This window comes from Gymnogyps californianus, chromosome 1, assembly GCF_018139145.2.
Source record: "Gymnogyps californianus isolate 813 chromosome 1, ASM1813914v2, whole genome shotgun sequence".
In the NCBI taxonomy this organism is placed as follows: Eukaryota; Metazoa; Chordata; class Aves; order Accipitriformes; family Cathartidae; genus Gymnogyps; species Gymnogyps californianus.
Window position 1 is genome coordinate 130,234,072 of NC_059471.1, and position 498,521 is coordinate 130,732,592.

At 41.2% G+C, this 498,521-nt stretch overlaps 9 protein-coding genes across 16 annotated transcripts; 3 read left to right on the forward strand and 6 right to left on the reverse strand.

The window, feature by feature from the left end:
* Positions 1 to 1,101: 1,101 nt before the first annotated feature.
* On the reverse strand, positions 1,102 to 15,265 carry RABL3 (RAB, member of RAS oncogene family like 3). 2 transcript variants are annotated; one of them, XM_050913696.1, is made up of 8 exons: positions 15,170 to 15,265; positions 14,605 to 14,696; positions 13,342 to 13,471; positions 10,276 to 10,390; positions 8,550 to 8,700; positions 7,792 to 7,863; positions 6,663 to 6,701; positions 1,102 to 4,020 (listed from the first exon to the last, which is right to left on the reverse strand). In XM_050913696.1, the coding sequence occupies exons 1-8, from the start codon at positions 15,213 to 15,215 to the stop codon at positions 3,955 to 3,957; spliced, it is 711 nt and encodes a 236-aa protein (XP_050769653.1). In that variant the 5' UTR covers positions 15,216 to 15,265; the 3' UTR covers positions 1,102 to 3,954. The 2 variants fall into 2 exon arrangements, with proteins under 2 accessions (XP_050769653.1, XP_050769662.1); XM_050913705.1 differs by lacking the exon at positions 7,792 to 7,863.
* Positions 15,266 to 15,549: 284 nt separating this feature from the next.
* Positions 15,550 to 71,156, forward strand: GTF2E1 (general transcription factor IIE subunit 1). Its single transcript, XM_050915036.1, has 5 exons — positions 15,550 to 15,613; positions 24,404 to 24,881; positions 61,000 to 61,201; positions 65,980 to 66,227; positions 69,538 to 71,156. The coding sequence occupies exons 2-5, from the start codon at positions 24,434 to 24,436 to the stop codon at positions 69,966 to 69,968; spliced, it is 1,329 nt and encodes a 442-aa protein (XP_050770993.1). The 5' UTR covers positions 15,550 to 15,613; positions 24,404 to 24,433; the 3' UTR covers positions 69,969 to 71,156.
* A 52,060-nt stretch (positions 71,157 to 123,216) lies between these two features.
* Positions 123,217 to 339,710, forward strand: STXBP5L (syntaxin binding protein 5L). 2 transcript variants are annotated; one of them, XM_050897290.1, is made up of 27 exons: positions 123,217 to 123,414; positions 140,702 to 140,799; positions 204,211 to 204,292; positions 206,386 to 206,486; positions 228,096 to 228,230; positions 239,985 to 240,048; positions 246,923 to 247,006; positions 254,741 to 254,864; positions 256,457 to 256,535; positions 256,712 to 256,866; positions 258,486 to 258,558; positions 259,912 to 260,059; positions 261,685 to 261,752; positions 262,997 to 263,037; positions 266,308 to 266,525; positions 270,430 to 270,602; positions 279,620 to 279,745; positions 285,210 to 285,361; positions 287,033 to 287,104; positions 294,010 to 294,075; positions 315,331 to 315,501; positions 331,426 to 331,665; positions 332,620 to 332,980; positions 333,945 to 334,110; positions 336,494 to 336,605; positions 336,989 to 337,209; positions 338,259 to 339,710. In XM_050897290.1, the coding sequence occupies exons 1-27, from the start codon at positions 123,217 to 123,219 to the stop codon at positions 338,298 to 338,300; spliced, it is 3,570 nt and encodes a 1,189-aa protein (XP_050753247.1). In that variant the 3' UTR covers positions 338,301 to 339,710. The 2 variants fall into 2 exon arrangements, with proteins under 2 accessions (XP_050753247.1, XP_050753255.1); XM_050897298.1 differs by lacking the exon at positions 287,033 to 287,104.
* A 7,332-nt stretch (positions 339,711 to 347,042) lies between these two features.
* POLQ (DNA polymerase theta) lies at positions 347,043 to 404,114 on the reverse strand. Its single transcript, XM_050914900.1, has 30 exons — positions 403,895 to 404,114; positions 400,324 to 400,506; positions 399,107 to 399,237; positions 396,120 to 396,276; positions 391,581 to 391,689; positions 388,720 to 388,939; positions 386,702 to 386,846; positions 386,458 to 386,604; positions 385,157 to 385,369; positions 381,735 to 381,877; positions 380,074 to 380,278; positions 379,000 to 379,142; positions 376,442 to 376,635; positions 376,006 to 376,130; positions 373,678 to 373,921; positions 369,737 to 372,913; positions 368,563 to 368,702; positions 367,741 to 367,937; positions 366,014 to 366,254; positions 364,700 to 364,893; positions 362,810 to 362,947; positions 361,218 to 361,392; positions 360,598 to 360,733; positions 357,999 to 358,117; positions 357,169 to 357,353; positions 356,702 to 356,813; positions 355,001 to 355,125; positions 353,338 to 353,491; positions 351,407 to 351,522; positions 347,043 to 347,513 (listed from the first exon to the last, which is right to left on the reverse strand). The coding sequence occupies exons 1-30, from the start codon at positions 404,112 to 404,114 to the stop codon at positions 347,400 to 347,402; spliced, it is 7,902 nt and encodes a 2,633-aa protein (XP_050770857.1). The 3' UTR covers positions 347,043 to 347,399.
* A 1,683-nt stretch (positions 404,115 to 405,797) lies between these two features.
* Positions 405,798 to 421,282, reverse strand: METTL16 (methyltransferase 16, N6-methyladenosine). Of its 2 annotated transcripts, XM_050900261.1 has the most exons (10): positions 421,155 to 421,282; positions 420,776 to 420,975; positions 417,654 to 417,794; positions 414,220 to 414,335; positions 413,306 to 413,448; positions 410,094 to 410,163; positions 408,199 to 408,288; positions 407,128 to 407,301; positions 406,395 to 407,034; positions 405,798 to 406,018 (listed from the first exon to the last, which is right to left on the reverse strand). In XM_050900261.1, exons 1-9 carry the CDS (start codon positions 421,280 to 421,282, stop codon positions 406,417 to 406,419), a joined length of 1,680 nt encoding a protein of 559 aa, XP_050756218.1. In that variant the 3' UTR covers positions 405,798 to 406,018; positions 406,395 to 406,416. The 2 variants fall into 2 exon arrangements, with proteins under 2 accessions (XP_050756218.1, XP_050756210.1); XM_050900253.1 differs by having other exon boundaries at positions 405,798 to 407,034.
* Positions 421,283 to 422,667: 1,385 nt separating this feature from the next.
* On the reverse strand, positions 422,668 to 439,467 carry TNFRSF1A (TNF receptor superfamily member 1A). Of its 2 annotated transcripts, XM_050901137.1 has the most exons (10): positions 439,420 to 439,467; positions 429,459 to 429,660; positions 429,024 to 429,152; positions 428,570 to 428,713; positions 426,862 to 426,943; positions 426,469 to 426,536; positions 426,133 to 426,255; positions 425,742 to 425,779; positions 424,820 to 424,979; positions 422,668 to 424,253 (listed from the first exon to the last, which is right to left on the reverse strand). In XM_050901137.1, exons 1-10 carry the CDS (start codon positions 439,456 to 439,458, stop codon positions 423,952 to 423,954), a joined length of 1,287 nt encoding a protein of 428 aa, XP_050757094.1. In that variant the 5' UTR covers positions 439,459 to 439,467; the 3' UTR covers positions 422,668 to 423,951. The 2 variants fall into 2 exon arrangements, with proteins under 2 accessions (XP_050757094.1, XP_050757087.1); XM_050901130.1 differs by lacking the exon at positions 439,420 to 439,467 and having other exon boundaries at positions 429,459 to 429,720.
* Positions 439,468 to 441,716: 2,249 nt separating this feature from the next.
* On the forward strand, positions 441,717 to 458,520 carry CTC1 (CST telomere replication complex component 1). The gene is made up of 24 exons (XM_050915161.1): positions 441,717 to 441,737; positions 441,822 to 441,970; positions 444,472 to 444,718; positions 445,631 to 445,827; positions 447,508 to 447,652; positions 448,055 to 448,357; positions 448,529 to 448,657; positions 448,996 to 449,222; positions 450,753 to 450,927; positions 451,012 to 451,212; positions 451,448 to 451,574; positions 451,776 to 451,890; positions 452,226 to 452,688; positions 453,051 to 453,140; positions 453,424 to 453,567; positions 453,855 to 453,925; positions 454,714 to 454,823; positions 455,159 to 455,324; positions 455,575 to 455,661; positions 455,746 to 455,905; positions 456,390 to 456,454; positions 456,713 to 456,875; positions 457,016 to 457,142; positions 458,052 to 458,520. Exons 1-24 carry the CDS (start codon positions 441,717 to 441,719, stop codon positions 458,228 to 458,230), a joined length of 3,861 nt encoding a protein of 1,286 aa, XP_050771118.1. The 3' UTR covers positions 458,231 to 458,520.
* Positions 458,521 to 459,788: 1,268 nt separating this feature from the next.
* Positions 459,789 to 479,325, reverse strand: VTCN1 (V-set domain containing T cell activation inhibitor 1). 4 transcript variants are annotated; one of them, XM_050911347.1, is made up of 6 exons: positions 472,828 to 472,859; positions 466,768 to 466,832; positions 464,929 to 465,276; positions 462,149 to 462,424; positions 461,273 to 461,458; positions 459,789 to 460,561 (listed from the first exon to the last, which is right to left on the reverse strand). In XM_050911347.1, exons 1-5 carry the CDS (start codon positions 472,857 to 472,859, stop codon positions 461,313 to 461,315), a joined length of 867 nt encoding a protein of 288 aa, XP_050767304.1. In that variant the 3' UTR covers positions 459,789 to 460,561; positions 461,273 to 461,312. The 4 variants fall into 4 exon arrangements, with proteins under 4 accessions (XP_050767304.1, XP_050767295.1, XP_050767323.1 ...); XM_050911338.1 differs by having other exon boundaries at positions 459,789 to 461,458; XM_050911366.1 differs by lacking the exons at positions 459,789 to 460,561; positions 461,273 to 461,458; positions 472,828 to 472,859 and adding an exon at positions 479,262 to 479,325 and having other exon boundaries at positions 461,985 to 462,424.
* TRIM45 (tripartite motif containing 45) lies at positions 479,215 to 487,536 on the reverse strand. Its single transcript, XM_050894178.1, is given in 7 exon segments — positions 479,215 to 479,421; positions 480,270 to 480,396; positions 480,619 to 480,733; positions 482,677 to 482,746; positions 482,749 to 482,805; positions 483,821 to 484,554; positions 487,193 to 487,536. Coding segments are annotated over 7 exon segments (1,599 nt in total). The 3' UTR covers positions 479,215 to 479,269.
* Positions 487,537 to 498,521: the final 10,985 nt, after the last annotated feature.

Consider the following 498,521-nt stretch of genomic DNA (forward strand, 5'->3'; position numbering starts at 1 on the left):
TGGGGGTACGGGTGGACAGAGGCAAGACAGACAGAAGGGTCATAGAGGGCATGGGGGAGCGCAGAGAAAAGAAAGGTGAAACACATAGAAGGAGGAGCGAAGTGTGGCACAGAGAAGTTGTCTGGTGTCACAGCCTCAAGCTTGGAGGTGAACCTTTTTTGGGCAGCTGAAACAGGTGAGGTGCAAACAGCAATGCAACTAACTCCAGCTGCTCACGTACTCCTGGTTCTGACAAGAAGCTAGCACCTCCTTTAACTGTAACGTCATCAACGTACACGACTCCCTTACACATCACCTTGTCCTAAAAGGAAAAATTATACCTAATCGTGGTTACCTGCTGAGATCTAAACAAGTAAGATACTTAATCTGGACTAGAGACCTATTTGTATTAAAATAGCTAAGATGCTGGATTCATGAACTACATTAACACAGGTGTAAGACAACCACTACACTCAAGCCTGTGATCCAAAAAACAAAAAGGGTTTGGCTGGACAATGAATATTTGGGAGAAAGATCAACACAGCTTTTTTTAAGTGACAATTTAAAACTGATCTTTAGACATTTTAAGATAGAAGTAAAGCAGAAGCACGGAATGGACGGGGCAGTAAGGATAAAGTCAATAAAAAGAAGAACTGGGATGGTCATTCTACATTGTCTGCTGGATCCTGACATTTGATATACACCACAGCAGGTGTGAGATATTCTTGCTCTATACACAACAACAATATGGGTACAACCAAGGTACAGTGCTAAACTGGTGGCGCTTGTGTATGGAGCCACTACCTCCAATTAAAATAAAGAGAAAGACACACCTAATCCCACACTACACCTAGTCAGCAGGCTAATGGTGCCTGCAACAACTTCTGCCAATTCCCATAGTTTGTCTAATTATAATTATCAGTCCATTCTGCCTCTGCATTACATTTAGGAAAACAGAAGCTACCACTCCAAACAAAAATCGTATGGAGCTATTTCAAGAGAGCTGCAGTGTGTGTCAGTCACGTAAATGTAAAAACCACAAAACAGGAATGATCCAAACCCCAAGCATGGGAAACCCATGAAATTTCAGCATTATATTTAAACAGAACTTGAATATGCTAATATCCTTAACGTAGCCCTGATGAAATATTAGAAAAGTGGGTAAAAATACATGGAAAAAAAACCACACAGGTGTTTTACAAAGCAATCTATTCTAATCTGGGACCACAAACACTAAAACACCGCAATCATGGTGAGATGGGTCTGTAATCATTTTTCAGGGCTATTGATGACAGCACAGAATTTTAGCCTTTACCCTTTAGAATGATAACCAAATGACAGCTATGTAAAGGATTTCAGTGCATTAAAACTAACCATTGAAGTTAAATGATTTGTTTATGGCAGGACAGAGTTAAGGGTGGTGATATCAGAATAAATATTGTGACAACACAAACAGTTTGGAACAACTCCAGTCCTCATTTTCTTCAAGTTAAACATCCAGACTAAAATTAAAAAGAGTGAACTCTTTAATTCCCAATGTACTGAAGACACAACAATTTGATAAACAGATACATCAGAACCATGCTTCCAGGGAAGCCTCCTTCATTTTGCAGATTGGACAGTGAGACTGACCATGAAGTCACTTGTCAGACCACACAGGTCAGTTCCAAAGTGGATGGAGATATCCTGGGAGGAGTTTTATGGCTCACAGCTGAATGAGTGAGCCCAGGCAGACTTAGCTGAGCTTAGAGCGGGAGCCACAGCCTCAACCACACTTCTCTCTCAATCTGCTAACCTTCTACCACTTGCCCACATGCTGTACTTTTCCTCGGTACTACTCCCTTTATCTTCTCTCCCTCCTACCACAACAGTATCTCTTTCTAATTTGCTCCTGAATCCTGATTGTCATAACCTTCAGTGCCACTGATGCACAGGACTTAGGCATTCTCTCCTCTTCCTGGAGCATGAACTGACCTTCAAAAGATTTCTCGTACAAAGACTTTGCTGCTTCTTTGTGGAGCCTGAGGAGTGAAATACACAAATACAAGTAAGCTGCAATTAGGGCTTAGGCCACCCTACAGAATGCTGAGCAATGCTCCTTTTTTGATTAATTGAAAACAGCTACTTTGGAAAGTTGCTTACTCCAAATCAAAGACCTGTGCAACCATTGCTTCACGCAGCACCTTAAACTAAATGGCCTCCCTTACTCTGCAACACTTCCAATTCTCCTAAAGAAGCCACAGGGTGAAGGAAGAAATAGCCCTAGCTTGCTTGTTCTGCTCTGTAGTTCCTTAGTAACCTGAGGGAGCCCAGATCTGGTTACCCTAAGACAACACCTGACCTTGAGAAAATAATTCCAACTTTCATTGTCAAAGGAGCAGAGAGAGACATTGGTGCTGTCATGAGCTGCATAGCTCAGACACGGGTTATCTGCTATGAATATTTCAGTACCTTATTTTCCCTGGTTGTAAATTAAATGTAAACTAATAACCTATTTCACATGGGCATCTAAAAACTTACTGCACTCATGTTTGCAAATGCTCCAAGACCTTTCTAGAAATGGTCTAAGGAAAAGCAAAGTATCCATATTTTTAATAAGTTTGACTGGTGCACCTAGCTGTCATTTTTGTGCCTGATTAGTGGCAATAGGCAGTTTTCCATTTATTTCCAAGCAGCTGCTAGAGAAGAGCTGCAGGCAGATGTAATCTGGAGACTGCAGAACTCTGCTTGCTGTCAATTTCACACCAGCATTTTACTTTCCTCTAACCCCACTTATTATTAATCTGTATTTATATCTAACTCCAGCTCTTAGTTAGCCTTTGCCAGAGGCTTAACCATTAGAGGTGACTGTGAGGAAGGAGGGGAAAGAAGAAACTGCCATAAATCAGGCTTTTACCACTCCATATAATTCTGGGGAGGTGAGAAACTGTGCAAAGCTTGGGCTATTTAGGAAGACAACAGCTTGCACCGTAGATCAGCACAGGTCAAGTCGCCTTCATCCTTAGTACTAAATATGAAAAGGAAACATCTCTATCACAGAACTTTCCTTCTAATCATGCTCAGTTCCTACTTTTTACAGGGCTTTATATCCCTTTTAAATGTCTATCCATTCAGAGGATGTTCTTACATTTCATGTTTTCTGAATCTGCTAAGCCCTCAGGCTCAGTAAGACCATGTCACATTTGTTCCAAATAAGCATTGTATAAAAACATACTTTTTCCATCAGCTTTCAATGCACTGCCTTTTAATTTAATATTAAGAACAAGACCACACTCAATTATGAAAAGATAAACAGGAGTACCTGATTCACTTTGTCCTCTCCAAAGTAAAAAATTTAGTTTAAGCAGCATTAAGAACTAATACCACTTGTTTTCTACTCATGATTTTCTTTTTAAGGCTTCAAATCTTTTTTCATCTCTTGCCTATTTTTTTTATCCCTTCTGAATAGGGCTGAACAGTGTGTTCCAGGTGAGAGAACACCATTCATTTAATGAAGGCATTCTATTATTTTCCAGACCATTCCTTACTCATCCTTACATTTTGCTCACTTGTTTTGTTCACTTCACTGTAAATGGGAAGCCCACTCAGTGTCATCTTTCCTTTAGAGGTAAGATGAATGTAACTCATTGCAAAGACTGTCCATAAGTTTTCCAAAATGGAGACAAAGATGTCACATATACGTGCTGTATATGATAAAGTTTCCCACAGCAGTGAGAGACGCATTCAATTTATTGCACACTTTCCCCAAATGTTCCCATATAACCAGATGGCCTGCAATCCTAAGACACATTCTAGGCTTCAGATGAGATTTTTGGAAATTCTTCCTAAAGTCTTTTCCAGCAAAAGTAGCTTCAGCAGGCTACCCAGCCGTAATACCATTTTACTTTGCTTGACATAAGCATTATTGTCTTTAAGCATCCAGTCGGAATGGCAATGTCATTAGGAACTTGGAGAACTCATCTTCCACTTCAGTGTTCAATCATAATGAAGGCTCTTCAGTGTTCCTCCTCCAAACCTTTTCCTTTCAGAGAAGCCAGGAATCTAGAGACAGGAAAGATAAGCTGTCATGTCAGAATCAGCACGAGCTCCCTCTAGCCCACATCTGAGCGCCTGTTACCAAGCCAGCTCCAACAACGCCTTCCTCTTTCACGCCGTCTCCAGAATCAGGACTAAAATGCTTCATCTTACTGCTAGAGGAGCACCGTTAATTAAACAAGCTGCAAAACTTGAGTATGGCTCATTGTTCTATGGAGCTCCTTAAGCCTTTTTGGCAAGGGTTACAATGAAAGCCTTAATTTCTTAGGCAAATTCTAAACCAGTTAATTATAGATTTCAAAGTTCGTATTTCCCCCCCAGATTCAAATGCATACAATAATTTCTCCTCCGTTCATTTTTAAAACTATAAAATAGTATTACCAAGTCCTATTAAAGAGCTGTTGAAACTTTATGCCTTCTAACCTGAGACAGCAGCACTTCACTGGTAGTTGAAAGTACAGTTTTATCAATTGCTGAAAGCTTTAAGAAAACTGGAAGAATAGAAATGGCTGCAACAATGCAAAGGATTAGCACTCCTGCTTTTGCAGCCAATCTGTAGATACTGCTTACACCATGACAATGAGTGCTTACAAAGAAAATCTACTTCAAACCATCAGAAGCTTCTCTGGCTTAACGGTATTTCAAACAGATTTGCAATCCAAGGCACCCGTGAATCCCCCAAAAGAAAGAGATGCACTGCTTTCTAATACTGTGTAAGACGTCTGTCCTATTGGCATCATAAAACTATTTGATTACAGTCCAGGGTAACTTTTAGATATCTAACTACACACAAGCAGAAACAGCAGACCCAGTAAACACATCCTCCCAAAACAATTCCACATTCTCATAGGAAATACAGTATATTAAAATGGAAGGTGTCAACCAAGCACTACAAAACATGCCAGGAGAACATGGGCATGTATGGATGGTATGGGACAAAAATGTAATTTACAATACAAAGTAGATTGCTTAGGTTACACACTTCCTTGGTAAACTGAGAAAGCTAAAGTCCTTACCCCAAATAAAAGTCCACTAAAAACCCCACAATTTAAATTTAGTTAGGGTTTTCAGGCCCAAAACTCAAACAGATATGCAACGTATGCATTCAGGAATTGTTTTGTTCATCTCTGAAAAGCAGTCATCTCTAAGGGAGAAATGAGGTAGATTTTGCACAAAGGTTCATCTCATGAAAACTGCTTTGGGAATTCAAAAAGGAAAAATGCAATCATTATAACTAAAAAGTAGCAGGACACCATAGGTAAAAACTGCTTTAGCATTTTTTATATCAAAGTCACTAATTAAGAGTAACAATTATTTATTTATCAGAGATCTGATTGAAGTCATAGCTACAAACAATTTGAAACTTATCATTCTTTTCATCCTGAAGAAGTCTATAACAGAAATACCTCAAAACACGAGTGATCGAAGGGACCTATTGTAGAAAACCCACAAACACATTCATAAGATTTACATTAAGTAGGTCATTACAAATAATAACATTAAGAGGTTATATTGAAATCTCCAGCTCCAATTTGGATTTTGTCTCTATGACTGTCCGCTACTTAATACTTGTTTCAAGCTTTTGGGCTGTTGTCAGTGAGGCAGATGAAAGTAGTCATCAGCAGGCTGTAATCTTTGGCATGTAGCCACAAGGAATATAAAGTTAATCCCTAGCCACTAAAAATGATCAAATAAGAAAAATAAAAATGTTACATCATGCATCAAAGACAACCAGCACACAAGCAGATTTCTGCATTAAGCTACTATCCCTATGAAAGGGAGACTACCTTTCACTAGAATGTGGGGATGAGGGGAGAGGGGAGGAAAAAAGGCATCATGCAGAACTGAAAGAGGAAAAAGCAAATTTATTTTTAAAAGGCATAAAAAACGCTCAAAGAAAGTAAGCATTTTGTAATTTGTGACTATTTTTTTCCCCACTCTCCCTAAGGGGCTTTTAGCACAGCTACATCTAACGACACACTCGATTGCATTTCAGTGGTGCTATTCACGGTAATTTGCAAGCACCTCACAGATATGATGGAACCTTGCTACTCCCCGCATGGTAGACCGCGCATGGGAAGGTGGGGGGCACAAAAAGTTGAAGTGGCCTGCCCAAACCAGAAAGGTCATTTTGTTAGTTCTTCACCAACTGTACTGAAAACAGTTAATTCAGCCATTTAGGAATGAATTACAAGCTGGTATTGTACTGCCATTTTCCTTGTGGCTCCACTGGTTCTATGAAAACTACCTGTACAAAACATAAAATGCTAGTTCCAGCTGTGCAAAAAAAGCCTTTTCATTAACCTTCAGGACAGCATCTCTGGCCTAAATCTGCAACCAAGCAGTCTGAAGCTGACAGATCTGAAAGATCATATTTGCCCATTTTACCTCACTCTTGCAACTTCTACTACGTTAGCACACTTAATTATTTCACTGTCAATCACATTACAGACGAATACTTCAGCTGACAAAAGTCAGCCATCTTTCTCTCTATCCAGAACAGCTGTGCTCCCACAGATTTAAAAACTCAAATTACCAGCACAGATTATCATTTAAGTCACACGAAGCCCCTGTTTTAAAGAGGACTCTGTCAGCAGTTCACATTACACAGGGAGAAACAAAACAGAAAAGGAGGAAAAATGACAAACCTGATTGCCATCTCGTAAGAAGTATCTCTTCTCTATGACCTGGAAAAAACAGAGAATGATCTTAGCTGGCACAGCATATGCATAACCTCAGATTCCAATCAACACTTCACACGTGAGCACTGAAACTCACGGCTAACTGGGACAAGGTCTGAATCCATGTCCCCTGCTCCAGGCCTATTGCTTTAAGTGCAATGCTTTATTACACATAGAAGGAGTTGCCACCTCCAACCATTCTTAGTAAAGGTGTGTTATCCTCAACTTCTACACACCTAGTTTAGTTAGCCCTCTTTAGTAATGGAGGTGATGGTTTGAGTGTCTCCTTACTGTATCAGTTATTCCCATCCCTCTCTGCAGGTGCAGCGGTTCTGAGCACTAGAAAAAGCTCATTCTGCAGGGGGATAACAACTCCAGAGGTTCTGAGTAGCCCCTGGGCATAGGTGATGCTTGAGAAGAGATAGTCTGACTCGCTCTCTGAGAACGATGTACAAACTATCTGTGCTGAAGGATACCTATGGAGGCAGTACTGTCAATCTAAGAATCAAAAAGTGATTTGTATCACTCTGTGCAATCTACGCCTTCCTTGAAAGAAAATTCAGGCCAAATTTTCTCTAAAGCATGACCTGTTACAGGAGGTGATCTGCTCCACTATGATATCTTTGTCCAGGTGATGCTTAAACCAGAGCATTTCTTCTGTCATTTTCACAGTAGGCCTTGATGCTCTCTTTTGCAGGAAGGGAGAGCAATATGCCAAATTTCTTAATTCCTGAAGTTTGCTTCAACCAGGATCAACAGAGCTAATCATAGTCTTGTAACTCTCCACATTACTACCTTAGCACACTGCAAACCCTCTGGCCTGCCAAAGGACTCCAAAAGCATATGCAGAGTGTCTTTGCACATTTGTGAGTTCTTTTTCATTGCTCTGTGCAGATCAAGAATCAAATCTTCAAGCAGATCAGCTATTTTCTGGAGGTTTCCAAAAGCAGACCAATCTTTGGCCTCCCCACACCTGGCTTGAACCAACTCAAAAAGTGGAACATGAAAGGAGTAGCTAACTGTTGTTCCATGTTCAAATCACAGACAGCGTTCAAGACATAGAACAAGAAAACATAATTTAATTGACTTGACTTACCTTATCAAAAAACCTGCTTAGTTTGACAGCATTGGATGAACCTGCAGCCAGGTAACGAGGATTGGTGCAATCCTAGAACACACAAAAGACAACAACAAACCAAGCACAAGGAAATCAATGCAAGGAAGCCATACACATTGAAATCAACATACCCCTTCCCCTGACACATGCAATCAGCTAGGGAAAACACAGTGTATCTGCTGATTTCTGCTCCACAGTCATTAGAGAGAAAAGGCCAACTTCTGTTCTGTGAATCAACCAGAGAATTCTAAGTACCCCCCTATACGCTCCACGTCTTCCTTCTGCCACCAGCTACACAGTCAGCTAATAATTTGTACAGGCTACACAGGAGATTGTGCGTGCGTGTGTATGCATGTGTGTGTATACAGAAGCATCTACACAGCACATGTATATTTTTATACATATATATACACTATATATATATATATATATATATAAAAAAAGTGATCTTGATGTTTGATTCAAAGATATTGTGTGTCAGAACTAAGAACAGGGAAGACAAAACTCCCAACCATCAATTCTAAGCTTTGGTGACCTTATCTAACACTCCCTATACCTCCCTATAGTGAAACAAAGATTGTTTCATCGAGCAAGGGGGACAGCCAATCAAAATGTGCATGACTCCAGCATTACTGCAAATCTCAAAAGCCCAATTTTTGTCAGAACATCTTTACTTACTAAAAATTGGACTCGATTCCATATAAAAGAAAAACAACACCGGTGACAAGGATACTAACCAAATTTATCTCTTCAGCATTGAAATCCTCAGCCAAGAAAGCTGTTCTGGTCAAAACTTCATTCCGCTTAGTTTCTGGGATCTGATCCAGCTTAGTTCCTATTACCAGCAGTGGAATTTGGTTATCAGCAAACTGTTCACGGTCATAGTCACTGATGAGGGAAACAAATACAATCCTGAATGAAGCGATGGTCATCTAAGTAGGCACAGGGGTGCCATCAGCTCCCCTGTTCCTTTCAAATAACAGTCATTTATTTATTAAGCGTCAATATTTATCCAAGTGAGAATGTGCTGTATCTGTAAATTAAGGAAGGGCTTCTGCATCTAAGTCACTACACAGGAATTGAAAGGAAAGAGAAAAGAAACCACATGAGTTGGATTTCTTCTCAGCATAGATGAACCGCAGAAGAAATGCTAACACAAGCAGGAAAGGAACAGGAATTCCAGTATTGTACCAAGAGCATGCAGCCACCAGAGACAGATCAGGGAGCTGGCATCTCTGAACATCTAAAGTTCCTACATACATACACTTTTTAAGGGGGGACAACGAAATAAATTGCAACTATGTAACACTACCCCTTTCCACCTTAGATCAAAGAGGGCTGCAATAACAATTGTGTGGTGTCAAGTTACTAATTCTTCTATATTCAAGTAAAGATAGCCACCATAAGCTGAATTCCAACAAGCTTTGATTCAGATATGAATAATGGTCAAAGATAGCCTTTATAAAATAAGTAATATTGCAATTAAATGTCATCACAAATCCAAGCTGAAATCATTCTCCTCAGCTAGGATAATCACTTGTCTTTCATTTTTACCTAAACCAAGCTTTCTAGAAAGTAATTTTACAACCAACGGCAACAACTTGACCAAGCAATTGCTAGTGGCTGAGCATCTGTCCCTTACAGAAGTTAAGCTTTTGAAAAATCAAAACGATTGTGAAGAACCTGTATGTGGAAAAAGTGGAGAAATTTGCAGTTTGTATAATGCAAATCTTCTTCCCCTTCTCCCATGTTTCTACAAAAACACCTGCGTACCAGCACAGGCAGACAAAAAATTTATATTCCTCCCACAAAAAGCTACCCCTTATTATTGCTTCCCTGCTCATGTGTGAGGTGTATCAATGATCTTAAAACCTCCTTGACTACATGTGTAACAGGAGCACGGACGTACAGGAAGAAATACTTGACAAGATGTTGGAAAGCTAATTATGAACATGCTGTTTAAGCAGAGTTTTCTAAGCTCTTTTTTAGCCACACTCCTGAAATAATTCCCCCACCACTGAAAACAAAAAATAATTAAGTGAACTTCCTCAGTCTTGGTGCATGGAGGGAAAGCCTTTTGGAACAGAGACATGCCATCCCATGACACTTCCTGTGCAAGGGCTTTGCACGTCTCAGTACGGACACACAAGTCTTCAGCTATCAGGGACTGGACCCACTCTCACAGAGGCCTCAGACAAATGAAGGACGCAGTGAACATCTTTTCCCTTAAAGCAAGGCCTCTGTCATACAGTTTAGGAATCTACTGGCCAAATGGCCTGATTGGCAGTGTAAAACAAAAAGAACAGCGATTTTCTTTGATATTCTCCATTTTTTTCTTTCTTTCTTAAAAGTCTAGCCACATCTAATTTCATGTGGACTTCAAGTAGCCTTAGGGATGAACAAAGACTTCCATAACAGCTTGAATTATTGTGTCTTAACCTTGCACGTATGTTTTTCACTCACCCATTTGTCACGAGAACTCCTGTTGGAGCGACATCTCTGTTGAGTGCTTCCAAAGACCAGCGATACAAATTCTGGGATGATTTCTTGTTGGTTAAGTCATGCACTAAAATTATCCCTAAAGTGAAAGAGAAGGCACCAAGATGCTATTTAATGATACATATTTTTTTCCTTATCTTACCAAAATGACATCTGCAGGTTCCCAGATATCTGAGAATGAAGAAAGGGATGTATAATCGGTTCAGTTACAGTGAATGAGTAAAGCTCAAAAATATCAGGATGCAACAGGTTTTTTTAAAGCTGCTTATCAGGAATTGGATAAGAGCTAAGAGAAAACTCTCATGAAAGGAGGAAACAAACAGCCACCTCAGGGTTTAATCTGCAAGAGGCTTGCAGGCATTCCCTGATTCTGCTCTGTCTAGTCCTAATGATACTGAAACTCTGTATTACTGCAGCAGAGAATTTAGCCTTTCTCTGTTTTACCTAATTGGTAAACATAACTATCTTTTTGTCACACCATCTAAGAAGTCTAAAGGCCGTTTCTTTGTTTCAAAGACTTTACAGAGTACTATTGATTTCCTGCATTTTCAAGAACTAATGCTACATAGTTGGGGAGGTATCCAAAGGGGAAACAGACTCTGATAAATTTCACAGTCCACCAAATGGCTGGTAGAAACATGAATTAATAAGATTTCATGTATTTAAGATTAAGCTTCTAGCATTTTTCATTACCATGATCCTTCAAAATGTAAATTCTGAGATAGAAAAACAGCCAGCCAAACTTCCTAGCTGTGCCATTATCAGACACCCACTTCTGATAACCACAGTTCCTAACTCAATTATCAACTCCTGCTAGCAAATTTCTTCTATTTATTCACACCTTCTGCAACCTGTGGAATGTTCGCACTTCCTCCAGACTTCAAACCATCATTAATTCAAGGACAAAATGGAATTACACCCCTTATCTTCATCAGGATTTGTTCTCAATACACTTCACAGCCTACAGGTGGAGAAAACTAATTTAATCTTTCACCCTAACTCCCAAAGGTGCCACCCACTGTACACACTATGAACAAACCACATTTCCACAAACATTTTCCATTATCCCACACGACTGTGCACAGACTCTCCTATGAGTTTCCAGTATATCACAACCATAGCCCTATTTCAAAGCATTTATCTCAGTAACAGCACAAAAAGGCAACTCAACTGCATGTCCACCCCCAGCATATGGAGAAAAAGCCTGATACAACATAACTTGGCCTACAGCAACAGATTTCAGAGGCACTGCTGCATAACCTGCGAGAAACACTCTCCACCTCCAGACACTCTTCCTCAGTTATGTTTTTGATTAGTCAGTTCCCTTATCTGCTTCACTGAAAACCTACGCAGTTAGTTGCACCAGCAGAAAAAGAGTGCGTCAACATCAAAAAAGAGCAGGCAGGACCAATGACTACTCAAGGAGATGTTCCTCTCCCATTAAGGTCTGCAAGCCACAGCCTTACTGCCTAGTCACTGTCCTAGACTATCACAGTCCACACACCAGATGTGGGGTCACCAAAGCAGAAGATCTGCGGTCAAACCAAAAGCGAACCATATCTAACCTTGTCAACAACGAGGTCTCCCTGACAGCCTGCACAGATGCTGCCACAACCAAACATTAACTGTCTTTTGATCTCAGGTTTTCAGACCACTGCAAGCCCAGAAAGCACAGGCAGTCAGGCAGAAGGAACGCATTCATCTTCTCTTCTTAAATCAGGTCAAACAGAAGCAATCTGTGAGACAACCTCTAATGAAGGAATTAATCTAATGAAAGAAACCAGACCCAAGGCTAACTACTGAAGTCAACAGTTTTCATATGCGACCTGCCTAATAATATCTTTCGGGCAGTGGAGATAAATAACTCTATTTTAATAACGTCATCAATCATAATTCAGACACATAAGTTCAAGATTTCATCTCCTAATGGGCTGTTCTAGAATATTTCCAAGTCTGACCCACACTCACTGGCATACTGTGGATTTGGTGTCAAAAAGAAATCAATTTTTTTCATATACCAAAGAGGCTTGCTTTGAGGACACAACTCAACTCAAACCTTATTTACAGAGGTCTGGTTAACAATATAAGCAAGAGGTACCTACATGCAGTTTTCCTCCTGGGAAAGAAGGAAGAAATAACTAATTAAATAATCACAGAGCAAAAATGTTTATTGTATGGCTTAACACATTATTGAAAGGCCCTCAAATGATTGGGAACAAGAAAAGAGAATCAAACAGAACATTTGAGACAGATTTTCAGATGCACTTGTTAATCTGGTGTACATCTATTTTTAGCGAACCATCCTTGGATGCTAAAAAGTAACAACTGAAATACTGCATTGTTAAGTGTATAATCTCTTATTTGCTCTTATTAGTGGTACAGATGAACTACTACTAGGCCTTTAAGTCAGTATCTCAACAGAAGGCATAAAATACTACTTTCTATATACAGTAAGTTGCAAGATTCAATTCTCAAAAATAATTTGGTAAATTAAATGAGCAGAGGCAAGATTGTTATCAGCATACTGCAATTTTATGGGAGAACAGTTCAAATTTGCCAGGGTAGGATATAACTATCGAAGTTCATATAAATTCAAATAATTATTTTCCTACTGTAAGTTTTGGAACTGAACAGACAAGAAAATATAAATCATATATCTGCATGTATATCAGGCCTGGAAAGGTGAATGCAACCTTTATGTCTGCAAGCATAGCTGGAAGGGACACCACTGCAACTTCAAAGGCTCACTGTTGCACCAGCTGCACAAGACTGAAGTGAAAGTCTGATGAAGCTCACCTGCACAAGTTTGCCTAAAATAGCTTTCCAGTTCAAAACTGAATCCATAAAATTCTGCCTACAAATGGTATTAGTTTTTTTCCTGTATAAATGTACTGGAATCAGAAAAGAGAACAATATAGCCCTTAGCCAGACTTAAAGGAATCCTGCCCCAGAACCAAGCGACTGCTCGTAACAGAAACACTGACATAACCAGATTTACACCAAAACCAGATTTACACCAAGCAAACTTACCGTTCAGCAAGTTATAAAACACTGCTCGTGTGCTTTTCACACTAGTGGCACTACCCACTGAACCTCCAACATCCCACAGCTCAATGTAGTAAGTCTTCTCTTCTGGAGTCCCTTCTTTGTAGTCATGGATCTGATGAAAAATTCACATCATACATAACCACAGCACCAGCTCACAGGATTAAATCCACACAACACTTACACATTCAGCTGAAAGGATTATTGTACTTGGATAGAAATTTGTAAATTCTCATGCTGACACCATTTCAAATGTCTCAAGTAGAAGAGAGATGGAATGAGTCAAGCAGTGGCCACTGGATACCACAGCTCTTATACGAGATGGAGCTTGGTGAGTCAGCAGGGAGTACCCTTTCCACCTCAGTATTAACAAATCTCATGATGTGCTTAGAAATAGCATGTTGGTAAAGCAGATGAAAAAGTAAGGTCGTGACTTCTTACAGTTGTTAAAACCCAGGTGGTAAACCCAGGTGGTAGCACTGCAAGAATATCACAGGTGACCACATCGGATTCCAACTGACCACCTCTTTTTCCTCTCCAAAGTCTCATTGACATCTCAACTGAATTAATCAATCAACAATTTTTGCCCCCGGATTTGCTCCACAGTCAAACAGGACTGCCATGTTTCTCTCCCTAAATTTTGGAAATATATTCTTAACCTATGGCAATGCATTTCAAGGAGAACGCGGCAGAGTGATGAAGGAAAAAAGCGTTTATCGCTATCTCATGAGGATTGTAGGTTGGGTCAAAAAACCGCCAGATGAATATCCTCATTCCTCTGATAGTAGGTCCTGCAATGAGTAGACAGGAGGAGAAGCAACCCTATGGTCACGGTCAGTACCCTCAAATTAAACAAGCAAATTGTTTTTCCCCAATACATGTGGCTGACAATTTAGCTGTGCATTAACTGTTTCTCAGGGAAGTGTGGTTTAAATTCTGTGCCTTCTGACTTAAACTGGCCGCTCCATGACTTGTAACACGCCAGTAGCCACTGCAGTAAGGAGAGGGGCTACGAATGACAAATATCTTATCTGATTTCGACAACCTTGGAGGGTCAAAACGCTCACACAAGTGCTTGGCTCACATTTAATACTATTTGCCTCAAAAGATTAAGCCCTCGGCAAAACAAAACATTGAAACGCACCTTTTTCTGGGCCAGTAAGTAACGAAAAGAAAAAAAATGTCAAGGCCCTTCTCTTCCCTTACACTTCAAGCTAGGGCTACCAAGAGGTCGGGCAAGTCACCTACTCGAACATCCACTGAGCAGCCCACTGTCCAGGACGGGTTTCCCAACACCTGGTTTTGGCATAAGAGGTGAACAAGCGAAGATTTTCCGACACCTGCAAGCACACACACATGACAACTCCTGGGACACCACGCAAGGGCAGGTTAAAAGGCCAAGGGCTGACGGGCAGAAGCACTAACTAAACGCGGACGGTCCCGGCAGTAGCGGGTAACGGCCACCGGTCAGTGCCCAACGGCCGGGGCAAAGGCGGGAGGGAGGCAAGGAGCAAAGCCCCGAGGACCAGCGGGTGCGCCCGCACTCCCTGCCCCAGGGTACGCGACGGGAGGCGGGCAGGGCCCCCGGGCAGCGCAGCTCGGGGAGCAGGGGGTCCCGCCGGGCGGTCTCTAGTCAGGCGGCGGGCGGGGGAGGCGGAGAGGCCGGGGGAGGGAGCGGCACGCCGCGCATGCGCCGCCCGGCACCTCCGGAGGGGGCCCCCGCCCGGCTCCGCGGCGGGGGGGGGGGGGGAGGAGGAGGACGCCCCCCGCCCTCGCTGCGCGCGCGTGTTGGGCGGGGGGATGGGACACTCACCGGAGTCGCCCAACACCAGCACCTTGACCCTGTCCAAAGCCGCCATCTTACTCTACCTAGCAACAACCCCGGAGACCACCGCCCTCTCCCGGCGCCGCCAATCGCAGCGCACGCTCCTTCCGCTTCACTCAAACCTATTGGCTGTCTGCTCAAGCCGCCGGCTTCGCTTTCACTCTTGATTGGTTTAAATCATGTGAGGGCGGGAACACTAGGTGCTCTATGAGGACACGACTGGCTCGTTTTCCTGTCGCTCACCGCTCAGTCAACGAGGGGAACGCGTGCCGGGCGCTGAGGGGGCGGTGCCGCGCATGCGCGGCACGCGTAACGCCGTCGGGCAAGGCGCCCGGCGCCCTGCTGACGCTACAGGCGCGCGCGGCTCTGACGCGCCCTCGCGGAGCCGCCGGAAGCGCCGCCCGGAGCGGGGAGAGCTGGAAGCGGCGGCAGGTCAGTGCCGGCCCCGGGGAGCGGCGGCCGTGCCCGCCCTGCGGCGCCAGAGGGGCCCCGCCGGGGTCCCCCCCGCCATCCCGCGCCGTCCCGCAGCTAGCGGCCGTCCCGGGCGGGGGCTTACGCGGTGCCGCCAGGGGAAACGGCCGGGCGCCCCCTCCCCTGCTCCGCCTCCCGGGGGCCCCGCCGCGGTGGGCGGCGGGTACCTGCTGCCCGCGGAGGCCCCCGGCCCGGCGCTCCGTCCGTCCAGTTGTGTTGGGTGCCGCTGACGGGCTGGGCACGCCGGCACCGCACGCGGGGGTTCATGCTCCCCGCACGTTGTCCGGGTGGGCCGCAGCCCTGGGCCCCTGCTTCGCCTTTGGCTCCAAACCACCGTCTGGCTCTCCTTGTGTGGTGTTTGTGGGGGTTTTCTTGTTTGTTTTTTTAGGAGATACTGCTGAGCCCCTCAAATCTCTTGTCCTACAGGAACCTACACAACCGGACGTTTAAAACTCAACACATAAAAGCAGATAGGGAATAGGAAGCTGTGCAGATAGCATAAGGGGTTCTCTACTTCGCTTGGCCTTAAAGCTTGGTCTGCTACTATAGCCTAGGAATTCTGTGCAATTTTTAATTTGAAGGAAGCTGCAACATTATGGGAATCTGAGAAGTAACTGACATTGTAACAAATCTAGCTCATTCCTTTTTGCCAGGTTTGACCATTGGTTGACCCCATACAGTGAAACCATTCAGTTCTCCAGGTCAGCAAGATATTTTCTTTTTGTGCATTAGTTTTCTTCTGGCTTCACAAGCTTGCTGGTTCCCTGAGAAGCAGATGAACATCACGTCTCATAATGCACTAAGCTGTTAAATGGGTCCAGCTGTCAAACTTGTTTCATTACAAGTGACTCAGAATGAATAAGGAAGATCAGCATTCTGAAAAGGATGCTCAGCAGTGCACAGTTAAGGCGCATTTTCGTGAAATATAGGTGGTTTAGTATTTTTCAGCCATGAAAGTCATCCGCGCTGGCATCCTCTCACATCTGCTGGTTCAGTTGCTCATCGGATTTTTCCACTAGCTGGTTCAACTGATTAAACTGTTGAAAAACCTAATAAAAGGGCGGGGGGGAAGAAGGTATTTTTCTGCCTTTTAGTGATGTAAATTGGTGCACAGGCAGGTCTTGTGAGTGCCAGAGCTGGCATGGGAGAGGACAGAGCCATGTGCTTGGGAGAGGAGCAAATACCCTTCTGGCAGCAATAAGGGATGATGGGAGTTTCATTCCTACCTTCCACTTCCTTTAAGATAGTATTTACAGCTCCCTTTCACACAGGATGCTTTAGGGAATTCTTCTGAACCAGAAACCTCATGAATTAAAGCTAACCTAGTATCTTGTTATTTAGTTTCTCTGTTTCTTTATTGCTTACATCCACAGTATATACACTTGTTTGCTACACCCTGATGAACTGAAACTTTTCTGAACCTAATACTTTCGTAAATCTTTGTCTTCTCTCTGGAATTCCTGAAAGTAAGACAATACCACGCACATCATCTATCATGATGAGAAGTGTGGTGTTCCAGGTCTCATTGAATCTAGAATATGAAAAACAGTTACTGCCTTCTTCCTGTCAGAAACTTAACAAGGAATGCCGGGGTTAAGCCCACTGTACTTGAGTACAATCATGACTTCTTAGGCTTGATAGTTGTGAGAAACAGTCTTACTTTTTCCCTTTAAAAAAAAAAATCCAAAACTTTACCACTTCATTATATGACGGCCAATGCTGAGAAGTCTCCAAAATAATAGATGTGCTTCTGTTGGTATATGTTCAAATTGTAAGAGTTTCTGATGTCTGTGATTAAAATGTTCTAGCAGCTTCACATTACAATTGAGTCAATTTAACATCTTTGCCACCACTTGGGGAAAGCTCACTCTTCTACGTCCTTAGCCATGCTTCTCTCTGCTTTGCATAGGCTCTGGTCTGGTAGCATAAATGATTCAGTTCTTGAACTTTTCCCCCTTGCCCTCCCTCTAAAATACCTTAAATTTTTGGCATGTTAGTTTTTCACTTTTTATCAGCTTGATTCACCTTGCTGTATGAATAGGCGACTGGCAAAATTAGTGCAGAATGGGCGGGGGTTGTGGCTGAAGGCTAGGAAGGAAAAGAAAGACTTCTTTATGGGAGGGTATAATTTGACTTAAGCTGTAACAGGAAACTTGTACCTTCACTATTCTAGCCACCAAGATTGGCCTTCAGTAAATAGTGTGCTCCATTTTTGTCTACAGCTACAACTGTAAACAGTTTGCTAATGCTAGTGTGCATTTGAAGTACTTCTGCATATTACATCAGTTTGTATACATGCACATAGGTAGTCCTTTAACTTACTGACATCTTGCTATTGTTACATGAGGTTTAGATTATGAATGTGATTGAGAATTACATCCCGAGCCTGCATTGTTCAATTTCTGCCTTGCATGGTTAGGCCTTGTGGCCTTATCATGTGTGGTTTCATATACTTTTACTTGTGAAATTAGGTTAAAATGTCCTACTTTCAGCCAGACCCTTCAGCCTTTCTGTGTGCAGTGACAGCACAACTTTTCATCTTAAGAGAAGAAAACCCTTTGATAGCTGTGGCATCCTGGTTTCAGTTTATGGAATGCCAACAAGAAGGTAGGGATTGAGTGAAAGCAGATTGTTCTTTTCTCCTTTAATACTTCACGGCAGGTCTTGCAATGAAAATACACTATTTCTCATCAAGATGTAGTACAGGAGGAAGGCTGAGCAGCAGTGTTCCTGAAGTCTCCAGGGAATGGAATTCAGTAAGCTTTTGGTAAAATGCCAGAAGACTTTGGGTTTGCAACCGATGTGGGATAAAGGCAGTTCTGGATAATAGGGATATACTGCACAGATCATCCACTCACTACAGAAAAAGGCGAAAAAAAGCAGACTTGAAAATGGAAGATTCTGTGCCATTTTCCATTTTCTGGAAAGGACGAGTAGTGGCTGAGGTTGCGTTGTAGAGACATTTAAAATCTTGATGGCATGTTTTCCCACTGTAGTTCTGAAATTTGTGCCTTCCCTCCCTGTACTCAGGAAGATTCAGAATCGCTCCTCTCAGCTTAACCTCATCATCTTCTGGAAGACAGAATTTTAAATTTTATTAGAGTGAGAGACTACAAAACTAGGATCTGGTGTTTGCAAGTGAGTGCTGGAGTGGGATACAGTATACACTGGCTCCCAGAAGCCTGTTGTACTTTCCCACATTTACAGGTGAGAGACTGTTTTATCTGATTTTGATTTTTTCTGAAGAAACTGTCAGTGGTGTAAGCAAGTAATTCTTTTTGCCTTTTTAAAAAATCTTATGGCAGAAGCCTGCAGAAATGTTTTCCAAACACATCAGCAAAACCTGGTCTCCAAGATTTTAGTGAAAAAGAGCACTAACAATTCAAATTAGATGTGGGGAAAAATAGGAAGCACCTTTCCAAGTGTCAACAGTATGTCTGATAGACCTAGGTTCCCAGCCAGCCCTGCAGCTCCAAGTTTTCCTACAAAAGAGATCTACAGTGTTATAAAGGGTTTGCATGCACAAATGAGTCTGAAGAGTTCCCCGCTTCCTTTTTTAATATCCCGCTTTTAAAAATGTTTACCTTGTCAAATATATGAACAATGAGACTTAATGAATTTTTTTGAGGTAAAGTTACTAGTAGAATCAATATAAGCCTCAAAGTTACAAGTTAAAACAAGGTGATGTTCATTTGCAGTATTGGATAAAAATTCAGGTTTATTTACTGGCTGACTTAGTTTTCATAACTTGTAGTTCTAGTTTCATCTACGTTGTGGCTTCTAGGTATGACCTTTTTAGCACTTGTTATCTTTTATCTCAGCTTTAGTCAGGAAAAGCAGGAAGAACAACAGATCCAACATCCTTAGCACAATTCCTGTTAGAGTTCACAAAAAAATTCTTGAAATGTTTGTACATAGAGAAGAAGAGTTCAGTTACTTTGATGTTGCATCAGGAAAGTCCTGACCAGTGGAGATGTTTGCTCAGTTGAATTTCTGGCTTCTATATGGTCTTTGGTCCCATCATACTAAATGTTTTTTTGCAGTCACTTGCTCTGCTCTCCATTTCCTTTCTAACGTCTCTAGTTATGCTCAAGACCTATGCCTCACGCATTTCACTCAACCTGAGGTATGATCTCCATTTTGCAGACTGTACCCTGATTTTTCTTAACCCAACAAAACTGGTTGTATACTGTAACTTTAGGTCTTTCTTCCCAGTGTTGTCTTTTATAGCCACATCAATATTTATTCTTATGTTTAGAGAAATTTAAAAAAACCCACAACTGTCTATTTAGAGTTGCTGTCCTATTGTGAGAACATAGGACAGCAACCCTAAATATTCCTGCTATACCCATAATACTGAACTGTGTTCATGTAATTACGCAGAACAATTCCCCAACAGCTGTCTCTCTTATAAAGCCTATGTTTAGATTTTGAAATTTTTCATTTGGGTGTTTCTGAATATCATCCTGTCCAGTGTGCTTTATTATTGGTGCTCTAGGTGCTTACTGCATAGTGGTTTATCTTGGCCATTGTTTTTCTTTTGTTTTTTCCCTGACAATGTCCCTTGATGTTCATACATTATTAAGGTCAGTACAGACATTATTATGAAACAGATGCACGTCCATTAAAACCTTGTTAGGAGATGTTATCGTATTTCTTTGCACACGTAATTAATTCAGGTTTCACTTACTGCTTCAATGGAAGGTGAAATCACTGCTCAAGGATGCAATGGTAAAGTCCCATGCTTTTGAATTTTAAACTGATATTCTTGTGGCACTGGATTGCCATTTGTGAGCTGGTTCACTGTCTGTCTTGAGTAAGGATTTGGAGCTCATATGGTGTAGCCTGGGATTCTTCGTGGCAGGGTGGCCAGATGTCGGCTTCTCCTAGAGAAACAATTTGTTAGACCCTGGGCTGGCCAGTTCTGGCAGTGGTATGTGCTCTCTCTCATGCCTTTGTTCTGTATTACCTAACTTACATGAGAACGTGATTATCAAGAATGATGTTGCAAAATATGCCCTTCATCCGACTATACAGATCTTGTTTGAGCCCTTGTTGGCATTGGACCTCAACGTAGTATAAAAACCGGTGTTTGCTGAACATGTGCCCATGCTCGTTTTCAGAGCTAAGTTAGTTGTGTTCAGCATTGTTGACCTTCATGTAGCAAAGCTTGATGAGGGTATTCTTTGGTGGCTTGCCTTTTTTTTTTTTTTTTCCTTTTTAATCTGACACTAGGCAATTGGCTGTCTCGCCCAAAGGCTGTCTTCTGCAGGATTTAGAATTTAATCCTTGTTAATCAACTTTTTGAAGTGGAGATTAATGGGAAAGAATGGTTTGTGGTGTTTTCAGAATGCTTGTATTTCCATATATCCACATCTGGAAGAAAACCAGTGTTACACTCAAGATGCCCACCATTACCTGAGGATATAGAAGATTTGGACGTTAGTAAAAATCCCCAGTAGAGGAGAAGAAATAATTGTGTAAAAACTCCTGGTCCCACTAGACGAAAAAATTTTCTAGTGATTGACACTAAGAAATATTACTAAATCTGTAACTATTGCTGAAAACCAAGGGAAAAGTATATACTCTTAGAGGTGGTTTTATTTATTGGTCCCTTGTAGGTCTCAGTTTAAGCTGTTTGAGTGCATTATTCAGGAAATTGTACCTTAAATCTGTTTTGAAAGCGGCTGTGGAAATCTGCAGCTGTCTTCTCAATGAGATTCTTGCAGAGCAAATGCTTTCCATCAGCTCTCAGATGAGGTATCCAGAGTGAGATGTGCTTATTTAAAAACACTTTTCCTCTTTTTTTGTTAGAACTGATATTGTGAAGGTCACTGTGCCCACTGCAAGTTGCGTTGCCAAGTTTTTCTGCAAGGAATTTTTAGGGGACAGTGAATTGGTGAGGAGAGACATTTTGTTTGTTTGTTTTTGAGATCAGCACTTAAAAACCTTTTGACTTTAAAAATTTGACTTTTTAAATCTCTCCTGGGGTGCCAGGTTTTATTTAAAATTGGTCTTTACATTAATGCTATACTGTGCTTAAACTCTGAATAAGAGTTAATCAATTTGAATAAATAAAGGCTTCTGACCAGCTTCTGCATTAACATTGTTTTATAGTACCAGTATGTTGCTGACAGATTCAGTCAAAAGCAAGATTGATCTTTAAGTGACTGAAAGACTGTAAAAATACCAACAGAACGAAACTGATTATCAGGGACAATGTCCTGTGACGGTATTCAGATTGAGTCTGACTTAGAGATTCAAAAATACTGTATGGCTAACTCATGATGGGACATCCTTTATTGCTAACGCTTTTGCCTTTAACGCAAAGCTCTATAAAACTGTCCTTTGTGTGAGAATAAATCATTATGTATCTGGCATGCAAAAGAAAGCTAACTGACTCTAGAAGTACTTGTTTCACGGTTAATTCATGCCATGATAAACATATTTTAATTTAATTTCCTTGAAGGGAAGCTGGAGCTGGACATCCAGGCATTGTTTTCTGTAAGCTATTCTGAGCGTGCACACCAGCAGTCAACAGATGTTGTTCAGTTCATTTCAATTTGAGCACTGTGAATACCATTTGACCCTAAGTTAGAGAAAAAGAAAGCTCAGGCAGGGAAGCATTTTAAAAGAAAAGAATGAAAGTGGGTTTTTTTCATACCCAAAAGGCAGAAAGGACAGGACAATCTTAATTTACTTACTGTTAAGCTCCAGAATCCACAGCCTAATTGCTTTGCAGTTGCACTGGCCGTAACCCTTGAGAGGAACATAGCTGCTCGGTTGCAGAAGAGGGTGGGGTTGGAGAGAAGTAAAGCTTCAATGGGTAATGTTGCTTGAAGTTTTTTGGGAGGGCAGTGTTTCTCATACAAGAAAAAAAAATAATCCAAGCAGGCTACTGCGATAAATGGTCACAGATTTTTGAGTAGTCTTAGCTGATGGAAGTGAGTCATCAGCTGCTTAGTTACATGTAGAGTTTGGTGATTTCAGGGGGGTGTCTTAGTGTGGGGAGTATAGAAAAGTTCTGTAATAGTGTTTGTCAAAAAGGATATTATAGGTTTTATGATAGCAATGAAGAAAATAGGATACCCATCCAGATCCTTTCTTCTGCTGTCACTCTCCTCTTTCCTTTATTTGATACTTGAATGCTGGGGAGGTATGTATACAGTGTGTGAAACATCTAATGGAAGTGAAAATTGAGATTGGCAGAGTTTTACTATTTATGATATTAGTTCACAGATAAAAATTGTTTCGCAATGATGAACAAACAGAAGTTAAGGTGTGGGGTTTTTCTTCAGTTGAAGGAACCTTTTGCTTAAGAAATGGTTATTCATATCCTAAACCAGCATAGAAGTCTTATATTGAAAAAGACTATTCAAAGTTTTATTTGAAGTTAACTGGAAGTACAACCCCCTGAATGAGTATTTCAAAAGCTACACCTATAATACTTCATGCTTATCTTGAACCTTTCATACATAGAAATGCAAGTGCATTAGGAGTGGAGGGGAATTTTGTTATCACATACAGATGTATGGACTTGAAGGAGTGGAGGGAAAATGCGCAAAACCACCCTGTGAAATGATAGTAAACCTTTACTCAGTGCCTTATGGGGTTGCTTCCCTTTTTCTCTCCACTGGACAAAACTGGCTGCTTCAGAAGGGTCACTGCTGTTAGTTTTCTGCTGAGGTTTGATTTTTGACTATGTCTGCGGCAGGGGTGACAATATGAGGAATTCCTTACATGGTACGATCCTATATATGATCCCATGTATGTCACAGAAGCATGTAATTGTCATGACCATCCATACCATTTGACGTTAAGGTGAAGAAAAATGAAGTGAAAATACAGTATTTCTTAAGAAATTATTGTCTTGTCACAGACAGCACAGTAAGTCGTGATAAGTAACTCAAAAGACTTCAGGGAATACTTATTTCTTTTTAAACACATCATCTCTTCATGTTCACGAAGTCTTGATTTTTACTTCATTTATCGTGCTATATTATCCATGGGCTTCTAAGGCCTAAATGAAGGATCGGTCCTTTGGAAGGACCTATTTGCTCATCTAAGATCAAGGCTGAAGTAGTCTGTGATGTAGGAGTTGGTAGTGATAACAGTTTTCATGCTGCACATGGTTAACTAGGGTCTATTTATCAGAAAGTAAGGAAAAAGCCTATCTGTTCTCATTGTGCAGCTGGGAGCTTTTGCTTGAGTGCATACCAGTCTGTACTAGCAAGCTGTCCTCATATAATGTCTCTGCCCAGTGATGTCTGAGGAGTAGAAGCAGGCAGGGCTACTTATAATGTGATCAAGTGACATCAGCTGGGGCCATAAGGCTCCTCCACTCTCTTGGGCTGTCTTAGGACCTTTCTTGCTGTAGCCTTTTTCTGCTTCTCCCAAGCTACAAGTCTCAGCTGATCATGAAGCTGTCTACTGGAGCTCAGCTTCAAGACAGCTTTCTTATTCCGGCTCTCTTGGCTGTGACTGAGTAGAAATGAAATCTGCCGTATGTTATGGTACCAATTTCTTAAGTGCTTTTTTTAAGTTTTCCATCATTTTGTTATGAATGAGAGGTACCATTTCCTAATTCTACTTCCGTAGCATTGGCATTATTAACACCTTAAGGAGACAGTAGAGGGCTTGGGAAAGAGAAATGGAAAACACCCCATCCTTTTCTTAGCTCTAAGTGAGATAAATCAAAAATTCTGAAGTTAGAAGACAGCTAAGAATCCATCTGCTTTTTTTTCATTGCAGTATACATGAAGCTTGAGATCTGAACCTGCTATGACTGACCCAGACGTCCTCACTGAGGTCCCAGCAGCTCTCAAACGCCTTGCCAAATATGTGGTGCGTGGCTTTTATGGCATTGAACATGCTTTGGCTCTGGACATTCTCATCAGGAACCCCTGTGTGAAGGAAGAGGACATGTTAGAGCTCCTTAAGTTTGATAGGAAGCAGTTGCGGGCTGTCCTCAACACCCTCAAGGGTGACAAGTTCATCAAATGCAGGATGAGGGTAGAGACAGCTCCAGATGGCAAAACCACCCGTCATAACTACTACTTCATCAACTACCGCCTTCTGGTTAATGTGGTGAAGTACAAGCTGGACCACATGAGGAGGAGGATTGAGACGGATGAAAGAGACTCCACCAATCGCGCCTCTTTTAAATGCCCCATTTGCTTCAGCACTTTCACGGACTTGGAGGCCAACCAGCTGTTTGACCCCAGGACAGGTAAGAGTACAGGTAACGGAATGCTCTTGCTCTTGCTCTCTCCTTCGTCATGTAAGTGCTGGACTTTAAGGAAACAGACTCTTAGGCTAATTCTTTTGAGCCTGGCTATAGATAGGGGGCACTCTGTTTCTGCAGGTGGTAAATATTTGAGTAAAATACAAAAGTACTGTAAATTGTTGCTGTGACCTAAACAGTCATTTTGCTGCCCCACTGGGAGTTGTTTTGGTAATGGATGCAATAGTTCTTATATAGTCTGTACAATCAAATAGCAATGTTGGTAAAATGCTTGTACAAATGCTTGAGTGAAAAGCAGTAGAGAAATTGAGGTCTTATCACAATCAAATTCAAGGGTGAATAAGGCAGTCTGTCCTTGTTGGAAGCTGGCAGCTTTTCAGTATAACCTGGTCTTGCCTGTAAATTGTATGACTTACTAGTAGTTTGCAGAGAGGGCATACATATAGTTGACTTTGGTATGCAAAAGTTTTGATTTAGAGATGGTCATGCAAGGAGTGAGTTGTTGCTGTTTAATTTTCTTCTACCCAGTTCATTTTACTGCACAACCTTGCTTCCCCAATGTAAAGCAGTCTCCTGAAAATTACAGACTTTCTGTGGTTGGGAATAAACAAGATTCTTTTTCAAGTGTGTGTCTCAGTGGAGGTGCGTATCTCATGCATATGAAATAAGAATCTTTTCTGGGTGTCATTGTCTACAGGGGCAGTCCATATACTTTGTGTCTTCTATGCTTCTGTGCCAGGGAAGAAAAGGAAGAACACCTGCACCTGATGAGATCTTATTTTGCTAGTCTAACCTAGGATTATTTTGGGGGGAAGGCAGGGAGCAGGGGTTGGGTGTTAGACTTCCACCTTCTGAATTAGTTTCTTTACTTTTTAGTTTTTCCCTCTGAATTCTTTGTCCTGATCTTGCTTTTTCCAGAAAAATAAAAAGAGCAGAAGTCAAGAGAGCTCTCAGAAGCATTGGAATGTGGTGCTTTGTGTCAGTTATTATAGTGAGAAACTGTAAAAATTCATTGTTTAGTGGTCTTGAAGCTTTTAATCTAGGATTATATCAGGTGTCTAATCTGCTTTGGAGAAGGGCAAACACCCAACAAATGTTTAGCCTATCATTTTCCCTCTTTCTTCCCTCCAAAGATCAAGAGCTGTGAAACTCCTTTTATTTGAACAACCATGAAAATGATATTTAGTACTAGAGAAGCAGAATCCACTAAGTCAAATAACGATCATTGCTCTAATTCAGCGCAGCTCCCCAAGCAGAAGTTGCGCCTGCATGGAGCACCGAAAGCAGCAGTGCCAGCACAGATTTTTCTGTGCTCACCACTGAGTATAGAAACTACACATGCTCTCTATGGTAATGGTCATCTGTGGCAGCTACAGTCATGGGTGTTGGGCTGAAGGGGAATAGTGCTTTTGCAGTTTGCTTCAGTAAGGAGAAAGTAGAGAACCTGTGCAGAGAACAAACATAGTTGGGAGTGTGAGACACTCGTCCCAAGGGGACCTGTAACACTTTGCAGGTGAATCCTCCCAGCCTATGTGGGCGGTGAGTTCCCAGAGCAAAGAACTGGCTGTTGAGGAGATGCAGAAGACAATAACGCTGGGATTCGGCTTTGACAGCAAGGCCTGTGCTCCAGGAACTGATGAGGTCAACCGAGGGTTTGCCTGCAGTACAGGCACTGGCTGCCTTCACAATGCAAAATCATTCACTGGCACAGGGAGTGTTTTGCAGTTTTGCTGATGGAAGAAAGGTTGAGTGCTGTTTTCCCAGCAATTCCCAGCAGTTGGTGTCTGTCAGTATTAATGCAAGTAACAAGATAGCCAGTTTACCTTCACTTACTTTCAATAAGAAAATACCTGTCTAGAATTTATGTATATTATTTCTCGTTATGTAACTTTTAATTCAATGATAGCTTCATCTAGATAGTGCATGATGATACTGTTGTTTCTCAAGAGCTTTTACATGAAATACCAGTTTGGATAGGGCTCTCCAGTTACTGTTTAAGAAGGGCTCATACTGTCTCTAAACCATGAGATAGCTGCTTGTTTCCATTTCAGGTAAATAAGTGGGCAATCTTGCTTATTTTTTAGTGAGAATGGCTGCTTTATATTGCAGTGGATTGTGTTGTCTGCATATGTGTCCTGCTCCTTTGGAATTCTGTATTAGAAAAGAACTGAGACGCCTTTGGGTCTCTCACAGAGGGAGCTCATGAGGACAAGGCATGTAGAGGAACAAGGTTGATTAGACGGTGAATACCCATCCTTTTCCAAGCGTGTCTTTAGGCCTTATCAGCGCTATACATAAACCTCTCCCACTCATTAAAAATCATGGCAGTACGACATGCTGAAGGGTAGCTGAAAGCCACATGAATTTCACTCACTGTTGACCTGAGCTGCTGCTGAACTGCAGCCATGTTGATAACATTTTCTGAATTAAAAGGCCTGTAGGGCCAAAGTTTGTTAGTCCATGGAGCCAGCAGAGCATGGAAGGCATCCTCTGCACTAGTCTAGACCAAGCTGCGATCTGTTGTTAAAAGACATCCTGTTGCACTATCTGCTTCTTGGCTTCTTGTCCTTGTCACTCAGAGCTGGGGGTGGTTTAGATGTCCTATGTTTACTTCTGCTTCACTTTCTTCTTCCCTAGTTAAAACTCAAATGCAAACTCTGAGCAATTGTTGTAGAGTGAAAGTAGGGTTAGAAGAGGAGGTTATTGCTTTTGCCCATCGTTATCAGTGATGGTGATATCAGTGGAGGTTTCCAGAATCTCTCCATGCCTGTAGTTGTGCTATCAAAATTTATGAATTAAGAGTGCTTGTGAAGAGCCTGTCCATAAGTTGGATCTGTAGTGCTCTTTAATTTTTACCGCAGCATCTGTGTCTGTGTCTCGACTTCAGCAGAAGTCTGTTTCTTATAGGTTAGCAGCTGTCAAATGCAGGCTTTTTCAGCTCTGTGCTTTACTCCATTTGTGAATAATTTTGAAATAAATTGAGGTGTTTATTTTTTCATCAGAAGATGTGATTATTGATGTTTTTGGAAGGTGGAAATGTGTCTGCTGAAAGAAAATAATTGATAGTAACAAGGATACGTTTTCAGGGCACATAGGTATAGATGTGCTTTGGTTGCTGTTCATCAAATTTATTTGGAAAAATATTTTTGAACACAGCAGCAAGTTTGTCACTAAGGAAATTTTAAATGTAGTTTTAAAATGGTATAAATGTTACTTTGAGAGTGTGATCTCTCTGTTTTTAAAAGTATTATATGATTTTTCTCCATCCCTTTTTCTGCCATTAAACATCTCAATCCAAAAAAGCTCCAAAAACTTACTTACTGTCAAAGGTTGAACAAATATTGTCTGGTACTTGTAGGAAGTACAAGAACAGGAATCGTGCAGTGTTAAAGAAACTGTCAGATGGTGAAAGTCAAGGTGACAAAAGAACGAGAGTTTTGCTGCTGCTTCAACTCACAAAGGGATCTTTTGAAAAGAAAAGAAACACATGTTGTGTTGGAGGAGTCACTTAGTTGTATGACGAGTGAGTGCCTGCCAGCTCTAAGCACGGCATGCCCAGGTCATGAGTTTTAGTCCCATCTGCTCTAAATGAAGAGCTTGAACAGATCTCCAGATATCACACTTTATCCTCAGTGGCAGTTTTTACTGTTGCCTCCAGAGAAGCAGTATCAGTAACTTCTGCTTTTAGAGGCGAGCAGCTTGGACACAGCATGCTTTTATTTTGCAAAAGTTTGCTGTGGAGACTTGTAGCAAAGCTAAGAAGAACTTTCTGATTCAAGAGGTCGCAGATTTGCAGTTTGCCTATTGACCTGGCAGTGCCTTTCACAGGAATTGGTGCAGGCTGGGTTGTTACACTGAGTGGATAGTTCGTATTCACTTCTGTGAGTGTTTTGAGATCTACTGAAAGAAAAACAGTAATGCTGTATGAATGAAAAGTGTTACTTCTAGCCTTGTGTTTCAGATGGGATGACTGACAAAGGATTTTAGTTTTCCTAGAAGATCCTAATATCAGCACTTGAAATACAGATCATTGCCTTTCACTTGTGCCATTGTCTGCTGTCTACCTGTGCTCTGATATTTCATCACTCTTTGTTCTGCATCTGAGCAATTGCATGCAGCTGCCGTTGTGATGAAGCCTCACCCAGGTGGAAAGCTGCAGCCATTCCCTTAAACAAGGTAAGGGCTGTCTCTTGAGGCCAGGATGTACAAGAAAGAGTTTAATTGAGTAGCAGTAAGAAAAGCTGGATGTTAAATGCATACTGTGAATAACACTTCTGAGCTCTGTTTATTTCCAGACCTGGGCTGGCAGTGGACACTGACATAAGGGACACTGCGTTTTCAATTGTTTCACCTAGAGATAGGATGTTACTTCATCAGGCTCTTACACAGGCCTATGGGAAGAATTTTATTCTCTGTGCTTTTAAATGTAAAACCTACAGAAATTTGGTTTCTGTAGGCCAATTCCTGAAATTGCAGAGCAATCTAAACAACTTGATACCGTCTTGTGGATTGGATTTTTAAAAAAAAATTCTTGGAGAATTAAATATGCGTAAGTCTGTTCTGCGGTGTGTGGGGGGAAGGACAGGAGGAGCTGCATTGTCTCACCCAGTAGAGGGAGCTGTCTTTTCTCTATACATACAGCTTGGGTTGATTAATTTATTGAATGTCACAAAACTGGAAATTATGTTCATAGATATGTGTTCTGTAGTGTGATTAATTGGATCTGGTTGGGGAAGGTCTCTCTGATGTATCCTATTCTCATACCCTAATCATATTTGTAAATCTAGTGTAGTGTTGGAGTTGACTGTCAAATTCAAGGTCAATTTGGAAGAAAGTATGTGACTAGAAACTGCAAAAGGGAGAGTGGGATTGAAGTGAAGGAGTGACAGAAATGAGATCCTGCAGCGCATCACACTGTTATTCAGCCCTGGATTTCCTTAGGTATTCTAAATACCAAACTGTATCAGGATATGCACAAGCGTAGCAGGTGAATTTGATGTTAGAAGGAAAATATAGGGCTAGATGAAGTAGTTTGTTTTCTTCTACCTTTGCAATATAATTTTTATCCAGTCTTGTGTTTCTTTCACTTCTGTTACTGTGAAGAAAAATCTTGATGTTAACAGTAAATTGTAATTACAGTTGGTCTCTCTTACATACATTTATACATTAAGTGTCCTCACCATAACATTCAGTTAGATAAGATATGAATAATAGTGGAAAGAAAAGGATGGAAGATGAGCGGGTAACGTGAATCAGGAAGATGATGCTGTTGGGATGTTCTTAATTGCAGTTGTAATCACTGGAGTCTTTTGTTGTTATTGGAAATCATAGCAGCTAATTACTTGTCTACTCTTTGCCCTCCCACAGTTTACTCTTGGTTTGGTGAATGATTTTGGATATAGCTATCTTACTGTTCCTGAAGATGCACTGTAATAGTAACATACTGTGTATCTGGATCCCTTTCTTATTCTGTGTGCTGATAAGAAATTTAATTTGGGAAGAACAGATTGAAGGTGGCAATATCAGTTTTATAGAAGGGAAGACAACACCTTGAATTTCATTTTAACCCCACTTGTTCTACTGTCAGCCTCTTGCATATCATTTGTGTACTTCATAACAGAATTGTGCATAACGTGTTCAGAGGCTCATTTTCTGTCCCTGTCACAAGGCACCTTATATCACATTCAGGCAGCCTGTATGCAGCTGAGCATTTGTATGGTTTGGGCCCTATTACTGAGATTAGAAATTTGACTAGTCTTTGATTTTTTGCTTTGGTCTTATGTGTTGACTTCTAGAGCTATTGCCTTTTCTTCTGAGTGCTCGGCTTTTCACTTCATCCTCAGTGAGCTATTCGAACACATCTGTCTTGTTTTGAATTTCCACTTCCTCAGGCAAGTTCTACACTAGCTTCAAATCTTCCTCATCTGATGCAAATTACTTTTCAGCCTATCCTATCTATTTTGTTAATTTTTTCTTATGCTTCCCCTTCTCCCTGTTTTTTTGCCTTGCGGAGCTCTTGTGTCCATTTCTGGTACATCTCTTTTTGTGTTCTGTCCCTTCCAGCTATTAGGAAAAATAAATCACTTAGAGCTATTTATTCTATGTATTCACAGTATGTAGTCAATCCTATTTGATCTTTATGCTGTTGATTCTTGTCCTTTGGCTTCAGTGATTTTCAGAACAGGCATTCTGGATGGCTTTGTCTACCACGTACTGCTGTGCATGTGCTATATGATATTACTACTACAACAATTCACAGCTTTTTACCAGCCAAAATCAGGACTTAAAAAGTCTTTTTGTAAATTGGCATACCAGCAACTTCCCTTGAAAAAGAAAGGATTCAGAGCAGTTCCGTTTTGAACAACTTCAAGTTCTGTGAAGATTTTGTTGTTGTTGTTAGCTTTCCAAGTGTATGTAAACCCATCAGTGTGATTTTTCTTGACTTTACAGGCACATTTTGTTTGTCTGTGCTGCCACTGAGAGCTTTTGGCAAACACCAACAGAAGGAAACTGCCCATGCTCTGCTTAGTTTCTCTGTTCCTATTCAAATTTCTGGCAAAAGCTCCAAGAGTATTCCTGTCAGCTTTACTCTGCTGCAGCTTGATAAGGCCTGGAGCCACAGGGAAGGGAAAACTGAGTTTTTCTAAAAGTAAGAATACTGTTTAGAATGACTTAAAAGGGATGTGTAGGTTACACTGTAACTTGAACTCATTCCCTGTGGGTTGTGCATCCTGTCTGAAAGATAACCATCTAGTCTAACCACAAATCTCTCAGCTTAGTGGGGAAATAGGTGAAGGTAGTGTTAGAGCCTGTGCTATGCAGAACATCAGAGCAGAGGATTATAAGTCACTGGAGTAACTCAGAAGAGCTGTTGCCTGTAGAATTGTTGTGGTTTAACCCCAGCTGGCAATTAAGCACCATGCAGCTGCTTGCTCACAACCCCCCACTCCCCCAGTGGGATGGGGGAGAGAATTGGCGGGGCGGGGGGGGAAGGTAAAACTCATGGGTTGAGATAAAGACAGTTTAATAGGACAGAAAAGGAAGGGAAAATAATAATAATAATAGAATATACAAAACAAGTGATGCACAATACAGTTGCTCACCACCTGCTGACCGATGCTCAGCCAACCCCTGAGCCGCAGTGCCCCCCGGCCAACTCCCACTCAGTTTATATAGTAGACATGACATAATATGGTATGGAATACCCCTTTGGCTTGTTTGGGTCAGCTGTCCTTGCTGTGTCCCCTCCCAGTTTCTTGTGCACTCCCAGCCCCTGCTGGCAAGGCAGTATGAAAAGCGGAAAAGTCCTTGACTTAGTATAAACACTGCTTAGCAACAACTAAAACATCAGTGTGTTATCAACATTATTCTCATCCTAAATCCAAAACACAGCACTATACCAGCTACTAAGAAGAAAATTAACTTTATTCCAGCCGAAACCAGGACAAGAGTGCTGGCTGGTCACTTCCCTGTATTCCACATTGACCTCTGGCTGGTGTGCTGTGTCTCTTAGATAAAAAAAAAAAGTATCTGATAAATGCATGCCCTGACTTATGGTATTGCTACCATTTTTTTTGTCTGCAAAGGACATTTTATTATTAGAAGTGCAGGAAATAATTGCCCTTCAAGTAAAGGTTATCACTTTAACTTCTCTGTTGGCTTTGCAAATTGAAATAGATAACAGCAAGAAGATCTCTGTAAAATCTGTGAATATTGCTAAGCCATTTCCAGTGATGAAAGCTGGACGGCAGCATTTCTGTCTTTTACTTTAGTACCTTGCTGTTCTTTTGAAACTGCATCCTTGGTAATACCATCTGCAAAGTGTGTCATCCTTTTAGGCATGAGTATCTGTAAGTTGCATCAGGAGCTCATGGAGAATCCTGTTACTTGTGTTGCAGTCTCTCTGCTGTTGGATGCAATTCGAGGGTATAGTATGTTGGCTCAGTTGGTATTTTGGCGTAGTCTTCTTGGTTGAAGTTTAAAAAAAAAAAAAATTTCTTTAATTCCTAATGAGCTTCCTTTGGATATTCCCTCTGTCCAGTTGCGTCTTCTGTTTACTGTCTGGCTTAATTTATCCACAGTAGGACAGAAGGAAGAACTCTGTCAGCTCAGAGCTGCTGAGGTTGTGCATATGAGCTGGAGCAGAAATAGCTCTTACTGAGAAGGGGAAAGGATTCGTCTCTTCTTTTCCAATTTTATATTGAATACATATTAAATCATCTGGCACTTCTGAACGATCAATAATTTGATGTGTCTCATGCAGTCCATTTTTTGAATGTTTAGTTTACCTTTTCAAGAGAAATGTCTTTGCTCAAAAATTCTGTTACAGTATTTTTAATTTAGTTGGGCTAAAAATGGTCTACACGCTGAGATGAATGAGCAACTCAGTGTTCCTCTAGATAATATAAAGTGGTTCTGAAGGTGCTGCTTTTTTTTTTTTTCTTTTTAAGACATTAAATGTTAAATTGCTCCCATTCTCTAATTGCAAACACAGGTCAGCAGGAAGGGGAAACTGTAGCAAGAAATGTAGATTAATGTTGTTGTTGTGAAATGTAGAAGCAAATTCGGTTGATATCTTTTGAATTTTCTGGAGTTTGCTACCTAAACTATGCCCAAGAAATAAATACACATAGGCAATTCCACATATACATTGGAGGCTGTGATCAAGTTGCTATTTCACAACTGAGTTACAGCACTGCTATGCCCTTAGAGCACCTTGTATGCCTCATTCTCCACTGATAACCTGCGGTAGCCCCCAGCAGAACTTATTAGCTTGTATCCCATACAGTGCTCTAAAGAAATGTATTTTAAACTGCTTACTGGGCCCTTGGACTGTCTTTGTATAGCTGTACTTGGTCCTTGGCCAGAAAAAGCTAGTGTCTTTTTGTTTTTCAAATTAAGATCAGAGTAATACGGCATGGTGTGTTTTCTCCCAAAGTGCTATCAGGGTAGAAGTTAGAGGCCCCAGTGTGTCCATCCTGTACTGAAGTACATCTTCCAGTGCACACTGCAGGTCAGGCATGATGCTGATGCATTGTCAGTGTTGCCTGACGGGTGGTGAGATGGCATAGTAATACTATAATTATGGTGGTCAAAAATGGTAAGTCATGATGAAGTAACAGTGAAATGTGATAGGCATCTGTATGAATCCTTCACGAGTCTGTAAGTCTTGTGAGACTGGTGGTAACAGGGGCTTTACCATTAAATTCTTCATTAGGTAGATTCGATCAGCTTTACTTCAACTATTCACAAGTTCTAGAGGGTGAATTGGAAAGGCAAAGTATCTGTGGTCATCTGGTATGTCTTCAAGAGGAAGTATTTTACTTAAGGAATATTTCTTTTCCCCCTGTTTTCTGCATGTACCTCTCAGATGCACCAGAGATGTGTCTCTCTTTTTGCTGCGTGGAGGCACACAGCAGAAACTTCTTGCCCGTCTGAAGGAGTCTTTTGGGAGCCCTGACCAAAATGTGATTTAAACAAGTAGATGTAGAAGTCTTGAAAACATTACTAAGCTGTACACAAACTCTAGAAGACAAATGAAAGGTGCCCAGAATGGTTTGCTGAAGCCAGTTCCATGGTTAGAGTTCTGACTTCCTGGGTTTGAGTGTTTGGAACTTTATAGTATTTTTTTGAGGATGAAAAGTAGGTCCTCTACAGACAGAAGTAGAAGATGTAACAACTTGCAAGGTAAGACTTTATACCGTACCTTGCAAGGTAAAGTGTTCCAAGTTCAGCTGCTTCTTGTTAAAGGAAGATGCCTTTTTTTAGGTGGACCTAATTTTCAGTGTGTCTAGTGAAGTAATCTTCTGTTCTTTGATCTTTTTTTTGATGCCTGAATTTGAGAATAACCTGATGAAAAGTGGTTATGGCACAAGAGTGAAATCTCTTACTCTTGAGGGATGGGAAAACAAGGGAAGAGAGTCTTTCTCTTGCCAGTGTGGTAAAGTGCTTTTAGGTGGTGTGGGTGGTTGTTTTTGGGGGTGGGGTGTGCATTTTTGTTTTGGGATTTTTTTGGTGGGTTGGTTTTGGGGGTGGTTTTGGTTTTGTTGTTTTTGGTTTTTTTTTTTTTTTTTCCATTTAGCTTTTCACACTTTAAAGACATGAATGCATTGTCATGTGTTGAAAAGAAGGTCAAAGTTGGTCCCTATTGCCACTTAATTCTGTGCTCAAGAGGTGTACATTTGAACCTTGATCTGTGAGTTTGGACAAACATCCTTTTCCACTAATCTGTTACATTGTCTGAAAAACTAACAACTTCCCCTCTGGCAGCATTCAAGCTGTTCTTTGTGTTATCATGTCAGTTCAGACTGGTTTCCCAGCTTACCAAGAAATATCAATTGTATGAATGAGTGAGAAACATGGGGTTTCTATAGTGAGCGGATCAATTGTGCTGCAGGGGCTCCAATGAGGATGGTTTCTGCTAGCCAGTTTTCACAATAGCCGAGTATTGTGAGGATGAAGTTGCTTGCAGGAGCATGCCAAGTGAAACTGCAGTGGGTGCCCTAATGGAAATGCTTGATAGCTGGCAGTAACGCCATCCCCCTACATGCCAAACATATACTTTTTGCAGTTGCCATCCACACATGCCCTGCCAGTGCACAAAATCTGCTTTCTTTCATTTACGAGAATAAGAACTATTTGTGTCCCCGCCAGAGTCAATGTGGTTCTTAAATGTGGTGGATGCGTTTGAGGTTACCAACAGCAATCTCGAATTCAAAGCAATATTGAAGTTCATTTTAATAGCAAGTTACTGGTTCCTTCTATCTTGTGTGACATTTTGGGGCAAGAAGTTTGACAGCTGGTTTTCCAAGAGTGGCCAACTGCTGTGAAGCTGTGTGCACATCAGTGTTGTAGATAAAGGTAATGTCAGTATAGTATATGGAGGAATGTAGGCACAGCATTTGCGAGACTTGTCCAGAGATTTGAGTGGATTACAAAGTTAGGAAGGGAAGCAAATGTTCTTTGTTTCTGTTAGCCTTCTGTTGAGCTACAAGAGAGCTTGATCTTCCACTGTGTCTGAAGCTATTGCATGTTTCAAAAAGGTTAGGTGTGTGAATTGGAATATTGTCTCAGAAACACTATTTCTGAACCTGGACACATGGCCTACGAGGCAGCCAACTCAAGGGCTCTATACTTGGGTTCTACTTAAACGTGGCCTGATATGCATGCTTTGTGGCAAAGTGACTCTTGAAAAAAGATGGCAGGAGGAACACAGGTGCGAATTCTTCTAGAGAGTCCTTCCTTGCCCACAGACTGTATGCTGGTTGTCATTGCTTTCTTTAATCAGAAGTGCAGACAGCCTGGTGTGTATCTAAAACTTGCACAACTGAAATGGAGAACCCACAGTATATGCCAGTGTTGAACAGATTTGTATTTAAAATTTTTGAAGGGACAAAAATGTTCCACAAGCAGTAGTGCTCGTTCTGTTTCTTGCTAACCATGTTTTCTGAGGAATACGTGCAATTGGGAATGCATGTAGATAAAATATTCATTGCTTTCTTTTTTTTTTCTTGACTCCCATTACAAAGTAAAGCCAAAAATAAGGTAAGGTTTGTATTGTTAAGCATGCTGCTAATCAGTTATCAGCTATGAACCTTAAAATTTGCCTGAATTTGTTGAAAGTTTGATATTAGAGTCTGTAAGTTCTTACTGATACTAACCTATCATTGTGGAATAGTCTAAAATTCTTAATTTCTGTTCCTAAAATAGAGAAAAAAACTCCTCTGAACTCCACTTCCATCAGTATAGAGTTGCTCATAAATATGTATTTTCACTGTATTTTTCAGTCTTGCTTTAACCATTCTAGTGATTCAATATAGCCCCCATCACTGTAGAAGATTTTATCTGGACAACTTTGTCCTGTTGCACAAAACTTTCATCTTTCACTTTTGGAAGTAACTATCTTTCTCTCTGCATCATCCCCCACAACTGTGGGCTGAAATTGAACCAAAAGAACAAAACTATGCTAGGAGTCTTCATATTGACACTTCCTTGCTGCCTGGGAGGGTCAGGTTCAGTATCTTCTTTTCTCCTGTCATATATTAGATTATTGGTCTGTGTGCTGCTTACTCATTCTAATTGTACTCCTCCTTTTTAATTAAAATGCTATTCCCCTGCCCATTCTCGCCAAAAAGGGACAGAGGAAGAATTTTTCTGTTAATAACACAAAAAGAAGCATTTGGGCTGAATGTTTATTCTGTTAAGGTCACAACAGGTAACAGAAATGGTTAATATATGAAGAAATGCTATCGAGCCATATTGGCTATGCAGATAAGAGAATTAACAATTTTGCTGCTGGAGGATCTAGCTTTTTTGCCATCTAGAGGTAACAAGCTTTTTTGCTCGAAAAATGTGAGATTTGGGGAGGAGGAAAGAGGAATATGAAAATGGAGAGATTAGAGGATTGCAAGTGCAAGACAATATTAATTTTAGAAGATAAGTGAACAGTCCACTGTTCACTGCTCTACCTAACAGAGGAAACAATAGCAAGAGGCATGAAACGTACTTGGTGAAGATTTGCATTTCAAAAGGATTGGCAAGGCTTTTAATTCCCTCTACCAGGGATGGCCAGGAAGGGCATTTCGTCAGAACGCAGCATCCTGTCTTCAATGATTAAAGGAAATCTGGGTGTAGGAAGGAAATAGGCAGCTGCTTTGGCAGAACAGGAGAAAGCTCAATAATACAAAATTGCTCTGATAATGCCAGTCTAAAATTGCATCATGGAATAATTTTCCCTCTTTGCAGTCAAAAATTTTCTTCCTCCTGGGCTGTTTAATAGTTTTATTCTTACTCTCCTGCTTGTTCCTGGGGACTTAACTGTGGCTAATACAAGTTCTTTGATTGTGCTTACAGCTGGAGCTCAGGCAGGCTGTCTCTTCTGGATTACCTTTGCTGTTAGTCTGAAATGGTATGATCCCGCTTACTGAGTTCAGGCTGAGAAAAAGGGTTAAACCACCCTGCTTCTGAAAACAATCTTATTGACAAGTAGATAAATGCATTTAGCAGTTTTACTGCACGGCTTGAGTATATAAACTCTAACGTCTGTGATTATGGGAATACTTGAACAGTGTAGTTTTAAGTTGCAAAGAGAAGATTAGCAATTTCTGAATGTAATTCACTGGAGTTGAGAGAAGAGACACCTGCTTTTTAATTTCCATAATAATTGCACTGAGCTGGTGAAACTGATTTAAAAAGGGGTTTGCTTGTCTACCCTCAAGCCTAAAAAGAAGCAGATGTAGGATCTTGCAGTGAGTGGAGGACAAGGATGTAACTTGACCATAAAAGACAAAGGATTAGGTGATTTGTGATGCTTCACTCAAGCTGAAATGGAGAGATGGCAGTCTCGGTGGTTCTCCCTGCTTTGTGAACAAGATCACAGGAATGTATGATTATTGTTGGGAACAGACCACATCAATTTTAAAAACAAACAAACAAAACCTCACATTTTTTTAATAAGATAAGTCAGTAACAGTCATAATTAAATTGGCTGATATGTATGTGTGTATAAAAATATTGATGTAAAATCTTAAAAATGTCAGAGAAGCTGATGAAGGAAGAGGAAATAATCCTCACCTGCTGTATGTGATGTTATATCAGCTAAAACTTTGGGCTGGTTCTGTGCTTGACTTGATCCTTTTTGGGATTTTAAAGTATTTAACTCGAGGAGATCTGTGTGTGCTCAACACACAGTTGAGCTGCTTACTGTCACCCAACTATTTTTATGTGATAACTGAACATTGGGTGTTCAGACTGGAATGTTTTTGCTGAGGAATGAGTTCCTCAGTCCCGCCTGTTTACCAGGGTCTTGCCACTGGTAAATGCCTTGGTGCTTCATCTTAATCTGCCTGGAGCTGAAAGTTAATGACCCACAAAAGCAGTAACTTGTAAAGCAGACAGGAACTTGCTGCTTTCAAGCAATGAAGGCTGCTGTGCTCCTCAGCAGTTTAATATTTGCTTCCAAAATGTAATCCTAATCTTCATCTGAATCTGTAGTATATATTCAGGAATTTGAGTGTTAAGGATTTGACACCTTGTGTGTTGTCAAGACTGTGGTGGTTATAGTCTAATGCAGGGACAAACAGCTTCAGTTGTGGAACCAGAGAAGATGTGGCTAAGCCTGAGCTTAACCAATGCCCACATCAGCATGCAACTTTTGGATCCTCCTAAATGTTCCTTGGGTGACTCTGTCATTTAGATACCACAGCAGAAACTTGCAGGTTGACATACTGGGCATGAGCTCCAGAGATCCCCCTTCTACCACATACTCATATGGCTTTATGACTTACTACTTAGGTTCTCAGTCTTCAAAATGGGAAATGTATAACACCTTTTCTTCACACTTGCTTGATTTGTCTGGTTTGACCGACAGCTTTAGAAGCAGAATTTTTCTTACCAAGTATTTTTTGCAGGTCTCCAATTCTATGCAACTCTGAGCCTCTATATCCCTCGTGAGTAGGACTGATGCCTCAGAAATACCAGTGAGTCTCTGCTAGTCTTCAGCACTGTTCCAGAATTTAATCTTTATACTTTACATTTAACTAGAAGACAAAATTATAAACAAGTGCTTACAAATTTCTGAGGTTTTTCTGTCTTTCTCTCTTCTCTTGGATTTAAAGAAACTTTATTATCTTTGGCAAAAATGAATCTTTTGTACCCTGCTTCTCCCTCTTCAGAGTACAGGTGATGAGTTATATCACAAATTCAAGTTCATTGGTGCACTGCTACTCTTCCACCTGTGAAGGAAAGGAATAAGAGCTTGTTTCTCTTAACCCCTTTTTATTTGAATTTTGATTTATTAGCTCACATATCAAATCTTGTAAAATACACGTTAAATCTGTGCACAATGCATTTCTAACAGCAAGATGGCAATTCACCTTGGAATTGTGCCAATTCCGCTTGGTCTGATAGAAGCATTTGTGGTACCAAGCATGAGTGTGTACTTAAGGAGAGGGAAAGCAAAAGCAAGTAAACAGCACGGCAGGCCTTCTATTTGAAACTCCCTGTGAGAGCTGAGAGATTTGCAATTAATGTCCATATGTTTGTTTATAATCAGTTTTGAAAGGAGCATTAAGACCCTGTAAGCTTCTGAATGCTGAGAGACAGGAAATCGGTTTTGGAAATCTGTGTCTGAGAATTCATTTATGTAGTTGTTTCTTTCTTCTCAGATCACTGCCTGTATCAGAATTTGTGCGACAAAAAATTTCAAATATGCATTTGCTGATCTTTTTTTTTGAAGGCTATATAAAGTCACTTTCTTTAATTTAATGGCAGTGTTTGCTTACAGGTATGCTATACAATTTCTCAGTGTCAAAACATTGATTCCTCAACTTGTGATGACTCTTCATTTAGGAACTGCTGTCAGCTGTGAGGCAAAATCCATTAATATATTTTGTGATATGCTTTTTCTTTTCAGGTTATAGCAGTTAAAGCTTGGAGTTGGTATGTTACTCAGAAGTTATCTTGTTCGAGAATATCCCTAGTGGTATAGTCTCAAGCATAGGCACTCACTTTGCTCGTGTCTGTGTAGGTCCTTGTAAGTGCCTCAATATTGCAGTGTCTGAACAGTGATATGACATTGTTTTCATACCTATTCTACCAATCCAAAGGTGCCTTTATAAGGCTTGCAACCGTCTTCTGTAGGCAGTATAGAAAGTAAAGTGCTGGTATGGGTGAATAATACAAAAAGCGTGATGTTTTGGACTTCAGTAAACATCATCTTGTTGACTGCTGACAATTTCTGTAGTTTATAAAGACAGTTTTTCATTCCAATTGTGTCTTCTACCAAGGATTTGCCGCCTTTTCCAATTTTGTCTCATTAGTACATTGTGTATGCATATACAATTCTACAATCAAAATCTTTAGTAGAAAGTGTGAAATAGAAGTGAACCAGGATAGACCCTTGAAATGCCCTCTAAGGCTGACAGTGAACCATGATTTTTTTTTCTAAAAGTGTTGTTCTCCACCAGTTATGCAATCATTTACTGATGAATTTATCTGGACTATGTTTCTTTAGTTTGCTGATGAGCATACAAAACAGTTGAACATCCTCCCCCCAATCAAAATAGATTGCTCCCCATTTTTCCCATTATCCTTTAGCTTCTCCAAAACTAAACACTGGGCTCACTTTTTTTTCCCCTGTAATAACTCGTATTCCTGCTCAATTCCTTCCATATGAGTAAATTCTCTTCCAACATCCAGTTTTCCTTGAGTGTGTTACGAAGTGTAATCCCTAACAAAATGAGCTGTGAGTCTCAACTCTCCTCCACCCTTCCACAAATGCTGAATGCCAGTCGCAGGGCTTGCTGCTGTCATAGTTGTTTTTCTCTGCATTAGCTCAAGGTAAATGCTGTTCCTCGCCGGGGTGCAAGAGATGACGTCCTTGGGAGTAGGAAGGAGGAGAAAAGGCCATCTGCAGCAGTCTCCCAAGTGGGGTGCATTACAAAACAATCCATTGGGGTGTATGAAGAAAATATTTTTTGTACCATTATTAAAATAACTTGTAAACCAGTTTTTCATCTATATCTCATCCTATTTCTATTTTTGTGTATGTTTTATAATGTACATAACATTATTACAGTAGCACATGTATGTAATTTATAAGTAAATAACCTTATATTGAGGGGGTGTGCTCAAAAATTTTTTACTGATGGGGTGTGCAATCAAAAAAGTTTGGATCTGGAGCTTCAAATTTCTTCCCTTCCCTTCCAAAGATAACTTCCAGTCCCTTGCCCAGTGTCAGTATCTTTGTTTGGAATTTTTTTTTTTTTAATCCAGAGCATTATCATTTTGTTATTTAAGGGTTAAATCAGACTCTGGATTTGTTTATAAATTTGAAAGGCAGTGTTTTGTGCTCTTTAGAAGACTTGCATGGATTTTAACAAAGTACCTTGATCTCTTGCTGACTGCTTTTGTCAAAAATCTGAATGTTTCTTCTTCCTTCCACTGAAATCTTTTGTCTGTCTTTCCTTGACCCTGAAGTAAATCCTTTATAAGTACTGAATACTTTGTTGTGAAATGGAGAGATTTCTCTTGCATCTTTGACCTGTATCGCGGTGTTTTTGTGAATCTGTTTGGATGTGCATCAGGCAGACAATGAACAGATTAAATGGGGATGGCTGTGACTTTTACATGATGAACTAGCTGAAACTAGGTGAAAGGTAGTCCTTGGAGCACACAGAAGAGGATGCTGCTACCTTTGTAGTGCTGTTCTTCATCTTGTGCCCAAGGAGAATTGAGAGTATTCTGGTTTGGGATTGCAGTGATAACAAGTGATTGCTTTTGTGCCCGCTTCCCGTTAAAAGCTCTGCTTTTCTTAGTGCAGCAAGTGATCGGTGCAGGTGCCAGCAGAGCGAGGGTCTGTGGTTTGGGGTTTTGCTTTTGTTTTTATTCTCTGTTCGCCTTATTTAGTCATAGCTCTAAGGCAAAACATCCCTTGGTCCCTATGTATTCAAATGGAACCAGAACAAATTGCTTCATTCCCTAGATTATTGTGAATGAGGCAAAATTAATTTGAAAATATTTAGGAAAGTCAGAGTTTTTTGTTAAAAGGAAAGCTGATGCAAAAGTGATAGAGAGGATCTTGGATTGTGTAAATGAGGAAAGACCCTTGATCTGAGTGGGAAGAGAAATTTTTGATGGAAACTTGCTCTGTAAAAAAGTATATTTAATACAAGAATAGAGGAGTACTCAGAATACTGTTTCTGTTAGATTTTTCAAAAATGTGTACATTTCAGGAGGCAAGGCAGAGCAGAGGAGAAAATTTATTGACATCAGACTCTAGAAGTTACTGCAGTGATGGACATGAAAGATCTAAACAGAACAGTACCGGAGCTTTCTGGCTTTGAAAAAGAGTGAACAACTGATACTCAAACATCAGTAAATTAGCAGTGCTAAGGTAGATTTGCAACCTTTTCTTCTGTACGTATGCATCTGACACAATATGCAAATGCCTTTTCTTCTCAAAACAAATGTAATATATTGTCTTTCTGCAAATGAGTTTACTACCTTGTATGATGTATCAGACAGTGTACGCTTGCACTAAACTGTATTTTCGTGTGTAATATTAAAATATGCTGGGACTTACTGGCAGCAAAATTAATTTATTAAAAAGAACTAATAATTTTGTGAGTAATATTCTTCTCTAATGGCGATAACGGACAGTGTTACAGTGAGGTCTTGTGAAGTTACATACATATGTAAACATGAGTTGCGTGGATATGTGTATGATGTGTTCCTGATTACAAACAACTTTGTGACAAACCTAGGAAGAGACTCTGAGTTCAGACTTCCAAACTCTCATCCTCAGAGAAAACCTGAAAGGCTGGGTATTGTTATTTTCTTTCTCAAGTCACAGTTTGAAACTGCAAAACCTTTCATCTGCCTGTGCTGCAAAATATCAAATGTAGGGTGGCACTCTTCATTAGTTAATACTGCTAAAATAAAAATAAAATGCAGCTCAGGAAACTGATGCAGATAACTTTTTTGATGACTTTGGAAGGAAGCCAAAATTAGCCTCAACACAGGTTTTGTTTAAAAATGTATTTGCAGGACCTTAGAAAATGTTCCAGTAATGCAACTGGATAAATGGGAGAGAATGGAAGAGAGATTCCTCCCAAACATGGGCATTGATACTAGACAAGGCATTAATCTTTCCTAACTTAAAGCATTTACAGACCAGATGTGGACACCCGAGGCAGAAGTGGTCTGTAACGGAGCTTCTTTTGCTGCCAGCGAAGGGAGCCCTGCGGACTAGTAGCCCCTATGTTCATGTCTGGTTTTAAGTGTCTTAAGTCCAGTGGGAAGAGCCCTCTCTAGCTGTCATGTGCCCCATATGAATGCCAGTTTCATTCTGTGACTCTGGAAGACCTACTAAACTGGCACATGTTAAAATTAAGCTTACATATGGTCTGGTGTATGTTAAACTTCTTTTGTATAGAACAGTCCAATCCAGGAGAAACATTGAACTGTCCTACAAAAATAATAGGTTTTAGTTTTCATTAAGAAAGCTATTCATTAAAAAACCTTTTTATTTATAAAACCAAACTCTATCACTTGATCTTAAAATAGTTTTTATGCTAGTCATTATTCTACTGTGCTTTATTTTGATTTCTTAGAACCACCTATAGCAAACAGATCACAAATATCTTGGCTCAGATTCTGGACAGTGTTTTGAGTGTGAAGGTAGTTTTTGGTAACATTCCTCATCTGTACATTTTTGTCTTCACCCCTGAAACTGCTTAAAAGTACAAAGGATCAAGAATGTTACTAGTTTGGTTTTTTTCGTGGTGATCACTTAAATGAATTCAAGCTGAATTAAGCTCTCTTCCAGCCCACTTTCAAATCAGCAAGTTCACTCTATCCGAAGTCTCCCAAAGGGTGAGTGTGTGCCTTACAGCATACCTTGTAAGTGAGCGTGTTAGCACCAATAGAAAAGAATGTGAGGATCAAGAATTTCTCATAGGAATCAACCTGCAATTTTATACTCTTCTTTCAGCCTGCATGTGTTGGAGACTGGGAAAACAGGACGAGAGCATTGTGAGATGTTCAGTGCCGAGTCAGACATGAAATATTGTGTTAAAGTAAAAAACACTGCTGTGACTTTCACTTAAACAGGTTGGCAGATGGTCTGTGTCAGTCATATGTGTAAGGCACTAGTACAAGCGTTTGCTATGATCCCAGTAAGAAAGGCACTCAGACTCTGAGTTGTATTGATTAAAATATCATTTATTGGAACTAACAAGAAGGAAAGGGAGAATGGATAATCTTACATCCTTTCTGGTGCTGGGAATCCCATGTTGTGCAGCATCAGACAGACCTCCAGTTGGGGCCTGGCACAACGTGCAGAATCCCATCCGTGGAGAGGTTCACCAGCGTGATGGTCTTCAGCGTTCTTACAGGAGTTTCTTAGAAGAAAATATTATTAATAATTTCTCCTGTTGAGCAAAAGGAAGTTTGCATGAGAGCGTGTTGCTTCACTTTAAGATAAAGATGTGGTGATGTAATTGCTGGAGTGAGAGCTGCCTTACAGAGTCCTCTGGTATGATTAACTGGTCAAGTTTATCCTGCAGCCAGGGTATATGTGCAGCATAGACCTGAAGGTCAAGTGCTATGTGCAGCACAGGTCTGAAGGCCAAGTACTACATGCAGCACAGCATAGCACGGCACAGACCTGCAGCTACTCAGGCTAACTGTTCTGTGGATGACTGACTCTGTGTGCAGTAGCCTCCTGGTTAGGATCACTACAGTACGCAACTGTTCAGATGGGGCAGCCTGCATTGTTCCTTCCTGCAGCAAGGGAAAGGTGTATCTTGCAGCTCTCGAATGACTGCTGTGCTTGCAAAAGGGCAGTTGACCTGATCATTTGCAGGGATTCTAGTATCTTCTAAAAGGGACAGATTTTCTATGTGTATGCACACTGTTGCATGGAGTTTGCATATTGAACCAGTTCTTTCTGGACACTGTTTTTGTACCACTGATGGGTTAGTTTCAGTAAGGAGTACAGGGCTCCAGAGGTGGTGTGCGGTTTGGTACCCATCAATTACTGTGATCCTGGTTTACTGGCTTTCAGCATAAGCATAGTGGAAAAACATATTCTAAAATTGGCAATCTGTTGATTAAAATGTACAGAAGAAAGTCTAAAACAAAAGATAAAGCATTTGTTTGTGAACCAGAACGATGATGCAGAATCAAATTTTCCAAGGAAAGCTGTTGTTAGCAATCTTATTTATTAAACAGCCCTCAGTGGTGGGAGGGAAGTTCTGTTTGAATTTTTCATACTCGGTTGTCAATTTTATGTTTGTGGCTTTAAAAATGTTATGTTTGTTTCTGCTTTGAAAAGTAGGTACAAAGTAGGGAATGAGTATACAATAAAAGATATCTGCATTTCAGAATATGCTGAAGGCTATTTTCAGATACAGTGCAGGGCTAGAAGAAATAGCCCATCATCCTGTTCTGAAGCAGGATAAATTTAACCTCCATGGCTAGCATATTCCAGTGCTTCTTATCCTCAGTTTTTCTTAATACCTTAACCTAAAGTTTTTTTACCCCAAATTAAAGCTGTGAGTAATCTTTTGTGTGTATGTGTGAAATTGAAGAACAGTTTGTCACTGTTTTCATTACTGTAACATACTAAATATCCAAAATTTGCTGTTCCCTACCACCACCTTCTTAAAACTAAACAAGTCTGTCTTTCCAATTTTTCCCTAATGTAACATGTGTTAAGCTGTGTCATTTTGTTCCTTTGGAATTGCTACAGTCAGTCCCCACCTTCAAGTATGGGATCTGAAGCTGCACCCGATTTATCTGCAGAGATGTTCGTAGGGCAGAATAAAGCAGGATAACATACTATTGTCTCATGCTTTGCACGACATAGTTATTAATATACATAGCAGCCAGATTTTCTTTTACTTTTTTTGCAGCACAACACTGTTGGTTCCTGGTTTTGTCTGCTGTTATAAACCTGAGATTTTTGCAGTGTGCTGCCGAAACAATTCTCCCCTTCTGGCCATATCCCCCCCTCCCCCCACCCTGTTTTTTTTTAAACTCTAGTGCAGTATTTTCTACCTGTCTCTGCTGAATTTCATATTACTTATTCCAAGCATTTCTCCATTTGGAATTGCAATCCTGTCTGCCAAAGCATTTGTAACCCCTTCTGCCCTCTAAACTGTGAACTAAATTCACAGAATTTAGTCATCTGCCAGTCACTAGAAAATATTAACTGTCATCAGGGCCTCTATTCATAGGGCTATCCCAGCTGATACCAAATTATTGATACCTACTCACTGAGAATACTTTTCATTTGTGCATCCTCCTTATTGTCAATTCACCTTTAACCTTTCTCCCTGGTTTGCTTATGAGGATGTTTTGCAGGACAGTCCAGCATCAGACTGCATGGCATCTAATAGCTGTCTTTCAGCATTTACAAGAGATTAGCAGGAAGGCAAAGTCAGGATCTTCACCGTGGTGCCTGGTGGGAGGACAAGAGGTGATGGGTATAAATCAAAACGAGATGTTCCAACCTGATATAAGACCTTTTCATCATGAGGATGGTCAAGCAAGTGCAGCAGGTTGCCCAGAGAGGTTGTGCAGTCTCCACCCTTGGAAGGTTTTAAGACTTGACTGGATAAAGTCATGAGCAGTCGAGTCTGATTGCCCTGGTTTGAGCAGAAGGCTGGACTGGAGACCTGCTAAGGTCCCTCTATGTTTCTGCTCTTTCTCAGATCCCTCAGAGCTTCTCTTTTTGCCCTTTGTGTTTGTTCTTCTGAGATTTTGACAGTTCTTCATATCCTGGAGACTGCCTGTTTTCTGTGGGGTAATCATCATCAGATCTTGCTGACAGTATGTCAAAGATGTGTAGCTCATTTTACCAGCTGTACAAAGCTTTAGGCGCCACCTAATTTCTTTCTAAGTCTCTATTACAACATGACATCAGTTTCCACATATGTCATTGTCCACCTGTAGTTTGCTGGTGACAGCGGCACTTCTCAGCAGTGGCATAGCCACAGAGACACTGTAATTGTCCCCTCCTGGACTGTACTACTGTACCTGAAAGTGAGCCTGAAGGCAGTGAGCAGGGCCATGCAGTTACAAAAAGTCATAAGGCACTGAGGAAGTTCATTATCAAGCCTGTGCTCCTGTCCTTCCCACGGCTCCCAGCTGGCTTCCCATGCTGATGTTACATCCTGGTGCTCCTCTTCAAAGGAAGTTAATGAATCAAGTCCACGCTACACAAGGGATGTCATAGGTTGGGACTAACTGGCGCAACAGCACAGCTTGCTTGGGGCAGTGTCTGTCTGTGAATGTTGTATAGTTTTAACTTTCAGAGGTAAACTGATCAAAAAAGCTTGTATGTTGAAATTTTGCGTGGACCTCAGTAAACGGTCAACATACATCACCTTCCCCTACTTCTCCTGCCACCTTGGACCATTTAACGTTATCAAACCTGCCCGAAGAACTGGAAAACAGCGGGGTGCTCCGAACAGGCAGTTGCCTGCCCCTATGGAGAAGAAGCAATTTTTCTTTCCTCTGATCTTGCATTTATCCATCTGTTTCCTATGCACTGTGATGCTCAGGGGCACACGACTGGATGTCCCCCCCTCGCCCCCTGCCACCGCCTCGCAGCACAGCGCTTCCAGGGGGAAGGGTGCCGTTCCTGCCACGTTTGCTGCACTGGAGGGAGCGATGACTGCTTAAAAATAAATTTGGGAGCAGATGGTGAGGCAGATTATTGTTCATCCTAGGGCGATGATGATGATGTGCCAGCTAACTGCTGGTTGTCTATCAGAATTAATCAGGAGCTGTTGTGGCACATGATCAGTGAAGCCACTGCTCCCCCTGGGAAAAGGGAAGAAAGAGGAGAGAAGCAGCTCTGTAAAATGAGTTATCAGAGAAGCACTTGTTTTTGAAGATATGAGAAGTTTCTGATGAAGAAAAGACTATATAAAAAGAAAAACAGGAATGTTTTTAGGGTTTGGGTTTTTTTTTAAATGTACTCACACTCTTTTATATATCTGCAGGTATGCTTAGCTCCTAAAAAGCAACTGGGAAAACACGGTCACTTTCTTCTTGCTTTTGTCTCAGTGGAATTGTAAATCATCAGAAATAAAAACATTTAAGAGGTTTATAGGACCTTTATGAGCTCTCTCTATATGGATAATATGAAACGTTATCCATGGATGTGCCTGGTTTGGATTTGTGGTCTGTGTCAGAGGAAAGGACTTGACACTTGCTGTGCTCAAAACACTTCATGAACATTAATTCTCTATACGCTCACAAAACAAACCACGCAAAAGCTGACTCAACCCATTGAGCTGAAAGGCACTATCAGAGGAACAACTCCAGAGTTTTGATGCTTTAGTGATCTGAAGGGTACTTTATCCATTTTACCTTTGGTTTGCTTTTTCTTCTGTTTGACTAAAGAGGTTATTGAAATGGTGTAACAATTAGCACGTTTTGTTTGATCAAATTAAGAAATAAAATAGGGAGTACATTTTTGGTTATTGTTTTGTAATGGAAATCAACAGTAAATTTCAATCACTTAGTTCACTTAGATAACCTGTCAGTCTATTTTGTTAGCCTAGCAACATTTGTTAAATTAAATTTCTTATTTTGTGTCTTCAGCTTCTGTTGTCCAGGCTATCTGTCATGGCATCTCCTTTCAGTGTACATCCAGTCTGATGTCCAAAGATGCATTTTGCTGAGATGTAATTTATGGAAAACTTACGGGTTTTTTGGGAAGACATTTCAGGTGATACATTAAATACTTTTTATCTAAGACTGTCAGGTCTGTACAGTCTACCTTAAATAGCACATTCCTCACAAACATACATTGTAAAATACAAAAGATGGGATAAAATTTGCTATTTCTTCACTTTTTTTAACCACTCTTCTTATACTTTCTTTTTAAATGGTAGGGCTGTTTTAGGTTATTAAAGAGGTATTTCCTATGCAAAATAATCCAAGGGCTCTGTATGTAACAGTGAGTGGAAGACAAGGCAAGGCTGAATTAAGCTTCTTCAGCTCTTATTTTTCAGGTGGTCTAGTTTGAGTTGTTAGCAGTAAGAAGAAATTAACTTAAAGCAGAAATAAGATAGAATGACATAAAGAGAGGTGGTCCTTCTGGACTCTCAAAATTTGCAGATGTCAGGGAGACTTTTTATTGCTTTGTCTGGCATTACTATAAGCTTCATCAATCTCTCTCTCTAACAGTTCCATGAGTGAGATGGCAAATCACTAGTGGGTTATCTGCAACAGCAGTAATCTTTAGGTCAGGAACACTGTTAAAATACTCCTGATACTAACAAGTCCTTTTCTTTTGCTGGTGTTGCAAATGATGAGAATGGAAATAAATTGTTTTACTGGCTTATTTCTTGTTATGCATAGGTCAGGTTGAACTGGAAAACTAGTCTCGCTGGCTTTGTTTCTGATCAATCTCCTGTGTGCCACTGCAGGAAGGTCAGACTCTTAGTATTTTCTATCTCTAGCACCTGAAATGTCCTGTCTAACTTATTTTTTTAATAAGTGAAACAATCTCGGGAATCAGTTTATTTCATTGTCCTTGCCCTTCCAAACTGCTTCTTTTGGCGTGCAAGTTACTGGAGTGAGAGGACGGTGTAAAGAAAGTTATGTGCACATGGGATGTCTTGCTCTTTAAATCTTTTTAAGTGTTTGGATGCTGGTAAGATGGGGTTATGTGCAAACCCTGCAGTGCGGAGGTGCCTGGCTCCATCGGTGAGCATTACTCAGTTTTACCATGAAAACTGTGATGAGAGACTGCAGTACAGAAGGCAAAAATTGCCCTTAGCTGTAGAAGATATTTTTCCTCTAAAAAGAGCAGTAATTGAAAACAGCACCTCCTTTCCAAGCAGGTGGGAGAGGTGAGAGTGCTGGGAATTTGGTCTTTGAAGGGCTGTTAGCAGAAATCTTGTTTTTTAACATGTGCCCATGGCACTTGCAACTGTCTCACTAGGCCATGCTGTCATTTTAGTCCCTCTCACCTTATGTAGGCCCATGTGGTTCCCATTGCATGAGTCAAAAGAAAAGGGACAGTTAAGGTCGTTCTCTGGGAAGGTAAAAAATAAATCTCCCCCGTTGCTTCTTTCTCTGAGGCAGCATGGGAGAGAGCTACCCAGACCTCAGTTCCAGCTTCACAAGAGATCCTATCCTGCCCAGTGTCAGGGGCAAGGATTTGAGCAGCCTCAGCAGTTTCTCTTGCATGTTTCTCTTGCAGCAACCCAACAAGGCTTGGTGCCCTGTTATTCCCCCCCCAGTTTCTTTTTCCAATGTTTTTGTAGGCCTAGTGTGTGTTAGCTTCCCTTTCTGTTCCAGGTTACCTCCTGGCATCTGTGCAATTCTGCCACTTAGAAACTGCCAACTTTTTTCTCTCCATGGCAATTCTGGCACCTTCCTACAGTTTGGAGCTCAGCTCAGTCCTGGGGAGCCTCTCTTTCCATTTGCTCTCTCTTTTCTACTTAATGAGAAAATGGGGTCCTTCCTGCCAGCCACTGCCTCAGCCATGAAGTGCTGCCCAAGCTTTCAGTGCCGCTCCCATCACTCTAATGGCTCCGTATGGACAGAGTGGGAAGGACGGCAGTCAGGTACGAAGTGCGCTGTCTTTGGAAGAGGTTTTGCCATTGCACTTCTTTTGACTGCTCTTCACTCCCTTCTGCCGGCTCTGAGCACCAGGTTATGTACAGGGGGTCCTGCAGGTGGGATCTGGCTCAGCTATAATCCTTTCCCAGCAATGAGAGGTGGCCCTTCATGCAGCATTATTTGGACCGGTTTGAGGTGTCTCATTTGGCATCCTCAGTTTTCACAAGGAAGGGAGGAAAGAGATTTCCTTTGAGAGTAAAGAAGTAAGAAGAGCTTATGCACGAAGGAGTTTTTAAAAGGCATAGCATTAAGAAGAAACGAGAACAGGGGGTGGCATGACTATCCAGAAGAATATCTAAAGGTACAAAAAAGAATACATGGATATTCCAGTTTTCTTGATGGCAGGTAACAACTGAGGCTTCATGTGATAAAATGTGAGAAATATGAAAAGAATCAATAGATTTATAAAAATACTGTGTAAGGCAGCAGTTAAAAGGTGGGACTTCCAGGCAAAGGGTATGTGCACACGTCTCAGAAGGGGATCTGTTACCTTTTGTATAGCTGAGAATACAAGTTAGTTGAGTAGAAAATGCTAGCTGGCATTATCCTTCATATTCCCAGCAAAAAGTGAATTGCGAAAAATCAATTGGAGGGCAATACCCATTCTTATCACATACTATTGTATATTTTTGCAGTGCTGGGGCACCTTTCAAAAACTGCAGGCTAGGAGCATGATCTCTTACACCAGTAAATAGCTGGCGAACGTTGCCCATGAGCTATTCCAGACCTTCAGGAAGGAGGGTAACGTGTCGTCTGTTCTGATAACAGACTGTCTTTCTTCTTAAGTAACCAGCATCTGAAAAACCTGCTTTGTTCATTGTGAAGGGCCTCCAAAGCCTCTCGGAAAACAAAAAGGGAAAAGTAAACTGAAGAGCAGCTTGTCCTCTTGGTGTTGGCCCATCCTGTGATGCTGTTGAAAATAAGGCTGGAAACAACACACTGGCTTGGAGCTCACTGCCTTGCTGCTTCTTTCTTGCCATTGCCAGCTGCTGCCATCCCAAGGCTCGCCACTGCTTGAAGCACTGGTATGGAAATGCATGCTTCTGACATTGGCCCCGTTAGCCTTTCAAATACTGCCTTGGGACGATGGTTTAAGGATTTTGTTCTTGCTCTTTGTTCTTAAATAGATTTCTTGTGTGTACATGAGCTGATTTGCACAAAATGCAAAGTCTCAGCATCCACAGCATGTTCCCTTGGGTACCCTTCTTTTTAACGGGAGTTTATTATAATGAGGAGAAAATGACATTTTTAAATTTTTTTTATTAATCTGTATTGTTCTCTCTTGGCGGCCCTAGTAGCTTTGTGGAGGAAGCTCATGCAGTAGGGAATTTTTCTTGCTGCACATTAACTCTGAAGAGAATTTGAAAGTAAAGAGTTTCAGTTTTGGGCATTTCTGAGCCACCATCTATTGAATTTGAAGCCCTTTTTGACTACAAGTAGTGTAGTAGGTGTGCCAGAGTTGTGAATCTTTCCCCTCAGGGAGTCTGTTGTATGTTACTAAAGGGATTCGGTAGCGATAGCGAACATGGAAGAATAGATCTCTTCCAGAATATCAGAAGTGCTGATGTGGTTTAACAAATGGATCTCAGACATGGGAAGTATTTCATGTTTGCCATTGCCTGAAACACAGGGGTCTGGAATGAGCCTCTGAAACCTTCTGTTTCCCTGTCCCTAAATGCTTGAGAGTTTCAGGGAAGAAAACCACTGTCCTTATGTATTCGAAGGTGTTGCTAAGGGTGTCTTATCTCAGCAATTCCTACTTTTATTGTTAACAGCAGGGTTCATGTTGTGCCGAGAAGGTCCAGAACAAGTGCTGGACACTATTCTTGGCCATCTGTAACAACATTCCAGCACCACCATTTTTCCAAATTATGCCTAGGATAATGTAACTGCCTGAGTAAAATCCGCTCTGCAGCTTAACAGGGAGACCTTCTGTTTCTAGGACTGCCAGTCCCTCAATTTTTATACATTACACACTGCTCTCAGGGAGAATAAATAATACATGAACATATGCACTGGCTAAGTGAAATTTCCTTCTGATTATAGTGAGACACTGGTTAATGGCAATTATAAAATATATTTCTTTCATCTTTTGCTAATCCTGCTGTGGGTTTAAGAGTATGCCTTTATCTCTTTTTTTGTTGTTGTTTTAAGTTGCCATCTTGTTTTTATTTTTTAAACAAATTGTTTTGATCATTTTTCATATGTTGGTGAGTTGCAGTTTTGAACCCTCTTGAACATGTTTCTGGCAGAATTACCTCATCTGAATCAGAAATAGTGCTACTGCAGAAGTGCCCTTAAATGCTGCGTCTGCTACATCTATATTACAATAATAGAAGCTTTGAAAAGAAAGTGATTGACATTAATCCCAAATGAAATGTTTACTCTGTTTAATACCTGGTGGGCAATTCAACACTCTGACTCTATATTAAACAACAAAAATGTTTAAGAAGCGTTATTAAGGCTCAAAATCAGGTACTCAAAGTCAGAGCTATATCTTGGTGTGCATATATTATGAAATGATGTTGAATTGTATGATCAAATATTGTTTTTTGCACTTACTGAATTCATAGAATAAACCTTCTTTGAAGGCTGATTTGGAGGGTAGAAGTATATAAGACTCCTTCCCAAACCTGTTATACATGTGGGCTAGACAGCTGAATGCTGTCCTGAGGACCTGGATTTTATCCTCCTGCCTCCACCATACAGTCCCATTTCATATTGAACAGGTCAGTGAAAACAAGCTGTTTGCAGGTGAACGATCCTTGCTCATTCTCTAATTCACAGAAACCTGTCTTAAAACCTTATGGTCTCATACCGAGAAGTATCGATCTCACAGCTGTTGACTCAGTAGGATTTATGCTAGAATATGTACAGACCTGGGAGAAACTGGATCTAGATTTGGGGCATATAAAGTTAAAAGGATATTTTTTTTCCTTCATTTTGGGGTCTTGATCCCATTTGTAAACAGTAGATAACACAACTTTCTTAGGAGTTTAAATACTGCAGAAAAATTCATAAAGAGATTAAAATCTCTCTTCAGATAACAGTATTAGTTACATTATTTGTTCCTAGCCGCATTTCTAGCTGAACTGCTGTGCTTGACATTTTATAAATGCACACTCCACACGCTTCCTCACTCATCTGAGGCAGAATTGTGATATAAAAGATGTTTTAGCAAATTTCAGTCTAGGATCTGATAATAGGATGCGTCAGGCAGCCTTTAGTATTGGTTGTTGCTATCCTTCCTGCCCATAATCCTAATTGTATGTACCTGGTAGTACCTCTTCAGGAAAGGCAGAGAGGGATAGAGGAGATGCTGTACTTTCTTAGCCTGTTACGAAGAGAGCTGTCAGTTTTGGGGGCAGGATGCTGTATTTAGCAGTCCATGTCTGCTCAGGCCTCATCTGGCGAGCATCATGATTTGGTTGCAGTGCCGTTCGCACGAGTGCTGCGTACTCGGCTTCAAACTAAAGCCACTGCACTGACCACCTCGTCTGGACAGCACCATCCCGCATACTTTTCAGTTCTCTGCTTTCAGGTATCACCCCCATGTTCTGGCTTTGCTCTGCCACCGTCTCTGACCAATGTTATTCATCTCAGTTGCAATATACCTTATCTTCTCTACAGTTAGAAGTTTTAAAGTGAGCCTTTTCAGACTGTTGGGATGAAGCCTGATGCATTTTGGGTTTCAATGGCAAAGCTGGATGTTTTATTCCAGAAGCGGGCTTAGCAAATCTTCCTGAAATGCTGACGTTTCCTACACATGGTCCAGTGTTTGTTCTTGTACCATAAGAAGCTCCGACAACAGCGTCTGCTCTGGACTATCCCAAACAGGACTAATATAAAAACATACACTTTCTGTGTCATGTTTCAAGGTAGAGTACTGCAGTCAGCCCTGGGCTGTGGAGTGTCCTCAAGAGCTTGAGATCCAGTGGACCATGAAACCTGTCTCAGAAAGATGAGATGTGGCGTTAGATTTTATGTAACACACTGTGCTCTGTAATTGAGTCTTTTAATGCATGTGTAGAAACACCGAATCACTTGCAAGAGAGAATGGTATTGCTGAGGTGTTCAAGAGACAGATTTTACTGGTGGGTTTCTCTATTTTTTGCCTAAAACTGGGGTTTTGGAAGTCAAATGGGAATACAAATGTACTTGGTAGTATAGGTCTCCAATATGGGGAGAAAAGAGAGATGGGGCCAGGGAAAGGCCTGGCCTTTTTACCTGATAACATCGACACGAGACTCATCTTACCGTGGGGCAGGAGTGCATTTCCCACTCGGACACACTGGGTTGCTTTCTCTTTGAGATGCTGAGGACAGTTTAATGAGGGCTGAGACATCTGTTTAAGTCTGGGAGTCAGTAAAGATCAACAGCTCCTACAGTCTAATCTGCATTATAATTAATCCAGTTAACAATCAACTGTTTTAACAATTAGCTCTGTTACTAGCTCAGTCCATTAAGGTCATTAAAACTCTCTTTGCTTCAATTTAACCCCTCAGGTTGCTACTTGTAGTAGCTGAGTATCCTTATATCCTAATGTGCAGTATGTTATGGTAAATAATGATCCAGGTCTGTTGTAGCCACTCGGCCTACTGTTTGTCTCTTTAATGATTCAGGAGAGAGATGCCTTTAGGTGCTGTTGTAAACAGTCCTCTAAATCTTGAAAATCAATGAGAAATGAAAGGAGGTTAATTATAATTTGTACTGACAGCACTGCCTATTACTTAGGTTGCTAAGTATTTCCATTACATGAGCTTGGATCGTTTGTGGAGGGTGGGCGTAGGAATTGCTCTGTGGTTTTTGTTCTGTTCAAAACTTTGTCAAACACTTACTTTATGCTGAGTTTTTCCCATTCTGTGCATCCGACTAAGTTTAAATTGCTTAGGAAAATTTAATCAAAAGCCACTTTGGCCGTATAGAAGAACGGGCTGATGAGAAAATGGAAGAGGAAACTGGAGAAATGTATATTCCTTTGCCTGTGTTACATTGTTCTGAATGACAGGTTGTGCTGTGAAAAGATCTTCCATCTCTCTGCCTTGAAACAGGAAATTCATTTGATGACCAGGGCTCAAATTAAGAAGCAGAATTAGCTGATCAAAGAGTGTGGGGCAGAGAGGCATGGGAGTGGGGAGAGGCTGAGATTGGAAAAAGCAACCTAGGAAAAGAAGGATGGACAGAGAAGTCTGAGAAGTGAGAGAAGCCTAGGCTGAGAAAGCAGGACTAGATAGACCAAGACTTGCTAGCAAGGAGAATAGGACCATCAGAGTGGGGAAAAGACAGAAACTGGGATGGGAAGAGCTGGGTAGGAAACCTCAGGCTTGGGGCTAGCAGGTAGGATAGCAGGTTCCCACAAAGCACATCTCTTTCAAGAAGCTAGAGCAGGACCCAAGGTGTTTCCTTCTTATCCTCCCTGTGTTGCCAGGAAGCAAGCTGGCAAGGCACTAGCAGGTTGTCATCTTCTCTTTGGTGCGTCCAACGGCACAGGCCTGTGCAGAACTGAGGGCTCCAGGTCTGCAGATTAACCATATGCCTGTCAGCACAACATGACATGGCGGGAGGCGTTTGTTCAGCTTCCTGTTTGTAGGAACCTAGGAGACTCCTGTCCTTTCCTCACGGTCTTAATACTCTCTTTTTAACATCAAATTAAGCACTCAGGGTTAGGGAGTGCTGAAATTAAAGTTGCTTATGCACCCTGTAACTTTTTCTCTGCGACATAATTTTTTTTTTCCCCCACAAAACATGTGCTTTGCTCAGTGAGAGAGAGGAGCTGTGCGCATATGATGCACTTTTTGTCTGGCTTGCTGCAGAAGAAGGAAAAATGTGCAGTGTGAGAGTCAGGGAATTACTTGAAGAAAATGGCTGCAGTAGCCACAGGAACATGATCTGATCCTCCAGGCCAGCTGAATTTCTGTGTGGTGTTGGACTAGTCATTTTGAGCTAAACTTTTCAAAGGCTATCATTAGCTGTTGTACCTAACTCGTTTGAGATACCCGATTCTAGAGCCTGGAAGAAGATTGGTAAAAATACTGCACGTTCTTTTTTGAAACAGAAGTTTCAGAAAAGCATTTCTTAGGCTTCTGAAATCAAGTGCTGCTCAAATCAGGAGATACTTCTGAAATTGTGCCATCTGTGCCTTAGCTCACTCTCCATGTAATGGTAATAGTGCTACTTCTAAAAGAAGGTTGTGGGAGATTTTGAAAATAAATTAGCTTAATGTTTTGTGACGCAGTCAAGAATAAAGAATTGGATGAGGATGAAGGCTGGAGGAATAAAAAGGAGCTGAAAGAAGTATCAAGTACAGTGTCACGCACCTAGCATCTAATGCAAATGTCTCCTATAAACGTGGAGTTCATCAACTCGAAACTACAAAGGAGGAAGAAAGACCTGGGAGCATTGCTAGATCTTGTGATAATTGAGGCAGCACTTTCATGATCTGTTACACTGTGATCTTAAAAGGTCTCAATGGCTATCAGAGAAGCACTAATGCCATTGGGCTTTTGGGAGAACTCAACTGGACACTTGTATATACTAACAGCTTTACAACAGAAAGATGAGAGCAAACTGGAGAAAGTGCCCAATGAGGCTGCTGGCATGGTCGGAGGAATGGGTGGCCAGTTTTAAAAGGCAAAGAAAAATGTGTGGCTTACTGAGCCTTGCAAAATGAAGATGGAGGGATGAGTTAGACAGCAGTTTGTAAATATACCTGAAGGATTAACAGCAAGATGGAAGCTAGCGGAGCTGAGGTACACGTTTTGGCACAACAGTAAATAGGTTTGAAATGAATGGGAATAAGTTTAGGTTGAAAATTAAATAGTTTGTAACTATCAGAGTAGTGAGAGTCTGGGGCAGTATCCCAAAGGACAGAGTGGAAGGAAGGCACCTTGTTGGGCTGGAGATGAGGCTTGAACCCTTTGAGAAGGGTGTGAGCAGGACCTAGGCTCAAACTCAGGAGGCTGTAGCCAGTTAAATGTGTTAATTATAGCAGATGCAGCATGCACACTTGGACATCGTGTGTGCGATGCACGTGGGCAGTTGACCTTTTCCTTCCCTGAAGTGAAATCAAGTCATTAGGAATTATCTCTGAATATTCTGGCCCTATACTTCAGAGCTTGAGCTGCTTTAATCTTAGTATGCCTTGGGGAGCCAGATTACCAGCGTATCTGCCCTGGAGAGTCTGGAAGCAGATGAGGCGATCTCTTTCAGATGGCTGGTTTTTAACGTGCAGCCAGAAAGGTCTGTTGAGTGCCTGAGCATGTGTTGAAAGGAGGGGATGTATGCAATCTCCATTAGCATTTCCAAAATGCAGGAAAGCTTCATGTCTGTTTGCTCCAGGATATCTACTTGTCCTGGTTTATGCAGCATATTTGAATGGAAAACTATCAGTTGTGTAAGGGCTGAAGGAAGAAATACATCATCGGAGTGGGAACATTGCCATTCTCAGCCTTTGGACGGCCTCCATTTCACGTTTGTCACATGCAATTCATATCTGTAAGGAACATGTGTCACTGCTGATGTGATGTGCCATGTCATAAAAGCTCTGGTGACATTTTGTGACCTCTTAAAGTCTAACGAAAGAGGTTTGTGACATATAAATGCCATCTGCCATGGCAAAGCAACTTCCCGGTTCTCTAATCACATATGCCTCTTGTGAAATGCTGCATCACCTCGAAAAAAATCAGCATATTAATGGAGGAGGCTTGTCATTTCACTCATTCCCAGATTCTTTACATAATTCATCTATTAACTTTTTTTTGCTTATTAAGAACCCTGAGGGGTGGAAGTTGCAGCAAATCCATGATAGCTTTAGGAGTTCCGTTTCATTAGAGCTGTATTTACTTTCTGATTTTTTGGTACTCTGAATTGGAACCATTCTCCCTACGATCTTAATCTTTTGCAGATACTCATGGGGTTCACAGATGGAAGCGTGAAAAGTCTGAGCTGTCTCAGGAACATGTAACAGGACTTTTGGGGGGGGTGTAAAAAGAGGGGAGTTTTCCTCATTAACCTGTGTTTGTTCACTTAGTCCATTATGGGAACTGAGATGTGCTAATTATTTTAAATTGATTCAACTTGTTTGCCAGTGTGTCACACCGATAGCCTCAGATGTGGGATAAGGAGATCAAACTTTGGCTTCAGTTTTTGCTGGGCTGACAGCTTATATGATGTACAGTTTTTCAATCAGTAGGGGCAATTTTTACAGCTTGAAAAAATAAGCAGAGTATTTCATGCTTGGATGGGAGAGAAGAGCACTTTATCCACTTATCCTTTACTTTGCATACTGCTGTTGTTGGGTACTCTAGCTTTTACATGTAGATAAGACAAACTTTCTAAAGAGAGAGTTTATTGCGGGAAATGTGTACATATTACAGGCCACATGTACAACACACTCGCATTAATTTATGAGTAACGATGAGCAAAAGCTACTTCAATGGTGCCGAGGTAGAAAACTGCATCTCTACAGACTGTGGTGAGAGGCAACAGATCTACCTCCTGTCATAAATAGTGTTTTTGTGTGTTTTCCAAGAAGTGTGCAAGCATTGTCTAGCCCTCACAGCCATCAGTGGAGAAGTTCGGTGTGTTTTTGTTGCTGTATTACAGGCAGAGAAGGAGGTACACTGAAAAATGAAGTGACAAGAGTAGCAAATCTGTGTAAGCAGCCAAACAAGATACCAGAAGCCCTGGCTTGCCAGCCTGTCTCATTACATCATGCCCAGGTGCCCTGGGCAAACCCCATTCTTTCAACTGTGTTTGTACATAACATCGGTGATATAGCAGGCTTCAATATTGCTTCTAATTCTGATTTTTAGACATAAGCGTATCATTTCCCTGATATAACCTATTCTCAGGCTCCCTATTAGTAAAAAGATCTTTTCCTTTCTTCATTGGGGTATTGAGAGATGATGCTAGATGTGTATAGATATCACAGAATGGATAAATAAAAAAAATCACACAGGGACAAGAGAAATCGAGAAGCCTGTGAGTATTTCTCTGAATGTAAGTATTCTGAGGAGGCAGAGATACGTTCTTAGTCCAGCACTTGCAAGTATAAGTCCTTACATTACACTGTGCTGCCCCCCTCATAGTGGACCATATGGTAAGGTCCTACTGTGCATGTACTGCCCTAAGGGTCCCACTCACAGATGGAGCAATGCAACTGAAAAGCCTGCTGTGCAGGAGTTCAGTAGTTTTTTTGTAACTGCATTGCCATGCAACCATTTCAGTTGCCTTTATGTTTGACCTGTTTTTATAGGTCCTGATGAGGTCTGTAAAACGAGCTTATTCTTAATTGCCATTCATACATTTCTTATCTTGCTGTTCTTAATTTCAGGGAGTTAATATGGGGGTTAGGTGGGATAAGTTTTTGCATTTGCTGCTCTGCTGTAATGACTATTTTGCATGTTTTGGCCCTGAAACAGAAGGAGACACCATCTTTTTTGCATTAGTTGCAGAGTGAAAGTGGTTATACTAGCAGTTACTGCAGGCTGGTTGGTGCAGTGTAAAACTACACCCTGTTTCTTTGTGAAATTAGCCTGTTCATGTGGCCTGGGAGATACCAGCGCAAGCACCTGAAACAGATGATACTTGAACTCCTAAGAGTACACTGTATAGCTTTTTATCACAGCCTAGTCATAGCTGACATTTAAAATGTGCAGCAAGAAAGAGGGAGTGAGATTAGGAGATGTCTCAGTAGAGGTACTGCAGCCCATCTGAGCTTTTCAGAGCGAGAAACTGTACCCAGCTGGGTATCACTGGATGGCATCAAAATGCTTGCTTTGTTGTCTGCTTAAATAATAACGAGGTCCACTGTGTGTGGGAAGGGATTGTCAGAGGGAGAAAAGCTATTTAGCATCAAGCTAACAAAACAGCAAAGCACTGCTGTTTAAAAGGCTGTATAAAGACCCGGGCCTGTTGCTTTCCTTCCAATGCTTAGCAACTTTTTTCATTTTAGGAACTTTCCGCTGTACTTTCTGTGAGACTGAAGTGGAAGAAGATGAATCGGCGATGCCCAAAAAGGATGCAAGGACACTCGTGGCAAGATTTAATGAGCAGATTGAGCCCATCTATGCGCTGCTTCGTGAGACGGAAGACGTTAACTTAGCCTATGAAATCCTCGAGCCGGAACCCACAGAGATTCCTGCCCTGAAGCAGAGGTGGGAATGCGCCTGGTCTTCTCTCACTGCACTGCTTCCTTGTAGTGCGTTCGTCTGCTCTGGGAGGCTTTCCCAAACCTTGTGCAGCCTCTGGCTGCATCGAGGACTTACTTGTTAGGCACCAACTATGCAAGCAACTGACAGATTCCCCAAGGAATGTGTGGTTTATAAGGAGACAAAGGGCTGTAACCATTTTTTACTAAACAAGGCAGATGATTATTCTTCTGGTCAGCCTCTTGCATGTAGTTTTCTGTGGGGTGGGGTACTCGAATTACCTGCTGCTTGCTGTGCTGCAGCTGGTATGTATACCAAGCCCTTGCCCCAGTATTTAAGAAATGCAAACTGCAGCCGTTTCACAAAGCTCTGAAGGTGCCGTCTACACTGTCTTCTTTCTCTCAAACCCTTATCTTTCATCTATTCCTTTTGCTTCTAGCCAGCTTTTCAAACTAAGCTATCTGCATTCTATGCTTTGCGTACTAGTTCGAAGACATTACTTGTAATAAGGGTATTTTTTTTCTTCTGATTTTCTCCTACTTGTTACACACCTCTTCTTTTTGGGAGGACACCATGTTATAGTCAAAAACTCTTTAAAATGTTCCTACCCATGGGAAATGACACTTTCTTTCAGAACATTCCTAGCTGTACAAAAACAGATTATGTTTAAATAATGCAGAAAGATGTGGGGAGCTGTCAGTTTTGTCAGTTGTGGTGAAATGTGATGCACTTCTCTGTGTTTAAAAAAAAATTAATTAAACACACGGGGGGGGAAAAATGTACCACGAGGGGAAGCATTCCCATAGTGCCTTGGGGTGCTTGACTTTAGTTAGTGGGAGAGCAAACAGGATACTCTTTTTTTCTCTCAGGCTAACCTTGAGAGAGAATGTTCCTCATATATTTATGCTAGACAGTTTCTAATTAATATAATAAAAAATTCTTTGTCTATTCACAGTCTTTTTCTAGCCAAGAAGGTAGCTAATTTTTCCTCATCATTCTGATAGAAAAACAGAAGCAATATAGAGAGGGGAAGAGATTTTTCCAAGGTCACTCAACATGTCTTTGGTGATATGGGGAGTCTTTGAAGCCGTTATGCCCAAGCTGAATCACTAGCCTTTGCTTTAAAAACCCTTTTCTGTAGTTTGAGTAGTAGAACTGGGATAACCCCACCAAAGAGAGAGTCATTTCTCAGTCTTCCCCTTCTGTGCACAGGAAATTATCACAGCAGAAGCCTGGTGCAGTCCTATGATTAAATAGCAGCACCCACTTACTTGACTCTTAAATACTTAAAAAACATTGTAAATGATTAATTACTTTGTGCAAGGAATGACAAAATAAATAGGTGTCTTTTTAAATGCTTACTTGAACACAACTTGCTTCAGCACATACAATGATTTAATTATTTATTAACTCTTATTAATTCAAAGCAGCTAATTGCATGAAAGCACTGCTGTGAGATTTTTTTTTTTTAAAAGTGCCAAACCCTGGGTTATTTATTCCCTCTGTTTTTAAGGAGTCTTGAGTGTCTGAAATCATTGGCAAAACTGACATTTTGTGATTCTGAAACAAACAGAAAAGGTCACAAAGTGCCTGCATTGTCTGTTTGCACCGACGCAAGCAACTTCATGTGTTTTCAGGAGAGTTACAGCTCTAAGTGACCACACTGACATAGCGTAACTGTCATTCATCTGCCATGGGAAACTGGGCAGATCTTCATTTATATCTTTCTAGGAGGCTGTTAATTTTCTTCATCTTGGCAGAGCATGAATTAGCCCCACAGGTTTTGAAATAAACCTGCTTTACCTAAGCCCTTCTCTGTGGTTTTCTAAAACAGATGGATTTTAATAACCTCTCCATTTTCTTATGTCAAAATAGCATGATTTTATACAACAAAAATCTTCACAGAATTAATTTTCTGTGGTCGTGCTATCAAGGACCATGGGTTCTCTGTTGTGAAGTTGAAGCTCTTAAGAGCAGCAAAGTGAAAAGGTGCTTTATTTCAAACACGGCACAAAAAGAGTTATCCCCGTTATGCAAGACCTTTTCTTAATAGTCTGGGCAGGATTGAGATGAAAATTTCAAGTTGTTTCCCCATTGCACAGTGTGGTTTCTGTGGGCCATACCTCAGCTATGTCAAGGATTATTTATGTCGCCTTTAAAGGCAGCTAACTACTTATTAAGGGATTTCCATCAGGGTAAAACAACCGACGGGTAACAGCAAATGTAGCCACATCTGGGCCACTGAGCTGCCACAGTTCCTGATTGCAGGATGGCCAGGCAAAGTCTAGACCTAGGTGGGGAAAAAGCAGATCTTGGATCTAAGAGAGAAAGAGATACTGAAGAGTGCACTGCCTTCATCTGCTCTGTGCTGCCCGTAAGGCAGCTCGCGCACCCGGCCTTTTGCTGATCCATGCCTAATCCATGGTGTTTAATCCTGTACTTTGGAACAGGGCTGCTAAACAGTAAGATCTCTTCTTGCAGTACGGAGTATTCCCCTGGTCATGTAGTCGTGAGGGCTTGCTCACTCCTACCAACAGTGTTGCTGAAGATGCAGTTCCACAAACAAGGAAGTAAACTGAGGCACATTTCCAAAGCTCACTGGGTCCGAAAGTAGACAGAAAGTGTCTAGATGGTTCCACCTAAGTGTGGGACATTGCAGTAGATGGCTTAAGGTAATTAGTACTGTAGGTGTCTTTTAGGGTTGTTACTTTCATTTTTGAAATGTTCCTAATGTCATGGAATAAGTGTTTTGCTGCTAAATGATACTGCATAGGAAAAAAAGTCCATTTCAGGCACACTTACGGGGACCTCTGTGCAAAAGTATTATTAGGCAGCTCCTGGCACTACTGAGTATTTAGCTGTCACGCTGCAGTCGTGGGGAGGGAGAGCTTGGGGGAGAGCTGCATTGTGTATCTTGTGAGGAAAGTGGATTACATAAAATTGTCAGGGAAACGCTAGTTAGAGATTTCTATTGTGTGGGAAGCAGAGTGGTGCTTTTCACAGAACACATGCCTGTCTTGGAGAGCTGAAAGGTACCAACACTTGAAATAACGCACTGGGAAGAAGGTCTCTGTGTGGTTCCTTAGGTTATATAAGCAATACATGTGCATGAGTCTTCTGCCCCAAAATTCAAGGCTGCTGTGAAGCTCTCCTAGCAGGGCTGGCTGCAGGAGGGAACCTGTTACTGTGTGGACACATGCTAAAACAGATTCTGTGGAGTATTTTGCTAACAGACCCCAGCAAGCTCACTATTGGGAGGCTCTGAGTAGCCCTCAATCCAAACTGAGATGATCACCTACCTGCATATTTTCCCCTCACTGTTTACCCCTAAAAATCCAGCAGAATTAGCTCATCAAGCAGTGGTTAAGTCCTTGCTGAATTAAAAAAATTGCATATTACTCAGGTCTTCTCCAACTGTAACCTTATTTTAAGCTTCTCGGTTGGAGGACAGGTCGTTGGGTAGATAGCAGTGACTGAACTGTGCTCACTGATAACTTCTGTCAGCTCAGCTGGCAGCAGAGCAGGGACACTGAGTGTCCTTGATGGATTTGCTCTGGACAAGAGGAGGAGTCCAGGCAGGTCTGTTACCTGTGAAAAGCCTTAGGTACCACTGGCAGTCAGATGAATGAAATTATATGGCTGAGGGTGGGTGCAGTCTGCAGTGGGTCTGTTTCTCTAAGAAGATGAAATATAATTTTGAAGTGGAGGAACAGTCACTTTTGGCTTTCCCCACCTGGAGAGCAGTGAGTTTCCGTTCAGCTCCCTGATCAATGCGTATGTAGCGGCACAGGCCAGAGAGAGTATTTTAGGCTTATTGCCATCGCTATGCAGAAAATACTCCACCTGATGTCCTCTTTCCATCAGATCCAAGCAGGAATGTTTCTTTTCTCCATTGGTCTCCCGAGCTAGAAAGGAGCCTGGAGGAAAACGTGCTGGCTGCAGCTCCTCTCAGAAAACAAAGGAGGGCTAGGCTTTGATTGTTGTACCCTTTGCATCAGTCATCGCCTTTCTTTCTCCAGCTTTCCCACGATGAAGACAGGTCTGTCTTGCCTCCTCCCACACACCATCACCACACAAAGCCCTTTGCCCAGCCCTAATCCTCTGGTTTGAAGGTGCCCTCTCATCTTTTCTTCTCTTCCGCCTGGACTCCCCAGTCCTCCCAAGGCTGTGTCTGTGGATAGTACAGATCTCCTGTATAACACAGGAGATGTGACTTACCACGGGCATTGTCACTCACAATTCAAGCAAAGGTTTGAACTATGTTTTTCATGGTGAGTTAACTCCTTCATGAGCCCTGTGATTAATAATGGTTCACAGATCTGAGCATGCTGAGTCTCTGGGTCTACCATCTGACTTGTTTAAACTTTAGTGCTATTTTTTTTATGCAGCATAGGGTGGCTGTGAAAAGGCCAAAAAGAGACTTTTCCAAATACCAGATTACTGTTCAACTATATTTTGCTGCTGTGACTTTTATTTCAGGGTATTCTGGGATCTTATGTTTGTTTTTACATGAGTGCATCAGCAGCTTTAGTGCTAGCTCTTCTTTTCAGTGTCTGCTGCGGAAGTTGCCATGGCCTCATGTAGGGTTTCCCATTAGAGACACCCAAGTTCCCCAAATCAGGAAGCTGGTGTAGAAATTCCTGGCACCACATGTTAGAAATCAGAATGCAGGTTCTTGGTGCAGATCATGGGAGATAACTAATCATAGTTTTAACTGTTGCAGTGCTGGCTGAGGGAGGGCTTGTTCTGAATGCTCTGTTTTTATGTCTTTGACTTTTATGTAGCAAGGAGCGTGCAGCTGGTACTGGTTCAGGGACAGCAGCTGGCCTTGCAGGTGGACACCATCGGGAAGCATGGACTACAAAAGGACCGTCATATGAGGACTTGTATACCCAGAACGTTGTCATCAGCATGGAGGGCCAGGAGGATCTTAACCGGTCTGCAAGTGAAGGAAAGCCGGCCAGAGAGAGACCAATTTGGCTACGGGAGAGCACAGTGCAGGGGGCTTATGACCCTGATGAAATCAAAGATGGTAAGAAAATTCACAGAAGTACTGCTCTGCTTATGTGATGCTCTTAGAGTGCTGTCAAAGATATGTTCCCCTGTGTGTGTACAGCTGCTGCTCCCTACAATCCAGATTTTGTCTGCTTCCCTCTGCTGTGCAAAGCAGCTGTGTGTAGGTAGATGTAAAAAATCCTGGTTTATTAGATCCAGGATTGAAATCTAGGTCAGTAAAGCTGAGTTACCCACAAAATTGTTTGTGCTTCTGAAATGTTAATTATCTGTTACGTCTTCCACCTTGAGAGTTTATTGCTTTTGGACGAAGGTCTTTCAGTCTCATCTAGAAAGCTGCCCCCCTAATAGGTCACTGCTGAAAAATAACATTAACATTCGGTCACTCTGAAAGCCTACCAAATCTACCAGCAGTGTTTTTGTGCTCCCAGCTGCCTTCTTGCTAATTGTTTTTCAAAATGTGTTTTATATGAAGAATATGTCAGAAATAAAGCTTTTGGAAGTACAGTAGGAAGGTCTGTCACCATGGCAGGTGAGTCTTTATTGCTTTCTGTTTGTTTCTCATTATCTTTGCTTTTATTTTCATTCACATTGGGGTCAGGTTGTCCACAGACAATAGTCAAGATCTTGTAACCACTAGTAGAAACATTCTGCTTTGGTTAGTGTGCTATTTAAGCTTACACACTAAAAATAGGAAATAGAGACCTTCTATGATTTTTACAAGAGTGAATCAATAGATGCAATCTTCGAAGTCATTTGAGGATTATAGAATGAAACTGTTGATGCCCTAGGAAGAGAAGATGGCAAAAGGGAACCGCGTGTGTTAGCATGAGACCCTGGAACCAGTGCAATGCTCAGGAGAGGAGTGGAGTATGTAGGTATAGCAGAAGTGAAGAAAATGGATGTGAAATAATGGTCAGAAGATATCTAATGATCTTGTTTGCATGTAATGCCTTTCAAGCATATGGATGCCACAACTTTTTCCAAATAGATTAAACAAAGTGAGGTGACTGAAACAACCTCCTCCTGCAGTCTGGAGCAGATGTTGTTGTTACTCACCAGCCATGGTGAGTTCTCACCCCGTTTTTCTGCTAGACATTCAATTCACCTGTAGTTTTAAATTGGCTCCTTGAGATGACTTTTGGTGTGCACAGCATAAATGTTTCTCAGATGCCACTGAAGGACATGGAGGGGTAGTATATCTCCTTACAGCACGATGGCATCACTGCTTAACCTCCACCACTGCTGGAGATCGAAGAGGGGACTTGTGGAAATAGCCTGAAATTGCTGCTGCAACATGTTTCTGTAGCTCTCAGATGACATAAACAGGGAGGAAGGAAACTTGGGACTGTTGACAGAAAAGATTCACTGCTTGGATCCGGCAGGCACAGTTCTCACAAGCAAGAGACAGCCCCGCTCCTGAGCCACAAAGTCAGACTTTGTGGAGCTACCCCAGGCTGTGGTCACTTCACAGCTCTCAATGTGATGAGCTACAATATTATCTCACAGAGAAGCTCTCCAATAGCCTCTTATGTTCTACAGTCACAAGGAACAAGCTGAGCACAAGGCTGCCAACACAACGCCTTCATTCTTCCTTTCTTTCAAGAATTTTGCCAGTGCATTAATAATAGTAGTTGCAGCCATCACCCATTACTACAACTTCATTTACAATAAAAACATGAGTCAAATGAAGTTAGGGGTGGGTCTTTTGGCCTTTATTGTACCACAGGAAAGGAGTGACCACAAATTCCCCCGGCTTTTAGTGCTAAATGCAGAACTTACTTCCTTAGTTCACCTGTTTCTCAGCATTTTTTTCATCTCAAGTTGAAAAAAGTAACCAGTGCATTTTTGACCCTGGGGGAAAGGCTTGGGCGCCAACTGCCTGGATGTTGTGCTGAAACCATGAGGGTCCAGGTCTTGGAGAAGCAGGCAAGTGGCATTCATGTATGAAGGCAGAATGCTGTCACCTCAGCTCCAGCAATTGTTCATAGGCGGTGTCTTTAGGTGCAAGAGAGAAAGTTTGCCACGGGGAGTCTGTCCTACCTTTTAGGCCTTGTTTTTACGTAAGGTTCTCTGTATTTCATTTTTTGTTCTGTTTTTTTTTTCTTTTTTTTTTTTTCCATACTGCCTGTAGGTTTATTGGTGCTGGGTGGACTCACAGTCCTCTCATCAAATGTAGGATTAGGAGAAGTTTTCTGCAGAATGCCACTTTTTGAACAGAATTTTACCTTTTGAATCCATGAACTGCAGACACCCTGCCTACCCAAGCCATGTCAAACCCTCCCAGCTATTGTACAGCCAAGCTTACTGAAAGAGGAGCACAGGCCATGTGTCTGCCAGCTAGGAAACTGCAGTCCCCTTCAAATAAGAGGTCCAGGTAGGGAGCCAAAGAGACTAGCTAGGCTGCGTTTCGGCTTGGAGAGCAGGAGCTGTTTTAATGCAGCCTTCCACGCTGTGCTGCACAGCTTGGCTGCAGGCTGTAAGTTGCATCAGCTTCGTGAGATAGATCCTGCTCGATACCACCACAATGTTCCTGTAATGAGCTGTTCCCCTTCCTGCGTCATAGATGTACCTCTGAGTTTACCAGACATGGCTACTTTGAATGTTGTTTTATAACACATGGTTTCCGCATACTCCCTGTCTGCCTGGATTCATCTGCTTCTCTGTCTTAATCCTTATAGATGACGAGCTCGGCAGGGCAGGGCCTGGTTTTGAGTCTGTATTTATGGTCTGTGCCGGCAATACCGTGTGGTCTTGGTCATCACCACAAGTCTTCCAGGCTGTGGTCATACAACCTGGAAACAAAGGGACAAAAAGGAAATAGCCTGTGCTTGTTAACCTGTGAAACAGCACCAAGATACTTGCTGTATCTCTGACAAGTGTCATCATTAGGTGCGTAGTCTGGGTATCTGGAAGCCCAGGTTTAGGTCCCAAGGACTGCTTTCTGCTGCACAGTAAGGAAAGTGCATCAGCCCAGCTGAGGGGCACCTGAGTTGGACACCTCCCTGGGGGGGGGTCTTTTCCAGGTGCCTGCCCATCATGCATTTGTTGTCTTCTCTTGTGATGTGCTCCTGGCTGAGGCTCCCAGCTGGGAGCCACAGTGACTCCAGGCCTCGCAGCACCTAGGAAATGTCAATACTTGCTCTGCTGTTACGAGAAAAAACGTAACTATCTCTGTCTTTTAAGGGAGAGGAGGAGCTGGCATAGAGAAAGGGTGTGACTTGGCCAAGCGTGCTCAGTGGCAGTAATTAATACGGGTCCAGAAAGCCTTCAGGGCCGTCACCCAGGTCTCTGTGAGGAAACGATCATTCCCTTGTGTCTCTTTGCAGGGGGCCGGGATCTGGATACCTTCCAGGAGCGTGAGGAGGGCCGGGCAACTCTGGATGATAATGAGGAGGTGATGCGTGCCCTGCTTATCCACGAGAAGAAGACACCTTCTGCTTCAACAGTCACCATCGGAGGTGCCGCTCCTCTCTCCGGTGCCAATGCTAGTGACTCCGAGAGCGAGACAAGCGAGTCGGAGGAGGAATCCCCTCCCCGCCCTCCCACCACGGCCACCACAACATACGGGCTGGAGGATGAGGAGGAGGATGAAGAGTTTGAGGTGGTGGCAGAAGACCCCACTGTGACAGTGGCTGGGCATCCACACTCGTACAGCCAAGTGAGCCAGCGCCCTGAGCTGGTGGCCCAGATGACACCGGAGGAAAAAGAGGTTTACATAGCCATGGGGCAACGCATGTTTGAGGACATGTTTGATTAACTGCTTCCTGCCGTGGCATTTTTTTTAAAGTGACTTTTTAAGCCAGAGACTCCCTAGTAAAACAGAAGACTGAAGCGCATCTTTCCTCCCCTGTGCACAGGGACACTGGGGCTCAGGACTGCTAATCTCAGGCATCTTGCTCACCAGAGCCGGGGAGTAGAAAGGCTGCATGTGCCAAAACAGGTAGGGGAGGACAAGTCTCAGAAGTGAGGATGCTTGCAAGGTAAAAATCTGCTTCAGAGTGCCCTGCATAGGCACTGCTTTAACCTTCTCCAGGGCCCCAGCAGCTGCCTCCCCCCGATTGCTTTGATTTGATTTTTATTGCAGATCCTAGTGAAGTCCACGTCCCTGCCCTCAGAGCACATAAGGGCTCCGTAGTCTGATCAGAGTGCTCTGCAGAGGAGGGCGTAAGTAACATTACAGCTGCCCGTGCTCAGTGAGGTGAGAGGAGAGGGAAGCACTCGTCTGCTGATGGCAAGCTTGGGCAGGGCTTGTAGCTGACCTGCCAGCAGCCACTGGCCACCGGAGTGGCTATTTCTAAGCAGGCCCGTAGACAGCAACCTTTTCTTGCTCCCGTTCGCTCCTTACTAGGTCTCAGCACCTCAAGGTCGGGAGTAACTTGAAACACGCAGAGTGAAAGCCTTGGCAAGCACACACAGTCGCTCTCTGTCAGTGTAACAAAAGCCCTTCATGGATCTGAGCTGTCAGAGCACTCTGACTTAACAGGAGATACCTTCATTTTCCAGTATTGCTGCCTGTTGCTTCTGCCTAGCCCTGTCCAAACTCCAGTGTCGCAGACGGTTTGTAGTGCGCAGGGCCGCAGTCAGGCAGTGCCAGAGAAATAGCATAGGTAGTTTTTATTTGCAGTCACACCAGGGCGATATCATCTTAAGAGGAATTATGCAGTTTTGAATTCTGCTTTGGCGCACACTTTTACCATAGAAAAACAGTGCCTACAGAGCAATTTCATATTTTTAATGTTTTTCTGTTTCAATTGAAAATGTTGGGTTTTTAAATTGTTGTTTTCCTATCCAGTACTACAATAAAACAAAATGATGAAAGAATTTTGTGTTCCAGAGGGTAGGGGCAGTATTACATGCTGTTCCATTTACATGGGCAGCATGAATTTGCTGTTCACTGAGACTGTAAATCTGTTTTATACCAACTATACTTTCTGTATTCTGCTAACCTTGTAATGCCTCCTTTGTGGTTTTATTTTCAGCTTCTTGATAGTTTGAATCCCCTCTTTTTTTAAATAGTGTTTTAAATTTGCTTTTAAGTCATTTTAAAGAGGAATAAATAAACAGAAACTTCTCCCCTTTGTCATCTTCCAATTTGTCATGTGCCTAGTTGGGAATGTTGTTTGCTTATCACTTTGATTTACTCGACTCAAGAAAAAAAACAATTTGAGGCTCTCATTTGAGGGAAGGACTATTTGAAATCCCACTGCACATTGCTTCTCCTCACCAGAGCTTCCTTGAATGCCTCCTGGAATCTCCTGCACTTCCAGGAAGGATGTTTCATTACACTGGTGCTGTGGGAGGCCCTTTTTGATCAGCACTTCCATTCCTTTCCTCCTTCCTTGAGGGAAGCGTAGGCTGATGGTGGAGGTCTCACAGACATCGTATTGCCAGTTAAAATGGTACTCTTGTGTAGACAGACTTCCAAGATCCGGTATCAAGCCACAGAGCTGGTAAGTCAGATTGAGTGATCAGCTAACAGAAAAAAAGTGCTGTACCAATTCTGTCTAGATTTAATCTGGTTGAATTCAAGGTTAACACTGGAGAAAAGCAGGTAGATTTACAAGAAGCCAAAGACAGAAACTGAGAACTAATCCTGAATACAGTACAACTACTCATGCTTGTAACTCACCAGTAGTTTATACTGAGTTTTTAGTCTGCCAAATCAAACTGTAGGTTTATTAAAGCTTAAGTGAAGAAATACTGGGTTTTACTATAAGAGCACTGATACTGCATCTATATCCAGCATAATCATCTATAAAGTAGTGGTTTTACTTAATAAACACATTTAATTGTGGTTTGTACGGTAGTTGTAATTTTTGTCTTTCAGCAAGGCATGTCCCGCATATGAGGGAATTGGTGCGGTGGGTTGTAGGGCATGCCTTCCGTCTCTCATCCACTACATGCAGCCCTCAAGAGGACTGGTGAGGTCAAGATACACGAGCAGATGCCATCATCGTTTCCTGCCCTAACAGCTTCTGGCTCTCAGAAAGGATGGCTGCTCTGCTCTGTTGCAGCTGGTTAGGGCTGTTGTCGAAGGACAACTATACGCTGCTACTGGCCTGTCGTGACAAGCAGTGCTTGAATGAACAGGACCACATACAATCGATAGCACCTTTTTTTCCTTTTTTTCTGCAATTGAAGCAGGGCTCTGTGTGCATGCCAGAAGAGGAAGAATGGCCGCTGGTGCAAGCAAAGCCAGCCACAACCAGCAGGTTGGTGCTAAGGCAAGGGATAAAGCCATCAATTCTGAGGAAGGCCCCAGCCACTTCCTCTGGCTGCTGGACCATATGTGCTGCATTAACGCTAACCCAATAACACGGTGAGCGTGGTCAAGCGCTGAAGCCTTCCTGGGTGAATGTTCTAACCCCATTCAAACTAGTTTCTGTGTCTGCTTTCAGCCTAAAGTGCGTTTTATCTGATGAGTGCACTTGAGGCCAGGGCACTGCAGCTCAGGCTGGAAAGAAAAACGCATTTCTCAAGCTGCTCGTACTCCTCTTCCCAAAGATCAGAGGTGCCGGGTGCCTCTCCCAGCTGGGCAAGAGCTGCCTCTGTCCCTGCTCCCATTGTGGGTCAGGGAAACCACAGTAGAGTGATGTCCTCCCTGGCCCAGCACAGAGCAGGCCAGAGCAGATCAGTGAAGCTGCTGATGGAGGGGAAGATCACTGTCAATGCTGGAAAACAGGAATGCTTTAATCTTTTCTACTAAGCTCCCGAAAATTGGCTTCCTCCATCCAGCTCTTCTTTTCCTGTGTTGCTGCCTCCTTCAAACCGACTCAGATAAACAGACTGTTGCTCTGAGAGAGTCGAGGGATTTGAAGATCCCCTGGAGGAAGGGCGGAAAAATAGCATCACCTCCTCCCTGAGACATCTAAGGAGCCCTGCCTCGGTGATGCCTGCAATGCCGGGGCGTGCTGCAGAGAAGTTTGACAGGGTCTCAGGGGGGGGGAAGCAGCTAGCTGTGCTTGGGTCTCTGTCTCCCGCCGCATCCCTATAGGAGGAGAGAAAATTGTCTCAGGAATCAAATGCAAGACGAAGCCTTCACGAAAATGGAAAGTTTATGAGCAGGTGGAAGGACATGTCAGCAGCAGGGCAAGCCAGCGGGCTGTCCAGTATGCTCTCCTGGGCAGGTTGTGGAGGAGAAGCAGCAGCAGCCCCGTTCCTCTGCTCTGGTACGTGTCGGCGTAAACAAGTGAGGCTGTGGGCTCGGTCCCTTGGAGGCGGGAGGTGTCACGCAGTGCTGCAAAAAATTGCTCTGGGCTGTTCTAGGACTGGTATTGCCTTATCCCACTGGAAGCCTTGGGCAAGGTAACTGTGTTCCTGGCTTGTTCACTGGAAGCTTTGGAGTATTGATCTAAGCATGGACAGCCAAGGATCCCTAAGCGTCACGACACACTCCAGTTTGAAGTGTATTGACTGTGAGTCAACACAGCCTCTTCTCCAGGAGTGCGAGAGCTGGGGCTGAAGAGTAGCTTCTGTCTGCTGAGCTGCTTCCAGAATAATGATCAATATTTATAAAGTCCAAGGAGATCATCTCTCATACAGTCTTGATAGAAGGCGTAGCCAGATGCTTGAAGCTGTTTAAGATGTGATTGCAGAGAGTCATGGAGAGGCCACCGCCTAAAAGGAATGGCAGCTTAAAGCGTGGGGAGCAATGTCTGACTGCTGGTGCTCCTGGAAAGCTGCCTGCCTGCCTGCCTGCCTGCTCCCTCTTAGCAGAGAGCAGAGCACTGGCAGCGCTGGGCTGTCTGGGACTACAACCCCGTCACTGTGGCAGAGCTATTTTCTCTCTCTTTCAAAGTTATCCAGGGAAATCTGGGCTTTTGCCTGTTTGGGATACCTAAATGAGTTGCCAGAAGGTGGTTTCTTATTTACCAGCATTAATTAGATTGAGAGAGAGAATGAACCTAATTTATATTTAAACAAAAATCAGATTTTGGAAGCGCCTGCTGTATCATTAAAAAACATATTAAGGACAGTGAGTATTTGTGCAACCACCCTGGAAGCAGCAGACAGAGCGTCTCTGAACAAGATGCTTTAAATATAATAGGTATTTTTGCTTAAAATGTGTTTCTGACCTAAATATAATTTAATTTCCATCCCTTTGAACACTTCAATGCTAATGAACCAGCCAGGGATGGCAGAGAGGAGGCTGAGCCAGCTGCATCGGAAGCAACTCGGCTCCACTGCAGTGCGTTAGAGACCCTGTGTGTGCTTCACCCTGGCTGCATGCAGCGACGAATGCGCAAATCCTGCCAAGAGCTGGCCACAGCAGCAGGAGAAAACCTTGGGCTGCTCAGCCGGAGAAACAGGCAGGGATCCAGCCTGAAAATTAAGGCTGATCAAATATTGTTCCACGAACATTAATGTCTGTGTACAAAAAAAGGTACATTTGGCAAGGAGGAAAAATCACATCTCGTACAGATGTGATTAAAGCCTTGACATATTGCTTCTGCTTATTTTTCACTTGGAATCCATATCACTAGCCTCTGCCATCCCATTACTTGCTGGAAGAAGGAGGGTGAGCAGTGGTAATTTTGCAGTGAGCTAAAATTGTGCGTAGAGCTGAGAAGCCTGGCTCAGTTCCACCTGGTAAAGGGATCCTCCTAGTCTTAAACATTTTTTTTCTGCACTTCTGACAACGGAAATCTGCCTGATCCAATGCCAAATTTGCCAAGCACTGTTAGCAGAGTCCATGCTTTTCCTATGTCCTCTTAACATACATTATGGGGGGACAAGTATATGAGACACCATTTCATGGTTGCTACCAGCTGACCTGGGCATGCTTAGGTTGCAGTGTCTCAACCAGCCCTGTCCCATACGGGGGAATGATAGGCTGGGTCATTTTGGTCAGATTATCCATACCTGCTCTTTGCAAAGGTGCTGGCGGTTGTTCTCCCGGTCAGTGCTGATGGGCTCTCATAAACTCAACCCCTCTGCGATCACACACAGGTGTCAATTTAAAACGAAGTTTCAGTCCCTTCACCACCACCACCACCAAGCAGCTCTGGCTTGTGCCGCGTCCACTCTTGGGGCATGTGGCACTGTCATGCTGCGGTCCACCATGCAGGTCTCAGCCATGACTGCCTCGGGCTGTACCACGTCCCAGCAGAGATGTTTAATGAATGGTAGGTCTATGCCTTCTCCAGAAGCAAGGCTTTGGCTGGGCTCAGGGGCAACGCCTTCTAGGCCCCCTAATTTCCTACAGTGGGGAGGGAACTGGCATCAGCCCCAGGCTGGTCACTCCCTTACATGCAATCTTTGCTGCTTGAACTAGATGTGATTTGGTAGGACTGGATTTGATCTTCTGGGGTTTTTTAACCCTCCTTCTTTTTGTCCCTTGGGAATATTCTGAGTTGCTGAATTTCTCATGTTTCCCTGCTGCTTCTAACAAAAAAAATCCTTTTATTTTAATGCAAATGAGGCTGTAAAATCTTTTTAGGGAGACATATCTGCTCTCCCTGTGCTGTCACCACAATTATTCTTCCTTTGCCATCAATGCTTTCTTCCAAGAAGAAGTGCCTTCAGCATCTCTCAACCCTTCTGGTGATGTCAGGAGATGAAAACTATCCCCATTACAACAGGGAAGAGTAGAGGGAAATGGGGTTAGAGGGAAATATGGCCTTTAGAAAATGACGCATCTTGAGAGGAGTTTCACTTTCGCATACTCTCCCAGGCCACATGGGTGCCATATTCAAGCAAAGAAAAATACAATATGCTGAAGAGGGGTTTGGCTCATGGTGCGTTTATCCTGGTGTATTCCCTTGCCTCAGAGCCCATTAGGAAGGGTAATATTCTCCGAATGTGCCAACCTCTTGGAAGTTATACAAAGGCATCAGGAAGGTCCCAAGTTACCAATCAACTTCAGCAGGAGCCTGCAGGTCCATTTGAATGATCTGACTCCTACTTTCACCATGCTGGAAGGCTTGGTGCAAGAATACCTCACAGGAATGAGTTGCAAACATGAGTTCGGTGTCACATTAAAAAGTACCTCTTTCTTTGAATGTTTCATCTGAGTGTGCTGTTATGTCCGTGTATGAGAAACAAGCACATAAAGTCATGTAGGGGGCTGCCCAGCCCTCCTGAGACATGTCTCCCTTTGGGAATGTTAAGAGATAAGGAATTTTGTACGGCTTAGGAGCTACTGCCAAGAGCAGCAAATAATAGTTGAAGTTTTTGTTATCTAAACAGTGACGTCATTGCAGCCTGTCTGAAGTCCAGAATAAAAGAGCTTATCTCCATAGACGGCGGACGTGGATTCTTCCAGTTGGACAGGTGTCAAAATGCCACATTTTCAGCCCTTTCAATGTCGGGTTTGGTTTTTTTTAACTCTTTGCATTTTTTGCTCCTCATGCAGCGGGCACTAGCATCTTTGGTGCACCAATGGACCAGGTGCTACCATGAACTAAAGACCTCCAGCTTGGCACTGTACTAATGAGCTCCTTGTGGGATTGCTAATTCACATGCTAATGGAGTCTGCCCCGGGAAGGGTGTGAGTCAAGCCATTAGAAATACCGAAAACAAGCCAAATGAATACTGTGCGTGGAAGCACATTTGTTCACGTGGTCGAAACCAATGAACAGGAGAGGAACGGCTCTCTGCAGAAAATGTCTAGTGCACTTCAAGTCTGCAGTGGACATAAAAACTGCTTCTTGTCTAACTCAGTAATAAAAAGAGCATCAACACTGGAAATCCATGTTGGAAGGGAAATAAATCATGCATTTACTAAGGTTTTATTTATACTGGTTGTTGAGTAGAAAGGGGCAGTGAACCAGAACCTTTCTCTGTCCCATATGAAACACCCTTTGGCACCTGGGGATGTAACAACGAAGCAGAAACGGGAACTGCTCTGGCCTCACAGCTGCTGATGGATTGCTCTGAACGGGAAATCCAGCATTTTTTAGCGTCAGAAGGAGCCAAACGTTTAGTGAGACTGGTGCAGTCTATGCCGTAGCAGCGACAGCTGCAGAAGCACAGAGAGAGCTGTTGTGATTCAGATACTCAGGCTTGTCCTCTCTGGTTTTTACAGGAGCCGTGGCCGCGCTGCGAGATTCATGGAGCACATTAGCAGAAAGAGCTGTACGCGGAGCGCAGTCTGCTGGAGACGGTTACTCTCATTCTTTCCTGGCCTGACCACTTCCCCCTCCCTTCCCCCAGCCCTCCCCTTGTATTTTTGAAGAGGGAAAATATGAAAAAAATGAATTTGCCCTTTAAACTGGGAGAACGAAACAGATGATACCCAAGCCTATAGCTTAATGGCAAGGAATCAAGGAGAACAGGTGGTTGCAGGTGACTCTCGGTCCCTCTTGCTGATGGACCAACTTTTCGTCACACCAAGGGCTGTAACTATACAAAATCACAGAATCACAGAATGGCTGAGGTTGGAAGGGACCTCTGGAGGTCATCTGGTCCAGCCACCCTGCTCGAGTAGGGCCACCTTGAGCAGGCTGCGCCAAGGACCATGTCCAGATGGCTTTTGAATATCTCCAAGGATGGAGACTCCACAACCTTCCTGGGCAACCTGTGCCCGTGCTGGGTCACCCTCACAGTAAAAAAGGGTTTACTGATGTTTACATGGAGCCTTTTGTGTTCCAGTTTGTGCCCATTGCCTCTATTCCCGTCACTGGAGAACAGCCTGGCTCTATCCTCTTCACACCCACTCTTCAGGTATTTATATACATTAATAAGATCCCCCCTGAGCCTTCCCTGCTCCAGGCTGAACAGCGCCAGCTCTTTCAGCCTCTCCTCATAGGAGAGATGCTCCAGTCCCTTCATCATCTTTGTAGCCCTTCGTTGGACTCTCTCCAGTATGTCCATCTCTCTCTTGTACTGGGAAGCCCAGAACTGGACACAGGACACCAAGTGTGGCTTCATCAGTGCTGAATAAAGGGGAAGGATCACATCACTTGACCTGCTGGCAATACTTTACCTAACGCAGCCCAGGATACCATTAGCCTTCCTTGTGGCAAGGGCACATTGCTGGCTCGTGTTCAACTTGGTGTCCACCAGGACCCCTCAGATCCTTTTCTGCCAAGCTGCTTTACAGCTGGGTGGCCCCCAGCATATATTGGTGCATGGGGTTGTTCCTCCCCAGGTGCAGGACTTTGCACTTACCCTTCTTGAACTGCATGAGGTTTCTGTCAGCCCATTTCTCCAGACTGTCGAGGTCCTTCTGGATGGCAGCACGACCCTCTGGCGTATCAGCCACTCCTCCCAGTTTGGTGTCATCAGCAAATGTGCTGAGGGTATACTCTGCCCCGTCATCCAGATCATTAATGAAGATGTTCAACAGGTTTGAACCCGATATTGACCGCTGGGGTACACTGCTAGTTACTGGCCTCCAACTAGACTTCGTGCTACTGATAACCACCCTCGGGGCCTGGCCCTTCAGACACTTTTCAGTCCACCTCGCTGTCTGCTCATCCAGCCTGTACTTCATCAGCTTCTCTATGAGAATCTTATGGGAGACAGTGTCAAAGCCCTTCCTGAAGTCCAGGTAGACAATATCCACTGTTCTCCCCTCATCTACCAGGCCAGTCCCTTCTTCACAGAAGGTTATCAAGTTGGTCCCATATGACTTCCCCTTGGTGAATCCATGCTGGCTAGTCCTGATGATAAGGATGTCTGCTCAGAGGTATGGATGCTTAGAGCAAGGGTTTTGCTCCTGGCTCTGCTCCCTTTACCGCCCAGCAGCGCTGCCTGCGAAGCTTCCCTCTATGACGAGTGGAGCATCTTACTCTGGTGCAGGCACATAGGAGTGAGAGCTGCATTGCTGGAGCTGGGGGGGGGTCTCTCCAACCCATCCCGAGGGGACAGGGCAGCGGGGTCCCATGCGCATTTCTGAGGCACTGCACGACTGGAGGGTGAAAACTGCCTGTGGAAGTGGAGAGGAAAGTGGAGAAGTATCAGGAGAGCAATAAACAGGGCACTTATCTCCTCCTTAATCACAGCCCAGCCTTCAGGAGGTCTGCAGGGAGAGCTAATGGATTAAATACAGGTATTAAATGAAATCTTGGAAGCATTTCCCTCACCTGGCAGGACCGAGAAGCTGACGATATGAGGGAGCGCTCCCAGCGCATCTGGGCTGTAAGAGGCAGCCAAAGGAGCGAGGGCTGCGGTCGCTTGTAGCCAGCCGTGGGATTTAATAACCTGGGTTTGCCCTGTTGGTGCCAAGGCCAATCCTGAAATTTCCCAAGTATGTCCTTCAGCAATTCCAGATGAACTCAACAGGGTGCTCCTTCTCGAGTTGCTTTTAGCCTGAGGAGAAGTCTGTGTTTTATTTCACTATGGGTACTTGCTGCAGTGCTTGACCATCTCCAGGGCTGGGCCCCACGCAGGAGGCACATGAGCAAAGAGCTACAGCTCTTTTGCAGCCAAAGACTACAGCAGCATCCTAAGAGATGCCTTGATCAGTTATTGATATGACCTGTATAAAATCTTGCAAGGGTGTCCTTAAAATGCTTTTTTGGGTCTCTGTTGTGGTTTAACCCCAGCCAGCAACTAAGCACCACATAGCCGCTTCCCCCTCCCCCTCCCAGTGGGGTGAGGAGGAGGGGAAAAAAAAAAAAAAAAGTAAAACTCGTGGGTTGAGATAAGAACAGTTTAATAACTAAAGTAAAATATAATACTAACAATAGTAATAATGAAATATAATAATAATAATAGTAATGAAAAGGAATATAACAAAAAAAGGAAGGCGGGGGGAAAGGAAAAAAAAACCAGTGATGCACAATGCAATTGCTCACCACCCGCTGACCGATGCCCAGTTAGTTCCCGAGCCGCGATCCGCACCTCCCGGCCAACTCCCCCCTGTTTATATACTGGGCATGACGTTCCATGGTATGGAATACCCCTTTGGCTAGTTCAGGTCAGCTGCCCTGGCTATGCTCCCTCCCAGCTTCTTGCACACCTGCTTGCTGGCAGAGCATGGGAAACTGAAAAATCCTTGGCTTAAGATAAGCGCTACTTAGCAACAACTAAAACATCAGAGTGTTATCAACATCATTCTCACACTAAATCCAAAACACAGCACTGTACCAGCTACTAAAAAGAAAATTAACTCTGTCCCAGCCGAAACCAGGACAGTCTCTAGGTGCCCTTTTATCAGAAGGAAGGCTCCAAAATGTGTGGCTGAAGATGAGGGGTGATCTCTGTCCTGGTGCCATGGGTGGCTGAGCACGGATGGGAGCTCACCAGGAAGGTTTCAGTGAGTAAAAGCACTGTTCACAACTGGGAAGTGTAGGTAGAACAACATATTGTTAATCATATACCTTAGTGCAATGGGTTTTAATGCTGGCTACATTCCCGAGCCACAGGATCTCACCTTTGGTGGTGCTTTCAGCAAGGATGCAGTAAGCTTTCCTCCTCCTTCCTCTCCTGGGAACTCCTTCTCCTTAAAAACATTAGGAAAAGCAGTGCTTTTCATCATTTCAGGGGTTTATCCAGAATGTGTGAACTAGCCCTGCCCCTCAGGTGACTGTAGTACAGCTGGGTACGAGGGGTTATCTGCTTTCTTTCCTACTAAGTGGACGGGATGGTTGGAGTCCCTTCACGACCAGGTGGCTTGCAAGTGTTCATGGAGAGGGCAGCTCTGCCCACAGCTGAAACTAACACTGTGAACTCAACTTCAAAAACTAAGCTCCAAGTGCTGTGGGCAAAGCTAACATGTCTGTTGGGAGAAAGCAAATCACATTAATAAATGGTATCATAATTCAAAGTATTTTCTCAATATAAGGCTAAATTAATGTAATGCACTTCTTAGGGACAAATCAACAGCAATCAGGCTAATCAAATTGACGTTTAAAATAATCCGACACAAGTAGAAAATCCTATTTAGCTAAGTAATGATGCCAGTCATTTTATTCAGTCACTTTCAGAGTATAAAGAGAATCCTTCATCTTTGAAGTCAGTGACATTAGTTTCTCCAGCTCCTTCTCCCTTTCCTAGCACACTTCCCCTTGCTTTCGGAGGGTCATTGGCTAGGACATCTGTCTCCAGCAATCCTCATGCCATCACCACCTAAATAAAACCTCAGCAGAAGTCATGCTTCATTAATACACGCCATTAACACCTTCTGGTTGCATTATACAAGCATTAGGTGCCGAATTGTCATTAGAGGTTGCTCGAGTTGCATTACTGGGAGTACAGACCCCTCCCCCTTACATTTTAGACAAAACCATGCTGCGCTTGCTGCTGTCGCTGTATTGGCAGTGGGGAAAGGCCAGGTCGATGAGGTGTAGTCAAGACCAAGGTCAAGATCAGGTCTGCAAGGAGCTGCGCTGGGTAGCTGTTGTGGGACCATGGGAGACAGTGACAGCACAGCGAAGCTGGCCCCGCCAGTGGGACCTAATGTCATAGTTCAAGCAACAGTAATTAAAACAAAGCAGCAGGGTATTATTTGGATAATAAACCTGCCTTAAAAGAGCATCTGTTGTCAGACCCCTGAGCTAACTCAGCCCACTGGTTCCACTGACAAGGCTGTATCAGTACCGTGCCGGCTCAAGAGGCAGCCCCAGGTGAAAATGGAATGGAAGGAGATAGACATGGAAACTAAGAATTAACAGCTAATTCATTCATCAGATACACGCAGGCTTTGCCGTCTCCTCATTAGGTTGTAACACACACAGTCCCACCATTGCACTCACTATGCAATTTTAGGTCCTTGGCTTCTTTTGCATGCAAGTAACTTTTAACTGGTAACATTACTAATTTGCCTCCTTTCATCATTTTATTTCTGAAATTAAGAATCGTCATTTCCTTCTGTTTGTGCTCCTGAGAAGCAGTTATGCCTTTGTACAGCTATGATAGCCAGCATGTGCAAAGGTACATAATTCAGGCAGGTGCTTAGTGTCATTTTCTTCCTCACCCAGGCTACCGTTTGGGCTTTTCTAACCATCTCCGTTTTGTGGGTGGGTGATCTACCTGCTTTGACTTCTGGAATCATCTTCTTGCCTAGGAGTCTCCAAAATCCAGAAATGTTTTTGACCCATTTCTTTTGCTCTATACTAGACTCCTCTGGTTTTTATCCCCAGAGCCCCAGCAGGGGATTAGCCCTTTCCTTTGGTCCTTGGCTGTGCCGCCACCTCCACTGCCCTGGTGTCAAGGAGAAGTCCGTGCACAGAAAGCTTCTTCAGAAACTCTCCATTGACTGGGATTGCTCTTCTCCAACTCTGGAGAGAAATGACAATGAAGTTGCTCATCTGTTATGTGATCTGCCATCTGGAGAGACTATCCCACACACAGAAGGGAGTTCACATGTGCCGAGGGATTCAAGTACATCTCAACAGTTTGAATATATGTGAACTTTCAAAGAGTATTAGATGCAAAAAATATTACCGTGCCATTCCAGCACCAGAGGCACTGGAGATGTAAATTTAAGGATGTAGCCAATCCAACTACCTGAGCTATGGGTTCCCAGGGACATCATGTCTCCTCTCTCTTTCCTCAGCCTCGACACTGGAAGATGGATATGTGCAATCAACTCTCTGCTCTCCAAGATCCTGGAGATCATCCAAGGGCTGGGCTACTCAGGTGAGCAGAAAAACCTCGGTAACATGGAATATAACGGAGAGCAAAGAGCAAAGGTGCCACAGGGGCTCTGCAGAGGGGGAGTATGGACCTGGGAACATTTCTTCCCTGTTCCTCTTGTTCCCACCGTCTCCTGCACTCCCCAGTTCCCTGTTAGCAGAGACCTGTCCCAGTGCCACCACACAGCACTGCTCCCAGGGCATGAGACACTGTGGCACAGAGATACATGGGTCACTCTGGAGTAGCAGGAGTGCCATCAAACCAGATGCCTTTGGAGTCCATCTGGCTTTACACAGAGAATTGTTTGACAAAGCATCGTCGTGTAGATCCTGCACAGAGCTCACTGGCCCCATGGTTTAATCGCTGTGGCTCCATGCTGTGCAAAAGCTGCTGAAGTGCTTCTGGGCCACAGCTGGTAATAGCAGTGATGGCTGGGCGTCCAAGCCATAACACCACTCTGGACCTGAAATGGTAAAGAGCCAGCTCCCATGTCTCCATCTGCAGCACAGCAAACCCACAGCCTGGACAAACGACCTGTGAGAAGCTGGGATTTTATTATATTTTCAAGTGTGTGTGTCTCCACAACAGTGTCCAGCAACCTGCTGTCCCACTTGGGTGACAGGCACCGTGGCACGCTCGGTCACCCATCAGGGTGGCACTGTCAGCGGGGTAGAGGGCTGCTGCAGGCTGCTCCACAGGGACGGCGATGCTGTGAGCTCAGGGGAGGAGCGGGTCCTTGGGGAAGAATGGGAAATCATCACTCAAAGGTGTTGCGTGAGCTCTGGAGCTGCGCAATCAGGAGAAACAAACACCCTTCTTGTATCGCAGACTTTCTTCTTCATGCAGCCACCAAGAAGTCTCAGCTGTGATTTTTTTCCAGCCTGTGCTGGTTGCAGATGCCTGTGGGGGGACTTTGAACTGAAGGGTTTAGCTGCACCGGTGCAAAATCCCTGCTGTAAACAAGGCTGATGTCTGTATCTGCCTTTCATTCCTACAGCAGCCTTTTCCCCTCTCCCCCTTCTCCTCTCTAATAAAGACATCCTGGCAAGCATCGCGTTTTTCAAGAAGGCTTATAGTTGCCAGTTGCCCTGGCTTTGGCTTCATGCGGGCCTGGAAAAGAAAAGGCGGTCTCTTCCTCTGCCCCCATTAATTCCCCCGTTAATCGCATCACAATGAAAGGGAAGCAGCAGTGTAATTTAATTGTCCTCCAAGCACAGCAAAGTGGAGAGGGATGCTGGCGAGGAGGAGTCCTGCCCATGAGATGCCTTCTTTATTCCCCTGTGTTTTACTTTGGGGGGGTCTCAGCATTAGCTTCCTCTCTCCGGGTCCCTTCTCGTGCTGACTGGGAGCGAATCGCCCAAGTTTACCGTGCTGCAGGTTCCCACATTGGGAGAATGAGAAAATCAAGACGTCCTCACTCTGTACTGGATGTAGGGGTGGGGGATGGGGATTAATTAGGCAATCGTTGCACAGAGCTCTGAAATATAAAGTGCTCCCTCATTGTGGCTGTCAGGCAGCCCCTGTAACTTGGCAGAGCACCGTTGGATCCCGTCCTGTCTCCAGCGAGTGGGAGTTGGGAGGGAGGAGGGATGGGGAGCAGAGCGATCTGTGTAAGGAGTATTTCCCGCAGAGAGACAAGCTCGTTAACAAAGAGAGCAGGGGCAGCAGCCAGAGTCACCACAGCTGATGCAGGTTGTGAAATGGCTCTGGAGCTCAATTTAAAAGCACTAGAGGCTCAGGCACACAAACAAACTGCCTTGGGTAGGAAGGCACATTGCATGAACTGAGTGCCAATGCCTCTGTGTAACTGTGCTCTTTCCCCCAGGCAAACTCATGGTAACACAGATTATGGTACAATTTTTCCATCAGGGCTTGCAGCTTTGCTGGGATACCTGCTTTCCTACACAGGGTAGTAGCAGGCAGATGGACAGCTACCCTGCTCTGGCTGATGCACGGTAACGTGTTTGCTATCTCATTTTTCCTTGAGCTTTTCCTTGAAGACAGTGTTGGCTCTTTTCTTCCTTTTAACTTCTTTGCATTCTGCTAAAACTTTCTCCAGTTCCTAATCCTTCAGGAAATAGTCACTAACAATTGGGAAATTACATTGAAGTGATGTTTTACTGGGGAGCTACTAGCTGGTAGGGTGGGAAAGCTCAAGAAAGGTGTTGAGCTGGAGTCAAGGGACATTGGGACTTTGCTTCCACTTTGATCTCAGGTGAATTTATTCTCAGAAACTCTGACGTGTGTGAGCTCATATGACGGAGAGATCAGCGGCAGGGGCTTCCTGTGTGGAGGTGGAGGACACTGCACAGCTCTCCTTGTCCAAATGGCTGGAACAAGATGGGGGAGGAGAGTGGGGCAACCTTGAGCATCTCTGCAGGAGGTGAGACGGGGCTCAGCTCTGTATTCAGCAATGATCCACTGGAAATGAAGCAAAGGCAGCAGGTGACACAGCTGGGGAACAGGGTTGGCAGAGGGAGTCCCGGTCAATATACTGGAAAACCTGCGTGGATAGATGGGACCAACCCACCTTGCTATGAGCCATGAAGGAAGGGAGGATAAGCAGTGGTGGTCTGCCGTAATGCTGTCAGCCTGTCACTGGGATACCAAAGCCTCCTTCCACTCAGTGTTGGCCTGACTGTGGTCCAGCCTTGTGCCATGGCTGTAGGTACTGGATTTCCCATCTTGCCTTGCAGGGAGAAGTGCTCTCTGCTCTTGCTTCTCCAGTGCCTCTGCAGCTTTCCCTCTTCTCTGGATGTGGTGTGTGTGGGTCCCCAGCTGGCTGCTGCAAGGGGGTCAAGTCATCCCCCTGCAACCAGGTGAGAAAGAGAGTTAAAGCAATGCTGTGGTTTGGGTAGCTCCACATGGGGCCACAGCTGCCAGACACAGTCCAACCAGAGAGAGGTTTCGAGGAGAAAGCAGGGGCTACTGGTCCATCCTCAGCTCTCTGGGAGATGCTGGAGGAAGGGTGGTGGCTGCTCATAAGAAAGGCACCTTACCTGGCACAGGAGGGAGGCTTGAATACACGCCAGCACTGAGAACATGCTGTGGTGGCTCTGTAGGGAAGGATGTGTTGCTGTGCCTGGATGCCTGCTGTACAGCTGCCTGAAGAAAAAGGCTGGAGCTAGAAGGAGCCCAGGGCCTGGCTGTAACACCCCCAAGCAACATCTGTGGCTAACAACTCCTAGAGTTTTGATCCATGGACTTGCTACTGCAATCCCAAGCTCCACTCCCCATCTTTCACCTACTCCCAACCCCCTCGCATAACGAAGTATTTATTCCCCTCTTGCTGGTTGCCCAGCATCTATTTCCTTATGTCTTCTCGAGTTCATCATACCACCTTGCTCAGTCTGCCTGTGCTTTTTCAGTCCTAGCCTTCCTTCCTCCGGCGACGCCTCACCTCTCACTGCAGTGGCAGGGGGTGGAAAGCTGCAGCCTAGATACTTGTGATGAAATGGAAGCAACTGAAAGCAGGGTCACTGTAATTGCTGCTATCACCAGACTTGTCACTAAAAGAAGTCTGCTGTTGATTTATAGTCACATGCACAATATGCAGCACCTATGGGAACCTCTCACTAGCCCTTCAGCTGCTGCTGGACACTAGAGACCGTTAGCTGCATGAGGTGGTAGCTACAATTATGTACATTTTCATGGTTTGGGCTGTTTTGTGCTCTGCCCTGAAATTCCCAAGCTGCTCTTCAGTGCTTCTCCCCCATCAAGACCAAAAGGTCTTGCTGGTAAAATATTTCTCTTTCCTCACTTTAAAATGTCTGGAGTAGAAAGTGTACATGCGTCTGACTTCCCCTCCAGGTGTCTTGCAAGTTAATTAATCCCGAGTCACGTTTGAGCATCTTCTGAGACGGAGGCATGATACTAATCCACTTGCATAGGAAAAGGCATATGAAGATAATTGCTTCTGTGTCTCTCTTAGTATGGGAAGAATGTATATTGGATGGAGAGTCACTTCCTTACATATTTCTGATGAATTACTGTTTTCATTTAAATCCCATAAAATAACAATGTAAATTGATGTGCTTTTGAGAATTTTGGCCCCTGAATTATTGCTGGATCAGATACTTACTGCTGACCAGTGTTCAGCCTACTGCAGACTGCCTGGCTCTGCAACATCAGGCTGAGATGGACTGGTAAAGATCTCCCATGTGAAGAGTGGCCCCCACCTGCCTGAATTGGGCTGTACTTCTGACCAAAAGTGGTAGGAAATGCTTTGCGGGAACGTGGCCGTTCTGAAATCCTGCCAGAAGTAGACAGGAGCAAGGAGGTACCTGGTTCATCAAGTAACCTCATCTGCTGTGGGACTGAGCCCTGGTTCCCAGCCCTGTGTCTCCTCAGCAGCCATGTGCTCGTGGCCTCCAGCTCCCCTGCTCCTTGCCAGCCCTTCTGGAGCAGTGTTTCCTGGTTTGGAGCTGAATATTCATCTTCCAGCCAGCTCTACTAACTGGTTAATACCCAACCTGTGTTTAAATCAGATTGAAGTTCAAACACAGTCGTCACCAAGGACACAGCTGCTGAACAAGCAGAATAAGAAAGAGATGCAAACTAGAATGGCAGGCAAATTTGACACTTGAGATATTTATAACCCAGACTATTTATGTCAAACATCATTTGAAGATGAATAAATAGTCTTGCAACTAAACAAGCAGGAGAAATAATGGCAGCTAAAAACATGCATGAGATGCCTCTGAGCCCGGTCACTTGAAGGATGGCTTAGAAAGGATGACATATGTCTGACAAACCCAGTCCCTTCACTTCCCATGTCGTAAGGAACTGCAATATCAGACAACCTGAAAAATACAACCTGATTTCTTTTCTGGTGCGCATAAGACTAAATCCCATTGCCTTGCCTCCACCTGACCTGCAGGATGTCCTGGTCTGTCACTGCTTCTGATGGGTTTTTCTTCTAAGCAAGGTTTGTAGAGAACTTGCCACACAGAAATCCCTGTTGGGAAAAGCTAGATATTGACAGCAATCACCACAACTTTGAAAGCTTAAGGAGTAACTCTTTCTGTATATCCTACACATAGAGGATATCTTTGAGTAGACCAAATTGAAAATACCGTGTCTCGTTTTGTTTGCGCTCACAGCACTATTCTCTAGTGCTCTGTGAATGGCAAATCCCAGGAAAAATCCTCTCAAGCTGAAGGTGAGGCTGTAAGTATGTGTGCCTGTGTTTGTGTGTATACACATTTAGATATATAGACTATTAAATGACTTGTACCAGAAAGAAATGAATGATTTGCCTCTAAGATGTCCTCCTCTGCATGACAGGTGAGGTGTGGAATACAGTGCCCTTACGTGAGGTTGTCTTAGCTCCTGTATTTATGTACAACTAAGTTAACTCAAGGCTTACCTGATTTTAAACCTTCTACAAAGCTGTCAGGCACAGTACTACAGCTTTGTAACTGTGACTTGATAGTACTGGAATCTATGTGCCGTCTTGAGTCTAAGTAATTTTACTGGCATTTGATGCTAAAATGTATGGTGTTGCTAGTACTTGCCGGCGGAAGGGTTTCATCTGTTCTGCATTGAAATATGCACATTTTAATTTTGTATCCTCATTGCTTGATTAATAGGCAACCTCAGAAGGTGGTCAGAGCATTTCTGTTTGGTGCAGCTCTCTGCCTGCAAAGTCTGAAGGTGGAGGTGGGGAGCAGAAGTGAGCCTGCCATCATGCTCTTGGCAATGTAGCACAGACTCACAGCCTGGGTACTAGAGCAGCAGCAGGAGGCAAGTGTGTCCAATTTCTTTACAGGATGTGATTTCCATGCTCATCAGATAGTGGAAACTGGAATAAATAGAATTAATGAGCTCTTGGGACCATTGCAGATAGTGTCAGTAGAAGTTCTTAGGCAGAAGCTGCACTTTCCCACTCTAAGTGCTCTTAAAGGAGTCACCAAGTGTGCAAAGAAGGGAAATCCTGCTGGTATCCCACACTTTCTCCAACCATCTCCTACATCAAATGCTCACAAATGAATGAAGGATGAGATTGGAAGCAAAGGTGGGAAGAAAAGTTCAGCTCTCCCACTGGAGAGAGGATGCTCTGGAAAAACCACTGCTGAGCCTGGTGCTGCCCCAGGAAGACTGAACAAAATTCTGAAGTGATCATAAAAGGACACAGAAGTCTGGCAACTACCTGGAGAGGAGCAAGGTGCAGAGCAGGACCCTGTAATAGCTGCATATGCCCATATCTTGGAATACGGGCTGCCGTCCTCCAAGTTATATCATCCTCGAAGGGATATATTAGCACTATAGGGTGACAAAACCCACAAGACTACTGTCACTTCAGTGTCTTGTTTCCCTAATTCTCACACACGGACCTGCCCAGTCCGTTTTCAGCCTCCAAAACCAGGACATTTTAGGGGAGTGGTATGTGCTGAGGTTACCCCCCTTCCTTGCTGAGGAGCAGTGATGGAGTTGGGAGGACCCAGACCTGGGAGCCCAGCAGCACTGCCAGGTCCTAGAGCTAGACAGGAGGAAGATAGGGATAGTCTCTCTCTAGGAGGAAAGACTGAATAGATTAAGACTGTTGCCCAGAAAAAAAGATGATGAAGCCCCCAGAGGAATTCACTTGCTTATGTGATTTCACTGGGTACTAGTTCTCGGGTTATCGGGCAGCATCTTTGTGACCACCAGGAAAGGCTTTTTCCACAATGCACCCCATGCACTGCAGAACTAATCACCGTGGGATGTTATGAGGGCAGAAACCATAAACTTGTTCAGAGACACTTGAAAAAAATCAGCAGATGAAGTTTAGTGTTAGACAAGATGTAATTTCTGATAAAGCAACTGGCTATTTAGGAATGCCTCCTTCCCCCTGGCCCTGGTTTTTCACTCCCTCCTAAGCTTCTTCCACTGATTAGACCAGCAGCTGGTCCCAGTGGTCTCTTGCTCTCACACAATATTTTTTAATTTTTTAAGTTTAATTTTTTAAGTGTAAAATGAGGAGATACGAGGCTCTGTCCTTTCCAGTCTTGTCCTCCTGGGAGCTAGAAGGATCCTTGGTGAGGTAGCTTTGAGCACTGGACTGCTCCTGGGACTGTGGACCATGACTTACAACAAAGTCTGTTTTTTCCCAACGTAAAGGGGGGTGTTTTTCTCTGCTGGTTACTGAGCGTTTATAAATCTGACACCACCCTGCCCCGCTCCTCAAGGGCCAAGATGTGGGTCTCATCCTACAAATTCCAACCCTGATTCTGGAAGGACCCGCTACTGAGATGACAGCTATTTACTTATTTCACTTAAAGATCCAGTCTTCACAGTGAAAGAAGGAGCTGGAAAAAAAAAGAAAATTTTAATTAATGCTACTGATGGTTTATGGAAGAAATGCAGTAAGAAACACCTTTGGTGTGAGACTGATATTAAACCAATTTAAAAATTACTTTTCCTCCTTTGAAAGCAAAAATAATTAACTCTGAAGTGCTGGCATTATAATACCAGCTCTGAGTGGCAGTGCATATATTTAGTACTTTAGTTGTCCAGTTCTGAGAGATGCTAGGGGATAGGTTTTATAACAAGCATATTATCTCCACATCAAAGAGGGTTTTTTTTCATTTTAGAGAGAGTTCACGGTCACAGAAAAGTCAAGCTCTGCACAAGCCATAATTAACAGCAAGGATGACTACTGGGCAAAACAAATCTTTGGAAATGGACAGATGTTTATTTCCCTGGATGTTTAGGAAAATATTTTGGGGAGTTGCATTTGCTGAGATTAATCCCAAATTTTTGTCCTGGTGTCAAAGACTCCTGGAGGGAAAACTGAGCAAACGGGAGTATTTTCCCTGATCAAAAATCATCAGAAGCATAATCTCACTGTACTTCAGTTATGTTTTGTCAGCCACCTCCAGGCTTTAAGGCTCAGTACATTCTGAGATAAAACTTCTTGCTCTTCAGTGCTTCAGGAAGACTCACTGGATCTCATATATTGTTCTGAGGCAGGTGAAAATGAAGTTTAATTGTGTGACTATTCAGCAGAGGCATGCTGTATACCATGCTCTGTACCATGCTCTATACCATCCCAGAACAAAGGCTTGGTAAGATGCACAGATCTGCTCACTACAATGGGAAGAAAACAATTTCCAACCCCTGCTCTGTGCTGATAAAGCCACGTCTTCCCAAATCAGAGAGAAGAGAAACGGGGCTGGGCTTGGCTAACAGAGGCTACGCAGAGGAAGAAAACGTGTAGCTCAATAAATGAAGTTCACAGAATCACAAACTAATTGAAGTCAGGAAGGAGCTCCAGAGGCCATCTAGTCCAAACCCCTGCTCAAAGCAGGCCCAGTTAAAGCAGGTTATTTATGGTTTTGTCCAGCTGAGTTCTGAATATCTCCAAGAAGGGAGTTTTCATAACTTGTCTGGGCACCATTTCAATCTTTGATGACCCTTATGATAAAGCAGCTTTTCCCATACCACGTCTGAATTTCTCATGTTCCATGTTGTGCCCATTGCTTCTTCCCCGCCACAGCGCATCTCTGAGAAAAGTCTGGCTCCATCTTCCCTGTGCCTTCCCATTGCAGACAGCAGTAAGATCTCCCCATACCTTCTCATCTTAAGGCTGAACAAACCCAGTTCTCGCAGCCTCTCCCCATATGTCATATGCTGCCATTCCCCAGTCACCTTAGTGACCCGCCACTGAACTCTGTGTTAATATCTTTCTTTACTGGGGAGCCCCAAACTGGACACGATACTCCAGATGCATTGTTAGGATGGGTGAAACAAACTGATTCTGCAATTGGAAATCCCAAATTCAGTGTCAGCAACATGTCCCCGGTCTCAGGATAAGAAGTTTCCATCTCCCTTGCTGGCAACACGTGCCCATAACCACACTGGGGATTTTGCGCAGAGTCCGGCAGGAATGCTGTAAGAAAAAAAAGAGTTTTGGCACATAATTAAAAATAAAAATAGGTGTAGGCCTCAGATCAGCCATGAGTCCGAACTGCCACTAGTCTAGGCTCTGAATATCCTTTGAAATGCAAATGTTTCTGCGCACCATAGCAAAGGCAGCAGTTGAGTGCGAAGTTCAGGTGCAGCCCGGTTGCGAGCAGTCCTGCCAGTGCAGGAGTACAGCCCATTCCCTTTCTGCGGGATGACCACAGTGGCAGCTGATCACAGGGCGGGAGGAGAAGCGGGTATGGGACTCTGCAACAGCACTCAAGGCAGGAGGGGGTTGTCGAGGTAAAGCTACCTGGAGAAATGACATCCAATAAGAGCTTAAAGACTAGAAATATACAACCTTTGATGCTCCGCAGCTCTTGCAGGCGGAGGGGGAAGGCATGAGGATGGACGCACCCAGGGAGCTGGGAGCCGCAGGGGATCCGGTTTTTCTCTGGGCTGATCGTTTCATCGGCGATTATGGAAGTTCAGCAGATCCTTTCTCTGCCGCCGAGTGGGTGGGTGGCGGGGGAGGGAGTAATGGAGCTAACGTGGTGTGTTTTTAAGAAGCATCTGCTGAGCGCGCCGGCTTGGAGGCAGAAAGCAGTGCCGAAGGAAAAGTGAGGGACTGTGGAGCCCTCCCTCCCACCCGCCATGCTGCTGTGCTGCTGTTGCTGGCAGGCTGTGGGGTAATGTCTTCACGTGGCTTGAAACAGCTTGTTAAATATTGTTAAACGGCTTAAAATTCTCAAGGAGACTTGGATTAAAGTACAGACTTCCAGTACTTTTACTATTTATATTTGCGACTGATTGTTTTTTTCTCCTCTGTTATCAGGCTGTGGCTTTCCATGTATTTCTGTGATAAATCACTCACCCTAATTATTGTGCCATTTAGAAAAAAGCAAGGAGCTGGCAGTGAGAGAAGGTTTTGCTATATTAAGCATTTATATATACATATTCCATTTTATTCTAATGGACTGTTCCAGGCATGTGAGAGGCCCAGGTCACCTAGAGGCAGATGCCAACATAGAAAACGTGTTTTAACAACACCACCTGTTGTTAAAGCCAAGTCCCCGTGTCCAGAAGGCTGAATTATTGGGAGCAATTCCCATCCCATTGCTCACGACACATGCATGTAGGATGCTTCTCTTCATAGTCATCTCTCGTCCTTCAGTATTCACTCACTCAGAGTTACAGCTCTGCCATTTTGCCATGTCAGAAATCCTTCTGAGAAGCTATTTTCAATGCATGTGAGTGTTTTTTAATTTAACATTTGTTTTCAGAAGCAAATAGGCAATTGCCTCAAAAGAGGAGAATGAATGAACCTCACAAAACTCACACTGGCCTCACATAACTCGTTAATGTTAAAAGACTTTCTACACCATGCTGCCAGCATTGTTAAAACGTCACCTGTTATTTATACCGCCGCAGCCAAACGTTTCATTTATGACTGTGAATGAGCAGCAAGCTTGATGAACAAATGAAGACACCGAGTCCCACCCCACGTAACCCAGTGTCTGTCGCTGCCCTTGGGTGTTGCACTGCCAGCTGCAGCCAAGCGCGGGGAGACCCAGGCTGTATTTGCTGCAGGGCTGTGCTTCACGGCATCTTTCGCACTGCCGCTGCAGTCTCACGTTTCATAAAGTTCAGCGCTAATTGAAACGTGCTTCACTCCTGTTTAACTCAAGTGCTTAGTGCTGCCTGTGTGGTTTTCGTAGGGAGGAATAGCCAATGACCCCGCTGCTCATGAAGAATTGAAGTTTGAGCGTAAAGTAGTGATTTACTGTAGGTCATGTATGAAAAATGCCTTTGCCTGTCCGGAGCTGTTGTATTTCTTCAGCACACGGGGGATTTTTCTGACACTCCTGAAGCTAAGCTGCCAGCAGGTTATAAACCAAAAGGCATTCAATTAGAGCCTGTGTATTCTTCATCAGGGGTGCCCAGGCTTCCTCGTCCTGCAAACCACATATCAAACCCCCTGTACAGCGAGAAGCCCCGTGCTGCCCTACCTAAAACTGCCGAGGAGATCCCTGAGAGCTGTTCCCCGGTGAGAAATGAGCTGTCTGCGTACCTTGCCTCACCTCCCAGCCCTCCATCGGCACTTCCAGGCTAGGAGGCGGCTGTTGGGTCCCAGGCTACTCGGGGCTCTTGGACCTGGCAGCCCACCCCTGTAGCTGAGGCTTGGGTGAACAACAAAGTCCCAACAGAGGAGCTGGATGCTACAGGTTTGGAGCCAGCACCAGTGAAACAATCTTGTACTTGCTGGGGATGGTAGATGATAGATTTTCTTTTAGAAAGGGTAAAAATGAGTCACTCGCAGAGCTAGAAACTGGTGGCTCCCTCCGTGGAAATGCTGACAAACTCCGCTGTGTGCAGACAGACCACTTCCGAGCCTGCAATAGTCTATTTGGTACTTTCCAAAGACAATTTCCAGAGGTCAGCCACAGTCAAATAATTGTTCCAAGGAAAAATGTTAGCATAAAAATAAGAATATTGTTTTTGAAAAAACCTAATTAGATTCCCCCAAACCCACAACCTGTCGTTCTATGAGAGGCTTTTTGGTCTCAAATCCATCTTAGTAAGGACAAGAAGTGAAAGTGGTAACCAATAATGATCATTACAAACCTTATTATATATAACAAATGTGAATAACAGAAAGTCTGATAGCTGTGCAACGTCATCAGCTAGGAAAGAGACAGCTGATGAAGGAAGATAAAACATTAATGAAAAAATCCTGGGTTTAAGGATTAAGGGCAAGAAGGCATTAGTCAAGTATACTGAGACCTAATGAAATCCATGCTATCATACAGGAGAATAGGATTCAAAGGGACCTCTTGGATCATCAAATCCTCCTGCTATCTGCAGTGCCATACCAAATAATCCTCTTCATGGAAATAGTGATATTAATCTTAAAGTAGTTCTTTTTGTCCCCAGATTCCAAGGGGTGGAGGGGAGTGTAGAAACCATTTTAGAACCTGATAATTTCGTTAGTTATAATCTCCTTGTGATTTCATACTTAAATTTGTTTGTTGGCATTTCACACCCATTTTCCCTGACAAAAACATGACTCAAGTTCAGTAATGTCTCTTCCCTTTGTTAGTCCCTGTAGGTCCAGTGTTAAAGAAGGCAGAGTTGCCAATTGTGATACACAAAAAGAAGAAATATTCATTGAATATTTATGTTCTGTATTTGGAAAGAAAATGGGATGTGCTTATTTCACAGGAAGGAAGAAATACTTTCTGTCTCATCAGTAGCAATGGAGGATGTCAAATAGCAAACATTATAGCAATGTACAGTAGCAGTACCAGAAAATTTGCAACCAAGAATATCGAAAGAAGTGTCTGAGGAGCTTCCTGAATCACTGACGGTGATTTGTAAAAAATCTTGGAAGACAAGGGAAGCTACAAAGGACCAGAAAAGTGCTGAAGTTACACTGTTGATTAAACAGCGTGCATCAGGGTTGTCCTCAGAAATCGTGACATCCTGAGCACTGCTCCTCTGCATGTACAGAAGACTTGGTTGTATGTCTGTCTGGTTCCTCCCGCAGACAGACTGAGCACCTATGCAGCTGGTACAGCATGTCTGGTGTCATGCTGATCACATGCTAGCCAGCAGCATGCCAGCCCCTTCAAACTGTGAGTCCATACTTAAAAATGGTATTGCAGTGACCTGGATTTCCCAAGCCCAATTAGTCTGACACTAGACCCAGGCAAAATTATGGCTAAGCAGATATGGGAGGCGAATAAAGCATTAATGAATGGTAGCACAGTCAATGCCAGCCAATGCCAAAACCTATTTTCTTAAAAGCAATCAATGAAACCTCTTATGAAAATGAGATTTCATATTTATCTGATTAAAATTATCTTTATAGATTGCTGGAAATCAGAGATGTCTATTTGACAGTTTCATGTGTCCTTCTGATTTAAAAAAAAAAAAAAGGCAATAAAAAAATCAGCATAGCCTCTACTACACTGGTGAGATTAAAGACTGGTTCATAGATGTCCAAGTAACTGTCAAAGAGAAAGAGCTCAGTAAGTAGTTTTCATGAGAGCCTCAAGTTCAGTCCAGAGAAGATCAAGAATTGCTTTGATTGTGTTCTATAAATACACGCAAGGGCAACAATTTCTGGCAGTAGATAGCTCTATCATCTAGCTAAGCTAGATTTGTAAAATAGCGTAGCTAAGACAGATGCTACACAAGTTCCAGGTAGGAAGGAGAAAAGATTTTGAACCGGGAGCAGCTGAGCTGACCATTAGACCAGCTCATTAGGCAAACAGTGGGTTCACCACTGTTTGAAACCTTGGACTGCTGTTTGCCCAGACAAACTCTGTGCAGGCAGCCCCTGTGAGAGCTGGTGGCCAGCGCTAGGCAGCAAGTCCGGCTCAGGGGAACTCCGTGTGCCTTACCATTTCGGAAAGGGGCATGGGTGTCTTTCCATCTTAATTACTTCAGTTTAATTCCACAGCGTGCAGTAGTGGTGTCAGCTCACACCACAGGACATGCACCGTTACGAGCTCCCCAGCTGGTGAGCCCTTCAGTTCCCAGAGGACTGCAGAGTACCAGCAAGAGCATCGCACTGCGGGTCGGTATTTCAGACTGCCTGTCACCGCATCTAAGCTTTGTCTCTCTCTCTTTTTCTTGGTGGTGTGCGGGGCAGCCACCGAACCCGGGGCAGATATAACAACACACGTTCATGATACCTCTTGCGATAGCAATCATCTGATTGTTGTCTGCGTGCACTGTTTTCAAACAGCCACCTGGGCTATTTTCAAGCAGCTGCTTGCAAACATTGCAGATGCACATTTGAATTTCATTATCTGATCTGTTGCACAGGAATCACTTGGCTAGATATTCGAGCTCATATCACATTACTTCTGGCACTGCAATTTCTGTGAAGTTAACCTTGGGAAGGGAGGAATCTGCATAACCAGCTCCCTAAGCATCTAATGGTGGTAAAGGACCACTTTGGGGCAATCTGAAAAGCATGAAATGATGGGTCACGGGGTTTAAACTAACAGACAGACTTGGCTGACCAGCAACACCCACAGGACATCCGAACAAGAACAAATGCTTTCCTGGTAGGAAGATCATCTTGGCCCTGCCAAAGATGCCAATGCCATTTGGGATCTCGCTGCACTGCATGGTTGCTGCTTAGTGGATAAGCAGGTCTCTGCTGTTAAAACAAAAACAGGCACAAAGGGCAAACTTGGGGTAGTCGCGATAATGGTATCTCAGGCTTTTTTCCATAAGCCAGTGGTGAAGTAGCAGCAGATCAGACATGTGGAGTGAAACAGTTGGTGTTTGGGGTGAGGGGCAGGAGGCTGGTTCAGGCTAGCTTTAGTTTGGACTCACGGACTGAATCGCTGTTAGCAGCTGGAGTGTGTTAGGAGTGTTTCTGGAGCATGTCTTTGGCTTCCATTTCACATGAAAGGTATCTGCTTGCGTGCTCCAAGGCTGCTCCAGTCTGCAAGCCAGAGCAGGAGATGGGGGACAACCAGGAAAGTTTCATCAAAAGCACTCACCTAATCCAAACTAAAATGCTGATGTTGAGACACCTACAGATGCTCCCACTGCAGTATGCAGGAGACTAATGGAGCTGAATATGTAGGGTTATCAAACTGTGATAAAAATTGCTACCATTGGCACATCTTTTTCTTACGGGGAAGTTGCTTAACAGGGAAAGCTTTTTTTTCCTTCAAGTCATCACAGATGGTCATCCAACTTTGTAAGGGTGCCAGACTCTCATGTCTGCTGTTAAAGTGATGGAACTTCTGTTCCTAATCACACCATGGCTGATAATGACATGGAAAGGACAATCTTGCTCGTTCTCTTTTTTCCCTCACTTAAATGGGTAGCTTGAACAAAATACATGTATATACTACACGGCTTCTTCGTATGTCATTGGAAGGAAATATAAATGCCACAAGTACATTCATTCTTGTATAGCTGACCCTCTCTGAAAATGCTGAATTTTAGCATATAGAAGTGTCTGCTTTTAATGCAAAATCAGTGTTGGGCATATTCTGCAGAATCTGACGCAAAGCTTGTTGAAGTCTATGGAAACTTCTTTTATCTTTGATGGGGCTCTGAACAGACTCACAGAGCTGCTTCCCACAATGTGAAGCAGACTGGCTTAGATGTACCATGATAGTAGTGTTTTGTAAAATGTCCACAAAATTAAGGCATACAGAGTGAGAGACAGACAGCATGCAGGACAGATCTACCTACCTGTCCTACGTATTTCAGCAAAACAAATCAAAACATCTGTCAAGACATACAGGGTTGAGTCTACAAAGCTCTAAGCACTCTTTGAGGTGATGAAAGCTCTTACCTCTCATTGACCTCTTTGGAGAATCGAGCACCGTAAGTGTCAAATCCCAAGGTTTAGTGAGGCAGGAAGTCTTTTTTTCTACTCTTTTTCCTCTGGACGTCAATGGCTTTGTTTTGCTTTCCTCTGTTCTGGTTCTCTGAGCAGTGTGTTGCAGGCAGGGAAGGAGAATGACTTAAGTATGCAAGCCCAGACATTTTCTATTGGCTTATGACATGGCATGAATATGCTGTAATGGCAGGAGTTTGTATTTATCTTCAGAATTTAATTTCAATTCTTGTTCTTTATCTGCTCATCTCTTCTAATATTCACTGGATACAAGGAAATGACATTGCAATAGCCATTGATGTATTAGGTTGGGGATGGTTACTGGCAAAGTAGTGATGATCAAAGGATGACACACTTCTCTTCACATGTTTGAAAAGACATTTTAGTTATTCAGAAGCAGCACTGAAAAATTTGCATCCCAATTAAGGTGTAAACTGTGTGGCTTGCAAGGTGCAGGGAAATGTTTGCAAGTCCCCTCTGCAGAGACTGCTTGAGAAATGGCAGCAATGGGTGCTGTCATAGTAGCAGAGGGAGAAAACATCACAAATATGAGCAGGATGGGAATAAGTGATACCATCATCATCCATCTGTGTGAGCTTGTCTGTGGCTGTAGGGGTGGCAGTAGTAAAAAGCTCCTAGTTTTTCCGATGCCTGTGAGCATGGATTGCTGCCAACTGTCTGTGTGCATGCCAGGTAGCATGACTATGTCCCCTTGCTGTAGCTGGCTCCCCACGTGCTGCGGGGTACAAAGCAAAAATTTGATCCCTCTTCCCACTAGAAGGTTTTTTCCTTCCCTAACATCAGCTAGCAGCTTCATGGGCCTTCTCTTCTACTGGGTCAGCCACAAGCGCCTATGTCCCCCTCCATCTTTTTCTAATCTCAGCTGAAAACATCACTGGTTTTCCTTTCCTGCGGTCTCTTAACATCCTTTTTTTGTACACTACTATTTACTATTTAAAGCAGTGCCTGTATTATTTAACTCACTGAGCATTTTTGGGATATGGTTTCCATGAAAGCGGCTGTGCAGCATCACTGTGCTGAACTGTGAAATAACAACAGTAAGGGTGCCTCTCTTCTCTGTTGGAACAGCTTTCTACTGCCAAACTGTTCACACATTTAGAAACACCACCTCTAGTTATTCTCAGGTGTTTTTGAAGTCCATAAACATATACATACATGCATACATATGTGTCTGTGCGTATACTTCCATGTGTCTATGGTATGTGTCAGGAGGATGCGATAACCTGCCAGATAATCTGTAGAGCCTTTGCTCAGCTGCAGTTTTCTGCACCCTGTGCTGTTTATCATGCATCCTTGGCTGCTCCACCAGCACACCAGACTATTTCCCAAAGAGCTTTTGTCTGTAGCGCTGTGTCTCAGATCCCAGCCACAGCTTTTCTCCCCTCCACATCCAAACCGCCCGCTTTATTCTGTGGATTAAGCTACAGGTTTATGATAGCATGCGTTTCCAAAGGATGAAACAAACTGGCTAACCATTTCACAAACCCTGACTCTCTCCTTCAGCCCAAAAGACATTTGTTTTCGTTACTTTGGGGGGAGACTGTCTCTTGTTATTTCTACATGCTGACTGTTCTTTCTGCTGATCCACCACGGGACTATTTAGTGACTCCAGCTGAATTTTTGGTCTCAGGGATCAAGGGCTGTTGTGTGATTTATTTATTTTTCACCTGTGATTTGTTAGTCTTTCTCTGACTTCTCCCCATGCCACTTCTCTTCCTCTCATTCAGCCATAGGTTTGCAGAGCCTTGGGCTATGTGTTCTCTGCGGATCTGTTTTAGTTCCCTGTCAATTATTCCTCCTTGTTTACGGTAACAGATCATATCACATTTTATTACTGTGGCTCATGTGCCTTTCACATCATTGCTTTTGAAACACTGAATTTATTCTGAAATGCGTCTGGTTTTTAGTCTAGCTCCTCGCTGTTTCCTAAACCCAGGAGGATTTTGTTGGTGGTTTTGCATCTTTTTTGCTGGCTGCAGCTGCGTCCGTGTTCCAGGATTATTGCTCAAGTTGCTGTGAGAAACATGGAAATGTTTTTCCTTCTCTTCTCTGACTTCCAAGCCTTTTAGCCACCTCTGCCCCTACTTTCTCTCCCTTCTGAGCCTTAAGTGCTGTGGTCCCTTGCCGGCCATTGTGTCGAACACAAAGATGAAATGACCAGGGTGTGTGAAAGCGCTTGCCGACACTTCAATATTATCTTTTCCTGCAGGATATCACAGTTAACCCTGTGTCTCCGCTGCCCTTTACAACCGCCTTATTTTCATTTTGAGAGAACTCAGCGCTCGCAGCAGGATGGGATTAATATCTCAGCTGCTGCTATGTGCAGGCAGAGAGCCGGCTTCCTCTCCCATCGCGTCACCAAAGTGTCTCGCACTTGACCACCCGTATCACTGCATGATTAAGGGCAGCTCTGAGCTGTTTATCCCTCTTGCAGTTCCTCCACGTCAGTATCCCCTTCTGTCAGGGCCTGATTTCACCTGTGAAGCTGAATTTTCTAGAGGGCACATGTGATAATTTTAGAAGAGCTCCTGCTACCCCCTTACCAGAAGGAGGGAAGCTCATGTTTCTGATGGGCACTTTTTAAAAAAAACACTGTAGCCGATCTGGTGGGGGGAATGGGAGCAATGTACTGTTTATAATGTAAACAGGATTTAAGACTTCCCCAGATGCTTATACTTTTGCCAACTCCAAATGATAAAAAAGCATGCATCAGGTCTCAAAACACAAGATTGTCTTTAAAACTCATGACATTTAAGAATATAAATTTTGAATGTTTATTCACCCCCTGCATTCTGGGCCTGGAAGCATATTTAATAGAACCTTCCTTTTTCTTTAAGAAAGGAAGCTTTTACCTCAGACGCTGGAGCATGGAAAACACGCACTGCCCAGAGAGGTTATAGCTCAGGAACAGCTCAATGCTTCAGTGACTTTGGCAAAACTCAATTTTACTATTCCAGGGTTTAGGGTCTTGGGAAAAGGAGAGAGAAAAAAGGATAGGCCTGAATGGAAGAAGTAGGAGAAGTCCCTGGAGAGACAAGTTTGTTGCTGCTATCTGGCTACTGCAAGAAGAGAAAGCATCTCAGGAAAGTGAGAGCTCCATTGAGTGGGATCACAAGCCAGAAGATTGGGAAAGAAAGGTGTTTCAAAACCACCTTCATGTTCCTGAAGCTGGAGGGCAGATCCTCATATTCATATGTTGTTGTGCAAAACAGACAATTAGACACAGACATATACAACTAGACAGAAGTGCCACCACTCAGGTGATCTTAAGTAGGTGTGCTGGTTTTGGCTGGGATAGAGTTCATTTTCTTCATAGTAGCTAGTATAGGCTATGTTTTGGATTTGTGCTGGAAACAGTGTTGATAATTCAGGGATGTTTTAGTTATTGCTGAGCGGTGCTTACACAGAGTCAAGGCCTTTTCTGCTTCTCACACCACCCCACCAGCAACTAGGCTGGGGGTGCACAACAAGTTGGGAGGGGACACAGCTGGGACAGCTGACCCCAATGGACCAAAGGGATATTCCATCCCACAGGACGTCATGCTCAGCATATAAAGCTGGGGGAAGAAGGAGGAAGGGGGGGACATTCGGAGTGATGGCGTTTGTCTTCCCAAGTACCCGTTACACGTGATGGAGCCCTGCTTTCCTGGGGATGGCTGAACACCTGCCTGCTGATGGGAAGCGGTGAATGAATTCCTTGGTTTGCTTTGCTTGCACACACGGCTTTTGCTTTACTTATTAAACTGTCTTTATTTCAACCCACGAGTTTTCTCACTTTTACTCTTCCAATTCTCTCCCCCATCCCACTGGTGGGGGGAGTGAGCGAGTGGCTGTGTGGTGCTTAGTTGCCGGCTGAGGTTAAACCACGACAGTAGGGACAAAGGAAAACTCTGGGTAAGAGCTTGTAACTGTGATGAATCCTCTGCACAACAGCAGGTTAATAGATGTTATCTGTTAACAGCAGAGAAGAGATCTCAAAACGAAGAGTCTGTGACACTGAGCAACAGATCTGCAGGCCATTCTCAGCTATACTGAAACAACTGATGGAGTCAGACCAGAACAACGCAAGTTTCCCACCTTAATTGACATAAGGCAACTGTTGTATAGCTTCTGCTGCTGTATAGCTCCACCAAAAGCATGATACTGGCCTGCGACTTGGGTTGAAGGGATTGCTAGCACTCTGCAGGATCTCACCAGTTGTCAGTGTCTTACAGAGCAGAGAGAGCTGACTCCGAGGGGCTTTTGTACTATGTATGCCAGTGTGGCCAGTCTAAGGCAGGTGTTACAGGTTTCAATCGCAGCTTGCAGCTCTCAATGAACTTGGAACAATCCCACACCCTTTCTGTGCCCCATTTTGCCTTTTCTAAGAGATAGCAATAATGATATTCTCTTATTACAGAGGGGCTGTTGAGAACATATTAGTTCATGTTAATAAAGCAGTTGGATAGCCTTCAGTTACTACAGGAAAGACATGCAGAGTATTTTGTTTTATTGTAGTTGTATGAAGATTGAAACACTTAATTATTTTCCACTGAAAAGCATAATACGTTTAGAAAGCAGGCAGGAAGCAACAAGACAAATCACAAAACAAATCTATGAAGCAACCATTTGAACAGGAAGACACAGAAAACTTGAATATAGACTACTCCTCAATGTAGCACAACAAAATGTAAGCTAGGTAACCAGCTGAATAACCACAACTGCTGACGATTACTTATGAACATTCCTGAAAGGGAAGTGTGACCCTAAACATTATCTGTTGGGAAAGAGTATAAAACAACTTTTCTTTTCAAGAAAAGAGATGTCCTCCTCTATATACAGGTAATGGAGGACAGGGAACTAGAACATGAAGAACACTACATCAATAGCTAACAAATAGGTAGAGGAATTAATAAAATAGTTGTGTAAGCAGCTACAGCAAAATAAGGTGATAAATAGCAGGCAACTGGGGCTTATAATGCATCTGGCAAACCCACTTAATTATATTATTTGACAGGATAACAAGCCTAGTGGACAAAAAATACTCCACGGTAGCTTTTTGTATAGTTCCCTGAGATGTCCTTATATGTGGATTACTGAAATCTGAATGGTACTTCTCAAACTCCAGCTCTTCCAGTGTGTGCCAAATGCAAGGAAGTGTGTCACGCCTTGCAGTGTTTTGCAGCCAACACACAGTCATTTTAAACTACACAACTGTTTTAAGGATGTTTTCTCAACCTACAAATCTACAAAAGCCACTGAATGAAAGTGGATTACACCATCTCCTTTTTCATAAGAAGGATTTGAATCTTAAACCTCAATATTCCAGAGGGGCTCAAAACCACAGCTATGCAGATGTTTTGCTATTAGAGCAGCCAGTAGAGGTGATGCACATAATCTTGGTTTATTTTGCCATCAGATTGGTAGTCGGCAGTTTGTTGGAGGTGGAAAAATTGTTGGAGCTGTGAACAGACACCCTCTTCCAAATTCATCAAGAAGGCTATTGCCCAAAGGTGCATACTTCCCTCGTTGCTGCCCATGATGCCACTTGCCTGCCTGATCTCTCATGCTGGGAGGTGGCACTGTTCATGCACCCTTATTTGTTTCAGCCAGCATGGGAGGAGATCCTTCCCTGGCCTTCTCTATAATACACTTTCAGGCAACTAGCAAGTAGGGCTAGGAGAGGTGTAGAATGGTGTAAATCTAAGTAATGCCATGTCAGACACTCTCTGAAGAGGTTACAGAGCTCTGTTTGAAATACCAGCCATGGTCAGTACATTGGCATTACTACAGTAAAAGGTATTTGTTCCCTGTGTCCTGGTTTTGGGTCTATCAACACCATGGGATCCAGTGGTTAAAAATTGCATAGCTAGCACAAAGACTTTGCTAGTATCACTGCTAGGAGCTAAAACATGAACGAGGTGTGGCATGGATGACATGGATCAGATCTGCTAACACAGAGGTACTAGAAAATTCATGAACCTCACTGTGGTCTTGCTACTGGAGGAGGACAAAAAGCCATCTCCTCAGGAGAGGTCACACAAGAACACAGTTTGGTCCTTTTCTCCTGAGAAGGTGTGGAGCAAGTGTTTGAACTCTCTATCTCCTACTGGTTTCTGCTCTCAGTTGCATCCTATATGACTTTGTTCTCTACGAGTCCTCTCTTATCTTTAGGTTGAATGACAAGGAAACAAGAAAAGCTATTTCTTTGGGAGATGACAACAGAGTGTCCGCTATAGGAATGTAAAGTGGGGTGCAAAACTGATGGTACACCTGCCTTGTACAAAGCCTGGTGAAAAACAGCCAAACCACCAGGATAAGTGTTAGTGGTGGAGGATTAAGCAAGGAGGTCTCCTGTCATGCCCAAGCAACCCCTCTCAACTTGAGAACAGACTGCACAGAGCCTAACCATACCTGCAGGATAGAAAGATGGAAGCACATACATAACCCTGGAGGGTGAGAATACACAAGGTGTGAGCTGTAGGAATGAGCTGAAATCAATAAATTGAAGTTCAACCCCGATAAATATAAAGGAAGGGATGAATAAACATGAGTACAGAGAAATGGAGAGATCACAGAAAAGAGTCAAAGGGTTAATGAGAACATAATCAAGGGGGAATTGCTAGATGTGGCTGGCACAAATGCACAAAATGCTATATCAAATGGATATTGGGATTAATAGGTGTCATGACTTTAAGCAAGTAATGTAGCTGGAGAGAATCGAAGCATGTTTTGGTCGGCATAATTCAAAAAATACCTAAGCCAAATGGATAGAAATGAGACAAAAGAATGCAAGAATCAGCGAATCTGGGCCCGTTTTGTTTGCAAAAAAAACCCCCAACACTCAGTATAAGGTTTTCTTAATGCTGATATGAGTAAGTTTCATAACTATGGAGCTTAGAGGAACAGAACCTCAGTTCCCTCCATGAGGGAAAATGGAATCAGCCATTTCTAATTAGCCACGTTTGTAGGAATTACAGTTTTGTTTACTCATGGCTGCACATGCCGTGTTCTTTTGCTTTATTTATGAATGGAACAACCCCTAACTAATAATATGTTATTGCTGTGACTGCCCATTGAAAGGCACAGGGAATGTACATACAGGCTTTAGAGAGGGTGAACCGCAGCTATGCAGTAACTTTCTTGACTGGGGACAGGGATGCAAAAGTATTAAGAAAGGGAAGAGAGCTCTGCCTACAAGCCTCTAAATCACTGTCAGGAAGCCCACACTTTCCAGACTCAGACCAGGCCCTGGGATGATCCTTGCACCTCCCAGGGCTGGCCTGGTGATGGTAAGGTGACTTCACAGCAAAGACCAAGTCAGACCATTTGCAAAGGTGCACAGGTGACATGTGTGATACCTGACTGAACCAGCACCAGTGATGTGAGTTCAACTTTTTAGACAGGTGTTGCCAAACTCAGAAGGAGGGCAGACCAAACCAAAAGTGATGAGCCACACCACAAGGCACAGATTTATCTGAATTGGAGAAGACAGAGAAAAGTCTACGTGCCCCTGATACCCGTAACTGTGAGTAAGGAGCGACAACTGTCTCTGTTCTTCCATTTATAGAGCAGTAGCTGCTATACGATGTTGAGATACCCACTGCAGTTTTAGATTAGGGTGGAGGTGAGCATGGGCTACCATCTTGCCAAGAAACAGAATGGGATGGCAGAGGAAAGAAAAAATCCCAAGGGACAAATAAGTTAAACTTAAACAAGTTTAAAGTTAAAACATAACCAAGATACCTTACAGGTAAGGACAGACACTATAAACATGATGGTGAAGTTTTCATCTAATTATTTTAAAATTAGCTTGTTACATTGGTCATTGCAGAAAAACCTCCTGAACACAAGCTAAACACAAACCACTGGCTTCTCATTCTGAAACAGGTCTAACAGCAACAGCCCAAAGCAAAGTTGACTCTGAAAACAATCTATAACTCAGCTCTGGTTAACTTCAGCTCTTGGGAACTTGTTAACTCTTTCACTGATTGTAGTTACTGGAGAAATACCCAGTTACCATAGCTACATCTATACTGCTAAAGGCCATCCACCCTAAAAGACACTTGCCCTGATTTCCAAGCCAAGTCATGAAGTGGAGCAGTCCCCCTAGTCGGGGCTAGTTACCTCTAGAGAATGGCCACGTGCTCTCTGCCTCATGCTTCCTCTAGGCATCCTCTGATTTCCCCACGGAGCTCCCGTGGCCCTGAGACACAACTCTTTCTGGTGTTTTTCTTTCTTTCTCAGTTCAATGTGCATTAAAACAAGAGGCCTGTGCTGCAGCCCCACCTGTTTTTAAGTGGGTACATGCCATAAAGGGTGGTGGAGGTATTTCGTTCTTCAGTCCCACGTCTGTTAGCCTAGATAGTGACTTACCTCACATGTTTCAGATCAGCTTCTTTTGAGGAGAGGAGGTGTGATACAGGTCCCACGGCTATGCAGAAGATGAGAGTCTGTTACGCTTGCAAGACAGGTCTTAATTACCAAGTGCAAATTGTTATTTGGTGTTAAAGTGCTGGGAGAAGATAAATGAAAGCAGAGGAAATATTCAGTAACGGCTGAAAAGGACCTACAACACCCAGACACAAGGATATATCTCATTAATTACTTGCTTTAGTCCCCTTTGGGCTCAGAAGACAGCAGCAACAGAATTACTTTTGTTTACACCTGTGGGTTCTATTCTGACTGAGATACGTGTTTTCTATTTATACCTTAATGGTTTTTTGACATGTTTCTTTTTGGTGTGGGAATTAATTGTCTACAACTTACCTAGAGCCTGTACTTTGATCCACGTGTCAATCATTCTTGTTTCATAGTGTCTCAAAGACAGCAGCAGAAATAAGGACTACTAGGAAGAGAGGAATTCTTCCAGCATAGACCGAGCCATTCAGAACTACAGCTGTTAAATGCCAGCACAAGTAGGTATGTGATATTCAGCATTTGAATTCTACCCCCAAAAATACACTGAAGTAGCAGTAACTGTCACTGGACTGAATTCCAGAGAAAATCTCTCCTCCTAGAGACCAGCTTTGTAATTCTGTTTCACTTGTCCAATATTTCCTATTGCAAATCTTGAAGAAATCTCAGAGAAAAATAATAGAAATTAGTGAGCGACTAAGTTACAAAGAAGTAGTAAACCAGTATCTTTTCCACAAATAAAGCATAGCTACTTCAGACCAGCAAGGGGCCCTAACTTGTGATATCACCTCCTAACCCCAGTCAAAATGCATGACCACAGCTGTGAGGTGGTGCCTTATGAGAGCAGGACAGCACTGAAGTTTGAAATTAGATCTGAGTTTCCTGAAATTTGAAAGATGCTATGGGCCTAGGGACTTGTTTCAGAACTGCTCCTTGTTAAACAGAGTTTGTTACTCTCTTAAAAATAGCTTAGCCCAAAGAATCATCCACATCCATACCTGTTTGCCAGGGAGGGAGGGTCAGGAGGGAGCATCAGTAACTGCAGCCACTCTTGAGCTAGGACCCAGAACACAGGTCTGCCTGCGCTGTCCTCCTTGCTCCTTCCCACCTCGTCCCCCAAAATAATGGAACACGTGACAGAGTGTTTGGTCACCTCTCCATCGTGCTTTGTCACTGCTACCCATGACCTTGGCAGTTTATATTTATCCAGGGAGAGAGGAGGCAAAACAAAAAAACAGAAGGGAAGGTGGAGGAGTGGATGAGAAACTAACAATTTCTAAAACTGTACAACCTGGCAGGCTTCTGTTTTATGGCATCATGGTGGATGGCTGCACAATGAAGAGCTGGCTTCTGTTGTTAGCAATACTATCAGCAATTTCCCATCCAGCTGGGAAAGATTTTTTGTTAATACACATCATGATTTTAATAGCATGTGTGTAGGTGGTGAAGAATTGGATTTTTTTAAACTTTATAATCAAGGTGAGAGGAGGCAGGCACAGTACATGAGAGAAACATGCAGTGTCAAAATACTCTCATCTATTATCCCCCAGGTCACACTGGCAGATTCTTCCCACCTCCCACCTACTGACTGGTCTTAAAGTTGAGAACTGTACCCTGCTCTGAACACTTGGCTTTTTTGATTTATTTATTGTAAAAACTGAGCTAAAGATGGAGAAGTATATCTGTTAATCTCAGAGGTTAGAAGTGATTGCTTGTACTTTGTATCCAAAAAATGTCTACATGTAGACCTCTATGTAAACTGTGCCTATGGAAGGGAATCTAAACAGTGTTTGCTTAGTACAAGATGAAGAGGAATGTGCGAAAACGCAAAACCCATCAAAGACAAGGCAATTAGTAGTTTTACTGTTAATACATGTAAATGCAATAGAAAACTGGAGCTTTGCACTCTAGTAGCTTGGGTTTAAAGCACAGCCTGCTTCATCTTCACAAGAATGTTTTTCCTCTACCCTAATGACAGGGAGACCAGCTCCAGTGCTGCTTGCTTTTTGTTGCACTTTTTGCCCAGTGGCTGCTGAAAGGCTATCATCTCCCCTGCCCCAGCCGTGCGCTCCTGCGACTTTCCTTGCATTAGCTCTAAGCTCTAGAGGTTGTGCAACTGCAGGGTGAGCTAAGTGAACAAGCTGATCTGTCAGAAAACTGACACAGCCAAAAAGCAAATAGTTTCAGCATGTTGATCTGACTTATACTTGTGACCTCGCAAGATCTGACACAAGGGATGGAGCACAAGGCAAGGGAGAGATGGCTGGTGTAATGTTAGATTAAGTCAGGCCAGGACTGCCCTATCATCATCAACACAAAGCCCAACTGAGTGGTCATATATGACTCAACTTAGAGACACTCAGCGCAGTAGTCTTGGATTTTTTTTTTTCTCCTCTTTATAAAGTTAAGGGGAAGATTGACTGAAAACTCAGGTGGTTGGCCTGGTGCCACTCCCATAAATAATATAAAAACGGCCCTGTGCTAAGTTTGCTGGCCCACAGATGTGCTAAGGACTCCCCTGCACTCACCACTGGGAAGGACAGAGAGCCACTCATCGCACTGACTGTCCACTGTATGTCTTCAAATACAGCATGGCATATGCTGTCTCCAAGGATGGCTCAGCATCCTGGTTTCTGTGCTGCTGCATCAGCCACATTTGGTTAGGATGACACAAACTTTCCAGCCCCTCCAATGTGGCTCTTATGTCTGATCTGTTTTGTGGCGGTTCCATAGCCTTGGCCCTAAAACTCTTTTTCCCTCTGCAGGCTCCCTGGGGGTAATTTCATCCACAAGCACAGATTCAACCACCATCAGTATAGTGACAAACACAGTACTGGCTGGTGTCAGTCTCCTGTCCAAACTAACATCTCAGCTTTTGTCTGACATAATTTTGGGGCTAGCAAGCTGTTAACTTAAATTCAGTATGGCCAAAACAGAAAGCTGATTTTTGTTTTTTTCCCCTCCTGTGTTTTCCCCCTTCTGGTTTTTTCCCCTCCTTCTCTATTACTCCCTCTTCTCTTCCCCAATCAATGTTGAAAACCTATGCCCTCCTCCTAACATCAGTATCTCTTCTGAATCAGCTTTCTCCCAAGTCTCCCACCCAGGTTCTGTTTAAGTCTTGCTGGCTCCCATTATATATTATTCTAAAATCCAGCCTGTTCTGTTCATTGACCCAACTACATCTCTCATATGCTATCGGTTTATCAGCTCCTGCTTCTAATAAGGCAGGGAGAACAGAGATTTTACTACTTCTGCCTGTTACATTATTACCATTCTAGTATCTGTTGTGGTTTAACCTCAGCTGGCAACTAAGCACCACACAGCTGCTCGCTCACTCCCCCCTTGGTGGGATGGGGGAGAGAATTGGAAGAGTAAAAGTGAGAAAACTCATGGGTTGAAATAAAGACAGTTTAATAAGTAAAGCAAAAGCCGTGTGTGCAAGCAAAGCAAACCAAGGAATTCATTCACCGCTTCCCATCAGCAGGCAGGTGTTCAGCCATCCCCAGGAAAGCAGGGCTCCATCACGTGTAACGGGTACTTGGGAAGACAAACGCCATCACTCCAAATGTCCCCCCCTTCCTTCTTCTTCCCCCAGCTTTATATGCTGAGCATGACGTCATATGGTATGGAATATCCCTTTGGTCAGATGGGGTCAGCTGTCCCGGCTGTGTCCCCTCCCAGCTTCTTGTGCACCCCCAGCCTAGTTGCTGGTGGGGTGGTGTGAGAAGCAGAAAAGGCCTTGACTCTGTGTAAGCACCGCTCAGCAATAACTAAAACATCCCTGAATTATCAACACTGTTTCCAGCACAAATCCAAAACATAGCCCCATACTAGCTACTATGAAGGAAATAATTAACTCTATCCCAGCCAAAACCAGCACAGTATCCTTCCACTTACCAGCCAGAGCAGGTTGCATGGCAAAAGAAGAAAGTGAGGCCCAAACAAAATGTTTCAAAAGACATTTGTGATGCAGCCAGAAAAAAAGCACAAGAGCATCTTGCTTCATGAATTCTGTATCTGTGAGTTACGGCAGGCAAAAACTGAGACTCAGTATGTCTTTATACTTTATGTTGTCAAAGCTTATTAAAATTAATACAAGCAATATTTTTATCTCAGCATGATAGCAAGGGGTTGTAAATATGGTGTTTAGTACTCAAAAGTGATTTTAACGTAGTATCAGAAAGATTGTGATATAGGGCCTTACCTATCTCCCGGTATTTTATGTGTAATTGTTCCTAGAAGTTGGAAAAACTTCAAAAGCAAGTTGAGGTCAGCTTAATTCAGCTACCTTTCCTGAGGTAAAAGAGCATCTGAATAAAATATAATGACCCCTCTCTTCCAGGAATGATTTTGTGAGGTAGGATTCTCCCAGAGCTCAGCAAACAGTCTTAGGGGATTTCCTTGCTTGATGAGTCTAGTGTGGAGGCTCTGTGAGCAAATGCCTCAGAGGAAGCTGGAACAGAATAGCTGCTTAACAAGATTAATGACTGGATTCCTTAAAAGCTACTTATGGGAGAGGTGATGTCTTATGTGTGAGCCAAGACAATTAATTAAAATGGGTCAATTAGCCTGTCAAATACAACATGTATCCAGAGTTCAAGCTTTTATGTATTCACACCAGAAATTGTAAAATAAAGGGAGAGGGAAGACCTACTTGAATCATACAGTGCAGGTGAAGTCTATTAGTTGGTGAAGAGGTAGAATACTTCAGCTTCCACTAGTCCCACATTTGTGAATAGGTAATTGCTGATGTTTTGGGTCCTGTCATGGGTGTACATCACAGCAACCATCTGCATCTGCGGTGTCCTTTACTGTAACAGTCAGAACAAACGACAAGAGACAGAAAAACGTGCAACCTAACACTGAAACAAAACCATTTCTTGAGTGGAGTCAAATCCCAACTATGTGAGCAAAGAGGGAATCATAAGGAACTTGACTCTTTTTTTCTTTTAAATAAACATAGTGGCATCACTAGCATCAGAACAGAAAAACCTTAAAACGTTGAAGTTTTTGTCCTAAGGATGCAATGCAGATTGAATTTAAGCACAAGTCCCTAGAAAGACAAGACAAACCCACCTACACAGAATTGTTTTTGGTGAGCCTACACTAAAGGCAGTGATCAAAATACTAAGTCAGTCAGTTATATGATATATTTTAAAGAATAGATTGATGAGAACTAGAAACCTTCTTTGTTCTACTAGTCACTCGAAATGCATTTCCTTCCAAATGTGTCTAGAATCTGCACAAGCATCAGTGTATGTAAATTCAGAGATGAAAGCAATAATTCATACTGGTAGGAAAGCATAATGCATTTCTAGTATGAATGCCAATCATCCTCCATAGGTTATATTGCTGAGGAATGAATAGGAAGTGTATGTGCACCTGATCAAAACTGAACATTTCAGAAGGCACACAATCCGTAAAATGTCTAGGGATCTTCATGTTCAAAATGAGTGAGAACTTTGGGTTTACAGCTTGTCTGTAAGCACACGGCAGATGCAAAGCAGGGCTGGGATGCTGTGTTCATGTTAACCAAGAACGGAAAGTTTACATACACACCCCTCCCCCTGATTTTTCACAAAATGCTGGGCTCATAAGGAAAAGGTCAGGATCTGTACTGTCTGGGGGACAAGAGTAAGGAGCCTTTGATGAATCACCCAAACTGCTACAGTCCAAGCACCAGTATGCAAACTTAAATACCGAATAAATTAGTACTTGTATCTGTTATACCTATTCACCTTCAAACCTGCCAACAGGTGAAACAAATTACTAAAATACGTGACAAATGAATGAAAGGTAGCGTACTTAGGTTTGGGTGCATGTTATTTAATAACTGCCAGATTCTTAGTGTTATTCTTTAGACCAGGATTTATAGTTTGATTTACTTTACAGAAATGAGAAAATAATTCTCAAAAATACAGAAAACTGAACTCTATTAGGAAGAAACTATCAAAATGCTCCATATGATTTATCAGTTTGAACACTTCCCTAATGCTGGAGCCAAGATGAGAATGATGTGACTGGGCTATGCAATTATTTGCTAGTCATTTAGTAGAACAATAGAGAGAAAGATTTTTGAATTCTTCTCCTGGATTTGGGCCATAAAGCATGGCTTTATGACACAGATGGGATAAGCAAGCACATTGGTCTGGTGTATCCCACCTAGAAGGCAGTGGGTCTGCCTGAGAGAGACTTGAATTTACAATGTGGGAGCATGGTGTCTACCAGATATTTCAGAAAATTCCTCCTGCAGCTTCTTGGGAAACTCGTTTGGTTCAATGGTCATCACACAAAGCTTGAGATGTAAGACAGCTGCGTTTAATTCTCCACTGACAAAGGCATCAAACTGGCCAGGGTTAGGATAGACTTGCACTGATAGTCTGGCCAATATTAAGCTCTCCCTCACACACAGACTTGCTAACCCACTAACTGTAATCCCCCAGCCCAACCAAGTGGCCATAGCTCCTGCCCAAGCTTGAGAACCTGATTCACATCAGGTTCAGAGGTGGAGCTTGGTGGCCACCTTGCCCCTTCCTGCCAAGAGCATGGGACTTTCCCTGTGCTTCAGTTCTGCAGGGCAGTTGCGTCTCCCAGGACCTGTGCCATAGCCCCCTGCTTCTGCTTTCTGGGCTCTGCTTCTCCCTTCTGTCACTCAGATTGAGAGGCCCCAAATATCAGTTCAAATAGACCCTTCCTCATGTTCAGATTCAGTCCTGCAGCAGAACCAATTGACCACATTTCCCTCACTCAATTGTGTGGTCTAGAGATACACAGTATATACGATAGGCTGGTCAGACATAAGGGGAACAGAAACAACATGATCACCATAAGCAGGTGAGGCGAGGAGAACAGATATCCTCTCCTATAGCAGAAAAGAAAAGCCTTGCTCAGTAAGAAGAAATGGAAACAGCCACCAGTGTGATGAGACAAGGAATCAGGGCATCCTGGCTCTTACTTTGTTTTCCCTTAGAAGAGAATATTCTCTGGTCATCTTTTGCTTGAGATGCCTTACTGTGGAGTACAGTGCAACAAGGAGCCTGGCACAACTGAGCTGCAGACTGTCCCTCAAAATGTAATACACCTGAGTTCTCTGATTTTTTTAAATGAAAGAAAAGAAGCTGGAGTCAAACAGACCTGAGTCACTCGCAAACCCTTTATAAAGGACAGGAGTGGAGGTCAGTGACAGATATTTTGGACTAGTTTGAATCAACGGGAAGACTGAATGAGTATGTCAGGTTTAGAAGATGGTTCTAGTACAAATAAAATGCAAGCAACATTTTGAAAAAATAATTTTGATATTTTCAAAGCAAACATTTCCTATTTTAATTTACATTTAGACATTTATTACAATATATTTACAAATATTTTAACACTGTTTTGAGCTTCTGAACTGGAAAACAAATTATTCCTGTCACCCTAAATAAAATACACTGATTATACACTGAAGAGTTAAGCTCAAATCTGGCCTGAGGTGGATAGTGGGCATTCTTATTTCCTTCAGCGCTTGAAGAAATGGCCATTTATAGGATTACACATAGCACACAAATTGCAGAGGGACAGACTTTATGTTCAGCATTGTGTTGCAGATCAGCACTGCACTAACTTCTTAGCTAGAAAAGCACTCTGCAAATATCCACTACCTGAAGGATGTGGATGGGACAGCAAGGATTCAAAGCCCCTGAGACAACTCAATCCAATCCAACACAGGTGCTACATACCAAATTCCTATTTGAAATATCACGCTGACATAAAGAAAATCCCTGACTGAGAGACAGAACAAGGGCTGAGGAATAATACAGCTGTCATTCCTGGCATGAAGAAACAATTTTTTAACATCTAGGACTGATTGGATTTTCACTGCTAACATTTCTGCCAGACTTCCTTTCAATGAAGCGTCAAGACTAGGATGGAATATTTCATAGGATACTTGCAGAGGAGACAGAATGGTCCGATCTGCCTTCAATTTGTTCTTAAATCAAGATTTAAGGGGAAAAAAGGCGTGATGGAGTGAGGGGGAATGGAAGGCATAAGAGCCATTGCAGTGATCAAATTCACCCATGGACTAGCTCAGCCTGACATAATCTTTAGACAGCTGCTTAGGTGGCTTGCAGTCCTTCTGTGATGAAGGACCAAGGCATGGCTGTGATCAGAGTGTGGCCCTGGTTTGGGGGGTGGTTTGGGGGGGTGATGCTATAGAGTATTAGCTAGCTTTTCTTCATAGACTTCATAAAACGGTTAAAAGTCAGACTGCAGGTAGCATTTCTTCCCTGGAGTCTTCTGATGAGGCTGTTTATTATGAGGTATTGCTTAGTCTAGAAGAGAGAAGCGTATTGGTCTTGCAGGTCAATAGTAATGTATTTACAGAACATCTCAATTGTTAAAAATGAAAGATGCAGACATAAAACTGAATGCTCTTAATGACAGAAGGATTGAAATACTGGATTGTGGGCTCCATTTTCTCTTTGCTCTTCTCCTTTTCTCTCTCTGCCTTCATCTTTCCAACTTTTCTTTTATGCAAATATCTACACTAAATTTAAGGCCATCTATATGAAATGCCAGTCACCTGCTTTTGGACCAAGGTTATGGCAGGTCTAGACTTTTCTATGAAGATTTTTTTGCACAGAGACCAAGGATGTGATATCTGATGTTTTATGAACTGACACATTATATTTTTGGTTCCTATGATTCATCAAACTAGTTTGAGTGAATGGACCTTTTTACCCTGTAATTTAAACTGAAGGATATTGAAGGGCAGCTGAAATTTTCCCCAGCTAAAAAGTAGTCTCTTTTCTGTCAGTATTGGAAGAACCTCCCCCAAAAAGTAAACTGTGCTGATGGCTTTTCTATAGAGCAAGTGTAGACTCATTAAATGTATTTTTTTTTCTTTCTAACTCCTTATGCTCTTATTTTATAGTCTCCTGTAAGTGGACTATGAATTCAAAGATTATGTTTCAAACTTGCAAGACTGTGTGGGTTTGAAAGCAACCAAGACAAGTAGCCCAGTCCTAATTGAGAGCTTTGTTAGTGCAGAATCTAGTGAAATGAACTAACAATTTGGAATACATTAGCTGTCACTTCAAATGCCAGTGATAATTTGCAAAACACTCAGAGTAATAATGGGAAAAGGCATAAAACGTCAAATTTGTAGCAAAGCTGACAACAAAAAGAATATTCACTGTGAATTACAGTCTTCCTGATTTGCTAAAGCTCTTACTGATTCTGCTTTAATAAAGGATCTTCTTCTCTCAAGGGATTTAAATACAGTAGATTATCTAACATGCTCAACTAATGCTTTAAGTTTCTTATCTGAAAGCTTATCCTCGATGACCTGGAAATCTGTGATCTCTTGCTAACGTGTTTGGGAGGGTGATTGGTCAGTTTGGTGATCTGGCTATATATTACCTGGATAGGTACACATTTGGTCAAGGACCACTAGCCTTTCTTTCTATTGAAAGGCTAGTGGTTATCCCATTTCCATAGCTGTCTTTTTTCGGAAAGCTGTTCTGAGAATGAATAACAACTGACTTTGAAAAGGCATCAGTTCCTGCTGTTTTGCAGCTACTAGAGAAGATGAAAATGTTCAGAATGGAAAAAGCATCAATGAAAATATTTTGCAAAAAATCCAGAAAAGGTATATAGTGGTCAAAAGTCAGACACAGGCTTGGTGGAAATTAAAACTTCAGGGTAAGAAAATAACAACTCTGCTTTCTGACAATCTGTGCCAGTTACTAAAAATATTTTAATCAACCATTACACCTTTAGATACATCAGATGTGCACAGGCTGAATTGCAAACCTGGGTCATTAGAAGTTCAAATAGCCTGGCTCACAGCAGGACCTGGGAAAGCCAGACAGTTTCGTCTAATCCTTATTGAAGGGGTAAGAGGGGAAAGAGGTAGCTAAGATGTGTGGCACACAGTGATCTATAAAATGAAGTGTTAAGAAAGGGGCTTAAGAGGAAGAACTAGAAAACTGTGCATGGAATACAATGCAAGCTGGCTGCAGAGAGAAGACCAAAGAGTCAGCCTGAGAACTACAATAAAAGCTGATAAGAAATCTCTGGCGACATACTATATGGCATATATTAACTACCCTAGTATTTACCCAGCTTCTCAGACCAGTTTTGCGTCCCAGGCAAGGCCCCACATTGTCATGACCAGAAGTCAAGTTATCTCGATTAGACATCCCAGAGTTTTGCATATTTGCTATAGTAAAGATACAGCAAGTAACTGCTGTGCAGATAATAATCACTGAGCCTTTAACTCTTCTGTGGCTTCTGTTACAGCCTGTACCCCACAATCTGTTAGAAAAAGACCCCTGCTTCTAGAGCAACCAAATCTGGGTTGAGTCCCACCTTAGCCTTGGGAAAACCCTCTGCAAGAAGTACATTGCTCTACTGCAACAGGACAGTCTGTAAAAACTAGTCAAAATTTTATGCCCCCAGCTGCTGTTTAGGCAGCTTGTGATAGTTCTTTGCTGAGATACGCAGCCCTTCCTGGGCAGGGCATATGTTTAGAATATAACTCAATAAGCCACCATCGCAATGAAGTTATACTGTATGCCTGAGCCGAACTAAGTTTAACAAAAGGGAGACTACCCTCCTCTTTCTGTCCAGGCCTATAGCTCTGCCTTTCTTTGCACTGGCTCTGGTGCTTGTCTGACCCTGTGCAGAGCCAATCCAGCTCATTAACCCAAAAGAAAACTATTGACTTTCCTAGCAAATTAATTTATTGCTGAAGGGGCAAAAAACCCAAGGGCTCAAGTGGATGCAGGACCTTCCCTTTCAACAGCAACGAGAACGGATCACCTCAAGCTGTAACAGATAACTCTATCCATGGGCTAATTTACACCTGTACTTGGCCCACTGTGCAAAATGGAGTTCTTATTATAAAATTACATTCTCAGTTTTGTACAGACACATCCCACCTTGTCACAGCTTCTTCATTAAGAAATCTGGTCTCCGAGCATGCATAAAAGATCTAATTTTTATGGTAAATATTTCTATCCTGTATTTGTGAAGAAAAAAAAGGATATGTTTTAATATTACATGAGGATGATTAATTATTTTTCTGTCCATTGACATCTATGGAGGATGAAAATGGCACTGCTGTTTTTCAATCAGCAGTGTCTGTGGCACCTGAGTATCCAAAGATCCTGAAATAGTAGGAGACTTCCAGCCTTCTAACGTTAGTTTTTAACAGCTCTCTGTACAGCTACAAATTCAAAGGGCCAAAGGAAACCTCATGTTATTCCAAGAATCAAGCAGAGTGACCAAGGTAATAATAGACCTGGCATCCTAAGTAATCCTAGACAAAACAGTGATGTTATGTGAATTAAAGCAGTCATGCTATGTGTGATTCAATCAATAAGGAGTTAAAGGGTAGGAATATAATGAAAGCAAGTCCACATGGCTTTATGGAAACAAGTCTTGACAAGCAGGCCTGACTTCACTTTTTGATGAGATTACAGGTTTGTTTGATCAAGGTAACCACATGGATGTGATAGACTTGGACCTTCCTAATGAATTTGATTTAGTACTGCTTGACATTTTGATTAAAACATTAGCATTATGTAGCCTTAATAAAACACATTAAATAGATTAAGATCTGGCTAATTGATAGAGTTCAGCAAGCTGTTCTAACCAGATACTCAGCACTGACTGGGGATATTTTTAGTGGGGCTCTGCAGGCAGGAACACTATGCTTGCTGCCATTTGATGTTCTGGAATTACACGGAAACATGGATAATATTGGCAAGTGTCCCGAAGTCTAATGAGGAATGGGCAGCTATGGAAAGTCACAGTTTTGCCTGCATTGGCATAAATGTGTTTCCGGTACTTGATTATGTCCTTTCTCTTCAGTTCTGCACAAGCACAGAGGTTCTCTTGCAGGGTGTAGTTGCAAGGCTGTGGTCTAGTCAGCTGCTGATGGGCATACAATGATTTCTCTCAAGGGTCATCAATTTTAACTACTAATTCACATATTATCAAAAGGAGTAGTATGCATCATTTGAAAAGTGTAAACTGTGAAATCACCACTTACTGCACACTTCTACATGTCTTTATTTAAACTACCAACAATATAAGCCTGAGATTAAAATATGTTTGCAGCTTTACAAAGTCAGGAAATTCTAACCCATTGGATGAAGCAGAATTTGCTATCAAAAAATAAAACAGGAAAGCCAGATGAGATAAGCAAAAATACCCAAAAGAGAACTGACCAGAACATTAATGATCAGTCATATACAAAGCATATACAATCTCTACTACTATCACTTTCTGGTCAGCTGATCTAAGCACATCTTTGCTGATTCTCCATTTTCTTGGTCAGCTCTTGAACTGGACTGAGATTAGATAATGCTGAATTAATATTAGTCTCCTTTGCTAGGTTTGATTCTGACCAATCTTTTTATATTACTACGTGTAGTCACAAGTTCACCTAAGCAAACATCAAAATGAGAGTTCATACGAATTTTGATGGTGTAGACTGTTAAAGATGCTCTCTTTCTCAGCAAAATCTTGCTAGCAAACTGTTATCCTTTTAACATTTGGTTTCTGTTTGACCTTGCAGAACAACATGACCAATAAATGTAAAAGATACTATCCAGAAGAAAACACTGAAGAATATACTCTCTCCCCTTACTATCTAAAATACAGATTCAGATACATATATCCCACAATGCATTGGGATGTCTTATTTCATTTGTTATATATCAATTTAACATCTAAAATCTTTCCACATTTTCACTTTACAAACATATTATTAAAACTCAAAACTATTGTCAAAACTATGCAACCTCAGAAGTGTCCTACTAAACATCAATACCATCTAAACACAGTGCAAACCAGCAACTGAATGCCTCACCTGTCTACTGTTTTTTTCTCCACTAAACAAAAAGCATATGTCTTTTTCTGTGTCAAAACCAAATTGTTCCTTTTTCTTTTTTTTTCCTTTTCTTTCTTTTCCTTTTCTTTCCTTTTTTTTACAACAAAACTCCTCACCAGCTAGGTCATTCAATGGGACTCCTTTCTGTGCATGTCATCACTATTGATGAGTTTTCCTATGTCCTGCACTGTCCTGTCTCCCTCTGCACCACCCCACAACTCTCATTTCCATCACTCTGTCTCTGCTTCTGGATTTGTGTCCACCTTGGAGCCAAATTTTCAAAAGGGACCTACATGCCTTACACACACAAGTAGTGAACCAAAGTATTTTTCTCAGTTGGTGTTTTTAAACAGGACTGCTCAATGTTTTGTTGGGCAGTATCTGGTTTTTTTTTTTTCTACAAGTCTGTCTTTCTAACAGCACATTGGCAATGTGAGGATCCTTGCCCTTTTGGATACTCTGAGGTAATATCTAATCATCAATACCCAGCTCTTCATACTGATTCTCTGAAAGACAAATGTTGTTGATATTCCAAAAATGTACGCAGCTCATTCCATTTCCAAAGGCTTTTTATCATTCTTGTAATTTTGGTCCTTCCTTTTCTTCACTTAAAACTAACCATCTTATCTCTGTCCTCCCTAGAACTGTGGGACCATTACGTTATCAGGTTTTCTTCCTCTAGCACTCCCAGTCTATTCTTTTTTGCAAGTTTGTCCGTGACATTTTCTTCATCCTAATTATTTCATTTTTAACCTTATCTTTCAGTTTCCTATTTACAATTCATGTTGTTATCTTCCTTTTGGGTTTTGTTAGCTTTCTTTTTTTCTGTACTTGCATTGCCTGTGGTGAACATAATATCAGTAGGATATGACATTCTTCAAATAGCTTCAGATGGGTTTTGACTTTTCCTTATTCTCCAAAACTCTGCACTTCTTACATCTTTACAGATTTGCTTACTCAGTTCCATCTTTTTTTTCATTGCTGTCTCCTAGCCATAGTCCTCATATATTTTGTTTCCCATACAAAGTTCTGTTCCTTTTTTTCTGGCTACAGAAACCTATCAACCTTTCCAGTTTCATCAGCAATGTATCCTTTATTTTTCATGAGGACATAAGTGAAGCTACAGCTATTCTTTGAACTTCACTGGAATCTTTTTATTGTTCAAATGGGAAGTACCTGTGAACACACAGGGACGAGCTGAAGTGAAAAAAAAAAAAGTGTGGAGCTCAGCGTAAGAAGCTGAAATAAACACTATCACCTTGCTTCACAGAACTGTAAGATTTACAAAAACCAGGTTAGGTATTAAAGTGGGTATCAGAACTATACTAAGCGCTCCTGAATAATCTGCAAAATGAGGTGACCAACGTGCATTGCTTCTATGGTTTTATTATACAAGAAGTGCTATGTATTTAGTACCGTACAGAACAAGTTTGTTCCTTACACCGTTTTAGTCAGTTCCAAGCTTCCAACCACGCTGACAGTGCTGTGCCATGAATCACTTTCAATAGCTACCTCATTTGTTTCTGACCTGAATAACCTTTTTAGAGAGTCTTGTGTACAGTATAATGCTTCTTGTGCCGCATCGTACTTCAGAAGCCAGAGAGCCGTCCCATGCCAACTTCCACAACTTTGGAGCAAGCCTCGGAGAATCACCGAACCATCACACGCCTGGAAGGGCAACCGTGGGTTATTTTAATTCCTCTCGGGAATGAAAAGGGGATTTGTACCTGAGGTGCCAGGTGGTATCAGCGGACTGGCCGGACACCGACCCGCACAGACCGCTCTGAGCCCTGGCAGGAAACGGAGGCTTCCCCCTTGCTCAGGGCCTCGCTCTGTCACCGCCGGGACCGTTAACCTCCCGTGACATTTTGGGGTTGTTTGGCCTTCCGCACGCCGCTGAGGCTGAGAAACCAACTTCAGCTCTCTCCGCTGACACGGACTAAAGCGGGCGCTGTCCCCCTGCCAGCCCCGCACGCCCCCCGGCCCCCAGGCCTCCGCCGCGGGGAGCGCTTCGCCCTCAGACCGGCCGCAACGTCCCCCGCAGCGCTCCCCACCCCGCCGCGCCCGCTGCCGCCGCCGCTCTCGCCCCCGCCCCCGCTCCCGCCGCAGTGGGGCGTGGCCGGCGGGGGAGACGGCCCCGCCCCCGCGCTGCCCGCAGGTGCTCCACCACGAGCCTGGCCCCGCCCCCGGATCCCGCACACCCGGCGGGCCTGGGGGCGGGGCGTCGCGGAGGGAAGGCGGCTCACAGCCTCCGGGGGGGAGGGAAACTTGCGGTGCAGCCTTTCCCATTGGTGAGAGCGCGTGCCCATCTTTGCAGCGTCCCAATCAGATGCCGCGGATCACAGCGGCGGTCAGCCATGCTGTCCCCACCGTAGCAAGTGTCGGCCTGAGGCTCCGCCTGGAGCCGACCGACCGCCGAGCCGTTGAGAGCAGTCCCCGCCCTCCTCCCCTCTCCGCCATTCACATCCACCAAACTTGATGTCAGCAACCAATCGGAACCTGCCGCTGCTGTCAATCACCAACCTTTGCCCCGCCTTCCCCCACTCCCGCTCCCCCCACACGCCCCCCAGTGGGGCTGGGCGCGCGCGCCGAGGGAGGGGAGGGGAGGGGTGGGGCGCAGGCGCCCGGTTGCCCGCTGGTGCGGCGGGCGGGGCGGGGCGGGGCGGGGCGTGGAGGGTGGGCGTCGGGGAGGGAAGGGAGGGAGGAGGAGGAGGAGGTGCGGCTGCCGCCGCCGCCGCCGGCGGAGGTTTCAGTACCTCGGAGAACGGCTGCGAGCGCGCCGGGCGGGCGGGAGCCGCCGCAGCTGGCTGGGACCGCAGCCGCCGCCGCCGCCGCCGCCGCCCTCCGCTCCCCGCTCCCCTGCCCCGGTCCTCTCCTGCCCCGCCTCTCGCCAGGCACAGGCGCCCCCGGGGAGCTTTAGGAACCGTCGCCTCAGAGCGAGCGGTCGCGCCAGGCGCGTCGCCTCGGTTACCCTCGGCGCCGAGGGAGTCCGGTCCCACTGGAGCGGCCCCAGGGGCACGGCGACGGCCCAGGCTCGGTGACCGGGACGGGCGGGAGGGCTGAGGGGGTCCGTCACCTCAGGGACGGGACAGGTGGTCAGCCCGGGACGGCCGGGCTGGCTGAGGGGGTCGCTCGTTACCGTCGCTCCGTCCTGACGGAGCGGCGGCCGGGGCGGCGCGGGGCGGGTGGGTGGCGAGGAGGGTGAGGGGCTCCCACCCCGCCGAGGGGGCGGCCACGCACCCTCCCGGCCGGGAGCCCGAGGGGGAGAGGGGAGGATCAGGGGCGGCAGCGGCTGCCGGCACTTGCTGGGGTGGGCAGAGAACTAGATAGCAGGAGTCCGCGGCAGCGGCTGCGGGAGGAGAGCGGTGGCGGGCGGAGGGAATCCGCTCCTCCGAAACCCTGGAGGCAGAGATACCCCTGACTGAAAGGGTTTTGGGGGGAAGAGGAAATTGAATGTAGCCGAATTTTTGTGGTTTTGTTAAAACAATCAAGTACCGAAGGCAAATCTTAGGCAGAAAAGATAGAGAGATGGAGCCTACGGTTTTGGATGCCGGCTTGAATTTTTTGTTTACTTTTCGGTTTTAACCACTGCTAAACGTGGATTTTGTGAGAGAACCCGATGGCGGTTGTTCCATTGTTCCTTGTTTGAACGTAAATCTTAGTTCTGCTGCTTGTGGATTTTTTTTTAAATTTGTTTTTTAAAAGGACCTTTCCAGGTAGCTTTTACGTCTGACAAAATGAAGCCTTTGTATTTTTCAATCAATTATACCTAATATTGACATTCTGTTTGGTACAAGAGACTTAAAGTGCTGCCTCACTCAGAGGACCATTAAAGACTTTCTCTTTCGCTACATGTAGCTGAATGTGTTACGACACATCCTTTCTCCCCCCCCAAATCTTCCAAAACATTTTTCCAAAATGAAGAAATTTAATTTTCGCAAAGTTTTGGATGGTTTAACTGCCTCATCCCCTGGTGGAAGCAGTGGTGGTGGCAGTGGTGGTGGAAGTGGGGCTGGTGGTGGCTCCGTGCACCCAGGAGGGACTGCAGGAGCTGCAGGGACACCCAGAGATGAGATCCAGGAGACTCTCACTTCAGATTATTTTCAAATTTGTAAGGTAAGGGCTGTAATTTTTTTTTACTATGGAAATAATAAAAGCTACGTTGTGTGTGGGGGCAGTAATATGATACCAATAAGCCTTTTACTTGAAAACTGCAGTGGTTGTATAAGGACTTCGGAATGAAAAGACAGAGGTCTCGTCGATGCTTTTTTCTTCCTGCTGCAGAGTTGGGGTGGTCACTAAATTCATAAAAATCTTGACTTCAGCATGCAGAGCCAAATCCCAAGTTCACGCTTGGACCCCAAACTAGCAACAAGATTGTGGGCAGGAAAGCAAATCAATTGGTGCTAGTACAGATAACATTTACAAGTCATTAGCAATTCAAAATTGTATACGTCTACTTTCCCTCCTCACTCTTCTCATCCTCTCTTCCTTTCCTTCTCTTTTTTTAAGAAAAAGGCACAGGCTAGAAACAAAAGACAGTGCAGTGATTACTGAACCTAGCACTTCACTTATTTGTGAGAGATTGGATGTAGATTCAGGGTGTTTTTTTAGCATTAGTACTGAAGATTATGATTATATGACAATAAAATTAGTGGGAGAGCATAAATACCAAAAGTTGCCAAAATTGTTTGGCAGTGTTTTTTATATGTTGGTTAGGTCCTTAAGTGGGAATTTTCTTTGAGTAGAAAGCATAAGATATCCATCCCTGTGTGTTTTATGTTTTGTATCTGTTTTCTGCAACAAAGCTTTCAGTGGTGTTCTTAAATGCACAAGTAAAATCAGTACAAACTATTTGGTACTTCTGACCAACCCTGGAATATGAAAATCATACTTTTGTAATGAAGACCAAAAATGAAAGGAGAGATTATATTGTGATCCTCTGCTGTTATCTTTAATTGTGACATTAATTCTATTGGCTTTACTAGAAGTTTTGTTTGCTTATTTGTTTTGCTTAGAAGCTTCAAAACCAGAATTTTTAATTAGTGCAATTTACATTATTAAGAGTAAATGAACTTCACCTATTAAGGATACTTTCCTTTTATTAACCAGATACCAATTGATTTGAAATGTAGGTTATGGCCAACTTCAGCACATTCTCGTTTCTTTTTGTGTTTTGGGAAGAAAGAAGAAATATAAACAAACAAGACAAGTCTATAAGATGGTTTGTGTGCGGATCTGGTCCTTGTGAAACAGACAGCTTTCCTGATCTGAGATATCATGATTCTAATTCTATTTGGTTTTCAGCTACAGCTAGTGTCAAAACTCTTACAGAGTTCAGGGGAAGAAGGATGAGCCCCCATGACTTAAAGAGTCAGAGACCTTCGGAATAGGTTCTACATAATTCTAATTTCTGGAGGTTTTATAGTTCTTTGCCATCCTGAACCAAAACAGGTTCAGGCCTTTTGAGTCAAATTATTCTGTAGTTTAATAGAGTGTCAGTGGTCAGCGCATTAGAATCATACCTGTTTCCCCGGGTTGAATTTGACTCCTTTTGTTTATGTACACAGTAATTTAGTGTTTTGTGAATCTCCAGGTATTCAGTACAGCAATTTCCCATTTTTGTCACTTCAGTAAAAAGATAATACAGGTAATCAAGATACATTAAAATATCATTAGAAGGTCTGACATTCTGAGACTTCTAAGTAAGGCTAAAACTCAACATGGTTCTTCATGTTTAAGTCATTTGATAGGGCCAAAGATCTGTATTTAGTATGATATATTTTTATTTTGTGTGGTATATTTGCAAAAATAGGCAACATAAGATGAAAAGAAATTAATTTTCTGCCTAATCTCCATTATTTCCCTTCTTTGGCTTGATGTTACTTGAAGACAGTTGGTGTTATGTTCTGATAGATCTACTTGGAAATATATCTGATAGATCTACTTGGAAATAGATCTACTTGGTGTATAGGAATATATCATATTGAGAAGATCTCAGTAGGCAATATTTCCCTGTCTTAGCTCTCAGGTTAAAATGTTCTCAACAAAGAAAATATTTGTATAGGAAGGCTTTTGGTTGTTTGCAGCAGCACTTGCCTATGAATGCATGGTACTGCAGAAGTCTACTCTATAGTATACAAAATACCAGCTTCCTTTTTTCAAGATACAAAAGTATGCTAAAAACAAACTTCCAAAATATTCAGTGATTATGTGCTCATAAAATACTGCAACGTTTATTCAACAGGCTCTACTTAATCAGCTATATTGCAGTTTAGTAACATTACAAGCATGTTTGAGTGAACCAACAAAACCCCACGGGCCCCAATCCTGCATTATGTGCTATGGAAGTGTACTGAAGGCAGTGGGACTCGACGCAGGCGCAGCTTTCATCCTGCATGCTTCAGGATGCAGGATCTCAGCCATAATTTGTACCTCAATGAATCTGAATTAAACTAAAAATACAGCAAGACACATATAATCCAAGCTTTGCCTTCCCCGAGCTTTTGTTGTGTAGAACTTCTGGTATTTCAATTGTGTATTTTCATGTTAGGTTACATAAGTTATATAGGCTGCATATTTAAGGATCCATAATCTGTGATCCTGCTGCACACAGAACTGAGTAAAGCTAATGGCAGTTTTGGTTTGTTATGATCTGCAGGATCAAGGCAGATGGACTCACAGTCTAAGTAGCACCCCAAACTGGTTTTCCTTTCTTTGCTGATTATAAAATCTTCATTTAGATATGAAACATAAAAGCTGACTCATACTTAAGAATTAAAGGGCCTTACCCTGCAGTTTTTATTTAAATAAATTGCCTTTCTGAAGTTTGTGGGAGGTCTGCTTGACTAAAAACACAGATCCAATCCTCTACCAGAACACTGTTTTTATTGTTAACACACCTGATTTCATTAGTAACACACCTGAAAGCTGTCTCTCCATTTTGTGACGTTTTTAGGATGCTTATTGCCACAGTGTCTTTTTGAGACATAGATTAGAACTTAATAGAAGTAAATTGAATATTTCATTTTACACTATGTTCACAATGAGTTACTTTTGGCATTTATATTTAAATCATTAATGTAATCTTCTGTATTGAAAGACTGAAAATGAAATATTCTTGAAACTATTACATTTGAAATAGCTACGGCCCTTTTTAAGCATGATAAATTTATATGTTTGTAGCTGTACTAATGAATCAGTGGCACCCTTTTCAAAGGATTGATGTAATGTGAAATTTTGTCAGAACTGTGTTTTGTGACAACAGGAAGCTGAGGTATAGTTTATGTTATATCTAGGGCTGCTCTTGGGATTTGGGTATCCAAGTGGAAGTCATGAAAATATTGATTATGGTTCACATGAATTGAATTGAATGTGTGAGATAGCAGCATCATGCCAAAAACTAGGCATGATCCAGTAGAATATGTTTGTAAAGTCTATATTAATTTTAATGGGGATAGACCTAGTTTCCTCGGTTTTGCTCCTTTATATTTTCCCTCTGTATATATGGTTTTTTTCCTGGCAAGGATTTTTTAGGCTTGCCTATGTTTGTCCATAGCATATAGAAATTAAAATACAGCACTGGGCAGAGATCTCCTGTTAGCATAGGAAGTGAGAAGATCACAGTTAGGATGTTGTAAATCATTTGAGTAGAACTTTGAGCAGAAAGAACATAAAAGGAGAAAACAGTGATTTTATTACTTTTACAGAAGGTTGATTGTTAGGGGATGATGCAGTTGGGGAAAACTGAATAAGAATGAAGATGTACATTTTTTGAGCATAGAGTGCATATTCTTCATGAAGATAAGTCTCCTGTAGAGAACTACTTGAGCTTTTCTTGAAGAACAATCATGGGGTTGAATTTGTAGAGCATGGTGTTAATAGCTTTATGCAGAAAATGTTTGAAATCAAGACTTCGGTTAAGAGCATAGTAACAGTTGCACTTTACTAGACGTACAATTAATCTAGTCCACTGTGTTTTCTTTAGCTGTAGGCAGCAACCGGATACCCTAGAAAAGGTTCAAGAACCACCAAATTAATGATCTTCTCACAGAATTATTCCCCAAATGCTGATGGTTATGGACTGCCTTTAAACCCCGAAGCATGAGATTCATATTCTCTCCAAAGCTGGTCTTCAGTGTTATTACTGGGTAGTCTTGCTATCTAATAAACATCCCTTTGAATCTTGCTGTATTATTCATATCGATAGTATAGTCTTAGTTTCAGTATGCGCATTATCCAATCTTTATACAAAACCCATGGAGGCCAGAATAGTTTTAGGTTTTAGTTGAAATTGGTATGGAAGCCCATGGCTGATTACAATTGTGCCTTCCTAACCCTACTTATCTTTGGCAAAAACACGCCCTCAAGATGCATGCAATCAGTAGCCAATTTAAATACCTTAATTATCTGGATTTCCTATAAGGTGGTCTTAAATTTTAATTCCCAGAGTTTATAGATGGTAATACTTTATTTTGTCAACCTATGAAGATGAACATTTAGTCCCTCTGACAGCAGTCAAGTAGGTACTTTCACTGTAAATGCAATGTGATGCTACAGTTCAATGATAACAGAGAGAAGACGAATTTTGGAATGACAGTTTAAGAACAATTCTGCAGTAGCACATAGTTCTATTTTTGGTTATGAAGAATAAAAAAAAAAAAAATCTTTGTTATAAGCTATCCATAGTGTTTTAGTTAGCCTGAGCTATTTGGTTAATCTGTGTTGTTTCCTTAGTAAGGTCATTCAGGGGGAAAAAAAAAAGAAAATGTGTGTGAAGTGCTACATTTCAGAGAAAACCCATTTTAAAATAAGTATTAACCCTTACTTGTGAGTGCTCAGAGTTCATTCGGTACTTAAATAGTGAATAAGTTAATGTTGGGAAGAATTTTTCCTATATACCAGAGTTTGGATCTCATGTTAGGTGCAAAACCCTATTCTGTTTAGAACTACAGAGTCATAAATGACACTTCTGTAATTAGATGATGGTAATTTTATGACATGTGTGATGAGCATAATGTATTTTTCTTTTTTAAATGTTTGTATTAATTAGAAATAGGACTCATCAGTGGTAAAGAGCCTAGCATATTAAAAGCTTCTTTTTTAAGAACTTTGAAGATTTTAAGCTACCTATAGTAGTATAACTGGACTCTCTTGTTTTGTTTTTTGCAAATACCTATCTTTTTGCATCGCTATGTTTGATTGTTAATCAAATATTATTAATCCTAAATGCATTAATGCAGACCCTTCATGGCCATCACATGCAAGTACGGCTTCAAAACCATTTTAAGAATTTTAAGGTTACAAAACAAAGCACTCAAAGTTCCAAATTTCTTAATTTAAGTTTGCTTGCGCATACAATCTTTAATTACATGATCCTGTATTACTTCTATAGGTCTAATTTAGTAAAATGAATAGTGTTTGCTCAATGGAAAGCACTTCAGTATTTCTTTGCATATTTAGAACTCAGAGCATACCTGAATATTAAGTTCCCCATGGACTTTCACAACAGAAGTGCTCACCACTGTAGTTTTGAAAGCTTTATAAACATTAATGAATTGACCTTCATAATATTTCTGTGAGATGGAGGTATTATTATTCCTGCTGTATAGATGAGGAACCGAGGCACAGAAAATCCCAAATGCTAGATTGTTTAGTGTCTGCTGTTTTGAGTTTCCAGCTTGACCTGCTTTGAATCTGACTTTTTTAGCATATTTAACATTTTTATACCGCTTATGTCTTCCTATTATGCCTCCCATTGTTTTCACATTCTGTTGCAAGTATTGTGCACACCTACAGAGTAGTCTTCAGGCTAGTTATTCATACTGTCAATTTATATGTTCACCTTAGACAGTCAGAACGGCTGTGAATTTCCTTCCTGTCTCAAATGACTACAAATGGAATTCTGGCTCCACATTGGACCTGTGAATTGTACCTAAGATGTGTGAATATCATCAACCTCCATTATCTCAAATTGGTCAATCACAAAATGGAAACATGATTAGCAGCCATATGTGAAAAGCTTAATTCATGGCCCTTAGCTTGATCATTTATAAAACTAAGTGATAAGAGCATTGATAGAATTTCCTTTCTGCAATTTTCTATCTGAATTGTACCTTGCACCTTCCTATTTTGTACCAAATAGACAAGTTTGGCAGACAAAAGCTCTTTAGTTGTTTACTTTTGGTTTGTCCATAGGACAGACCAGACCGTACTATGCATGGAGTGAGGCAAAAGTTCTATGGCAGAAAAAGGTAATTTAATTAATCCCTACAAGAGGGGAACAAATTCATGTTGCATAGATTATCTTAGTTTGTGTATATTCTAATTTTTCTGCTTTTTATGGTTGACCTTGCATTTTTAGCAATATAAGAATCATAGAATATCCTGAGTTGGAAGGGACCCACGAGGATCACTGAGTTCAACTCCTGACTCCACACAGGGCAACCTAAAAGTTAAACTATTTACTGTAATTTTGTGTGCCATTTCAAGCAGGGTTTTTTGATGTTTTGTTTTGTTTTTCAATCCAAGGATTCATTAATTTCAATCACGTGGAGTCCTCGGATAAAGAATTAAAATTCAGGACATACATACTTTTTCCTCACAAGAAAGAGAGAATGTCTCTCCTCACTGAAAATATATATTAAGGATAGCTTAATGTTCTCTCTGTTCAGGGGTCGCTTTTTCAGAGGCACTTGTTCAGAGATCAGACCAACATAACAGCACTCCAGTTTTCCTTCCCTGAGCTGATGATGGGACTGGGAAAACCCTGGATATCCTGAAAATGGTGAAAAAAACATGGAACATACTAAGGAACGCAGTGTCTTCACATTTACATAGCACGGCCCTGACCCCTACAATCTGGTGTGGTGATGCCATCTCTCATCCTGTGAGAACTGTACTGAGCTTACACCTGGGACACAGGGCTTTTCACACAAAGTTAATTCCCATCCCCAAGTTTTCCCTTGTTGTCTCTCCCTTATTTTGTGTTCTATCATTTTTATCCTCTTAACTGTTATTCCCTGCTAGTGGGAACTGGACACACTGCATATGCACAGGCCCTCACCTGTGGGCCACCAGTTAGTTAATGAGAAATTTTCTCACTATTGTAGTGGGAAAAGCAATTTTGAATCTCTTCTGGGAGGATGGAGGAAATTCAGCCTGGTTGGCCCATATCTCAGGGAGTGTTCTGATCATAGAGCTGTTGGGTAAAACATCGGTTGTATAAGAAACTTTTTTTTCCTAGTTATTTCTGAAAGAAAAAGACTTATACTTCATTTTTTAAAGAAATTACTGAGAAATTACTTAGCGGTTCATAGATAAAAATATGAAGTAGTGGGAGATTTTTTTTTTCCAAGTAGAAATACACATACTATGTAAAACATGCAGCTTTCCTCAATGGAGGTGGACTAATCATATCTGACTCTTATTCTGAGACATCTGATACTCGCTGATGTATGGTATATGCCCAAATCCCTTTTTGAAGTCTGTGTGAAAATACTGTGAAAAGTTAGTATTAGGATGTTCACTTTATAAACAGAGAAAAGAAAGCAGTAGAGAAGTGAACTAATATAACCTAAGCTACATGAATGTACTGGTCTATTGGCTATTCTAAGAAAAAGTGTTTATAAAAGCAGCTTATAGGGATATATTAATTTGTCACAATGTGTGTTAGAATCATTATAGGGGAAAGTTAGAGGACTACGATTAGAAGTGTAAGTAATGTGCATCTGTGGAGAGGAGAGAAAGCAATATTGTTAGGTACAGATGGCTGGTAAATATGCTCAAATGTAATAAGATGTTATCTTTGTGCAGCGCTGTGTCCATTCCTAACAGATCACCAGCAAAGACTATGAATAGTAAAAAACACTAGAGGCAATCTGTCGCCTGTAGCTAGGGTCAAAGTCTGATGAGGTACACTTTTATGGTTCCTTTGAAGTTAAGTTGTATACAGCGCTGAAAAAAAAAAAATGACCCTTAATATTTAAGGCTTTGAGTTGATGAATGCAGGTACTCAAAAGTAGCCTTACTGAATTCAGTGGTGTATGTGCAGATACAGGTGTATATGGTAGCATGTCTTTTTGCAGAATTTGAATTCAATCAATTAAAAATAATTGCTTATATTTCATTAAAAAATCTGCTATATAGGAATGCTGTGAGGTCAAACACTCAGAAGTCAGGTCCCTTATTCAGCTAGTATTCAGTTATGTCTACATGTGTGGCAATCTAGTCTTTATCGCATTTTTTTATTTTCTCAAAGTGTCTGCTTATATTTTGTTCCTGGGCTCCATCACATTTGATTTGAAAAGTACACAACATATGGGAAGGATGGATGCTATTCTGTGTGTGTTCTTTGCAATGGTTCCTGTGAGAAAATCTCTGCATTATGCACTGGACATGACAAAAAGTCATACTAAATAAATTATGAATGCTCATCTTGGCTTCGTTCGTCTCATTCCATCTATTGTATCCCTTAAGGGTGGATATGTGCTTTCAGTTACACCTGTCCAGCATCAGTTGTATTACAGATACAGTCCATTGTAGCTGTGGATAAAAGTTAATTGTAATGGGTCCAAAGAACCCTAGTTTATTCATCGTTTGTCCCTACATATATTTTTAAATGCTCACTGAATGAGGCAAAGGCAGGAAAACTGGCATGTGGTTATGTAAACAGAGATCTGATTCTTATGATCTTTGGATATAGTGTCTTCATTTGTGTCTGTGAGCTATGCCCTTGGTAGCATTATGGTCAATGCAGCGGGGGATAGTAATGTGCAAGATCTGCTGGATTTCACTGCTGTTAGAGGGCAAAAAGCTGCCACAAAATATCTCCATTTCATTTGGAATATATCTTCACCATATGTGAGATGAGATGCTGGCCAATATCTCCAGATTAAATTCTCGATTCAACATCAGAAAAAAGTCCTCAAATTGCATACAATATGCATACAGAAAGAAGGTAGGAGAAGATTAATTATGAATTAGTAATAAATAGTAAACAATGTTGTAAAGGCTAGTAATGAAATACTAGTTTTGAAATGGTAATGGCATTTGTATACAGGAATGCCAAGTTATGTTGCAAAATAAAAGATTTCCATAGGAATACACCAATAATACAGATTATCTCTAGATCAAAGTAGGGTTTTAACACTGTGTTTCTATAGCTTTTAAAACAAATAAACAAAGAAACAAACCTTCAAGAACTTTATTGTAGTAGCAAAACTTTCTTCTATCGTAGTAGCATGGAATTTTCTTGCAAATTTTTTTTAATTCCCCAATATGGCCGATTTTTTTTTTTTAATTAAAATATTCTGAAAGCAGCAAACAAAACATCTACTTCAGAACCGTAACCACAATCAGCCATAACAGAACAGGACATAAACAGCCTAAAGTAGCAAAGTTCCAGAAAATGCAAAAATGGGAAGACATGCAAAATTAATTAGAGTTATTGCTATGCTGGTCTGGTGTAACTTTAACAAAAACAGATTTTTTTTTTTTATTTCTCATTAAAGTTACAAAATTATGTTATTCTCTGCATCCACAGTCATAGTGAAGACAAAAATATTTTCCTTTCAGGGCTATCAGATATGTTGAATGATTTTACAATTCTTGTAAATATCCATAAAACAGATCTCCATGAGACAGATGATATTCTGAACCACACTATTTCAAGTTCTAGAGTAATATGGTTAAATGATGCAACAAAAACAAAATCAATATGAATTACTATTTGAATTACTTTGACTATAATGATTCCCCATTTGGACAGAAGTCTTGCTTAAGTAGGTAGGCCAAATTAAGCTTTGAAATCAGTGTTTTAGGGTTAGCATTTTTTTTTTATTATTTTACATTAAAACTAAGGCCAAATATAGTTTTATTAAAGTCCGTGGCATTTTTCTATAGGTTGATGCCCTATTTCTTCTTGCCAGTTTAAATGGCAAGAGTGGGAAGTCCGTTATGGCATATTTACTGAACAATGGATGCAATTCCTTCATTGTCTTCTCCATTTTCCTCCCTTTTTCTATATTTGTCATACTGTTTTTTTTTTTTTAACTTGGTAGAGTTCTTTTAGAAAGAACAGGAAGGGATGAGGTTAAATCATTTTGTGTACAATGTCTTCTCTTGAATTTAGGATTTCTCCAAAGGGGATAATACCTATCTTGGAATGATTATATTCCTGTATTACCCTGTAACTTAATTCATTAACTTATTATGCTGTAACTCAGTGCTGTGGTAGATGTGGCAAGATGGTGTAGTTGTCAAGTGGTTGCTTGGCCACAGCAACACTGATTTAAATAGACCAAACAAGTAAGATTAAAATCCAGCCACTCTGCTTTGAGCAGGGAGCGTTGGACTAGACAGTCTGCAGTGTTCCCTTCTGACCTCACCTGTGCTGTGAACTGGAAATAATGCAGTTCAAGGATCAATGTCATTTTATTTATTTGTGGATTCTTCTGTCTGAATTATATTCATTTTGTATTTTTGATACACTACAGTATATTTCAAAGAACAAGCATGAGGAGAATGCTTTTTGAAATTCAGAAGGCCTTATTTTTCCCCTGTGGTTCACTTAACTTGGCTATTTGTGTCAATATGAATCATATGCGAATAGGACCATCCTTATTTGATAGTCTTTAACATCCAGTTTGCAGAACTGAAAATGACCGTGGAAAACCACATCTCTGAAGTTTCTGCAGAGATTTTTGTCATGGAAAGAGGAACTTTAGTGAAGACTGCAAGATTTCTTCTTCATTTTAGTTATTTTTTAAACTAATTGTCTGGAAGATGCCTTTGGATGTACTTTCTTTTTCAGGGCCAAGCAATATGAGGAAATTGAAAAATTATGTAATGTGTGGTAGCACTAGCATGTTTCAAAAAACAGTCATATGGTCTGCATACAGACTTTTTGAAAATAGTAGAGTGAAAACAATACATATTAAAAATATAGACTTGATACTAATTTTTGCAACCTTATGTTTTAGTTTTTTAAAGTACATTAAGCTGCTTCCAAAGGAAAAAAAGGTTTCATATGTTCATAATACAAAAATGTATAATATACAAGTCAGTTCATTTCAAATACTCTAATACATCTCTCTGATTTTTTTTATATACATATAATTATCAGTGTACAATATTTATGAAACTAAACTGTTAAAATTTAGGTTGTGTTTGAAGTCTACTTTATGTCCGGGACATATTTTCTCAAAATTCAACCATAGCTTATTAAGTGACCTTTTATAACAAAGTAAGTTTTGTAATTTAAAAATTAAAAGACAAAACAAATTTGCCTATTGCTGAAAGTATTATTCTTTTATGCCAAAAGCTGTATATGTAAATATTATTAAACTTTTTTACTAATCTGATTGTTCCCTGTGCATATCTTTTCTTCCTGCCCCTGTATTCCCTGTTTCAGTAACACTTCTCTTTTTCCCTTGTGTACCCACATTTTCCATGTTTTTTCTCTGCTGTGTTTTTCTCCACCAATACCGATCTCCTTTTTCTCCCTCTCTCAGATGCACTGCTGCTGGTGAAGATAATAAGCTCATAAGAAATACCCTGCTGAGACAAACCAATGGTCCGTATCGCCCAGCAGTCAGTCTCTGACAGTGGCAATAGAATATGTCATTTAGGGAGAGTAATAAGTTAGATCACTTTCTGCAGTCCATTCCCTTTCTAATCTCCCATCATCCACCATCACTGGGTTGGACATGTCAGAGAATGTATCCTTAGCCAGTCCTTTTAGAATCTGTTTATCAATAATGTCCATGAATTTGTCTAATGCCTTTTGGAACCTGCTGATACTGTCAGCCTTCACAACCTCCTATGGTGGCAAGTTTCAGAAGGTCATTACCTGTTGTGTAAAGAAGTATTTTCTTTTTTTCTGTTTAATCTTTCATTTGTGTTGAATGGCCCTGTGGTTTTGCCTAATAACAATTCCACATTTAGCTTACCCACTCTCTAGATTGTGTAAATCTCAGTCATATCCCCCCACAGCCTTCTCCTCTCCAACTTGAAGCTGCAGCATTTTTAGTCTTTCCTGATAAGGCTTGTGTCCATCACCTTGAGCATTAGTTGCCCTCCCTGTATCAGCTATGATTTGACTACTCTTCTGATGTGGAGACTAGAGCTGCATACAGTACTCAAGTAATGGGCTAACAGAGGTTTTATATAGCAGCAAAATGATGCCCTCTGTGTTATTCTTTATACTGTTCCTGATGATGTCCAACGCTACTTGGCTTTTTGGGTTACTGCTGCACATTAAACCGAAGACTTCAGAGGAATGCCAACCATGCCCACAACGTCACCTTCCTGAGTTGTAAATGCTAGTTCCAAATTCAGCACTTTGTAAGCCTAGTTAAGATTTTTTTTTTTTTTTTGTCTAGATGCCTTATCTTATACCTGTCCACACTGAAGCTCATTTATCACCTTCTTGCCCACTTATTCAGGCTAATGAGGTCTTTCAGGAGTTGGTCACCATTGGTACTGGATTTTATGATCCAAAGGAGCTTACTATCAGCTATGAACTTGGAGACGTCAATGTTCACTAGCTTTTATAGGTCATTAAAGATGATGAATAAAATTGGTCCAAACACTCATCCATGGAGTACCCTACTTTTGAGCTTTCTTCATGGTAAAAATCCATTAAACCCTATCCTTTGTTTTCTGTTATCTAACCAGCTTTCAGTCCGCAAAAAAACTTTTTTTTGTTTCTTTAATAACATTGCTGTGGAATGTTATTGGAAGGCTTTTGGAAGACTTAGATATATTCATATCCCTGTTATTTACATGCATGCTGACAGCTTCATAGAATTAGAGAAAACTAGTCAGACAGGATTTCCCATTGTAGAAACTCTGCTGGCTTCTGCAATGATCTCTATCCGTGTGCTCAGTTAGTCTTTATTTTATCATCTTGCCGGGGACAGCAACCAGCCTTCCCAGTCTATAGCTCCAGAGTCCCTTTTGTAGATGGCTTTTTCCATATGACTGTTTCTAGCTTTACACAGAGTAAAACAACTATCTATGGGTATCTTTATCTAAGGAAAAAAAATAGGTAGTTTTTAGAATATCCTGTGAACATGCTCAGAAGCCCTGGTTCTTAATGTAAGTTTAAGAGCTAAATGGAAGCCATGGCTTGGGTTTGAAATTTTGGAAAGTTTTAGCTAAGCTGGGATTTTTACAAAAAATATTCCTTTGAAAAATGAAAATTTAACTAATAAAACATGCATCCCTCCTGTATCGTTTTCTTAGGTTGGAAGCCTACTGATATCTTGTCCTCTTTCCATCTTTCCTGAGCAGGGAGCAGTCTTACCAATCAGAGATTCCAGGCACAGAAACCTATAAATGAGGGATGTAGTGGTCTTATAGTGGTATAATGCATGGCAGCTCATCTTTATAAGCACCCATTTTCACCACTACAACCTTGGTGAAAGCTGTAATCATTGACATTTTTTAATTTCCTACATAGCTGAGTAAGAGGCTATATAGGTTTCAGTTAACACTTCATCCACTATTACGTAAACCAATCAATTACTTGCTTCAATGAGATTTTTGCATGTGACGTGTTGGTCGCAATTTGGAAGTAGATTCTACATCCTGAGTCACAGGCTTAGACTACATAGTTCAATTTTAACAAATAGGCATCTTCTCAAAAATTATTTACCTAAGTAAATTAGTTTTGCTGTCAGATGTTACAGAAAACAGGGTACCTGTAAAATATTAGTAGAAAAGTTACAAATTTTAAGTTTATGCAAATTAGCAGAAATGGTTTTGACTATAAACCCTGTTACTTAATTGATACAGTTTAAAATTGAGTTTAGTCCTGTATTTTCTGGAGCTATTTAGAGAATATAAAAAATCACTTTGAAAAAATGGTGTCTTTGCAGTCTACTATAAACTACCATAGAACAAAAGTTAAGAAAAACTCTTATACTGAAAAAATGCATTATACACCATGTGAACAATTATACTGGATATTGCATATTATTACTAGTGCGATTTTGTTTTTTCAGTTAATGAAATATATCATGGTATCTTAGACAGAAAGAGATTGTTGTTATGTTCTGTACAGCATATTAAAATGTTCATTGATCAAATACTAGCAAGCCCAAATAATCAATTTCCTATATTCATTTAGGTAAGTTGGTTGTGTAAAGATTACTTTAATGATATATACATGCAATTCACCGTAAAAATATTTGCTTAAAACAATTTAAAAGAGAATTTAAAAGAGAATAACAAAGATTTATGCTGAAATTGTAGCTGCATTTGTAATTCTTCTATTTCAAATAAATTATTTCACATATTGCACATAAACTGTATGTCCTAGGGAGCACAGGCTGCCTCTAGAGACAGCATGCCAAAAAAGGAGACATAAAAGAAAGCTGGATAGTGTGGAGAAAAGCAGTCCTGGCTCCATCTGCTGTCTGCTTTTTCTCTCCCCTCCCCGCCCTTCCCCCCCCCCCCTTTTTTTTTTTGGCACCTTCTTTCATAGGGCATTCAGGCTGGGTAGGTCCTGTATTTCTTTGAACACAGACGGATGTTTAGGATACTTTTCTTCTGCTTTTGCCTGCTATTGAGATAGTTTAATTTTGGGAAAAAAAATCTACTTTGTTTTGCGTTTTCTGCTCACCATGGACAGTTTTGGTCTATATTGTTCCTACTAGACGCAACTCAGATTAAGCAGGAACATAATTTTTTTTGTCACCCTAGGATCAATTTAATTTTGTGGCCTTCCCCTCTTCTTGATCTGTATTAGTAAATGTTGTAAGGAAGCCCAGGCACAGTTCTAGAATCATTACTCATTCTTACACATAGGCTCACACTAGCTTTATCAATGTGTAATTGAAAAATCTACTTCAAGTGCTAGCTCTTCATGTCGATTTTTCTCACAGTCCTTGGAAACAGAAGGGTTGTTGGACCAAGGCTGAGGAGAAGAGTCTGAGGGTCTGAAGTGTTACAGCTTGTCCCTGTTCTGTTGAATAGACTTGATCTTCAGAATCACTTCTGAGGCTGCTCTAATTTGTGCCAAAATCTCAATCATAAAGACATCTTTTTCTGCCTTAACTGTGTACAGTATAGCTTGGCTCTCCTTCCAAACTGGTTTTGTCCTGTATTTAGAGTCCTAATAAATATAAATATTTTACCTGATAATTGTCATTTACTTGGATGTTCAATAGACTTCAACAATTTTTTTTTTATTCCACAAATGGCAGAATTTTGCATTCACAAGAACTTCCCAATTGGAATTAGTGTAAATACTCAAATTTGGAAAATGGCTGCAAAATAGAAATAACACTTTTGAGTCAATCCTAGAGTTCAAGAATTTTTAATGAACTAGGATCCTGAAAAGATGTACATCACTGTGCTTCTAAAACATAGTTCTGTCTCAATAACAGGACCCAATAAAAATTTCCAAATGAAAAGTCTGGCTGTAGATTGCAGAAATACTGAAAATACAAAGCAGATGCTACAAACATAGGCAAGAATGCAAATAAATCTTTAAAAATATTGATCTTTGCATTCTTAGATTTAAAAAATAGTACTGAAAGCTCCAGTCATAGCTAAACATCAGAAAAACTTACTGTGACTGGAATTGCTAGAAATTCAAACTTTATTATAGAGAGGATTTCTAAAATTAATGATAAAAAAAGATCGTTTTTGAAATACATGTTTTTTCAGATAAGGAAGAACATTTATTCACAAGAATACAGAAATCTCAAATATAATAGAAAATTAGTAATGCAGTTAGACCAAACATTTAACACACTAGAAAATACTACAATTCATAATTCCTGATGGTTTTGTGACATGAGAGGTAAAACCATTTTTATAGTATGTAAGTCTAGTTCCAGCTTAGATGTCAGAACAAAAAAAATTATATTTGAGTAATCTTACCACTTGAGAAGATAAGAAGGTTAAAAAAAAAAACAACCCACAAAGCAAACCAAACCAGAAAGAGTTGTGCAGATCTTTTTGATAAATGTCTACATTAACATAAAAAGTGAGTTACTTTTCTACAGCTTACTGAAGTAGCATATGTTTCTGGATTTTTGCAGTCTAGAAACTAATAGTTAGACATTCTTTTAAAAGACATCCCTTATCAGCAATAATTAAGATAAGAGATGAGTAAGATTTCTTTTAAGGAAGTGGTTATTTGCTGAAAAACATATATTTGGTTTGGTTGTTCCCAAACTACTTGTGAATATCAGTTCAAGTGTTTCCAGCTGTAATGGGAGAGTTGGAGTGATACAGCTGTAGAAATCATCAGCTGCCTTTTACTCAACAGGTCTGCAATTAAGGAATCCCTTTTGTTGAAGTTGTTCCATAGGGACTGCTGAATGCTTCAACAGACACAGTTCATGAACAAGATAATTTCAAGGAAGAAAAAAATATCTTAAAAAGTTAAATTTCATTCAGTTCAAAGTCCTTCGTCTCCAATCCCAACCATATACTAAAAAGAGTCAATCCTAGAATTCAATACTATATTATATTAAATATTATAAAACATCATTATTACTATACTAAAAAAAGATATCTGTTACCCAATTTTAGGTAAGCAGTCAGACACACAAAATGAATTACAGTTCATTTTTATGTGTATTTGTATATTCTAGTCTAGTTATTTTCAATTTTTTTTCTTACATTAGTGTTCTCCCTCATCAGATTCTTCCTCATAAGAATCAGGCAGGTCATATTGGTCATAACCTCCAGGTTAAGATAACTTAAAACATTATTTGAGGCAGTCTTCAAACTCAAGGATGCGTTGCGTCATGCTCAGTTCATTTATTCCCCAAGGTACCTCTGCAAAAATTAGAATTAAAAGCATAGTATTATAAATAAAGATTAAGAAAGGGTGAGTGGTTCAGTTGCTCATTTTGAGAACATCTTCTCTGGCATCTTTGTTTTTTAAATTGATATTAAGGATTTTTACCTCGTAGACTCAATTCAGTTTATTGGTTTATTGGATCTCTTCCCTTGGACATGTTCCATTTCTTTCTGCTGTTCTGTTGAGGCTGAGGTTATTTGTGACAGTGTTTTAAAAGCATATTATGTGTCTTTTTTTCAATTTACAGTTCAGCTGCCTTGCATATTGAGGTTATCTTGCAGTATACCATATAAGCAACATATACCAGTTGTATATTGGCATATACTTTGCAATCTACTTTGTTACAACAAAACCATTTAAAATATTACTGAGTAAAGAGCATATCTAGAAATTGACATGAGTGAAATTCATCTCTATATTCAAAGTACTGTATCTTTTTAAATACTTTTCTTGAAACGTATTGCAAATACTACAACATATAGCAAAATATAGATTCTCTTCCTATACACATAACATAAAACATACGTGCTGTTATCTGTGGTTACAATTCAGTCACTTTGCTCATTTGTTCTGTTTCAGACGGTTCGCCATGGTTTTCCTTATCTACCCACGGCCTTAGCTTTTGACCCCGTTCAGAAAATTCTGGCAATTGGAACAAGAACAGGAGCCATACGAATGTATCCTTTCTCATTCAGAATTTACACCATTTCTATGTATTTGTAATACAGTGATGTGAATCATCTTCTACAAGCACTGAGGTAAGGTTACAGTTTATGTTGTTATGTTCTACTTCATTTTGCTTTACTAGATGGACTGGAAAAGGATGTGCTGTTGAGGAATTACCATTAGGTCCTTAAGGTGTCCAAAGAAAATTTTTTGATTGAGTTTTTGGCATATGGTTTTGGCATATATTGCTTAATATAAAGCAGAATTAATTTTTGTTTTTCAGCATGAAAAGTAGACGCTTTTCAGTATGTAAAGGTAGACTACAAAGTGGTAATGAGCAAGTTGTGAATGTTGTGCTAGCAATAAATAAATTCATTGCTGCAATGCAGCTAGCCAACTGTAGACATCTTCACTGTAGATATCTATGTATGAGATACTGTTTTGACTCTTCCAAGTGAATGGTGGGATGTCGTGGTTTAGGCCCAGCTGGCAACAAAGTACCATGTGGCCGCTTGCTCACTCCTCCCCCCGGTGGGACGAGGAGGAGAAAATACAACAAAAGGCTCGTGAGTCAAGGCAAGGACAGGGAGGGATCACTCACCAATTATGGTCACAGGCAAAACAGACTCGATTTGGGGAAAAATAAAACAATTTAATTTTGTTACCAATCAAATCAGAGTAGGATGATGAGAAATAGAACCATATCTTAAAAACACACATTTCCCCCACCCCTCCTTTCTTCCCAGGCTCAGCTTTGCTCCCCATTCCTCTACCTCCTCCCACCCAGCGGTGCAGGGGGGCGGGAACGGGGGTTGCGGTCAGTTCGTCACAGGGTGTTTCTGCCGCTCCTTCCTCCTCGGGGGGAGGACTCCTCACAGTCTTCCCCTGCTCCAGCGTGGGGTCCCTCTGCAGTCCTCCACGAACTGCTCCAGCATGGGCTTTCCCACGGAGTCATGGCCTTCTCTGGGCCCAGCCACCTGCTCCAGCATGGGGTCCTCCACGGGCTGCAGGGGAATCTCTGCTCAGCCATTAACCTCCATGGGCTGCCGGGGGACAGCCTGCCGGCTCACCACGGGCTGCAGGGGAATCTCTGCTCCGGCGCTCCTCCTCCTTCTTCTTCACTGACCTCGGTGTCTGCATGGTTGTCTCTCTCACATCCCACTCCTCTCTCCGGTGCCAGTTTTTTTACTAGCCTTTCCCTTTCTTAAATATGCTATCGCAGAGGTGCTGCCACCATCGCTGATGGGCTCGGCCTCGGCCAGAGGCGGGTCTGACTTGGAGCTGTGGAAGCTTCTAGCATCTTCTCACAGGAGCCACCCCTGTAGCACCTCCCCCGCTACACAAACCCCTGCCACACAAACCCAACACACAGGGAAATAAGTGATTTTAGGGCAGAATTCATCTCTTCCTGGAGGAGAAGGTGAAACACTCTAAAAGTGCCTGTTTCTCTTCATTAATTATAAACGTGCATCAGTGCAAGCACTTTTTGTATTTTTGTATACAGTAGGATTTTAAGTTAGAAGTCTACACAGAATAAATTGAATATAAATGTAATGAAAATCTGAAAACTTTGATTTAAAAAAAATCTGAGAATATTTAAATGCGATGTATTTCAAAATGTTTCTCTGCATAATTTTCTTAGTTTGTCATGGTTCAAATGTATTCCAGTTTTGTGAAAATATATGTAAAGTAAGGAAAAAATGAAGAAAGAATATTATAGGAAGGTTTAAAAGTTACAGGATATGGAAGTAATAAACCAATGTTTTTTACAAACTTTTTGTAGCTAAATAAATTCTGGGTTTAAAGTAGGGGACAATGCTGTATGAAATACCAATCTAATCTTTTCTGGTTCTTTTGCTACCATTGTTCTCAAGGTAACTATAAACCTAATGAACCCAAAGGCAGGTTACAAAGTAAAGAAAAATCTCCTTCTGGAGAACCAGTCTGTGCTTCATGTAACATGTCTAAAACTTTGTTTCCTCCATTTTTGAGTGCTCTTGTTCCGAACGGTTGCATTTTCATAAGCCTCATTTTCTGTCTGATCCAGAACTTCTCCTAAGACTCAACTAAACCTCTAGTTATGCGACAAGCTTTGGTTTGATAGTTCTACTCTTAATATTTACCTATATGAAGTAGATTGAATATATTCTGTTCAATTACAGAGGAGAATCCCCTTGAATTTGTGCACTTCTGGGAAAGTGCAAGTCTAGTAGTCATGCTTTCTTCTTCTGGGAGGTATGCAAGCTTAGAAAGCTGGAGCTTTGTCTCTGGAAACTTCATTGATATCTGTTATGAGTGGAGGTACTGGAAATTTCATGGGTAGTATGGATGTAGGAAGAAGACCTTGCAGAAGATTGACTCCCGAGCCCACCTCTTCTTTCCATCTCAGCAACCTGGCTTTTGTAGGAGCAGTGCTGTTACTGGCTAGGCATCCTATACCTTTATAAGTCCCTCCTTTGAGAAAAATGCAGGTACAGAGCCTGAATTAATACAGGTTCATGCAGAATTAAGTTAAACCTGCATGTCCCCTGCCACAGGAATGGAACATGCAGTGGGAAATTAGCTATATCCCTAACCTTATATAAAAGTCTCTATATATCTTCTATGGAAATGGATTGTAAAGGATGAGAGGAAGAAGGGAGAAGAATGTTTTTCAAAGCACCCTTCCCTTTAATATCTCTTCTCCAGTTTTGCTAGCAAGCCCCTACCTCATTCACAGAAAATTTTCTACCAGTTCTAGTCTCTGAATCAAACAAGAGCATCAAGATTACCAGGGAATTTGGTTTTTTTAAAGAGATGTCATCTCATAACATAAATGCTTCTCAGCTTAGGCACACAGAGCCTTGTTTGCTTAATTGAGCACTGAGTTAATGGAAGCTGTGCTTTGAAGACAGAGGGTGGCATAAAAGGAATTACTTATTTATTCATTTTAACTAAGGCTTCTCCACCTGGCTCTCAAAGGTTCACAGAACATACTATGTAAAAAGCCTAGTTGTGGACTAATAATTTTGCATTTCTACACAAGGCTGAACAGTAATCAGTGGAACAGGGCCTGGGACCACACATGGAACAACAGTCATTTAAGCCAGCCTAGCTGAACCATTTGTAATTGTTGAAATCAGGCAATAAAATTCAAGTCAAGATGTAACACATTTAGTACTGCATCTGAAAATACAATTCATAATGGAATTTTTTTAAGCAAACTGAAAAAAGTTTAGATTTTAATGGCTCTGAGTCTTCCACAGTATCCTGTAAAAATACTTTTTAACAGAGCCGCACAATTTCATTCTGCCATGAATGTGTTAGGTAACAGAAGGAGAGAATTCGTTCCACACATACGTTGTGTTTGACTGGTGCTTCTAAACAGTACTGTGGAGGGAGTGAAAGGACAGACCATTTGGCTACCATCAGAGAAATGCACCCAATTATTTATTTGTTTATTTATTGGTAGCACCAAAAAAGCCTAGTTTGGATCAGACTCTGTTGTGCTGGGCAACACAAAGGCATAGCAAGACAGAATTTATGTTTGGTATTCATGTAATGATGTAGAACAAGTTTTCCTGTGACCAATGTAAGTCACATAATGGTATTGTTGCTTCCCTGTCTTTCTATAAGATTCACAAAGTATTGGTATTTCTATTGGTCACAAGTTAACAGGTCTCAAAAGACAAGCTGTTTCCAAAGAAAATGAAGCGTGTACCTCTGTGTTATAACATCATACCTTCAGGTGATCATTTCAAATGATCCAGCAGCAGTACTGAAATTGACTATGCTAAATTGGCCTGAAATAGAGTATATTATTCATAAGGTGCCATTAGAGTACAGAGATAAATGAAAGTTCATTTTGGTATGGCAGTCAATTTGTCTTCTCCTAGATTTCTTTTTAGGCTGCTTTAGATGCAACTGCTATAGCTTCTATAGCAATGGGAATTGCTGTTGCTATGCTCTACTGATCCTAGCGGTCTCTGTGGGATTCTCAAGGAACTTCAAACAACAATGTAGGTTTTACCTACACTGATGACTGCTGGGTACTGGATCCTCATAGGGGCAGCTGTGCTCCAGCCCACAGAATGAGAGTGTGCTGCAAATCATGGATTAAAGAGTATCTTCCTATTACCAACACAAGCTAACAAAATCTGCAAAAAAGGGCAAAAAATGTACTCTTGAAACAATTGTTATGCCATCTGGTCATTCTTTTCCTTTATCCTTGTCCTGGTTTCGGCTGGGATAGAGTTAATTTTCTTCCTAGTAGCTGGTATAGTGCTGTGTTTTGGATTTAGTAGGAAAATAATGTTGATAACACATTGATGTTTTTAGTTGTTGCTACACAGTGTTTATACTAAGTCAAGGATTTTTCGGCTTCTCATGCCCAGCTAGCGAGAAGGCTGGAGGGGCACAAGAAGCTGGGAGGGGACACAGCCAGGACAGCTGACCCAAGCTGGCCAAAGGAATATTCCATACCACATGATGTCATGCCCACTATATAAATTGAGGGGAGTTGGCTGGGAGGGGTGGATTGCTGCTCGGGAGCTAACCGGGCATCTGTTGGCGAGTGGTGAGCAATTACATTGTGCATCACTTGTTTTGTATATTCTAATTCTTTTAGTATTATTATTGTCATTTTATTATTATTATCATTATCATTATTGTCCTTCCTTTCTATCCTATTAAACTGTCTTTATCTCAACCCACGAGGTTTTTTTTTTCCCGATTCTCTCCCCCATCCCATGGGTGGGGGGAGTGAGTGAGTGGCTGCGTGGTGCTTAGTTGCCAGCTGGGGTTAAACCACAACAACCCTAAACACAGCAAATTTTATTTCCCCTCTGAGGACTTTTTTCCTATTTGAAGCCTGTTCTTTGCTCCCATACCTTTGATCATTGCTCAGCTCATTGCTTGATACCACTCTACCTGGACTATCCTTGCTTCAGGCAAACACATTCAGATGAAGAGGGGCTATGAAATTGAATTCCTTTTCTTAACGTCTCCATATCCTCCTTCTCTGGACCCAGTCTGGAGAACCTTCTGACATTACACACAATAAAACGAAGTGTGCAGTCTCTGTTTACTATCAGAGAAGGTTCTGTATCACCATACAAGGGGGCAAGAAATTAAAGGACTTGGTCAGACTTAAGTCTCTTCCTCATTTCAGAGGAAAAAGAGAAGTCTGGGGGTTTGTCACATTCTCGATCTGAATAAATAGATTAAAATCAGTGTTGTTAGCAATGACTATTCCAGTATCAGATCTGAAGAAGCAGTATGTTGCTCTCAGATTTCAGGATGCATGTTTCTATATTGTTGTTTATTCAGCTCACAAATGCTTGTTAAAATTCATTATAGGTACTTTCTGGAGTCACTGAGTCCTTTCCTTGGGACTTCTTCCCTCACATCAAAGATGTGCTTAGCCAGTACAGCCACCTACTTCAAACTTATAGAATAGAGCATCTAGATATTTTTGTATTGAGCTACTGATTACTTGGTGGTCAGCTGCAGTAAGAAATTCTGGAAGAGACTCTTCTATAGCTATTATCATCTTTGCTTATTAAGAAATTAGAGAAAGTTTGTCTTAAATCCAGTGCAAAGAAAACAGCTTACTGGGTCCAGAATGGCTCCCACACCACTGGAAGCTTATCCATCCTCAAATAGGCTTAAATTAGTAATATGTCTTTGGACATGTTTTAGTGTTGTCTATTGTTGTTGTTAATACATTCTTTAGACTTATAGGCTTCATGTTGTCGTGGATGCAGGTTATGGGGCATGCAAATCTTCATTTTCACTGTTTGTTGCTTGAGCAAAAAAGTAAGCCCTCCACAACACATGCAAGGCCTTTCTAATAGACATAACAGCTTGCTGTATGCCAATGTTATCAGACAATATAGTAGCCATTTTATACCTAAGCAAACAAAATTATTCTGACTCACCAGCACATGAAAGTGGGAGTGTTGCTCTGCCCCCACCTTTCACTTAGCTTCACGGTCCTGACACTTTCCTTACTCTGACTCCGGTGCTCATCAGATATTTCTGTAAGCAATCCAATTCACTAACCTGGCAAAATACTAGTTCTTTTTTGCTGTGTTACTTTTTTGCCAGATTCATGAACTGAATTATCTGGTGCTTACCTCTGGTGCTAGTCAGAATGATGCATAAGGAAACTGGAAGGAGTGCATAGTTGGGACTGGACAGAGAGGGAGAGAGAGGAGAAATAGAAATTTTGGCAGTAAGGAGCAGGTTATTAGATTGACTTGTCTTACTATGTGAAATTGCAACCCAGAAATCCAGCTATGGCAGAATGCAGTTGTCTATGAAAACTGCTGCAAAACGTAGAAATAGCCTTTCAATTTTGAATGGTATGGAAGATAGCCTATCTTTTGCTTACGTTTAAAAAATGTTCATGTAAAGCCACTTGCAAATCACAAAAGTTCTACAAGCTCTGCTCAAGAGAGATTCTGCTTTAGGATCATATTTGGAATAATTTTTCTGACCTGTTTTATGTGTTTCTTCCAATGCTTTGATAGCAAGGGTGATTTTTGAATGTCAAATACAGTACAGCAATACTTATTTTAATAGGTACCTTTTGTGAAAAACAAAACATAGCTTCAAGATGGCCAAGAAGACCAATAGCATCCTGGCTTGTATCAGAAATAGTGTGGCCAGCAGTACTAGGGAAGTGATCATCCCTTTGTACTCGGCACTGGTGAGACCGCACCTTGAATACTGTGTTCAGTTTTGGGCCCCTCACTACATGAATGACGTTGAGGTGCTGGAGCGTGTCCAAAGAAGAGCAATGAAGCTGCTGAAGGGTCTAGAGAACAAGTCCTATGAGGAGCAGCTGAGGGAACTGGGGTTGTTTGGTCTGGAGAAAAGGAGGCTGAGGGGAGACCTTATTGCTCTCTACAACTACCTGACAGGAGGTTGTAGCGAGGTGGGTGTCAGTCTCTTTTCCCAAGTAATAAGCGATAGGACGAGAGGAAACAGCCTCAAGTTGCGCCAGAGGAGGTTTAGATTGGATATTAGGAAAAATGTCTTCGCTGAAAGGGTTGTCAAGCATTGGAACAGGCTGCCCAGGGAAGTGGTTGAGTCACCATCCCTGGAGGTATTTAAAAGACATGTAGATGTGGTGCTTAGGGACATGGTTTAGTGGTGGACTTGGTAGTGATAGGTCAATGGTTGGACTCGATGATCTTAAAGGTCTTTTCCAACCTAAATGATTCTATGATTCTGTAAGATTATCTCAGTTCTTTCTATGAAACAGCCAATAATCATATATTTGATTGTAGGGTTACTATCCCAAGTAAAGGGGAAGGTGAAATCTAAACCTAAGATAGCTGTGTTGAACAACATGGATCCTCAGCGGCTGATGTACACAGAGAGACTATATTACTGGGGGGTAAAACTGAGCCTGTTTGTGCACTCTAGAAGAAAAATCAGGCAAAGAAAACAAATAGCACTAATTAAATCATTGCCTGCAGAGTTCTGAGGAGGCATGGAATTTTACAGTAATTAAAGGAACTGTGGTAAAGAATGTTTGACATCAGGTTGGATGTACTTTAAAAGAAAGGAAGAGAATATAACTTGAGGTTTTGGTCTGCGAGAATGGTGGCATAACGTCAAAATATAAAGTGTGACTGGTTTACTCTCCCTGGAACTGCTGTCTCTTAATCTAAACAAGGTTTCAGTAGATCTTTAGCCTTAATATAAGCCAACTGTGTTCCATGCTGTTTACTCTATGTGATTTATTGGGCAGATGGAATGGGGGAAGCACAGACAAGATCACAAATCCAAAGTTCTGTTGTTTGACTTGGAAGAATCATTGATGCATTTCATCTTTATCTCATTGTGGAATGTATTTGGGATTTTTCCAGAGCACTTGAGTGATTCAGGAACACAAACCTCACTGAGAGTCAGTACTCCTAACAAGTTCTTTTAAAAATCCCCCTGGGAATCAGCACACACATATATGTATATTTATATGCATAGATACCTAAATAGGTTATTACAGAAATGAATTTATTGTCAATCTACAAGAATTAAAAAATATTATAAAAGATATAAAAATAATCAAATTTACCTGTATGATTAAATCTGACAGAACCAGAGTTTGGGAAATTTTAAATCTATACTGAGATTACTATGCATCTGGTTATGTGTGCACTCATATATGTATACATATTAGTCTCTTCATATATGCATAAATTTGGGTCCATTGGTCTCCCAAAGCCTCTTTCATGCTTTTTAAGTAAGCAGCTTAAATATATTACAGTTAAATGTACTGGGCTTCTTGCACTTTCAATTGGTGTTTATCCAGGAGGTAAAAATGGAATCTGACATCTGCAAACAAATCTACTAAGAAAAAATAGATTTTCATATATTTGGAGATGCACATAAAAATGGCATACAGGTGGATGGATCTGGCAGCATTTTAATTGGAGCTGATGACTGCATTTATGGTCACTATCTGAAAAAAATGCTTTCTGGATGTCTGTTGCAAGAATTTTATTGAGTTTAATAAAAACCCAAATTACTTACTTACTTGGTGTGAGCTTTAGAGCTTTCCCTGCCTTTTTTGTTCAAAATTTTCTGTCATCAACAGAAGTGTTGTCATGCATAGGAAGTAATGCACATCAATTTGCCCTCCTTTCCAGTCTGCTAATTATCTTTTTTAGACAAATATCCATGACCTAAATTTGGCAAACATCCTTAAAACACAGAAACTTGTAGTCATACTATGCATTTAGTTATTTATTTTGACTCTTTTCTTCTTTTGCTTTTGTCTGGCAAATACTCTTGGTGGGAGAGAGAATTGATATTTCTCCAAATAACGTAGGAAAACCAGTATCTAGCAAAAAGGCAAACCCAAAGTACATAGATACATACATACACTGGGAGTCTTTTAGTGTTGTGAAAAGAGACCTCTTTCTGTCTAGCTACAGGCACTCATTCCGTTTAAACTCCTGATGACTTTTTAAAGTTAGATGCCTTTCTTGCACATATGTTGTTTATGGAGGGAGGCCATAGACAAAAGGGAGCTGTGGAGCGTTGAATGTCCATCGTGAGTTCGAAAGGCTACAATGACTCTGAATAATTGTCTCTGCATTGGGAATACCAATGTAGAAGATCTTAGGAAGTTTCTGGAACCAATGAGATCTGGCTGTGAGGATCTTCTGCAGCAGGGAACATGAACCACATGTTGGTGGTTCAGTATGAGATGGGACAGACAAAGTCACACACTATTTTAGCCAAAAGCTTAGGTATAGGTGTAGCACAAATGCATAATTTTTCCTGAGGTCTGAAAAATGGGGAGATGGACAAAGCAGAAACTATGATCTCATTCAGGAGAGGGGGAGGGAAAGGTTTCCTTGAAAAGGTTCTTTTCCCTCATCCATGTCCAGCTCAGTCTGTCTTTCCGTAACTGTGACCTAGTTTCACTCCAATTCTCATAGTTCTTGCATTTCTATTCCTCAGCCCTGACCTGTCTTTTCTTAGTGGCAGCAAACAAGCAATATTCTTTCAGTCTCCACCTTTCTCCTGACCTGTGCAAAGCAGCCTCTGAATGACATATTTTTCTAAGGAAACTGTTCAAGTCAAGAACCAAGATGTTTCCTGAGTGCTTCAGATATAGCATTCAAAGCCACATGAGTACAGAAGGAAGAATCAAAAAAAAGCATCGCAGGAGAAACCAAGCTTGTCCAAAAGAGATTGGGGATTAAGAGCTATCAGAAAGTGAATAGCTGAAGCAGCCAAGCCTTAGGGGGCATCAAAGAATGTAAGCATAGCATCAGTCTCCTTACCCAGAGGGAGCACAGGGAGGCGAAATGACCCAGAAATTTTGGGACCCTGTTCCTTTTTAGTGTTGTTGTGAAGGACATCAAAGGTAGTTTAGAAATTTATGTAGAAGTCATCACCCCTTAAGCACATTTCTACCAATCCACTCAATCACCTTCTGGACACACAGTAAGTTTATAGCCCTCCTCAATCATGTACATGAGTACCATCCTCAGTGCCTGGATCATTTGGAGAATGTGGGAGCTAGTGCTTCAGAAAGAACTGATCCTTACTATTCCTGTCTGAATGGAAAGGCTGCCCTGAGTCCTTGCAGAGGTTTTACAAGGGATGGCAGGCACCTATTATTTGGAGAGAACTGGGAACATTAACCCCCAGTCTCTTAACCCCTTGCACTCAGACAAGCACTTTTGAGTTCATGCCTACATGTCCTAAGGGCCAGTCAAACCAGAAATGGGCTCCATCATTGTCAAGGCATATTCTCATGACCCAGCAGCATGGAGATTATGCAGCATCTATTCTGGTGTAGACAAGCACCCAAACAGTGTTAAAGATCCTGTGCCTGATGGTAAATAAAGCATTAGTCTTCATCAGCTCTTAGGCCAGAGTTAGGTAAGGCACAGACATCATGCCTTCTGGTGAAGCCTGTTAAGATGCTTATTAAGTCTGCACTGGTGGGCCTCCAAGGCTTGCATAGCATGAGGTGGTAGTTCATGAGGTTTAGGTAGTTATAGCAACCCTGAGTTGTGCATTAGATGGAAACGTGGATTCCATGAACTGGCTCTCCCCTTGATAGTTCAGGAACCCACAGAGATCAGAGACTTGGAAGATTTTGTTGGTGTCTCCTGCTATTACTATTTGAAGGCAGATAGTTTGAAGGATGGTATCTGAGGCAATCAATCACCACTGGTGGACTTACTCTTTGCAAACTGGTTACTAACTAAAAAGTAACAGTTGGAGGTGCAAGGCTCCAGAGGGTGATTGACACTCTTGAAAACAGGCATGGACTTCCAAAACTACATGAAAGGATGATGAAGTCATGGTACTAGCTTACAGCAGAGGGGCTTTGTGACTCTGCTCCGCATCTGAAAATTTTGCATCAACTGCTGATCATTTCACATCCAGAGGATAACACTGTCCCACAAATCCAAGCTTGTTTTCTGGGACCAGAACCTCCAGTCAATCATACATGAAGCAATCATGGTGGCAAAGACTCCCAAAAAATCATTCTGCCTATCTTCTTCCACAGAAAAGGAGATCCAGGAGGATGGGCTCATTAAAATACACTTCCAACATAGCTTCTGCAGATGCAAGATTAAATTGCATTCCTCTTCTGAAGCACCTCACAGAGTATATTGTCCAAACTTGTACTGGGGACGTAGGCCAGCAAGCAGGTACCGTTGGGCCGCTCAGAAATGGTACAAGCAGGAGCAAGCAAATTACAAATAAGAAAGACCTTACCTGGGCAGTGGTGGCATGGGCAGTCACATGGGCAATGAAGTGCTAGTATCTGTGAGAGAATCACTGAAGGCCAGTGTTGTGCTCCCTAGATAGCCTGTAACTAGGTAAGCAAGCGTTTGTGGGATAAGTCCCTCTCGAACTAGTGTTCAAACCAGATGTCAAATTTGAATGAAAACACCTGAACCAAGTAAACTGAAAATGCGACAGGTCTCAGCACAAACTTCTGCTCCTGTTATAATGTAGATATAACCAGTGTTCCTGGAGATTTCTTGTGGAAGGAGCCATGAATGATGCAAGATGGTGAGTCTTATCTACCTATTTTTAGTTAAGATCCACTGTATCAGCTTGAATGATCCTCTGGCCACATAGTAAACAACCAATATTGGTATCACATTTCATAATGTTATATACAGGTGCCAGATTTATCCATCACCTCTTAAAGTAATGGAAGAAAATCTGAAACAAAATGAGACAGGAAGCATGCCTTCAGTGTGAAATACCAGGAAGTCAGCTTCAGTAGTTTGGGAAAGCAACTTAATTTGTGAAGCACATGGGTAGTTGCATCTTTTCATTTGATGTTTTTGGGAACTTCAGTGTGTCTTTTTTATGGGTTAGGTGCATCAGAGGTGATACTATGACAGGGGAGAAATAACTAAAAATAGGAAGATAACCAACAGCGATGTGCAGAAAGTTACTAGTTTTCTCTTGGCAAGATGAACCATAGAATCACAGAATAGTTTGGGTTGGAAGGGACCTTTAAAGGTCATCTAGTCCAACCCCCCTTCAATGAGCAGGGACATCTTCAACTAGATCAGGTTGCTTAGAGCCCCATCCAACCTGACCTTGAATGTTTCCAGGGATGGGGCATCTACCACCTCTTTGTCCCCAAGTTTGTCCCCATCTTTCTTATAAGCCTCCTTTAAGTACTGAAAGGCTGCAATAAGGTTTCCCCGGAGCCTTCTCTTCTCTAGGCTGAACAACCCCAACTCTCCCAGCCTTCTTCATAGGAGAGGTGTTCCATCCCTCTGATCATTTTTGTGGCCCTCCTCTGGACCCGCTCCAACAGGTCCATGTCTTTCCTGTACTGAGGGCCCCAGAGCTGGACGCAGTACTCCAGGTGGGGTCTCACCAGAGCGGAGTAGAGGGGTAGAATCACCTCCCTCGACCTGCTGGCCACGCTTCTTCTGATGCAGCCCAGGATATGGTTGGACTTCTGGGCTGCGAGCGCACATTGTCAGCTCGTGTCCAACTTTTCATCCACCGGTACCCTCAAGTCCTTCTCAGCAGGACTGCTCTCAATCCCTTCATCCCCCAGCCTGTATTGATACTGGGGGTTGCCCTGACCCAGGTGCAGGTCCTTGCACTTGGCCTTGTTGAACCTCATGAGGTTCACACAGGCCCACTTCTCAAGCTTGTCCAGGTCCCTCTGGATGGCATCCCATCCGTCAGGTGTGTCAACTACACCACTCAGCTTGGTGTCATCTGCAAACCCGCTGAGGGCACACTTGATCCCACTGTCTATGTCATTGATGAAGATACTAAACAGTACTGGTCCCAATACAGACTCCTGAGGGACACCACTTGTCACTGATCTCCATCAGGACATTGAGCCATTGACCACTACTCTCTGGATGCGACCATCCAACCAATTCCTCATCCACTGAACAGTCCACCCATCAAATCCGTATCTCTCCAGTTTAGAGAGAAGGATGTTGTGGGGGACCATGTCAAAGGCCTTACAGAAGTCCAGATAGACAACATCCATAGCTCTTCCCTTGTCTACTGATGTAGTCGCTCCATCATAGAAGGCCACTAGGTTGGTCAGCCAGGACTTGCCCTTGGTGAAGCCATGCTGGCTGTCTTGAATCACCTCCCTGTCCTCCATGTGCCTTAGCATAGCTTCTAGGAGGATCTGTTCCATGATCTTCCCAGGGAGAGAGGTGAGGCTGACAGGTCGGTAGTTCCCAGGGTCCTCCTTTCTACCCTTTTTAAAAATGTTTCCCTTTTGCCAGTCACCAGGAACTTCACCTGACTGCCATGACTTTTCAAATATCATGGAGACTGGCTTGCCACCTACATCATCCTTTGTGGTTAGTCAGTGCTGACTAAAACTTAACCATTAGAATGTAATGGAAGTGTATAGCCACAGCAGCTGGAATCATACGGCAAAAGACACGTGCTCTTCAGCTGAAGAACATGTCTTTCAAATTTTTGCTCTAGCCCCACAGTGTAAGGGAATGCAAATTATGTCTGTGCCAGGCTTCTGAATTATGCTCTGTGTTGTTACAATAACGTCCTGGGCACCTCTTCTGATTTTGTGTTGATATGCAAAGATCAGTACAATAAAACCATCCATAATAACTACTTTAAAGACTAACTATAATAAACAAAGTACACATTATTTAAAGAATGGTCTGTTTGCCATTGTGCTGACGTTGTACTGAAATACTTGTAAGCCAAGGCGGACTTAGCAAGCCAGCTCTCAGTGATGCTGTGTTTTGACAAAAGGAGTCCCTTCCTTTTTATTCTGTCCTTCTTACTCTCTGAATGTTTCCTTTATAGGCATGCTGCATTAGGTATTACGTCCCAGATTTTGCAATTACAGTGTCTTTCCTTGATTGTTTCTTGTGGTGGGTTGACCTAGCCAGCAGCTAAGCAGCACACAGCCATTCACTCACTCGCCCCAGCAGGATGGGGGAGAGAACTGGAAAAGCAAAAGCAAGAAAACTCATGAGTTCAGACAGAGACAGTTTAATAAGTGAAGCAAAGCTGTGCTCGCAAGCAAAGCAAAATAAGGAATTCATTCACTACTTCCCATCAGCATGCAGATGTCCAGCCACTTCCTGGAAAGCAGGGCCTCAGCACGTGGAACAGTTAGTCAATTGGAAAGACAAATGCTGTATCCACTAGCGTCCTCGCTTCATCCTCCTTTCCCTGAGCATCGTACTGAGCACGATGTCATATGGTATGGAATATCCCGTTGGTCACTTTGGGTCAGCTGTCCTGGCTGTGTCGCATCCCAAACTCTTGTGTACCCCAGCCTACTCACTGCGGGGGCAGAGTGGGCTAAATAGAAAAACTCGACGCTGTGCAAGCACTGCTCCACAATAGTAAAAACTGTGGTGTGTTATCAATACTGTTTTAGTCACGTATCCTAAACACACCACCATACAGGCTGCCATGAAGAATATCAGCTCCATCCCAGCCAGACTCGGTATGCTTCTTGAAAATTCTGCAGTACTGTTTGTTTGAACAGTTGTGGTTTTCAAACAAATCTAGTGATCTTAACATGCTTTCATTGTAAAACTGCTGACTTGAGCAGAAACAAGATTTCACAATCTTCTCTCTAATTATTGATGATAATAACTGCGCTTTCCAGCAAACAGTATCTGGGATATTTTCATTTTACTAAATAAATATTAGCAAGTCTTTGGGTATATTTATGTGTTGCTATTCAACATTAGCTCTAAAAATGCTCATAGATAACATAAGAAGGAAATATTGGAATTTGATTCTTTTGTACTGTGGTTGATTTCTGGGGTTTTTTTTGCGATTGCTCCAAGAAAGCTAAAGCCCTAATCACCCATTACACTGCTAGATTTTAAGTAGCTACAGCAGGTGCATTTTAAATGCTAAGACTTTTCGAGGAGTTTGAGTTTCTGTTTTGTTATTTAGCTGTATTTTCTACAATGCAAAATTGATAGCTCTATGGCATTATATTTATGTGTTTCAATTGCTTCAGTAAATAAATAAGGATTGGCTGAATTATGCGGTCTGATCTGGGACACACCGATTTCAAATGCACTGTGATTTTATTATGAGATGAATCAATGTGATGTGTGGTAGAAGTATACTAACATTTGAGTAAATTCATGTAGTAGGCATGCACGTGAATAATTTTACTCAACTCTATAGTCTCTTGGAAGCCCATGATTAGAACTTAACAACCTAGTCTTTTAAAATAATTATCTTTAATTGTTTTTTTCCTTATTTGCACCATGTTAAGTTCACAGGTTCAAATGATTTCTTGATTTCAGATGTGGATAGATGTTTGCCCCAGTTCCTGTTAGATTATAACAGTAGTGCTTTCTTTTTCACAGCAGTTTTGTTAATCTTAATTTGTAGTTTGAGAGATTTCACTTTAAGTTAAATGCTTAGAGCTAAGGAGTGGCAAACACAATACATCAATACTTTATCTATTGAGGAACTTGATTTAAAATATGTGATTCGGTTAGGGGAAGTGTCCTATATTCCTTCTACAGATGTCATACACTCTAATCAGTAGATTATTTGCATAGTTTTAATGCCAATTCATTTTATCTTACTAGCCAAATTCATGAGAGGGACATCATTTTGAAACCCAAGAATACAGTCTCTTAGATAAAAATTAAATTAAAACTTAACTTTGAATTTGGCAATTTTTAAACAGAAGACGAAGTAAGTGCTAGAATGAAAAGTGTTTAGGTGCCATTCATGAAACCAAGCAAACAAAGTAATGTTTATTTCCCTGTAGTACAAGAGGCTCCTGAAAGATAAGAGTGACTTCAGGGTGATGCAGAGAAGAGATTCTTTACCTATGTCTTATTCCACTGTGGAGAGTAATCTAACCACCAGTACATAAATAGGGCATAAGTAGCACTGTCTTTCTTTCCTAGCTTTTGAGAGTTATCCAACTGGTACGAATTGAGCCACTAAACTTCTAACAAATTATAAGTTGTACATGTTAACATTTTTCCCCCAATATTTTCAAGCCAAAATGATTTGACAAATTCACGATTCTTTCACATTTTCATTTTGTCCTTTTCTTCCTTGTCCTCTGCAAGGTTTGAGCAATTTCTCATGTTACTTATGTATTAAGACTGCAGAATATTTTCTTTGCATTATGCTAGTGTTATAGACTACTTGTTCACTCTTTGATTTCAGTTTAGTGAGGGTTGTTTATCTTCTTCTCATTCAAGGTGTGAGAGATTTTGTTTATTTACTTCCCGAAGGAACCAGGTCATCCAATTTATGTGTGAGATGATAGTTTTGTTAAGAAATCATGTGAGTACTTGAGAGATATGAGTATACACTCTTAGTGATACATCTCCCTACATGGAGAACTTAAAAATTTAAGGGAGGGACTTCTATAAAACCACTATATGGAGATAACAACACATGAAGGCTTAAGACCTGACTCAGTACATTGCTTTACTCACAAGAACAGCGCCATTGAAATCTGTAATATTAAAAACTGCATTGGAGTGCCTAAGCAAGATTTAAGTGGAAGTCAGGGATCTGAAACTGAAGCTGAACTTCTGAACATCTCTGCTCAGTTTTCTAACCTAGAAATGCCCAGCCTCTTCAGATGCTTTAAGTGTTGTTTGTGTAGACACCCACAAGTGCCTTTGTTTTAAGAGGGTCAAGTAGCTCAGCATCTGTCTCATGGTAGAGCACTAATATGATTAATCAACTAGGCACTTCTCCAGCAACCTCTATTAAAGGATTAAGATCTGGCAGACCTTCTCAGAGCAAGAGTACAAGATCAGACTGAACATAAAATGCAGTGGTGGATGCTACTTCAAAGAGTTTGTGCTCATACTGTATCCACTGGCTTGTAGTGTGGATGTACTGACTTGAGATATGGGACTGTCAGTTCAATTTTCTCAGCAAAAAGTTTAAACCTACTCATCCCATTACACACAACAACACTTTTACTACCAGACCATATATACCTGTGAGGTATTTTCCACCTTAAAGTGTTCCACTTTGCAGGAAAAGCAAGCACAACCGTGTCTTTATATGTCAATGATTTAGTCACATAATTTAGAGTAGGTATCTTGCACTCCAGTCTGTGCTCAAGGACTGTTTATGAATTTAATTTTGAACAGTGATTAGATGCAATAATTATAACATCTAAAGTTATCCTCGTTTTTGTAGATCATGTTATCTTAGCAAGACAGATTGAATATCTAATTCATAATAGCTTCATGTGTTTGTTTCACACAGGTTTTTAATAAAATAATAGTTTACACTGGAAGATCAGATGGTAGCTGATGGATTTGGTAATTTCAAAGTAGCTCTTAAATTCAGAGCTGCCTGTCTGGGCCCATAGCTCTTGTCTTTAATGAATGTATTTATTTTATATTAACAGATCATTGAATAGCATATGCAGATTATAGTAGGGGCTGGAACCTAAGACCTCTCCATCCCAGGTGAAAACCTGCTAGCCATGATTTCTTGTTCCATCTCTCTTAATTAATGAGTCTTGTCTTCTCCCCCAAATCTCCATGTCCTGCCCTTCTGAACTGAAAGAATCAGGAGTTACTGTAGTTCCAAGAAGGGTCTGGTCAGGACATCGTGCTCATAGCACTTTTATTTTAAGCAGAGTAACTGTTCATTTTTGTTTCCTCATTATTTTTAGATGCAAGAAATGCTGAACTGTTAGTGGGGCAGTTTTTGCATGCTTTGTAAGTACACCTTTTCATTCATACAAAAAGGTGTCTGATGGATAGAGGCACCTGCAGACTTAGAATTGGCTAAAGAGAATTTTTGGAGAAAAAATTTTTCATCTTTAGCAAGGCCTGAGACTTGCCTTTTCAAGTCCTTTGGCCTTTAATAAATAGATCCTTTAACTTGGTTCCTGCTGTTCATATCTGTAAAATGGAAAAGCATCTACCAGTGTCAAGAAGTCTTATAAAATGTAATGCATGGGTGTAAAATTCTTTTAAGATTAAGAATACCAGAATTATATTTTCCAGAGTGATAGAAAAAGGAAGTCCTTAAATACATTCACAACAAAGTGATGAGCACTGTTACAAACATCTGCAAATTATCCTGTGCATTTTGATCATACCTGCACAGTGTGTGGTTTGTATAAAATGAATGAATAACCATTCTTGGACACACATTTGCCAATTAAGATAAAATTTCATATTAAAATGGACATAAAATTAGTTTAAAAATAACTCACCTAAATGAAAACCATCATCCAGACCATAGGCTTTTCAAGCTGCCAACTTCCTCAAGTAGGATGTTCCAGCTAAAAAGAAAACAAAGCTAGAAACTCCAGTCTTTTCTGAAACAACAGGAGAAGCAAATTCTCCTGTGAGGATCATCTCTAAGAATGTCTTCTCCTATGCTCCTAAAGTTTGTAGCTTAGGGTTGCTAGCATTGCAACTCTCAAATGAAAGGAAATATCCATGAAAAACTGTTTAATTTTATAGGTTCCTTCAGTTTTAATTGAGAGATCATTCTTTTGTACTTGAAAGTAGAAGTAGAAGAATCACTTCATTAGGCTGGCAGTTTTTACTACAGCAAAGAAGCTTTCTCAATTTCTTTTAAAAGTAAATTAAATCACAGGGAAATCAATATCTGCAATAAGAAAACAGTGTAATTTTCAGGGCTGCTGAACAACTTAACGACTTGAGACATTTTCCAGTTGTTTAAAAAAAATGTTTAAACTATTTTTAAAGGAATATAAATAGTGCTATATACTACATATTCCTAGAAGTAGGCTACAACCTATGCTACAAGTGAGGACAGAAAAAAACTAAGAGTCCTTACGGGTTCTGTTTAGAGAAATAATTCTCTCCTGACTTCAAATCCATTAGTTAATTTAGTTCTGAGCAGGCAGGTAGAATGTTGTACTTTACTTGCCTATTTATTTTAGCTAGCCAGTGCCAAGGCTTGCCTATGTTAGCTAGCCATAGCCATTGCTAGGGCTTCACAGAAAGATACTAAGAGACATTATATTAAGAGTGAATATTTTCCTTCCAAGTTCCTACCCTAACCAATGAAACTCTGAAACATAGAGTTAATAGAAGTACGGTAAAACTAGGTCTGCGTGTTCGATTCATTCATTTTCCATTAGTCCTGCATCAGTTCTCTCCCCACACCTCTCCAGCTTTGCTTCTGCTACTGTCAGGGTTCTTCACCAACCTTATGCTTCTAGGCCTGATGAGAAAGAGCTGTATCAGTGTCCTTGTCTATTTTGCCATGCTGTGTGCTATAGAGAAAGGAAGAAGCACAGACATTCCACTTTTAGAGGAAACGAGGAGGAAAGAATGAAATGCAGCCTTTTTGAACTACTATATTCTTTGCATTTGTTTTTCCATCTTCTATCCTGTGAGACTGATGTTATCTCATGAGGAGAAAAAGAGGAAATTTTGGTGGTTTCCTGAAACAGGCTAGTTGGTTGCCTGCTCCCAAAGTAGAGGAATCAAAGTGTCTGCTCCGGTTCCCCTAGCATGTCTGAAACTTATGAGAGGGACTGAAAGTTTTTCTGTTGTTCCTAGAGGGGTGTCAGGTACAGCTAAATTTATTCATGAGGGGAAAAGCTACCAAAACCACTGATTCCATTAATACTGAATAGTTTAAAGATCTCTTCTACTTCCCTAGTTTAGAATAGGATCCTGAAAGTTGGTGTCGTGGTTTAACCCCAGTCAGCAACTCAGCACCACGCAGCCGTTTCCCCCTCCCCCTCCCAGTGGGGTGAGGAGGAGGAAAGCAAAGGAAAAAAAAGTAAAACTCGTGGGTTGAGATAAGAACAGTTTAATAACTAAAGTAAAATATAATACTAACAATAGTAATAATGAAATATAATAATAATAGTAATGAAAAGGAGTGCAACAAAAAAAAAAGGGGGGGGAGGAAAAAAAAAACAGTGATGCACAATGCAATTGCTCACCACCCGCTGACCAATGCCCAGTTAGTTCCCGAGCCGCGATCTGCGCCGCCCGGCCAACTCCCCCCTGTTTATATACTGGGCATGGCGTTCCATGGTATGGAATACCCCTTTGGCTAGTTCGGGTCAGCTGCCCCGGCTATGCTCCCTCCCAGCTTCTTGCACACCTGCTTGCTGGCAGAGCATGGGAAACTGAAAAGTCCTTGGCTTAAGATAAGCACTACTTAGCAACAACTAAAACATCAGAGTGTTATCAACATCATTCTCACACTAAATCCAAAACACAGCACTGTACCAGCTACTAAAAAGAAAATTAACTCTGTCCCAGCCGAAACCAGGACAGTTGGCAACTAAGAAATCATAAAAGCCCTCTTCCAGCAGTTCTGACAATGTGGTGCAGTTTCTAACAGGACAGGTGAAACTTGTGAATGATGGCGACTGTCAGAAAGAATGTTCACAGTCTTATGTGCTTGCTGTCATCTTTGCTATCCAGAAACAAGACTTCCACTGGTGCCTAATGGTTGTCTGACTACTGATCTGTCTTTAAGCACAACTAGATGAGGTTCATGCTATAGATCTGTATAAACAGATCTCTGAGTTTGCAAAGATAAGGAATCAGTAGTTAAGTAAGAATATGTTATCTGTCCTTGCTTCTGATATTTCCCATATTTAAAACTTCACCTGTGTGATCATCAGCTCTTGGTTTTACAAGGTCTATGCTTTGACAGAGGACAGGCAATGAAAGACTATTACCTTGTATTTTAGAGCTCCAACCCAGGGTAAATATATTGCACTTCTGAACTCTGATATTATGCTGGCATCATGCTCTTAATTAATACACAATGGAATAGCAAATCAAGGCTACACATGCAAATTTAACTCTTGCAGTTGATAATCTTTTTGAATTCTTGGCTTTAATATACAGTCTTTAACATTCCTTCCACACTTCAGTGTGATCATATAGTAAATAATTCTCTAAGAACTAGAGTTAGTTTTGCACTAGTGTAGAAATCATAACTTATTTTCTTGATTTAAATATACTTAAATGTATTTTAAAACATGAGTGCAAATATTGGATTAATCGTTGTGTAAAATTAGCTGAATTTCAGAAAAAAATAGGTTATGTAAAGTATCTCTCAAAATCTGAATTAGAAATAGCCAAACCTATTAAACCCATCAGTTTATTTGCCTTTTAATTAGCAGCTTTATGTTCCTAATTAAAACTATAATTGGTTATCATCCTGCTTGCTGGAGATACCTTTAGAGTCCAAGTTTCAATTCAATATTTCTCATTTTTGCTTTGTCATTTTCTTCCTTAGTAGGGAGTAGAAAGAACTAATATTGTCTATAGTTCCAGCAATGATTATAAGGGAAAGTCTGTCGGTATGCCATGAAGCTATGAATGGCTGTTATGAATGAAATTAAGCCTGGTATCAAAGACATAGAAGATCAAGTTTAATCTGCCCATGTTGCTGCTTGTGAAATAATTAAGTATCTTGGATGATACCAAAAAAAGCTTACCTAAGCTAGATAGTTTGAGAATTTGATACTGAGTATATTCAAGCTGCTTGAAGAATCAGCAGAACCCTTTGGGAGGAGCAGACTCGTGCAAGCATCTTTCATTTAAAAAAAATAGGAAAACCTTTCAGTTCTCACTTACAAACTTTCTTAAATGCATGTTTAGAAAATTTCTTATTCATCAACCAACTACAAGACCAACTACAACACTATCAAGTGTTATTTAAGTGAGTATTTTTATACTATCCATGGAAACGATGCTGCCTTTTTTTTTTTAGTTCTAGTCAATCTATGGTTATGTAATCATAGTATGTATGCCCTGGAGCCTTGTTGTCACTGCTCATTGCAGTTATTATTCAGACGTGATTCTGGAAATTTAGGCAGGGTATTTTTGTCAACAGAATCTTGTAAAGTTATCTTTTAAAGAGAAATTGAGCTGTGCATCTTCATGTCAGATTCAAGCTCATAAGCATATAGGATCTCTCACGGGGCTTTTTTATTGCAACAATTGTATTCATCAACAATCTGTATACAGTTAGTTACAGGGATTCCCAGATCTCTTCCTAGAATTCCTGCTGTAAGTTTAGGTTCTCCTGATGTGCATAAGCAACTATACTTATTTTTTCTTCTAGTGGAAATTACGTTGAATTTGTCAACTTTGCACATGGCCATCATCTTGCTCTTTCACTAAGTTTCTTTAGGTCTGTTTAAAGATCCTCACTAAACTTGCTAAACCAAATGACTTTGTCACATGTTTAACTCTTTATGTGTTTAACAGATTAAGAAATATAGCAAACTTTATCAGATGTACACTGGAATATTGTGACTTCAGCCTAAGTGCCTTTGCTTTTGGTGACACTGTCTTCAGAATGTCAAAATCACTACTGAAAGTGGACTGTGCTCCCCTATCTCCCATCTATTTTTTAAATGCTTTTCAATTTCTTGAAGATCCTACTGGGAATTTTTGAAGTCCGTTAGAATTCAGTTTTTCAGTTTGTTGACAGTTAACCGTACCCTTTTTTTTCCTACCATAATTTTTAATCAATGGATGTGTTGTCTCTTATTCTGTGTCTTTTCAGTTTCTGCATTATTTTCTGGTTAAGGACACTATCTGCAGCCTTTTGACAACTGTGGAAATTGTTGTCTGGTTTCATGACCTTTTAGAAGGCCAAGCAGTACCAAGAGATCAATATCACATGAACTTTTGGGAGGAATTATTGTTATTTTTTAGGGAATAATGATTAGACTAAATTCTTTATTATTATATTTCTTATTTTAATTTAAAGAAGTTTGCAAGGTGCCAGTGTAAGATTTACTGGTTTGTAATTTCCCAGATCATCTCAAGTAGCTTTCAAAAGTATGTACTATCATCCATGCAGTTTTTGGGGGGGCGGGGGGGGGTTGCTAGCATCCATTCTGCTTCATTTCTATGCTCCTTCCAAAACATGACGTAAATACCATCTAAACCTACTAGTAATTTACGTAGGACATTAGCTGCTGGTTTCTGAACCTATGTTTCTGATATCCTCATCTTTAATAGTATTACCTAACACACACACAAAAAAGGAGTGTATGTAAAGGATCCTTTGCCAATACACTCTGTTAAAAGCTGAATCAAAGAAACAATTAAGTTTTTTAATATTCTTGTTTGATTGCTTCCTTTAGCCCTGGGTAACCCAGGAGATTCATCAGGTTTTGTTGTAGTTATTATTGTTTCGTAAGCTTGCCACTTCCAATGTGATCAAAACATTTCACATTTGGTTTTTTCCTTTACCTCTCTTAATACTCTGGACACTAGTGTAAATCTAGAGCAACTTTTCTGAGTTGAATGTGGTTATTCCAGATGGATGTTGTACTTTCCACCTCCACATAGCTTGACTGCATTTTCCCCCAGGTTTTATTCTCCTCATTAAAATAAAATAAAATATTTGAACAAGAACATATATTTGCTTTTTATGATAATGGGCAAAGAGTTGTATTAAAAATTGGTTTTGCATAAAGAAGTTTAGACTGTTAGCCCAGCTACTGTTCTTCTAATCATAAAATCTCCATTGTAAATATTTTCTTCTACCTTTTGCAGGAAAAATGGCATCCATATTGGTTCCATCCTGTTTAATAGGTAACATAGCCTTTACTTGAAGTGAATTTGGGCTTCCAGGGACTTTTAAAACTAAGAAAATCTCTCTTATTAACCAATGCCTATGGGTGTAACACCAAGCAAAGTGCAGGGAATCATATAGTTCTGTTGGATCTCAGTCAGTTATTTTAAAAAGGAAGTTTAAACACTCTTGAGAAGCATTGCATGTAAAGGAAGACTGAATTCATTAGTTTTTAGTGCTTCCATTTTGCATTTGCAGGTTTGCACTGACTTTCAAATAGAACGGTTCTAAATCACTATATTATAATCTATATCGATATGAATTGAAACTACAAAAAGCAACACTATAGAGTGGGGAAAAAGCAGTATCTCTTAGGGAGACCTTTAGTCACCAAGTGTCAAAATGAGCTGTCCCAGTTTTACTGATGAGGAAACTAAGGCACTGAGTGGTAAAGTGATTTGATGCAGTCTTTAAAGAGAGATGGTTAAAGAGCATAGATTCTTTGGTTTCCAGGCTGGCACTTCAGCCACAAGCTGTCTAATTCAATGGCATTTACCCTGAAAGCTTGTGTGCATGTTTCTGATGATACTCTTATATGTTGTCTTCCAGATCATAAGGAATTCAGGATTGATTCCCTTACTCTTTTGCATTGTGCTGCTGTAATAGCAACCTACCAGTGTAATGTGTTAAGGATAATTCAAGTACATCCTATATCTTATTTTCCCCATATACTTCACTGTTGCTAAGGCTTGATCCATAGGTTTTAGATTACATATTACAATGACTGAGTGACATATGTAGCATACATCGAAATTGTTCTGAGTCAGGTTTTGAGCACTCTGATGGCATACACAGGCATTTGTTTAATGTTCCACTACATACAGAAATGCTATATAAAATCCCGGGATAAATAGATTCAGTGTGCACATTCCTCAAATGTAAGAACAGGTTGTAAAAATTTCATTGCCCAAATGTGCGTCACTGTGTGTTATTTTAGTTCCTATCTAAAGTGAGGAAAAAGGAAACAGTACACACACAGAGAGAAAAGAAAAGAAGATATTCTTGGCAGTTGTATACTTCCAGATTGCATTTGCATTTTGGGGGGAATCTGGGAAAATGCTGGGTAATGTGGCCACCTGTCAGGAAAATTACCACCTGTCTCCAGTCTTGATCTTAGTTGTTCAGAACATTAACAGAACAGAAAAATAGTGGTATCCCTGTAAGTGAAAACAGTTGATGGGTTGATCATTTTTAATAGGGTTACAAACTATTTATTACCAGGTAATAAAAGGCTGAATAAATTGTTTGTACTGCGTATCAGAACATCAAAGTCTCAGGCAGACAAAACTGTCTCTTGATATCTAGCTGTATGTTAGTTTTTAGGTTCTGTAAGCCTACATATTAAAAACTTCTGTTTAAATTTCTCTTTTATCTCACTAATGCTCCTTTCATTTCAGTCACAGTGGCAAATTTTAATCACTGTTGCCTATGGGATCAAGAAACCACCAACCTTATCATCCATACTGTAGAATCCCATTGTTGGTTTCTCTTACTACCCTTCTCCCAAACAGGGAATGGGAAGCTTCCAGGTTCTCCTTTGTCTCTTCTTCCCTGTCTTTTCTCTCTGAAGGATGAGGCAGGGTTAACCATTGAATATTCACTGAAATTATGAATGCATATATGAAGATCTCAGCCTTCAGTAGCACATTGCTACTGCTACCATAGCCAATCTAGAGCCCTCAAGCTACTCAGTGTGAATCACTTCCTTTCTTAAAGGAAAAACTTTCACAGGCAAGTCCTCTTCCTCTTTCTTGTCTCCAGCTGTGTTTTGTTAATAATTTCAATCACTTGGGCAACCTCCCCTGCCACTAAATCACATAAAGGTACCAGGTACTCCACATCTTACAACCCTGAAATGCTTCTTCTGTTCTGCTGCACTCTCATGTTCTGCAAAACTTTAGGAAGCCAGTAGGTGTTTTTCTGTAGCTCTACACATGTAATGTTTGTCATACTTCCTGAACTGGAAAGCCTGGTATTGTCCTTCTGGCTATTCCACTGAGACCTAACAAGAGAAGATAATGAGGAGAGAGGGAAGCTGAAACAACATCATCTCAGGGTGAGGACACAGTCTTCCCAAAGTCTTCTGCTGTAGAATACTGTCCTGCTATTGCAGGAAAATCTAATATTCAGTTCCAGCATCTTCAGACTACTTATTCTCTGTATAATGTGGTATTTCTGCTATTTCACAAATCTTCAGCCACTTCCCTGCATTCTCTCAGTATCAGCAGATACCCACATTAAAGCTGTCTTAGCAAACCCAGAGTCCTTTACTCCTACCTGCCTAGCACTCCTCTGCATGTTACTATGCCTCTGCAAGTTTCTCAGGTCTGATAATTGCCTTTCATTCTACAGTGTCTCAGAACTTCTCAATATACCCAGTGAGACTTACCCCGTTTGTTCATCTGCAAGAACTGCCAGGTTTTTGCAAAGCTGTGACCTTCTTTGGCTACTGTTTGCAGCAGGATATATTGACCATATACACTGATATTTGTAGCTGAACACAAAGTATTTGCAAGTATACAAAATAACTCAATAAATAATTTGTGTTAAATATAGAACTTGAAGATTTGGCGGTCATAACCCCAGCCAGCAACTAAGCACCACCCAGCCGCTCCCTCACTCCCCCTGCTCCCAGTGGGATGGGGAGGAGAATCAGGAAAGAAGGTAAAACTCGTGGGTTGAGATAAGAACGGTTTAATAACTAAAGTAAAATATAATACTAACAACAATAATAACGAAATATTATAATAATAATTGTAATGAAAAGGAACATAACAAAAAAAAAGGAAGATAAAAAAACCCCCAAAACAGTGATGCACAATGCAATTGCTCACCACCCAATGCCTGAGCAGTGATGCACCCCAGCTGGCCAAATCCCCCGGCTTTATATACTGGGCATGATGTTCTGTGCTATGGAATATCCCTTCGGCTAGTTCGGGTCAGCTGTCCTGGCTATGCTCCCTCCCATCTTCTTGTACACTTGCTTGCTGGCAGAGCATGGGAAACTGAAAAATCCTTAACTTAGGATAAGCACTACTTAGCAACAACTAAAACATCAGAGTGTTATCAACATTATTCTCACACTAAATCCAAAACACAGCACTGTACTAAGAAGAAAATTAACTCCATCCCAGCCGAAACCAGGACAGGGGACAATTTCTTCTTCTACTTGCAATTGAAGAATATTCCAGTGACAGCTATAGCAATTGCTAACAACGGAACATAAAAAAAAAAAAAAAAGTACTGTTTTTAACTTATTTTAATGCAATTGGATCAGTTGAAAGGAGGAGGAGAATAAACATCATCTGACTTGGACAGTCCTCTGAATTCATCAGCAAGTCTCCAGAGATTGTTCTAACACTCTTGCATTCTCAAGTATGTTTTTTTCCAATCTTTATAAAAACTTTGAAACTTCTTGAGGCGTAGCACCACTGCAGGCTCCACCAGCTGTGGGCATACCTAAGCGGGCTGCCTGGAGTACAGTTGTGGTAGGAAAGAACTCAGTGAATGAACTCACATTCTACCTGGGAATGTGAATACATGTTGGGAGGTCAGCCCATGCTGATCATTGTGCTGCTGCAGGTAACATTATTACAATACCTGAGCTTTGTGAGCTCATTGTGAATTACCTGCCTGAACTGCAGTCACATCTTTGCCGGCTGTATGATTGTCTTTTTGTAACTAGAGGCTGTACTCTTTTCATACTTTACAGTAACTCATAAATGTTTAAGACAGCTTTTGAGCAATTAGTGCTGCTTCTGCTCTAGAAGTTATGAATTTGTTATGTGCAATGATTTTCATAATGTGTCACCTTAATTGATTTCAGTCAGTTTGGCAAAGAAAAGCAGTAAAACTGAAAACATGTAAGATTGCAGTTTTCTAGTTGCATGAATAATGTGCTATATGAATTCCAATCTATTTTCATGAAAAAAATAACAAATGGCTTATTCCACTCTATTCTTAGCCTGGAAATATGCTGACACATCTAATGCATCATAAGGAGTACTTTACACGTGAGTTACCTTGGTTAGCAGCTCACTGGGTCCCCACACTTGTGCTTCCTATTTATGGAGTGAATTTACAGTTGAATGCAATTTGGTTTGTAATGCTTAAAGACAAATAATCTTTTACAGCTATTAAAATATGAAAAAATCTGCTGGGCTAGAAATCTCTTTTTCTACAAGTGGGGTTTTTTTTCCTTCAAAAATGTAGCCATCGTGTATTTCTTATTCATCCCTTGTGCATGACCTATCAAACTGAAGTGGCTTGTGGAGAGTAAAAGCAGTCCCAAGATAAAATCCTAGGAGCAGCACTAGAATCCTGATGCAGATTTATTTTTAAAAATCCACACCAAAAAGCCATTTAAGGCAATGATTTCTTGACTTGTGACCATGGGCAAACATTTTTTCAGAACAAGTTGGAAAATACATCTTCTTGTTTATCTGTAATCATTCTCCTCTCAGAATGTGATCATGTGTACTTGATATGCTCCCTGGAAATCTTGAGGATTCATGCCTTAGTGAGTTCTTGGGTTGCAGCTGAGGTTGGTTATTTGAGCTTCCTAGAGAACATCACCTGCCAAGGCTAGGAGCCACGTGGGTAACTGGAAATGGTGAGCTGTGCTGCATACATGAACAGGAAGTACTAAGGAAGAGTGGTGCTGCAATGCCTGGGACTGTCCTTTCCACCGCCACTTTCTCTCATTAGATCTTCTCCATTTGCCTCTTTTTATCCTTTTTTTTCCCCTGTGTGTTGGGGGGAAGCTTAAGAGGGGTCTCTTTCTAGCACCTCTACAGGGAAGGTCAGACAAAAGCACTGAAATCATGAAATGGTTTCACTTTAGTAAGTTCCTAAGAATATGCAGATCCAGTTCTTTTGTCCTGTAGTTGGATTTCCCATACAAAGGCTATTTCAGAATCCAGGATCAAAATAACTCAAGATAAGCAATTTTGAAATGTAATCAAGAGCATACTATGCCACAGTGAATATTCAAATTTAAAAATGTTCTCCTAGATATCTACTTGATACACCTGATAGAAATTTGGAATTCCAGTTGTTTGGATTAACTTAAACTGAAAGTTGCAGAAGAAAAGAAAACCTTGCAGCAAAAAATATGTTCTCCTCTTTGCTGCTTTAATGTGTTCAGAGCCAACTCACACATTAAATACAGTCGCTTTTGATTTAAACACTTCAAGGTACTTTTTCTTTTTTTAAGATTCTTCAGCCATTAAAATTTGTATGACTGGTTATATATTTGCCTAAAGCATCAGATCTCTCTCCATCATCCACGAGCTCAGTGAAAGCTTTGCTTGAAGTCCTAATCACATTATTAGTTTTATTCTATTGGTAGGGTGAATGACTGGAAACCTCTTTTTTGAAATTGTTCACCAAAAAACTTTTTTTCTGGACTGATGCAAATAGTGCAAGGAATAAGAAAAAAATAAAAGGTTGTTTTTCTGTTTGCATAGTCTCCCTTTAGACAAGGTATTAATTTACAGTCTTTTCCTTTGTGAAATACCATTAGAAATAGGAAATAAGATTAATATAGAATCACTTGCTGATTGCTTTTACTTGCTGACTTTTTGTTTTTTAATATACACTGATATTAAGTATGACAGTTTCACTTTTGATTGTCACATAGTAATTTAATACTACTGTAGTTCCAAAATGTACAGAAACAAATTTAAATTAGAAACAAAAATGCCAAAGAGAAGTTAAATATACTAAAGAAAGTAGTGGGAAAACCCACCAAAGTATTGTAGGCTGTAACAATATTTTAGAACCTGGATGCCTTGTGTTAGGTTTCTAGTCTATTTAGGCAGATAAGAATGGGTTAATTTTTTTCTGAAGTAACAAGCCAACATATCCAATGTAATTTAATTTAATAAGATTTTTTTTTATAATGAAGACCTAGAAAAATCAAAGATTTTCTCTTTTTATTTTTTAATCTATTTTTGGATTTGAGGAGTTCAGGGCTAAAAGATGAAAAAAGTTGGAATATAATATTTAACATTGTCGTGGTTTAACCCCAGTCAGCAACTCAGCACCACGCAGCCGTTTCCCCCTCCCCCCTCCCAGTGGGGTGAGGAGGAGGAAAGCAAAGGAAAAAAAGTAAAACTCGTGGGTTGAGATAAGAACAGTTTAATAACTAAAGTAAAATATAATACTAACAATAGTAATAATGAAATATAATAATAATAGTAATAGTAATGAAAAGGAATATAACAAAAAAAAGGAAGGGGAGGGGCAGGGAAGAAAAAAAACCAGTGATGTACAATGCAATTGCTCACCACCCGCTGACCGATGCCCAGTTAGTTCCCGAGCCACGATCCGCGCCTCCTGGCCAACTCCCCCCTGTTTATATACTGGGCATGACGTTCCATGGTATGGAATACCCCTTTGGCTAGTTCAGGTCAGCTGCCCCGGCTATGCTCCCTCCCAGCTTCTTGCACACCTGCTTGCTGGCAGAGCATGGGAAACTGAAAAGTCCTTGGCTTAAGATAAGCACTACTTAGCAACAACTAAAACATCAGAGTGTTATCAAGATCATTCTCACACTAAATCCAAAACCCAGCACTGTACCAGCTACTACGAAGAAAATTAACTCTAGCCGAAACCAGGACAAACATTGTCTCAAAGGTTGCAGCTGCACAATTGATTTAAACTAATCTGCGTGTGTTCCTACTCTGAGGACTAGTTCCGTTCAGTACCCTTCACCACCAACCAGCATTCCCATCCCTCCTTCTCACTGCCTGGTGAGCCAAATCTGGGAACTGGGAAATACAATCTGGGGGGAAGGAGTTGTTTTTTCTTTTGTTGTGGAGGTGCTTTCCAGTGCAGATGGTTCCCTGTTGTGCTTGTGTAGCAGTGGAATAGCCATAGTGTCAGCACAAGGAAGATCGGACTGTTCAGCCAAGGGCAGCAATGAGAAAGTCAGGAGCATCACTTTTGTTGATAGTGTGGACTTAAATTTGTTTAGACCAATGGTGAAACCACACAATAGGATTTCCCCCTTTACTATTTAACATTTGATGTTATGGATGAACTGAAGGTATTAACTAGATATTGATTTTCAATTTGTCAGGCATCTTGCAAACATGGTTTACCACCAAAAAGGCAAGGTAAAGCAGAAAGATCAGACTAACAAGCAGGACAGAGTCAGGTCACAGAGTTCCAAATATAATAAGGTGTTTCAAAAGATTGAGTGCAATTATATAACTAACAGTCTAGATTTTATTAACATGTCTGTTGGTCACTGAAAGCTGCAGAATTCCATGAGGAACATCTCTGTTTTCAACAGCTTCTCTTGGGATGTAGGATGGCTATTCTTTAATCAGAATTTCCACATATAAGGCCTTGTCTCAACAATTTTTTTTTAATTTCAGAAGGATATCTATACAATTAGTACAAAATTCCAAATAGCTTTTTGCCATCATCTTCAAAATAGTGATGTCTGCATGAGCTACCTAGTTAATTAGTTTTAAATGATACCATAGTTATAAGCTTTAACTTTCGCATTCAGATGGGAGAATGTGACTGTGCCCTTCCTAACTTTGACAGTTATTTATATAAATATTTTTAATCACATTTTTGCTTTATGTTGTTTTAATCCCATCAGATAATACAAGTGATCCAAAAACTCCAATGTAACTCTTAATCCATAATTTTAATATTTGCCTGAGTCTCTAATTTCCATCCTCCTTTCACTTTACCCTTTCATTTCCTAGTACTTTGAGGAATTCTCATGTACATTGAATCATCAACATTTTGCAGTCTACTACCAGAAGTGAACTACTGTTGACATCATTCCTGAATCAGTTAAAAGCAGGTTCCCACAGGGCAAATATTGCATGTGTACAAATTGTTTACAGCTTCTGTGTGGTTGGTGTTGATAATAAAAGTAGAAAAAAGGTCCTGGGAAGTAAGCCATGCAGACATTTGCTCTTTAATTTTGACAGTATATTGGCTGCTGCATGATCTTCATGAATAGAAATAGAAAGTACAGTTCTTTTTAAAAAAATCACCATCAGTGGCTAAGACAGATGCTCTTTAGAATAACATTTAATGATATGTGGCATTCAAGTAGTCAAAATGTTTTTTCACATGTCAACCTATTCCTTATCTTATTCTATTTAGCTAATTTTGTCAGATCTTATTGTATTACTAACTGATAGCTTGTCATGGAATAGTGAAGAGTGTTATGACTCTGTCTTTGCTCTGTCCCTTTTCCTTTTCTTTCACTGTTCTCTAAGTGAACATGATTGTGAGCATGATTTTATGCATAAGAATCTGTTCTTCATTGAGTGGCTGAGTTTTAAAATGTTTTATAACATCCAGATATCGCTCTTCGAGCTTCTGTTCCTTTTATTTCCGTGTTGCAGTTTCATTATTGCTGATGGAAATCTTTTTTATAGAGAGGGAGAGAGTTCTCAATCAAAATTTTTTTTAATTGATATAAAAGCAGGTGTGTTTCATCTGTCATGCATAATTTTACAGTTTAACAAAGATTGGAAATCAAACAATATGTACGTAACAGCTGTACAATATACATGTGCATTATATAAAACAGTATACATGGAAAAATACACGTGGAATGGAGCAAACACTATGAGACCTTTAACTTTCAAATTGGCTTGAATTAAAAGATGCTGTATTTTGAAGCAATATTCAAGTCTTGTTTCTTAAGCACCAGTGCCAGGGAGCTTGCTGAGTACATGCCCTTGCATCCTCAGAATGCAGGTTGTGCGTAGCTAAGGCAGCAGTTTCCTGTTGCACAAGCAGGAAAGACCTCAGCCAATTTGTATGCTGGATGTTGCCCTCTAGACTGTAAAGACAGAAGAGATATATGGGCGTGAATTAGAACACGCTCAGGATAGACATCTGTCATACTTTGGGATTTTCCTGGAGCCAGGGAAAGTTTTTGCCATCTATACTTATTTTCGAAAAGCTTGAGCAAGCTACGTAGTTCCCCCACTGATCTTTTACAGTCTTGGAAAAGGATTCCACAGCCCTTAGCTTCTTAAACAATTCTTTTAACATTCATAGAAGAAAATCCTTCAGGATTAATTTTTTTTTAACCTCTAGAGGCAGAGAATTCTTAGCTTGCCATTTTTTTACCGTAGTTCATCTTACTTTTCATCACTCTACAGGCTTTAATAGTAAACGACAGATTTTAGTTAGCTGGACTTAAGTTCAGGATTGTATGAACAAGATTGTATTTTACACCTGATTATTTGTTGTCTTTTTTCCTAATCACTATTTATAACAGAATCTCTTCACTTGTTTCAGATTTTCCCCACCTAAATTTTTTTCACTTTTTTTCTTTTAGTTGTGAGTACTGGTGACTCAGAGGATGTATGGGCAATGCAAAAATGTGTCCATCTGAGGGAATGCTTATTGAACTCCAAGGAATGGAGTATGTTGCCTCAAAACTACTCAGGTCTTTCTGTTTCCTGAGATGTCACCCAGCGTAACACCTGACCGGGGTCCACTGTGGGACATTTTGTTTTCTCTTTTCACTTCAAAGCCTCTGAAATAATGTGAGGGCTGTGTTTCAGCCCTACAGCACCGTGTTTTTATAACAGGAGACAAAGGATGTCTTACAAGCTCCAGAATATGGTAGGAATGCATGCAGTGGTATTTGAAGATGAAAAACCTTTGGGGATAGACTGTATAGGGCAGAAGAAGCCAAACCAGGCACAGCCTTTTCACATTGTCTGTGGAGAGTGCTCCTTGGAATATTCCTCCCTCTGAACAACTCCCTAGTTAGGTCTCAGAGTGAGCTAAATGCATCTCTTCAAAACAGAGCCTGGGAGCTAAGTAACAATTACGTCACACGGACAATCAGGGAATCTGCTCCTAGCTTTGCTCCTGGGTATTATTTTACTTAGCAGAGTAGATGCAGTAATCTGCCTTCCAAGTGCTCCTTACATTTTGGACTACTTCCACATTCATCTATTGCATTTATTTTCCCTTTCCTTTAAACACTAGATGCAAATGCATTTGATGACAGTTGTCAGAATCAGGCAGTCTGGCTACTTAAAGGTACCTACCTAATTAACCAGGAGTTCTGTCAACTATGGCAAAGTCACTGAGGTCTTTTCCTGTGACCAGGCACCTTAATTAAAGACTGTGTTCCTCTGGCTTGTCAGCCAGCTGCTGTTGTCCAGCATGAATTTTTTATTTTACAGTCGTTGATTTACTAAAGCCACCAATACATTAATTTTAAATATTACACAAGATATCTGTTATGCATACATTTCATGATCTTTGGTACCCTTCCTATCTTCCCATGTTGTCAATGAGGTATCATATTAATAAATGAACATATGACACTTTATTATTTATTTATTATTACCTTATCAGTAAGACATAAGACTTGATGTGAAGACATAAAATGCACAATTCACCCTTTTTCACTCGTTTCCGATACTACCCTCATTATTTAAAAAAACCCCAGAACTTTGTTCCATATTTCCAGTTTGCTGTTTTTTCTAATTCAGCTTGCAGGAATTGCTTCTTATTATGGCTTTCTCAGATTAAAGAGCTCTTTAGTAGTAATTTTTTTCCTCTTGAAGCAGATTTATAGACAATAAGCAAATCATCTCAGTCTTCTTTTTGATAAACTGTACTGACAGCTTACATACTCTCTTTTTCCTTGATTCTCTTCTGTCCATTTTCCCTTTTTGTCTGTGACTATGACAATTTTCCATGAGCTCTTTTAACATTGTCTCTAATTTCATTGTCACATATCTAAAGGCCATGGTAGCTTTTGTTTTTAGAAGTAGTTCATAATGAGTTGCTTGTGCGTTATGATTCCTGAATCCTACTTAGTCACTACTTTTCAGGATTCAGTCCTCCAGTTTGTTTGCCTGGGCCACAGGCTCTGGAATTCAGCAGGGCTGACTTTCCTCCTTTTTATTTTTCCTCAAAGAATACCCCTTGTGTTACTTGCAGATTTTACCAGCACTGGTTTAACTTTCCAGTCACTAGTGAAATGTATGAATAACCTTGACCTACTCAGCAACTCTGTGGTGCCTCACTAGAAGCATCATCTCTCTGATGACAGAAAGGACCTCATGAAATTACTGATACCTTTGTTTCTGGCAGGTTGGTAATGCATATTAATAAAGGCATTTTGGGACCACCCAATGATCTCTGAGGAATGGACTTTGGCAGCCTTGCCTTACATCAGTTTAGGAAGGTCATCCTCACTTAAAATCTTTTAAGATTTGCTGTGTTAGTGATCTGTATTATGGTTTAGGTATGTTTCTCAGTATATACTGGTGGTATGCAATACATCCACTCTAAAGGACTGTATAAATTTTGCAATGTGTTCCGCTTCTTGGTTTGGAAGGTTCATCCGGTAGTCATCTCATTAATTTTTAACTATAATCTATCCCCCAAAAAACTATTTATCTGATGAAATACTGTTGGCTAGTTTTCCATAAGCAAAAATGCAGAGAAACCTCTAGAAGGAAACAAATAATTTGATTGTAGGTGTTTCCTGTTTGAGGAAGTGACTTCACTTTTACATAGCTATCCACCTCCCATGTCAAAGTTTTGTATGACTGCAGGATCTGTGGTTTGGGAAGAGGAAAGAGACAGTAGGAAGCATATATTTCTCTGTATCAAGTAAGAGAATGATACCTTCTTCATGCAAGGCTCTTGTCTGAATGTGGCTTTATAAGACAGTTCTGCGGGTCAGTGTAAGAAGGGAGAATGTACAATCTGCACTGTTGAATAGTGCTTAGTGTTGACATCTTTAAAGCAATATTCAGTCTCTTTCTAACTTACATATGCCTGTTGAAACAGAATCACAATAATGCAAGAACCACATAACAAAAACCCGTGACCTGTATTATGTGAAAGATAAAATTATCTTATTGTAATAATCCCCTTTTGCCTTAAAAGCTCATTATGAATCATTTTCTTTTTAATGTAATCAGTAACAAATCATCACACACGAAATCAGGAAGGCTATTCCACTTTCCAATAATTTGTTCATATGCCTTTTGAAGATATTCCAAAGATCCTGCTAGCAAATAATTTAATTAGGTGAAACTATTTCCTTTGCTGTTTCCGAGCAAGATATTATCAAATTTAACAGCACCAAAAATATACTCCATAACTTGATATTTATAAATTGCCACAGTCCAAAATGAAGCTGGATTATTTTTACTCCTAGTTCCAGAATGGCTTTTTGAGGTTCTGTTTAGACCTTTTCTTTTTCTGTAGCCCAGAAAGATCAGAGTTTAAAACTAGTATCATTCCTTGAGATTCCTAGATTTTAAGAGTGAAATCTATTGCGCAATTGCTGAATGCAAGCTTGTAGGCAAGCTGCAATAAATCAGTGCATCACTCAGAATTATCCAGACTCAGGGGAACATTTAAAGGTTCTCTCAATGAGTTTATGTACAATGAATTGACCATTGTTCGTATATCTGTTATCTAATGGTGATATTGTATCCAGTAAAGTATTTATTTTAAGTTAGAGAGACTGGAAAAATAATTTTTATTATGATAATAAGAACAGAATATAACACAGGAAGCCATGTGTTTAAAATAAAAGATTGTCATGCTTATATCTGCCATTATAATTTTAGTTCTTTCTCTTGGAAATACTCTAGAGGTGATCTTTAATTACCTGAATACACAGTATTTTTTCCACAGGATCCTTAACACCATTAAAGTTAGCTGATGGATTATGTCTGGGATAAGCTATATGTTCAGTAGCTTTATGAACATTATTTGGTTGCTTGCCTCTATCATAGTTATTCTCCTGTGTTCAAATGTTGCAAAGAATACACTGGTGGGGTTTTTTTTGCATTTCTTTTTAGAGTACTCCTTGCTGTTAGCACAAGCTTGCTGCTATTGTAGTGCTACTACATGGCTTCCAAGGCATGGATATGGCATGCATTTGGTCCACTTGCAGCCCAAAAAAACTTGGATGAGTTACTGCAGTTTTCTATCTGGGTAGACTTAACTAGCAGTACCTTCTGGCTGATGTTTGGACGTCTTAAAAGAGGAGACAAGAAGGGCATTGGTGACATCTGTTAAAGAATAAAGAGTGAAGCAGTCGGCTCACGTTCAGACCAGCATCTGGACAGTAGCCTCCTACCCACTGGGGAGCAAGAAAAGCTGTTAAGTTTCACTTGTGCACCTGTCATGACCCTGTTTGATCTCCCCAGCAGTTATACTCTATGAAGCCAGCAGAAGGAATGAGGTGAGGGTTTATGCAGAGAAGCAGAGCAGCAGTAACTTACATCAGTAGGCATCCACAGCTGTAAAAGAAACTCTGACCCAGAGTTTTGACAGTGTTATTTTGGGAGAGTGGTAATCTTAATTACTCAGGTATCCCTGAGTTCTTGTCCTGTTCTATTTGTCTTTTTAATTCAATAGACATTTGTTTGCTTAAATCTCTTTGATTCCCACTTCCCCACCCTGCCACCCCCAGTGAGGGGGAAGTATTGCTCCCCCTCACAGTTTCTGAAATTTTTGGCCAGGACATTGCACTAATGTAATTTCAGTGGTTTTAGTAAGAATTCTTACGAGATCTTCAGACTCCTAATATTGCCAGTTAAATAAGTATGCTGGCTCTGTATAATCTAGTCACTGGATCTCTTCTTCTTTTAACTCCTGGGAGAAAATAGAAGAAAAAATGGCTGATCCACTGGGGTTTTGTATACTGAGGCATATTCCAAGAAGCCCTGGTAGCACAGCTCCTGCATGGACCACCTTGTCCAGGAGCTAAGGGGAAGGTACTGTCAAGGCTTGTGTATAAATGAACATTCTTGACTCAAGCATCATCGAATATTAATGTTTGTAAGGATATGACATATGGCATCATGTGCCTGTGTATCCTCCAATCTATTCCATGCAAAACCACAATAAATTCAAACTTCTGCATTTTTCATTTCAAACTGTACAGTTACATGGCAAAAGGCAACCTGTTATAATATTCTAGAATGATGACCTTTAACATTTAGATACCCATTTATTGAAAGTGATATCCTAAAAGAATGAGAGAGAGAAAAAAAAAAAACATTCAAATGGAAACAATAGCAGAATAGAACTAGCAGAGCTATTTATAAGTAGCTCCACCTCGCTGGAGTGTGAGGATAAATCATCATTTTGGAAGGGTATGTGGATGAAATTTAAAATGGATATTCTCACAGTTTTACAAAATGTAGAAGTAGCATTGCATGTTTCTTTTCAAGGCATGAAATTGTTATCACTGGTCTTTCTCCTTAAAGTAACGAAATGAGAAAGGGCAATGACAGTTCCAAAGATAGGCAACATGATTAAAAAACACTGACTAATGCTTTATACAAATGCAGAAATGGCAAACAGGCATTTTGACTGCAATGTACTGCCTGAATTATTAAATAGCTGAGGAATGAAAATGAGCAGAATTTTGGCAGAGTTCTTAGGAAGCTCATGCAGAGTTTGCCTTTTCCTTAATTGCTGCTCTTCCTAGGGGAAAAATGCATAGATTTTATTAGTTTGTTTCATCTATTTAGGTTAACTCATTGATATTATTAGAATGAGCTCTCAAAACACAACATTTCAGGAATCCCAAAATCTGTAGAATGGTCTGCCCTCTGCTGCTTTCCTTAATAAACTAGAATTCAAGAAGGCCCGAATTCTCATCTCCTTTCTTCCTTTGATTTGTTCTTATCATTTCCTTATGCTTCACAGTCCTAATGTTTGTTGACCAAATTTAATTACCCTGTCTCAAAGGTAGGCTTGTTGAGGCTTAAAATGTCTGCCTACAGTAGTGTCGTAATGTTGAATCCTTTAGCACACCAGCAACAGAAATGGGTCTGTAGACAATGTTTCCACTTAGATTCAGATATTCACATCACCATGGTGAGTACACAGCAGGTACTCTCACCAATGCTAACATTATACACCACAAAAGTGGCATGCTGCAGTGTTAGCGGGACAAAACAGGTAACTGTTACTGTTGGAGAAAAAGACATGGTAACATGGAAAGGGAAGATCCTTTGTAAGTTTCCAGAACCGTGAAAGTCTAGAAAATTACGCTGCTGCTTTTGAATAGTTCCTTTATTTCTTTACTGCTTCAAATGGAGAAAAAAAAATGGAAAGCAGACAGATATCCAAAGAAAATAAGTGGCAGGAACTTACATTTTTTATCACTTAAAAGGTTTTGTGAGGAAGTCAAAGAATTCCAGTTAATGATTTTTGGACATCAGCTAGACCAGTGCAGTTAGACCAGGATAAGAGGATGGACTAGATGACTTTTTAAAGTCTCTTGATCTGTTTTCTCTGAGTTCTACCTTTTTTTAATGTTACAAAAAATATCTTGGCTGCATACAATTTGAAAAATTACATAAAATATATTCTCCTACAACCTTGCGTATAAAAATGTACCACTTTTCTATTCTGTGTAGCCATTTATAATAAAAATCTTACTTTATCTATGTGTGTGGGTTTACTACTTTAATACATTAATTAATTTATACATACTTTAATGCATTTTTCTCTCCTACATGCATGGTGTATGCAATTAGACATTAGAAACTTATGTCTAGCATCAGTATAGTCAATGTTGTTCATAATATCTTTGCTTTCCAAGTTAAAAAAAATTTTAAAATCATTCTATTTTGCTAACTTTTGGACATTTTACTTGAATAAAAATTTGACACATTTTTGCTGTATGCATCAATAGGACGACCAAATAATAAATGTGGATTAGGATTAAATTCGGGAAACTTGGATTCCTGTTACCATACATACACTCAGGTTTTTAATTTTACAAACTGTGAAAGTTGTAACAGTGTGTCATTTAGAGATGATTTGGTCCATAAATGATTATTGCTGCAAAAACTGAATAGACAGTTTCTGACTACAGAAATTCTTAGATCAACGGACAAAGGAAACTGAGCTTGCTTAGCTCTAAAAAATCAGTTCACTTTTTAAATTGTCTAGGCACATAGCTTGAGGTGTATCATCTTAGGCTCATAATTTGAGAGTTGGGGCGATTCTTGCTTTCTTGGCTTAGCAAAGGACAGGAAAGAAATAAATGCTTCAGCAAGGATTAGTTCATGTTGATACTATCGATCTGGTTCCTCTTGTGACCAAAGGTCATGCTGACTGCTAAAAAGAGAAAGTGGTTGAGCAAAAGGCCACTGACTAAGAGCGAGGTTGTTATTAGAGGTGGCTCAGTAAATATTGTCCTTTCAGCTGCAAACTGAGCTGGGATTTCTGCAGAAATTGTTGCTCTGTTTTATTTCACTGAGTTCAAGAGGCCAATTCTGAGTGCGGAACCAAATAATACAAATAACGTAAGCTTTAGGAAAAGTAGAGATTTCCAGTATAGCAGTCATATTCTGTCAGTTGAATTTATATATATATGTTTTTATATATATATCTACATGTGTATATGTATATTTGTGTAGGTATAGATATAATAGATATACATATGTAATCCCAAGGGTTTTTTTTTTATTCCAAGGATTTGGCAGCAATTGAAAAGGGATTAAGGAGATATAAAGTGAGATCACCTTCCTTCAAAGCTTGTGTTAGTTTATGGGGCAGGATCTGAAAACCAGAACCAGGGCAATATTTATTTTGTCTGTTTTCTCCAGGCTGTCTACACAGCTTAGTTTTTCATGGTTATTGCCTCAGGTTAGTTTCTATCTCCACATGTTGCAAGAGGAAAAAAAAAGATGAATAGACAATGTTTGCTAGATTCTGATAAATGAACTATTGTGCATCCATGGATTACTTAGAAGTCTTTTGACTTCCTTGTCCTCGTTTAGGATTTTCTAGTGTCTTCTGTTTGTACTTCCATCTTGTTTCCAAGGTCTCAAGGATGTGAATGGATTTTCACTGTAAAATTCTTTTATATGCTAGCAACATATAGGTACATATCAGTCTGGACACGGAGGTTCAGTAGTTCAGAAATAGAATTTCATAAACCAAGTATTGTTGGTCCCTGACTGTTCTCCAGGTTGAAGTATATTTCCTCCTTCTTTTCTAGGTTCTTTGGTCAGCATTCTGATCACTCTGCTTTTAACTGATTCAGGCAAATGCACACACACTGACTACATAGAGTGCTGCGGTCTACTTTCATGTTATCCCTAATCTTTCTGATTTTTGGCTTGCTTTTTTAAGGAAGTTTCTTGCATTTTCTCAGTATTTTGTGCAGTCCAGCTTTCACCAGAATTTACATTATTGGTTTCCCCACGCATTACTGAGTTCATAGTTCATAATGGGAGGTGACCATATCGGCACTGTAGAGTCAGTTTTCGTAATATGGATTCTGCTAGTTAAATACTGAGTGTCCAGATCTTTGAAAGTTGTCTCTGAAAAATCCAGTGATTACTGCATCTGAAGAGTGGAGAAGCAGCACTGAAAACTTACTGCAGGATGAGTCAGGTGAAACACAACGAAAGAACATTTTAGGGATTTCTACAGTTTCTGCAATCATTGGGAGTGACATTGACATTTTTCAAAGTAAACTTTGTGTCTCAGGAGATTGCCTATACAAGCATTATGCATCATGCAGCCTCACTTAAGCTCTTTGAAAGGTTTAAATATTCCATGGTCTTCATTTGTCCTCTACAAAAGAATAAATTTCACTGTGACTGAGGCACTGTCTTCATTCGTTGAGCAGACATTGACTATGTGCCAAATGCAGCAGTGAACAAGTTGAGTTTGGTTTGCTTACCTGGAGATTTTTTTCCAGGCTAGGTGGCTTTTAGTTTTGTTTTCTAGAACTGTAGAAGAAACATCTTCTGAACAGCAATCCATGAGAAAATGAAATGGGGAGGTGTAGGGTCTAGGGTTCACTACCTGTTTTGGAGGAGCAAGTTAGCATATGAGGTCTCAGCTTGTCAGCTCTGTTTACCTGTGACTCATATAGGGGGTCATGGTGCATGACAGCACGTCTGACAAAACAGGATGAGGCTCTGACATAGACAGAACAGGACCAGAAAGTGGGGAGTGTGCAGCGAGGGCTCTAATTTTGGCAGAAGTGTATGGGCTCATGGCTGAAGAATGGAGCATGCAGGTGCTGTGGTACAACCAACGTCTAGGAGAAATGAAGGGTGATCTGAGTGTGGTACCTTTCACAGTTAAATGGAGATTTTTGATATGTGCTTCATAAAGAAAGGAAGTATTGTATATATATTTTATCAATGCTGCATTCTTCAGATTGGAGACTGATGTCCAGACCGAACACTGATGTCGTTAAATAGGATGAGGTGAAAGATATTTTTCGTTAAAAACTCAAAGATAACTGTGTAGTTTGTGGATTTTAAGTATTTTCAAAAATCGGTTTATGTTTATATATAACACAGTTTTAACACTTCTGAAAAGATAACCCCCTTATACACATTAGTACATGATTTTTGGAGCTGGGTTAAGAAAGGATCATGATCAGCAGAATTCTCTCAGACTTTAGCCTAGAGCTGTGGAAAGATACTACAGATTGACTATTTCATAGTTAGTAGGTCTAATGTCTTTAGGGAGGCTAGGCCTAAAGTGAAACTAGACTATTTTCTGTTGCTTCTCTCATTATGTTACCTTACTTTGTTCTGTGGGCTGCAAATGTCTGAATACTCTGTTTTCCTCTTCTCTCTACTGCAGTCTTTCCACTTCCCATTTAGTGATCCATGGGAGTTTTCACACAGTGTAAGAATAACTTCTGTTTAATTACCACTTTTTCATTCTGAAGAAATAAGCAGAGTGAACTATTTTACTGAAACTCTGAAATAAAAAGGAATTACAAGTTGATAGTGAAAGATAAATTACAGCCTTTGCTATTTTAATAAGTAGTATTTATTCAGTTACAGAACCACAAGAATATTTTCTGTGATTATATAAATTACAAGATAACCCACATTTTAAAGTACAAATAGCAATAGTAGCAACCATGTAAAATTTATAACTAATTAACTTATAAATTATTACTGTAGACCGAACTATAAAAGATCACAACTGATAAGTAGCAATAAACAACCACTATATTTTCCTTTTATAGGTTTACATATCTTTTAGTAAAATAGTCTTGAATTTTCAAAATATTGCTGGTTTTACTACCTTGTTTATGTAACATACTATGTATAGTTTTCATGTGTCAGACCTTGTTCTACTGATTTTGGGTACCTCACAGATACCTCAAAGGGAATGCGAGTTTAGCCTTTCATAGGAATCTGGCCACAAATCATTTGTCACTGAAAACTGGAGGTTCTAACATATATACACATTATACACACATAAGTGTATGTATGTATTTTATTTATATGTATGTATTGTATTTATATGTGTGTGTGTGTATATGTATATATAAGCTCTGATGACCAATAGTATTCTGCCTATAGAATAAGACAGATGGTTTGATAGACTGAAAGTTATATATATGTAAGGACAATTCAAATTAAATAGTTATCTGTAGAATTGCATGAAATCTCTTGTTTTACCTCCAGATACATAATCTGTGAAGGGTAGAAGATAACTTCCTGGAAAAAACTTAGCCAGTTGAAAACAAAACCTCAAAATATGGAGGTCAGAGAAAAATCCTAATTTTTAGTAATATAAAATAACTATCATCTGATGTGTTCTTTGAGGATAAGTATATTTAGTCAATGTGATTCTTTCTGAGTCTATGAAATAAAATAAAGATATCAAAATAGTATCTTAACAATGTATAGCTTGCTTTTACGCATATTTATATATCCCAAATATTGTAGCGATGGGTTATGTACAGCTGTCTGCAGACCTTTACTGCATCACTTTTTATTAAAGCCAACCAAAATTAATAAATTGCTATATAGCTGACACTTTTTTAAAAATAGCTTATTAATCATGGGAATAGTGCTATACCATACAAATATTATGTGACAACAAAAATAACTGTTGGAAAGACTTATTGTATGGCATAACTGAAAATATAAAAAATATCCCATATGCTTCCCCAAGTTTTTTCCAGATCCCAAATCACAAAAATTACAAATTTTTAAGAAGTCCCATATGTGTTTTGGATAACAGTAAGTGTGGAGTCCCTCATAGGTATAGATGCACGTAATGGGTGAGATGAGTATATCCAGCCAACAGGTGTAGCATGGGCATAGTATGGTCTTCCTCCTTGTGGGAGCACATTAATCATTGACAGATTTACCAAGAACAGTGTAGGTGAGTTCTGTTCTCCATATCACTTCTATTAATGACAGCTTCTATTCAGTGTGCAAAACGTGCTGAGACCTCATACAGGTTCAAGAGGAATAGACTCATGAAGATGTAGTCTGCATCAGCAGGTCAGAATTTGGAGCATTTTTTTTGTCACGAAAGTATCTTTTACTTCTCTTTTATAGCCTCATGGGGAAAGTACTGACTGACAGCAACGCAGTAATACATTGTAGCAATAGGCATCTCGACTAGCTGCACTAGGAAGCGAAGTGCAGATGGGCTTGCAGTACTTGGAACTGTACTATCCTCAAACTATTCAGCTCAAAATTTAGAGCATTGTGGGAGCACAGTTCGGCAGAGGCCTCTTGGAGCAAAGCAACAATGCCACAGCCCTCTAGTTGGTCAGCTTATCTTCCCCAGCAGAATGCTCTAGTTCGCTTGCTCTTTTCATTCTGTTGCACCAGCAATGTCTAAGGGACATCTTTTTTGTTCCTAAGCCAGCAGATGTAATTATAACAGACGGCATCACTTTTGCTTGCTTGGTTGTGTTTTGGTAAGCAATTGTATTGGACAGCTGAAAGAGAGGTCTTCCATTTACCTTGTGGTGGTTTCATCTACTGTCCTTGCTGGCTGGCTGGATCCCTGGGGGGAGGGTTGTGTCCCTGGTACGCTGCTGAGTCCTCTCAGCCAGGGGAAGTTTCTAGCTGTGGGGGGAAGAGTAGGGAGTGGGAGACAGCACTCCCAGGAGCTTGGTGCACAGGCGGCTCTGGTGGATGACAAAGAAGAGATCTCTTGTAGGTGCCAAAGAGGGACTGTATAGGGTTAATGTGCCACTTTGCAGGTGTACAGTGTGGAAGTTTCTTCTCGTTGACTTGTATTTGGAGCTACTGCACTCCCAATGGGTCTGAGGTTTCTTCCTTTCCCTTGTTTTGGTTTGTGCCCTGAGAAGAGCTAATGTCAGCAATTCTGAGCCCTCGGGGAGCTCTGGGGGTTGCCTGCTCGGGAGGAAAGGAGTAGGCAGTTCTGCTGTAATGTGTGATCATGGCAGGGCCAAGGGGCAGTGCTTCTCCTGTGTTCAGGATGAGAAATTTGCAGGAAGAACAGAGGCAAGGCTATGTTGTGTTCTCTCCCTCCACTCTGGGGAAATGTCTGAAGCAGTGCTTTGTGCTTTCCACAAATGTAAGCCTTTCTTTTCTGCAGTCTTAGGGTAGCTTTGCATGATTTAATAGATCTCTTCCTACCCAGTGGCTACCTCCTTCTGTTCCCTTATCTTCTTGCTTAAGGCAAATGTGGCCTGAAGGATCAGAAGAACTCCTGCTCTTCCTTATCTTTCATGATTACAAAATTGTCTTCAGCCTTCTCCTGAGCTCCCTACAGTTTCAGACTTTTAAACAAATTAGTCTCTTAGTCTGGCAGTATTTGTCACCAAGCAGAGTCTTCACAGATTGTGTCAATTTCCGCTTCAGTGACCTTTTTATTATGCACACCTGGAACAGATTCTGGATCAGACATCACAGCTTGGAGAACTAATTTAAGTGTGAGGTGACAAGCTTTCCTACCCGTGTCATTTCAAATGTACTTTTTCATAAGTTATTACAAGGACTAGTTATTGGGTTAAGAGTGTTTTACTCTGAAAAATTGACCTTTCTTGATCACTACGCTCCTTTTTTAAAAAAAAAAAGCAGCCAATTGAAATGAATCCTATGAAAAATGTTTTTCAGTCTCTTCTGAATGCTGTGTTTGTGCTGGTCAACAATCAAATGACATTAACTTGTAGAATACATGCATGCTTTCATGCTGTATGAGGGGTGATTATAATTAGAAGGACTACAGAAAATACTCTAATTTCAAAATATCAGGCGGATCTTGTATGCTGTTGCTTACCTGACATGATCTGTGTTATTTTTTGTCCACCTGAAATTTTCCTCAGATTTTTTTTTAATAATGCAGCTTATATAGTTAGAGAATCAAAAGCATTTTGTCTGAAGTCCAAGAAATTATTTCTCTGTTATTTTATATGGTATCTTGATTTGTTAGTGAAAGCCAGGGAATTAGCAGCACTAGGTGAGAACTCTGTGTATAATGAAAAATCAGTCACAGTTGTTAATGGTTACAAACGCCTCAGTTCTTGACAAATCATGCTATTGTGCTTGGGAGATATTTATTTTTTAGTGTATAGCAAAATGTTTATTTTTAAAGGTTTAGGTGCTTTCTTTGAAACAAAACCAATTTTATGTAGTTCTCTAATGATACAATAATAATTGTGGGGTTTGTCTGTTTCTTTCTCACTAATAAGGAAAGAAAAAGGGAACTTCTAAAGCACAATCACATTCATGAACTACATAAAGATTAACCCTCAAAATGAGAGGTAGTGTTAGAGTTGAGGAAAACATTTCTCAACTTCTTTTTGGTGCTGGACTACACTATAAGGCTAAAAGTATTTTCATTAATGCGTTTTCAGATTAGCCAAGCTTTATAGGTTGAATACAATACCTTGAATGATGCCATCAAACAATTTAGTAGAAATCTGTAGCTAATAGAGTAATTCTATAGCTAATTAACATACTCTGAGAACCTGCTTTAGGACTGGGTAAATGTTTTTTGTTACCTTCAGTCTGGAGATGATACTGAGATTCTTCTCTAGTTACAAGTCCAGTTTTAAATATGATAGAAGTCTGACAGCTGAGATGATAGACAGATAACTGCTATTTTGAGCCACAGAGTGCATAAGAGTAGTCTGTAATTTAGAAAGGTCTACCTGTCTTTTAAATCACATGCTGTTTTAGAAACCAGGGCAGGGGAGAGGAGGAAGAGACAGCAAAATAATTAACATTGAGAAATCTGTTACTTGGACAGAAATCTTCCCAAACTGTCCTAAAAATTTATCCGGCAGTCTCTCTCTCCCTGCTGCACAATAGCAGAGACTTTGATTATACCAACTAGCTACAGACCATTACTTTTCTGGCAGCCTTCCTGGTTAGGAAGCACACAAGTCTGATTATAGGTGGCAGCCCAAACCATCCCAGAAGCTCCAGTACTTTTGTGAGTAGCAGCAGCTGTGATTTACATACTGAAGACTTCATACCTGCCATACCACATCACAGCTCAGGCTAAGCTTTACCTGAAAAGAAGGTGCAAAGAGAAATAGTTTGTATTTACTTTTTCTGATCTGGGGCATACTCACTGCCCCTAGACTTAATGATGACACTATTGGGAGATCTCTCTTAAGTGGCTGCAGAAAAAGACCAGTAGATTACTTCATCTTCAGAAACAAGACTGTCTTCTCATGAAGCAGTTGGTAATTTAGATAAAGATAAAATTAATAAATTTGTTTCCTATGAAAAAGCAGAATGCTTGCCTCATTTTCTTGAGAAGTGAATACATGATATACCTCTCCATTTATGATTCTGTACCTTAATGTAAGGGTTATTATTTAGAGAATTGGTTAACTGCCTTACCAACAGGAGTGTGCGTTAGTGGTACTGAAGTTTAACAGTTGACTGCTACATTACTCGTTTAATTCTGCACTGGTGGTTGAGGTATTTCTTGTAGTGGAGATATAAATTACCGGTCTGTGAAATCTAGATAAGGGCTACGTAACCAGAAGGCAGTGCTTATTAGGGAAGCTTTCACTGTTTTCTCTCTCTTTTGCTTGCCTTGTCTTTTTGTTTTTGTGAATGTGAAAGACAACTGTAGAAATCTTGATAGATTTACAGGAGAGATACAAAAATGATTTGGCTGGAAGAAGCGTAGTGAAAGATGTGAGGATCTCAGTCTGGTTTAGTTTATTAAAAAGAAGACTGAATGATGGTTTTACTGCTTTGTACATGTCCTTTCACAGGACTAAAAATGGCTACTTAAAAGGTTTGCTAAGCTAACAGAGAAATGTATTAGTGGCTTGAAATTAAAGTCTGACAAATTGCCTTAATATTTTTAGCAATATGTGTAGTCAGTCTTTGAAATGAATTACCAAGGAAAGTCATAGGGTCTTCATTTCTTGAAATCTTAAACTTTATTGCCTTTCTGGAAGACAAGCTTCTGTTAAACAAACAGTATTGCATTCATTGAGGTAATACAAGAGTTCAGTCTAGATATTTTCATGCTCCAACAACCAAGAAAATTTGCTTTTTCTCCATCAACTATCAGAGAATTTTAGTTCTAAAAATTTAATATCAGCCGGAGTAATCTTTTTTTTTTAGTACTTTGTCTAGTGGGTTTTTTTCTTCTTACAGTTTGTTTTAATGCTAATCCAGCAATTCTAGTATGATTTGTAAAATTGGAGCTGGAAACAGAAGACAGCTAATGATGAAAGGATGTTATAGTAAGAGCTTTGGTTAGACAATCAATAATTGACTACTCGTACCTTTTATAATAACATGATATGTTACATAGTGATCTGAAATAAATTCAGTGCTAGAAAGAGTGAGAGAATCTTGGCAAATTAAGTACAAATCAGGTTCAGGTTTCATAATCTGTCTTGCAAAAAAAATGTCAAAACATACCTAAAGTAATACAGGACACTTTGACATGCAAAGCACCTTGGTGCAGCGCTTGGACTTTGTGGCATTTGACTCAAGGCTTAAAACAAAGGAGGACCTGCCCCGATTTATGCTTTGCCACCTGTATTTCTACCAGGCCTTTGCTCGTAAACAGTTGTAGTAGCTTTGCTCTTCCCCGTTTCCTTCATTTGAAGAATTTCTCTCTTCAGCAGGCTGCAGAGCAGTGAAACCAGAGTCCAACTGTGGCGCCCGCATTATGCTAGAGGAACAGTATTGCTGGGGATATCATTGTGGGACAAACATGGCCAGCATCTGAGTATTTTGTATCCAAAGATAATGTCTGTTACAGGAAACAGGGTTTTAAAAACATTGCAGTAGAGTGCATTAAAGCTGGTGTCATTGTCCTGGACTCTGTTAGGTAAAGCAGGATGCATAGTGCATTGGTCATCCAAAAGCATGAATACCTTGAAGTTGACAGAAATTTAGAGTATTACCTGTATTACTTAAAAACAATCCCTTCCCAAAACCACAAGGAACAAGAACAACAAAACCTTTCCCCGTGAATCTCTAGGTATCAAAAGCTATTCTCCTCTTTCAGCCACCATAGACTATAGTAGTAATGGGGCAGAATAGCCAGAATAGAGGAAATATGAAATTTAGCATTGTAAATTAATTTCTTACCACATTTTTATTTCAGGATCCTATTCATTAACAAACAAATACAGCAGGGAAATAATGTGCAATGTGTATATTCAATGAGCAGAAGAAGTGCTTGTACTTTCCAGATGAAACAAAATCACTGTAGTAGTTGGAGTCAGCAGGCAGATTGTATGTACCCTCATTGCAGAGTTGTAATTCGGAAGAAATGAAAGAAAATTACAAGTATTTACTGTCATAAGGTAGAAAAGGAAAAGAATAGCTTGACTTGTAACCCTTGATTCTAACATGCTGTGGATTGCTGGTGCAAAAATTAATTCTTCTAAAGCTGGTACACAACCTTTTCTGTTGTCTACAGTAAGCTCAACTTCAAATTTTGACTTCAACATTTTACTGATTTGCAAAATAAAAATGTATGAAATCTATAGTATATATTTGAGTTATTAGGTAGATAAACCATTCAGAGACTTTAATTGCTATTTGATAAATACTGTTGAATATATTCTTTTTTGATGTCAGAGGGACCACTTATTTCTGTCATTTTACAGTACCATTAATAATAAGTCTGTCAGATGATTAGTGTGCAATGAATATGAATGCTGAAGATTAGAATAGGCTGTGGGAAATATAAATGTCTTTGTGAATTGGATTTAAAATCTGCTTTGGTGTGCATGCCTTAATTTAAAAAACAAAAAAATCATAATTTTGTTATGGGATCATAGAAATCATGTTGAGCAACCAATGCCGTCTAACTTTTTGTGGTCAGGGAAACAGAGATCTTAGTCCCAGGAAAAGCTTTGGTGTGGTGCATTTACGATTCTCTTATTCTTGACAGGATCGGCATGGGAAATGTTTGTTTATAGGCTAGAGCTAGGGCTCCTTCTCAACAGCTGATTGTTTTAAAACAAACAAAATTGAAATCAAGCCACAAGAAAAATGGGACACTGAGTTGGACAGCAAAGGTCTGGTTTAGGAATTAACCTCTTTTATGTGTATAGAGCTGAACTCATTGGCAAATCCGAATCTAGAAAAGAATGTTTCACTGTGGGGTACAACAGCAGAGGACTTTTTGTGAGGTTTTCATGTTCTTGTGGAAAAATGAGTATAGATATTGAACGTATGTGTTCTACATAATCATAGCTTAATTCACAGGAAAGTAGCTGTTGTAGACATCTATCACTTTCAAGTTCTGATGCATGTCTTTGGCAGAGAGGAGCAGGCAGACCCAGTAAGAATAAACATTTGCCTTTAAACATGGTCAGTTTGACATCATCCCTTTCAGAGGCATTTCTTCTCTTTCCATTTACTTACTAATCAGTTCAGTTTTTTCATGCTACAAATTAGTGTTATGATGTAAAATTTGTAAACTATGTAACTTCATCCAAGCTATGGCCTTACATTTTTATCGTGTATTAGGATGTCAGTATATCTCATCTTTAAGAGAGATCCATCAGCAAATTTGGACAAGAAAGCCTCCAAGCATTGTCAGTAGCTGTGAATACATCTTGTCAATGCTTGTTCTAATACATCAGTATTCTCAGAAGACCTTCTTGTGCAGCTCCTGCCTTATCTATACAGATACTGGCATTTCCTTGTGCAAACCTAAACTCTGAATCTGTTTACCTACTCTTTGAAGATTCTGAGTCCTTCCAAAGTATAAAAATCACAACATAAGAAGACTGTGTTGAAGAGAACTGGGGGGGGGGTGGGGGGTGGGGTGGGTGTATTTTTGTTTAGGGTTTTCCTTTTTTTTTTTTTCTTTTTTGTCCGGAGTATTTCAGAAAGTAAACTTTTTGTTCCACTGCCATTCCTTAATTTTTAAATACTTTTTGCATTACAAAGTTTTGATTGTCCTATGCTGAGTCAGTGACTTTCTGGTAGGAATGGTCTCATTTTTCTGCCTCTTGCAAGCACTGATCAGCTATATCCTTCTTTCCTTGCTATCTTCATATTTCCCCTCTTTTGAACATTTCTCTCTATCCCAGTGTTTGTGTGTGTGTGTGTATGCGCTTGTCTTTTCCAGTCTGATTCAGTTTTTTGAGGTGATTTAGCAAATATATTGTGGTCCTGTCCCACAAAGTCTTCTCTAATAAATATATATTCCTTTGGAAAGTTGATAGACTCTTGAGCTTCAAGTATTGGAAATCTCCTGCTCGTTTTGGTAAGTTAAGCCCCAGGGCGGGGGGGGTGACAATTGAAAGTGGGCAGTCCAATTTCCAAATTCAAAATCACCCCAATGTTCTCCTAGACAGACATCCTAAGCAAAATGATGCTTATATGCATTGAAGTGAAATGCAGATAAGTATCTCTTCCCCTAGACTTTGCTCCATATCAACCTTTTGTATTTATATTCTTTTATCTACCTTAAAATTAATCTAGATGGTAGTTCTTATGCTGAATTTGAAACAACAGTGCTAGGAAAAATAAAACATGTATTTTCCCATTCAGATTAGTAAATTTGCATTAGTAAAAAAGCAAATCAGGAATGTAGAGGTGCAGAAACACTGTCTGTGCAGAGGTGCTCTGTACATTTTAATCTGCTTTTCAAGTCTTGCAGACAATATAGGATTAAAGAAATGCGATTTTTGTGATTATTGTTTGTGGGATGGAATAGAATAGATATCGCTTTTGTGTTACTGAATGCTCAGTAATGTTTGTTAGGGTTTAACAAAATGAAAGCTAACAGTACATCTCCATGTTTAACCTCCCAAAGAAGATTTCTGTTTTGACTTTCACATTAGTGTGAGTCAAAGGCTTTAACTAGTCAGTGGTCACCCTTCCTCATCCTACCTACAGTTTATATACTTATCGTGGTTTAACCCCAGCCAGCAACTAAGCACCACACAGCCGCTTCCCCCTCCCCCTCCCAGTGGGGTGAGGAGGAGGGGGAAAGAAAAAAAAAAAAAAGTAAAACTCGTGGGTTGAGATAAGAACAGTTTAATAACTAAAGTAAAATATAATACTAACAATAGTAATAATGAAATATTATTATAATAATAATAGTAATGAAAAGGAATATAACAAAAAAAGGAGGGGGGGGGGAAGGAAAAAAAAACCCCAGTGATGCACAATGCAGTTGCTCACCACCCGCTGACCGATGCCAGAGCTGCAATCCACACCTCCTGGCCAACTCCCCCCTGTTTATATACTGGGCATGACGTTCCATGGTATGGAATATCCCTTTGGCTAGTTCAGGTCAGCTGCCCCGGCTATGCTCTCTCCCAGCTTCTTGCACACCTGCTTGCTGGCAGAGCATGGGAAACTGAAAAGTCCTTGGCTTAAGATAAGCGCTACTTAGCAACAACTAAAACATCAGTGTGTTATCAACATTATTCTCACACTAAATCCAAAACACAGCACTGTACCAGCTACTAAGAAGAGAGTTAACTCTGTCCCAGCCGAAACCAGGACAGTACTAAAACTTCAATATGGCTATGCGAGTAATATCTCCAACTTCCGAAAATCAATGTGGGGAGAAGCTCACGCAATTGATGTGCATGTACACTGTCAAGCTGGATTTCTCCCTGTTTTGCTCCAGGTTTCCCTTCTCTTTTGCTCATGCTACATGTATGATAGATTGCTCTTAGGATTCTGTTTAGACTGTAAAAGGTGTCTCTCCCTAGATGAAACCTAGCTTAATAATTAAAATTAATATGGGGACTTCTCCAGTAGGCAGTATGGATGGCCTATACCATGTCTTGCTTCCTCTGCCCAGTTTGTTTCCCTGCAGGCTTCCTCCCTCACATCACACTGCAGAAACACAAATTAGATGGGCTTAAGGCATTTTTCTCATTGTCTTGAGTAGAGACCAGGGCCCTGGTGGTGTTTCATATTGTGCTATGCTGGATCTGCAGCTGGCACTGCAGATCTATGTCCTGAAGGAGATAACAAAACCTGTAGATCTTGCCAAAGATTATAGCAATGGTAAAACAGGGCTGGATCAATAATCATCCAGCCTCAACAGTCTCTGCTGGCTCTCTTCATTCTGTAGACAGGGATTTGGATTATTGGAAGCCACCACCCCCACTAGCACCATCTTGCTGTCAGTTACCTGGCAGAGCCTCAGCGTGACAGCTATGCTTCAGCTATGGCAGTGTTTCAGTTCTCTCAAATTCTGCAAAGAATAATCCCTTGGAGGGAGGCAGAGCTCTCAGTCTTTTTAATTTGAATTGCCAAGGAAGTGTAAAAGTAGTTTTGATCCCTTTTGATTCTTGTCCAACAAGATCTAGAATTGGGTTATTCTGAAATAATACTGTATTAGTATGGTAAGTGTCCTGCTTCACTGAAACATGCAGACTTGCAGTAATTGGCATGGAAAAACTGGGATCCTGAGAGATTTCTGCTATGTCCTGGTTTATTCCCAGAAGTAGTCCGTCTTTTCTTAAAATGTAAATGCTCTTTGGAAGTTATTCAGTATTCACCAACTATGCTTTCAAACCTTTACTCATGTTTTAACCCATGTTAACTAATGTGATTATAAATTTTAATTCAAATAAAACATAAATGCTTAATACAGCTGGCATCAAACATGAACGTAGTTTGTATAGGACAATCTACAAGTGTCTGCTTAAAGTGGCAAAATCATAGTTCATGCTCATTTACACCAAAAGGGCTTCCTGAAATACATTTTAACCAGCTGCTTGTTACCTATTTCATGTAAATTCAATGGAAGGGCTCATTAACTGTGGTCTATAGTGTACTTTATTTCAAAATCTGATAGAATAATTATGTGGCTCAAGAGGATTATAAGAGTGATGAAATGTAGATAACATTTAACCTGTATCTTGCACTAGGAAAAAAGTAATGCCTCTTCCATGTAATTTGTTGCTGAAAACTTTTCTTAAAAACCCGTGAGTTTTACAATAATAGAAGACAAAACTATTTAAGGTTGACTTTCTGATATTTGGAATGCCTTTTAACATAGGCACATTTATAGTATCATTTATATTGAACTAAACCTAAGAAAAAAACCCCACCAGATAGTTCACTGAAATTTTGTCAAACTCTAAATTAAATTTTCTTCAATTAAGTTCTTAATTTTTTGAAATTTTGTTTATTCAAACTTGAATAGCTTCATTGCCAGTTTTGAATTCTATTGATAGCATGTCTGTTCCTGTGTGTTTTACATGTCTTTTCTTGCTTAACAAATGAAATTCTAGATTAACATCTTTCTTTATTAAGTGTCAAAAGTAAGTATATTGATTTGCAAAAGTGCTGAGTATTAATATAGCTTAACTGAAATTTATAGGAATGTCATTTGTCTGTTTTTCTGGGGCAGGAATGAAATTACTGCCTAGTTTAACATATTGAACCTCCTTTTAATAAGTTTTTGAATGTGAAGTATTTTCTGTGTTGTACCAGAGACCTCCTGGAATCATCCAATACTAAACAGATGATAATAGAGCTGATGCAGTTGATGAATTTGAGGAATTGCTCATAAACTGACTAATAAGCTGTAAGCAGTTTCCTGTTAAGGAATAAAATTATTCAATATTTTAGGCAGCACTGCTCTGCCTAAAAAGAATGTGGTGTATGACCTCAGCATCTGTATTATCTTGTAGTTGGATAAACACTGAAATGTCTGAATGAAAGTCTTTTAAAGTAAGGGGTTTTTTTTGGCATATTGATGTTATAGAGCACATTCCTTGGAACAATGGAAATGTTCAAACAATCAAGCAAATGAACCTCTAAACCACTTACCACTTACAAAGCCTGAGTCAAGATCAGGTACTGTCTTTCTCAATGCATTAGTACCTGTGTATTAGTGCAATTTTTTTCTGACTTAAGGTGCCCTTGCATAATATATCTCTCTAAGGATGTACATAATTATACTTAGATCTCTCAGTTAAGCAAAAGTGTTCTGTGATGTTATGCATGGAAATTTTCTGACATATTACTGAATAAGAGTGAAAATGTATCATCAATGGACATCACCAAACAGTCCATTTTTACTTCAGTGCCTCAGGGTTATATTTGCACAGTATACCTTGCTGCTTATTCCAGTATAATCAGAAAACTTAACAGAATGATGATTTAATTTGATTCATAAAGTTGAGTTCCTACAGTAAATGTATGAATCAGAATACAAACTCTACTAACGATCTCTTGTTGGACAATCACCTCACTTTCATAACCGTGTCTTGATAGCTAGTGGTCTGGAGATTTTCAGGGACTAAATTTCTTAAAATTAATTCTGGGAATTTTTTTTGTTTTAGCAGGTTGATTTATTAGGCTCTGCATGTAATTGTGAATTTAACTTTGAGAGAAAACAGGTTGATTATGGAAAGCATTTATTTTGTGCTTAAAGGACTTCCTTTTGAATGCCTCATTGTTAAGATGCTCATAATTTTTCGGAGACGTATGGAATTATCTCACCGTTTCAGTAGAAATTTTTCATTCTTTGTTTCAGTTCTGTGTTGATTTGTTGATAAGCCTAAGCAAAGTAGGTTTGCAGGGATCTTAGCACCTGATAAGAGTAAAATCCAGGACGTTCTTATTGCAGGACTAAGCACAAAATGGACTATGTTAAGTAGTCATATATGTACTCCTGATTACTTCTGCTTTGACCAAATTGAGAGTAAGACAACAGTGTGCACAGCAGAGCTCGTCTTAAAACTCCATAATTGCTCATGAAACACAGAACTATAGTTGTGGGGGACTCATTGCTGTGAAGAATTAGCCAGAAGTAATCAGGGCAGCTGTTAATTATTCTAACAGCACTGAACAAAGAAGTTTTTCTTCCCTTTATCTGTATTAGCCAAAATAGATAGTGAAACATTTTCAGATAAGAGGGAACATTATTTAATCATCTGTTCTCATCTCCTACAGACTACAGAATTTGCCATAGGACCTTCATCACCTTATTCCTAGTCCAGTGGTTGGGGCTGGAAGTAGCATTTGGGAAAACATGCAGTCTTCTTTTAAAGATTTCCAGTAATGGCTAATTGCTGTCTCTGTTTAAAAGAGAAAGTGCAACGTGTATTCTCAAGCTCTGTCATGACATGGATGAAGGTTTAATGTATTATTTTAGTTGTATAACTTTTCCATAGCAACTACAGGAGGAATTAATATTTGGGAAAATGACTTTTTATTTTTAAATATATTTAGTTTGACAGGTCTTTTGACCTTTTTTAAAAAGACTTATTATGTGATCACTTCTCATTCTATCTTCTGTTGTCACTGGCAGCTATGAAGAAAATTGGCACCTTGTGATCACTGTTACAAATAGCTAAAAAATCAACGACCACTTAAAAAAATCTCTGCTGTAGGAAAATATGAAAAATCTTAAGTTTTGATCTTATGTAGAGTTTATATAGATAGTCTTCCATTTTTTGCTTGAAGAGCACAACCAAAACTTCCTAAAACCTTCTCTAAACCTGTTATCAACAAATTCAGTGGTAGAGTGTACAAGCAGAGATAACACAAATACTAACACAACATTCACACTTAACTTTTAAATGCAGTGGGTTTTAGTATAAAATCATTGTAGGTGGTTCCATTTGTCATCAGTGACTGCACATGCGGTAACCTGCATGTGTTATGTGTGTTCTGGATGTACAGATATACATGGAGCAAATACTGTGTTAAATATTAATATCTGAAGGCTGAGAAAAAAGAAATTTAAAATGGCTGCGTTAAAGCTACCTGCTTGGTTTCTTTTGTAAGAGAGAGTATGTTAGACTACCATCTATGCCCAGTGCATACAGATGGCCAGCAAATGGTATAGTTTGCATAGTCCTCTTAAAAGGCAGTAAATTGAATAAAATCCAGTTGTGGTATCAATTTTTTTATCTCTATCTGTATGTGTTGTTGTGCAGGCTCTTGGTTATGTTAAAGTGACTTTCTGGCTCTAGGATGTTCCAAAACACACAGCCCTCTCATTTGTGGCTCAGTTTAGTTTTCCATAACCTCCAGTGTACATTAGGACAAGTATTATTCTGTCCCAGCTTATTCTCTCTATAGCTTTTTACCAGATGTGTTTGTAAACAAGCTTTACAGATGTGCTCTTCCTTCTGTTCCCGTATTTGTCATGCCTTTGACTAAACTTGTGTCTGCATTTGTAAATTTCTCTGAAGCAACAGCCCCTCTGAATATAATCAATGAACTCTTCGTGCATTTCTACAGATTTCAGTTTTCACTTGTCGTTGCCTTTCTTGTTTTTATCTGTATGTGTCAGTGAGCTTGCTGAGGTTTATGACTACCTGCAAAAAAAGAGGAAGCCCACTGTAAATGCAAACTCTTAATGTTGTTTGTTACTACTGCAAGATGTACAACCTCAAAATATAGATCTTTCAGGGTGGCTGCCTGGCAGTGTGGAGCTTTTACAGACTAGTAACTAAATGGCTCCTTTTTTGGAGGTGAATTTAGAGCTGGGTAGTTTCTGTTAATTATTACATATGTATGTGTGTGTATATATATGCATACACAAATGGAAATTGAAAATTACTGATATTCCACAAATGGAATATGAAATTATTCACCTACGTGTTATTTCCGTAACGCTGCTAGAGTCATTACCTCTGAGTATCTGCTTTTCACAATTTGCTATTTCAGGTTTAGGGTTGATTGAGTTCAGTCACATGGTGATGGTATTTGTATTCTGTTTCCGGAACAGATGATTCCCAAAATGACAAAGATCTTGGAAGGCAGTCTCACAAAGAGATGAAAATATATAGCCCTATGAGTGTTGGTAATGCTTGTGTTATCTGCAGATATTTTGGGAAATAAAATAGCTTCTAAATTCATAGGAATCAAAAAGTTGTGAATAGTGTTGATATGAATTTGCATTTTACTTGAATAAATGGTTGTATTTTTCATAGCATTCATTCAGCTATCCAACTGTAGTCTATATATATAGACTTGCCATTAAATACAAGCTATCTATAAGTGCTTTAATCTGGAAGAAATCAAAGTTGCCAAAAGCAAATTTTTCAGCCTGTATATATCATAACGGATATTTAACTGTTCCGGAGATTAACTCTTACATAATTTGTATGCATGAACAGAGAAATCTATGTCAAGAAAAATAAACAAGGCAAAGGTCATTGTAGACCAAAAGCTCATGCTTATTGGTGCCAAAAAAGTTTGTCTGTGTTTATAAAACACATCACGTTTAGCATCCTAAGAGAGCAGCCAAGTGCAGCAGTATTTCACCTTTTCATAGTGGAGGGGAAAAAAAGAGCTCTTTATTTAAACAGCTGAATGAACTCAAGACATAATGAAGCTCATTGTAAAACTGAATCCTTCTATGCTTAAAATAAAAACCACTGAGAGTTATTGTTTAATGAAGCAGTGTCCAGTGAATCCACAGCAAATAGAAGGCCATAAAGCTAGGATTAGGTTGCATGTCCTTTTTAAGGAATTCGGTGAGCTCAACTACATGTAGTTAACAGAATGAAGCTTGGTAGGGGGGTGCTTATTTTTTGCAAAGCAATGGAGAAGTCTCAAAAAACATAAACAATATGATTTCCCAGTTTGTTAAGGTAATTAAGAGATGTCACACACACATGTATTAAAAAACTATATTGCATTTAAGGAATAATAAAATGCCCTGTACGTTTTTACATTGTATTAAAGAAACCATTACCAAGATGATGTGTAGCTCTGTTTTTGATACTTGAAAAAAGTTGAGCACACATTCTAGAACATGTATAAAAAACCATAAGAACTATTCAAGAGCTAACAAAATTGCTGTGTGACATGAAAATAAAGGAGCTCAGGGTATTTTGTTTTTATTTATGCAGAAGACAGATAAGATACAGCTTGATCACAGTTTCAAAGCAGGAAATTTCTGCTAATAGAAAGTTATTTAATTTAGCGTTGAAAGGCATAATGAGATCTAAAGGCTTGAAAACTGAAGCTAAATGTATTGATTCTACATATAACATGACATTTCTTAATAGTGAGGATAACTAAACACTGGAGCAATATACTTCAGAAATCACAAAGATAGAATATCTCATGGAAAGAGAGAAAAACTCAATTTGAAGCCCATTTGAAGTACAAACCCTAGGACTGTGGCATTTATTTGTACCAGAATGTGCACTCTCCTTAGTAGACAGAAAATTAATGTATGTGAGACTTACAGAAATTCCACGAAGGAACTGTAAAACTATGTATTCCAGGAACTGAAAGTAGCTATGTTCAGGACTGCAAACGTAGGTGATAAAGATGATGTTTTCATAATTGTTATCTTTTGACAAAATCCATCCTGTGACACAGATACAACTGACTAACCTTCTGGTTGGTTTAGCTGGTTAGTGGTGTGGTTGAATTCTTCAAGCATTCTATTACTTGATTATTTAGTTAAATAAATTGGTGCTTTTTCAACTGATAAATCACTCAACTCAGTGCAATAGGTCTTCTGCAAGAAAAAGCTGTCCTATATTCAAGTTACACACTAAATCAATTTTACAGTTGGTTTATATAACGGAGTAACACCAGCCCACAAGCATCTGCTCTTAGGGTGCTGCATATTCCTACTCAAACATGTACCAGTCAGTGCAGATCAGATGACAGGACTCCTTCAAGCAGCAATGCTACTTCTGCAGCACCCCACAATTCCCAAATGTTTTAAAGGAGAGGCTATAAATGGGGATTGCCCATTTCTATGTGTGTCTTTTAATAAAACGGTGAATGTGAGACCATGATTTCTGCTTAATAATTGTACCCCTTACTTCAGCGTTCATTTCTGTACATAGATTGCTTTTAGTCATGGAAGAAGTTAGTTAAGTAGTTGAAAAAAGTTAGAGTTCCTTATTTACATAGCTTGGTGTCATTTTCTTCTACGGAAGAGTTTTGGTTTTCAAAAAGGTGCCATATGTAATTTAACAGTTTTTACTTGACAGGATATTTTTTAGCTGCTTGGCATGCCCTGGTAGGACGTCTTTTATGATACCATGTCTTTTGTTCCCCTGCCTTGCAAGGAGGAACGAATCAGACTGCAGTCCTTGTTATTGCAAAAAGATTTAATCTGACAGTACTAAAGAATCACCCATCTTTACGAAGAAAAACATGTCTTACCTCTGGACCTTCTGGTCCTAAGAAGTTAAATACCTGCTGCAGGTAACACTGGTCTCAACTCCAGGAGTCAGTTCTAAAGTGTCTGCACTTTTGGTTCTCAGCGAACACACAAGACTTTCCAGTCTTTGGATTCCATTAGTACTAACCTCTGAGAAGAGAGACATCAGATCTGTACGTATCATATAGTAAAAATGAGTCATGGAATAAGAAAGTTGTGGGATGCTGTGGAAAGTTTGGTCATAGATCATGCTTATGAGAAGCTTTGCCCATTGATACCTCCTCTATGCATGTAATCATTCACTGGCAACTTCGGTTTCCAGTAAAACATACCCACATATGCATGTGCTCTGACATCAGGCATTCAAGATACAGTGAGTATGGATACGACATGAGAATATCAGATAGATACTAACTGATCTTTATACAAGTGACCAAAAGGATGTGGAGGAAAAATCTGAATCAGGTTGTAATATTGGGAAATGGAAATTTTCTTCAACTTGTGATGGAATGGCCCAAGACATGAGAGTGTAAATTCTTTGTTAATAATGTACTCTGCTGTCATGGAAGTCTGCATCTTGGAAGCTGAATTCAAGTTCTTAAAATTAGGCATCCTAACAACTGGTGGTTTGGGGGTTTTTTTTCCCCCAAAAATAATGATAAGCTTTGGAATAACAGGATGTTGAAGTACTCTATGAAAAACTGTTGCATACAAGTGAATACAGAGCAAAATATCCTATTTCACACATACAGATCTTAAAACCAGGATTAAATGTTGTTTTCAGAAAGAACATTTTTCTGTTAGAATGTTATTACTGTCACATTTTCACTGCTTGATGCACATAATTCTGATTCTACTTGTTTCACTCTAGATCCCAACAGACGTCCAGACTTAGTTTTCATCTTTTTCCCTTTTATGTATAAATTAGGATAATCTGGCATGTCTGTGAAGGCCCCTGGGAGATCCAACATACTGATAAGAGAGAGAAGATAGTGACTGGCTTTTATGCTTGAAACCCATGATGTCTACTTTGAGGTATTCAGATGTATCTGTATTAGTCCCCCCTTTTCATATCTTCAGAGATATTCCACTTTCCCTGATAGCAGACTCATTATTTAATAAAAAGGCAAAAGTAAAAGAATAAATTCAGTCCAAAGCCTGTACTATAGCTACTTCTGCTATATGTCCTGGTAGAGTACACTGGTATGAAAAGATTTGATGAGGTAAGGTTGTACTCCTCCATGCTTGGCAGCAAAGCACAGAATTTGCAGAAGATGGGCTGAAGTGCCAAGAACATGTGCCAAGTCATCATATCTCTTCAGCTCCTTCTGCTGGAAGGACCTCACTGCAGCTCCCAGAATGTTTGAAAACTACCATCAGTCAGTGATAATGCTGCTATTTAAGCATCAGTCCTTACTTCAGGGCAATTGGCCAGACTGAAGCAGACGGCACAATTTCTCTCTTATTTTAGTAATTTGTGAAGTATTTCAGGGTGAACACTTATGCAAATAAATGTGAATTATTGGAGAGTGCTTTGTTTGTTTGGGATACGCTAAATGAAATCATCTACTTTGTTAGGAAGTTTCCTAGAAAAATGACTTAGCCTGATACTGATGATGAAGGGTGACAGCTGCTTAATCAGGGCAATGCTAGTGTAATTTTCATTAAGGACAATCATTAGCTAGTGCCATGTATTTATACTGAATATAAAGCTCAAGTTAAAGGGAAAGCGCTTATCTGTTAAAACTTCCACTGAGTTTGAAATCTGCAGTGGATTGGTTGGTTGGTTGGTTTTGGTCTTAGCCTTGCTTCCTCTCACCTGACAACAAGTAGTGGGGAACAATATAAAAGAAGAATGCCACAGAGCAGTCATTCGGAATGGACCAGAGGATTATCATCAACCCTTAAAACGTATCCTATACTACCATATATCTTAAAAAACCTTTAAATAGGTTGTTTAAATGATGCACAGTTTTTTATTATTTTATCAGTTATGGTTGTATTCAGGACTACAGTTTGGGAACAAGTGGCAAATAGAGTTACTTAGGTTTTTTCTCTACCTTGCTGTCCTATAATGTAATTATGATGTTTTATACACAGCTTTTCATCTTTAGATACCAGTACACTGAGATCACTGTCAAAGGAGATATTGTATTCTTTTGTAAAACACTATCTCCAGCTTACAAATAGGGAAATGAAGGTACAGGGAGGAAAAGATACTTTTTTTTTTCCCCTAAGGTTATCCAGTAGACCAGTTGGCAAAATCAGGAGTAGAGCTCAGGTCTCTCAAGGTCAGTGGTCTCCATTAAACTGCTTGTTTAACAATTGGAAAAGTAATTACTTAATACTTCAAAGTTTTAACCCTCAAATTTGCTAATCTATGGACTTTACTTCCCTGAGGCCAATTTTAGAATAGTTTACTGCAAGTCTCTTCATCTGTGAAAGGGGAAGTAAAGATTCTGACATTTGCGTGCAGTATAGGTGGACAGTTGGCATTTTTGTTGAGGATTTTACAATATGCTAATATGATCATATATAACAAGTAGATAGGGCTTTATGTTGTAAAATCTTGTTTCTGATCATAATCTTGATGTTTTGAATACATATGAAGGTGTTTCACCGGTTTCATACAACATGGTTGTTAATAATATATTTCATAGTCCTCTCTTCTTTTGTTTTACTTTTTATCTTCGGTAATTTTCTGGAACAGCAGTTTCTTGTTAAAGTCTCTGAGTCAGATGGGAAAGGCCATCATCTAAATTAGGGAGATGGCAATTTAGCATGCAGAGAAAAAGACCCGGAGAGAACAGATAGAAAGCTACATTCATGATATATCTGGACAACAAGATATTTCTGCAAAGCAGTGTGTCGATGTTGATTCCAAGTGAACTAGCTGGATTGCCAGAAGCAGTGTAACTGTGGTTTCACTCAAACTGGGATTGGACTAGGGAATGTAGTTCATAGCTAGACTTGGGTAACTCTGCATGGCACTGCATTATACTTCTGTTGATGACACAGAGAGCAATAGTTATGTGTGAGCTTTTATGTAAGTGTGAAATGACTCACTCTAAAAAGCATTTTTTCAGATTTAAAAAAGAAAGCCTGCTACAGAACTGTATTACTGACCTTAGTCCTAAATTATTAATTTTATAATGTCTTGATAAATACAAAAATCTGATACATTCATGTGTTATATGAACCAATAACGTGTAAAAAGAAATTTAAGATGCATTCTGCTGAATTTTTGTATTAATTCGTGTACTTTATTTCACAGGCAAAAAACCCAGGCAAGAACAGATCACTCACAGTTGCATGTGTTTCAGCCTGATGATGTTGGTACTTTAATTAGAACAGTGGAAAGTCAGCATGAATTCTTTTGTTTTACAGAAAGCAAGAAGAACTGAGGTTAATTAAAGGTTAATTAGAGTTTAATTGGTAGTTCTTTTTTTCCCCTTCTTTACTTCTGGTGGTAACAGGAATGTTAGAATCCTTGACTTTGATGGCAACAGATTGGGCAGGCCTGGTGTTGATTGCTACTGCCAACATGAAAGTGGTGCTGCAGTTCTGCAGCTCCAGTTCTTAATCAATGAGGTAAGGACATATTTACTCAGATTCTTCTGTATAAATTTAGTTGAATAAGTCAATTCGTATATTGTAATTGAGTGATATAACTTCTCACATTGACAAATTGAGCCAACAAGTAAGTGGCGTACATCTAGAGGACGTTCACCATACAGCCTTTTAGAAGACTGTTTATGGGACTGCACTCAGGGAAAAGTATTACCTTCATATACATCAGTATAAAGTACTGAACAAAAGACAGTCAATATATGAATGTGTGCAGGTAGATGTAAAATCCATTAAGTTACTAAGTATGCTGCACAGTCCTGTTTCAAATAGAAATTAATAAACGTGCTAAATCTTTCTATGGAAATATACTGATGGTTATTGGCTGAAAACTCAATAGTTGGGGATATGCTACTACTTGAAGCAAGGAAATGCAATTGCAGGGGTCATCAATCAAACCAGCATGCTTAGTCTTTGTAAATGGTTTGTTGAAGTCAAGTTTAGACGACATGAAGAAACAGTGACAGATTATAGCTTGCTCTGTGCAGAAGACCTCTGGGGATGGTAACAGGCAAGAAGACTTTCTGGAGCATATAAATCCGTTTTTTTTCTAGAACGTCATAACTTGGCCAAATTATAAGCTAGTTGTAGTTCAGTTTTAATTAATTTTCTCCCATGATATAAGGAAACACTCTCGCAAGTTTCAAGTCCTCTTGCTAAGTGTGGAGATCTTAGAGCTTCTCAAAGAAAGAGTTTTAGTTTTGTGGTTTTTTTAAACCTGAGAAATACTTTTTTTTTTTTTCTTCTACACCTGTTTGGAGAAAGTACATGAACAACAGAAGCTGAGGAGGGAGGACTGAAACTTTAGAAACGATCAGTCCAGTGGAATTCTTTAGAGGAAGGCAGGGATGAAAACAGGAAGGCCAAGGTTTGAATTAGTGTTCTTTCTTTTCATTAGGTGACCAGCCAAACCCCTAATACATAGTATTAATTTGATTTCTGTGGTGGAGATTCTGTCTGACATTGGCCCAAACTTTTTGGGAGATGAGAATTAAAGCATGGATTACACTGTATTAGAGAAGTCGCACCTTCATAAATTTCATTTGCATATGTCGACATTGAAAAGAACAGTTGCTAGGACTAGGGAGGAAATCCAAGATGCAAAAAGAGAAGTTTATCAGTCAGTCATAGTTGGTATGAACTGATCTTTCAGTTACATCCTCGCCCTTCCTCAGAATAAAGCATTGCCTTCTGTTTGGGCAATATCTAGTTCCTCTCTGCCATGGTAATACACAAGGATAGATCCTTTGCACTAGACCTGATCTGAGGTGTAAATGTAGTAAATCACCACAGTAGCAGTAGAGAGCTTCCTCTGCAGGCCATTTTCACATGGCATCGCTGTGCCATGGTGAGGAGAAAGATAGTAGGAAGGAGGTAGAATAAGTTCACTTCAAGCTGCCCAGGCAGATAGAGGTCTGGACCTTGGAAGATGTCCATTTTTGGGGCAGCAGAAGCAGAACCAGTCTTCAGAGTATTTCTGATCTGTGGTAAAGACTCTGTCCTTTTGTCTGCATCTCTTAGTTCTTCCTAGGTCCTCTCCCCCTGCTACCTGTCCCTACTTTCTTATCTGCATCTTCTTTTCACAGTTCCGGTTTTGAATTTCATGTTGTCTTGATATGACTACTCAACTGTGCTTGGCACTGTCACTTGTGTGTATGTATGTGCACTAATCCCTTTATCCTTTAGTTATACCCTTCGCACTCACCTTTTTAAGTAAGTGTTGTCTGTTCTCCGTTTTGTTAATCTCTATGCTTATGTGGAAATATGCGAGAGTTCACATGTATACCTTGGTACAAAGCTTTAATTTGCGTTTTAAATTGATGGAGTTTTAATTTAACTTTGGCTGATCTTGTACTAATTTAAAATATTTACATTCACCAGATCAATTAAAATTGATTATTATTTATGGTGGAATATATTTTTTCTAGAAGAAAGCAACCATTTTTCATAAACTGTATCGTTTTCTACAGGTAATCATTAACAGTGAGGATCACTTGAGAATAAGACAGAATGTGCAGAAAAGTAATATATTGTGCTGTATTTTGTGTCTGCTCTAGGGTGCTTTAGTCAGTGCAAGTGCAGATGATGCACTTCATTTGTGGAATCTCCGACAGAAACGACCAGCTATCCTACATTCTCTGAAATTTAACAGAGAAAGGTAAGACTATATGACACAAAACAAATATCTCATTTTAAAAAGCCCCAAACTTACTTTCCGGAATTCTAATAATACATGCTTATTAGTTTGCCTTTCTAAAGGTGGATATAGTTTTGTCTTGAAATTTTTTCTTCCATTGTTTGAGTCTTGTTTCCGTAGAACAAAAACTTCACTTTCTCTTTCTGCAGCCTTCTCAGAACTAGAAAAATTTTGTCTGCTTTTCGTCAAAATGTTTTTCATTTTACCTTCTATTTGCATGAACTGGTGTGAACAGTAGTGTGTTTGTTTTTCTTAAGACCAGACACAAGCACTGTGATGCTTTCGGCTGATCTGTTGTTCAATACTAGCCAGAGTACCTCAGCTGCCTGGATCGGAGAAATAATTATTTTTTCTACCTTGAAGGGGTTTCATTTTTGTAAAATACTGGAAGTTTAGCAGAAATAAATTGTGAATTTGGGAAACTACAGTAAAAGTTCCGTGTTTCTATTAAGGAATTAGGTCAGTAGTCAGAAGACCAAGATTCAGTGCATAAATGCAGCAGTTGCTTTTTTGTGAGTCCTTGAGCAATACAGTTCTTTTGTACTTCATCTTTTGGGATGGAATTTTTTTAAATTTGAAAACATAGATATAATACATAGTATGGTTTTGACTGGAAGTTTAAGTAATATTGTAATTCTCTTAGTATATACATTCAGTGTTTATTAAGGTGCAGCAACTTCTTTTAGATATTTATATATTTGCTTGTGCAGTGGTGAAAGATATCAGTACTTTACCAGAGCTGTGAAGTAAACAGGCTCATCAAAGCTTTAGCTGCAGCAAATCTGAAAATTATCATGGAAAAATACTTTTTCTTTGTTGTTTATTGTTCAGATACATATCATGTTTGCACTTAAATGTCACCAAGTTGCAAGTTTTGTTGTGGGAAGTACTACATAATAATTTAGAAAATATACATCCTGATTGCAAAGAGTTTATAACCTATAGCAAAAGTATATCCAGTGATTTGGGACTGCATGAGGGAAGATGAAAAAGAAAAATTATATGTACATTTGCTAGCTGCTTCTGGACAGTACGTCATCATTTTACATATGTTGAAATATTTGAATCTTGGTATTCTCATCAGGTAGGTACATTGTCCACAATTTGTCATTGATAAATCTAAATATTGTAGAAGTTATGCCAGTACATCTTGGTCTAGCTCTCCCAGCCAGCAACCTTCCATACAATCTAAGGAATCAATACTTATAATAATGCAGTGTCTGTTCACCTGTTTGCCTGTCATGTCTCTTCAGAGACACTAGCATTCTATCAGAATTTCTTGATAAAATAAATTCACACACATTTGGGCTTTGCTAAGAGCAAAACACTTGTCATCACATTTACCTAGATTTTCTTTTGCTTCTGACAGCCTAAAACATTGGGCAAAATATTTGGAAGCAAGTTATTTGGAATACTGGAAACATTTGTATAAAAAAAAATTTTGTGTAATGACATTTTTGAACTGAGGTTTAAAAAGGATCTGAGGATGTAGTTATTTGTAACAAATGCATAGCTAGCTATACTACCTTTTATCAAAGTCTAGTAAGTTGTGAGTAAAAACCAAATATTATTAGTTCTTTTATGCATATTTTAAGTAACTGGTACAATCACTGCCATTTACATAATTTTTATTAGCACATCAAAGGCTATGAGGCAAAAATCCTGATACACTGCTATATAATATTGTCAAAGAAGTAAGTCCAGTTTTAAATTAAGAAAGAGTTTTCAATAAGTATGAAGAAATAACAGTGTAGGCAGTTCTTTTCTTCTCAGGGTTCTCTAGCACTGCCCTAAGTTTTTGGGTTTTTGTATTTAAGCACTTGGCTGCAGAATGAAATCTCTTCATTTCTATTAGATTTTATTTTAATATACATATCAATTAATTTCAAATCATCTAACTTTCAATTCTCTAAGTTTGATTACACATTTAGTATCTAAAATTCAACATAAACCTCTGGGAAAGTAGCAAAAAAGTAAGGCTAAAACCCTAATTAACCCTCTCATTAATTTGGAACATTTCTCTGTATATATGCCTAACACAGTTAAGTCTGAAACAGAGCTTCCGGTTTTTTTCTGAATATATTTTTTGTGTTAGAGCACAGAAGTTATGAATTACATGATGCTCGGAGAAACAGCAAATAATGGTTGCCTTAGCTATAAGAAATGTATGGCAAAATGGATGTAAGGGGAATTTGGGAGGGTGATAAAGCAGTAAGATCAAAATTTATTTTCTTCAAGAAATTCAAAGGCCTGTCTTCCAAAAATTAATGTCGTCTTCACTGTTGGAACAGTTAAAAAAAATTTTTATTTTCACCCTCTCCTCTCCTTTTGCAGGGGGAGGTTAAGGGGAGGCAAGATTCATACTGAAGAGAGAAAGATTCTTTCTCTTGTCTTGTTTTAAGTTTGTGACCCAATGAATGAGCTGGTTTTGATGTTTCTTAAATGGGGAGAAATGCTTGTTGACAGAGAATAGGTTTTAAAATACTGATGCATGTTTTCAGAAAACAGTAAGGTATTGGAAAAGGCCATACAGGGAAGTGTTTAGACAGTCAAAGGCTAGTTCTTACAAGAACACCACTTATAATTTAATTTAATTTTAGGTTTAGACAGCTTTTACAGAGCCAAACCCATAATTGTTCAGATGCATTTTACGTATGAAAATGGAGCATGTGGCTGCTTCAAATTTTCCTATTTACATGTCTCTCTTGAGGATTTATAAAAATTGTAATTTTATTCATACAGTATGTTTGTCTCCTTGATTGATAGGCTGTTTTAGATTTTTTTTTTCTGAACAATTGGCAGATTTACTTCATGAAGTGATGCAATATAATGCACTTTTACTTAAAATGTGAATATTATCTGCTTGTGATGAGGAAGATAATTGTATTAGTCCAAATTCTTGATTAATTTGACTTCAATTAATTAGCTTTCATGTAGAATCAATTTATTTTGAGTTTTTAAAATATTTGATGCATAAACCATTGTCATGGTTTAACCCCAGCTGGCAATTAAGTACCACGCAGCTGCTCACTCACTCCCCCCACCCAGTGGGATGGGAGAGAGAATAGGAAAAAAAAAAACCCACCAAACCTCGTGGGTTGAGATAAAGACAGTTTAATAGGACGGAAAGGAAGGAAAAAATAATGATAATAAAATGACAATAATAATACTCAAAGAATTAGAATATACAAAACAAGTGATGCACAATGCAATTGCTCACCACTCGCCAACCGATGCCCAGTTAGTTCTCGAGCAGTGATCTGCCCCTCCTGGCCAACTCCCCCCAGTTCATATACTGGGCATGACGTCATATGGTATGGAATATTCCTTTGGCCAGTTTGGGTCAGCTGTCCAGGCTGTGTCCCCTCCCAGCTTCTTGTGCCCCTCCAGCCTTCTCACTGGCTGGGCATGAGAAGCTGAAAAATCCTTGACTTAGTATAAACACTACTTAACACACTGATGTTTTTAGTTGTTGCTATCAACATTATTTTCCTACTAAATCCAAAACACTGCACTATACCAGCTACTAGGAAGAACATTAACTCTATCCTAGCCGAAACCAGGACAACCATGCAGCTGTTAGATTCTGTTAGGTGGATGAATGCTACTTAAGTCTTTGGCTATTACTCAGTGCACCAGTCTTCATATTGTTGAACTGTTTAATTTGCAATTTACTTCTGTTTCTTGACATTTAAGATTGCAGGATAATGGACTAAAATCTGCTCTTAGCAGTGTTTCTGTATAAGTTTATGCAACTACTTGAATCAAATTTCCCCAAGCATATACATATATATTTTTTTCCCCCTCTCCATCCCACAAAAGTAAAAAATGTTTGTTCTTTTCTTCAGATGTTGGTAACAACATAAATGTAAAGAGCAAAGAACTCTTAAATGCAGAACACTGGTTATCTTTCATTTACCATGTAGCATTCAGTATTAAGACACTGAATGGTTTATGAATAGGAATTCACTAACAAAATGCACTTCTGTAGCCGTTAAGTCATAGTTTGCAACCTCTCCAGATTTACTTTTTTCTTCTTCTGACCTATTGTTAAACTAATGGTGATGCAACATTAGCAACATTAACTTGTCTCTGATAATTCATTGCTCCTTTACTAAGTGTCTCTTTGGAGCAAGTGTAGAAGGAACACTGAAGAATGAGACATAATGGCAAACTGATATTTTTGTTCTACAGTGTAATGCTCTGGACTTTTTAGCAAATTATATGTTTTTGCCTTGTATCAAAATATAAGGTTATCATCTTAAATTTTCATTGCTCTAATTGGAATGTAATACAATGCATTAAGAACCTTCAAGAAAATATAAATGTAAGCAATGTGTTTCAGTGCTCGGCCCCATACCAAGACCTGTAATGATAACACAGTTACTCAAAAACATGCTTGACAGTAGCATATGGTTGATAATATATGATTTGCTGTTCCATTTACAAATAGGATGGACAGGTAAAACTTTTTAACCTCTGGAAACACTCCATAAGAATCTCTTCAGTACTTTTGAAGGATAACGTTATGGTGATGTTCCTTATGGTAGTCCCTGCTTTTCCTTCTTTGATGTCGTAGGAGATGCCAGATTCATCTTCAGTAGACATTTTAGGCAAAATAAATAACTCAGCTACTGGAATTAGACACTGTCTCTATCTGCTGTGAAGAACATTAGGATTAAGCTAAACCACTGAAAACTATTATAGGCCTTAATTATTTTTAATATAGTCAGAGCAGACTTCAGCAAGTATAGCTTTAAATATACAACAGTTTACATAGTTTTCCCATTTAAGATTAGTGCAACTGGGGTAGGAAAAACCAGCAAGGATTACAGTGTGAAATCCAGGTCCTTTAGGCCTGCATGTACTAGTTTTACTTACGAACACAGTTCATCTCCTGTTATTCTGAAGCTGAGCTAGTTCAGTTGTGTTGACTGACATGGGGCATAGCCCTCCTCTTTTTCTTCTTTTAGCCAGTGCTGACTGGCGTGTTACGAGTGAGCCGGCAGCACTACAACAGTTTATCCACTGACTTATACTCAGCATACATGAACACAGTGTACAAGTTCTGTTGGGTCTTTAAATCCATCTGCATGCACTGTGCACCGATGCCATGACAATACCATAAGTGCCCTTCCACAGGGGAATCACCAGGTGACAAAATCTGTATAACTGGCTTTGGGGCTCTGATCTGTAACACTTTCTTCAGTGTTAAGGGTATGCTGGCACAGAGGAAGAGGAGCCTTTTAAGTGGGTGACTTTTAGAGCAATTCTCAGTTAGCTGTAACTTACTGTTAATTAGAAACTTGACTCCTACATCTGAGATTTTGCAATATTTGAACAGGATGATTGAGTATTACTGCAATGCTTGGAAGCAAAGAGAAAAAACAGGTATTTTTGGATCTGGTGACTTTTCTTTTATGTGTTGGTCTATATTCTTTCCTGAGAGTAGCTGTATCTTTGCCTATCTGTCTTGCTGTATCTTTGCAGGATTTTGCGTCCTGTGTTGCTAAGAGTTTACCTCATCAAAATGACAGCAAGAGGCTATTGAATGAATACTGGTGGCTGGCTGTGCAGTCTCAGCAGTACCTGTATCTGTTTACTTCTGTGTTAGGGACTTGTGAGTTACTAAACTTAGATATCTGTCTCATTGGCTGTTCAAGGAACTGAATTCCTGTGATAGCCTGCCTGCTCATAAACGAGCCTCCTGGTTAATATTGTATAACTGCAAACTCTGTATTGTTCATGTACTTTCAAATTAGTCAGAGGTCTGTCATCAAGCGTGAAAGTAGTTAATAGGTTCAGTGCAGTTGCACAGCCATGCCATACCACAAAACAGATTCTGATTACATGGTGTGGTGCAGCATTTAGCTATTCCAAAGAACCACAGAATTCAAATACAAAGCAATATTTCACCATACAATCCTGCCACAGTTTGTGGAAAAGATTTAAACTTTCTCAGGTTGATGATGGAAAAAAAATGAGGAAAGCAAAAGAAACCATGCTGTTGATTGGCATTCGTTTCCACATCTTGAAGTTTTGTAAAAACTTCCTTGTGCAGATTTTTTTTTTTTTTTTGGTCTCATGAAGTGTGTATTGCCAAGTGTGAAGACAGCACAGACCTCAAACACGTAAGATAAATACTAATTATGTGTGGCATAGTCTTGCATCAGTGTGTGTCACTTTTGAAAGAATGATGCTCAGGGATTTCAATAACCAATTAATGTTGTTTGCGTGCAATTATTGAGCTTGGAAAGATTCCTGAAGCTCATAAAGAACACCTCTGGTCTATAGGGCTGTACCTTAGTACTGCAGGGCAGGAAAATGAACTTTGTCAAATGTCACTTAAGAAAGACAAAAGACTGGATACAAAGTTTCTCCAGTGAGACTGACCCAAATCATGTTTGTGTAGTTACCATACACCTCTGCCTTCTCTGTTAAAAAAAAATAAAATAGAAAATTACAACATTACATTCTTTTTTCACGTCTTACATCATGTTACAGAAAATTCCATAGTACACGACCTGTAGGATCAATGAGAGCCATAAGCTCATCCTGGAAAAGTGGTATGCAACCCAGTTGAAATGATGAATGTCTTGGTCGTAAAAAGAAGTCTAGCACAAGCGTTTTGATTTTTTTTCTTCAACATGCATTAGCTAAACAATCAACAAAGAGCAAAAATACAAAGCATAGATTAGCTTGTTGATACCAAGAATCAGCAGTTTTGATTTGATAGATTTATGAGATTATGCAATTCCACTAAAGTAGAATGAAAATTCACATGATCCCTAAGATTTTCTTTTTAATAGATCTTAAATATGTAGGCCTTCTAGTGGAGTGGGGCTGAAGGGACCTCCTCAATCTAGTTCCCTGCAGTTGCAGAACAGACAACTCGTATACCTCCTTTTATATACTGAACAAGCTGACTGTTTTTCATCAAGAGATACTGGTCCCTTATGATCCTAGTAAGAAAGGCGCTAAGACTCTGTAAGTTATCATTCAAACTGCTATTTATTAGAGCTAGTGCTATAAAGAATGAGAGAATAGTATAGATGATCTTGCATCCCTGTAGATGCTGGGAACCCCGAGTTGTGCATCATCAAACAGGCCTCCAATCAGCAGGCTGTGCAGACCCCATCCATAGATAGGGTTATCTGTGGATGGTCATTCAAGTTATTATAGGATTTTCTTATAAGAAAACAACTGTATTCATTATTTCTACTATCAAACAGAAAGGACGTTCACACTAAAACTTCCTGCTGCGCTGTTAAAGGCAAGGCCACACAGGTGGTGCAGTCACCACGTGGGAGCTGCCTGCAGGCTTCTCTTTTGCAACGAGCTGGCTGCCTTTATCCTGCGGCCAAGGGGTACGTGCCGCACAACACAGCCTGAAGGCCACGCTGGACATGCAGCCCAGTGCAGCACGGGCTTGCGCCTACTCAGGTTAACTGCTGTGTGGATCACTAACTCCTCCACATGTCAACGATCCAGTCAGGATCATGACACTATTATATAGTTATTCAAGCTTAAGTCCAGTACTCCTGCTATTAGGGAAAATTACTCCATGCTAATTTCATCCTTCTGATGGCAAGAAACCTTTCAGCTTCAAGACTAAATTTATTTTTATGGCTCTTTTATTCCCATTTATTATGATATTCTGGTATCCACATTGTCATGCATTTTAAATATGTTATCTCTCCTTTGCAGTTAAACAGCTCATTCACATCCCTTCACAACCTGCTTTTTTCTTTTTTTTTTCCCCACTACAAAAATCAAGATTCTGTGTTTTCCTTTATAAATTTGTGTCTTCATTCCCTTTTCTTTTCCTTGGCCTTTCTTCTCATATCAGTTCTCTCTGCGCTGATGATTAGACAAGGAAACATATTCTAGATAGGGTCCCATCTGTGCTGTGGACATTGACATTACCATTTTCTTTTGTAATCTTTGCAGGAATATATTTACTGATGCATACCGTAATAAAATCTTCCTTTTACGTGGCTTCATCTTATCAGTGCTTGTGATCTTGCTGTGATTGACTAACACACCCATTACACTTCTTCACTGATGTATATCTAGCTGGCAGGGAATGTGCTGCTTTTCAGTGCAAGCCTTTAAGAGTGGAAACAAAGCAAGACAAGCGAAATTGAAATTATTTTTTTCTGTCACTTCAGTATCATGAGTTCCAGCCCTAAAGTGGAAGTTCTTATTCTTTGAAGTTTGAGGCCCTGCCCTTTGCATTTTAAATTTCATTCCATTTCTTGTACTCTGCTTGTGCAGATTGTCCTTCCTCTGTAACATTGTGTCCCTAAGAGATTTCATTAGTATTAGTACCAAGATCGCTTATGAAATTACAAGATGAGCTGTAAAACTAATAGTTGAGAAGCCCTCAAATATCCAGTAAAATATTTCCTTTTTTCAGTAAAATCAAGTGGAAAATAGACATTAAAAATAGAATTTTATAGCGATGGTTTTTATAAATGCTGTATTTAATTTTGACATATGCTAGATTTCCTACAATTGGAATATCCTGGAATAGCCTACCTTTGGTAAACGTACCTTCCCTATTTTACTATAACTTTTCAAAATTTGTCCTTTTGAAACTCAAAACCTAGGTTAGTGTGTATTTTTAAGTATGTTTGAGCAAATAGTGATAACATTACAGTCACAACATCATAGATGACAACATGGCTTAACTTTATTTCTATCTGTTTTAATTTTTTTTATGCTTACCTTCTTGGGTGGGATTTGTAATGCAATCTGAGTTGGTGCCACTGCAGAGCAAGTGCTGCAAGAACTTAAGCTGGCTAGTTTAAAACTAGTTTGGCTTCTCTATGCTTAATTTACACCAGGATAGATGTTATTTTAAAATAACATCACCTTTTATTGATTCATTGACTGTTTACTAGAGAAATCTGTTGGTTGGCATTTCCAGGAATATCTAGACCTTACAATTATTAGCAATACTTCTTTTCTAATCTGTACTTGATGCAATAAATTCTCTTCTAATTACAGAAGTCCTGGTCATATTTTTCATTCTAGAATATTAAAAAGATCTCTGTTTATATCCAGATCCAACCTTGAATTTAAGAATCTCTGTTCTTTTTTTTTTATGGTGACTTTCACAGTCTTTCCCCAAAGTAATTTTTAGTCCACCAGGATTCTGCCAATATTATGATTTTCAGTTTCATTTCAATTAAAAATGTCCTTAGGTGCATTATGCCACAGTATCTGCTTTTGTACCTGTTTGCTAAACAACTTCTCTGAAGGCAAATAGAGCTGTTTAAGATGTTTAAGATCTATTTTTACACAGCTCTGTGCATAAAGGTTCTATTTCCATAATGAGACTTTAAAATATGCAATAATATTAGCACAGTATATAGTAATTTGATTTTTGATAACTACTCAGAAAAATCTCAAAACAGCAAATACAGTTACCATGCTACATTAGTTACATCTATATCTTCATTTTAAAAGCATGTATCCAGGACTTCAGAAAACACATGACAAAGTATGATGAATAATTTGGCAAATGTTTTTTCTATTTCATGGTTATCAATCAATTGCAAATCAATTCATGTTTTCCTCACATTGGTGCATTAAAAGCAGGTTAACAGAAAATGGCTGATATGCTATATATTAATTACTCTTAGAGATAACAGCTGTATTCAATAGCACAAGGACCAAAAAAACTGAAAGATGACTTACTTTCTACTTTCCCCCTATTGCTGAAACTGTACCAGATAGCCTCCACTTCCCCCAATCCACCCCTGAGCTGTTCATTTGACTGACTTACTACTTTAAATAAAGCTTTTTACATAAAATATTTTGGCAAATACATAAAAGAGTCTTGGGATTTGATCTGAGACTGTGGAAAGCATATCAAGTGAAGGTTTGTAAACAAGAATTTTCTCAACTCCGAAACACCAAAATCGCTGTTTCTAGCTGGTAGTAGGCCAAATGTTGTAGCTATAAATACAGCATAGTTAAAATGTTTGAAAAGTGAAATTTAGTTATAACAGCTAATGAAATAACTTTATAAATTTGCTCTCTATATATGCATGTGTGTGAATGCACATATATATGTGTGTGTATGTGTGCATACACACACATACATATATGAAATCATCATGACCCATAGAACTGCTGGAGAAAAATGCATAGCTAGCACAATAATCTGAGGACTTAACAACAGTACGGGGACTAGAGGGCCCTCCGGCCTGACAAACCCTCTTTTCCAATTTACCTTTTCCTCTGTGTCACTCTGACTATAGTTCCTTCTATTATTTCTATGAGAAAACAGGTATCTCTTCAGAATTCCATTTTGCAAAACATCTTTGTGAAGTTTTGTTTTTACTTCAATAGGGAAGAAAAATATGTTCTGAATTATTTAATTTTTGTCACCTGGCCATCTCTGATTGTCTGCCTGAGTAACTTAGGTGTTGGTTTCTTTCTTCAGAAAAAAATCCTTTAGCTCTTAGCAGTAGACATAATGTTGCTGCATGCTGCAAAACTTCAGATCGTACGCTGAGCAGTGTGCTTGTTCTTTCTAATGCTTTGTAGAAAATAAAGCATGTTTGTCAGTAGATTTCTGCTTTTTTGAGAAAACACAGGGTAACATGTTATGTTGTTTTCCCATAGCAGCTGTGTTGCCAAATTGCTCTAAGGCCAGGTTTGGATAGCAAAATTTAAAATATATACATACAGCCATACATTGAACGTGTGTGTTTCGCAGCCTTAGTCATAACAAATGACAAGTCCAATACGGTAATACAAAAATGCATCATCTACTTCGTATCATACATAGTCATATTAGACAAGAGCAAAAAAAGATGTCTTTTAAAATTTAAACAAGTTCAGACAGCATAAACAGTCTACATTACCAGCTGGAATTTTCAGCTTGCTACAGTTATAGTATAGTTACACGGATTCTGTGGTTTTATTTTTTGAATTTTTCAAATTTGAGTTTTGAGACATCTTTCATAGTCCTGTTCAGATCTATCCTTGACCTTTGTTATGTTAGATTTCCAGTCATATATTAAAGCAGTGAAAAACATGCACCCATTCTGTTGCAGTAAGTCATTTGGTTCTTGGAAACCACACCACCCCTTTCCTGCCCAGGCACATGTCAGCTTCAAGGAGAATCCAACGCAAAGCTTTAGGATACTTTTCCTTCTGTCACAGTAAACTCTGGGCATTATTCCAGTAAATCAGAAATAGAGCTAGTAATGTCAGTGTTGAGATTATCTCATTAAACAGTACATGAGCAGGAAGAGAAAAGACACTACAGATTGCAGAAAAACAAGGACCATTAATCACAGAGTCCCTGTCTACTGAAGCGTAACAAATGAGAACAGCTGGTCTCCAATAAGTCTACACGATTTTAATTGATGGAAGCTGTTAAGAAAAAAAGTGTGTATACATAGAAAAAGTATACCCATGTAAAAACGCTTTTTTTTTTTTTTTACTTCGAAGTCCGTTTCAGTATTTCAATCTTATCCTGATTGTAGAGAGTCATTCAAATAACTTGATCAATATTGATATAAAATAGGTTTTAAACTCATTATAGTAAGAAAGTATGATAAACACAGATTTGTGTATGTTGCGGCAAACGGGATGAAATGCTGGCATATCTTTAGTTTACTTTTCTAACAGCTATGTAAAGTCAAGCTCTTTAGAAAAAGACAAGTTTCAACCTTTAATTTTTCAGCTAAGTCCCAATTTACTTTTTTGAAACTATGAGATTGGGAAGCAAAAAATGCATTTTTCACTTATAGCTTCAGTGTTGGGTGAAAGGATGAGAGAAACTCTACCCTTAGGTGGTTTTTTTTAACGCAGCTGCTACAAAATCAATGAAAGAAATAAATCAAAAACTTTCTCTTTTGAGAACATCATCTCCCTTTTCCATTCTTTGTTTTTTGGCTTTCTTTTATTGCTAAGAAACTCAGTGGCTCTTATTGTGGTCTGTATTGCCCATCGCTGTCACTATGCTTGGTGTTACAACTCCATTTTTACTTAACCTTCAAAGAAATTAATGGAGAACAAGTGAAGTACTACAAATAAGAAATAGTGATTTCACAAGCCAGTAGACAAGAGAAAAATCATGTACGTTGTCTTTCCCCTAAAGATGAAAGCAAGAGTCTGTTTGCCAATCCTGTTTCATTAATTTGCTCACTCCACTGATTTTGTGGAACTTTTATTCTGATTTGTGTTGTCTAATGACCTTGAGCTGGCATCAGAAATTGGAAGCCAATGAAAAGTACGCTGGTTTCTTCCAGCATCTTTTTCTTTTTAAAGAAGCAAGTTTTGATATAATTTCCTTGTCTCTTTTTCTTGGGTCCCAGCCTACACATTACACCTGTTCAATCTACTGCATTACTGTGTGTAATACTAAAGATCTAGCCAGGGAGAGTATGCCACTGTCATTGTCAGTGATCCTGTTCCTACATGCAAGACATCCCAATGAATTTACAGTCAAAACCGTAAAAGGGAGTTGACAAAAGAGAGTGTCTTTTCGCTGTGCATTTGTCCAGGAGGAAGGAAATTAATTGTCTGTCATCTTGGAGATTAAACAAATTATTAGTAGCACAGGCTACAAAAGTTGCCATCCCCTTGCACACTGGGATTTCAAGAGTGACTTTTAAGTTGTTCTGGAGCTCCAGTAATGCCAGTTAACATGATGCAGCACTGCTGCTAAGGCAGATAGCCATTGACTTACCGAGGATGTGAATTTAAATGCCTGTATCTTGTATTATAGGATGTTATTGTGCAGCTGTCTTTTCATATGTGTTATGGTATGTTGAAAAGGCCAGGATGATCTTTTATGGAGCTGTAAGAAGGTCAGTTATAAGAAATAAAACTGGTAAAAACCAAAGGACATGTTGCATGCTGTATACTTTGACTGTCCTTGTAAAGTGCTCATGATAACTTTATAAGCTTTTATCTAAATACATAAATCCAGTCTTTATACAATGGACATCTCCAGGTTTACTAATCTAATAAAATGTAATGCATCTAATATGTTTTTGAACATGCTTTTTCTGACTTGTTCTAGGTTCTTTTAAGTTTGAGTTAACTGCTTGTAAATAATTTATGTTAACACCCATTATAAATGCTCATATAGTTGCTACACTAACGTTTTGTGTAGTTAACATAAGCATTTGTGTCTTAAAACAAGTATTTATGGAATGCTGTAAACTGTTAATTACAGTTGTGATTGCACATTCATTTGAAATAGTAAGCTAACAATTCAAGAATGGGCCTAACTTTAGGCTTATAGGGTTATTTCACCTGTCCAGAAGTTTTTCATAGGAACTTCTAGCTTTTGAAGAAACAGAGGAACAGCCTGCTTTTACTCTTGATTGTTTTAATAGGAAAAAAGGAAAATGAGGAACCGAATATACTGTTGATAGTGCTTTGCTTTGCACTTTGTATTTTAGTTTTTAACACTTTAAAGGATTAATAATTAGTCCCAATCTCTAAAAATCAGGATGCTTCAGAATGTGCCAATAGATCCGAAGAAAAAAGAAACCCAGTTAGGGACAAAACCAAAGTATCTTGAGAAAGAAATAGTTTTTCAACTGCATTTGTTAAAACTCTACAAATTTTTTTTCTGCTTCTTGTGTTCGTCTTTCTTATTCTTGTAGCTTGTTTAAGTATAATATTTCAGGTAAGGGACATCATGAAAAATGCATGTATCTTGAACACTTTGAAAGCAGCAGTGGACCACCAGCCAGTTGACACATCTAAATAATTTGCAGGAGAACAGCTGCATATGTTTTGTCAAAACAATTGCTTTGTCAAAACAAATAACTATATAAATTACCTATCAGCACTATTTAAGCCTGTTTGCCTAAAATGAAACTATAAAATCAAAATGTTTTCTCAACATTTTTTCCAAGTATAATTTATAGGGGGGGAGGGGGTAATTATATACAGCGCATTCACAAATAGCTAGAACAATACTTTGCTTAGGATATATATATATTGAAATTATAGTTTAGAGATGAAATCCTGATTTGTTGTACCTCAGCATTTGTAGGGAATTTGCCATCACTGAAATTCTTTACCTTTAAGATAGGTATCTTTTAGTAAATTTTTCTAGTTCAAGCAGTAATTAATTTGAAGAAATCCTATGGCCTGTATTAAGCAGAAGAGAGGAGCTCCAAGTGTTTATTTCTTATATTACAATCCACAGATTACATTATCGCTGTTGTACAAATAATGACCGTAATGAATACTTGTAGCTAAAGCAATATAAAATAAAGACAAATAAAACTGTTTCATGAACTGATTGGGTAAACTGAATAATCTGAGACACCGAACTTGAAAGGGGTGTTGGCAAACGGATGTATTGCACTAGAAAGTAACTGTTACCACTGCTTTGACTCCATATTTCATTCATGTTCCTTTGTAAGGAACTTGTATTGAATTGCCTCATGTAAAAGAATTCATTTTACTGTCTCTTTCTTTAGAACATTGATCTCTACAGACTACTTTAAGAGGACTAAGCTTAAGTAATGTCTTCAAGTGGTCCTGCTGTTTGCAAGTATTGATAGTTCAGTTGGGAAATAGGCACGGTAGCATGTGAGCTAAATGATGACTTGTTTCACAGTGTTTAATTGTAAATAGTTTGTGACTTTCATTAATAACCTAGAATTTATTGCTAGAAATGATTCACTGAGTAGTTATAAACAGAATAGTCACATTCAGCTCCCGATTTACTTGATGGAAAAATAGAACTAAGTTCTAATTATTACACTCTTCATTAGATATTCTTCACCTGCCCAGTCCTGTTATAAACTTTGATTGTAGCATATGCACTGTAGTCTTACAGACTGCTCAAATATTCTTTGTTGTTTTATGACACTCAACTGGAAAAAATCCAGAGATGGAAACGTTCATGCAGTATTTTGAGAATATAATTTACCTTATATTCCTTTTGTGTTCAGATATCCCTAAATAACAATGGGGTTTAATACTCCAATGTCTTTGTTATGCTGTCACCAGGATTGAATGCAATTTATGTACAATCTGTTTTCAGCTCTACTTCACTTTCTTCTTTATAAGTAATTAAAACATAAAATAAGAAGGACCACTTGATTTTAATTCAAAATAAATGTTGACTGATGATGCTAGCAGAAAATATATGTGAAACAGAAGATTTTTCTTAATTTAAATTAAAACTAAGTCACACTTTTAAAAAACAGGTGGACCACAAGAATCAGTCTCAAAGGCATGTTTAGTTCATTCACTGTCTGCTGGGATCTGCGTGTGTGGGGCTACTATAAATTTTTGAAATGATCTGGTGTGGTATGTGGAGGATCTAGTTTGAATAGGAGAAAGTTTCATGTTGTGATATAGTATCACCAAGACCCTGAAAGGAAAAACTGTCCAGATGTATTGAACTGCTATATATTTCATTTGACTCTTAGTCATGCCGGTTAGCAATTCAAAGTATTTCCTGTACTTTTGTCAGCCCTAGAGACTGTGCATACACTTCAAGTAAATTAAACTGAAAGTTTAAGTTAAACATTGGAGATCCTAATAATGGAGTTCATCTTGCATTTCTGCCTTCCTAGGACTTCCTGGTATATAATCACTCAAACAGTCCATGTTGCAGGGGAAACACTGTTACCATTACTATGCACAGACCCAGCTCACGTCTACTTGGGGAACTGCACAACCATCTGCTGCAAACACATCACATGATACGGATGGCAGACTGCATGGACTGCTGCTATTGTACATGCCTTTTACGTGTCTTACAGAGCTGATGATCTCCAAATTTATATATAGCCCAGGGAGAAGAGTAAATACCTCCAGAGGCCGAATAGCTCATAATTTACATCCTTTGCTTGATCTGCTGGAGACAACTCCTTTTCTTCATTGTCTATAGCTTTAGCCTGTGCTTCTGTTCAGGCACTTCAGGTCAGCTACAAATTACTTTGCTTGAATATCTGTCTAAATCTTCTTATATGCATTTCATGACTTAAAGCAATAATCTCAGCTATAACATTCCCTTGTGAACTGACAGAAAAGCAACCCTGCACTTTCTGAGAATATTGGCTAGCCAGAAGCTTCCTTAGAAAGGCCAGTCTGCTTTCAACCACTGGAGAAGGAGGGGCACTAGATGAGTCTGGTCTTCTTTGTATGTCAGTGAGGATTTTTTGTATTACTTTTGTTCAAAAATACCAAAAGATTAAGGGAGTAGTGAGGGAAAAAAAGAGTTGGGTGGAAATAATTTGTGCTTGCTGATGGAGGGAGAAGGGGACTGTATACAAAGTCATGAGGCACCCTCAGCAGCTGTACTTTTCATTGCTGGGGAGAAGTCGTCCTGCAGAAGTCAAGAAGGAAGCGAAGGGCTTATCATCTAGTGGTTTTCCTCTGTTGTGAATATTCATCGAGGGCTACACAGGCCACAGATTCCTCTCTAAAAAGAGCTGCTTTGAAAGAGGACCTGATAGAACATCAGCCAGTCATTGGCTAGTACCAGGGAGGATGGCCAGTCTATCAGGTGGCAGTGCCAAGAGAACAGCTTGTGGTGATGACCAGCTGAGGTAAGTAACATAAATTAGTGGAGAGTACTGAAAGCACCAGAGGATGCTGGAGAAGATTGCTTGAGTTGGGAGGGGAGCCGTAATCACTCTAATGAAAAGGTAGACTTCTGATATGCATAGCCTTCTTAAGAAGGTGATCAGCTTCCTCAGCAGCTGAACTCATCCATGCTGGGACAATGCACTGTAAATTGGGTGTAAGACAGTGGCTGTAACTTAGTAGTCACTGAGAGGCGAGAGAAGAAGGCTGGGACAGGACCGTGGTTGGCGTGCCTTGCAGCTACTGGACTTGTTTCCTGTCAGCTACTCATGTTTCCAAGTTAATGCTCCTTCATGTTTCATCTTCCTCTTCTCCTTTAAATTTGTGAGATTTCCATCTTTTCTGAGAGCCTGGACAGTGTAGTTTATTTTGGTAGGATTCTGAGAGGGAGTTCAAGATGATGGGGGTTTTTTTGTAGGAACTTAGAGAAACTGAACCCTTCTGCCAGTCAGTGCTGGGCATAAGGGCTATACGTGTTCTATGCTTGTCCATAGTTAAGATTATCTGTATAAGGGGAAAAGGCATAGTATAAATTTAGTTGCAGTTTTGATGTCAAGGAATGAGAAATTAAATAATTAAATTGAAAAAACTGTTCATCATTTTGACAAAAATGCTATTTATTCTCCCCCTTCCGCAGCTCTCCCTGCTCTCCACCAGGAATAGCGTTCCAGGAAAATTTTTCATACTAAAAATAGAAAAGCAAAAATAACAAAGCAGAGGCAGAAGGAAGTGTTCTCAAAATTATCTTTTATTTTTCTTAGAGCAATATGATTAGTGTAATAAAGATGATTTTAAGCCATCTGAGGGTTGTTACTAGTATTTCAGAGAATGTAGCAGTCTAAATTATTTTAACATTGTAGTATTCTACTAATATGCAATGAGGTTTTTTGATCAGAGTTGTTAGACTGTAGAGTGCTGTGATTTTCTGAAAAATATACCTTTGCAAGATTTACTAGGCAGAATATATGCCTTTCTAAAATGAGGTTAAATTTTTTGACAGTGCCTCTAAGTTATTCCATTATCTCTCTTATACTGCTTACATAATTTTAGAAATGTTTTCAGGATTTTTGCTAAAGAGTTTTTGCTTAATAAATTCTGATGTAGGTGTTTTATTTGGCACCTATTGATTTTTTTAAATTACGTTTTATATCCTGTTTTGCGCTTTGAATACATTGGAAAACTGATACAATGTTCCAGACCATGTTGGCAGCATAGGAACACCTTTTTTGATATCAGTCCGTGTCTTTTACTATTTCTTATAATGATCAATGAGATTCATATTGTGGTTTGCTGCTAAGAATGTATAATATCCACATTTCTGGCTGACTTTCTGTTAAGTGATCAACATTGACCAAATTCTCAGGTCTCCGTTTAATTGGGTTCCATGTTATCTCAATCAGATTGTCAATCTGATTAAATTTTGGCAGAAGCACTTCATACTGGCATAAATCACTACAACCCCTACCTTCTTAAGAAGAAAAATAGCTTTTCTTTCTTTCTGGCTAATGGACTGGTTTTTTGTAAAGGCATCAAAGGACATCTTAATTTGCTTGTGGGATATATGACTAATAGAGGGATACATTTCATCCACAATGAAAACTACAGTTTGAGACTTCATTGTTTTCTCTTGAAGAAATAGTTATGTAATTTCAGTACTTACTGAAATGGAAGATGTTCATTAAAAATCTGAGTCTTGCTTCAAAGCTTTTAAGCCTCAAAATCAAGTTAATATTTTCTGTAAAAGTGAGAAGTCAATAATACATAAAGCAGTTTGCATTTAATTTACATAATGTAAAAGAAAACTACTTCAGAGCAGTGCATAGTTTTCTGAGAATATGAAAATCATATGGCTGGCTTTGGTGAAGCGCAAGAACGTATTGTATTAAAATGCCTAGTAATCCCTATGCTCTAATAGGTTTGTTGCATATCTGGATTGTCTTTAAGGGAAAAGCATTTTCTTATAAGCTCACGTATTATAAAAGGTGGTATTTGATAATGTGAAATAACAGTTCGGGTAAACAATGAAGCCTCATAGGGTAGTTTTCATCATGGAATAAAGAACATGCAGAATGCTTTCTTATCTGGCTGTCCCATAAATCTATCAGAACAAAATGAAATTATTTAAGAGGAAATAGCTGAGCTTAAGAAAACAGGAAAATTTGTGGTCATTTTCTTCATTCTTTAGCAACACCTAATTCTCTTCTGGTCCTTCATACTATATATCCACACTTAGTAGTGACTGGTGCCTGGGAGTTCAGATAGGCCAGCAGGAAAGTAAGTCTAGCAACTGATGGCCAGTAGTTAGTACTTTAGTCTGATTTTTCTCTTACTGTAGGACCTTGCTCTTGAAACATTATGTTCCTGAAATTTTAAACCTAAGGTGGGCAAATGGAGGACATGGAGTAGCTGGGAAATTAGACACCCATTTAGTCTGATGGTTATTGTGGCAGTGCATGCTAGAGATCATAACTTAGAAGCAAATTTCAAAAAGGAAAAAAAGCAGACCAAAGCAGCCTTATATGGTGTCTGAGGTGATTTTGAGTCTTTATTCATAATCAGGGTATTGGATTCAGTCTTGCACTTTGGAGACCAAGTTTTCCGCAATACACTCTACTGGCTTGTGAATGGATTTACCAGAGGACTGAAAATTAATATGGTCCTAGGTGGACTTGAACCTGCTTAGTCTGATGACACAACTGCAAGAATTTGGAGTAGCAGCATTCAAGTCAACTAGGGTTCACTTTGTAACTCATGAGTTATTTGTCAGTCACTAGACATTTTCAGCACTTTCAAAGTCACAAATATTTTCTCTGCCTGTAATTTTTCAGTTTACTACAAACAAGTGCTGAATGAACATCAGTGTGAAGTGGTTAAGAGGATTTATCAACCAGGAACCAGGGAGGTTTTTGCATGGGCTGGGACCTAACAGAGCATGCATATGCTTTGGAGTGCAAGAAAGAAAAGTAGTGCTAGTACAGAAATGCAAGAAATAAAAAAATAAAAAAAAAAAAAAAATTAGGACTAAATATGAATCCAAGCGGAAGTGTAGCAAATGGTGCATCTGAAGAGAAAGCAAAAGAAATTGAGTTGTTTAGTTTAAGGAAAAGGATCAGGAAAGATGTGAAAACCAGCTTCACATTTGTAAAACTACAAAGTGAAAAGGGCAAATTGTTCTTTGCATCTGTTATGAACAGAACAATAAAGCTAACAGCTTTAACTCCAGCAAGGAATATGCAGGTGTCATACACCTTCTGCAATTTTTTCTGTCAGATATTTGTCGATCTGACTGCACCTGCAATGTAAGTACTAAGTTGCTGCTTGAAGGCATTTTCATTTATGCATACTGAACTGTAATTCCCATTCTCAAAGCAATTCTCCTGAAAAACTTGGTTCTCTTTCCACTAAAGGCACTGGAATTATTGCCAAGATCAGACAACTAATGGTAAAATTTAGCCCTGTACAGCTGGATAGAACAAAGCCTATGTCATACTTAAATCTCACTTGAATCAACAAAACAAGATTTCTGTGAAGGGTAAGCCTTATTCTGGATTCATGATTCAGTAATAATTTTCCCCATAAATTAGGATGTGAAGACCGCATATTTCAACTGTGTTCAATCCAGTGTGATACATAAGGCCAAAAACAAAAATTTTTGCTCACTTGAATGAATTCAACGTTAAGTGTTCTGACACATGATTAGATACTTGGAAAACTGCAGAACTATCCAAATATTGTGTAGAATCTGTTTGGAATACTTTTTTTTTGTTGAGAGTACCTTACAGGGAACAATTACAGAAAGTATGTGAAATTTATATAAATATTGAACAATTCCTTTAATTCAAAGGGTGGCAAATATTCTACTCAGGACTTTACATGACTGAGAGGGCCAAATTACTGGAAGATAGCCAGCACCCCTCTCACTGCTTTATAATTAATTCAGAAAGATTGCTGTACCGTAAGAATAAAAAAATTGAAATTTGTATGTTCTTAAATACTGTTTATACATTTGTGGGGGAGGAAGGTGTTAAGGATAAAAATTATTGCATAGCTGTTAAATCAAGATTGTATATAAAAGCTAGAAATAGCCTGCTTGTGGAACTGAACTATAAATATAATAACGTATGGCATGCCAAGCAAAATACCTGCTTTTTGTCAAAATTCATGAGTCTATATCATAAGATCAGATTAAGTTTCAGTCTCTGTAGGTAGCATGCATTCGATTATATTTTAGTAGCAAATGGTTTTTTATCTCGTACAGATTTAGTTTTACTTGAATGTATGTAATATCTATATAACAACTACAATATCAAAGAAATCTGAATCTACTCTTCCATCATCTGTGAAAACTTTTATGTATTATCATGAGAAACTGTTGTGACATCTTTCCAAGCTAATATAGCACTGGTTCATCACCCTGTGAGAATAATACAAATGTAGGATTCAGTGTGTCTATGATATAATACTTAACTGCACTTGGTAATGCTCTTATCTAGTGTCCTACTCTCCCAGATAGCCAATAAAGTGAATGTTTTCTTGTGCGAACGATGGTGTTACACTTCTGTTGTACAAAACATTAATCCTGCTGATGTCTATTAACTTCTGTTTGTTGAACTGGAAAAATTGCTTATTCTAAGAAAGAAAGTAAGAAAGCCTAAATTGAGAGTCTTGGATACTATCGTAGTGCAATTTACATACTCATGGAGATAACATGACTTAGTTCAGTGCTCAAGTGATATGGCTCTTTTTTTCCTGCCCTTAATATAGGCAGGCAGGATGGCCCTGTTTTGTTTCATGTTCTTTTTTATGATCTTTCTGGAGATGACCCCAAAACCTGCACGTTCTTCAGAATGCTGCGCCTGCTGGGCAGGCTTTTCTCAAGTTATAAAATGGAAAGAACAACTATTATTTCGTCTGCAAAAGTGTTAAAAAATATTGTTGATATGATATTCAGCCACTTTTTTTGTTTTTCCTTCCCAGGATTACTTACTGCCATCTACCTTTCCAGAGTAAATGGCTTTATGTTGGAACAGAGAGGGGAAATACACACATTGTAAATATTGAGTCCTTCATTCTTTCTGGATATGTTATCATGTGGAACAAGGCAATAGAACTGTAAGTGCAGACTTTTTTGCATTTGTGTCTGTGGTCATTTTCGTAGCTGTCTTAAGATTCATTTTTAAGAATCATTTGTTTTTACAAATATTAACAAATCTTTTGAAAACCTTTTATTTTAATGAATGCATGTGCAGTATTAACTGTTTTGTTACAGGACATTAAGAATTCAGATTTATGATAGAGACCATGTAATTATATTTTATATAAAAGAAAAAGTTATTTGGCAATCTGTTTAACTATTAAGTTCCATGAAACACAGATAATCATTAATCTCACAAATTCAGATTTTGCTGTTTTTATGAGGGTAGCTTGATCACCATCTCCTCCAAACATCCTATGAAGAGAATAATGGAGTATATTTGCCCTAAGACTCTGTGGACAACTTTTCTTCATTGAACTGTACAATCATGTAGATGAGAAGGGACTGGAGGTCTCTAGACTAAGCCTCCTACTCAACACAGGGCTAATTTCAAAGTTAAATCAGGCTCATCAAAACCTGATGAAGTGATCAGAAAGGTAACGAGTGTCTGTTAAATGACAGTGCTCTGATAGGCTAACACAGGTGCCTGTGTCGTGGGTATGAAATGGAGGGAGACTTACATAAAAATCTGACTGGGATAAATCTATGCTTCCTGCAAGTAAAAGCCTCAACAGAAATGAAAAATTCTTTCTCTGCTGTTTCCTCTGTGAAGTTCCAGCAAGAGGAACTGCTGTGGGCAAACTCATACTATTTCATGCAGTTTCTGAGACACATGGTTCATGTTGTGAGGAACCTGTAACCTGTGGTAATAAACTGAAATTCACCAAGCTCAGTGAACCAAGAGGACAGTATCTAAGAATAGGGCTACAGGCCTACAGTGGTGGATCTAATTCTCTGTCCCAAGCAGAGATCACATTGATAGCAACCACTTTTCTCCAAAATTCTCCCCTTTCCCTTTTTTTTTTTTTCCCTGCTATTATTACTGACTTTCACTAATCACTGTGTCCCCCAGGTTGGCAAAACTGATGCCTCATTTTCTTTCCTCCTCTCTGCCCCCACCAAACTTCATAGGCACAGTCATAAAAATCTAATTTTATCTTCAACAGAGATAAAAACAAGGATTCAAATGGTAATCAGGATTCAGACAGTCTGCTGGTAAAGCTTTCGTCCAGTTCTTAATTTTGGAATGTTTGTTTGTCCTGCCTTTGTAAGACTTCGCTCAGCTCTGCTCAGTAGTTTTGGCTGAAAATGTGGTTTAATCAAAACCAGAATTAATATGTTCATTTTGATGAGTTCTTCAGGTGGGAAGTATCTTAATTATTTTTTCTTTCTCACTTTGTTTTGGTGATGTTGACATATTAGAGGGTTTTTTGATTCCTGTATTTTAAAATGTATGTGTATATATACTATATTGAGTAGATAACGCCTTTGAGGTTTTTGAGAACAATAAATTTTCATTTTGTGTGCAATTGGAATTTTCTTTCCTCCAGACATTGGGATGCTTCTATTCTGTATGGAAATAAATCTGAAAGTTTTTTTATGAAATGGAAGCCTTCCACCAAGTTTCACTTCCTAATTTTTTCAAAATTCTTTTGGATAAATCTTTTTTTTTTTTTTTTTTTAACGGTCACAATAGAGCTTTTTCATAAGAACAGAATAGAATGATGCCTCTCTTCAATGAAAAGTATGTGGGAAATAAGGGCTGCTTACTGACAAGCTTCAGTACTGAGTTGTTGAGATAGCTTCTTGCATAGCATGTAGCCTACCTCTCTAGAACCTTTTAGTAAACAAGCAGCCTCTTGTAACTATCTTCTTTGTATTGCCTATGCAGGAGTATACCTAGATTTTCTGAAATTTTTCTTCCATAAGCTGTGAAAAGTAATGACAACATAATACAGATAGGCCTTGTCACCTCAAGTACTTGGATATGCTGTGTGGTTACCATAATAGTTTCTTCTTCTAAAAAGCTCATTTGCCATGTACTCTTTTGGTGACAATTGAGCACAGGTATTCATTCATTACTGCTTCTAGTTACATCAATCTTAACAAGTATAACTTGACCCCTGTAAGCGGTGTGCTAGTCTAAGAAGGCTGTATCCTCTCCATTCAATCTCATCATGTACTTCTTGATATGGAATGAAGTTGTCCTTGCCTGTGTTACACAGGTAGATAGGAGATCTTGTGTGTCTCCAGATTAATTTCTCTGTATTAGAGTAAGAGGCTTGTGGGGATAATGGTAATGTTTGCCACAGCAGCCACCTTTAACAGATGCTATAGCACTGCTGAAGTTGAAACTAGGTCACTTTTCTCAGTAAAGTAATTTGAACTCTCTCTGGTAACAAACTATGATATCTCTTCCAGTACTATTGCTTTCCTGCAGGAAAAACATAACTTAGATTAGCTTTTGAAGGGAATGTTATTAACTCTAAGTGTACTTCATGAGGATGGGCTTATGATAGTAGACTTGCCTTTAGAATTGTACTGAGACATATTTTTGAGAGAACAATTTTATTTTGGACCATGGGTATGTTCTTATTTGATTATATTTTTTAATCTTCACATTATTTTCACACAATCTTCACATAATTTTCACATTTTAGTGTTATAGAATCATACGATAATTCATGTTGGAAGGCTTCTCTGGAATTTTCTAGACCAACTTCCTGCTCGCAGTAAGATCAGCTATGAGACCAGGTTGTTCAGGGCTTTATAAGTTCACAGGGCCTGTTGATGTTAGGTACTTTCAAAGATGAAAGAAAATAGGAAAATGTATGTATGTAAAACTTCAGGAACAGCTTCAGCCTTACCATGAACAATGTAAGAGGTAATAGTGCTCATAACATTGTTTTTCATTCTGAGATAGATTATATCATTTCAGAGTGTGGGATTAGTTTGAAGATGTTACTATTCTCTATAAAGCTTGGAAGGAGAGGGTTTACCTTCTGTGCAAGCATATTTGTGTCAAACTTATTGGCAAGGAACGACCAGTAAAAGCGATTGCTCTGCTGCTATATTCAAGTCCTCAGTTTAGACAGAGGGTTTATAAATAGAATTTTGAGTGTGTCAGATTTGTGTATCATCTGCACAAACAAGCCTGAAGGAGAGTTCTTCCCTCTTTGTGCAACTTTCATCCAGTTTCTAAAATTGCAGACTAAGTCTACCAATATAACTTGACTTTCTTTCAAAATCCCTCCTCATTTTTTTCACTGACTTGTACCTACTTCTAATGAAATCTCCATGAATTTTCATAATGTCGATTTAATTCAATTGTCATTAAGATTTCAAGGCTTTACAGTGAAAACCAATAGGAGATTGAACTGGTTAATTTTTTAAAAACCTGAAATGCTTTGACTTTGGAATGTTAAACTATATATTACCATACCTAAGTCACGGTAAAGCCAGATCACAGCTCATTGGGGGAGGAGGGGGAGCAAACCAGCTGAAATTCCAGTTCTCTTAGTTTTTCAGAACATTGTTGAAGAGGGTCTCCATATACATTGCTAACACTATGGCCAAGGTAACTTGAAGAGGTCAGAATATCTGTGTTGTCATTTCCCCCTTTGGAAAACACCTACAAGTTGCATTCTAGACTTCCATCATGGACTGAATTTGTCCCTCTAAGGTCATGATGACGTTGCTCAGTAAATAATATAATAAATGGTATTGCATAGGTGAAAAAAATATGGAGCACAGAAAACATATTCCAACAATTCATTTTAGTCTGTTCCTGGACTTACCAAGGTTTCAATCCCACAAGAAGTTTCATCACACTTCCTGAGATTAATTCATTCCAGAGAACATAACTCTCATCCTCAGGAAAAAAAACCATTGTCGGTCAGTGAGGCCCATCAAATGACTGCAAGAATTTTTTTTTTTTGTAACAGTGATTCTGTTGCAGTGAAAGACTGAGGTGAAGAGGCTTAGTAGTTTAAAGAATTGAAGGAGAAACAAGTTTGGATGTAACATTTTTAGACTTTGCATATGATGCAAGAAATCCTATCACCTTGTCCTGCATGGCTACTTTGACTTATAAAGTTGAATTTAGTTTGGTTTTGGTGGTTTTTTTGTTACCATTTGTGATTTTGTTGCCTACTTTTGTATCTAAATATACTGACAGATCTGTAGAGTACTATATTTTGGAGTAATAGTGGTTTTCTCATTATGATCTGTCCAGAAGCATCTAGTAGAGATATATGTCAAGAAGATGGTTGCAATACCTATTTTATCATAGGGATTATTGTCTTTTCATACAGGAGAGATCATCCAGCTTGCTTAAACAGTATCTAATATTAGTGAGAAATTAAGGCCTGAATAGACTAATAATGCAAAGGAAACATGACATTTTTTGTTTGAGATTATTTTCAGTACAGAGGCATAACTGATTCTAGAAGTTACAGGAAAAGTTCCTTTATAAATTGTGTGCACTGTCTAAGTTTCAGTGGACTTGGCCTTGTTGGGAGCTGAGAAAGAACAGTAGAATATGGGGAGTTTTAGAAACATTTTCTCTAGCAATTCTTGTCTCAACCATTTCTATCATCTCGTGCATTGTCACTCTCTCAGACCACACTGTAACATCTTTTCAGCTAAGAATGAAGAATAACTCAAAACTCTTTCACTTGTCATTTCTCTGTCATGTAGCAGAGCTAGTCCTTTGCCAGAGATGTTTGGGGCTCATGATACTGTTTGGTTTTCTACTCTCTAATAAGCAAACAGTTTCTCTCTTTTCCTTCAAAATGTTTGGAAACAGGTCTGGAAGAGAAAAATAGTCAATGAGCCCAGCGTGTCTCTATTTACTCCAACTACAGTGAGATTAATTTTCTCAGCCTGCAGGATCATACATTTTGGAAGGTCATCTGCTGTTGGGAAGGAAAGGAAGATTTTGATAGGAGTCCACTGAACTCCAAAAATGAGAAATCTGAATTGTAAGCCCCCTTCCCAAGCATGCAGATTCCAGTGTTTGAACACCTGACTAACTAATGAATGAATAACTGAAACTTGTCAAAATTTATGGGATTTGGAGTATCAAAGAATTGGGCAAATTGGAACTCAGTTATGACAGAGCCATAACTTGGTCTTTCCTTTCTTAGCCCTTTCCTTGCCCATCCCCATTTCCTAGATGTGTCTCAGAGCCAGCAGTTCCACAGCAGTGAAGGAAAGCAGCATGCACGAGGAGAAGTCGCAGTCTAGGAGCAACTGCTACCCCCTCTGTGCACAAACCCAAATGGAAATAGTTCCCAGTATAAAGAAAGTGCAATTTGCAAGGCGTCCTTCTAGACATTGTAGAAATTGTGTCTAAGACTCAGAGTTGCATCTTGAGGTTGAACTGATTCTTACTTACTCCAGTTCCCAGCTTTGGTCCACAGTATGTGAATAATGTATCTAACTTATGCTTTTTAATTTCTCTGTGATTCTACCAATGAAAAGAAAGTCTTAAAATCTCTGGTGTGCTGCACCTTTGTGGAAGGCAGAACTGCAGAAGATGTCTCACTACTGGCACTACAGAAGTATCTGCTTATGCTCATGCTTTTCTCAGCACCGTCACATTCAGTCAACTCCAACTCTGTAACAATGACTAATATAGAAGTTTTCCTTTTTTTTTTTTCCCCCTCCTAACTCCTTCTACCACTTTCTACCTCCAGATTTTCATTCTTCTCAGAAATCATTACAGTGTTTCTGTAATTGTGCAGGCTATTTTTTTCAAAAGGAAAATTGTTTTCTCTTTATTTGATTCTATTTTGTCATATATTACTTTTACCTGCTTTAAAGATTGTCGTGGTATTTGAAGTTCTTACAACAGTATGTAAGTCACTCTGTTTCTTAGAGTGCATAAAACTTCCCAGAGTGATTGAGGAATACATCACCTATGTACTTTCCACATTTTCCTGGGTCCAAATTACAACATTGCTGAAGACTTCTTTTTGAGCTTTCTAATTTTAGAATAAAATATATAAAAGCTTGCATCCTTACAAGTTTTTTGAAGACTCCTGTTTTACAGCGAATGGTTTCTTCATTTCAGTCGTGTTCTTCTGAGCAAGAATCAAGTCTTACGGCATATCAGCGCTCTCATCTCCCAAAATGAACATGCACCAAATAAATTAATACCTGCTGCTGTCAGCAATAACTTCTGATGAAGTGCAAAACAGCTCAAAGTATCACTAGTTTCTTAACAAACTTCTAGTTCTGTACAGCTGTCATGGGAACCTTTTGTTCCATTTTTCAATTCTTCTGCAGTCTGTTTTTGTGGGCTTAAAGGTCAACGAAGGCTATGAAATGTTGCAATCTTTTGTATCATTAGCTAATACCTTCTTCTTACTCAGTTGAAGGTAGCTTTTGCTTCAGGAATTTTTTACTGCAAATCATTGCTGATATTTTTTGGACTTGACCTTTTTTTTTTTTCCTTCTTTCTGCTGTGTATGGACTTGGCTTCGTGTTTTATCCTTTTCGTGTCTTTCCAGAGCTTTTATTTTCTCAGTCATTCTCAGCTGTAACCCAGCTAGTATTTGGGAATGAAGAATTCTCTGCTCGACCATTTCACTTATGCCTTATTTTCGCCTGCTGATTCTTCCTTATTTTCCCCTTTCTCAAGGGATAGGATCTAGTTAGTTTTTACACAGGCTCCTAACGCCAGCTTGAAGGAATGCCTATGCACAAGTATCTGGCATTAACAGTAGTGTGTTTTGTTCATGATAGCTTCAAATGTGGTTGGTTTCCCAGTCCCTCTTCATCCTTTCCAGGAGCTGCTGGATCTCTGCTTTTGCTTTTAATGTAATTCAACAGTGTTTTTCTTTCTTTGTATGCTGTTCCACAATGACAGCATACAACTTTCCAGTCTCCTTGACAACTCTACTGTAATAGCAATGAGGGGAAACAAAACATTTTATATATACTAAAGCTACATGAGGCAAAATGTTTTTGTGCATGGACATTTCCATATGCAGTATAATTTACTGCATGAAAGTAGTAGCTACTGTGTCTGTAGCTCTGATAGTGTTTCATGAGTTCTGTAAACTAATATTATTGATGTAATAGAGTTAACTAAATAATTGCTTCATTTAATCCTGCTTGTAGTGCAGTCATGATGTCTACCCTTAGGAGAAATTGACTGTAGAGCCTCATGCCTGGCACTCCTTTTACAAGCAACACTTCTCTAGGGCTCCTAAAAACATTGCTATTATTTCTATTTATACATACTTTCCTTGAGGAGACAAGAAGATGCAAGAAGTGAGGCACTGATCTGCCTTTGGCAGACTATACTTGGTCTTAGTGTGGTGCAAAAGACTAGCTTTGGGTTCCTAGCCACAGTCCTGCACTAGGAAAGAGATATCACTTCAGGAGAAGCAAGCAAGATGTATTGCCAGAGAAGATTTATCATGTCTTTCCTTCTGTATCCAGCCATAGGGCAGGTTCAGAGCAACAAGTGAAAGACTATGTAGAATGGAGAAAGTTACAACCCTTTCACACACAGTTTTCTTTCCTGCTCCATCTGAACTGGTGTTATTTTGTATCAGTATATCCTCCCACAAGATGGGACTGTGCATGTCCCATCCCAAACCAAACCAAAAGCTTTGTGCTGCACCTTGTGAATATTTCTTGTTGTTTAGTCCAAAGAGGAATCAGTTTTGATGCAAATACTTTACCTGATATGTATAAAAAAACAATGTTTCTTGGAGCCCCAGAAAGGCAGTGCAGGAGGACTGCCAGGGAGTAGACTCTACAATTCCAAAAAGCTTCAGGAACATCTGTTGTCATCACCCCAGAAACTCTGTGTGTGATCTTATCTGCGATGGCACGTCTGAAATGAGTTTTAGGATATACAAGTATTTGAAGAAGATCCTTTCTCATTTCCTGACAGAGTTAGTGTTATGACTGCCAAACTTAATAGACTCTCTGTTTCATCTTATCTATGTATAATCAAAGCTGGCAGCTGCTAAGCAATCAAGGTATTTGTGGTGGGTGGACCCTGGCTGGTTGTGAGACCCCCACTCAGCTGGCTCTCTCACTCCCCCTCCTCAGCAGGACAGGGAAAGAAAATAAGATGGAAAAGTTCATGGGTCAAGATAAAGACAGGGTAGAGTACTACTACTACAATTACTGTCAATGGGCAAAACAGACTTGAATTGAAGAAAATTAATTTAATTTATTGCCAGTTAAAATAGAGTAGAATGGTGAGAAACAAAGACAAAAACTAAAACACCTTCCCCCCAACCCCCATTTTTCCTAGGCTCAACTTGACTCCTTCCTTCCCAACTTCTCTACCTCCTTCCCCTCCTCCCCCCTGAGCAGTGCAGGGGGATGGGGAATGGGGGTTGTGGTCATTCCATTAGCAGGGCACAGCTGAGCCCCGCAGCCAAGATGGTGGCGCTTCTGGGAAAACAAATTTTAAAAAGGGCAAAAAATGCTGCACAGGCAGTGAGGAAAAAAGTGTGAGAAACAGCCCTGTGAGCAGCAAGGTCAGTGAAGGAGGAGGGGAGGAGGTGCTGCAAGCACCAAAGCAGAGATTCCCCTGCTGCCTGTGGAGAGGACCACGCCAGAGCAGATATTTCTCCTGTAGCCCATGGAAGACCCCACACTGGAGGAGGTGGATATGACCACAACCCCCATTCTGTGCTGCTCCCTCCTCCTCACACTGTTCCCCTGCTCCAGTACAGGTCCTTCCACAGGCTGCAGTCCTTCCAGATAAACCTGCTCCAGTGTGGGCTCTCCACAGGCTGCAGTTCCTTCAGGAATTATCCACCTCCTCCAGCTGAGGTCTTAGTATGGAAATCCAAGGCTATGCCCCTGAAAGAATAGAAGATAAAAATAAGACTGGTAGTAAAAGACAGTTTTATATCATTTACAGAGGAGCAACTAGTCTGTGTGACAATGAAAGTATAATTAGCCTAAAGTTAGATGTCATGTAGAGTGACTACAGCTCATGTAAGAATTTGCTTCTACCCAAAGACAAATGGATACATTCTTTGGTAAGCAATGATGTATGTATCTTAAAAAGAAAATGGTGGTTGCACAGATTTATCTAAATTGTTCTTGACTTTTAAAATTGCTAAGTACAAAAAGCAGCCTAGATGGGATCAACCTTTAGCTTAGAAAGACAGTATGCTCTTTCCCTTTCTCCCTCCATTTGCCCCGATTTTGCCAATATTCTTGGTCAAGTACCAATACTGGTATGGCCAAGCAACCCAGCCTGCATATTGGTTGGTTCAATGGGCTGGGATAACCGCCCAAACAAGTATGCCTTGTCAGCCTGTGTGTGCTCCTTCCACCATTTTGTCTGTTGCCACCTTAGTCATGCCTGATGTTTGCTTGGCTCTGCTCCCTCTTCTGTCATCTGTCAGTGGTTCTTATCTGGCTAAAAAGTAAAATTTCTTATGCTGCCTGTTCTCTTCACTGTTTTTTCTCTTATTCTTATGCTTCCTCCTTTGCCTGTCATGGCATAGGCAGCACGTGCCCCAAACAGACCTAGTTCTTTCCATCGACATACTCTGACCAGTTCAGCTAGGTGAACCTATGTCAGAAATGAAGTTCAAAGCAGCCTTGAATGTCCCAAGATGTCATATTCACTCCCTATGGACAGACGTACAAGATGTGTGTGGGTCTAAGCACTGCTTGCAAATATCCTCATCTCATCCCTCAGTTCCCCATCACTGCCTACCTACCCTGCCTGCTCCAAGGTCTGGTGATGTGGAAATGATTTTTTTTACTCCAGTACAGGTTACTCAGAAACAGAAGCTCAGCCAGAGGAGTTGGCTTGCATAGGAATGACAGCCAGATCTCCTGCTAACTGCATCTCTGCAAAAATTGTTGTGTGCCATGTCTCAAGCCAAATGGGTACTTGTTGCTGGCACCATTAAAGACAGTCTGTATAGAATATTACTGTATAAACTGGCTGTCCACTGCTTTCCTGCTGATCTCACTTCTGTGCTGGGATATGTTGCAAAAGGCTCCTGCAGAAGCCTTGCTCACCAAGACCTCATGTAGAAAAGTAACATGCTGCAGGTATCTGTGGAAACGTGATCTGCCAAAACTGAAGATGGTGGCATGGGATCATCTCACAGAGAAGATTCACCAAGGAAGGGGCTTGCCACATTGCCACTAGCTTTGTGTATGCAGCTAGCAGTAATGTTAAAATATATGTGAAGAGGTGGGTATAGTCTTGGAAGGTTGTCTGGCCTTTAGGTAACTTGAAGTTTTCTATCATCTCTTTGGCCTGGAATAAATTTAGTTTGGAAGGTCTAAGGATGTCTGGAGTAATTTTTCATTGTCTTTAGCTCAGAGGTAAATATCAGATAAGGTCTTTGCCACTCTGCTTTGGCCCAGCGTTGGTACATGACTAAATAGTGGGCAAAAAATAGAGGCCAGAGGAAAGTGTGCATGCTTTCAAGAGTGTTGGAGCATACTGTTTTTGGAAGGAGGAGTCTATGAGGATATGGATTACTCCACAGTATTTTAATGTTTGAGTTACCTGGGAATTTTTGCGTACCACTCTCAATCTTGATTTGGAGTCTGACCTGGTAGAACAGAGGCCAGTTTTGCTATGGTGCAATATTTGAGCCAAAGGAAGAGGAACACTGTTAATTTAGGAAAATCCTGTGAGTAGTTTGGCTGGAGAACCTTGTTTTGGTTTGTTTCTTGAATTCTCTTGCAGATTGTTTTAAACCTTGGAGCCTAGGTAGTTTTAGGTATGACTTCCAGATAAATTCTTAGCTTTATGGGCCCTGCCAATCTCTGCCATATTTTTTTTCCTGGTGACCTTTGGTGAACCAAGACCAGCCATACAAGTCTAGATCCTAAGCTGAACTCCAAGGGACATGTGCTCTGACCCCAGAACCTAGATGGAAGAAAGGTCCTGTTCTGTGCAGTCGTTCAAATAGCCTGAAGCTTTGTGGACTGGTGCTTGTCTTCTTGCCCTGTATGACTGCCAGGGCCTAAAGGTCTGGTCAGAAAAGATGACAGTTGAAAAATCTTCATCTGTCCATGCAGTTTTCTATGATTTGCATTTGCTGTCAGGTGCTGGACATCAATGACCTAAGCAGCAGTCCCTGTACTAAGTTGCATACTATGTTGTTGGTACATGTTACAAAAAGAGAGGGGACAGCGAGAACAATAAGTAATCTTTATGGAGGCTTACGAAGACTCATGGGATGGGTCTTATGGCTGAGGAGCCTTGCTGAACATGCATCGTGGGTATAACTGTATTAGTTGGTCTGAAGATGTCATAAGGCTTTATAGAATAGACAAAGGCAAGATGCTTCATTTCTGAAACCCCACTGCAGTAATGCTACCTGATAGAGCAGTGTAGGTGAGGTTACTGAAGCCCTGTCATTAATGAGATAGGCACTTGTTGAGTCTTGTTATCAGTATTTTGAATGAATCCAGTGAAGACTTTGCAAATCCTTGGCAGATTAGCCTTGAAATGGAGCAAGTGAGGAGGGAGGGCAGAAAGAGAGGGAGTGAAGAATAGAAAAGGCAAAAAAGCCTGAGAAATGAGAGGGGAAAAAAATTACTGTAATAGGAGGAATAGTCAGATTTTTTAAAAAAATAGAAGAAAGGATTCATCAACAAAGGAGAATCTTTGCCTATAATGGCAAAGAGGAAATAGAGAAGAACATGAAAAGATATGGAAAACTTTCAGATAGTTATCTTCCCCTGTTGGGCTTTTTAGAATGACTTTTAAACCATTGGAGGTACACGTTAACACACCTAGAAATTAAGGTAAGCATCTAGCTCTTCATACAAAAAGCATTCACAGATTTGAATTGATTTTTGTCTTGCAGATCCACAAAGACTCACCCTGGGCCAGTTGTGCATTTAAGTGACAGCCCAAGAGATGAGGGAAAAGTGAGTACAACTAATGGTATAAAACTTTGCAACATTTCATAGCCTTTATCTGCCTTGATAGCTCTTTCTTTTTGCTTGCACACTAATTTTATCATCTGCTTTCTTTCTATATTTGCAAGGTCACTTTTACTATTTTACAATTTTCAAGAAAAAAATTCTTTTTGTACAATTGTAATGAGTAAAAAATCTGTGATACAGACAACATACTGTACTTTGAAACCTATAGCCAATCAAAATTGTTCCTGATTAAATAAACTTGACTTTGCTTAAGTAAGAATTGACTAAAAACTGTATCATGACTTCAGTACTTGGATAAACATGCTATTATTGAAGGCATTATAGTAAGTTTTCATAAGATAATAAGTCTTTTCTTATACAAGGATAATAACAATAGTAACCTACGTTTGGAACTTGCTGCTGTTTGTGAACTGAGTTGAGAATAGCAAAGACCTGTCAACAAGTGGAAGCAAGACATATAGTCAGAGTGTTAGGGTCGTGATTGATACCATCAGGAGGCAAAATCAGAGTTGGCTTTATTTGTGTGGCAGCTTTTCCAAAATGAAATCTGGTTGCCAGAATACCAGTTTTATTAGAGTTTTTTTATTTATGTGTTACTGCTGAATTTTTGAGCATTTTGCCTGTGTGGAAGGGGCATTTAACTAGCTCATCATTTTTTATCACTTTTGCCAATTGCATTTTAGTGTGTATTTATAAAGGACTGCATCTTACAAATGGTGTATCTATTTGACAGTGTGCCTCACATAACAGCTGATGGTTATTGCAAACTAGCAGCAGTTTGAATTTCTGATACTGATATGGGGGACATTATGCTGAAATTAATATGGGTACCTAGGAAAACACTGATGACTACATCTGAATTTCATTTGCATTATCTGTCCTTGGACTTACCCATATTGCAAGGTGAACTATGTGCAAATGATGCACTTGCCAGCTCTAAGCCTTTTTGGAAGAATCACAATAGATCAAGCAATTTAGAATACAGCAAATAAAGTAATTAAACGCTATGAAGCTTAGTGTTTTAGCCTCAAATCAGAAGCCATCAAGAAATGCTATTTAACTATCTATGGCAAAATACCTGATAAAAATAAAGGTTTATTGATGAGGCGTAACTCTTGTTCACTGGCCAACAACAGAAGCTGCTGCTGACCTAACTAAAACACACAGTGTAGGGAAAAAGGATATGATACTAAAAGAAAAAATGGTCTTGTGAGTGAACATCTCTTACAGGAATGTCATGCACTGTGTCCAAACAGAAATCTAAAATATTTTGACTTCAGCAGAAAGAGAGAAGATGAAAAGGTCCCAGGAAAGGGAGTTAGAGGAGAACTTGCTTAGAAATACAATTGCTTGTTGCTCAGAGGGCACATTGGGGACATCTGGGCACTGATGAAGTACTAGCATACTAACAACAACAGCAACAGCAAAATCAGATGGATCCCTATGAAAAACAAACACTGGAAATTTGTGGGGAGAAAGAGTAGAAAATGTAAGCCAAACTGAAACCATCCCAGTGCAGCTGTTTGTATCATTAATAGATTGAGAGTGGTGTAAAGAGCAAATTGGTGCTAATAAAATACATGCAGATTTGCAGAATGTGGAATTGATAGTGTTTGATGTTTACAGGAAGATATCAGTAAAAGGTACACACAGATGTAAGAAAAGATCCAAGCACTAAATCAAAAGACATAGCTCTAGATCAAAAAATCCAACAGTAGAGAAAAAAAATAAAATTTTTCAACTAAGTCTCATTAAACTTTGGTTGAAAGAATGAAAGATAAAACAATCTTTCTTCAGAATGGGGAAAAAATGAAAAAAACACAACTTCTGGGACTTTCGCTGTTCAGCATAGTCATAAACAACCTAGAAAAGAGAGTAAGCAGTGATGTGATCAGGTTTGCTGGACTTTAGGAGGCGGAGAAATTGAGCAGTAAAATGGCAGGTTAAATACTGTCTTTTGTAAGTATTCAGTGTAAATGATGGGAAGTGATATGTGTGGGGGAAAATATTTCTAACTTTACATATAAAACAATGGGTCTGAGCTGATCATTACTGTTTGGTATCAAGAGCTTTGAGTGATGATTGATAGTTCAATGAAAATGTCAGCTCATTGCTCGGTAGTGACCAATAAAGAAACTCTAAATTAGGTATTACCTGGAGAAGAATAGAGAACAAAAGAGCACTATTGCATAAATGCATGGTTGACTTGCCTGCTGAATACTGAGTATATTTGTCCTTCGATCTCAAAAAGAACATAATTGTGCTGAAAGAAATTCAGAGAAGGGGCAAGGTTTTCTATATGAGACACGACTAAGTGAGACAGGACAATTCATTGTGGAAAAGAGCTGATTGTGATTCTAAGTTTGAAAATCACAATTGTATGAAGAAGGTAGAAACAGTTCATAGTCTCTTTCAATACAAAAACTATCAAATGAAGCTAACAAAGGTCAGATTCCAAACAAGCCAATTAAGTACTTCTTCACATATGCAATGGGTAGAAGCTGTAAAACTTTTTCCAAATGGTGCTGTGGGTGCTGAAAATGTATATTGGTCACAAGGGAGACTAGAAAAGTTAACACAAGAGAAATCAATTTGAGGTTTACTGATGAGGTTTGCTGAGTTTTCCTAAAAGGTTATTAAAGATGAGGTTAAACAGAGTCATGTCTAGTTGAGGAGCTGGCTATCTTTGAATGAGAAAATTACTTAGGCTGAGAGAATATGTGAGAGTATGATAAGTACTTGCCCTCCTCCCATATTGTTCTTTGGTATTTGCTCTTGGCCATTTAAGTACAAGATACTGTGATAGGTAGACCTTTTGTTTAATTTAGCAGAGTTGTTCTTAGGTAATAGAGCTGTTTCAAGATAGTTCTACATACCCTGCTTAGCTTCTTAGCTTCAGGTTGACCAAAGACCACCAAGAGGTGCTGGTGAGAGAAATCAGACTCCCCACATCACTTCATGGGGGGCAGCAGATAAAAGTGTTCTTTACATATGCTGCAGGAATTAAATAGCAGGTACAAATCAGTCATAATCATTGCTCAAAATACAGATATTCCTGTACTCTACAAGTACAAGGGTATCGCACTCTGCAAGGGTCCAGTGGTATATCCTTCTCTGGGGTATCACGAAGTTGTTTACACATCTGGGCACATTTTGCTGAAGTAAATATTTTGCATTCTCCTATGGGCACTGAGTGGTTAAGAGTCCTAAAACACAGCCAAACCTTTCCAAATCTAGGACAATCATAAGATCTCTTTTTGAAAGCCAGCGAAATTTGTGTGCTGGCTGTATATTCATCTTTTTAAAATTCTTTAAATTCCTAAAAGTTCCAGTTTATATCAGTGACTGATGACCAATTTTTCTGTGCCAAAAGAGTGAATGTAATTTCAGAAGACTTCTGCCATTCAAAATTTTTCCAGAGTGCCCTCCAGGCAAACTATCAAGGCAGACTTTGGAGACAGTCTCTTTTATGAATCTAGCAAGCTGTGGCTGGAAGACAGACATCAAAGAGAATTTGGGCATTTAATGCGTCACTGAAGAACAATTTGGGGACCTAGTGATTAAGTTCATGAAATATAACTGTGTCTGCCAAATCAATGAATAAGTGTACATTAGGAACAGACTGAAGTGCACAGACATTTGTAAGTGGCAGATCTGTAGCAAACATGATTTTTCTTGCTGACAAAGGAAAAGACATTAACTGCAATGATCTGCAGTTTCCCAGCAAATGGAGAAAGCTTAATAGGAAAAGGTTTAATGTTATTAACTATTAGCTGGTGAACTAAACTCCCTATCTCCGAGTCTGTGTTTTGAGATCTAATAACACCTAAATACAGCGTGCATTTGGCAGGCTTGGTTTTTTTTCCTCCCAGCTGTTTTGTGCTACCAGGACAAGGAAGGGGCTGGCTGGCATGTACCAGGATGCAATTAGTTGATTGTAAAGGAGAAATTTCCCTAAAACACTGTCATTAAAAGCATTTCATGAAGAAGGATTTAAGTCAAAATGTGGAGAACTCCACTAGACGAGGAAGATCTTGCCAGGACTCCTCCCTCCTTCAAATTCTGTCCAGTCTTCTGCATGTTTCTTAACCTAATTAAGCATGAATAATTAAACAAGGTGCCAGGAAACACAAGCTGAAAAGAAATCTTTGGTTTTTTCCTTCCTGGACTCTTTTCACACATATTTACATGTATTTTTCTTTTTTGTCTATGTTTTCCCCTCCAACTGCATTTATGGATGCTTTATTTTTTACCTCTATTACAGACATAAAGCTTGTGTTATAGATCTCTCAAGTGCTCACCATGGCCACGAGGAGTGCGAATGTTTGAGTTTCCTATGGTTCAGACAGGTCAGAGTTCAGAGCATCATAAATATACTGGCAATGAGACTAATCACATTCACCCAGTTGGAATTCTGACTTTAGTGTCATACCGCAGTACTAGTAGTTAGGCAGCATGGCTACCATCTGAGCAAAGAGAGAGATATTCCCGGCTATGCAGCAAATCTGTTTATCTTTCAACTTCTGTTTATCTTTCAACTTCTTCCCTGAAATCACAGCACTTTGTATCTTGCAATTCTGTAGCGCTGTTGTGCATTAAGCATTTCAGCAATAGATCAGGTGAAATGCTGTCTCTGATAGGAAGCATTTAGCCTTTTAGTAATTACCTGGAGCATGATATCTTTGCAAAAGAGAGTGATAAAAATCAAAAGACAAGCCTGCTTCACCAGGGAGAAAGGCTTATTAAGAAACAGGGTCACATACTAAATGTCTTTCTATTCCTTCAGTTTCCTGAATATATTTGTACAAAAGCTAGGGTGAAAAGAATACTGGTAGATACGAACTGAACTCAACTGGTTTGGTACCCAGCTGTAATGCACTGGTGCAAGTGCTTATTATGATGACAGTAAGGAAGGCACTCACACTCCATAACATATTGATTAAAATACCATTTATTGGAGTCAATATAAAAAGGATGGTGAGAACCCCAAGTTGTGTAGCATTGGATGAACCTCCAATAAGGGCACAGCACGCTGTGAAGAGGTTTGCCAGCATTTTGGTCTTTAGAGATCTCAAAAGATTTTTTTTTTTTTTAAAAAACTATCCATTTCTGCTGTCAAGCAAAAGGATGTTCACATGAGACATACTGCCTTACATTAAAAACACAAAGGTGTTGTCACTGCCTTTACCAAGTGGGAGCTGCCTACAGGCTTCTTTAGAATTAGCCAGCTAAGTTTGTCTTGTGGCCAAGGAATATGTGCAGCACAACACAGGCCTGAAAGCCAAGTGCTATGTGCAGCACACCATGGCACAGCACAGGCCTGCACCTACTCAGGTTAACTGCTATGTGGATCACTAACTCCTGGATATACAATTGTCTTCCATTTAGGATCACTACACTAACAGTGAAAGCAGTCACAGTAAGACGCTTCTTTGTTCACTCTCTCAATGGCAGTCTATTATCCCAGAATATGGCTTCCTGACACAAGTGCTGTCCAGTTAGCTGCGTGCTTTCTGAACAGGATGTCTTTTCACATTTACTCTGCCACAGAATCCCATATGGACCCGTCGAGAGCAAAAATGATAAATATTCTGGAATTTCTCCAGGACAGTTTGAATTTTTTTCAGGAGCAAAATTCTTAAGTAATCAGGTATTGTTCATATTCAGGTATTAAATATTTTAACTATAAATCATTCCCAGATCAGGTAATACATCTCCACATAATGAATATTCTCCTGGCAATATAAAGAATCATATCTAGTAGGACTGAGAGTATTCCCAGACTCTTTTATAGCAGTATTGATGTATCAATTATATTTAACTTGGAAACAAAGTGATGTTTTGTTTAGCAGTCCAGCCAAGTTTCATTTTTATGACTTATGCAAGCTAAAGTGAGTGATAGCAAAGATGCTGGTAAGGTTTCACAGACTAAGAGATAGTCTTGTCATTCTGCTCAAATTCTTAATATAGAAAATGTAAATTCTTGCCTGCATTCTGTGATCCATGTGTTTATGGACAAAGAACAACTGCAGTTATCACTGCAGGACTTCACATCTTCCATAAGATCTGAAATTAATTGTGTTCAAATGAAGAGCACTCAGTACAGTGCCAGATCAATAATTCAGATCTTTTCAATAGAGACAAGGAGAAAGGATTGTGTTCATTCTTATTTTTCTCCTGAGCATCGTTTTTCTTCTCTTTCATCTTTTCACAAATCTTCTTTGCTGATATTTCTCAGGTGTGCATGACGGTATGACATACCAGTTCTAGAAGAAGTAAAAATTGGCATACCAGTTAATTTATTTTCAATTTCTAGGAAAGCAAGCAATTTATTCTGTACAGGGGGAGTTCTTCAAAATGTTTTAAAGCAATAGAAAGCAGAAATTAAAGGAATATAAGTAGCTGAATGAGAGTTTAATTTGGTGACTCTGGTTTGAAGTTATTTAAGTAATCTCTCGGGTGTCAAACAGTTTTCCCTTCAACCATGGGCAAGGAATGTAAGAGCTGACAGGAACATGCTACGGTCTTATTTTCTCAGCAGATACACAATTGTGGAGACTGCCAGGCACATAATCTTGCAGAAAAAACAAAGAAAAAAAGGTGTATAAAGCACATTTTTTCTTCCATATCAGATCTTAAATTGTCAGTAATGAGAAGTAATTTATACTGAAAGATAATGTGAAAGCAAGGTATTATATTACATGTAGCGCAAACTACAATCTTGCACATCAGTTTGGCATTTCTTTTTATAGTGCTTATTTATTTTTTAAAAATCTCTTAAAACCATGAAGTTCTTCAATATTTGTATATACCTTTTGAATCTGAAACTATAATTGTGTTTGTTTCCCTCCTCCAGCTATTGATAGGCTATGAAAATGGGACTGTCGTACTCTGGGACTTACGATCTAAAAGAGCTGATTTGAGAGCTTATTATGATGAGGTAAGCAATTTCCATTAGTTCAGGAAAACTGTTATTCAGCAATTTGTCGTGTGTCTTATCAAGCAGATGGATATTTATCTTAAGGCATTGCTTGTTCTGGAAATACTGTTTGTACTATGCTTTTGAACAATTTATTGACAATAGAAGTCAAAACCTGAAATCTCTAGTTCTAACGCGTTAGGCTCTTGTGAGTGTACTACAACACGGAGTCTCTTCCCCTTGATTCTGACAAGTTCATCAGCTTCTGTGTGGGGATCCTCAGTTGAGCAGAGTGTAGTAATGAGCTGACCTGAGATATAGCTACATTAGGAATTATATAATTAACTTTACTGAGTGTTACTAGAACATTAATTAGAATGAAAGACAAATTAATTTGTAGGGCTATTGATATTACCTACTACTCAAGATCTGATTAAAAGGTTTTCAAAATTGTATTCTCATAGTATTATCAGACAATTGTCTCTTGCTGTTTGTAAGCAGATTGTATCAAACTGCTGTGGGTTGACCCTGGCTGGATGCCAGGTGCCCACCAAAGCCGCTCTATCACTCCCCTCCTCAACTGGACAGGGGAGAGAAAATAAAGCGAAAGGCTCGTGGGTCGAGATAAGGACAGGGAGATCACTCACCAATTATCGTCACCGGCAAAACAGACTCAACTTGGGGAAAAATTAATTTAATTTATTACTAGTCAAATCAGAGTAGGATAATGAGAAATAAAACCAAATCTTAAAAACACCTTCCCCCCACCCCTCCCTTCTTCCCAGGCTTAACTTTACTCCTGAACTTTCTACCTCCTCCCCCACCAAGTGGCACAGGGGGACGGGGAATGGGGGTTTGGGTCAGTTCATCACATGTTGTTTCTGCCGCTCCTTCCTCGTCAGGGGGAGGACTCCTCACACTCTTCTGCGGCTCCAGCGTGGGGTCCCTCCCGTGGGAGACAGTCCTCCATGAACTTCTCCAACGTGAGTCCTTCCCATGGGCTGCAGTTCTTCACGAACTGCTCCAGCATGGGTCCCTTCCACGAGCTGCAGTCCTTCAGGAACAGACTGCTCCAGCGTGGGTCCCCTGCGGGGTCACAAGTCCTGCCAGCAAACCTGCTTCAGCATGGGCTGCTCTGTCCACAGGTCCTGCCAGGAGCCTGCTCCAGCGTGGGCTTCCCATGGGGTCACAGCCTCCTTCGGGCATCCACCTGCTCCAGCGTGGGGTCCTCCATGGGCCGCAGGTGGATATCTACTCTACCGTGGACCTCCAAGGGCTGCAGGGGGACAGCCTGCCTCACCATGGTCTTCACCACGGGCTGCAGGGGAATCTCTGCTCTGGTGCCTGGAGCACCTCCTCCCCCTCCTTCTTCACTGACCTTGGTGTCTGCGGAGTTGTTCCTCTCACATCTTCTCACCCCTCTCTCCCTCTGCAACTGCTACTGCCCTGTAACTTCTTTTCCCTTTCTTAAATATGTTAGCCCAGAGGTGCTACCACTGTTGCTGATGGGCTCGGCCTTGGCCAGCGGCGGGTCCGTCTTGGAACCCGCTGGCATTGACTTTATCAGACATAGGGGAAGCTTCTAGCAGCTTCTCACAGAAGCCACCCCTGTAGCCCCCCACTACCAAAACCTTGCCACGCAAACCCAATACACAAACACAGATGCAGTTCTTGTATCAATAAACAGGCTGTTTAAAAAATAGATATATTCCTAGTTATTGTGATTTTAGTACTAGCCCTAGGAAAAAACATCGTTTGTTCTGCCAGCCCTTCTGTAAAGTGGACGAATGTGAAGGCAACTACAACTGAAGGTAGAAAAAGACATTTTCTTTAAAGTGATCCAGGCAGTAACTGGTTTCCTGTAGTTCTCTTTCCTTCTTCATCTTGCCACCTTATTGCATGTAAGGAGTATACACATTTGTTTTCACTCTAAAAAGTAATCTGAAGTATATCTGAATCCTGCACTCTTTCAGGCCTCTTTTCACAGACACATTAACACTACACTGAGCTTCAAGGTTAAGATTCTGAGCATCCACACAGCAAATGTTCTAAAGGACACGGTAATTCGGAGTTTAAACAGGCCAGCACTTAAGCCTCAAGACATGCCCACTAAATTGTCTCTAAATGACAGTCTGCCTGTGCATACGCTTGTGAAATTGCACCAGTTCTATTACTTAAGACTGGACAACTTTTTCCTTTTACAGGTCTCCTGGGGGGGTCTGTTCACTCACTGTCCTCTCTAGTGCTCAGAATGAGACTACATAAAACAGGATCTTCATAATACTGGGGTTTGTTGGGGTTTTTTTCTTGTTGAGACAGAGTGGTTGGGTGTTGAAAATTTCTCATACAGTTCAGTTGTTCCGCATTTTTCAGGACTGTCCTCAGGAACTTTTTTTGGCCTTTTTATTAGTCATGTGCTTTCTTCCTCAGTGGTTACTTGCTGTGTCATTACTCCACTTTGTGCAACTTGTGATGGCCTGCTATTGTCTGCTGAAATAGTTGCAAGATTCTTATTTTGTCTTTAAAAGGGTTGTGTGACTAGCCATTGTACTTTATTCCAGACTTTCAGGCTCCAGAATGATAATATTCCAGATCTGCTAGGATTCCCCTAGGGAGCCCCTAAAAAGAGTTCCTTTTTAAATCCTGGGTTATATAATAGCTTTTGTGAGTCACAAATTATTAGTTTGGCATGTGCCGCTTGGTATTTGGCACCAACCTAAGTTTTCAAACCTACGCCTCTTCTTACAGATTGGTCACCTAAGATCACAGTCCAGAAAACATTGTTCCTGCTCCCCTTCACCATTCTATCTGGACTGATGCAAGGCCTCTGTGCCCCATGACATCTGACCAATCTTTCAGTATCATTGTTCTGGCACTGAGCCAGCCAGTTGCAATTGCAGGGAATCCGTGAGGTCTCAGATAAATTACTATAAATGTTCTGTATCTTCACTGAATACCAAAGTGCCTCTTTGAATGAGGTCTGAATGAAATTAATCCAGCCTCATTTTTTCTTACTATCATTATACTCTTTAGCACCAGTTTTGAAACTAATGTAGTCACCCTATTTGATGGTGAAAGAACTGGAAATCTCATGTAACTCACCAATTCCTCTTCTGGCATCTTTAAGGATTGTCAGATGGCACGGTCTTTTCTGGCTTATCAGTGGAGCAGATACTTCTGTTTAGCATCAAAAATTCCCCTGGCACCAGGCTTCTCCATTACCACTTGGTCTGTACAGTGAGAAACAGCTTATTTTCTTGTCTTTGATGGACTGTGAGTGTTCATCACCAAGGCAAGTTCTTTCTTCTCTGTAATCTTCTTCAGATAGCTGTCCAGCTTGGTAATGTCACTCAAAATAAATGTCAGCACCCTCAAGACTCCATCCGAATATTCATCCTTTCACAGGATCAAGCCTCAACTGGATTTCTCCTGTGTTACCCTTGATGGCATTGGATTTTAATCTCCCCAGACTGGCTGTTGAGGAGGCGGCTCTCTGTTGTTATTCAGATTTGTAGAACCTGTCACTGTGCAGCACAGGAGCGAGAAGTTAACAGCAGATATTTTTTGATACAGAAGAGGAAAGGAGGCTGGTAACTGATTGTCCATCTAGAAATCTAAATATTCTTCCTTTTTAAGTTCAAGATGGGAACTGTATCTGCTGACATTCAATTGTTATAGAGAGGAATAGTTTCATATCTCATGAATTTAAAGATACTTCTTTTCATACAGCCACAAGAAATGCTTTCATTTCATTATCAGTGAGAACCATTATTAAAAGGTCTCTTCCATTCAATTTTTCACTATGTTGAGTGCTGGTTTTTTGACTGAGGTCTTAGAAGTAGTGAACACTCAGCTCAGGTGGAATAGGTCCTCTTTACTGGCACACTTAAACAGTTGGCTAACAAAAGGATCATCAAGAGATAACAGTTCTCAGTCCACTAGGACATCTCCACTGTGAAATCTTGCCTATCCTTTCTAGGCTGCATGGTATTGTCATACCAGGGTGATGCTTCATATCACATGAGACTTGCAGACATGGATACGAGACATACGTTGCAGACATCTCCTCAGAATATGGGTAATCTTACGACAGGGAGGTGAGTTGTTTCCTACAATATTAGCAGGATCTGTCAAATACTTGCAGAAGCATGCCCTTTCATGTTCCTTGCCATCCAGATTAATGTCATGGACACATTGCTTCTAGAATAAACAGCTCACTGAGACAACCCAATAGCGTGTAAGTGATGGAGCTAAAGACCCTGCCCCCTGTTTATAGACCTGTAATTGCAGCATTTACAGCTGCATTCCTTACTCCATCTTCATCATGCTATACTTCATGTCTTGAAAGCTGGGAACCTTTCATAGATAAAACGTGTCCGCTCATTTCCAGTGAGAGTGCTTCTCACCAAGGATAGAAAAGACTGTACAAGTTGTATTATCTGGAACTTCTCTGCTTGGTGTTCTTGTAAGCCTGTATCTTCCCTTTAAATCTTCTCCCTGATACTTATGGTTTACTTGCTGCAGCTAAAAGTAGTCCTGTCTCTCTTTTAGCCCCACTGATGACCAGTTAGAGGCTGCCTCAGTTCATCAGCTCCTGATACAAGGAGTTTCTATGTTTTCTTCTCTGCTGTGTCAAAGCTTCTCAAGAGATTAAAATGTTCTCGCTTGTGAAACACTTGGTCCCAGAGTGGAGCTTGAACCTGCTGCTAAAGAATCTTGTGTCTGCTCTTCAAGATGTCAGCTGCAAATTTGTTTCTTTGTGTGATGATGATTGTCATCTTCTCAGTGGCAATATGTATGAGATATTCAGGCCCTTTCAATCAATGCTTCTATATGATGCCCTCTATAAAAGGCTTTCCTTGCAAATCCTTTTATAAATTCCTTCAAAAGTTTATTTCCATCGATTGGTATAAAAAGAGAGCACATACACAAGACAGATCCTTCAAAGGATTCTCAAGTTATTATTGATAGTTGGCAGACCCAAAAAACCAGCCATCTTCATATGCAGACTGTTTAAAAGTTTGACAGATTGGGTCAACACACATTCAGAGCTTCCTGAAGCATAGTCATCATCTTTCATTAGAACATATCTCCAAAAGGAAGCTGCAGAGTTCACAGAGACATTCGCCAAATGACATCTCCCTGCTTTTATCAAACGCTATGCCATTATGGAAGTATCAAATCGGATGTGGCCCTTGCTGTAGTGGTCCTGCAGTACTACTAACACAAAGGATTCTTAAGATTCAAGCAATAGGATGAGATGAGTATGGTGCTTGTTCAAAATATAGCTAAAAGTGGTCCTAAAGTCCCCGTGAGTTCTTCGCAGTGGAGGAGGTTTGTTGTTGGGAAGGAACTGAAATGGTATTGGACATGCTTAATTTTAGTACGTGCTGAGTATGAGAGAAGATGGAATATGTATGCAGCCACTGTGGGTATTGCAGAAGGAGAAACATACCCAATCTGGAGTGATATGCTTTATGTGCATACACTGTGTGAACATTCACATGAGTCACCCACTGTGATGAACTCCTGTTCTAAGCAAATAACTGCTCCTTTTTTGTGTGAATGCTAAAGAAGTGGATCAGAATGCTAGACACATTCTAGCAGAGAGAAAATTAGGGACTTGTTCAGTACCACCTTTCAGTATTAGTCGTGACTCCCAGCTGAGACCTCCAAAAGCGATTCTAAGTATTTCTTGCCCATTTTGGGGCAAAGTCTGACAGGTGAGTTTGAGTTGCTGCTATGCCGACTGTGTGACAGGAGCATTCCGCCTCAGCTCCCCTCAACAGGAGGTTTATGCTGGCAGGTGGCACCCAGTAGCTGAGAGGCAGTTTAACAAGCAGCGTGGTACAATTTTCAGCTGCTAGTTACTAGCTCCTGCTCAGACAGAGGTAGCAACTGTAACCATGTGAAATGTTTCTATGTGTGATAGCACATCAAAAGCAGATTCAAATTTGGCATGATAGCAAGCATGAATGAGCTCATGTCAGAATTAGTTTGCATGAGGATAGACAAGTGAAGCAGCGCTCCCCACAGATCTAAGGTTCTTACTACCTGAGAGCAATGGCGTTGGACTCTGTATGAACCATCTTTCTGTGTTGTCTTTTGTTGCTTCAGTTATAGTTTGGTATCTTCTGGGTCTTTAAAGGAATTGTGTGCCAACCCCCTCTGGTAGGTAGAAGTTTGAATGACACCCATTATGTCACTCGAAGATAAATATCTGGAGTTCATTTTGTTCAGCTCTGTTTGTTGAGTCTTTATTGGCATGACTAGCTTACTAGTGTGTTAGCAAAGCATTCATATACAAGGCATGTCAGATTCCTATTAAAACATCTGGGTCATCTTAATGCAAAAGCTCATTTGTGGCTATGCTGTCCAGCCTCAGGAGCTGAGTAAAGTTTTGGTAAAGGGTCACAGCCTTTTCGTTGGTTCCTTCTGATATTCCCTCCAGACCATGAGCCGTTACCAACCGTAACAATCAATATACTTATTAAAAGAGGAAGACCAACAGGGAGTTTTGAATAGTGACCAGTAGCACTTAGGTTTATTTCTTGTCAGCTTAAGCAAAATTGATATGAACAACTCCAATTCTGACTTACGAATACCCAGGCATGATTTTAAAGTGATTTGAATAAATCAGGTAAATGGCCATATGCAGTTGTAAGTGCATGCAAGGCCTTAGCATTTCCTGGGTTGCAAAAATGGAAATTTATTAAACTGCATTCAAAAAAAGGTCTCTTATTTACATTTACATAAAAACATATTGCGCTTTTTGCTATTTGGCAGCTAACATTTCTGGAAGGGAAATGGATTCAAGGGAAAATTCTGTGAGTTTGTGCTTCTGAGGGCAGTATGTGAGAAACTGTGGTATACAATGAATCAATACTTTGTTTTGTCAGAAAATGGCTTTTGTTAGTTTCCAGCACATACCAGTGAAAATGAAGGACTTACACCATTATCCTTTCAGCTAGTTTGATGTAATTATGGATATTTTCAGGCAGTTCCACTAATTATGCACAAAATACTAAGAATGGTCTATTAATTTTTGAACTGTTGCTTTTTGGTATACATAACATTCATCATGTGGTACTTGCATTGTGTATATAGGAGTGCGATATTCCTCTTCTCTGAAGCACTATCATCTGTTCCAAAAGTATCTCACATCATTGTTTTGGTAATTTCCTATATCAGTGAAACAATCCTGATCTCTTTAGTGGTTTTGGTTTTATATAAAACATCCCAGATTTCTGTGTACTTGCTCTGAAACTTAAGTATGCGGGCAGAAAAAATTATTCAAGAACAGAGTACTGTTTCTACTTTTCCTAAATAGTCCTCTGGGGAAGACTGCATGTGTTCTGTGTTACCTGTAAAACTTGTTACACAGAATTCCCTGTAGGTTTGCCAGATGAAATACTTCTAAGGAGAGCTATCAGATGTATTATGATTGTACTGTATGTCCCTTGTTCCCATACTTTTATCTTAATACCCTGTTCCTTCAATTTTGGTCTGATTCAGTACAGGCTTTCTTACATTCTAGTGTTATGTTAGCATTTATAAGGAATTGTTTTGCTTGACTAGCAGTAGATTACAGCCATTGGTTACTAAAAAGTGCTGGTAATGGACTTTAGACAAACAAGAACCATCCAACTGTTGATATACCATTAGATTAATATAATCCAAAGTCATACATTAAAATATCATTAGTGTAAACACTATATCCCATTTCAGTCTCAAGTTCTTCTTTCATTTCTGTAGGCTATTCATTCTGTTGCTTGGCATCATGAAGGAAAACAGTTCATGTGCAGTCACTCTGATGGCAGCTTGACCCTATGGAATCTGAAAAGTCCTAACAGACCATTCCAGACCACAATTCCACATGGTAATTTTGATAGTTAAAATGTATAACTAAGAAGCCATACAGTATTCTCCATGCTGTTTGCTAATACCTGTGTTTATTTCATTTTTTATTGTAGCCCAGATCCAGAGTTGCTTCTTGCATAAATAGCTGCAAAATATTATAAAAATCAGAGAGCAATTTTGATCAAACTTTTTTTTTAATTGGTGTCATAAATACTTCTTACTGGTTAATATTGCTCTAATGTCTTCTTTTATACAATTCATCTTAATAGTCTACTGCTGGTCTTTGACACCCTCAGGCTATGGGATTTTCACATTTCTTTCTTTTATATTTTGTACTTATGTGCTCGTATGTGCAATTTTCACAAGAAGTAATACATTTTGTACAAGGCACCGTGTTGCTTGTTATAGAGATGGTACAAGGCTTCCCAAGTCACTGCAATGAAGAATTTAAAGGAGCCATATTAAGAAATGGCTGTATCTTTTATGGCTGAGACTTTTTATGCCATTGCTTCCTATAAATGAGGTAAAAAGGTATTGACTCTATTGCAAATCAATACATTACCAAGAAGCCTGACTGGGTGGAGTGGGCGGAATAAGGAGAAGGCAAGATCTATGTAGCCCAGAAAAGTTTTAGCATTTTCTTAAATTTCTTAATTCCTTTCATTTTATCATTTTTAGTCATAGAATTGTACTTTATGTCAGAAGGGAGCTCTCAGAGGTCATCTAGTCTAACCCCCAGCTCAAAACAGGCCTGATTAGATCAGTTAGCTCAGGTCAGTGTCCAGTTGACACTGGACACTTGAACGCTTCCAACAACAAATTGCACAACCTCTCTGGGCAACGTCTTCCAGTATTTAATGACCCTCATGTTACAAATTTTTTTGCTAATATCTAACCAGAATTTCGCATGTCACAACTTGAGCCCTTTGCCTCCTGTCATGTCACTGTGCATCTCTGAGAACACCACTGGAACCTCTGGCTCCATCTACACTGTATCCTCCAATCAGATTGTTGTTGAAAGCAACCACAGGCTTTCCAAAGTAACAAAACCAAAATTGTTTTTTTTTTGGTTTACAAGTGACTTTTCTGTGACTGGAAGAAAGTACTGGAAGAAAGTACTGAGCCATAATTAACCAAGAACCCGTGTATTTCAGTTGTACACTTCATTTAATTTTATCACTCAACTAGTTACACTCCAGAGCATGTAACATTTTGTCAACAAAAGGAATTGAGTCAAAGAATGACTTAGGAAAAAAATAAACTGTTTACGGTCATAATGTGTCAGAAAAAATGTATACATTTGGTCAAATTCATTAATTATTAGTTAAGTGTCATCCTTCTCAGTAATCTGCATGGTTTTTAGATGTCTTTGAAGTGTGATCTATGGTCCTTTAGATGTATGTGGCAGTGAAAACATAAAGCCGTAATAAATGTAATTAATTTAGACAAATGCATATTTTACAGAAATAGGAGCTAATACTCATCATCTTCTGTAGCTTTAAAGTTCCATTCTCTTACTGCTTATACAGTTGCTTCAATGTGTATGTTTTAGTTTGATAGTTCTATTATCATGATGTTTTAATACAGTTTTCATCTTCTTTCTTTCCTTAGGAAAAATTCAAAGAGATGGAAAAAAACCTGAATCTTGTAAACCAATTCTTAAAGTAGAGTACAAGACCTGTAAAAACAGGTATGTTTTTAATTCTGTAATTAACTCAGTGTTACATTCCTGAGTTAAAGTCCTTTGAGAATCTTTCCTGCTTTCTTTTTGCAAAGCTATTTATTATTTAAAGGTACTAAACCTATAATGTAAACTTGTACGTACTATGTAAACTTATAACTACTATGTTGGTTTTTTTAATACAGTGAACCATTTGTGATATTTTCTGGTGGACTGTCATATGATAAGGCTTGTCGAAGACCAAGTTTAACAATCATGCATGGGAAAGCAATTACAGTTCTTGAAATGGATCACCCTATAGTTGATTTTTTAACTCTTTGTGAAACACCATATCCAAATGGTGAGTTTATTAAGCAAAACACAGTTATAGAAAATATAAATGGAGTAATCTTCTCTCACACCTTAATTCCATTCCCCAGACTTCCATTCTCACAGTTGTCTCCATCTCAAGAAAATCACATCACTGAAAGTAACTGGATCTTCTTTGCATTCTCAATATAGGAAGCAAGTAATGAGTGGACAATAAAGCATGCATAAATCTCCAGATATAAGCTTGAAACACATGGGCTAGTGTGAGGAAATATTGCTATTAATCAAACATATGTGCTTATATTTCTGCTATTTTTCATGAGGCTGAAAATCTACAGATTGCTAAATTATTGAAGATTAAGCTATCACTTATCTGCAAAAAAGTTCTTACACTTCAGCCTGAATTGAACTCTTAAAAGTGTTTTGCTGCATATTGTGGGGCTGCCAAATTCTGAAGTACATTTACAGAAAACTCCAGAAAGTAAATTAAGAAAAGTTTTAAGTCAAAAAGAAACTAAGTTTAGCATTTTAAGCCCTCAGGCAGAAAAGTAAAATAAATCTTACATACGTAGCTAAATCAAATACATCTAAAAAAACCTTAGTAAAGATAAAGTGTATATTTGTTTCAATGTCATGCAAAAATTTAATTTTCAGTAATCAAAGTTAGTTTGGGCCTTCATTTAACTGTGTCAAATACAGTGACACTTCCCAGTACTAAGATTTTGTAGCCCCTTCCCCTGCTCACACACTAATATTTAAAAATTTTGGTTTAACCTGAGTTATTCAAAGCTTTGTCTAAAAACAGGCCACAAATAACATGCATTTGTAGCTGGCCTAAAGGAAGGTAGATCAGTTGCTGTCAATTTACTCAGGCTTTTGGCATCAGCCATCTGAAGAGTGTACTCTGAGCTTGCACAGGCTGGAATGTTTTGCTGCTGTTGAAAAGAGAGTCATAATTTCACATTTATATTTTTTAAAATAAATTTTATCCTATGTAAACTAATGCACCCTATGCATGAAGGGAAGCATTTATTTGTCATTTTAATTGTTTATTTTTGATAAACGAAAAAAGCATTAAATAAAAAACCAAAACAATATAATCTCCTAAAGAGTGTGTGGGAGTAAGGAGCGTGTCAGTATCTGAATTGAACACAGCAGACTTACAGGATTCCTTTGGAATATTCCTTTGGAATCACTTTGGAAATGAGGGCATTGTGTATCATCAAGTGGACTGGACCAGCTGTTCACAATCTGTTTTTGAAGAACAGTTGTACACAGTAGAAGTATTACTACTGGACAGCAAAAATACTTTTTCTGTATAATAATCGGATTCAGCAATGCAGTGATACACACAACTTATTCATATTCTATTTCTTTACTTTCACTATACCATCATGCTGGCATGCTATAATATGCCAATTCTATTTCTGCTATGTATGTTGATCAGCAATAGTGCCCAAAAGTAATTTCTCAGTTCCTGTCTGGCCCTAGTTTGCAGATATGTCTAGTTTGTGGATATGTCTAGGATTTGTACCTTAAAACTTTTGTTTAATATACTGTGAAAGTTTAGAGAACATAAATATGACTTGCTTGTTTAAAATGAATAATAGGAGAACTCCATGTCTTTTATACTTGATTCCTCACTTACAGAATTTCAAGAACCCTATGCTGTAGTTGTGCTTTTGGAAAAAGATCTCATTGTTGTTGACCTGACACAAAGCAAGTAAGTATGAAGTCTTATGTGAAGTTATTTGTGTATCATCTTAATTGTCCAGCAAATGATGATAAAAATCCACATGTTATGATGCAATGTCATTTTACTATCCAAAAGCATTCACTCTTGGTAATAATTCCCTCTACATGTTTACCTCCACCTTGAGAGCTAAGATCAGCTAATCAACAGGAACTTATGATAATATTTATTCTTAAGTTTGGGAATAAATCTAAATCTGTGGTCCCTTCAGCATAGCCCTCAACCATTCACTCAACATCAAAGTTAAATAATACTTGGTCACATGCTGAATTATGACCTGAACGTGTGTTTTGGAAACCAGATTCAACTACTACTTATATGCATGCCTAACTTCACTAGACTCCACAGGGACCACCACTTAAGTATTTACTTAAGTATCTTAATAAATAATGGCATTGATTTATAGTGGATCTACAGCATTATTTCATGATCCATTTGCTGGTTTAAATGACAAATAGTTCTTTCACATCAGAATCAATGTTCATATCAAAGAGGAACTACACATCATGTAATGCAGAATCCAATTCTTATTTATTTTGTTCTGCCTCCAACACTACCAGTAATGTACATCCACATTCACACTGGTATAACTAGGAACAGATTTTGCTCTTAATGTCTTGAAACATTTTAAGTGAATCATATTCTGATCTCACTTACTTTCAAGAATAATTCGAATGATCTCAGCAATATAAAATGGATGTAACTGAAGTCAGAACCAAATTTCCTACATTTTTGAATTGTGAATAACATTGTGTAATATGCCAGAAGTGAGGCCTTCCTTCTTATCAGATCATCCAAACTGATGGAAGTGAGAAATAAACTGTGATCTACTTCATCTGTTATTGCAATTGTTCATTGTAGAATCAGTAGTCTACCAACCCAATAAGCTAAGCTGCTCAATATAAAATCCACAGTTGTATAAGTAGTTCTTAGGTCATAGTATATGTCATATCCGTGAACCTGAAGCTTCTAGAAAATGTGTCACTTCTGTATAAATAAGATTTTGAGATGTGAGGAAAAATTAGTTCCTAATCCTCATTCACACAAGTAGTCCTATTAGCCTTAGGAACTATTCACATGAATGGGTATTTATGTTACAAGAGGATTCTTGTCACAGCAGTGGAATTTTTATATCTTTATTTGAGTAACTACACATTATTATTGACATTAAAAACAATACGTATGTTTGAATAAATAAGGGGAAATGTACTTTATTAGCAATGATTTTACTTAGATTCTGTTATACACTTTAATATAAGAATATGTTTTCTTCTATGGCTCAGTGTGTCACAGTGCTTCTAATAAATTGTCTTCCTTAACTAGTTTTCCAATCTTTGAAAATCCATATCCTATTGACATTCATGAGTCACCTGTTACCTGCACAGAATATTTTGCGGACTGTCCTCCAGATTTGATTCCTGTACTCTATTCTGTAGGAGCAAAACATAAAAAGCAAGGATACAGCAATAAGGTAAGCAAAACCAATATTTTTTTTAAACAAAGAAAGTAGATGTACAGCCTATGTTTGTGTAACATCTTACCAAATTATTTTCATTTTACTTCTTTAATAATCACTTTCAAGTTGGTCCAACCAACAGCTTAGCAGCGTGCTTATGGCCTGGTATCTGTCCCTCAGAAACACCATCACTTAAGCACAACCATTAGTGACCATTATATAGGACTTAAACATTAGGCTGCTGGAGTTATGCCAGATCAGATTGAGTTAAAGGAAGGCCATCAGTGTACAATTCAAATTTGTATGGATAAGTTATCTCTATCAAAGAAAAAAGTGAAAACATTATACCTGAAAGAAATTGGCAGAAGAGCTTCAGTGAAAGTTGAGGGTTGGCAGCATGTCTGTGAGATTTTTATTAAATAGGGATATTAATAATTATTTTACTGAGCTACCAAAGTCTTAACGTAATGCTTTTAGAAATAGGACAAGCTGCAGAAATAAAAAGAGGAAATGCAGTTATTTTTAAAATTTCAGGCATTACTCTTGTTTATGTTTTGACTAGAACTAATCCATCATAATAAATAAATTAGAAAAAATATTGGGTAAACAAATCAGACATCATCAGTTTTCTATTCATATTAACAGAATTATTTTCCTTGGAGCTGCCTTGTTTTCCATGAACTGAGAAACTGGGCCCTATCTACTTCTTTTGGATTTTGATTCAGCAAAGTACTTCAGAAAATATTTTTTTTTCTTTTATTTGAATTTGTCTGCTTATCTATCCTTACCTCATATACATATTTTCCCAAACTTTTCACCACCTAGCTGTATTCATTGCACACTCTCTTGTCCCCTTGCTTTATTTGTGCACATACAAATATACACTCTGAATGCAGGTAGCCACTTATTTGCCACCCACCCATTTCTGTACCCACAAGCATCCACTCCATGTATCCACATAACCAGTTTGTGCTCCCAGTTTTTTTTCCACCCACTCATACTCTGCACACATCCTCACCCACTCTGCACGTATGTCATCCTCCACATCCTGTATCCATACATGTCAAGCTTTAGGCACAGACCAGCATTTCGCTCTACCAGCCTAGACCAAGGAAGAGAATCGGAATCTTGCCACTAGTAAACAAAAGGCAGAGAAGAGATGATGATTTCATATGTTCTGTAAAAGTTGCATTCCCTTATCTCATATCTCATGGCATCATGCTCAGATACTTGTTTCTGGGCCAGCTTCTTCAGTAGTGTTCATCCTCAAAATAGATTCTCAGTCTATTCAGTGTCCTATCAAAACTCCAAGAGTCAAGCAATCTGAAAAGAGTAGCAGAATGGTTTGTTACTCCTTCCTCTAGTTCCTATTTTGGATTTTTGAGTGTTAGCTGTGCAGAAATATTTTTAAAACATACAACTTTAATTGATAACATAAAAATGTTATTTAGTTTCAAAAGCCTTAATTGATAATATAAAAATGTTAATAAGCTTTAAAAGCCTTGAATGCTACACATTTTTGTTCCTTTTATGAGTTGTATTGCTTTTTGGAGGAAGATGTTGTCTACTCCTGAGTTTAAAAATTAACCAAGCAAGATTCATCAGAATTAGTTGTGATCTCTGTACTCTTGTTTGTTTAGGAGTGGCCTATCAGTGGTGGAGCATGGAACCTTGGAGCCCAGACATATCCCGAAATCATTATTACAGGGTGAGAATGAAACTGAGGATTGGTACTTTTAAAATGTTAGTGTCTACAGCTTTTGATTGTGAGTTAGCTATAGATAAGAGTTGACCCATCACAGAGTATGCATATCCTAGCCTCTTCATTTGAGGTACGTAGTTTTTTCCCTCGTGCAGAGTCACCACAGAAATTCCCGTTTGCTATAGAAAATAGAACTTTGTACTCGGGGATGAACTACCATTAAGAATTAACATTTGAGGCCCCAGTATTAGACAGCAAGTCTATATACTTGTGAAGGTGGGGTCTTTGGAAAGGAGAGAGAATTGCAAGAGAATATTTTGGCCTTGAAGGGCACAGAGAATAGCTTTAAAAAGGGGAGCAGCTATTCTTCTATAGCTGTTGTCCTTTGGCCTTCTGGGGACTTAGTATGTGGGGACAGTTTGGGAATTCATTTTAATACCCCAGCACTAGTGAGAGTGTGGTGCACTGGGATGAATTTCACCTTTTGAGTGGAGAGACAGCCCCATAGCAAAAAGGCATAGAAAGGCTCAGATTGCAGTAGAAGCCCCATGAGCAATGCCTGATGGATTTTCAAGGGGCCGTTTTGTAAAACAGAAGCTATTCAGCTGTGATGCACTCTGTGTTTCCCTCTGGTCTCAGCCATGCTGATAATAGCAATATATTTGATAAATTGTTATTATCAATGATACTTAACACCTGTTTTAAAAAATAAGATTATGATGTGTGCAATAGTACCAATAAGGTGATGAAGAGATTATTCTCATTTTAAACAGAAATGTCTCCTTTCTCCAGCTCTACTTCAGGGATGATTTTATGTTAATAAAAAGAATACAGCTGTAAGGTATTAAGCAAAATGAAGTTACCCTCTGTCCTTTCAAAGTTTGTTATACACAGCATTTTTAGGGTGCATAGGCTTGATGCTGACCCACTGCAAAGCCAGAAGTGCTGTAACTTAGACTTGTCATTAGTATGGAAATTAATTTCTTGCTCTTGCAATCTTAAAATTCACTGGGGGCTTAGTTCTCTGTAGGAAATGCATGACAAAGTGTTTTATTAACCTAATCAAACTAATAACAAAATATTTTCTTATAGTTAGTATGTATATCGTTATATATTGTCAGTAAGGTATGGAGAGTTACCACATGAGCAAAATACAGGTTTTCTGCTTATATTTATCACTCACTGGAAGTAGAAGATGTTTTAGAATTGCATCTTGTTTTAACACATTTAATTTTTATATTTTTTTTAAGCCATGCAGATGGATCAGTAAAGTTTTGGGATGCTTCTGCCAGTAAGTTTCTAAAGTTCACTTTTATATAATGCTGACAAATCACACACATACATATATATATAACAAGATATTTAACAATATGAGTAGTAATACCTGGGATGATATAATTAGGAATAATGAGGTGAAATAAAGCAAATTTTTATTAAATTATGGAAAAAAACACTGTTAATGAGATATATTAGACAGAAAAGAGTGAAAGTCTTTAAGAGGAATAAAAACTCCAGATCCAACATACCAAAACCTATGAAGGATGAAGTATTGGTAAAAAATCCCTAGGGCATAATCTTCTTGTGTGTATAAAAGAGTGGGCTCAATTAGATCTAATATTCAGTTCCAGTTGTCATGTCTGTTCTATTCTGAGTACAATATAGTCTTTTTTACAGCTAAGTAAAAATAAAATATTAAAATACAATAATACATCTCAATACATGTCTAATCTGGCAAGGGTGGAGAAGACCTAAATCTTTTCTTGTCCCTTCTCAAGTTCCAGGAAATAATTGGGAAGCATTTCCATTCATCCTAGCAGGAAAAAGCTGCAGAAAATACTTGTTCCATACATTCTAGCTATAACTACACATATCAAAACCCAGCATTTTCCCCTACAAAAAATACATATGGTACTTATTAGTAAAATATATTTATTAAAAATATACATACATTTTGGTTGAAACCTAAAATATTCTGGTTCAAATAATGTGACTATGCTTCACAGAAGTTGCAGTAGAGTTGCTTCTTATTCTGTCTCTTCTGTGGTACAGGGATGTCTGGGTAGAATATCTCTTTTATGAGGTATCAGTCTCTTAAAGAAAAGAGAGTGTGAAAGAAACTTCTGTATGAAATGTTAGGCATAGAGAGATTTAATTTGACTCTAATAACCAGTCTGTAGTGGTCGCCAAGAACACGGAGTATGTGATACTTAAACTACCTGCTAGCTCCATGTTGTGCCACAGAATTGTAATGATTAATACTGCTACCACTTCCAGCCAAACATGGGGAATGTTTACAAGATTTCAATGTCAGCTAAACCTGATGGCTGTCAGGTAGTTCTCTTTTTGCCTAATACCAAATATTTTCACTCATCAGGATGGACAAGGAGAAAACGAGGATTTTCAAAGCCTCATTTCACAAAGGAATCTTACATAGGCATGTCAACTGAACATGACTATGAGTTGGTTTTTTATTATATAATTTGTCTGTTTGGCAATGGAGGAAAAACAGATACATGCTGCTTAGAGTTTACATCTTCCAGTATTTTCAAGTTATGGTGAACGCTAAAAAGAAAAAAATTCAAATGAGGTCAACAGGAGTTTATCTGCAAAGACAGAAGTTTGAGAGAGCTTTAATATGAACAAAAATAGGATAATGACTTTTATTTAGAGTAGTGTGAGGCATTAGACCTTGTCTTGTGGATATTTCATTACATACACTCTTGACAAGAATATGCAAATACAGGCATTAAAGTTAGGGTGAAACAATACAGACTGTTGCAAGACCCCAAAGCATTTAGCATACACACTGCACAGGAACCAGTGTGCTAGTCATTGCTTCTATAATTCTGGCAGGAATGGGGAAAGGAAGAAACTTCTCATAGAGAATATAAACATAACCCCCTAATCAGTATGTACATGCTGCAATAGGAATTTTTCTTAAAGGTAAAAGCTTAGATGATCATGAATATTCACAATCCCTTCAACAGTAATGGTACTTTCAGTGCATCTCTGATGTCATGTCCTGCTTTTCAGGGCATGTACTGTGTTACCATACTTGATACTTTTTATTTACAAGGTTTTAATTATTACAAAGTTTTATTATTTAAAGTTTTTATTATTTACAAGGTCTTAACTTTTTTAATAGAGTTCAAATTTCATTTGAGATTTCATAGCAAACATAATATCCTACTGGTATTTGAAGGCACAAAATACTTTGCTTTTAGACGTATTTTAATTGTGTAATTTTGTATCTGAAACCACAGATTTGTGGGACACAGAGAATTGCTAAGCCACTGAAGCAGTTTTCCAAATGTATCTTTGCTCAAAAGCCGTTGCTGTTTCTTATTTGCCTTTATGCAGATGGTACCTAGTAATTCACAGAAGCATAGAGAGTCTCGCCTTGTTACCTATGATTCTGTAATTCTTCCAATCCTAGTATGCATGGACCCATGTCTGATCTGAAGTGCCATTCTAGATTTGCCACTGGGACTAAGGGCATCCTGAGGCCTCTTCCACTGCCACAGAAGGCAGGAAGAATTATGTATTCATTACAGAAGCACTTGCTGTAATTTGTGAAAATTTGGTAGCGTTTTATATGCTAAAACTTTAAAAAATGTAAAAAATTTTATATGCTAAAACTCCTGGAATATATCTGCGCTGCAAAATGAAAATGTGATTTTGCTGTGTTCGTCATCCAGTTACATAACTAAAACACCGTTCTTTCATCTTTTTGTTGCTCTTGTTACACAAGCTAGCTAGACTGATCTACCAAAATTACACTAACATATGTAACAGCTTTGCCTTTATGTATACACACACCTTTATAGGTGCTGGGCCTGACTGACTTTTTCTGACCTTCTGCCGTTGTTAATTAATGCCACCGATAAATTAATGTAAAAGTAGTAAAAAACAGGGAGGAATGTCAATAAAACAAAATGAAGTTAATTATAATCTCTCCTTTACCTCCAGAATTTACTGCAGTGGAGTTTTAGTCTTGACAAAGGCTTCTGGATATTAAGGTTTTATATACAGGTATAAATACAAAAATACTTATTAGTCAAGAAATTCAAAACATTTTAGAACTCCTGTTCGTTCAGAAAGTCTTTGTGTTGCCCAGGCCACCAGAATACTTTCCTAATGTTTTCTCTTGAAGTGCCATGCAGTCTTTGCATTCTAGCAAGACAATAACCTCAGACAAATGAAATCTTAGTTTCACATCTCATTAGGAAAATAGCAGCATTATCAGAGCCTCTCTATAACATTGAGTATAAGCCTAATTATGGACATAATGGTTAACATACACCTTTGGCATACTGTCCTAGAAAGTACTAAGAAGCATTTCACAGACAAATATCCATTTTGGAAGTACTAAACACATATCCTACCAGTACTGTGTACCAGAATAATATCTGTATTGTTTAATACCCATCTTCTTCTCCTCTTAGACCTTCATAAGATTCTTTGTTATGCCACAACTGAAAAGAAAATGGGAACCAAGGAATTTTATAACTGATTTGCTTCATGTTAGTCAGTATTTTTTATATGTTTTAATATATTCCAGTTACTCTACAGATGTTGTACAAATTAAAAACGTCAAAGGTCTTTGAAAAACAGAAACTGGGAGAAGGAAAAGCAACAGCTGAGATTGTGGAAGAAGATCCTTTTGCTGTTCAGATGATGTACTGGTGTCCTGAAAGCCGAATTTTCTGTGTGGCAGGAGTTTCTGCATATGTGGTTGTTTACAGGTTCAGCAAACATGAAGTAAATACTGAAATTGCAGTAAGTCCTTCAGAATTTTACTCTCTTATAAAAGAACATAATTTCTAAATCAAATTGCCTTGCTGTGTCTGTGCTCATATACTTGAATAAAATTAGTATCAAGCTGTATAAATATAAGTTTAGAGATATTCCATTTTAAACCTTTTGAGTGAAATCTTGATCCTACTTAAGTTAGTGTCAAAAATCTAACTGAGTTTTTGGGAGCCAACTCTCCACTTTTTTGCTTTAGTAGTAACATACAGTACAGATTTCAGACATAGTTTGCTTTTAAGACTTTATGATACAGTAAATCCCTGTTGTACTTACCTGCTCTAAAAATACCGGCTGTTGTATGTTTTTATCAGATAATATGCCTTGTGTACATACATAATAATGCTCTTTTTAACTCAAGTATTTCATCTCTTTTTTTTATGTTCATAGTGTTTGTAGCACAAGGGGACTGGAAATTACCACTGGCTTTAAAAAAATAGAGTTGATTTTTTTCTGGCTTATGCTGACTTTGTTTCCCTAAAAATGGACACTATATGAAATGCCAGATTATTTATGGCTAAGCACTTGATATTTTCCTAAGCTTTCTGTTGCTTTATCCTGTTCTAATATTCCTTTTTCTGTCTTCATGTCTTAAGCAGTCACCTTATTTCAGGTAGAATCATACAGGTCATGTTCTTTTAACTGCACTGCAGTCACCTTGTACTTAACATTGTTGTACAGCAAGTCTGACTTTGGTTTAGACCTTGCATTTTTGCACAGGAGCCACAACCACTGCTAACAGTGTGGCTGAACAGCATTTATAATGTAAAACATTCTTCCTTAAGTCTAAGAAGTTTAACAGGAGACTACTCTTAAGACAAAGCCAAACTAAACATGACTGCCTCTCCTTCAGGCTTGCCATTCTCTGGTGCTGGAGAACAGTTTGCAACTCCAGACACTCTCTTGCCAGAAAGTATTTCTTTGCATCTGCCAGCTCTCAACAAACCCCAGGGGCTGACCCAAAATTTCCCTTTCATTTTCCACCTTCCCCGATTACAGTTCTTCTCCTTTTCACACTATTTTAATGTACTTTAGAAAGTCTATAGTTCTAGTCTGGCAAAAACGTGTGTCATTTTTGGCCTGTAGCCATGTGCCATCTGGTAAGGAAATTCATTTACCTATAGCTGCTCTGTTGTTTTCCTCTCATTTTTTCCCCCCAGAGGCAATTATTAAGCTAGCTGAACGTATCCTTTCAGGAAAGTTTTAAAACTAATGAACAGTAATTTCACATTACTGACCAGCTCATGTATAATGCTGCTAAAATTACTACATTTCAGTATTCTTACATTGTTCGATAGCAAATGCACCTTATCTTTTATTACCTATCATTTAATTTCTTTATTTTCCTGTCTTCTACTTTTGTGGCTAAATTGCATCAGAACTGGTATTTTCTAAAGTGTTATAATATGTGCAATTTAACAGTTTCTCAGATTTCATCTGTAATTAAGAAGCATTTATATGAGGAATTGTTCTCTGAAGAGTTGCTTTAATAGTATGTAATCTTGGTGGCATAGTCACTGAGTTCCCCTGGGTTTTATGCATCCCTGAGATGGGCCTCATCTCTTGGTTTCCGCATTTTTGCTGCAGGCATTCAAGTCTCCACTCTTAAATGGTGGGGGGTTTTTTAATAAAAAGTATGGGAGTCTTTGTTGGAATATGTACCTGACTTTAGGCTGTCTGGCTTTGTCTATACTGAGACTGAGCTGGTCAGTCTCAGGATTTCTTTACTGCCTGAGGTGAGCCCAAGTTCTAGCACTATGTCCTCCCTTCTCTAGCAGCCAGCCTGAATTCACCTTGAGTTCAATTTACAAATCCCAGCATTTTAAGGACCCCATGTTGGTTTGACTGCCTGACGTCAGTCTTGTAATGTTATTGCTGTGGTAAATGGGAAGCATGGAGGCTACTCAAAGGTTTCTCCATGTAGCAGGGAAGTCTGCTGCTGAATAGGCCTTAGAGGCATAGGCTGTGCCTGAGATTTCCTCAATAGAAGTATTACGTGCATCATTCCATATCAGATTCTGGAGGCAAGTAGCATGCATGAGACAAATTCTGCTTCATATCCAACCTTGGAGTCATTGCCATGCGGTCACATAAAAAGCATTTGCTGCTGCTGCTGTTGTTTTCTCACTTTCTCAGTGATCAGTCTTTCCTCAGTGAAGCTCCTCTTCAAAGCTCTTGAGAAGAACCATAGGAAAAAGTTTACACTGGTTTGAATGTAGAAAGAAGAATCAATGAGCCTAGTGATGGGATCCTCCAAGAAGATTTTTACCATGTGTCAAAATAAATTGGTACAACAGGTCTGTACCCCTTCCAAGGTCCAGTCAAAGCAGGGACCAAAACGTAAAAAAAATTCACAGTCATGTTATTAGCCTAAATTTTTCCTTCTCTCTGCAAATGGACGACAGCTAGAACTTACCAAAATGGATTTTAGTAGAAAAAGGAAGACACAAAGAAAAATATCCAAAGAAGAATGATGCACTTCTAACATGGCAAGCAGAAGAACATACTCTTCAACAGTTACTCCAGTCCTGCATGAAGATTAAACAGCATTATAAATTGTTTTGGTCAGCAGCAATTACTTCCAGGAGATTAGATTTTCCTGAACTCAATATTTCACTCATTAGTCTTTGAAGGCAAATGTTGTCCACAGGTTTCTTTAGCTGATTCAGGCAAAAAAAATCCATGGATTTTGCAAGGAGAAAACAAAAGTGAAATTTTGAGAACGGACCCTTTCTTTTCTGGTTGAGCAGAATCACTTCTTTCTGAAATCTTATGTGTTTTAACACAATGGTTGAGAAATAGGAGAGCCTTCAGTACTGATCTTTATCTCCTGATTCTCATAAAACTTAGGTATTTTCTCAGTCTCCATTCTGGTACAGATGATGTCTCAGTGAGACATCACTAAGATGGAGTTTGCAGTGTCTACATCTGCAATTGCTTCTGATCACTTCAAGGTACCAGCACTGAAATTACTATTCAGCTAGTAATCCCAAGGCCTTATCTTTTTGAGGGCTGTACCTTGTTTTTTGTTCTTTTCAAAGAATTTCTTGGACAATTCGTGAGGTAGAAAGAATTGCCCAATATTTACTGTGATTTTTTGAGATGATTTCTTATATAGATTTGAGCTCCCTGTCCAGTTTCCCCTGTGTTTTGTAGTCCTTCAGTTAAGGTTTCCTGAATTAGTGGAAAGAATTGAAGGTTGGTTGGGCCTGGTTGGTCTCCTTTTCCCTATCTAGAGAGCCCAGAAGGAAGCAAAAGGTAACTGGTTTGAACTTGGCTTTCTAGAATCCGCCAAACTCATGTTCAGTCTAAGGAATACAGAACACTGTGCTGTTATCTCTGATTTCCTGACCCCCACCTATGGACAAATGAAGTTCGTTCATCAGTAGTACCCACACCGTCAGGCTTCTGCATACTGGCTAAAACCTGTCTTGTTCATTGTTTTAATGAATTGGCTTAGGAAAAAGATAACAGACAATAGGCGGAAAATTTTTATGACATTTATCCTGAATAATGCCTTCTTATGCCAAAATATTATTTATTTGGGGGTGAGTGATTAACTTCTCTTTTCATAATAAATTCTGGAAAGTTGTATTCTTGCCTTTCACTTACAATGAAGGGCTTGAATCGAAGTCAGCACTGGAAGAATATACCTATGTATTTCTCCATCAGCATAGGGTAGACGACTAGTTCCTATCTGATGTTGCTGTTAGACTGTATAAATAACAAATGACAGTATTCTTTGCCTGTAAATGATAATGATAAATGTGGGGGTTTATTTTTAAAAAAAGGCTTACTGATATTTATTTGAAAGTAACAGAACTTTCAGCAGCTTGCTTTATTATATTATAACTTAGCTTTTTATTTATTTAAGTCATTAGAGGTACGACTTCAGTATGAAGTAGAAGATATCATTACTCCTGAACCGGAAATAATTCCTCCATTTCCAGATGCCTCCTCCCAGCTTCCTTCTTTAAAGAGCCTTTCAGGCAGTACCAACACTGTATCATGTGAAGGAACAATGAAGGATAGTATCCCATGTCTTAGGTAAGCCTATGCCATTGTTCAAAGATTTATCTTTCTAAAAAGCATTCCTATCTGTTGTATTAACAGTCCATCAACTATCAAGAAAAAGAAGTTAATCGTATGTATGCGACACAAAATGAGAAGAAACCAGAATATGGAACAAACAAAAGAATTAAGGCAAAATAATTAACAAGGGATTTTAAAAGCTAGAAGTAATTATGGAGAAGATAAACTGTTACACTAAGGGTTTGACTGTAATTTTCCAGTATGATCTAGGAGTAAATCTTCACCTCATACCCACAATTTTGAATGGAATACAGGCACTGCAGAATAAATCAAGGAATTTCTGAGGCACTTTTTTTTTTTTTAGTTCATAAAGAGACTTCCATAAAGCAGACATGTGCAAAGATTTCCCTCCTTGATTAATTAGTATAACACTAAAATCTTTCTTTGTGAAAGAAGTATATGCATTTTATGGTGTGTAAGGGATGGAAACTGTGTTCATACTCATGAAACAATCTTTAAAATATACAATTATGAAACAGTTGCACTGTGTGGAAGTGTATATCGTTTAATCTTTAGAAAGAAGCAAATTGTCTGCTAGAGTACACATTGTCACTGTTTGGAGTAGATTAATATGTTCTTACTAATAAGGCAGATAAATTATGGGTTTGAATAGTTTCAAAACAGAATTCCGTACAAAACTCCATAAACTGTAATTTTCCAGCAATTATAGTGCACTGCTGATAAGAATTGCTCTCATTTTAGTGAATTCATTATTATTTCAGTCTAATTATTATTAAATATTTTAAATGCCTCAATTATTTCAAAAGCAGTTTAAATGAACATTGCCTGACTTTGCAGATACTTTGGGCTGTTGAGCTCCTGACAATAGCATTAGCATTTAAAAGCAGTATCGTTACATTGTTCTTGTAAAAATAACAGTATTTTTTGGCATCCTGTTCATTTGTCCACCTCATTCAGTCAGGCAGTTGAACCTCAGACCTCAATTTAATCATTAATGTAAACCATGAAAATCAATAGAAGAGGCAGAGAGAAGTTATTAAAAAAATCCCAATGTGAAATCTATTTATGACATTGAAATCGGCAAAAATGCAATCAATTATTTCAGTGGCTAAGATCTTCCCTTAAGGGATTCTTATTTGATTTGATCTGAGCAGGAGAGGAATTGTTGATCTTGGAGGCAGAAAAGCTGCAATGAACCAGTAGAGGTTCTGCTGGTTAGTTTTTAGAAGTTTACTTAACTCCATATAACCTCACATTAAGCTGGCCAACTGATTTTTGTCCCATTTTACACAAAGTAAATGTAAACTTATTTTGACAGAGGAGTGATTTTTCAAAGTCAAAGTAATTATAGACTAGAACTGCTGGCATCCTCCCTCTTACATTTGTATAAAAGCATACTGTGTACACTCTCATCCTTTTTAATAGGGAAAGGCATATAAATATCCACACTTTTCCCCCCAAACCCTAACCAGGTCCACATTCCTTGTCTGTCAAAAAACTTCTGTTCTAAGCAGAATTATGATGATAAAATGAAAGTAGTGCTGGAAACACAGAAAACCCAGTAGCGACCTGGATGATGCTGTTGACTTTATATGCAAGTCATTCAGGTGGGCAGCAGTACACAATCTAAGATACAGTGATAATAATGTAAAGCTGCAGCCACCTACACATGGAGGGTGAGTGCACAACTTGAACTATATTGATAATCCACATACATAAAATTTTATATACAGACTAACTTTTAATCTTGGCTCCATTGTGTTTATTTTCATATCTGCTTCTCAACCTCGTTACAGCAAATGGGTGGCACTCCACACAACATAATTTTTGCTAGTCAGAAGTCAGAATGACTGAATGTGTTTGTGTCTGCAAATAGGTACTAGAAAGTAAGTGACTGAAGGGACTGAAATAATGAAAACTTGGCATTTTTCTGAAATCAGAAGTAAATGTTACTAAGAGAGGTAATCAACAATGTGGAATAAATATTGCTCTTGCTTATTTCAGAAGATTTTATAATGAAATATGCAGCTACAATAACATAAGAAACTGATGTATTTGTGATTATGCAGATAAATATTTTTTATGTAAATACTGTCATCAAAAAGCTGTACCCGGAATAAGTCTTTGTTCCCAGACTTTTAGTATCATCCCAAAATTAGGTCAATCAAGGGTTTTGACAGTAGCTCCAAGTAGCTCCAAAATAATAAAGAACTGTGATTATCTCATGAAGAAAACTAAAACCCAAAACTTTGCAACAACCAAATTCAGTGTAGCGTAACAAGAACATGTCAAGGAAATCACTGAAATATCTACATTCCTTCTGCGCATACTCCTGCAGTCTGTTTAGGCTTATAGTATAAACACTTCAAAAAAAGCAATCCAAAACAAGGTGAAGAAGACCTAAATATCAACATTACTGTTCAAGCAAGATGGTTAGTGAAACCAGGGAAATAGCTCAAACATCCTTAAAGAGGAAGGCGTCACGGGAACATGGGAATGACAAACTGAATCATGAAATCTGAAACTATCTTACTCCAGTCTTATGGTCTTTCACCAGCTACAACTTATTCTATGCTTAGAGAAAACCCCTGTGAAATAACATCCATCTTACCGAAGAAGATCCTCAAATTTGCAGTGAAAAATAGAGAGAGAAAGGTGTTTGCTTTTTTTGCTCAGGTAACAACAATCTGAATGAAAACTTAGAAGGCACTTCAAGTTCTCTAATTTTTTCAGCATGTTGTTAAAAACACATTGGAAAAGTAATATCATAATAAAAACATGGTTTAGAACATTAGAATTAATTCTGCAGCCATTGTCAGTCTCATGGTAGTTTGTTTAGAAGAAGAAAAGGATAAATGCATTGCCTCGACAGATATTTGTTGGAACTCACCATAGCAGCGTGCTTGACTCTTGTGTTCCCCCACATCATCAGTTATCCATTAGAAAATATGGATGGAAAGTACATCTGCTCAGCTGAAAGGGCATTAGACTTAAGTCTTGCTTCTTGGATCTCATTTACCTGGTTTGTATTTTTTATAACTTTTTTAAAGGCAGGAGCCTGAAAATGGGGTGCAAGATGGAAACACTGCCACTAGTATGCCTCTTAAAGGCTTATCCACAGCCACAAGAAGTGGAAGGGCCCCATCACAAAGATACTGTGGAGGACTATTTGTATAAAATATTCAACTTCTGCTTGCTGTGAAGTTTGTTTGAAAAGAATGCATCTGCATTGTATACAACTCTTGTTTGTAGTTTGAGTTTTCCCCGGTCTCAAAAGAACCCTATCCCTTAGCAGCTTGAGTTCACAGATGTTCGTCCCTTTGTTCTCACCACAAATACTCCTGGGTAATCTAGGGCTTCATTAAGCTTATGGATAATGTCACTTCAGAAATGCTCATGGATATGTATCTTATGAACAAAGGAAAGGGCGAAGCTTTAGTGCCAGCAAAACAGGTAAGGAAGTGCAAAACTTTGAGCAGAGGTTTGCTGTTAATAGAAAACAACAATACAAAGCTATTGCCAACTGTGGTAGTTTGACCTTGGCTGGCTGCCAGCTGCCCACCCAGCCACTCTGTCACTCCCTCTCCTCAACAGAACAAGGGGAAGAAAATAAGATGGAAAAGCTCGTGAGTTGAGATAAAGACAGGGAGATCACTTACCAATTTACTATCATCACAGGCAAAACAGACTCAACTTGGGGAAAAGTAATTTAATTTATTGCCTATTAAAATAGAGTTGTATGGTGAGAAACAAAACCAAAAATTAAAACACCTGTCCCCCACCCCTCCTTTTTCCCAACTTCACTCCTTCATTCCCAACCCCTCTGCCTCCTCCACCCCGAATAGCGCAGGGGGGATGAGGAATGGGGGTTGTGGTCAGTCCATAACAGTTCCTCTCTGCCACTCCTTCCTCCTCACACTTTCCCCTGCTCTGGTGTGGGGTCCCTCCCACGGGGTACAGTCCTTCAGGATAAACGTGCTCCAGCGTGGGCTCTCTACAAGCCACAGTTCCTTCAGGAAATATCCACTTGTTCCACCATCGGGTCCTCCAAGGGCTGTAGTGTGGATATCTGCTCCACCGTGGTCCTCTCACGGGCTGTAGGGGAATCTCTGCTCCTGCACCTGGAGCACCTCCTCTCCTCCTTCTTCTCTCACCTTGGTACTTGCAGGGCTGTTTCTCACATATTTTTTCCCTCGCTTCTTGCTCCTAGGCAGCATTTTCTGCACTTTCTATAATTTGTTTTCCCAGAGGTGCCACCAGATTGGCTGAGGGGCTCAGCTGTGTCCTGTCATGGGTCCGTGGCAAAGCCAGCTGGAACCAGCTAGAATGAGGCTGTGTCTGGCACAGGGCAGCCCCGGCCTCTCCTCACAGAGGACCCCCTGCCCCCCTCTACCAAAACTTTGCCACACAACTTATGTACTTCTGCAGTCAGAGAGGGAAAAAAGTAGGAGCAGGTCAGGATCATGAAGGGGAGAGGAGATGTCTATGTCTTGGAGATCCAAGTGAAGGTCTCATTCCTCATCCTGAAATGCTGCATATATTCTGCTGTGAGATCCAGATATGTGATACCCAGATATGTGATGCCATATGCTCAGGTGTAAAAGGTATACTCTGATAGGGCTATGGAGTTTGAGGAGACTGCAGGACCTGAGAAAGCTGCAGATGATTGTGAAGGGCATCACACATCTAACAATAAACTGTTTAGCTCTTTCACCAGCTACACCAGCTGGTGCTTCACGTGCACCAGCTCCTGTTTCTGCTGCTTCCTCTCTTCAGGCTTGACACAACTGTGTATTAGTTCCAGCAAGGTGTCTTGTTGTCGTGGTTTAACCCCAGTCAGCAACTAAGCACCATGCAGCTGTTTCCCCCTCCCCCCTCCCAGTGGGGTGAGGAGGAGGAAAGGAAAAAAAAAGTAAAACTCGTGGGTTGAGATAAGAACAGTTTAATAACTAAAGTAAAATATAATACTAACAATAGTAATAATGAAATATAATAATAATAGTAATGAAAAGGAATATAACAAAAAAAAGGGGGGGGGGGGGAACCAGTGATGCACAATGCAATTGTTCACCACCCGCTGACCAATGCCCAGTTAGTTCCCGAGCCGCAATCCACGCCACCCGGCCAACTCCCCCCTGTTTATATACTGGGCATGACATTCCATGGTATGGAATACCCCTTTGGCTAGTTCAGGTCAGCTGTCCTGGCTATGCTCCCTCCCAGCTTCTTGCACACCTGCTTACTGGCAGAGCATGGGAAACTGAAAAATCCTTGGCTGAAGATAAGCGCTACTTAGCAACAACTAAAACATCAGAGTGTTATCAAGATCATTCTCACACTAAATCCAAAACCCAGCACTGTACCAGCTACTACGAAGAAAATTAACTCTGTCCCAGCCGAAACCAGGACACTTGTGCAACCCTGCTACACCATGTGCTTACTCTGGCTTGGTCAACCCGCACTTCAGAAAGTCTTTTCTCACTACTGCCAGCACTGTTTTTTGGCTCCCATCACTTTTTGGCATGCTAGAGTTGTAGTATGTTGCTGTATCTGTTGCAGTCTGTCACCAACCATGGGTAACAAGGCTCCTTATGCAAGAAAATGGAAGTGGTTACTTTCTTGTCTCTAACCAGGCAGATAAAAGTGCTGTTCTCTCCACTATTTACATGTTGTCATGATGAGATTCCCTTCCAGTTTGGGTCAAGACCGTGGCTGTTGAGTGCCTTCCTTTTGCTCTTGCAACTGCAGCAACCCTGAGCAGGGAAGGGAGGAGTGGCAGTCCAGACCGGTGGCCTGGAGGTCTGTTCTCACAGCTGGTTCTGGACCATCAAGAGAGAGGAAGAGGAGGACAGGAAAAAGCACCCTGCTTGCTGAGCTGTGCTGTCATGTCTTTCCTATGACAAGATCTGAGCCAAGCGCCTGATTACTGCTCCAGATAAATGGATATGTAAGGTCTGAACAGTACGACAGGCAAAAGAAATAGAACAGCGTGCCAAGCCACTGTTAAGGAAATGCATTTAGAAAGATAGACGAGGAATGCCTTTCTTATTAAATAGTAAATAAGGGAAAGGTTTGGCAAGGTTAGTGAACCCTCTACAATAAAAATATAAGCAGTACAGCATAACCTGTATTACTGAAATGGTTAAACAATTCGAGACAGGGTGTGAATATATTTTGAAACATCAAAGATGTTGTATCAGGTGCAGGTGCCCAGGCACTGGCAGGGAGGGGCTGCAGGGCAGCCTCTGTGAGGAGTGGCCAGGGCTGCCCCGTACCGGACACAGCCGGCTCCAACAGACCCACCACAGGGCACAGCTGAGCCCGGCAGCCAAGAGGGTGGTGCCTCTGGGAAAACAAATTTAAGAAAGGGCAAAAAATACTGCACAGCAGCTGTGAGAGAGAGGAGTGAGAAAAAAGTACGAGGAACAGTCCTGCAGACACCAAGGTGAGAGAAGGAGGAGGTGCTCCAGGTGCTGGAACAGAGATTCCCCTGCAGCCTGTGGAGGAGACCATGGTGATGCAGGTTGTCCTCCTGCAGCCCATGGAGAGCCCATGTCAGAAGAAGGCTCCTGGAAGGAGCTGCAACCCATGGAGAGGAGCCCACTCAGGAGCAGGTTTTCTGGCAGAAACTGTGGCTTGTAGAGAGCCCACGCTGAAGCAGTCTGTTCCTGAAGGACTGTACCCCTTGGGAGGGACCCCACACTGGAGCAGGGGAAAAGCGTGAGGAAGGAGCGGCAGACACAGAGTGTTATGAACTGACCGCAACCACCGTTCCCCATCCCTGCTGTGCTGGTTGGGGTGGGGACGGAGGTAGAAGAGTCAGGAATGGAATTGAGCCTGGAAGGAAGGGAGGGGTGGGGAGAGAGTATTTTTAGTTTTGTCTTTCAAAGAATTTTTCACTCTCCTACTCTATTTTTAATTGGAAATAAATTAAATTAATTTTCCCCAAGTTGAGTCTGTTTTGCCTGTGACGGTAATTTGTAAGCGATTTCTCTGCCCTATCTCAACCCATGAGCTTTTCCATCTTATTTTCTTCCCCTGTCCTGTTGAGGAGGGGGAGTGAGAGAGCAGCTGGGTGGGCACCTGGCAGCCAGATGAGGTTAACCCACCACAGATATTAAGGTCTTATTAAGAAAATAGTCCTTATGCTTTAAGAACTTTTCCAAAAAGTATCTTCAAGTGCTTCTACTGCTAACACTGAGCTGGAGATTTCATCTCTTTGTGTCATAAGGTACATCCGTGTCCAGTCTTTTCTCATGCTCTATATCAGACCATAAAAGTGTGAGAAGTATTGCACAGTCCTCTGTTCTTCATAATTTCTGTCAGAATTAGAGCACTATTTGCTTTGTGCATTGTCCATTTTGCTGCTGGAGTTATCTTCTTCAGCACTTTTGCCCTGATGTCATTCTATGGTTATGTTTTACTTCATTTTACTTCAGTTTTCTGCATCTGTCTTCAATTTTCCAAGATTGCCAGTAGCCCTATTTGCCACCAAGGCCTCCATCCCAACAGATGCAGTGAGTATAGCTACAAAAAACCTGAGAGCCCTGGTTATTGAATGAGAAGTTTGAATATCCTCTCTTTAAAGAAGGGCTTCCTTATTTGCTTCTGAATAGAAATTAGTTGGGTTTTTTCCAATCTGATCCATCATCTTTTCAGGTGTATGGGCCAGGGCTGCTTGGAAAGCTTGCTGAGTCATGTCATAGTCACGTTCAGGAGATAGTGTGCATCATCAGAGTCATCAAAGATCTCTTCTCTAAGATCCAGTACATAGGATAATACTGCTTAAGTTATTTATGGTAGAGATATATGTATAAAGAAGTGCTTACAGCAGAAACAAATATTATGTGCCAAAACCTGCAGTTCTTCAGAATGTGTTGTCCATGTCTATATTAACTAGCTACTCTCCTTCCTCTCCTGATTCTTAGTCTTTCTTTGAGTACTATTTTTCACAGGGATAGAGGATTATATGTGATAGACTGCCCTGTTATGACTGTGTGCAGAGAGGTGCAATATAAACAGTGTCATCATTTATAGCTACAGTAAAAATGCACTGGCTAGTGGGCTTTACGTATAAATTACTACCTACAGTGTGAATGTGCTAATGAATAACATGAATACCTCAAAGTATTGCTATTATTACATAATACCTTCTTTCAGTGTATCATCGCGTTAAATTGTACCAGTCAAGAACACACACAAAGCAGTCATACGGAATTGTTCAGTTCTTACACTCCCCATCAATATGTACACCTTCATTACCTGCTTTGCAAGTCACTGAACTTGCCATAACAGAATATGAAGAGGTGTTAATAATTATATCAGATTTTATGTAGGAAGCATTCATTCATTAAGACTAGATCACATATTAGGTGATTATACTCCTAAGAATAAAACAGGACTTGTTTGCACTAGATGGACGAATAGAATTAAGTCCTTAAGTTTTGAATATGCAATGGTGAGGACCACTACAGTAAGGTCCATCTTCTCATCTTCTCTTGCCTCTTTGCATTTTTCTGTTGTGCTTTACTTCAGAGCAAGAAAGTTCCAAAAATACAGAAATGTCCTGTTTCAAAGTTTCAGAAGAAAGTATTTTAGGTTTTCCATTCAAGTTGATATTTCATGATGATTTTTTAAGTGTGCATTATATAGCATAGGAAAATATTCTGAAAAAGGGAAATCAAAGCAAAATGATAAAGCAAAAATTATTTTTATTGACCCCCACCTACATCTTCTCCAGAGTTTGTCTTGTAGGGAATGTTGAAGTTTTCAGATTTGTTTCTACAACAGAAATGAAAGTCAAGACCTGGAATTCCTCCAAAACATCGCTGTTCTGATTGGAATGCCTAGTCTCAATGTATGGGTATATGCACAGTATGCTGCAAGTGCTGGTACTGCTCTGGACTTATTAAGGGATTGTGCTTCACTAGTATTTTCTCAAGAGAAGCAGTTGTTATTCATGGCCCAGTCTGTTTGTTTGTTTGTTCTTATTTTGTACCTCTTCTTCTTAGCGTTAAGACTCGACCTGTGCGAATGCCTCCTGGATACCAAGCAGATCTTGTTATTCAGTTGGTGTGGGTGGATGGTGAGCCTCCACAACAGATTACCAGTCTTGCTATAAACTCTGCTTATGGACTGTAAGTAACTCAAAATTAAGGTTGCATTGATTTATTGTTTATTGCACTCGATCATGTATTTTCCAATTATACTTTGAAGTTTTCCGCAGACAATTAAAGTCAGAGTAAAAATAATCTAAAGGTGCTATAACCCAGATTCTTGAGGAAAAATTATTTGAACTTACATAAAGATTGCGATATGAGATGTTAAACTGCCATTCTTGCCAATATTTTTACTATTCCTATTTAAAAGACTGAATCTTTTCACATTATTCTGTCCATCCTTTCAAATAAAATCTAATTACCTTTCAAATCTGTAATTTTTAAAGTTATTTTGAAAGGATCACCAAGGTGAAATACATTTCATGGAAAATGGTGATGTGATTAAGTGTTAAATGTCATTTATCATGACATCATATCTTAGTTGGAAATTGTCTTCTGAGAACAGCATTTTTATGTCTGTGCTAATCTATGTTTGCAAGAGAACAATTGACCTGAAATTGAAAACTGAATAAGGAACATTCAAATGCTAAATTCTATATGGAAATGCAAGTGAGCGTATCTGTGTGTATTTTTTCCTCAGGTTCAATTTATTTGCCATTTTTTAATGTTTTCTCTCACTGAGAGTCACCCAGATACATTAAAATGGTTTTCCCTGTAGAAGGTGTTACTCCAATAAAAACTATAGCCTGTAATGGGTGTTAGGTGTCTGACTCCTACTGATTTTCAGTAAGTCACTTGACTCTCTTCAGCAACTTCAGAAATTTTATGCAGAGCCTTTACATTTGTGCAAAAATATTGTTGTTTGGGGGCTGTTTTGTCAAGTCTTTGGCCTGAATTTCCAGACAGTTTCCTATTCATGAACTCTAGAAGTTTCTTTTGTTTTACCATACCTGGATGCATTTGTCACTTGTGCAAATTGTTGGGTTTTGCCTAATTTGCTCCCTTGCAGGTCTCAGGCCTCAAGACAACATCCGACTTCAGGAAAAATCACACCATTCTCTCACTTGTAAACTACTCTGACAGGCTGCAGTTCTCCTAGTAGTCACAGTGGTTTCCTAAACATACCTGATTCAATCAAATACTTTAAATTGTTTCCTTTGCTAGGAGCAGTAATAGTTTACAGGACAGCCTCCTTTAAAACACCATATACTAAGTACATGAGTGTTTCAGAAATAAATGCATGTATCAATAAAATAGCCCAATAACCTAAATTTAACATTCCTACAAAAGCTACCCAGGAAAGGCCTATTTCTTTAAATTTCTTCTGCAGAGTCTCTTCTCTCTCCCTCTCTCTTGTCTCTCTCAACTTTTTCATTGGGCCTATGACAACGTACAGTCCTATCTTTCATCAGAATTTTTGTTTAATACTTTAGTTTTCTCTTGTTATCTAGCCTCACAATGTGGAAAACCTGCCACTTCAGCATAAAGCTTGAGGGTATGTCATTTTTGCCATACTAGTTGTAGGGTTATTTGGGTTATCTTTTGCCTAAATTCTTTCCCTGTAATGATCAGTTTAATGAGGAGGAAGGCATAGGATAGTAAGCGTGTTCTGGAGTGTACTTCCAGTATTCTTTTGATTACTTTGATTTCTGTAACTGTATAGTACAAATAATAGGAACTTAGTGTCCCTGATGTTACTGCAGCCATGAAACGGGACTAAAGCGAGAGATAGAAAAACCTTCATCCCCAGCAAAGATAAAAGGCTTCAGACATTGCAAAATTTTATTTAATGTATTTTTTTTACTTTTGTCGTGGTTTAACTCCAGACAGCAGCTAAGCACCACGCAGCCGCTCCCTCACTCCCCCTCCACTCCCAGTGGGATGGGAAGGAGAATTGGGAAAGAAGGTAAAACTCGTGGGTTGAGATACGAACGATTTAATAACTAAAGTAAAATATAATACTAACAATAATAATAATGAAATAATATAATAATAATAATAGTAATGAAAAGGAATATAACAAAAAAAGAAGAGGGGAAAAAAAAGGAAAAAAACCCAGTGATGCACAATGCAATTGCTCACCACCCGCTGACCGATGCCCGAGCAGCGATCCGCCCCTCCCGGCCAACTCCCCCCTGTTTATATACTGGGCATGACATTCCATGGTATGGAGTACCCCTTTGGCTAGTTCAGGTCAGCTGCCCCAGCTATGCTCCCTCCCAGCTTCTTGTACATCTGCTTGCTAGCAGAGCATGGGAAACTGAAAAGTCCTTGGCTTAAGATAAGTGCTACTTAGCAACAGCTAAAACATCAGCGTGTTATCAACAGTATTCTCACACTAAATCCAAATCCCGGCACTGTACCAGCTACTAAGAAGAAAATTAACTCTATCCCAGCCGAAACCAGGACAACTTTTAACATTACCAAGCTACAAATTAGAAGTATTAACACGTGTTTTATTTCTGTTGAAATGAATCGTCAAAAAACTTCTTAGTGTTATGAAAGTAGAAAAGAAAAATTTACAAAATGCTTCAATTACAACTGAAGATCTACAAGGTTAAATATAAATAATAAATTTGTTTTAAAGTATGTTCTGTTGGACTGAAAGCAGTCTCTGAAAATTTATTACCAGCTCGTGATAAAAATTTTCATCTAATCTACATATTATCTGTCAAGAAATGCCTGAAGAGGATTTTATGACATTTCTATGAAAGATACCCACAGAATAGAACATCTCCTAGCAACTAATTCTATTCATCACTCAAAACTGACAAATTCATTGTGGTTATTTTGTATGTGATTTCATAAAGATTTGGACGTTAGCAATTTATCTTAAGCCTTGTTAATAGTAATGTCTGTCTAGATTTTATCATTCCTCAGAAGTGTTATAATATTAATAAGCAATTCCTGATTTTTCTTGTTAAATTTTTTTAGGTATATGAAATACTATATCCATGCTTATGTGTGAACTTAGAGAAGTTTAGAAAAATGCAGACCAGGAAGTGATAATCTGTTTTGTTAAATTGCTGACCACAGAGTCAATGATCACTAGCTCTTCTTGTGACTCATGTTTTCCAAAATTAATAAATCTCAGGTTAATCATTTTCAAAAAGCAGATGGCTACAATTTTTGTTCCCTAAAGTATTAACAGATGAGATTGACGCTTGTCATTTTTATTCCTTTATTTTTCTTCTCCACCTAGAACACAGGGACTTACGAACACAGGAATTGCTGTCACACTTTACACTAGTAATCTTTTTTACTTCAATATCCTTTCTCTGACAATGCCTATTAACATATGACTTAAAGCAAAATACAAGAATGCCAAAAACAAATAGCAAAATAATTTTTTACAATTCTTAATCAGTCAATTTGTGTCAAGAAACAGGAAGACATATAAAACTTCGCACAGAATGGTCTTCTGGCAAATGTGACAGGTAGAGTTCCTTTTTGTCCCAGGGAAACTCTCTAAAAATTATTTTTTTCTTCTATTAAGCAAAACAGGCTTTAGTAATTTCTGAAATGGATATTACTCCACATCTATAAAACATGGAGTTTATTCCTCTGTGCACCTTATGATCTTTCCACATAAGCATAAAATATTGCCAAATAAAAGTGTATTTGTACACACATTAAGCTGGTGTATATTAGTAGCTGCTTAAGCTACAGATCAGTGAAGAGTCAATGGGGGAAGAAAAAGAGTATGTTCATAGTATTTCCATAGTTGCTGTACTAAAGTGTTAAGTCAAGGGTAGAAAACATGGTGTAGTAACAGCCAGAACAATTTGAGCCACTGTTGTAGATGGTGCCTTAATTTGCCAGTTTGACAAATAAGAAAACCTCACCTCATTTTCACCCTTTACCTTTTCTATTTGCTATATGGAACCCTTTTTTTTATAATGGAAGCAGAGGAAGAAAAGGTACAACAGAGGAAAATGTTCTATCTACCCTGCTTCCCCTTCCTCCATCTCGTTACTTCTCTCTTTCCTTATTGTTTTTCCTCACACAAATTCATATGTCTCCTTTAAGATATTTTGGAGCTATATTAAGAAGAGTCAGGTGGAGGTGAGTGCACAGCTCACTTTTCATGTGAACTGAGTGCTTTAATATTTTGCAGGGCTTTGAACTGGCCACCTTAATCACTTTTTACATAAAATGGCAGAACTTGATCACAAATGATTCCTAATCTGATTGAGCATGGTTTGGGATTTTGAGTTTCCTTGTGGCTGTACCCGCAATCCTTCCTGTCTGGAAGTTAAAATTGCAGTCTGATAGAAAAGGAGAGACTTCTGTAGAGTAGTTGTCAGTATATAATATTCCTGCTTAAATCAAGTCTCCAACAATGCAGCGTCAAGAGCTTGGCATATGGATCCTTTCAATAGTCATATGCTCTGTGAATTTATTTGCCATTATTTAAATCAGAAAGAAATGAGTCAATTTTGCTTGTCTGTTTTAATATTAAATCTTAAATAGGTTTAATGCTTTAGTGAGAATACGAAGCAAAGATATTACCTGCTCAGATATATGGGTTTCCATATGTTATGGTTAACTTCAGACTTTCTCCCAGGTCCTACATATAGACATGTTTAGCATCTCTTTGTTTTCTTCCTTTTCCCTTTTTTCTTCCTTTTCCTTAGATAGATGCATTGTCTTCTTCCTTCCCCCCCTCAGCCTCCACCCCTTCCAAGCTGGGGAAAAAGCAAGACCAGAAAACATTTTTATGGGAGAGGAAGAGAAAGTGCTGCTGGTTCAATACAACTTCTTCCCTCTTTCTGAAACTGGTGTCAGAAGGAAATCAGTAGAAGCAATGAGAAGAATTGGGGCAGAATGCTTTGAAAGGGACTTTCTAGGCAGCAAAAGAAATAAATTGTTCTATCTCTTTTTCCTTATAACAAGACTGCAGTCCAGATCTTAGGCAATCTCACGCCAATTGAGAGATCTTGCCCATGAATCAAACCACCATCAAAATGCCATTTGTAGAAGCATTTCAGAGGAGTAGAGACTGTTTTAGCAGGCATCTATACTGTAGCCAAGCTGACAGAGTTGGAAGGAAATTTTATAAATACCTTTCAGATTTTAGTATCTCCACAATACAGCTTAATAGATTTCATTTATCATTTATATTTAGATTAAACTAATTATTTATAGATGTATTTGTATTTACATTTTAATTTATATTCATATTTTATATCTATATGTATAACCACTTTTTAAGATCTACATCCAGATTTGTAAGCTTAATTTACATCATTATTACTAGAATTATATTGTTCAGTAAAGCAACATTGAGACGTTGTTGCAATGTGTTTGACACAAAGTTAATTAAAGTGGGAAGTCTGCTTTCTGGAAAGTCAGTTACTGTGTTTCAGGACACAATTTTATAAATTGAGGATTACAAATCTAAGAATTATAAAATGTAAGCTTTGAGTAGTTTCTGAAGAAAATGTTTGTGCAGAATTCATAATAATAAAAAATAATAATTATTGTTTGTACCACTTAATTACATATTACTAATACCTTTGAGGAACATCTCTTTTCTCAGAGTGGCATTTGGAAACTGCAATGGTTTGGCCGTTGTGGACTTTATGCAGAAGACAGTACTGCTGAGCATGGGAACCCTTGACCTATATGGATCAAGTGATCCATACCAGCGTCAACCCCGTTCACCTCGCAAAAGCAAGCAGTTTGCTGCAGGTAGGACATAAATTATTGTGGTTATGAGCCTGATCCGTCCTTTGGTTTTTTTGCCTGTGGCTTTTTATAGTGCTTTTGAAATGCATGACTATTTGCCAGCCAACGGTGTTTCTATAACTTGACAAAAGAAACCTGACATGCTTTAGGTACTGACACTTTCTCAGAAACAAAATGTTTTATGAAGTTTATTCTTTTGGGATGGAGGTCAGCAAGTAATTCCCTTAGCTGAGTCTGTAAAAAATCATAATGAGCAGAGCAGTAAATTGTTTCTCTGGCAGTCACTTGAAGTGTAGTCTGTATGCTATTTTCTTTCTGGTTTCAATAAGTTCATACCAATAGGTAAGACTTCAATTTAAACTTAATTGTATCTTCCGCCAAGTGCTATTTATTGGTATTTGAATAGGCAATTGTGTTTGGAGAAGTGTAACACCTGAGAGACATGTTATGTAGGTAGCACAAGTAGTTCAAATTAGCCACTTTGTTAGTGAAATGAAGCTCTTGAAACTTACTAAATCCAGCTGTACTCCATTTTAAAATTTGATGCCAAGAGGATCACATTTGTAAGTCATAGCTATTATTATGCATTGTGTGTTAGAAATATTAGTCCATCAATGCAGCTAAATTTTATCATACATTTTTGATTATCTAAAAAATTTACTTGTATGAGAAAAAAGTCAGAAGATCATCTATGTTTCAAGTCTTTTTACTCTACATATTCCATAGTAACATACTAGAGTCAGACACAATTATGAAATGTGTTTTACATAGCTGTTAAGTTTTAGAATTAGATTTAAAAATCTGTTTGAAAATGTTGAGTTTTAAATTTAACCATAAATTTATAAAAGCAGCAGATTTTAGTGGGTTTATGACATCAGCATTTTCATCAGCAGACCCTGCACTAAATCATCAAATCCTATTTCTCCATAGAGTCAATGGAAACTTTTTTAAATTGGGAATATGTTTGTACTCCAAACAGAAAGTAAAATTTCGAGAATAAAGTGTAAGTTTTCAGGACTACTTCTGGTCCTGAAGGACCATTTATCTCACTTTCTAGGCATTTAATCATGGCAAGCTTAGTTCTTGACTGTGCCAAGTGTTAAAGATGTAAATTTGGCACAGCTGAGGAGAGAAGAGACAAGCAGCTTCAAGCTACCTTAAGCTTCCCTGTCTAGTTCAGCCAGCCTCACAGCGGCTTGCAAAGTAATTTGAGCAGCTAGCCATGAGCAACATGCTGCAGAGCCCTGTACAAAAGGTGCAGCGTAGCTGATGTAGAAATAGCTGTTATCAGCACTGTACCACATAGGATTTCTCTGTGTCGGTGACAGTCTCAGCCAATCCTTTAAGGCAATGTTCCAGTTATGCAGCGCTGCTAGAAAGGAGCCCACTGGGGATAAGTGACCACTAAGAAGGAATACACACTTCTAGATCACTCATAGAAACTATGCGTCTAAAAAAAGCCTCAGCTGCTTTCTCACCATCCATCCCACATCCTTTACTTTTTTGATTATTTTTCTTGTTATATCTCCCAATTGGAAGGTAAGCATCTGCTGAAATTTCTTCACCTTGGCTGTTCTAGATGCTGGTTATGATATCGCTTCCTTTCACTTTAGACTGTTTTTTCTCTCTTTCCTCTGCCTGCTGCTGATGCTGGTGTACTGGCATGTTCCAAAGACAACTTTTGCATGCGTGGCCTGTCTAACTTTTATCCAGATTTAACGAAACGGATCCGTACTTCCTATCAGAGTAAGTTCTATAAAGGTTAGGCAAATAGCTTTATCATGATTGGACTATGCCTGACTTAAACCCATGTGTTTGTGCTCTGTAATGTGTTTTTTTTAAACACATTCAGCATGCATGCAAACTTATTACATTTTGTGATGTCAACCATGCTTAATTTTGACAGTTATCTTTACTACACAGATATTTCAAATCTGTTTTCTTCTTCCAAAAGAGTCAATGAGAAAACCTCAGTGACTTATATGGGGCAGATTGGGCCTTAGAAATGATTTTTCAATGATGTTACGTTCTTGATGACAGTATCTTTCTTTGGTTTTATAGTCATTTCAGTGTACAACTTCTTATATGAAGCATTTCTTGTTTTGCAATGGCACTGCCTGGTTGTAGTTATTAATTAATTTTTCCCTATTTTCAGAAGAGCAATGTGGCTTGAAAGACTACCGATTGGATTGGTTGCTGTGAAATTTAAAATTTTAATCTTGGTTTGGTACTTGAATATTTGGCTTTGGGGAACCATCCCATGCCTCTGATCTTTAATGGGGAATGTAAAGTGGGTATAAAAATACATACATCAAAGAGAGCTATGAAAATCAATGTTTTTAATATCTTTAAATTTTGAATTATAGTGATACACAATTTAAATATTAGTATTCATCACTGCAGAATGTGATGAACAAAGCTATAATTAATTTTGCAAAAATGACTGTTCAACAGATGACCTGTACATATCTTAATTAACTGCAGTGCTTATATGTAATTAGGTCTCCAGGATGCCTCTTATTCATGTCTTTTTAAAGTATTTTCACAGAACAACTGGATAGGCAATTTTACATTAAATACTCAGTATAGGCAAGATAAAGGAGTGGCAGGTGTTTTATCATCTCACTTAAATACAGAATTGTGTAGCTATTGAAACACATTTGTACACTCACACAAGAAATTCTATTCCATCTCTCTAGACCGATTACTCAACAACTGATTTCTATGATTTTATTTCATAATACTTCATAAAAGGTGGCCTGTTTAGTTAAAAGACTAGTCCAGTTACAAATACAGCAGTCCATAAAAAGGTTTGGTGTATAATGTCTTAAAGTTTATTAGTCTGGTCTTGCTAATTTCAAGTCTGTAACAGAGAACCTGAGGGACAGACAGCAGTCAAAGGTTTAGGGGTTTTCCCCTGCCAAACAATTAATAAATTCTAAGACCAAAAATGACCAACATTTCCATTCAAAATGACAAACACAGACCATAGAGTTTTTCATAGCTGAAAATGTATTGTCTTGTTTCCATCTTCAACCCCAAAACCAGAAAAGGCCGCAAAATCTTTCTGTATATATCATAACAGAAGAGTATGAGTCTGACTCTTCTGCAAGATCATTAGCAGCTTCATTTCTTTCCTCAAAAATTATTTGGTTGTTGCTTTTTCCATTCGATACTTATACAGCAGTATGTACTGTATGATCTGAAAGATGCACCAGGCAATAAGATAAAGAACAGGGCAAGAATGTGTCATAGACTGTAAGATATCTTGCTAAGTCATTCTCAAGTTATGCTTTGTTGTATGTCTTATCTGAGATATGAGTTTTAAGAAGCACATTGAGAATGGATTTAGGATTTTGCTTACAAGTTTATCTCTTCTCGTAAGGGGGGATGATGGGAAAAGAAAAATAAATTATTTTTGGAAATTGTGCGGTTGAAGCTGATATTAAGGCAAAAGCAGGAGCAGTCATGTGATAACATAAGCATTAGGTCTAAAGTTTTGAGGATTATATAAATGAAAATGGGAGTTAATGGGAAGACATATCAGGAGTTGATTCAATTAAGTAATGAACCAGGAAGATAATTTCATGAGGATCAGTTTGAGAGAATAAGACTTGCAGACATTGAAGCCAAAGAAGAGATTATCAACGAGCAAGATACTTAGACTTTTGACGGTCATTTTGGAGGTGATTTGCAGGAAGAAACAAAGTCTGGTTTAGTATCCAGCCTGAATCTGAGAGTTAAAGTATGATGTTCCAAGGATGAAACCAACATTATGGATTAGAGTATCAGGGAAGACTGATGCTGTTAGCTGTGTTGAAGTAGGGAAGAGAAGACTTCAGCACAAAAAAATAGGGTTCATCTTGGCAATGTTAAGTTCATGTCTGGACACTTGTGAGTAAATTTTAGAAAGACAGGATTACTAATCTAACTTGCATGGAAGGAATCCAAGTTAGAGATGTGTATTTATGAATCATTAGGGGGGAAAAAAAGATATTTATTACCCTGTTTATAGGAGAGAATCTCCTTAAATACTGGAACAGAGAGATAAAGGAAGTGTTGATGTTTCAGTCTGGGGTGCCTTGCAATTGAAGAGGGAAAGGGAAAAAAAACCCATCAAACAGGGAACAGAAGCAATATGTTGGAGAAGAGAGGTTTTCCAAAGGAAACACATAATCAGCAATGTCAAGGGCATCCAATATGTAAAGCACAGTGGTGGAATAATTGTTTTGAATTTTAGCCAATAAATCTATAGAGAGCTTGATAAGACTCATGTATACATGTGTAAGCTAGACTCAAAAGTGTCTAGAGTGGACTCGGAGCATTAAGACAGCACATTCTCTGGTTTGGGAGGTGAAAGTGGGAAGGGAGAAGCAAGAAGGGAAGAAATTAGAAGGAGAAATGTAATCAGTTCTAGGCATACATAATGGGAGAGACTGAAACATAATTGTCCTATCAGGGGAAGTAATTTGAGGAAAGTAAGAGGCTAAGATGAGGGTAAGTAAGTGCAGAGCTGGAGGTAGCTTTCTGGTACTGATGACCTGTTCCATTTGCTGTAACATCTGCTGGCAGCCACCTTCCTTTGTAGCAAGAATATGTGCCAAGCCAAATAAAATAAACTGTCTCTGCAGTAGTGCAGAACTGTGGTGTTGTTTGGTTGGTTTTCTTTTTTTTTTTTTTTCTTCAATTGAAATCAAGTTATACATGTTATTACCTAGTGGTAGATAACATATATTCAAATATTAAAACAAGTACATTTACTGCATCTAGAGAGATAGTGTTTGCAGCAGAACATAAAAATACCAACTTGCAAAAGCAATTTGCATCTCCTGCTAGAAATTCATACCATCTGTTGGTAAAACAAGCAAATAGTCTTTATGAAGCATCCAAAAAGTCAGAATGTTCAAAGGATGTTGATCCATTGGAAAACAATTTTCAGCATGAAGACTTTTCAGTGAGAACTCCTTGTTCCTCCTTCAGGCCAGTCCCTTGAGAGGATGTGAGCAAGAGTAACCTTGGTCTGACAGGAGGATGCAGAAAACTGTGTGTTATGAGTCATTACATATCAGTAATTGACACTTTAAATCACACCTGACAACACAGTAGAAGCTAATATAGGTTGAGTTTTAAGTCTACAGCTATATTCTGAACTAACTGTCATTTCCAAAGAATGCATCATATTTATACATAAAGAAAACATAGTATGGTAATTCAGTGTGAATGATGGATTAAGATAACAGTGGGCTTATTTATTGGCTTGTGAATATTTATGATAATTTATTTATAATTCATTTATTTATAAGCAAAGATGTGATGGCTTTGGGTGCTTTTAAGTAAATGATCAGGCTGAATCATTTAATTATAGACATAGAAATTTAAAATTTCAAAAATGATTTTAAATTAAATTATAAGTTCATAAAAGTTGTTACTCCATACTAGACAGAACATTTTTTGATCCTTTAATAAAGAAGAAATGGGAATCACAGTAAACTTTGAAAAGCGTCCATGGGACATGTCTTTAAAAGTGCTTTAATGCCTTACATGATATATTTACATCTTGCACTATTTTCACATGTTTATAATTTGTTCAAATCAAAGCTGATTTCTTTATAATGTCAATGGGTACATCTTCTCACAGGTGGTTGTTTACATTGCCAATCTCAGTTATTTGCCTTTAGTTTTGCTGCTGTGTTCTTCTTGTTCTACCTGGACTCAAAATTTGCTGGCGTGGTGTTTTTTGGCTAAAAATAGCTACAATATCTCGGGACACAGATTGGGCCTACAGAACTTCAAAATGAAAAGTGAAAATATTTTTGTAATCTAAGTTCAGTAGCTGTTGTAGTCTCCCAGACATTCAAGGGAAGCTGAGTTGCATGGAAATACTTATACATGATAAATTATTGAAAAGATTTAGCTTGGTTTCCTTAAAAAGGAAATGACAGTAGAAAATTAGCAGTAGTACAAAGAAAAGCTTGAGAGCTCCTTTTCTTATCTCAAAGGGAAACAAAAAACAATATTTAATGGAATCAAAGGTAACACATAAAAATTGACAAATGTGTATTGATGCCTTTCAGTGAATGATGATTGTGCAATTCATTGCCATATAACATCTTTTGGGGTTTAGAATTTAGTAAGATTAAAAGAGACTTTGGATACATGGACGGATAATGAGAAGAACTCATTTCTAAGCAAGAAAGTTTTATGGCAGAAGAAAATCTGCAAGTGGAAGTGCTTAAGCAAATCTAAGTGTCTGAGATTAAGACAATGCCCTTATGCAGGGTACATAGTACTGCTTATGCTTAACATGGGGATTTATTGCACTTTTTTAAAAAGCATCTGGTGGTGGTCATTGTTAGAGGTGATAGTGGCTTGACGACAAGTCTAGATTTGTAGAGAAGTTCACGTGTTCACTATTTTTAAATATCATAACATGAAATGTATCTTTACTTTTGTAAGTTGTAAAACTGTTGCCAAACATAAAGAGCTTGTGGTATTCTCACTGTGGTTGCTCTTGGGTTTGCAGAACAGTGGTGCAATTTGGTGCATTTTCTACTTAAGTCAGTGGCACCGTAAGTTATATTGAGCTGTAATACTGTTTCTGTGAACTCACAAAAAAAAAAGAAAATCTATTTAGAAGTAAAATCTGACCTGGCATTTGACATTGTAACTATCACCAGTAGTAACTATACAAGGTTTAGAAGAATTTCATTAATCACAACATCATAACCATAGTGTTGAAATTTTAATATCTCAAATACTGCATTTGCAAAAGAGACAGTTTAATATTTCATTTTATTTATCCAAGGCCTCTGATGCTATGCGAATATGTGAAACTCGCTCCCTCTGTACCTTGCAGACAGTTCTGCAGCAAAAATCAATTATGTCCCAAATCTCTAGGTACATACAGAAACCCCAGAGTCAGGTAGAAGTACGATTTGCTGTAAGAAAGGCTCCCTAAATGGTTGCAGTTCCTGAATTCTATCGTAACGTCAAAAGTGACTGGACTCACAATTGACTGGAATATAAAATTCTCTCACAAATTCTAAGTTGAATCAAAGAAAGATTCAAGTACATTTCTCAAAATAAAAAACATTTGGTTTTCAACATTAGTATCTAGATTGTGATCTTTTGTTGTTTAAAAGTCAGGAGCAAACACGTCATTACTACTGACTTAACAGGCCAAATCAATACTGCTGTTTTTCCAAAGCACTCTCAAAGTTGTTCTAGCATTCATACAGCTTTGTTAGTGGTAGGAGCTTTTTATTCCGCTTGTTGGGGCTCTGGATTCTCCCCATTTCTCAGAGCAGTTCAAAATTACATTGTAATAAAAATATCAGTACCTGCATTAAGATCCCACTGTTTTAATACAAAGAGAGCAGCACTGGTGACCAAATGGTAGCAGAATTTTTTTTAAACAAGGATGTATATGAATTTTAGAGATAAGGATCTCTGAGCCTGAGGGTCTCAAAGCCATAAACATTAAAACATGTCACGTTGCAGGATGCATGGTGCCAGAGTAAAGCATACTGAAAGGTCATGATAGGATGTTTGACTTCCAGGATACAATATACGCAGAGTGTGTGTAAACACAGTATCAGTACAACAGTAATGCACATTTCTGAATGTGGGCTAATGTTCACTAGGCTCTATGACCTGAGTGCTGTGAGTCCGCATCGCTAGCAGATGGATGTCTGGTGCTGGGCTGTCTGCCAGTCCCAAGTACCCTATGGCATGAAGTGTCAGAACCACTTGATATAGGCCATAGGGCACCATGGGATACGTATGAAGGGTACATTTGAATAGGTATGGCCATGCCCAGCTCACCCAGTCAACAGTTAGCCCATGGTAAAGGATAGCGTGAGCTCAGACTTTCTCTCCCTAGCATGCCCAAAGGCATGTTTAAACTTGTACATGCAACCTGTGCCAAAGATGGATCTTAGTTTGATCACAGAAACAAGCCCAAGCTTAAGCAGTATAAAATAAAATTACTTTACTTGTTGCTGTCTTCCATGGTAGACTGCTACAAATGAGTTCCTCACAAATACGTATAAACAATATATAAAGTATCTTGTCCAAAAATTCTGTGTTATATTCAGACAGCATTATCATTGCCTCTGTGTCCTTTAAAATGAGCTATCTCATGTGAATTCATATAAAAGTTCCTAATATTGCATAGTAGTGGTGATATTTTTGTATTCACTTTCTTCTTTCACCAGTACTGTCTTTTTTTTTCTTTTTTTTTCCTCTTCTCCCGCTGTTTTAAGGTTTTCTCCCTGCATTCTGCAGCAGTTGAAAGCATAGAGTTGTTTCCACATCAGTTTGACAGAGATGAATGAGTTTGATTCACATCACAGACATCTAAATTTTAAACTATACTTACTTGTTTTCTCTCATTAGGTACAGTCACTCTTTGTCTACCCTGAGGCACTCGGAAAACAAATCTGAGTTAACAAGAGGTGTGATTTTTAAACCAGACCTAAATTTCTGCAGTGACAGCCTGATAACTGCAGTTATCTGAAATAGATATTTCCCTTGCATTTCACACCATTCCTTTCTCCAAATTGACTTTAAAGTGCAGAATATCATCAACCAAGAAAGTTGAAGCATGCCCTGTTGGATTGTAACTTAACTTTTTAACTCCGTTTTTTCAGGCCTGACTGAACTCAGTGACAGTCCAGTTTCCCTGGAGCTAGAGCGTTGCAAGTCTCCCACTTCAGGTAAAGGTGATTGGCTTCTCTTCCTACAGTCTGTATAAGCCATTCGTGTCATGCATCACTGTGTTTCATTAATCCCTAAGAAGTGAAGTGCATAGTTACAGTTCCAAAGAGAAGAAATTACTGAAGAAGTGCTTATTACATAGCACAATAAAATCCTAAGTCTGTTTACTTAAAGAAGAATTAAATCTACGTCGTGCATCTTGAGGAGAAGAGTATGAAAACATTTGAATTAACAACATTGTGCAGGTATATTCCTATATCCTCCTATTGGAGGCTTGTTTCTCCGTTTTCTTAAAAGGCTTTCTGACTTCTTTTTTTTTCAGTAGGGAGTCCTTATAATTTTATATAAATATTATGCATATGTGCACATAGAGAAATTATTTGAAAAACAGCAATATGGAGATGGTAAATTTTAACATTAGAACCCACCAGTACCTTAGTTACGTAATTTACAATGGAAGCATAATCTCAAATAAAAATATTCACTTATCAACCACTTTGACCCAGCAGTGAAATCTTGGCCATTTAAAAATTTATAAATGTTTCCCATTTTACCCATAGTCCTTCAGAAGGTGGAGTTCACCTTATTCCTAGAGACTTTTTCTGCAAGTGCCTAGTCTGCATTGATCTCTTTAATGTGAGTTCACTGTCTTAAAGATCATTGCTTAGAGCTGCTGACTTTTAAATAAGGAGGTGTAGCTGTGATAAATTCATTTTGCTTGTGGTATGCATATTACACTTCTTTTCCTTGTAGTTTGGTACGTATTGATAGATACTTTTTTTTTTCCTTCGTTATGCTAACAAATTCCCACAAATATGCTATTCAAATCCTTTGTTATTATTTCACATATTTTACTTTATTAGAACACATTAATCTTAAATGGAGGACACTAATTAGTAATTTACAAAAAACTGAAACTAATAAAAGTGTTTCCCTGACTCATCAAGAACTAAACCAAAATAGCTGTTTTGAAATATTTATTTCCTTGTACTATTTGCAACCCAAATTCTGTAGAGATGGGAATGTCAAAGTGAAATAGGCTATAATAATATTGGTATAACACTAGGAACTCAAACTCTTGAGCTGGGCCTCAGAAATTTGTGATATGGGCTTTAAAATAAAACATTTGATAACTCAGTATAATTAGACTATTTATTGTGTGGCTCACTGGGATTCATCTTTTCAATCTTCTCTCCAGAAACGAGCTACAAACTCTCTTTTTCTTTTTACTGAAAACTAAGAGATCACTGGCTTTGTAAACATATGTGCATATGCTTAGTTTTATAATGATGATTGACTCCTATAGCACCTTACTTTTTCTGCAGTTAACTTCGATTTTTCATTCTGCTATTGATCAAAAATGTCTATTTTAGATAAACTTAAGATAATTTGCTCCAAAATTTATTCTGCTTTTCTGTTTTGGAGATCATTCAGCAGGGAAAACATGGCATATTTATGAATGTTTCCTATTTTAGCCCTTCCATGTTGTTTTCCAAGCTATATTTGAATCTTTAAAATGTGAAATGGGGTGCAATTTTGTAGGCAGTAACTATTATTAGAATTAACTGCTTTTTAAAATAGAAGTTACTTTTACTGTGACTGATATTAATTATTTTTTTTAAATTAATGCAAAATTAAAATAATTTTGCTTTGGCATACCCGCTCTAAAACTGGGCAAAATCCAGTCTAATCATCTGGAGTAAGTGACCTCAAAATTGTGACCTCCAAGAACTTGGGAGCGGAACTACCTTGTGCTTATCAGCACAGCCTCACAGCTACATCAGCCTTTGCAATGGCTAACATTTCTTTCCCGTAGAACACAACTGATTGATCTGCATAGTTACAGATTCATCAGGCAGGATCCTTCTACTTCCAGTCTTGCCTTTGATCTATTTAAAGTTCATGGCACACAAGCTCAGAAGTGTGCTGTACTCTGTAGAATCCCATGATATCTGTGTTTGTAAAACCAGTGACCACATTCATCTGCTGAAGATAGGCCAAGACTTTATCCTTCAGAAGTTTAGCAGAAACAGAAGGAACACTTGGCTGCTGAGTCAAATGATTCAAGTTGCTGCCCAACGAAGGACCTACTGGGTATGACTACATCACCAACCGATGAGGTTGCAAAGACAGAAATAATGGAGTTTGATTTGTTGCAAGTCATTGTGGTTGCCAGACCACATCAACATCAGTTCTTCACCTGACAGTGAAGTTCATGCCAGTTACTGTCCCTGAGTATGCACAATGCATACACAAAGTGCAAAATGCTGGAGGACGCTAGTCTGTATGACAAACACTACACATATGATGGCACGCTGGTGAGCAACTTCATCCTCAGTTCCATCAGAAGGGGAATGATTTAAGGAACAACATTGATGTGCTCACATGCATACTTTGAGACTCCAAGACAATGCCTAGGAAGAATCCCTCCAGCACACTAATTGCCAATGTAGACACAAACAGTTTTAAATCCAAGAGAGCCATTAGTGACTTAGTCAGATTTCAGTTCCAACCAGGTCCATAAGAACAGTGTTGATAAAGGCTTCTTGGAGAACTTGAAAAATCTCCTGCCTCCTCATCTCTTGGTCTGATCCTGAACATTGCTTAGCCTGCCTGAACCATCTTGGTTTCCCTGAAAAATGTATTTTGCCTGTAACATCCTACTGCTTGTCAATGTTTTAACCTCTGACTAAGATTCTGCAGAGCCAGCCTAGGTCAACTCAGTAATTCAGCTTTGTTGTTTCTCTTCTCCCCTGCCCCAAATCAGAATTAGGCATTTGTGTTCTATCACTGATATGAGTGTTGGAGCATTGAGCAAGAGACTCAGTGCTGAAGAATATTCCTTATTTTATATGCAGGGCTGGCTTCTAATTCAGTACAAATCCAACTTCTTCCATTAAGCAACATTTTAAACTTGTTTCACAAGACTCTTTTTAGGTGCTCCTCCTGTACTATTATTTACTAAAGCATGGCTTTGCAGACAACGTAATTGAAAAATCAGATTCCCGTTCTGAACACCTTTCAGACTAGAACATGAAATTAAACCAATTGATGAAAATTTTTCTGAAATTCACAGTGCCACACAGGGGGTACTTCAGCAAGTGAAGAAATACCAACCTTGCATTTTAAGAATGGTAGGCAGAAGAGAGGAATAATCTTCCTTAACCACTGGTATCTTATTTTAATTAAATTAGTATTTAAATACTATAGTGTTGCATTTCCAATACTGTACAGGAAGACAAGAAGTTAATAAAGCCACTTGAAAGATTCTGCTTATTTGTGAATATCTGAATGGTGGCAGTTTCCACTGTAAATAAAATGTATTCCAGATATAGCAATATATATGGAATAACATTGGTAAAAATTGTGGAACAAAAAACTTTAAAAATAAAAACCCCAAACACTTATCTATATAAAGCATATTTCATCAGAACAGTGATGCAGCGTGGCATGCCATATAATGGTATTTGATTGGCTTAAAAAAAACCCTCAGATCATATAAAGAACAGTGGAGATCAGGATTTTTCAATACCATCAGAATATCTTCTTCTTACTCATGCATGCCATGTTCTTTCAATGGAGACAGTCAAGCTGCATTTTAATTGTTGTTTGTGATTTGGAGGTCAAATTTAGGGCTTTGTACTACATTCACTCTACAATGGCATGTGAGAGCTCAGTAGCTCTAAAACAAAATGAAGAGCTCTGAGGCCTTGTAAGCACTCATAATGTAAATGGTGCTACATCTAATGCTGGAGTTAATTACTATATAATATATTACAGAACAGTACCCATTCCAGTGAAGTTTACCTTTATTTTTATCATCTCATTAGGAAAATTTATTCAGGGGCTTTTAAGAATATAATATATACGTAATTATATATACGTCCCTTACTGCTTTAGCCATTTATATGCAGCTTCATATTGAAGCATGTAGTTGAGAATACACTGTGAGCACAAGAAGATGCATCTTTGAGAGGTCACTTAACTTTGCGTAAGATGCAATGGACAGTTTAGACTTCTTTCAAAGACCAGAAAGAAAGAATTTCATTGGTCCGTGTATAGAAGAGTGACTTCTCAAATGTGTGTTCTAAAATGAAAGTGCATTTTGTTTTTTCTTAAGAAATCACCTTCAAATTGGGGGCTCACATCCAAAATGCTTTTAAGGCTATGGAGCTTAGAGAAGGCTATGTAAAGATTTCCACAATTGATTCCCATGAGCTTTGGAACAGGTCCCTAATGGCAAGATTTACAAGTTTTTATATGTACTGTGATTTCCAAGTGCTGTTATCCTGATTCATTCCACTGGTTAAATCTGCTGGGATTAGGCCCACGCCATGTCAAGCTCCCACCTTCCTACATGAAATGTTTTTAAATAGCTTTGTTTCAAGAATAATATTATTAAGTTTCTAACAGTCACTCTGTTTTAAATCATGGGTAACTGCAAAGTAGCTGAAGAGATTCGTCTCAGTTTGAAAATTATATTCTCATGGAAAACAAGCAAGAAAGTAAATGTTTCAAAACATTTTGTGTGTGTGGAAAACATCATAGAATGTAATTTATTTTGAAACTTGATTATTGATACCACTGCCAGCATAACCATTTCTGCTTATTTATATTAAATTTAAAAGAATATTTACTAGTCAGAAGGCAAATTAATCAATAAAGAGAGGCTAGCTCCTGCACTGTTAATACAAGGTGCATTTTATCACTTTTTCCAATATATGAGGGGGTTTCTGATCAGGTTAATTCATGCTTGCTTAAGATCTTGAGAAGTGATGTGTATGTAGGGATTAGCAAGGAAAACGGAGCAGTATGAGCTGGCAGAGGGGAGGAAATGGGGACCTGGGTTGGGGCCATGGTATTTGGCTCAGGGGGAGCAGCAGGGGCTAGCTCCCATACTGCCCATGGTGCACGGCTCAGGGTTCAAGGGGGCCTGAGCTCACCAACAGGGGCCAGCAGCTCCTGTGGACCAGGGAGACAGGAGCCAAGCAAGGGAGCAGGGCAGCTCTGGGGAGGGTGACCAGGGCCAAGCACAACCTGGCGATCGCCAGGCAGGTCCAGGGGAGGATGTCGCTCCATGATTCCAGGTCCGGATCAGCAGGGCCGTGGCCAGGCACAGGAGTGGCAGCAATGCAGCAGGAGCTGTAGCTCAGGGCAGAGTGAGAGTTAGGTTCGGCTTGAAAGTAGCTCCTGCGGGAACGTGCTGCCTGGGGCGCTCTGCCTGAGGCCACCAAAGGAAAAGGGCTGTCTCCACATCGGCTCTGAGCCCCAGTAGCCAAACCTCCAGGACCTTATTGTGTACCTTGTCCAGCTGGGTAGCTAAATATTAGGCTCTTAAATCCATGTTTTAGCAGTGGGGAACTGGGACTGATATTCCAAAGTGTTACGCAGGCAGAAGCTCCCTAATAGACAAAGAGCTGTATGAAGTCACCTTCATTTTGAATAATATTAAATTCTCTGACTACGGTCCTGCTGTAATAGCCGAGGGAAACACACCACTGAATGTCATAGCTGCGAGCGCACATTTGTTTGTTGGTTGTGCCTTGGTGTTTTCACTGAAAGACTGATAGGAACCATATGGCTACAATATAGGAGTTGTCAGGTCAGGAGACCTGGGTGCTCAGCTTAGCTAGCTGCCAGATGGTACCTATTAACTCTGTCTGTGCCTCTTTCTCATCCCACAGTTGGATAATTTGACTGTTTACACATTAAGCTTTTTTGGGCAGGGGCTGTCTTGCCTTGCACTGTGGCATCACAATTTCTGCTGGCTGCCTCCAGCATGAATGCAAACAACTAATGGTAACAAACAACTCTGCTAGCTTCTTGAACCTTTATACTCTACTTCATTCTTAAATTAAACTTGTTTTCAAAAGCTCTTTCTCAGCAAGATAGGTTTACATGCATGATCCTCCTTTATAATAAATGTAGAGATAGTAAAATATACATGATTTAGGTATTAAAAGTAGGTTACATAATAATATCCACATTCTGATCAGTTTAATAGTAAAAAGTTAGTTTTACCCCCAAAAAAGTAATATACACAGCTTTAATCACAGTAAAGCATGAAAGCAACCAGCTCCTTCTTTTGTTTTTACCCTCAGAGATGTGGTCTACTGACAGTGGTCGACGCTGTGTCCTAGCACAATCATGTCCTACACCAAAAATTTCCAAATTTGGTGGCGGAGATGGTGGTAGGAGTAACTCCTGGCTTCTTCAACTGCACTTCCTTCACTTCCTCGTGCTGTGTGTCTCCTTTGTCCTTCAGCCCCCTACTTACCATGTCCTCTACTCTATCCCTGTACCCATAAACCAACTAATCCACTGTATACTCCTCTTCTTTCCGATCCTCAGTCCCTTCAGCATCCTGAGACTGTGTTAGATTGCAGCCTTCAGTACGGTATGCCTGTTTTGTCTGCGCACAGCTGTGGCAGCTCCCAAATCAAGCCTGTTTAGAGTCCTTCAGAGGAATCAGAAAGTGCATACTTTGCATGTGCTGTATGAGCCTGCACACAAATAGTTGGGAGCTATTTCTGCAGTCTTGCAGTTCAGACATACATACCGCAATTTGGGAGCAGCTGTGGCACATAACACAAGACACGTAATTCCTGTTACACAGAAACACCTGTAACATAGAAATAGGAGAGGCTAAACCACCAATTTGCAAAGCTCAAAGCCTCTGTCATGACAGCACTAATGAAGCTCCTTGGTGTTAAATGCAGCTAGGTTTTATAGTTCTGAAATATCCTAATCTAGATCCTAGTCTGTTAGTAAAGTGTCCTACAGTCTTCCTTATGAATTGGTAATCCTTTTCCAGAGGGCTGGTTGGGCCAGATGTTGTCCTTTCCTTTAAAGGAGATTATATCACAAGTGATGCTTCTTTCTCGTTCTCTGTAGTGAAGTACTGATTTTCTGGAGCAGTATCCTGCATTCACAGTCTGAAAGAGTGTATGACAGCTGCTCAGATAAATGGAATGTTTTTAAAAGGCTGTTCTGAAAATTGAGCTGCCCTTTGTGTGAGTGCCTAAAATGGATGTAGGAGCCTAATAGTTGGTATCCAAATTAGAGAATTTTCATGTAGTAGTGTTGGTGATGTATATTTTGATGTTGGGTTGATCTGAAGAGATGTCTTCATCTTGTCCCAAAGCATCCAGTTAAAGTGACAGCTAGAAATGGATTACTGGGAGGGCTATGCTGGTTCTACTGATATGTTACCAATGTTGCTCAAGAGCCTGAAGGGCTCCCCTACTCTTCCCTGAAGAAAGAAAGAAAGAAAGAAAGAAAGAAAAACATCTAGCATAGGTGCCAGCTGATATTTTCTTCTGCCACATTGCAGGCTTTGTAGTTTATGACACTGCAAAAGAATGCAACAGAATTTCTTTTTAGGGGCCCTGTGACTTGAGATGGTAAGTGGCTGTTCTAGGCATCCTTCTAAAAGCTTATTAAATAGAAATTACAAAGGACTTGTTCCTTATATTCATATGTCCCAGTGTTTCTGACACACCATGTGGGACTTTCTTTAGAAGTATAATAGTTAGCTGACAAATATGTCATTGTTCACTTCTAGTAACAGACAGTATGGGTAAGGGGTAAAAGCCAGAAAACAGTGTGAAAAAATACTGAATGAATGCAAAATGAAAGAACCATATTGGAAATTAAGTCTTCTGAATAATTAATAAAAGATTTCTTAAGGCATTCTTTTAATAAATTTAATGCCATTTTGACTGCTACAAGACATGCTTCATTTCAGTTCTCTGGTGTTCATTGTTTAAAAATATGCTCATGTGTAAGGAAATGGAAACATTTTTGAACAGAAGCAAAATCATAGTTTTGTTGCATAATTGGAACACAACAGATAATTAAATTTTCAGTAAATTGAGTGCAATATTTTGATGTCTAGATAACACCACATTATATCCTGAAGCCACTGTATTTCGTTTCTGTGCAATCTGTCTTCCTTTCCGTAATATTACAATAGTGTGTTCTGTCTCCACTACCTGTACAATATGCCCTCTCTTTTTCAAATAGTATCTTGAGGTATGATGTCATCAGAACTCATAATTTCATTGCACCCTCTTATTAAATTGGTTTCCAGGTGTTTAAATATTTGTGATATGCTGCATAACCAGCATTTGCAATATTTGCCTTAATCTCATTTGGTTTTTTTTTACCATTCCTGTCATCACAAGGTAAGATATTGCAGCACACAACCAAAGCTGTGTAAAGCACCATTCACTTCTTGAGAGCTGGAGTAATGTTTTTTCCAGTGCTTCTTTGTTCAGTTACATTTATTTTGCTGAATGGTGTACATGAAAATATTTAAACCATAATTCTGCCTTTATATGCTGATTAAAAAAAAAGTGCTACAAATTTGCAACATGGTATTAACCAGAAGATGGCATGTTGTTTTCCCTCGCTCCTTTTTCTTTCTTACTTATTAACAACTGCCTTTCTCCTTTTTCTGTTGTTTCAGTTAAAGGATCAAGAAAGTTAAGTCTGCCAACAGATCTTAAGACTGATCTTGGTACGGTAGGCAAAAGCCAACAGCTTTAAACTTCCTTACATTCATTGGCAAAACATTTTACCAACTGATTCATGAGATAACACAATAACCTTGGAAGCTTTGTCTGAAAAGGCTTTCTAAAAACCACCTATTAACCCATACAGTTCTGTTGGCAGCTCTCAGCATTTTGCTTGTTTAATATTCATTTATTTCATGTAGACATATTTTGTCAGTCATTACACACTGTGTGTGTAATATTTTATTATGAAAAGGCTCCAGAACTTTTTACACACTTGAGCCATTATAACTGGTTGTCAGTGATGTTTATCTCTGCCTATAACACCCAATGCATGCGCTAGTCTATTTTCTTTATTTGATACACAAATTCCATGCCACAACAGTGATAAGATGGTTGAACATCTGTATTTTATGGTGTCTTTGAACTTCTGAGAAGTCAGATCAGAAATCAGTCATTTGTGTCTCAGTCCTCTCCTTGAGACTTACCTCAGTCAACTGTTAAGTACACAGTTTGCTGTAACCTTTTTCTCAATTCTTCTTTAATATTTCAGTGGAAATGCATAGTGAGAGCAGAAATTTCACCTCAAAAAACCTAAAATGAAAATTGAACATCTTGTGTAACCTAAAAATGTTTGGGGCAGATCATGCCCTCTTAAATATCCACATAAAGGGTATTGCTCCTGGCATTTGGGTTGGAATGTGTGGTTCACACAAATACTTTTTTATAGTTGTCTTTAAATATTCTCAGTCTCAAGGAGTCCTTTCTAGTTTTGCTCTCATGGGAAGTTTCTCGTGTAAGATGACTGAAAAAGCCGTGTAGCCATGCCTCATTACTTTGAGTGTCTTTTTAGAGATAGAAATTAAAGTTGGATCACATCCTTGCATAATGCAGCTGAACTTAATTTCTGTCACTAGGAATCATGTGCATGTATTAACCAATGTAGCACTGTTCCCCAAGGCAAAAGTCAGGGGGATAAATATGTCTTCCATATTATAAATGACTGAGGAACTTGGAAAACTGCTAATAGCTCCTGATAAAGATTAAGTAAATAAATGTTGAAAAATCATTGGGAAATTCAATCCAGATTATGCAGATTTCAGTGTACAGAGTGATTTAGTTGAAATAACTTACTCCATCACTAACAGTGATGTTTAAGAAACTAGGAATGTAGGAATACACAAAAAAAATTTTTTGAGTGGAAAATTGTAATACTCATAATACTCCAAAAAGGTAAAAGAAGTGATGTAGGCAGCTATAGACCTGTAAAATTAATATTCATCACTAAATAAATGGGCAGCTATGAAGAGGGAAGGTGAATACTTACAGTATCAAAATAGCCGTAGGGTAGGACCTAAGGCTAAGCCATATTCTACACATCAGACTTCTTTTTTTTAGTATTATTAAAAATATATAATCTTGAAGGACACATAGCATGAAATAGATTTAGATCCTGAATCATAACACAACAAAAAGATAAATTTGATGTGTAAAAGACTGTATTTATAGGTTTTTAGAAAAGCAAGAAACAAATCAATGTATCTAGAAGTGGTGAGGCCTTTATTGTATAATATAAAAAAGTTGCATATCAGAGAAAAAAACTGCCTTACCATCAGCTTTCCTGTAATCATGCTGCGAGCTGGACAATATTGTAAGCATTGCCTAGAATATATTGACAAATTGAAGGCAGATTTATGTTTAAAAAAAAACCCAGCAATCAAAAAAACCAACCAAAAAACCCCACAAAAAAACCCACAAAACCCCAGGGACTAGGGAGCAGGACAGCTGTGTACAAAAGGAAAGCTGTAAAAGTTAAACAAATTCAACCTAAGAGCATGCGAGGCGTGATGATTCATCTTAAATGTATGACATATGTAGGGAGGTTTGAAGATTAATGGAATGCATAATCATGTCTGTGATTTTGATTTGAGAACAGTCATGTTTCTACCATTCCGCTATTTACCTGTACTCATAATTTTTTAATAATGTAGAACAAGTTAAGTGTAAACTAAAAATAAGTCTAAGAAGGTCTGTTTCAACATCTTGCAGAAACTAGTGGAACTCCGTTAATTTCAAAAGCTTCATACACACCAAAAGGTATTTTCAAATTGTCACTTAAGCATTCTGGTTGTTGTTACTGCCACAACTATTGGGTACTCTGTACTTGTATTACCAAGACACCTGGTGGATTGCTAAGGATAAAGCATGTGGAAGCAGCATTCAATGTATAAGCTGGCAGATACTCATGGCTAACCAACTGCAGAAGGAAGGTTTAAAAAAAAAAAACTGAAACAAAACAAAAAACCTTGTTTCAGTTATCTTTCATGACTGTCTTAGAAGGGCAGAAGATTCCTGTTAATTACGCTAGCCATTAAAACTGTGCTGAATTATAGATTGCTTAGTTTACAACAGGCTGGAAAAAGCCTCTCTTTCGCAATGTAAGGAGCTAAATTTAAATGAGAGTTCCTGGAAAAGGCAATGAATAATGTCTGCATTTCATTTACTTCTGCTCCAAAATGTCCTGGCTACGCTGGCAGAGCTCTTAGAGATTATTTATCCACTGTTTGGCTGTTGCCTGAGATTGTACCCATAGTCTGAATATTCAGGGGATAACAATTCTCTCTGGCCCACACTTCTTGTAAAGATATTCAGGTAACCACTTTCAAATTATAAGATATTGTACATGCATCCCATTGGCTCTGGCTCATAGCTTTTTACAGAGTGCTGATATATCGCCTACTCTCAGCACCGACTGCAGCTAATTGGGAAATACATTAGCATTTGGCAGCTTACAGTTCTGCTCCCTTCTTAGGATCTGGCTCATGTAATGTCCTTGCTTTCACTTTGCTTTGAATTGTAATAGTAGAGGTTAAGTAGAAGTTAAATCTATTGCAGGTGGAGGTGCTGCCAGTACTGAGAATTGCTTGGGGAGTAGTTTGCTAGCATTTAAGGGAATAATTTGTGATCTGATGACTCAGCGTGTTCTAGTTAAACCTTGTCAGGATTTTCATGACTTAAAGGTACTTTGGGACTCCATTTTGACTCTTGTATGACTGATAAAGTAGACCTCAACATCTTTTTATTTTGATGTGGTGATTATTATCTATCCTTGCTGGAGAACTTGTCACCTGTGGATGCCGTATCTCCACATAGAAATGTGAGAATATGCCATAGTGGGATTACGTTGAAACTTCTTGATAGTTTTAGCTACTGCAGATCATAGTAACCCAATGTTTAATTGAGTTGGCAGAAGGAAGATGTGACATTGCTGTTGCATATATTGTAGTTTCCCTATTATCCTTCAGAGGCAGCTCTGAATGATAGTATCTTTTTTTTTTGAACCTAATACTGTTTCTCAAAGTTTTCTGAAGAGATCATCTACATTTCTGTGCACTGTTGCAGTGAAATGAGTTATGGGGATAATCCTAATCTAATTTAATGAGGTGGAGAATCTGGGATATATCCAGACATATACAACTGCTTTTATATGAGAGTTTTCTAACTTTGCTTCACCACCCACTTTAAGCATCAGCTTGTATTTTTCTTTTAGGAAGTATTTCTGCTCATTTCATTAAAAGCTTTCAAAGTTTCCAAGCTAGACAGAAGTCCTAACTAAAGATGGAGATACTCGGTAACTGCTGATTTTTATTTAATTCCTGTGAACAGATTGTTTCACTGTAAGAATTTATGTTATCACCTAGATTTTATTAGCCAAAGAACAAAAGAAAATGCAAATAGAGACAGACATCTTTTGTTTCCTCTTGCTAAACTGTGATCTTCGAAAGATTAACATAATTTCCTATGGTTTCTGCAGATATTTGTAAGCAGTGAATGAATTCTCCCATTTTATACAGCAGTGAAAAACTAGACAAAGTACCAAATAAGCTCAGATTTTTCAAGGATTTGAGAAATGTCTTCTGATGCAGAGGCCCAAAAACTTTAATTCTGAAAGTTGGCTTCATAAAACACAATTGTAGGGGTCAGACAAAGGAGCTTTGGTTATAACTCTGTATTCCATTTTGGCCATTTTGTACGAGGTTTGTGGAATCTGTTTGATTTTTCTTTCCTTAAAGATTTATGCATATCGTGATAGAATTATAACACGAAAACATCCACCATTCGATGCCTTTGTATTTCATTGCAAGGGAAGCGTCACTTCCTGGATGCTCCCAAGCCTATGAAACAGTACCCGGATATTGTAAAGACCTCATTTTTATTTTAAGGATGAGCAGTGGAGTTACAGCAATTCTTGCTTTACCCTTTCAAAGTATTTTACAGCAGACATTAGGCACTGGCAAAATTTTGAAGCTTTTAATCTGTTTTTGCTTACTGCTGCATTGGACAAACTGGTAGATTTTAAGTGGAGCGTTCTGTACTAGTTTTTCTGGATCTGGATCTGTAATTCTGTTTACAGTGCTAAAGAACATTTCAGAAATTTTGAAATTATATGAGTTGCTGTCCTCCTTGGTCTGACATTTTTAGAAAAGGCAATTCAGACATCCAGCTGTAACAATGCTTTTCTTGAATTACTTGGCAATATACACTGAAAATGATAAGTATTTTTACACGCAAAGGATTTTATGGACTGTCCAGTGTGTGTCTCCTTCCAGAAGCGTAGAGTAATTTCTGTTCACTTTTCAGTCTGAAATACCAGCTGAATTGAGGAATCATCTGAACTCTGCTTGTAGTTAAAATCATAGCATAATTAAGGTTGGAAGGGACCTCTAGAGGTTGTCTAGGCCATCACCCTGCTCAAAGCAGGTCTAGTTAGACGAGGTAGGTCAGGGCAGTGTCCAGTTGAGTCTCGAATGCCTCCAACAACAAGAGGTCCACAACCTCTCTGGGTGACCTCTTCCAGTATTTGATCATCCACACGGGAAAAAAGTTTTTCCTAATATTTAACCAGAATTTCCCACATTCCAAGATGTGTCCTTTGCCTCTCATCCGATCACTGCGCACCTCTGAGAAGTGTCTGGCTCTATCTTCTCCATATACTCGGATCTGGTAGTTGCAGACAGCAATAAAGTCTCCCCTCAGGCTTCTCTTCTTAAGGCTGAAAAAACCGCCAGTTCTCAGCCTCTCCTCTTACATCATGTGTGCCAACTCCCTTACCAGCTTGATGGACCCCTGCTGAACTTATGCCTGTATGTCAATATCTTACTTGTAATGGGGAGCCCAAAACTGGGCACAGGACTTGAGATGCAGTCTGACAAGTGCCAAATAGAGGGGAAGGATTACATCCCTCAAGCTGCTGGCTATGCTTCGCTGATTCAGTGGAGGATGTGGTTTGCCTTTTTTGCTGCAAGTTTGATCACTATTAAGATGAAAAACATTATGGGTTGGACTAAAGTCTTTCACTTTTACAGAAATGGTTTTAAACGTTTGGCCTCCCTGCAATTCCACATTTTCAGGTTTGGATTTTGATATTCTGTAGCTAGGACCCTACTAGACAAAAGTCTCTTTCATCTGCTGAAGGTCAGGTGTATGACAGCACCAGTTTCTTCCTTAATTAAATAAGAGAAGGTTTATGGTCAAATATTTTTAAAAGACAACCTATATTAACGGATATATTAGCACTCTGCCAGTCCAAATAACCGGAATAAAAAAAAGCAACAAGAGCTGACCAGCAGGTTAACTCTGTCAACTATTACAGCAGAATAGGCATGTGCTGTGTGGTTATATTTCAAATGCAGAAAGGGGCTGTATTCTGACTTCTAATGCTTCCAGATTAAAAACAAACAAACAAACAAGCCCACACCAAACTGATCTATATGGGAGATTTAACAAGCAAGTAGTTTAAAGGAAAGGTAAGTGCCTAAAATTATCAAAATGATACCCTAACTAAAATGTTTGTAACTGATAGTTAAATGTAGTCACGAAGGAAAGGCAGTAAAATTTGTTAGCCGAAACAACAAAACAAGCAGTAAAGATCATCATACATTTAAGAGTTGATAATAACAAAATGATAGGCAACTGTTAGGCTCACAATGTAATAGATATTCACTGTTCCTAAGTTCTCTATTTTTACTTAAAGAAGAGTTCCTTACTGAGGACTCTCAAAGGTAAGTCATTTTCCACTCCTTTCAAGCAATGCAAACCCATATGTAGTATTCTTCCGTTCTGTGGTCTCTGTACACTTCTCAGGTTGTAACACTCTCCAGCAGTCAAAGCCTGGGGCCACACATAGATGTACCAGACCTGCCTGGACCCAGAGGTCCTCTATAGTAAGTAACTTGGGTTGGGATTGAGCTCTCACACAGACTGTCTTCTGTAGGCAGAGACTCGGGCATGAGACAGATGGTCCTATGACCTTGTTTGGACTTAAAGCAACATCCAAAGTCTTAGTAACTGACCTGTGTGTACAAGCAGAAGAATATTTAGAAAGTAATAATTTTCCATGTATAATTATTTTGACAACAAAGTGATAACAAAAGAAGGATAAATAAGAACTCTAAATCAGAAGTTATCAACTACAAAATCTGGTTTTGCAACATTAAAATAAGAATGAACAATTGTTACTAGTTTATGTATTACAATAACCTGGTATGAAATCTGTCAAAAATCTACAATGTATAATGTTAACAAGTTTGGAAAAACTTGGATTTTTTTAGAATTTTTTGATTGCTGCATAAAAATTATGTGTAAACTTAATTATAGTTGGAATGCCTTATTTGACCATGTCTGTGCCTTTTTCTGTTGAGTATTTACAAGCAAATTATTTATATGTTAGCATCTATGGAGTGGTGCTACCTCAATTATTTCAGACATTCTTACCTCTAGTTAAAAACATTTTTTGAAAAATCAGGGGAAGAATCTCTGGAAGAATCTGGTTAGAATAGACTACAAACACTTTTGTTGTAATTATGTTACATTTTGTTCATTCATTTCAGATGGAAAGGTGGAGTTTTGTTTAGAAAGTCTCCAGCTCATATGTCATGCTTTATTTTTTTTTCATGTTCAAGTTGAAAAAATGTTTCCAGTCCAACCTCTTTGAAGAATTTTTCATTTTCAAAAACAGAGAATTAAACCCAGATTTTTCCATCTTGAAAATGCAGGTGCAACGCTACTAATAAGGGGCGCTCAGCACTAGTTGTTGATATCCTAGGTGGTCTTGTGGTTCATCCACTCTATTTGCATGTTTCAGTGTTGTCCCCTGTGCAGCTCAGGACATATCATGTTTCATGCTTGTGTTTCAGAATTAAATCAAGTTTTCTGTCTGTGTTTTCCTGTTTATTGCACAAAGCACAGCAACAATTTATGTTACATTATTCTGTTGAGGCACACTGAGTGCTGTGTACTTTTTGAGGCAGTCAGTCCAGTAGTCTGGTGTTATATGATCACTGGAAATTCAGCAGAGGAATCTGAGGAGCAGAGTTAGATCCAAGTAGTCCAAAATTTTCCCACTGTTCTCAGGGAACAAAGCTAGATTTATTTTTAGACTTGCACTGCCAGGTTTGGTTTTTCAGATAATGTAGAGGTGATGTTATGACATACGGTAATATATTCTTAGTGTTCTTCATTTGGATAGTGTTTATTTTGTATTTTGGTTTCATTGTTCATAATTGCAGGCAAAAATACTAGTTTTAAAAGGGGCTCTGTCAGTGACAACACACTTAACATTTTCAACCACTTCACGGTATTTCATTTCTCTGAAAAATAAATCTGTTCACCCTGCTTTCAAAAAAATGATGATATCTAGGATCAAGCGCACGATAGGAGTTCATTACCATAATAAGAATACGGTTATATTACACAGGCAGTATATTACAATGACAGCACGTTATACTCTTAGCGTGGACCTAAACGTACTAGCAGTATGTCAATAAGGCAATTCATGCTTCCTCTTCAAACTGATGAAGACATGATGGTAAATAAACACTTTTGCTGGCAGTACATCTGTACTAACCTCTTCTGCTAGGGCTCACACCTCCTCTCCTGCCTGGTTGACAGAACTGCACCAAGAGAAAATTGTGATCCTGACCTTGTAAGGGATTTTCTTTTAAGAATAATTTGTTAAAAGTTTAAAGTGTCAGTCTATATTCTCACTAATGAATGATCACACTACTTTTACACAAATTTTGGTTATTTTACATGCAAACCTGAGACTGTTCTTCAGGCCATTTGTACAGTTTGGAGATCTCTTTTTTTTTTTTTATTTAAATGCATCTCTCTGCTGTGTAAAGAAAAAAGGTTAGTCACACCCATAATTATTACCCAAAATCTAATTTATTGATAATACACAAAAATCCCCCAGTGGAAACAGGTGGACTTTTCCTTCCTTTAACAGCAGAGATTATATTCCTCAACATGAGGAGATTCTCTGGGACTCATTTTTCAGGTTCTTTCTGCTCCATATTAAAGCATCTCTCTCTGGTCCTCTTGCTTGCTCTTTTATTGATTACTTCTTTATAACTTAGGATGATATTGTAATGCTTCTGATTAGTCATATTTAAATTCCTTTGTTCTCAGCCTCTCTCAGATCATTAGTAAGAACTGGTTTTCAGCTAGTTTTTCTGTGTGAATTTATCCCTTTGTTAGAACTGAAAAAAATGGTTGGTCTTATTTTTTTTGTTATGTCTAGTGTAATACAACTTGCTAGGCAGCAACTGCAAATGCATGTTTCTCCTTTCTTACTGACATTTTTAATACATTTGGTTTTAACAAGGGTTCAGCTTTTCACTGGTAAATCATTGGTTCCTTTTGCTTTTTGCAGAGGTCACCAAGTAGTTTAAAACAGTTGTATGACAAGGCAGGTTGTGTAACAACATACATGTTACTGTGTGTAAACTAAAATCACCATGTGTATATATAATATGCTCCCTATCTGTGTAATACTCCTCAAAAAAATTGGATTAATTTGGGGCTCTCCAGCAGGCTTGCTGCTATCATGCTGCACATTGCACCTCTCATAAGGCATCTCTCAGTAGTTTCATCAAGTTCACAGTAACTAATGTTACTTCTTCGGTTCCTCTTAATCTCATCATCTCACTGGTATTTCGTGTGACACACTGGCCTTCCATCCAGCACAGTTCTGTTTCTTTTTTTAAGCAGTTTTTGGCGTGCACGCTGCACTGAACAGTGCTACTGTTTGGTAACAGGGATAGCTAAAGCATTTTTAATTCGTATGGGTAACGCCATGAGCCCCGACAAAGGCAAACAACCAGGACCTGCACTGTAGAAGCAGCACATGGAGAGTATTAGAGAATTTTATGTCATGAACTTCTCTTTTGTATATTTTAATACATCTTAGATACAATATGTTACTAGCTGCTTTATTAAATCAGTGGAGTTAAATCAGTATAAAATGGACTAATGTATTGTAGCATGGGGTAATCTGCTATGATTACTTCCAAATGGCTTGCATGAGCCTTACATTTTTAAATTAATGAACAGAATAGCTACAAACTGAGCCCTGGCTATTTAGTTCACTATCCACAAACAGGAGAAAAGGCGGCTGCCCTGGCAGAGTGGGATGGCTGTTACAGTCTGGAGACTGCTTCAAGGATAAGCTCCGCTGAGCCAGGATGTCCAAATGTAGTGCATTAGTAACTCTGGTACTTGCTGCTGAAATCTAGGAGCACTAGAGGGTGTAATGCAAATTCCCTTGACCTCATGGGCAGCAGCACCCACGGGAAGGGATAGGAGGTGATGGCAAATGCAGTGGTGGAAAAGGGTAGAAAAGAGAAGGGGGCTTTTTGTGCAGTGCTTTCTCCCCAAGCGACTATTCTCTGCCTTCTCCAGAAGAAGTGAGCATTAGGAGCTGTTGCACTATTGCATCAACAGCACAGAGTGATCCATGCACTGCTTCTTAAGTACCAATGTTAATGTCTCCAATATCAACTGGTGCTCAGTATCAACTAATATTTCTGATATGAGAAAAGCCCCAGTGACCACATGACAAAAGCAGTAAGCCAGCAAGGAAAAAAGTTAAAATGTTGTTCTTCCTTACAAATCGAACAAAGCTGGAAAAAAGCCAGGTTTTTACAAGCCTCCTCTATCTGTTCTTTGGGTTGATTGGAAGACATCTGTCATGGCAAAGGAGGGTCAGGTGACTCAGGTCTCAGAGGGCTAGTAAATCATTGCAGTCATTTTGGCAGAGGGTGATAGCTTGAGCATTCTCAGAGTCTCCCTTAGAAAGTACACTGTAGGAAACTAGTATTGTTTTTTTCTTACCACTTGCACACTTCATTTTTTTTTCAGACAATGCAGTAAGGAACCCTTCCTTAAATAGTACATAACCTTTCTTTAGAAACGTTTTGTATCACTGAGCTTATACCATAAAAAAGTGAGAAATTAATTTTTAAATACACACATAGGATTTTCTCATAGATTTGGGTGGTCTTTATCTGCTTGATTCTTATCAGCTTCTCAGCAAAAATGTTGCAGTCATACTTGCCATAATTATAATACTCTTTGTACAACGTCTTTTTGTTTTTACTAAGGTTTGAAGAGCTGCATTGCTCCTTGTATATATTTAAAAAATAATCATACCTAATCAGAAGAACAGAACAGTGTAAAAAATATAGAAAAGTGTGTAGCCGATCACTAAAATCCCTCTTCCGCTCATTGTTGTAGCACTCACTAACATGTCACCAACTTCAGTACTTGAAGGGATATCCCTGCAGCTTCTAGGATGAGGCCTGATTTTTTTTTTTACTACACAGGCACTGGCTTTGCTTATTTGGAGAAAGGCATTGTCGAAACAACTAAAGGGATTTAAGTGCCCAGATCCTACTGACTGTTTTTGTTTAATTTGGGCCTTTGAAGGTAACTGAGACAAGCAAGCATACTAAGAGAAACATAGCAGCATTTCTTTTAAAATTTGGCATAGTGAATAGGGGTTTAGATGAATTGTGCCCATTCTGTACAATGTTCAGGGAAAGGGACTCACAAATGTTGTTGATGTTTCAATACAATATGATTCTTTTTTACTCTGTTATGTTCCTCACCACTTCCTAGGATCCCCCTGGAGATAATTAGGTATCATGCTGAAACTCCTTCACACAAACTGAATTTTGAAGAAAGGAAGCAGCTGGATGAGGATGTGTCTGTTGCTGAGGTTGAACAGTCAGCCTGTGCCCTTGAACAAAGCCCCCGATCTCAAAGGACTTTCTACTGAAATATATGAATATTTTCAGCATATTTTGGAAAATTCCCTAACTATAAGTTGGATGAGTCATCCACATCAGTTTTATATCTGCTGTTAGCTCAGTTAATAGCCATGTGTTAAGAAACATGATAAGAATCAGGAAAGTTGTGTCTCCTACAGAGCCGTCTCATTATGCAGTACAGATAGTAAATTGCTTTCTAAACTATAATTCTGAACAATTCTTTCCAATTTTGTTCATTAAGACTGAACTGCTTTCACATGGAAAGGACATGACTTACACATTGGAAGACTGCATACAATAGCACTCTATATGCTGTATTCGGTACAGAATCTGTTTTATCATCTGAATATAGAAATAGCTTTTCATCATGTACAGTGGAGCTATCATGGCGTAGTAACCAAGAAATTTATCTTGGTATATTAACATTCATCTTTTCCTTGGGTACAATACAAATCAAAGAGAGTTAACCAAATATGATACTTATATACAGAATCTTAAAGACTAATATAATTCTCAGATATAAATAACCTGACATTTAAAATGAAGGCAGAAACTCCAAGCTTGTCCTTATCTATAGTATTGAGCTTTCATAGTTTTGAATTGAAATATTCAGTGTGCTTGCATAAGTCTGAATTTTTGTTTTGCTTATCACCTGCTGTTTACTTAAATTAGTAAGTATGAATTACCTGCTGACCAAAAATAATACAATTATACCTGGGTGTGTATCCTTTCATATGTTGAGGGGAAAATTGTGTTCAGTAATTCTTCTCATGTTGCCTTACCCAGCATGAGAGGAAGAAAAATATCGCATGAATGTTTTATAGTCCAGTCCAACCCACTCTGAACTCTGATCTAAGCCTTGATCAGTGGATTGTTGTGGTTTAAAGACCTGTTGCCAGTGACGAAGAACAGACAAATGTAGGCAGAGTTTAAAGCAGCCATGTTTTGTTTCTCACCCCATCAGACAGCAGCATGTGCTGTGCTGATTGACTGTGGCCTCTAGCAGGGGTCCAAGGACTTAGCCTCATATCTTTAGATCTGTGGCAGACAAGTCAATTGTTCAGCAGTCAGTTTCCTTAGCAGTAAAATAAACCTATGATGTGGTATATAAAGAATAAAATACTTAGCAATATTATGGCTAGTTTTATAATTATCCCAAATAGTGGCAGTCAGATGCCTGTTTCATGCAGCTTTGAGTCAGGTAGGGAAGATGTCTAGCTCTAAATTCTATCCTGTAGTAAATTACATTTGCAGTTCTTTATGAGAGCAAAAGGGAAAGATAGTGTTTAAATTAATTTGGTATCTGTCAGGAGACACATCAGGGATGACAGTGTTACCAGCAGTATCTTGATAAATTGTCTGTGCACATAGGTCAAGAAAATGCTATGGGATCTGCAGCTGTAAGAACATGTACCAGTTCTATGTCCCTTGGTTTTTTTTCAAAGTATACCTTAAAGATATGGTGAGTTATTCTTACATATACATGCTGGGCTGGTAAAACAAATAAGTAGTTATTCTCAGAAGATTTGATTTAACCCATTCTTAAATATCAGAACGTACATCTCTCCTCCATTCTGAATTTTGGGAGCTGGCACTTTACCTAGCACTTGTTGCATTCACTTTCCAGATCACGTGAATGGTCACTGTACAAGTCCAACGTCCCAGAGCTGCAGTTCAGGAAAACGACTTTCCAGCGCAGACGTCTCAAAAGCAAACCGCCGAGGGCCTGGGAGACCCCCCTTCAGAAAAGCGCAGTCTGCAGCCTGCATGGAGATTTCTCTCCCAGTCACCACAGAAGGTGGGTGGCAATGAATATTTTGCTAGGTATTTGTGAATTTCTCACCGGGTGTGAAAGCAAATAAGTTTAGCATGATCCTTGTCCTAGTCATTGACCTGAACTGCTGTCTTCATCTGTTTAGAATTAGAACAACCCCTGTGTGTTAGTGTTGTTACTAACAAGCCTGCTCCTGAGCTCTGTGCTGCCTAGGGATGCGGTATGCTGAACCTCGCCGAACTCTTACAGCCGTCCCTTGCCTGTATGGATTGGGTGCTTTGTTCCAGAAAAGCAATTGTTCATAGCAGCTTATGTACAGTTATTGTGACAGCTAGTAGTACTAACGTTTTAAACTCTCATTGTCTCTACTTATCAAGTCTGAAAATGAATAAGATATTTTTAGAATGTGAGTTCAGGCTTTGCACATATTTATTTATTTATTTATTGGTACTGAAGACTTTATAAAATTCCACAGTCCCTGGCCACTGTTTATGGTAAAATTATAGTCCATAATCTAATCAATTTTTTGTATTTAGAATAAGTTTCTTGCTTTAATGCTTGAAAAAACAGTCTTCAAATCTTGATCTACCTGAGTGCAGAGTCTCGATGAAACTTAGTGATACAATGTGGACCACTCATGGCAATGCGTTGTGCTTAAAACTTAGAATAAGCTCATTTTAATTTCAGAAGTGCCAGCTATTTCACTACAGATCATTTATACAGAAGCATTCAGCTGACGTATTTTTCTTCCATCTTGATAATGTTCCCACTCTGCTGTTGGTGTCCTTGACCCTTGACTCCCATGCTTCCAGCTCCCCCACATTCTTGCAATAGAACAATGCATTATCTGTGCAGAAAAGCTTCAGTCTATCAAAAATTGAAAAAGCATAGCATCAAAGTAAATGGTGTAGGACTGTAGTGTTGGTTGTATTCAATTTTAGTAATCAATAAAAATTGAATAATATTTAAACAACAGAAATGATAGTTTAATATTTTAATAACAAAATAATTAATTTTAACAGTTAAGTTTTTTTAAAATCCAGGTTTTAATTTTAATCAAGTTGCAGAATAATTTCCCAAGTGTCTAGGAGATAATAATCTCCTGTGGCTATTGTCTGGGCTGTAGCATGGCCTGAACCCCCTGTGATGCTATAAGCGATAGGCAGTTGACAACACCATGACCCTAGCCCTCTGTCTTGTAAGGAGCATTTGTATCCTAACCTGCTGACCTGCAAAGGTGTCTGCACCACAGGAGTTCTTTACAGCTGGAACCAGTACTCCCTAATTTTGCTGATTGTTAATGGAGATAGAGCAAGGGGAATTATATCAGTGTCTAATTTTGTATTTTTAAATGCAAATTATTGCAAATACCTTTGTTACTAGTGGCAAATTGCTAGAATCTTTGATTTTTTTTTTTTTCCTTTATGATAGCATAAAATAGCAAATTCTTTTTTGGCCCTTCTTCTGACTACTGTAGGGATCACACAACAGAAAAATAGTGTCTATGTGCATGAGACCCTATAAGAAAACATCCTAATTTGGCACAGAGGCTTCCAAGATTATGTTCGTGACTGGAATGGAGCTGATATCCCAAAGTCTGTTGCAGTGTCCTCTAGCAGCTCCTTCTATTTGATTTAAGAACAGCATTTACCTACATTTATTCATGGGACACAGAGCAAAGCATGGTCAGAGGCTCTCTGCAAATGGCTGTGCTCACTGGAGGTGTTACCATGTTACCATCTTCCAGCTATGTCATTAGGTCTCTGGTACAAGTCACCTCCCATCGCCAGAGGCTATCACACCAGAACAGATACTGGTGGAAGAGAGATCCTTTGAGTTGTTCATTTCTACTTAAGTACAGGAACATTTAGCTTAAACAGCTTTCTATATTGGGTTATATTATCCAGCTCCCTTTGCCCTAAGCAAATGAGAAGTTCCCACGTGATCTATTTTTCTGACTTTACTAGACGAGTATTAGCCTTCTGCAGAGGAATAGGGTCAAAAACTTGGGGAGTAGTGACATTTCAACTGACACTGCTGTTTCTTCAGTGACCATCCAACCATCTCTCCTTTAGGAGAATGTTACAATATCATGGACTCTTCAAAGATTAAGTCGTAGGCTGAACAGCAAAAATGTTAAATCGCATTGTAGGCTCATATAACATATGACAAAGTGTAATCCTCAGCAATCAGTTATAAGAAGTAATCCTGTTTAAATACTAAACCTACTATAAATTTCAGTTTTAACTTGGATTAATGAATAGCTCCTGTGTGAACATTGTACTAAAGCAGATTTACAGAGCTCTGAGGTGTTTATAAATTCCTGTGCATAAGGGCAGTTTTCATCTGCGTAATCACCGTTTTTTCCTCCACATTACTTATTGATGATGATCATAACATAACCCTTTCATCTACCTCTATGTGCTACACAAATATGGTAAGTACCATTGTCATATAATAGCTCATGGTGGAAAATATATCACTGCCACAGTAGTTTCTATTGCTGTGTGTTTTTCTTCATCCTATGTAGTACCAAACTCTTCTGGAATTCTTGTATGCAGATACTGCTGCAATATCAGCACTACAAGTACATAACCGGGCCATGGTACTACCTAATTCTTTTATGCTGCTGCTTTTCTTTTTCCCTTCCATCCTCCCAGAGTAGGTAGGGTCACTGGCAGGCAGAACCTATAACCCCCTAAGGTCCCACTGGCCCTTGTGTACAAAACATTTAGTAATACAGTGATACTTTTGATGGCATGATGATGCTTTCTGTGTATCTGTATCATGAAAGATTCACTTTCTATTGTTCATCACTAATTATAATACCTATCAAGTTTAATATTAAAGTAAATCTCTTTTTAGAGATAGTCGTCTAACTTCCTTTCGGGGATGTGGAGTAAATTAAAGTAAGTGACATAAAAAATCCTTATTTAAAAGTATCAGTGGTGTCACTTAAATGGTATTACAGCTCTCAGTAAGGTCAGTGAAATGACTGTTGCAAGAAAGAGCCAGACAGTCTTTAGATCAATTTATATTAACGTGTAATATGAAGGAGCGTGGTTTGGGTTTGTCCTTGAGTGTGTGGGTTTGTGTACATGTCACCTTTCAGCAGGTCTATAGACTAAAATAATTTTCTTATTATTTATATTCTCTTATTAAAACAAAGCCATCTATCCAACTTGTCTAAACTTTTTTTTAGATGCCTGTGGTATGCGTCTTTTGACTTCTAGCTCTACTAACTGATCTGTCTGGAATGATTGACATTCCACCGTTCTTCATGCATCTTGAATTTCTAGACATACTGTTTTGGCAAGTGGTTTGATTTATTTCTGAAGGTTTTTATACTAAATAATACGGTGGAAGATGGTATGATCCTTGAAAGATTCTTAGGCTGGGGGTAAGGAGGAGGGTGAGGGAGAAGGAAGATGAGAAGTTAAAAGTTTTGAGAGAGAATATACTGAGAATAAGCATTCTCTCCAACATGTGGAACTGGCTTTGATCAAAACCTTCTGATTGGGCTGTTCCAAAATAAAACGAAAAAATCCTCTCTGTGCTAAGAATTTATTGGCTACTTAGAAGTATATGCTGCAATAAACAATAGATATATTCACAAGAAATGATTTTTTTTTTAATATTCTCATGTGGTGAATCAAGATACATATTTTATGTCCTCGCTAGAGAGGTAGTATTTCATGTTAGTATTTGGTAGGATATTATTCTACCCGAGTAGAATTTTGATTAGAGATTGCTATCTCAGTAGTGTTAAGCACTTTTTATACATGAAAAAAAAAAAGCCTTTGTGTGTGGGTAGATGGTTCTTACCTTTTCTTAAGCCTGTTTCTGAGGCACTGATAACACTTGGAGATTTTTTAATAATGCTTCAGGTTCCTGCTCTTTACAACCTCTTCTAATTGATTTGATTAAAAAGATAATACCTTTTGGTGACTAATCATAAGATATCTATTAGAATAATAAATCAGTCTCCTCTCGCATTGGATTTCAAAATCTACTTATTTAAATCTGATCTTTTGGTACAATAGGAACTATATTTCCAGCATTTTCATCAAGTGTATTTTCAAGCAACTTTCACACAATAAATTCTTCTGACTTCATTTCTGTTAGCTGATTGTCAAGATTTTGCTGACTCTTACCTCTTTACATGTGCAGAAAGATTCCTGATATAGAAAAGTATTTTTGAAGAACATCTTTGCAATGATGAATCATAGGAAGAAAATGGAGTGGGGGGTGGGGTGTGTGTGTCTTTTTTTCTGCTGGTCAAAATATTGCAAACTGTTCAGTTTCATAAAGTGCTGATATTTCTTCCACACTCATAGAAGAATAATTCAAAAGCCAAGTAACAGTAGCAGAGGAGTGGTGTCTATGTCTGCATGGTTACTGTTACTGCTTAAACCTATGTCTTTCCAAGTATCCTCATCTAACATGGAAAAACTTGAAAAGCTCTAAAGCTTTTTAAACTCAAGCAGATTTTATTCCAAGCTAAAGATTACTGCTATTTCAGTTTCAAATCCTGGTTTCCCCCCCCCCCCCCCCCAAACACGAGTATCTAGATCAAATAGCTTGTTATGGTTATATTTTTGTCAATAATTAGCCAGACATTTAATACAGCACTTCTCAAAGACCATTTATGCTATTTAAAATGTTACATGTTGTCCTGTAGTATCTTCTGGTTTCATAAAAGCAGTATTCTCACATCTATACTAATAAATTCCATAGTTGCTCAATATTCTATATCTAATTTTAGCAAGAAATTAGAACTCTACAAGTTCTTAATTCCATATTATTGATTCGAAACAATCTTGTTTTCAGATACTTTTGATTAAGCTGTTCCTTCCTTGCAATAATATAAGAATTTATTTGCATTGTAAACAAAACCACAAATACAGGAAATTCCATTGCTGAACTTCTAAATTCTAAACTACTTCTAGTCCTTTTTGACCAGAAGTTTTTGAGCTTTTAGGAGTTAGTGATTATATTTCTTTGATAAGGCTTTCTTGCACAGGGTATAAACTACTTTTTTTTTTTTTTTATTATTATCAAGTTAACATTGTGCATTTAAATGTCAACAGCAATGAAAGATATACATGAATGCAAATTATTCTTAGTCAAGAAAGTCCTTACAGAGATTCTGTCCCATGATAACATTCTGTAGAAAGGGAATGTGTTTTGTCTCCAAGCTTAGTGGATTTCCTTGCAGGCTGTAGGCATTTGCACTGATCACGTCTCGGTCTGTTCCAGCTCTGGGCTCTGACTAGCACCCTGTTTTGTCTGCAAGTGTCCTCACAGAAACATTGAAATAGGGATTATATTAATTAACATTTTGTTTAGCTTCTTTGGGGAAAATGTGTACCCCTGCCTGGCTTGCCTTCTGTCCTGTCGCACAGATCCAAAACAGTCCATCTCAGTCTAAGAGCTAATACTGCATAGTTGTTAAACCTGTTAAAGCCCCCTTTCCATCTAGAACAGCACAGATCACAGCCTGATCGAGAATTTCAGTGTAGATGAATAGGCCCAAAATTTCTTCTCTTTTTCTGCATAGGAAAACAAAATCTGTATTTCAGTCAAATTTTTAATTGTAACTTTAGGTTTAAAGAAAACACTGAATTAAAGAAAACAGTGATGTTAAAGAATAAAAATAAAATTGTTGTGGGAGGGAACTCAGTGTGGGTATATGGATGTGTGCACAGATACATATGCTGGCACGCAGTCCTCTCTGCTTTAATAAATTATAACTAACTCTGAGAAGTCTTTCAGATTTGATACTTCTCGGTTATTGCTTTTTTCAAACCTGCTTTTTTAATCCAGTTTGCATTCTCCAAAAGGTTCTCTCTGCCATGACTTGCTAGTTGCCATCAAGAGCTTGTGCTGGCAGACTCTGCCATTTTTTCTTCCTTGCCTGCATTCACACAGAAATCAGGGCATTCTGTGTATCTATGTGGTTATATCATATGTCTTAGGAAGAAAGTAAAGACAGAGTGGAGTTTTTCCTTTGAAATATTGTGTTTGGAAATCTATTTTCTCCCGCCAGCAGTGATAGAAAACTGTCCTTTTTTTCTTATTTTTATTTCCCATTATGTAGTTTTTAACTAGTTCAGCTTAATCACTCTTGACTAGAAAGGCCATTTAGGTCTTAATGCTACAAACTTGCCTCTGAACAAGGAATCCTAACAAGGATTTGCTGTGCATTGTAATTTTCTAGGAATGCTAAGAGCAGAGTCTTTGAATTTGCTTTAGCTTTTCTTAAAAATAATTCAGTTTCAGTATTTACCTCAGCTTTTGGATTAACTCTTTTGATTACATGTAGTTGAAATTTGATATAGAGCACTTGAATTGAAATGTCACTGTGAGCTGGCAAAACGAACCACTCAAGAATATTTAGTCATTATCTTTAATAACCTTATCAAAAATTCTATGGCAAGTACAATACAATTTCCATTTTAATAGATCCAGTATACTTTTATACTTGAACTTTTTCTTTTGCATCTGCATATAGAATGACTAAAACTGTTTGTTGTTAATAAGTTGTTTTGTCTCTTGCGTGATTTTGTCCAATTTGTTTTGGAAATGGGTAGTATTTGGTATATACTGTACACTTTAAACTTCTTTTATTATTCAAAAGTATTTGTGAGGATCACCATAAGAAACCCTGTGGACAGCCTGGCAGAGGCTTCCAGATTTTTTTCCTGATGGATTTTTGTTTAGGTTTTGGTGCTGAGTTTTTTGAGGCTTTTGGTTTGGTTTTTAGATTCAGCAAATTTTACAATAATTTTCTGTGTACATGTATGTCAGCCTGTTACTTTGGTCTATTGTTTCTATAACAAGGTTTCCAAAGTCTTAGGATTGATCTGTACCTTAATCAGTATTAGCCTGTAAATATGTGTGTGAAGCCATACAAAAGGGCTGACATTTGCTCTCATAAGTCCAGTATGCTGTAGTCGGGGTCTAGGAAATATGATACTGAGTGGTTATCTCATAAAAAGTCCGCAGCCTGAGGAACCAGGCTCAGCTGATGTCGTGCTATGTATTGCAGTATTTCCTATGTAATTTCTATACAATTTATATCAGTTTTTCTCTTGTCAGTTATGGCTACACTGTTATGCTGTCTGCAGCAGTGCTGTGTGCGTAGCACATTGGATTTTTTTTTTTGGACTGGATGAGTGAATGTGACCATTAGGTTTCCTTCCCGTGTGGCGAGGTGCGGGGAGAAGAGGGAGATTTCTGGTTTTATCATTGGCTCCTTTTTTCTTGGGTCTGTTGGGTCTGAAGCCCACATGTGGATGTGAAGTGAGGATGGCCTAGAAGATGATCACTGCAGTTTTCAAAGGTAGTGGTTCCTAGGCCTCCAAGGAAAGAGAGAAACAACCTGGTTGCTTGATCTAGAAAAATACTGAAGAAAAAGCACAAAATTATTCAAATGCATGGCAGGGTACTGCAGAGAGGAAGGGAATAATCTGTCCATGTCTGCTGAGAAAAGGACAGGTTGTAATGGACATAAATTACTAAGGCAGAGGCATGACTTCAGGGAGACAGTAGGGGATTCATTTGGATCACAAGGAGAAATGGATTCTCTGAGGAGGTTATTGTATCTCTGGCGGGATTTCAGAACAGCTCATACTCTCCGCCGCATTCCCTTTGCCGTGCCTTCCCATATTGCAGAGTGGATGATTTCTAGTAAACTTCCTTGCCCAAGCAGCCAGCCAGACTGACACTTACCTGATCCACTGGGCATGTTACGGCCGTCATGGGACCACACTTCACGAGGCCCCTAAGTGCTATGGCTTTTCACAGCTAGGCTTTCATAACAGATGGAAAAGCCCTTGGCTTGAATTTTTTTTATTTATTTCTCAGTGAGGGGATTATGGTGGTAGTTCTGCTTGTAAATCATTTCAATTTTGTTAGCATTTGAAGTTACTTTACATCATTGTAACTAGTAAGAATAGCATAATAGGAAATAACTTGGAGACACTGTGGTAAACCACAGTCTCCACTAACTGCTCAGTTTGTCACCACATTTCTTGTCTGTGCAGAGAAGCAGATAAAAATGTTGCATAGAGGACCTGTTCAATATCTAGAAAGTCTGATTCTTACTGCAGAAAGCTTTATTCAAATAAAAAAGAAGTTATTAGGAAGTTGAAATTATTATTTCCTGTATTTAGCAAAATCACAGCACTTCTGGTCTAATGGGCACTGCAAACTCAAAGATTTCTGAACAGCAAATTCTGCATGGCTGTAATAAAACATTTGGCACCAACAAAGCAAGTGTTCCAAGGAAGGATATTCCAGCATCTTCTGTAAGGTTTTCATATCCGTTTCAAAGTATTCAGTTTGAACACTGAACTATGAGATACATAGATTATTCTTGGGGCAATATAATTGTTTCCAGAAGTGACTTGTCCATAGTGTTAAGTTCTTTTTTAGTTATGATGGAGGTGAGAGTGTGTGTGCTTGTTTTCTACTGTAGGTAAAATAAAAACCTTCTCTTTTTCTGCTTCCTCTTAGAAAGGAGATGTAGAGAGATTTTAAAGATGAGCAAGGGGCAAAGCCCGGTCTGCCTGTGATACAGACGCATCAAAAATAATGGCAACTGGTCCTGGGAGTAAGGGGACAATTCAGCCCACCTACCTCAATCCATCCCTTAAGGATGCAGTCTGAGAGAGAGTGCTTCTGAGAGTGGATGTCCTAACCAAATAGATGGGGCATGCCACTTGCCCAGGAAGTCTGCTAGAGGACATGCATAAAAAGTAGGTTGTTATGGCAAGAGAGAGCCCAGTTTCTAGGCCCTAGCAATGGTGTTCAAGTTCCCCAGAACACCTTCATATTTTATATTAGGTCCACAGTAAATAAAAAATAGGACCAGAAGGACCAGAAACCTTAGGCTCAGCCTCTCAGCTGAGCATCATAGCCATCAGGGGCTCAGCTTCCAGGGGAGACATGAAGGATCCTGTTCCTCATACCTTGTGGCCACAGATGCAGAAGGCATGGATGGATGGAGTTGGTCCTCTTAGACTGATTTGTGCCTAGAGCTTACGGCCTCCAGTTTTCTGCTGAGTGCTACAGTCACTAGACTACAAAAAGCCAGTGGAGTTGTCATCGTTTAGACTGAATCATAATCTTTATCAGATCTAATCACTGGTTTCTCTCAGAGGTTTAAGTGGAGTTTAAGTGTGTCTGCCTAAATCTGGTCACAACAGAGCTTGCAATGCCCTATGTCCCTGGAAAAAGCAGTGGGGGGAGGTTGTCTAAAGACTGAGATGCCTTGTGAAAGAGCATGTCTAATGGTCAGGAAAGGCCTGGGAAGAAATGCAGAAGAGCCTTGCATGGATGCATGTGAGCTGCTGGTGCCTAAATTCCAACTCTTTGGGGCTAGATAGAGTTCATGTTTGTTTCTTCCTTGGAGCACATTTTCTGTCAGGTTCTACTAGGATGTTAGGATCCACTTGTTTTCTTACGGGAATCTGCAAATTTTCCTTGTTTTTAAAACAATCAACTAAAGGAAAATTTTGTTCTTCTTACATTCACTGAATGTCTAGTCAGTTTTAATTTAAATGATGATTTGATTCCAAGTTAAGCTAATTTCACACTGTACTCTAGGCATGTTGAATTTGGAGGGTGTGTTTTGCACTGCATGGTCAACTTCAGCATTTTTCTGCTTGCTAGCAATCGCTTCAGATAAACATAAACTGTTTTTCTACATCTGAAATAATTTTTGAAACATATTTGGAAGTGGAACACACCATTGGGTGGTTCCTGGCACTTCTGTGGCAGAATGGAATAGGTGGTGGGCTGTTGTATATAGAGAACTAGGGAAGAGTATAGGAATATTCTGAGATTGTTCAGGTTATGGAATAATAGCTGTTCCAAAGAGTTTTTTTAAAGCAAAGCTTTTCTAACTACACTTCAGTTAGTTACACAAGCAAAGGATCTATTGGGGGGGGGGGGCGGGGAAAAGAGTCCTTTAAAGTGCTTTCACTTGCTTCATTATAACATTAACTATTTTGACTTTGTTAGTGAATGAACCCAAGGTTTTTCTTCTATAATGCCTTTTGTCTTCACCTTATTCTTGGGTACTTCCACATATGAAAGTTATACAAAATACTAATCTTTCCCAAACCATCAATGCTATGAAAGATGCTTCAGCAGAATGGATATTTTAGGTTAGGATTTAAGTTCTAGAGAATTGAGATGTCTTTGGTTAAAAAACATATGTCCAAACTTATGACCTATATCCAAACTGAGCTCTTAGTGATCTGAATGTGAAGACAGTTTGCTTGTGTAAGTCAAGCGAAGTGATTCATACAATTGAATATGGAAGTTTGGTAGATTACTTCCTGTAAAAATCTCTCACATTTTTATCTTTCTATAAAAATGCTTATTTCTACTTTATTTTCAGTATGAAACATAGTTCTGCCCTAACAGTTCCCTTCTGTTTTTAAAACATGCTGAAGTAAAACCTAAGCCTGAACTTTACCATATTCTGGAAATATCAAAATAAAGATCCAAGTCTGGTGACTTGAATCTATTTTCTCTTTCAGGCCTTTATTTGCCATCATTTACATCAGTCTTGTATCAGTACGATTCCATGAAGCCATTCAGGTTACACTGCTATAACTGTAGCAACTTCAGGGCAATACATTTCAGAACTTTTTCCAGGGAGGGTCAAGCGTCCCACAGCTGTGAGCTCTGTGTAACTGCAGACATAGCTACCCTGGCTTGAATGCTCTGCAAGCAGTATATTCACAGGCTTTTCAACATAGTTTTAAGGAAACTTATTTGAGTTGATCCAGTAGGAAATCATTCACAGTAAGATTCCAGATTGTTATTCCATTGTGTGTGCTTAAGACAACTTCTGCTGCTTTCTAGTGAATTGCTTTATGTGGAATGCAGCTTTAGAGTGGTGCTATTAAAATGTGTTTGAAGATGTTTTTAGCCAAGTAAACATGCAGTGTTCTTAAATGTGTGAAAACCCTGCAGCATTACTTCCTGCCCCTTTCTCCTCTGTGTTGCTGAAGCATTGCCGTCAGTAATATGGTTTGGTCTATGTGTCTCTATGATGTTACTGTGTGCAAATTCATGTTTGAAGTATAATTCCTTTACTGTATGTTTACACTGGCATTCAGAGCTTTGCATGCTTTCCTGACTATATAATTTTAAAAGTGACAGATTTCTCTTAAAATTTTAAGATGATGATCCTTAAACTGGCAAATGTTTTAATAGTTTCATTAGCTTCTGCTAGGTCTGATATTTGGGATTAAAACTTAGAAATCTCCAAGTGAGGAGAATATAAACCATTTAACATTGTTTTCAGAATATATCGGTTTCCATATCAAAAAAGGTCGATTTCTGTGTATGTTTTATAAGCAGATCAATTACTCAGTATGTTAAAACCAGGAAAGGACCTATAAATAGCATCCAAGACACTGACAGTCAATTGCAAAACTATTCAGTAATGAATGTAAACATTTGCAGTGCAAATGTTGATCTTTGTCACTGGTAGGTTTTTTTTATTCCTCATAACAAGTGATACTTTCATGATTCCTAACTTCAACAACAAAATTACTTTATGCTTCTGTGTTAGTGCTAACTCCACTATTTTAGAATAATCACAATGGCAATTTCTTGGAAGAGATGATAGGTCAGGATGTGTTCCCCTTACAAAGCCTTTGCTGCAGCTGAGAACAAAGAAGTCAGAACATTCCCCTGAAGATGGCATACATATTTTCATTAATATCCTCACTCCTTTTTTTTTTAATTCCATGGGAAAGTAAGGAAATTCCAGTTTTACTTCCACTAAACAAAAGGAAGTTAAAAAAAAAAAATCTCTGCAATCTCTGCTCTGTAAAAGTGGCAGTTGAAACACATGGAATCACTCAAACTATCTTTTCAATTCTCAGAAAACCCCCAAACCCTAAATTAAATCTTCTCCTAGACACCAGTGCACTGCAGCGGGACAGCTCTGTCATGCAAGGAAAGAGCTAGGACAATAACTGCTCAGGGCTGCTTTCGTATACATGTCATGATGACGGTTGGCTCAATTGTTCTTGTCCTTTTGCAATGCATGCGATTTTGTGGCAGTAGGTTACATTTCCAGACGGGCAATGCTTCAGCAATTACATGGAATCAGTACATTCTCACACGACGAGCGTCACTATACTGCTCACACATGGATGAACAAAGGTAAGACTCAAAACCACTGGCTTCGTTTTTATCCTAGCATGTGAATTGAAGTGTCCTGTGTGTTTCTGTCAGTGAGGTGGGTAGCAAGTTAGAGGTTTTGCAGTTGCTTTTAGATCAGAAGCCTTCTATTTGTATGCTGCTGCTCACAGCTGGAATTTAACAATCAGTCCAGTGTTATGAAGGAAGTTGGTTCCTGAGTTTCCATCTGCATCTCACTAACCCAAATCATGCATAGGAAAGGGCTGAATGAGAACATTTTGAAGAAAGCAGGACTACTGTTAGGAGAGTAGTGGTGTTTATATTGTGTGGTCTTAATCGATGGAATGCAGCTTTTTGAAATGCACTGACTGCACATAATAATGCTTTTGCTCAGAGCTGCTCATAGTCTAACAACAGCCTGAATAGCAGCATCTCCCAAATGATATTCACTTGTTAGCTCGCAGGGGACACTGGACCCCTCTGATGGTGCTCTCAGCTCCTCTACTGCTAGCTGCAGGAGCAGCCTGGAGACCTATTCGGAACAAAAGAAGAGCCAAGAAATCCAGGTCTGCAAGAGGAAGAGGCGAAAAAAGGACATGGTTGTCTGAGAGAGATGGCTGGGTGGGAGCAGAGGGATCCTGGGAGCTGGATATGTGCCTCTCAGAGAAAAGGGAATACTGGACTCCCTCAAAGCAGGGGGGAATTTAGAGGCAGGAGCACATTTATGAGAAAGTGCCATATAGCAGGATGTTCTGCAGAGGAGGAGAAGAGGGAAGGAGAACTGAGGAGCAGAAAAGTATCTGCCTTTCACACATGAACGTCCTGTCCCCTTACTGAAGCAGGGAGTCCAAATAAACTTTGTTTGACCTAGGTTACAGGGAGTACCTGGAAGTGGTCCTGGTTCAGACTCATGCAGAAAGATGTAGCTGACATTCTTGCTACACCCATCATGCAGTGCAAGAAAAGGAAAATATAAGAGAAAACCCAGAATATGGCAGTTGGGTTAAAGATTACTACAGATTGGCAGTGTTCATACAGGTCAACTTTTAGAAGGTGGGACATCATTTTAAAACATAGCAATCATGCTAGGGAAGGATATAGCAAGTTTTTAAAATTTCCCAAAGAAAGTGCTTTTATGTTTCTCTAGTATACAATGGAGTGGTTTCTAAATAGAGAATTTGGGATATAATCTCTTTGAGAAAGGAGTCCCAGGGAATAGGCCTAAACTAAATTTTATCCCAGAATCTAGGGAGAGGAGAGATTTCTACCTTGCTTTAGAGCTAGCCAATAAAGTCACATAGTGATTGCAGCCTTTCATAGGTTTTGGTTTGCTGTTCAGATATGTTTAATGACATCAAATTTTGACATGTGTCGTGCTGGTCTTTAGAATTTCAGTTTGAGTAGTGTATTTAATAGAAAATGGCACAGTATGTTCCCAAAAGTGTCCCAAAGATTATATCTGTTAGTGTCAGTTCTACAAAGATGTATTAGTTAACTGTACTGCACAGGAATGAGGAACATTTCTTGTTAATTTAGGGAGGGAGAAAGCTTGATGACACATGCAAATGGCACATCATATATTTAAAGTTCCGTGTATGTCGCCTACACAAACTGCATTTGTCCTTTCAACATCTTTCTCGTTTTGAGCACCATCATATTTGAATTTTATGTGACTGTGATATTAATACACCTGTTAAAGAGAAAATGAATTACATAATAACATTTTTTTTTTAAATTAGGTACCCTTTGGGGGGGAAAAAAATATGTATATGTGGAGTCCTGATGATCTCTGCCTTGAAATTACTGTCTTCCCCTTCTTTACCTGGCAGCTGTCACTGTGCTTAGGAAGGAGCTGGGCCAACCAGTCCACTGCAGGAGAAGTACAAAGTGCTTGGGGTTATGGGAGACACTAATTCTCAAGGTATTAGAAGCTGTGTTTGCACATGAATAAACAATCCCAGTTTTAGGCAGATATATTTAGCAGTACTGAGCCAGAACTAGAGACCTACAACAGTGCTTACATGAAGGTGAAACAGGGTGAGGGCAGTGCTTGGAGGTTCAAGTAGACTTAAGTTTCTCTTCCATGAGAGTGGGACTGAAGTGCCAGGGACAGCTATCCTGTGAAGCTCCTGTTTCACAAGTTACAGATGCCCTCAAAGAACAAAAGCTGGCCCAAGTGTGAAAGAGTAGCAGGAGAATCTGCCCCCATCCCCATGTGCCAGCTTTTAAGGTAGCATATGTAGTAACGCTTGGTGTGGTTCCAGTAGTGCTTTGCTGTGGTTCTCTCCAGTCTTTCCCAGGTAGTTGCTGTGAAGAGGATAATTTCAGCAGCTTACACTGAGTCATCTGGGTAGGGGAATACAATGCTACAATACATTGTCTGAGGAAGAGATTCACCAGTGAAACTGCTGCTTCTGGTGGAGAGCAGGAACCGTATATACAATATGAGGCTTAGCCCAGTTTTAAGTTGGAGTATGTGAGACAGTCCTTTTCTAATTTTAGTCTTCAACCATGGCAGAAAGTATTCCTCTTTTTAGATATTTCTACTGGCTCTGAAGAGACAGCTCTCTCTTCTGAGCTATGAGAAGGATAATTTCATGCCAGACACAGATCTACTTCATATTGATAGGTTCAGAAGCGAGCCTTTTATCTCAGGTCCAGCAGCTTCAACTATTTCTCCATCTCCAGAACCTCCTGGTCCTCTAGTTGTTGTTGCAGAACAGCATGTGAGGTTTCCAATGACTATTTTTGACTACAGGTTGGTAGACAGCAGCACTGGCACGAATTGTTTTGCAAAGACTGTGCTAGCAGCCAGCCCTGCTCTCTTCTTCCCTCTGGCTCCTTTACTCTTCAGTAGCTTTTTAGCTTCAGTGTGCTTTATAGCTCCCAATGCGTTGCCACCGACAGTTCCTGCTAATGCTGGGAGCTCCCTCGCACAGCTTTGTGCTCCCTGCCTGGCACCAGGCAAAGCAAAGCAGAGATCCTTAGCTTTACAGCAGTCAGACCCTGTTTGTTGTTATTTCTCTCTGAAAACCTGAGAGAGTCTCCGTACCTATGTATTTGCAGTGAGGACAATATGGCTCTGTCTCCAGCTGGCTCTCGCTGTTGCCGGCTAAACCTTAGGCAGAGAGATGAACCGGTCAGTGCCGGCTCACTATGCAGTTGTTGCCAAGGGCACAGAGCGGGTTTCTTACTTCACTCCCTGGGAAGCCAGAGTTGATTTGTACCCTGAGACGTTTTGGATGCTGGGATCAGTTTAGCAATGGGTGTCTTTCCCCCGGAGAGCAGTTATTAATAGCTTGATAATAAACGATGGCTGTGAACACAGTGCTAGAACATCCTAGCAATGGAAACAAGAGCAGAGCAAAGGACACCTGCTCTGAAGCTGGTAATGGTGTCTCCCTTCATGTCCTGCAGCAATGAGATACATGGATTAATTTTAAATGCATTGGTAACATATGGGTCTAAAATTATTTCATGCTATTTAGAACAAGTCCTTTGAGCTAAGGCTGTTGTAAATTCTGATTAGTCTATGCTAATCTCCATAATAAGCATCTATTTCTAATGCAGATCTAACTGATGAGGTCTGACAGCATTTTCCACACTTATTTATACACTGGCAGCAAGCTGGTATCGTGCTAGTATCAGAATGTTTGCTCAGGTTACGAAAACTCTGTATTTTCTGTACTCTACAGGGAGTTTGTATTTGCTGCAGGCTTGTGCCTGTTCTAGGATTGCCAATTTATGCCTGTTTGCTTGTATTTATTTATGCAGAAAATAGGGAAAACTCCTTCAGCCGTTCCCGAAGCTCCAGCGTGTCCAGTATTGACAGGGACTCAAAGGAGGCAATTACTGCTTTGTACTTCATGGAGTCCTTTGCCCGAAAGAATGACTCCGCTGTCTCCCCCTGTCTCTGGGTTGGAACAGGCCTCGGTATGGTCTTAATCCTCTCCCTTAATCTGCCTGCTAGTGACGACTTACGGCAGTCAGAGCCAGTCATGGTGTCGCCAAGTGGTAAGAGTGCAGCTCTTTTCCTGTTTATTATCTGTCTTGGTACAACAGGGGGAATAACTGCATGATTTTGTATGGCCTTTTGGGCAGAAATTTCTCAATACATGTATCAAGCAATGGTCACTCGCTACACAGAAGGCACACAGGTGAATAAAGATGCTCGTGAGAGACCTGCAGCTTCATGAACTGAGCAGCTTTGGTTGTGTGAGTTCCGAAGATTACCTTGTGGGCAAAGTTACATGTTTCTTGTGAGGATAGGGAAATTAGCAGAGTTCCTTCATATTGTGAAATTACAGTCCTGTGTACAGCTCTGATGCAGTCCTATCTGGGATGGTGTGAACAGTTTGGCTGTCTTACTATCAGAAAGCTGCAGAGAAGCAGAAGGGAGCTCAGGAAAGGAAACAAAAATGTTGGCAGGTTGATGTGCCAGGAGAGATCCTTGGCTGAGTGAGTGACAGATGGTGTAGCAGAGAGAACAGAGGGCTGAGAGAGGTCAGGTCTGAGGAGAGGCAGTATGCGCTTAGTACGTTTAAAGTAAAGTAATGACAAAAATCAGAGAACGCACAGGAATAGAGGTTTCCCACCCCTGGTTTGTTTAGAAAAACAATGCTGGAAGGTCACCAGACTAAGAAGAGCAATTTTACTGCTGGGAAATAAATATCCTACTAGTGTAATGTAAAGATAAACAACAGCCTATTTTTATGGTATTCAATAGCATGTATTATATACATTATTTGATATCGGCTGCCTGAGACTTTTTCAGTACTGGCAGCCTGTTTGTTCACCTTTGTATGTGGTCAGGAAGAGCTGAGCAAGCAAGACTTGTCACCTTAGCTAGATTAACGTGTTTGCTCTATTTACAAAAGCTGAATGTCAGCTGTGCTGCACACGTTTGCAGTACTGACAACCAGTTTAATTGTGGTGCCAGTGTCAGTGAGAGGAAATTATATTTTGCAGGCACAGTTCTGACACTGAAAGGAGCCGTGCTGACCTTTGCATGCTTGGACTGCATGGGGACGTTGACACATCCACCATATGAAGTATGGAGGGACCCACACAGTGCTGATGACGGTGAAAAAACAAGGAAAAGGAAACTTGTCATGCATTCCCCTTCCTCCTCCCAGGATATCGGTGATCATCAATTTGCAGTCATTTGTTCAGAAAAACAAGCCAAAGTCTTCTCATTGCCTTCCCAAACATGTCTTTATGTCCACAACATCACCGAAACGTCCTTTTTATTGCGAGCAGATGTGGTCACCCTCTGTAACAGCGTCTGTCTGGCGTGCTTTTGTGCCAATGGGCACATCATGACACTGAGGTACTTATCTAACTAATCTTGTGGCAAAACTAAGCAAAGAGGTGGCACAGTGCTGTCACGTTCCACTTGTGTTTGCTCCAGAGTGTCTGATGCTCTGCATTCACTCCCTGATGGGCGCATTTAATGCCCTGCCTTGCCTGCTGCCATACCTGTTCCTTGGCCTGTCTCCACATGGGGAGTTAAGGCAGCTGCACAGTAAAGCAAACTCCTTTATTTCATAGTAATCCCCCACCCATGACAATTGATGGCTGATGATTTTTAACTATCATAAAAGAAAACTCTGATAATTTTGCTCAGTTATGGTAAGTCAGGTACAGAGGAGTATAGAAAACTCAGGCATAGAAAGGGTACTGTTTATCCAGTGTGAAGTAGCAAGTCCCGTTCTTTCCATTTTGGAAGCTTTTCCACTCAGAGCACCTGATTTCCCTTCCTTGTCATCTCCACCAGTGTGCTGACTGTGCAGTAGCCCTGTAGTCATGCCCTCGGCTTGCTGCACCCCCTTTCCTCCATCAAGCCATTTAAATTTGTGCCATCCGACATGGCAAACCAGGAGAAGCTGGAGGACAGCAAAGGCGATGCTGGAGCCTTTGTCCGCAGCGTGCAAGCAGGGCCCTGCCATGCCATTTCCCGCAGTTGCCCATGCAATAACTGGGGGCAGGCCTTACCCTGCAAACTGCCCAGCCATGTGGCACAAGCCATACCGTGTCACATGCACATCCCAAATCCAGGCAGTAGCAGAAGCCTAAGGGTCGTTGTGGCAAGGCAGCTGAAACTTCTCCAAGCAGGGAAACAAAGTATGACAGGAAGGCAGCATGTTTATGGCAGAGTTTTTCAGCTTAGAGCTGCCCTTTAACTATTCCAGTTATGAAAAGCATAAACTGAAATGTTGGTTTAAAATGCAGCACAGAGCAGGTGTACCATGTGTGGCAACTGGTGACTAAGCTAGGTATCTGCTTCTCTTCAGCTTGCCCAGCCTTCGCCCGCTGCTGGACATCAACTATTTGCCTGTAACAGACATGAGGATAGCCCGGACCTTTTGTTTCACTAACGAAGGGCAAGCTTTGTATCTCAGCTCTCCCACAGAGATCCAGCGCCTGACGTACAGCCAGGAGATGTGTGACAACCTGCAGGTAGGGCTCAAACCCTTTGGTGCCTTTGTGCTTGTGTGGGAGGGCCGGTGGCCTGACTCGTCAGATGTGAATTGCCACGTGTTTACTCCTAGATTTTAGTATTTGAAGTGAAGGCTGTGCTGCGGGAGCAGGACAGACGTGTTCCTCTCCGCTTGCCCTGGCTGAATGATGCCAAAGCAGTAGAGAGAGGTCAGCAGCTCTGTCACTGTTTGGACTTTTTCATGACACTGTCACCTTGCTCCTGTGCCCTAACGGCTGGCCCGAGCCTACAGCCTGCCCGCACGTAATTGCAATCTCTGCTGGCTCTGTACAGAGGCAGATTTGTGCCCAAGTGGGACTCTTCAGAGCCTGCTTCTCTCAAAGTCCTACCGTATGAAAGACCAACTGTTAAAAATGACTGAAGGGAAAGAAGGGGAAGCTACAAATGGATAGCAGCTACAGCAGTTGGTACCAGCATGTGTCCAGCCACACAGCAACTGCGTCAGTGAAAATATGAATTCCTTCCCTTATTTTTATCATTTATTATTTTAACTCTAAAAATATCTTAATACCTGCAGCTTTCAGTAGATAGGTGGGAGCATGAGACAAACCAGTATGGTTAGTATCAAAAAATATGCTCCGTTTTAATATATTTTTTAATTATTTACCATTGGTTTTACTCCAATAATTGGTACTCCCGTTCTTCCATGAAGAAAGCATCTCCCATTGTACATTAAAATACAGTAGCTATAGAAATGGTCTAATTAAAACAATTTATTTTGAGCAAAAGGTCTTTACAATGTTAGATTCGGGTTGGGTTTTTTTTACAATGAAAATGCACATTAAAATGTCATTTACTGAAGAGGAGGAATTGTGAGGTTACAGGGAGAAACGAGTAATAAAAGGGAAAAAAGGTTATATAATTAGCAGTGAACTAGGATAGAAATATAAAAGAAATGGTCCTGCCAGCACTCATTATGCCCTAGGGAATAACATGTGCTGAGCTGCTCAACTCACATCACAGCACTGTCTGTCTCAAGTCTGAAAAAGCACTGTGAGGGGTGAGCATTGCACACAAGCTTTTGCGCATCGGAGAAGAGATTATTTTGCAGGGAACCAATTTTAAAATGATCAAAAGGTTTGATCGGTGTATCTTAGAATATGGACCTATAGTGAGAGGCTGTTACAAGCCAAATTTTTTTTTTTTTTATTAACCTTTACAGCATCGTACGACAACCAACCAAAGGGAAACGCAGCCCTTGCTTCTCTGTACTGCCGGACTGTGGCTGCTTATATCTTGGCTTTTATGCAAAGAGGACAGTAAAAGGCTTGCACAGTCATTATATGTGTACGAAAAGCAGATGACCCAGTATGACCTGCTACCTAGGAAAACAAAGCCAAGCTGCATGAGAGCCTCCACTTAGGCTCGAAGGGCTGCAGTAAGGGCTTTCTCCCCAGAGCAGGTGACTGTGCAGAGAAGCAGTAGGTGTGAGTCACAGCGCTGTCCTAGCGCTCAGCCTCCCGGGAGCCGAGTGCTTTGTGCAGCACAACCAACAGCTCTATCTGCCTGTTGAGGCTTGGATGAGCAAACACAGAGCTGAGCAACAGGGCAGCAACTGTTGTCGGTGCACATGGCCTCAGTGGTTTCAAACACTAATGGGACTGCACGCTTTCTTTATCAGTTTTCTTCTGGAGAGCCCACTTTTCGTAGTACTGCTGCAAATAAGTCTGAGCCTGAGATTTGTTTGGGTCGCCCGCTCCAAGATCTGGCACCATGACAGTGCCTTCAGCAGACATGCTTATTTAGCATTACTGATGGCACTGCCAACATGCACAGTAACGGAGGTGGGGGGAGGTTGTATGGAAGGTCATGGGATTTTGTTTAAGGAAAAAAAAAAAACAAAACAGAAAAAAACCAACCAAACAACAAACCACCAAACTCTCTGAACTGCTGGCAAGCACTGAACTCAGGTACACTATAAAGAGAAAACAGAGAGTGACTGCCCTGCTTGCCTAGATAATCACTAAAGCAAAACACATAATTCACAAGAAATTGTTTATTCAATTATAGTGTTGCCTCTGCTGTTTCTAAGCAAAATATGATCTTATCACTGGTATTTTCACTCTGTATTGCTTACAAATTTCTTTCTCTGTAGTAATCAACATAAGACTGGGCAGTGACAAACCAAGTCCCTTTGAAAGCATAAGTGAGTCTAGTTAGGCCAAGTATTTGCCTGTCCTGAAACACAAGTGTTAGGTACTCAATACTGTTCACACAACAGACTCTTTTAAAACTGGTTGATTAGATCCAATGCATGTGGCTCATTAATGCAAATAAAGAAAACACCTAGAACTGCTTTCAGCTCACTAGTTTTTCACATGGACTTTTGTCTGACTTTGCTAGGATATGCTTGGGGATTTGTTTACTCCTGTGGAAACACCAGAAGCCCAAAACAGAGGCTTTCTCAAAGGACTTTTTGGAGGAAGTGGACAAGCTTTTGACAGAGAGGAGCTTTGTAAGTAATTTATTGGGGGGGGGGGGGGGGTGGGGGTGGTCAGAAATTAATTCATGGGATCCCCTGCCCTTGTCATCTAGGAATGGAGTGGTACACAAGATTTAGATCATTGATGAAAAAATGAAGATGACATCATGAAGAAAGGGGCGGGTCCTCAGTTGCATTCCCATGATTCCTTCACCTCAGCAGCTTCTTTTGAGCAATTGAGTGTGGGGGGCCCACGACTGCACTGTAGATGTGCCAGTGCACAGAGCAAAGTCTTCCACACGTGCCGTCTGCATATCGAATGGCATCACCGCTGCGAGGCTGCAGCTCGAGGACGAGAAGCACTGACAGAGCCACGGCCAGGAACTCATTCCTGTCTGTCCCTTTCTCCTTTGCAGTTGGCGAGGCCACGGCAGGAAAAGCCTCTCGCAGTCTTGCCCAGCACATCCCTGGATCAGGTGGAATTGAAGGCGTGAGAGGGGCCGCAGGAGGAGTCATTGGGGACTTGACTCGTGCACGCATTGCCCTTGATGAGAGAGGACAGAAACTGGGAGAGCTGGATGAAAGGACTGCGAGCATGATGGCCAGCGCAGAGGCATTTTCCAAACATGCACACGAGGTAGGGGCCCCGGCACCACACACCCAGCACTAGGAACCACCAACCCTGCAACTGAGCCTTTGCTTCCCTTTGGGAAAGTAAAGTATGGTTCTCCCCATTCACCCAGTCATGTTGGTTTAGGTGTATGCCTTCTCCCAAACAATGAGAATGCCAAAAATAAACTTCCATTGCACACCCCTTCCTTTCATGTTTTCATAAATAAGCATCTATTGTTAGCCTCTGAATTTAGAACGTGGCACTTCTCATCTCTCTCGCCTTTCTCACTAATTCATTATGATTTTTTTTTTTTTAAGCCACTTAGTGCAGCAGGGCAGAAAACAGGTAGGTGGATGTGTATACAGGAACCTTTACAGATCTTATTGGGAAGAAGAGGAGAACATTCTAGTACAACACTGTGGTACAGTTATATAGAATAGGGCTTGCCTGGAATAGACAGCTTCTGTGCTTAGAGCTGGAAATGGAAAGGCTCTTCCATCCCACACTGTTAAGGCTGGGAATCAACTAAAGTGATTTTCCTTGAAGATAAAACAATGTTAGAGAATACTTCCCAAAATGCATGTTTTTTCATTTAACATGCATCACATCTCTGGACAAGACCTTTACATTTTTATTGGCTTTTATAAGTGTGAGACAAAAATATGCAGAAAGAATGTGCCCTGAAATGCAAGAAGTTTATATATTCAGGGCATATCTACTATGCTCCATGGATAAGCTTCTTTCTATAGGAGTAAAAAGCAAGTTCCTGGTTCTTCCCATACCTCTGTACTTTTTGCAGAAGAAAAGTAGTTAAAGCTCCTCAGGAAAAATCTTTTAATGAACAGCAATAGCAGGTAACTATTTTTTTAATTTTTTTTTTTTTAATGTAACAATTATGAAATTAAATACAAGGTCTCAGTGGACTCAAGACCTGATGACACTTAGTAAAGTACTGCATTGCTCTTCCTTTTTTTCTTATGAAGTTTGTGACAGTTAATGGGTATAGGTCATGTGTGAGACCTCGTATGCAGAGTAGCGTCTTATATCCGTTTGTTTGTTTCCCGTTTCTGTAGGTGATGCTGAAATACAAGGACAAAAAGTGGTACCAGTTTTAGACTTTCAAAGAAGCTGCTTGTGGCTTTATTAAGAACACTGTTCAGGGAAGCAACACTCATTCCCAAATCTACCAGTCACTGGCCAGAGACAGTTTTTTCTCCTAGAAGATGTTTTCCTGTTACTATTATTGGATTCATCACAGTGGGAGTCAAGGAGAAATTTTACAGTCCGTGACACAGAAGCTAGAATCATGTGGGTCTTGCTCGAACAGCTGGCTCATGCAGTAGCCAATTTTTTTCCAAAAGGAACTCAACCATCACTGTGGCATGTAGTTTTTCAGAAGCTGTAGGTATGAACTGTGGGGAGTGCGTCTAGTTAAAAATATTCTGTACAAAGTCGAATGTTAATGCACTTATAAAACTTTGCATGACTGACATCTTAAAAAAGAAAAAAAAGAAAAAAAAGAAAAAGAAAGCATGTTGTGACCGAAGAAAAATGGGTTTTATTTCTATTCTGAGGGGAAAAAAAAAAATTAAATGGCAAAAATCTTTATTTTTTAAAAGTGACATTACAAAAAGCCAGTAAATTTCAAGCATGTTTGCTACCGTTCTCAACATAAAAATGAGTTGAGCTGCATTTTCTTATCTGCTATTTATTTCCCTTGAAAACCCTTGCTTGAAATCAGTGCTGTTTAATTCCTACCAGAAGAATAAATAACTTCAAAATCCTATGCCCAAAATTTACAGATTTTTCAAGTAGCTAGACAGGCACTATCTGAAATGTCATTAAAACATGAGTATAGATGGTTTATTTGCAATTCAGAGCACATGACGTGTCATCCTTATCTGTACTTTTTAAAATGTGCTCTTCTAGATTGAGCTCAGTTGTCCTTGAAGGGGGCTATGGCATTTTTCATCCCCGTGGTGTCTGTATCACTTGGTTGCCTTATTTCTCAGTAGCAGGAATAGAAAACGAGCTTAGGAAATCGCTTCTTCAAGTTAGGAAGGGCAAGACGGGAAACTGCAGGGCTACACGTTGGAGAGTCCTGTCAAGTTCTGCTCACAGAAGCTGCTTAGCAGCTTGCAGAGCAGCAATTTTTCTTAAGTGGTCAGTTGAAATTATGCTAAGGAAACTGTACAGTAACGCCCCTAAAGCTAGGGGAGAGAGCTCACAGCAGCACAACTAAATGATGGGCCAGGGGAAGAGCACTAAAAACAATTGTCAACATACAGCACTGAATTGCACGTATATAAAATGACACCCTGGGTGCGTGGCAATTGATTTTCTGCTCACACTGCTAAAAGTAATTTGCTCCTGCTTCAAAGTGGCTTGTTTGGTTTCTACAGTGAACTCTGGAGAAAACTCTCCAACCTGCAGCTACAGAAAAGAACAGTAAGTAGAACCTATTACCTGTCTACGCAAATAGATTCCTATTAGTCCATGAGTGTGCTGCAGCCACGGTAGCCTACAAGAGCCTCACTGCCACACAGGTCAACTGTTAAGTTAGAAATTTGTCCAGGATTAGCTTGGAAACAAGGCACTGAAGGCTTGTTTTCATGTGCCTGGACATAGTTTCAAATTAGAAAAGGGAAGTGAGGAAAAGGTGGAAAAGCAGCATTTAAAAATTTTCTATACAAGAAGAGTGACATCCTCTGTCCCTTCAAGGAGTCCTGACGGACACTGATGCAGACAGGCAGCATCCCCCTCCTAACTGGACCTTAACTTCACTGGTGTTTACATCATCCTAATGTTCAGATGATCTCTCTCAAAGATGCCTCTCCCATATCCTTCCTTTTCTTACAATAAAATGGAGCCCAGGAAATTGTACAGTCCAGAAGTCCAGCTTCACTATCAGCCCAGCTGCACAAGTTAAAGGGCTGGAACAGATTTGAGGTGTTAAGTTTTAAAACCACATTGTAGCACAACAGGAATTTCATGCTTTACAGGATTTTTACATTTCTCTGTGGGCAAAATCAAATGATGGCCCTGACAGGTCTAGCTCAACTGGGAATGAGACTCAACAAGTTTCCTCTCTGTCACAGGAGAAACTGCTCTACAATTGTGAGAACTGTAGAAACTTGTCGGGAAAAGGTCAAAGCCCAAGCAATGCCTAGGTTTCTGCTGACAGTTAAGGAATTGGAGTTGTCCGTGAGGCGAGAGGATGTCTGTGTGTGTGTGTGAGGAAACAGCAAAGTCACCACTCTGATGCCAATAGGAACTGGGTTGGGGAACAACTTCCAGCGGCCAGGTCACAGAACTGGCCACTTGCATGGGTGAGGAAGCACCACTGTAACCAGGCATCTAGAATGAGAAATAATTTACGTTACAGCAATTCTACCTTCTGTTTAAATGTATATTCACTCTGCCTGTGCTCCGGCCTATACTCCGAAACCACTAGTCTCTGGGCAACAAAACCATTTGGGGCAGCATTCAAACCCTCCAACCAACTTTCTAGCCCTTATTCTTCCTGCCTTCTCTGCTTTTACAGAGAAGCTAAGCAGTCTTCATTAATACCAAGCCAAGGCCGCCCCACCAGCGTTTGCTCTGTACCCGGCTGTACGCTTGCTTCCGCACCGAGCCGGTGCAGATGGAAAGGCCGTTACCAGCTCCAGTGTGGCACTTGTACACCCACGGGCTACGGGGCCAGTTTCTGCTATGAACTGGTGTAACGACGTGGTCAGCCTTTAAGAACGCAGCCCTGGTGAGTGGTAGCGCCTGGTGCCCAGGCAGCAGTTGGTTCACTTCGATGACAAGGAAGCTACCAGTTCTGCGTAACTTTTCGGCTGTACCTCACGTGGGTGGCTAATATTGCAAAGATCCCCATTACCTGGATTTCAGCGGTAATGTCTTCAGGCTGGAGCTAGAGCCCGCTCGCTCTTTTAAGAATCAAATGTAAAAATTTAAGAGCAACTTTTAATTGCTAATCACTACAGCACGCCCAGAGAGAAAAGTGGCTTCAACAAGTCTTTTACACAATGCCTGACTGACTGACTTGGGCTGCCAACAGTCTCTAGCTTAACACCAGGGGGAAAAAAAAACCTGCCAGTAGATTTCCATTTGCGTTTTGACGCAACAGGGAAACGAGAATTTAGCATCCCTCAAACTTACAATTTTTAATACTAAACTTTTAAGCAACTTTTCTCTAGTACTCCCCATTAGGTCACAGCTGTATCTTGCTTTACACTCTTACATATTTTACATATTTCCAGACAGTTACAAATTACTATTTCTGTTAAGTTCACCACTTGTGACTATAATTATCAATTTTCTTGTAGTCTGTAGAGATCTAAAAAGTTGTATATGTTTGTATATAGAACATTCTATATATAAAAATATATATATGTAATGTATATGTTGTATAAGTTTGTTAGTGCACACTGTTAAATGCTTTCTATCAAGGTTTACCATGTACGTGGAAAAAAAACTTCACTTAAAAACTTCAGTGAGGGAGGAAAAACTCTTGCCTGGTTGATTTATTGTGAAATGAGGGGGAGTGTGGGATTTTTGAAAGGCCTGACCTGAACGCTACTAAAGGCGGTTAGTGAAAGGCATAAAAGATGCCGCGTTCCGAGCAAAGCATCTGACCTGACTTGCTGTAAGAAAATTGAGGACACTAGCTGTCGCTGGATGTTGAAATCATGTGCTTTCACCTTTCCCACTAAGACTGCGCCACCTCAAGCAAAATCCTACACTTAGACGTATCTTCAGCATCGCAGCCCTCAGTTACAATAGACCAGATAGGCTGGAAATACTAGTTCAATTTAAAACGCTTTTTGTTCGTTTGGATACCCTGTTCCCTCACATTCCTCTCTACAGGAGCCCTCTGTCACAACCACATCCAAAACCAGACACACAGAACTTGCAACAGCGCACACACACCCCCCCCTCGGGGTTTGACCGTATGTTTTTAATCTTATGCCTAGAGCTGTAGATAGACAGAGTATGCAGAGAAAATACATTAAATTAGATTATTTATATGTTTTCAGAGTTGTCATGTATTCAATGAAGGCCAAGCTATTTTATTTAAAAAAAAAAAAAAATCCATTCCTAGAGTTTTACTTTAAGCTTCAAATCTTGAATTAAAAGACATGAAAAAGGAAAATTTGAGAATCAGTTTTTGTTTTGTATAATTACCTGTTTCCTGAATTTTTTTACAGTTCTACGGTCCAACTATTTACATCAATTAGACACTCCCTATATTACCAGAATATAGCTTGTTACACAAATATTTAACAGAAATACTATACTTACTACACATATTGTGTAAAATTATCACATACAGAAATTCTCTAAAACAGTTTACATATTCCTTTTACAGAAGCCCTTTCACACCACAACATGTGCATTGTAATGAAGATACGCGTACAAAACACTTTTTTCGTCCTACAATTTAAGAAGTGAAGAAAACGCTGCAGCTTAAATAAGAGCGGTGTTCAACCTCAGGACTCCTCCATTTATAAACTGTGTGTATTGTAAACACAGGCAAAAAGCCGGATTTCAGTTAATTACGCCCCTTAAATACCCTGCCCCCCATACATCCTTTTCCATAACCCAAAGGTGAATTCAAGCACAGTATATTGCAGTCTTGAATGGTTTTTTGCCTTGGTATGGTCTTAGTAAGAACACACTCTCTCTCATTAAGGAACTACGTGTGGCCATTTGTAGTCAACTCTTCACCTTAGGTGTATAAGCAATAGTCACGTAACTGAGTGTTTCCATTCATGTGTTTTGTTTTGTGATTAAATCAACAAATCAAACATTGTACTTTTTTAAATAGCAACCAATATTCAGATTCAGTGTCAAGGAAATGTGGACAGAGTACGTGTGGGGTTTGTTAACGAGAGATTACCTGTATCTCAGAACGAAGGCTTACCTGGGGTGAACCATACACTCCTGCGCTAACCGTGTCCTGTTTCCACAGGTATCCTAAATCAGCGTCACAAAAGGAAAACTAAGGCATCTTTAACTGAGGCTGTTTCGAGTCCCCAGTAACAACCAAAAAAAAGAGGGAAAGAAAATAAAGGAAAGAATTGATATTAGTTGGTGTAGATCTCTTTTTTTCCAACCTCTACTCCTAGATTCTTTATAGTATTTCAAAGGTGCATGGTTTACGTAAAGCCTTTGGATGGAGTTTACACTACTCCCTCACTCAGGAATACGGAAAACGCAGCCACGGTTGTGGCTGGGGTGGGGACGGCCACCTCCCTTCCTCCAGCAGCTCACGCGGGGACAAAACCTGGACCCCAGCTCATGCTCCTATGCTTTACTGCAGGGAGCTCACATGGCACTCATCATTGCAATACCAGCCCCCAGGAACATTAGCCTTGTTACCTGGGCTTCTCAGCCGACCGGGAGCACCCTTCACGCCACTTCCACCTCAGGTTAAAAGCAGTCAACTACAAGCGGAAATCTCAGAAGGGCAGAAGCGAGCTCGTTTGAGGGCACTTACCAGCAACATGATTGAGTTGCTCTGCCAGGAGAGGCTCAAAAACGTCAGCCAAAGCTACCGAACTTCCGGCTCCCTCTTTTCAGCCACGGATTTACAGGAAAAGACAGCAGGAAAAACTCTACAACGCTCTTCTTGATGAAAGGCAAATAGCACGGGAGAAAGGCAAAAGGACCAAACCAGATCAGATTACGTGTGCGTCATCTTTTGTCACCTGCCTCTCTCCCACCACTGCCCAGCGACAAGAAAGCACACAGAGCGCTTTCAGTAGGCAAGGAGAGAAGGAAAGCTGCAGCAGAAAGGCCGAGGCAAAACAAGATCATGGTCTGTGTGTGAGGAAAAGGACCGAGTAGCTGCATCAAACATCAATGGCAGGGGTTCCTGCTATCGGGAGGAGTCCGGGGAAGTTCTGCCCAATACCAGTAGTAGGCTGAATCGAAATTTGAGTCATTTTGACAAGAAAGCAGATCTGAACCGAACGGAACAAGGCTGCTTGGCAGCCACAGGGGACGGGCTCTCCCTGCGAGGAGCTGGGTCACACAGGTTCACACAACGTGAAGACGAGGCGTTCCTGGTGACCACAGCTACTTGTCAGGGCCTGGGTCCCGACCCAATTTCTTTTGGCAGACAGACACCCACCCGCCTGCTGGTGCAGCAGCCAGGCAAGGGCAGCGCAGGGCACAAGGCAGGACTAGGCTGCAGTACCAGTTCCATGTACACCGAGTGACAAGGCCGCCGCAACAAACAGAACTCGTACCCCTTCCACAGCGTTCATCCGCCGTCTTCTCGGGCTGCCGGACCACGCGTGTTACTGCACGTGCTGTGCAGCGCCAACTAACAGGAGGCAGGAGTGGACTGCAGAGAGAGAGACACACACAAACCAGCTGAGGAACAGGGAGCGAACACAATCAGATGCATCCCATCCTGGTCTACAAGAAGACAGAGAGTAACCTGCACTCTGGTTATCGGGTCCTGAACTAGGAAAAAAAAGCCCCGTTTCCAACTAAACACAGGCCCCCCATCAGGTGGGGGGAGAGGGGCCCACAGGCAAAAATAGGTAAGTGATGCCAGCAGCCAACCTCCTTCTACCGACTTCAGAAAGGAACAGGCATCCTCTTCTGCACAGTTCTAAGCAGTGCCTCTGCTTACCCGACCTAAGCCCTCTGCTGCTTCCCCCGCTTAGTCTCACTAACAGTTAACTTCTAATCAGAATTAAGGAATGTAAATCGCAGCAATCAGGCAACAGCTCAGAGCCAGTTCTAATATCATGCCTCAAAGGCCGCAGCCGCCTCACTCACAGAGCAGTGGCCACCTTTTATCTTCTCATTTGCTCCAAATTACTGCTTAATTAAAATGAACTCATTGAGTTTGTTTAGCAAAATAAGTTTAGTTCTGCGTCAATCCCCTTATTGATTAGCATCACCCCTGTCTAGGGAGCTTGTTGGGAAATACGCGTGAGATCCATCCTTCCGAAATTCTAAAGACAGTATGCGGGGGGGGGGAAATATTGTAATGTGCCAAAGAACAAGCAACTCAAATTAGCGCAGCTCCGGTGAGGCCTGAAATACAGCACAGGTGTGTCACCACATGACACCCCGGGACAGGAAATCATTAGGCTATGTGAATTGATAATGAGTCCAACCCAGCATCTTCACAGGCAGAGCACACAAATGGTCAGACACCAGGGTGCCGTGGCTCAGATCTGTTAATAACAAAAGCTTTAATACGCTAAGAAAAGAAACAACTGTCTATCAACCGAATGCTGTGGATGAAGAGCTCAGCCATCAGGTGACAGATGTGGTAGAAAACCACAGCACAGAGCAGGCAGGAAGGAAACAAAAAAATCTCAACATGAAGTGGAATACAAAACAGGAAAGAAGGCCAAGTCGGCGCTGAGAAGGGCAGTCAAGGCATCCTCGCCTGGGGCTTTGACTCGATACCACGTGCCCGTTTTGCTGCACAACAGGCAGGTGGTGGATCAGAGTCCGGGATGCGGCCTTTTGTACGCAGGCCCCAGTAACATCTTTTAAAACTCACCATGTTCTTGAAACCTCGGTGCCAGGTACTTCTGATGTCAGGATAACGGCCACGCCAAAAGCGCTGCATTTGAAGTTAACAAGCTCAAGCACGCTATCAGGCTGTTGAAAGCCGAGTACGCATCCTCTCAGATCAGGCTATAAAGGCAACTTCAAAAGTACACTTCTTAAAAAGGATCCGGCAGAAGTTCGGAAATGAAAGAATAATTAGGGGCTTGAAAATTTCTCACAGGAGGCAAGAATGTAAAGATGGAGATCGCTTACATTAGGGAGGAATTGCAGAAGAAAGACGTGATACAATAATTAGGGGCATAAAGAAGATGACGGGAGGCACTTGTCATCCCTTTCTTGTAACATACAAGGGCTACACGATGAAAAGAACAGAATTCAAGGTCAGGCATTGTATGAAGTTAAGAAAAACAGCTGAACTTGTATAACCATTGCAACCATCTGGAAGGGAAATGAAACCATGTGATGTGAGGTTTAGCCAGACCAGAAGGTATTAGTGAGGAGACTAACACCAAATAGTGGCAGAATAATTCCCTGCGAGCTCCTTCCTTGCCCCCTCTTTTGAAGCATCTGATCACGGCAGCTGACCCAAGTCAGTCTCGGGACCAGCTCAGCTTGACAAGCCCAAACTCCCAGAACAACTTTCTGCCTGATCACAGGGATGGAGTCAAAGATGCCGAGGCAAAGCGTGGGGGAAATCTGAGCAGTTTTTAGCGAGGCTACCAACAGGCAGGGTATGAGGCTTCCCTAGGAGACGTGTCTCTGAATGAAGAACCACAGGTCACCCACCACCGTTCAGCGACACCTCCCTAACGCACCAGACCTCAAACACCAGTGAGGCTGTCACTTCAGCCAGCCAGACTGAGATTTTTTTCTTTTCTTCACAAAAATACGAACTGCCGTTAAGTTTTTAACCACTAAATTGAGTTTCAGTCTTTAAAAAGGAATGTTTTTTGTTGCTGGTGATTTTGTGTTAACTATAAGAGAGTCCCAACTGGCCCCTCTCAAGGCCAGTTTGCAAGGTAGCAGTAGGACGAATTACGGCAGTCAGTCACCAAAATGCTGTCCTAAAAGTCGGAGGCCAACCAAGCACCGGTTCCACTCACTGTGAACGCTGCACAGCTGCTCAGTGAGAAATCCAGCCAGCTGTAAAGCCATTTCGGCACCTGAATATCAGCAGCAGAATTCAGTACAAAATGATCCTAGCAGAGGCCTGCAAAATTCAACACTGAGTGCAAACACAATGACTTTTTTTTTTTGTCCTAGACACAATTACACACAAGAACAGCCAAATTATCTTTGTGCCTTGTTTTAATAAGATAATCCAGCTTATTTCATATGTAATACATTCATTGGGCTTTGGGGTTTTGTTTTAAATTACAAGATCAAGCATATTTTAACAGAATTCATTTATATACTGTGCTGGTAGCAATTAATAATTTCACAGTTCTCTAAACATGCTTCACTGTGCTGTCTGAGGTTTGAAGGGTTTGGCTTGGCGAATTCATACCCGCTTCCACCACACATTTCAGAAGGCAGCTTGCAACGACGTCTGCAGAAACACGATCCAGGAGGGTCACACCACACGCAGGTCTGTCGCGGGCCCTTGCCCTGCCCAGTCCATGGTGCCTTCCGCCTCACCACACGCAGGAAAGCTACATTTCACGTCAGAGCTCCAGGTCCTGCAGGTCTCCCCAGCTAGGTCCAATTTTCACTTTAACATTCAGTTTTACCGAGAGTTTGATGGCGTTTTCCATTTCGTGCTTGACAATCTGAGCGACCTACAAGAAAACGCTAAACATCAGATGTACACATAACTTCAGTGCTCTGTTTTTCTGTCAATAGCTGGGGTGGCCGGACACCTGGAATCCTCTCCTGCGTTTATTTGCACTGATTTACCACTGATGGGAATGCAACCAAACATTTTAATCCTGATTAGGGTTTATGAATGGAGAAACTGTACGAAGCCAGTAACATTTTATGCAGCACAGAGTTGTGACTGGTTCCACACTGTTTAAGACTACTTAGAAAAGAGGCAAGATGAAGTTTCCATTAAACACTTAAGAGTCCTGCAGAGTATCCTCTTGGACCCAGCTGCATAATTCTAAGTGTTTCACGGAGTCTGTTCTGAAAACTTCAATGTACTGAAAGCAAGACGCAAAACAAATGCACCAGAGGCAAAGAACAGTGTTCCTCCTCGTTGTGTCGGCACGAGAAGCACTCTATGAAACACAAACTACAAACCTCTGGGAAAGCAGATCACATTCAATGCAGGAGCTAGAAATACCGCCCAGGTTCCCCCTCACTATTTTGTTGAGGCAACTACAATGTTTGCTGCCCTCCAAAAGCATTCCTAAGAAAACCACCCACTTCAGCACACAGTTTGGGGACCAGAAGATATTTTTGCCTGCGACTTTTTGGATTCTAAGAGACTGGATTTTTTTCCTGACTGTAAATACCTGCCCTGGATAAAAGGACTCTCTTTCCTACCCCAAGACCCACGCGGAATCCAGCCTATCCTGGATTGCTTATTTGAATGAATCTTTCAATCCACACCCATCCCATGAACCCTTCTACAGCAGAGTGAAAAGAGGCTTTCAAATTATTGTGATTCCTCATCTCGGCTAGAGGCCACTGTGTCAGCATAGGAACTGTTTAAGCTTTCTGACCCTTCCACACGTTTTCATAATTCCCTCACAGGTACCCACAGTAGAAATTCCTCCACAGTTTTTACTGGGGAACGGAGGAGGGTATTTGAGGAGATCAGAGCCAAGAGTTTACAACAACATTAAGAACTAGGCGGAGATTTGTCTTCTAAAACCCTACACCCTTACATACCACATTTCAAAATGATCTTGATAACCTAGAAAAATGCTTTGAAATAGGATGTAATTCAGCACAGACAAGTACAGAGTAGAAAGAAGCAGGGTAGAGAACTAGGATAGAAATAATCTACTGTTCAAAAGTAGGATGAAAAGTAACTGCCTGGGCAGGAAAAAAATGGGTTATCAGAGATTAAAAACTGAATAGGGCTTAAGCAAGGCACACTGTTGTGAGAAAGAAAGCAAATGCAATTCTGGAACATAGAAAAAGAAAATGTTGCTTGTGTGACACACAGATCAATTTTCCACTCTATTCAAACCACTCTGGCCTTGATGAAGTTTGGGGCCCAGTATTTCAAAAGAAACATGAACCACACAGAGGGAGATTCTCTGAGAATGGTCACAGGTCCAGCACACACCACCAGCGAGGAACATCAGATTAGGGCTGCTGCACTAGAACAAGGGACGGTGGCTGCAGGGGAGACACGAAAACCTGCGTGAGGTTCCTGGGGATGCTGATGGGGTGAGACGGGACATGCACCAATGCCCTGACCTGGGGGGGCTTTGGGCTCTGAATTCACAGTACATTAAGCAAACAGCACCGTTTCCACTGTTCTCAATGGTCAGCTAAAACATGCTTGGAGGAACACTGGCCATCTTAAAAACATAAATGCAATGATGGTGGGAACAAGCAAGCAGTTTAAAAGCATCTAGCCTTTGATTCCTAATCTACTCCACACCTTTGTGTTCCTACCTGATTCCTCGTTGCCAGGGTCAGCTCAACAGATAGAAGGTCAAGCCTCCTTCTACCATCTTTGGCAATATTATCACAGTCTTGCTATTGTGATAAGCTCTGAAAGCTCACTGCCTTCACTTTGACATTCTGCAGAGACTAGGAAAGCTTTGATGCCCCAGGCATTTCACACCTTCAGCGCAAGAAAAAACAGGTACTACCCCAATGTGGTCTTTTAAAAAGAGGCAAGCTAGCTCACTGATAAGACTGCAAATGAAAACAGAACAATCACTAGCATTGTTTCTTACAAATCATTTCTAAGGATACTCTGACTGGAACACAAATTCCTAGATATATGGAAAGATATTTTTAGTTTTCTTTTATGCACTTTAGCAGGTGACAATAAGCTAGAGCCAGCATCAAGCCTGTGACCAAACTGACTTGTCTGCATAAAAATTGCTGTTGCAGCCGAGAAATACATGATTTACAGTATAATAAAGCTTTAGTGCTAGCAAGATGAAAAAACCCTCACAAATACAGAAACCAAGAAATGCTCACTTCATTTTTATTACGAGGTGTATTGTAGTTCAAAAGGACTAATTAGTTCAGGCCCTACTTTGAGTGGGGGCTTAAGAGGGACAGACTTCAAGAGATCCTTTCCAACCTAGATCTTTCCATTATAGGATAATTCTAATGGTGCATCTGAAAGCACAGCAGGCAATATTATGACAAAAAAAGATCCTTTCTGGCCCTAAAAACAATTAATCAAAGGGGTAAGAAGTATCTTGTTATCTCAGCTAGACAGAAATCATTGAAAAACAAGCAAATCTGCCACACACAAGGCAAGTCTGAGTCTAGGAAACATGCCTTGTGTACACATGCTGTTTTAAGTGACTGCCCAGAAAATCTACGGACAGAAATATATCTGAAGGAAGTTAGAAAAGCTGGTAATAATTGCCCTTGAAGTTGAGGTTGTTAATGAAAAAATATAACACAATAAATAATAAGCAAATCCACTCACTTGGCCGCAGTTCTTCTGGCGATACCATGATAACTTGGAGTCAGTATCTAAAGACATAAAGGCCTATACTCAGGGGATTTCAGTTTTCTACAGAAAGAAAACTAGGAACCTTTTCATCTCTAAAACAGCCTGCCTGGATTGAAGCAACAGATGTCTGAACAGAACTGGCAAAAAGAACAGAAGCTTGAGCTGAGATTCAGGAGAAAAATATTAAACCTTTTGTTCTTAATGAAATGTAAAAAAAAAAAAAAAAAAAAGCTCAGGCCAGTCAGTACTGCTGAAAGGTGTCTCAGACTAGGAGTTACTGCTTCCCATCAGGAAATGGCCTCTTGTCATTAAAGATCTGTATGCGCAGAACAGAAGTGGGAAAAAGACATCCCCAAGCTATGGAAGCACGCCCTGGGAGCCTTCCTGCATTCGTGCTCAGGACTTGGGAAAACACTGAGCTGCCAACATACGGCTAAAACGCTTTGCTACTGAAAGCTGTCACACAGATACCACTCTGCCCAGGCACAGGAGCACCTCCACGGTGGAAAAGCACGCACAGAGACACATATGCACATGAAAGGTACCTTATGTCCACACAGCACATTTCTTATATCTACCATGCTGCTAACCAGCACCATAACGCTCCTACCAGACAGGTAGGTAGGGAATGAGGAAACAAGTACCAAACGCAAGGAATCCTCCTGTCCCTACACAGAGTACAAACCACAGCTGTAACAATACGTGTTCTGGGTTAGGCACCAGAAGACACGAGTGTAAACAGGGAGGCAAAACCGCCTGCAAATGAGGAAAAACTTCCCCCTACACCTGTCAACAATATTAAACTACTTCACTCATCAAGTTTTGCAGAGAAGTATTACGAACTGCTGTTATAAGCAGCAAAGCATATGTTGGAAAAATGAACTTGAGACTGAAAATAAAGGGATCAAGAATATAAACTTCATTTTTCATCCAATTTAACATCATCTTCACAGACCTTTTAGCACACAGCAGGAGAGGATCCAGGGAAGAGAACCCGAGTCCCTAAAAGGAAGGCTTGTTTGAAACATTGTAATGCAGTAGATAGCTGAAAAAACAACTGCACAGCTGTACCTGGATGACATCGTCCTCTGCAACTTCATAGAGGAGCTCATCATGGAGTTGGAGGATAAAGAAACCTCCGCTGATGGGATGTAACATCCCTCTGTTTCTCTTCCTTGCCAACCTTCCTACACAGGTGAAAAGCACAGTTCGTTAGATACCGTTATGCAAAGGCATGTTTCTTGTATCAAAAAACCCTTCCACATTCCTAATGCTGAGAAAAAGAACATGAGGAACTTTAAAATGAAAAAGCCCATGCCTACAGATAAAACCACAAAACATTACTATTCTATCAATATTTGTACAGCTACTGAGGGAAAAATGTTAATGAAAAGCATTTTAGATATAAACATTTCAGCCTTACATTATAAAGATATGAATCAGAACAGAAACAAGAGACAGTTGCATCTCCTGAACCATCTGTTCTAAAAGTAAATTTTAAACAAAATCATGTGAAGTTTAATCAGAAGTTGGTTTACAGCGTTCTCACTGGCAATGAATTAGGATTCTGCTTTTCTTCCAAAATCATTTTAATGGCTAGTCTAAAAAGGCAGTAAGCCTCCTCCCAAATGCAGTTATCTGAAACTGTAGCTACTACTCCTGATTAAAAAAAGGAAAGAAAAAAAGAGCAGTTTTTAAATAAACAAGTAAGCAGCTGACAAAAACAGGATCCTGGTAGGCCTTGCCTGACAAAAATAAAAGAGAACAAACAGTTCCATGGTAAAAGCTTTTTTTTAAAAAAATAAACAAACACAACCTCACACACATAGACTCAAAAGTTATTTATTTCTCAGGTCAGCTAACAGGAGGACTCCAGTTCACAACTACAGGAAGGGTTTCACAGCATCATCAGTTCCTCTCACAAGCCTCACACTGAAGCAGCAATGTTGAAGAAGCCACAGGATGCAGGATTCATCTCTATGGCACAGGCATTTGTAACTTGCTGAAAGAGAATTCTTTCCAGTTCTTGAAACAGCTAGTATCAGAGGAGGAAAAACTCTCACAAATGCATCTACTCGCCTTCCTACAATTACGTTGGCCAAAGGTCAGTAGCTGCTGCTCCTGGAAGGGGTGGGAAGTTCTGCCAAGCGCATGCCTTCTACTCATAGCAGACCTCTGAATCTTGTCTCTCTAAAATAAAACTCCCTGACATATTTTTAGAGGTTTGGCAATTAATTATTTAGTTTTCCTTCTCAGTCCTACAAATCAGACTCTTCACATTAAGACAGCTTCATGTTTCAGGTTGAAGCATATGAACTATCAAAGAAAAGATAGCACTCCATCCCTTAAACTGTCTTTCTAAAAATATATGACTGATGAACAAAACATTGTCTACATTATGCTAAAAAAAAGTCTTCATAGCACTGCTCTGGGAATGAGTACCCCAGCACAGCATTGCTATCTGCAGCCAGAAGAAATTTATGCTGGTAAGTGCTTCATATAATACTCTTGTGGAGCCTCTGTACATCAAATTCCAGTCAACAAATTCCAGACTTAATTCTAACCAAAAAATGTATTTTTGGAACTAGAAGTTGTTCCACTCTATCTTTTCACTGCCTTTGAAGCCAGATTATCTGCCCAGTTTCTCCTTCCTACTTTTGAACAATTCTGTGGTGGCATCACAGACCATATCACATATGAACTCCCACTGCCAACCTTTGCAAGATCTGCTTTGAGGCAATTGGAGTTTCTGATCTGATCACAGCATTTGCTTTAGTTTGTGTGTTGAGCAGACATTCTCCCTCCTTCCTTATGACTTTTTTGCCCATTAAACACATTAAACTTACCATTAAACTTATCGCTGTTAGGAAATAAAATGTCTCCCACCTCTAGCCCAAAGGCCCCAACTCTTTTTTGCAGGCAATTTTTTTTTTTTTTTTTTTTTTTTTTAATTAGTAACACTGAAAACTTCCCTCTAGTGTGCAAGGAAGAGGCGAGTATACCAGTCTTATCTCTCTGGAAGGAGCTCTCCAGATGTCCATGGGACTTGATCACAGAGGAGAAAGCTTCCAGGCGTCTCTGAATGTTCACAGTGGCTGTTTTGACAATGTCTGCAGCAGATCCCTGAACAGTTGTATTCACAGCCTGTCGCTCTGCCTAAACAGAGATAGTTGTTCTCAAAACTCATCCAAAAAAATAAATCAAATCCAGCATGCCACATGTACTTCATTAAAAATAATAAATACATGGCCAAATACAGGCATAGTAAAACCTCCAGCTAAAGAGTTTGTTGTATCTGCCTGAAATAAAGAGACATTATAGACTAGCTTCAGACACAAAATTTCTCCAGGTGACTGAGAAAAGCAGGATTCCCACAAATTTAAAATTAATTAATATCAAGGGTAATAACCTGCAAGAGTCATAAACCACAATAGGGAGAAGCATATACGCATGGGAACACTTTCATGAGGAGCAGAAAAATCTCACAGTTAATCCAAGTACCATGAGACACTTCTGCCTATCTTCAAAACCATCAGGAATGGATAACCAAAGGCAAGAAGCTGGACTTCATGGACTAATAATCTGGTCTGCTGCACTGAACCCTGACTGCCAGAGCATTACAGCTGTGCAAAAACACACCATACCACACTATGACACAATGACATTTTTTTTCCACACAAGCAACCTCTGTACTAATCCCCTCCTCAGACAAGAAAACTATGCAAAGGTTCTTCTCTCTTTGATTAGAGCTCAAATGTGTGCAAAACATTATGAGGAAGCTGAAATGAAAGTGAAGATAATTCATTAACTGGTCTATAATATGATTTTAAAGAATAAATCAAAGTTGAACAGAAGGTGCATCTACAAAGCTTCATGCTGAAGCATCCTTCAGATTAAATAGTCAAATCATCTCAAAAGTTTTTTGAAAGTCTCCTTGCTTCCCTTTCAACTACTTGGAGTACAAACTCCCCCACTTCCTCCCTCTTCCACTCTAGTCTTTAATTCCACACAACCTGATCCAGCATCCTACTGAGAAGTACGATGCTTGCTCCCCACTGAAATGTGCCAACATCTCCCCAGGGAGTCAATTCACTCTTACTGAAGTAGAGTCTATGACAGATGTGTCTGAAATGACCTTGGAAAAAAATAATGCCAGTGAAAGGCGTATATTAAGTAAATATTTACCTAACAAGTTAGAGCAATTTTCATTTGAGGGGAAATAAGAAAACGAACAAATACCCAAAAATACAGGACTTAAATGCCCTTTCTTGTTCAAGTGCTGACAGCATATAACATACAAAGACTGCTGAGTGGGAGCAACTCAGCCTGAAGAGTTAACATCATTTGTGTGGAGGCTTTTTAAAATCATGTCCACTTATTTCAATATATTACTCACTCCAGTTCCAACGTGGGAGTTCTGAAGTGAGGTTAGCACAGTGATGACAGCTGTACACCCAGTCACAGAAGACTTACATCAAGCAGACCATGACAAAAGCTCCCTTATTCAGAGAACAACTGAGGGAACAATGAACTAAGTGAGAAGTGGAAGGTCATGACCAAGATGGCTCATAGACCCTGTAAAACCACAGATACGGATATGCAAAGAAATCTAATGCTTCAAAAACAACCAAAAAAAAAAAAAAAAAGGTACCGCACTCAACATACATGAGCTTTACTGTAGGGGTTTGTATCTTTGATAGCTGGCAGGTATCTCCGTCTTCCCAGGATGGTCTGCACAAACCCATCTCTTCTGCAGCTCCTCACTGTCTCCCTCAAGAATTTCTGAATCCCTGTGAAAAGAAAGAGAAAGTTTTCCCTAATGCAGCTGATGTTCCATGTTGACTTCTCACTGGGGTCACTGAAAGCGGTCTGGGACACCCAAGCAGCACAAAGGTAATTCTTTAAGTTTCCTAGACCCCATCAGTGGACAAGGGCACACAATCACTCATTCAGCCTATTCGCAGCTCTGCTGGGAAACCTATTAAGACTTTTGAGGTGGAAGAGAGTGCAGAGTGTCAGGATATCTGGCTGTGCACAAGGAGGTAGGAAGTCCATTCTGCACAGCGCCCAGGCACAGAGGATCATACATGTATTATTGATAATGGAGAGGTCAGGACCTGGACCAGCACTGGAAAGGCAAGTAGTAGGAAGGGAGTAAGTTGAAAGAAGAAGTCAGAGCCCTTGATGCCTCAGGCTGCCTGACTTCAGACTGTGTCACTTCAGATTCTAGGATGAAAGAAACTCACCCACCTGCACTTTGCAAGGGAAGAGTGAATCCACCGAGAGTGTTAAAAAGAAACTTAGGTCAAAGAAAGGTGAGACAGGGAAGAGTCTCTTTCACTGCAAGTTCAGGTAACAACTGCACTAAAGTGGAAAAAGTTAACTTCAGACAGTTTCTTTCCAAGGTTTACAAAATATAAAATGTAAAAGGAGCTATTCAAGACTGACAGCATTAGTCAGTTCATTAGGTATGTAATTTAGCATGTCAGCCTGGCAATACATATAAGTGAAAATTCATAAGAAGTGAAGTTACAATATAAGGTACATTGCGGAGTCTGTATGTATGCACATGTACTGAGAGGGATGAAGCAGGAAGTCATTTCTAATGGTCATGAAGGAGAGACCATCCAGAAATTACTGGAGACTAAACAGGCTCTTAATAGGACACCATTTCTGAGCATCTGTCTCCCAAAGAAACAAACCCTGAATCTTCAGAACATAATTTTCCAGCTCATTTCCAAGTTTCATGATTAGAGCTAGCTGTCTCTCATCCCATTTGCCCTCCATTCATTTTCTGATTGCAGCTCTACTCTCTCTATAGCTTTCCTAGAAATTAACATGCTTCTTAGAAATGCAACAATATCTTTTTACAAAACATGGGAGAGCTGCTCTGAGCAGCTGGATAAAAATGTAAGGGTTATATGCAAAACAGTTTAAAACTCAATGAGCAGAAGAGAGAAATGGTTATATTTAAAAATTGTAAGAACTGTGGTCTAAAGTTGTATTGCATATCCTTTGAAGCTGTGCGTTTTATAAGGAAAAGAGTGTTTCTTATTCAGAAAGTTAAGAGCTTTAAAATGAAACCCCAGGGCTTATTAATTAATTAAAAACCCAACAAAATAATTAATGTAATAAGCAAACAACAAGGTCCTAAAGATGAATAAAACCAGAGTGTAGAGTAAAACATTATGGAGTATCAAACTGCTGTGTTCATGCACTGGACTTTTTCAAAATGAAAAGCTTTTTCAAAAGAGAGAGGAGTAGTAGAGGACTGAGACAAATTTAGGATTTGAAGAGACATAGAGAGAAGGGATTAAAAACAACAACCACCACCACCACACAGCTCCCAAACAGCCATATCCAAACCTGTGTATCTTGATTTGAAGGATTCAATGTAATTGGCAGCTTCATTTTCATCAATCCCCATCTGCTCGCCTAAAGATTTTGCTCCTATTCCATAGATGATTGCATAGCAAATCTGCCAGAGGACAGTGTGAAGAACCGCAACCATATGGTGAGCCATGGAGAGAAAGCAGAGCCAAAACAAAATGTGATTCACTAGAAGACAAGTGTATGGAAACAAGGGCGAGCATTCAAAAGGAGAGACTGCCTCTGAGTCTGAGCCATTTATGCTGCTTTTCTCCACCCTCATCCCCCAAAACCCAGACAGCTCCAGTTGAAACGTATTGAGAGCGAGAGGACATACAAAGCAACTACTGAACAATCACAGCTGAACCCAAACGGAAAACCATACTACTGTGACTTCCTAATGTGGTGAACACTGAACCTTCCTGCCCAGAAAGCTGCTGCTTAATTTTTTTCCTAAAAATTACCTGTTTAGCTTGTTGCCTGGTCCTATCTCCAACAGCTTCAGGATCAATCATTTTCCATTCTGCTGCAATGCTCTTAAAGACATCAGTACCCCTGTTCAAGGCTTGAATGAGTCGACAGTCGCAAGACAAATGAGCAAGGATCCTCAGTTCAAGCTGAGAGTAATCAGCAGCCAAGATTAAGCCACCTGAAGTTGAGAAGTTAGCAGAAATCATTATTTCATAAATTACTCCAGCAACGTTCCAGCAAGAAGAACTGAAGCTGTCATTGCACCTTCTGCTCTGAAAGTTTTCCACAGCCATTTCTATCAGACAAATTCTTGCCTGTTTCCCCAATGCCCAGACCTGCCTGCTTTCCATCTAGCCCCTAGATCTAGAATCCATCAAAAACACACAGACAAAGTATCTGTGCAGGTGTCTGTGTAAAAGTCAAGCACCTGATAGGAATGACTGGCACGGAGATCAGACCAGCAGACTTGTACTGAGCCAGTGCAGGCAACGTGAGAACTGACATTTGGGTAGAAAGAACACTAGGTAGAGTGGAATTTGTGTATTAAGAGCTGCCTGAGCTACCTCTTTAAAAAACAGGTATTCTTAAAGAGGAAGTGAAGGTGTGAACATTTGAATTATAACATTTGAATAGTTTCCCCAACTGAAACTCTCTCCTTTACAGTCTTGTGAATAATTTTGAGGGCATGCTAACTACTGCATTAGTTTTCCCAGCAGGCTGCTCAGTCAGATATATACTGTCATCAATTCTTAACTCTTCATTAGATCTAGGATTTTTTGTTAACTATATTCTTAACAATTACAGAGCAGGATCAGGGCATTACCTGGGAAGGGAACAAAAGCATGCCTCATGCTAACAGAAAACGGTATTCCTCTTTCTTCGGATCTGTCTTCAGCCTGAACCTTTAGGCCATTAGGCAAAATACTGGAACGCTTTCTACATCTGTGGAGACAAAGAATGACTGTTCTTCACCAATTTCTAAAACACTTAAAGATGCATAATCATTTTTGCCACAAAGAATCAGTGAAAACAAGTGAGACAGTAGCCTCTATTCCACTCTTCTGGACAATCCATACCTAAATTTGACCTTGGGGGAACTGGACAGAGGCCACATGTACACCTGAAGGGATTTACTGACTCTGAACAGATTTAGGGATAAATCTTCCTAGTACATTCAGGGTTTGGTCCAGAAATTGGATAATTCCACTCCAAAACAGGTAAGATGAAAGGCCCCAGATCTGTGATGGGTGCATTCCAGAAAGATAGCAAAGGAGTCCTACAGGAATCCTAAAAATTCAACACCCTACCTTGAGTGCCAAGTCTTCTCTCAACATCATTCTCATATGCAGAATGCCTACATCAGCCCATACCGAGTAGAGACAGAAAAATTTCCCCCGCAACATCAGCCTCATGACTGCGTGCGCACACACACACAAGTAAGCCTGTAAAAGCAGGGCAGAAGTTGTGGAAGACGTGCTCCTAAAACACTGCATGTTTCCTCTCTAAAGACTGAGCAAAAAATTGCCCCAAAGCAGCTTGATTTTCTTTTCCAGAAGGCCAGAAGTCTACAGTGGCACCCAGGTGCTCTGCAACCTCTCAGGGCTTGCTTAGCTCTCCTGTCCCACTAAGTCACTTGTAGCTGCAGATGGAATTGTATCCATCAGCGCACCCACTGAACAGTGCACAGCTGTGACACCATTCACACCACCTAATCCCATCAGCACCAGTCTACCAGCCAGCCCATTGGGTTCTTCCCTGGAAGTCAAAAGGCCTTTGTAAGTCCTTGATGTTTGGGTCAGGGATCCGAGCAATTCCTTTATCAAAATGAAAAGGTATCTCTGAGATCAAGACTAGTTTCAGCAAAGCACAGAAAAGACATCATGCTCTCTTCCCTTGTGCACTCCCTTTTCTTCTTATACCTTGTCATTTCAGGGATGGTAGGGATCAAGGAGATGAAAGATAGCACAAAAATCACAGAAATAAATTTTCAAAAGAAATAAAGGTGAGGGACAACATATGGGAACTGTAGAGAATCACACTGTCCAGCACAGGTTCCCAGTTTAGTTCACTGAATAAGGGCTTTATACAATGATCTAATTGAGCTACACTCCTTTGGTCAGAAGCTTCTTACAACAAGAGGGAGGAGTAGTAATAGTAATTACTAAGATAAAAGGCGGTTTGGACCAAAGTTTGGAAGGCCTATCAGACTTAGGCTGCATGACAGCTTCTTTTGTGCCAGCAGTCATTTCTGTGCCTTTAGGATTGCCCATCTTCCTAACACAGTGGCTGCTTAACTAAGGAATGTAGTCCCAAAAGTCAGCCTGAGAAGCAGACCTCTCTCAAAGTTCAGCAAGCACTCCATTCCTTTGATGGGCTGCTTCTCTACAGGGAAGACTCTAAGAACCCAGCCCACTCTCCAAACGTCCTCAAAGCTCCTGCAAGCCTGAGCACCGCCAGAGCTATTTCTCAGAACGACATTTCTGCCTCCATGGTTAGGCCTGGTTCTTCTGAAGAGAGATGGACAAGATCCTGCTACTCCTGGGCTCTCTCTTCCCATGACTGACTCATGGGTACCTACTTGGGAGGTACCCAAGGCACAAGGATGTTAGACACATAGTGGTAGGAAAAGACAGACAGAAGAGCCAAAAACTTCTCAAATTTCTCACATTTTGCTATGGGAAAAAATATGATAAAAGTCACTCAGGTGACACATATAGGACAAGAACCTGAATGGAAAGAGAAACTGAAAGGACAGAAAACCACCAGCAAGCATGAAGCCCCAAAGCTCACAAGCTAGTTGCTAAAAGATCCACCTTGCTATTTTACTAGACTTCCACACAACTGTTTAGGCACTGACATGTAATGTTGTCAAAATAAGGCGTTTGGTTAACAGAAACCAGATTTAGAAATCTTCTTCTGCTACCTGTTAGCTTTTGCAGGATCATTATCACAAATGAAATTCTTAACAAAGAATGAAAAATATATTCACCCATGTTCCCTTACACAGGGAGCTGCACAGCATAGAATAGTTGAACTTTCTTCTGCTTCTTCCATAATACCCTGTCCTCTTTCAGAGTAGCTCTTAGAAAGTCAAACCAGATCCTAACTTCAGTGTAGTTACTTTTAACACTCAGGCTTTCCATCCAACAGTTGGGAGCATAATGCTGATCTCACTGTAGGGTTTCATAAAGAATTTCAAAAAGCAAGTGGCTACATGGAGCCACATGCTGTTAGTATTATTAGGTCTTTCATGTGTCACTGGTTTTTAGGTATTTATTCCCCTGAAACTGTAAGAGAAACACTGAGTAACAAGTCACACTGACATGACGGCAGCCACAGGTGAAGTCAGAAAAGAGAAATTTGACAACTCAACCACATTAAGATCAGAAGAGTAGGCAGAAGCTTTGCTAAGATCCTCCTACCTGCCCCCAGAAACAGCACGAGAATTAACATTTCCATAGGCTCGGGAGGGTGGACTTTCTTCAACCACAGTTGGCATTTCAATCTCAAAATCTCTTGGCACATTCTGGATATTTGGCTCTGTGAAGGTTATTCGACCTGAGAAGGAAGACAAGGCAGAGCTAAGTAAGGGTCCAAAAGGAGTCTCTCTAACTTAACACAGCTGAACACACATCTGCATCTCCAAAAAACAAGGGGCAGGAGGGTAGGACAGGACACGACCACTGGGAAAACTGAAGAAAAGGAAAAATAATTTGGGTTTAATGGGCTTGAGATGGTTCCCCTGCAGCATTTCTGTATCACTAATAAGAAACTCCCAAATCCAGAACCTGTTCTGGGGTCAGAGATTTACATGCTAATATGTGCAAGGAATGAATAATAGTGCTCGGTGAACACAAAAGCTATTTTAACACATCTAGACTTTTAGGGCAGATTCATGTGAAATAGGTATTTCAGTATTTTCATTTGGTTGAAGTAGAGCACAGGCTTGATTTCCTATCTTTTCCCCATAGAAAAGCTGCCCCCTCCCCCCCCAAAGAAAAAAATTCAGTAAGAAGGGAGGATTTTGCATGCATTTCTTCACCTGTAGCTGTGTGAGTCTGTGACACCGGATATATCCTTTCCATTCCCAGTGCAGAATTCAATCGTTTTTCCCTTTGTAGTGGAAACACCACTTTAGTAATGGCATTGTTGATCCTCCTCCATTCCAATATCAGCCCTGGCAATGGGTGAAGTGTCTTTAATTTCTCCAAAACATCCTTGTGGGGAGAAAAGGGCACAACTATAATCAACTGCCTTTAAAGCTTTATAAATAAAGTTTTTGCAGTTCTGCAGGAAAACGCAACTCCTTCACCCACAGGGAGCTTCCAGTGTCATTCCATTAACATTGAATGGATATCCCCTCCACTTATACCGCCTACACCTGGGCAACCAAAGCACCATGAGAGACAGCTGCAGTTTTATTACACACAAGAAGGCAATCACTTCTCTTTGGACTTTTGCATCCTCATCACCACTCTTAGTCTGCACCAACCAATAAATCACCTGAAATGATCAAATAAAGCATCACTTGCCATAGGTCCCCTACGTTGTCTCCTCTTGCCCAGCGTTAATGTGACTCCTCCATCTTCTTCCATATTTTTCTCCCTGCTCTCTCCTATCCGTACACTAGGAACACATAAAATGAAGCCCTTGACCCTGCTCCTTGAAAGACAAAGCTGATCACTAGCAATCAAATCCTTTCAGTTAAATCAGAAATATGAATGGACTAACAAGAATTTCAAAAGACAGTGGCATGCAAACATTTCTCAAAATAACATTTTTTTGTATGCAGCAGGCAGCTGCAGCCTCATCTCTCCATATCACAAAAGGAGGAAACCCTCGCTTTGCTTCTTGCTTCTTGCTCCCTGCTCTGCCACCACCACCGCACTCACTTCTTCACTGCCACTTGAGTTTCGGAAATCAATACTTGTCTTCCAAGCACTGACTACACTGAACAAGGGGAAACTAAGAAAACAACACAGATTAATGAGTCCTGAAAACAAGGAACATATATATCTGCTAATATCACTTGTCTGGCAAGAGCACCCATTAGCCTGCAGCAGTTGGTATTAATGCAGCTCCACAATATTTATCAACTGGCAAGCATGTCAATAAGCCTTCACATATATACAAGCTTTTGATATACTAAATTTGATAAGCCAACAGATCAGCCATTTTGAAGATAAATTCTCTGAAGCACAAAATACAGATATGGTAGTACCAGGCAGGGAAAATATTGTATTTAATCACCATGGTATTTAAGTATCTTTCAAGCTGATGTTGAAAAATTCTTCTACTATTGGCTTTACAAAATTATTGTGCTATTTTGGTCTTATACGTGGTTTGGGAAATCAAATTCTGCCTGATTTATTCTTATTGAATCCTGCTATTTATAGTCATGTCCTCACTACACTCAGGCTTTAGGAAAGTAGGAGGAGTTAATAACTCTGCTAACAGAGAAGGCAGAATCCAGTTTGAATTTCCAGTGGTAACTGGAGGAGCAAAAAGGCAGTTAAAATTTACTTTCATTTAAGTTAGCATACCTAACTCCAATGTATCCAAGCAGCAGATGTGTGAAGTAAGAGGGAGTTGTTTTTACAGTCACTTTTAGACTAGAACCAGACTTTACTGTACCTTGGTTGTACTGAACTGCTTGCTCAACCTAACCCTGTTTCCTTTAGCAGTTGCTCTTCTGGTGTAACCCAGAGTTTTCTTGTTCCCTTGAACTTTCACATCTCCATTTTGTGGCAACTTCAGCTCCAGGAACAAAACCTGAAAAAGGCCAGCATTTCAAATCAGTTTGTGCGTGCTACTCCCAGGAGAAAACAAAAAGCAACCGAGCACTTAAACAGCTCGTTCCAACTAAAGGATAGTACGAATGCTTCAGGTAATTAAACAGCTGATTAAAGATATTAAAGACAGCTATCAAAGTCATTCCTCCTCATTTTAATTAACTACAAAATGCAATCTAAAATCTCATTTTCTGAACACTATAAGTTTGAGTTCAGAGATATGTTTTTAGAAAAGGTAATTAACTCCCTCCAATAAGTGAGGTTACTGCTGACAGTCAACTGTAATAAAACGTGGAGTTAAGATCACTAAAGGTGGGAAGAACATTGGTGAAAAAAAAAGAAGTGTTAGCAGGGAGCAGGCTTCAGAGCAACATGAATGGCATAGAAGGAGGTGGTCACAAATACCTTTTACAGAATAGCCAGAATATTAGTTTTTCTAAAAAATTGCCAAGAACTGGAAAATTAAGTATATGCTCACTTGTTGACAGGCAGAACACAGTTCTTCATTTTTTACTCTGTGTTTCTATGTAGCATCATACACTATTTAGCAGCTATTGTGTTTCACTTCACAGCTGGCAGAAGGGAATAGAAGCTTTTCTCTCGCACATTTTTGTAGCACAAAAGTTTTACTGAGACAAAATTAGAAGGGTAAAGCTCTACTAACCTATAGAAGATACTTTACATTCCTAAAGTATCTTTGTTAGATTCCTAACAAAATTTCCACATGTGAAACAAACTTCTGTAGTTCAGAGAACAGCATTTCAGAAAAAACTTTCCTTCTCCTTTTCCATGGAGCAGAGTGAAATTGGAGCCAAGCATTATTTCAGGAGTTCTAACTCAGACTGCTGTTACCGAGCAAAACTTCTGCATTTGCAACAAAGGAGGAATATTTCTGTGGAACTACTTTTAGCGATGGCTGCTTGCAAATTTTGACTATTTCCATATAAAGTATAGCCCCTCAGCAAGAAATTAATATATAGAAAACAAATAAATGGGAAAAAAAGCATGCACAGCAATTTTAATCTATTCCTATGATTCCATGTAACGTACATTAAAAAATATATAGCAAAGTTCTTCAGGAATAAAAGTATTGCTAATTTACATAGAAATCTGTTTCTCAAGCTTTAAAAAAAAAAAAAATCAGTTCTATACAGGTTCTTAAAAACAGACAGTAGTTGATTCAAAACTTTTAAAGCAGTCTTTCCTCTTCTTTTATGCCTGTATAGGGACAAGGGTAACAATGCAACTTATTCAGTACAACTATTCTTAGACTCAGATTACATGATATCACATCACATCTCGTGTGCAGAATACTGGTGTTGCAAAAAAGTTTCTCTAGTCCCGCACCATTCATCCAAAATATTCCAAAAGCCATTTAACTGGCAAATCATCTCATGCGCCATGAGAAGCCAAGGTCCTATACAAACAACATGCCTACTTCCACTTGGTTTTTATTTCCAACATGCTTATTTCCACTTCTAACTCCTTTATTTCGGCTCAAGTTAGCAGAAATCAGAATGATCAGTAACAAGCAGGAGATGCACAGCACCTTGCAGGCAGCAAGCTCATAATAACTGTAAAGACAAATCAACTCCGAGCAGAGTTCAACTTGCGTTTTGTCTTTTCTTCATATGCAGTCTGCCCAAGAAGGTTTTTTCTTAAGTCTAAGCAAAAGCCTCTTGATGGTAACTTCTGAGAAAGTTCTCCCCCTCCCACCCTCGCCCTCACATACCTCTGCAATCTCATCAGGGCTGGTCAAGGAGAAGCTGTGGCCTGCCAGCTGATATGCCTTGGTCTCAATCTCGCTCAGTTTAGCTTGCATGACCTGTTTCTGGGTTTCATATGCTGTTGTGCTAAAACCAATGCCATTCAGCTCCAGCAGAGCCAAGCAATAATGGCTGGGCATCTCCACTTTAGAAAATACATCTGTAGTAAGTAAAAATCCCAAGAAAAACTTTTATAACATCAAAAACAGATCAACTGCAGATCAACAGATCTATAAAAAAAACCTGGGGAATCCTCAGTTTTTAAAATCCTGAATGTCCTGACACACTGAAATCTTTTAATATAGATTTAAATACTTTTGTTTCTGGAATATTTCATAGCAAGAAATATTTCATAATAAGTATTCCAGAACTTTCTATCACAAAGGTATTTAAGAGAATAAATACTGTCAATTTTCTGTCAACATTTTTTTTTCTAAGAAATACACATCTCTTTGTATATCAACATTTTATAAACCGCAGGCATGCTTAATGTAAAGCTTTCTAACTTGATACACTTTCATTCCACCACCCACATCTTTTAAAAATGTTCTAAGGTTTAGTTATTACAATCATAAATGATGTGGTAAACTTGCAATAAAAGACTTCAGTGAGACTGGACCCTAATCTTAGGCTTTGGATACAATTTAGGGGAAACAATCATAAAGCCCACCAATAGGTATGTGCTTTTGGGGGGTTTTTTGTTTGCTTGTTTTTAAACAGAGACAAGCATTCAGCAAATATTAGTGCAAACATACTGGATCATTCACTATGGGATCACAAAAGTTTCATGGATACAACACATAGACGACAAACAACGCTATATGGGCAGGCCAAAGAGCAAGAAATCTCCTTCAGAAAACATCTGAGGATTTTAGGAATTGCTTCTGACAAGGAAATGCAAAAGCTTTTGAAAATGTTCATGAGAAACCACAGACAGACCCACAAGTCCCCTCAGAATGGCCAGGGTACTCACCTGGGAGGTAGAGATCTGCCTGATTCAGAGACTTAAAATAGACTCTGCTATCGCCTTAACCAATGGAACTGGTGGATATTTGGGATATAAAAATTATATTTTAATTTAAAATTTAATTTAATTTTTTTGACAAAATAGACGTATTTCCAAGGGAAGTTCCCTCTTTTAACAAATGAACATTTCGCCACAGAATACATTTAGATAAGAACTTCCAAATCTCCTCTCTTCTCCACTGATCATTCAGCCTGTGGTAGCACAGCTACCTTTACCGTCCATCTTTGCCCCCAAGTGGAGGAGCTCTCTTTACCTGCCAGATTTTCCTTCTGTAATTCATTATGGAGTTGGTTCATGACATTGAAGATAAGCACAGACTCTATTGCTGCTCTGTACCGCCCAGAATGATCTCCGCTGGCACTAAGCCCCAGGCTCTGCACCCCTTGGCTGGTGCCTACCCCTTCCAGTAGAGGTAGCTCGTTGGGGAGAAAGTTAGCCACCATGTTGTGAAGTGTACGTTCCTTAGAGCCAGAATCAAGCAGCCAACATGCAACCTTAAAAAGGGAGACCTCCATGAGACCTTTTTTCCATTTTAGTCATAATACAATATAAATATTTAACTGGGGGTTAATGCAAGGTTATAGTGCAGATTATTTTTCTTGATTTGGCAGGCAGACTGGAATAATTTGTGGAAAAGTTACATGATTTCAGATAAAACCTTCAAGAGGGCATAAGTCACTGAAAAGCTTCATTCTCACTCAAAGTTAATTCTGTGTATTTGAACACCTTACCCTTTGTCAACTAAACATCTCAAAGTGTTGTCCTCAGGTTTTTTCATTTATTAAAACCTAACACAAAGGTGATTAAATATGAAAATCAGGATCAAAACATGTTTAATCTGAAAACTGACTTTGTAAAAATCAGAACTTGCTATTGATCTAGAATATTAGTCAAGCTAAGCTCTCCTATTTTTTCCACATCAGCACTAGTACCAAGAATTCTGCAAGGCAAATTTTATTCTCAGTAAGCCTCATACCTCCCACTGTCTTCAAAGCAATTTCGCTTATAGCTATATTTCAATTTCTTGTGTCAAAATAGGATGAAACACAGGTTTCTGCATTGTCTCTGCCATGCAAGCAGAAGGTAAAAACCACATGTATATATACGGGTATGCGTGGGGGGGGGGGGGTTAATGTGTGTGTGTATATATTCATTGCATCACTGAAATAAACAAATATGAGTATGATTCCATTTAATACATGGAACAGTGCAGGGAAAGGTGCTACTCTTATTGCTCTTTAATTTTATCCAAAAACTATGTATTGGTATGAAAAGCTAAGTTTGTCCTTGTGTTGAACACCTTAGCTACTTACCTGCAGACTTTAATATTGCCATGATGCTATTCAGCCCATGTGCGATGCAAGCTTTAAAAACCAACACCAGAAATTTCTATGCATCTAGAGCTTTTCCTAACAAGGACAAGAAGGTGCTTTTACCTCTTTCTAGTGTTTCATTCAAGTTATAAATCGTACCCAAACCTTTTGAAATTACATGTAAACTTTGTTTTGTTTTGAGAAAATAGTGGTAGCAAGGTGGTCCATACACATAGTGAGTGTATCTTTTGCTTACGAAGTCTTCTGCTCTCTGAATCAATAATCTCACCAGAAGCATTTCTGCCATTTTAGTCCCAAGCTTCTTACAGCAACAAGACAAGAGTTCAGCCCTGTCCACTGGGACAGCGGAGAGATTTAAACTCATCCTCCCCACCCAAGCAATCAGGCGTGAAAGATTAATGTGTTAACCTATCACTGAACGTGCTCTGTTTCTCTTGCGGGCACCATGAACACACATAGCAAAAGAAGTCTCCTCTAAATACTGTTCTAGATTTCCCACTAGAAGAAAATTTCACTAAACCCCCTGACAGGTGTGCATATTCAAATCTCAATAACAGAAGGAATGTACCAGAAGGTACTCCTGTCTTTCCACTGGTGTGTTTAAACTAGTAGTTTTACCCAAGCTAAATTTCTTAATCCTGCAAACCTTTGGGTCCTCAAAACTTCCTTCCAAGGAGATGCCACAAGCCATCACCAGAGTCTTGTAGTGCTGAATGAAGTTATACATGACAAGTGAGCGCTCCTGCTTGGGCTTCTTCTGCAGGTACAGCTGCAGATGATACAGTCTCTCTGTTACAGATAGGTTTTTGTCCAAAGGTGGTGGTGCCAAACTCATACTGATTTCTAAGGCAGGAAATACAAGCAAAAATAATCTTTTTTACCCATTGTGTGATAAGAAAGGCAAGAGAAAAATCTTGAATGCAATCACCTAAAGCACAAAAACTACAGTTGGACTGTGAACAAATAACAATAAATCTATACTGATATTATATATTTTATCAAACTAGACAAGGCTGCCAAAAGCAATACGCTGTGTCTGTACTACTAAACAAAGGAGAGCCAGGAATCAAACCCTAGCCACGAGCCCCTGTAGCACAGATTGGGTTATGTGCAGCATTCAAGTGTCAGATTTGTTCTGGATAGCGAAAATTGCAAGAGCTTGAAAAAGAAAAGCAAGTAAGCTAAAGAGAACATGAGAGTAAGCTAACATTTTAGCCATATGCATGCTCAGCTGTCCGGTGCTTGAACCAATTACCTGGCTTTATTATATAGCAGCATAGAAGTATCCACAGCAACACGTTCGAGGGTGTTCAACACTTAAGACTGCTGAATAACATGGCTAAATCACTCCATCACACAGCTGAGCTGGGTTTGGGACACTCAAAACACTTCCAAGAACCTATCTGCTGAAGGTACTTTCTTGAAATGCAGTGTTATGTAACACAGCACAGCCTGTCCACTCACTTACCAGTCTGGTCTTCTCTCTGCTGCAGGGAGATATAGTAGGCATCTTTTCCACCCCAACATACTGCCAGTCCAACTACCAAGATGTCTTCACAGCCTTGGACAGGAAATCCATCATCTTTAACTTGCATCCACTGAGGAGAACTTACTAAAGGAATAATTTTGAAGTTACAATTATAAAATGGCATCCATAAATACAGAAGAGTTTGAATCCTTAAAATGTAAATACATACAGTTTAGCCTAAATTTCTTAAAAGTGAATATATAACTTCATCTTTATCTATAGGGAGAAAAATCTGTGTTTCTTTTCTGGGGGGGAACCCCACATGCTTAGAATAGCAACACCTTCTCTTAACAGAAACAACCACCCATATAGCATCCCTGCAAAACTCTGGCCTTTCCTAGCAATCTCTTCAAGAGTTGAGACAGAAATGTATTCCCTCCTTCCACTCTGAAAAACATTTCACATTTGTCTGTCAAAAATATATTTTGATAGTTAAGAAATTTTGTTGTTGTTGTTATGGCAATATGACAGCAAAGAATCTAACTCTGCTTAATCTTGTTGTTTTAAAGGAAGAGTATGTTTATACAGCAGCAGCAGCAAACTGCAGCATATGAATACTTCTGTAGAAAAAAATGAAGCAATATTGCAACAACCCAGAGACTCATCTGAATTTCACACGTGCATGTATTGAACCAAGTTTACTTTTTGCAAACTCAAAAACATTTAACCTTGGTTCAGAGGCAATCCCGCAAGTAACACTGCTCAGTGGACACCCTGAACATTTTGTACAGTAAACTGTCAAATATATTATTCATTTTAAAATATACTAAAACTTGTTTATGACATGGAAACATACACATGATAAGGGGACTGCACAACACAGATCCATTCCAAAATTAGATACACAATGAAATGTTAATATTATTTAGATGCTCTCACATACAAATTAGCTGCTAACACTTCATTACTATCACCGAAGACCTACCAATGAAATGCCTGATACCAATCCTCCATCCTCTACTAACACTCAGCTCCTTTGCTTTACTGAGACTGACAATATTCAATTAATATCAGTAATTTTCCCCCTCTTTGCAAACCCTTTCCTTCTCCACTCCTGCTTTAAGCTGAAGATGCCACCCTGCTGTTCACAAAATAACGCACTGGAACACAGAACTGACCTTTTTTGAATTTGCCACCAATCGTTGATTTGGGTGACAAAAGACATTTTGTTCTTTCGCATGCCACTGAGATGGAGAATCTGCTCTTCTCCTTCCATTCTGCAACAAAAGTCTGGAAAAGTGCTTTGTCGCTTGCTACATCAATAATAGTGAAACTTTCAGCACTTAAGGGAACGAGTGGAAAAACGTCCTGAGATAGCTGCAGTGAAAAGCCTTGGTCTATAGTGGAATCATTTTTTATCTCATCAGTCTCAATTGGGTCTACACTCCCAAGATTGACCTGGAGTGTTTTCACCTGCTGCTCTGTATTGCCCTCATTCTTCTGCTGTGGCTGAATCAGCTGCCCTTCATTCATGCAGGCGACTTGTCTCTTCCTTGCAGATTTCACAGAGAGAGAAACAGAACTCTTTGGAAAAAGCTCTTTGGGGGGTGTTGGGGGAATAAACCCATTATTACTATCTGGTGGAGGACAGGATGTTCTGTCGCTTCCCTTGAGTGGAAGTGTTATGCAGTCTGTTTTCTGAAGATCCGAGTTTTCCATTTTGCTTTCTTTAACCTTGAAAGAGCTTTTTAAATCCTGGCATGTGGGCAAAGGCTCTGGCTGACAACAGTCAGATTCAAAAACTGGACCTGGCTCTTGATTAACAACAGGAGCAACTAACTTTCCTTTCAAACAGGAGCTTACTGAAACTGGTTCAATGCCTGAGGGACTAGGCCATTTGTCTAATACATCCTGCAATCCTGGGCTTAGTTCAAACGAGTGGTCAGCCCACACCACTGGATGGGTTTTCTTGTCTAAAGCTTGCTGGCTTCTCTGGAGCTTTTCACCTTGATCTCCTACTAAATCCTTTGGTCTGGGGTCATTGTTACAAATCACTGGGTTTCTTAATCCTGACTGACCATGAAATGTAGAAGGAAGATCTTCCAGAAAAGACGGGGAGTTTGCATGATCTAAAACTTCAGCTACTAGATCAGAGAATGCTAGAGACACATTGTTATGCTGCGCAGGATCCTCATGCTCTTTCTGATTGCCACTGACATCAAATTTATTCTGAACAGGCCTTAGGTTCTGCAAAAGACCATCTGGAGGAAGCAAAGCCTCTTGCTTCTCCACAGGGTCCTTTCTGTCAGCTTCCATGATGTGAACAGCTGCAAGGTCGCTGACATTACTGAAGCTATCATCAAACAGCAAGCTATCACTCATATTCAGGCTTGTTTCGGGGACAGAGTGGCATTCTACTTGTACAATGGGCTCCCTACCAAAAGGAGAGGTTGCTTTATTAAGGTCTTTAGACACACTCTCCCCCTTCACTGAATTTTGGGTCTGGTAATCTTGTAGAAAACTGTGTAGCTGGGAGTCGGTCACTGAGAAATCACTTTCTTTAAGGCAAGGTGCAGATTCTATTTCCTTCACTACAGGCTGTAAATTAAGGCCTCCAGACTCCAAAACTTTATTACTGCAGTGCTGAGCTGTGTTTTTTGTAACATTGTTTGTTGTGATAAGACTCGATAAGCCCAGTTTCCTAACTGTTGCAGCCAGCCTTTCATCAGTAGCATTCTCAGTCCGTGAAGTGCTTAGTTTCTTGAAGATTTCTTGCCATGGTATTGCTACCAGCTCTGAACCTTGTATTCCCTGCTGTCCTGTGATTCCAGCTGCTCCCTCCTGTTTTATTATCATCATCTCAGTTTGAGTATCCAACTGGAAGCCGTCTTCAAAGTCTCTAGAGTCAGAAAACAGATCAGAGGATGGACCATTCTGAACATCATCTGCATTGCAAACACCTCTGGATTTTACTAGAGAGTCTTTCAGAAAATCCTTAGGATGACTGTTGGCTTTCTGCAGTGCTTCAGCTTGTAACAATATTCCATTGGGCTTTTCGCTCCCGTTTTTGCCACCATTCTGAATCTGAATCTGGCAGGATTTATCCTCACCAGGACAAAGATGCACAGGTTTCCATATCCTGCTGCCACGATGGACATATGCACGTCCAGAGCAGCTAGCAGTTACGTCACCATGATCTGTGTCTAAAGCCATCCGCTGCTTACCAATCATTGCCTCAGCAAAGCTCACATCTGTTTGCATTTTATTAATTTTATTCTGCTTATCATCAGTATTTTTATTTCTCTGTGTCCTAACACTACCAGGTATTACTAGACTTCCTACAATATTACGTGTCTCCGCACTGACGCGTGGAGTACCCTGCAATGTAACAGGTGCCTGAAAACACTCTTGCCCCTTAGGCATGCCTTCATTAGTGGTGGTAGGCTCTGTAAATAATCCTTCCATTTTATCTTTTCTCCCAAGATTAATTTCCCCCATCTGTACAGAATTTGAGACTTTATGAGTTACAGACCCTGTTTCCATAAATTCCTTATTATTTTGGTCTGAAAAAAAATTATCTGTAGAGATGGTGGGGTGGAAAGCAGGCAGCTTTTGTATGTCTATGCTAAGCATATTTGAATCTGCAAGAAGTGACCTCTGCAGTTTTGAAGCAGTATTTTTGTTCCTAGTCCGGTTTATATGCATGTCTGTACTTTTTATCAATCTAGAGCCTGAAGACTTTGTTCTCAATGTTGGTGTTTTTCCTTGTTCAGTAGGGAGTTCTGGAATTGCTCTCCTGGAATCCATCTTGTTTTTGACCAGAGAAATTCCTTCTATGTTCTCATTACCTCTGCACATATTTGGCCGTTTTCTAGCACTGTACATAATATCATCACTGCTTTCCTCTGCTTGAGCCTGTCTCCTGCCTGGGACTTCACTCTCAAATCTGGAGTTTCCTGTACTACCGCTTAGTCGCCTTTTATATCCCTTTTTAATATTTGATAAGTTTCCATTCTGAGAACCAAGGCCATTATGATGTTGAACTCTGCACCCTTTTTTGTTTAACAGCCTCGAAGACTCAGAAGACTGCTCTCCATTTAATCTATGTAGTCTGTCTTCCAGTTCTGACTCACTGCTGATCATAGAGGATGTATCAGTCTCAGGAAAAGACTCTGGGTTCCACTGCACTCCCATCAGTGCCAAATCCTGCTGGAGAAGTCCCCTGGCTTCCTCCACAATAAGGGAAGCTGCTTCTCTTTCAGTTAAGCCTTTCATTCCAGCCATCCAGATGCTGCGCACGGTCCGACGCTCCTCTGCTGATTCTTCATCTTCATCCACAGCCCTACGAACACTATGGGAAAGGTAACAGACAGATGTAAACATTCATGCAGAAAATAACAGACAACACAAGGAGCTGGCACTATTCTGCTCCGCTCCCATTTCAATTAGCTTCACAGAAGCACTATATCCAAAATATAATGCACTTAATAGGAAATAACTATTATAGTTTTCTATATGTGAATTGATATCGTTGAAGATATTACTCGCTGCATACCCCAGAAGCATTCCCAGGTTTCTATGTCCAAACAGGTACCCCAGATGAGTCCCAACTCCCTACTGGGGCAAGATCCAGGTCTGAATCAATCCTCCTCCATGCACTGTTTTCCAAAGAAAGGAAATTCAGGACCATGAACCAGACAAGTGTCATGGCACAGTCCAACAGGTAGCTTGTCATTGCACTAACATGAAAATCACAAGAAAATCCCAAATGATATACAGTAATAAATCATTAAGGTGGAGCTGCCTTTTAAAGGCAGCAAAAGGTCTCCAGAAAGCATTAACAATTCACCCAGGACTAAACAGTGCATTGAAAAGAGGAGTAAGAAGAAAATTTAGGTCTCACAAACTTATGCTGCAAATAAAAGATGCTTCTATTAATTTCAAAATAATCATGGAATGACTGCGATCAGTCACAGAGACCTACAAGTTATTTCTAACTAACGTTTGGCACTAAGTCCCAAAAGGTTGCCATATTTTATTACAGGTTTCATCCTGTAATCCTTCACCTTACAAACAAACTCCTTTACTTGACTTTTGGACTTACTGATTTCTCACCTTTTGAATGGTACTGAATTCTTCAGAGCAGTTGCCACATCATCAGGACTGGCTTTAGCAAGATCAGCTACTGTGACAAAGCCAGCATTGTAAAGCGTCCTAGCACGCTGTGCATTCAGCAGAGACACTCGTACCAGGTCACAAAGCTCCCTATGAACCCCAAAAGTGAGGCGACTCTGGAACTGAGACAGCAACAGCTCCATGTTGTGCCAGCCCAGTCGATTACAGAAAACTGTTACCATTCCTGGAACACAGAAGTTACATCAATGTCTTAACTCCAGCTCCAGTTCTACTAAGCTGGATCCATTTTTCCCCCCTCATCTGAATCAGCATTCACTTTACGTTTCTCACCTTCCCATTACTTACAGAAATTAACTCATGTTTATTATAACTATGACTAGGAGCTGGTCTCGCAGAACTCAACTTAATCTAGAATTAACAAGTTTATCAGTGAGGTAGAAATTCTGAATGACACTGCTTTTTCAAAGACGCTGATCTTGAAAGTGTGAAGCACATGCATATCCTGTAACAGGATTCCTATGAACCAAACACAATGAAGAAAAGCAGACAGAAAAAGCAGTGATGAAAGGCAATAAGAGAAGCCACAGATCTTTGAGGAAAGCCAGCACTGATGTCCATAAGAGCAGAACTTGGCCTGCAGAACTTCAGTTACTGAGAGCATCACAGGAGGTAGCAAAGCCTATGATAAAGGTTACAACTGCAGTCCCCAGCACATGGGAGGAGGAAAAGAGCAGGGAAAAGACAGTTTTTTACTCACAGATTGCATCTACAGAATATGAAAATAACTGAAAGACACAGCATCCCTCACTATTCTTACAGTGACTATAGAATACAACTTTTATCATATCTCTTAAATATATGTCATGTCAACAGTTCATTTTACTTCCCAAATTACTTTTCTGAAAATTATTAACACTGGGAATAGAGAATTATGAAACTGCTACAACAAAAAGTTATTTATACTACCAGAATTAGTTTAAACTACTCTGCATCAGTTGGCGTGACCTTTTCATTTTGGGGCTTTGACTCATGCTGCAACCCACACATAGGGTTTCACAAGTTGAGCTAAAACTATCTTAAAAATTGAAGACCCACTGTCGTGGTCGTTTAACCCCAGCCAGCAACTAAGCACCACACAGCCGCTTCCCCCTCCCCCCTCCCAGTGGGGTGGGGAGGAGGAAAGGAAAAAAAAAAAAAGTAAAACTCGTGGGTTAAGAACAGTTTAATAACTAAAGTAAAAATAAAAATACACTACTAACTAAGAATAATAATAATTGTAATGAAAAAGAATACAACAAAAAAAAAAAGAGGTAAGAAAAGACAAGTGATGCACAATGCAATTGCTCACCACCCGCTGACCGATGCCCGAGCAGTGATCAGCCCCCCCTGGCCAAATCCCCCGGCTTTATATACTGGGCATGACGTTCCATGGTATGGAATACCCCTTTGGCTAGTTCAGGTCAGCTGCCCCGGCTATGCTCCCTCCCAGCTTCTTGCACACCTGCTTGCTGGCAGAGCATGGGAAACTGAAAAGTCCTTGGCTTAAGATAAGCGCTACTTAGCAACAACTAAAACATCAGCGTGTTGTCAACATTATTCTCACACTAAATCCAAAACCCAGCACTGTACCAGCTACTACGAAGAGAGTTAACTCTGTCCCAGCTGAAACCAGGACACCCACTTATGGAGTAATGGAGGACCTAGGCAATAGAAAAAAAAAAAATCTCAGTCACATGGTGGGCTGTTACTTCTACTCCTACACAGCCCTCTTAAGGAAGTTAAGTTAAAGGTGACAGCTATCTGACCACTTGTTATCTGATGATAAACGACCCAGAAACTGCTCACTCTTCTCACTGCTTTCACTGTTTTGAAAACTATAAACTTATACTGTCTGGCCAACTAACTTTGCAACCAGGAGAAAGCCATGCTAAGTCTTAGAGACCCCAAACTTTACCCATGATGAAAGGTACTCTTTCCTGACAGAGCAAAGCTTCAGAATGGACTTGTACTTAATTTCTGTACTTAGTATTGAACAAACTATGTTCCTGCACAATACACAGATGATTTCCACAGACCTCAGCATGCTACAGCACTGCTTGATTCCACTCAGCTGGTCGCCTTCCCACAGCACACTCTGTGGTTCCATCTCAAAGCAGTGGCAACCACAGATTAAGCTATAAAGATGGAAGTGGTTTTACAAGACTGATTGTTGTTAGTACCACAACGTGGCTATCTTATCCCCATATCTGGAAGGAAAGAAAACAGACTAGCCTAAGACTCCTGGGGTATTTTGCCCAGACAACTCACCTGCATAGGTGGCAGCAGATTGCTGCAAGGATTGAAGCTGGCCACGACTACAGCCATATTTCTTGGTCATATCTTTTAAGGGAACCTCACTGATTAAATCCAGAAGGGCAAGACTGGTGAAAAACCTGTAGAAGAAGTACACATGGAAATAAAATCATCATTCAGGGCACATTAGTGCAAAATGCACTGTGATAGCATAGAACAGAATGGTACTATAGCATAGCACACAAAAGAAACAGAGAAGATGGCTTCCAAAAACATCAGCACAAACATCTTGTGCCAGCAGTGTTCTCAGTCCAGAGCAGACCAGGTCCAGGTTCTCTGAGCTATCAGCTCACTCAGCAAGAGAGCCAGTTCTTGAAAACAGACACAGAGCCTGTCCACTCCACATGTTATAGCCTCTAGTCTTTGCACATTCACACCCATTTGTGCCTACCTTTTGTGGATGGCCATTTGCCTATGCTGTTTCTCTGTTTTAGCTATGATTTCGCCCTTTACAGAGCGAGCCAGAAAGCCTTCTTCAATCCCCACCAGCTCAGCCACACGTTTCATTGAGGCAGGCAGCTTCTCCCATAAGCAGAAAAACTGGTACCAATCAATTGTGGTCCACTCCTCATACACTGGGGTGACCTAAAGAAAATAAGACAATGCAGAAAACTATTTCAGAGAAACAAACAGGACAGAGCTCTGGGTAAACAAAAATACAGCCTAGGGAATGTGGTTAGAGCATCCTACACACTACTTAGAGGCACTGAGTCATAACTATGCACCCTGAAGAAAGTAAAAGCTCTTCTAACCTAGTTTTTTTAATGTTTGTACTGATGAGATCTGACTCATACGGATACTCTAATGATAAAACAATTTGGACTCTTTGTCAGATTGCTCCCTAAATCCAAGCCACTAGAAGATTTTTAAGCTGCATCTTTATTCTCCTTTAATAAAACAAAACTTTATTCTTTTTTTAACAAAACTGACAGATATCTATCAACCTCTTAAAACCACTAGCAACCACACTAACCACTGCCACGGCATCTGATAAAGCAGGATGGAACATAGAATTTGCCAGAACTCAGCGAAGCTTTCATTTACCTGGAGTACAAGAAATCTCAGTTTTATTAACACTAACAAAAAAGCCATCCAGAGCATTCACACACTTTTAGACAGAAAACCAATTCTGTTATCATTCAGTCAGCACAGAGTCAGTTTCAGTGTGAGGAGACAAAATGTCTTCATATCTGTATCAATACACTGCAAGATTAATTATTTTGAAATAGCTAACAGTTGTTGGGGAGCATTTAACATAACACAGAATACCAGATGCCTACATAGTTGTAAATCATCCATGCCCCTTCATCTGCTGAGAAGAACAGGAGTTATTAAGGCGGGGGATTGTCTTTTGTTGTTTGTTGGGGTTTTTTTCTTTAAAGAAAACTCTTTTCCTAGCCCAGCAAATACTTATTTGCTTTAATCAACTTTCCTAAAATACAAGGTCTTGGAATTCAGTTTCATACTTGTACAAGTAAAAGATTCAAGCCTAAGAGAATTAAAAAGCATTATAGCAGATAATTTCCCTGTAGCCCATAAGGAAGACATGGAGAACAATTATTTAAAAAAAAAAAAAAAAAAAAAAAAAAAGCCACCAAAACTAAACAAACCTTTGGCCTTGAAAATGAACTGACTTGCAAGAAAGTGTTTTAGGCTACCTTAATGGAAGAGAATCTCAAGAACACTTTGTTCAACAGTGTATTTGATTTAAAATAACATTAGACAAGTGCTGCAATTAAAAAGTACAGGGTAAAAAAATATATTGCCATCACTGTCTCTACCCCACAACACGAACAAAATTCATCCTTTTGTTTTCTGTTTTGGAGATGCAAACAGGGAAAAAATTCACTGGTGCATGACACAAAACAGTCCACTTTGCCTAGTAGAAACAGAACAAAATATAATGCGGTCCTCTAAAACAGAGATATGGGTACATATGGGACACCAGCAGACCCAAAAAAATCTATCAGTATCAGCCAATAACTAGGCTAATGAACACAGCAAGCAGAGACAGGCACCCTCAATCTCTTGCCTCCCCCTGTCCCCTAGTTCAACAACTCCTGTAACCGCAAGCATGTTCTCCTTGGAGTGAACTTTTTTTTCAGGCAAGATGCCCAAATTTTGCCTTTGGTTTATCAGCCTGGTAAAGAGAATATACTTTATACCTAAGGAGGCTAAAGACGACTGTCAAATTTTGGATGATGATTGCATGATGGGCCTCTGGCAGCTGTGAATCCTAAGATGTTCACTGCAACTCCATCTTGTTTCCTCACTAATCTTCACAGGTTCATGGCTTCCTCTCCAAAGGTCTTAAATAGCATTGCTTAGCTTTTTAAGTGTACATGCACATAAATCTTGACAAACTTTGGGACACTTTCCCCTCAAAAGATTTATCACGCTCCTTCCTTTAGCCCTGGCAGCATCACCAGGCAAGTAAACTAAATCAGAGATGAATTTCACTGTTACTGAACTGAACTGAAGAAAGGCCCACCCATAGGAAGAAAGCAGTGTAGTTCTCAGAGGCTTTTTGTAGGCAAAATAGCTGCTAAAATCCCAAAAGTTTTCTGAACCTCCAAAAGTAATCTGAGATGCAGCCTGCTGATCCCAAACACACAACAAAACCAATTTGTTTCATCAACTTCAAGTATCTCAGAAAAATTACCATTATCCTACAATCAAAACTTACAAAGTTCTGAAATCTTTCGAAGTCAGGAGTGACAACAATGGGCTTAGATGGACATGCAGCACCTGCCTACGCAATAGACACTATGGGAACAGACTAGTTCTGAAGAACATTTAATTTAGAAACTTTTCTTCATGAAGGATGAGCTAAGCAAAGCACAAAAAAACCCCTACATTCATGGAGCCCTCAAGAACTCAGCATTGTGCTTTCTCTCCTTTCCTTAGTTTTGGCAGTATGAAATACAAAACACAGAATGAGGAACCTACCAAATAGACGATATGCAGATCATTCTCCAGAACAAAGCTTTTCATAGCTCGCTGCAGGTCAGCAAAGATTTCCATGGCTTCGGTCGGTGAAAGCGAAGAGGAAAGAGTAGCTGAGCCAAGATGTGTTGGATAATAAACCTTTGCTGTTCAAAAAAACCGAAAAAAACAAAAAACCAAAAAAACCACACACACAAAAAAAACCAAAAACACACAAAGAAACATTTATGTGCAAGTTTGTATCTCATTTTCAGGTTGTAATGTATTTTATAGATACCAATTCCACTAACTTTTCCCAACTTCTTTTTCAAGAAGAAATAGCATATTTCTCCATTCTGAAGCCAGGAAAATGGAAACAACAAAAGGTTTAGACTTGCCTAAGTCTAAACTAGCCTTTTTCAGAGGCCAGATCACAAGCTTGGATCCCTCTAACTACTCAGACTAACAGCTGTGATAGCTATTTAAACAAAAAACACTGGAAGCCCATCTGCCATCCTGCCTAGGAGTTATCATTTTAAGTATTTCTTTCTTAGGAAAACCAAAGATCTCCTATCATCTTTTCTTAAAAAAAGAGATACAAATTAACCTGTAATGGGGATTCTTACTATTACTGTAAGAGTCTCATCCTTAGCCATTTTAAGAAAATAGCCAAAATCAGGAAAAAGTGCAACCATGTACACCAAGCAGTTCTAAAGAAGACTTGCACTCTCTTAGAATGTACTGGTTCTTCTTCAGAAAGACAAAAATCATAGTCTACAATTAATGTGCACAAATCCTGTAGTAAAAGTATGCCTTGTTTAAAGATATTTTGGGAATTTGTAGACGAGGATACATCAGCCTTAGAGGTGATATGCAGAGAGAGGCCTTCCAAGAACATGTGCATGCAAAAAATGTTAAAGCAGGTATAAAGACCCCCTCCAGAAATCTAAAAAAATTCTTGATACACATGATTCTTTAAAATAGAAACAAAAATGCACAGTCCTCATTATAAAGTTACATTGAACATCTACCCAGCTGCAGAAGATATACTGATTCAAAACTGCTAACTGCAATCACTGGCAAGAACACCAACGTTACCTTTCACATCATTGCCGGAGTCCAGAACCTGAATGAATTCATTTTCCAGCAACCATGCCACACAGGCCTCGATAGGTCCAGTCTGTGCTTTGTCTTGTGCTTTCTCATTTCCCCACTTGCTTTCTTTCAAGCTGGATGCAAGAAGAGTGCAAGAAGCGTAGGTCTGCACATCATCTGGAGTGTTGGCCACTCCCCCCACTATGATCTGTTGAAGAAAACTAATTGTTCATATTGCCAGAGAAGCAGTAGGACAGAACATCAGATTGGAGAATCAAAGAGATTGATCCATCAGATATCTAAGTTTTAAAGAACCAGTACGAGAGGGGAACATGAGGCAAAGCAACTGTCAACCTTTAAGGACTTTTCTTGGCAAGAAGTTAGGCACCTTAGGTAGAAGTAAGAGGACTAAGCTATGGGAAAGAATGAATTATAAAATCTTATTTTGATGGCAGACATACATATAGTAGCAATTTAGATTTGAGACTAGCCCTATGCATTTTGCTTAGCCAACATTGTGAAATACTTCTAAAAGGTTAGAACACAAACTGCAATTTTCTGAAGACAAAAAGCAAGCCAGGAAGAAGGAGTTCTCCTAAGGCTCTTCAGCATACTGAAGTTTTTTCCTAATAAATGTGAATGCTATACCCCATCATTGTTTTCCTGATTGAGAGTGATTTTTTTTTCCCCTTGGATTTTGTTTTCATTTTTGTTTTTCACATAACTGCTTTTTCTTTGCAAGTCATTTCCATGCATGTGTCTTCCTTGAGATAGCAAGGTGTTTAACTAAAAACTTTCTTTCATGGTTTCAATGGATTTTTTTCATGTTATAAAACACCACCATCACAAAGAAAGCCCCATCTTTTAGATAGCTCTTATGCAGAAAAATGCATTTAGAAATTCCATTGGTCTGCTAAAAATTCAAAATCTGTGGAATCACAATCAAGTTCTAAGTACCACAGCAGCTTTCACAAGACAGTAGGAGCAGTACAGCAAACAAACTGTGTTTAAAGAGTCTAAGCTCAGTTCAAGCCCAAAAGCAACTTTGGAAAAGGAGATAAGCTCACCTATGTGGAATAACACCCTTTATGTCCTTTTTACTCCTGTAGGAACCCTACAGAGGAGGGCAGGCTAGAGGGAGTGAATTGGGTACCACAGCTGTTCACCAAAAATGTATTTACAAAATTTCTATCATTTCTGTGCAAAAGAGGTAGATAAGTTGAGGGGGGAAATAAGGGACCCTACAAGCTTCTACAAATGTCATTACGGCCCAATTCAGTCTACATAGCCTCTGGGATCAGTAATTTACAAGCATCTCCCAGTTAAGGCTGTGAGGTCACACATGAAGTTCAAGAATTATACTTATTTCTGCCTGCAGTTTGAGTATATCTAAACGCAAAAGCAAAGCTTAGTAACCCTCGTTTGAGTGTGCTCACGTCCTAATCTGCAGCAAGCAGAGACTGAAACATACCAAACAGAATGCTGAATACTGAAGGAAGCTGGCAGACCCAAATAATTTTCTTCTGAAGCTGCTTGGGTTGACAAGGGAGGAAACAGAAGAAAAAGAAAGTGCATAGAAAACATTTGATGGTGTCACAAAAGAAACCATCCTACAATTACAAGAGTGCAAGCACAGTTCTAATCCCTCTCCACGTGTCCTGTACCTCAAGTATTGCTCTTTTCATGCTAGAAGCAACACCTTCCCCTTCTCTTCTAAGCAAACAACTGCAAACAGGCTTGAGAGATCCCTGAAGTAGAGCAGTTCCTTTTGATCTTTCTGAGGGCTTGCAAATTAAAATGCTCTCACCTATAGGAAAAGAAAAAAAAAACAAAACCAACCAACCAACCAAAGACAAACCAAAAAACCCATTAATGACTTCAGTATTGCATCTTAGCACTGTAATAGCTACATAAAGTTCATCAAGGATGTATTATTGGAATGGAAAACTGTAGGTATTTTTGAAAAAGCTGAATAAAAAAGAAAAAAAGAGAAAAAAACCTTTGCAACCTTGAACAGTGTATATCCATTGCTATGTAAGAACTCCACAGATGCATAATACTTAAGAACTAAAAGCAGAGCAAACTACAAAGTTACATTAGGCTGGTCAGGATCTTGCCAAATCAGCTAAGGAGCTTCCATAGCCTCTCTGTGCATCCGCTTTGCTGCCAAACAACTCTTGCTTCTTGTTCTGGAATTGACTGGAACTATAATACACAGTGGCATCAGTTTTTCTTCTGCACTACATTATTAAACTGAAAAGATTCTCAAAAGCAAGAAGAAAACATAAAAGCTGCACAGCACTTTGACAGTTTGTGTTAAGTCAATCAGCTTCCACTCCCGAAATGAAATAACACAGATACCAAAGTAATTCAGAAATCCAAAGTTATTAATCTAAGTAGCTATGCATTCTCTGAACTTTCATATATGCATATATATACACACACAGACATAAAATCTTAAGTATCCTGAATGGTTTTCACCGAAAGAACATCTACATATACCTTACCTTAAAATTCTCTATCAGACATTGATAGTTAATCCCTAACTACTGAAATTCTGTGGGAGACAAAAAAGGTCCCAGGGCCATGAAACAAAAACAAAATTAATGGGCCAATTCCTTTAATGAGATAATAGTACAGACTACCCATGGAAAATGCAGTGGTCACATAAGGGAGATTTTTTCAACAAAGCCATTACAGAGAAACTATGTCCCTGGGAGACCTAGCTAGTTAGAAGCTTTGCCAATTGGCATAGGATAAATGAATTATGGGTAGGACAAGCTTGCCTTTGACTAAGAAGAGAGCATTAGATTTGGATTAGCTGTACAGTAAATATCATGATAGGTTTATGATAACTTGTTAAGATTTAAGTGCACGTAGTCTGGACACCAAGGTAATTTTAGTAGTGGGTATCTTAGTAAGATCCTAGGAACGTTACGTTATGATAAAACCGTAGCCATGGTAATACTACAGTAATTAGCAAATCCAGAGGTAACAAAAACACAACTGCACTTAAATTTAGTGAACAGAATAAATACCACAAATGCAGTGTAGGCAAGTAACCAAATACAGCTTAAACATGATTACATAAATGAATTACAGGATGAAAGGCATGCTCAGAGGATGTGTCTCTGCGATTTTTTTTATCCTGCCAGGTGAAACTTTTGACATCTGTTGACCATGTACTTTTGCCAGAGCTGAGAGTACAGAAGATAAACTGCCTGTAAGCACTGTTTTGTGAAAGCAAAGCTTATTTTGATTTTAGCAATAAAGAACATTCACTCATTTCGTATTTGGGTTCTGATGTGACCTACAATTCCCTCTGAAAACTTTGACTCTGCAGTGTGATAAATCTAACAGAAAATGGGTATCCACTTGGCTCTACATTATCTGACAGTCATTCAAGACTTGGGAGAAACCCTTTCCCAAGATGCCACTGAGAACTTAAAGCCAATAATTGCAACCTAGTAAACAGTTAAAAAAAAAAAAAAAAAAAAGAAAGAAAGAAATAAGCTGTTCTAAGATCCCTTATTGAACATTTCAGATGAGAGGGGAAGTCTAGGTTAGCATCAGACTAGACAAACGCCAGAAGACTCTGGCTAACTAGGCATAAAACTCCATTAAAAGCAAAAGACCCTATTGTATTTCTAGGTTTTATTCAGCAATATTGAACAGCTTTACCTATTTCACCTTGGGAACTGACAGTTTTGATGAATGTAAAAATAATCCAATTTCATTTTCTAAAATGATGTTTTTAAATGTTCATCAAATCAGGAAAAAAAGATTTAAAAAATCAAAACCTGAGACAATCCAACACTACAATGTTGGGAGGGGAGGAGGAAATCAACCCAACAGCATTTATCTTCTATCTGTCAGCTGAATTTCATATCCACATAAGGCATTTTTTCCAGCTGAAGTTGCTGTCCTCCAGTCTCCCTACTCTGTGAAAGAGCAGCAGCTGCTAATGTAGCTTTATGTTCTCATCCAAAAGACTCTGCAGAGTGGAAAAAATGGTACATTCATGAACCTCATCAGCACAAAATCAACTGCTTACTGTGCAAAACACGGTCACATTAGAACTGTCAAAAAAGGGTACTAATTATTGTAACTCGAAGGGAAAAAAGAAGAAACTTCAAGGAATAATGTAATTTTACACCTGCCAACTACACTCAAATGACAGAGTCTGGAAAATTTCAAAATACAGCATGCAGCTGCCCTTTTCTTTAACACATAGGGATAGCTCACAAAGATATAGGTCGCAAAATGCTCTGTTGCTATGCTACTCTAGCAAAAATAGAAAGTTAAATGTAAGAACAGTCTGCTTACATAGGTTCCAGCAAGCACCAATCAAACCATCAGCAGGGCAAATCCCACTTCTCGCTTCTGTTGAACTTCTTATTTTCTACTGTGTTTATACTTGTATAATACAATTTTTCCAAGTATCATCCATTAAGATAAATTTCCATTGCAAATTAAAATAACAGGCAGGATTATTTTGTTGAACATCAATCAGTGCCAGTGTATGCATGAAGACACCATATTATCTATGAACTACTGTTCATATTTCCCTGTCTCTCTGTTGCATTACTACTTTCAAGATCCATAAAAGTTATGGTTTAGTGGAAGTTTAATAAATCCAAATCAGAACTTCAGACAACAGAAGAAGTTTGTCAAATTATGGTTGTAGACTTTAAATGCATTTCTTACGTTTTAGGCCTGCCCAATGAGAGTTTACTGTAAATTTTCTCACTGAAACTGTAAACGCTTTAGTAAACTGACCATGGATCACGGAATTAAGGCAAATGAACAACACAGCCTTAGAAGCTAACAAGAATTCAAAGGAGAAAATAGCCCGTTCCTGAAGTAACTGACATGTAAACACCAAAGTAAGTCTCATACAGTGAAAAGAATCCCCTGGGAATTACAATTTTTACTCCATTAATACCAAACAAATTCATCTTGATTAACTTAATCATACTGAATACCAAAGGAATTCATCATGATTAGTCACTAATTGTGAAGCACTGCCCTGGATTTAATCAGGTTAACACCGGTCTTAGAGAATGTTAATAAAGCCTCTGCTTACCCTCTGTGTCTACTCCTTTCCTGCCAGCCCTTCCAGCCATCTGCTTGTAAGTGAGAATGTCCAGCAGTTTGCCACCAAACATGGGAGTTCGTATAATTACTCGGCGTGCAGGCAAATTCACTCCAGATGAGAGCGTAGAGGTTGCTGCTAGGACTCTGATCAAGCCCTGGCGAAAGGCTCCTTCAATGATGTCCCGTTCATCAAAAGTAAGACCTGAGGAAAGATGACTTTTAGCAAACCTAGTAATGGTGAGACTGCATTTAAGAGCTAATAATATTACTGTCAAGCAAGGGGAAGAACAAACAAACTTAATGAATATTTGCCATTCAGTGTTAGCAACTAGACTCGCAACATCACCTCAGTTAACTTCTTTCGAACCATAAGTGAAGCAAAATTTCACCATTAAGTTTTTATTATTCAATTGACAGTAATAGTTATAAACTAGCTTTTCTAAGGTGCTTGTACACGTTGTAGCAAGATGAACAACTATTTACTACGTATCTACAAGCACTGCAAGTAAAGAAAGAAAGAAAGAAAATAAAAAGAAGAAAACTGGATGTAACAAACACAGTAGGGAACTAGGATTTAGTCATTTCCTGTCCTGACACTGGAATCCTTCTTCATTATTTCCATTCTAGGTTACAGCTCTAATATGTATCTTTCTACATTTCCTTGAGGGCTTCAGGCCAATTTTATTCTTGAGAAAGAAATCCACACTCCATAAGCATTTGGAATTATTCCCCCTACGTATTCAATACCATAGCTACTGTTCTCTCTTCCAGAGTCAGTCCTTTCTCTCAGTGAATCAACAGCTGACATACACTATTACCTACTTAATTAAGAAATAAAAGATCTAGCCAGAAGCATTCGCAGCACATGCTCCTTTTATTTTTATTTTCATTGTTACGCTTCTTCTATTTACTCATCTATTTCAGTATTAAGTTGAGGAAAATTGCTCTGAAATACTCTGGCAGCTTTAGGGACAACTTGAAAATGCTTGGGCTGCAAATCAGCTAATTTTTCAGGCATTTCACAAAAAAAAATTAAGTTGTATTTAAAAAGTTGTTGTTATCCAACACGACAGAGAGAAGATTTATCATAACAATTAGTGAATTAAAGTCTTTGGCCACAATAAAAGAATTTCAAGCTTACCTCTAACTGTGAGATTCTCGAAGCATTTAGTTCAGTCATAAGCTACAGAAGGCTTCAAAAAGCAACTGGTAAATTGCTGGTAACTACAGCAAAAAGAACCCATATGACTTGACCATTACAGAATTCAAGACCAAGATATTCAGGAATACCTGCATGATGAAATGCCACTCCCCATGGCAAAGTACGTTGGAGCACAGAGTCCAGGCCTGAGATAGAACGCTTTAGTTGATCCAGAACCTCATCGATCCTTTCCCTGTCCACAACAACTGGCGCAAGGGCTGAGTTTTTTGCAGAACCTTGAGAGAGAAAATATTTTTATAGTTTCTACTAAAATTAATTTTCATTAAAGGCACTGTGCATACTACAGTCTTCTATTAACTACTTTTCTCTTACTCTCAGCCTGTTGCAAACTGTAGAATTCCCTGGCAATGATGTCTGCCAGCTTCTCACACCAGTTCTTGGATGGACAGAAAAGCAGGACTGAATGGCCATCACAAACAGTCTCGTAACACAGGCTCACAACATGGTCTTCATCTCCCTGAATTGAGACAAAATATTTTCAATGCACTCTCACACTGAATGGAGTTTGTAAATGCTGTCATTCTTCTGTGTCACAGTAGGAATCTTCTACTTCAATTCAGAAAGAGGAGCAAAAAAAGAAGATGGAGCACTGTTATCTTAGTTTCTGTCTTGCTTTAGGAAGTCCACGCACTAGTATGACCACATTGTTGAGGACAGCCCTAGACCTACCCATGAATAAATCTAAGGTTTTACGTCTTGCTTTCATAAATCTGTTTCTGAATGAAGGCCACACAGTGCACAAAAAAATCACTGCAACCTCCATGTCACGGCTAACAGCAGTAGGGAAGAACTAGGAAGAGCCCCGAGGGAAAACATCCCTCTACAGTAAGGAAGACTTACCAACTAGGATGTCTGAACCAAAAGCATGAGATGTAGTAGTCTGAGCATCCCCAATAAGATGCACCCAGCAAGCACTGCTGACCAAAGACTGCAAGTGTTCAGAGCACAGTGGAAGGCTTTTATGGATACTTATATAGCTGTGCATGCAAAAGCCTACTGTTTACAGCTTGCCTTTTTGATTTTAAGATTCTAAGAGAGTTCCTGCAACTGATCTGTTTTGCTTGGCTAAGCCAGATTCCATTCCACCAAGCAGGCCAAAGGAGGAAGAGAAAAAAGGTAGGCATACAGTAATAAAAAGCACTAAAATGCAAATGAAAACAGGGAAGCAATGGCAGGAACTGCATATACACATCAAAAGCTCAGTAAGGATTCAGCCAAATTCAGCAGAATTGGTGAGGTCATCAAGTTCCCTTCCCTGGTCCAGTCTGAGGCACAGAACAGAAGTATGAAGGTCCAGTGATAGATTTCAAGCCCAAGAGGATCACCTGGTCTTATAAAATAAGCCAACTCCCTTAACCTGTTGAGTCATAAGCCTAGTTTAGTTCTTTCTCTCACTTAATTTAGTACCTATCCAAAGCAACTACTTCAAAAAATATCCAGAAAAGGAGATGCAACATCACCTTCTCAATATGACCACATAAAAGCAAGCTTCCAGATTCTTGTCACAAACATTTCCTTTTGTTTCTAGGATCCTTTTTCTTTGCTGTGCCACCATGTGACACCAGAATGTTTGCGCACAACAAGAACTGGGTGCAAAACATTCTAAAATATTACTGGCATTCAGTCCATATTGTCCAACTACTACACTAGTATTACACAGAGCAGTTGAAAGGACTGGGAAGAGAATTCACCCTTCAAAGACTCCACAGAAAAGGAACCTACAAGTAGGAAGTGCAAATTTCCCATTTCTACCCATTTGGTTCTTCCAAATCATTATAGTACGTTACCCTTAACTTTTCATATCCTTTTCAAGTGCGCAAAAGGACTAAATATTGAAAACAGATTCAGAAGAATCAGGATGGACATCTGCCTTCTCATCACTGACAAAATTAGATCATTTAGCAGTTTAACATAAGCAGGTTCAATACCAGGTTTTAATGCAAATATATTCTCCCAATGATTAATGCAAATTCCTTGGTCTAACCAGGAAATACTTACCTGATGGTGGGTAAGGGAAAAATCAAACTCTTTATACCTGTCAAGTGCTCAGAAACAAGATAACTGCAAAGTCAACTTTGTCTTCAAGTCAGATTCAAGAAACTTCAAGAACTTCATGAGGGCGAGTGTGTTTTGTTTTGTTTTTTGTTTAAATCGGTAGAAGACAAAAAAACCCAATTTTGTTCTCAGTTTGAGCATACAAACTATGAAGTAAACAATGAAGTCTGGAATGTCATCTATTAAAAAACATTAAAAACATACCAGTAGCTGTCTTTTTAACTTTAGCTGTACAAAAGGTGTTATCCCAAATCCACTGCTCAGAGTTTTGTTACCTTCAGTTGAAGCTTGGGCTGGAATTCTCGCACTAAATTCATGGAGGAGTCATAAATGTTGCTGCCAATTTTCACCCACTCCTTGAGGGGCACAGGGCGAAAATCCGTACAGTACAGCTCTGCATCTAACCATGAGGCTAGAAGTCCCAAGTTAGGGAGGGTAGCACTCATGCCTACTATCTGTATCCCACCAAAACCGGGACTGGTCATCTTTGCCTGTCTGGAAGAGGTTAAAAGAAAATGAAAGTTAGTGAAAACACAGGCTACTGTTCTGGAAAACAGGATTCAGAAAAACTAGCTCAATCTACTTTCTTCTGGAGTCTAAAGTGCAAAGGTATTTTTTTCAACTTCTTGACAAAGAAACAAGCCATACTCTACTCTTAGCAAACACAATGTCAGGTTATGCATTGATAACGAGATAATTCAACTTTTTATCATTTTGAACCTGAACTTTAAGCTTCTTTAGGTAACAACAGCCATAAACTGACTGCATATTTGGAGAAATGGAAAACAAATAAATAAATCAACTATTTCCTTGCCATTAACAAAAACATGGAAATAAAGGAATGGTCCAGTCTCCACTGCAGTCTTTCTAAGCTTAAATGCCTTAATTAAAACACTTCCATTTGTTTCAATTTCAGGACAAATAATACTAGGCTAAGGTCTTCCTAGAGCTGGGAACAAAGCCCTTAGTTCAGCAAAGAAGAAAGCAGCTTCAGTTCTCAAAGTGCTGAACAGCAGCTTCCACTAAAGGCAGTGAGAAGTAATGGACTCTTAACAGACCTGAAAACACAAACTGTTAATTTAGATACCCAAATGTATATTTTAATTCAGGCTTTTACATCCACACAATAGGGGGGTTTTACGCTCCTAAGCCAACATTTAAAACCTACTCATTTGCATTGCACTGAGCCACGAATTGAGACTTTACAAAATAAAAAGGTCTGACAAATCAGTTTGAGCTCAGAAACAGCCTCAACCTTCTTAGAAGATCCTGGTAATCCTGGCAAAAACAAGATAGAGGAAACAAGACTACCCAGAAGCTAGAGTAAAAAAGGCCCGTCACTGACAAGACAAAATAAGGAAGATGTGGAGAGGCAGACTCTCTCTTATCCAAGCTCTTCAAGCATTTGCTAGTACAGCTCCGCCATCTAGGTCACAGATTTCTCCCCCTAAAGCAACTTTTGACCTTCAAGGATTAAAAACTTTCCAGCTCCACAACACACTCTTTGACTGGAGAAGAGAAAAATCTGCTGCAGAATTTTGTCTGGGTCTGCAAAAGCCTCACGGAGAAGCAAGGGCACCTGGTAATGGCCATCAGAGAGCATTCTCTTGGTGTGAAGACACAGTCTTACACTTCAGTGGAACGTCCAGCTAACCACTTAAAAAGCTCTTAAAAGCACTGGTCATTCTGATAATCGGTCAGGCTGGACAGCGTTTAAAGAATTTGGATAAAGGGGGTCCCATCAAATAACAGAAAAAAAAGCACCACAGACTTGGGAGGACATTTGAGAGAAAATGTGGTGTTCAACTCCAGAAATCTCAAGTGGATTCCAAAACAAAAATAGCAGCCACCTCCTTCATGTCAGTAAGTGGTACAGGGAACCACTGTCAACTTGACCATGACTGAGAGATGCAGAATCTTGGCCCTAGTGCCTATATGGTGAAGGCTGAAGTACTGTGTCTTCCCAGGAACATTCCTTGATGCATCTGTCCCTTTTTCCCTGACAAATGTTTTCTCCTTCCTGCTTCTTCAATGCAAGGGAGGAAAGCAAAGAGTGGACCTGCACCTGTGCTGCAGCTACATGATAAGCCAAGGTAAAAGGAGTGGCAAAGCCACTCACACTGCTCTGAAGTGTACTGGCTTCCAGGACTCATGGGGAGAATATGAGAAAAAGTCAGAGGTGATTAGACCCAGAATATTGCTGGATCCTGGAAATCAGGATCGGAAACAGTGGCTAAAATGTCTGGTGGAGAGGCAATGTAGAAATGGCAGTTCCCCCAGAACTAAATAGGTAGTCTGTGCTTAGCCCAGCACTGGTACGACTCACAAGACAGGAAGCAGCAGAGAAAACTGGCAAAATCTGGCTTTTGGTGCTGAGGCAACAGTTGATTTTGACTCTTCTCTCAGCACCACCAATAAAGATTAAGAAGACTGATACACCATCTCCTCCATTTGCCTTTGTATTTAGGCACTATGGAGCCACTGGACAGTTTGGTGCTGGGGATCTAGATACTGAATTCTTAAAAGCCTCTAAAGCTCTTCTGAAACATCTAATCTGTTCCCCAGTGTCCAATCAGTTGTGCTAAAGGCAAGAAACCATGCAACCACTAGGCTACTGCATGTTATAAGCAAAACCACGGATCACCCTGAGCAGTGCTAACTAAGCAGACTACTGGCACATCCTCTTAAGTCTTCTGATCAATTCACCGTTGACAAGTTAACAGCATGCCCACTCTTCCACAATACCTGAACGTTTCAGTAGGATAAATACCCCATTCCACAAAACACTGAAAAATTAAGCAGGGCAAGTCCGCTAGCAAAACCGTTAAAAGAAATCCAGTTTTTAAAAAAAATTAAATAGGCTAAAAAAAGTAAATTAAAGCTTCAGCCTTATTTCTTTTCTTGAGAATGAATCCCATGGTAGCACACAAATTGAAAACCATGAGGAAAAGGGGTTTTGATTACAACAGCAGGCCCCTGAGAGGTGATATGATGAGACCTTAATAACCAAAATAGCCTAGGTCATCACTCTCATAAAAACCCTGGAGCTAACTCAAATTTCCAGTCACCCAGAGAACAAAATATTTAGAGCTATCCATAATTTAGCATTAAAAGACAAACATCCTGGTCTACCCACCGTTTTGCAACCTTCTCTGTAACATATCTAACTTTGGTCAGAAGGAGTTCCAGTAGATATCCTCGATGAGAGTCTCCCAGCATGTGCAACTCATCCAAAACCACCACTCCTGATGAAGAGAAGCACTCGGGTTATATCTGACAAAACTCCAAACTAAGAACAGATAGCCTCGATCCTTTCATATTCCACATGATGAACTGAAATTTATATTCAGAAATCCAGCTGTGCTTACCAACACTACTATGGCTTCCTTCTGTCACTGATTCTTCTGAGACACACAAATCATGACCAATATCATGATATTTCACACCCCCCACAACCTCACACACATACAATCAGCTTTTAAAAAAGTAAAAATAAAGAGGTTGAGTTGTTAGTCTGGCCACCACGCAAAACAGTATTGCCGCTTCTATACTGTAATCTCTCTGCAAGTAAAAACCCCCAGGCTTCACAGTATCTGGAAAGGAACGTTCCAGCACCCAAATGAGCTAGTCAAAAGCTTTGTTGACATCACTGTCTTAGTTAAAAAACATCTCTCCTTACTAATACAGTAACGTCAGAAAAAAAACCTAGAGCAGATGTAATTACGCTGGCATAGCCTGCTTCCTATTATATCTTTTTTCACTAACCAAACCTGAATGAGCTCTACGATTTAGCTTTGGCTTTCTAATGAAAAACATCCTTACATGACTGCTCTGTTGTCATCCTACTTCCTGCAAATGACTTTTTAATCTATTAGCCACGTTCATCAAATTTGTAAGATGTGTAGAAATATTGGAAAGAATAATGTCTAAAAAGCTTTCTGAACATCAGCAGCTGGAGACAACAGACCAGACTAGGATCTCCCCTGAGGAGAAAACATAGAGCCACTACAACTCAGCCACCCAGCGTACCTCCTGCACACATCTCAGCTAGCAGCAGTATGTTCACTTTCTGGCCAGCTGACAGGATTACAGGGACATGGAAGAGGCTGAAGGAAGGTTAAACAAAAAAAGCAGGGCACAGAGGACACCAGGCTTCATTAGTTCTGCTGCTGTGGAATTTTTTTTCCTCTTTGGTGCAGCTATGTAATATCTTCCTGGTATAGCTAAAATAGCAGGAGCTTAAGGGCAAATGTGACCTTATATTATCTGTTTCGATGCTATTTTTCCTTCTCATTTTTTTTTCTCTCCTTCCTACATATGTTCCTTCTCTCTCCGTCTGTTTTCTCCCTCCTTCTCTTTCAAGCCACTTAAGTTAGAAAAGAGTGCTGCACTGCTTCATCAGCCTCTTTTACAAACTCCCACCCATCCAGGTCCTCTGTCTTCCTGTACTTCCTCTATTCTGTGCTCGCTTGTAAAAAATGGTAATTCGTTGGTCACCAAACACATATTTATTCAGCTACCAGAAAAAGCTTCTTCCTGGTTCCCCGTACAACAGTCTGTCTGAATTCTTCCAGCAGCTGAGACAGGACAGTGTAATCAGATATCTACCAAAGTAAAATTCATACAAGTTACCTTTCCGGTCTTTGTGCCAAGCAACAGCACATTTTGCTTCCTGCAATGAAGCATAGAACACTAGTGGTACCTACACACCAAAGCACAGGGAATGCCACTATGTGTTATATGGACCACTTGTTCTATACCTTCTGCTGCTACTCAGCTATAATACATATTCAAACCCATGCTAAACCTGTGTACTGTATTGCCCTGGCAGTCTGCAAGCTGGTGAGACCCGACTGTCACACATGCACGGTGCTCTCCTCTATTCAGGCTGTACTCAGAACACATCCACTGGGAAAACACAGCAGGAGCAATCAGGCAACCAGTATTTTTCACAAAGCTATCCTCATCTTAAAATGGAATTGCAGCCAAGGAGGACTACAGGTCCCAGCATGCAATGGTATTTTCTACTCAACAAGCAGCTCAGGCATGCAAGTGGGGCCAGAATTTTGTCATATTGCATTGCTACTGAAAATAAGGCTAGCCTGAGTCTCCTATTTCTGTCTGCAAATTAGGCATGTCCCTAGAAGACTGCTGAGAAAAACCTACTAAAAAGTACCTGAGAGCTATCATACATGTTTACTGTAGAATAACTAGGCTGCTTTAAGTCCACATCCTGTTTAAAACCATAAAGTTCTGAATGACAGGCAGGGAGGATTTGATTTTATTTTTTTTAAATACAATTAAACTAGCAAATTTTTAATTTCAAGTTTAAATTAAGAAAAGAAACAAGTTATGTATCACAACAGCACATTACAAATCCATTCCCAGTTGACACGTTGAGAAGGCAGCAGATTCTTCTCTAATCAGCTTTCCTAAAAATTTCTTTAGCATCAGTGTCAAGAGGATGAACAAGAGGAATATCATCTCCTGTGTACCTGGATGTTCAAAACTGACACACCTTATATAATAATTAGCAACACAAAATTGCTTTTAACTGCTTCATACAGCAAAGAGAGCTCTGCCAGGCAGAGGATTTGAGTTTCTCTCAACAATTTCCAAAGGCAATGTGAGCTATCAGCAGGAGGTTGACAGCAACAAAAGGAACAGCTCAAGCTTGAGATGGAATCCAGCCAGAATTGCAGTCATCTCCCAATAACTCATCTCAAAAGATAAAACACCCTCGTTACAAACTGGTCTAAATTTAGAATTAATTAGAAGACAAGGTACAATCTTGCAGTTTCAGACAAGCTTGCTTTAGGTGACAGTTAAACTGGCATTTTCAGCTCACGCCTGTATTTTGCAGATTTTATGAAAATTTATCTCCAAATAGAAATTTTGTCAATTTCTTACTTTAAGATGATTTTTAAACTCAAATTTATTTTAAAAATTAATTTCAAATAAGCATGTAAAGAAAAAAAAAAATTTTACCCTTATTTCAGTTATACAATCATATTGGGGCACAAGGGAAATGGAGGGTTGCAGCAGAGGTGTTTTCAAATGGTGAAAGAAAAACATCATGCTTTAAGGAGGTATCAGTGTTGAGGACACATATTCAAACTCAAATCTTGTAACCACTTGGCTGGTTATACTTATATGACTCCTCTCAAGTACTTTCATCTTACAGAGCACAACAAAATGCAGGGATGGAATGGAGGTATCAACCAAAGGGATTTGGCATATCTCTAGCTTCTGAAAGATGTTATCATTAAACAATACATTTTAGTATACTGAGTATGCTTCCAAGGCACCCAAGCCAACAGAAATATGGACATCATGACCCCACTCTCTGCCTTATGCTGGCAGTACAGCTTGTATGGTGTGATGACCTAGGATCAAACTAACCCTATTTAAAACAAACAAAAAAACCCTAAACTAAGTAGCCATATATTGAAATAACTAACTGCATGATCACCAGTTCTCTTGCAAGGGAAGGGATGAAGATATACATTCAAGAATCGAGCTGGACTGCTGGAGCCTCAATTCACATGAGCTTAAAGTGCTGCACAACCACGGTCATCCACTCATCTTCCAGCCCACTGGCAGTCTAAAGCATTCATGGTGATCCAGCCCCTATGGATCCAGGTGTGAATGTGTTATCCCGTGATCTCACACTCTGAAAAAACCTGCAAGGCTTTATTTCTCTTATTCTCTCTTGTGTTGAAAAAACTCTTCTGCTATACAATGCTGTAGAATATTATGACACCAGATGCACACGGAACAGCAGTTTCATAGGCGGAGGTCTCAGAGCAGTTTGATACTTATCTAGTTTTCCAATTTTTATATTCTTAAAATAGCAACCAGCTATGTTACAGGCCAGAGTGAAGATGGGAGGGATTACTGTATAAAATATAATTAAGTGTAGCTTTACTGAGCAGGGAAACAGAAGAACTTCTGACTGGACTAGGAAAACACGTCTCTCTCCAAGTGCGCATGGGAAACATAAGGCTTCTTCAGGTTTTATATCTCCTCCCAAACACTAAATGAACACTACCATTATCTTGTGGCCATTAGGGCCTCAGTGACCCAGAAGTCTACGTTACAAGGACAGAGGGCTTTTGAGCGAACTACAAGACAGAAATGAATGTCACAGCCCTCCTAGTCACCATGCCTACTCAGAGGAGCTCTAGGTATTCATTCCACTTATCTGGACCCAGATGAGCGCCAAACACAATTCCTCCTCTTCCTTGAGCTAAGTGAAGATAAACCACGGATGCCACAATCTCTGTCCAAAACAAATGAGCATACGTACATTCTTGAACTCAAACATATCCCAGACCTTTAATTCAATTTCATTAATTAGAAGACATTTTCTAGCTATGAGAATCACTGCTTATTGCAGCTAATCACTGTCCACGGATTGTCATCCGTGTCAGACAAACTAAAACCTGCAGCTTCTACCTACTCACCCCAGCCGCTGAGCTACATAGAATAGTCCTGACTGCCTTCTTAAATCCAAATCAGAGGTGCTCTGGAGGAAGAAAAATTGCTCAGTTTTCCCATATGGCATGTCTGTCACATACAGAACCGAGCAAATACAAAGTATCCCATGATTTCACATGTACTCAGAGTATGTAATAAACCTCATCCCCACAAGGGTCAAGCCTTAGTGTTTTACCCAGCGAGTCCATTTTGTTTTCTTCTATTAGTCTATTGATTAGACCGTTGGCTTTTTCAATGGTGCAGACAGCAACATCCAGGGCAGAGAAACGTCCAGCAGGAGACGTGCTTCCCATGTAGCCTTCAACTCTCACATCCACCTCCTGAAACAGGGCCTGTTTTCCAAGGATACAGAATGTCATGCCAAGGTTACAACTCTGAATTTTGACCAATGCCTGCTAGAATCACACAAAAGCCTGTGTTAAGGGAGAAGCCGCTGCCTGAGCATTCACACCAATCAAGGAGTCACACACACACCACCCAAGACTTTAATTGCTGGGACTGGAGTCCCTTCGCAGTGGGTGACTTCAGTGAGCCGACGGGTGCCCCTTTCGATTCCTCACACACACACACACTCACCCTCGGGCGCTGCTTCTTCCCTCAGGCTCGACCCTAGGTTCCCTGAAGCAGAATCTCTAATCAAGGCCTTTAAAATAAAAAGCGTAATTTATTCTATCTATGGTGCACAAATTTAGACAGCTCGAGCTGGGTGCCTCCGGAGAGGGACCCCAAACACTAAAATCCCTGGGCAATTATACCCTTACAATCTAAATTCCCACCCCTCGCACCGCAGTCTGGTCCAATAGTAATATTCAGGTCTGGGGTCATCATCTCTCTCTCTGGGTCCTTTTTCCCATCTCTAGGCAGGTTCTTTCTCTTTCCTGTTTTTTTTAGGCTAGTTGTTACTATGTCTCCTTTTCCTGGCTCAAACTGGCTCTGGGGCTTTCCAAATCTTCTTATTCCTGCAATCAGGGAATAGGTCTGTCGTGGTTTAACCCCAGCTGGCAAATAAGCACCACACAGCCGCTCGCTCACTCCCCCCACCAGTGGGATGGGGGAGAGAATCGGAAGAGTAAAACTGAGAAAACTCGTGGGTTGAGATACAGTTTAATAGGTAAAGCAAAAGCCATGCACGCAAGCAAAGCAAAACAAGGAATTCATTCACCGCTTCCCATCAGCAGGCAGGTGTTCAGCCATCCCCAGGAAAGCAGGGCTCCATCACGTGTAACGGGTACTTGGGAAGACAAACGCCATCACTCCGAATGTCCCCCCCTTCCTTCTTCTTCCCCCAGCTTTATATGCTGAGCATGACGTCCTATGGTATGGAATATCCCTTTGGTCAGCTGAGGTCAGCTGTCCCAGCTGTGTCCCCTCCCAACTTGTTGTGCACCCGCAGCCTACTCGCTGGTGAGGTGGTGTGAGAAGCAGAAAAGGGCTTGATTCTGTGTAAGCACCGCTCAGCAATAACTAAAACATCCCCGTATTATCAACACTGTTTTCAGCACAAATCCAAAACATAGCCTATACTAGCTACTATGAAGAAAATTAACTCTATCCCAGCCAAAACCAGCACAAGGTCAACGTTAAACAAAAGCATTAAGCAAGCTATGAGTTCTGCTTTATCACGAATGACTACTTTTAAGCAGCTAAACAAAGTCCTTAAAGCCCTCCAAAACATATTAACAGCTTCTATAACTTATATACCTTCCTGTGCTATTATAGCCTCACAATCTTATCCCATTATTGCCACATGCTCTTTATGTCTCGTTCAAGTGTGGTCCACATGCTCACATAGCTCAGCTTTGCCACCTTCCACAACAGCCTACATCCTACAACCACAATTTCTAGTACTTATAATGCCAACTAATCAGATTAAAGCCATAGCTCAGCCAGTTACTGCTACTTTTTTTTTTTTCCACTGTCATTTTTTATTTCCAAAGCAGAAACCACACAGTACACATTGCAGGATAAAGTGTACATAACTGAGTAAGAGATGGGGACCACTGCTTTGTACAAAAACATTTACTATTAAAAAGGTTAGAGAACACACAGTGCAACAGTTTATAATACCAGCAGTTTATGTACAAAGAAGCCTTGCTCCTGAGAAATCCTGGGCAAAAGCCAAATGTGGGACCCCAAACACAAAGATGTCACATCTCCCACTGAAAGTCAAGAAACAACAACAACTTTTCATCCACAGCTTATTACTGCAGTGCCAAAGCTTTGGCACATTACACACTGCATTAGCAAAAGGTACAAACGTTTGAACCAGATGGGTAGGATACCACAGGATTTCAAGTATGTGCAGCTACAGCCAAACCTTAGGCCAGGAGTAGTAGAACACAGCATCGATAATCCTCCAGCTTTACAAGACTGAAGCAAAAGCATGTCTCCATTATCAATCACTACAAAGCAGCTTTTGCACTCAGTTTGTAGCATTCCCTAGCAATTTGCAAGGTTAAGATACCATCTCAGTTTATTAACACCCAAAATGTCTTAAATGTCAGAAACTATAACAAAAATGCCTATTGTTTTTTTATTTGTTTTTAGTAATTGTTGTTACTTTGACATATTAGCTAATGGAAACAATGTTTAGTATAAAAGTCTTTCAAGAAAAAATATTTTTGTTTTGAGAAGACTGTTCCCACTGTAACTTTGTTTTTAAATAGCTGGGGTGAGGAAGCCAAGACATAACCGCATTCTGTCAGAAAAATTTTTAGCAAAGTCAAAGTGAAACCAAAGGCACAAAATTCTGGTGGAACACCCCAAGGAGAGCTAAAATAGCCTTTTATCCTTTCAGATAATGTTGACACCTTCCCTTTGCAGTTTTTCAGACACAATCTCTAATTAGAAAATTCCTTTAAAGTTTGTATATTATAAAATCTGTGAATAAATGCAAGTAACAATGCTTTAAAAGACAAAGCTGAAATAAAATGTTTTAATCAACTCCTTAAAATTTTTCCAAGTTTCCCTTTTTGGCTAAAACTTTCTTTTTTTTATCTCCAACTTAGAATGAGAGCAAATTTTAAATTATCTACAAATCCTTTCTGAAACAACTCTGCAAATTTTTTTTTTCCTCAAATGCATGCAAAAACTTCTAACTGTTTAAAAAATGTGACCCAACAACTGCTTCCCATAAATTTACCCTCCTTGAATGCTACTTACCTGCAGATAACACTTCTTCTCCTTGGCCACAGAGACAAAGGGAAGGATGAGAAGAGCTTTCTTACGAGTCTCCAGGACTCGCTTCAAAATAAGTAATTCTGCAACAAGAGTCTTTCCAGCACTGGTAGGAGCTGGAAAAAAAAAAGTTGGGTTTTTTTTAATGAATTTTTAAAGTTAAAAAAAAAATCCAAGGTACAAGCATCATAAAGCTGGAATAGAAAGCAGTTACTAGAGAACTTGGGGCAGGACTCTTCAACTTATGCCCCTCTCCCACAGCCACAACCACATTTTCAGTTAACCCCATAAAGGGTCAAGACGACTGCAAAGTATTTCTCTTCTAGCCTCTTCCATCATGCTACCAAGGCTTGTGTTCTCATCTCTGCTCCAGAAGCAACAGCAGCTCAGAGATCAGCAAGGGGAAAAAAATCCAACCAAACAAAAAAACCCACTACAGTCTCCTGGTTGGACAGGATTGCTCAGCCACCACCTTACTGACCTAGCCCATAAATATATTAACCCCTCCTGCTTGGCAAGCACTGCTATTTGCCATCTATCATCCACAGAAAACTGTGGAGGAGATGCCACATACTAGGGGATAGCCATTACCTGACAATCAGGCCCAAAGTCTTCTGGAACCAAGTAAATAAAACTCAAATCCAAGCCTAGGAAAATCACCTGCCCCTCTTCTAAGTTCTTCATCCTCCCAGTGCTGCTCTGGGACCTTCTTCCCATGGAGAGTAGACACCCAAGTTGTCATTTCCCACAGATTTCTAGTCCACCAGTCCTACTTCTCATTCTGCACCCCCCCCCCCCCATACACTAGGTGAAGAGAAACGATAAAGGGACTGAAAAAATTAGATAGTAAATAACATTTTCAAAAGTATTTATATCTAACATTGCTGTTATAATTCAGTTCCCAGTTGACATAGTCTGTAATAAAAAAGAGAGAGTCATCATTAACTGACTCCTAATTATCAGTTTCTAAAGGAACATTAACAGAGAAAATGGGGGAAAAAACCTCTCTCCTCACATCTGGATAGGAGTCCATCAAGCCAGGTCTGAGGTACAGCAATGGGACAGATCTTAATGGGATCTCTCCAGAAAAAAGAGGATCTTGACCTTTTTATCTGCCAGATCAGAACATTCAGCACCAACATGTTCTTGTAAATGGCACTGGGAAAGTCAGGGGGGACTGGTTTTGTCAGATGTTTGCATACCTGAGTAAACTAGGTTCTTCCCTTCCAGAACTTGTCCGAGCAGTAGGCATTCTGCTTGCCATTCAAACATCTGTACTACTCCCAGACTGTGGTATTGCTCCAGAACTGCTTTGGGAAGACCCCAGCTTGCAAGGAGCAACTTGTCTGCTTGGTCTTCTGGAACATTTACCCACTGATATTGCCCTTTGGGAGGAGAAAATAAAAAAATAAAAAAGTCAAGTATCATCCTTGAATCTGAGGTCACTTAGGTTATATACCTAAAGGTCAAATTTTTCTACAAGCTCCTGTACTATGAGAAAAGGTAAACAAGAAACTATCCTCCCTATAGTTTTCAATATTTCCTATGGATGTTTCACCATTCTTATCTCCTCATATCATTTTTTCAATTTTTCCTCCTAAAGATTTTCCACATTCAAATCATTTCACCAAACTCTTGCTCTGATATTTGCTTTTGAGACAAAGCAGCTATTACCAAATACATATTCAAACAGAGAGTTTCAGCACTGATTAATATAACAGCATTACAATGTATTTGCCATCTCATCCTTATCCATACTGTTTCCTTCTGTAAATTACTGCTACAGAGACTTCAGTAATCCTCACAGATTACAGAACTGCCCAGTCTTTTTTCTTGCTTTACAGATGAATTAAAAAAACAACATAAACCAAACAAGCAGCTCAAGCTGCTCTGTACAATGTGTGTTACTTCATTTTGTCAACACTGATTGGTATCTTCAACACATTGCCAGTTCCTCTAGCTTAATTAAGTTCCCTGCTGCTTATTTCTTGTCTTTATAACCCCAAATAATTTTGTGCTGGCTACAGATATTGCCTCCTCCCTTTTTCCAAATCATTAAGAAAACTCAAACTTTTTGTCCCTTTCTTCATCTGAGACAGAAAACAGGTTTCTGATCCACAGTAATGTCTCCCCTATCACCCATGACTATATCATTCCCATAACAGCATTTTGTGAAAGACCTTGTCAAATCAAGATGAAGAACAAGTAATTGTGTGTACTAACTTTACTGTACCCATTCTTCTACTGCCACATTGTCGTGGTTTAACCCCAGTCAGCAAATAAGCACCACGCAGTCTCTTCCCCCTTCCCCCTCCCAGTGGGGTGGGGAGGAGGAAAGAGGGGAAAAAAAAAAGTAAAGCTCGTGGGTTGAGATAAGAACAGTTTAATTACTAAAGTAAAATATTATACTAACAATAGTAATAATGACATATAATAATAATAATAGTAATGAAAAGGAATATAACAAAAAAGGAAGGGGGGGAAGGAAAAAAAAAACAGTGATGCACAATGCAATTGCTCACCACCCGCTGACCGATGCCCAGTTAGCTCCCGAGCCGCGATCCGCCCCTCCCGGCCAACTCCCCCCTGTTTATATACTGGGCATGACGTTCCATGGTATGGAATACCCCTTTGGCTAGTTCAGGTCAGCTGCCCCGGCTATGCTCCCTCCCAGCTTCTTGCACACCTGCTTGCTGGCAGAGCATGGGAAACTGAAAAGTCCTTGGCTTAAGATAAGCGCTCCTTAGCAACAACTAAAACATCAGAGTGTTATCAACATCGTTCTCACACTAAATCCAAAACACAGCACTGTACCAGCTACTAAAAAGAAAGTTAACTCCCAGACGAAACCAGGACATACATTCAAAAAATGCTAAAAGAAATTTCCCACCATTGTTGACGGCATAAGGGCAGGCTAGATCCGAAATACTAGCGTGCATAAGCAGCCAGTATTTTTACTTTCAACATATTAAAAATTTCAACTGCCTTCTTGTGGTTAACCCCAACCTAGTTCTCACTGGTGAACGATCATTCTCCCCTGCACAAATATATAAAAAAGCTGATATAGCTTAGCTCCGAAAGCTTTGTTTCCCTTTGTATAATAAAAGCACCATACAAATACTAAACAAGAAGTTCAGCACCATCAGGAGAGAACAGCAGTATGCCACAAAGCAGAACAGGCGTCCCAAGGGGAATTGAGACCAGATTTGTCTCTCCTAAAATGTGACTAATATGGCAGAATTAGGATTCAGAAACATAAAAAGAAAAAAAACCCTACATGATGGGATCTCAAGCTTCTTTCCTAATGTTAAAACCAATGAACTACATGTAAAAGAGGGAATGAGTAAAGGATTACGTGGTTCTACTGTTTGAAGAATATCTGTAGATGAGCACTGAACATGAGTTTGAAAACTTGTGCCTTAGGGGTTCTTAAAGATCTATGTACAGAAGTACACTGCTGACAATAACCTCTTTTTTACCTACTAGAAAAATGCTAAGAAATAGTCAAAATTAGGAATATACACATCGTTGGTTAAAAGCATTGGGCATTAGATTTCTCTGAAAGAAAACCTTTCCAGAATGGGGGGCCAGTCGGACACAGGAGTGCTGCTTACTGAATCACCTTTGAGGAGTTGTCCTGTGGAGATATATGTTGCCTTGCTCAGCTCCATTTGCAGAAGCTGGCAAAATTGTATCTTGCGGAACATAATCACATCAGGGAGAAGATGCGACATGACTGGAGAAGAGGCTGAGAGATGTAAATGTTTTAGAGTTACAGAAAAACTGCAAAAGAGATGAAGTTACAAGATGTTATATAAACATCTTGATTTTAGATGTTATATACATCTTGATGCTGTATACGTCTTGATTTCTCTCTTGATTCCAGAGCACAATAAGCTGGTAAAATGTATTGCATCTAGAAGCATCACTTTAAGTGGTCCTGGCTGGCAGCAGGACCACTTTATATGATATCTTGCTGCAACATGTTTATATAACACAAGATGTTTACATAACATCTTGTGTATATATAGGCAAGATGTCATATAAAAAAAACTACTACATTTCTCTGCATTTGCAGGTATCAGGGCACCAACGAGGACCACTTAAAGTGATGCCTCTAGGTACAATACATTTTATCAGCTTACTGTATTCTTGAATGAATTTAATAACGTAAGTAAACCTCACCTCATATACCAAAAAATAGAGACTGTACTGATTATTGTATTATGGTAGCACCTAGAGGCCAAGTCAAGAATAAGGCCCGCTGTTACATGACATACAATGAAACGAGCCCGACTTCAGAAGCATGCACAGAACATACATTTTCTTACCTTCCTCAACTAAACAGTGAAGAGGGCAGGAAGATCCTTCGATTCGTATTTGTACGCTACCACCCTTGCTAACATAAGCACGTACCTCAGCTACAGCCGCTGCCCTCAAGGGAGAAAGGAACGGGCGAAGAGCCGGTGCTTCCGCCCGAGGGCAGCGAGTCGTCCCCGGGGCAAAGGCCCCGCACCCTGGGCCAGGAGAGGCTCAGAGGGTCCCCGACCCCTTCCAGCACCGCCCCGGGCCCGCCGTCGGCGGGAGGCGCCTCAGCGCCATGTTGCCTCGTAGGGCAGCGGCAGGCAGGGGCCGCGGCCGCAACCCCAGCGCGCCCTCGGCAGCCCCGCTCCCCCTCGCCCAGCACGTCCCGACGCCCCGCGCTGCGTTGCGGGACCGAGGAAAGGGAGGGAGGGGAGGGGAGGGGAGGGCCGCGCTCTCTTGCGCCGGTACCTGCCGAGCCTGTGCCGGGGCTCCCGCTGCCGCGCAGGGAGAGGTCGAGGCCGGGCGGGGGGCTCGGCACAGCCCGGCAGCGAGCGGCGGGGCCGAGCGGCGTAGCCTTCCCCGCCCCGCGGGGGGCGGCCGGGCCGCCCGGACTGCCGCTGCGGAGCCCCGCGGCCGAGGCTGTGGCGACACCGTTAGGGGTGACGCCGCCATCTTCCCGCCGCGCCATTCAAACGCCAGCACCGCCCCGCACGGCGGAGTACGCGCTGCCCGAACCGGAGCGGCCGCTGGGCGGCTCTCCGCCCCCTCGCGGCCGTCGGCGGGCGCGGGGGGCTGGAGCGCTCGGTGCCTCGGGGCCGCTTCCCGGGAGGCGGCCGCGCTACCAGCGGCCTAAGCGGGAGCAGGGAAGGGGCAGGAGCGGTGCCGCCTCCGTGTGCTCGAGGTGGGGAGGATGGTCCCGCAGCAAAACGTGTACCCACGACACCCCGGCGTGCCCGAGACGTCTGGTCACGCTGCACGCCCGTGTAACTTAAAACTCTTTGGGGATGGCTACACCGGCACTGTCCAGGTGATGACGCTAACTTGCTTTTTACACTATCACCACAGTTTTTAATTACTATGCTTTCCCAACACAGGATTAGCTTTCCAAGTGCCATGCTCACCTTTGTCATAGCATTTGTGTTAAATAAAATGCCAAGACAACGTTTGAACTTCTAGAACAGTCATCTAAATCACAGACTACTGGTTTTCCTTGTAAAAATATCTAGCTTTGTTTAAGCAACACTCAGGAGTATACGTTACTCATGTTGTACAGGTGAAAGACAGGTAATTAATGAAGCAACATAATGCAGTCTGCTTCAGCAAAACAAGCATGCCACAGGCATGCAGGCTTACCTCGTAGAGTTTCTTCATCCTTGCAGACAGACATACTGAAATGATAAACAGGGAACAGCACAAAGGACAAACAGCCTTGCTTTCTGTTTTCAATGGCTCAGCTAGCCAAAATAACTTCTTCAGATTCTAAAAGAGTAGGGCTAGTTTCATCTCTCCCCAGTGACACGAATATCAGAAGCAGTACTGTGAAAATTCTGCAATACCCAAGAAATGTAAGCCTTTGTCCATCACCTGCAGAAGTGCTAAGTAGCATGATATACAATGGTTAACAACAGAGGGGGAAAATTAAGGCTTTTCTAAGTTGCTTTTAATTTCAACTTAAGAAAACATACTAATCTTTCCAGAAATCTTGACAACCAAGGCTGAACATTCGAAGTGGTTCCAGTAGCATGAACATACGCAGTAGTTCCTCCTGTCCATCAGGAATGCATCTTTTATTTTGGGTAACACACGCATACACACTCCACTCAGAAAAACTTTCTCTCCATGTTCTGTAGATTTCTACAGAGAAATGGATCACAGCTTGGGAGGCTGACTTCATGCGAAGCAGTGCCAGCACTCATAATCTCAAACACACACACGCACCCCCTCTGAGGCACCCAAGACCCGTGTCCCTCAGCCTCTCTTCTCACAGGAACAGATCATTGGCCCAGAAACACTGGGAAAACAGCTGGTGGTAAAAAGGACTGAGGAGTCAGGTGTGGAAGCAACAGCCTTCTTTCCAGTTGCCTTCCTTCGCAACAGCCTAAAGCTTCTGTACCCATCTTTGTCCTGCATAAGGAATTTCTGGCCCACGAAGATAAGCACATGCTCTCATTCCTGTCATCAAACCAATCTCTTAAGATTAAATGGAAGCAAAATCCTTTAAGAATACTGCTGTCATTTCAGACAATTGTATTTAAATTAGTGTAAGGAATGGTCTAATGGAACAGTCAACATTGTTAAATCCTCTTTAAACCAAGCAGCTCAAAAAGCTTATTTTGTTGTTAAAACAAAGTTTACAAAACCAGATGCTAATAGTAGGCTCTTCTGTGTTTCACAGCCCAAGCACCAGAAAAGTACAACACGCAGTTTTTCCTAAAATGATTATTTTAATGAATTGACACTTAGAGGATGTATCCATCTTGCTACTCTGGAGACCAAAGGTTAAATGCATTAAAGAGAAGAGAGGCATACTTCAATCCTTAGTTGAAGACTCCTTGCTGCAGAAAACAATTCCCACAGCAGACTAACCATTTCCTGCATTAGTATTGAAAAAATATTGAAGAAAATATTTCAGTAAAGATTTCTACTTAGTAACAATATATAATTCTATTGCACTAGAAAAAAGACCAGAATAAGCACTGTTGATATTTGAAACGCTCACAGCATAGACATGTTTCACTTTAACATGTAGTTTTACAACTGCAGCACAAAATCTATTACTTCCCCATTACTTCATGTCCAATGAAGCACACTTCATGTACTCCTTGCAGCTTTGAAAAAGCTATTTAAAATATTAAAGGGGACTTTAATCTCCATTTTACTAAATTTTTTAAAGGGGAAAAACCAGGTTTTGCTAACTGAAAATTTTAATCCATTAAAAATAGTTTACAAAATTTGAGGACTGACTTACTTTACCAAAGTAGGAAAAAGGGCTAACTAGCAACCAGTCGAAGAATTTGGTTCCGTAAGTATGTGCACAGCTGGTTCATCAAGTCTCTGTTCTGTCCTTCAACCCAGTGCATTTCTACTAATACATCATTTCCTTCTTTCTTCACATTCATTAAACACTTAAAGAGAAAACATCTACTAGTTTCTTTAGGACTTTGTTCTTTTTCAACTGTCAGATTGCTAGCTTCCTCTGAAGGGCAAGGTTCCTCCTTTGCATTACTGTAACCTTTGCCAAGTGATGTTTCTCCCCGCTTTGCTTCTGTCTCCTCCACCTTCACGTGCTCACTGTGTTCTTCTTTGGCAGCAGATTCTTCTGTTAGCCCGTCACCTGCGGTCAAGTGAACATCCTCATCAGGTGCCATAAACCCCGTTTCAGAGTCTTCAGTCTTGGGGTTTTCACAGTCCGAATTGTTGCTCACACTCTTCTGGCTGTTTTTTTCCTCTTCCATTGCTTGCAAAGTATCTTCAGAAGCTCGAGGAAGTTCTCGTAATTGCCTTATTCTCTCTCGTTTCTTTCTCCTCAAATGAATCCAGGAGTTTTCAATGGCAGTCACAAACAGGCTAACTTCATCCTTTCCACAGGGAACACGTTTATGCTGAACCTATTGCAGAAAACAGCAGAACTTCATACTATCGTCTCACAGTTATGCTTTCCAGTAGGATGTTGTTTTAATGTATAATACTTAATACTGTACCTTCAGATCAGTGAGAATCTTCTCTACCCAGGCTCTAACCACAGCAATAGCTTCTACAGCATCCCAGCCCATAGCTGCAGCTTTGATGGATAACTCTTTGACTGTAGAAGCCAAGACCATAAATGTAATTGGTTTTCGGGGTTTTTCTAATTTTCTTCTTTTAGAGGGAGGTGACTAGAAGAAGAAAGAAAAAAAAAAAACTACAAAGCTATGCACTGTTAGTGGGATGACTTTTGTACTCAGAAGACATGAGGATTAATAGTATAATGTAAGCCACCATGTAGTCATTGACATGGCCTGAGTTTCATTTCACTCCAAAGAGTTTTAGATTAAAAACAGCTAACAGGATCATGTACCTTATGCTAGCCTGATGGACAGAAGGAGTTTATCTTCAGACATTAGGCAAAAAGCTTCACTGGTTCCTTCAAACTACTAGCTCTCTGTGAGCTGAGAAAGTGCGGCTGCTCTTGGGAATAGAGGTCAAGTGCCAATATCCACATTTTGATCCAAGTTCACTGAAGGTTTACGTGCATCTTCTATAAGGTTGGCTATTGTCTATATCTATCTTACAGTATATGTACATCTGGATCCAAAAAAGCAACTGGCTCACGTTAGTTAAGGTGAACAAGCTCCACTTACATTCAGGTAGGCAAGTCTGAGCTAGACATGTTCATATCTATTTGGTAACAGAATCTATATGGTAAATTAAAACCACGTTCTCAGAGGGAAACTTAAAGTTCAAATCTAGCCCCAAACTTAGCGTATTTTTAATACTACTAAATTGCTATTTGAAGTATGTTACAAGCAACCCTTACTTTCACTGAAACCCAGAGGAAGTTCCTGCACAGGCCTCTTTTTTCCTCCCTAAACATAGGTCATTTATGAATCACATCTAACAATTGCTAACAGACTGGCAGCCAGTTAAGAAATCCCACTGTCCATACTGCCCAGTGCATCCAATGTTCCAGTCTGAAGGAGAACAGTTTGTTTCACAGCAGTTATAGCTCATTAGGCCCTTCCTCAAATAAGAGGCACAGACAATCACAAACAAACCAAAATCAAGCTACTTACAGGTACTTGTACATCATCATAGAAACTCCATGCCAGTGCCCATCTCATGGTGCGTCCCTGACAGAATTCAGTATGAGTAACTTTAGGAACCTATGCAAAGAAGCAATACAAAACTTCATTTCATATTAATAAACAACACTGGTTTACTGCACTCATTTTCAAATGTAAAAAAATTACAAAGTTAGCATAGAGTTATTTTCTCATGACACAAGTGGAGATTCTTTCTGACATGGCTCATGGATGTCAGTGCCACTTGAAGCTCTGGTACCCGTGCCCAGGATTTCCCATCTCTGCCCTGCCGTATCTATGCCCTTTCAGAGCTTCCAGTTCAGCAACACCCAACGTGACCCTTTTTGTGCAGTGATCCAGCACACCTACAGCACACACCTGCATTCTGATTCTGCAAAGCACATCCTTTCTCCTTGTTCAGAACCTGCTCCTGTTCCGCGTTTGAATACTGAACCCATTGCTGTAGCAAAGCAACACAGAACAAAGGCAACGAAGGGCTGAGAAGCCAAGCCACTCACCCATCTGCAGATGGCAGAAATGTGCCCAGAAACACTTCTCTATCTTTGCCCCAAAAAATCAAGTCTGAACTGTCACTGTCTTTAAATATAAAACTCAGATCCAATGCTAGTGCTAACTAGTCTTTCCACACATGGATGCTGTAAGGCATTTATATATGGTATGGAGAATGTGCTAAATACTAGCAAGGATAAGTATCAACCATCCCATCTCACTCTGAATTATCAGCTCCAGAGCTTAAGCCTCAGGTCTGCACAGAAAAAATAATCTCTTACTTTTGAGAAATGTCTTCAAAAAGAGAGAGGAAAAGGTGTCTCTATCCTAGAACTTTTCCTGCCTTTGGATTCCTAATTCTATCAAAATTTCCAATAAATACAGCAAATGTCAAGACAGTTTGAACAATGAGTGGACTTTTTGGAACACTTATGCTGCATCCTAACCTGAACCACAACACAGCCTGCGCTTGGTTACAATGAACGTATTCCCAGCTCTATTACAACAAAGATTACAAACCTGAACAAAATGAAATTGGTATTTCAAGAAAAATACAATACGAAAACTCAGCTTTTCTGTGCAAGGTTCGCAAGGATTTCTCTCACTTTACTAAGACTGAGGTGCAACAGTTCAAGGATAGGGAATAAAGTCAGATACTTGAAATTTGGTGCCTGGCTCAGCATCTGCTTTTGGCATTGAGTTTAAGGATTCCCTACGGCCTTTAGATCATCTTTCTGGGAACTGATTTCACCATGCATTCTCTTTCCTTCACCTCTCCACCATATACAAGGACAGATCTCACAATCGCTTTCTTTGTATGGAAATTAGAGAAGACTACGCTTCCTCCAGAAAGCCCTTCCTCCATAAAAAAGTCCTTTGCACAGCCTTCTTGCATGAGAATAGTAGCACAAGGTTCGATTTTACTTGGTGCCAGAACTGAACACAAACAAAACAATGTTGCCATTTAAATAATGTTACAATTTCTTTTATCAACCATATTGCTAGATTTCATGTTAGCTAAGAGAAGAGAGAGCTAGATTGTTTTTTGTTTTTTGTTTTTTTTTTTTTTTACAACAGCCTTGTTAAGGCTATTTTAAAGCAGAAACCCTCTATGTTCTAGAATGGACGAAGACATGCTTCTATACGTGATAAAGACAAAAATCTGGAGATGATATGTGCTACTTATCTATCAGCTTTGAATCTACAATAATTAAATCTCAACTGCTTTGAGTGCTTCCCGAACAAGGAATTGCAGTTTCTTCTTGTGAATAAAAACTCAGTAAAATAACTCAATAATAATTACCCATATGCATTGCAACACAGTATATATTGTATAGAACGTATACAGGATATACATGGACTATATACAAACTCACCCCCTGGATTCGAAGTTCCTCTTTCAATGGTGCTAAACTGCATTTCTTCCCCAACATGCAACTGTACCATCTGTAAACAACACATTAACAAAGCGTTTTACAAATGCAGATCAACTGAAAATGGCAACTACCAGAAAGAACTACCTGGATCAGAAACCTGCAAGAACAATAGCAGATTTAAAAACAAAACAACAACAAAATAATCACACCCTTAAACAGAGACTAGGACATAGCACAATATGAATCGGAACAGAAGGCCCAAAGACAGACTGGACAGGGGAATCTTTTTGAGTTTTTAGGAGATACATTAAGTCTATTATTGAAACAGTGCCTAAACAACCAAGAATCCTGTTTCAAAGAGTGACTTCAGTTATGTGGAAGATGTTACCCCTTACAATAATTTGTTTCAATTTCTGCACTTTCTTTGGAGAATGAATCAGAATAAAAAGGAATATTCAACTATTGACAAGCATTCGTGCCTCAGAAGCAGACCTACTGACTACCACTTCTGCACATTCATAACTTGTAATCCAGGTTTCCTTCACCTAACCCATATTTCATGAGGAAACAAACAGAGGAAAAAAAAAAAGGAAAGAAATCTATTTTCCCACTTCTGGTGGAGCTTATCCTTCCACTCAGCTCCATATCTTCAATATCTCCAAACATTATACCTTTGTTCTTCATCTAAATCACTATTCCAGCTCTACAACCCTCTCTTCCATACTTTTTTGGTGACTGGATCCAAAAAGGTTAGTCGTAAATATAACGTATTGAAGTACGAAAATTGGAGTTCCCAGTTATCAAGGGACAGTTTCCTCAAGACTATGCATCTAAATTGAAGGCAAGCACTTTAAATTGCTCACATATACAAATTAAATATACTGTCCACTAAAAAAATTATAGTATCAGTGGTATTAAGGGACAATTATTTAAATTGACTTCCTGCATAATGCAATATGCAGAATTTCGCAGAGCAATATTTAAATTAAACCCCAAACTTTCTAGCAAAACTAAAACACACATCTTTCCCAAAATTATAAAATACTGAACCTGCGACTCCTAGCTGAAGTGGGGATGGGGATAAATAAATCAAGATCATCTCCTCGCCCAAAGGAGTCTCTATCTACTAACAGTTCATTAATCATGCCCTTTGATAGAGTTGCCAACTTAACTCTAACAAAATAGGAAACAGTATTTTAAGTAAACTGTTCTTTCTCTAACAGATTCTCCACAGTAGTTTATTCAAAAACATGAACTGAACCATTCCTACCCCCCAAAACACACAGAGCTTATTTTTCCTAAGTACGATACACAGTTAGCATGTGGGTATGTTCTATGCCTCATGCTATCAATTTATCAGATCAAGAAATATCCTCCTCTTTCCTAGAGGAGTGGTGTTGACAAGAGGAGCAATACAGGAACAATGCATGCCTCATAATTCCACATCACCTTTTCAAGGCAAAGACTTCTTGCCTTGAGAGTAACATCAGTCAGTTCTCTACTACATTTGCCACTCCTTTCAAGGTTGTCAAAGAGCAACTTATCAAAAGCAAGTTTCCCCTGGATCTACACACACCATGTGGAACCAGAAACCATGTTGCTACTGCATTTCCAGAAGTCATCACAGATGCATCCCCTGCCCCCACCTTACAGGACCAATTAAGTCCTCAACAGTACACGTGTGCTTTCCAGATCATCGTATTTTACGCAGTACACGACATACTCCTGTGGAAACTACACTGGTGGAATAAAACCACTCCATATCAGAAAGAACATGTACAAAGGATAAAAACGTCCAGCTATAAGTGGAAGAACATTTAAAATATATACATATATACCACCACCCATCACTTCATCTCTGACCTGCCTCCCCTCACCCATTGTATCACTGACTAAATTCAGAACAACTGTTTCAGCTTATATTTAGTTTTGAAAAAACACTACATTTTAGACACGCTTAAAAGCATACACACCTAAAAGCTTGTCTACATCAAGTTGCCTAAAATAACATCCTACCTACAAACTTTGACAGGAACACCAGACGTTTTCCAGTGTCCTTGCTGGCACAAACAAGATTGCTAAAAATTCTCAAAAGTTTAATTCTTCTGGCTTGTAACCACTGCTGAACATCAAAACCTCTATTTTATCACTCTGCCATACTATCTATCCCCTTTTTATATTTTATAAGATTTGGTGGGTGACAGAGAAAGGAAGTACATTAAAAAAAAACAACAAAAAACCCCACCACATTTCAGGGTTTGCAAAACTGCAACCTCTGCAAACCTTCTCAACTTTTTTTCTTCCAAGCACTACAAGACAGAAGCACTTCTAACAGAGCCAAATGCAGTTTTGCTCTGTCTTGTTTCTCCAAAAACTGAATATATTCTCCATTTTTTCAGGCCCATTATTAGAAAACAAACATTCTAAAGAAAAATTTGGTATTACATAGATGAAGATGAGATTCTAATGCAATGCTCTGCCTAGAAGGGTCTAAACAAAACAAAACCAAAACACTTCTTGAATGTATAAAAGGCAGGCTGTATTTCCTTTGCTTAGGGCACTGATGAAGCTGTGGTAACACAAACACAAAATTTTGGCAGCTGTATTTTAGAAGGATATTAAAAAAAACCCTGAAGGAATCTTCCAGAAGAGCTAGAGGAATAACGTATAACACTGGGGGAGGTAAAGTCTGATAGTCAAAAAACTGAAGATGTGCCATCTGTTTATCTTGTTCAAAAGAAGGTCTTGCTATGGTTTTTATTGCAGCTTATGTTCACCCAAGATAGCATTCAGTACAACAGTGCCCTTTAGCAGGCAAAGCTGCAAGTTACCAAAATTCAGACAGGAAAAGACAGAAACTTTTAGGTAATGAGCAGATAACTAGGCAATGTCATAAATCCTCCCCCATCCCAGAAGCCCTTAAGAATCAACCCTGACTGTCTTTAGCAAGTACATGTGCTGATTTAGCTGCAAGCTACAAGTGTCACTGTTACTGGCTTTTTTTGCCTTCTGCCTTTAAATACCTCAAATGATGAGTTGTAATTGATGCTCAAAACCGACTAATTACTGATGTGTACGTATCATTAAAGAAACCAAACAGATACCACCAGACCACAGCTACATTCCTTACTTAAAATATCACTTTCACGTGATTTCTGCCAAAGCAGCAGACAAAACGTGTCATTTTTTTTAAACTGGAACAAAGCACTTACCGTAACCTCTTTTTAAGTTGTAGACTATCATGAATAATTCTTTTGACAAATTCTAGTTCTCCCCCCTCAGCCATGATTTCTGTGATCCCTCCTGTATTTACAGAACTGGGAGGGGGACGCCGTGGATTTCGAGAATTTACTCCCTGAATAAAAAAAGAACATTTGAGATGAACATTTAATGAAATGTTAGGCCGCTCTGTACACTGCTTCTTGCCTCAATCTTTAGCGGGTAGCAGGTGTCACCACCTCTAGTTATCCTCCCCCCATCAGAACCATGGACAATAGACAAAGATACGTTCAAAATAAGCATAAATGAGTGAATTCCCTACAATCTCAAACCCAGGTAAGTTACTTGTCACACATCAGTATCCTGCTAATATGACATATGTGGTAAGACATGCTGGTTACATGCATCTACACATCACTACAATCTATAGTGTTTAATTTCAATACTTAAATCTTTTTTCCACTGCCCTATATTATGGAGTTAAGTTTCTGACTATATTCAGTGGGTATTGCAAGAACTGTTCTGAGCTGTATGATATTGCCTAAATCACTAAGGAAACGAAAAACACAGACAGGCACAATGCCAGAAACTAATTCCTCTGTACCACTGTTATGCAATGGGCACTTGATTTCAGATTTACTAGCTGCCTACTTTCCAAACTAACTCTCTAAGACAGTAAGAAATTGTGAAAAAATTATACAGGTCATCCTCTGCTTTAGGAAGGTTAACAGTTAAGTTTTTCAAAACTCCTTTGGGGCAGTGGGTGGGGAGGGAGAAGACTTAAATGCTATTTCATAACGATTTGGGATTTTCCACTCAACCTCCCCCAAGGGAAAAGGTTAAATTGCTGCTACCCTCCCACTCACTGAACACTGAAGTATATACAACATTTAGTTCGTTAGCTTACCTTCGCTTCCAATTGGTTGGCAAAAAAGGGGGGGTTGCACATGCAGAAATCGTAAATGATCTCAGATTCTTCTTTCAGTGCATCCATTAAAAGAGTCTTCTGTGGTACCTTAACCACTAATAGAAAACAGGAATTCGGTCAGTAAGGAACTTTATATTTTATCTAGCATGCCATTTACCTTTCAGTGTTTCTTGAAACAACACATTGTATAAAAACTGCACTTTCTAAACAATACTTTCTACAAAAAATGTAACAAATATCAGCACGCAAATAAAGACTTCAGGTTAAGGATTAGCATACAAACAGCTTGTATGTTTATACACAGCAGCAGAATTACATTAGTCTGTTTAAAACAATAGGAACTGCTTGAGTTATATTGAGTTATCTGATGCAACTACAAATACACTTTAAGCCCTTCCAAAACTTAACACAAGCATCAGCTAATTACCCCACAGGCTCCTCAGAGATAAACAAATCCCAGTCTAAACAATTTTTTTTAAGATATGGAATTCTAGAATGGTACTCAAGAAAATGTACTGTTTGATCTTTCCAGAGTGTAAAGCTAAGAAAGAGAAAGACTAAGATAAAGCTATCGTCACTGAAGTTACACAGCACCAAGATTAGCTTTAGATCTAATCTTATAATAGAACAGAATTACTGTGTTAGCACTACTACACATCCTGCACAGGAACTGTAGTCTTATACGATTTAGAAGAATCACAACAAAACAAAAAGATTAGAGTTCCTTTCTGGACAAACCTTCTGCTTACTAGGGTCCACCAACTTGTTATTACCCATCACAAGGATGAAGGCAAACATCCCACGTAGATCTCTAGTGTCTTTCCCCAAAGGCTATATAATTCCCTTGGAAATTGTGGTCAAGTCCTGTCACACATCTTCTGAAGACCACAGGAACTCCAGCCCAAGCAGGAATTTAAATATGGATGAAGTCCAGTTAAAGCACGTATAAAGATTATTACAAGCAGGACTTCTTGCAGACTTTACCAGTCCTGCAACTCATGGATAATGCACATAGAACAAAGATATTTACAATGGAGGCAGAAGGCATGCCGCTCTTCCTAACATTTACTACTACAGTTTATCATCATCCTAAGAATACAAAATCATTAGGGTAGCAGGCAATTACCAAAGTTCAGGTTATATATAGCAAGAATAATACCTAGAACACCCACTAACTTTAAAGCTGCAGTTCTGTAAGTCACAAGCATTTCAGAGTACAGAAATTTATAGTCAAGAGAGAAACAAATTTTAAATCCTATGAGGATAGAAGGATAGTTCATTTTAAAAATATATTATCACATTGTTCCCCGTTTTATAATCTTAAATTTAGAAATTAAACACTTTGCATTTCTCCTTATATTAAGTTCTTCACATCTAAAATTTCTGACGTTAAAGTGTGACGCTTTCTTATCTCTGGAGATATCTGTTCCCCTGCTTCCCTTATAACATTAAAAAATGGTAAACTAATAAAATTAGTAATTACTAATTACAAATTACTAAATACAAATTACTAATTACAACTACACATCACAGTCAAAGCCAAAAATTCTTCAGCCAGATATTACATCAGTTGGACTGATGGTTTTCAGGTTAGTGTCTTCCAAGAAATCACTAAATGTCTCCAGAAGCTGCACAGTGCATACTTTTGGCACTGAGGTGTAACACAGCAGTTGCTGTTGCACACAGAGGAGACATTTACTTATATAAATGCTTTGAAATATCCAGCCCACAGTTATCAGAGTATTTCACTGCCTTTCTTGTTAGCAATACCCTTTTCAATTTTATGGAGGGAAAAGAAAAAAAAAAGAAAAAACACGGAATTAGTTTTTATAGTACAGAAAGCAGACAACAGGAAGCAAACAATGTAATAATCATGTCGCAGAGCAAGCCTAAATTACCTTGCAAGTAGTTTGAAAACTTCCAGAGTCCAAGCTGTTGAAAATCTCTTAACCTACCATTACATACAGGGTACTGAATTTTTTTTTTTCCCCCAATTTTTTTTTTTTTTTTTTAAATACCAGCAGACAAATTCTGGCCATCATCCCATTCCAGTAAAATAGATACACAACACAGAACACCATGTAATTTTTTGTTAGCATTTACAATCAATCCCCAGGTTTATCAGTTTCTGTTTTGTACATATAGGAGAGATTCCCTTTGGAAGAAAGTTACTGCAAGCAGTATTTCACTTTCAGCCAAAAAACGTTACTTTTTTTTCCTCCTGGGAAGAAAGAAGCCATGATGCAATTAGTAAATCATCACCACATTACTGCTGTTTTTACTATCACTGAACTTTTTTTTTTCACTGAAGTTAGAAGAACAAAGGCTATATTCCAACATGATCTCCAAATGAAGCTATCTGGCAAAAATTTCAAGACAGACTCTTAGAACACAACAAAAATCATGAGGTGCTTTTTTTTAAAAAAAAAAAAAAAAACAGAGGTACAGAAAGATTTCTAATCTGACTCCAAAATGCCTTGCTAAACAAGTTACTAGCTACAGTAGTATACTCAGCTCTAGTTAAATTCAGGCCCAGGAGTTAAAAAGTGGCAGGGTGGATCATACCCAGGCAGCGTCTGGCTACAGGCACCACCAGTGGTACTCCCTTGCCCGTGGCTCTGCCCACCAGCAATCAGTCATTTACTCCAGCTCATCACCTTTGGCACTACAGCTTCACATGAGCCATTTTCCTTTTGCCAGAGTTTTTTCCAGTGTAGTGAAACACCACCACACCACTAAAAATCCTATGACAGCAACAGTAACAGAAAACTGTCATTGTTCTCCACATCAAGTTCTGGATCTTCAAGACTGACATGGAGGACAGACCAAGACGACAACATTTTGGTAAAAAGGATACTTCCAAAATCCAGCAGAAGTAAAGTTTTTATTTCAGAGCTGAATAATGGACCTGCTTTTTAGTGTACTGAGTTCCCACAGAAAATTTTCCAAGGTCATCCACAGACCAAGTCTGGCATACTGCTGCTACCACAGGCACTGTTAGGACCTAATTCAGAAATGAGGACAAAGGACTCTCTCTGTACAAGAGATGTGTATGTGGCAGTGTCATGCAAATCATCTGAGGGGAGCACTCCAGGTCTCCTAGCAGCAGAAACAGCACAAACTCTAAGAAATACTTCAGTAACAGACAAAAAAGTATGGAGAGAGGAAAACACCTCAGGGTAAAGTTTAACTTTCAGATTTTTGTAAGGATGAGTAGTTCTCTATCCACACATCCCATTCTAGACAAGCTGTGGCTTCCTGGCTTAAGTATACACAGACCTTAGTAAACATTCTGCTTCAGTGAAAACAATTGAGCATGTATTTGGCAGGAATACGGATTCTGATATGCCACTGAACATGGCAAAAATAGGTCACAACATCTGTATGCTACTAAATACCTTATTACATCATACCTTTTATAAGATCAGACAAGTTATTCTGTTCCACATTCTTCTTGGCATAATTGAAGCACATATCATCCACTTCTGTTGCAAGAAAATACCAGCCATTCAAAGTTGCTCCAAGTAATGGGTATATGCAAGATGCCCCTGTCCCTGCAGAAGTGAAAAGCCATAAGAAAGGCAAAATAAGTCTCTGGTGTTATATGCGGTGTGGCTGTTAACTATGTACTTTTTACAACAAAAAGAACTAATTTCAAGAAAACATTGATTATTGATCATGTACTCCTCAGTTCATTAGTGAACTTTATTTTCTTAATTTGAAATACAGCATTGTCAAATGTGCACTTTTAATAAAGAATTTAATAATCTGGAATAAATATTTTAGTAAATGGTCAAGTTCTTTTTAAGCTTTTTTTTTCCCCCTATATGACAGTGATTAATTTATATAGTGAAAGCCAAATATATTCTGGTTTTACTAAAAAAAAAACCCTATCACAAATATATTTTTCTTCTGTGTTTTTCCATTATCTACCACAAATAATCTACTTTGATACATAGAGCAACCACAAAAAAAACCCCACCACATTTATGTTCCATCACACTGTCTTTCCCTAATGCCCAAAATGATCAAAGAAACAGCTGCCAACTAAGATTTCTAAAAAGACAGACAGAGAGATAAAAACTTGGTAACAAAGAGAAAGATATGCTAGCACAAAATAATTCCTTCTCATAATTATGGCATATCTAGGTGATCAAATTACCAACGACAGTCTGTCGTGGTTTAACCCCAGTCAGCAGCCAAGCACCACACAGCCGCTCCCTCACTCCCCGTCCCACCCCCTCCTGCTCCCAGTGGGATGGGGAGGAGAATCGGGAAAGAAGGCAGAACTTGTGGGTTGAGATAAGAACAGTTTAATAACTAAAGTAAAATATAATACTAACAATAATAATAATGAAATATAATACTAATAGTAATGAAAAGGAATATATCGGGGGGGGGGGGGGGGATGAAAAAAAAACCCAGTGAGGCACAATGCAATTGCTCACCACCCGCTGACCAATGCCCGAGCAGCGATCCACCCCTCCCAGCCAACTCCGCTCTGTTTATATACTGGGCATGACGTTCCATGGTATGGAATACCCCTTTGGCTAGTTCAGGTCAGCTGCCCCGGCTATGCTCCCTCCCAGCTTCTTGCACACCTGCTTGCTGGCAGAGCATGAGAAACTGAAAAGTCCTTGGCTTAAGATAAGCGCTCCTTAGCAACAACTAAAACATCAGTGTGTTATTAACAGTATTCTCACACTAAATCCAAAACACAGCACTGTACCAGCTACTATGAAGAGAGTTAACTCTGTCCCAGCCGAAACCAGGACAGTCAAACTTAGGATTAAAGGGAGTGGATACAAGAAAAGGAAAAGACATCTCACCACCACAAAACTTGAGTTCAGAGATATTATCGAGAGTCTACTGTTATACTGACTTATTGAAACATAAATAACAATGTCTGTCAGTACGCAAAAGCATGCAGTTATTTCCAGCACTCCTGTAATGTTCCTCTTGGATGACTTACTGCTTTCCCAGAGTTGGAACATTAATGCTCACTACAAACTCAAACTGAAGATTTTTCAATATTTGGAGGACTTAAAGGGTCTGTCTCTTCTACCTAGCCACGTACCATGATGAAGTTCATAGAAATTGTTTTTGAAAATGCAACCTAATATCAAATGCGTAGAAGCTGGCTAATAAGTTTAAAAGTTAGGAAAACAGCTGTGCACACACCACGTGATGATATAAACCTTGTATCCATCAAAAATCCAGCTAAAAATGCAAGTCAGTAAATTTCAGGAGATCAAAAATTCTATTAAAAAAAAGAAATCATGCTAGCAAACACCAAGAAAACAGTAATGAAAAAACTGACACGGTAACTGAGATTACTGAACCCAAGCTTTGAAGGCAGTAACTTTAAAGTTTTAACATCAAGCATTAAAACACAAGTTAGAAAGGAAATTCAAGCTTCTCTCAATTTCATTATGAGTTTACTTCAGCACAAAACAATCTTCAAAAACAAGCCTTTGAAATCGTAAAGGAAGATTCTATTGACAAAAGATGTGAACTAAATTCAAATGTACCATCGCAGGTGCCTTTTAAATAATTCATACAGAATCACCAAAAAGTTGGAATCCAAATGCCAATTTTATTATCTGTATGTGGAATACAGTTTCTTGCTCCTACAGAGCTTGCCTTTTTTTTTATTTCTAACGAAAACCAAATTATGTGCATCAGTGTACATCTTATAAATTCACATCTCTACTGAATAACTGTTTACTGCTTAATCCAGATATTGTTCAGGTATCATCAAATAAGCTGGATACTGTAACTGAGCAAGCTGCAATGCTCCTAGACTCGTGCACTGGATGGTATCATCCATCTGTGGATGCTTAGTCCAGTTTAAAAAATATTTTGTTTTCAACAACATACAGGAAATCTTTGACCATCTACAACGAAAAGACAGCTTTGCGAGTATTTGCCTCAGTGTCTAATTAAGCCTCTTTTACAATGTAGCTCATGAAAGTATCTGGATTGGGGAAAATAAAAAATCAAAGTTTAAAAAAGACAGATCATTCATCTGTCAAATGTGCAAAACTGAAAGCACAGAAGAAATTTTATTAAAAGGAACACTAGAAAATATTGCTATGCAACTCACAAACTCTCTCGTGCAGATGTCCAAAAGCAAAACTAATAGATTGTTAATATAACATAATTCACTAGTTAGAAGACTGAGAAGAAATGCCATCATTTTTTTTAAATTCCTTTAGAATGACATTTTTGCCTGCGTTACTAGCAGCATAATTTTTGTATACCACACAAAGCTACACTCAAGACAGTTCAAGGCCACAAAAAGCCAAATAATTGCCTGCTATGGCCATTCTTGTGTTTGTGCAGAGAAATCCTACCCACCAAGAAGCCAAATGAAATACCAGCGGAGTCAGATTGCCCGTTTCACCACGGCGAGCACAGTTCAGATTTTTTTTTTTTCTCAAACTTCACATTTCTCTACGGATGCATAACAAATTTTATCAGCTAGCTTCACTGACAGTAAGTAACGAATTAAACATTTTGTTTTTCCAAGTACCTATGTCAATGCCTCGCCTAAGGACTTGCTTGTCGGCATCCTGGTGACCAATGAGATCCTCCACCCAGTGGATGTAGTTCAGCCTCAAGGGAACGGTAGGAATAAGCCTTTCCACGGGGATGTCAATCGTAAGCCCAAAATCCTCCTTCAGGAGGGTACACGTCAGAGCTCTCACCGCCTCAGGGTCCTTGAAATTCAGGCTGAAAGGTACAAGCAGCGGTTATGGGTGCCAGCGCCCTCTCGCTCGCCACACCCCGGGGGCGGACACGGCGCTCAGGAGGCGGCAGGAGCCGCTCCACCGCCCCCGGACGCGGCCTGGCCTGGCCTGGCCTACCTCGCCCTCCCGCCGCTCCGCCAACGGCCGCCGCGCGGGCCCTACCTCACCCTGCCGGTGAGGGTGGTCTGCACGTGCTGCTGGAAGTCGGGGTACTTGGCGGCCAGGTAGGCGAAGTCGGGCGGCTTGTCCTTGTAGCGGTTGCGCGCGTGCATGGACTTGTTGAGGGCCATGGCGGGGGGGGGGGAACCGCTGGCAGCACCGGCGGGGGTTAACGGCCTTCCCCGCCGCCGACCGACCCACCGGCGGCGCGCGCGCCCGCCCGCCCAGCTCCCGACGCGCACCGCGGCCCCTTGGGGCGTACCAAGGCGCAGCAGGCGGCGGGGAGGGCGCTGGTGAGTCGCAGCTGCTGTGATGGAATCGGCCGCATAGAGAGGCGACCAACGCATTTTTAAATGTTTTATATACGGGCATCATCGCTTCAGAGTTAGATACTCAATGAGTAATAAAGACCAAAAAAAAAAAAAAAAAAAATTACAGCTCAAAGTTCCGTTTTTCTGGCGGCTGCTCTGTCCAGGCTCAGACTCTGCAGCGTGAGGAGCCTCCGCTTTCATATTCACACGTATTACCTGCCCCAGCCACCTTCATTACCTTGAAGAGATCTTTGACATTCTCTGAAACGCCTCATAGTCATGGATTTGTGTATAATTAATTTGGTGCATGAATCCCTGGTGATGGAGCAGCAACCCACGCCCTACTGCTTGCCTGCTTGTGGCTTACCTTGCACGATGAACTTTAAAATACCTGGATTTTAAATGATGGATTATGCGGTAAAAAAAAAAACAAACACCAAACCAATTCCTTAAATGTCACACCTGGAAAGGACTTCTGATGATTTCCCTGCTTTAAACAGTTTCACATCTAGAGTAATATACTGCTGTGCTTGTTGAACACAAACTATGAAAGAAATACAAAGTGTATTACAATGAGCTTTGTACCATCTCCTTTGATTTAAAAAAAATAAATAAATCAGCATCAATTAAAATAATATGTAGGCATAGCAAAACAAAACCTCAAGCTGGGAATTAAAACTGACTTCAGTTCCTGGCTTTGCCACTGACTGTCGTGACCTTCCAAGTTTCAAGTTTTCTCATTGGTGGAGTAGGAAGAGTCCTTACTTGCCTTAACATGGTGCTTTGGTAACTCAGACAAAAACATGCTTCTTAAGATTAGCAATAAAGTATAATCTATATTCTTTTATTAAAGATATTTTCCTCTTTAAAAATACAGATCAAAACGACTCATTGTATGTTGTTTAAAAATTCACTTTAAATATACTAGCATCCCCTTTGACTCTTGAATATCTGAGAAGACCTGCAACCGGATTTAATTTCAGTCCTACTTCCTGCCCTAAGCCAGCTTCCTGTGACTTGAGGGCAGCTAAGCTTTACATACAAAAGTTCATAAAACCATTTTTTAAAAAAAATTTCATCAGACCATCAAGCCACCCCCTCTTGCAGCCCACTCTTGCCACTTCTGCAAGTTATTACCCTTTCTCTGCCCCCACCCAGTCACAGAAGAGAAGCTGATATGGACAAAAACAGAATGGAGGCATAGGTAAAAATACAAATTTTAATTCAGAGCATTTAGTGTATTTACAATAGAAACTTTCTCCCTGGTCAAGGGACAAGAGACTAAAAAAAAAAAAATCCACGTTACAAAAGCGTGGACAACCTGCACCTGATGCAGGCTCATTGATTTTTGCTACTTCTGCTTCACCCAGGGTAATACCCGTGAGAAAGTGATGGTGACAGCCTGGAGATGGTACAGAATGGCTCTCACACCCAAGCAGCAATCACAGAATACAGTCCAGGAAGTAGTGTGAAGTTACTCAACAGTTGCTAAAATATATATATATGTACACATACACAGTCCCACTTGCAGTTAGATCAGATTCAGCAAATCGTTCAGAGATAGATAAGCAGGTAGACACAAGCCTACCGACCTGTGTGCAAGCACAGATTTGCAGAGGCGCTCACGCTGCCAGGTACATAGGTACCTTCTCACCCAGACAGATGCATGCATTCCTTTCCCCTCTGCACTTGGACAAACACACAGGCAGGTTTTTTGTTAATGCTATCTTACATGGTTTCTAGGTACAGAAAAAAAAAAACCTTGAGAAAAAAGCACCAACCCTCTCATCTGACTCACTGGCTCAGAATCCTTATTCCTCTTGAACCTGAGGGAAATGGGGATGTGGAAAGGATAACGTCCTCCTGTTTCTCACAGAGCCACCACTTCTGAATCTCCATGTCTCTTGTCACAGCGATAACTAGTTGATACCGAAAGGGGGCAATCCTCTTCTGCTCCCAGGAACAGGCACATCCACCACTTCCCTTGAGTCAGATTTAGCCATCAAAGGGCTGCAATGTGAGCCAGTTCAACTGTCTGATCTTGCAGAAAAATATATCTGCAAAAAGTGAGTACTTTACCATCTGAACAGCCAGCTTAACCAAGTCACCCTACAAGTTTACCCACCACACGGTGGGTGGAGCACCTGTTTCAGCAACAACTTGTCCATAGAGCAGCTGATCTATCAAGTCACTCTGAGCTTCTGTTTTCATCTTGGTCAGAGTCCACACACCACTTCCTTTATGAGGTGCTTTCCCTCCTTGGGAAAGGAGTTGTTGCAGAGGTCTGTCTTGGCTTAGAGGTGTTGAGCTACATGGTGGTTGAGAAGCAAACCTCAGCCTTCCTCCAGCATAATCTGCTGCTGTCTCCAACAAACCCAGCTGAGGAGTGTTAGAAAGATAGGGAGGTACGGGAAAAGGAAGACAGGAAAGGAAGGGAGTTATGACCCTCTCTTAATAGTCATAGCAAGGGCAACTAAAGCAGGAATAGATTAAAGATGGCTGTGGAAGCTGCAAGGTTGAGGAGAGTTCTGGTTTAGCAAAGCCTCTTGAATAGCTTCATTGCAGCCACTCAGCTCCATCTGGTTGAGAACACAGCTGATGTGCTCCACAGTTGCAGCATGGCCCATCTGCAGTTTCCACAGTCTAAGCATTTCATACTGGGCATCTCGTAAACACCGATGCTCCATCTCGATTCGCTCTAGATCACAGTCACTCAGACCCAGACGCCTCACAAACTCTTTCCACCGAGATGGCGGTACATGATCCACCACAGTGTAGTGAATAGCAGGGTCTGTGAAAAGACAAGAAATAAAGTGTGAGAACCAGGATTCTGTAGCCTCAAGGAGAATGCGACTAATCCAGGGCTGGATGGTGCCTTGGGATCGTGCATTGTCCCATTGTTCAGGTCTTCTACAGAGTAGTCACACAGACTTGTCTGATGTCCAGACTTGCTCTTATCCATTAAAAAGCAATGGGAATGCTTCCATATGCTCTTGTGTAAGGTTATGAGCAGAGCTGAGCACACGTGCTTAGGCCTTTGCTGCCACACATTCCTGCAAGAAGAATGCTCTGGGTCACTATCCCAGAGGCATGAAGACTGACAGCATGTCACCACATATGACAATCCATTTTGCTGGTAGGGAAAAGGGACAACAGAAAGGTCTTGCATAGATGTTTAGTATATACAGCCTCACAGGCTGTGGGCATGCTTCTGCCTTTGTACTGTGCCATGCATGAAGTATACACACAGGTCACGTACACCGGGTAAGGTCTGTCCAGTATCCTCCTAGCCGCATCTGCATAACCAGGTTCTCATTTGCCTGGGGAAGGAGGGAAGGCTGGGGGAGTTTCACTTACTGTCTGGAAGCTGTGTCTTCCTGGCAGGTCTGACACAGTCTGGTAGCTCATGTGAACTTTGCGGCAGAAGTGCAGGTGGTGGTGTTGCATTCGCTGACAATTCTGTTTCCTTCTGGGACTCAGGAAGAAGGATGGAAATTTCACTTCTTTTTACCTCAACCTGAAAGACACATTTGCTTAGCCCAGAATCACCCGCAGCAGCACAATATACCTGTCTCCTGCAAGGAACCACTTTTATGTACTAAAATTTATCCAAGATAGGTGGGGAGCAGGTGCTGAGGTTTTAATTCTTCCTATATGCCCTGTTTGAGCAGAAGGCACCAAACATTTCTTTCCAGCAGAACTCAAGGAGTTTAACTCTCTTTTGGCATCAAAAAAGAGTAGTCTGGAAAAAAATATTTCTTTACAAAATCAAGTAAGGCTGGGACACAGAATCACCACCATTCTAGAAGCTCCACATGCCACCTTTCCCATCAGCCTTCTCTGTAAGGCTGTGGAAATCCCACCTCAACTACTGCTTGGGCCCTCTTCATTGCAGAACAGCATTGGACCTGAGAGAACACTGTGAAGCAGCACTGAGAGGCTTGTGGGGTCAAGATCTGAAGTGAAGTAAAATTAGTTAAATCCTCCAAGCTTAGGGTATATAGGGAGAAAAAAAGGATTAAGGACCTCCTATCTGAAAAAAATGCATCCAGAAAAAAAAAGCTAAGAGTTCGAAAAGCATCCTCTAGAAGAGGGGAAGTAAAATGTTAATGGCTCCACCCTCTACAGGAAAAGACTTCTGAATTAAACAGCCCTATTACTCAGCTCATTTGAAAATACAAGGCCTGAAAACAGCCCATGGGGAAAAATGTTAGTCTGGATCCCAGGCTAGCATAGTTGAAAACAGAAGGAAAACTCTTATACCCATGATCTTGCTCACCTCAGATACTGGCTCCTTGGTCGTCTGTGGCAAAGAAACTTTAAAGAAAAAGAAAGAAAAAAGAAAGCAGAAATTATTTTCACTTCCTCTCGTCCCAGAGAAAACAGGAAAGCAGCTATTCACAATCCTGCCCTCAAAAAAGTTTTATAGCAAAATGCACATCTCCCAGCAATGAGCTCACATGCACTTCCAGTCACAGCTATGGGCATGGATGCAGAGTTGTAAGAACTGCACCAATAAGCTTAGCTGTCAAGTTCTCGTGTTCCTCTGGCCTTGCAGCAAAGCAAAGTAACAGGATCCCACTTTTTCCCTCACACGTGTGCACATACACAAACACACCGAGAATGACATCTATCCCAATTAATATCACTGCATATGCTGCTGTACTCACCACAGGAGTAGAAAGACGACGCTATCCCATTTTCCTGGACCAGCTTCACTGCTTTATTTACAATGTAGAGGACAGAGATAACTACAAATATTGCAACGATGATGCCAAGGACAAGGCTCCCATCTGGACAAAAGGAAGAGGGCAAATGAGTGAGTGACTGAGAAAGGAAGAGGTAAGTGCTAGAGGGAGAACAGCAAGTGAAGACGTGCAAATGGTAGGGAGAAAAAGAATAATGGTTTGAGAGAGTGGAGAAGAAAACACTTTACAAAAGGCATTAACAGCACAAAAGCCCACACTGAAAAGATTCCACTGTCCCCCAGTTCCCCCAGTACTCACTCAGCCCAGACGAAGTCGGTGAGGTAGTCACTGGGCTATGACACTGCAAGCATTCTTCTCCAATGCAGCTGAAAGAGCAAATCAGAGAGGTGAGCGCACATGAAATGAAACACCAGCCATTTGCGACAATCCTATGTAACACACAAGTCAAGATGAGCCTGCAAAGCAGAGCAATGCAGTGTGGCTAGTGACTTTGGGTTCTTAGTGGGCTGATGCCTACATGGAGAAGACTGGGGGTGGCAGAGGGGAAGACCCAATTGCCCCACAAAGGCAGAATGTTGTAAAGTTATGTCAGGATGGACAGAGCCTTGAGAAAAATTTTCTTCCCCTATGGGGCTTGTGTCTGCTGTCTGTCCTACTCAGTGGAGGGGCATACAGAGGAAAAAAGCTCACCTGTTGCAAGACTTGCAAACGTTATTAAGTGTCAGGAAGAATGGAGGCTTACACCTGCAAATTGTGTCTCTGTTCTTTGAACCTATAGAGAAAAGAAGAAACTGTTGCCATAATCTGGACAGAGAAGAAAACAAAAGGACAAAAATCCACTCCAAGATGGGTAGGAGATTATCCCGCTTTGCGCCTGCTACTGAAGAAGAGAAAAAGGATTCGGTCTACATTTGAGGACAGGGTTGGAGGGAGCATAAAAATAATAAAAATCAAGGGTACCGCTGTCCTGGTAGGTCGGGGACCTCTGCAGAGGCTTGGAAAGAGACTAAAATTACAGTGCAGCTGAAATTGGTCTAATGGATAATGACAGTTCCAGTGCAAAAGTGGGGAAAGTCACTCAAGTTCAAGTGTGACAGGAAGGGGAAATGACATTAGTCAGGCAAAGATGAGGGAGAAGTGGTCCCTGAGCAGCTGGGACTGGTGAGGAAGTCAGTTCAGGGCAGGGAGAAATCACTTCAAGCCATGGGACACATATCCACTCTTGTGATCTGCTATGCTGTGAGTGGAAGGGGTAAGAAATGAAAGAGCTATTGCTTCTAAGGAAGTCACAGTATGGAGACTGAGTAAAACAGGTGTGGGGAGGAGCAGACAAGAATAGTGATGGAAGGACATAAAGCTGCATGAGGGGAGGGAAAAAGGTACTAGAACAAGCAGCATGCATTCTGTGGCAAGTGAGGGACAGGACTAAAACAGTTCTACATCAGCCAAGAGGGAAGGAAATTGCTCAAGGGCAACGTACGATGATGACCCTTGAGGATAGGCATAAGCATGAAAACTGACAGAGAAAGATTACCAAGCACCAGAGGGAATGCATTCACCAGTGAGACAGCAAACCTGACGCTAGGCAGGGTAAGAGATGGGAAAGGGATCAGGAGAAGCAGAATTTGCAAAGAAGAAGGGATAGCTTTAGGACAACAAGGTAAGGAGCATTTAAGAGACATGAACAGAATTAGACTACAGCACAAAGTGGAGGGCGGCAAGCAGTATTTGGTTAAGACCTCTGATTCCTGACTGGAGATGAGGTAGCTTGGGACAGCTAACATGGGTACTTCTCCCAGACACCTGCACCATCCCCAGGTCACACCCAATGCCACTGGGTACAGTTCAGCATTACCTGAGCAGCTCTTTACTTTAAAACACTGCACAATACACTGTGGTGGTTCAGCAACCGACTGACAAGCAGTTCAGCTGGGCACTGGGACCAGTGGTATTTTCAGCCATTGTACTCAAAGTGCTTCCAGCAGTTGGTGAGGGAAATGTAATGAGCATCAGGAGAAATATCCACACAAAGATAAAAAAGGAAGGTAAAGGGGAAATCTGCTCTAGAGCATAAAGACGTTGCTTCAGTACATGCAAGGCAGAGGTACCAAAATTAGGTAGAAAATATCTCCTCACAACAACCAAAACCGAGAAGCCATTCAAGGACAAAAGGAAGGGAGAAACTGTGGTAGAAAACAGGGATTGATGCCAAGGCAGGCAAAAAATGGCAGTCGTTCTGGGGAAAGGGGGCAGGTAAAACCAAGAGCTGTTCCAAAACTACAGTCACTTCAGGGCAAGGCGCTGGAGCGTGTCAGAAGGTGAAGAGAGGGCTGTTAATGTCTACCCTAGTACAGTATGTCCGTACTGGAGCCACATCCATCATCCATGCCATACTCACAGTTGGCAATAACCCCATTGACACACGAGCTGCAGTTCCTACACTTGAAGAGATCGGACAGGCCAATCTGATACTGATTCTTCCGACAGCCACATACAGTATCTTGCTTTGGGGTGCAGGGAGTCTCTACTATCTGCTGGAATTCTGAGGAAAGAAAGGAGAAGTGATTATTCCAACCTTTTCCTTCACCTTCAGCTGAGAGCACTGTTATGGTAACAGGTATTGTTATCCCCTAATCTTCCCAGAAAAAGGCCAAAAAGGCCTCCAAACTGCATCTCAGATTGTAGTAATTTGGTAACCCTTATTCCTGCTGTCCCAAATCCCGTCCCATACACTGTCCTTCGGCCCGTTCAATTGCTTACTTTTCCAAGCTTCTTCACTCACCTTGCCATCCCCCTCCAGCCCCCCGCCCCCCACTACCACCCATTTTTCTCAGGTTCTATAGATAACTCACCTGTACGGCAATGTGTACACTGGAAGCATTTAGACATGATGTTATCAACAGCTGTGAATGTGCCATTAGCACATGGAAGACAGACAGGTGCCTGGTCAGGCCGATCACAGTCTCTTGCCTTGTAGGTACCTGCAAGAAAATCACTTAACAGAGCTCTGACAGGAAGGCAAATGCGTTGTCCTAGGGAGGATGGGAGTCACTGATTCCTTGGAGAAACCCTGGAGTTGATGGTGTAAGGACCGAGTATGCTTCCTCTCACCAGTGAGAAGGACACTGACAGCCCAAAAGAAAAGACAAGGAATAAGAATTTATCTGGGTAGGGATAGGTACCAAGGAAAGGGAGCACCAATGTAGCTGTAGGACAGAGTTTGAGAGTGCAGGACAGGGAAATGCCTCTAAGGTGAAGGTCACTATTACTGTACTTATTTTACATACCTGCATGGCACCTCATGCAGCAGTGGGTCTCTCTGGGATGTAGGTATTGTCCTACTTGACACTGCACCAGCCTCTTTTCTTTCCTCAAGGGGTTAGAGGGGTCTCCTCCATCCAAAGCTACCCGATGGACTTGCAGCGTATATGGCACTGGAGCAATTTCTGCAGATTCCTTTGTCAACACGCAGACAAATGTTAGGATAACCTGGAAATGCAGAGGGAGAGGGAAAGAAAGAGGGAGAGAAACAAGGTGAGAAAACATCATATCCCCTTGCAGACTGCACAGCTGACTTCAGCACATACAATTAAATCTTATAACAGCGAGTTCAATTGACTTGACCAATTCTGATATCACGACCCTCCACTGACAGAAGTGTGGGGGGAGATAATTTACCAGAAAAAAACCCAACAAACCCACGCCTGTCATCTGTGTTAGTAATATGCCATACAATGGTCTCTATGACAAACTGGTTGTATATAAAGCAAATACTTTTTGTGATGTGCAATTTATAGATGGAATGCCTTGAAAACGCTGCAGCTTGCAAGAAAGTTACTCAAGAGCAAAGGAATGCTTTTATTAACGAAGGCAGTAAGACTGCCCATCTAAAAACAGTTCCAGAGAGAAGAACACGTCCAGTACTTGCAGTTCTACTGAATAAATAAACCAGATGGGAAGTTTGGAATAAGAAGGCAGAGGAGGATCTCACTGCATGCAAAGTACAGAAAAGCTTCCAAAACTCCTCCTGAGCAAGCCAGCCCCAGAAACGTGGGAAAGTTAGATTTTCAACTTCTCCCCGTCAAATGTACATTCTTCCTTTTAAACTGCAGCTGTTAACATTCAGTCTGAACAGTCTGCTACAAAAATGTGCACTTTTTTTTAATTCCTTTAAGATTTACTTGCTATTTTTCATTTTGAAGATCACTGTTGTCAAGAATTTTAACAGAGAGATTAAGATTGGTATGACTGCAGTATGACTGTAAGAGAGCGTGAGTGTGTGTACACACACACACACACACACAAAGGAACAGCAGAACAAAGGGTTAAAGGAACGGCCTGTACTGATAATGAAGGACACCATTCCCTGAACATTGTTTTCAGGACACTATTCCCAGCAGCGAAATTGAGAAATGTGCTGTTTATGTCACGGCCAAAAGGTCTACACTGTGGTAAGACCACGGCATAGATGACTCATCAGCAAAAGACCCTGCACCAGGAGGATGGTAACGAGATTGCAGTGTATCACAAACATGATTCCTTTGCCTGTTGGCCCAACAGAAAAACAGGCCCTAGGCATGTATTTCAAACATGCATTCAGACAAGGAAAAAACATACAATAATAAAAAGGTTAAAAAAAAAAAAAAAACAACCAAAAAACAGGAAACAACTTGGCCCAATATTTATGGAGCCTGAAGTCAGCAAGTTTCTATGGCAAAGGCCCGTCTTATACCAGCTGATGACTCCCGAAGGGTATGATGAACTTGCCCAAAAACTAGTTTGTAGTGCCATGAAGAACCCCAGCGGCACAATGAAGACTTGACAGCCAGTGTCCTTTGTCGTCTGCATTGCACGTAAGTGATCCTGGCCACACCATCTGGACATACACGTGTTGGTGCTTCTGAGTATGTCGCGGAGAGTGTGTGCCCATGTAGCCTCTGCATCAGATCGTGTGAATGTATGAAAATCAACTCATTCTTTTGCAAATAAATACCACCCTGCCCCATCCATACAATCTCACACCAAGTTTTACTACACTAACTTCCCTATATTGAAATGTTTTCCCAGCTTGCTTTTTTGAAAGTGGTAAGATGCCTAGCTGTACAGGCACAGCTTCAGAGTTCCAGGTCTTTTTGCCTTTTCAGCTGGGAGAGTTATAGCAAAAGCAAAGTAAACCAACAAGGGTAAACCACAATGCTGATACCAATTTTGTGGTTGCAAGCTTAAGAAAGGATACGCAAAATGAGATGGCTATGACAGCCCCATGCTGTCCTGTTTCTCTCTCAAAATTAAAGCCTTGGGGGAGAAAGGTACATACATGAAAGCAACTTAAAACCTCAAGAAGGATAGGGCTTTGCAACTCTGACAAAGCAAAAACCCCATTTTTCAGAGAGCTCTGTCATACAAAGACATATTCAATAGACCAGATGCTAAAATGGTGAACAGGAAAAAGAGAACCACATATTTAAATAGCTATCATTTCAGACTTAATTAGCTGACCACAGGATAAATGCGAGCACTCCAACAACTCAGTAAGAAATAAAACTCGTTTCAGCAGCTGACAGTCTTACAAGATTGCTTGCTTGCAGGAAAACAGGTAAAAGATCATTCACACAGATGGTCTGACAGCAACAATAAAAAAATCCTGATTCTCTAGCCAATGATTAATCCCCTGACATGGGAATACAGAGAGCCGGCCCATAAGTCAGACAACTCAGCAATAGAAACAACAGAGGAAAGCATCAAAGATCAAGCCAAAAACACATAGAAAATTGGTTAGATACACCTTCAAAAACAAAAGAAAACGGGAAAGGTGTTTTCAGTTTTTCAGATTAAGTGAAAGCTTGTCTACAAGTGTAATCAAACCAGAGTTAACACATTATTACTGACCAAAATCTGAGGAACAGAGAGTCACAGACCACAAGTGACTCACAAACAAATGAGTCGGCCTTCCAGAAAAACCATTCACATGGTGGAAAAAAAAACAGCACCATCTTAAGCAGCTCCCCAAGCCATTCAGCAGTATACTGATTTATACCAATGACAGACATCATAAAATTCAGGAAATACATGAAATTAGAATAGAATATTTCAGTTGGAAGGGACCTACAACGATCATCTAGTCCAACTGCCTGACCAATTCAGGGCTGACCAAGTTAAAGCACGTTATTAAGGGCATTGTCCAAATGCCTCTTAAACACTGACAGGCTTGGGGCATTGACCACCTCTCTAGGAAGCCTGTTCCAGTGCCTGACCACCCTCTTGGTAAAGACATGCTGCCTAATATCCAGTCTGAACCTCCCCTGGCGCACCTTTGAACCATTCCCACGCATCCTATCACTGGATACCAGGGAGAAGAGATCAGCACCTCCCTCTCCATTTCCCCTCCTCAGGGAGCTGTAGAGAGCAATGAGGTCGCCCCTCAGCCTCCTTTTCTCCAAACCAGACAAACCCAAAGTCCTTAGCCACTCCTCACAGGGCATTCCTTCCAGCCCTTTCACCAGCTTTGTTGCCCTCCTCTGGATGCATTCAAGTACCTTCACATCCTTCTTAAAGTGTAGGGCCCAGAACTGCACACAGTGCTCAAGGTGAGGCCACACCGATGCTGAATACAGCGGGATCATCACCTCTTTTGACCGGCTGGTTATACTGTGATGCACCCCAGGATGCGGTTTGCCCTCTTGGCTGCCAGGGCACACTGCTGACTCATATTGAGCCTGCTATCGACCAGCACCCCCAGGTCCCTTTCTGCAGGGCTGCTCTCCAGCCACTCCTCTCCCAATTTATACTTGTGTCCGGCATTACTCCATCCCAGGTGCAGAATCCAGCATGTGGACTTGTTAAATTTCATTCCATTGCCCAATGCTCCAATCCATCTAGATCCCTCTGCAAGGCATCTTGTCCCTCGAGAGAGTCAACAGCACCTCCCAGTTTGGTATCATCAGCAAACTTGCTAATGGTGCATTCAACTCCTGCATCCAGATCACTGATAAATATATTGAACAGAACCGGCCCTAGAATTGAGCCCTGAGGAACACCGCTGGTGACCAGTCACCAGCCAGATGTAGCTCCATTTACCAAGTACTGAAGCCTCAAGTCATTGATAACAGCTCACCAAGGCAAAGTTTAGAGGTCTTCTACAACTGAAATAAGGTGATTTTCCATTGTTAGATTTACAACATGCTCTGATTCCACTTGCCAGGAGAAAGAAAGAGTACTTACTAACCAATGCTGCATAGAAAAGTGGACAGCATGTATTACCTAAGCTGAATGATAATTCAAACCACCAAACCACATCATGCACACCGGTGATTCACATTTTTAGTGAGCGGGGACTGCCCAGGAAAAGAAAAGAGTCAGCAGAAACTCTAGGTTTTACTTCTGAAACTGCTGCAGAAATAAACAAAATACGGCAGATGAAAACCAGAATGCTGCTTCCTTAAATCATTCCACCCCTCTGGGTGACAGCTATGTGCCCTGCACATTCTCCTCACATGTGAGGCAACCCTAGTTCCTTCTCATGTCTCATGCCAGCACTTACTGCCTGACAGCTACAGTGAAAAAAAGTGCTGCACAAGCCCAAAAGCTCTTCTATGCAAAGTTTTGGCAGCTGAGACAGGAGTTAGGAGAACCTGCACCACCTTCAACCTCAAATATTCTTGAATTACTGCCACCACTACAATTCACACCCTTGCTGCTGCTTCTGCCTCACCAGACCATGCACAGAGAACTGCAAGTGCGGTTGCATCTCTACAGAGTAAGGCAAAGAAAGGAAGGAACAGCAAAGATAAAAGTGAAGAATGCAGCAAGATGCAGGAAAGATGGAGGGCTGTGGAAATAAGAAGGGACATTTGAGAGCAGTGTTCTCAGGCCAAGGAGAAAGAAGGCACAGTATCTGAAACAGAGGGACAGCGCAGGGAAGTGCAGCGTATCAGGGCTACCATATTATCACCTGCCAATGTCCACAAAGCTAGGAAATACCAAATTACTCAGCATGGATGCCGCAGCTCAGTATCATGCGCTCTGCCCTCCCCGTGCAGAGCTGTAGCCCTGCTGCTACCTGCAAGGCTCCTCGCCCTCAGGGAGGAGGGCGGAGGAAGCAGGTACAGTGACACAGATACGACAGTATGACAGGAAAGAGAGGATGGAGAGGGTTGTGATGGGAGCAAGACTCCCCTCTCCTAGAAAGCCAATGGATGCCTAGAAGTGTCCAGAGTGGACCAAGGCCAGTCACAGAAAGCAAACTGAGTGGGAAGGGGGTGCGAATTAGACAGGTGAGACTCCTGCCCCCACACACAGCGCCTTGAGACCCCACGCCTGTTCATGTGAACTAACAGGAAGGCAACACTTGCTGAAGCAGATGCTCAGGTACTAGTATTCCAAACAATTCAAATAGTATTGCCCATCGCTGTTTAGAATAGTTCCAAATTAACAATTTCCAGAGTTTAAACTTCCTTAATACAAAAGCATAAAGCTGAAAATTTCAGACTAAAACAATTTTATAAATCCAGATGTTCTGTTAAAATCCACAGATTAGGAGGCTTACTCCTTTTTTTGTACACACCTAACATTCATCATTTAATAAAGTGTTTCCCCACCAACAACTTTTTCAACTGCTCCTCTCAAAAAAGACTTCCATTTTGCAAATTCCATTTTTAAACTAAAGAACTACCTGCAAATAAACGGCATTACAAGTCATTAGAATTTCTCAGATATTTCTTAAGTAATCTACATATCAGTCATCTGTTAGCCTTTTTGATGAGTCATAAAAAATTAGCCAGCTTGGAAGTCTGGAGGAAAACAGAGATCCTGCTCAGAGTAATGAGCTACCAAAGAAATCAGGGTGCAAGATTAACCCTTATGTTCTCTGACTGCTTCAGCCATTTCCAAAAGCTCTTCGAGGTTTGCATTTTTTTTTAGTTTGCTCTACAAAGATGCAAGGGAAACCAGAACTTCTGCTTTACACACTGAGAAATGTAGATTAAAGCAACATTTACAGGAAGCTTTTCTCATTGCTCACTAAAACCTGGAAAGGTCAAAAGAAGGATACAAGAGCTAGTATTATAAATAATCCTCCATTTTATGAGGATCAGATGGAGGAATGCTGTACTTTAGGCCTTGTCTAAAATCAGGAGACTGCTAATAGCTTTCATGCACTGAAGAAAGGCCTTCGAAATCTTAATTTAAAAACCAAAAAAACCTGTGATTTATCTATAAAGATCATGGACTTCACATCATAAAGTGTGTGTATATATACAGTATATAAGGTTAGAAGTTTTTATTTCATATTAGCAGAGATAAAGGAAAGAGGAAATTTTTCCTTAGAGGACACAGTGGTGAACCCTATGTCAGAGTCCTGAGTTCACAGACACGCAACACCCCAGCAGTTTGCCTGCCTGTGTTCAGGGCTGAGTTCGACAGCATAGCTGTACGGCCTGTACAGCCTCGCATCAGAGCGCCGCCGCAGCAAGAGCTGCGGGAAGGCTCAGTGGGGGCCTCCCCGTTCAATCCCGAGCCGATTTTCAGCTGGGCACAAGCCCTTGGCCCCTGCCCGCGCTGTGCCGCAGCCGTGCTCACGCCCCTTGCCAGTGGCTCACTAGCTGAATTGTTTGAGTCGGGTAATGTGTCACGTGCTGAGTCCTACTCATTGGAACCGATATAGTCCTGCTTGCTTTAATAGAGAAATGTAGCAACATTGCTCTGAGATGTGCTTTCTACTGTCAGGTTCCCAAGACCAGAATAGAAAGATCTGTGTTACCAAGGGTTCAAAGGAAGCACTCGGTTATCCAGGGATGAGGCCAAGATTATGGAAGACAATACCAGACATCTGTCCCAAATAAAAGCAAAGCCCCTTTCTGATGACTAAAGAAAATAGGTAAGAAGGAACAAAATGACAAAGTTGGTTTTACCCCAAATAATACTGCTAATGCAGAAAATGGATTACTTAATAAAAAGTAAGGGAAAGGCATCCAAACTGACAATACTGATTACTTGTGAAAACTTAAATTACCACGTAACTGAAATTGGCACAGACCTGGATATCAACATGTTCTGTTTGGCTAGAAGTGGACAGTCATCAAAAATAGAAATTAAAATTCGATTAATAAGCAGACAAAAAGTTGAATGAACCTGGTCGGAGAAAGCAATCAGAAATGCAATCAAATGCTATAAATTATTAGGAAAGGATCTGAGGACAAAACAGAGAGTGTTGTTATGCCAATATATAGATCCATAAGGACTGATTCCAGACTGTAGTTCTGGTCCACAATCCTGAGAATATAAATTAACCCAGATATTATACAGAGAAAGGTAACAAGGATGATCAGTGGTACAGACTGGCTGCCATAAAGGGAATGATTAAAAATACTGGTCTATAAAAGAGAAAACTGAGCAGAGGATACTATAGCAGGCCCTAAAGTCATGAATGCCATGGAGAAGGTGAACTGGGATGGCTGAAGAAGATGAACTCGGATGGCTCTTCTCTGTCTCTTTCAATGCAAGAACTAAGAGGCATCACATAAAACAAGCAGGAGACACGATCAAAACAAACACAGAGAGGTACTTTTTTAGCCAACACATAGCTGAGGTGTGGGACTCCCTGCCAGAGTGCTGGGGGTGCCAGAAACGTGTCTGGGTTCCAAAAGCAATCATCACACCCATCAGCAGAAGAAAAAACACACTCAGGGGTCCGAAATATGAATTCGGGACCATTTCGACTCGGGAATTCCTACAGCCACAGATCACTAGAAGCCAGGAAAGTATTTTTATTTTTCATTGTTGTATGCTTGCCCTGCTCCAAAACCCTTGGTAGACACCTGCTGTTGACTACTACTGGAAACAGGATGGTAGGCCCAACAGTTCTTTCTCACAATGCACTTGGTGGCTTGGTTTTCAATTTTTATATAACATAGCTTCTAACTTCAAAATTGCAATTTGTCCCTTTACCTTCAAAAGGAATCAATGCCAGAAGCACCCTTGTGGCTATTTTGTCTTTTTTCTTCATAAAACTGAACTGCCTTTAATAAATGAAACTGCTATTAAAAAAAAAATCATAATGAGACAGAAAACACACTGGTCTCAGCGAAGACAGCTGACATTTTTTCCACTGTGAAAGTTAGGAGCGCATGGGGAAAACACAGAGGACCTGGAAATGAGGTTAAGGATGCGCAAAAAGAGCAAATGCATGGAAACAAGCTACAGGAAATTCTTAAGAATCAGAGGAAACATAAAAGAATCAGAAAACTAGAAGGGGGGCATCAAGGGAGTAAGAAGGGCCATGAGGGCAAATGTAGGATGATATGGGAAGTAAATGGAAGATGGAAGGGCATGCAACAGAGTAAGAATTGTAACACTGAAAAAATAATACAATTTTATGGAAAAGATAAACATTATCTGTAATGAGTGAGTATGGTGTTACTGAGAACTTGAAATGACATGTAAATAGGAGGGGAAAAATGTCCTCAAAAAGAAAAAGAAATCCCACTGAAGGACACCCTTCCTCCAGCATATTATTTAACTGAAGACAATATAATGAATTTGGGGAATCCAATGATTTTTTTGTGCATTTTATTGCCAATAATATGAATAATGCCACATATAGTATCTGAATTACAGCAAAATACGTGCACCGCTATACCTAAGTCAGAAATACACTTTTCCAGGTTTGCTAACTGCTTTGAACTCTATATGTAAGTCAACAGTTTATGTATCCTACCTAGGCCCCAAGATGGTAAGTGATCCATGGGTTAGAGTCAAGGTATAGAGTGCTCCTACTCCACAGTTTTAGTTGTGTTGTCTTACTAGTGCTAGCTGTAACTCTATTACCTGGTTTCCAAAAGCTTCCAAGTGCAAAAAAATAAAACTTCTGGAAGAAGGTAACTTTGAGTCGCATAATCACAACTTTCTGACAGCAAATTAACTACTAACCCAACATTATAAGTCCAGTGTAGTCAAGTGCAACTGTTTGTTACTGGGATGCTCAGGTATTTAGGTATAAACAGTTTGACCTTGTAACTTCTATACCAGAATTTATAGCCATGTCATGACGTTAAGTGATGCCACCCCTACTGTCACAGCTTTATCACACATCTGCTGATACTGGACGGTCATTCACCTCTAGCAGTCAGCTTATTCATAAAACTCTCGGATTTCTTTTACAAGTAACTTTTTCACCTGCAAAATTACAATGGACAGCTTAAAAATCTTGACCTAACCTACCCAAGAAGGCTAAAGAAGATTTACCAGCAAAGGTAAACCTGCTTTTAAACAAATCTCATGGTTTGGGGCGTAGGTACAGCCCACTAATCTTTTTTTAAATGCCCGCAGAGCGGCAATAAAGCTTCCCTTGCTTTAATAACAGCAACGCGCCCAGCCCGTCCCTGGCGGTACAACCGCAGGCACCTTGCGGCCAACCGCACAGCAAAGCGGAGCCGGGTGAATCAGAAGCGGCTCGTCCTCCCCGCCGGCAGCCGGCCCCGACCCCCGCACACCGGCGGCGGCGGCAGCGGAGCCCAGCCCGGGCGGCTACCGTGGCCCCGGCAGGCCTCGGCGCCGGGATAGCCCCGCGCCTCGCGAGTTAACGGCGGCGCCGCGGGCTCCAGGAAATCCTCCGCCATTCCTGTAAATCCAGCCGCCTTTTCCCTGACTCAGGGATAAATCCCGGAAACGGCGCCGGCGAACCCAGCGCCCAGCGGTGGGCGGGGAGGGAAGGAGGGAGCAGGCACCGCCGGCCTCGCCCCGCTCCACCTCAGCGGCCCCGCAGCGCCGCTGCCCGGTTACACCGCAGGCGGCCAGGTGACGGCGGGACACGCGCGGCTCGGCTTCCCGACCGGCTGTCGCCGCTCCTGCCGGCCCGGCACCAGCCTCCCCCTCCACCACGACCGCCCACCTCGCCCCTCCGCAGGAGAAAATGGCTCCCCCGCGGCCGCCAGCCGCGACGGGCGCTGCCCCCCCCCCCGGCACGGGGCTGCCGTGAGGGAAACCAAAGCCCCCGGAGAGCGGGAGGAGAAAGCGGGCTGTCCGCAGCCCCGGAGCGATGGGGAGTCCTGCGGCGGCGAGGAGGGGCAAAGGGAACGCGGGCCTAAAAGCCCCACGGCGGGGCAGGGCGGCGGGCACCGCGCTGCAGCCCCGCAACCGGCGGCGGCTCCGGGGGAAGGGCCCACAAACCGGAGCCGCCGCCGGCCGAGGCGGTGCCCCGCCGGGGCACGGTCCCATCCCGCGGGGAGCGGCGAAGCCCCCGCCGTGACTTACCGTCCCCAGCGAGCTGCAGGGCAGCACCGGGCCGCGCATGGCTCCGCGGCCCGCTACGTCCCCATGGCAAGGTCCCCCGCGTCCAGAGGAAGCCTCCCCAGCGCCGGCCGGAGCAGCGCGGAGCGAAACTACCCCGCTCTCCAACTTCCTGCCAGCGGCAGGAAAGAGGGCGGCGAACGGGAGGCGGCCCGGCCCGGCGCGGCGCGGCGCCCCGCCCGCCCTCCGCGCCCGCCGGCGCAAACCGACTGCCGGCGGCAGTTTTCCTTGAAAACTGAGGTGGACGAGCTGGAGGAGAGCAGCCGATGGTGTATCGCGGGGCTAAAACTGCGAGAAAATACACGGAAAAGGAGTCAAAGGAGGGTCGCTGTCATCTTAAAACGTCCTGACATAGGAGTGTTTCACCTCTCAGCCGTACTTCTAAGTTCGTGTGAAACTTCACCATGTAGCTGTAAGAAAATAACTCTTTGCACCTTAACTGCCTTGTCAGCACCTAAATAATTTTCAAGAAGGATATTTATCAGCGAAAACCATGCATATTTAGAGTATATATGCCCATCCTGTACTTTTTAATTTAAAACACGCATTTTCTTGTACGCTCCAACGAACCGGCTGCATTGACAGTGCAAATGTAACAGTGAAGTGTATGTAACGCTCTGCATGAGCTCTGCTTCACTTAATGCGTGCTCTTAACAATAGTGTTTTAAAAAAAATACAGCAAGGAATAAGTGGCTAAATGATAAGGAACTCCCCTTTATTTGTTGCCCATTAAGACCTTGCCCTCGTGCTGTTTCAGAACTATTTCCACCCTTGAGCTGCGCGTGTCAGTTACCTGGTCTTGACTCCTTGCCTGCTAGGGGTGATAGGAATTGGCCGTTTGTTACTGCAAGAGACAGGTATCATGAACGGGAAGGGACAGTGAACGGAAACAGCTGCAGCACCTATCTTCCAGCCATCACCCTGTGACAGGTAACGCTCCCCCTGTTTTCTGCAATTATCTCTGTACGACACTTGAAGGCATTAAATTGAGCTACTAAGCGTTGCTTTGGAATAATATGCCCATTTCATGTGTGTAAGCCCAAAACACGTGTACACCTCACTCTATGCACTGCCTGAATTGCTGCGGACAAAACCAAACACCTCCATGGGCTGTGTCTACTACGGAGTTGCTTATCTGCTGTATGGAAGCCAGCAACGGCACGTGCACAGGACGAAATAACGAGAGCCACACACCTACATAGCTCTTTTCCGCACTTCAGGCTTGGAACGGGTCTGACTTTCCGGCTGCAGGTTCCAGGAGGGAAGGAAATGGCAGAATAACCTGTTATCAGGCTGCAGACATCTCCAGGGATAGAGATGGAAAAGATTTACCAAGTTTTGTCTAGTTCATTTCCTTGCCTTGAACAAGGACAATACAAAATTAGCCCCTAAAGGAAAAATTCTCATGCATCAATGAGCACATTCTGTGGAGGAGGAAATGACATTTTTAATGGATTCAGATTTATCACACACTGTCGCATGAGTGGATGAGGCACACCCTTCAATCTTCATAGAGCTTCAGCCTTCCAAAAAAAGAAAAAGCATTTCTCTAGAACCACACAAGTGTCAGGCAAATCCCCACAAACCTTCACGTTTTACTCTTCCCACAGCTCGGGTAGAGGGGAGAGCGATCTCACAGCCCACCACACATTTGACATTTACATTAACGTCAAACGCAAGAGCGCACATCCACTTCCCAGCTTTCGCCAGAACTGGCAAGCCCACGCCACCCTGCCCCCCCGCCGTCTCCCTGTGGCCTGCCCGGCCTTCAGTGTTTCCCGAGGCTCCGTGGCTATGTGCCACCAAGGGGACCGAGCCCAGCTCGCCACCCTTCTGTCACACAGCCGCTGGATTTCAGCTCGTCTGTCGGCACGGCCGCTTTACCCCCGGCCTGCGGAGACCTCCCGGGTTCCCGTTTCTCGCCAGCCCTCTGCGTAAAGGACGACCCCAGGGAGTGAAAAGGCTCTCGCCGCCGTGGTGAGACTTTTTACCTCAGGGACGGCTGCAGTCCGCCCGCCCGCGCAACGCCGAGGGGCTGCGACCGCCCCCGCACGCCGCGACAGCCCCCACGCGCCGCCCGCTGCCGGGGGCAGGGGGGAAGGGCCGAGCGGGGGTGGCGGCGGCGATTGGCCAGAGCGGAGGGAGGGGGCGGAGACCGGCGGGCTCTCGGCTCAGCGGCGCTCCCGGCGGGCCCTGCGCGTTTCCCGCCGCCGCGTCGCTATGGCAACGCCGTGAGCCGCGCGGCCCGGCCTGGCGCCGTCATGGCGGAGCCCAGCGCGGCGGTGAGTGACCCAGGGGGTCTCCGGGCCCTCCCCGGCCCTCCCCGCCACACGGCGCTGAAGCCCCGTTTCTCTGCTTCTCCCTAGGAACAGCGCTGGCTGCAGGCGGCTCGGGACTTCGCCCGCCGAGCGCTCCCTGCCCGCGAGGGGCCTGGCGGGCCGGAGCCGCCGCCGCTGGACGCGGTGCTACGGTGCCTGCGGAGCGCGGGTGGCGGGGACCTGCCGCTCGGCTACAGGTGACTGCGGGGCGGAGAGGGGAGGAGAGAAGGGGAGGGGCGGAGAGGGTTGAGGGGACGGAGCGCGGGGGGAGGGGGGTCCCTTTGGGCCCGGTGCCCTCGCTTGCCCCTCGCGCATGCGCGGCACGTTCCGCAGGAGGGCCCCCACCCGTGCAGGGCCCGGCGGCAGCCACGGGCCGGTGGAGCGGAGCTGGCAGGGTCCTCCCGGGAGGTTGTAGCAGCAGCAGCAGCAGCAGCAGCAGCAGCAGCCGCCAGGCGAGCGCCACTCGTTCATGTGCGATGCCTGCCCCGGATGCTGGGTGTGGGAGGGATGTTGTCGAAGACAGGTAACCGCATGCGTTTTCTTGGCTTCGATGCGCCCCCGATCGCTCTTGCGGTATGATTAAGCACCGTATCCGCTAGTCTGCGGTAGGTAGAGTGTGTAACCAAAGTAGGGCATCTCGCTGAGAGCGAGCTGGTGTAGTGCACGGCGGCTTCCCGGCTGGATCCTGTTAGTCTGCTCAGGAGGCCGTTCCTGGGCATGGTCTCCGAGGCTGTTGGCCAGCTGAGGTCTGCCTTCGAGTGTGCGGTCTCAACAAGGGGGGAATCTAGGATAGTGTGGTCCATATTTTAGTTGGTAAAACGCTTTGGGGTGCTTACCATCATGAAAAACACGCAACTTGCTGAGAGAGATCCAGATTGGAAGGTTTGGCTCGTCTGGATCTATTTCTGTCTTGCTCCAACTTGTGGTGGGAGAATGTCTATTAAAACCCCTGGCACAGCTGGTTTTGGGACAAAGGTCAACTGGAATTGATTAGGGACTTGTGGGACTAATTAGGGACTTTAATTTTATACTAATAGTTTATAAACGTAGATGGCCGGTCTTTCACACCAGCTAAACCGTTCTCATCTAAGCCATATTTTTTCTATAGACTATATTTTATGATGTTTAGACCAGAGTTTGGTTTATATTCAGGGGAATTCATAGAGAAGAGTTGAAGGTAGTTGGTATTTGTCTTGTATGAGGCCAGTGGTCTGTCTGTGAGCAGTATCCTACATCTACAGCTAACCATCAAGATCTGGAGCACCAGAAGAGGGTCCAGTTAGTTCTCTGTATGTGATAACTGTAGTTTTGGTTTCTCCCAACAAGCAGTCAGCACATGTGATGAAGACATGAGCAGCACTGTGTTCTTGTAGATCATAGATAACAGAATTATTCCCGATGCTGCCCTGTCTCTGAGGATGGAGCAGTTTGCTTATGTCCTTTTCAGCTAATCTTTCTCCTGCCAAATACACAACATAAGTACCTGCATAAGTTTATCTCTTCTGATTAATTTTTTTATATAAATACTATTTATAGCTGATTCAGACCCATCATTCGTCTAGACTGGTTTCTGGCTTTGCACCTTTGATACCTGACTAATCAAGTGAAACTCTTCAAATTCATACCCTCTGAATTTGATTATGTCCCGCTACTGAGCGAGTGGGTGTTCTGAATAGAGCTCCAGTTTCACAACCTAAAATTGTCAGCTAACCTCACTGGAAACAAGTACCAAAATCACTAGCTGGAGACCAGTTTGTATTTGCTCTTTCACTGTTGATGTTAGCATGTACAGAGGACTCTCGTTAATTCTCTACCATAGAGAGCCAGGATGTAAACAATGATGATGAATGCTGGCATGATCATATAAACATTGAAAAATCTTGGAATCTAGTGAGGATGCTGCCTCGTTCTCCCGTATTCAGTACTGTGGTCGGTCTAAGCATGATAGATGCTAAACTGCGGACAGCTTCACACATGGTTGATTTGATGTTACATCTCCTTCTCCCCTCTCTCCCCAAAGCCAGGAGGGTAGGTGGAAAGATTCAGGGCTAGCTTGGCTGTGTTCTTGTAAGTGAAGGCCTAGTCTAAGATTACTGGCTTGCTGTCTCTCAGCTTTGTATTGTGTAAGCTATCTGCAGGAGAGAATTTGTTCCAAAACTGTCACGATCTTCATCTAGAAGTTGTTCAGCCTTGCTTTTACTACAGTTCAGCACTTTTTAGCACTGGATGATGGAATTAGTCTGTATTGACCTGTGTTCGTTACTGATATGTAAACTGTGTTGAGCAGTTGTTAGGGTTTTCTCACAGAGTCTCCCATTCAAGCTAAAAATGTCTGAACTATTAACTGTTCTCCCTCTCACTTCCCCCCACAAGTACTTGAAAACATGTTCCATTTTATCAACTCTCAATTATTTTTTTTTTTTTCCAAGTCTTCCACATGCCTGCTCAGGTGACCATAGTAGCAAAGAGTATCTGTTTTCAGAGAGGATGCTCAAGCAGAACATGTTGACTGAGCTGAGGGAGATCCTTGATAAATGCCAGTGAATGGGTTGATTCTTGCCATGTGGTATCATCAGACCATGCCAATAGCTAAGGCTTTTCTAACTTAGCCAAGCTTTGTCCACTGCAGTGATCACTGTAATTCCCAAGCTTTGCAGACTGAGTTTTTTCTATAGTCTTGCTTTTCTTTTCTTTCCAGTTTCATCTCCATCTCTGACCTACAATGTCAGCAGCGCATGCCATGCTGCAGCCACCTGACCTGGAGCACTAATGAATTTAAAGAATGGGCTTATCAAGGACAAGGTGCTTTACCCATGCAGAGCACTTTGCCAAGGACTTACCTGATCTTGGTTGGCTATTTAACAGATGGAAGGCAAGAGGACAAAGAGAAGTTGGTAGATGGTTGCCTATACGTGAAGGACAATACTGGGATAATTCCGTGTGAGGTATGTCCTCAGTCTGAGGGATTCTGTGTTTATTCCCACTTCTGGGGCAGCGTCACAGACCACCAGGGGCTTCAAATGGTCTGCCAAAGTCTGTAGCAAGGGAAATAACACATCTATGTAACAGGCAGGAAAACAGCAAGCTCAGATCCTGGGGAGAGGATAGAACATGTCAAATTTGTCATTGCTAGGAGAACAAATATTGAATGCACTGGCCTGGGAAAAAGAGACAGCCTAATGTACAGTTCTGTTAAATTCTCAACAGTACGAGGTGGCCTGGGAGACCTGGAGGTCATAGCACTACCCTCTATTTGTTGAATTCCAACTAGTGGAGCAGAAATAACTTTCTGGAGAGTTGTACTGGGTGTTCAGTGATGCATTGATGACATACTTTCAGGAAATAATAGCTTGTGTGACAGTTGAATTAAAAGCTTTCTGAAGGTCATTGCAAGGAGAGTCTAGATAAAAGGTAATCCCTAGAGTGGTGATGAAAGAGCACTGATGTGGTGCTTTCCAAGGAGGTGAAGACTAGGAAAAAGTTATATTGGTATGAACTTATAACTGAAAATGCAGGGGGAAAGAAAGCAGGTGAGAATTTTAGAAAAATAGCCTGAAAATAACTAAGCCTTGCAGTGAATTAATTATCACCTTGCCGGGAGGGTGTGACTATAACTCAGGAAATGCTAGCTGTAGAGCTCAGCGAATCCAGATTTGCATCTGGAAGGACAGAAGTTCTTCACGCAAGATAAGAGAGTGGGCAGAAAACACTGCTCTCATTTAGTAATGAAGCCCAGCAGTAGAACAAGAGCTTGGGATGTTCATACAAGGGCAAATTAGTAATGAACATTGTAAGTAATGCTGAGAAAACATACTGTAACTCATCTCAAGCTTTTATCTCGTTAACTTTTGTCTTAGCTCCTGTATTTTGAACTTGAGTGGCTGGAGTCACTGTTCCTCTTCCCAAGCTGGTCATATATACCACAGACAGACCAGAGCGCAGCAGGGTACTTGGAAATCCTGGTGGATCCAGTGCCAGTAAATCTCCCAAAGGAAGTACCTGACAGCATTCCAGTCACCTACCCGGCATCGGCCGAGCCACTGCTTACCTCCAGGTAAAAACCTAGTGTGCTCAACTCCATCGTAGCACTGTTGCTCTGGTTTGGCAGGTACTATGAAGAGTGCTTGGCTTAGGAAGAGCCAAATTCTGTTTCTGCCACAGGTGGAAGCGTAACGGTGAGTGGTGGAAGTAAAAGTTGTGCAATAAAGCCACTTTTCATTAATGAGCTGTTTTCCAGGACTTTACTGCAAGTTTTTATTCTGTATTTTGACAAAATAAGACAAATTTTAATTATTTTCAGATGTATTTTGATACTATAGAAAGGACATGAGAACAAAGTGGTGATTCAACTTTCACTGAGGCTAAAATTCACTCTTTTGATTAGCACAACTTTTTTTTTTTTTTTTTTAACCTACAGTGAACCAAAAGTGTTACTGAAAGTAATTCTAGATTCAAATATGAAATTAATATACACCACTGGTTAAGTTCTTATCAGATTGCTGAAATAAAGGTGCCAGTTAAATGTCAGCTGAATAGAGTAACTGTTGTCTTTAGTGGAAATAATACTTACAGTGTGTGAAAATGTAGCCAATGGAATTGCAAGTCTTACTGAAGTTGATAATTTCAGGTTGTGCTAGATCATGTTTTATCTTCTTGAGTAGAGAATTCTTGGTGTAATTTAATAACAATAAAATGTCACTAGTCAGGCTGCTTTAGTTTCTTTTTAGTTTTCTTTTGTGTTAATTAGGTTTATCTGCTTGTGAGAAACTTTAAGATTAAGTGTTTGATTTGGCTCAACAGACCTTTCTAAACAAGAAAACTATTTCCATATTTCGGTGTACACTCTCAGGCTTTTAAAATAAAGCTCTTCTGCTATTCCCTGATATCTGACCAATTTTCCATGTTCCTTCTTTAAAAATGTTAGCAATAAAGTGCTGGTACTAATGTGTGTGGACATCCTGGTATTTCTTTTTAAAAAAGTCATAAAGTTAGATAACAGTTTATATGTTTTAGAATGAAGAATGTGTTTATTTAGAGTAAGTGGAATGGTTATATTCAAGTCCAGTAGGAGTTGAAATGAAAATGACAAATGAAATGACAAACCTTTGTTTGTTTGAAATTTTTTTTTTTTTTTTATTTTTTGAAATGAAAGTTTGAAATGACAAACAGAAATGACTAAAGACATGTCCCCTCTCTCTCCTCTCATCTACTTTCAGTTTTGCTGCTCTTTCACCCTGTGCCAGGTTTGTTAGGAAGACTCCATTGTTGCTTTCAGGCCTCTTCTGTTTATAGGCTTAGAGCTTCCACAGTGTCACATTCCATGGATCTACAAAGCCGAGTTCTGTTTTCTGCTGAAGACTTGCTTGTGACTTCCTTTTTTTTTTTTTTTTTTTTTTTTTTCCTTTTTGACCTATAATTAGCTTCTTGTTTGTGGTAAAGCTTTTTATGATCTGGCTGTTGTCATGGAACATGTGAATTTGTTCAACACAACCTTGCTGTCTTCAAATGTTAAGGTTTTTTAAAATGTCAAAGGGATTTAGTATATAAAAATTAAACTAAGAATTTTGTAGCCAAATATTGTTTTGAAAACCTCTCTGAGAAATGGTCCATATTACCTTTTTGGATCCTTTATTTCCAGAAAGTGCATGCTGCATATTTGTTTATTTTGCTTTTGAGATACTTTCGAGTTCTTCTTTCATCTCTGATTTCCTTTGCCTCCTCAATTGCCCTCTAGCATTCCATGTGAGAAAAGATCAAAGCTCACTGTGGCAGGTGAATTGGCCAGACTTGGGCCTCTCCTTTGTATTCACCACAAGACATTCTTCTTTCTGTTTCTGAAGTGCTTCACCTCAGCTGTTTGGGTCCCTGTGCTTGTGCAGGTAAGTCCTTGGAATTTTGCTCACAAATTCACTGTCTGTATCTGTGTATGTGCTAGCTGATTAATTCTTTGAAGCTTGCCCTTGACTTCCCGGTTTGATTTAGTATTCCTTTTACTAGTGATTCTCTCTCTCTGTCTTTTTTTTTTTTTTTTTTTTTTAATTCCATGCAGCCTACAATAGTCCTTGTATGTAAGAAGTCTAGTTCTATGCCCTGTAGAAATACAGCCCTCTTCCCTCATGCAGTTGCAGTGCCCCTGAACATCTTGCAGATATCACCCTTTTGCTAAGAGTGTGAGGCAGTCCTCTCGAAGGAAAAGTTTTTTTGGGTGGGATTATCAGGGTCGAGAAGAATTTTTTCCAGTGCAGGAGATGCTGATGTTGCTTTTGGTTTCTCTGCTCTAGAAGCCCAACCAGCTGGCATGGCATCATGTCCTCCAGTTGGGTCACAACTACACAATAACAGGCCTGAGTGTGTCCAGCCTGAAGAAATCTGGACAAAGGATGTTTGTCACCAGTGTTTCTTCCTGCCTTCTGCCCTACTGTGCAGAGCAGGTGAGGGAGCAGCCACTGGACAGTGCTTGGCAAGGAGAATCCACTCAATCTTCTTCCCTGGAGACTGCTGAGCAGCTCAGTGACTCCTTGAAGCTCAGAGTTGAAGAGGAGAGGCCAAGATCAACCAAAGAGTCCAAGATCATCTCGTATGCGGTAAGGATTCGTAGGGTTAGCCTTCACCCACTTGTGCTCTAGGGTTTCAGCTCCTGGCCTGCAAGGTCTTATTTTCATCATTAATTTATTTCCTTATTGCTCAGGCCTATGAGTCCCTTATGTTCTGGGACTCTCTACTCTCCTGTAACTTTCTGTTTGCTTTCTATTTAGGGAACTGTCACCAAAATACTGAATGTCCAAGCTGGTCTCTTTTTACTGGATAACAAAGTCTGCTTGTGCCTTGCTTACCAGCAGTTGTTGAACTCTGCACGTGGACTCCGACCAGGAGCGTGTGTGGAGGTAAGTTGAGACTTATGAGGCATAAAGCATTCAGTGGAAAAGACTCAGGCCCTGGGGATGGCTCGCAAGTGTGTGGGTCGACAGAAGACTACAGGAACATTGGAATGATTTCAGCAAGTATCTGGAACAAAATTGGGGATCTTACTGTCTAGGCTTGGTCATGAGAGTCGAAATGATTATTATCTGATTCCTCCCTAAGCAGTGCCAGGTTTCTCAGTCCCTTTGGGTTTATAGACAATCCAGTAGAGTGACAACGGATTTAGGGTGGGGTGGTGGTTTTGGGGAGTGGTGGCAGAATAGCTATCTCTTCTCTTAAGTTGTATGTCTGTGTATCTCAGCTCATCGATGTCCACCTCCTACAGAAGCCTCTGGTATCCTTCCCTTTCATTGTACTTGGTGCTTGCCTGAGCAGCACTGTTGTGCTGAAGAGTTTTTCAAGGCTCAGCACTCCCTTCCAGCCACCAGCCTCTTCAGGAAATCTCTACTTACAGCTGCTCTTCCGCTACAATCTTGGTATGCCACTCTACCTCTGGCTGGTGAGCCTCCTGGAGATGTTTGAGGAGAGGTGAGGACAGTTCTTCTGAAGTCAGGCTATGCATAAATGTGCTTTGTAGGCTACCTGAGTGTCTTCTAGACCAAGGGTTCACAAAATTACTGTGCTTGGATGCTAATAGCAGCAGCAGTTGCTTCTGGTTTACTGGCCTAAGTAAGCCATTCATCTAGATTTCACATCAATGTCCAGTTGCTTGTACCTTGCAGTTGCTCTTACGAGAAAATCCTGTACATTTTTCAAGTGCATGTGCAGTAAGCCCACTGCTCTTGGGAAGCTGCAGCACTACAGAGCATGTGCTCACGTACTCCTGCCTAGGAAGTTTTGTCCTGAAATATGGAAGCACTGTAGGGATGTCTACCTGCCAACGTGGTTTGCTTGGCAAATCAAGGTGTGCACTGAGGCTGGAGCTGGAAACTGCTGCTACAACCAGATCGCAATCGATATAAAGGCTCTTGTGTCCTGGCACCTCACAGGAGCAGCAGCAGCGGCTCAGCATATCACTTTGAGATATTCTGAGTGTTGCCGGTAGTGTGAGCATTTGTTTGAGAGCCTCTGTCTTAGCAGATTTTCCCACACATGCTTATCTCTGGGTCTTCCAGATGGCTTCCTGCTCTCCCTGACAGCAGCACTCTCTTCACATGACAGCTGTGGTCCAGTTTCTGGGTTTACTTCTGGGTTCTGTTAGTGAAAATATTAGTGTTTGTTCTGGAATAGTTATGGTTGATCACTGTAGCTGCTGCCTTGGACTTTAAAAACTAAAATGTATATATTTAATCTCGGGCAGTCAAATAGCAGTTTATAGAATGCTCAGTCTTCCTGTGCTTTACTGGCACTGTGGAATTTTTACCATGCTTTCCAATAAAACAGCTTCAGTTTTGCCCTGGGAATGATGGTAGCTATAAGTTTCAGTTTTTATTAGCTTTTTCACTTTCTTTAAATGCGATTGCTAAGTTCTGCTACTGCTTGAAAATTGTTCCAGTGAGTTAGTTGCTGTCTCTTTTTATTTGAGTTCACTTTCTGTTATTAAGTCGTATTTTGATTGGCAGTGTGATCGCTTCCAGGCATTCAAAAGCAGTGACCTAAACTTCTGAAAGGAACGCAACGTGAGGAAAATATTGGAACAGGAGCAATCTGTGGTTGTTTCTGTCTTGTGATTTTTTGCATCCTGTAAAAGAAAGCCAAGTATACCTAACATGAATAATCATATCAAGCTTAGCCAAAATGCATGGAGGTCCATTTGTGTGACTTAGGGGAGGATTATTTTCAGGTGGTTTGGTTTTTTGTCCACTTGAGTTTTGAGATTTTGCCAGTCTGTCCATTTCTGTATATTTTCCTGTTCCTTGTCTGCTTGCCTGACATAAATCTGCATCACCCTTAAATGTTCCTTTTTTTAATCCCTTCATGTTCTTTTTGTGCTCTCCTTAGTTCTTGTCCTACACAGCACATTCACTCCTAACAAGCAGAAAGAATCCCTGACTTGCATGCAAAACTCACTAAAAAGTGAGGGCTGCTAATGCTTCTAACTGTCATAATTTTTTTCAGGTTTTCTTGTTTCTTTGGGCGCCGTCGACTGTTGCTTAGCTCTACGCACCGAAACCCTGGAGCTGCTGAGAAGTTCCTTGTCCCCCTTCTGCAAGCTGTGGTGCCAGATAGAGAGGAAGCAAGAGATATTTATAATGAAATCCTAGCAAAAATACACCAGTGTCCCCTGCAGAAGGTGAGTAAATGCTCTGTGAGCTGTTTTCTGTTTGTCTGATGCGAAGAAACTCAGCTGGTTCATTCTTTCTTTCTTTTTTCATAGTATTTGACTCTGAACCCCCCGTGCCAGGCTCCCTCTCTGTCTGCAGTTTGTCATGTGGCAGAACAGAAGAGCTGGGAAGGCTTCAGTCCATCACAGCTGCTCTCCCCCTTGGAGGCACAGCACATGGGCACCCAGGAGCTGAATCGCAGGCTGGCCTGGTCCTACTGCACACTCTCAGCAGGAAGTTTCCAGCCCCGACTGGTAAGTGCCTTGTTCCCTTTACTGTCTGTGCCTTCAGAGTTCCCGGTTCTCCCCATGCCTTCCAGCACCCTGTCTGATGCATGCCTGTTCCTCCTGTTAAGGAATGACACTGCTTTTCTCACCTGTGGTGTGTTGAACACAGGCTGAATTCGGGCTGCTGCTATGCACAATTTGATTCATGGCCTTCAAAGATGGGAAGTGTTTGATGCTCTTTGCAGCTTCCTTTCTGTTGCAGATACTACTGGGTGTGCTGAGAGTATCCTCCAGGAGCAGTTCTCTCCAGCTGCAAGACAAGAGCAGCGCGCTTCCCTGCGTGATATCCCATAAGGATGGTAGCCCCTTTGCCCATACAGCTCTCATAGGTATGTCCCACTAAGCTAAATTTGAGAGTGCTGAGCTTTTGCTGTTCTGCCATCCAGCTCCAAAACAAGGAAGAAGAGACTTGATATGGAGATGCTGAACTGTTACTGCCTGGTGTCGTGACTTTAAAATGAGGAAATCGAGCTTACTGTTTTTATGTTCTCTTTTTATTAGCTCATCTCCTTTCTCTGATGTGTTTGCAGGATCGCTCTTGCAGGTGGAAAACTACCAGCTCGTAGTGGAGAGATTCCTTCAGACTGATTTTCCCTCCTGGGAGCACCTGGCAAATTGGGAGCATGTGAGGGAGAAAAAAACCAGGTGAGTCCCTTTATTCAGTGCACAAGTAAAATCATTATGCTCCAGTTCCACAACTATTTTGGACTATGGTAAAACTGCTTATCAGCATAGTATTTCAGTGCCAAAGCAACTGTCCTTTGCTGTTTGCAGAAAAGGAGATCTTTATCAGCAACAAACCCACCATCTCCATTTTGTTCAGAATACGCCCAGCCTGGTAGCTGCCCTCTATTTCACCCTTTGCTGCTGCTTCTGCTGAATACCTGCGGGGCACTCACCAGAAGTGCTTTTCCCAGATAACGGCTTGTTTCGGACAGCCACCTGTCAGGGATTTTCACTGCTACCATTTGTCGTTTCAGTGTCTATGTGCAGTTCTACTTTGAGGATGTTCAGGTTCTCTATGCTGCTGAAGGACAAATCCAGAAAGGCCTTAGGAGTGGAAACAGCTCCTCTTTGAGGAAGAAGGATGATGGCAGCTTAACATCTGAGCTGGAAACCCCAGAGGCAAAAATGCTGAAATTGGAGGATCCCAAGCCAGATACTCACAGAGATGAGAACTGTCAGGAGGGCCAGAGCAGCACTAGAAGAACCAGCTGTGTATCTCGCCTGTTCTTGGTTACCCAGAAAGAGGGTCTTATGTTACGCAATTACCAGCTACCGAGAGAAGAATATGGAGAAGGACGGGAGCTGCAGCGCAGTTTCCAAGCCACAGTGCTGTGGCTGGGCAGACCTCGGCTCTGGAGCCACCCCAGAGAAACTGGGAATCTACCAGAGCTGGAGGAGACCGGCTGTGATGGAGAGGAGGACATGACACGGCAAGAAGTGAGGCAGGAAGCAGCTTTGGGGTGTGGTTTGATAAGTCTGGGAGCTGGCTCCTCAGGGAGCCTGTGTGATAATTAAGTATCTAGATTCCCAATAAATGGGAAAATGATTTTTGTTTTGGGTACGGATGTATGTTTATGCAGGCAACTTCCTTCTGCCACCCCAAGGGAGTTCCATCTCCTCTCTGTCACCTTCCTCTAAATGCATCCACCTTCTCTTACCCTTGGTGGTGCTAACCTTACTTCTCAATCAAGACATCCTTGCTGGGCTTGCTCTCTTCTTGCTGTATCTTTCATTTCCTACCTTTTGCCTAACATTTCTTATCACCATTTCTCTCTCTCTCTCCCCCCCTCCCCCGCCAGGCACTACTGCTCTTTATGGGGAAGTCTCTACGATGGTTTCCATTTCTGCACCTGGATGGGCTGTATCACTTCATTGTGCCCTGCTGCTCGGTAAGAAAGAGGTTGTCTTGTTGTTTCCTCTTGGAGACTTTTGCTGAACTGCATGTGGGAGTTGGAGTCAGAGGGTGACTAAGCTCTTTTCGAGGCTTGGAATTCCCATCTGTCTTGCCAAGGAACTGCTTCAGTTCTGTGTTTGGTTAAAATTCTCAGAGCTCTGCATTCAGTGGATATTTTTTTTTTTCTTTAAACCATTGTCCTTCAGTGGCCCTCTTTTCCTATATAGCTTTCATCTCCTTTAATAGTCTTCTTTCTTGCCTTATTGCTCTTCTCTCAGGACTTGGAAGTGTTTGACAAGCTCTGTTTTCCACCTGTGCCAGCAAAGTTCCTGAGCAGGTCATCCTGCCCCCTGTGCTTGCCTATCCAAGATACCTGGCACTTACAGCACGAGACGTGGATGTCCTGTCTGACTGAGCGCCAGGTATGCAGTGCCTTATTGCTCTGGGCTTTCACAGGTGACTTGTAGATCTCTCCAGAACTAGCTCAGAAAATTAGCGATACAGATGTCTTGTTGATGAGACTGTTCTGCTCTAAGCTCCATCAGAGGCTGCTGCTGGGCTTCACATTTTCCTGCCTCAGAATTAATCTGAGGAGGAAGCATCAGTTGCTTGACGTAGCTCATAAGCATGCAGAGCTTGTCTTTACTGCTCTGGCTGGGGATAGCTATAAACTGCAATCCATCTGAGGCTGTGTCTCCCCCGCTTCTAGCTGGCAGCCAGGTCGATGCTGACAGGCATGGACCAGAGAATTTCCTCCATTCCAGAAGTACTTAGCAACAGGTATGTTGGTCTGCCCCAAATTACATGTGACCATGTCTTAGGGAATGGGTCTGTATTAATCTTTAATGGAGACAATACTACATTAAACAGCGATGAATTATCTGCCCTAGGAATATGGTTTGGAAATCTTCCTATGTGCAAGTAGTCCAGACTGCCCCCATCCTGTTTATCAAAGCTAAAGGGATTGCAGGTGACAAGACTGCAAAGTGGTGTCCAGAAAAAGTTTGAGCTGCTACTGGTGTGGACTAGGTCCCAAAGGTCTCTGCTAAATTCCTGTCAGAAGTGGAAACGGGCGCAGCAGGGAAAATGAGGCTGAATATGTGATGTTTTTTGATTGTTTTAGCGTAACTTGCTCAAACAAATACTAGGGTTAGAAGCTTTTCTGTTCAAAGCATGTTTAATCTGGGGTGATATGCATGCACACTGAAATCTTCACCAGTGCCTTATGGTAAACTGAGTTTGTCTTTGCTTGGCTTCTTCCTCTAATTAAGAAAAACAATTAGGAGTTAAGCAGACAGGAAGGCTGTAATGCCTCTCCCTTTTTCTTCTTCACTGCTGAGCCTGAAGAAGCAGAAAGCAAGTTAAAGGGGCCTCTTGTCCCTGGGTGGGGTAGGCTGCAGCAAGCCGCCCTCAATCCAGTAGCTCAGGTGCTCAAGGGCAGGTTCCCCTGAAACCGGGCTCAAGCAACAGCACTCCACTTCACCCTGGCCTTTGTGGCAATCTTGAAGTCAGGCATTCTTCTGCTCCCTTTGTCTTCAGGCTGGACAGAAATCCTGGTCTGCTCTCAGTTTCACAGGTTCCCTTGTTTCTTTCTCTGGTGAGATAGTGGAGAGGACCTTGTGTGCCTCTCCCAGGAATGAGAAGCCATCTGTGACTGTCGGCCTTCAAAAGCAGAAAGGTAAGATTGTGACAGCCTGTAAGGTAACAACAGATTGATTCTTGCTTCTTTCTGTTTCAGAGAGACAGTGCACTTGGCTAACTGTACTCCTCTATCTGAGAATAGTGGAAGTATACCAGGATGTTGCATCCCATTGCATGTCAGAGGGCTGGGAAACTATACGCTGCATGTGTGTTGGGGATGGGAATACTGTACCTGGAAAATCTGTGAGGTGAAACAGTGATAGCCTCATTGTGATGGGAGGGAAGACACCTCTAGCAGGTCCCGCTCAGTGACAGACTGTGCTACCTGGGTGTGAGTGAGCTCATGGTATGTGTGGTTCTGTGCCTCCTCAGGGAGTCTGCTAGCCAGTGATCACAGTGTGAAGCTCAGCGTCTCAGTTGCTCCAGGCTCCCCTGTTGTGATGGACATTTACGTTGCTGCCACCTATCTGCAGCATCTCTGGGGTTTGCTACCTGGAGCCAAGATCCTCTTCCAGAACTTGGAACGCAAAATCTCAAGGTATTCCTGTCTTTAGAGCCCTGATCTAGGCCACAGTTCTGACCTCTCTTACTGTCTTTGAACCGTCTCTTAATCTCTCCTCTCATGTGGACTTTCCTCATCCCTTGTCCATACCTTCGTGTCTCCCAATCCCTCACTACATATTATTTTCCTACCATGTTACAGATGAAGATCAGCCCAGCCATCCCAAGGAAACCGAGTGGTTCGGTTTCTACAAGCTCTTTCTGACATCTGCTTTTTTGTATTGCAGATTCCATAATGTTTATTGCACATACATTGCCTCCAGCTGTGTAAGCATCATATCTCTGCCAGCTTCTCACCTATCTTTTCCTTCCAGGTGAGTCCAGATTCTGTTCCTACCTTACAGTGTCCCAAGAAAGGTTTCTATGTTCCAAGCTTCTCACATTCCTATTTCTTCTAGTCCTGCAGGACAAGCCTTATCCCCCTCAGTAGTGTTTCTATCCAGCTTGCAACCTCACCTGCAAAACCTGCCCCAGGCACGGATTTTATGCCACTTGTCCTGTGTACTGACTCTGTCCCTGCAATGGGTTTGCTCACTTTGCAGCAGCATCTTCAAAGAGGTATTCAAGCTTCCACAGAGATAATTTGTGAGGAACCTTGCAGATTTTCTACTCTGACACATCCTTTGCTACTACGTAGAAGAAATAAGAGTTCCTATCCCAATTCCAAAACCTCTTTTTCTAGTGTCTGAAAAGGACTTCCGTATTAGAAAGGGACCAAAGTGACAACTGATTAGAAGTATGTATCTGATACCAGGCAGGCTGGCAGCTAGGACTGGGGGTGAAGTGAGGACATTGAAAGGGAGAACCCTACTCTGTTAATGCTCTGCTTTTCCCATGTTCACTGTTGTTGGGGTTCAGCACCTTGCAGCAGGTGATTTTTTTCTCCCAATACAAACTTTTCCCAAGACACTCATTGGAGATGCAGTGAAGTTCTTCAATCCTTTGCATACTTAATTAGGGGAGGGTTAAAAGAAGCAGTGGCCCTTCCCCTTCTCTCTCTTATACCCACCCATACATAACTGTAGCTTTACTCTTCCTTCAGGGGAGGTGCACCCGACACAGTCCACCATGTCCATCACACACAGGTGTGAGGCAAGCCAGTGCACGGTAAGCGCCGTAGAGGCTGGGTACGGGAAGAGGCGGGTAGGAGGGAACAAATTACACCACAGAGGGGAGGGGAAAATCAGATCAAGGATGGGATGTGGACAGAATAGCAAAGATAGAAGTTAGAGTTGTCATGTCTTCCCAGATGTGAACAAACCTCCCTCTCTACTGAGATCTGTTGTTTGGGATATGACCCTTGTGAGGGAGCCAAGCACTGTCCTGACCTCTCTCCGCATCTTAGTCTGCCTGCTCTCTCCGTAGGGTGCTGGTGGAGGATGGAACGGGTGAAGCTTTGGTGCTGTGCAGGAACCAGCATGTGGCAGCAGTGCTGGGCCTGAGCCTTCTCGAGTGGGAAGCTCTGCAGAACTGTGTGCAGAGCAGGGGCAGAGTGTCCATTCAGCATGGGGAAGCTACTGGCACGGGGGTGAGTGGGTTATTCCGGTAGCGATTGCAGTGTGCTGGGCTCAAGCCTCAGCTGGACTGGATTTCCCCTTGCTGTGGGTGTTCAGTGGCTCACTGCCTCCCTCTGCACGTTCACTGGCAACACACCCTTTCCTTCCTCAGTGTGTAGAGGAACCTGAGGATCTTGTTGCTTGCTACCTAAGGAGCCTGTGCAGGAATCCTCTCATCTGTCGCCCTATCCTGCTGGATTTCAGCCTAAACAGGAAGCCCTCCAAGATCCTGCAGCCTGGTAAGCAAGCACTGTTGGCTTTTGTAATATTTAGCGTGGGAAGGAAGGGAGGAGCCGTTTCACCAGGCTGGGGAAGGAGAGCCTGCCCGCAAAGCAAGATCTTTGGAGGATTTCCATGGAATTGTGAATTCTGTAGTGTAGAGCTAAGATGTTACAAAAATACAGAAATAATAATATAAAAGTCACTATCTACAACAATATTATGTATTTTCTACTTACACAGAAGCATAGAGCTGTTTTAGAGCAAGGTTCCCAGTCCTTGGATGGGAATGGGATTCTGGCCAGCCAGAGTTACTGTGCAGACCTCAAATCAAGTGGGTTTTGACTTTAGATGGGACAGCAGGCAGAGTCAAGGCTAGGCCTGGAAATCCTCACCATGGCCACAGAATTTAAAGCGCTGGAGAGTTTTGAATTCATAGGTGCTGATGTCTGAGCTCATGCTGCCACAACTGTGCAGCTGCTGTGTTAAGGGGACATTCTTCTTAGCTGCTTGCGCTAACACTAGCGTTTGGGTATGAGTCCAGGTGCTGCAGAGGTTGATTTCCTAAGCTTACCAGAGGATGCTCTGCTGTGGAGGCATTATCTTTTGACTATCATTTAACACTGTAAGGCCAGGCTGCTGATAGTGATAGAAGATATAAAGCTCAGTGCATCAGCTATGTGAGCAGCACATAGGTCGCAGCGTTTCACAGTGTAGAATGTCTGTTTCCTCCAAGTTGGTGGGATGCTGGCCAAATGCATTCATATGCTTACATACTGGATTCATTAATCGTGCTGTCCTTTGAGGTTTAGCAGAGGTCAAGCAGCTGCTGCAAGGCCTTCCCTCCCCCAGCAACTTCTGCAGCTGTGTGCTAGAACAGAGCAGGAGCCCTGTGCTGAGTTTTTACAGATTATATCTTTCCCCTTCAGCTCCACTGCAGCTGAGAAATTTTCGGTGCGGTGAAGTGGACTTTGTGTCGCAAGTGGGACCTCGGCTGAGCCTGCTGTGCCTGAATGTGGAGGAAGTGGAACAAGATGCCTTAAGCTATCTGAACAGCAAGAGGATTAGGAGGACATCTAGTCACTGCCTGGTGGGAGCCACTGCTTAACATGTCTCCCAGTGGGACAGGAATTATGGAAATACCTACTGGGATTGGCAGCTTTTTTTAATCCCCTTTCCAGTGGGAGCATGGGCCTGTGAGCACAGGGTGAAGGGTGCAATCAAGAAGCTGCTGTGACTTGTGGAATTCCTGAATGGTCTTTCTGGACCATTGCCACCAGCGATACTGGGCTACATTTTGGAAGAGAGATATTCAATACTTCCTACATGGTAGCAGTTGCTTTGGGCCTAGGACCGACACGTGTATTTTATGTGGTAGTATCTACTAAATAAAGCTATTAAAATACAGTTTAAGTAACACCATATCTATTTTAGTATTAGGGTTTACTTGCTATATGGGGAATGAGGCAGAATATAGATCCTTGGTTTATGAGCTGCAGCCAGGCATTTTGCAGATCGTTCACTGTCTTCATGTGAAACTATACAGTTGCCACAAGGGATAGTCTTCTTAACCCAATTGAAATTATTAAAATGATGTTTTTACAGCATTTCTTTCCTCCAAGAGGAGAAGGGAAGTGAGTAAGTTACTGTTTGGAAACTAAATCATGGTACTAAATCACAGGACTACACTGGCATTGTTTTGCAGCTTAAACAGTGGCCTGAACATTACATGGGGCTGGTAACAAGAGGAAGGCAGTGAGCTGTGATACAAATTCGCAACATGCTACAGGCGTGCCCATCTGTTCCCGATTAGGAAGGGGATGACTGCAATGCCACGTGCTGGTATCCATGGTCGCATGGCAGACTAACCCAATACAACACGTGGGAGATCACCATTTGAAGAGATTCCTCTCCCGTCTGCTTGCAGTGATGACCAAGTGTTTTGCACTTGCTTTTGGCAAAGTAACATCCAGATCCTTCATCTTGTGCTGTAGGTCAGTGAATGCCACACACGATTACTTCCCTGCCTCATTCCATGTGCAGACAGCGTATTTGAACAGCTACTCTGTTTTGGGGTTTGTTTGTTTAGTGTTTCCCCCTGCCTTCCCCTTTCACCCTTAGTTTGAGCCTTATATTAAACTTCAGGTGGTGGGTTTATTGAGCATGTGTAAAATATCTTCCCTCTCAAGGCCTGCTGGCTGCTTCTAAGACCAAAGCATGAGTGGCACAAGACCTGACAGGTGCCACCGTTCAACAAAGTTCTGAGACTCCATCCTTAAGAAGGTTGCCAAAACAGCTTAAAGCAAAGGTCTACATAAGTTTTGCTGTGACAGTCTTTTTTTTCTGTAGGTGCTTTCTGTGAAATGGTAACGATTTTGCTGAAGCTTGCCCCCCACCCTCCCCAAAGAAAACAAAACAAAACCAAAAAAAAGCAAACAAAAAAAACCCCTCTCAGCCAGAGGAAAATGTTGACTGTAAGTGATGTAAATTAAGAGATCAAAATCTGATTTAAAAGTGCAACTGAAAGTAGTCCTGTAATATGAATAACATAGTAAGAGGCAGTACTACAGAAATAGATAGGAAGTGCCAGATAACAGAGACTTACTTAAAAACAAAAAAGGCAAATTTTTCTCTATAGTTGTAAGTATGTTTAATAACTGGTTTTACTTCTGAATTTGAACTTCCCAGTAGTATCTTACTAGTCTCCCTCTTTTCCTCCTCATTATGTATGTTATTCTTCTGTCTGCTGCCACACTTACTACTCACCTGTTCCTCTTTTATTTCACTTTACAAATGCAATCATCAGTCGTCATACAGGCTGTTTGCCTTTGCCAGGTTGAAGACCTAACGCTTATTCCAAGCCTGTTGGCTATTTTCTAATCCATCGGTGTTTTGCCATTCACATCTCTTTCAGAAGGCAATTTTGATTATAGTCTTCTGAGAAGACTGAATAGATTAACTGGCTCTCATTTACAGTTTTATTAGTACATTCAGAGAATCACAAGACATGAGACAGACGAATCAAATCTGTTTGGGGGGAATTAAGATTTGCTTGCTTTTAGTACTCTGAGTTTGAAGGACCAGTTCTCAGATTTATTGCAGGAAACCCTTTTCCTGTTTGTCTCTGAGCTTCTGCCCATGATCAGAGTTCTGGGCAATGGGAAACTTCAGACAAGAGAACACATCTTGTTCCTTGATCAGAGTTTTTCCTTTATTTATGCAACTCCCCTTTATCTCATTCCTCACTCTCTTTTCTGAAGCCAACAAAGTATCCTGTTGTTGGCATGGGTAAGAAATAGGAATACAAGAGAGAAATCAGCTGGCTTCAAGTTTGTGCTACTGTGTGCTCTGGAACTGGGAGGAGCTCTTAAAGTTCTCAGCCCAAGAGGGAGGAAAGCGTGAAGCGTGTCCTGCCGTCAGGGTAGCTGTAGTAACTGTTCTGCGTGGAAAGACAGAGGAGTTCCTTTTAGCTGATTTTCTGTAGCTCTCCACTTCGTCACCAGTATACCTCTAGAGCCTACCACCCAAAGCCAAAGCTGATGAATACTAAAGGCGGTTGTCCTGTGCTTTGACTGTCTACAGCCCTCCTTATTCCAGGTCTAGGTGGGATTGCTCAGGCTGGCAGCTCCCTCTAGCCCTGTTCAAGGTGTCCGTAGTAGGTACTGTTTACTGAAGATACTGCACTGTGCAGTGGAGTTGTCTGAGTAAAGTGGGTGCAAGCAAGGCTTGTACTGCAGCAGGCCTCATGAGGAGGGAGAGGAAAAAGTCCACACTGCCTTGCAGCCATGAACTGTAGCCAAGGTTCAGAGGGTGCGCAGAGCAGTGAGACATCTGTCTTTCGGGTCAGAGAGAAGGTTGAGGAGGGAAGGAAAAGAGAATGAGGGGACAAGTAAGAGCTGACAGTTGATGGCATAAGAGAAGAATCTCTAAGGTTGCAGAAAATGATGGGAGAAGCCATCAGGGAGCCTGTGGGAGGGACAAGCCATGCATCCCACCTAAAGCTGGAGATGGGGAAAGGATGGGCACAGGGGAAAGACGTGTCCTCCCATTCTGGCAGGCTTGAGATGCGTCTGCTGCTGTAACCAAACTCAGCAAGAGGGTCTATGTATACTCAGCATATATGCTCATGAGTTTCCCTTTCCAAGCTTACCTCCTGGTCCAGCAGTGTTTCTGATTGTTTTATAGAGGCTTTATATCGACAGCAGATACAGGGGAAGCAGAAGCATCCAGTGACAGGCTAGAAGGGAGGAGGACACTGACTCCGCATTCAGGTTCACCAGCTGCAAGTTGGTCCCCCTTGTAATGCTGAAATCTGTAGCAGAAGAATAGTGAGAGGCTTCCAGAATGGGGAACACAGCAGAGAAGGCAAAACAAGTGTGTATATTTATTCCTCCTCATTTTTCTGAATATTGATAAAGATAGACCCTGCCTCTTGTGCTGGAGACCCACTGCTAGGAAGTCCTCGCTGTAGAAGAGTTATGACCCTTCTCATGTAGAACAGGGGAAGATATCCAGGCTTTTTGGAAAGTTTGCTTTCCTGTGAATAAGGTGGCCTTTTAAATAAAGCGGGTGGGCTGGAGTCAGAGAGATTGTCATTAGTAACAGCTAGAAGGGCCTGCTGGTTCGGTACACAAAAGGGGTCTAAGCTGAACTGGCCAAAGAAAGCATCAAAAGTTGGTGGTTTTGGTTGGTTGGTTTGCTTTTGGTTAGCATTCAAAGGAATACATTCTTTTGAAGTGTGTCCTTCCTTCCTTCCCATTCCCTGGCAGTTCTGTCCCCGTACCAAGGTAGCAATCGTTACCATGAAAAACATCTGAAATAGCAGGACCAAACACAGACCCTTTCCTTCATCCGAGGGACAGAGAGAGAAGCTTGGATTAACCATGGATTTCAGTCCCTTCCTTGCTGAAACCGCTCACTGACACAGGGGAGGTGGTGCTGCAGGAACCCCCCGACGCACACAGGTGCACTGTTTAAACTCTCTTCTCCCACACGCCTGTGGTCTCTGGGTGGTGTTAAACTCTACCTGTCACTTTGATGTTGCCTGTAGCCTTTGCAATGTTGTTCTCAATCACGCAGGTGTAGGTGGCATTAGCAGTAATGTGCAGAAAGGAAACCACTTTCAGAGTGATATTTTCAGCATTCAGCTCGTAGCTGGTGTTGGCAGCGTGAGGTAGGTACTCCCCAGCATCGCTGTAGGCTGTCCAGTGCACGGCGGGTCGAGGGAACCAGCGCGGTGCTTCGCACTGCAACGTGTCCCCGCTGCTGCTGTTCTCCACGTGGACCTTGGGGGTGCTGAAGGCTTTGGGAAGGAAAAAGGGGGAAAGAGTCAGAAAAAGGCAAATGTCTAGGAACTGGGCATGAAACACCCAACTGCATCTGCCGGTCAGTCGCAGGTATTTCTAGGGTACTTGCTGCTTAGCATTGCAGCACCACGGGTAGTCAAACCAAACACAGAGGCTCAGACAGAGGTCCGTACAGGTTGGGCTACGGGGGGATGACTACAGAGGATCTAAAGACTCCTAGGACAAGGCAGTCCAGTTTGACAAGATCTGCTGAGGTCATGGCACAGCTTTAGTGTCTTTAAGTGATTCTGCTTAACAGTTACGAGTTGGGTCCTGGGCTTATAACCTAAGCCTTTCCCAAGAGCTCCTGGATGTCCAGGCTCCCAGAGGAGACTGGGCTGAGGACCTGGCCAGCCTGAGACTGCCCATGTCTGCCAAACATCTGGCTTCCCCGGAACTGCAGCCGGCACAGCTCCGCTCACCTCTGCTGAAGGCGAGTGGCTGAAAAGAGGCACCTGCTATTCTCGGCAGGGAGAGGCATGCCAAAAATGATTGCTGTTATCAGAGGCTGGGGGAAGGTGAAGATGACTCACCCTCTCCGCTGACTGAGAAGGGAGCCTGACCAACACCTACGGCTTCATGATATGACTCTGACGCTAAATCGGGCTGCAGCCAAGGGAAGCTCCATCTGCACCTGCTGAGGCTGAGGGCAGACTAAGGTGTGGCCTGATCTGTAGGATTTATGCCAACATCCCTGGATTAAATGAGACATTTAAAGCCTATTGCAAACTCAGCTGTGTTTTAAAGCCAAGACATCTCAAATAATAAAACTTTGTTAGCCTTGGTCTCTGTATATTCATCGTATTTCCCACATGCACATATGTGAAGAGAAATGAGCTTTTTAGGAGAGCAGAGTTCACCGATTTCAACGGAAATAAAACCTAATGCAGCATTTCATGTGTTCTCTCTAATGCCTTTTCCGTGTGGATTACTTTAAACATCAAATCAAGCAACACAAAAGCAGGCAGATTCATAAAGTTTCAAGGAGGGGTAGGAGACCAAGTCGCCGTGGGACTTAAGCACGCCTCAGACACGAGCCAAAGCCCTCTGGCCTTGCTGTTACCCACTGTAGTCCCAAGCAGTTCTTCCATCCTTGCCATTGCAAGATAAGGAGCCTGTGAGCCCAGCAGCTTTTTTTTCACTGTTTGGGGAGGCGCTTCACATAGCAACAGGGCAGAAAACACGCTTTCAGTAAGAAATGAGAGACTGTGAAATGACACTGGCCAGACATTCCTGCAACACCAGCTCTCGTATTGCCTTTCTGTCCCAGGACGGGCTCCCTGTGAGTGACATGGGGAAGTGACTGTATCTCCAAGACATCTGTCACAAGATTCTGCCCAGAAGCTGGTGCCCACCTCCTGGTGCTTTGGCTCTGCTGGGCCAAAGGAGGAGACTGGACCTGCAGAAAAACAGCCTGTCTTATTCAAGAGCTCTGCTGCTATTACTGTCCTGCCATGACTGGCCTGAAGCACACAGGAACCTCCCTGTGCTGCCAGTACATCTGGCCTCACCACAAAAGTGGTCACCCATCCTAAAACTGCATTTCCTTGACTTGGAGAGGTCTGACAGTTTTTCCTCTCCCAACTCGAGCTGTTGGGCTCAAGGGATCAAGGGATGTGCTGGGACTTCAGGGATGCCAGCAAAAGCCAACTGGAGAAACACTAAGACTACCTACCTGTGCAGACTCATGTTATCCATATCATATATTCGGTGTAACTCACCACAGTTCCATTAGAAAGACCCAGAGGTGACAGAAATGGGTGAAACACTGCTGAGTTCAGCGGGAGCGTGTTGCTTTGTGCCAGCGGTGAACACGATGGCCAAGCCCAGAGGGTTCAGAAGAATTAAGCACCCACAAGTGAAAATTTGTCTGTGCCTGTGCATGTTTTGAGGTTGACTCATAACAATTAACTCTAGCAAATACGTAATACTTCAAATAACTATGATATGGGCAGTTTGGTGCTTTGATAGTCATTTTAAAAAACTGAATACTTTAGAAAAACAGAAAAAAGATATTGAATAGGCTACAATTTTTACCATGCAGCACTTCTCCTGGCTGGAGATATATCTTAATTCTAGAGAGAAAAAGCTATCATTTTATCTTTAACAGGTATAAGATCTAGATCTTTTTATAAGATCAGTTAGCTACTCCCATTCTTAGGGGCTCTCTGTAGTCAGTTAAGTAGCTGGTAGACTACATGTGGTAAATAGAAGAAAAAAGACAACTGAGTGCATTAAAATAATCATCTTTTCTGGAACGAGGATGTGGGTAAGGCCATAAACACCTCTGGAAAAGCCAAAAATACCCCAGTCCTACTCAGGGGTGCAGGGCTTGATGTTGGCAGCTGGAGGAGTGGGCGCCGCTCGCACAGCCTCTAGCATTGGCGTAACCACGGGTAGGTCCGACCGAGCTGCCTTAGCCTGCGTTTTGCAGCAGGATTTTCTTCCTCATACCCCTCACCTCCCGTCCTGTACTGCAGCACTGCCGCCCCACTCCCTCTGGCTGTGGTGACGGAGCACCAGTACGTGCCGGCATCGGAGAGCTGCACATCCCTCAGCTCCAGGGAAGCGTTGCCGCCGATCACCTGGTCCGCGAACACCGCCGTGCGGCCCTGAAACGACGTGTCTTGCTCTTGCAGGTGGTCCTTCCCACCTTTAAACTCGTGAACCAGCCCGGCTACTCCCGCCTTGGCCCACCGGATCACTATGCTGCCCATCTGGATGTCGGGCTCAAAAGTGCAGCCCAGGATGCCGCGCTGGCCGATGTTCCCAGGAGACGTCAGCGCCGTCACACTGATGGAGCGTTTTCCTGCAAGGGGAAAGCACGGCGGCATGAGAAAGGCGAGGCGGTATGCGCAGAGAAAGGCCAGACCACCCTGCGGCTGTCATGCACCAACCCCGAGGCTGGATGGGCACCAGCACACCGCAAGGACACCAGTAGCAGCTACCAGTGCTGCTAGCACAGGTCAACTCCCATGGCTTATATACCAAGATAAAGCACAGTAGCATTTCTTTAACAGGCAGCATGCTTCAAAAAGTAGCTCCTCTTATTTGTTTGAGAAGAATTCACATGGTGTTTTCTTGCTTACTTATATCTATCAGGGATTTTTCTCTTTGCAGCCACCAGAAGAACGTGATTTTTGTGTCTTTTCTTAGTCAGGACCTCCCTTTATGCAATATAAATGTGATTGCAAGGCATAATGCTGGCAGAGAAATAAGAGGCTACTCTTTCACTCTTACTGGAATCCCAACCTTTTTCTTTCGTTTAAGAAAAGTCAGCATTTCCCTTCCCTGGGGACACAGATCGCTTCTCAAGTCAAATCCTAACCAGCAAGCTTGAGAATTAACTCCTTCCCAGAGCTGGGTCCTCTTTCCCGTGCAGCCCTTCCCTATGCAACCTCACTCAGCACGCCCCGAGGAGGCTGCGTTTTGGCCAACACCAAAGCAAGACATTTTTATCGTCTCTGAGGGAGCAGGGGAATGTGCCCCATCCTGGCAGATGCTGTCTGACTTCTCAATAAATACCATCGTCTCCTCCATCTGGGAGAAGGAGCACGGTATGTGCAGGACTTTCTGTATGTGTAGGTTTGGGGCTCCAAGCCCAAGGAAATTTCAGCTAACACAGCACTGCACCTCCAGCAGCACAGGCTGCGCTACACTTATCGACCCCTTGCCTCAGCTGGCTTCCCATGGAGCAACAGGTAGAGTTGAACATTTCAGTTGCTAACACACCAGATGATATAAATTTAAAAAAACAATCAAAAAAAGTCCTTAATTTCTGGTGTGAAAGCATAAGTCAGGAACTCACTTCCCAGGGCAAAACGGAGCTGCCCCACAGCGCCAGGGCTCCCATGTGCACAGCCGCCGCTGCAGCCTAGGGCCGGCCCACTGACAAGTTTTCACAGAAATTAAGAGCCGACACAGATTTCCTCACTCAGCTCTGAGTGCCAAGTGCTGGTGTCTTCTAACCCGCCCTGAGCACGTGTGTGTGTGTAACTCTCTGCATTATTTAAAACCTACAAGAGCTCACAGTCTCCAAGGAGAGCACAGCTCCTTGTGGTTTAATGCCATGGAGTGATACCTTTTTGAGAAAGGCCAGAACTGAAGTTGCCTGTGCAGTCTTATTTCAGCCATCTGGTACATAACGTTTATAAAATGAGCCTTCATTAAAGGGTCGTAGGTGGCACTTCCACACAAGATCACACCTCAGCCCATGCATGGGATGGAGACACGGAGGTAGAGGCAGGGCTGAAGTTCATCGCCCCACTGGTAGCAGCAAGAAATCTGAGCAGTCACGTACCTGAGACACCAAACCCGATGATCAGAGCAATCACCACACTCAGGATGATAATGACCGTAGTCATGCTATTTGGGGAAAAAAGAAAGGACAACATTACCACACAGCCCACCTTCTTCACACCCTATGCCTACGGTGCACGTCTGCAGAGCCACCGGCAGGAAGGAGGTCAAGGCGGTAAGCTGCAGACCTAGAGCAAGGTGGACTGGTGAAGCACATGACCACAGGAGTGATGAACATTCACGTGAGCACTTGTCATCAAAGGTGGGGGACCATGTGGCGGGAGGAGAGGAGACCCAGGCTTTGCCTTTGGGAGGAGGCAACGGGTCCCAGTGGAGGATACTCCTCTCTGCATCCCTCAGTGCATAAGTGAGCTGGGCAGTCCCTGCTGGCACTTGCGAGGGACCAGTTGCCCAGGGAGGTGAGCAGAGCACTGAGACAGGCCCCTGACCCCAAGAGACACCCAGTACAAGCCAGGGAGCGGGCAGGAGGGGGCTGGAAACAGGGCCAGGTTTGTGAGCTGGTATCAGCTGGCATCAGATTTGGGATGCTCCATGCGCAGATGGATAAGGGGCTGTTGAATGAGAGACTGAGGAGGAGAGGACCACTTGCCAAGCCACACAGGCAGAGCAGCCCCAGCAGAGGAGGTGACAGGCAGCATGGCACAGAGCAGCACGGCTCAAGCCTTGCCGAGTGCAACCCGTCTCCGGCACAGCCCCGACTTGGACAGACCCATAAGCATGGCCAGGTGCTGGCTCCCACCGCAGCTGGTGGAGCTGTCACACATGGTCCTGGGCACATTTTCATGTGGACTGGGGGGCTGTGGCAGTGGCCTCAGCTCCTCACCACAGCAAGCCCTGAAGCAGCTCCCCACAAAAACCCACAGGTACATCCTGGGGCAAGCAGCTCACGTGCTCATGCCCAACAGTCTCACAGGCATGCTGGGCTCAGCCCTGCTCAGGATTGTCAGAGGAGAAGCCCAGAGAGCTGCAGGAGGTCCTCACAGGGGACTTTACCCCATTCCCAAGCCCAGCAGGGTGCTGGAGGGAGCGGCGCTGCGGGAGGCATGGGCACCAACAGTGGCCACTCTGCACCAGCGTCCAGGGCTGCCAGCCCAGGGCTTGTTTTGCCCCGTTGTACACAGAAATTCTTGAGCTGTTGCTTCCCATCTCATCCCCAGGCAGGACCAGGCTGTGAGATGTCACGGCCCTCCCGCCCACACAAAAATAGCTGCTCAGCTTCAGCAGCGTTCGCCAGCTTGCAGCACACTCTTTCCCAACACATCGGGCAGCCTCCCGCATGAGAGCCCATCGGCGTCTGTACAACCGCAAACTCCTCCCACCGTTAATGTGTGCCTGCATCAGCTACTTGCACAATCGCGCCTCAATCACCGCAGATGCCACGATCACAGGGCTGATACGGAGCTCTAGGGAGTCGCCCCATGTGAGCAAGCCCCTCCTGCAGGGAGCAGCAGGGAAGGGAGAAAGGGAAGATGGGTTGAAAGAGGGCATGGAGAGGAGAGGAGGTGTTGCAGAAGGCTTGCTTGCCCTCCCGCTGTCTCCCTTACATCCTCATCCTTAAAGCCAGTGGAAAGTTGTTTGAGGAAGCCCTGTCTGCATATGCCAGCATGCTCAGGAGAAGGGATCAGAACCGTGTATTTCACCACAAGTATGCAATAAGTCCATATAAAGGTTCATACGAGTCCATATACATATTCACACCGGTATCAAGCCCTCCCTGCCTAGATGCCCTCAGAGCTGGGAGGTGTCACATGTTTGGCTTCCTCCCCGTTCTCACCAGCTTTGACTCACAACCAGGGTGGACAGCAGTTCTCCACCTGCCCTCTCCCAGTGCCCTGCAGCTGCAGTCACACCTGACTGTATCAGGGAGGAAAGTGGCCTCCCCTGGGGGCCTCTGGGATGGGGACTTCGTTTGTTGGCTCATGTGGATCCCACAGCGTGACAGCTCCCAGCAAAGACTTGTCATGTCCGACGGGACTCAACCCCGAGTCACGCGGCGTCTTGGCCAGGCTCACCGTGGGACAACCCTGTGTTTTCCTATTCCGGGGCAGATACCAAGCCTCTGTGTATGATGAATAACATCTACCTCCTTGAGGAGCTCCACCGATTTCTATGGAGCTGATCCCTGAGCAAGATAGTTGCTATAAACTCAGCCAAAGTTGCCATGACCAGCCTCATCTCTCACACCGGGGAAGCACGGAGCAAGCGGCAACCGTGCAGTGCTGTCACACAGCAGCTGTGACTCTTCACCCCTCTAGATTAAAATCCTCCTTCCCAAGAGTGGGCAGGGAAGAAATTGCTGGGAGCCAAGGGATGCTGCTTGCAGGTTACAGGGTATTTCATCGGTAAATGCCAGAGGGGGTATGGCTCCTGTGCAGTCCCCAAATGCTTCGGGTGCCACCACACTTGCCTTCAGTCCTCAAAAGGACCCTCTGGCCTGCATACCACCTCTGCCCTAGCACTCTGCTGGGCAAAACTGTCCTCAGCTCGCTCACAGACAAACACAAACCAGCACAAACAGGCCAGCACCAATGCTTTTGTCCCCTGCTCGTGCCACCTGCCCCCGTAGCTGCAAAGCCTTGCTAGCTTTGCATCCAGAGAGGTGCTTCCCACCTCTGGTTCAAGGCAGCAGCAAGGCTGACTGAAAAAGCCGCTCATTTGTTACGGGGGGATGGCAACGTAGGGTACACGGATGCCACTGCCCACTTCAACACCCCTTGCCAGGGACAAGGGGAAGTCAGGCCCTTTGGAGTTTCCTCCGCAGAAGCTGCAAGATCCAAGAATCACAAGGGCCTTAAAAATATTTGCCTGTGAGCCTCCCGTGCATATTGAGTAGATCTGGAGCGCAGGGTGAACAAGAGGAAGCTGGCAACCTGGCCGCATGCTGATGGTAGCTGTGTTTCGCAACGGTCCCGTCCAGCAGTTCAAGCGAGAAGCAATTTTCTGTGCGTCAGCACCCCTCACACTTCCAGTGTTTCAGAGGCATGGAAACAGACTGATGCAGACGGCTGGGGCTGCACAAGTCAGAGCCCTGACACCACCCTCGGTTCCCAGCACCACTTCAGCAGCCTGTGGGATGCCGCTCTGTGCATCCTACCCTCTTTTCCATGGTCCCGTTCCTGATCAGCCAAAAGGAATTTGGCATGAAATTCATTCATTCCCCGCCTGAATGCTGCCAAGCACAGCCCAGGCACAGAGACAGGCTCACAGCCCCACTGTGACAGGCGGCAGAGGCTTAACCCTCCTGATCTCTAGCTTTGCTCAGAGTAAGCTTTCCCTTGGGAATGGGCTTAGAGGTGTGAGGATCAAAAAACCTGGAAGATTAAGAGATTGAAGGTCCCCTGCCTTCCTCCTTATATCAAAGCTTACTGTGGAAAAGAAATAGCATGGCAGGGGTAACCCGAAAGGAAGGGTTTTCCGTTCTAATGAGCAGTTAATGATTGCAGACCTCAACTTTTCTCAGCACTTCAATTTTATTTTTTCAGTGTTTTTTTTAATTTTGTTTCGTTTTTTCCTGAAATCAATAGAAAACTCCCACTGCTCCTCTGAAGCTTCCTGGAAAATTCACCCCTCTCTCTGGGCTATTTCTGCATTTCAAGATTAGCCTGGAGGCCAATGTCCTTGAAGAAGCCTGCTGCTTCCAGTAACCTGCTGCCATCTGGCTGCGCGCAGCCAGCCCGGGCAGGCAGAGGCACTGGCAGAGCTGGAGGACGGTTCTCAGAGCAGCAAGGGGTAGGCGTACATTTTTTCACACCCATCAGTTATTGCATTTCCCTGACAAAAGCCAGCTGGGCTGCCTCTTGAGAATAACAGAGCTGGTTATTACATGCATTCCAGACGCATGAGGAATACGATGCCCAGTGAATATTTAGACAGTGTTACATTATATCTACTAGTGATCTCACTTTCGTCAGTGAAAAGGTGCCAATAATATTACTATTTAGTTCTTCCTTGATGCTCCATGTGAGAAAGCTGGAGCACGGCTCACGTGTGAGAGGTCTCTTCTGTTCACGTGTATACTGTCCTTCTCCCCACTGCTGTTCAGCTCAGGTGAGATGGATAGTCATAAGAGCTGAAACCTTTTTGACAGAGTAAAGGCAAGCAGGGATGTCTCGCACGCCTCACTGGAGCCTCTGCCTCCATCCAGCCTGGAAAAGCCCACACCTGGGATGAACAGACGCAGCTTGTTGGTGGCTCTGTTGAAGCAGTCAGGTTTAGATACAAGCTCGGTCCACGTTCTTCGGAGGCTGAAGCAAGTTTGCCGCTTTACCCATCTGGTGGGGGTTATTTTCAACTAATCAGGAGATAAGGATATGAGGTAGATATTTTTACGGCCTTCCCCACGATACTTCTTGTGGTGGGTTGACCCTGGCCCACCAAAGCCGCTCTATCACTCCCCCTCCTCAACTGGACAGGGGAGAGAAAATAAAACGAAAGGCTCGTGGGTCGAGATAAGGACAGGGAGATCACTCACCAATTACCTTCACGGGCAAAACAGACTCGACTTGGGGAAAAATTAATTTAATTTATTACTAGTCAAAACGGAGCAGGATAACGAGAAATAAAACCAAATCTTAAAACACTTTCCCCCCACCCCTCCCTTCTTCCCAGGCTTAACTTTACTCCCGATTTTCGCTACCTCCTCCCCCACCGAGCGGCGCAGGGGGACGGGAAAGGGGGGTTCAGGTCAGTTCATCACATGTTGTTTCTGCTGCTCCTTCCTCCTCAGGGGGAGGACTCCTCACACTCTTCCCCTGCTCCAGTGTGGGGTCCCTCCCATGGGAGACAGTCCTCCATGAACTTCTCCAACGTGAGTCCTTCCCACGGGCTGCCGTTCTTCACGAACTGCTCCAGCATGGGTCCCTTCCATGGGGTGCAGTCCTTCAGGAACAGACTGCTCCAGCATGGGTCCCCCGCGGGGTCACAAGTCCTGCCAGCAAACCTGCTTCAGCATGGGCTGCTCTCTCCACGGGGCCACAGGTCCTGCCAGGAGCCTGCTCCAGCGCGGGCTTCCCACGGGGTCACAGCCTCCTTTGGGCATCCTGCTGCTCCGGTGTGGGGTCCTCCACGGGCCGCAGGTGGATATCATCTGCTTCAACATGGACCTCCATGGGCTGCAGGGGGACAGCCTGCCTCACCGTGGTCTTCACCACAGGCTGCAGGGGAATCTCTGCTCCGGCGCCTGGAGCACCTCCTCCCCCTCCTTCTTCACTGACCTTGGTGTCTGCGGAGTTGTTCCTCTCACATCTTCTCACCCCTCTCTCCCTCTGCAACTGCTACTGCCCTGTAACTTCTTTTCCCTTTCTTAAATATGTTATCACAGAGGCGCTACCACTGTTGCTGATGGGCTCGGCCTTGGCCAGCGGCGGGTCCGTCTTGGAACCCGCTGGCATTAACTTTATTGGACACAGGGGAAGCTTCTAGCAGCTTCTCACAGAAGCCACCCCTGTAGCCCCCCACTACCAAAACCTTGCCATGCAAACCCAATACACTTCTTTTTCTGACTGTAGTTCACCAGGACTTGGTCAATAGCTCCAAAGGAAACAGGCTCATTGAAACAAGAGGCACAAACCAGCTTGCATGTCTTCCCAGCTCTTACTCTGACCCACACAGCAAGGAAACTTGCTGTAGGACAGCTTCTGCCTTTCTCCCCACAGCGTGCTGATGTGATGGAAACAAGCAAATCTCTGAGAGCCAGCAGAAGGAACGGGGAGCCTTCCTCAAGCCATTGATACCCCAACCTACCACAGCATTCAAACCTGAGGTAGCGTATTCTAGCCATGCACAGTTTCTAGGACACGCATCTCCATCCTGGCTACAGTCAATGACCTGCACATGGGTGTCTGACAGCTACATGGCCTTACTGATTGTATAAAAGAAGCTGCACCGGTATTTAAGTAGCTTGGGTGAGTGCAGTACAGAGTCAAGCTGCAAAGAACTGCTGTCCTGATAGCTCCTGACAGCAGGGCGATACAGCCGAGGAGTCTGGAAAATGCAATTCCCTCCCTCCCCTCTCCCAAAGCAGATGCAGATAATACCATACCTCCAGAAAATGACCTGGCCTTGGGATGCCATGGTCACGGCACCTACGAAGACAAGCCAAACACCAGGTGCCCGAAGGTCCCACACTGTTCAGCACAGCCCGGTCCTTTGCATGATATATTCTCCTGGGCTGTCCTGCTTAAATAACTGAACTCAGCTAAGGAGTGGTAAGCCCATGCAGTGAACTCTCAGGAATGAGGAAGCAGTGAGCATCTCAGCTCCCCCCACCAGCACAGTCAAAAGCAGGGAGGCCTGGTTAGTCACTGGGGCAACAGGACAGACCTTCTACACCATGCATTAAAGAAACACGTCTGATCTAAAACAAAGAATAACACAGCTCATGGTTTGGCAGCCAGCTCATCCTGGAGTCAGAGTGCAGCAGTCTCCCCTGTAGATCCACAGCTTACCCATCACTGATGGGTTGCATTATATCCAGGACCAGCTCAGGTCTCCTTGCTAAAATCTCCAGTCATGTTGTTGGCACTGGGCAGAGAGGTCTCACCTGCAGGTCCCCTTCCTGGCCCCATTCGCAATGTGCATCTTCCCCTGCTTCTCTGTGCTGTGCTGAGGGTCCTCCAGGCTCAGCAGTGCCATCAGCGCCACACAGGTTCAGCAGTGGCCTCTTTTCTGACTGCTGTTTTTTTTCCACTGAACTCCTCCAGACCAAACTACTTCTCCTCCCTGAGGCCAGCTCCCGCTGCTCTCAGATCTGCCATTATGGTGGACATCAGAGCATGTAAAGGAAAGAAACTGGCACAGACCCTGCAAGCCTTTCCCTCTGTGCTTGGTCTCACTCAAGGCTGGGAGCAGGATGAGTAGCTTTTGGGCATAAGAGGTTGAGAAGGGCAGAGAGATTGCAAAACAGCAGAAAAAGGAAGGCAGCTTGCACCATGGTGTTCAGTTTCCCAAAGAGGAACCTGTGTGTCCTTTCATCTACGTCTGGACTGTGTTCCAGGGAGGATGGGAAAAGGGGAATTTTTGACAGTTCATAGCCATCTCCAGCAAGTTTGGATGGTTAGTGAGAGTGAACAGCTTTCCCATGCAGAGCTGATGATGCTGAGAGGAACTGGGAACAGTCCAGCACCTAACAAAAACCACATTACTTTCTCTGCAACAACCAGAGGTTAAAATCAAGACCAATTAATACTGGTCAGTGATGACCAAACTAGCTGCAAAGGCTGAGTAGGGTTCAGGAGGGCTTACGATGCCCTGAGGGGCACGGTAGCCTTCTAACTGTGCATGTGCGAGATTTCAGAAGTGTGTGCTTAGTCTTTTGGACTACAGTTCAACTCCAAAAGAGCCTGTTCACCTCTGCAAGGGACGAACACAGCCAGATATTGTGCACGACACATAACACTTCTAGACAGCAGAGAGGGGGCTGGAAGGGGCTGTGGCTCTTGTACAGGCACCAAAGTCAGCAAACTATTCCAAGGCATTTAGCACCCAGGACTCACCACTTCCAGCCTCCTCATGCCAGGATGAAGTTATATGTCACAACTTGTGTTGAACCTCCTCCCATGTCCCACCACCTTGCACTGATGAGAGCACAGATCTGAATCTCCACTAAGCGCAGTCACCTGTTAGGAAACAAAGTAAAATTAGAAAGCAAATGGTTTCCTGTCAGGTTAGGGAGTTGAATTGGCTCCCCATGTGGTCATAGGAGTGTCACACCTAGTGATGCTACTGGTAGGGCAGGACAGTATGGCCTGCGGCAAGGACAGAGAAGCCAGGGTGGGACCTTCTGCTTTCAAGAGTGACTAGGCATTGGGTTTACTCAGCCATTCATGTGAGTGCTCAGCTGCAAAGCTAATCGCTCCCCAGGTAGAGGAGCTACCTGAATGCCCTATGCAAGGTCTATGGCAGAGGTGTGAAACAGGACCTACTGCTAACGCTCCAATCTTGGCTGTTACTGAAGGCATGTCCTTCATCCTCTGGCCTCTGAATGAAACCGGGGAATGGAAATCTTTCACCTGAGAATCACTGTCACTCTTTGGTTGTTGCAATGGTTTAAACTTATTAAGCAGACTTTATATGGTTTTCGCTTCCCCTCTGCTTTAGCATGGAATAGCCCTTTTTAATCTGAAAAGAAGAATTCTGACTTATTTTGTAGTATTCCACTGATTACTAAACCTCTCGTAATTTAGCAGAGCATTACTAGAAGCTAAGAATAGCTCTAGGCCATAGTGGCCTGGTGGAAAATGCACATTAAGAAATATCCTGTTGCCCTCAGTGACACGTGATTTACGGCTGCCTTTGGTGCAGCGCACAAACGAGATGTCCCCTTTCATCACCAATTCACTCTGGGTCATAGCCAGAGCACACCTCACCACACAGTCAACGATCGGGTTACTTCCATGTTGGAAAAACAGGTCTGTCTCTCAGTCACAGGCAGCCCCAGTAGGACCACGGCAAGTCCCATTCACCAGGGCAACACCACATTAATTTCTGAGCAGCTCTCATGCTGGAGCCTACTCCTCTCCGTACGTTTATACTGCAAAAAAACAAGAGGTATTCAGGATACTTCCCAAAGAAATCAAGGATCTGTGACCACACAGTCTGCCCAGCTCTTACCACTTTTGAATCTATTAGCAAAATCCAACCAAATGTGACAGCAGGATCTGGTCCCACATGGCCTGTGAAAGCTAGTGAGCACCTGGGGAAGAGACACATCAGCTGTCTTCACTGAGGGGAAGGTGACAGCAGGCACAAAGCGTTACCAGTTTTGCTGGGCCCACCAGCCGGTGCCCTACAGCTGGCCACAGTACGTGCTGCCTCTTGCCTGTATGAGGGAACAGTGGGAGCAGGAAGGACTGAAGGTGGGTCGGGGCGCAAAAGATGTTCAGTGGTCTGGGGGAGGCATGGGCACAAAAGCCAGACTGCAGTCGCTCTGTTCTTCATGATACAACTTGTTTCTTTCTTCACAAATAATAATTCTGTCAGAAGAGCTCCCTTACTTACGGGAAGTTCACACCTTATTCCAATGTCACTGGAATGCTGGAGGAGCTATCAGTGAAGGAGGCGAACCAGGAGAAGATGGAGTTGTGGCAAGCTGACAAGCAGCCAAGTTTGACAGAGCGCTCAAGAGAGGTGAAGGCAGCCAGCAGGCTGAAAAAGATGAAAGCTATCCTTGGGATTTGGCCAAAAATGTTGGACATCTTTCCAGCCTTGTGATCCCACATCTGTAACAATGATGTCAACAGGTTCTTGAGAAGCACCGGAAGTGGGAACACTAGTGGTCAGGAAGGAGGAGAGCCTGGCACTGCCATATCAGCTCTACCTGTCCTCGGCTTCACCTGCCCTTGAAGGGAAGCTGGAAGCAGCAGCGCTCAAAACAAGCCCTCATCTCTCAAAACAGTGAGGTGGTGAGCCACCCATGGCTGGAAATAATAGACAAAGTCCTTTACACTGCCTGTGAGCCACTGCCAGGATCTGTCTTGACATGGCACTCCAAATGGTCAGTGCACCCTTGTGAATCGCCTCCTGCCGTGGGAAGGCCAAGACCTGCTGAGCCAGCTTCTGCACTGCTCCTGCGATCTTCTGGGGACAAACTAGACACTCATGCACAGAGCTACAAGCACAGCTGTGTCACCAGTGTGGTTTGCCTCCTCTGAGAAGGGAGAGATACCCTAGCACGATACCTGACTCTAGAGGCACCCTGCGTGGGGTCTTCCAGGCTGCAGGGCCCCTTCCAGGTCTTCCACAGTCTCTTGTTCTTGCTGTGTTTTTCCTTCCAGCTACACTCTGTTTTCCCTATCTAGGGACTGAGTCCTCCTTCTCTTGCCTTCCAAAGCCCCTCCTCATGTTCACACTCCCCCCCCCCCCCTTTTTTTTTTCCAGACTTTGGAGACAGGCAATTTTATCAGCAAGAGCTTTTGTCCTGGGAAAAATATCAATATTTACCAGTGCAGTTCTGTCAGCACTGCATGTATGTCTGTCTTGAAAATATCTTTGTTATCTCGAGGACCAACTGGTCAGAAATAACATCATGTAGCCCAGCAGACTAACTACAGCTCCTAATCCACCACCTGCCCAACGCTGTTTACCAACAGAGCACTGGAAGCCATTCCTGGGAATGGCTGTTGGGGTCCAATGTGAGACTCCAGCAGATCAGTAGGATATATTCATTTGGCAAAGCATTCTGAGTAATGAACACTGATGGCAAAGTCTGCTCGCAAATAATGGGAGGACACTCGCACCTAACCCCCACAAAGTGACTATGGTCATTAAATGTCTTTTCTGCACATGATTCTTCAAGCTATCTTCATGCACAGCCTTCTTTGCCCACACACAGAGTGGTAGCCGGTCAATACTTTATAATCCCTGAGGCTGACTGAGCCTTCAAGTCTAACAAAAAGAAAAAGCAATACAAGGGCCTGACCCTGGCAGGATTATTACCCCACGCTGTCCGAAAACTGCTCTCCCCATGTCAAATGTAGAGCTCAGCCCAAGCTGATTGCAGTTCCCTGAAGGGTTTATATGTTCACTGGCATAATTCTCACAAACAGCTTCTTGGAAAATGTCAGCAACAGGGTGTGTAAGGGATACTTAACACAAAGAGAAAACACATTCCTCTGTCTGAGAGGACTAAGATGTTTTTAGACAGAAATTATGTGCCTAGAAGGTAATGCCGTCCTTATGTGTTCCCTCTGCAATACAGCATGGAAGCTCTGAGAAAAAACAACGCACATGGGGGGGGGGAGGACGACAAGAGACAGAAAGATAGAGAAAATGAGGCATTTCATTTTACATCACATTCTGTACTGAGCACTGACTCTGCATATAGCAAGGACAAGAATGAGTTACTGTTTGTTCCATTAAAGGTTAACTCAAATTAAACTTTCACTTTGAAATTTCAGAGTCAGCAACTTGGAGACTTAAATTGCCTAACTTGGAGATTTAAACTGCCTAAACTTCCCCCATTTGTTTGACAGCCCTTTCTGGATGATTAATGGAAAGCTATAAACAGCATTTGCATAAGGATATCTGTCTATCTCCTTTTCTGGGAAGAAGAGGTTCCAAAACTGGCTTTGTAAGAGGAACAAACAACAAATGAGAGTCTTCTAGGTCTGAGCAAGCAAACAGACAACACAGGTTTCTACTATTTACAAGCCAGCTATCACCAGCCAGAAAGCAAGAACCAGTCCTTACTGTTGACACTGGAGCAGCATTCCTCTCCCCAAGTGACCAACAGTCAGACCTTTGTCCCCAGCTCCCCAGGCAGTATCAGGAGCCCCTAGCAACACACACCTACTTGCAAGGTTACCCCCAGGGCAGTAGCGTTCCCAGTCTCAATGACACGAATGTGTTTTGTAAAGGAAGGTATCCAGGGTGTCTGCTTCACCCAGGCAAGTGGCAGGCAGCAACCGGCAGGTTAGCAGTTGCCCTTCCAGGAAAGTGCCTCTTCCTCCTCATCACAGATGCCATTTCCCCAACTATGGGTTGGCAGCACACGTACAAGCCCAGCCGACACATCCCCCCTCCCCTATGGAAAATGGGACAAGATCTCCTTCTAAAAACAGAGCCTTGCCAAGACTGCACAAGCCAAATCCAGGAGTTTTGCTGTATTCCATCTCCTTCTGCTGCTCTTGCCTAGTTGCCCCCGTTCAGGACAGACACCTGCGAACTTGTGCCTATGGCTCCTACCAATGCTCAAACTGTCCCCAAATCTTCCCTTGGTGAGCTGGGTGCTCTCGTGCCTCCTGCATCACCCCCAGCAGCGCTATGTCCCACACTATCTCCATGGAGAGCATATAGACTGGGTGAATGACATTGTAATTCCGGCTCCCATCAGCGCCATGGGTTTTCCTTGGATTTCCTTCAGCTATATTACTAACCTGCCTTGCTCCTACTTTGCAGGGAGGGTGTAATGAGACTACAGCTTACTTGGAGAAAATCTAAGAGTTTCAAACACAACAGCAGCTCCCAGGAGTGTAACTGTGCTATAAGCACACATCCAAGGCTGGAATCCAGCCGCATATCTAACAGGGAGGCAGAAGCCGTATTCAGGCTGCCAAGCCTTTCCAAGGCACAACCGCAAACCCTTTGGAATGTGCCCCAACGAGCAGCTTTGGCCTCTTCAAGGACAGCAGAGACTGTCGATCCTGCAGAATGAGACAAATTTTGACCCTCCTGTGAGGTAACTGCTCAGACTGAGTTTCCCCTTAGAGCCTGACCCCACAGGCCTCAAGTCCTCAAAAGTGTAGGCAGAGGTACAATTCCGAGAGTTTGCTCCTATTCAGGCAGAAAACAACTTTGCATACACACCCCCAGGTGGAATATAAGGCATGATTTTATTTTCTCCCATCCCCCTTTCTCAGCTCACACCCATCACAATGTTGTTTTCTGGCAGCAAGGCTATGCAGTGATCGCGGGGATCCTCGTGGTTTGTGCTCATGCAGCAGCCAGCAGCAGTGCCCTGGGTTCGCAGGGGCTCACCTGGCTGCTCAGAGCGCCACTGTCCTGAGCAAACTCCTCTGTGAGGTGTCGCTGGGTGGCCCACCCAAACACTCTGAGCTCTCCTTCACCTGTCCACAGCACGACCAGTGGGGGCGGCCAGGGTGACCTTTGTGTCCATGGCCACAGCCTTGGTACCCACCTGCAAGAGAAGAGGCACCATCAGCTCAACACAAAGTGGGCCAGAAAATCTCAGTGTGTCAGAGGCTTTCAGAGAGTGCTTCAGCCCCAGGACTTCTCTAAGAGGGGGAGGCATGTGCCGCTGAGGGCACAGCATATTCAAGGCCAAAATTGCCAGGGCTCCATAAAGAAAGGAGAACAACCGAGGGGAACCTCCCTGTTCCAGTCGCTGGGGAAAGCTGAAGATTTCTGTCCCCTTGCCTGTTGAGTAATGCAAGACACAGGTCTGCAGAACCCTGTGCCAGCCACTGGTGGCTATGGCCAGAGCTGGATACAGATGAAGCACAGAAAAAGGAAGAGGCTGGTTCTATACTGAAACATGCAAACCACACAATGACACATGCAGGTCAAGGACAGGGAAGCTGGTTGGGATTAAACAAATAAGGGAGTTGAACTCTCATCCTAAATGAGGAGTGAAGCTTCTCCATAGGACAGCATTGGGCACCGTGTGATACAGCCCGGAAGCTCCCAACCTGCCAGCACTGGAACAGGAACAGTATAGACGCAGTGCTGCTTAGCCTTACTGAGAAGGGCTGAAAGGCAGAGCTGCCCTGCCCCATCTCCTGCAGGGCTGGCTCAGGTCTCTGTCTATGGGGTGTGCTGCAAAGATCCCTAGCATGTCCTGCTGCATTTCTCACTGCTGCAGTCCCATCCTACCAGAAGATATGTACACACGGGTTCTCACAGGCCTGGTGCATGTGCAAGGCAGGAGTTGGGCTGGAGTATCTACTCACACCTATCTACACTAGGGAGGACCACATGCAGCAAACCTTCCTGACACCAGCAGCATGGGGAAAGCTGAGCACTCACCTGGCATGGTCCCCCCACAGGCACAGCGAGCAGCTTTCTGCCCTCCGCTTGAGCAGAACGTGCAGCAGTGAAACACGCCTTGGTGCTCGCGGAACTTGTTTTTCACCATCAGAGTGAATGGAGAGCCCTGCAGAGGACAAGCAAGCAGAGACGCTGCTGCAGTGGATGCTATCAGATGTTGTGTCTGCATTTTCAAAAACCAACTGGCTGATCCTGTCAGTCACAGATCACTAAGCCCAGTCTTAAACTGCTAAGTGGTAGAGGTAATCCTTAGAAAGATTTAAAGCAAATACTTAGAAAAGAAAAGCAGGTAAAGAAGAAGCAGTGCAAGAGAAACAAGAAATGCTACCTGTACATGTTGCCCTTTCACATAGACGCAGACAGCATACAAGCCTGGCTCCTCAAGGCTGTAGGAAATATGGTAGGTCCCATCACCATTATCACACACTGTTGGTTTGACTGCACTATGAACAGAGAGAAGTCCAAGAGGTCAGTGACTGGCAGAAAATTGCTCTGTATGTGAACCACTGTTTGGCCTAGATTTCTGGTCAGCTCCTTATCCTCAGCCTTGTTCAGCAGCTGTGGGTCTCAAGTGAGCTTAACAGGATGCATGAGCAAAGCTCAAGCACTGAGTAGCTTTCACACACACCTGCTGCTGGGAGCTGCAATAACCATACAAAGGAAGTCACACAAAGCTAGCTGCACTGCAAGGATTTGTAGCAACCCTGAGCACTGAAAGAGCAGAAGATGACAGACAGCACACTTGCAGGTCAGATTATCCCATTAGATAAGAGCCCTCAGAAATGGGGTAAAGTCACAGCTTCAGAGAGCAGTTACCTCCAGAAGAGCCCATGAAGAAGACAGGACATAACCGGGGCAGGTCTGAGTCACTTCAACCACTGTCCCAACTGCATTGACCCCCACTCTTCTCTTCAGTGCTCTGAGGAGCTCTAGCTCCCTGCTGGTGAACTCTCCCTTTCCAAAATGAAGTTCATTGGGTTTCACAAGGAACCCTGGTGGACAGTGTGCCAGAGAGAAAGCATCAGCTAGTTACTTGGGGACTGATTGCCTGCTTCACAGAAAGATGGAAAGAGCTTTCCACAGACAACTATGAGGCAGCTCTGCATAGAGGAAGGTGTTCTTCCTAATCCCCACTAATTAGTCTCTTGTACCCCACAACATGAATGTTTATAATCTTCCAGATTTGCAGGCTGTATTCCCTACCCCCCACCATTTCACATCAGTACCGCTGCCTACATCATTTCCTGCCATGAACTGTGCGGTGATACTTCACGTTCTTCTGTAGCTGCTGTGCCTCAACCCAAAGCCAGACGGCTTTCAGCAACGGATGTAGCAACTGCATATGCGCAAGAACAAGGAATTGAGTTAATGTGGCCACAGCGACCTCTACCCCACCAAGCAAAATCCACATAATCCTCATGTGCACACCTTCCTACGTTGTACGTGCACCTAAGGAAAGAAGGTACATTGGAACAATATTCTTGAACAATAATGCTCTACTGATAAGCATCTGCACAGCCAGCACTGTTTCTGTACACCATGTCAACACTTCCCCATAGCGAGGAGTTTTAGCATCCTGTCCCTTTTTTCATCAGGTCATCCCACCTACAGCGGATCCTGGAACAAGTTACACCAGCATCTTGCTCCAGCTACATTGTATGTACTATAAAACAGAATAGATGTTTTTCCTAAGAACTGACACCCAACTGCTTCTGCATTTGTGCCTGGCTGCTTTATAGTAACAAGTGTGCGGGGAAACATTTATAAAATATTTTTTTCTGGTTGGTCGTTTTCATTGTGTAAACACTTAGAAGCTCAAGTGCGGTCTTCCCTGCTTTTGCTAGAAAACCTCCAAACATGTTAAAATGCTCAACGCTTACAACTACAGAAGAAAGCACAATAAAGTCCTGACACAGATTCTTTCTCCAGAACATGAACTAGGCACTTCCATCAACTGTCAGAGGCTCCTGGGCTTGACAGACCCTGTCTGACTTGGGACAGTCATTCTGGGGTTGCGATGTTTTATGCTGATTAGGTGTTAACAAAAGCAGGAGCCCTGGGTGTCTGCTGGTAGGGGTAGGAAGGAGCAATGGCTCACTCTGACAATGTCCAACACCCACTGAGAGTTGAATCCTTTAAGAAGTCCCAAATCACTCAAAGACTCAATACAAATCTGAGCCAACACTGTCAAGCTCCACACAGCCAAATACAACCAGTAGGAAGCACTGCTATACCGGTGGGAAGAAGAGTAGTGCCTTTTCCCCTACAGATTCTGACCCACATGCTGAAGCATGTCCTCCCACCTGCCCAAGCAAGGAAGGAGCCAGGGTAAGGGAGGCAGAAAGGATAACACAGTGACCGGGGAGTTCTCAGGTGAAATACCCACCAGTCCGTCTTGTCCTTGTGAGTGATGGTGACCCGCACGGCCTCTCCTCCTCGCCCCATCCGCTCCCCATGGTGTCATTGCAGAGCAGGGTAAAGCCAGTCAGATGGTTCTGACGGGCACTGTGGAGATCTGCAAGGCAGAGAAACAGGACCAGAAAGGATTCACACCAGCCGTGACTGCCACCTCCCACCTATTTTGCAGTGTTGCAGTCCCATCAGAGCACAGCCAGGACTTTCCTGCTGGGGTGTACAGCTCCTTCCACTCACAGGGAAAAGTAAATATATGACTGGGGATCAGGAGAGAGTGGACAGCCATAGGTGCTGAGAGACGTTGGGCAGGCTTAGCCCGGAGATCTGTATGGGCCAGGGTGGTTTTCCTGCCTGCCCCTCTGAGCCCAGCTGACGTCTTCCCAGAAGGCCTCAAGGTGCACCATGCAACCAGGAGGGAGGAGGAACAGCCCCACTGTGCAGTGTGGAGCCCCAGAGACCTCAGCACTTGCAGTTTGGCATGGAAGGGATCGAACGAGCCCTGGGTCTCTCATCTGCCCTGCGCAGGCCATTACTGACCAGAGCTGGCTGCGCTCTGTGGGCTGGTCTGAACGTTGTCTGTTTGCTGGTCCTGCTCCAAGTCCTTAGTAAGCAAACATCCATGAAACCATAGACGCCAGTTATTCCCGTGGCAATCTCAGCAGAAGCTGTAAGGGGAATGAACCTACTCGCTCAGCCACAGAGGGGATCTGCCTGGGCCCGTGCTGCAGGACAGCTGGGGCCACCAAGAGATCATCACGTCCTGCCATTGCAGGTGCCATTACCATCCCCTGAGTAAGCTGTGGTCTTTGGCCTAAGGGTTGCTCTCCTCACACCTCAGCCTCATGCTGAGGTCAGTGATGTTGCAGAGGACAGCTCCAGTATGCTCTGTACATCTGGATGGGGATAGCTATCTGGCTCCCTGCCCAGCATGGCTCCCATAGGCCCTCAGCAAGCAATGCAACCTCTGGCAGGGCTCTACTTCTGTCCCTAGTCAATGTCCGGACAGCAGGGAGCCAACAGTGCCTTAAGCTGCACACCACATGGGTACAGAGAATGGAGAGGTCACTTCAGGGAGTGGCGCATTGCCATTCAGCTGTTGTACAGCACCACGTTACCTTCCCCGTGCAGGGTACATCTCGCTGGATCAACCACTTTATTGAGAATGGCTCCAAAAACTTCATAGCCGCAACACTGCCCTGCCCTCTCCTGGGGAGAGAACTGGATCCTGTCGTCGACGCTGGGGTGGGTGTTGTAAGCAACGCTGTTCAGCTTTGCCAGCCGGCTTGCCACCACCCCTTTGGTGATGAGGATTTCCAGGTCCGAGCCGCTCGTCAGCAAGTGCTCCGTGAACTCCACGCCTGTCCTCATGTCCAGCAGCAGCTGCTGCAGCTGGGCCTTCTGCAAGTGCAGCAGGTTTTCCTTCTGCACCTTCAAGTCCTCCAGCTGCTTCAGCAGCCGGTCCCGGTGCTCTTCAATCGCTTTCACATACCCACTGGCAAACAGACAGATCTCTGTGGCCACAGCCTCTGCACGACTGCGGACGGCACTGCCCATGTCATTAATCTGGCCCAGCACATCCTCTACGGTGCCCATGTGCTGCTGGGTGCTTTTCAGCAGCTCCCGCAGGGCGTCCCCATGCCTGTGGATGACATTGCCAGTGAAGTCATAGGGGTGCTGCCGGTGCCTGTCTACAACGCAATCCCGGCACACAGGCTGGTCACACTGCTCACAGAACAGCCTTAGCTCCTCTGTGGGATGGGAAGGGCAGAAGAGAGGCTTCCCAGCCTGGCTGCAATCCTTGGTGTTCTCCAGCTCCGTCACAGCATGAGAGGCCGTCTTCTTCTGTCTCCTAGAAGGGAGCAACCACATGTCACTTTATGCATGTTGGATATGAAATGCAAACATCCGAGACCCCTTGCGAATGCCAGTCTGTACAGACTGCAAGTCACAGTGTGCACCGCTCCCTCCCGTCTCCACTGAAATCCACTCTGCACAAAGGGACTTGTGGTCTCCTGAGGACAAAGCTCCACACAAAAGAGGACAGCATCTGCAAGCAGCTCATTAGAGGCTGCTCTCAGGCTCCCTGCATGCAGTCAGCACTATTTTCAGACACAAGAACCGTGTGCCCCACCATGGCCACACACAGACCAGGGAACGGGCTGCCAGGCTGCTACTGCCAGCAGCCCCTTCATGGAGCCTGACAGAAGTAGGATAGTTGCAATTACCCCCAGAGCCTGCTGCGACAAAGGCAGCAGGAGAGTGGTGAGCCCTGCAAAGTGAGAGCTGGCAGGAGGTGTCTCAAAATAGAATCGCTCACTGTCAGTCAGTTCTGGATAGGATCGGGAGGTGCCAGGCTCCTCAGCCATCAGCCCAGTGATTTTCACCAGCTTTAAATTTGCTGAGGCAAATGAGCTCTAATATCCCTTAAGGGAAAATCTAGTTCAGGCCACTGCCAGAAGACAGTCTGTGGTAAAACATTTAATATTCCGAAAGTCAAATTCCATTTCCTTCTGGCTGCCAGGTTAGGTCCTGCTCAGAGGAGACCAAGGATGGGACACAAGGAACCTGTTATGACCCACACATCCACCATGTCACAGGGCAGCACTAGAATATGTCCATTTTATGCTATTTTGGACACTGGGGGCTAGTTATTGAGCAGGATGTAAAAGCCTTCTCTCCTTCCCTGTCTCCTGCACTAATGACTTCTGGCAGTTGCGATGGGAGCTCCAATCCATAAGCAAAGAAATACTCCAAGGACCAAGCTCTATAGAGTTGCTCTGGCAACACAAAGCAACCTCATCACAGGGCAGGACATGGCCCTTACAGTACTTGTTTTGCTTCCCACTAATCTCCCTTGGGTCCAGCACACTGTCAAAGCCTTCGAGCGTTATTTGCATAACACCCTTCAAATTCACATTTCCCCAACTTCAACCTAAGACCTCTCTCCCTTATTCCAAGGAGCACAACAGTGGCACTCAGATCCTTAGAAATCTTCCCTATACACCAGGAAATCATTTCAAAATGGTTCTCCTTGGCCCTTGTTCTGCTCTGCCATCAACTAAATCAGGTGGAAGTTCATGCAGATGCTAGTGGGGTGAAAAAATGGTATCACTAAATAATGTAGGAAGTGGGTCCTCGGGACAAATTTTCTACTGCTTTATACCTTCTGCAGTTACTTTTGTCAGTGCAGCAGGCTGCTATTCAAGGTCTCAGTTTATCACTCTGCAGCAGCTTGTACGGGGTATGAGGCATTAGCTAATCAGAATGGTATGCTGAAAATTACAGCCCTGAGCGGAAAGGTAACTAAGAGTCTAAGCCATCTTACCACAGGCACCAGTATCTGCAGAGGGGCAGGGCAGCGAGGAATACGCCTCGGATCTTTCTGGGGAAAGAATTTGTTAATCAAGTGGAAAGGAGCAGCAAATGTGGAGGGAAGAGGCTGAGCTGATTAACCCAGGCTAAGAGGCTTCCCTGGCTAGTGTTACTGGGTGTTTTTCTGACCCTGCCTGTCACCTCCTTGCTTCAGAAGGCCATTCACACTTCCTATCACTTTTCTTTCATGGTGCTGCCTGTCCTCTGCCCTGCTCACTGGCCACTGTGGCCGCCTCCTCTTCAGCTCCTACTTCTGTTGCAGTCACCTCTTCTTCCTGCCTTACTGACATGACCCTCTCCCAGGTACACAGCTCTCTTCTGCTGTCACTTTGTCAGTTTTCCCGTGTTCTAACAGAACAAAACTCTGCAACATCAGGTATACTGCGAAGCAATAGTGTTATTGCTGTAGGCTCCCAGCCTCACAGAAATGCTGAAAATGCACACAAGATGCATGGACACAACAGTTAACAGGCAAGCACACAGGTCAATGATCAGGACGTAGCAACCACAGTAGGCAGGCTAGTGTCAGGACTTCCACTTACCTCCTTTCACTTCACCTAAGGGTGCCTTCGCACATACATACAGTAAACGTTTCTGGAGGTGCAGAGAGGCAGACCAGCAGCTTAACTTCCCCATTTTCTCTTGGGAGACTTGCCTTCTCCAAAACGGGACAGCACAACACACCAGGCTCTTGCCCTGCTAGTACTCTGCCCACACCCACGCCTGTTGGAGCGCTCTCAGTCTCCCTGCCCAGCGATGCTAAACCCAGATGCAAGCCAGCAAGCGGACACCGCCACGGGCAAAGGGCAGCCTGATTTTGGACTTAACGACCGCACCTGAACAGGGCTGACCGACCTACCGCTAGCAGCTTGCTGGTCCCCACCTGAGTACAGAGCATCCTCCCGGGGAGGATAAAAACCCGCTAGGGATTGAACAAACTAGAAGACCTGTGGGTTTACCGCTTTGGCTAGCTCTGCGTGGGTCTCTGCCTGTTGCACCCACCCATCCACCCACCCACCTGCACGCTGCCCTCCAGCAGCCCGAGAGGGGAAGGCCGCCCCGCGCACCCCGTGGGGAGGTGGCCCCGCCCGGGCCGGGCCTCGCCGCCCCCTCACCTGTGGGCCTGGCAGCAGAAGAGGCAGAGGTCGGCCCCGCAGGTCAGGCACCGCCTGGCGGCCGCCCCGTCGGCGCAGAGGTCGCACCCCGGTGCCGCCGCCACCGCCGCCCCGCCGCGGCTCGGCGCCAGGTAGTCGGGGGTGAGGTGGCCGACGCCGCCGGGCGGCAGCGCCACCTCGGCGTCGCACACCGGGCAGAGGACGCTGCGGGCGGCGGCCCGGCCCGGCTCCCCCAGCGGCCCGAGCCGCCGCAGGCAGGGCGCGCAGAGCGAGTGCAGGCAGGGCAACAGCCGCGGCGAGACCCAGGGCTCGGCGCACACCGGGCAGCGCGGCCCGGCCGACATGCCGGCGGCCCGGCCGCCGCGGCCCCGCTCGGCAGGGACGCTCCGCCGAGCATCCCGCCGGGGCCGCCGCGCACCGCCCCCTCGCGCCGGGCCTCGCGCCGCCCCCGGCCGTTGGGCCTGGGCTGCCTCGTTGCTAGGGGCGACGGCGGTTGGCGGGGCGGGCGGGGGGGGGGTCGTACCCGAACCGGCGCCGCCTTCCGCCGCCGGCCACTGTGAGAGGCGCCGGGGCTGAGGTGTGAGGGGCGACGGGTGCCGGTGCGGCCGGGGGACCCCGCCGCCGCCTCCCCCGGGGCTCCTCCTGCGGGACGGGAAAGGCACAGGCGGGCAGAGGGGACCCAACAGCCCGCTTTGTCCTCGTCCGCCTCGCCGAGGCACAGAAGAGCCTGTCCCGCTGCTTGCCTCCTCTGACACCCCTCGGTGTCAGAGCCGGTTGTCTGGGAAACGGCCCCCTTCCCCACCCCGCCGTGGGTAGATTTTGTTTTTCCAGTTCTTCCAGCTCGAAACTTCGAGGTTCGCCACCTGACGGAGCTGCTCTGCAGGCGGCCTCTGGCTGGCCTTGGCAGCCGGTCCTTGCAGACCCTTTGCTGGTCTGCTGGATGCCTTCACGCGTTCGTACTTTTTCCTTCTGATCACTGGTGAACTTCCTGAACAGCTAAGCGATATCAGTGAAACTTTAACAGAAACAGTGCAACACAGCCAGGCGTCCCCGTGACTGCCCACGGAGGTTGGCTGGTGACTGTTGATGCGCTGCGCCTGGGAATTACGAATATTGTAGAAGGCAGGCTTTGAAATCAGAATGTCATTGAAGTCCTACATGAAGCTCCTTGGACTTTGATGGTATCTACACGATTGCTTTTATCAGTCTGATTTGTAAGCTCCTCAAAGAATGAAATTAGATTTATTTTTTTTAAAGAAAGCTCTTTTCTATAAAACCACGTTGACTAGCACTAATGATACTCATATAATGTGCTGCATTCAGCCCTTAATGACTGAACTTTGTACCAGCTTCTCCATTAATTTGCCTAGGACCATGGCTATCTTCTCTGTCCTATCCTGCTGGCCCTTTTGAATACCGACGTGACATGAACACCGTTTGAGACTTCTGGATTTTAAGTTCCCTAAATTGTATTAAAAATCAACAAGCAAGGGAGATCTCCAGTTAGGTTTTTTTAGGACTGCTGAGTGCAAATTTTCTAAACCTGCTGATCTGGAAATACTTAATCTGTAACGGATTTCAACATCCCTCTGATACATAATGGCTTGACAAAGACATTGTCTTCTTTGTGCGATACGCTCAAACGATTCTGTGTCTTTTATGTTGCAATATGAGATCAAGGTTTTAGACCACGATCAAGTGTTTACAACCTTGAAGCCGATCAAAAAAGAAAGATGTTCTAGCAGCCTCCTTCGGACTAAGTATCAGCGAGTGAAGTGGTTGCTGCAGAGGTTAGAGAGGATAAAAGTTGCAGTAATTGTGAGACAAGATGACTTGATAACGATATTAGATATTGTGGCAGAGAGGAAAGACTGGTTCTTTTAATCGTGCTGGTGGAAGGACTAGCAAAGGACACTGTAAGCGTGGGTGTGGGAAGAAAATGGGAGAAGCATAACGTCGCCCTTGCGCAGAAAAGGTGAGCTGCCGAGAGAACAGCAGCGTCTTCCATTGTTGCAGAGAGATGGTGAAATAAGCCGTGGCTGGCAATTGCAGAGGAAATCTGAGGTTCCACCCCAGCTGATCTGATCTGATCATCTGCCCTGAGGCTGATCAGGTTGGAGCACAGGACAGATCACTGCTGAGTAATGTATCCATGAGTCATCAGCACGCAGCAGAAGCAACCTCCAGATGACTAGAGGAAGTTGCAGTGAAATGGCTGGAGAGAATGGTCACGAGAGCCCCGTGAGACTCAGAGAAAGAAAAGAGAAGCAGAAATGCGCCCCCCCCCCCCCAAAAAAAAAAGGCCAACCTGCATTGGCCTGTGAAACAGGAGCTGCATTAGTACAAACTCGTGCTTCGGTTTTGATTACTCTCCCCATAATATTGTTTTCTTGGGTATTGCCACTCAGTGGAGGAAGCCCCTATGGCACCAAGCCCTAAATTGTGGAAGGCAACTCAATGGACACGTATGCCGGCGCCCTGTGAATGTCTTCAAGAAACATATAGGGTTGCAAAGCACTGCAAGAATTGGATTGGGAGGCCCTCTCCTGTCTCGGATTACTCAGAGTTCACTTTGTAACTGCACAAAACTTAAGGATGAAAAAAAGAACCTGTGAACTTATAAACACTGATGGGCAATAAAGGAGCATAGTTACAAAAATTAAACAATGAAAATGTGTCATTAATATTACACTAAGCAGTAATATTTTCCTGTTGTTGAATTTCACAAGAGTTGATGGATCGCTAATTATCCTCCTTTGACCCAAGATTTATTTTAAATGGAGTCCTCTTCAAACTCGTTTTCCTGCTCCTATTGTTAAAGATGTCTATTAGAGCCTCTCAGAGTACTTGCTCTGGGTGAACTCTTCTTTCCCTACTACACTTTCCCTGCCAGCTCCTTCCTCTTTTTCCTGTTTATCTGCTTCTCATTTCCCACCATTAAGCACTGGATCATCACACAGAGATGTGGAAGATTTGATGGTTTCCTTCCCCCTTCCCTTCAAGGTCTCTTGACTAATATTTCTATTGTATTTGCTAATTAGCCCATTCTGGGGAGAGCTTTATGCTGCTTTCCTGTTTATATTTTTCTGAAGAAATATTGGTAGAACTTTTTGTATCACGTACCAAAAAAATCTTTAAAGCATAATTTCCTTCCTAGATTCTTCGTGAGTGGTGTGGGTATAAACCATTCATTACATTTGGAATGGGATGCCTCATGCTTCCTTCTCCTTACCTACTCTGTTAATTTTAGGGAGCTGTTTCTGGATATCCTGCCATAAGAAATGAACTGAAAAGGTGCTGAAGCCAAAGTAAGTCATTAGTGCACAGGACAGCGAGGAGCAGGCCTGCAATCCCTGGGCTTGCAGAAAAGTCCAGGTGACTGATGATAAAAAAGAAGCTCTGAAAGATATTCAGAAAGAAATTACTAGAAATCTTGTCGACAGAAAACAGAGAACCTGTCGAAGTGCCATGGCCAGGGTTAATGGCAGCTAGAGGAAGGTGGAAAATGGCTTATTTGGGGGGTTTATAGAGAAAAGAGAAGTGGAACAGACAGTTGGCTGCTCTCCAGTTGACCAGCAAGTCCAGTTTTACTGTGGATTTGTCAGCCCTGGGAGCTACTGTGTTTCAGAAACTTCTCTGAACATGGCAGAGCCGCCAGGCTGGTCTCGTGGGAGTACTTGACACGTCCTTACTTGTTTCCATGCAAACTGTTTTGTGTTGTCTCTTCCCCAGCCACCCAGCTAACAGCTCTTCCCCTTTATATCAACTTCACCTGGAAAATCCAACAAAGGATTTACAGACGTCTCCCAGCCTAGGCAGACTCTTTTCCTCATTCAGCTAAACATGCATTTAAAATTATATGGCATTTGGCTGGCAGGAGGAGCATCTCCATACTGTTCTTTTGGCTTCTGGCCCAGGAGTCTATTATTATCAGTCTGTTTACCGAGGCACAGAGGCTGGTGTCTTCCCCAGCCCTCACTTTCTGCTTCCAGCCTGATGCCCCAGGGCTCTCAGGGCGTGAGCACCTACACTCACCCTGCTTGAGGCCAGCCAGAGCTTGGCCGTTTCCCACCTCCCGGGAGCCTGGGCTGCCCACGATGCTAGGGTCCCTCTGGGAAGGATGCCGTGCCCAGCCCACCTGCCTTCATTAGCTACGTGGTGCAGTTGTGAGGATAGGTGGGACCCGAGGGTTGCAGGCTCAGACAGAATAGGCATAGCCATGCCTAGGGGTGAAGCCGCCTCTCTCTCCATACACCGGTGCTCATCTGAGCCTGCCCTTCAGCACAAGGTGTGAAGCAAATTTACATCTGGTAACAGGCTCGTGGTTGGGTATAAAGTGTAATGTAGATGTCATTAATGTGCTCTCTGTGAAAGACACCCTCCCGTGGCTCCAGGTTTTGTATGTACAGTCTCCAACACAGTTTTTGTGTGCGCCCAGTTATAAAGAAAATGCCTTTGGTTGGGTTCACGTGTCCCTATCTCAGCCCAAACTTTTGGGTTGAGTTTGTATCTCCTTTGGCTCCCGCAGCAGTCTAGCTACTAGACAGTGCTGTATAACTTGTGGGGCCACACAACTGTCGCTTTTTCTTTCTTCTCTATCAGGTGGCAAAAGTCACTCCCATCAGAGATGAAGGAGTAGGACTGCTCTCCAACATGGCAGAATCAAGCTGCAATGAGCAAGCCTGCCTTTGGAAAAGGAGGTGTCAGTTAACCTTTGCCTGTGCTGGGCCTGGAGGACACACGAGTGAGTTGCCCCAGGCCAAGGCTCACATGACCAAATTTCTGCAAGCTGATGGCATGGGGGAATGTGACAGCTGCTGCAGAAGGACAACACTGATCCCCTGCTTGGGGACACCACTTGGGATGGAGAGGGAGGACTTGTGCCCTGGGATCTCTCACAGACTTTCTACAATGCATTTCTGGGGGTACTCAACTCTTCAGAGAAACACCTTCACTACCAAACATCTCCCTTCACACACGTACTCATCCACTCTCTCTCTTTTCAATTTGCTAGTAGCTTTTTCCTTTCCAGGCTGGTATTGAGTTTAAGGGACTAAACTAAACTGAAACTCAAGACACCTCATTTAACGTAAGCCCAAGTCTCGTCATTTTCATGCCAGACTCTGAAGTACATTTCCGTAAGCTGCTGTCACACATCAAACCCATGCTCCAGCAGAAGGACTTAAGCCATTGCAGTGTGACCTAGGAGAGGTGAAGGAAGCAGGCAGCAAAACAGCACACCTGGCAGACTAAACCTGTGTCACTCACTGACTAATGCAAGGGGCACAAACACCACACATAGGTGCTTGGCTTGACCCTGAAATAGCAAACTGGAAGCGGATAGGGTACAGGGATCTGGTAACACATGAAACACAGAAAGAAAGCAGCAAAAGAGATGGGTGGATCTCTCTTGTCCTCCAGATCTGTGACAGGAAACACAGAGTCTGAGGTGGTCAAGCAATATCCCTTTCAGTTGGCAGTGGCTCTTTGAAGATAAAAGCAGCTGCAGCTAAACCACCCAGCAACACTGGCTTTGTGCAGACTTGCCCTTGCTGTGGCTTCTGACCAGACATTCTTGCTTTCCCCTCCTCCCTGCAGCTTTCCAGCCACCTGCTGCCACTTTCAGCTTTCTGCTGCTATATATATTCTTTTTAATCTCTCCTGAATCCTGCTTACATTTTTTGAAGGGAAGATGAAACTGTATTTTTTTCAAGCCAGGTTTTTGAAGGAAGCAAGTTTTATGTGATCCGCCAGGCCAGTAACCTTTTTTACCTCCTCTTGAGCCATATTTGAGACAGAGGAAGTGAGCTGAAAGATAGTATGTTCCTACATGCAAAAGAAGATTGATAACTAAGACACTTAATGCTCACACTCAGAAGACAAAGGAGCCATTCTTCTTTCCCTTCACTGCTGGGACCATGAGGGATGTGACGATATTACAGTAGGATATTACGTGGGGATGCAGCTGTTATGGTGGTGAGGGGTAGCTAGAAAAATGGGGCAGCAACCTAGAGAAAAACAGGGCTGAATTAGTTCTGCTGCTCACAGAGCAGCTACAGATCATATGATTGAGGCGTGTGCTGGGGGAGGACAGATCCTGCAGCAGAGAGCGTCTGTGGGGCGAGCACGTAATATCAGGATGTGCCTTCTGGTGGGCTCACTGAGACAGCATCCCAGCAGCAGTATGACATCCCCACCTGCAGCACCCTTTCTCCTGCCCCATGGCCCCACAGGCTAAGCACTGCCTCCGAGTGTGCACAGGGGGAGGCGCGTCAGAACAGGACTTTCCCTGCAGCACTCGAAACAAAAACCTGGCCTCGCTGCAGGGCACTGAGAGCAGGGAACTCACTTAGATGAGGTTTGTGGTCAGTATGAGACCTGACAAAGCAATATTTTTATGCATATGTATATATGTGTGTCTGTGTATATAGATATAAAAAAAATATAAAATCTGACTGCCTGAAGGAAACTGCAACAGGTTTGCAGGAGGACTAGCTCCCTGCAGGAGCAGATGTCAATCTAATGAGAGTCAGCATTTTGTTTCAGACAGGTACAGGCCAGCTGCAGCTGTGCCTAGCAGGCCAGCCTGCTTATCGTATTTATTCCCAGGCAGGAAAGCTTGAGCTGGCAAGCACGCATATGCATTCAGCATAGCTCTCCTGCTTCCTTATTTGCTTGACTTGCCCCGGGCTCCTCTTCCCTCATGCACCCATCTCCTTTCCTGTGCCTAACACACTGCACCTGCTCCTGTTTAGTTTGTTGGCCAGCAAGCAGAACTGTATAACGCAGGGGCAACCCAAACTCTATTTTCCTCACTCTGTTGCTATTGAGACCTTTTGCTGAATTGGAAAAAAAAAAAAGGTGTCCCAGCAAGAATTTAGGCTGCCTTGGATAACTTCTCTAAAGAGAGTACTTAAGTACTGAGTACACCTCACTCCCTATTCCTACCTCAGAAACTCACCTGGATGTTGTGCGAAAGTACAGAGGAGGCACAGATGGGCACTTGCAGAGACAAGGGTCTTTTTGCCTTTTTTAAGCTTCTGCTGAAACTATGCCTGGCAAGCTCGCCAGGCTGAAAAGAGGCACTCACCTTTTTCCTCTTTGGTGCTGGCTCAGTTACACCCAGCAGTTCTCAAGAAGATGGGGCTAGACCGGAGATTGTGACTAATTGTTATTAATGATGAAGTAACTGTACTCTGCAGCCTGGGGCAGGGGAGAAGCCCTGGCCCTGGCAGCTCTTCAGTTCAGCTCCACCCTACCCAGAGCTGAAGGTCCGCTTCTCTGCAGCAAATGGAGGCTACTGCGAGTTAGGAGCGCCTTGGCTGTCATCTGGAGCCAGGCACTCATTCTGTGCACTGCCTTTTCCTGCCTGCTGTATGCCTTCTTACTCCTCGCCTGTAGAATTGGTGGGTTTGAAGTGAAGGGTGAGAATCACCTGTGTTTTCTGTGCTCAGAAGAAACATTCCTGAGGCAATGCACTTACTTAGATGTCTAAGAACTAAAATACAAGGAATATATCTATTAATACTTCTATCTGTCCATTATTAGCGCAGGAAAAGAGATTCTCTTCGGAGACTTCTGGGTTCCTCTTCCACATTAAGCAAAGCCCCCCGTCCTGTTAGTACCCCTGCATTCAAGGGCCACAGAAGGAAAGACAAAAGAACAGGAGGCTTGTGAATCCTGCCATGGGACAGGACCATGTACAAGACAGCTGTTTGGATAGGGTGTGCTCACCTAAACAGCAGAAACATAAATATCGTGAGGATTTCCTTGATCAAAACTTGTGCTTCTAAAGAGCAGAGATGACCCAGGACTCCTCAGTCTTGCATCCACTCGGGCACACATCTTTCACTGTCCTGGGGCACTGTATTTCTGAGACCAGCCCACAGGTGAGGCAGTGTTGTGCTGGGACTAGGAAACATGGAATTTTCCACAGCTTACTCTGTGCCTCAGCTTCCCCAGCTGAAAAATTGGATAAGAATGCTTTTGTGGAGATCTCAGGTTCTTTAGACAACAAACACTAGGTAAAAAGCTAAACATGCATCACACAAAGGGACATCTTTAATATGTGAAAAATGATTCCCGTGCCTCTTCCCAGAGAGACTGTTCTGGCACACAACTGCAATTCCAAAACAGCAAAGCTGGGACTGCGGCAGCTGCATGCCTCCCAGCCAACCTGCGCATCCTTGTTTTCTGTAAGGTGCCTTTTGTTTTCTTTTTCCCTCTCTGTATCCAGATTTGTTCTGTTTATCTCATTCCACATTTAGGGTTTTGCAGACCCAGAAAGGCCCTGCAGAATGGGCAGCCACACTTGTGCCTGCACTTTCATCTTGCATAAAGAGAACAGGCATTCATAGAGCTGTACATGCTGCCCCGGACAGACACCCCTTGGTCTACCCTAAGAATTAGACTAATAAAGTATCACAGCAAAATGCAGCATGTGTGTTATGCAATACAACACCTTAGGGAAGTGAGCTAGGTGCCATGCACAGAGCAGCAGAGATTTTCCAGCTTCGAGGCACTTCCCTGAGCTCTGCTCAGCAGAAGCGATGCTGCTGGCTGTGGTGGAAGTGGAGGACAGCCCCAGCAAATCAAAGGTAGGAAGTGCGTGTGAGTGTGTGTGGCGAGAGGGACGGTGCAGGGTTGGTTTTGGATCTCAGCAAAAAAGGCCCGACAACAAATGGCTTAATAAAATAGTTGTTTTAGTAAGACAGAATAATCTTACGTCCCTCCAGATGCCGGGAACCCCATGTTTATGAAAAAGAAGCGTGTAAGCCCTCAGTATAATCACATGTAGGTATTACAATGGAATAGTTGTATCTTATACTATAGACACTGCAAAGCAACATACGTTATGTCACAGCTGTTCTGAACATCCAGACACGGTATTTCAGCTCTCAGGAGGAGCATCTCTAAAACTGTGTGCCTGAAGTTTCCCTCATTACAAAAAACTCCTTATATCTTTCGTTCTTAAATAAAGAAGCTGCAGATAAAAACATCCCAAACTTTGGCAAAAGCAAGGTACTCAGATACCATGGGGTTTAGTTAGCCTCAGGCATTTAAATTTGTTGCACTATACAAAAATTTCAGCCTCAGAAAAAGTACTGAAAAAAGAGAAGATAAATAAAGCAGCGGATTTTTATTAATGCATTAAGCTGATTAAGCATCTCTCAGTAGCAAAATATTCCAATGTTCTGGACCTATAGAGCTCTGCACCTTCCTCTCCCTTTTGGTCTAAGTGTGGCTCTGAAAGCATCCTTAAATTAGACCTTCTTTTGTTATAGTAGCCTTCCCCTCTGTGTTGTCATCACAGAGATTCTTCAGGCTGTAAAAAAGACCTCATTTCCACAGTTAAAAAGGTTAAGGCATCTCAGCACCAGACCCTGTCACCTCAGACCTGTAGGGCTACATCGCTGTCATTAGGGGTGGTCATCTTAACACCCACTTAGACAACATGAATCAACAGTGCCAGATTGCCTTCTTCATGGAGTTGGCAATTCTGAATAGCTAAAGGTTTCAGAGGGAAATACTCTCATTTGAGATTTTTCTGTTTAAAAAGACCTTATGGACTTTGTATGTCCTCCTAAAGCCCAATGTAGAACAAAAATTAAAGTGTCAGACCTGCAGAATTTTCAGTTTGCCTCTAGAAACTGGAACAAGTGGGTGTAAGCTTAAAAACAGAAAGCAAGATCTGTTTCTGGACTTCATCTCTCTGCTCCTTCCTTACCCTCAGCTATTTATCAACTATTTAATATTTCAAAACCAAAATAAAACTCAAGCAAGGCAATACATTGCACAGTCTCCTCCATGTAACTGCAGAAGAATTAATGACTATGAAAGAGGAAACAATCAAAAACCCTAGAAAACCCACTAGACTTTTCCCATTTCCAAAAATAAAATGAAACGACTATTTCCAATGAAGTTTTTAGTTTAGAATTTTGGAATCAAAATATGTATAGGAAACTTTCCCATGCTTTCCAAGGGAAACATTTTCAAAGGGAAACCAATTCCTATGTAGTACACCTGATAAAAGAAGAGGACAAGAGAAAACAAAGGCTGCAGCTCTTCTCTTTACCTGCTCTTTACTATTGTGCTTACCCTGGTCTGTGGCCAAACATCCTTCTGCTGACATTTAAGACAAAAAGGAAGAACATGAAAGGCCTGGGAAAAAAGGAAGCAAGGCAGTAAGATGTTTATCTTGCAAAATCAGAAACTCACTGGCAATACAGTCACACCGCACTGATAATGCACTGGGACTAGATGATACCAGCCTTTCTATGATTTAACACAATTGAAAAATAAAGATCAAATGAAGCCCTAAAACTTTCTCCTTCATCCAACAGGAAAAATGAGATGTGCTACTGCTAGTGACAGCTGCAGTTTGTTGCTTGGTCTAGAAAAGGCAAAAGAAACCCCCCCAAGCAGTAACAGAGTTTCTCAGCGACTGCCTTCAGCTTTATATTAACTAGCCTATGGAGTTCCAGCAAACACACTTCCACTACACATCAGCTGCAGCTCATTTTTAGCCATGAAACACCGTGTGACCCCAGCCCGAGCTGCAGAAGGCTGCCTACCCCATCACAGGATGTGGAGGAGTTGGTGGGAGGGTGACTAGAGACACCCGGTAACGTGCTCCTGCCTCCTGAGATGAGCACAGAGCACTGAGCCCGCGTTGAAAGCGAGCTCTGGCACCAGACCAGCCCACATCAGTGCAAGGTGGCACCTGAGCTAGTTAGCTGTGCTGAGAAAAGAGTTACCGGTTTGAACCTGCTGCTCTGCTAATGCGCCTATGCGGCTTTTGGGAGCCAGGCTGGAGCTCTGCACGGTCCTACTGCTTCAGATGGCCACAAGCTAGGTGCTCTGCACCACAGACGCTGTTTCATGGGGCAACAGTTTTATGGAGTCACTAGTCCTGACTCTGAAGCCAGACCCACAGTCCTCCTGAACCTGAGTTCTACTGGTCTCAAGGAGACTCGGATTTCACTAACAATGCGAAGGAAACCCAGCAGTATTACTCACCTCGCTAAGTGTTTTTAGACTGGAATACAGCTAGATGACTCAACTTATAAGAAATAGTTGTTTGATAGAGCAGCTTCCAAGGTAAGGAAACCAGATGACGACTCAAAAGATTAATTCCAATCCCGTATTCCAAAAGGAAATCTCAGATTTTACAGAGCATTTGTAGCAACCATTAGCTTGGAGGAAGTCAGAAGCCACAGTATTAATGTGTGGGCACTGTGGTTATATAGTCCATCCCAACCTTGGCATTCCTGCCTCTGCATGAGTTGGGGGACTTCTTCCAAGCAATTTTAACTGTTACTTCACCAAA

Coding starts and splice junctions, on each gene's coding strand:
- RABL3 (XM_050913696.1), bottom strand. CDS start 15,215: ATGGCGGCTTTGGACAGGGTCAAGGTGCTGGTGTTGGGCGACTCCG. Junction 10,391..13,341: donor GTTTTATAACTTGCTGAACG/GTAAGTTTGCTT, acceptor CTTTCACTTTAG/GGATAATTTTAGTGCATGAC. Junction 7,864..8,549: donor ATGCTGAAGAGATAAATTTG/GTTAGTATCCTT, acceptor TGTGTGTTCTAG/GATTGCACCAATCCTCGTTA.
- GTF2E1 (XM_050915036.1), top strand. CDS start 24,434: ATGACTGACCCAGACGTCCTCACTGAGGTCCCAGCAGCTCTCAAACGC. Junction 61,202..65,979: donor ATTCCTGCCCTGAAGCAGAG/GTGGGAATGCGC, acceptor ACTTTTATGTAG/CAAGGAGCGTGCAGCTGGTA. Junction 66,228..69,537: donor CCCTGATGAAATCAAAGATG/GTAAGAAAATTC, acceptor GTCTCTTTGCAG/GGGGCCGGGATCTGGATACC.
- STXBP5L (XM_050897290.1), top strand. CDS start 123,217: ATGAAGAAATTTAATTTTCGCAAAGTTTTGGATGGTTTAACTGCCTCA. Junction 261,753..262,996: donor CCCGAAATCATTATTACAGG/GTGAGAATGAAA, acceptor ATTTTTTTTAAG/CCATGCAGATGGATCAGTAA. Junction 331,666..332,619: donor AGTCATGGTGTCGCCAAGTG/GTAAGAGTGCAG, acceptor TATATTTTGCAG/GCACAGTTCTGACACTGAAA.
- POLQ (XM_050914900.1), bottom strand. CDS start 404,114: ATGGCGCGGCGGGAAGATGGCGGCGTCACCCCTAACGGTGTCGCCACA. Junction 385,370..386,457: donor AGTGGCATTTCATCATGCAG/GTATTCCTGAAT, acceptor ATCTTTCCTCAG/GTCTTACTTTTGATGAACGG. Junction 361,393..362,809: donor AGCAGTTCAGTACAACCAAG/GTACAGTAAAGT, acceptor TCTCCCCACAAG/GATGTTTTGGAGAAATTAAA.
- METTL16 (XM_050900261.1), bottom strand. CDS start 421,282: ATGGCCCTCAACAAGTCCATGCACGCGCGCAACCGCTACAAGGACAAG. Junction 410,164..413,305: donor CAACTTAAAAAGAGGTTACG/GTAAGTGCTTTG, acceptor TGTTGTTTACAG/ATGGTACAGTTGCATGTTGG. Junction 407,035..407,127: donor AGATTCTCACTGATCTGAAG/GTACAGTATTAA, acceptor TTTCTGCAATAG/GTTCAGCATAAACGTGTTCC.
- TNFRSF1A (XM_050901130.1), bottom strand. CDS start 429,720: ATGATGTTTTCTCACCTTGTTTCTCTCCCTCTTTCTTTCCCTCTCCCT. Junction 428,714..429,023: donor GTGTACACATTGCCGTACAG/GTGAGTTATCTA, acceptor TTCTTTCCTCAG/AATTCCAGCAGATAGTAGAG. Junction 424,980..425,741: donor CCAAGGAGCCAGTATCTGAG/GTGAGCAAGATC, acceptor TGTGTCTTTCAG/GTTGAGGTAAAAAGAAGTGA.
- CTC1 (XM_050915161.1), top strand. CDS start 441,717: ATGGCGGAGCCCAGCGCGGCG. Junction 441,738..441,821: donor TGGCGGAGCCCAGCGCGGCG/GTGAGTGACCCA, acceptor GCTTCTCCCTAG/GAACAGCGCTGGCTGCAGGC. Junction 441,971..444,471: donor GACCTGCCGCTCGGCTACAG/GTGACTGCGGGG, acceptor TTTTCTTTCCAG/TTTCATCTCCATCTCTGACC.
- VTCN1 (XM_050911347.1), bottom strand. CDS start 472,859: ATGGCATCCCAAGGCCAGGTCATTTTCTGGAG. Junction 466,833..472,827: donor GGCCAGGTCATTTTCTGGAG/GTATGGTATTAT, acceptor TTCCCCAAATAG/CATGACTACGGTCATTATCA. Junction 462,425..464,928: donor GCTGCAGTACAGGACGGGAG/GTGAGGGGTATG, acceptor TCCTTCCCAAAG/CCTTCAGCACCCCCAAGGTC.